Genomic DNA, 576,716 nt, shown 5'->3' with positions numbered 1-576,716 from the left:
AGTGGTGAATACAGCCCTCCCCTTCGGGTCGGGCTGTAACAACCCACTTTTCAAATACACAACTTGGAACCTCGGAAGTAATATACTATTACCGACTGAAGCTAGGATGATTGAGTCATTATTTCATTAGCAAAAGTCTTAAAACTCATTTGGCGGGGGTTTCTTAAGTAAAATTAATAAGACAAGGCAAAATGAATTCCGAGATGCGTTAGGAAATAGTTTTTCTGCAATGGCGCTGGTCTTTTTTCGCTGGCTTTACTTTTCACCACAAGTCACGAAAAGTAACTACATTTCATCACAAGTAACGAAAACTAAATACATTTGATCATTAATATGCATCCAAGTAAATATCATCTGATGAACCGCTAGCATCGTTTTAAGAATTTCAACTCAACCGAATTTTCTCTTAAAAAATGTGTGGTAAGTTTGCATTTCTAAAGTTGACTTTCCGTAGCTGGTTGCAGAAAACGTTGCGAAATGGGGTTTTTTCGTCTCACGATGTGGTTATCAAATACACATCTACTGACAAAAACAACTCCATTTCGCAAATAGTTTCATAAATAACTATTTTTCAAATCAGTGACGAAATAGTTATTTATACAACCTAGTGATAAATGATTTTTTAGGCACAAGATGTGTAGGCCGAGTGTGACAATACACATCGTGTGTCTAAAAAAGCATTTATCATCGAGTTGTATACAACGTTTTTCGCAATAAAGGCAAAGGAAATTCCTACTTTTCGTCACTTGTTGCGAAAAATGATATTTATGGCACTCAGCATCATAATACGCAAAACTCACAAACTTTAGATGCTATCTTTCAACTCAGTGACGAAAAGTAAAACTTTGGGTGGCTTTTTCAGAAAAACATTGTATGCAACTCAGTGATAAATGTTTTTTTAGACACACGACGTGTATTGTAACACTCGGCCTGCAACCTCGATTGACAATCTACACATCGAGTTCCTAGAAAAGCATATATCACCCGGTAATATTCGGTAAAACTAATATGCCAGCGAGTGATACGTACTAGCTTTCCACCAAAATTATCCGGGTTCGAATCCCTTGTCGACAGATTCAAGATTTTTTTTTTTTCATTTTTTTTTTCACGGACAGGCATATTTAACCGATTATTGAAATTTGAAATAAAAAAGGAAGCAACTTGCCTTTGAATTAACATTCAATAAATCTTACTTTGTATTTAAAACGGAAATTCTTTTATTTCATGTTTCAGTTCCCTCCTTTCGTCGACTTATAACGACAAACACGTTATATATGCGTTCTGAATCAAAGCTTGTATATAGGAAAATCCACTTAAACCTTTATTTTGTACTCAAACTAAAATTTTATGATTCGATGGAAAATCTCGCTGATATTTGTTCTGTGTATTTAAAAAGAAATTTTTTCTGGAAAATATTTTTCTTATTATCCCAACGAAGATATTCGGGTTCGGAAAATAGAACGTTAAGTCTGTGGTATATGGTCCGTGTGTGTGTATGTGGTACGTAGATAAAGGAAAGGAGATAAATTTTAAAAGGTTTTCATAAATCCCTCATAAGATATTAAGTGGTCAGGTCATACCATTGTGGAATACTTTATTTTGGCTAGCAGTTCGAAACACATCAAAAACAAACTCAATCGAGAAAAACAGGAAAAAAAATTATATTCTTTTACGAACAATATGTGGGATCATCTTTATTTTTCTGAACCAAATCTCTTTTACTACGTATTTTATAATACGTATACCTTGGCAGTCTGCAGAATTTCCGTTCTCAAACATTTCTATTTTAAAATTTATTATAAAGTTTCTCTTCTTTGCCATTGAATATATGAGATTTAAACATAGAGGGCACATTACCATAGAGAAAATGATATCTTGTCTTCCCGAATCCTATTAATTTTCCATGATACTTAACCATCATTTTCATAAAAGCAAATTTATTTTCACATCCGTTTCCTTAAGTTGAGTGGTTGTCCTTTGCCTTTCAACATCGCATTATTTTAGATTTTCAATATTATTATATACGGAGCAACTTTACCTATACTTAAAACAAATTCATTTTCGGTTGAGAAGGAAAAATGGGCTTTCCCAGTAGTTTCCTCTGTGGGATGTGTAAAGGCTGTTCTTTGAAAATTTCCAAATTCGTTTGGAAATGTTGGCTTCTTCGTCTGAAATACAAATGAAACGAAAGAAAATGGGGAGCAATTAATTTGTTCGTAATTTATATTTTCGGCCTCTGCAAAGTAATACCGGGGTAGTGCCTCTACAAAGTAATACCAGAGGAGTATACCATACAGTCACTAGAAAGGAGATACATCACAGATGCAACGTACATAATTACGTTCCTCACTGTTTCTGTCTACTATGTTGATGTTTGAGACGTTGCGACTACTTTTTATAATGTCTTTAACTAAAAGGTAACCGAAAGTTTAGACTGAAGTCACAGTTCATCTTACATGCGTCAGTATTTGTGTCGTTGATAATGAAGAACTCTCGACGAGACGTTTGAGTATTGAATTAACAATCGGAAATTGAGCATCCATCTGAACGTTTCCTACTTCTAAGACACAAGGAACTGTTAGGATCGCGCAACTAAATTTATCTTCTCCGATTTTCGTGTCAAACATTGAAAAATCGACATTTGATTGCTTCTCGAAATCGATTTCTTGTACGATCTACGTATTACCTTGACACTATGCTCTGCTCAGTATCGGCGTGAAGTTGTCTGTTCACAGAACCAACAAAAAACCGTTAGTCGTAAAGTTTAATAACTTCAACTCTGAATTTAATTGAAATTAGCCAAGCTCCTTGACAATACTGTGGATTGCATTAAACGATTGTGTTTTTCCAACATTAAAATGTAATTTTATGTGGCACACACAATAAACGTTTTCTTCTTGCTAAGATATACCGAAAACATGTTCTAATTGTCTCCATGGCAGTTAGTTGCCGTAGTAGTGGTCAATGTAAAAGGAACAAAACGGTACGATTGTTAGTCGTCTTATACTTGTACTTATTACGTAGGTTGCAAGGGAACTCCATTCTATTATGGTTAAACAAACAAAATCCTTAGCCTTTAATAAAACGATAAAACTCAAGAATTCCAGATCTAATAATATTCGTTAGACTATATAGGTTAGGTTTATGGGGATCGCAATATAGGGAATACAGTGTTCTGTTTTCGGTTCTCTCTGCTGCAGATGTGTTCTGAGTGGGTTTCGAGCTCAACATGTTTATTTACCGAAAAGCAGTTATTCGAATCATTAAGTTTAAATTAGCGACTATTATTTCAATATGGTACCGAAACTATTTCTCTATTCTTGTGTGTGGATATTATGCTGCTGGTGAGTCTGGTACTAGTGTATGTGTATTATTATACATTATTATTATATGCTACGCTTGCAAAAGAGGAGATTAAGACAAACTTCAGATAATGGAAGTAAATTACGAAACAATATATTCGGTGCTGCGGTTGATGTATGAATGTAATAAGGTTGTGAAAATTCACTCTGTTGGCTGTTTTCATTTTAGAATATTGCTATTAATAATCAATTGAAAGATGAATGGTACGTTATACTTCAAAGATTAATTAATAATTTTGAATTTATGACATTTAGTGAAACATACGAACCAACAGCATTTTAAGCCTTCAATCACAGACATATAAATACTACACGCAAGGTATAAAATAATACTTTGTTTGCTTGCGGCCTGAAAACGACTCATTACCGTCTCGCTGAAAACCAGTTTTTCGCATTTTCTGGTAGCAATCAAAATAAGGTACTCGGTACTGTCTTGATGGGATTTTTTTTTGGTTTCGACGTGTGGTATATATTCCTCGTCTTCGGCTCAAAATAAAACCTTCCCACACACACACCTGAACAAAAAATGTCCCATTAAGACACAAATACTATAATCGAGAGTCCACAATTATGTGTATTCCCTTTGTATGCACTATAGTAATTTAGTGCTTCATGGAAATCGTAAACTTTTTGTCAAATTTATCGAAAATACTATGTAAACAATACCAATTAACCGTAATATATGTGGATAATTTAGCAGCAATTTAAATTACGAATTTCGATTATGACATCCATATCCAAACTCTGTACAAAAATAATCTTCGTAAACATTACGATGCTGGCACGAGCCCAGCATTTCCTAGAATTTTTGCTATTATTTTGTTTGATACTATTTTTTATCTCTAGAATTTAAATGCAACGCAAACATTTTTAATGATGCGTCAACAATAAATTAATAATTTTGGTCGCGAGAAAAAATAACTTCAAATGGAAACGTTTATTTACGGAAATAATCGAGATTAGATCCAGTAAATTGTGTTATTCGAGGAAGCAATTCTATTAACGATGTGTATAAACAATTGCGATGATTTGGTGCTCTTAGTCCAGTATTGCGATGTATAAAAGGGACTCATGGTGCAAGATTTGTATCAGTATTTGTTACAATCTATTCAGTGATCAATCGATTATTTAAAAATGTCATTTCAAATAATTTTGGTTTACGTTCTGTTGAGTTATACAAGTGCACAAGGTGTCTTTCACTTTCTCTAAATATTTAAACCAATAATTTTCGACTAAGAATCTCGTACCGAATTAGGAAAATCATCGAAAATCTTAGGTCTTTCGGAAATCATAGATCAGAAATCTTGCAAATGTTCTCCAAGCAAATTTAGTGACATCCCTTGCAAATTGGTATTAAACTTGTCCCGTTTTTTTTATTACACCAAATTTAGTGCCAAAAAATGAACATTGTTCTGACAAAATCAAAAAAAAAATTCTCTTAGGAATGCTAGGATGCTACGCAATATTTCTGACGAAGAGCTCATAATTCTTAGAATTCACTGACATCTTAATCAATTGAAAATCATTCCAAAAGACAGTATTTCTGATTACTTATTTTACTCACTGCACCTCACGGAAATTTGTCATTACTTCATTGACATGAGGTTCAACATCATACCCCGTATTTTAGATATTCTAGAGCGCGTACAAGAATATACTGTTTTATTCACTGACGTCACTGTTGTCGTCGCTCAGTTACTTCCTGTCAAAGTTAACTTTGAGGTTACATTCCTCACGACCGATTTCGATCGAGAAGAATTCACTTGTCCGTGAAAGCTTTCATTAAATATAATTAGTTTTCGATCGATAAATCGTGCTCAAGTGGTGAAATGCAATGAAATCTATTAAAACTTAGTATCTTTATTGGAACTAATGGAAAAATGTTTCGTTTATTTATTAGAACTTAACAAGGAATTTAAAGTGGAAACCTACTTCAAGGTATTATTCTCCCAAAATTTGTATTTGTCACTAATGTTCGTTAATTCATTACTTTTCTTCGCAGGCGAATTGGTTTGAAGCAAGTATATTTTGCCGTGACCATGGCATGCAATTGGCAACTGTCAACACAGACGCTGAACATTTAGCCGTTATTCAGCAATTCCCAAAGGTTAACGAGGATTTGCAAGGTATGCCTTAATAAAATCTAATTTTGACTGAAATTACCACGGTTTATCTGACTTTGACCGCATGTCGAACCATTGCAAAATAAGCTCAATGCATAACGGGCATAACGGTTAAGCCAGCCCAGATGTTTTCTCAAAACATTGGCAGAAGTGCTAAATTATTGTGAAGAGCTAAATCAATTTTAAGAGAACTTTCTGTTTCTTCAGTAGTAAGGAGTTTTGAGAAAAGAGCTCGTCAACGTAACCCCCTTACTTTTTCGTCAAGTAGTCCTTATCCTCAATTAATTGACGTTAACTGCGTTCAATTTGGTTTATTTCTTTTTGTACACAAAAAGTCAGTTTTGTACACAAAACTTACATTTTGTACACAAAAAGTTTATTGTTTATTATTAAACCATGATTTTGTACACAAAAATGATTATTTTGTACACCAAAATGCTTATTTTGTACACAAAAATGATCAATTTGGACACAAAAAGTTCATTTTGTACACAGTAAGTTCGTGTTGTACACAAAGAAGTATAATTTTGTACACATAGAAATATCATTTTGTACATAAATTTGATGATTTTGAGAGATATAAGAATATATTGATTCAGCGACGTTAGCGTGTTTTAATAATGAGCTGTTTGAGATGAGAAAGTAATTGGTAAAAATTATTTATTTATGTAGCAGCGCCGCAGGCCGTGGAATATAAAAAAAAAAAAAAAAAAAAGGGGGGGGGGGGGGGGGCCCCCCCCGCAGTGGGGGGTCAAGGGGGGTACAGCCCCCCTTGCGGGGTCTAAGGGGCGGAGCCCCTAGCGGGGTTTGGGGCAGAGCCCCATGAACGTACGGCAGCCTGCAGGGCGTAAAGAAAAGCTCGCCGCAGGCGCGGGGGTTTGGGGGCGGAGCCCCCGCACAAAGAAAATACATCATCCTACAGTAAAGACAGTGTACGAAACAAGATGTAGTCCAATGACAAAAGATTGAATTAAGCAAATATACTTTTGAAAGACTACAGACACAAATTACACGTTCTCTTCTCTAACTGTATTACCTCTTCTTTTTGGTGCCGTTGTTCTGTTAATTATTAACTTCTAGGAATGAAAGTGCTGCTCAATGCAATTTATGTTTATAATAAAAAAATCTCTCAAAATCAAAAAACACAGCCAATTGAGAACTCTCATTGTGATAAAGCTTCTTGTTTTGTCACACTTGATAACTTATGTGCTGAGATCGCGTAAAGCTAATTCAAAAAATTGCTAGAAGCTTAACAAGATTTTGTGTACGAATAGTGTTTTCTGTGTACGTTGTTACGGTTTCCGTGTACAAAATCAGTTATGTTTGTGTACAAAATATTTTTGTTTGTGTACAAAACAGACCTTTTGTGTACAAAATAATCAATTTTGTGTACAAAATCTTTAATTTTGTGTACAAAATATTTTTTGTGTGTGTACAAAAGGGACGTTTTGTGTACAGAACGTACTTTTTGTGTACGAAATGAAATGAACCGTTCAATTTACTGGTTTTTACATGAAAATAGTTCGTTCAATTCATTCGATATTTTTCGACATGTCTGTCAGCTGGGATCGTGTCTGACAAGGTCATGAAAACGATGTATCGATAACAGATGAATTATTTGTCCTGAAACGTTTAATAACTGCTCCCGCTCCCAAAAAAGGTTAATGCATTAAAAACTCAGTTTCAATCGCACAAAAAACCGATGTACACGGTGGGAACGGAAAAGATCTATTTTATGATTTATTTGATTCATACCGTTGCATGTACGAGTAAGAACTCACTGCAAAGTCTGGATCACGGCTCTTTAATTTTTTTAAGACGAGATTTTTAAATTAGTCACATTCCACATACATTCCACTGATTGTGGTAGATTCAAGTAAAATTTAGCAAACATATTGATCAACCGGTTTTGATGTTTACTTCAGTAATTATAGTGTGATACGCGAAACTAGAGTTTAAATAATTTTTATTTCACACACCTATTTGTTCCCTGTGTTATTTAATGTACGAACTTTGTTCAACGAAACCAGTCCACTCGAGAGTCCACTCATCTAACATACATTTTCTATAGAAAGGACAATTGTCAAAATTATATCGAAGCCATAGAAGGCACAATCTAAAGCAAACATCAAAATCGCTTGATCCACGCGTTTCCTGAATTTTACTTGAATCGAATTCAGCCATTCAGAAAATTCGCTTTGACAACTACCTCAATTAGTGGAATGTGATGAATTTGAAAATCTCGTCAGTGGCTGGTTCTTAGATGTTAAAGACTGTAGTTCAAAGAACACATCATTTCTTTGTTGGCTTTCAGAATATGAAAACTATTGGATATCCGGCACGGACTTGGCTGAAGACGGTAATTATAAATGGTTTTCAACTGGAAAAATGATGCTATTTACGAAATGGGATTACATGCAACCCCCTGAACTTATTCGAGATCCATATCAGACGGAGCCTATAGTTGATAATGCGGAAGACTGTGTTCAAATCCTTGGGTACAGTAAAAGATGGGCATCTACAAACTGTAGCTCTTTGTATTACTTTGTATGCGAAACTTTTTAGAGTGGAACTGGACCAAGGCAAACGATGTATTAGTAAATAAAAATAATTTTTACCATCCATCAGCATAATTTGCATTGTATCCCATGGTCGATAGAGTCGCAGTACTGAAGGAAGGTATTTTTCTAAAAATCTCATTCTTCTTCCAAAAAATTTCAAATTCGATTGTAGTTCAACTTCGAACTTAACCTCAGCATCCTTAGTCGAATCAAAAGTACGTTAAATATAATATTTTCGCCTTTCAATCAAGGAAATAGAAATGCCAAACGAGAATTTTACCAAATTGAAGTTGTAATTACAAAAGGCTCCATCTCGACATTCACTATGCAACAAAATTCTAAACGAAGCACATACCCTAAATTCACACATTAAATACTTCAACAAATATAATTTTACCAGCAGCACTGATTTAGGATGACTTTCAGCAAATTTAATTGGAAACACAAAACTCGAAACCATGTGCCAGGACCGAAAAAAATCACACAAAAACAGAAAACTAAATATTCGCAACAAAATATTTCATTGAATTAAATATATTCATCTCAATTTTGCTGGTTGATGAATATCCTGATTTGGTGCCATTCATTAATATTGATGAAAAGCGAAAATGCGTGCATCAAAAGCGTAAAAACACAAAAACCATATCAAATTACATCATTATTTCATTCAAAATATTTAATTAAATCCAAAAACTGATACGTTTTCCATTTCCGATGTAAAAGTTTTTATTCAAAAACAAATAGTTCACCATGCGATATCAGAATAACCGCCGCAGAGCAGAGCTCATTAATAAGTGCGTGTTGTTACTATGCAATAATATTGATTTCAGTTTGAACATTTTAATGATATTGCAGAGATTTGATAGTGCTACAATATTTTGCTACTTTATTACTGAACTATACTCAATGCATTCGACCATTGAACGCTTTCTAATCGGTGTAAATTAGAACAATAAAAAAAATCGATATGTCGAATAGTTTCCTTTTCATATGAGAATAGATTACATTTTCTATGGATAAAATAAAGACAGCTCTAGAAGGTTATTGAATCTACGAGGTGTATCTTTTGGTTCTTATAATTTTCCTCGAGAGACTAATATCTTTTTGCAGACTTTTTATTCATTTTTATCCAGTTTCTTAGTAGAGTGTAGCGGTTTTTACAAAATGTTTTAGTTGTTTTAAGGCTCAGCCGGAAATCCACTCAGCTGGTCCGTATGATCATTATTTAAGAAAAAAAATGTCAAACTTTATTTTTGTGCCGCCAGATCGATTTTTGAAAATTTCGTCGTTTTCGGTCTGCGTCACATATATCGATGTTTTACGGCCGGCTCAGTTTAACAAAAAAAAATACGAGTATGGTAATCTAATCTCCACAATCTCCACTTCACAATTACTTTACAAAAAAGATCAAGTCTAAAAAATATGAAGTGTATTGGATAGATCAGCGTAGTTACTGATGTGTGGCAAACATCATTCATGCGAGCCTGTGAGCTAGTAAAAGACGTAAATATTGTTGGCATTAGTGTTAATGTGGCACATAAACATCTGAAATGACTTTATTTTTGCTCGTCTCGTTGGTCGAGTTGGATAGGCGCTGGATTTATAAACCAGAGGTTGCTACTCAACTGTCAAATTACGAATATTTGGAGCTACGAAAATACGAGAATCGTCGCCCTGGTTTGCGTCTTTTTGCGAAAATGTTTAAAGTGCTGCCAAGCATCAGAGTAGCGTACATTTTACTAATGAATGAATGATAATAGTTTTATTGTCTACTATGTCCTAGCCGACAGAAATACATAAATAAAATACGAAATACAAAAATATCACATTGTCATATGAAAAGAAATCAGTCGTCCGGTAGACGAATGCAAAAATAAACACCGAAAAATCAGTGAAAAATAAGATGCGAAATAAAAACCAAAAACCACTGCCGGAGCGAGGATGCAAAAAATGAACACAACTATAAGTTGATGAGTCAAAAAAAATAAACAAAAACAAAAAATATCACAAAAACAAAAGTAAAAAATCGATTTAAAATCAAAAGCCTCTAGCAAGTCGCAAATGAGCCAAATACCGATTCATCAAGTTCCGAAACAAGGTGGCGGAATTCTCTGGATGGTAACGTCGGGTCCACGTGATTCGCCGCCAAATTGAATAGGCGGCAAGCGAAGTTGAATGGTGAATTGGTCTGGTATTCTCGTCTGTACGTACCGATTCGAATCAAGGATGAATGTCGCAGAGCTCTAGTTCCATCATTCAAGACAATTATGTCGCGAAGTGCTGGAGAGTTGACCCTTCCGGTCAACACGTCGTGTACGAAGAATACTGCTGCGTTAGTTCGCCGTCTAACCAATGACTGCAGGTTCAATTCGGTGCACCTGTCGACATATGGGCGGAGGCGGTAACTTCCATCGTTCGGGTCAACCTGACGATCACGGTTCGCGTATAGTACAAACTGTCTTTGAACACTTTCAAGTGTCTGAACGTGCGCATCATGACGAGGTGTCCAGATAGGAGAAGCGAATTCAAGATGTGAGCGGACAACCGAATTGTATAACATCTTTGCTGTGTCGACATCAAATCGGCCGTAGCACTGACGTTTTACGAATGATAACATCGAGTGCCCTTTCTTCGAAGCGAGCTCGAAGTGCATGTTGAACGTGAATTTGTCATCGTACGGTATGCCAAGATCTTTGATGTTGTTAACACGTTCAATAGGTTTGCCGTTCATGTGATATTCAGCCAAAATTGGCGATTGTCGGCGAGAGATGGTCATCACCTTGCATTTACCATCGTTCAATTCAAAACCGTTCCGGTAGCACCAATCTTTGAACTTATTTATCGACTCCTGGAGCATGTGAGTATCGGCAATATCGGATATGTTGTTGTGGGTGATCTTCTTATCATCAGCAAAATTCAGTCCTTTGGTTTCGACAAGTGTATCGTCCGAATCGTTGAAAAACACCAGGAAAAACGTTGGACCGACAATTGAGCCTTGACCTACTCCGGAGTGCACTTCGATTGTGATAGACAGGCTAGAATTAATTTTCACCACTTGCTTTCGATTCCGGAAAAATGAGCGAAGCCACAGCAGAAAACGGTTGCTCAATCGGTATTTGTCTTCAGCGAGTTTATACAGCAGCAGTACATAACAAATGACATCGAATGCCTTGCAGATGTCAGCGTAGAAAGTGTCTGTTTGGGTGCCGTTGATGAATGCATCGTGAACGAGCAGTGAAAATTCGAAAAGGTTCGATTCGACTCTTCTCCCAGGAAAGAAACCGTGCTGAGTCCTCGATATGTGTGGATAAATGTTGAATTTGATTTGCGACAAGATGACGATTTCGAGAATTTTTGCCAGGTTTGGTGAAACGTTAACGCCTCTGTAATTCGTTACATCAGCCTTCTTGCCAGATTTGTGTATTGGTGTTACATGGCCAATTTTCCAAACGTCTGGGTAAATGATTGAGATAAAAATTCACCATTGGGACGCGCAAAATGTTTTTTTTATAGTGAAGGGGAAGTGTCGATCATTTACTGATTTCATGAGGCATACAAATAGCAATTTTAAAGTAGGTGTTTTTAATGCGTGACTTGATTGTAGACGAACTGTTCTCGTGGGATTCTGATTTCAATATATTAGGTTACATTGTATGCTGCGAAAGTAATTCATTACATTAGGTAAGAATTTTGTGACAAAAGCCATCCCGACTAAATTTCTCGAAAAACGGTTACCGAAGCAAGAAGCATGTTTCTTGAAAAAACAAGAGTGAAATATTTCCGAATTAATGAATTACGTAGCAGCATCATGTAATGGATCATTTTTGCATGGGGCAAATTGTTATGCAATATTCAACTTTAGCCATATAGGGCAAGCAGTGAAAGTGAAGCTCAACTTACTGATAATTTTAATTTAAAAAATGAATATCCTGAAAAACCACCACCATTGAATTAAAGTTACATCACAACATTCTGTGTAAAGAGATGCCCCCAAAACGAATTGAAATCAATGACATTTATATTTGGCCATTAGAAACCCTTGTTTTAATTGACACGCCTAACTATTTTCGGTATTTCTTTTTACTATTGCTTAATGGCTGAAACACAAATCTCTTCTGCCTTGAATAAGAAAAACATAATTACGAGTGATTAAGTTTAACGACTTTATTATTCAAAATCAAGGCAAATAAAAAGAATAAAAACGGAAAACTTTTCCACATAAAACTATTTGTGTGTGTGTGTTCCTTCCCGAAGAGTCCCAAACAAGTATAGACCGTCATACGACAGTTTTCTAATAATAAAATCTCGATTTGACCTTGTTTTTTTTTATCACATTGTCTTATTGCTTTGCTTGTATGGTGCAAAAGAAGATATATTATGGATATATTGTGTGGATGGGACAGTTCTAAAATGTGGAAGTTTCTTGGTAATCCAACATCGCAGTAAAACCCCATTTTTATGTTGTAATGTATGTCTCCGGCAAAACTTGTTTACGACAACTTAATTGCTTTAAAGTTTCAAACTCTACTTTAACTAGATAAATGTCAAAGTTTTAATGGTCGTTCTGTTTTAACAGAGGCAAGCGGATAGTCGGCACACACAAAAAAAATGTGGATGATGATGATGACGATAATAATGTGTAAACGGGATGGCATGGTTCATAGTTCTATGAATAATATTTGTAACTTACAAAAGACCTGACTATATTCATATTAGACCATTTCAAGCTTTTAAGCTTCCGTACATTTAATGCAAAAGTTTTACGTCACTGCGTTCGCTTGCAAAAAGCAAAAATAAGAAATTTATGGAAAATATGAAAAAAAGAAGCTCGACAGAAATATTGCAGAAAGTTTTTGGAAATTTTGCTATACAATTTTAAAATTGTTTGCTCTTTCAAAAACAAAGAGATTATGGGCATTTTAATTAATACCTCCACTTAATTGATAAATACAATCTTTGAAAGCAGCTAAAAAGAAAATAAAATTCACTTTTTTCTGCTGTTTCTGTTGCGTGAAATATTTTGTCAAAGACGAAAACTTTTAATTAATGTAGCGTTGAACATTTTGCAAAACCCTAATTAATTTTATTCGAAAGTCGAAACAAAATGCTACATTAATTTCAAATAATTTACACATCCTCCTAAATATTTACTTGTGAAAAGTGTATGAGCTACTTTCTCAACAGCTCTTTTCGAAAATTTCAGCACAAAGCGAGGGGTTACCCACTTTCGCAGTAAACTGTAACAGAAGTAGCGCTGGATTAACATAGCCAATGTAACTTAAACTTCAATTTGTTTAATATAAAAATTAACACTAGGAACACACAGAATGTTTATTTTCTACTACTGTCAACTTTTCAAGGAGACATGGCCTATTTTTGGTAATTTAATTCCGTAAATTTCCAAAAATTCCTATAGATTCTCAAAATTCATTTGAAGGAATTTAAAGAATTTTACGGAAATAAAATTCCAAAAATACGTCATGCAGTAGAACAACTAAAAATTTGAATTAAGGTAAAAGCAAAATAAAATGATCGACTTTGGTTTTTGACAATTGAAATTCAATTGTCAAAAACCAGACTCCATCATTTTATTTGCTTTCATTTTAGGCCTCTTTCGGATCGCTTTGGTCCCCTAGCAACAATCGACGCGACAAACACCTAAAAAAATTGATTAGGTCTCTTTCACGTATTTCTGCTATGTATAGCTACAGTTGCGTGAAAATCAGAGAAATTACAATTTAGGAGGTTTGTGCTAGGATGCTGTTGTAGATTTACGCACCGACGTGAATACACCTAACAGGCAGTGAAGTACACACCGAATAACTCGTATGACTTCAACAGATGAAGTCTTCAAGATTTGGCTCTAAACAAATCGGAAAATCTCACGCTAGTTCTCGAACTACTTCACCCCTCTGAATAAAGTTGAAGTTATTTGAATTATTTCTTAGGTAGAAATCATCCAAACTCTCACGTGAAACTTCCATGGCAATAAAATTTTTGGTTGTTTTTTATATAAAGAATAAAAAGTATTCTCCCAAACAAACCCACTCTAACATATAAACAATTACAATAATAATTGAGATGAAACGCTTCTCTGTGTACAACGGCGCACATTTTAGAATGTCGAAAAGCATTTTCACTTTGGCTTAGAAAATGATTTCTCCGAGACATCAAGGACGAAATAAAATCATGGAAACATTTCATGCGAGAAGTTTCACATTCTTGTAATGAAACATTTTGTGGTTAATTAAACATCTCGTGAGTTTCCATCTTCAATTTTTCTGTACGTTACATACCACTCCATATATACCACTCCATCGTTACCAACTGGAAGAAGATGCCAATTTATGATTGTTTGAAAAATTTTCTCGTTTTTTGGATTTCGTAGCGTTGAATTTGCTAGATTGGCATGTGCTTCTTTAAATGTGTTTTATTATACACACCATCGTTATACATACGTACACAATTTATTCCCATACCATCCAACAATCTCTACCTTGTAACACCAAAGAAAATTTTCGTACTTTGATCGGTAAAGCGGAAATATAATGAGTTACCACCAAAGAATGAATTCTTATTTTATTTTTTTGTTTTACTTTTATGCTGAGTCGGAATACCGGCGTGTAGATTTAATAATGAAGTCTGTTGAGCCTTACTTTTTTTGTGCTGGAAAATTGGATTTTTGATGATATTTATGTTATGCGTGCTGTGCACAAATCCCGAAAATGGTGGCAAGCAATGAATCTCGCAATGAATAAATGTTAAGCAATTTGATTTATTTATGATAAAAAAGAGTCACACTTTATGACTGATGACAAAATGATTTTGTGAAACGACCATGGTACTGTCCCACAAAGATACATGTAACTTTGAAAAATGTATGCATTTTCATGCTAGGTTGACCCCTCCCCACAGGACATGTCATTCTTTAAATCACCACAGAGGCTACATTCGCACACCTACAGATGATTCTTATTGTCGGAGTCCACTCTTTCTTTACTATAAACTTAGAATACTTGTTGTTCAACGAAAGAAAAAAGTTCGAAATTGCATTTCGAGTGTGTTTTACCCGAGCGCCCATTAGTGTTTTTATTATAAAATTAAAAATTCATTCATACTGCGCAATGAAATAAAATATCATCTGAAAAGCTTTTTAATTTTGAACTGAAAGATTCTGGTGAAATGGTAAAATATTGATAGCCAGACGAGGAGCCAGAATCAATTGGTTTCGTTTGTTATAGGGAAAAAACTTAAAAAATAAAATTTTCTAAACTTTCTTTTGATGTTTTTGGTTTTCACGCTCGCTGAAACTTCTAATGTCGGTAATATTATTACCGACATTCGAAGTTTCAGCGAGCGTGAGAAAATGACCAAAATTTTTTATCTGAAAATTCTCTAAATTGAGAACTCGACAATTTCCTGGGATCCGTGGGATGATGGCGTTTTCTGTAAAAAAAATTAGCCTGATTGATTCAGAGGTTCAACCAAAGGCTTATTTTTAAATTGTAAAAAATTGTCAAAGACGTGAAAATCTATTTTGAGATTTTCAAGAATTTTCATTGTCGAGAATAGGGCCCGAGCACATGCTGCCTTAAATGATATAACTTAGGTACGGTTGAATATGTCTGAATAATGAAACATTCGAAACCATAAATTTGTCAAATTTAAAGAAAATTGTTATCGAATTTGTATGAATGGTTAATTGATTTTTTGTTTTCAAATGGCGGGTGACATAAACACTTTCGAAAAAAAACTGATGAATAAATTACATTCTCCCAATTCAGTGACTAAAAGTAAAACTTTCGTTGATAAAAACGTTGTATGCAACTCGGTGCTAAATGCACGATGGGTTTTGTCTTCGATCTCGATCGACAATCTACACATCTAGTGCCTGAAATATATATCGGCAAGCCTCGACTTCTTCGGGACAAGTGTGTACTCTATTTTATCACATAAGCGAAAACGAGACAACAACATAGACCTGAAGTGTAATTTTTGAATTAAACTTCTAGTTAAGTAATTTTGACATCCGAACACCGCGCGTATGTGATAAATGATTTATCACAACGTAGGTGAGAAAATTGTCATTTTATCACCTCAGCTGAAACTTCTGCAATCTTTGTTGTGCAAAATGTTGACCTCGTGAAAAAGAAGGAAATTTAACTTTCTCTGGTAACGTGTGGCTCTCGCTACGCTCTGGTCATAAAAAACACCATCGTAATGAAAGAATCATAAAACTTGGTGACATATTTCTGGCCAAGACATTCTTCAAATCGATGTTTTACCATGAAGCCATGATGGCTCATTTTTGATGAAAAATGGAGAAAAATGTAGAACACAACCAGATCTACATTTTTCTCCATTTGGGCAAAAATGAGCCATCATGGTAAAAAAATCGATTTGAAGAATGTATTGGCCAGAAATATGTCACCAAGCTTTATGATTCTTTCCAATTTTCTTCCACTCGGCGAACAAATAATTATTTTACACACCCGCTATGTATTGGACTTCAGCTCTTCAGCATCTTGTCCCAATTAAAAATCTAGTGCCTAAAGAAGCATTGGTTGCCTAAACCTCGGTTGCATAAATAACTATTCATATACTCCAGCATTTTTTTTATTATTAATTTTACACAATAAACGCGATTTCATTTTAACAATAAAATAATAAAAATCTTTTATTCCTATTGACAACATGTTTCAATTGACTTCACGAGTTTACGGTAATTAGATTTCCCTGAAATGAAAAAAAATATCATAAAAACACTTCCCCATAACAATAAAATGTGAACAAAAAAAAAAAACTTGGAAAAAATATTATATTAAATTGTGTTTGACATATTTTTAATTACATTTTCGTCCTATGTGATTCATCCAACCCAAACCATTCCAAAATAATGTTCTCTCTCTGTGCAAAAAGTTTTCCGTTAATATATGTGAAGAGGTTGTTTAGGAGTGAAATGTGCAGGTGGGTAGTATATTTATATGGTTTTTTGTGAGTGACTGACGGTGAGCTGAATCATGTATACACATAAACGGAAAACAAATAATAATAAATTTGAGTATACCAAAAAGGATTTTTAATCGTCGTCATTTTAGGAATGAGAGACGAACTTTTTATATTTATATTGAATGGATGGTCTGTACACATAAAGTATTTTCTATATTGGAATGAGGCATGCCAGCAAAATATTGAAAAACGTTCTGGACAGTTTTTCTTTTTTTTTTGTAAATAATAATATTTTGTCCATAAAGCTGTTTTATTTCAATTTCAATAAAATGTATTCTCTATTATTAAAATCAAAAAAAGTAAATAGTAAAAATGCGATAATGATTCGAAGAACTGTTTTTCAATTCAATTTGATTTGTTTAGTGGCTTGAATTTCATTGGAAATACCCAGAGGTGAAAAATGGAAGCGAGTTTTTTATTGTTATTACGAATTCATAAATTCATAACAGATTCTCAATTGAAGACAGGTTTGAACGTTTATTATCGACAGTGCATAATAGCGTCGCTAACATTTTCCAACATTTGAGGATCAGTTTAGACATTCAAAAGTTGTAGAATATGGTATCTAAAATAATATAGCAATGAGAATGCAATGAATGCCGAATCGAGATATAAAACAAAAAAATTGAGAACTCACCATAGAGGAATTACTAGAAGTCCTTGACTTAGACCTAGTTCGCGCATTCTATGTACAGTCCTGGAGAATGGAAATTGATCTGACTTTTTCGTTTGGCGTTAAATAAATTTTGTTTTTATTATTACCTGGATCGTGTTTATGCTTGTGTGTTGATTAAGTACAATTTAAGATTTGGAACGCATTAAGGACAATGAATCAAAGTAATTTGTTGAGAAATTACCTGTGGAAACTGTACATACTCTAAAGACATAATAACCTACTACGTTAGCCTTGATTAGGAAATCAAAAGATTATAGCGTATGATTTTTGTAACGATAGTTAATTAAGCTAGATATCGACTAATTCCCGTCAGTCTAATTAGAGGAATTAGGGCTTTGTATCTGTTGTAAAAAAGGTGTATTTTTCTTTATTCGAAGAGTGGACTTACTTACTTTACCGGCGCTACAGCCACTTGTGGGCCTTGGCCTGGTCGAGAATCCGGTTCCAGCGTGCCCGGTCATTCGCTGCACTTTGCCAACCTCTTATTCCCAGCGCCCGAAGATCTGATTCGACGCCATCTATCCATCGCATTTTAGGGCGTCCTACTCCTCTTCGCCCTTCTGGATCATTTCGGAATAACATTGAGGGGGCTCTGTTCCTGTCCATGCGTGCTACATGCCCTGCCCACCTCAACCGTTGGACTTTCACCACTGCCACAATATCCGGCTCGCCAAAATCACGTTTCAATTCAAAGTTGTATCGTCGCCGCCACCTTTCGCCTTCACGCATCGCTCCGAAAATAGTACGAAGGACCTTACGCTCGAACGTTAGGAGCAACTGTTCATCACTTCTCTTCACCGTCCAAGATTCGCATCCATAGATCAGAACTGGACGAATGAGCGTTTTGTAAACTTGGCACTTCGTTTTCTTCGATATCAACTTTGAGCGTAAATGTTTGATTAGACCGTAATAGCATCTGCTTGCCGCCATGATTCATCTTTGGATTTCAGGTGTATTATCGCCATCCGAACGAATCAGCGCTCCAAGGTAGATGAATTCTTCGACTACCTCGAGGTTGTACTCTCCAATGCTTATCACGTCCCCTTGTTGATTGGCAACCGTATTGGGCTCGGCCTTCATGTACTTGGTTTTCGATTCGTTGATCATCAAACCCATTCTCTCCGCTTGGATTTTCAGATTTGTGAAAGTGTCTACCGCTGCTGCATGTGTACGACTGGCAAGATCCAAGTCATCTGCAAAGCCCAGAACTTGAACTGATCCATTCACCAGTGTTTTGTTGGTTTGGATACCAGCACGTCTCATTGCGATTTCCAAAGCCAAATTGAAGAGCAGGCAAGACAGTGCGTCGCCCTGTTTCAGCCCTTCCCTTACAGCAAAAACGTCAGACAAGTCATTTTGCACCTTGACACGACATCTGGTGCCCTCCAATGTCGCTTTCACAAGACGAATCAGTTTTGTTTCGAAGCCCAGCTCCTTCATCGCAACATACAATTCCCTACGCTTGGTCCTATCGTAGGCTTGCTTGAAGTCGATGAAAAGATGGTAAGTCCGGACTTGAAATTCCCTGCCTTTTTGCAGAATCAGACGAAGGTTGAATATTTGGTCAGTTGTTGAGCGATCTCGTCTGAATCCGCCTTGATAATCTCCAATGACTGCCTCAGCCCGTGGATTTAGTCTAACGAATAGCACTCGAGCAAAAACCTTGTACGCCGTGTTAAGCAAAGCAATACCACGGTAGTTTTCGCAAATCATCCTGTCACCTTTCTTGTGCAGAGGTAAAATGGCACCCTCTAACCACTGATCCGGTAACGATTCGTTGTTCCATATTCGCTCGACTAATTCATAAATCACCTTAGCCAATTCCTCACCACCCATTTTCAGCAGTTCCGCTGGTATATTATCCGGACCTGAAGCTTTGTTGTTTTTGAGTGAGGAGATTGCTGCTGAGACTTCCTCCAATGTTGGTGCTGACACGATACGACCGTCGTCGTTGAGAAAAGAATCATCGGTAGCATTGCCGTCTTCAACATCCCCGTTTAACAGAGCACTGAAATGTTCCTTGAATCGTTCCAGGACATCATGTTTTGCAGTAAGCAAAGTGCCGTCGACTGCTCTGCAGATAGTCATTTGAGAATTGAAGCCTCTTCTTTGGTTGTTTATTCGTTTGTAGAACTTCCGTGATTCGTTTGCACTACATAATCTTTCCAACTGAAGAAGCGTCCTTTCTTCAAGTTCCTTTTTCTTGCGCCGGTGCAAGCGCTTTTCCTCCCTCCTCAGATCTTTGTAGCGCTGATCCGCTTCCGTTTTCCGTTCTCTAGTTCTCGCCGATTCCTTCTCAATTCGTGCAGCATTTTTACGATCTGTAACATCAGCACATTCTGCGTCAAACCAGGTCTTAAAATCATTAGGCCTCTGATATCCTAAGGTGTCGATTGCTTCCTGCTTAATCACATCACTCACCGATAGCCATTCGGGAGGAGTGTCGCCTGGCTGAGCTTGTCGTAATTGTTGAAGCTTTGTACTAATGTTATCAGCAAACGTCTCCGCTATCCGTGTATCCTTTAATTTCTCCACCGCAAAACGCCTCACAGTTTCACTACGTCCATTATGAAACCGGGCTAGATGTGCTCTCAACGTTGACACAACCAGATAATGATCAGAGTCGACATTTGCTTTCCAACATGATTTGACGTCAATGACGTCGGTGAGGGGCCGCCCGCTAATCAGTAGATGGTCAATCTGATTTGCTGGCAAATTGTCATTGGGATGCTTCCAGGTAGCCAGGTGTCTGCTTTTATGTTTATGGAAAGTACTTTTCACAACCAGGTTCCTTTCGGCAGCGAAGAAAATCATACGCTGACCGTTCTCATTCGTATTTTCATGCAGACTGTACCTTCCTATTGTTGGTCTGTACACTTCCTCCTTGCCTACTTTGGCGTTGAAATCTCCTATAACGATTTTAATATCGTGTGCCGGTAATTCATCGTAGGCTCTTGCAAGCGCTTCATAATAATCGTCCTTATCACCCTCCACCGATTCATTATGAGGTGCGTGTACGTTTATCACGGAGTAGTTTTTGAAACGGCCTTTCAGACGTAACACGCATAGGCGCTCGTTGACCTTTCGGAAGTCCAGTACCAGATGTTCCTTTTTTGTGGCTACCATGAAGGCAGTACCAAGTACATGGTCTCGACTGTTGCTGCTATGAAATGTGGTATAGCCATTGAAGCGGGAAGTTTGTGCATTTTGATTGTAACCGCTCTCTTGAATAGCAGCAATGTCGACTTTGGCTTTCTTCAGTTCATTTGTCAGTTTCATCAATCCGCCTGGCCTGTAAGTCTGACATCTTACATTCCAGGATCCAATTCTCATGTCCTTTAGGCGTTTCCGGGTCGTTACCGAAAGCCTCGAGCAATCCGAATGAGGCTGTGTTGCTCCGCTTTCGCTTTTTTCTCTTCCTTTCGTTGCAATCGTTTTTCCACAATCGCTCGCAGTCATGTGTCTCAGAGCCAGGTCGCAAGCCTCGGCTCAAACCCCCTCTTCATCGGAGGACCAATTTGTTTTTGATGGTAATCCAACTGACTAGGATTGTGTATGCTGCCGTTGTCTCTTGCTGTTGAGATCATCCGCCACCATACTAGGCCGCTATCCCATCTTGATAGTGCCCAGCTGTCTCCGGCCCTCTCTATACGTAGCGTTAAGATACTACCCGAAGACAGCCCCCTCATCCTTATGCTAAGTGACCCACACTACTACATCAGGGTTGGTTACCTGATCGTTCATGGGGTTGCTCACTATAACAGGTGTCACCACGGGTAGGATAGGATGTAGGAGTTGGTGAACAGAGGCTATGGTACATAAGGAGTACTACGATGCGCGTGAAACACCCTTTGACACCCATTCGAAGAGTGGAAGGGATCTGTAAATCCAGGAAAAGAACTGACACGATGTCTCCTCATTCGAAGTTTTTTTTTGGATCAGTAGAATTGTTTTCCCTGCATCAAAACTAAAATGTGAAAGCATTTACGTAATGTACTGTCGAGTGTCGATTCATACATCTTAAAAAAGGACAAAAGAATTTCTCAATTAAGTGGAACAGGAAAAAAATCCATTTAATCTTTCCACTCAAAAGTTGGATTTTTAGGATCATTCATCGTTGAGATGTTGACTTTCTCGCAATCCTTCAGCGTACGAACAAAACCGTCGAGCCACAGAGCCGGAGTGTGTGTACAAAAAAAGTCTATATTATTCTACAGCGAGAACACAATGTAAATAGAACCGAAAAAGGGAGCCCATCATCGAAGGAAAGCATAGAATTTGCATTTAGGAAAATGTTTCCATTCTAGTCGAAAAACCTATACTATCTAAAATGTTCAACATCATTTTCTGCTTTAAGTATTTAAGTCCTAAGTAAATATAATTTCACTAAATGACTTCATCCACCAGAGATTTACATAACTCACTATATGTACACACCCGTACATATATTGTATACGAACGAACGAATGAATGAATGTAAGTATAAACTGCGGCAGGGTGTATTTAACTGAATAAAATTTTAGAATGAGAAATACAACAGTCACGTAGATTACCAGAAGGTTCTGCCAGCATACTACCGGATGTTATTTTTATAATGTTAAATTTTGCTTGCCACCCTCTCAAAGTAAATATATTTTGCACTTAGATTAACAAAAAACGATTTTTTATTCCACTTTCTTTTGTTAGATATTTTATTGGAAGTGTAGCACTGTGTAGGGAATGCAATACCGGTACGAAGAGCGGCAGATCTCAATACCGACTACCGGCGTTGGTGAAATAAACCGGTATTGATGCCATTAGTATGTTGTGGTTATTCTTTGGTGTGTATCCCCCTATCTAATTTTATAGTTATTCCGTTCTAGTCATTCTCATCAAATATGCAAATCATAAAATCTTCCGATTCTTCTTAAACAATAATTTACGAATTTTGGTTTCTAATATTTCCAAAATTTCCAAAAATCTAAACCTTATAAAATTCGGACGACGGCAACAAATTTGTATGAATTTTGTTACTCCCATATTTGGTTCGAATTTTTTTTCTTCGAAGGTGCGGGAAAACAGGAAAAGTAGGAAAATATGCAGTTTATCTTGCTTTCTCGCTACTGTTTTGTGTACAAACCTGATTTTCTTAAAAATTTAATATTTCGTCTCGTGTAGTCAATACCTTTCATTTGACACATCTCACACTATTTTTGAATCAAAACATTCAAAGATAGCCGATCAGTAGCTATTGGCGAGAATGCAAACAAATAAGCGTGTTTTGCCCGAGGGGTAACCGACTGGCCGAAATGGTGGCAATGGCCAATCAATTGCTATTTCCTTTTAATAGCTTTCAATCCCTTTTTTTACTTCAATTACCGGATTAACACCTATGTTTGCCAGATTCGCTATTCAATTCCTATAATTCCAATTAATTTCTACAATTCCACGAATTTTTGAAATAATTCCACGATATTATTCAATTCCATTGCGACATATTTTTTTGTAGGAAATAGTTGGTGACTCACTATTAAAATAGTTGTCAAATAGAGACTAAAGTCAAAGTTAAAGGAGCGTAATGAACAGATTATTTTGAAACGCTTTCGGTGAAACTAAAATTTGGAACAGCTATGTTCCAGCTTCCCGGATACTCCGGTAAATAATTTTAATTGGTGGAAATACAAGAAATGATGGAGTTTTAAGGAATTGACTGGGAATACGTAAAATTGATGGAATTAAAAGGAATTGAGTGGAAATACGTGAAATTGATGGAATTATTAGTAATTGCCTGAATCGGACACACCATTTTTGTTTCCGGACGTTTATGGTGCTATCGGTAGGGAATTTCAAGGTGATCATTTCGTAGAAGAAGTTTTTTTTTAAAACGACCTCTCCGGCTCGGGGCGACTCTGAGAAAATTTTAAAATTTCAAAATCATGACTTTTTCGAAACGACCCGGCCGGTTTTGATCTAATGGTAGTTTGTAGAGAATTGACAGACGATTCTAATAAAAGTATCGTCGGGTCGAAAGGTTGTAGCTGTGAATCAGGGTGAGACGTCAAAGTCCAATTTTATGGATTTGTCAATGAGCACCCCAATGAACATCAAAAAATTGGGAGGGGGTTTTTCAATTTTTTCAAAAAATCTTAAAAAAACTTTCTTATGTGTGCCCACATTCCTGAGATTTTTTAATGGAAATGTATGGAAAGTTCTACAAAAAATGAAATTAATTGCTACATACTGGTTGTCTCTGGCCTTCCGAACAATTATATGCACTAAAAAGAAATTTAACATTTTTTACTTTGTGAATGTGGACAGTTTTCACTGATTGTTTCACCATCGGGAAGCTTTCTGGTCATGTCTAGCTCATCCACTGCTGGGTATACCCAGTTGCTACCATAAACCTTTCCAACCTTTCCACCTTCCACCTTCCACCTTCCACCTTTCCAAAAATACCAAACTTGCCCTATTCGCTATCTGGCTTTTTGATGCAGTTTTTAATTTCCAATTTTTACCGAAATAAAGTTACAAAATATGTCAAATAAGGAGGTTTTGGACTCATTTAATGAAGTTCACATGCAAGGTGATATATTCTGATATTTCTTGATAAAGTAAAAGTCCATAAGAGATACAAATCATTGAGTAATTTTGGTCACCGAATGACTACTGATAGTGTTAAGAAGATAGTGTAATTGGCGAACCTTATTATCAACCTGATCTGAAACTACCAACTACATTGCAAGTCTCTCTGTAAAACTAAAGATAAATGTGCAAACATCCGTTCCATTACATTTAATTCATATTATTCGCATAAAAACACATGTTACATTACAACAAAGTAATTGAATAAAAAACCACATTATATATCGTCGATTATTCCAAATTGTTCTAAAATGCCTCAGTATGCTTGCATGTTGTTGAAAAATGTTCAAAATCAAATTACCTATATCATGGAAAAGGAAATTGATATAATTTGAAACGACTGCAATTATCGTCTCATTCTTCTGGTTAGGCATCAAAAATCCTTTATCTATATTTGGTAGTGAATGTTAAAACTATTTGCAACAGAATGTAACCGAACCGCCGTATGGAAGTATTATACAACCATTTTTAAAACATAAAAATGAATAAATGTCTTTATATTGTGAGATAAGTGGCCCATTACTCTAATAACTAACTTTATTCCACACATATACACTGTGCAGAGAAAGAGAAAATTTTCACAATTCGGAAGTAATTGCATTATGTTATAGGAAAGCGTAATGGAACTGAGAAAATTAGATTTCTACAATGTTATATATGTACCTACCCTTGCTGTTGCTGTTGTTGTTTTATTTTTCACTCGCACAGCAAAGTATACACTTCAGTGTTAACACAGAGAGAAATCTCGTAATATAATTTTGACCTACTGCCACACCGCATACAAAACTATAACGTACTAGTGTAACAAAGATATTCATTTCGATATAGAATTAAAATTTGAAGAATTGATCGTTCGTAATCAAAGTGCCTGTATATTGCTAATTTACTAATTTCATTTAGGGTATCTATTACTTCATTTGATCTAAGTATTTCCTATTCAAATCTATCACTTCGTTTGTTTGAGTACGCAGTTTTGTATTTATGATGTTATCTAAGAGAATTATTCATTTTAGGCGTCGTTATTGATAACAGATGATAAATCCATCGGCAATATAATCAAACAAATTGCTGAATCTTTCATTCTCGTAAAATCTTTTACGAGCGAATAAGAAAAGATTAAATTCTCGGAAGATGAGTATTTTAATCTGAGAACATTCTATGTGTGTATGGTAAGTCATAGTAGAACGCAGCATACTTCGTTCATCTTTTACGTGAGTGTTGCACAGGTATTTTCCTCGATCAAACCAAACTCAAAGTATGTTTGAATTTCTATGTTCATGTGGTAGGTGATGTTCATTTAACTGTGAAGTTTATCAGTATAACATCAAATTTTCATTGTACAAATATAAGCACAGCTTGTTGTATATGAAGTACATAGAAATTTATAACATTTCCACAAAATATGGTCGGAATTAGACAAACGCACGTGGAGTGGATTCATCAATGTATGAGATTAGTGCACGTATTTCCACATACAATATAAAAATTTCACTTGAAGTGTTTTCGATTTTCATCCTGTATCTTCTGTCTAAACAAACAACAAACACGGGTGTAGATTTGTAGACTGTGAAGCGTTTATTGCTTCCGAATAATCTGTCTTCTGGTTTATTGCTTTTGAATAAGGGAGTGCAAGACCACATGATTTGCAGCTCTTGCAACTTTTTTGCAGGTTAATCTGAACATAACTTTTTTTTCATCAAATACAACGATGTGTTCAGTTAACTCTGCAGTAAAAATTATCGTCAAAAGGAATTCGTAAACGTTTCCATAGAATCTAATGCGGAAAATAACAAACCAATTGGCATTCTCTGCACATATTACACATATCGTCGATTTAAATATTGCGCTTTCGCTATAAAGTTTCTGTTTTGAGATCTTCGCAAAAGCATCTCCGCGAAATATCTGACAATTAAAAGTGAATGAGTGGGCTCCATTTTATATTTTGGAGCGGATTGTAAACTTTCAATTATAAAAATTAGGAATTACAGTTAGAGAGGCAGTCAAATTTCAGCATGACTTTGCTTTAGCTGTTTTACACAAACAATCAAAACTGTTTGTACGTCTTTATACGGTTGCCACGTGCATGCGTCAACCGTATAAACAGTGTTAATTGTATGTGTGGATCAGCTGAAAAACAGCTGAAGTAAATTAATGTTGAAATTCTACTGTCTCTGACTGTGATAATTCGTTATTTTTTTAAATGTACGCAGAGTAAAAAAGAAGGAAGAGCTGAAATGATATAATTCCGCTTGTAGCACGATTGGAGTGAGAACTAATTTATTTAAAGCGTGCAATCACCATTACCAGACAGAAAATTAATTTCTGACAGATTAGAGTTTGATTATAACAAATTTCTGTAATCTCAGCAGAGTTCACTCTTAATTGCCACTTCACAGCCCCAAGTGTCTGCCAAAGGCATTCTTAACCAAAACCTCGTATAAATTGGAATTTAGCTCCTCTCCTCCTAATAAACAATGAATACATAAAAAAATGTCCAAGTAAACTTTGACTATCTAACCCACCATATGGAAAGTAGCAAACGCCATGACTAGGATGAATTTTTCCTACAGTCACCGTTCCGTTATGAACAACACGTCCAATATATAAAGTCTCCCCATCATTCGTTTGACCACCTACGACAGCATTGCTTGGAACACCGCCACCCTCACCATCGATCCAACTCAAGGCACCAACAGGTGCAACAAGAACCTAAATTTTTGCAAATATTTTTGTCATACGTTCTGATTTGCAAATTTCAACGCAAACCTCATAATTTTGAACGGGAACCTAAAATGGAAGAACACTAAAAATAGATTCAAATTCGGAAAGTATTTAAATGTGATCTACTGACTTCGGCCATGTTATATGGAATATAGACGGAAGAATGAGAAACATGCAGTTTTCCAGGTACAACGGCTCCTTCATGGTAGGCTCGTGCAACGAATAGTTCGTTGCCGGAATCAGTACCTGCGTGAACTCCACCAGATTCCACATATTCTCCGTTGGACTTTGGTACCCAATACAGACTCATGATTCTAGCAATTTTTTTTTTTTTTATTAATTTGTTGGTCGGGTTTTATTTACGACTTTACTTACCAAAGTTTTATTAACGAAGCAGGGCTGAGTCGGAAACGACAGTAAAATCGGTAATAGACGTGTACTGTTCACCAGACCTTTCCATTATTTCATTTTGTGAATATGACTGATAACGACTTTCAAGATAAGATAACTAAATATAATATGCAATTCGAACGATTCGATTGCTTAAAAATCTGTCATTGCCAACAGCTGAACAACGGGAACAACAGCACCACTTCATCAGTTATCTGGAATTGATATAAGCGCAGCGAATAAAACTTACTTTCAGATACTGATTATCAACCTATACTATATGTATTGCAATATTATGTAAGTGTTTTTGTACCTTAATCAAGGTTTGGAGTGTTCGCTTTCTATTGTCTAGAGTAATGAACTTTTAATATTGTGGTAGATCACACATGCTAGTTTTAACGTTAGTTAAACTATCTTAGTTCGATATGATATAGTAATTGCGCTCGAATGAAATCTCGCTCATATTATTAACTTCGCACTCCAATTTTGGAGCGAATGAGCCAAAAATCCAGAATATATTTTATTAATACCCCACATCATAGATAGAGTACTACGTCCAGATTCATACAAAATAATGTCAATCCCATGGAAGTTTGGTGTCACCTAATAGTAGGAAGACCTGTATGATATGATGGTTATGATTCTAACTCAATACCTCAGTAGAATGAGAATAATTTAGTTTTTGAATTGAGAACAAGATAAAATGTGACCATGGTCGACCTAACTCACAATCCCTATAAGCTGAGGAGATAAGGTACTGTGAAAATCAGATCGTTAAAATAAGACTGTAAATTGAGCGAATCGACAACTTCTATTGATCGAAGTATTTTCGACGGATTGATAAGAAGTCTATTACTTCATTTGTTTGAACATAAGTTTTACTACAGTAGACAAGACAGTATCGCTATCGATAATAAAATGTTTAGACACCTGAAAATAGTTAAAATACTTTTAATTTTGTATTATAGTTAGATCGCAATTTCTGGGCTGGAAGACTGACTGTAATCAGAACAACATTTCAACCAATATTATAACGACGTGACATCATCCAAACTCCACCTACATGTAGGAGGAAATACACAAAAATGTTCTTTTCACCCAAACATGATGAACTGCAATTAAATGTTTGCATATGCCAATAGAATTCAACAGACTATGTCGTCGCGAAGCCATTCATACATAAAATGCGATAATTGATTGCTTCACACATGATATCACAAAATTACAAAAACACAAAACTCAAGTCATCAATATTCTTCTATTCGCTTGGAAAACAAGACTTATACAGTTTACCAAGCTCGAGAAGAAAAGCGAATCATCATCACATACTTTTGCACATCTAAATAAATCATCTATAGAGAGCACAGCAATGATAGTAAAGTGCAACACTCTTTCATTTGATTATGTTCGCTTCGGGGACTACGCTTAATAATTACATGCTTAATCCAAATGAGATTACCGATTCAGTTTTATTACTATTTAATAGCGTTTTCGGCTTGGATTTAAATGCAAATTTACAGTCATGCATTCAAATGTATTTCGATTCATTCATTTAAATAATAAAATATGTGAGAACGATATGAACATATTTCTAATGAGATACACCATTTATATGGCCGCCATATATATACGATACATATCGGCTTGCATCAGCTACAGATATATTGGGCTTGAGTTTGCATATAAAGGGAATATAAATTTATATAAAATAAAATGTTCAGTGTTTATCATTCTACCTGCTTGTTGAATTTACAAATGAATATTGTATTGAGAGAGTTTTATTTTAAATTAACATTGGGAATTAAGTAAGTGGAATGGAAGGAGCAGAACTGAAAGAAATTAAATGGAAAATTGGTTTTTTATGTTATAGGATTGTAGTCTCAGTTGCAGCTCATTTGTCTAGACGCAGTATCATTTATTTATTTTTGTCATCCACAACAGACGAAAAATTTTACCAAACCACGGCGGCATGTATTGTGATAAAATCACTAGGTCATACTATATGGTAGACCAACTCCAGACTGTAAATTAAGGCTAATAATCTAGTTATATTCTATAATAAAGGTTCATGCCTTGATATTTCTTACTCGTTGCTGTCAATAAAAGGTTTTGTATCTACGCCTTAGCGTTGAAATAGAGATAACGTCGCGATGTCAACTGATGGTACATGCCTAACTTTACTCTAGTGCGAATTAATTAATAACACAAGCAACTTCTGTCACTGGTGAATTATTCTGGCAGACATTGCTAAAGGTTGTTTTTCACTTCCAAATTAAATACAATTTCACTTCATTTTCACCTAAAAATTCTCTTTAAATTATTCAATTCGGCTTCCGAGTCCGAAAACGAAATTTGAGAATGTTTACATGAGACAAATTTTAAATAAGAGAAATTGGCGCCAAAAGCTCTGGGCTGGTACAGTTATGACAAAAGCCTATATGTGTTACTGAAAGCGTCGATTTATCAGTCAAAAAACCCTTAAAGGGTAAATGTGACACAAGTCATTTATCTTTCTTACAAAATAACTGATGTCGCTGATGTCAAACAATTTATCAACAAAAAATTGACACAACAAATTTTTCAAAGAAAATTTTACAAAAACAAATTTTCGTCACAAGGGGCAGCCGCAGCAGTTGCGGAAGCTAATGTTAGAAAAATGGTGAAAAAAATGTACTGAAAGAATTTAAACGAAGAAAGCCGCCCCTTGTGACGCAAATTTCTTTTTGTAAAATTTTCTTTCAAAAATTTTTTGGGTCTTTTTTTTGTTGATTAATTGTTTGAGTGTGACGCGTACTCAGCGATATCGGTTATTTTGCAAGTAAGATAAGGGACTTGCGTCACATTTGCCCTTCAAGGGTTTTTTGACTTACATGTGATACTGAAAGCGTCGATTTACAACATACTCTACCCATCGTCCATGTAAACTATATAATAGACGTTACTTGTGTACACATTTTATCTGCATTTGACTCAATTATTGTTGTGAACTCATACTTCATAATAAAACATTGTTCATTATATGCAATGGTTAACAACGACGAGCATTCAAAGTAAAGCTGTAGGCCAGACAATACATAAATAACATTATTGTCAATGTTATCATATTTACAACAGCCTTTACTGGCCTTTCAAACCCAGATATGCGACCCAGCCAGGACGAATATAGAAAGTTGTAGCACTTTTCGTTAATGCCATAGAATTGTGTATTTATCTGTTTGTGTGCTGGCATCTCCTCTGTATTACAGTTTATGTTACAGAACCCATACATGGGGTTTATATACTTTAAATTTACGATTAACAAAGTGAAGTGCATTTTATGTGTTCAATTGGCGAGCTTTTGTGTGTTTGGCTATGTGCGATGCGAGTGGAAAGCTATAAAAATATAGAATTTGATAAAAAAGAGAGGAAACAGGAAATCAATTAGATGATAACAGGAAGTCAATTTAAAATTTATTTTATTTACCATGGTACCAAAGTATTGTCTATGTTCGTTGAACGGGAAATGAATAAAACTTTCCTGCGAAGGATGCAAAGACCAGCGCTGGCATGTAAAACTGTTCCATCTGATTTTTGTTAAAGTAATTAATGTAATTAAGTAATTATAAACTATTAAAAGCCACTCACTCACCGTACTGATTGGATTGGCTCTTTCATTGGAGTCAATGCATTGATGTTATCGTTACATGGAACAAAATTAATTATTCGTTGATACGTTAAAAGCCTCAACGCGAACTTACACATACCCCATTTCATGATAAATTTAATTAATTTATTTAGATAGCACAGGGCACACAGTTTTCTGGATGCAGAGTGATTTATCACTATGTATATTTTTCAAATTGCTTAAGAGTGTCTGCAAGAGTCTTTTACTGCAGGATATAATGTCTTTTTGTTGTAAAAAATACGACTACTGATAACTGATAAATATTTAAATTAGAACATAAAGAATGTTTCGTCTTCAATAACATGCTGAGACACCGTCAACAATGACTACCAGCCATTCAGATTGCGAATAAACAGACACAGCGAGACTGTAATTATTTGTCATTAACGTCTGCAAAGTAAGTCATTTCGATACGATCAGACTTATTTATTGAAAATGGCGATTTCAGTTGCAGATAAGCAAGTATAATTCACATACTCAACTGACAAATAAATGTCTCCAAAATAAAAACCGACCTGAAATAAACTTTCTACCGAAGTTCCAATCTTGCAGCCAGATCATATAATTTGTATAAAACAAATCTCACTTTTGTTTATTTGGAATCTGAACCGCTGAACGGTTTTGTGTGCCGTTCACATAACTATTCCAATTCTTTATTTCGCTTTTTTTTTTCTCCCATCTCTCCCGTTCGGTTTGAATCGCGTCTGGCAGGGAGCCAGAATTGTTGACTGTTATGCACAGAAAAACATTTTGTTTTTATTTGGAATGATAATTTAGCTGGAAAAGTTGGTTGTGTTTTCTTCTCTACAAACTGTTGAAGATATGTAAAAAGGAAAATATCAGCAATAATTTGATATCAATTTGAAAGGATTCTGCAATTGGTGTTATTGAATCGAAAGAAATCGTGCTAGGAGAATTTATACGATATTTATTGGCAAAGTTTTGTCGAAAGAAATATTTGAGTTTTTTTTTTGTCTTGAAGTAAACCGGGGAAAACTGTGGTGGTGTTTTTCGGAAAATGTTTACTTATTACACTACTTCTGAATGGTCTTTCAAGCTTTCGGAGATTTAACTACATGTATTGTTGTTGTCTAAACCAATTTGTATTCTTTTTTTGGTCTGTAGGTGCACATTTTGTATTGGTCCTAACCGACTCGACCCAACGATATTTCCGGGATCGGTAAGTACTAGTTACGCATGGCTATCATCTGTTATCACTTTATCGCTTATCGCGTTATCGCTTTATTAATCAATGACAAGGTTCGACTAATGCTATGTTATATAGCAAATCGTATATTCAAAAAAAGAAGTGAAAGATCTGAAATCAATCTCTTAAAAATACTTTGAAGTAATAGATCCGATTGTAAAATTGCTAATAAACTTGCCGTCTGTGAAAGATTAGGGCTGTAAAAATTTGATGTGTCATTACCATTTACAGTTTTAGCAGCCACAAAATCATTATTTATCAGACCACAAACACACTTCGTTCGGACATGTCACTATTTATATTAAAAGGCCTACATTTAAAAACCCTATCTTTTGAAATATCCAACCGTCAGTTTTCAAAAAAAAGAGTTTGTCCCTTTTGGATTTTATCCATTTTAGCACTTAGCTAGATGGGGAAAATAAGCGAGCAAACTCTGTTCCACCTACTTTCATTAACGTCTATTGGCGCACTATTTTCTTCGATTGGTCACTTATATCAAGTAGCACCTGTCCCAGCATTTTCCCTAGACTTCGCTTTACTATCTATTACCTCTTGAAAGGTAATGGCTCCGACGGAACAGAGCTATATAGTTTTCGCAGACAGCCTCGAATTCATTTATTTATCTACCTTTCGGAGTGAAACTTAAGGTAAAGTTATAAGACCGGTACCACGTACACGGAGTTAGAAAGTTTAAAAGCTGCTTTAAACTTGTTGAATACTGAAGCATTCAACAGCTACTTCTCGTAAAAGTGAAATTTCTTTTCATTACTGGACTTATGAATGCTGCAAACTCACATGAACCATTAAAATTTTAATTGAATCGTTTTAACTGCCTTAAAAACCAGAAAAAGTTTCTAAAACATTTTTTCTGTAAGTAGTTCTTCACCAAATAAAACTTCAATATTAATAAACATGTGCTGACGATGCCAGTATATAAACTATTCCGTTATTCTGTACCACTTAAAAAAATGTTCACATACCACCGCATCACACCCAGCATTCCCACCGAAGGGCGACGCAACACAACAACGACAAAAAAAAAACGAAATAAAAAGAATTTCCCAACTACTATTGTTCAATCGGAATTTATTGCTTTGTTCACAAACAAAACTGCAACGAAAAATTATTTCTCCTTTTTTGTTTCCTTTCTTTTTTTTTGTTGCTTCGATAATAATGTAAATTGTGATGGAAATGGATAAACATTTAGTGATTCTCGAATGATAAAACGTAAAACGAAAATTTATTTTCGAGGAAAGCTCTTGAATCCAATTTAATAAGAGATTTAGTTTAAAGCAAAAATACCCATTACGATACCACGACGATGGTAAATATTGATTGAACTTTGATGCGATTGGTTGATAATATTATGAAAAAAAAGGAAAAAATAGATATTCTTGGAAAATAGAATCGATTCAAATGTATAAAAATAAATATCAGTTTTAATCGAAATGGAAATATCATTTTCAAACAAAATTCAATTTTGTGTATACACCCATTGCTCTCTCCAATATTTATGCCATACATTAAATGTATTTTTTTTTCCTGTTATTATTGTTCGTTTGTAGTATACATATATTTTATTAGATCCTTTTCAATCGCAAAACGTGACAAATTTTACACGTCGTGGATTTTAAAACGGAGCCCCATTGGAGCTTTCTATGTTAGCATTGTACTGGTGTACTTTCGGGTTTTCATTTTGTTTAACAATCGATTAAATCTATTAAGCAATGCATACTGAATTTTCCCGTTAAGAAAATATATTAATGCGCCGCATCGTTATTTAAATAACTACCTACGGATTTTTTTAAAATTAAATTCTGATGCAAAACAATTGTACCAAATTTTGCAGCGAATCATAAATTTGTATACTAATTTTCAAAATAAATACAAAGTGACTATAGTCTCCGAGTGCAAATATTTTTTGGAGAGTATTTGCATGCTTGTAACAATTCCACACAAGTTGATTTTTAATTGTAAAAAATTGGCTGGCAATTATTTGTTTCGTCAGAGGTAAGTTCATTTTTCCTTGTACAATCGGCCATTCAATTAGGTGTTTGGTCTTTTACAATTAGGTCTTTCGATAGAGGCAAGTTAACTATATTTTTATTTGACGTAAAACGTAATTCTAAGCTAGTTATTCTACGATACGCGTCGAAAATTAGCCGTTTTTTTATAAAATCAATTAACCCTCCTAAGCTGCAGGCACATGTCTTTTTTGTCAGATGTAAAAAAACAGTAACCTTTTGAGCAGCATAACCATTTTTTGCTCAGATTTCAATTTTATATCGATAAAAAATTGAAGAAAAATTTAAATATTTTCATTTTGAAGTACTAGATTTTTAGTATGATAAAATGATTTTCTCGAAATTCATAGTTAATATCGATAATAGCTTTAAATAAATTTCGAATATCCTACAAAAAAAAAAGTTTTTCACACCAACCGTTTCTTAATATATGACTATAGTACTGGCTCCGCTCGTATGATCAACTTAGTACAACAAAAATCAAATTTGTTCAACTCGGTTCGCAATATACTATTTTAGACGCTATGAAGTGTTGACAAAATAGTATTCTGTTATCTCAATAAGAGGTAAAACATTAATTGCAAAATGTCGACATTTTGAGCTTGCTATAAAGTTTCACCTGTGGCTGGTAACTTTTGTTTGCGCAGTTCGTCCTAAGTAAGATCACACTAGCCAGATCTCATCGCTAATGTTTTATATATTACACACTTGTCACGAAGAAGTCGAGGCTTGCCGACAAGTGTCTACTCTATTTTATCACATAAGCGAAAACGAGACAACAACATAGATCTGAAGTGTAATTTTTGAATTAAACTTCTAGTTAAGTAATTTTGATATCCCCGTACCTTCTGATCGTCAAAAATTGAACTTCACCATTGCCAAGAGGACAAGGTACAAAAGGACATTTAGAAATCATGAGGGCAATGGTTACCAAAAGCAGCATGTGGGTCAAAAAAGCACTAAAATATAAGGGCATCGTTATTACATGATCTTTATCGCATATATTTCAAAAGAGACAGTCTTCTCAATATTTTTCTATAAATTTCATTTTAAAAATTGTTTCCCAAATTCAAAATGGGTTATGGTGCATTCCGTACGGTATGTGCAATGCATTGATATAATACGAATCTTGTGTATGAATGCATTTATATAACTAATGGAAAAATGCATCGTTTCATCCATCCATGCATCTTATCTAGGATAATTCTGTCATTTAAATGAAAAGTGGGTCGTTTGAATGTAATGATATTTACTATTATCTATTACGTATGAGACCGCAGCCAATTGTTTTGTTTGTGAAGTTTTTTTTTGTGTGGTAACTGGTACGAATCTTGGAAAATTGTTTATGAAATTGTCGTCATTTTAGGGTCCATTCACAAAGTGCGCACGCCGAAAAAGGCCCAAGTTAGGCGTTCAACAAGCTTCATTTTAGGTCATCGTACATACATTGGCTGAATAAAGCATATTTACCAGCCGAAATTGCAACGAAATTAACTAGTTTTGTATTCATTGTACCGTTCTCCATCGTGTCAGTCAATTTTTAATGAGAATTTATGACGTTGAAATTGCTGCATTTATTGCAAATATTTTAAACGCTGTTTACAGAGAAATAAAATTTTTGAAACTCGTAGACTAACTGTCTGTAGTTCCATGGATGGCGAAACGGATAATAAAATACAAAGTGAAGACAAAGACTGTGCTTAAGATGTGATCAAATGAATGGATTAAAATAAATAATTTCTGTATGAATAAAACACACAGACGTTTATTCGCAAGAATAAATTATATTGTTCCTCCTCTGATGTAATCAAAATTTTCTACGTCTCGTCTTGACAATGTTTGCTTTATTTCTCTCATATGTAACTACATTTTGAGCTGCGTACATAAATTAGAATAGGAATTTCAGTTCGGTTGCACTTTCATTATATTTCGTTATTTGTTTTTCGCATTCAATTAGGCGTGTACATGTTTGCTTTATATGCCTGGATTAATTTACCTGTGTCTTAGCTGCAATTGGAATTGATATGAGTGTGTAATTTGATGTAATTTGAGCATGAGTTTTCTTTTGTAGCAATTTCAAATGTATGATATACATGTCGGATTGATGCGATGACAATGGAGAAAACCAAACTGCCTTGTGATATAATACCAACTATACGAGGTATAGTGTGCCGTGTGTAATGGACGGAATTCGAAGCAGAAGGTAAGGGTGTTCGGCTACGTTCATAGATGACGAATCTGCAATAAAAATTTTGTCTGTCACGTCAATGTCTTGAGTAGATCAAATCCGATTTAATTTTTTTTTTCCTGAAAGGTAGTTGAAATAGTGCGGCTAAGTTCGACGATGTGCATATTCAGGTCGGCGCTTCGTGAGCTAGGGCCGCCTATGTGTTCTAAGGTTTTTTGCTGATATCTACGGCAAAATAAACGATTGAAATGTAAATGAAACGGCAAAAGACAGGTATTGTCAATACCGATCTAGAAAAAAGGGAAAAAAATGTGTTTTAAAATTGAGTGAGTGGCCTGTGAGTTAGAGCCCTAGAAGTGAATGGCCCTAAGTGTATTTTGCATATAACTCGAGTAAATTTCATCAGTTTTTCCTAATTTTTGTTTCATTTGGAAGGTAATTAAACACCGAATAGAATGTTGATTTTTTTTTTTTAAATTTGGGTCATTGGACACTACTCTCCCCTAAGTCTATTTTGCATATAACTCGAGAAAATCTCATCCGATTTTTCAAATTTTTGCTTCATTTGGAAGGTAATGAAACACCGAATAGAATGTTGTTGAAAATTTTTTAAATTTGGGTCCTTGGACTAAGGCCACTACTCGCCCTAAGTCTATTTTGCATATAACACGAGTAAATCTAATCCGATTTTCTTAATTTTTGCTATATTTATAATGTAATCGAATACCGGATAGAATGTTGTTGACAAAGGTTTAAATTTGGGTCCCTGGACTGATGCCGTTACTATGCCCTATGTGTCAATTTGAGATTTATGTTATATTTGAAAGGGTTCGTACGGGTTCGTACGGGTCTCAGTCGCAGCAAACGCTCCGACTGTTCAGATGACTCTTTTAGTTCGGAACATATTTGAGATTTTTTACAGTTTCAAAAGTCATCGACATAGTCAATAAAGTGTTTCCAGGTGATAATATTTTGGTGCAAAATTTGAAAATCATTCGGCTTCGCCTCGCATCAACAAAATAAGCACGAAATATGAGCTTTATTTTCACTCAAATTCGATCGAGAGTTTATTGTTGACGGAGAAAGCATATTCGCTTCATCTCGGATAATATAATGGATGGAAAATTAGTTCTACAGACAAGATCTCACACAATAAAATATGTTAAAATAACGGAAACAGAACATAATCCTACAGACATACCTTCTCTTTCGATATAAACCTCAGTCCTTCCTTCAAAATTCAAATATTGTAAATTTACGGTGAATGCCCCAGTAAAATATCGTCACAACTAAATGGATATTTTAATTAGACGAAGTGACTAGATGCCGGGAAAATGTATACACATCTATCGACAGGCAGTACATCCTTTTTAATTGTTGTCTACGTTCATACCACCAGTATATAAATGAAATCTGTATAGCGGTTGGCTGTGTTCAATGTCACCTTTATTATACCTGCAATTATTTGACTTCCATTTCTACATCAAACAAAACACAATAATATAAACCCAAACTAAATAACAATAAACATCGAAAATACGAATATTGTGTATACGAAGGAGAGACGGGACTATATGTATCTTAACAACATTGCATACGGAGAGAAAACCACCACTTCAATCCAGACTTTGGAATTATTGTGTAAAGTATCAAAACTTTGCTATAACACAATATTTCGGTGGTGACATTTGGACAGACGGCAAAAGCATGATAATATAATTATTGTTGCAAAGTCTGAGTTAAAGTGTCAACATTATTTTGATGTCTCCTCCTATGCTATTTATACACGTATTATATAGCATGTTACCACTTACACCAAAATCCAGAATGGCATATGTATATAGATGATGCGATTATTTATAGAATAACTCCTTATAACTCAAAATGGTTTTGTGATGCTGGAGATAGCGTTATAGGCTTTTGTGCATCGAGAGAGTTGGCGATACACACATTGTCTAGTGTTGCATTTAAGATGCATATGGTTGTGTCATGTTTCCATTGTGCATGTGTGCTGAATTATTATTAGATTATGATATAATGTAAGTCACTTCCAGTTCGTGTTGAAATGTCTAGATAAGCATACAAACTTTCGGGTAAAAATGGGCAAAAAAAAGTTAGCACCATTAGAGATAAAAGCTTTGGTCAGTCGGGCTGGTAGACTAAATTCGAATTTCAGTACAAGTAAATGGAATTTGCGTAACAATTAAGTAAGTAAGCACCATCAGTGAAACTATATGACGGGTGTGGCCGATCTCGTTGTAGCTAACTTGTATAGATGGATATTTTACATCCGAATATGAAATTTAATCCTTAAATTTACTGCATTGTAGGGTACTCTATCTAAGGCCTTTGTGATCTGGTCGAACAATGCATGGTGGAGTGGAGTAGTGTAAATTGAGATTAGTTCGCTCTTCATACTTGTACCAAAAATCAGAAGAAACGATCGAGATTGTTTACCATCACAATGATTTGGACACAGCAAACGTACCGGAACACAATGTAGAAATCTATAATTTCACTTGAATCTGGTATTTTGCCAAATATATTTTTGACAAAAAAGGTTAACTTAAGGAAGTTGTCAACTACTTCCATGTCATGTCAAAAGCGAGTTTCAAAAATACTTGAAAAGCTCCTCAGGCTTTTTGATGGATCTATGGAGCTTGACTGAGCCAAAATACTTGGACAACTGTCAACAGGGCTTACTTTAGAGAATTTTAATTCTGAAAATTCCGAAAATTCTGAAAAAATTCCGAAAAAGTTCCGAAAAATTCTGAATTAAAATTCTCTAAAGTAAGCCCTGACTGTCAATCCGTATGTAGGGAACGAGACTGTGAAAAATACATGGATTTACGTTTCGTACCGAATTTATGTACCAAAATGTATGTGCTTTGCGAACAACCACCACAGATGTACCTAACCAACGTTTTTCAAGCAAAAGTGGTTCGAGTGACAACTTCCAAATAGAGTACTAATTTCTATTTAAAAAAATTCCAGATTTTACAGGGCCAAAATTTGTTCGATACACTGTTCCATTTCAGTACTCTATTTAGAGTACCACTCATGCTTGAAGTACGTTGACCTAACATAACAGTGTTTGCCCAATACAAAAACAAATCCTGATAGCCAGCACCTTTGTTATTGCTGTGCCCATAACCTGAATAGCCCATATAGAATAACATAAAGTTAGTGGTTCGTCAACATGTTCACTGCTCACTATATAAAATAAACCAATTACATTAATAAAAACTGGTTAGCATGATTTTCAGTATGCCACCGAAGTAACATTGAAACATGATTACTGAAAAGTTTTTTGTGTTGCATTATTTACAAAACTCATGGGCAAATATTCGACACCGAATTCGATGGCTATAACACGTTTAATATTAATAGAACATGTAGCAAACATTTATTTAATTATTATAAAATTAAATATTCCTAAAATCAAATTCGATAATAATTGATGCGCAAAATTTCGGAAATTAAATTTAACGAGTTATGGCAAAATGGTTAAAAATAATTCAATATAAAATAGATCGGGGGGAAGAGAGTGAGGTGCGATTTTGAATGCTTGTTGATCTCCGACTATAATTTATTAAAATATTATAGAAACGAAATGAACTAATTACTGTAATGGAATTCAACCGCAAAAACTGTATAATTACTTGCGGTCTGTGCGCTTTTCATTTTGCAGTAGTAAATTTAGTAAAATAATTGTTCCGAATATTATTTTCTCTTCTATTTCCAATTTAAACAATGTATCTATATGCCACATGAATTCGGAACTGGATCATGTCAACAGCCATATCTACATAACATTTCTATTTCATTCAATATTGTGACCTGTAATTATTATGTGCATAGATGCGTCAACTATTTTCTGATGTGTTTTAATGTTCGATAATAGTGGTTTGAGTTATGTGAATGAGAGTACAAAGTTGATAATTTAGCCAGCTGCCAATTGACCTAGGCTTGTCTTGAAAAAAACAGCTATGGATACACAAAAACAGCCTTGTTTCTCCATCAATTTGTACCGAAAATAACTATCATTGCTCTTAATTTAAAAAGTAGTTTTCTATTAGCCTCTAAAAATGGCAACCGCATCGTGGTATATAGCTGTTATTTCTACTGTTGACTTTTTCTACTGTTTCTACTGTACGGTTTTACCACTGCCACGCGTGTTTGGACAACAGTTATGATTGTATGTATTGATCAGCTGAAAAACAACTGAAGTAAATTAATGCTGAAATTTCACTGCCTCTGACTGCACATCCAATGGACTTAACATAAAATCTTTTACTTCATTTGTTTATCAATTCACTTAACTTAAGATTCAGATTTGATGGCTTTCTCTATTAAGTTTGTTTATCATTGCCACAAGCAATAGCATCAAATTAACCAAGATGCGAACCCGACTTCCATCAATAGAGAATAAGTAACCACATCGTTAAGGACCGAACTCTTATTTTAACAATTACTACAAGTACACATATATATACAATATAATACGGACACAAGTAAATATTTTATTAAACTTTCGATGACAAGGTTTCATCGGAACGAAAATATACACAGAACATGTAATACACTCGTTGTGGAGATGGAAGACAGAGACAGCATACTGCGAAGCAAGTGTATCTAATTACTTGGTTTTCAAATATTTATCTTGGCATGTTCTAATAACATCGGAAATCCGTATCGTAAAGCCCGTAGGGCATCCTCTGATTATTGATGTAGCTTTATTAAAAGCTAGAATATTGGTACACTCTGACAACGGTATATGAGTATGTTTCCACTGTATATCTTTTCATTTCGTTTTATTTTATGTTGTATGTGTATCATATATGTATAAATGGAGAAACTTGTCTTTTTATTTATGTTGAAGGAACATGATTTTACCGTATAAGCCTTTTATATGGAACGGATAAGGGTAGAAATAAATTATTTGATATTTGATTTTGACCAAATAATATAGATCTGGTAAGGATATCGTTTTCCACATGCCGTGACTAAATCATATCATACTTAAAAGCTGTGTCCGGAATGCACTCTATTTGTACATATTTTTTGTTGATATTTTGTTGTGTTTAAACATCGCTTTGGTTCATTGCATGGCAATATTCATAAATGAATATTTAAAGGTTTTCAATAAAAATGTTGTAAGTGTACATGCTCGATGAGGTAAATAAATTGGGCCCAAATTATAGTTGTTGGAATAAGGTTTGATGAATAAAGTTATGCTTTGGCCGAGCAAACAGAATCTCTTCTATAGTGTATAATGGAATCTATGAGTGTTTCTCATTCGCTTTGTCAAATCTCATATATTGAATATATTGCATAAATACTCTGGAGCGAAATTCCTCATTTCCCAATAGAGGCGTATGTACAATGGTCCAAGCACTGCAGAGACGATTTAAAAAAATACCATTTTCGGATGCCTACATTTCCGAGATTTTATGCATATTTGAGCAAAAACGGAATAATTTTCTATAACGATTTAAGAGTTTTAAGTTTAATATGGTCCCGATTTTTCATGGTCGTCGCACTTTGCTGACCCACCAAAAACACATTTTTGACAATTTTTTTTTTCAAAGTTCCTGGTTTCCATGTTTGATGGAGTCTAATTAGTAGTAATAGAAAAACAATAGTTCAGCAACTCAAAAATTTTCCTTCAGCGATTTTGCTCAAGCTGATAATGATTGGACAACACTTTATTCTCTCTCTTCAAATAAAAAAAAAAAACTTAGATTTGAGCTTTTTGTGATGAAAATGTACGTACAAACATAAATTGAGAAGAACAACAGGTTTCTCTTGCTAAGCAGTTCATTGTTATGCAATTCAGGAAAACGCTTCACTTCATCCGAATCTTTACGATGCCGTGCTGTCGTACCAAGGTAACTTTCTTTCCGCTCTAGAGCTGGAAGAAGGGGATGAAATATGTGGTCTACACTTTAGAAGACAATAGAATTTGGGACGTGGGTCTACCGTTTATATTTCAACATTTTGAGGCTTTATTTTCACCCGATTCGATTGTAGAAAATATTTCTTTTTTCTCTTAAATAATATTATTTAGATCAGGTCTGAAATTCGTTCGTGCATGAAATAATACACCAAAAATTCCTTTCATTAAACCGTATTAAAAACAATTTTTTTTTGCATCGCTAAAACGTAATTCGAAAAAGAGAGCACCGTAAAATAAAAACTATACGAACAAAAACTCTCACAGAATCCAAAACCACATTCAACGAAATTATCAGTCCTTTTAGCATCATTTATTTTTCAAGTTTCACATGTTAGGTTTTTAGCTTCCAGTTTTAATGTTTTTTTTTTTGTCGACACACCTCATATAACTTGTTGCAAGGATTTCTACAATTTTCTTCTCTTTCATATCAATGTAATGCTCCATACGAACCCCATGCAATGGCAGAATTTATGAGCCATGACAAGGCAGATAAAATGTAGCAGTTTTGTATAATAAAAACTCCATATTTGTTGCATTTACATACATTTCTGTTTTTATTTTACTTTCGTTGATTTTTTTTTCGTTTTCTTTTTACATTTTTTTTTTTTCAGAAAATGGCAGTTATATTATGGGTACCAACATTGGCTGTAATGTCGATATACCTTTTTATAACATTTTTGACAGAAAATATCAAATTTAATATTTTGAAAATTTATTCAAGAAATCTCATATAATGTGCATGACATTTGCCACTGATATGGAATATGATATTACCTACCTACTCACGTCGTATCAACTAACATTCAAAATGCATAAAACAAGATATTCCTTTCTATGTTCAATGGCTCTATGTTCGTGCGCGCGTATGAGTGTGTCTGTGTCCCCGCATATTTAATATATATACGAATATATGTGACGAGCTTGCATCTACATATTGATGAAAATTTTATTTTATTTTATTTATGCTCGTTTTCATATTTTTCTGCGAAAAATTGTGGTTAATTTTTCATGTATGCATTATGCTGGTGAAACCTCCCCCAGTCTTTATGAGTTTTATCCGAGATTGAATATCGAAAATTCATGTTTGGATACTACTTTGCATTCTATGCATAATAAAAACAATAACAAAATGGAACGTAACACCGGGGTAAAGTTGCGATTGAAGTGTATAGCATGATAGGTGAGACGGATGATTGTTCGGATAAAACAATAGATTCAATTCGATAATATTATGACCTCGGTCAGTCAAAACCATATGTAAATTCTCTTTCCTTAACATTAGTACGGACTTTATGACATATCGTTTCTCGAAAATCATACCGCCTTTCCGTATCAGAGCCTCTACCTTTTTACGTAGGAAATTCGTTCAGAAGTAGGAAACTTGAAGAGTTCCTTCTAGATTAAATGGATTAAATGGATTAAATGGATTAAATGGTATTAAATGGATTTAATGGATTAAATGGATTTAATGGATTAAATGGAATAAAAATTGGATTAAATGGATTAAATAGGAAAAAAGTTCATTTTACCAAATACTGTAAAAGTATTAAAAATTGTTGATTTTGATCGAACCACGTACTACAACTCATACTACAATGTTAAAAAGCGAAAAAATCCACTTTTAGGAGTTTTTGGTGTAAAGTGGATTAAATGGATTAAATAAATTTAATACCATTTTTAACAAAAAAAAATCCTATACCTCACGAGTACTTAAACGAGCTAGGGATCGTGCAAATCTATTTTTCGCAATTACTTTACAAATTTTTCAGGTGGGTAGCCTAATTATTTCGGTAAAACTAAAAATTTTTTTGGATTAAATGGATTAAATGGATTTAATGGATTAAATGGATTAAATGGATTTAATGGATTAAATGGAAGTGCGTCACCCCATTTAAAGTGTATCTGAACTAAATACTTCTTATGTTAAGTAGAAGGATTAGGATTCAAAAAATGAAAGGGCATCTCATACTCTATAGTTGTTGTTGTTCAGCCCAATAACAATCGTTGAATATCGAAAAAAAAAATAATCAATGCAAATGGAAAAACTCATAGAAATATTATAACAACCTCGTTATGAAAACAAGGCTCACATTCGGCTTCCTTGCAATACTCGGTAATGCCCGATTTTCGAGACGAGACAATAATATACTATTTCATCCCTAGAGGTGAAATGTTTTTCGATGATACCTTTCTATTCTCTACAGATGGAATATTTTTTCATGCTGAGCCGAAAATGAGGGCAATTTTGTATTGTTTCTCTGGTTTTCGACCCATTGTGAATGAGCTGATACGTGTTTTTCGACTGTCAACAGTTGCATTAACTGTCTTAATTTCGATATGAGGCGAATATGAGGCGATTTTTGTAACCAATCCTATTATAAACTTAATTTAAGATGAACTTGTTATTAGGCAACGTGGCCTGTTAGTTTGTCGAAACAAATACAAATACAAATATACATAATGAAAGTATAAAACAGATATGACCAATCATGCCAATCGTTGAATGAACAACTCTGTAACACTCTGAAAAATCAAACGTGCAAAAGTCAATAATGTCAAATTACAAATTTATAATTAAATGGTGTCTTCAATGCCATTCTTGGCATTTGAAACTTTAAAATATCTGATTAATGTTAATAATAAATAAAGTGTAAACTGTGAAATACAATTAATAGCAGAACATTTCGCCTAAAAGATCACCCGTAAAGCGGCCACTGTCAAATTATTTGGATAATGTTTAAAACAAAAAAAAAATCGTACGAATCAACGAAAATACCCGAATTAGCTGCGATTTTTTTTTTATTTACTAGAAAAAAATCAAGGCCAAATTCGATGGCTTAGGTGTATGTAATCACAGCATAGTAGTAGAGCAGATGTGCAGCTATTAAAATTTATATTTTTTCAATGTTATTTTCTCTACTTTCTTTTATAATTGATTCTTATCAGTCACTTCGCACATTTACTCAAGAAGCTATGTACCATACAACGCACGAACGAACCTCGTTCACAAACAGTGGTACATATATAGCAGATTGATTGCACCTATTTTTGGCTACAGAAAATCTGAAATAAGATAAGATCGATGTTGTAGAAAAATTTGAACAGAAGATTCAATTAAAAGTACAGGTTGCAATATGAAATGTACTTAACGCAGCAAGTAATTCAATGTAATCGAATGAGATAACTATCTCTGACGCATAAGCATCTTGTTAGAAATCAACTATAAATACCGATATCAAATACTTGGTAGAACCATTTCCATTTTGCTATTTTATTGAAGAGGAGAATAAAAGCGAAATCAATAAATGAAAGGTATGTGCACTAATTGTACTGAAATCGTCATACTAATATTATTTGTTGTATAGTCTTCATAGCTTTCGTGGTGCTGACCGTTTCCTCGGCTCTAGGCAAAGATTTACGGTGTCCACTCAATCTTGAACCGCAGGAATTGGCCCCATATCCGTATGATTCAACTAGATATTACAAATGTCTACCCACTGGATTACTCCAAGTTCTATCGTGCCCTAATGGCCAAGTTTTTTCTCTAATCCAACGTATGTGTACTGAATTCGATTATGGTCATGGCGAAATCGAACCCGCAACGCCTGCACGTACAACGAGTGCCTCACCTAAGCGACTAGATTGTGCTCATGGTGATTTAGAGGATATATCCAATTCAAACGAGGCAGGAATTCGAAATGATGAGTGTACTTGTCCTGAAACTACTCCATGTCCAGTAGATCCGACGACTACTACAACCACCACCACAACAACTCCCTGCTCGTGTCCTGAAACAACACCGTGTCCTGTTCCGACAACTACAACACAAGGGCCAACAACAACGTCAACAACACCTACGCCAACAACAACGACGACTACAACAACAACGACTACAACAACAACGACTACAACAACAACGACTACAACACAAGCACCAACAACTACCACAACAACAACAACAACAACTACCACCACGACAACAACAACACAAGTGCCACCAACTACAACAACACAAGCGCCAACAACTACAACAACACAAGCGCCAACAACTACAACAACACAAGCGCCACCAACTACAACAACACTTTGCCCTTGTCCCGAAACTACACCCTGTCCTGTGAGTATTTTAATGGTAGAAGGATACAAATTTTTATAATATGTCATTGTGGGATGGGACCCATAAACTTTGAACGCAACAGTCTCAAGTCTCAACCTCTGTTATTCGGATATAAGTATTGAATCCGATTCTCAAGGTTCCATTTTGTCCATTTCGTACGACTAAGTTATTTTTGGAAGACATTCTAATATTCCAGAAAACATTGTAATTTTATTTTTATTTTATTTACTTAAAAGCCAACGGTTGTTGCTAACTGGCTTTGTCATTACAATGGCATCATTACACCGCTAATTTAACATTTAAAATTTTAAACCCATATAGTTCCTAAAATATGTGACTTTCACACTTCCTTCCAAATTCGTCATAAGGGATTAAGTTTTCTACACCTCATTCATACAGGATTCAATGCGTCAATACTTTTTGAAAATTTGTGATAGTAAACTGAATTAAATTTTGACCAGGAAACAGTAAAGTGAGTGCATAAAAATGAGTGGCTTGAATAGTTATGGCAAATTCGCCGAAAGAGTTTTGCGCTCAAATAAATTTGTGTGACCTTAAGAATTTATTTTCATTAAATTATTATTATTTGGTCGTTGATTGAGCAATTCATCTTCCTGAATTAATGTGTCTATAAATTCTCTGCAATATATACGTTAAAGTTGAGTACACAGTTCGTGAAAAGTGTCTAAAAAACGCTAGGTCCCATACAAAATTATAGAAAAATGTTTAGCCAGTGATGCTTCGCCGTGATAGGACAAACTTACAACTAGACCTGAAAAATTCCGCTTTCATCAAGAGTTGGAAATGACGTGTTTTGTGCCATAAGGATCATAATGAGACATAACGAAACAAAAACAATGAAAAAATTCTACAACAATTCCAGTTTTTCTTGGCAGCCACCACTGCACAAAAACAGTATTTTTTTGATGTGAGTGATAAAAAGTGAAACGGTTTAGGACTAGATGTAAGTTTGTCCTAACGAGGCGAAGTTACGACGTGTCCTAAAAAATTCCACTTTCATCACGAGTGACAAACGACGTTTTCTGTGAATATGTTTCTCAATTGAAATGATTGTAGTAGTACAAAATTTCAGTTTTATTTGTTCCATCTTTTCAAAGAGCATTTTTGAGGAAGTTGTGCACTAAATTTCTGTACAGTAGTTTACTTGATTATCTCTATTTATTAGTTTATCAATTTAGGGCCCGCGATGCTCAATATTTTGGAAGTCAATTTAGTTCAGTGAGAAGAGTATTTAATACATCATTTTTAATTAATGTAGAAGAAAGGATATAATTTATTGTCATAACATTTTAAACAAAAATTAATAAAGGATCCACCGACAATGACAACAACAACACAAGCGCCACCAACTACCACCACGACAACAACAACACAAGCGCCACCAACTACCACCACGACAACAACAACACAAGCGCCAACAACTACCACCACGACAACAACAACACAAGCGCCAACAACAACAACAACAACAACACAAGCGCCAACAACAACAACAACAACACAAGCGCCAACAACCACAACAACAACAACACAAGCGCCAACAACCACAACAACACAAGCGCCAACAACCACAACAACACAAGCGCCAACAACCACAACAACACAAGCGCCAACAACCACAACAACACAAGCGCCAACAACCACAACGACACAAGCGCCAACAACCACAACAACACAAGCGCCAACAACCACAACAACACAAGCGCCAACAACCACAACAACACAAGCGCCAACAACCACAACAACACTTTGCCCTTGTCCCGAAACTACACCCTGTCCTGTGAGTATTTTAATGGTAGAAGGATAAACTCGAACATAATTTTCTTTTTGAGTAACCAATGAATCTAAACCTACATTTCAAGACTTGACAGATGCAAATTTTTGTTAATATGTTATCGTGGGACCCATAAAATTTGAACGCTACAGGATCAATTTCTGTTATCCGGATATAAGTATTGAATCCTATTCTCGAGGTTCCATTTTGTCCATTTCGACATACTAAGTTATTTTCGGAAGACGATCTAATATTCCACAAAACATAGTTATTTTAGGGTTGAAAAATGTTTTAATGTGCTAATAGGCTCAACAATCAAATATTAATAATGAAGATTTTTTCACTAATTTGTTAATTCCTAAAATATGTGGTTTTAGCACGTTCCCAGAGCAAATTTTTCATAAGTCATTAAGTTTTATACACCCCATTAACACAGGTTTCAGAGCGTCAATATATTTTGAAAATTTGTGATACTAAACTGAATCAAATTTTGATCAGGAAACAGATCTGTGAGTGCATTAATGAGTGGCCTGAACAGTTATGGAAAATTCGCCGAAAAAGTTTTGCACACAAATGAATTTGTGTGACTTTACGAATTTATTTTCTCAAAATTACTTTTTCGGTGATTGACACAGTTCGTGAAAAGTGTCTGAAAAATGTTATTCCCACACAAAATTATTGAAAAATGTTGAGCCAGTGTTGCTTCGCCTCGTTAGGACAAACTTACGACTAGTACTAGTACGACATCACGAGTAACAAGCATCATTTTTTGTGTCGTACAAAATGAGACTAACCACGAAACAAAAACAAAGAAATAACTGTACGACAATCTCAGTTTTTCTTGGCAACCACGATTCGGCCGAAAATAGTATTTTTTGCTACGAGTGATAAAAAGAACTTTTGGAAATTTTTAGGATTAGTCGTAAGCAGACCTCGCACTCAAAAATGGCGTGCCTTATTAAGGAAATAAGGAGGTTTTTTAAAAAAATAAGGAGAAAATAAGGAATTTTTCGGTTGAAATTAAGGAGAAAATAAGGAGCTTGGAAGTAAATTTTTGGGTAAAAATCTTGATGATTTTTTATACGCACACCCCCTGCACGCTTTTTTAGGCTCATAATCAAAAATTACGAAGTTTTTCAAAAATTCCCATACCCATATTCAACGATTTTACACTAATTTAATCCACTTAAATCCACTTAAACGCAATGGGCCACGTTCAGAAACGAAACGTTCATGACATCTGGGTAAACTTTCACGACCAAAGTACATCGTGAGAAATCTAACCTCAAAGTTAAACTTGACAGCGTTAACTCAACGAAACGAATGTTCACTCAGTGAAGAATGTTTCGTTCCTGAACGCGGCCTATGAATTACCATGGTTTAATAGTAAAAGTTAATTTGAAATTATTAACCTTAGCTTACCGCTACTTTCTTATACCATGTCAATTGTTTATTTTGTGGACTGTGAATATTTACGTGTAAATATTAATACAAATAATCCACACAACCCACAAAATAAGACAACATTCCATTGGTTGTAGGTCGTGTTTTGAACCTCAGGATAAAACTGTACATTTCTCAATATGCTACATTCCTTAATTTTCTTTTAGGTGAAGTAGAGATTTGAGGTCAGAATTATATCAAATTTGTAAACAACACAATAATTTGATCAAATGAATTTAAGTTTATGTAGGTCTTGTTTTTTTGTGTGATCTACCACCAAATAGTTTGTTGGGAAAGTTTCCCTCTTAGTACATCAGTGAAATAATAAAATAATGATTCTTCCCATAGATGACTTGGAACAGGTAGATTCCATTGACCTTTTCAAGCCTCCAACAGGTCGCACACAAGTGGCGTCCACCAAAATGTTGAAACTTTGGGACCCCCTCCCCCACTGTGCTCTATTGTCGTTAGATTGTTTCTTAGACTGACTTTTTGTAAAGTCGATGCTTTAACTGACTTAGTATGACCGCGCTTTTTAGCGTGAGACAGATGCAATTCTTTCCAAACATTCGTCCGTTACCTTCAATTCTACCCTCCCTCCCCTTCTTCAACACCGCTCTTCCCATTGAGTGGGAAGGTAGCAAAATTACTGTAATCCACGTGGATATTTTTCTTCAGTAAAATCGACAACAAGGAACTACATTTCTATGGTTTGTTTACTAGCAGTAGGAGATCGGGTGAAGATTTACGATGACCCTATTGCTCAGTATTCTGCCGCGCAGCGATTTTTTTTTATTATCTGTTATCCAAAAATGTAGTTTTCTCGTCAAAATTATTGAAAAATAAGGAAAAAAAAGGAACTTTTTCAAAAATAAGGAGGAATAAGGTGGTTTTTTCAAAAATAAGGAAAATCAGGAAAATAAGGAGTAGTACGACCCCTGCGTAAGTTTGTCCTAACCGGTCCTAACGAGGTGAAGGTTGCGTAGAGTGACAAACGATGTTTTTTGCGCATATGTTTCTCAATTGAAATTTCAGTTTTATTTGTTTCATCTGTTCGAAGGGCATTTTTGAGGAAGTTGTACACTAAGTTTCTGTACCGAAGTTTACTTGATTCTAGTTTATTAATCTAGCCTGCGATGCTCAATATTTTGGAAGTCAATTCAGTTTAGTGAGAATAATATTTAATACAACATTTTTCATTAATGTAGAAAAAAGAATATTATCTATTGTCATAACATTTTAAACAAAAATTAATAAAGGATCCGCCGACAATGACCACAACAACTCAACCACCGACAACGACCACAACAACACAAGCACCAACAACAACTACGCAAGCACCACCACCAACAACAACTACACAAACACCAACAACAACTACTACTACCCAAGCAACAACTACAACTACTACTACACAAGCACCAACAACTACTACACAAGCACCAACAACTACTACACAAGCACCAACAACTACTACACAAGCACCAACAACTACTACACAAACACCAACAACTACTACACAAGCACCAACAACCACAACAACACGTTGTCCGTGCCCAGACCCTACACCTTGTCCAACAGATCCACCAACTGGTTCCCCGCCAACTGGTTCTCCGCCAACAGATCCACCAACAGGCTCTCCACCAACTGGTTCGCCGCCAACAGATCTGCCGCCAACAGATCCGCCAACTGGTTCCCCGCCAACAGATCCACCAACAGGTTCCCCACCAACTGGTTCTCCGCCAACAGATCCGCCAACAGGTTCTCCACCAACTGGTTCTCCGCCAACAGATCCACCAACAGGTTCCCCACCAACTGGTTCTCCGCCAACAGATCCGCCAACAGGTTCTCCACCAACTGGTTCTCCACCAACAGATCCACCAACAGGTTCTCCACCAACTGGTTTGCCACCAACAGATCCACCAACTGGCTCACCTCCAACTGGTTCGCCTCCAACAGATCCACCAACTGGTTCGCCACCAACTGGCTCTCCGCCAACAGATCCACCAACAGGTTCGCCACCAACTGGTTCGCCACCAACTGGTTCGCCACCAACAGATCCACCAACTGGTTCGCCACCAACTGGCTCTCCGCCAACAGATCCACCAACTGGCTCACCTCCAACTGGTTCGCCGCCAACATATCCACCAACTGGCTCACCTCCAACTGGTTCGCCTCCAACAGATCCACCAACTGGCTCACCTCCAACTGGCTCTTCGCCAACAGATCCACCAACTGGCTCACCTCCAACAGATCCACCAACCGGTTCGCCACCAACTGGTGTGCCACCAACTGATCCGCCCACGGGCTCTCCGCCAACAGGTAATGTTGGTACTATATTCCGCGGTGTGAACAAGTAGACTGTTATATTTCGCAAGGTGAAAAATAATTGTTCCACAAGTTTCGTTTTGGGGCCAATTCATAATTAATTTAAAATCACAAAAGGCGTAAAAATAAAGGAGTGAAGTTCCAAATTTAAAACGGAAATTTTGCGCAGACGACGTGAAAATTGTTAGCCCTAGATTGATAACATAACGTACGCTCCAAGTTCTACTTTTAGCACAAGCTGGGTACATGATCTTGTGCTAGATGCAAGATATTATGTACAGGTAGAGAAAAGTGAAATTCGACATGTTTTCTAATTTGTAGTTGTTGTGGCTCATAATAGATTCCACAAGAATTTCGTTGAACGAATGAAGTTTTATATTTTATGATTTTTCTGAAACAAGCTCGCAAAAAAACGAAATACTAAAATACTAAATCTAGATTTTCATTTGTTAAACGAACCACAACAACTCTTAAAACCGAAAGCATGTACGATTTCACTTTTCACTTCCTTTTCGGTTATTTACGCCTCGTCCATTTAAAGTTTGAATTTCTTGCGAAATGTAACGATATTAAACGCGTACAGAAACAGAAAAATTTTCACTCTGTTAGATAATCATAAAAACGCACTCAAACACAGTTCGGTCTACAATATTTATTCTCTAACAGATCCATCAGACTGCCCAATTGAATGCGAAGATGGCTCAGCTGAAACCTCACCCGGCACTACTACTACAACACCAATACCAACTGATGATTGCCAAAGTGGTGAAGAAGACATTACTCGACCTATCGTCACAACACCGGGTCCATGCTAAGGATAACTCTGAAAAGTTTTACGTTGAAGCGTTGAGTATTTTCAGTTTTAAGATACGAATATTTATTAACTATTGGTTTACTTAGAGCACACATTTTTTTGGAAATTTCAAAATTTTGATATTACATTTAAATTTAGGTTTTTTTTACTAATTCTAATCAAAATTGACAGTGATGAAATTCGAAAGTTGATGTTTGAAAATTTATTTTATGTTCAATGATTTCAAATAAAATTTTTCCAAATTCTTGCAAAATCAGTGATGTATTAGTCATTTGTGTACCTGTTTTGGACGATTGATTTTAGGCAATTTCGCGGATTGTAGGCCGAACGAAGTGAGGTCTACAAGCGAAAGTGCCTTAAATCAACCGTCCCAAACAGGTGCACATGTGAGTTTTCATGCAGAGGGCCGGAAACCCGAGAAAATTCGAAAAATTGCCCTTATTTTCGGCCCCGAAGCATGAAAATTATTTTTCCTGATAATTTTAACGAACTCGTGGGAGTTCAGTGTTATCAAAAGTGTCAAATCACGAGGCTCTGACCTATCTCACTTAAGAAGTTATATAGACAGATTGAAGGTAAATATCGAACAGGAAACGTGTGATCAACACCTCAAGCAATTTTTGACAGGCAACGAGTTTCATCGATTGAGGCAACGCACTGCTTCTAGCATTAACACTCGAGTGTCAGACATCAAAAAGTCTCCAAATTTTGGTACATATGCGTGTACACTTGAATGTGTTGTGTGTTTTAAGTGTTGGTGTTTTAAATGACATAAAGACTCAGTACGAAAGAAATAAAAAGCTTACTCTATTACCATCAGCTTCCAAATATTTGCTATGTTATTGCTGGAAGCAGTGCTATGCTTGAAGAGTTGATTTCTCATTTGTTGTTTAGAGAGAGATCGTTGATAATGTTCGCATTAGTCTTTTTCTTGATTGGTTAGTATGATGTAGATTCAAATAAAAATCCAATTTCCAATAATCAAATATATTTTGGATGTTGTTGTGTCATCTATCATGTGAGGTTCATAACGACGTTAGGTAATACTGAATTCAAAATTTAGTACAGTCTACATTTTTTTACCAGTACTTTTGCCAATATTTCTCTCATTTATAGAAATGTATGCAAATTTCTATTCAAGTACATCCAAAGACCATAAATTTTCAACGTTTTATACACACGACCATGAAAAAACGACGGTAAATTTTTCCATATTTCTAAGCTTTCTATGGAATAAAACAAGGAAAAGGGTGTGAGAGTTTCAGTCCATTCAGTATGAAAATGTGATTCTTTGTCTTCGGTTACACTCGTCATATATAAACCTTTGCCCAGCTGATTTCAGGAGAAAGTTATTAATTAAATTTCACTGCAGATCCGTGGGTAAAATACTCTAAAAGAGGGATGAAAAGCTCTGGAAAAAATTCGGTTCTGCATAACATACAATCTTTAAAACCAAGAAGGATTCGGCTCACATCCATGATGATGTAAGAAACGTACAAAAATGAATGGACATTTCAAATATGTTTTCCATATTTTGGTTTCTCTGAAACCTCAAAGCGCTATAAATTGTTTGTAAATGTTTGTATGCCCTGGACGATTTTCGGATATTAAATGTAAAAATATTTATTTGCAAGCAATTTTCAAAATTACCAAGTAGACCAAAGAGTGTTGGGGTCGTAGATTGATTCTTATTTTTCTCGTAGAACATTTCTTCAAACGATAGAGTGTTGTTGAAGCCACCACAATTGACCTCCGTCTTCCAATTATTGTAACAAACACAACAAAAGTAATTTATGTACGACAATATAAGGTTATAAAAGTTCATATGTAATCCATAACGTATTACACATGATATACCTTGCAAACTTTTCTATGACTTTTCTTTTATATTGAGAAAGTTTTCCGTTTCTTTTTTTTCTTCAGCTCCTCTCTCTTATTCGAAAATATCATCCCAAATTGTTTCCCATAAACATAATACACTAAACTTTTTCTTTAACTTATTCTATGGCAAGGCTACGCCAATATAATTTGTATGAATTGCTTCCGTTGACTACAAATATGTGTAACCAGATATAAATAAAATACTCACAGTGTACGTATGTGCAATGCCCTCCAACCAGTCGAATAATAAAAAAAATGTTCTAAAGATGAATCCAAAAGGGAATCTTTTTGAGATAATTTAATTTAATGTTTGTTAGCTTGTATTGTGTGCTGAAAAAAAAATGTTACCAAAAAACCAAAAACGTTTGCAAACGTAAGTGAACGAAGAAGAATTTTATTTTGAACATTTGAGTCGCTGATCGAAATAAGATTTTAGTAATTACAAAGATCGAGTCTATTTTTAGAATGATGATATGACAATCAATGATCCCATTAAACGGTCTTTAACCTGTGGTATTCCCCATTTCCCGACTGGAAATTTTCTATGTTTTGGAACTTACTTTCTAAGAATGTCTTTGTAGAACAACGTCGCTCGACATATCCAGATTTGGAAGTGGCTGTCGTTTATAATTGTTTATAATTTAGTTTAACAAATGAAAATCTAGATTCAGTATATTAGCATTACGTTGCAAGTCGCGTATGACTATCTAACAAAAAATTGTAAAATAGAAATCTAGATTATCATTTGTTAAACGAAATTGATGTGGAAATAATTACACAACAGCTCCCAAATAAAAAATTATTACTGTGTTTAGCTAGTCACAAAATACTGTTGTTGTGAAAGCTGGTGGAGATAGCTGTGTCTTGCCACACTCTTAGATCTGCCAAAGATACCATTTATTTTAATAAGGCGTTTTCGGTGTCATTTTAAAGGGGAAGGAACTGGCTTCGAGGGAAAGATGCTATTTGGTTAGTTTAGAGAAATTCATCTGTGTTGAATAATAATGATAAACTACTGAATTAGGGACTTATGTCCGGTTTAATTTTCGTTTATTGAATGCGAATAACTTACAATATCGTTATTTATAGGCCGTTTCATATGATTCCAGTTTTTTTTTTTTCATCAATTGGCCATCTTGACGTAATCTTAAAACATTTGATTTACAAGTCTTCATCCCTAGGGTTGAAAAGTAATGAGTAACATAAAGCGTTCATAAAATAAAACTAAAATTAAACGTCGTTTGATAAAATACAAAATATTTCAACCAATTGCTCTTCGTTTTTAAATGTTCCCATTAACTGGTCAGCATTTGTTCTTTGTATTGCGAGGCTTATGCGTTGCGTCAAGTATTGCTTTGATCGTGGTTCTCCTGTTGACATTTTAAGAAGATTTTCCAACGAAGTCCAAGGCCTTCGCGCACCATGGTCCCAGTGTTTCACACGCAAAAGGTGAAAAGCTGTAGTTATTAGGTATTGCTTTATTTGTAATTAGTGATTTGTAGTTTTGGAACTTGGGAAGAAATTTGTTGAGAATTGTGGCTCTGAAACACTCGTGGAAATCGTGATCAAGATTGCGATTAAATCAAATTGCATCATAGTGGACTCTGTCGGATAAATAGAGATATAGAACGAGAAAACCGTTAGTTACAATTATATATTCGAGAAATAAATGTGATTTCACGGGAACAATATTCCTAATACTCAGTGTTTCAATCGGTAATGAAGTAGAATTCCAAACAAAATTAAAAAGCAAGTTTTTGTGTGATTGTTCATCAAAGGCGAAGCCCAGGTGGTATGTTCTCTGGTATACTCAAGAAGCCAGAAGTTCAGTCAGGTGTGTGACTCGAGAGTGTATTTTAATTAGGTATTATCGATTATGTTGTACATAAAGACACTATCGTAAACTTTTGTTGCCACATGTATCTTTTCTAATCAAATAATAAATAACAAGCTCCTGTAATTAAGACCTGATAATAGTAAAATATAAGTTAAACAAATGAATTAAAAGATCACAGGAAGTAACACATTTGATAGTTATAATTACGTAATGCTCGGTCAGCAACTGAAAGGTTAATTGAACTGAGTAATTTTTGTTTCTCGTACTGTGAATTTCCCCGAAACTGAAGCCATTTTTTGCAATTTTAATTATCTATCGTCAGTACACGCCCATCGGTGTATCACATAAAAACGTTTTCCATTTAATCAAAGCAATACGAAACTAGCAAAACGAGTTGAATTTGTGTAAACCTCGCAAATAACAACATCTCTAATAAACATGAAAATATTTAATATTTACTGCTGATATGCAATAACTTTTCATATATTGAAGTGGTTATTACCGAAAATACCAAATAATTCAGTTTTATAGCTGCCTTGGGACGCTCCATGTATCCATACATCGCATAATCCATAATCCATACAACTGAACAGCGAGACCAGTTGGGGCAATATAAGTGATATAAAAATGCAATGGGACGATTGAAATATTATTTATTTTATACTTTATGGCTCGGTCAGGTTTGTCATGTTTCGGGTACGGTACTGAAATTTATATTGGCCAATAATAGATGTATTTGGTCAATAATTTTGATGGTTTAATGGTTAAATTTATATGTTGATAGCGAGCAGTCGAGGGATTATTTTAGCGAAACAGTTTTTAATAATTAATGAGAAAGCCTAATAGTTGTACTGTTGGACAAGCGGGCAGTGGGAGAGATTGATTTTTAGTAGGACTCAAATTGATTTACAATATTAAATAATTACGTAGTTACGTAGTCGGCCACATTGCACCCACACACAATGCGAGACAAAGTTGCATTTACTTCACCGCTCTGACACTTCATCTTTATTTTGGTAAAACGATCCTTCTTTGGAAGCATCGCGGCATTTGTCCAACAAAAATCTTAACCTAACCGCTGTTCTGACCAGGGGCTATTTAGTTGAATTTTTGGCGAATTTTTACGAATTTGGAGAATTTCGGCAAATTGGCGAATTTGGTGAATTTCGGCGAATTTTGACGAATTTTGACGAATTTTCTTTGTAATTAAAAAATTGTTGGATTATATTTTTTCATAATCTTATCAATAATATTTTCGGAAAATCAAATTAGTTATCTATCTTAGGTTGACGATTATTTTCAATATTCTTCTCAAAAAATTTCTCTTAAAAACCTCACGAGCATCCCCAAAATCTAAAAAAAAGTCCAATAAAAACCTCACAAACATCTCCGATATCTCAAAATGATGTCGGATAAACGATAAAGCCTCACGAAACTCTACAAGACAGAGGTCTTTAGATCAGTTATTTTTCTAAAGCATGCTAAAATGCTTTTTTAGCGAATGAGACATTTCCAGCTCGAAGCGGAGGTGTGTACTGGAGTCAAATTCGCTAAAAATGCCTCTTAGCATAAGTTAGGAACAACGTTTTTCCTAAACGACGTGGGAAATGAGAGACGACGTCGCGATATTTCAACACTAGTTAGGAAAAAGTACTTTTAAGTACAGAAACGTACTCTACTGAGACAAAAAAGGCCTATATCAATCAAATTCAGAATTCTCGGGTTTGTTTTTCGGGTTGCTCCTTCCTCAGGTTATTGCACCCCTTTACATTACACCCAAAGTGAATTTTATTTTTTTTTTAAATGGGATATTCGTGTTAGCTAGAATTGATCAACGAATCGAATGAGCTATAACTCAATAATATCAGAGCGAGCTGGCTTTCCAATTGTCTTAGAAATTGGCGAATTGACTCCTGAGATGATAAAGTCGTAATCAGTCTAAAAACCCTTAATGGGTAAATGTGACGCAAGTCCTTTATCTTACTTACAAAATAACTGATATCGCTTAGGATGACGCATTGAGCGTCGTACGCAAAAGTTTTATCAAAAAAAAATTTACTCAAAAAATTTGTGAAGGAAAATTTTACAACAGGAAATTTGCGTCACAAGTGGCAGATGATTCGGTTTTCTTTCGTTTCAGTACCATTTGGAAGCATAATACAATATATAACATAAAACTGCTGATTATGAGTTTCCATAGATAGTTTCCATTTACATTTTTCAACCATTTTCCTAACAATAGGTACGTTCCTCAACATCTGCCACTCGTGACGCAAACTTCTTGTTGTAAAATTTTCTTTCACAAATTTTTTGAGTCAATTGTTTGTTGATAAAACTTTTGCGTACGGCGCACAATGCGTCACCCTCAGCGATATCAGTGGTTTTATAAGTAAGCTAAAGGACTTGCGTCACATTTACTCTTTAAAGGTTTTTTTTGACTGATATCACTACTTTTGTAAGTATGTCATTTCGACAACATCAAAAGAAATTAAAAAATTCTAGAGAAATTAGTCTAAATCCCAAAATCTACAAATCTTGGAACACCTCACTCATGTCGAAGATAACCCAAAACCATTGAAAAATCCGATTGAAGTTAGGAAGTGCTAGAGGAATCATCTCCCATCCCAAAATAACCCAAATCTATCAAAAAATCCGATGGAAGTTAGGTAGTGCCATTGAATGCAACAAAAAAAATTGACACCTTGCAAAGTTTCGACACTTCCAACTATTATTGCTTAGTTCAATATATCCATTTTCTCCTTTACTGTGACTTTCTAAATTTTGGTTGTTATTTTGGTCGCGCTATAGCTTTAGACATTTGGCATTTTACTTAAACATGTTAACCTAAAGCCCGAACGACAGAACGGATGAAAACGATCAATGTATCAGAAGTTCGATCGATGGTGCAATCAGAAATTCGGCAGACAATCATGTACAAGTTTTTTCGATTTTATTCTGAAAATATTCGAGTAGAGCTATTTTTCTACTTTTCTAGTATTTTAACTGAATAGAAGTCGTTCCATTAATGGAAATTAGTGTGTGTGAATAATATTTTCTTCAAATTAAAGCTCAGAACAATATCTCACTTTAGTTTTTTCTTTAGTTTCTTTGTGAGGACAAATATACAGTCGAATTGAATATAAAAGTACTCCTTGGTAAGCTAGGAAGTCGGGAAAATTTTTGGAGAATTTTGGCGAATTTCGGTGAATTTGGCAAATTTTTGTGAATTTTGATGAATTCGGCGAATTTCGGTGAATTTGGAGAATTTTTACGAATTTGGCGAATTTTTACGAATTTGGAGAATTTCAGCGAATTAATTCAACTAAATAGCCCCTGGTTCTGACAGACATTCGTCGATAGCAGCTGATTACGTATTATATTGTTAAAGTGGTCATGCTGGAGTCAAAGTTATAACAAAGAAACTCTTTCCGTTTTTTATGAAAAAATTATGAAACTGAAAAGGTGATTCTGAGGTTCTGTAATTGGTTAACTTCCCGAGTTGTTGGATCACACTAAGACACTCCTAGTGGTTGTTTTAACGTTGCATCAAGAAAGTGCAACGGACGCTGTCTTCAACATCACACAATGTACAGCTAGCTGAAGAGAGAAGAGGCAACCTAAGTAGTGAAATGATGGTCGGACAAGAATATTTCAGACACATCATGAACAGATTCACCATATTAAGGTTGATTGCATAAATTTTGCAAAAATCCGTGACTCTAATATATGCGAAGGGCTTTTTAACGTTACAATTGCGCAACGGACTATTTCTAACATTAGCACTATCCCACAGCGCGAAGCTATTATACTAATCGCGAGCCATTCGTCTGACGCATTTCGATAAATCAGTGGTTTATCAGTGGTTGGACTAAGCCCAATCCGTCCTTTACTTCTATATACTCTGTGAAGAGTATAAACTGAGGTGAATCACAGCGAGCTGGCGTTCCCCTTCTTCATCACACAGCTGAAATGCCTATCTAAATGAAGCTAAAAACAAAATAAACTAAAATAAATTAGAAACAAACAGAGTTTAAACACTCTTCCCTTACCCTGGACTCACGTTAAGTGAATGAATTGAGAAAAAGAAGGCTGTTTCGACCTCGAGAACTAGCGGCGGTCCAAAAACTCTGGCTTCAGTTGTTTCCGCTAGCCTCTTACACAAGACATTGTAATTTCCTCTTCCGGCAAACCATAAAGAGCCTGCGGGGTACGTGTCGTAAGATGCGATTTGTTGTTATGCAAGTTAAACAACGCGCATTTTGAACAGAATTACAAAAATCTGAATCGTCATGTGCGTGTCATCAACGCACTTCAAGCAAAAGTGCTATTAATGACAGCTGCCAAATAGAGTTCAATTTTGTATGAAAAAATTGAGCGAATTTTTTTTCAGTGCCAAAATTTGTTCCATACACTGTCCAGTTTCAGTACCCTATTTAGAGTACCACTCATGCTTGAAGTGCGTTGGTGTCATGCATGAGATTACCTGTTGATACATTTTCGAGGTACATGTAGTTGTGAGTTGTGAGTGAATTACTAGTTAGAAAGAAATACTGTATTTCGGGACGACCAAAAGGTAGAGAGCAAATTTCAATTCATCTACAGACAAACACACACACACGGTTAAAAATTATTCTCTCAGAAATAGACCCTAGCAAATTACGTAATCCGGTAGCCGAAACAAATTGTTTCCATCCTCACTTGTTCCTCTCGTGATATGGTTTTACAACTTAATTGAGCGTTGCACGTGAAACTCCTACAACCAATTCACTTAATTTAATAATTAACTAAAATATACCCTTCCTTGATTCGACATCAAGTGTATCTCCCACTCACGTGGCTATAATTACATACCCATAACAAAATTATATCTCCACAGCACTGACTCCTACATCATCCGTCCCATGTCTTAAATAATTTCGTTTCAATAAAAGCGAAAATCCCCTAGATTTCATTCGAACGCTTGATTCAATACGTGTATCATAAAATTGAACAGAAATCACACAAAAAAAGTCGTTGATTTCACTGCCATTCAACAAATTCAGTTTTTCTTCTTCTTCCTTTTTTTTCGAAATATTACACTCTCGCCTCTTGTTATATTAGAAAACTTGCTACGACCGTCGTCTATATAAGAACGTTAGTTTGAATCCAATATCGATTTGGGAGGGAAATTCAATAATTCAGCATAACAAAAGCTTAAGGTTATTTGGGGACATAATGGCCGAAAAACCATTCGTTCTTTTGATATTCAAAAGAAGTTTACTGTTTTGTGTAAAGACCAAACAGAAGGAAAGTATGTTCTATTACGGAGTATATATATGTGTGTAAGTATATATTGTAAGTAAATACCTACCTAGTATACCCACACAAAAACGAATCTATAGATCTACATACGCTTTCAATTTTTCCTTGTGTTGTTCGGCGGATGGAGAGTTGCTTTTCGATTTTTATTATTATTGCTTCCTTTCTTTGGTCACGCATGAAAAATGTTTGAATACATGCTGGAAATGTATATTATTTTTCATTGTGTGATTGATATAAGTCGAAATGGGATGTTTTGTACGAGAAATGGATCTCTTAATAATCAAGTGAGTTTTGCCTATGGAGTATAATGATCGTCATTAGGGACGGCGAATAGGGAAGTGAAAGGAATGGCTAATATCTATAATTGACTTACGAATTTTTGAAATTATATTTAAGTTGAAGGTATCTATGGTTTGGTCGATATTTATTTTTATAGCTACACCGAGCTATAAATGTAACTACTAACTTCTATTGACTTTTGGAGGGTCCTAAAATTATTATATTTGTAGAATATATTTGACATTCAAAAATCAGATTTCAGAATCAGCGTTGCCTATTATATATCGATGATCGGTGCGATTAATATCGTCTTCAAAAATATCACTTTGAACTGATCCCTTTCCGTTAAATCACATCAATAGAGGTGAGAGAATTGGCAGAGTTATGAAGAAGTAATCGATTCAGTCGCAAATGGTAGTAATAGTGAAATGGATGACAAATGCTAGCCTGTCAATCGATTGTCTGCAAGTAATTTTCTAGATTTATTTGCCATTCGAATGTGGTCATATAGCATTGGTTACTCTATCTTTCATAGAGTTTGCAATAGCTGAATCAGAAATTTATCGCATATATTTTATGTCAAAGGTCAAAGAAATCGCCGTACTTACGTACTATATAATGGTTCACCTCCATTGTATCAGTAAATGAAGTAGTATTTCCGGGGATGAAAACTGTACGAAACCGGCCTGTTTGCATTACTGTAAATAATATTCGAGACAGTAAAAATGAATTTAGAAATAAGTTACAAAGAAGATTGTACTCTAAAACGGTGTCCCCATTAAAGGCAATACCATTCCAATCCACCATTCTACCTTTCAACAGAAACATACAAAATGTATTCATTAGAAAAACTGTTTCAACTCAAATATAGCATTGCTCGAATACCTATATGCACCTAATACATTCTGAAGTTACAAAATATTGCATAATGAAATGCAGCTCGTGCATGTGTAACGTGTTATTTGCACGTTGAATCCCATTTTATTTATTATTTAAAAACGGGTAAATAATATTAAATGAGAGCATTCAATTCACAGTGAGAATAGAAATTGCATTACGTTTTCATCGCACTTTGTACAGCTCGCATAAATCTAATTTATTTAAGTGGCCATTAAATTAAGTCGTGGTGACGTTCATCCATTTCGATATTTACTCGAAGTGGAGACATGGGTATCTATCGTATCTGGAACGACATGGGAATTCATTTTAATATTTTTAAGGATACAAACTAGAAAATGGAGCAGAACGGTTTCTATCGAACATGTCAAAGGGTGTTACTGGTGGGATTTTAATTTGCATAGTTTTACAGAATATGTTGACGTAATTTTATGTATAAATAGTATGAAATGACTATAATGAAGAAAAAAAATGTAAAAAGAGATGTCTAGCACATTTTGATGAATATGTCTTCCGGGCCTCAAAGCTAAACAAAAATTTATTGAACAATTATAGAGTTGATACCTGTCTATCCGGTGACTTGATATCGACAATAATTGATGACACAAAACTGGAAACTGCATATAATTCTGTCTAAATTCTTTAAAAAAATCAGATTGCTATGTAATGGTCAACTTTCTCATGGGGTAGGTAGTAATTAACAATGTCATGTATCTGGTCTGTTAGATTGCAGTCAAATGAGTAAAATATCAACTTTGTCATTCAACTCGCGTCTTACTACTCAGAAGATACAATCAATATGTATATGTTGACACATTAAGGTGTTACGGGCTCAAACGGGCTTGTCGTTTGTAAAAGTTTAAATAAAGGGCCAAACTTTAGTCATATGTACCTGAATGTACGTTTGTTAAAAATAGCGACTGAGGAACATATATACACTTTTGACTTTTCCCCCTCCGTTCCTACTAACCCATACTTATTTTATTCGTAATCTTGGCGTCCATACGAGTTCAACGAGCTATCACACGCCTCATAAGGTCAAGATTTGGCCGAGATATTAAATTTCAAAACTTGGAAATTTGTAGAAATTTGTATGAAGAAATGGATTTTCATACATTTTGAAATTGATGAATTTTACCAACCTTTGTCCCTTTGTCACTCTGTTACAATGAAACTTTTGAATTTACCGATGAATTTGGATGAAATTTTCAGGGTATGTTAAGGACGTAATTCTAAGAAACTAATTTGAAGGAATTCGGAGCTATGAGCGTGTTAAATTTTAGGAAGAAAATTATAACAAAAAGAAAAATTGCGTCACAAGTGGCAGATGTTGAGGAAGGACAATTTTTATAATTGTGAAATATTTTGCTTTAAAGAATGGAATTCAAACGGAAGAAAGCCGAATCATCTGCCAATGACACAATAAAATTCTCAGAAAAATTTGACAGTGAGACATTTGAGATGTCGTTCACTGTAATTTTCTTCCTAAAAATTTTCTGGTAAGATTTTTGTTGATAAACCTTTCGCGTACTTTCCTCATCAGCTGCCATTTGTGACGCATATCTTTTTGCGTGTCGAATCTGTAAGCGTTACCTACACCGATATCAGTTCTTTTGGAAGTGGATAACAGGACTTGCGTCACACCTCCACTGTAAGTGGTTTTGGGCGATATAATATCTCAGCGAGACATCGAGACCGTGGCAAGGAAATATAGCCAACATCTAGTAATAGTAATACCTTGTTGTTTCCAAAGCAAGTGGCGGAAGATTAACTGTTCCGTGTTTTTCTCAAGCACATAAACAAATGAAATGAAACTCGAGATTCAAGTGGTCCAAGATGAGTTATCTTCGCTCATCTAACAAAATAAATTTTGTTAATTGCTGGTGGGTTACTTTGCCTGATTATAATAATGGGAACGTAGAAAGAAAAAACCACTTTCATTAACGGGTAAAATTGTAAAACTCCTTCACTGCCACTGTTGTACTGTTAATGCTCTCATTATACACATACTTAATTTTATTTCTTTGAAATTTTGTAAACCTGTTGCAATTAGCTGGAGGCTAAGTATTACATAGCATTTATATAGGAAGACGGAACTATGTTTGTTATTGCTAAACAATTTTCGAATCCTTTCGAGAATCCATTCCATTTTTATTTGAATTTGTTTTTAATTTTTTTTTCTTCACTGCGCTAGCACAAAGACGTAACAAGCGAGTGAAACAAAACAGCACTTAATGATGTTTTTAAAGACTAAAAATAAGAGCCAATTACCAGAGAGAGAGAGTTCTTTTTAACGGTTGGTATCTACTTAATACTATGTATATAATCAGCAGGCATTTATCCTCCTTTCAACAAATTTATAAACTCACGTATTTCGTATAAATATTTTCGAAAGATAAATATTCGAGACTTCTTCTTCTTCTTCTTTTTTTCATTAATCTCTAGGATATCGTATAATGCTAATGTAACAAGACAATATATATATACGACTCATCTGTCTCACCGTTGCACACAAACACATAGAATTTCTCCTCCAAATAATTTCCATCTTCCACCATCCAAACGAGGCATATAATGTTATACAATGCGAGCGTTATACCAAATTCTAAAATAAAATGGTATGCTCACTTCGACTAGTAATATACACCTTATCCACGCCATCAGCCGAGAAAAAAAATAATTTTCCAAACATTAAATTATTGTCCTCTAAGTTCATTAGCGTCGCTAGGCGATCGTAAAATGATATCAAAGGCAATAAATTAAGGGATTGGGTAAACTGCTTAGCAACACGTTTCCTGGGGCTGTCTAGGTGGTGGGTTTTTTTTTATTTCATCTTTCTGTTGCCTACATCATATCAGGCATGTCGTATAACCATCATCCTAGAGATAGCATATATATGTATAACCGGCATGTTCATTGCGAATCATAAAATATATAATTTCGCCGAAGGTGGTGGAAGTGGAAATGTGTGTACCTCGTTTCAGTTCCTCAAACACACAACACCGTTTTTGATTTGCATAATAAAATTCATTGCACGCATTTTCACTTTTAAGTATTAAAATATATAGCGACAGAGGTTATGGGATAGGAATTTCGTCTATACATTTTCCTTTCCTCGTTGGATGCCGTATAATATTCGGTGTTTTCGAGTGCTACTTTTAGAAATGGATGTTATTTGCGGAATGAGAAGTGACTAAAAACAAGAAAATGCGTGGTGTGTATGGAATCGAGATTGAAAATGGTTGATGAACATAACAAGGTAGTTCATCAACATCTCCGGCAAGTTCGTCTCGGGGTAATATAATATATTTTGTAAATTGACTGAAATAGAATCTATTAAATTCAGAAAATTTTCAATTTGTGTTCCATAATTTTTGGGCTTTATATGCGAGACTATTTTCTGGTGTTTCGTAAATCTATTCAGCTGAATTTGAAAACTGGGTGAATACATAAAATGGTTTCGGTGGCAAAGTAGGGTGGCGGCGGTTCATCATCAATAAATTTAAATTAGGTCAATGCAAAGGAATAACTCGGTTAAAACACAATTTGTTGAGTTTATTGAGTTATTTGTTAACAAAATGGAAAGTAGAGCATATCAAATACTAACAAGATTGTATGCTACTAGCATAATGCTAGTGGTAAGTCATTTCAAATTTAGTTTCAAATGGTTGCATAGTAATCAGCTTTTATGGAATGGAAAAGAAAGTTTTAAAGCGTCGCTGGAGGGGCGGAACATATACATAACTCAAAAAAAGTGGAACTTCTTTTGATATTTTTTACACCCTCACATTTTAACATATTTTGACCATAGGTTTTGTACCACCAGAGCTGATTCACCTGGCGACTGATCGACTTAACCATCAATCTGAAATATAAATTTTAGCTAGGTCCCACCTTATGGTTGGGTCAGATCCCTTGACGGAAGGAGTTATCAAAAGACATTGAAACATTTTTTAAATTTTTCTTTAAAACTACATTCTCTAACTTGAGATCAAAAAATACAAACTTAGCGCGCTGCAATGAATTAAAACAGACAGTAAAAAAACACAATAAGATCGACGGTCTAGGCTAGGAGATAATACCTCTGGAAGTGTACATTGTACAAGCATCCAAAAACATTGACATTTTTACCGCTCTTGTAAAACAGAAAATGGATGCATTGTTACTGATGTAAGGTTGATGGGTTAAAATTCGTAAGCCCAAACTTAAGCTACACCAGGTTAAAAACGACTGCGGGAAGAAACAATTGAAAATGTATGAGTATGAGTTATAAAATTTTTCAGATGTTATTAGTCCGACATGGGTACACGTTACAGGTATGATCTTATCGATTCTTTGTCGATTAGAACAAAATTTTTGAAAATCTGTTCAGAATTACAATAGCCATCAGAAATTCAGGGAAAAACTCTTTCTGGAACATTAGATCGATTTTGTTTTTTTTAATCAATAAAGGAAGCAGATTTCGAAAATTGGTTCAAAACTACCCAATTTATCGCCCTATCAATAAAACACGCAAAAATTCTTTGGTGTATAACTCAAAAGTCATTACACCTGAACCAAATTTAAACAAAAATTTTTGCACCTCTGATTTTTCTTCGTATTTCTATTTTTTGGGTCATAACAAACAACTTATGTTCGAGGGGTAGGTTGGCGCAGCGGGCGCTTTTCGAAAAAATTGCGAAAACGTCATCTGAAGTCCATTATTTGGCCGTTTCCAGCACTATTTATAACTGTTGTGGGCTAAATGACTTATTTTATAAATTTTGGTAAGTCATCTGATCATTGAAAGTGATCAAGAATACTGTCTAATAGTTATAAGAACTTAACGTGCCATTAAATGTGACAATTATGATGGGATTCTTCGATATATGTGAGCAGCGCTCCAAAATTTCGGAGTAGCCGTACGTAACAGCATTGTAGGACCAATCAGAGTTCAACATGACTACAGTTTCCTAATGTTAGTATCTTTTCGATGTCTTCGAGGTATATAAAAGCGATTCTCTATTTAAATTTTATATTTTTCGTTACGAAAGTGTCGGCTTTGGTGGTTTCGGTTTCACAAAGGTCCTTTAACCTAGCTACATTTTTTCTATAGTATTGCAATATTGGACACAAAGACGACTAAAAAAACACCAAAATGTTTTAATATATTCGGAATGGCTAGAAAAATGTATGACAAAAAAGACACTCAAATCTTCAAAAAAATATAGACGGTACTAGTATAGCTTACTGATCGTCGTCGAATGTACCTAATTTTAACAAAAAATATATTTAAACAACTAAAAATATAATAATTTTTATTTTTTGTCGTTTCATTTTTCTTTCTTTCTAAGTCTTTCGACTATGAAAATATAAAATTAGTATAAAACTGGATTAATATCACTTATAACCTACGTTATTCTACTGTAAATAGAAAATTAGTTATATTCGCTTACGTTTTTTCACTATTAGTAAGCCGGTATCGTCTATATTTTTTGAAGATTTGAGTGGCATTTTTTTGCCATACATGCTTCTAGCCATACCGAATATATTAAAACATTTTGTGACGTTATCTAGTCGTCTTTTTGTCCAATATTGCAACACTGTAGAAGAAATGTAGCTAGGTTAAATGACCTCCGTGAAACCGAAACCACCAAAGCCGACACTTTCGTAACGAAAAATATAAAATTTAAATAGAGAATCGCTTTTATATACCTCGAATACATCGAAAAGATACTAACATTAGGAAACTGTAGTCATGTTGAACTCTGATTGGTCCTACAATGCTGTTACGTACGGCTACTCCGAAATTTTGATGCGTTGCTCACATATATCGGTGAATCCCATCCTAATTATCACAAAAATTTATATAATAAGCCATTTAGCCCACAACAGTTATTAAAACTGCTGGAAACGGCCAAATAATGGACTTCAGATGACGTTTTCGCAATTTTTTCGAAAAGCGCCCGCTGCGCCAACCTACCCCTCGAACAAAAGTTGTTTGTTATGACCCAAAAAATAGAAATACGAAGAAAAATCAGAGGTGCAAAAATTTTTGTTTAAATTTGGTTCAGGCACACCGTGCATTAGGTCGATGTTGTCCATCTACGAAATTGTCGTGAAAATCGGTTCAGAATCACTCATCTTAATATTTCACATAAAATTAGCTAACTTTCTGATATAAGATCCTTGACTTATATACCAGGTAGATATTATTAATGAGGGTTTTATTGTCGTCTTGATGACATGAAAAAGTGAAAACTGCAAAGTAATCAGAAATACATTTTTTGTTGTTGTACACGCGGAATTTGAAGCTTCGTATTTTTCGGAATTTTCGAAGTAATAAAAAATTTCTCTCATCGTTTTGGTTGTGAAACCGAAGTTGGTCATAAGAGGCGCGCGATAAGCTTTTAGTAACTTTTGATAAATGTGTTTTGAAGTGTCCGTTAGTCTAAAGGCGGCGTTATAAATATTATGCACCTGAATCCAAATGCTTATGTTGACGAGTTGGTACAAACTCGTCAAAATAAAATTTGGACATAGGTGCATGTCATTTTTCATGTGTCGATGCAAAGATAACCTCAAACTTCCTCTCCGAGCTGATGCATAGTGTTAGTCTTACCACACAGAGAAAAAATGAAACATTCGCACCATTCTGCAGGAGACCCTTATTATTTTGTATAGGATTGATAAAAGACTTACAAAAAAATTGCTACTTTCAATAAGCCAATAAATGCCGTTCGTGATAGAGTGAAATTCCTAGTTTCTTAGCCACAGAAACACAGAGAGAAATTGCCGACTGCAAGCGAAAAATGCAAATTAATTTATCATTTAGAAACAAAGACCGGGCCGGAAACGACGATAAAAAGAAAATACCGACTGATATCGCTAAAATATGTCGACACTTTTAAATCGTTAATCAAACTAACGATGCGAAGTGTCATAAGTTTCTAAATTGTTAGTATCTCTTAGTAAGCAAAATATACGCCGACTACAAAATTAAACAAATTATCTTAGCACATTGACTTTCCTTCGATTAGATAAGTCTAGCCGGATAACTGACTTTCTTTCGGTTTATTGGTTGTTATAGACGAATGATGGGAATTACCTATATTCCAAAAAACTTCTATGAAACATCTGGCGATATTAAATGAGTTATTGGAAAACGATCGTCATAAGAAATCTTGGAGCCTCATCATTAGCAGAGTCATCATCGAAAAATAGACAATTTAATAGAGATTATTGTGTCGCCTATTTATCTCTTTCGAGAGCACTTAACGAAATCAGTTGCAACAAATTAATATAGTAATAGCGTAACGAGACACTAAATTCAAATTATTATTTTTGTACAAATTGATATAACGGTTTATCAGCTGGTCGACAAAAAAACAGAACAGTCTATCATCCACTAAGATAAATACGGCAAGGTACGATGCCTGAAACAGTAGTCCGCCGTATTCACTTGCTAACGCAAGATGTTCCGTTTCGTGATTTTGGCAATAGCTGCTCTAGCTTTTGCTCATCAAGCAATTGCTGATGTAAACGACTTTCCAAATGTGCCACGTTTTGAGGATATTGAACCATTTGAGGATGAGTACATTGGATATCGATTGCCGAATGATACGCGCCCCGAAACGTACGACGTACAATTGAGAACCTGGGTGCATGAGGAAAATTTTGAATTCACTGGAGAAGTTAATATTGGCATCATCACCGTCACCGAAACGAATGCCATTACATTGCACACTCGTCAATTGAACATCGTTCAAATTCGACTATTCACCACCGGTGGTGGCCCCATTCCGGGATTAATCTCTATTGGACCATACACATACAACAGCACGTACGAATTCATGAGAATTCCAATCAATTCCGTTCTACCAGCAAACACCAGATACAATCTGGAGATCAGATATAGTGGAACGTTGAGAACAAACCAGGGTGGTTTCTACAGGTCATCATATTTGAATAATGCCGGACAACGGATCTGGTTGGCGACGACACAGTTTGAATCAACCGATGCACGTCATGGTTTGTAAGTAGATTTGATGAAAAAACCGTTATCATGATTATGACGTCCACTGCTAGCAGAATACGACAGAATTAGACAGTAGAAATTTTCCGTATAGTCACTGAGTCGTATTACATGCTGAAGAGCAGTGGGACGTCATATGTGAACACTCTGCGCGTAACTACGTAAATTTTTTACAAATTTAACTTCATTAGCCCGTGCTACGACGAGCCCCGACTGAAGGCCAATTTTACCATTCACATGACACATGACCCATCGTACTCAGCCATATCGAACATGCCGGAATCAGGACAAGTCGTCAAGTAAGTGTCGACAAATTGCACTGTGAGTCACCTTAATACAAATTTTTCCTCCTTGAAGTGATGATGGGTCAGTTACGACATCTTTCGAAACCACTCCACCAACTTCCACCTATCTGATAGCATTTATTGTGTCCGATTTTGAGTATCTTGAAAGTGCTGACCTCAGTCGACGGGTACATCAGCGCGTCTTTTCTCGTTCAAATGCCGTGCATCTTAACGAGCTGGTACTCGAAGCCGGCGAAGAGATTTTGGATGAATTGGAAGACTATATAGGCGTTGATTATTCATTGCCGAAAATGGATCAGGCAGCCATTCCAGATTTTTCGGCTGGTGCCATGGAAAATTGGGGTCTAGTTACATATCGGTAGATTTTCTCGCAATCAATTTAATTACAGAAACCAGATCATTCAAAAGAGGTTTTCTTTCCTGAAGCGAATCGTATTTCTTCTTTGATACGAATTCATCGACCTATACGACAAAGACGGGCATTGTGACGGTCGTTGCACATGAATATGGCCATCAATGGTTCGGAAATTTGGTATCGCCACGATGGTGGACATATATCTGGTTGAATGAAGGTTTTGCTACGCTGATGGAACACATTGGAACCGACTTGGTAAGATATGTTGAAAATATTGAGGCCTCTGAATGAGATGATTCCAAGCAACTAAACAAGAAATGTTTGTGTTTGACACTTTGTCGTAATCCTTCACTTTTCAGGCCTATCCCGATTTCCAAATTATGGACTATTTCGTTATCAGAACACTCCAGAGTGTCCTCCAATCAGACGCCTCTCCGACAATACGACCCATGACCTACTACGTAGAAAGTCCTCAAGCAATTTCTGGATTGTTTTCAAACATTGCATACGCCAAATGTAAGTTAGCTCCCTTCACCTTATTCATTCTCCAATCATTTTGTCTTACTTCGAATCATCTAGCTGGAAGTGTACTGCGAATGTGGCTTCACGCCTTCACCGAAGCCACTTTCATGAAGGGCGTCAGATACTACTTGGATGCGAGGTAAGTGACTTGTTAAATTTTGAAAGTTGTAATTCCTCGTGAGTAGTAACTCCGTGAGAGTCAGATGAGTAACTTTAATAATTTACAGAGCATACGATGATGCAGCCGAAGAAGATTTGTTCGAAGGCCTCGAAGAGGCTATTTTCGAGGACGATATCCTACCGCCAGAATTTGACATTTTCGCCATGTTATATTCGTGGACCAGACAACCAGGATTCCCCCTTGTCACCGTTGAACGCGTTTATGGAACTAATGAAGTTGTATTCTCGCAACAACGTTACCTAACGACTCCAACCACTCCACCATCAGACAATTTATATTGGATTCCTTTAACCTTCTCCATGACTAACTCCGCCAATTTCTCCGACACACGTGCGCGTACGTGGATGGGAGTTCAGAATGTTTCGATAATATTCGCTACGCTGACCGATGATGATTGGTTGATCGTTAACAATCAACAAGCTGGATACTACAGAGTTCAGTACGATCAAAGAAATTACGATTTGCTTGCCGATGCGTTGTTCGCAAATATTTCATTGTTCCCCGACACAAATCGAGCCCAATTGCTTGACGATATTTACAATTTTGCCAGAACGAATAGACAAAGCTATGCCACAGCATTGAACGTTGCTCGTTTCCTAGAATTCGACACTTCGTACATTCCATGGTATCCTGCGATCACAATGTTCACCGCAATCGACAATAACTTCCAAGGCCATGAAAGTTATCCCCGCTTCAGGGTAAGTCAGTTTAAATAAGCGTTACACTTCACCGGTTAAACGAAGTCCAACTCCTTCAGGAATACGTTCGTCAACTCATTGAAGCTTTGTACGATGAAGTTGGAATCTTGGACGACGCAGACGAGGCTCACATTAGAAAGTATGCCCGAACCATTGCTATCAACTGGGCTTGCCGTATGGGATCTGTCCATTGTCAAAGCGATGCTAATCGTCAGTTAAGACGGTTGATTGAAGATGGTATTCCGTTCCATCAAAACGTACGAGATTTGACTTACTGTGCAGCCATGCGAGGCAGCAGTCGCCAAAGTGATTTCGATTTCCTTTTGAATCGTATCGTCACAGGCGACGCTTCGCGTAATGCAATCTTCACAGCGTTGGGTTGTACCGCATCCACTCGATTGTTGTCCGAGTATATTGATCTAACGTTGCCAATGACTAGTGAGGGACGTGATGTTCAATTCAACACAACCGCTGATCAGCAACGGTAAATGAAAATGTCAATTTGCTTTGTTCACCATCTAACTTTTTATCGCCATTTAGCGTTTTCAACGCCGTGTACCAAGGTTCCGTCCAAGGTCATCAAATTGCGTTCAGATATTTACAATCGAACATCGAAAATATTTTCGCTCATTTCGGTGGTCAAGCCACTTACAATTTCCTTAACAGCATTGCATCTAGAGTTGGAAATGATGGAACACGTCAAGAGGTACCTACTTCCGTTTATACGTCTACGTAGAGTTTGGACTCTTACTAATCAAACTTTTACTCTGTAGTTCACCACGCTAGCTAACTTGGCTCTGACACGATCGTTTATTACCCAAGCTCAATTCAACACTATCAATACAGCCCTACAAAACATTGTCAATTGGCAGGAGTCATATGGAGCGACAATCAGTGAATGGTTAATTGAAAACAATTTTTAAATGTTTACAAAGGCTATTATAGGCTATAGTAATTGCTCCAATAAAACCAAATAATTATAAGCCAAACTATCACCTTCTTTAATTTAATTTATCTTGTAATTTCGTCTCAGTCGCAGAGCTCTGTTCAAGATCAACGATCGAATCATGTTCCTTTTTAGACCCGTACGAAGTACTGGGGTCTTATAGGTTTACGCATACGTTTGTAACACGTCGAATTGGACTCCCTGAGTAAGGGGAAACCTATTGTGGTTGTCTAGAGATGCCAAATCCGCGAAAAAAAAATGTCCGTCTGTCCGTCTAGTCTGTCTGTCTGCACGATAACTTGAGTAAAACGCATCCGATTTTGAAAATTCTTTTTTTTCCCGTTTGGTAATGTCAAAAGACAGGCTAAGTTCGAAGATGAGTGATTTTGGATCGACCCCTCCCGAGCTGTGGCCCAATAAGTGCTTTACGGTTTTTCAAAGATATCTCCGGACATTTAAACGTTAAACTTGTAAGTGATACGTCAAATAAAAGGTATTTACAATACTGATCGACAAAAAAAAAGTTTATGGAAATCGGATGACCGACTCGTGAGTTAGACCCTTTGGTGTGGAACAGGCACAGGGCGGCAAGCAGTTTTTGCTTGTAGGTCGGCCACATTTGAACATATTTCGTCTGTTTTAGCTTTATTAGATAGGTATTGACCGTACCAATCAGGGAAAAAAAATTTATGAAATTATGTTCTCCGGAGCGTGAGCTAGGTCTCTTGGAGTGAGCTCTTATCTGGCTACTCGGAAGTACAGTGAACGTGGTGTATTTTGACAATATCTCGAGTAAATTTTGACCGAATTTCATGAATTTTTTTTTGTTTGAAAGGTATTAACGAATGTAAAGCGTCGGTACTATTTCCGGTCTCCTAACAAAATGGCTGCCGGCGGCCATATTGGATTTTAGTAAAATAGAAATATCTTGGGAAAAATGATACTTAGAGAGTTTCTGTTAACATGGAAATAATTTGTTATGTGTGTGGGGTTTCAGGGATTCCATATACGGACATCTATATATACCTATATACAGCTATATTGAGCTATATACAGGCATATAGAGCTATATAATAGCATATTCCTCTGTGAAATGTTTATTTACAGTGAAATATAGGTAAATATAGCGGTATATAGCTGTTTAAATAGGAATTTATGAAATTTGACTTCGTACGGGGCTGTCTATATTGCCTCCGGCAATTTAGTTGTATATGATAACAAGGCAAAGAGTGGATAATGTAAGGGATTTTAAAGGGAGAATAGTTTTTCAGCAGAGAAGAAAATGAAGTAAGAGAAATGAAGAGTTTCACATTAAAGGCTTTTGATACGAATAGGTGTTTCGTACGGGTCGGCGTTAGCTATGTTTTTATCTGTTGTTGACAGTAACTACAAAAATAATCGATTTATGACGTGCCAATGTAGCTTTTCTACAGCAAAATTTATGTTAAAACAAATGAAGTAAAAGATTTTAGGTCAATCTCTTTAAAATACCCCGATCAAAAGACTCAATAGATTCGATTATTGGAACAGTGGCAATGCATAGAAAGGTTAATTTCGAGTTTATGATTCCTGAAATCATGTCGATTCATTTTGCTCAACGGCAAACAAAGTCACAGCCTTTGATGCATATTTATTTTCCCAGTATTGAAATTAAATTAGCAATACACAATCCAACTGGCAGCGAAATATACAATAAATTAAGTTGGAAACCATAACCAAATCTGTGAATAGTAATATTTATACGTGTGGATGGGGGGAGGGATTGAAGGTAAACCTTTGGACATAGCCAAAATAAACTCACAGCATAATAATTTTTGGAATATTGTGTTACCGGGAAATATACACAATGCACGGTATGTATGTGTGTAGGTATTCGGACATGAATAAGCTGTTAATGAACTCAGTGACATATCTATAAAAGCGGAAACATCGGATACCACCAGAGCGGGAAGTAAATAAATTACCCTAACGCTAGTTCATGGCACCTAAAATTGCACACACTAGCTTCCGTGATGATTAATATATGGGAAAAGTAGAAGTCCAATGCATATGAAGGTTTTTGGCAACAATATAACCGATGCATATCGTAGCATGGCAAACCATACATATCGAACTCGCACAAGAGGCGATATGATGCAGGGTGTGTGTATTGTGTTCATTGCATTATCGGTTCGATATGTTCAACAGCTGACAAATAGTTTCACAACAAAAAAATATTAAATTTTCGGCCAAACAGCCACGAAAATGTTTGGCGCGGATGTAATATTTGTGTAATATTTTCCGTCCGGTTTCCACTGATACAATCGAGAAAATGTACGGAATTTATTTTCCAATTCGTACCGTATGAAAACGTCATACAAAGGAAAAATGAGATGTATACTCTCGACATGCAATATTTGAACCTCTGCAAATGATCAGCCAAGTAGAAAATGGTTATGAAAGAGAATTTGTGCGAAAAGCAGCAGGTGCCTTCGGTTCTATCTGCTCTTTAAATTGAGATTCAATTTTACACACAGTTGGTTGCTTCCTTATGTTTTCCACTGCATAATAGCGTTTTCATTAAGATTGGAACATTCAAGTACCTATACTCCCTTTATTTTAGTTAAATGAACCTAGTCAAGAGTACAGCATACACAGTACGGTATGATGACGGTACTTTTTTCGCGAGCTCGTTTTGACGGAAAATTTTTGGAATTAGTACTTGTAAACAATCTGAGCCCAGGACGTCGACTCTTTTATAAAATGATAAGTAGAAATTCAATTTCCTGTTATCGGGAAGACTACATTGGTTCATTTTCAGACGTTCGATATGATTAGTGAATTATGATTCTTATTAATCTTTTACTTCATTTGAGTACGATCAAAATATCCAGGGGTGAAGAATTAATGAACATTTCTGGTCATTAGGCTCTCAGGGATACTTTCCCATCCCTTTCAAAAAATTCAAAACGTTTTGGTAGCAATTTATAGTATGTTGCGTCACTGTTTGTAAATATTTGTTTAGGCAAGTGTGAGGTTTGCGGAACGAGCCGAAGGCGAGCCCAATCAAGCATTGTGGGCGGTAAGTGCATTTTCCCTGTCACAAGCAGATGTAATAATTAATTTTACTATGCTGGTGCATGTAATAAGGCTATTACATGTATAGGCAATAACTTTTACACCACTCGCATAGTAAAACGTCGTACTACACACGGAAAATAAAGTGATATCTCGTATCACGATGAGTAAAAGTACCTGGGGCTGCCGCCCTCGGATACTTTTTCTCATCTGGATGCGAGATATCACTTTACTTCCCTTGCATAGTAATGTACTAATATCACATACGCGCGGTGTTCGGATGTCAAAATTACTAGAAGAATGATTCAAAAATTACATTTCAGGTCTATGTTGTTGTCTCGGTTTCGCTTATGTGATAAAATAGAGTACACACTTGTCACTATCAGTCTCGGCAAGCCTCGACTTCTTCGTAACAAGTGTGTAATATATATTAATTTTTCGATTGTCTATGATTAGATCTGTAGCACCATGCGTTTAATGTGTTGTTTTTAGTAAATCCCAAAAGAAATTCAAAATTATTCTTTCGAGTTCAAGCTCGAAAATAAGCGAATTGGTCGAATGGTCACGCGAAAGGTCTTGTCGATGTTAATTATGGGTTACCAAGAACGATTGCAGCGAGCTACACGAATTAGGTGTCGTTCTGTTCATAAATTGAGGAGCTCTTAGCTGATTTTCAAATTTGTTTCCCCTGAAGGTAAATAGATTCAGAAATAGAAATTAACTGAAAATTGATCATTCTGTTTCAAGGTTAAGGTTTTACGGGACCAGTTATTGAATTTTATGAGTACAAAAAGATTCTATCACAAAACACAGCACGTGTTGTGTTGCACAATGGTGATATTTTCGTATACATACGGTTACGGTAGTCAATTAGTTAGACATAAGATTTCATTTCAATTTCAATTTAATTTATTGCATACAAACAACAAGGATTTCTCCTTATACAAATGTTTGAAAGAAAACAATATTACAGAAAGTTATAATAGTCAGAATAGAAAAGAGTGAAAAACAAATAGTGTAAATAAGAAATGCCTCGACTGCCTGATTACTATCAAAACGAAACGTACAATTAAAAGCTCATATGGACTGTACGGAAAAGGAGAATGACAACGTATAAAATGACGATAGACTGTAGGCTACAATGCTTGTGTGATTTAGAGCGAGATTGGTATGCAGTGGTAGGTATGAAAATCCATGTTACGAGATCAAATGATCGAAATAGCATCTTTTGAAACTGTTGATAGCTCGGCACATCTTGATGGAATTCGGCAGCATATTATAACTAACAGCAGCACTAACGAAGAACGACTTGTTGTACTGACTCGAATTGTGCCGTGGCAAAATTAGAAGTTTTGATCGAGACGACCTCAGCAGTTTGTTAAAAAGATATTCCGGTTCTTTGTAGGTGAGCAGCTTAAACATGAAGACAGTTCTGCGGTAACTGAGGAAATTGACAAGCGGGCATCCAACAATTCGCTTGACATACTCGTCGATGTTGTCTCGTCTCCCAAGAGCAAACACAAAACGTGTACACGCAGCAAACGCTCTCTCCAGTACATGTTGTGATTTGGCATTCAAGTTTGTGGAATAGACAGAGTCACAGTACATGAACAGTGGGAGAATAAGCGATTTTATTAACATTAATCTCGCTTGCCATGATAGAATGTTGTAGTTCGGCCAGAGACTACGTAGTCTGGAAAACACTTTCGAGCTCAGATCCCTTGCATGAGCATTGAATGACAGATTCGTATCCATATAGACACCCAAGTTTTTCACAGTCTCCGTAAAGGTGACAGCCGTCCCATCGATGAAAATACTTGGTAGAGTCGTTCTCACTGCTGTATTCGAAAAAACAATGGCCTGTGTTTTTCTGGCGTTCAAAATCAGACCATTAGCTCTAGCCCATGTACATATCGATGCAATGTCATCATTTATCTTTTGTTCAGCATCTCCCAAATCCTTGTCAGCCGTCGAATAATAAAGCTGCACATCGTCAGCAAAAAGGTGATATAGCATATGTCGAAGTGTGCACGGAAGGTCATTTATGTATAGAGAGAAAATTAATGGCCCCAGAACAGATCCTTGGGGAATTCCTTGACTGACTGCAATAGGCTGTGACAAGTGATCATCAATCGAAACACATTGCATACGCTCGGATAAGTAGTCCTTAACAAACGAAACAGCAGATGGAGTAAACTTAAAATTGGAAACTAGCTTTTCCAGTAATTTGCCATGTTGAATCGTGTCAAATGCTTTCGAAAAGTCTAATAATAGGAGAATGGTAAGTTTCTTTCTCTCAAATGCTCGTCTTACATGATCCGTGATACGTAGCAGCACTGTCTCTGTGCTGTGTTTAGCACGATAGCCTGACTGATAGTCATCCAATAAAGTATGTACACGCAGGTATTCCACAATTTGTTCCTTCGCAAGCACTTCCAAAACCTTCGATAAACATGGTAGAATGCTCAGAGGTCTAAAATCATCCAATCCCCGTGACCTGGTTTTTTTATGATTTGGAATAACTTTCGCCAATTTCCAACACTTCGGTGTAGCAGATGTTGTGAAACAGTAATTGATGATGTGAGTTAATACTGGAAGAATGAACGGGAGTATGATCTTAACAAACACAATAGGAACACCGTCGAGTCCAATTGCTTTGGATTTAATTGTGTTAATCACTCTAGCCACATCAGCAGACGTAATATTTCTGAAAGCGAACTCACCATCATTCACTGTAGTAGTTCTTGGTGTTGTCGCGCAAACTGATGAAGTAGTTGCTCGTGACGAAATGTGCCTATTGTAGTCATCAGCAGTGAACGTTGGATTAACTTTGCTCGAAGAAACGACACCTACATCTCGAAGATTACGCCATATTGTCTTAGTACCTAGCTTGGTATCCAGCTTTGGCTTCAGATAGTCCATTTTAGCACGTTTGATGAGGCTGGTGGCCGCATTGCGTAGTTGTTTATAGTGTAGCCTAGGAACGGTTCCATTCTTGAACGCTGTGTATGCCAGGTCTCTCTCGACGATTGCTCGTTTAATTTCATTTGTGAACCATGGTTTTATCGATGACAATGAAGTTTTCTTTTTAAAAGGTCTTAGCGGTGCATGATGATTCAATAATGACAGAAGGACAGAGTTGAAGCAATCAACCTTCTCGTTAACATTTGTTGTTCTGAAGATTGCATTCCAATCTGCCACACTCGCATCTCTAAACAACGATTCAGTGTTGATGCTGCTATAGAACCGGGCAAATTTTTGCTTGGCTTCCCCAAGTTTCTTATTGCAGGCATAAGACCCAAAAATAATGTCGTGCTTTGATAGACCATGTGATACCTGATTGAATAAAAGAACTTTCTCAGGTCGGTTAGTGAGGAATAGATCAATGAGTGAAGGCCGGCCATTTTCAGGGTAATGCGTGGGAATTGTGCCAATTGATTTTAGTCCAACTGCTTCAAGGCTATCAGAAAACCTGCACTTGGTGCACATATTGCGGACACAGTAAGAACACGGATTGTTGTTGACCTTGTCATATTGATTTTCGTTAAAGTCGCCAAGAATAATGATGTCATCGTACGCATCAGTGAGCTCTGCCACCACATTTTCAAAAATATCCAGTTCCTCGACTTTCGGTGCTTTATAATAAGCGCCAACTAGAATTTTAGAGTCAGGAAATATTATTTCGAGAAACAAATACTCCGACTTGATTCCTTCCGATGATTTAAGAATGTTGTAGTTTAATCCCTTCCGCACATAAATCGCCACTCCTCCACTCTGCTTAGCATACCTATCATTCCTGACGACTTCATAATTCTCAAGCTTAATAGATGCATTTGATCGATAGCTTTTTAACCACGTCTCGGACACTACGATTAAGTCAAACATAACGCCATCAAACACGTACCGAAATTCGTCGATCTTCGGAGGAATGGAACCAGCATTGATATGACAAATGTTGAGGCGATCGTTGGCCAGTTTAATTATTAATTTGAGCAGAATATTAGCCATACATACCATACCACTGCTAGCTGGTGAACTACTCAAGTTGGTTGTTAGGGACACATAGCAATAGACACACAAGCATTGAGCACGAAATGCGGCCAGAAGAATTTGTAGACGTCGTCATAGAGTTAAAGCTTACAGATTTACCAAATAAAAAACGCTCTCCGTACAGTCCGAAAAAAATGTAATGCAGTATGAGGCTCAAAACTAACAAAATAAAACTCGTGAATTTACTAGGAAAAATTAAACAAAAATCAAACAGGAAATACATATCTTGGCATGCGTTGTTTCGTTGTGCACCGACACTATTCATTCGCCTGCGGAGAATTGCTGCCATTGGTATGCTGGTTCTGTACATTGACATGAGGACTAGGATCAGTGGCTATCGGCGAAATCGAATCAATTTGTTCATTGTTCATATCAGCTGAATTAGTTGGATGCTCATCGTCCATATTTTCTGTGTTTGTTTGATGCCCGTTTGCCATGTCGACTGAATTAGTTGGATTAGTTGGATGCACGACTGGTCCTTGCATTGGAACATTACGACGACCCCTGACATTGCGCTGACATTCATAATTTTGCGGGAATACAACATCCAAATCACTCATGGAAAACATGCACGCCGGTCGATCCTTTTCAAGCCGTTGAACATATACAAGACCACGTCTTGTGTAAAATCGGAATATGAGATTGGATTTCTTAGCCTCTGCAGCTCGATTGAAGATCTCACGATTGATGGCAGTGAGTCGTTCATTAATGTAAATTCGGTTGGATGTCCTGAATCCAATATCCTTAAGATTGAGATTCTTTTTACGAAAGTAGGCTGTAATTAATTCCTGCTTGGCCCAGTTGTCTTGTAGCCTCGCGACGATCGGTACAGAGCGTGCATTTTTGGCGTTTCGACCAGTATGTCCAAGACGAAAAACATCCACAAAATCCCCTTGCTTCAAGTTGCAGTTTAAGGCAGCACATATGTCGCCCATAACGCTAAGCGGACTATCATTGCTTTCCAATGGCACGCCAGAGATGATGACATCCTTTTCCAATGAATAACGTTCGAGTCTATCTAGTCTGGACTCGTGATGTGCACGTATTTCATCGACACAATCTCTCATTGACATCATTGCGTTCGACACATTCTGTTCACACCTCACTTTCACATCATCCATTGCATTCACAAGCCGCTGATCCATGGCAGTGGTAGTTGTTTGTAGCTGTTTGTCCAGATCAGCCTTCACATCATTGATTCGGGTCAACATTTTGGCATCAAGATTGTCAATCTTGTTGTTCAGATTTTTGTCTATTCCACTCATCGAATTGTTTAATGTATCCATCTTGCCTGACAGTGCCTTCAGCATAGATTTGATATCAAAATCCGTGTCAACTGGATGCTCATCCGCATCATCCACGTCAACCTCCTTCCAATCTCGTTTAGCCTGCTTGGGATTGGTTGGCCCTTGTTTACCATTATTCCTCGACATGTTCGGTGAAAACAGACAGATCACGATTCTTATCAAATACGATGGAGCTGTTGTTACTTTTGGCAGCAAAGTCACACAGCAGCTTAAGATGCTTCAACTTTTCTATTTTCTACCTATTCTTAACAGCAAATTTGCCTAAAGTCAACAACACTGTGTTTTCTTGCCAAAAGGTTTCTCATCTCAACAAATTTCACCAGTGAAAGTGTAATAAAAATTTGCTTACCACACCAAATGTTTGCACCTTTCTTATTAAAACCAGGTATATGTCCCACTTAATTAGAAATTATTTTCGTTCGCTGCGTACAAACATTAAAAAAAAGGAAAAGAATGAACGAAAAATACAAAAAACGAATTTTCATTCATAACATAACAATAAACAAGACACTTTAGCTTGTCAGAATAAATTTTCCCAGAAATAGTAACAGTCAACAACCATAAACAAACAAAACCGACCGAAAAAAAATCTACAATTTTCGGAAAGACATAACATTATTGTGTTAATTTTCTTCTCATTCTCTTTTTTTTCGTCCTGTTTCGAATTGCATGCTTATACTCTTCTTGTTTGCCATTCCACAATAGTGTGTGTGGTATTAAAAAAGCTTTATATAAATTCGTTGAAGGTGCTTAATCTATTTTAATGAACGAGATAACGTTAACATAGAGAAGACACTCTAGATTAATTATGGTGATAGTAGACACGGCAAAGCAATATTTTTGTTCGTTAGTTGAATTTATTTCAATGAATTTTTTTTAATGTCTAATAAAGGGAGATTTTCGATGTACATGAACCATAAATTGCATTTGCTAATCTTTGCCGATGGCACCGGTACACATTATTCGTACATTTTCAATGGTAATTGATTAGGATGTGATACTGTGTGGTCTGGACGGTCGGTGTTGATACATAATTGATTGAGACTCTATTCGACGAAAATATTTTGCATTAAGGGGGTAAAATGGCATAATTGCTGTCGACGTCAAGTGAATTACTGACCATTTTTGTTTTCAGTCTTTTAGTGTAGCTAAATGTGATTCTATCAAAATTTATTGACGCTCCAATCTAGACAATCGTGAAATTGATTGAAAATGTAGTTAGGCTGGTTTTGAGGAAACCTGTAGAATGGTGGTTCGTCTGAGGCCCTAGGAAATTTCAGATTTTATTTTTTTTTGCAATTTTTCATTTTTTTCGAACTATGCGCAAAATTCAAGTTTAGAAACTTATGAACTACAGTATAATAAAGTACCTTCTCCAACTAGCTACAAACAGACGTTGTTTTTCAATTACGTGTCAACAATCATACCACGAACCATTTCCACTTATACTTATGTATTCTAATGGTCCGTTGCCAAAAAGTACTTTTGTTGAAATTGACGTCGTAAATCCACTGAAAATTGAAAATGAATAGTAACAAATGGTAAATAATCGAAACGTTGAACCAACGGTCCTGCGATACGTCACTGTATTGTAGAGTGAATAATGAGGGGGTTACTGAAAAACAAAGCTAGTGGTGCTCCGTAATGCCTGAGCCTTCTTGCGAACTAAGATCAAAATTACTTGCGCTTAAAACAGATCTCTCAACTCGGCATGTTTATGTAGATATTGAACATTAAGAGCGTACAAGGGTTTAGCTTCGGACAAGAACCAAAATTGCGCGAAAAATAGGGCTAGCTTAGGAATACAGCAAAAAATGGACGAACAGTTAATTTAAACCTTACTTAAGAAAAATGTGTTTAAAAAATAATATTGTTTCATTTTCACGAATATTTTTCACAATTAAAACACGTCTGCGAGGCAAAATTTTTTTCAACATTAGGTACATTTTTTCGGCAGTACATCGAGAATAATCACATAAGTTGTTATATCAAAACCGTTTCTTATGTCACGAACCACTAAATTATGTTTTCAATTTTTTGAAATACAGTTTGTTCAAAAATGAAATGCACAGTTTTTAGTATTTCGAGACAGTTGACAATTTCAATCTGTCAGATAGTAAAGGATGCGTTTTATTAACCGGCGCATTAACAGATTTGAAATTTGAATGGTTTTTTTCCACAGCTACAGATTTTTGCATGTAAAGTTTCTTACATTTTTTGCAAATAGCATTTTAATAGTAGGAAACTTAGATTTCGTCAGAAGAATTTGCGAACGGAAAAATGTAAATTTATTTTTAGTCTGAGTATTGTTCTACATCTATAATTTCTCTTAGATCGTGTCTTTATTGAAAGAAATCGATGGTGTTGTACAGCGGCTAACTGTTAAAACCCAGCCACTATTGAGAATTTTAAATAAATCGAAACAATCCAATCCACAATACATTCCATAACTTTTAACAGTTGTCAAAAATACTATAGCTGCATATATTAGCGACTCTTTTTCAAATACCGAATAAATTTGCTTCAAGTCAAGTTCAATTTTTGCATTGATCAACTAGTTTTGGTGATCTTTCTAGTAATTATTACGCACTACATGGGAATCATAGAGTTGAATTAACCTATAATTAACACACATTTAATAGTTGCTTTTGTTAAATATTCAATGCACAAAACTTATTCTACAAAACCAGTCCACTGAGCCAACATACATGTTCTATTGAAATTTTAATTGTCAAAATAATATCGAAGCCATTGATTTATGATGGCGAGAAGGTACATTCATCTCTCAGAAATTTTACTTTTTCATTTCTTTTATTGTTTTGTTTAATTTTTTGTGTTTTTATGAAATCCTTTTCATTATTCATGATAACTCAAAGTAAATACAAAAAGATAAAAAGTAATGAAAAAGTAAAATTTCTGCGAGATGAATGTTCCTTCTCGGCATCATAAATCAATGGCTTCGATGTCATTTTGACAATTGCCATTTCAATAGAAATGTATGTTGGCCGAATGAACTGGTTTTGTAGAATAAGTTTTGTGCATTGAATAACAAAAGCAACTATTAAATGTGTGTAAAGTAGAATTTAATTCAACTCTATTCCCATGTAGTGCGTAATAATTACTAGAATGATCACTGAAACTAATTGATAAATGCAAAAATTGATCTATTCGCCTAGTCGGTTGGACTGTAGAGGAGCCACATTTTTTTATAATTGTTGACAATTTTTTTTCCCTGATGCTTATTCGTGTTTCCAATATCGTCACTTCAAGTGCTGATAAAACTTCTTGTAAAAATTTTGCTAAATGTATGAAGCAGACGGTCTTTCTACAGATTTGAGTATTCAAAGACCATCGATTTGTTTGAATAGAAACACGATCTAAGAGAAATCATAGATGTAGAACAATACTCAGACTCAAAATAAATTTACATTTTTCCGTCCGCGAATTCTTCCTACGAAATCTAAGTTTCCTACTATTAAAATGCTATCTGCCAAAAAATGTAAGAAACTTAACATGCAAAAATATGTAGCTGTGGAAAAAATCATTCAAATTTCAAATATTTTAATGCGCCGGGTAATTAAACGCATCCTTTTCATTTTTGAACAAACAGTAAGTTTTTATTTTTAAGAAATTAACCAAAAACAATTTTTTTTCTATCACGGCGGCCATTTTGTTTTCACTACATTTCTATGATAAGTGTCTTCGATGTTCGATTTTCTATTGTTATTCAAGACACAATACGAGTCTCATTTCAATTAAAAGAGATGACGCTATAGTATTTGGTTTTTGTCCGAAGCTAAACCCTTTTACTCTCTTAAATAGAAGCTAAAAATTCACGGCAGAGTGAAATAAACCAGGCAGGAGCGGTTCATTTTTGAAACGTCAAATAAGTGACCTGTATGAAAATGAACTCAAATGGGTGCTGTAACAGATACCTTTTTGCATAGTTTTCTACTTAATTTCTCCTTTTACAAAATGCGACATGATAAAAATGTGTCCGAACTATTTATCTTTTTAAGAAGTTTGATCAATGTGTCTATGTTCACCCCGTGTGACAGATTGTCATACGACCTCAAATGAACACTGGCATAAATTGATCTTTTTTATTGTAAAACACAAAGGCTACTAGATAATTTAGGTCCCTAGTCAAGTCATGTGCTCCTGCCTGGTTTATACTTTACCTTAGAGTAATTATACCTAGAGAGGAAATTCGTACCACGAAATGTGGTCCCAACATCAATTTGTTAAAGATACACATTTCGTATAATTTTACACCAATACATGTATGCGTTGACGCTTTTGACAGTTCAATTTGCCCTCTCAATTAAGAGGGCAAACACACATACCAATACACATTTCGTATTTTATGTTGGGACCACATATTTTACGTATTTTTGTTCGCAATTTCCTCTCTAGGTATAATTACTCTTAGTACTTTACTCTGCCGTGGTAAAATTACATTCTGGTTTACAGGCTGAATCAAAGAGCTCTCAGCTCTTTTCGTATATATAAAATTGTGCAAAACGTGTGGCGTGATTATAATCAAATCGACGCTAATACGTCTACTGATTTATACTCACACTGTTTTACTTACACCAATTTCATTTTTGTCGTCAACTGAACTAAAAAGGAAATATAGTACCTACTGGTAGGCTCGAACGTTGATGATATTAAATGGGAAATATAAAACTTAAATAAATTCCAATCATATATATCATCATGTATCGTCACTACAATATATGTATGTGAGAAAAATACAAGAACTTATGATTGATGTCTTGGAAAAAAGTTTTTTATGAAAATAACTCTAATCAATCTTAATGTTCTGACCAAGTATTAATAATGCATCATCAGCTGGTGCTTGTTCCCTTTTTATTCCCGAATAGACATCAAGCTGTACATATTCTTTGTTAAAATAATCGTAAGACGTCAAAAAACAAATAAGTAAAATTTGTACAACAGCAAAAAAGAAAAGAAAATTTTCTACTTGACGAAAGGAGATGTTTTTCTTTCTTTCTTTCATGACTGCAGGATGAGTTTAAGAAAAATTATAGGACAAACAAAAATAAAATAAAACATCCAATTAAATATGTTAATTACTTAAGCGTGAACCGCTATGAACATGACCGAAGACAGCAAGCGAGAAAAAGAATCGGAGGAGAAGAAGAAGAAAAAGAAGCGAAAACAATTTATACAAAGAAAATTAAAATACCTTGAGGTAATAAATTTTCTCTGCCAAATGAAAATTTATTCACGTTTTGCTATCGTTATGTGCATGTAGAGATACAAATATCATTTATTTTCTTATCGACAACTATAGACACGAATATAACTCCGAATAATATATAAAATAGCACACAACTATTGCAGGGATCCCCCCACTCAAAAACATGTAAGTTTCGTTAAATGTTTTTTTTAGAGATCTTACACAAAAAGATTAGACAAACAGCAGCTAGCTTAAAGACTTTTTGATAAAATTATTAAACATTCACAAATTAATGGAGATGTGAGGTCTGACAAGGTCCACCAAATGTTGGTGAATTATTTAAGATCCCACAACGTTTCGAAACTCACCTATTTATCTATGACCAATAAAGCGATAAGAGGAACCTCACTATAACACCATGATAATAACGCTTATCAGGAATACACGTGACGTCAGTGAAATTTAGACATTAGTTTAAGCTGGTATTAGCAAAACGGATTTTATATGGTTATATGGGTGAAACAGTTATACACACTTGCGGTGTAAAACCCTAATAAAGCCGTATAAGCTATTTTGTTTGTATGAGTGGGCCAGCTGAAAAACAACCTAAAAAAATCCATATCTACATTTTACTGACCTCCACTGTATCTGAATTTCTAATCCTAAGCCGATGTCTGAAGCGCTCATGTCCAGAAGATTCACTAATTCAGAAACAAATATTCATTTGTGTTCTACAACGAAAATATTTGCTGAGGGCTGGTTAGAATTCTCTTATCATAGGCAAATGCAAATGTCTAGACAAATGAAGTGAAGACATGAGCAAACAAAGTGTTCCAATCAAAATTACCTGTCGATTTTAAGAATTTTAACACCGGTTGTGTTTTTATTTTGATCGACATTTTTCGCAATCTGTCGTAGAAGGCAAGTGTATCACGGTATATTCAATGAATCCACTACTTCTCTTGATTAAACTTTTTGTGTTCGATCTCAAATCTATTACGTCACTGGTTTTCAAAAACATTTTGCTATATATTATGAGGAGATGTCAGAGCGCACTGTCTGTTATTGTTTGCGTTGTCAGTAAGAGATGAAGATTTGTTATTTAATAAAATCGTTTTCTTTTTTAAATTTTAATGTAATTTCACTATATCCTACGTAGTATGGTATCCAAATTTCAAATGCTACAAATGTGAGAGTGAGGAAACTACCTAACACTTTATGCCAAACTAAATATGTGAGCTATGACAACTTTCCATCCCTAGTGCATTTCAATACGTTTCATTCATTAAAACTACTGCTACTCATACATTTGAAATTTCGATTAGTTTCAGTGGGTGGGAAGTCTGCTTACAGAAGGTGTATAACATTACCTCCGTCGCTACAATATCCTTCGAAGGAAAAGTACACTCATATATGCGTAATATATATGAGAAAATGCCTTACCATTGCGTTGATATATATATATATATACATATTTTCATACAACTGTCTATATGTGTGTAAACACCATATCGTCGTATATCTGTCTGCACTCAATACTTCATTTATAGGTCGACAATCCCTTTCGATACGGGGCGACAGTTGTTGCGCACATAAAAATATTGATTGTGTCCTTGGAATACAAATTGGAATGTTTTTTTTTCTCTCCTCTTACTTGTTTTCTTCCATTTTCTTGAATCAAGAAAAAAAAAGAATAGCACTCCCAATTCTGTAAGTTATGTGTATAATATTCCCAATTTCTCCACACCGCAGATCTACACGTATTTTTCGATGGATATATATAAAAAAAAATGTATATTATAAAAGGAATGTCAACACTCTTTATTGTTTCTACACGTAATGAATTTTCTTATGAATGTGTATTATTGTATAAAAAGATATATTGTTTTATTAAATATTTATTATTTAATAAGAAAATACTTCTGTCATGTATAGATTTTCTTCGTATAGAAAAATTATGTGGAAATTTATCGATTATAAAATAATATTATGCGATGTTTGTTTGTTTGTTTCGGTTATATAGTTATATAGTTCCTTCTCTTCCACAGAATATATGCAGGAATGTGTAGGCGATAGCGTTGGCTACGGCGAGAAAATGAACATTTCTTTCTGTTGTGCGGTATATTGGTGGGATGTAAAGCACACACAAACACCCAAAAAAAAATGAAAGTAAAATAAATAACAAGGAGTCCGTCCATAAAGTACGTTAAAGCACAACGAACAAAATATTGAAAGACATTTTTCCGCTCACATAAAAGTTCAAGTTACACTTATAGTACTTGCACTTGGGTGCAGTAGTCAGAAAATTTGATTTTAATAGTTATTTATACAACCTGCGGCCTCGAGTCTACACATTTAGTGCCTAAAAAAGCATTTATCATTGAGTTGTATGCAGCGTTGTTCGCAATAAAGGCAATGGAAAGTCCTACTTTTCCTCACTTGTTGCGAAAAGACCCTTTTTCACCCTCTGAATGAAAAGGTAAATTTTCGCCTAACCTCTTCACAAAATAAGGATATCTGCCGTTACTTAATTAATATTAAACACTCAATAGCGAAATCTTCGAAACACATTTTGTGCCATTTCGTTATTGTATTCGGAAACTGACTGCTGGAATCTACGCAAGAGTTTTCTTGTGACGCAAATTGTTACTCAAGTGTCATATATGAAATGCTTTTGTAGCTTTTGATATACAATTTACTGTACTGTTTTGAATATGTAAATACTGCCATTTTTGTATCTATACTGTCCGTATCATTGGTTTCCCTAATTCTGTATGGTATTTCAAACGTCAAATGGGAGAAAACAGAGAAATGGAGAATAAAAGCAAGAACAGCGTCGATACGAAAGTGGAAAGTGGCAGTATTTACATGTGCAAAACAGTACTATTCCTTCCTAGCACATAAGACTAAGCATTTTCGATTCTTCTTCGATTGTCCTTTTTTTTTCAATTCTATTTCAAATGGAAAAAGAGAACGATCAGAGAAACGATGTAAAAACCGAAATGCTTAATTTGATGTGTGCAAAACGGTAGATCAAAAAAAGGAAAATAAGTCAAAATTAAGACATTGTGTACACTTACGGATTTTTAAAAACCGACACATTTTCAGTTTCTTTGTCATTGATTTCTCCATATAAAAATACATACAAAACTCACAAAAAGCCAGTAAATCACAAAACAGAAAATGTGTCGGTTTTTGAAACTCCGTGCATGTAAGACAATTGGCAATTTCTAAAAATACGGTATAACTTCGAGTAGTTCAGCTGACAACAGCGGATTCTCTCTAGTGACCTTGGCAAAATTACAATTATCATTTCGATTCGGCTTTAAGAATATGTGAAGACGTGGAAAAAAATTGAACCTGTCACAAACGGCAAGCATATTAACAGTTTTACTATGTGACCTATTACTTCGTATAATCGAAGATTTTCAGAGATTATTTTCAGAAATCTTTTACTTCATTTGTTTTGAACATGCTTTTTGCTATATAAGACCTTATTAATCGGAGCTTGTCGCTTATTATTGCTGTAGTTGTCGCTACCAGATGACATCCGTCTGTAACAGGTTCAACGAAAAGGTTTTCCTTGGTACGTACTTTATGGATGTCCCCCCACAATAAGGTACCATAGAAGCATAATCTTAGTTTATTAAGTTGTGGTGGGTTATGAAAAAATCTCTCTGTATAATAATATAACATGGGAAAACATGAAGTTCTTCATTGGGTGAAATCTTGATTATATCCCAAAACGTAAATAAATTTTGAGATAAAAGTTAACAGCACGGTTAGGTGATTGTTCAGATTTATCTGTTCTCGCAGCTGGGTCTTGTAATATTTTTTTGGGGTGGCTTTTGTCCACACTGCAGGTATGCTAAATGGATAATGTTAGAACTTTATCAGCAACTTCATAAACTGAATACAGCCTAATTTACTCCGTTCGGTTTGAATCAAGTATTATATTAGCTACGGGGGGCTTAGTTCTACATCCGAAATTACACTGGCGTATTTGTTTCAAAGATATCCAGAAACCTGTGTGCTCTACATGAGAATACGAATAGTCAATTCAGTTTCGTTTTCGTAAACATTTAAAGTTAACTTTTGTTCACACACTTAGTTGAGTAGTTTTGTTGTATCGAAACTACTAGATTATTATGGAATATATCAACTAATCGGGATTATTAAAAGAATAAATTATTGCTTAATACGTGTCCTGACATTTGTCTGATTGCATTAAAGACAATGCAATATCTAACAATTGAAGACGGTGCAACAGTACAGTTTTTCTTTAGCTGTACATTTGAGTGTCACAGGTTCTTCTGAAGTTGAATGCATTTTTGTACCTTATTTTCAAAGAATCTAAAAAGTTCAGTTTTGGCAACAGTGTTCCTAAGAGTTTCCACATTCGAAATTTGTGGTAAAATTCATCTCAAGAATTTGCATTAGTTCTTTCTTAATTCTCATCCTAGCTATGCATTCCTATTATGTACGAGTTTGTGAATAGCCATTGTTCCCATTGTATTTATAGCACGAATGGAAATGTTTAATTTACACATAAAGTTATTGCAATTATGTTGATGAGAAATGAACCAGAACATGTCGTCGTAGTACGTGAACCGTTATTAAAGTGGAGCTTATTAAATTGGACATTCAATAATAGACAATATATCATTTTGATCGCATAGCGATAACTCCAATAGCGGCGAGGTTTGTATTATATGGGCATGATGCGATACCCAAATACTCGAATATCGTGTTATTGGAGATTGGACACATATGGCACGGTGACTACGAACGTGTGTATGGATATATGCAGAGATTATGATGGAGCAATTCAATAGGTCCTATATTGATAATTAAGTGGCTAATCAATTCTTATTCAGTTTGATCATGGAACTTGTATTCACCGAGGTAATTAAAGTGTTTTGTTGCTGTGAATAATTAAATTTATTTGTTGTGTGTATGTGTGCTGATATCATGGTAATACTTTTTTTTTGTAATTGAACTGGTACATCACATAATTTGGTTTATTGTTTCAATAAATCCGATTGACGTCAATAAAATACAGCCACAAAACATGAAATAACTGATACGAATATTTAATGAAAAGTGATTGAACATCCAATGGTCAATGGACCTTTTTTTAATAGCATATTGTTAACAATTCTGAAATATTTAGATCAAGAGCAGCATGACCCTTCAATTTATTAAGATGTTAGGACTATAACAGCGTCTTGGATCGAAAACGATGACATAAATAAACGATGAGCTCTGACGACCAAGGTTCTCTTGTTATATCAAAACAGACAGTAAAATTACAGAAGGAAAATGGATGGTAATAAACGAACGTTATTAGTTTTTGGTTGAGAGTCAAAAATTATTCGATTTACCAATATTTACTCTCAATTGGTACCAATTTTATGAAAATAACGGTGGAGTGCTTCAAAATATTTGTACAAGGAAGATATCCAATGGTCATTCCAGAGATAATAACGCTCGACCATAATTTTTCGAAGTAAAAAAATTGATATCAAACATTGAGCGTTATTTGGAAAAAAAGAAGTAATAGATTTGAACGTTTTCGAGACCTCTCTATATCCAAATTATTATTTTTCATTTGATTTTAATGGCTCAATCACCCAAATTAAATGATGGGTGCTGACACTTGCAGTCAATGATTCCGATTTAGAATTTAGCCTTTTTTCTAATTACACTGAACAGTCGGAAAGCAAAGAAGCCAAAGAAACCAAACATTGATGATTAATAAACTTTTTCATTTACGAACAATCTTCTTCTTCCTTCTATTTTAGCCTGTTTCTATCCACTGCTGAATAACGGCTCCCCATAGAGGTACCTAGAGTATTCATGAGCCTAAATTCAATGAAAAATCATCTCACACACACCACTGACAAAAATTTTATTTTTTCTTTTCTTTTTTTTTAAATATGACAATCGTACTTGCTTCATGAACTGAACATATATATCCAGTGACATTTTATGTGTAAAATATTTAATTCAATTTATTGTTTTCATGTCTTAAAATGCATCGAAAATACTATACCACAATTCAATGCATCAACTCTGACTGGAGGCTCCCCAATATGTTTCCATTTCGAACAATACATTGCCACTTGCTGCCATCTGTTATTGATAAACAGATCGACAAAAATAATGACAAGCTCTAAGTGATATGGTCCTTTATATAGTAAAATGTATGTTAAAAAAATTGAAGTACAAGATTTGAAATCAACAAATTAAAAGTACTTTGATCGGTGAACGTAATAGACCCGATAATAATACTGGTCATATTCGTGCTGTCAACAGGTTAATTCCATTTATCTGTCTAGAACGATAATCTCGAGTTTTGTTTATCTCGATATATCTGTTCTCGACTGATAAAATATGATATGCACCTATTGGCAGACTGTTATTTTGACGTGCAGGCCTTATGGCCCACGCCTTCGGCTCTCTGGTGGTCTGCCTCTAGATAGTGTTACATGGCTCTTTGTACTACTTTTAAGTTATTTTCGGATGATTTTGTTAACGGTAACGTTTCCGCTCCGCTACGAACAATCTGAAGATAATTTAACCAAAATCGTTCAATTATCTTCCCCAGCGATTGCATTTTTTTAATAATTCAAAGAAACACGTCATCCAAGCCGATAAAAAATTTAGTTGGAATCATTGCCAGAATCACTGTTACCATTTTATACACATTGTCGACATACACCCAGAAGGTAGCTGATAGATAATGGTGTTAAAGTAAAATCGTCTGTACCTTCAGAATAAATGTGCTGTGAATAAAAAAAGAAAGAATAGAAAACACACACCGAAATACACCAAATGGGAACCATATATACTACAAGCAGGATTTAGCACTAAAGGGTCGTAAAGAGTATACACCAGAATCATACAAAATCTTTTACGGCCTTCCATAAGTAGCCACAACTGACCATTTCGGAAACAACATTTTCGGGTTATCTTTTGTGTTATATAGACGGAACTTGAATAGTACCGCAAGGATAACTATACCTCTCATACAAGTGAGAATAAAAAAAATGTAGCAGCCAAACAAAAAGCATCCCTAATGGCAATTGGATTTGAATGTTGACGTTTTGTTGTAGCTTAGTTCGTATTTTATTTACGCTTTAGAGTATTACGTTAAATTTCATTTATAAAACCAATGGCGACACAATAAAATAATGAAGAATGCATCGTTTTCGGTTGGATGGTAACGTACATATTGCATGAGGCATGTTAAAATCTGCTATTCACCATACAATAAATACAAAATTGTTGAAAATCTGTTACAAATCTACCTGTAAGTAGTTAAGATGATTAAAGTAAACATAAATGTTGTATGCTTCCATTTTCTGTCTTTTATCTATGGTCTGGCCGATGCCAGTCATAATGAATAAATTATGTGATTATCCTTTTTAATTTTATGTAAAAAAAGCGTATGTGGATTTTGGGGAAATCGCTAATTGAAATGCTCTGAATTTTACAACCATAATCTTCAGTGGATTATGCCGTATTTTATGGCGACAGAAACGAGTGCATATCATTTCCAAAATAGGCATATAACATAACATAATCCAGATTTTCGACATACATAATAATCAGTCGAAATATATTCAGATACTACACAAAATGTGAGTTCTCCATAATTTGGTGGCAAAGCCTGTTTAAAAACTGAACGAAAATGCGATGCATAATAAACACAACTCTGAAGGTTGTGTGGGATAAAAATCGAATAGAAGACGATGATAAAGCTTCAACGACAGAGCCGCCGTGGGATAATGATGAAGTTTTGAAGAGTTAGTTTTGAGAAAATGTGTAAGAGAATACTTTTCCAGCATTACACGATAAACCATGTATAACACATGATGTACATGATCGGAGGCAGTCTATCGATAAAAAATTCGAGCTCCGTTTATTTGCAGGGCGTAATTGTCAGAAACCCATTGATTGCTTTGTTTATCTTAACTTAATCTTGTATGATATACCGTGACTAACATTTGAAACCAGTCAAGGTGTAGAATTTTAATTTTAGAAAGTTCCCAGTGTTTAATTTTCAGTGATTTGTCTATCAGTTTTCCTAATTGCAAGCGAGCCCTGTAAGCACTGGAAAATATTAAAATTATCGAACCAATAAAACTTCTTGGATTGACTGGTTCTAAGATGTCAGCCACTGTAGAGAAAACCTCTGTTGGCCTGCAGAGGCGCCGCAATTTTTTTCACTATACTTGATCCTTTGCGCTCTATTTTCGGGTGAAGCCAAGGTAGATATAGTGTGGGGGTAATGCCATTCAGAGCCGCGGCCTAGCACATAAGTTCGATACCAATGACATCTTTTTTTTAAGTGGGTGATTTACTTGTGTTTCACTTCGCTATTTTACAACAGATGGCTCGACTTTCTATTTCATTTTTTGTTTTTAACGAAGGGAAGAGATGGCGTTTTTATCGAACTTTTGTGTCACCGCACATCTGATTCGGTTACATATGCCTGTCCACACTATATTTACCTTGGTTGATGTAACTTCTCTATGGTAAAATTTCCATGGAAATAAAATAGCAGTGAACGCTGACATTAGTAATTTTATTACGAAATGTAGTAGAATAATACAGAAATCTATTACGTTTGAGCTTTTGTTTCCAAACACATTTCTCCAGTTCGACAAGGAATGAAAGATGAAGTCGAAAATTATTCCTAACAAAAAGATTGGGTAAGTACAAAAAAAAGTGATTTGGAGGTGTTGACATAATGTTAATACTAAATCCAAAGGAAGAGAATTACATTGCGACATAATAAAAAAGGACTCCTGAGAATTCGTACCAAATTGACTTGTACTAATTTTGCTGCGTAAGATCCCATCTTTCACTTACACTAATCCAAATGTATCATCACTAACCCTCCAATACGAACGGAATATGAAATGTTGACAACAACAAACTATGGAATAAATAAATGAGATATGACAAACTCAAACTAATAACGTTCTCAGTACATGTCCGACAAACGGCAAGTTTATTATTATAACTCTCAGCACACACATACACATCGACCAGAAGACGAAAAACCCATTTTCCTCTGAATAAAAACAAAGATTATTATTACAAACAAAATATTTTCCATTATTATTCCAGATACAGACTTTATTTAAAGAAAAACTTTTTTTTCACCCATTCTCCCCCCCGTCCATACTTTTAAAACCTTGTCACGTAACCCGAAAAAAATGCTATGTATTACATGATGCACAAAATTCCAGTTCATGGGATAGTAGTCGTGGCAGTGCTCTTTGGATGGTGGTCAATTGTACGTGACATCATTAAATCCAGTAAAACTTGATTTGGCTTATTAGAGAAACATCTGCCACTAGTTGCTTTTTTTTAAATAAAAAATGAGGTGTTTTCGAAAGAGTTTTTATTTTATTTCGATGGATGGTTGGAAAGGACAATGGATGTACATTGCAAATATATATTTTTTTTGGTGGTTGCTGTGTGTGACTCGAGTAATAATATTCCATCGAAAGTATTATGTTCCGCATTTTCGTAACAAGCTGGTGCTACGTGTGTAACAGATACCTTAAAATATTCGTTTCATTAAAAGAACATTATCGTTTTATGAAAGAATTTCCATTGAACAATTAAAATAGAAAATTCACACAAAATTCAACTCTGGATTTTCGTTTTAAAACATAAAACAAAAGTAAAAAAAAACTTTCTCCACATTTTCTTCATAAAATGCTAACCATAAAGTAACATTTAAATTGAATTTACCATTTAATGGATTTGGATGACTTGTGCCATCATCACAACAATAATTATTAAAATGAATTTTCAACTCTTTTCATTAAATTTAATTGCTCTTAATTAAATTAAATAAAACTTTTCATATTTTCTATTCATAGTAAAATAATAATAATTTTTGCAAAAGTTTTAATGTCGTCGTCGTGAAGGTGTGTACGTATTTAGATGTGTCTGCATGTGATTGTAAGACATGTGAAAAATGATGAGAGTATTTTTTGATTTCGCTAGATTCTCTTCGAGTCAGCAATATTAAGTAAAAACTATAAATATTGCTGAAAGGACCTTTTAGAAACGGTTAATCATCTGATGTCGACAACGATGGCAAAAATATCCGATAAACTCTGATTAATTTTCTTGAATATCAAAACATTATTAGTTAAACTAAAGCAGCTTGATATCAAACGCCTATAGGCGATTCTTTAAACAAATCTCCGTTTGTCTCTTCTTGACAGTAGTTTTGTTTAACAAATATAAAAAAGGATGATGACTCAGCCGCACTCACGACGTTTAGCTTTACATTTACGTGACGGTTCGTTTATGCAATAGAGAAGAGGCGGATTATTTGAGTCAGCTGTCACGTAAACGGGAGCTAAATATAAGGGAGATTACAACTTAAAAAGGTTAAGTATGTCTTAAAACGAGAGTATTGATAATTTAGTACGCCTATGGCGGAGATAGACAGAGCCAGAACAGGTGAATGGAGAGAATGGAACCGAATTTGAATGCAATTCCTTCGCACACTCTGCCACAGGTTCCAGTTGTCATTCACATGTTAATTCTATCTAACCACAGGCGTACCAACTTATCATTTATCTTCTTAAAACTGAATCGTGAAAATAAGCAACGGTGGTAGCTGGTGATGTCTTAGTGCTAAATCCCTTAATTTGTTTGACAATGAGAAAAATTGATAAACATGTATCAACTGACGTGAAGTTGTTGGACTAAATGACAAAACAATTTGTCTATATATTCAGGACAGAGTAAAGTTAACCAGGCAGGAGCGCTGATTTGATTAGGGACCTGAATAATCTAGTAGCCCTATATTTTTTGCGAACAAAATTTTCCAATTTATGTCAATGTTCATTTGAGTTCATTTTCATACAGTATTAGAAAATGAACCGCTACTGTCTGGTCTATTTTACTTTGCCGTGATATTTTATGTGAAATTAGAACGCTATTCTCCTACGCTTGATCTACTTAAATTATAAGTTCACCCAAATCGCCATTTATAGCAAACGTATCCTAAAAATACTTAATTTCATTCTAAAATATTTGCAGGGATTTCTTAAACATTTAATTCCGAAGCAATAAATATTTTACGATTCTGTAAATTCAAATACACGCATATAAAAAGCATTGCTTTGATTACATAAACTAAACTGACCGGTTGTATTTAATTTTATATCCTCGTTTTATTATTTGTTTGGAATGGGCGGGAAAGAAGATAGCAGTAAAAAATTTCGTCGAAAGTTCTATAATATAGAATCCATAGAATCTATATATACACTTAACGAATATCAAGTTTATGTCGAATTTTCAATGAGTAGCATATTCGTTCAGCTGTTGGTTTTTAGTTGTACTGTTGTACAGCGATGCCGATTCATAAATTGAACACTTTTTTAAATTTCCCTTTCAAATATACTCACATTTGTCTGCTACGCACAGAAGAGTCTAACGTCAACAAATCCAGCTAATATTTTCTATTATCTAATGTTACCTTTTAAAGCGAAGTGTATGATACAAATATTGAAGTGATTGAAATGATATTGTATTAAGCATTGAGACATACGATCCACAATTAATGATTTTGTTGTGATACACGTTTCTAAAAGGTTAATTGATGCTTCACAATGAAAAATAAAAATCCTACATCGTACGAATTAGATGTAGGTCATTGACTAAATACGCAATCCAATTACTTAAAAAGGCTGTTTGTTTCACCTTTTAGAAACGGTAGGTGCGTCATATCAGTAATTAAATCTGTTGCCTTATGCAAAATCTATCACTTCAATATTTCTACCATACTCTTGATTAAGAAACAGAAACCAATCCAGGAGTGGAATTACGGCATCAGTTCTATTTTCTCTATTCAATCAAAACTCTACTGATAGAGAACGATTCACTCTTTCACTGAAAGATGTCGCTGCGACAAAACCATTGTCAACAGAAAAATAATTAATTTTTTTCTCGACGGATTTCAGTCAAATAAAATGTCATCGTATAGCGCATGACCTCAGGACTCCGGAACAGTAATCAGTTTTCAAACGACTCTATATCGGCTTGGCGATAAGAGTTTGAAAAAACGTTTGCTGCCGTTTCATCACATCCTTTTTTAAGACTCTTTTCGCCAAGCCGATATGGGACCGATTTAAAAAATAATTTCTGTTCCGGAGTCCTAAAATCATGTGCTATACGATAACATTTTATTTGACTGAAATCCGTTGAGTAAAAAATTAATTATTTTTCGGTTGACAATGGTTTTGTTGCAGCGACATCTTTTAGTGAAAGAGTGAATCGTTTTCTATCAGTAGAGTTTTGATTGAATAGAGAAAATATAACTGACACCGTAATCCCTCTCCAGAGCTCAACGACTAGGCATTTCGTTGGACTTACAAGTTAGAACATAAATTTGACATTCGCTAAGTTTACCATAAAAAAAGTTTTAATAATTCAAAGTAGAATGGACAGGATCAATGCAAAATAAAAGATTAATATTTATTTTACCAGAATCATAAATAAAAGACAATAAAAATCTTGGGTGATTACTGTTCACGAGAAATACATAAAAGTAAACTTTTCCTTTCTTTTTCATTCGTTTCATTTCAATCACAGAGAGAAAAGTTTATTTTACGAGCAGATATAAGTCCCTAAAAAATGGAAATTTATATTTATATTTTTTTGGCTCTTCTTCGTCTTCTCTTTTTACTCTATAAATATAAGTAGCCCACACAGGATTATATAATAAAATTTTCTTGAAAATCTATAATAAAAACCTGAAATTTCATTTGTGTTTTTACTTTTTCTTCTTCTTCTTTTTTCGATGAAAATTATTTTTATTGAGTTATGTCAATGATTTTTTTTTGTATTTGTACAGTAGTACGAGTTACTGGTCTCATAAACTTACCCCAGTATTGTAACGCAGGGTATATTCACTCCAAAATAAGAGAATTATTACCGAAAAATTTCAAGAATAGTAACCATGGTGTATTTAAATCGTTCGGGATAAAAACGGTCGAGTGACTTAAGTGGAGAGTGGTGTGGAGGCATAGAGGTAGTAAAAGAAGGTGAAAGAAGTGATGATAAAATTGTAACCAAAAAAGTTTATAAAATTTTGATTCTCACTACAGTTACTCCAATAAATCTTTTACTTCATAAGTTTAAAATATCTTTCAGTATTAGAAACAAAATCTTTCACTTCGTTTGTTTAAACCGTCATTTTTCTTTATAAAACGAGACACCAAACAGAGCTCATTAATAATTATTGTCGTTGATGATTTAAACGTTTCGAAAAAGTCTATTGTGTGAGCCTTAAGACTTCTGGAAAGTTGTATCGATGATTTGAGTGCTTTACTTCGAGAAGTGAAGCACATCAATAATCAATTTCAAAGTAAAAGTTAACAGACAAGATAACAAACTGCAGTTCGTAATTGAGTTTCAAGCATGAATATTTCTGTTGGGCACAGAAATAGTGAGCGATTATGGGAATTTAGTTCCCGGGAAATGGAACATGTGCGACATACACTCTAATGTAACTGCAACATACAACAAGCATCAAACAAGTTTTATTTTTTATTTTGATTTCGTAATCTGAAAAATCAATTATAAACGCGTTATTGCGAAACGGAGAGTCTTTTGCTGTACGATAATGTAACTCACTTCAATACTGTAATATGTCAACATCAAAAATCGTACGGGCCTCGCCTGCCGTCCTCCATCGGCTTGTCTTAGCATTTTTTCATACATCTTCTATTTAGAGGTATTTTTCAACGATGCGATTCCACATAATAATCGTAATATGGATATCGTGTTTTTCCTTACAGCAAAAGCATTCGAACCATTCAATATAAATATATTTATGGCTATGGATTTCGGTAATATGATATGATACCCTTATCCGCATATCTGTCGATATACAAATATAGAAATGTGTGTTGTGCTATATGGTATGGTATGTGGCACACACGAAATAATAATAATACACCCAGAGTTAGTAAGACTTGGTATGCTCTATACACAATAATATCCTTTGCAATGTCCAGGAAACGATGATAGGGATATGTTTATATAAAACGAAATCTGATTCTATCCCCGAGGCTGGATACAAACTCCACCAGTCATGATATACTAGACCGTTTTATTGAATTTCCGATGGTAAGCTAAAGGATTTGTTGAAAATTTTGTAAGATACAATATTGATTGCAGCAGTAAAGATGGATTTCGTAAAAGGTTTAAATATTGACATATGTAGGACGAATATTATGTAGAAGGGAAATGGGTGGGAATAATAATTTCTTATACAATATCAAATTGATACCTAGATTGTTTGGTACATAAACTCTGAACGGGAAATATGTTTTTTTCTTGCTGAAGAAGCATCACTAGGGTGCGTCGTCAAATTGAAGTAGAGAGTAGTCAGATTCTCAGCTCGATGCTACGCACCAACATGTTAAATTCGAATGAAATCAAACAAATCGCAGATGATTAAAACGGTGGGTAGAACATTTTTACAGATCCATTGTACGTTGAAGAATTGAACAATAGTAGGTATAACTAAACGAATACGCCTCCCTAATCATCATAGAGACACATTTCTTTCTATACCCATCGTAATCGATAACGACGGCCGAATTAGCAATGTTCTTTGCATAAGTTGGATTTGTGTAGCAAAATGTGTGCTAAAACTATTGAAGTACAAGATTTCGCCTCAACCATCAAAAGAGGTAACTCGATAATTAAATTGGTAACACGCTTGCCATTTACTGCATTTATATGAAAGGTCGGATCAGGGACAGCCCGATGTACACAAAAGCAAAAGATCCTTAAGTTGCCTCGCGAACTCATCTACGAGTGTGGATGTGTTTAATAAGTTTATCTAATAGAACCTTGATTTGGTTTGGTTTGACTCTGTGGTAATTATGTTAATCACAACTGAACGCTGAGGCCACCCTTTGTGCTATTCTTCAGCCTTATCAGACCTTCCAGGCTGGATTCCTAAATTTTCGTGACACATGTTCCGTTTTAATTTTATTTTGTAGTGCCGCCTAGAATATAAACTCAACCAAAAATGGAAATCATTTTGGTATACATGTGAGTTTTTCTTAATACCACCGTTACCAACCTACTTATAAAAATCGGTGGCAGCGTTGAAATAACCACAATTTTCACAACATTAAAATACAGTGATTAGTGTGAGGTAGGCCCGACACATGACATAAAAAAAATTAAGATCGACACACCCTATCCACAATAAATGTATTGGATGTGAACTGAACGAACATAGAATAGTGTCGATAGGTTTTCTGTGTGTATATGTCTTACGTCGACGTTATACACATCCTTCAAAATCAACAACACGAAATTATGTTCGAAATATTCCACACTCATCTTCAATATTCAAATCAAATATATGGCTGGGAACATAATATATACACACTTAGACATATTATATCTCTCGTAGCGGTGTTTACCATGTACTTACATGTGCTCGGGGTGTGTGTGCCGATTTAAACTTTGTTCATATTTTCCATGGAAGAACTTTGGAATCAATAAGCTTTTAACTGCATTCAACCCAATGTTTCCAACTTTTCCGCTCTATGTGTTCACTAAAGATGTCTTTAAAATTCACAGACACGTATGCCATATCTCTCTTGTCTTGTGGATGTACTCCTAACATAAAAAAATCGTGCATACACATTCCTTTAGAGTATCGTGTGTTACATATAGGTACCGACATCCAGCACCTATATTCCCATATTCTATGCAACACAACTTTGGTACTTAGCAAAACGTTCTTGTGGAGAAAAAGCATTCAAAATCCATTCAAAAGACCTACACCTATGTGTGCATCACCATGGATATGTTAAAATAAAACTATAAACTCGGATATAATAGAAAATCGTTTCAGTTGGGATACTTTCACGATCATGACGAATATTTTTCCAGGTTATTATTCTCATATAAAACGCATGAGTTCAATGAAAGTTATGAAAATGGCACGTTTCAAAACTAAAATTTATAACGGGGGAACGAAAAAAAAAGTCGGCAAAAAATAACAAACACAAAAATCGAACTCGAATCGAGAGAGAGAGAGAGGAAAAAAAACCAACCGTACACGTTAAATCAAACAATTTAAAAACAAAAAGTTTAAACGACATGACATTTGTTATTAGTCTCTTTGCTGTTTTGCTTCAGTTTTTTAGGAGTATGTATTTTTACCATATTGTTGGCCTTTTTTTGTTTTGTAAGCTTAACAAGCTAACCCTCCGCAATGATGATGTAACAATATTCCAGAGAAATGATATTTTGACGGCATTACGCCTGCCACCCGCCATCGAATTATTATTATTTCTTTGCGACATTTAGACACAAACAAAATTACACAAACAGAATCGACCGGTATTTCATCTGTTAATGACAGCAACACCCCAAAAAAGCGATGACCGCTGTTTTGTTCAGTGTTTTATCGCAAAATATGCGTAATAACTAAGCAAGTACAAGATTTTGTATCCAACATTTGAAAATACTTCGATCAAAAGAAGTGAGAGATGAGATATTTGTGACGTTTTTGTCGTCTGTAAGAGGTTAAGAAAACGAAGACAGTTTTGTAGTTCAATCTGTAAAAGTTTATCTTATGACCGTCAAGGTTCCAGCGACATAAATTTATTTTTTTGTTCACTGACGTAACGTTAGAAAAATTATAAAATGTAACGTTACCATTAGATCCAAAAATTTAAAGTTGTGGCTCATAATGGTTGCAAGGTTGTACTTGTAACTTTATGTAAAATTCGGTACTGAACGATTTTCATAAACGTAGTGCCTTGTTGTTTACTTGGGGTTTTCAAAAAAAGACGAGTATCAAAAAGTCTGGGGCATTACTCGAAGAACCTTGTTGATCACTTAACTGACAAAAGTTTTGTACGGGCGTCACACGATCCGAGACGATTTTGGGGTCGTTCAATGACGATTTGTGTTGAAAAACACTAGATCGACGAAAACACAATATTTTGAAAATTGCGTGTTACCGATGAATGTTGAGGAGGCTTTTCAGTATAAAATATTTTATCTCCTGCAAGCTGATATTTCATACATTACGCGTTTCTGCATATAAACACAAACACATACATAACCACAGCCTATACGATATACCACCTAGGGTAAATTTACTTTCCATCTACATATTTGAAAAAAAAAATCGCCGAACGGCGGAAGCGAACACGGGACCAGCAGCATATCAACCAAACATGCTGACCACTACGCCAACAAATCACATAACGCGATGCAATTGGTGTCGGTAGTGGTTCGTTAGTCACTTCTTCATCGATCAAATAATCAGAGTAGTCAGAATGATGTGATTTGAACGAAATGTTGAGGTGGATAGTATATGTGTGTGAGTAAGTAAATAAAGGATTCTCTGTATGATGTTTTTTTTTGTTGTGAATGCGTTTTAAAACAACATGCTTAATTAATTAATTTTAAATCCAAATTTTTGTGGTTATTTCGCTAATGTATGAAATATCAGCTTGCAGGAGATAAAACATTGTTCTACCTTGGTGTATATTTCTCGAATCACTTCTTATGTACAACTGTATATACACTCGCTGGCGCTCGTTATATACAATTGTACATACGAAGTTATTCTCGAAATATACACCAAGGTAGAAAATGTACTATTTTCACCTTCAGTACACCGGAACCCCGAGAAACCGTTTTACCACTTGATTGATGCGTATTACGTATTTTACATACCCCAGACTTTGCCCTGTTGTGTTGTATTCTTTATGTAATGAAGACAAATTCTATTTTCATTGTATTGTTGGATTATCCTTCTTCAACTGAGTCAGTGTTGGATAGAGAATCTTTTACTTCATTTCTTTTAACATTATTTTTTATGTTTCGTTAATGTTTGACATCGTTGTCAATAAAATATGACTATCCGTACAGTATTAGCGAACATTTCTGCAGCAGTTACGCTCTTCTTCAAATAAATACTAGAACACAATTTTTACTACCTTTGTACATGCACACAAAGCCATGTTAACCTCATTGCAGTTCGATTAAATGATAAAATGTTGGATGGCGACATTATTTACACACCGCTCCGAACATAATACTTGTCAGCAACGGAACACCATAAACGTTAAAAATCAGAGCTCATAAATTTCGCTGACGCCACTAAATCTAAATACGATATCAACATCGCAAACTCAAACCCGATGCAATGGAAAGTATTAAATAAATGAAACTTTGCCTTGATCTCGATTAAGCCATCTAAACTTTTTACGCCGATAAAAATATACTCCATTGACACCAGCACCATAAAAGTGTGTATTTACTTTCCCCTCACACACGAAGAAAAAAAAATAAACCAGCAGCAAACTTTAGTAATCTTTGAGGATTGCGTTTTCGTTTCCTCATACACGTATTCCGTTCAAAGTTCTATATTTTCTCATCAGGAACTATTTTAGCCCAACCATGTACATGTTATGTGTTGGTTATATTGTGTGTACCCCGAGTTAGGTTTCACGTAAATTGGTTCAATAAAAAAAAACGGAAAAAAGTCTGACTAGAGTTTTGTAATGAAAAAACACGCAAAACCTATAAGAAATTACGGTCGATTTCATGCCGTTTATAATGAAAGCTATATGCCTTCTTCCACATTCTTATTACCGAAAGAGGCTTCAATATACCGTATAAAGACATTCGCTTTCATTTCTTATTATGTGTATGTTTAGAGGTGTGCACCGCCGATTTTACGCCGGCGCGCCGCCGATTTTTTGCTAAATTTTCGGCGCGCCGCCGCCGAAAAATAATAGCTCACGCCGCCGCCGCCGCCGATTGTATTTTCGTCGCGCCGAAATTTTGTACGTGTACTGCTTTCAACCATTTTAATGGGCGGTAATATAAAGTTAAATTGAAATATCTATACAAAAGTGTGTGCTTGAGTACAAGGTTTGAGCAAATGTTTATCTCTCTTAATTTATAAGTCAGGTTTCTTTATGCTGCTCAGCTAATACACTTATTACTTTTAAATTTAAGTTTATCTAAATCTCTTATTTGCGAAAACCTTCTACTACGAACTCACTCCTACATAGAAGGTGGACTAAAGACAACGGGAACGGTTATTGCATAAATCGAAAGATAATAGTAGTGAGTTTGCGTAAATGACATATAAATTATAAGTTGGAAATAACAAACCTGCAGAACATCTAGTATGATGATGTGACTTAAAATTTCCAACTTGTAAGTTGACTTATAGCTTATAGGTTATGAAGGATGGCTTACACGGTTTATCTTGCAAAAAAGCGGACGATGGATTCCAGGACATGATGAAGTTAATAAAATCTTTTCTCATGCTCAATCTGTTACAACCTCCGGGCATTTCTAGAGATGACGGTAAAAGACCGGACGTTGGGATTTTGTGCGATGTAACCATTAGATAAATTAGATAAATCAATCATCCAAAAAATCTGGATCAATTGCAGATAATGCTGAAAGATTCAAGCATAATCATTACATACGTTTAAAAGAAAAATTTTTATTTACACCTATTGCTTTTGAATCGCTAGGTTGCATGGGTCCCGAAACAAGTACATTAATTAAGAAATTTTGTTCATTAATGAGAAAAGCTTCTGGCGAACAACGCTCCATGGATTACCAAATACAAAAGATTTCTATTGCAATTCAACGGAGAAACGCTAGTTGCATTTTGTGGACTTTGGGGTGTAACAGAGTTGATGATTTTTATTTATTGTAAATACTTGTTTTTGAAAAGATCGTTTTTTACTGGTTGCGCTTTGCAGCCTTCTCGCTTATATGTCATTTACGCAAACTCACTAATCATTCGTGGATTCATTAAATCAGATGTTTTTAAAATAAAAGGTCAGTGATTGTACATTCAAAATATAAAAGGTGAGATATGTCTCGGTTGATTCCCCTTGTATAAGTTGTTGATACTTCAGATCGCAAGATAGTAAGAATTCAGTGTTCGTAAAAAGGATTGCGCACGCTTTTTCAAATGTTTTTGCATTATTTTCGAAAATTTAGATTTTTTGTAAATTTATCGGCGCGCCGATCGGCGCACCGCCGCCGACTATAAATTTCTCTCGGCGCGCCACCGCCGATCCCTTACCAGTCGGCGCACCGCCGCCGATTATTTTAAGATCGGCGCACACCTCTATGTATGTTTGACTAGAGTGGTTTTTTTTTTCTCCGTTGGCTCGGTTTGAAGTGTTGTTGTTCGGGGGGAGGATAATAGTGAAAAGTTGTCCCATAAAAATGTATTTCCCTTTTTCGGTGTGTAATATCATTAACTATTTTATTATTAAAGGAAAAAACGATGTTCTTGGTATATATAGCTGAAGAGCTCGTAGAGCCATTGCATGGCAAAATCATTTCGGTTTTATATTAAAATTAATGATACCAGACTATCAAAATGATAAGAAGAAAGTTTGAACAAGAAATTGTTTTAGTTTTGTAGAATTTTGATAATTTATTATTTATCGTTTGAATGAAAAATCGTGAAAATTTATTCGAAGAGGAAAATGTGTTAGAGGCCCTTAAAGGGTGGTGTGTTTTCTGTACAGAAGAGTACGCGCGTGAGTTTTATTGTTGCAATAAAATTTTATTTCCATAGAAGCTTGAGTAATTAATTCATACCCTCGTTCAAAATGTTCCTTTTTTTGGGGTTGTATATTAAAACAAAAATGATATGTTCCTACTTCAGCTATTTATATTCACATCCACGTCCATATATATATAAAGTTAGTTCTTATTAATGACTCAAAGTTATTGCTTCATTAGTGTATTTGCTCAGAGGAACAATATTTTTAATGGCCAAGGTTTAATTGATCAATCAGCAAAATTAGAACTGGATGGACAAATAAACATTTTGGTTAGCACCTAACATTTTATAATTAAAATTTAGCAGAGAGAGAGAAAGTAAATAATTAAGCTAATCAAACATATGGGAAATGGTCTACTTAACTTTCAAAATTGAAATTAATCCGAGAAGCGTATAATTGTATACAATGTACAGTACATGCATCAGGGTCGGAATTAACGTACAAGATTAACAACGCAAATAGACGATGTAGCTGCAGTGGTTCAATTAACGTTCTGTCATTATACGTGAGCAAATCACCAGTATTTAAATTACATAACACCAAATGCTCACATGCGTAACTTACAAATGCTAATTCAAAAGATGTAGAAAACTTGTATACCCAGATGATTTCAAACCATTTTGATATGTTCTATGGAGGAGGAATAAAAAACTGTTATAAAAACGTCGAATGGGTATACGAGTTTACGAGTTAACGTTTGTAAGGTTTTTATTACAGCTCCAGTCCGAATATTAAATCTAAATACAAAATAATTTCGAAAGATTGACTCAAAATCTTTTACTTCATTTGTTTACACATACTGTAGATGCGGGTGATCGATTCCACATTTATTTCCTCATCACTTAACTGAAGTGTAGTCATAGAAGACTAACTTAACATAATAAATAATAACAACCATCCTAAATGACACACGAATGGTGCGCAACCAGTAGGAGTCGATTTCCAGATTCCCCATCAATATTTTTGTCGGTAGGCTGTGCACTCATTTCTCCCTTGATATGAACCGATTCTATCAGTGGTTGAGTTTCGAAACCTCGCACTAGCAACTCAATTTCGTAAAGGTTAGCAGACGTAACCGTACGCCATTGAAGGCTAACTTACCCCATTAAAATCATCAAATCCCTGATTAATATTCAGATTCATTGAACGGTGTTTAGCAGTTTGTTGTTGCACTATCTGCTTCGACTTGACTAGCATACTCTGAGTTTAATATTTGATCAAAATCTCTTCATTTTGAGGCATTTCTCGATTTAATTAGAGCTAATTAAAAGTTCTTGTGTGGTCTTAGGTCGTACGGCAGGTTATACTATTTAGCATATCTAAACGGAAATAGTGTGCTTCTTGATGAATATTTCTAACAAAGAAACATAGAGCTATAAGCTTCATAAAGTTCCGTTTAGACCAAAAATTTAAATTGGTTGTTTAAATCTGTTGAGATAAAACTATTTTAATGAAATCGACATAATGAACATAACTTCTCGTCTACTTAAAGGTATCGAATTAAACATTTAGCTATAAACTAATTCAAGAAGGATTAAAAGCAATTAATAATATTTAATACCAATTACGTCGGAGAGTTGTGTTAGGTAATTCCTATCAGCTAATGTTTTGCAGTATTACCCAACCGAACCACAAATGTATAGTTTGTCGGTATAATAATAATATAAATTCCGTATTATAAGTGATGTGTGTGTACGTATATATAAGCTACGTGCACATACGTACTTACAATATCAAAAATAGAGCCGAAAATACGTTAATGAAAATATGAAATTGCAAACATATTTTGCTATTTGTGTATTTTGAAAGACTTACACTCTGCTGAAGCTGGTTATGTGCATCGAAATTAAATACGATGCTTAAATGATAATATAAATGCTTTCGCTAATTAGTTAGTAAACAAAATCGCTTTACATATATAAATTTAAATTGATGCGCACAATATATCAACTTCCATATACCTATATTTACTATATTATACAAAATCTGATGGTAACAAACTAAATACCATAAAGGCAGTGTAGCGACTGTCTGTGTGTGTATAATATAACGACAGAATGCAACAACTTTTTGAATTTAAATTTATAAAAGAGCTTTTAATTTGCATGTGAAAAATACTTGTTGCATATGGTAGGATTCGGTAGTTTGTGCAATTTAATTTTTAAATTAATTTCTAAAATTAAATATTTGAATGTTGCTGCCATTGATGTTCTTTCCCGTCACGCATCCTATAATATATGTTTGAGTTGTAGACTTTTAACTTATTTATCGCTGAAATGTTTGCTACAATGCTTGAAATATAGAGATAGAGATTTCGACTTAATATTAGTCGGTGTGTAAAGACCTAAAAATAGCACACGAAATATATGGCTAGTCGCCTTGAAACTTTTAAGTTTTACGTTGACTTACAATTACAAATGAAAGCGAAACTCTTCTATTCCTCAACATTTTAGACACGGTAAATGTATCGTCATATTACGACTAAGGCTGTTACTTCTTTTGTTTAAAGTATACTTTTGATACATAAATCTATTTGTTCACTTGTTTTTACATTAATTTTACTATATAAAACCACATTAATCGGAGGTTATCGCTTATTTTTGTCATTGCTGTCGATAACAGATTCTGTATTTCTGTATTTCATCATGAATTTTTGGATCTCTTCCTTGATTTGATCTGAGTATTTTCGACATACTTTCTTGTTGTATTTGGAATACAATATGTATTTTGCTGAAAGCGAGATAAGACCGGAGTGGATCGATGTAATTAACTTTGATGAATTCGTGAATTGGTTTCAGTTGTTTTGCAGCTGGTTCCACTCATACAAATAAAGTGCTGACAACTGCCTATATCGTACGGTGAAAGTTCCACTCATATAAACAAACTGCTGATGTTACTCTAAATTTGTGGAATAATAAAATAACACGCACGCGCGTTTTACTTGTTAAAATATATAAATACGAAGCAGATTTGTATGTACGAGTAGAACCAGCTGAAAAACAGCTGAAGCAAATTTAAGGATTTTTTTGACTGGCCTTCCGCTGTATGTTTGATTTTATGCATTTTTGGAAGAGAAATCGCCTAAAATTTTCCATGTGAAACAGATACTACTGCAACTGACTTTTGACTTCCGATCGTTTAAGAGATTTGATTAATTTATTTATAATTCATCAAAATGTTTTATTGCTGGGATTAGAATGCCAATTGTAAACGAATTTAATTTATTTAATAAAAAAACCAAGTTTCGATAGAAATTTAAAAAGAATAAAAACATTAGGGTTAAACCATTATGGTTCGTCCAGTGCGTGAGTATGGGTATTTCGTAGACTTTTGACATAAAAAATAAGGTAGAAATGTCAAAAGTTCATGAAATTGCCATACTTCCGAACTTGACGAACCATAATGGTTTACCCCTATTATATTGTCGTTGTGTCATTTACGTACGTTCGTATGATATGTCGTCACGTCACGATCAAAATTTTGTAAACCATTCAATTTGTTCATAAATTCTCTGTTTTAAAAGTGTAGACCTATTTACTACTTATATCTGTTACTGGCAGTTTCAGAGGTTCAAAAGTCAATGTCACATCGGAACGGAGTTGATAAGATTAGCAATGTCAGTATTGGCATCACTACAGATTGTTCATCTTACTTGTGTCATTCAAGCGACTAAGGTTGCTCGAAGTGCAGCGTGTCAATTGATTAAATCGAATACTTAAGGCTCCAACAACTTAGGACTTTTTTCAAAAAAAATAAATATTGAAACATCAAAACAATGGGTACCGTATTTAAGTTTCATAAACTTGATCATCCACTAATTTTTCTTTCCAAATTAAACTTGATCGTTCCATTTGTATCGACTATTCTGCAGTTAAATTCACTTTGTTGCTACATATTTTGATGACATTAGCATTGACGATAGCTGTATTCGCAACAGCAGCATCCGGTGAGTCTATTGTGGTCTATTGAAAATGAAAATTGGTTTGATTGTATTTTCTATTACCATCTCTATCTTCCCATATATTTGAACGCAATATTTTTCTTTGTTGCTGTACCTTCAAATAATTAGCCGATTGTGAACCAAAGTGCGATCCAGGTTTTCATTGTGAGTCCAACGTTTGGAAAGCAGGCACATGGGTATGCATACCGGATGGCGCTGTCCAATGAGCTATGTGACTGAGAGCCATTATCTCTTGAGTCTCCATGAAATGTCCAAATTCATTTTAGCAAAAGTAAAATGTTCTATTTAATAAACTAATAAACGGACGTTGAGAAATTAATATTTTCGCATGCTGTTTCTGTTTGTGTACTTTACGCATTTCGAGTCTGTTCTTGATTTTTCAACTATATTCGTAAAGGGTTAACTTGCACGACGTAGCTTCAATTTTGTATAAAGAGACATTAGGTTGATGACAAGGTGAGAAAATATTCGTAGCATTGACTTTGCGTATGTGAGATTGTGAATATTTGATTCCGAAAATGTGATATTTTCTCTCTTCGTGTGCCAGCTTCCCCGCCACATTTACATTTTCAAACGATCGTATTATCTGCTGTAAAAGGCATTGAACAAATTTCCTGCTTATGTCTCAAACAAAAATGAAAAATTAATTGTTTTCGTAATAACTCCTTCATTATTACTCTGATATTTTCCATTAAAGAGCGACCAGAATTTTATTCCTCGTCGATTAAAAAAAACGTTTTTAGAAATCCGTTGTCGTGTAGTCGATTTATCAAACGATGAGACGAAATACTTTTGGAAATAAAATCATCCGTCCGTTGTAGCCCTTCTATCTTCGAACTTAACCTTAAGAATTTAATTACCCGTCGAATAAAAAAAAGTTTTGGAAATCCGTTGAGAATTACTCAAGTTTTCGTGTTATCAAGGAATGAACAAAGTGTGGCAAACATTTTCAGGTATGTAGGGTTTTTGGTCATACATTCATGCATTTTCGATCATAGCAGTGAATGTTTTGTGACTAGCACTGTTTCCCAGCCTTCGGCCGGGTCGTACTGTTCCCAGGGTTATTTATCAAAATAAAGTTTCCTTACTTGGTTATCAACCCTACATGTGGTATTTAAAAATTATCATTACAATTCTGGCTTCGCGTTCCGAAATTTAATTCTACGCTTATCGTGTTTCGATTTTTAACTCTACACTTCTAGCTTTCCGGGATTCAACTCAAAGTTCTTGCATTCAGAGATTCAACTCTACGCTTCCAGTTTTCCAAACTTCGAATTTTAATTCTACATTTTTAATGTAATCATAATCTCAATCCTTAATTTCGTTTCCCTTTCAAAATCATAATTTTCATTAATTATCTCTCTCTTACTTTCTTTTTTGCTCTTTTTAATCACACAAACGAAAATTATCAACAATCGTTTCTTTAAGTAAATTCTAGATTAAACAAAGTTTCATCGATTAAAATGTACAAGGACGCCATGTTTGATTTTGCACTTAGCTATAGCATTTGCCATAAAATAAAAAAACAAATTTTCCCTCACATCGGCTTTCCTTTTCACCTCTTATATCTGACAGTTATCCGCACTTCATCCTCTAGTTTCCCGGCCTTCGGCCGGGTCGTACTGCACTGTTTTCTCGCTTGGGATATGCACTGTTTCAACCGTATTTATTTTGATATAACTGAACTGGTATTTAAAATAGTACTAATACTTTAGGTAGTGTTAACATTCCGATTCCTGTAATTACCAGTAATCGTTCTGTTATTCGTAATTTTACTGATACCAAAATCATGTCTACATGAAATTGTTCAAAAAATTGTACACTTTTTCTGAAAACTGATTTAGTTTACTTTTTCGTTTTTAAGTTATTTTTTCTTATGTAATAATTTGCAGAGATTGTTGGTTTTTTGCATAAGATGTTGCTTCAATAAAAGTTTTAAACAAAGATTTTTTAAGACGGGACGTGTATCTTTGAAGGTATCTTTGACATGATTTAAATCCTTTAATCGGGCGCTACAAATAAGCGCCATAATTTCATTTAAATATTCATAGCTAAATGTGTCAAAGCTTAACCAAACACAACGTTCAATTCAAGACAATCATTACATAAGGGGCCTTTACAGTTTGCGCACTATTTGAATGACCCCTTAAGATGCTTAGATATTTTTATTACTTATAGTAATATCTGACATTGGACAAACATTTAGGAATAATTTCAGATTTTGTTTTGACGCGTGCGAGAATTACGTATGCTGCTTTTCGAACTTTACGTACCGAGGCGAAGCATATAAATCTGTTATAAAACTCATCGTAAGTTATTGTTTGATTTTTTACTTCGACTAATCCTCGGGTCAAGAAATTTCTCACGAAAAGACGACTTCCTTGTTTTATTCAGTTACTTTGAATTGAATTTTAATGTTTGATAGAGTTTTAGTAATTTATCCCTGTATGAAGCACACTTTGGAGAAAAGAAATTTATGTCCTGAAAACTTTTTGAAAAACGCACTCTGAGGTCCTGCCAGCTAATTTATTTGAGCTAAATTTTGACAATCCGAATGAGGTCCAGATACTGTTTTCGAAAAATGCCATTGAAAAGCATTTTTCAAAATCGTCCTCGGCGGCGTAAAAAGGTGTGCCGTCGGAGACCGTTTTTAAAAAACGGCTACGGAGGGCTGACCGGTTAAATTCTCTGATTTTGGAAAACGGTCTCGGAGGGCTGATCGGTGATACATCGGAGTTCAATTTAAAAAAACGGCCTTGGAAGGCTGAGCGGCTGATCTGTCGGACGTCTATTTTGCAAAACACCCTCGTAGGGCTGTCCGGCTGGTCTGTCGGATGTCGATTTTAAAAAACGGCCTCGGAAGGCTGACCGGCTGATCCGTCGGACGTCTATTTTGCAAAACGGCATCGTAGGACTCTCCGGTTGGTCCGTCGGAGGTCGATTTTAAAAAACGGCCTCGGAAGGCTGACCGGCTGATCCGTCGGACGTCTATTTTGAAAAACGACCTCGTAGGGCTGACCGGCTGATCCGTCGGAGGTCGATTTTGAAAAACGACCTCGGAGGGCTAACCGGCCGACCCCTCAGAGGTCGATTTCAAAAAATGGCCTCGCAGGACTGACCGGCCGACTTCTCGGAGGCTGGGTGCCCCCAGGTGCTCCGAGGTGCTCCGTGGTGCTCCGAGGTGCTCCGAGGTGCTCCGTGGTGCTCCGAGGTGCTCCGAGGTGCGCCAAGGGGCGTCGTGGTGCGCCGATGTTCAGATTTATATGTATAGACAAACGTTTTAGAGGTTTTATCATTCGACTTTTGGTCAAGGAAATAAACCCTGCAAATTTGATAAGAACAAAGGGTGTGACATGTATTCGATGCATTGTAGTGGAATTCAATTTCTTAAATGAAAAAAAAAAAACAAAACTACGATCCGAATTTAAAAAGCAAAAAACATTAGAGGCAAACCATTATGGTTCGTAAAGTTCGTGAATATGGGTATTTCGTAGACTTTTGGGAGACATGTCAAAACTTCATGAAATTGCCATACTTACGAACTTGACGAACCATAATTTCCCATTCAATTTTTTTCGTATTCTCTGTTTTAAAAATGTAGACCTATTTACTACTTATATCTGTTACTGGCAGTTTCAGAGGTTCAAAAGTCAATGTCACATCGGAACGCAGTTGATAAGATTAACAATGTCAGTACATATTGGCATCACTACAGATTGTTCATCTTACTTGTGTCATTCAAGCGACTAAAGTTGCTGGAAGTGCTGAAACGCTGCATTGATTAAATCGAATAGTAATCGAATACTTAGAGTTAGAGCTTCTAAGACTTGAGACTTTTTTCATAAAATTTTCAGTGAAACATCAAAACAATGGGTACCGTATTTAAGTTTCATAAAATTGATCATCCACTAACTTTTCTTTCCAATTTAAACTTGCTCGTTCCATTTGTATCGACTATTATGCAGTTAAATTCACTTTCTTGCTACATATTTTGATGGCATTGGCAGTGACGATAGCTGTATTCGCGACAGCAGCAACCGGTGAGTCTATTGTGGTCTATTGAAAATGAAAATTGGTTTGATTCTATTTTCTATTACCATCTCTATATTCCCATCTATTTGAACGCAATATTTTTCTTTGTTCAAATAATTAGCCGATTGTGAACCAAAGTGCGATCCAGGTTATCATTGTGAGTCCAACGTTTGGAGAGCGGGCACATGGGTATGCATACCGAATGGCGCTGTCCAATGAGCTATGTAACTGAGAGCCATTATCTCTTGAGTCTTCATGAAAAGCCCAAATTCATTTTATCAAAAGTAAATTTTTCTATTTAATAAACTAATAAACGGACGTTGAAAAATTAATATTTTCCCATGCTGTTTTTGTTTGTGTCGTTCGAGTCCGTTCTTGGTTTACCACTTTACTCAGTCTACAACTAGATTCTTCCCCATGGTCGACTGCGAGGAAAACGATTTTTTCCATACATTCCAGATTAGTCTAAAACGCGTAAACGGAGTTAAAACAACGCACTTTTGAACTAAGGTCCCTGACCGTGATTTGTGGTATTGTGACAATTTTTGACTTTGTGTGTCATTTTCTTGGAATCCTTTGATATCCAGGAGTAGCGGCTAACTTTATTGTGAAGATTGAACATTTGGCTTCGTAATTAATAAATAATTGAAAAATTTCTTTAATTAAGTTTAATATTTTAATTGGATCAAGGTCTGCGTTATGGTGTCCGTGATTTGTGGTATTTGATAAGTTCAATAGAGACCGATATTTGGAGGTATTCCAAAACGTTATACAAGTCATACCGCAAATCAAGGTCCAAGAGAATCGCGATTTGTAGTATAATTTATTTTACATGTAAATTGACATAAGCAAATCATGATCAGGTTTTCGCGTCCACAAATCACGGTCAGGGACCCTATATTCGTAAAAGGTGAACTTGCAAGATTTCGTTTCTTAAATTTTGTAAAAAGAGAAATTAAGTTGATGACAGGGTGAGAAAATATTCGTTGCATCACGGGCTGGACGCTCTGTGAATAGCAGCATTTAAGAAATGGGGAATAGCGTGAATAGTGTCAGGCCCGTGCGTAGCATTGACTTTGAGTATGCGAGACTGTGAATATTTGATTTCGAAAATGTGATATTTTCTCTCTTTGTGTAGAAACGAGATGTTTTATTCAAATCTCAACCAACATTAATGGTCCTTCGAGCCGGATAATATAGGCGTTCAACGTAAGAGCGAACGCTCAAACAAAGGAGTACCTCCATCACGTTTGGGATTTCCGGATATTCGAATTGAAAATATCGGATCTGAAGATGGTGCAATTGGAGGCAACAGTACCGTGGAAAACCAACCTAATGAAGGTGCAATTGGGATCGGGGATCAAACAACCATTGAAAAGACTGTGATCCAGCCAAAGAAATATGCTAAGTCTGTCTTGTCGAAAAACGGTTCAAAGATGAGCAGACGTAGTACAAGAGAGATTCAACATCTAAAAAAAACCATGGAAATTGAAGCGGAGCTCCATGAACTCGAAATGATGGAGATAAAAAGGAAGAAAGATTTCCTTTTACGAAACAAGCAGTTGAAAATGGATCTGAAGCAACAAGAAGACGCGATGTCCAGTATCGACGATGAACTTGAAGAAGCGGATGATCCTATTATGCAGCCACTGGGATATGACCAGCGTAAAAGAAACGTAAGTGAATGGATTAACAATATGGAAGATCCGATTCATTTCGGCAACTGCCGTCATCAACAAAATCTGGAGAGCACACGCCAGAACCAATTCGAAACTTCTGTTCACAACGATGTGTTGATCGCAGCTTTCAAGGCACTGGAAATGAAGGAAGCTAAAGACCTTTCAATATTCAGCGGAGAGGTTGTTTTGGAGTGGCCTAACTTTATTAGCGAATTTCGACGATCAACCGAAGAATTCATCATATCCAGTATATCCAGTATATCTTCGTATATTCCGTATATCGAGTATAAGTCGGATGAGTTTGACAACCGCCTCATTTAGAAAAATGAAATTTTTTACGCGATGGATTTCGATCAAACAAAATGCCAGTGAGTAGCTTGTGATCTCAGGAGTCTGGCAAGGTAATTAGTTTTTCAATAGGACCAATATCGGCTGAGCGATAAGACTTTGGAAAATGTTTGTTTTTGTATGTGATTGGCTAGGTGCTTTGTATGTCGTCAACACCAAATTTTTTTAAACCATTCAATTTGTTCATATACTCTTTTTTATAAATATAGACTATTTCCTACTTATATCTGTTACTGGCAGTTTCGGAGGTTCAAAAGTCAATGTCACACCGAGAAGCACAGTTGATAAGATTAACAATGTTAATATTAGCATCACCACAGATTGTTCATCTTGCTCGTGTCATTCAAGTGACTAAAGTTGCTGGAAGTGCAGCTCTTCAATTTATTAAAAAGTTGTAACCGAATATTTAGAGCTTCTGAAACTTGAAGCTTTTTTCATAAAATTTTTTATTGAAACATCAAAACAATGGGTACCGCATTTAAGTTTCATAAAATTGATCATCCACTAATTTTTCTTTTCAACTCAAACGTGCTCCATTTGTATCGGTTATTAAGCAGTTAAATTCACTTTCTTGCTACATATTTTGATGACATTGGCATTGACGATAGCTGTATTCGCGACAGCAGTATCCGGTGAGTCTAATGTGGTCTATTGAAACTGTGATTTAAAAGAGAAAAAAAAACTGTGCTCCAACATTTCAAAATTCAAATTGGTTTGATTCTATTTTCTGTTACCATTTCTGTAGTTTTGCATATATTTAAATATTTTTCTTTGTTGCTACCTTCAAATAATTAGCCGATTGTGAGCCAAAGTGCCGTCCAGGTTATCATTGTGAGGGCAACTTATGGAGGCCGGGCACATTAGTATGCATACCGGATGGCGCAATGCAATGAGAGCCATTATCTCTTGAGTTTTAATGAAACGCCCAATTCATTTTATCAAAAGTAAAATGTTCCTTTCAATAAACTAATAAACGGACGTTGAGAAATTAATATTTTTCCATGCTGTGTTTGTTTGTACACTACAGTCTTCAAAAACTCATCCGGTCAAAAACACTCAACCGCAACCTTAAGTGCGAATTGTACAATTAAGTCTGATCTAAAATTACTAAGAGTGAGCGACTGGAGAACGTTGGCGCGGAATAGGTCCGATTGGAGAAGATTGCTGTAAGAAGCCAAAACCAACAGTAGGTTGTAGTGCCCGCCTAAGTAAGTATAAGTAAGTAAGTAGTAAGTGTTTGTTTCTATACTTTACAAGTATGTTCTTGGAAAACTCTGACAGTTCAAAATGATTGCATTAAATTTACGCGAGCCAATACTGGTAAAATGGCAAATAAAATATCCAACTAGCCGTGGGGCTGTCCTAAACGAAGAGAAAATTTCATGAAAATGTACCCACAAAATGACTTCAGATCTGAGTTCTGGGACCTAAAAAGAGATCAAAACCAATTTACTTAGTCTTCAATTAGGTCCCCTCCCCATAGTCGACTGCGAAGAAAACGCTTTTTTATTTTCAATTTTAGTCTGAAAACGACGGAAGAGAGATGGAAAAAGATAGAGAGTTGCAAAGGGAATCTTAGGAAACACAATTTCCTGCAGCACAAAAACCATGAATTCTCAATTCGTATATCCAATATTCTCTCGTTGCTAGAGAGGGTTTTGGTATATCATTTTCGCAACAAGTGACGAAAAGTACGACTTTCCATTACCTTTATTGCGAAAAACGTTGTATGCAACTCGATGATAAACTGGAGTTGGATTATGATCCATGCTTTCGGCTGAGATGCATAATATTAAGGGAATTCACGAAGTCAAATATACAGAAATATACTCCGTATCATTTTCTTTCGGTGATGAGCAGATTAAGAATTTAAAAAGTTTATTCGATGTTGCTCAGATTATATACTCCGTATATTTCATAGGGAAATTCCTTTCATTTCATTTATACTCGGTATACGCTCGTATATCCAGTATATCGAGTATATCTTCATATATTCCGTATATCGAGTATAAGTCGGATGAGTTTGACAACCGCCACATTAAGAAAAATGAAATTTTTCACGCGATGGATTTCGATCAAACAAAATGCCATCACGTAAAAAATTTCATTTTTCTGAATGTGGCGGTTGTCAAACACATGCGACTTATACTCGATATACGGAATATATACGAAGCTATACTCGATATACTGGATATACTCAGAATATGCGCGCACTCAGCATATTTAAAAATGAAAGAAAGAGCCCTAAAACAAAAACAAACGAGCCGTCAGAACAGTCGGAGCGTTTGCTGCGACTGAGCCCCGTACGAACCCGTACATCTATTGCGCACGTGACCCTAGTTCGTCCGTCGCCCTACTCTTACCGTAAGTCTACTGCGCCCGTAAACGTCGGCAAAGAAATATTCTTATGAAATGTGTACGTCTTAAAAATTGCGCATAGCGCAATTACGAAGCCCCGTACGATGTTCCTTTCAAACGTAACACAAATTTCAAATTGACCTAAAATTTCCTCAGTCCTATATTAGCCTATATTTACCTATAAATAAACAATTTACTGATAAATATGCTAGTATATAGCTCAAAATAACTATCTATACCGTTGTATAGCTCAATATAGCTATATATATTTATATATAGATATCCATATTTGGGATCCTTGAAACACCCCACACACGTAACCACTAACTTCCCACTGATCAGTGACTTTGTAAGTATCATTTTCACAGATTTATATTGATTTTACAAAAATCCAAAATGGCGGCCGACGGCCATTTTGTTAGGAGGTGGAAAGTAGTACGACTGCTTTACATTCGTTAGTACCTTTCAAACATAAAAAAAATCATGAAATTCGGTCAAAGTTTACTCGAGATATTGGCAAAAAACACCACCTTCACTGTACGGCCGAGTAGCCACATATAAGCTCACTCCAAGAGACCTAGCTCACGCTCCGGTGAACTGAAATTCATAAACTTTTTCTTCCCTGATTGGTACGGTCAATACCTATCTAATAAAGCAAAATCTATCAAAATCCGTTCAAATTTGGCCAACCTACAATCAAAAACGGCTTGTCGCCCTGTACCTAGATCACACCAAGGGGTCTAACTCACGAGTCGGTCATCCAATTTCCATCAACTTTTTTTTTTGTCGATAGGTATTGTAAATACCTTTCATTTGATGTATCACTTACAAGTGTAGCCTTTAAATGGCCAGAGAAATCTTTGGAAAACGTTAAAGCAGTTATTTGGCCCCAGCTCGGGAGGGGCCGACCCAAAATCGCCCATCTTCGAACTTAGCCTCACTATTTTGATTATCTTTCAGGGAAAAAAAAAAAATTTGAAATCAGATTTGATTTACTCAAGATATCGACGTGACAGACAGACAGACAGACAGACATACAAAATTTTTATTGCAGATTCGTCATCTATGAACATAGGCAAACACTTTGCCCTTACCGTCTGCTTCGAATTCCATCAATTACACACGGCATCGTAATCCTATAAGCCCCTTCGTACTTCGTACGGGGCTAAAAAGCGTTGAAACGTTTAGAAACGATTCTAGTTCACTGAGATGAAATCGGCTCATAATTCTTCAAAAATTATTGATCCCAAAAACATCACTAATGCTGCATCAGTGGCAACACTGCTTCGGTGACATGTTGACATTAGGCCTGTTCATTTTAGAGAAATAGTCTCAAATTCATCTGGCATGGTGTCTATCTGGTCCGGAAGGCCAAAATATTGGACCCGTATTTTTTTTTTAGAATTTAAAAAAATACTTTAGATCTGGGAAGCATTTGTTCAAATGTACGAAAGCGTTGGTTAAAAGAGAGGAGAATGATGGTGTATATCTTTTTTACTCTTCTAACCAACGCATTCGTACATATGAACAAATGCTTCGCTCCCCAGATCTAAACTATTTTTTAAAATTCTAAAAAAAAATACGGGTCCAATATTTTAGCCTTCCGGACCAGATAGACACCATGCCAGATGAATTTAAGACTATTTCTCTAAAATGAACAGGCCTAGTTGACATGCTACTTCTTTTATGAAGGTGCTGAATATTTGTTGATTTTGTTGGTGTTTCAATAAATTTTGTGGTGATGTGAAGTGAATAAATGTAAAATACAAGCAAAAGTGTTAGTGTCTTCGAAAAAGGGAAAAAAGCAAAATTAAAATTGTTTGGCCATTAAGTGTTCATTGAAATTAAACAAAAATAAAATATTGCTAAGACAAATATCATAGAATTTCTAACAGACTGGTTCAAAATCTGTTACTTCATTAGTTTCAACATAGATTTTTTTGCTACATAAATCTTTAAAGGTTATAAACACTTTTAAACCTCGAATGAAACCTTCTAGTGTACTGGTTAGTAAAGCTAGTACTTCTGTAGAAAAACGTTTTTTTTTATTTCTCATAAAAATCATGACACATTCTATTATTTTCTACTAAACTAAAATTGTTTGTGCCAAAAAAATTTCATTAACTTGATTATATTCTACTAAATAACTCCAAACGAACAGGACATTGTGAAAAATATTCTGTGTATACCTCGTTCGGCATATTATGGTCGTATCCATATTTTATTATTCGAAAAGATACAATCAATTCCATTGTTTATTATATTGTCATAACCGAATAAATGTGTGTATAATAAAAAACCAAATTACAGTTGAGTTTATTTATTTATGAAAAAAGGGAAAACAAAAATATGAAAATATCTATCCGAAAATGGTCCCCTTAGCATTTTTTTGATGTGTCAGGATAGGGAAAAAAATGGTAATACATACACCGAAGAATAAACTGTATTTTAGGAAATACATAATGTGTTATATTCGGGTCGGGACACTGGAGTGGATAAGACTGAAAAACATTCCATAACGAAATGGGAAACGCAGTTCTATTTTATAGAGAGAAAAAAACCCCACCGTATAGATTTCTCCAGAGACGTAAAAAAATAATATTTTTCATCAGAAAATATAAAGTTTGGTCATGTCACTTCTGATTATCGCTCTTGTGTTCCCATTTTCCCTTTAAATAAAAATATTTATTGGGTGTTTCTGTGCACTTGTTTGTTCTGTATGCTTTCCTTTTTTCCTCTTTTCGTGCTCCGTTTCGACGAAAATCGAAAATATCCCATTCGAAATGTCATGGAAATTGTAGGAACTATATTTTCGATATTTTCTCATGAATTTGATGACGGAAACCAATTATTGCAACTGGGTTAGATACCTAGTTTTGTATACACCTTTCCGTATTTCAATTTTACGGAATTGTGTGTTTGGTTTGGTTGGAATCCACTTTATGATCGAGTGTTGCAATGAAGGTATGTTAAGATTTCCACGACTAATACTAAAACAAAACATAAACTTCAAGTTAGAGTCTGGGTTAACGTGACTTCCAAATAACGCCTCAAAGTATGCAAATGTCCGACTGAAATATATATTATGCACCTGTTGCCAAGATTGATATTTTGACGTGTAGGACATTATTGCCTTAGCCGAAGGCGTGGGCCATAATGCCTACACGTCAAAATAACAGTCTGGCAATAGGTGCAAATCATATTTTATCTGTCGAGAACAGATATATCGAGATAAACAAAAACTCGATAGAGGGATAAGCTCGAGATTATCGATCTAGACAGATAAAACTAATTACCTTGCCGGACTTCTGAGATCACGCGCTACACACTGGCATTTTGTTTGATTAAAATTCGTCACGTAAAATAGTACATTTCGTACCTAGGACTACAAGTCTTATTTTGCGTGTGAGAAGTTTCCAGATAGAGCCGAAGGCGAGGTCAGGAATCGAATACGCTAAAAACGAGGTCGCACTTTTCGGGTCCTAGGTATGAAAAATATCAGGGGAATTCCGTTCATTTTATTTATATAGTATATCCAGTATATCGAGTATATTTTCGTATATTCCGTATATCGAGTATAAGTCGGATGAGTTTGACAACCGCCCCATGTAGAAAAATGAAATTTTTTACGCGATGGATTTCGATCAAACAACATGCCAGTGTGTAGCTTGTGATCTTAGGAGTCTGGCAAGGTAATTTGTTTTTCAATAGGACCAATATCGGCTGAGCGATAAGACTTTGGAAAATGTTTGTTTTTGTATGTGATTGGCACATGATTTCATAGTCTTATCGCTCAGCCGATATTAGTCCGATTGAAAAACTAATTACCTTGCCAGACTCCTGAGATCACAAGCTACACACTGGCATTTTGTTTGATCGAAATATGTCACGTATAAAAATTCCATTTTTCTACATGTGGCTGTTGTCAAACACGTGCGACTTATACTCGATATACGGAATATACGAAGATATACTCGATATACTGGATATACTCAGAATATACGCGATATACTCAGTATAAATAAAATGAACGGAATTCCCCTGTCATTTTCTTCCAGGTTACAGTTGTCAAACTTATACGATTATACTCGATATACGACATATACTACAGTTTACTCGATATACTGTAATATACCGAGTATATAGAAATGAAGGAAATAGCCTTGTTGACTTCTTTGATCAAGATATCGTAGATATCTTTTACTTCATTTATTTTCAACAAACCTTTCGGAATAAAACAGAACACTATACAAGGCTCATACTTAAAGGATGTCGTCGTCGTTGTTGTAATGCATATTTGTCGTTGACTTCAGGATGGAAATTCAAGCTACTATTGAAAACGTGGTATTTTTGGGGGCTAGAGTGTAGTAAATGAGGACCAATTACATGGAGGACGACAGAGGTATCACGTTATCTTACAAATTAAAGTGCTGGTAAATTGTAAGTAATTCAACGAAATGTAGATACGGTACCTAGCAAGACTTACGAGCCTTTTTCGTCTATAACGTAGAGTCGACTGAGTCATTTCCCTTTTCTTTCCATCGAAAAACGTCAATGGTATATTGGTCCTTGTCAGCCCTACTTTACTCATTATGGAAGAGCACCATGTGTCGGATATACCGTCGGTGTTCATAGCGTACTGAAACTATAAAGCTTTTCTGAGCTTTTAATTATAAAATTTCCATAATGTCTCAGCTACACACATACATACATTCATTAAGGTCAAATGAAAAATGTAACTAAAACAAAAGTGACGCTCGCTTTTTAATTAATTTTAATCGAAATGAATATCCCTACGTAAAATGTATACCGTTCCGTAATCCCCAACGTTTTATCTGCATTGCTTTTATAAATTTAATTATTGCAACTCAGTTTCTGAAGAAATCGTTTTTAATTATAAATGAAGCTCCTTTGTATATTGTTCGTATTTATTTGAACATAATTCATTACAAAACAATGCGATTCATGCGAGTTGAGTACAAGACAAGTAAAGTTTCAGTGACAATGTTATGTCGACCATTTAAGAATCTCATTAATTAAAATAAATGCACAAAATTCAGCATTTAAAACGTTGTAACAATCAGCGCTATAGTCCTGCTATATTAGTTCCAACAAAAAAGGGCATATTAGATACATTGTTATTTGACTTAAGTATAACTGAAATTTAATAACATTAGCAGCATCTTTCAGCTATTCGAGAAATGTTAATATAAAATTCAAATATCTTCTTCTTTCCACTTGATACAACAAAATATCCTCCAACTATGGAACGCGTACAAAATGAAGCATAAAATGTGTGTGTTAGGGTAAGTCGAAAACTCTTTTGTCGGTCGAACACCAAATATGTGGTACAAGCTTTCGATATTAGCAAATTATTGTAAAATTCAGAAGATAGATTCTGTTGATTCTAATTACAACTGGCGAAAAATTAGCCTCTAGACTCGCTAAGTTCATCTAGATATTTTTTCTATGATTTTTAAATCGAGTTAGAGATTTCGTTTGGAAATATTCAACTGCTGGAACTATCAACGATGTGTTTACGATGTGTCATCTGTTAACGACAACTATAACCAAAAACGTTGAGCTCTGGCTACAGTTTATTATATACTATAACATACGGTGCGGTGCATCTCTAGAAGTAAAAGATTTGCTATATCAAAAAATAATCACTTGAAACAAAATGGAAAATTTAGATCAATTTATTCATGAGATGACTATAATGCAATGTTTTGCCTATAGTACTCAGACACATAATAATAATATCAATGACAAAAACGTTTTTTTTTTTTCTATTTATTTAAAATTATGCAACACCCTAGCGATGAGTACGTCGTAGAAGTAGTCACTTCTTTGCCGCCAAAAATTCTATCTTCCACTCATCTCCAAACTGTATAAAGATGAGAAAATTTAAATTGCTAAGAATACTTTTCGAAAACAGAAACTTAATTAAATACAACCTGAAATTGCTGTTTGAAGTAACAAATAATCTAGAAATTGTTTCCGCCAAGAACAAAAACAAATAATACACAACACGAAAACATTAACAAAATACAATTTAAACGCTTTTCATTTCGAAATATACCTACTCTATAGGTTAAGACAAGAGTAAAGTTTTCGCCCGCTCTATTTTATATTATCTTTTGGATTTTATATTAAAACGAACACGACTGATATGCATGGGCTACGTATTATTATATGTATCTTAAGTATAGATGATGTTCACCTTCAAGAGGTGTTTATATTTTAAAACCCATTTAATGAGAAAATCGAAAGCATTAACTATGCTTTTGTTTTCCGTTAAAATTTTCAACACTTTTCTCAACTCAAATTACAAGTCTAATCCTGGGAAGAAAAGTTTTATTATCGACGGTAATAATGAAAGGAGAACGTTGGATGAGTTTCTTTCTCTATATTACACAACATTAAACATTATGGGCCTCTCGTACCATAAGCGATTGAAATGTGTGCTAAAAATGCAGAACAATTCATTGCCTGTTTAAGCGTTGATTTATTTTTCAGATTAGAAGTATGGAGTAGGCATTACGTTCAAGAGATCTATGGTGAGACTTTTTATTTTTATTTTATCGGAAAATTTGATTTTTTAAATGCCGGCTATATTCAGTACTTCGGACAGTTCTAAATTTGAATTTAAAACGAAGAAAGTTAACATGACATGGACTCAAAGTTCAAGTCACTAATTAACTTACGATTAAATGAATGTCATAGAATTCAAAATATTGACATTTTTGACCTATTTCTTTGTAAAACGAAAATTCTGTTAAATATGGTTGATTATGTGGATCGTTGGTGATCGCTTAATTCACAAGCCCAGACGTTCTGCGATGTTCTAGAAAAGAAACAATAACATTGGAGACATTAGTATAGAGAAAAACCGCCATAAAGTGGCAGTAAAAGCTTTAAATCGACGTTTTGGACTTTTTCCTTACTTAAAATCAAAGTTTCGAAAACGCGCCCATTTATATGGACTTACGATCGCTTAACACACAGACTTAAACACGTCGTCCTACGCCTGTAAAAAAAAATTAGAATTAAAAGCAGTGTCGCAGAGGCGTTGACTTCAGTGGTGCCCAGAGGCTCGGGCACCACCCTCAGCAAATTCATCGAGGCTGAGCACTACCCTAAATCGCCAACACGTTTTTCAGTAAAATGGCTTCTTTTGTTCTTTTTTTCATATAAATATTTAGTTTTCAGCAAATCTTTACAGATTCGGTATAATTTAAAAAAATCGATGCGCGGCCGTATGTTTGTCGATACTTTTATGAAATAATAAAATGATTCAAATGAATCATCAGCAACCACTTCACATGGAAACTATTACGAAATTGTATACTTTCTTGGAAACTTTCAAAGTTCAGCTTTAGTGCTTTCTTGAAATGTATTTTTAGAAACTATCCAGACTTCAAAACGCACGCTAAAAACTGTGAAAAAAGTTGCTCGCTTCGCTTCGCTACATTATTCGCTATGATTCCGATTGCAATTTTCCATAGCACTTTCTAGTAATGAAGTTTCATCGAAAATTTTATAAAAAGGGCGAAAATACCTGAGAAGTACTGCTAAGTGTTAATACGCCAGAGCCATCAGCTTGCTCTTTTTATCCTCTTTTTCCCTGTCAAATTTCCTCTTTTTAAAATTTTCGTCTGGGAACCCTATGTACGTTCATCAAAATACAGTCAACTTGTGTATGTGTGGATCTTGTCTAAAATAATTATTCCTTAAAAAATAAATATTTCTAAAAAATTAAAAATTCGTGTATCGTAAAATCTTAATTCAACAATATTTTCTTATTCTTACATTTTTTTTAAACACCATTCTTCAAAAATTTAAGTTGGCGCCACTGCAGTGAGATAAAGCCGAAGTGGCAAGAAATGCATGCAATCTTATTTAACGAAAACTTCGAAAATATGCTACTTTTTTTTGAATTTACAATCGCTAAATGTACAATGTTAGATGCGCTGCGATAAGCTTCAGACGGCTGTAAGAAAAAACAACAGAAATGAAAGCTGTTGCGTATAGATAAAACCACAAGAAGTAGCAGTAAATGCGATGTTGTCGGTTTTTTTACATTCTTTGTAAAACGAAAGTTTCAAAAATTTTTGTTTGAGTTTTAGGTCGCTTTAGATATTTTAAACGACACTGATTTTGATATTTTCGATTTATTCGACTTTTTCAGCATCAGCATTTGCCGTTTGGTCAACAAAGCTAATAGAATTAGATGAAATGTGACGCTGATCATTCCTACAGCATTATATTGAAAGGTCGCTAGTATTTGCTTAAATTGACGCTAAATCCCAGAAACATTAGGTAACATTGCACCACAACAATACTATAACGCAAGCTTCACTGCAATCGAAATAGCAACGAACAAATACATAGGTCGATAGAGTGGTTCTGCTACTTTTACAATGGAGTTGTCAGTTTCAGCATTTGCGATTGCTCGTGTGTTTTCAGCTTTATAAGTTTACGATTCTATTGCTTCAATTTTATCTGTAAAAGTTGTAATTGAAATGAACTGGGTGTTTTATAGTTGACAAGGCTAATACACCATGTTCATGCTTTTAATGATGAATAAACTTTTACAGATTCATTTATATACACAAAATATAATACTGAAGACATGTTTAAAACGAATGTATTTCTTTTGATGTTAGGTTGTCGAGTTGAAAACCTGCTATTCAATATTTGCTGTGTATACACGTTTCCCAAATTGAATTTGCTGGGCTTCAACACGGCTCGTTATTGGGAGGTGGAAAATAAAACGTAATTTATTTGAAAGCATGTTATAAGTTTTCCAACGTCTCTCTACTCGCTCTCTTACATTGAATACATCGAAAATGCTAATGGCTGAGAGTGTAAGTATTATAAGTGTTGTGCACAACAACCAGAACCAGAAAATAATTTAATGTGGAAATGGTTTTCGCAACGATTTATTTGATGAACGCAAGGACAAACGTTCTGGTAATTGTATGGAAACCTTTGTTGTGTGACCATCTCTAAATTGTCTCTGAATTAAATACACGTAAGTGAATGCTAAATGAAATCTGATCAAAATGTAAATTTTAAAATGGAAACGACGATTCGCTTACAAGGAAAATGGCTTCAGGAATCTCAAAAGTTCACTGTACCTTGTATCTGCTATTGACAACAACGCTGATAAATGAAAGCATTCAGCTCATTCTGTCATACAGCAAGATAAACAAAGAATTTGTAACATTAATCGATATTTTCAACAAAGGAAGTAACAGATTCAATTATTATAGAGGGATGTGCTTGCATCGTAGCTTTAGCAAACCATGGCCAATTTGCGAAAAGGTAGTCGAGAATGTTGGTTGTCATGTGAAGTTGAGCAAATGTGATTCATTGGGTGGTGATCTATGACTGTTTTATTGTTGCATTGTCTCACTATATCTACGGAAGTGTAAGCTCTGCAAGTGTGAATATAACGGAAAATAAAAGGTGTTGACACTACAAATTCGACAGAGAAAAATTTTATGAAAATGGGTCCAGTTTTCTTCATTTAGATTTTGAATTTAACGTTTGGGTGGTCAGAGTTTTTCATTTTTTTTTGAAACTTTTAAATCAATTAAAACAAATGGCCTTGTACGAGCCCAAAATGTTCATAATTATCTGCTAGATGAGTACATTCGAATTGATTTCTGTTTGAAGTGAATTTAGTTTTAATTTACCAAATTTTCGTCAATTAATATAATGAGAATTTTGGTCACCAATTGGAGTGGAAGCGAAACAACAGCACGAATGCATTTATATGCCTACACATTTATGATACATTCAATTTTGTATATGAAACGATTCATATGACATGATAAAGGATGCACGCACATTGTGTGTATACGTATACGTACTGCAACTGCACCTGTACAACATCTATTTAGCATTAATATATATGACGAATATTTTATGCTTTGAAAAATGATGTTGAACGTAAATTATACACTATCTCTGGAGATCAGTTAACTGGAAAATTGCGTCAATAATTAATAATATTCAATCGATGTCAGTTGAAGCATGGCATAATTATCAAATGGGTAAACCAAATTTTGGAATTTATACTCAATATTTGAGGTGATCTCGATTAATATATTGCATTCATTAAGTGCGAGGTGTTGGACGAATTCGATTTGATTTTAATTAAAAGTTAGTAGATAATTACGTCTGCCATCTATGCAATCGAAAATAGCCATTACATTCGGTTCAATGCTTACAGAATGTTTTGTTTCACTTGGTTAGCATATAATTCTGGTTGGGTAAACAGTTTCCAAGGGTTTCCAGTAATTATCAGATATTTTCAGCCTTACAAATGGTTGAGGGTCGCATCACAATGTCTTCCTAGTGCTACGATTCTTTTAAGTATACAACCAAATATTTTACTTCTTCAGGTGCTTTATAAGACCACACAAAACAAACCACTCATATTTATAGTCGCTGTCCTCGATAGCAATTAAAACGTTAGCGAAAGGTTTTAAATTCTCAATATTTTGTATGGATTTTCGGAATTTCCAGTATATTCAAGATTTTCTGTGGGCTTCAAAAATACAATCGAAACACTTTGGTATAAATACACGAATTGAGTCTTAGAGTGATACCCTGTTGTCATTGCACATGCACATATGTGTTATAATGTAACTAAGAAGAGAGGAATTCATGAAACAGCAAGTCTTCCTCAAACACCAAGGCAAAGGCTGGAAGAATGTCATCGCGAGTCAAAGATAACTGTATTTATATAATATACTTAACTCTCTCATTTAACCGATACGGCATGCAACCTCTTTTTTGTGCTACTTCTCAATTCATGTATGGCATCACTACATGGTGCAGACAAGCTAATACAATACACATTCGCTCTACTCCGTGTGTGGCAAAGTAAAACCCATTTTAATGCCTTTCCCTTCTTCGACAATGCTAATAAAATTCCATTCATTTTTGAATGGCAGAGGTACTGAATACATTACCATTGCAAATTTTCCGCTCCAGAAAAAGGGTGAATGAACACAACTCATTAAAATGTACAACCTATCAAAATATGTATAATTTTCTTCGGCTTTTCCACCCCGTACAAGTTAAATGCTTTTTTGATGCTGCTGTTACTGGGGATTTTCGATTGTGTGCCCCCCACTTCCAAATAATTTTGTGTATAAAAATATCGATTTTAATTGGAGTCTGATTGAATTCGTATTTCATTTAATGTGCAGAAGAGTGCATACAAAGCTCCCAGTTATGTCTCGCAAACATATATATTTGAAAATTGTAGAGCAGTTATTCTGGCAAAAGTAAATTGGTAACATACGTTGTTTGTGTATTTTCCATTTCAGTGACAACATGGCAATTGATTTCAAAAATGTTACGTTCATATTGCTTGTATAACTATACGTAGATGTGTTAAAAACTGCAATATTAATTATGGTTATGGTTATGGATTTTTGTTTTACAAAAAATCCCTATACCAAAGTGCAAGAGATTAATGGAATCATCAAAATGGAGACCTCAGGGTACATTTGAAAATTAATATTGGAAACAAGTAAATAGAAACGGTAGGTAACTGCAATAACTCCCGTATTACGATGCTAAATCGATTTCTGATTATTAATAACATTTGGACTACGAGTTTGGATGGCAATGTCATAGCAAGATTTGCTAAAAATAAATTTGAAAAGTTTTCATGTGTGATACCAGATTAATAACTGGACACACAAAGTATAGTTCGAATAAAGTGACCCAGATAAATACAGAAATAGTTATTTATGTAACATCGTAATGTGCAAGATCGTCATACTTGAGATGCTTCAATTACATAAAACGTTGTATGATGAGATGAAAATGCTTTATTAGGCACTAAATATGTAACCACATGTAACAATACGCGCCGTATGCCTAATAAAGAACTTTACACTCGATTTCATAAGTAAATAAATAAAATGGTTATTTATGACATGAAGTGCAAATGTGCAAAAATGTAAAAAACAGCCAGCGGCCTCGTGTGATTATTACACATCTAGAGCCCAACAAAGTATCTTTCAAGTAGATTCATGCAACAACTTATGCTACAGAGGCATCTCAAATTTGCAAATTTTGCACATTATGATGCTAAGTTGCATAAAGCTATTTATCACCGCAATGCATGCAAAGTTTCTCCCCTAAAAGGCAACATAGTTTTACTTTTCGCCACTGCGTTGAGAAATTAGTTATTTTTTACTGAGGAGGAATGGGAAATTCCAACAAAAGAGCGAAGTTTTGCGGCCAGAGCGGATCGTTCGAGTTGAACACGAAGTTCTTCATGTGTGCGAGGTGTGATTAACCGTTTATACCTCCACACAATAAATACATCAATTTGTTACAATATTTTTCAAAATAAATACAAAGAGGGAAGAAAATAGATGTTTTCTCCCCCCACAGTGTGGGGCCGACACTGTCATCAGAACAGCGTGAACAAAAAATCATTTTCTTACGGCCTTTACAGTAGTGAAAATAGGGTTAATCACACCGCACATAAGAAAAACTGGATGTTTGACTTGTTCAGACAAATAAGTTTATGATGAAGAAGTGGCACACTATCCCAATATTTAAAGAGCTTTGAGGTACATTTCAAGTACCGAACCTGAATAGGAGAAGTCAAAGTTGAATCATTTGCTTTTATCTAGCTGCTATAATGTGAAATTGTTATAGCTCGGAGGATACCACGTAAGGTAAACGGCTATTTCATCTGTTAACGAGAACAACGACAGAAATGAGCGTTGAAGCGACTGTCAACGTCACAACAATGCTATAAATTGCTTCAACAATTATTGTAAAATATTTTGTACCAAAATACTTCGATAAAAATAAGTAACAGAGGTTCTATAAAAAATATTGTTGATTACGGCAAGTATACCTTTGAATGGACAACAAGATTTCTGAAGGATTTTGTCGAGTTTGTGAATGGCAAAATGGGAAGAATTATCCAATTATAATCACAAAATTTTGTTAACAATTTCCTGAAAAGAAAGAAGTGATTCGAAAACATTCAAATAAAAGTTGTATTCTTCAATTCTGAACAATTGAGCAATTTAGTAAATATTCATGAGCATCACCACCTTAAAAATGAAATATTTATTTTAAGATTGTTGTACATCGAACTGATAAACAAACGATCATGAATATACCTTTCTGCTATATTGCGTACAATACACATCCATTGGTATTATATAATACATCCGAATATGCAATGAGAATCATAGAAAACAATTTGAAAAATCACGATTTTAATGCTTGATTAAATAAACATTTACTTTATTCGAATTGAACCGTTATAATAACCCAGAAGTCAGAAAACAGCAGCTACCATTCGTCCTTTGCCAGTACATAAAAATTCGACTCACTGAAGCATTTCAAAAGAAGCTTTAAATATATATAACGTTTGGAACAAAGCCAAACCATTAATAGACTACATTCGATCTTGTAGATTATATTACGGTGTGTGCTGTATACATATCTTTCCATTCCCTACTTGCCATCTACAACAAGCATTTGGAACGAGAATGAAAATAAAATTTCTGAAAAATATAATCATAATTCTGGAAATTGCTTACATCTCATATAATTTTATATTTTTGACGGTGAAAAGGTTTCATTGCTTATGGATTTTCAAATAGAATGTTATTTATTGAATTTTTTCGTTTTTATTTTGAGCATTTTCTTCTTCTTCTTTTTTCTTGACGATGATGATGGGAAGAGCTGAAAAAAATGATTTGCTCTCGTTTCGCATTTATTGCTAGTTAGCTTGGGAAATACCTAATCCTTGGATTAAAACTTTTTTTTCGTTGGAAATTCCACGCTGATGGTCTTTACGACTGAATATTTATGAAACATTTCTTTGTGCATGATAAACGTTCGCATTTGTCTTGTCGTCTTACGCAATCATAAATTAACAATTTGGACTCTGCTTAGGATATCTTTGTTTTATTACTGTTAGCATTTGTGCGATTATAGTTCTTCTTTATCTTATGATATTAAGTTCGGTTGGAATAGTTTATTTATGAGGTTTTTACTATTCATCTATTCTCATTACAATGAACAAAAATACAAATGACCCCACATATGTAAGGGGCACAACGAATCAAAATTATCGATGGCTGTAATCGTGATGATTTCGAAATATTTCCCTGGGCCAGGGAAATGCTGTTGGTGCGGTTTAGTGATTCGTACAAACTGTGACCATATTTCTTTCGCAGGTCCATGTACGGGCGCATACGTTTTTGCAAGTCTTTGAACGTCCCACCTTTTCCAGTACTCTACAAACACTGAAAGAAATTCCGAAATTTTGGCTTTTCGGTCATTTCCAAATTGGGATTTTTCTGGATTTTTCACGTAGTACCAGTTGATCAAGTAGGACGCCTCGATGGACAACGCTGAAATTTCTCTGGAGTCGAGTATGAAACGGCTTCTTAACTAACTCTTTACTGGTGTGTCGGCCAAGAAGGAATTCAGTGTACGAACGATGGTGAAATGCTCTTCGTCCGGTTCGAACTTTTGGTGTTATCGTCGCAATACTTTGCTTACGAATTTGTTGGGCAGTGATTTATTGGTAGGATTTGATTGTGCCATCGTGTTTCCTTGCGGCGTAGCAGGTGTATCGGCCTCGTGTGCGGCTTTGTTACTATGCCAATATTGAGCCGCTTTGATTTAAGTTTCTTCATCGTCGACCTACCAAATCGAGCTGCTTTCTTCACTTTCAGTCGATTCTCCGCGTAATTTGCCCGTCGCTGTGCTTAAGTTACAAATTTGATTTCGATTGCGTTTTGTTATTGGACTATGACGAAAAAGACTTGGCCGTTGCTTATGTTTTTCAGTTTTTTAGGGTAATGGAGTGAAGGAAGGAAAAGTATTTTTCTCTCAAAGAGTATATGATGACTGACACGACTTACGAGGTGAAGGTCCGAGGATGTTACCAACACGTCGTGAATCAACAGTAAAGTCGTAATCTGTCGATGCATATTCGTTTCGAGCGTTGCTCATTGGAAACAGGACCAGATCCGACGAACCAATGTCCAAAACCCATTGATTTGCATCCAGTTTCAACATCACACACAACGATGGTGGTACAAATTCCACATTTGAATGATGAGACACTACCATTGCAGCACAAATTACTTTGGCCTCAATCCATCCGTTGTGTTCAACGTCATTTATCACTTTCGCTGGTATTTTTTACTTTGCGGCAATTTGCTTAAATTTTACTTTTTCGGCATTGTACGATTTTTAGGATTCTTTAGCTTTTCGTTGGTGTTGTTGGGCAATTTTGATCGGTGTTCAGACGGTTTCTCTTCCAAACTTTTGTTGTTGACGCTGTGCTGTGTGTGATGTATGCGGAGTACGATACAGTGCGGGTCATTAATTGATTCTTCGGTTGTGTCTACAATCTTCGCTATAGTCTATAGTAGGAGAAGACAAGAAATGCATCCCAGCGAAACGGTACGGTATTTTGTTGATTGGTCGATATCCTTACAAGATTTTATTTATTTTAAAGCTGAAGACTGAGAATCTGAACTAGAATTAGTTGGACTCGGGCTCAAGTCTCAGTATTTTTTTTTATCTTTTTCTATAAACTTTTCCATCAAGATTGTGCAAATGCAGAGAAAACAAAGGTTTTATATACCAGGAAAGCTATTTAAATTTTTTTGGATCAACCAGGGATTTACTCACTGTTAGTTTACTGTAAGTAGTGCAACGCTTTTCCTAGCCCAATTGTATACGGCTAAGAAAAAATCAGCGAGAATTTCTCAAAATACTTTCAGAATCTCTGTACATGTACATCCACAGTCCATAGAATGTTAACACTAACAAGAGCCACACACTTTCAGGTTCATGATTTGAATAAAAAAAAAACATTGAATTTAACGAAAAATCGACCCTCGTCTATTTTTCTCGCCACTCATACTTACAACTGTGCAATGTTAAGTGCTTTGTATTGTCCTAAATCACTCATCTTTTAGGCATGCCATACAAAAGGGCTAGTACATATCCCCCGTTTTGTCGGGTAAATGAAGCAAGCACACGACAGAATCCATTCCAGAAAATAGATTTCTAACTTTTCTACTTCTAAACCCATCATATAAAGTCATACCAACTTACCTTGAAACGATTTCGAGGTCAGATCCATCATCTTAAGGTTTATGAACCGTTTCCATTTATATAATTGGGCAGCATCAAACATGCTAGCATCAGTTATATATTTTCCTAAACGATTCGATGATCTTCCTTCACGATATGTACATGCTGTGCCGACACAATTTTTTTTTCTTTTTTTTATTCACATCCTCTTACGCCGTAGAAGCAATTTTCATGCCGCTTCGAATGTATAGGATGCAATAAAACATTCATCTCAACGTTAAATGAAGAGTGACGGCTTTCGTAATAGATAAAATTATACTCAAATTTCTTTAGGTCGAGCTTTTGTGTGCCTCTACGCGTTACATTCATCCAGAACTATAACTGTACTGAACTGGAAGAACCGAATAGTCAAATTCAATTCGATATAACGAAAAATAGGGAAAATTCCATTGTATGTGAAAGAAGACGAATCCACACAAAAAAAAATCAATTTTAGCATGCATTGAGCAGTCAGGAGGCATTTCTCAGTTGACAATGTAAATTATACCATCGAACCAATTAAGATAGAAATTCATCAGCTATCACCGAACATACAGTGCATACAGTAAAAATTCAAAAGCTAATTTGAAATTATTTAATGAGTAAGTTTGTTAGATGAGTTCGCTTTTAAGAACGTCATTTTTGGTGGAAGCCACCGGTGGCAATGTCACGCCATGACGAATTCTAAAAATAAATCCTTTGAGAAATATATTTGTTTGATGCTCTATTCATCAACCCGACACATCAACATGATCTACTGATTTAAGTTTATCAGTCTAAAACCAACTCATTTGGGTAACGAGTGCAAGTTGAGGGCAAACAGATGTCAGACACTTCGTCTGTGAATCCTATTTCTGTAAGAATACATTTTATGATTTAAACTTTCTGCGCACACAGAACATCCAAAGAAGTGGCATATTAGTCCCAAACAGTGGATCTGACTTCTCAATGAATGTATTGATTTTGGAATTTCGTTAAATTAAGTCTTCATCTTTTTGACAAGGGTTTTTGGAAAAGCAAATTATTTTAGTTTGAAAACAAACCCCTTTTTCGGTGCTGGTTCTTTTTCTTCACCCTGAATTAAAATGTGCCACAATTTTACGCTATATGCATCTATATCGCCTACGAAAAGGATGGTAATAACCAAAAAAAGGAGAAAACAGTTGAAGCACAAAAATATATACTCTTCCGATGGAAAGTTATGTTTCTTCGTTATAATAGAATTATTTGGTTCATTTACTTTTGTACAAATCGAATGACTTTAGTACAAATTAAATTCTTTTTTGTACACAAAAAATGACATTTTGTACATACAGTTTCCATTTTGTACCATCCATTTTGTACTGAAAGAAAACCATTTCGTACTTAAAAATTATTTTATGAATACAAAATGTAATTGTTTGTACACTGAAAAACTGGCTGAAATGTGCCACAGTGTACATAAAAAAAACATTGTACCCAAGGTTGGGCTCTCGGACTAAATAACTCCGGACAAAATAACCCGGACATAAAAAAACTCGGTCATAATGGCTGTGTCTAAATGGAACAAATTTATATTTTGCCTCAAGCTTTCTTCAAGTAGCACACTGATAAAGCGTGTGAATAATCCTTTGAACATTCAAGGGGGGATACTCCCCCCTTGACCCCCCTCTGCGGGGGCTGCCGCCCCTCGACCCCGCTTTTTTATTTTTCCATTTTCTTCACGGCCTGCGGCGCTGATTCTTCCATAAAAATAATAATATTATTCACATTTGCGATGGTGGACTTATATGCATCAAGTGATTTATAATTACAACCGATTTCTATATCTTCCAATTACAATCGAACTTGATATGATCTAAGCTACTCGATGTAGTCGAATATACCCGGATATAATCGAAAATACTTGGATACAGTTGAATAGTCTCGGGTATAGTCGAATAGTTGAAAATACTTGGATATAATTGAATAGTCAAATATACTCGGATACAATCGAATAGTCGAACATACTCGGATACAGTCGAATATACTCGGATACAGTCGGTTAGTTTGATACAGTCGAATAGTCTCGGGTATAGTCGAATATACTCGGATACAATCGAATATTCTGATACAATCGAATATACTCGGATACAATCGAATATTCTGATACAGTCGAATAGTCGAATACACTCGGATACAATCGAATAATCGGATACAGTCGAATATCCTCGGATACAATCGAACAGTCAGATACAATCGAACAGTCGGATACAATCGAACAGTCGGATACAATCGAACAGTCGGATACAGTCGAATATACTCGGATACAATCGAATATTCTGATACAGTCGAATAGTCGAATAAACTCGGATACAATCGAATAGTCAAATATACTCGGATACAATCGAATAGTCGAACATACTCGGATACAGTCGAATGTCGAACATACTCGGATACAGTCGAATATAGTCGGATACATTTGAACAGTCAAATATGCTCGGATACAGTCGAATAGTCTCGGGTATAGTCTAATAGTTGAAAATAGTCGGATATAGTCGAATAGTCGAATATACTCGGATACAATTGAATAATCGAAAATACTAGGATACAGTCAAATAGTCGAATATACTCGGATACAATCGAATAGTCGAATATCCTCGGATACAATCGAATATTCTGATACAGTCGAATATACTCGGATATAATCGAATAGTTGGATACTGTCAAATAGTCGAATACACTCGGATACAATCGAATAATCGGATACAGTCGAATATACTCGGATACAATCGAACAGTCGGATACAGTCGAATATACTCGGACACAATCGAACAGTCGGATACAGTCGAATACACTCGGATACAATCGAAGAGTAGAATATACTCGGATACAATCGAATAATCGGATACAATCGAATAATCGGATACAGTCGAATACACTCGGATAGTCGAATATACTCGGAAACAATCGAATAATCGGATACAGTCGAATATACTCGGATACAATCGAACAGTCGGATACAGTCGAATACACTCGGACACAATCGAATAGTCGAATACACTCGGACACAATCGAATAGTCGAATTTACTCGGATACAATCGAATAGTCGGATACAGGCGAATAGTCTTGGATATAGTCAAATAGTTGAAAATACTCGGATATAGTCGAATATACGCGATGTACTCGAGTATACTCGGGCATACTTAAATATAGTTGGATATAGAATTTGTTTTCTGATGTTTTCAGCTGTGGCCAATTTTGCCCATACATATACACTGTTATTTTTTATGTACACTGTGGCACTTTTCAGCCAATTTTTCAGTGTACAAACAATTACATTTTGTGTTCATAAAGTAATTTTTAAGTACGAAATGGTTTTCTTTTAGTACAAAATGTATGGTACAAAATGGAAATTGTATGTACAAAATGTCATTTTTTGTGTACAAAAAAGAATTTCATTTGTACAAAGGTCATTCGATTTGTACAAATAAAATTAAACCGAATTATTTCTGTTTTGTGATGGTAAAATATGATAAAAACAACATATCTCTTTGCCGATGTTAAGTTTACGAGTGGCTTTCTGCGTGTATGTGCGTTGTGGAGATTGTTGAAAATTTAGGCGACAACTTGATGGATACATTCATCCATAAAATAATGGGCTATGTGCCAATATTCATTAGACTCTGTATGCCATTTGAATGAATTTTGTTTGTTATACTGGAAAAAAGAAACGAATTGTTTTCGTCACACTCATCATTCAAAAGGAAGTTTTGTCAATGCCACTTTTCTCGTATGATTGAAACGAATTTAATCTGTTGACTACAGTTGCTTTTTCACGGTGAGCTTGAATTTTTTTTTATTCGACCGCTCGTGGACATGAAATGTTTTTAGTGGTTTTTGTAGAGGGCGGCACCACGAGTAAGAATAACATAACAAGAAAATATTTCGATGGGAAAATTTTTAACTAGATCGATTTTTCGTTTTTTTGGGACCTGCGGGAAGCTTCGAAGACTGTTCGGACTCCTCTGGTGACTCGTTTGATCACAAAAATATAGTTGGTTTTTAGCCTGAGATCTAAGCTTTACAGCGTTACCAATCATGATATAAATGACTACCAACAAACTTCTTTTATGAAGCAAAGTCATTAAACTAGGTCGCTGAGAATTTGAAAGGCCCTATCACATGTGGATGATTTCTATTTTGTCTCAAAAAGTATGTTTAGTTATTTTACATATTTTAATAAAGTCACAAATTAAAAAACCTTCTCCAATAGCCATTCTAAGCTAACTCTGCAACATTTTAGTTGTTTCCACTAAAAAATGAGACATTATACGAAGACAAATTAATGGCCGTTCAGGTCTAACAACAAAGATTATATCAGAATGAAATACAAATTTATTTTCCGACCTTAATTAACTTCCAAATTATGTAAAATAACTAAACATACTTTTTGAGACAAAATAGAAATCATCTACATGTGATAAGGCCTTTCAAATTTGCAGCGACCTAGTTGTATGACTTTGCTTCATAAAAGATGTTTGTTGGTATCGCGATTGGTATCGCCGTAAAGCTTAGACCTCAGGCTAAACAGCAACTATATTTTTGTGATCAAACGAGTCACCAGTGGAGTCCGAACAGTCTTCAAAGCTTCCCGCAGGTTCCAAAAAAATGAAAAATCGATCTAATTAAAAATTTTCCCATCGAAATATTTTCTTGTTATGTTATTCTTATTCGTGGTGCCGCCCTCTACAAAAACCACTAGAAACTTTTCATGTCCACGACAGGTCGAATAAAAAAAATTTCAAGCTCACCGTGTTTTGTGTTGCTAAACGAAATTAAAATAAGAATGTCGCCACTAGGACACAACTTCTGGCACCAGTGGTAAATAATGATTCACGACCGTCATCGTATCATTTTTTTACCACACATATACAGTTTATAGGCACAAAAATATACTTAAACACATATTAGGCTGGGAGAGTTGAGTAATGTAAACCGGTATAGCATCAGTCTATTAAACAAAGTTAAGGGCATCCACTCAGTGATGTCTGAGTTCATCATTATTGAAATCTTTATCGTCGCTTTAACGGCTAATGTTTCTGAGTGAAACGATTTTTTTATTGTCAAGGTCGCGAGGTATTCCTGACTTTTGCAGCTCACAATTCCATTGTAAAGATGATCAATATCAGACTGACTCCAATTCATTTAATAGCCCTTTTATGTCCACCTTCGAATTTAAACCTACATGTTCTATTACATTTCAGGAATAGGAAAATTATGTTTCCTTACTCGCATGCTCCCTTGAACTTGATATAAACGGCGCATTAATTTTTTAGTCCTAATCCTTAGAAGAATCTACCTACGTAACGATGAGCACGCGACGTTTGTTCAGAAACTCGCCGTCTTTACAAAATGTCATAGATACTCTTTACTCACGTCCTCGAATTCGGTAGATACATTTTTTACTTGCCGGGTTCATATCTTCCAGTCAGTCATCAATAGACACAAAAATTGTGTGAACTTTTAAAAAACGGATTATCAGTTATCGACAACATAAATAATCGAAAATCTATCTTGTATTCTCTTATAAAAAAAATGTTTCGGTCAACCAATGAGGTAAAAGAATTTTCACGCAACACTAGCGACTTTTTGAAGAAAAGTAATAGATTCAATGATTGTATCATTAAGCGCCTATCTTTGCAAATTATTAATAAGAAAAAACGTTTTATAGGTGCAAGAGCTTACAAAACTGTTTCTCATATTTCCTATCTCTAGATGTGCAGAAGGGTATGAGATAATGTTATAAAGGAATTAGTGGCCCAAAAGACGGATTTAATAACAACAAAACTATTTGTAGGCACAGAAACCTTTTAGCAAAAATTTTGGAAAATACGCCCTGGTTCGGCTATGAAAGGTACCAGACCGAATAATTTGGTGATTTAATATTGATCAATTGCACATTTAATGAACCATACGCGACCAGTCTGTACACCCATTTATTAATGCCGTTTTCCCAATAAAATGACAGCATGCAAACTGCACGTGAATCCAGGTGAAATGATTGCCAGTCAGTCAGTTATCGAAAATATTTGTTTATATAAATTTTGTGTGAGATAATCACCCCGGTTATACATTATTATAAGAATATAATAACTCCCGACTCTAACGCAATTCACATGTCTATTACATTATAAAAATGGGAAGCCATTATAAAAGTGGTGTCGTGCTTGAAATAAAAACTGAGTTATTATCCTGCCTGTTCTGCACATACATTTTTTAATAGCGCGTTTTCCATTTTCATTATTTTCCTATGTTTACGAGAATTCGCTGTATTTTTTTTTGCACACATTCACTCTCTCTCTCACTCTCTGTCCCTCTCTTTCTCACTTCAATCTTTATTTTTATGCAATTTTATTTTTAAAGCTTTACTTTAATGGCATATTATTTTCAGAGACTTATTTAACAATCTTTTCAGATTGAGTTTTAACATGAAAGATGCAGGGATTGGGATGTATATATATATATATATATATATATATAAAACATCCATATAATGAGTACTCCGTTTATATATGTACGGATATCCCATCCAATGGGGTACAGAGACTCTATAAAAAAAAATTAAATGTTTTTAGTGAATAAAAGCTGTTTGATTGATAAAAGAAGAATGAAAGCATCAAGTACCATTGCAGAGCGAAAATACCATTAACAATCAAAAACTTCAATTCTCAACGTATTTGACGGAATTATTTTCCTAATAATAAAATTGAACAACGGAACTGGAATGAGGGGGCGAAATTTAATGAGGTAATTTTTGGGACCTCTCTGCATTATTTCGCAATAAAAGCTGTGTGTGTTTTTCAAAAAAAAAGATGAAAATGGTATAATTAATATCCTTTCCTTCCAAATTAAAATCATTTATGGATTTCAATTAGATGTCTATCTCAAAAAGCAGAGAAGTTGAAAAAAAGTAATGTAATGGCTGAAGCCATTTGCCGCTCATGAATAAATGATTTCTTTCGTTTAATAAGCAATCCCTCGTTTTCTTAAGGCAAAAAGCATATTACCTAAACCTATCTGTTTCTATAACAATACATGCATTATCTATGCCCTTCGAGGTGGAACGAAGCGATTGTATATCTCGATGGAAAATTGTCACCCTTTTTTGTAACTCTCGGCGTTCCTTTAAATATATTTTTCCGTTAATGAAAACCTGGGCTGGTTTGAAATAAATACAAGTAACGTTAGTTCGTTTGAAGGTCGCTATTCTGTACCAGGAAACATTAAAAATTCAATGTCCGTTAAATAATTATTCAGCTCTCATTTTATTCTGGATGAAAGCGGACGGTATATATTGTCTTACGAATGGATGTACTGTTACGAGACCCATGTTAAGAGCTGGCTAGCTATTTATTTTATTTTACGCTTGCTTGGGAATTGCTGTGGTTAAATTGTTAGTTTTAATTATGTTTTTATGTTCATCTTTCTTTTTATAGGTCATCCGTTGGATAAATAACTTATTTAAAAAAGAACCTAGAGAACCCAGTTCAGGACGTTGTCACATTGAATACATTTTTTTGAACCTTTACTGGCAACTCCACCTTTGGAATATTATGATATCTTTACAAATCATGTCAAAAAGATAACAAAATAGATGTATCGTTATGTTTCTTTACAACTTAACGACTTCTGTAATTTTGTACGGTCTGTTTCTTAAAGGTCTTAACCCTATGAGCAAATTCATGTAATTTGGGATGTAGGAACGGCAATTTTGAGAGTATTTCTAGAGTCCTACGGCTTGTTTATGGGTACTCGATCAAAGATTAAAAAAGATCCAATGTTATTGTGGATCTTAGTAACAATAATCGATTAAGACAAACTACTACTTCATGGCAACCAAAAGAGAACCAACCGAGAGCTCTAATTGTATTTCTCGTAATTCACTGTAGTTTACCTTTAAATTTTTCAAAGAATGAGCCAATAAACGCAACTAACTAAAAAACAATTTTCAACAATTTTCAACAGAAGTTACCAACAGCAGCACTAGTGTCAATATTTTTCTAGAAACGAGTTCATCAATTTGAAGACATACACTTTCGTTCAGAAGAAAGATCAAACAGAAACCTCAAACCTTGACCTGGACTGGATAAAGTAAGTTGGGACAACTGAATCCAGCAACTAGGACTATTTGAACATAGATGGAATGAGTCATTAGTAAGTCCATCAATTGAATATGAGTTATATGAAATCCATGAAATTATCACTCCGATAAAGCCACCTGGACTTTAAGGAAGTCGTTCTCTATTATCTTAGGGAGATAAATGTAAGTTGAAAGAAGATACAAAGTTCTGAAAGGACGAGAAATTGTATAAAAGGCACCGAAAATGTTCGAACTCAAGAAGTTATGTTAACTTTTGCATCCTTTCAGCAAATTTTATTTCAAAAACTAACACCAATTCTTAAGTAATTACACCCAAGAGGCTCATGAGAAAATAGTGCAAAATTTCCATTCTTCATAATAAATTTCTTCAATAGATTCATTTCATTATCATAATTATCTCAGAGAAAAGCTTTTTCGCTTTCACTAAAAATTTCAAATTTAAATTTCTTTCGAGGAAAAAAATATTCTAAAAAGCAAAGCTTTATACATTAGGTATGTACACACATTTTAGCCGTTTGCTGGCTATAAAACTGGGGTGAATAAATTAAAATTTAAAATGCCTTCCTCATAAGATGTTTGATCCTCGAGAAAAAAAAGTTTACTTTTTCTCTCTTCTTCCTTTAAATTCTTCAAGTTCTCTGCTGGTATCAAATATTATTTTATGGATGCTTGTTGGGTATCACAAATACATATAATGGGAATTATTATGTATAAGTTGAAATTAAATTCAAAATGAATATTACAGAACAAGAAAAAAAAAACGAGAAGCAGAAGATTGTTCGTCATTATGGGTTTTGTTATTATGTGTGTCGGGAATGTATTTTATTATCGCTTTTGTTCTTCATGCACAAACATTTTCCATTTTCTCTTTGTGAAGTTCGGACAAGACCATGAAAAACGAAAATGCCATTGGCACACTGTTTACAATATTATTTTTTTTACTTATTTTTACAAATTATTTAAATGAGGGGAGCATGAATTATGTTGTGCTGTTAATGCTTGAATGATTTTAATGTTGGATAATTCGTTGGGATTGTTATGTAACAGGCCATAAAAATGACGATCAAATTTTGAATGTATTGGTAAAAGCGGTTTATATTTTCTGGATTTCATTTCGAAATGGAGGGCTAACGACAGTGTACAATTCCAATCGTTTGAAATCAAAGTAAAATTAATTCATTCACAATCAACGCAAAGAGATTAATTTTCAAATGGAAAGAGCTGCACTTAGCATTATTCTGTAGTTGTGAATGACAGTAATTTGAAACTGGAAAGTCAAACTATAAATCTGCAATGTTCCTTTCACAGATGGTAAGCAGTGATATCTCGAGTATATCTTCGAATCTGGAATCTGTTACTTCATGTCGATACGTTTCTTTGATTGATATGAAATCTATTGCTTCACTAATATTAACATAAAAGTTGGCGATTAAATAAGGCGTTATTGGGCAAATGTCATTATTCTCATCGTCGCTGTCGATAACAAATGACTTAATCGTAAGCTATTTTTTTTTTAATAATAACTTTATTATCATTCCGAGTGTTTGACACGTGTGGAACACTATTTGCTGGTGTCTAATATTTCACAAGTGGACTAAAATAGAAACAACAAGCATTTTGTCTAAAGGTAATAACAAGCAGAATTGGAACAAACTTAAGATCAAAGAAATTGGGTCAAGGTTAATTAAGGATAAAATCCACACAAACAAGTTTACAAACAAAACGGAGAAATCACATGATAGTCATCACAATTCATCACAGCTAGTTCAGCATTCCTCTTAAAAGTTTTCAGACACTCTATCCTCTTCAAGTCATCGGGCAGATCATTATATTCTTTAATCACAGAAGTCATCGCACAAACGTCATTATCATTGGCGTTACGAGATATAACGTGGATAAGATCACCGTTTCTAGTCGGACGCCCGTGAACTGCGAAGTTAGTAACGAAGCTAAACTTATGTTTAGTCATCGAATTCACCATCCGGTGCATGTTTACTACTCTCTCAACGAAACCCATCTTCGAAATAGGTAACAGTCGGCTGCTGTATATGTAGGTGGTGTGCGCATCCTTTGGCAGACGATACATCGCTTTGAGGCATTTGTTCTGTATAATCTGTAACTCGTTCATTTTGTACGCTATGGGAAAATTTACTATTCGTACGCTACAGATATGCTTCACCTGAAAATATTTTTCCTAATTTCTTCATTATTGCTGTCTCAGTCACAGTCACAGATTGAATGCAGAAGAAATGAATGTCAATGCCAACAGACACATGTAAATTTTTGTAAATATATTGATGGACATGCTCAGAAAATTCAAAAGGGGATAAATCGTATCTCACGATTGTGATGACTCTCAAGTCCAGAGAAAGATTCAATGTCACACATTAAAATGTATCAAATGTGTTATGATTTTTAGTTTGTGTTACAGACCAGACTGTAATCTATAATGAACGGAGTTTGGTAAAAAGGTCATCCTTGTACGTACAGAAGAAGGTGATGGAACAGTTTTATGTTTCAAACAGTCTAGCTTCTTTGCTTTAATGTTGGCAATCATTAACACATACAATGATATGTCCAAGTCCAGTCTTACAATCAGTTGTATTTTGTGGGAAAGCTCTATATTTTCTTGAATTTTCCAACATTTTCCTGATTTTTCTGATTTGGAAACCTGTGAAAAGGTTTTGTTAAATGTGAGAAAATTTAGGAAAATACGGGAAAAAAATAGCAGATAATTAATTGATTAATTAATTAATCGTATTAATGTTCTTTCTCTAGCAAACAAACTACATTGTTTACGATTCGTAAGTCTGTTCACTTTAAGTCTTATGATGAAAGAAACCTTTTTTACACACTCATTCGATTTTCTAAGGGAGTTTGTTTGCTGGAGATAGTATTGATCGTATTCATATAGTAGATAAATTAAACTTTTGCAATTGCTGAAATACTCGAAAGTTTTAATCAGAATGAATGAGAGGATAACAATTAACTTCACCTTCAATACCTTTTCATTTAACCCATTTTTTTCTGTCATAATTCCATGTCAAATAAATTATTTATTTATTGAAGTTTGACAGAAAATTGAATAAATATTTAAATTTAATGTACAAAGCTATCAAATTGAAAAATAAGGTTTTTTGGATAATATTTTTTCCGTGTTCTCTCACATTCATTAATTCAATTATTTATTCATTTACAAGCGTATGTACGCTGTTCACCGCATGTACACACATACCCGGAATGAGATATAATCTATTTTGTAGAAATATTTTAAACATTATCTTTCGTATTGATTAGGTGTACATAACAACCGTGTCACATTATTAATTTTTATGTTGTAACGTGTAGTGTGACACGCATGTATTTTATCTATTTATTAGACACAGCATGTAGTTAACACCCTACTGAATACTACGGACTCTAAAGTTGTATTCAACAAAAAGGCTTTCTGTTCGTATCTATAGAGACTGTGTATCTTTAGAGTGTTGTACTGTGTGATTCCCACATATTTTATAAATGAAAAGATAGAAGAGCAATAAACAAGTAAATGTTCTATAGCAGACGCACTCCTTGCTACAAAATTTCCATCATAAAATAGGTACAGTGCAAGCATCTGAACATGTACTTAAAACTATTCCAAATACATTCATCATTCGTCCTCCAGCTGCAGCTGTAATCCTAAAGAAATGAAGAAGAAAAAATCAACATTATTTCAGTGTACATTTCTCGGAAAACATATTTCACAAATCAATTTGGTTTTGAATCATCCAACCGAAAATCAATCTTGAAAAATTTCCAACGAAAAATCGCATAAAGAACAGCAGCACAACTTTTCTGTGAATGTCTATCTATACGAAACGAATAAAAAAAATGCAACAAGTGCTTTTTATTAACTCTGTTGCAGCAATTGAACAAAGTACTTCTTTTCTATGATACCAGCTACTTATACACATAGGAACAAGTGTACGTATAATATTATAACCTTTTCGCCTGCAGTTCCAGAGTCGGAAAACATTACGTTTGAAAAAAAAAACTCACGGCATGGCATAAGTAGGAAGTACACATTGTAGAAGATATCTCAACGGAGCAATTTTCAAACGAGTAAAACTTGGCATAGGCGCAACAATTTCGACCTCTAAAAACACTATTCGATGCTGTTAACATTGCAAAAGCGCTTTTCCGTGTATAGTTATGGATGGCTTGTGTGCGCGATATGCAACAGGTCTCGAATATGCATTTTCAATTCACTGGATGGTTGAGAGTCAATTTATAATGAAAAATTATTTTCTTTTACATTGTGGCGTAAGATGAAGCTATAAATTTTATCTACTGGTGGTACAGGGTGCGTTTTAGTTCTCAACTTAATTAAGTACACGTAACTATTTTGATACTGAGTTGTCAGACGGACGCCCTTACGTTCAACTCATACTTCTGTAATTTTGAATTTTTTTCTGACACACAGAGGTGCGGGAAAAGTTTTACAAAAAATTCAAATTCAAAATCTTTCTCACACATTTTTACAAGAAACCTTTCCAAGGGAAACTAATTTGTTGAAATTGACTATTTTTACAATTTTTGTATTTTTATCGCTCTTTCAAAATCTATCCCCACTTGCTGCATTAGAATTTTTACAAGAGAATTTTTCCAGATAAATCTGCACAGATCACGGGTTCCCACCTTTGAATTAAATCAACTTCTGAACTCGAAAAATTCTTTCATCGCTTTGATACAAGAACCCGCGGCCAGGATTAGTGTCATTAAGGGTTTAGACAGGAAAAGAGGTAACGTTATTCAGGCAGGCGGAAATGTAAAACCCAGGGCAGCTATATACCATTCGAACAATTTAGCAATCCATCCACTGTATCACCTCAGTACTAATGACCAAGCTGTAGGGCTACTATCTATAAAGATTAAAGGTGCTGACAAAAATATCGTTGTTTGCTCATCCTACTTCCCGCATGATTCTGTAAGTGCACCTCCCACAAACGAATTTGTAAAGCTAGTTGAGTACTGTAAGGATAATAATGTGTCCCTACTTTCGGGCTTAGACTCTAATTCCCATCATCTAACGTGGGGCAGTACAAACACCAATGCCAGAGGCGACAGTTTGTCAGAATTTCTCATCACAACAGATTTAACCATTCTTAATAGAGGTAGCAAGCCCACTTTTGTAAACAAAATAAGAAGGGAAGTCCTGGACTTAACTCTTTGCTCAAAGAATATTCTTACGTTCATCACGGAGTGGCAAGTCACAGAGTATATTCTGACATCTGACCATCGCTGTATTCACTTTAAACTCAGTCTAGATGAATTACCGCCGTTACAATTCAGAAACCCATCCTCTACAAACTGGAACGCCTTTCGAGAAGCAATAATGGAAAATTTGGACAAGTTATATCACTCAGGAATACCGCAAAACAAAAAAGATTTGGACGATTTGGCATATTCGTTTCAGATAGTAATGAACAACGCCTTTGATATAGCGTGTCCTATACGTTCTCACAGTGCAGGCAACACGGTACCTTATTACTCTCATGAGGATAGAATTAAGCGAAAGAAAGTCAGGAAAACATTCAATGCGTGTAAAATTTCTGGCAACTTTGAGGTTTACTACAGCGAACTAAGAGAGTATAATAGAAATCTGAGACGCAAAGAAAGATCGGCATGGAGAGATCAATGCAGCTCTATCAACAGTATCCACGATTCAGCCAAGTTATTTAAAATACTATCGAAGGATCCTGCTCAGGCAGTCGGTTCGCTGCTGTTACCATCAGGAAATTATACGAGAAATCAGACCGAAACGTACGAGCACTTAATGAAGGTTCACTTCCCAGAATGTAAGATTATTGGCAAAGATGAAACTCATGGGGGACTGTCACTACCTGAAATGGAGGGCGAGGTAAATTCTGAACTTATTGACGAAATAGTCACTAATGACAGAATTAGATGGGCGATAAATACATTTACACCTTTTAAGTCGGCAGGCCTAGACAAAATAATACCTGCTATGCTACAACAATCTGTAGGACTCATCAATTCGGTGATTATAGATATCTTCAAAGCAAGCTTACTTCTAAAACATATTCCAAGTTGCTGGCGCAGCGTAAAAGTAGTGTTCATCATCAAACCGGGCAAGAGTGACTACTCCTTAGCAGAAAACTACAGACCGATAAGCCTGACCTCTTTTATGTTGAAAACATTAGAGAAACTAGTTGATAGATACATCAGGGACGGACCTCTTTCAGTAACTAAATTAAACAAAAAACAACATGCATATCAACCAGGGAAATCTACCGAAAATGCACTGCACAATATTGTCCAGACCTTAGAGCTGTCTCTACTATCTAATGAATATGCCTTAGGTTGTTTCATTGATATTGCCGGAGCCTTCAACTACATAACTTACAGAGCAATTAAGCGAGCATGCAATAATTTCGGCATTGACCCTGGCATCACTGGTTGGATCGAATTCATGCTGCGCAGTAGGGTGGTCTTTGTACATTTTAATGGACTATCTATCTGTATAATCACAACAAAAGGATGCCCACAAGGTGGAGTTTTACCTCCACTCTTGTGGTGTCTAGTAATAGATGAACTTTTGACGGAGCTGAACAACTTGCATCTCCAGACCGAAGGATTTTCCGACGACTTAGCCACTATCATTAGAGGCATATGTGTAAATACGTTATGCGGCCTGTTGCAAACTTCATTAAACATAGTGTCTGCATGGTGTGATAAAAATGAACTTAGTATCAACCCGGATAAAACAACGATGGTCCTATTCACCAGAAAACGTAGTGTCGAGGGCCTATATATTCCGAAAATCAAAGGAGTTCCAATAAAATTAGCCGAATGGGTTAAATATCTAGGAATTATTCTTGACTGTAAACTACTCTGGGTTCTTAATCTTGAACACCGCCTAGACAAAGCAACTATTGCCCTGTGGCAATGTCGAAGGGCCTACGGGACCAAGTGGGGCTTATCTCCCAAGGTTATGTATTGGATTTACACTACTGTGATTAGACCCATCCTACTGTACGGCTCATTTGTTTGGAACCACATAAGCAAACACAAACATATCCAAAAGAAGCTAAAGAAATTCCAAAGGCTAGCATGCAAATCAATTACGGGTGCCTGGAAATCCACACCCTCGGACGCTTTAGAAGTTATCCTCAATCTTCCCCCGCTGCACATTTTGATCCAATCGGAAGCAGTAAAAGTCATAGACCGACTAGCATCTCAAGGAGAGTGTGTCATAAGACAGACTGACCACACCGAGGCCTGGTTTGAGGCGACTACACTACTACCGATCTTGTCTATGCCGTCGGACAAAATTAATAAAACCTTCACAATGGATAAAAATTTTGAAGTTGTCATTCCTGACAGGAATGAATGGCTTAATGGGGATCTTCCACCCAAGCAAGGCATTGTCTTATACACTGACGGCTCCGTTATAAATGACTCTGCAGGGGCAGGGATGTACTGCTCCAAGCTTAATATGGAAATATCGATACCACTCGGAAGCTATGCCGATATATTTCTCGCTGAATTACGGGCAATTATTGCTGCTTGTCATACGCTGTTGGATAAGGATTGCAAGGACGAGATGGTCTATATATGTGTTGACAGCCAGGCCGCCCTAAAGGCCTTAAGAGCATATGTACAAACATCAGCTTTATCACTAGAATGTTGGAAAATAGTAAATCAGGTGGCTAAAAACAACAACGTGAAGCTGGTATGGGTTCCAGCCCATTCCGGCATCGAGGGCAACGAATCGGCAGACACATTAGCTAAAGCTGCAGCTTTGAGCAACATTTCCGGACCCGAACCTATAATTAAGGTTCCTCATTCTTCGAAAAGACGAAAGTTGCTATCGTTACAAAAACTAAAGTTTCAAGAACACTGGAATAACGTGCAGTCATGCCGACAGGCTAAAGAATGCATTCGCATCAACAATAATAATACCAAGTACCTAGTAAATGTAAGCCGTACAAGACTGAAACTATATACAGGAGTTGTAACAGGACATTACGGCTTCAATACTCATCTCACTAATATCGGACTACGAACAGATCCAAGCTGTGATCAGTGTGGACACCACTCGGACACAGCCGAGCATTTTCTGTGTGACTGCCCAGCTTACATTATGAACAGGTGTAAGCATTTTGGCGGTTATATCATAAAATACCAGGCGATCAAACATATGCAACCCAAGGACATTCTGAACTACATAGTGAGTACAGAAAGGTTCCAAGACGTAGCGTATGCCTAATTTAACTAAATAGTAGCACAATAGGCCCAACGGAGGCCTCCGTGCGCGTTCTTCTACCCTAGACCTTTCTCTAGACTAGCGGAACAACTATCCTTAATATATATATGCTGCATTTGACTTTGTTTTCTCATATATCCACACCCCTCCTCAACAAAAAAGAAGTTTTTCCGAAATTCACCCAAAAACTAAGAACGGGTGTCGATTCAGGGACCTTTTGGGAGCTCAGAACAGTATTCAGTAAAATCGGACCAGCTCCTTCCCCATACAAAATTTTTCATTTCATGTAATTTCATGCACCCCTCTGAAATCGTTTTGTCACAAAAGTTCGGTGAGTGGACATATTTTGATCGAAGTTAATTTTTATCTTATAGTTAGAGGTCATACCTTTCTAACGATACCCCACTCAATGAGAAAAATCACTTCGTTGACTTGAAAATTGTCGTGAAGTCGCCAACTCGAAACAGGCTAAACAGTTAAGAGGCACCGGTACTTTGCCGAAAAGCATACATTTGGGTGATTTTTAAATACTGGATTTTAGTTTACTTTTGATGATATCTTTCCACCAGAATCCTTTTTCAAAAATGTACGACCGCAATTCCGACCAAGAATGTGTTAGCTTTCAACAGAAAATAGATTTGGTTGCAGCAATTTGACCAACTCTGAGAACAATGAGCAGTTTATGAAAATTTCATTAAACTACTCACTTTTCTCAGAGCTGGTCAAACGACTACAACCAAAACTATTTGCTATTGAAAGCTAACACATTCGTGGTCGGAATTGCGGTCGTACATTTTTCAAAAAGGATTCTGATGAAAAGATATTAACAAAAATGAAATACGAAACACGCAAATGTAGGCTACAATTTTAGCGAAGTGCCGGTGCCTCTTAATACAACTCATATTGAGTCTTCACACTTTTCATATTTTTTTTGACTTTGATAGAAGGAACGTAAATAAAACGTTTTTTAAGAAAAATTTATGAAAATGAATACTATACTTTCTTTGATTACTCAGTTTGCTCTATTTTTGAATAGGCGACTTCACGACAGTTTTCGGGTAAACAAAATGATTTTTCTCACATGAAATACATTGAGTGGGGTATCGTTAGAAAGGTATGACCTCTGACTATAAGATAAAAATTAACTTCGATCAAAATATGTCCACTCACCGAACTTTTGTGACAAAACGATTTCAGGGGGTGTATGAAATTTCATGAAATGAAAAATTTTGTATGGGGAAGTAGCTGGTCCGATTTTACTGAATACTGTTCTGAGCTCCCAAAAGGTCCCTGAATCGATACCCGTTCTTAGTTTTTGGGTGCATTTCGGAAAAACTTCTTTTTTGTTGAGGAGGGGTGTGTATCCGGAACAAAGATTAGCAAAATTTAGTAACTTATGTTTGGACAAGACGTTCTTTAGATCACACTTTACAATGTGTGATGGTACAATTTTGGCCATATGAAGAAAAATGTAGATCGTGCTGTCTACTACCTTTTTCGTCATTCGGTCCAAAACGTACAATTTTTTACCCTTACACAAAAAAGAAATAGATTGGCCATTCATCCAAAAATTTTGTTCAAGCGTTGAAGCAAAAATAAATACGAAATGTGTAATAGTGTAACTGGAGTACCATGAATTTATAGTTGGGTCTCTTGTGCCATTCCGCTCGCTATAGGTTTTTCCTTTATTGTGAAACAAATTTTCTTTTTCGAAAATCAACTTTTTTAGAACATTTTTTGCGAACGATGCCATTTTTTCTGACAGAAGAAACTAGGTACTCGAAAATTGGCGCCAACGCGTTTGGATTATTTTTCAAATTTTGTTTGACGTTCGAACCACGTATGTGTGAGGTGTTTTGTGTATGTTATACATTCGTAACATCGGTTTACTTTAGAGTCAAAACCACATCGAAATTTTCTGTGGTAAAGTGACAGTTATGACATTGACATTTTTGACATCAGAAAAATTTCGTCATAACCTCAATTTAAAACGTGAACTGGACACAAAACTTGTCTTAAAACAATTAATTTTGAATTACCTTACAGTATTATCGTAAATATTACAATAAGGATACGCTAATACCGTAATATTATTCAAAATTAATTGTTTAAAGACAAGTTTTGTGTTCACGTTTTCAATTGAGGTTATGACAAAAATTTTCAGATGTCAATAATGACAACGTCAAAAATGTCAATGTCAAAACTGTCACTTCATGACAGAAAATTTCGATGTGGTTTGACTCTTAGCTTCAGTTTTATGTCTATGTATTACCGGGGTAGGGTAGTCTCGCACACCACACAAATTCAAGGTGTGCGAGACTCACCTCTAAGTGGTGAATCTCGCACAATCATGACTTTCCGATACATGTCGTAAAAGGGCGCATACTATGATTCGCGTGTGCGAGATTCCCCGACACCGTATTACCGGTGTAGTTATTTGGCCAAAAATAGATCACTAAGTTTTACGATCAACCTTGTACCCCGAATAGTAGATCTAGATAAGACGAATCTGGAAATAGGAAGGTTGAACAATTATCACTCAAATACCGAACAATCCAATTGTAAATATTTGTTTCCCTAGACAAATTGTACGTGAAACGAAACCAATTTTTCCTGTCTAATTATATGAACAAGCTATTGACCGTGGTATCGCATAAAATTTAAAATAAAGAACGAAATAAAAGTATCTCTCGATGCAAGTGAGTATCATCGTTGGATTTTCTAAAAAGTTCCACTTTGCACAAGAATATTGTTAAATTGCAACTAATTTAATCAATGCCAATGTTAAAGAGAAAAAACATGATTCTGAAAATATCCTTACCATCCCTTTTACACCGCCGCACATCTTTCATTTCTTTAATCCAATTTTTCACTTGATAACATCAGAATCAATATTTCATTTCCTTTTTTCAATTTTCCTGTAAATTATTCTCTTATATTTTTCCATATGCCATAAAAAGCATACAAGGACATAACATATAAATTGCTCATTCACTTCATCCTCTGTGTATCGTAGCAAGTTTTATGGTGAATGGTGTGTGTATACATACGTACTGTGATGTACCGTTAGCGTTCGCCTCTGTCCTTTCGTCATCGCATATAAATTTATATTTTATTCATAAAATATGGGGAAAAAATTGACACTATATAAAATGGTAACAAATATAAAACGGGATAGAATGTGATGAGAAGGATGCTAGCGGTATAGATGCTGAATTATTTTCAAATATCCTCAAATTAGCATATTATCATAATACAGAAGAAGAGTGTCAGAGACTCCAGCGGAACGACATTATTCTTTATCTTACGCTGTATATTTCATTTTCTCTACATCGAGTTGTGTATGAACGAGGAGGGTGTCGAACAGAGTGAAGGCATTGAATTATCAATGTTAAAAGTGTAGACTTCTCGTATAACCTAATCTTAGAAAAACGGAGAAAAAAAATTGTCTTCTTGAAACGTTATGAGTGATATTTTTCAGCAAAGAATTTTATTATTAAAAAATTCAACAAGAAACAAAATCTCAGCAGCGAATTTTTTGTTGCAAGAAACCATCCAAATCGAACAAAAATTGCACCAAAAAGATTACATCAAACGTTCGAAGCGAGGTTGCAACTGGCTGCATTTACGAAATTAAATCAACGAATAGTTTATTATTTTGAAATTTCGCAAATTTTTCCCGTTTATCTTTTTCTGAATACTTTGGTCTTCAAATTAAATTTTGAGATAAATCGGAAAATTACGGAATGAATTAATGACTCCACATTCAAAGATGCCTTTTCTTTCCATGATGGCATGGTGATGAATTTACTAGGATTAGGATAAGCGGGTGAGACGGGACACAGGGTCCCAGCACCTTTGCCTCCAAAACGCCTGTTGTGTATAGGTACTGAGTAAATTAAGGTGCAAAGGTTACAAAATGCAAAACACGGCAAATCAAGGTCAATCACCCTAATGTTTAAAAATCCTATAGTACAGTACAGCCCGACCAATTTTTGTGTCAAGAAAACATGTAGTTCAGTGGTCAAACGCGATGAATTACATAAAACGGAAAACCCAAAGAAACTATCAAACGAAAAAACGTCACTCGCTAAAAGTGATGAAACTGACGCGTCATTTTTAGTCTGGAATTTTCAAACAAATTCATGTGACCAAAGTTTCGTTGTGGAAATTGAAAAAGAAAGCAAAATATTTCTTTTCTACGTTTTCTGCATTTTTTTTTCTCCAACTTTAATCGTGTCTCGACTGAAGTTAAAATTGGCAATTTCTAAAAAGAAAAAAAAACGAAAACGAAACAAACAAAAACGTTCATCTAACACCACTTTTCCCCTGTCAGACGTATTAAAAATACAATGAAAAAGATGAAATATAAATGCTGGGTTGGGTGTGACATTTGATTAATAGGTTGCTCTGTGTTTACATAAATCGTTGCCAACATTGCAACATTACATTGCTCAATGGTGTTGTACTTGTATAAAACGGTCTTGCATATCCACGTTAGGTAGATGGATAGATATATACCGCACCAATATAACCAGTTTCAGATGGTCCTTTGTGGATATGGCAAATTTATCCAATGCAATGCTGTGTGAATGAATATGACTATAACTCTGATGCACGTCTAGTTCGAGTTGTATACAGAGTAAAAGCACATCAGAATTTTCGAAATATCTGTGCATATCAAACACTCTTTGCAATGTTATACCATCAGATCATTGTTGTAAAATGCCACAATTCTCCCCTTTCCGAAAATTTACGCTAGCCGAATGTATACATTCTTGTATGTTATAGCAAAGGATAATCCTTTTGTTGGGAGTATTAAACAGGAATAATTCTATGTCGGACTAGAGTATTTAAATGTTAAATGAAAATTGTATATTTTACATTGTAAGAATTAGTCTGGGAAATTGCTAAGAAATAACAAAAATTAATCTGAGAACATTCCATCCGGAGCTAAGCGCCACAAGTTTGCCAATTACTTTCGAATGCACAAATACGATGAGTTCTCTCCAAGCGCTATGCATCTAATCATAAAATACGATTTTGGGTAACGATTTAACCCATTTCACCGATGCTAAATACTTGCATGATCATTAGGGCAATTCCCGACCCGAATTTAAATTTTTATTCTCGAATATGAAAAAGGTAAATTATAAAAGGACAGAATTTGTATGTCGATGAACGGTTTTGTAATTTGAGTGGCGTCGAATCCTGATTTTACAGATGAAATCCGTAGATCCGATGTTTCTGCAACTGGAAGTCGGACACCTATTGGTCTTTTATTGATAAACTTTTTTGTGAATGAAAGAACATTAGGCATCCGACTTCTGTGGTATATAGAGGGACGGGTTGGCTCAGTGGTAGCGTAATAGCCTTCCACCAAGAAAATCCGGGTTCAATCCTGGTGAGGGCTAATTCTGTATAGGATTTTTCCTGAATGTACAGCATGAAAGTAACGTCCCTAAGCATACCCAAGCTTCATAATCTGGATAGTTCAGGTGATTCAACGAAACGTACACAGAAGAATGACCCATTCACAATGAATTCTGTGTGCAAATATCGAATATCTAACTTTAGGCGTAGATGTAATCAGCACCAGACAAATAAATCCTAAAGGCTTGCAATAGGCGTGGTCAGGAATTCGCGTAGAGCATCTGGTCCAACAAACAGATCGATTACTCACACAAATGTCCTACTAGCGTATCTAAGTTTTGTGTATACCGCATACACGGGCTTGTTCAGAATATGCATGGTTGTATTGTGAGCTAGAAGATGTAGTCCCGAATTTTCAAAGAAACTGGGATTTGTTAAATGTTAAAAGGATTGTCGAAAAAGAATTACATTTCGACACGGCTAAGGATATTGCCCGCTTCACCGCTCTGCAGGCACCAGAATCAGGCAAATGGCTAAACGCTCTGCCAGTGCCAAACAACGGTACAATGCTTGACAACAACACCATCAGGATCTGCATCGGTCTGCGACTAGGTGCAAGAATCTGTCATCCACATTCTTGTCGGTGCGGTTCATCGGTATGCAGAGCTGAAAGCTGCAAATTATATTTTCGTGCCTGTCGCATTGGAGTCATTTGGCCCTTGGGCTACGGAGGCAAAAGATTTTATTAACGCAATCGGTTCCAAGCTCAACAATTTGAGTTCGAGCAATCGGTTCGAAAACGTCCTGCTACTACCTGCATCAGAGAATATCGCTTGCAATTCAACGCTACAACGCGTCTTGTGTTATGGAAACGATTCCTGCGACGTCTCCTCTAGACGAATTTTTTTAATATTTTATCAAAACGACCCCTGGTCGTTTAACGTTCGGTTTTTATGTATGAATCAAGTTTTTCCTTGAATAAAAACTTTAAAAAAAAAATGGGTAAAAAAATAGTGTATGAGTGTGTGTTGTAAGCCTACATGTAGGCGTAAAAATATTCGTTTTTGACGATTACTCTGAACCAAAATCTTTTTTTCTTTAACACGTTTTTGCTTGCTTTTTACCAAATGCTCACCCTTTGATTTACCTGATTTATTAACCATTTATTAGCCAGGTTAAGCATCATAAGTCAGTTATAAATTGTGATACATCAATGAGATATGGTCGTGCCTTGGTGAACCACGGTAAATCTCTCTTTTAATTTTTAGTAAATCAAAGTAAGCAATCTCGGTCACCATCACTTGGAAAGAAATTGGGTCTTGGTAAAAGAAAAAAAAAATGATGGTTTGATGGATTCAAGTAGTGCAGCTAAATCTAATAAATTACTAATATATCGAAGTTTTGTAGAGGATTTTTTTCGGCATCTTGACTCAAGATTCTTGACCCTCACCACATGACGTGTAACATCACTTAGCGAGCATTCCATCCACCTTCGTATGTACAACACTCTATACCTTTAACCTTTTTTCATTCCTACAATTTCCTCACAAAACCAGAAAAGTTTTAAGTTTCTATAAATTAATTAGTTAATGCGGTCCTCCAAGGTGTACTCATTAAAGTATTCTTTATTGTTTTTATAATGCATAAAGGTATAATAGTGCCTTACGACTCTACACTCCAATATTTCCCCAAACCTAATTTACGAGGTAAATGGAAAAAAGCACTTTTGTTTGAGTAACGCTTTATGAATGGGGCTCTTTAGCAAATTTTTCTTTTAATGAATTACATATTTCCACAGTAACAGATATGACATCAAACAGAGATTGCAAAGAGATAATACGGTTACAACAACCTTTCTTATGGCCGTGCGTATAATTCTTTGTCCTCCTTCCCCACCTTGTTCATCTTTACCCTGAAAACATTTTTCAGTTAATATCTTCTCGTCTATTCTCGCAACAAAAATGAATTAAAAAATTTTGTTTCAAAGCTTCGTATTACACGTATAACCATAAAGTAAAAAAAAAGAAACGCAAATTATAATTCGTTTGCAACCCTTTTATGTTAAACATCTATAATGAAACCATTTTAAGCTCGTTTTCGTTTATAGCTGGAAGGGAAAACTTGTCACATAATTTAATATCATTTTTAATGAAAATTTATGGCATTTTCTATTTCCCCATCAGTTACAATAACAAATTATAAAATCCTTTAGTATTTGTTTCTACTGGTAATTAGTAATAGTTCCTAATTATGTAGATATATAAAACGTTGATGAATGTACAGTATCTCACCCTCCCTAGCTTCCTTGTCACACGACACTTGCAACCATATGTGTCGAATTTTATTTTGTCACAAAATTGTAAATAGTAAACATTACACAACGGAGACCGATATAGCACCGGAATGTGCCTCCGCTCGAAAGCGTAAAAATATAAATTGCTACTAACTACACAGGGCAGAGAAACCTTAAACTTAATTGCTTCGGTGTCATATTAGATTCCATGCCATGGGTCGTTATGGGAAGCTTTTAAAAACCTTTCTGCAAACACTTTCGTTTATATATTAATTTACCTCCGAAAATGAATTGAAAATACAATAAAATTTAATGGACATTCTCATTAAATTGGTTGGTATGCGTAGGCATTATAATTGTTATTGCCCCCCCTAAAACAATGTACAAAGAGACACAATTCACTTATTAATAGTCTAGTAATCCAAAGTGCCAAAATGCCATGGCAATTATGCGTTGGCAGAGCTTGACTTTTGCTCTTGTTATTTTGTAACGATTTTGTGAACCAAGAAAACGGAAAATTATTTTTTTCCAATGACTTGAGAGGGTCATGTCAGATTGACGTTGGCGTTACATAACAGTTACTGTTCGCGATGTTAAATTTCATATTAGTTTATGAGAAAAAGTTCGCAGATATAAACCAGTTAATTAGAACTTGCCTAGCGTGACTCGTCATTGATTTTTTCATAGTAATTTTGAGACCTTGCGTGCAAACGTGTCTAAATTACTGACACAATAGTTATTTGTTTACCGAGGGGAGTACTAGCAAATTCCAATAAGAGCTATGTTTGCGACCAGAGCGAAGCGAGGGCCGAAATTTTGCTGTAGTTGGAATTTCTTAATTCTACCAGATGTGAAGACACAATTTTTCATGCATGTTTTGTCGTTTTTCTCCATGAAACGAAAGCATCGATTCGCTATCACATTTTCAAAAACATAAACAAAGTGACAGTTCGCATGAGAAAAGTTCTATTTTCTCCCCAGGTGACAGAAAGTGATGCTTTAATTGCCTAATCTGACGATCTCAATGATGGAGGTTAGAATTAGGATCATTTCATAAAGTCCATCATGTAAATTATCACCGTACAGAAACCCAGTATTCAGTTTGGGTAAAGGTGCAAGAAAAATTTCGACTATCTTTGTCGGTGTCTCGGCTAGATCGAAAAAAAAACGTACAAACTTTGCGTTTCTCTGTCATGATGATATTGATAAACAACAATTGCGTACAGATCCTGTTACATTGAGCAAATTCGTACATATATCATATCAAACTTTTCTATTAACTGATGAAATTTTCGACACACATTTGCTCTAATAAACCAAATCCAAATTGTCCCGTCCAGAGTCATTACTATTCCTTATTCACTTAACTCACTTATAACTACTTTAACAAAGTATTGTCGGCCATCCGAACACATTACTGGACTATATGCGACAATATTTTCCATTGTACTCGCATCACATTTTATTACATAGCGTTAATAAATGAGGACAAATTTTGAGAAACACCACACCATGTGCGATATTTCATTCATTTTCCCATGTGGACACTTAATGGTTTTGGGGAAAAGGACGAGATATTTTCGTATTGTATACATAAACACGGACATTATTATGGAAGAGTAGATACATGGAATACATACATATCGCATGAGAAATGAACTTGGGGACTTATTAAAATTTTTATTATTTATCAAAAAATGGAAGAAAAAAAAATTGTCAGACGTGTGGCTTTTGGTTATTTGTTATGCGGGCATAATAATGATATCCTTTGGCTACTGTTTTATTGCTCCAATTTGAATAATAGAGATGTTCGTGTAAAATTGATTTCAATATTTGTTTTTTCTAATTGGTAGACATCGTGAAAGGACAAGTTAGGGGCCATTCATAAAGTACGAGCGCACAAAGGACGATTTGTACTTATCGCTCCACTGAACGGCAAAATATGTAATATGATCAATCGATTCCTTTCTGAAGCCTGTACGTATTTTATGGATGATTTCTTAATTAGAGAGAGTTCATATGATGAATAATTCTGTTTTATGTTATCGGGGCAGAGACTTTTTGTAAGAAAAGGTTTTCTCAAACTTCCTTAATTTTTTGATAAGTTGAGTTTATATATGTAAAATTCATATTTTCTTTGATAAAATGACAAAATAAAGACAAGAATAGTCCCTGAATCGAGCTTAAAATTTGAATTATTCAGTCAAAGTTTCTTTTTTGAATTTTAAAAATTTTCAGGAATTCTCTGCGAATTAAAGGTTACAGTTTTAACATGTCTACGAGGAAAGCCAGTGCAGGCTCAGCCTGCTGACAAATGGGCAATTTGCACGGTGCCGGGAGATTTGACATTTATTCACATTTATTCACATTTATTCAAAGTTTTTTTGTTCTAATACTCCGCACTTGTATAGTTGCCGGGATGCTATTTCGGGAAATATATTTCCGTACAGTAATAAATCGGATTTGTTCTATTTGAGTATAACATACACTCTCAAATCAATATCTCGTATTTTTCGATAGTCTCATCTTAATCCGACCTTTTCTTTGCTTAACGGTAAAATAAACTTGAAAATGATTCTTACCTAGCACGATATACTTACATGTCTTCACCTTCATTTGTTTCATATTATCATAGGCGTTGAAAGCTTTATTCAATTCTATAGAGTCAAGTCTTATATTGAATCAAATTTCTGATATCTCGTTTATTCTGTCGTCGCTGTAAAACCACTTTTTTTTATAAGAATTTTTAATCTAAAGTCCGTTGCCTATCTCTTTATATCTATTCAGTGAACTACATGCCCAAAGGTTTCTTTTATTGATATTCGATTAAATGTCTGCCACATTCTGAGTCTATCTTGGGTAAATGATGAACGTTGCTTCGGCTTTACAGCATCTCTAAATTGATCTTCTTTTATCTAGATGTTTAAATCGAAATTTACTCCATTTTTGAATTAGATTTATATTCATGTACGCATAACATATCGTTCCTTCAAATAACAAGAAAAGGGACAAGCGATGATTTGAGGTGCCACTTTACCAAATAACATATCTCTTTTGATGTATAATCGATTCTATTTCTAAATTCTGAGTAAAATACAGAACACAACGCTGAAAGACACACGATATTTTAACTGCACTATATAATATGGTTTCAGAGAAATCATGCAGCCTTACTCTACTACCACCACAAAAATATGTCTGAAGGCACGGGAGAAACGAATTAAAAAAAGTTTTTCTTCGGAAATAAATTCTCTGGACCATTCTTGTGCCAATCGTTTCGAAAAAAAATGAGCTGAAATATGAGCCACCCTAATTGTCATCAAAGATTTTTTTTATTAAAGATGGTAGCTCGAGCTAGCGCGCACGGAGGCTATGTGTGTCGGCCTATTGTGCTTACTATAGTTTACTATAGCTATACTTACCAAATATTTTACTTAGAATAGACAATACGACCTCTTCAACTGTAGTTCGACTTGGTAAGACTTGAAAAAACCACCAATATTTCGTCCAACATTGAAAAGTCATAATTCTTAATTCGATAGTTAGTCGTCACTTTATGGCAACAGTAAATTTCATATAATGAAATGCGTAAACCGTCAATCAGATTGAATGGTAGACTATATATACAGAAAATGCTATGAACTTTGGCCGAAGCCGATGTCGCACTAATGGCATAGATTGAGAATGGTGAGAGAAACGTAGAGAGGACTTTACAAGGACAATGAATGAAAGATTTTCTTTATAATTTTTTAAAAGTGTATTTTTTAACTTTATACTTTTGTTAATTTTCTGTTATAAAGATCATAATAATTTTATATGCATATATGTGTGTACGTACATACACAAATATATATTTTTGATAAGTTCAAAAAAAAATCATTTCAACATTCTTATCGCTTCTTGCTTTCGTATTTGTTTCATTCACTTTTTTTAATTAATAAAATCATAGAATAAATTACATACTTCTTGTTGTTGTCTGCTGTTTTTTTTCTTTTTTTTATTTCGAGGATGAATGATGTGTGTGTTTTTAATTAAAAATAATGTACACTTCTATTTTAAATTTAATAATCTTGATAGTTGTTAATTAATTATTTTTTTATATTAATAGTTTTTTTAATTTTTTAATTTTTATTTTTTTCTTCATTTTATTTTCTTTTGCATTTATTATTTTTTCTTCATTATTTTTTTTCTCTATAATAATTTCATTTCTTTTATCACGTAATATTGACATAATATTGTTTTTCGGCTGTTATTTCATCAGTTTAACTATAGTGTGTTTTTGTGTTGAAATAGATTTCATTCAAAATGTGTAAGTATAAATAAAAAAATGTTTTATATAGATTTCAAATTATAGTTAGTACAATAATGGAAATTAAACATAATTACATTGTGGTGACAAACCATTTTTTTCAGTTATTATTATTCGTGGGATATTTTTTTCGTCACTTCAACAATATTTAAGTATCCCTGTGGTTGTTCTGTTTCAGTTTGACATTATGTTCTGTTTTATTTTTTTGTTTTTATTTTTATTTCGGTTTGGTAACTTGAAGTTTTGCCTTTTTTTGGTATGGTCTTTTCTTTTATAAGTTTCAACGAATAAATTATCTGTTTAAATTACTCATTTCATTTTTATTTAATTAATATTTTTTTATGTATAATAATACTATTTAATGATAATAATTTTTTAATATATTAATTTAATTTCCTTTTTTCATCTTTTTATTTTTTTGATAGGACAATTTCCTTGTATGACGTTCGGATTTTTGTTGATTTTCATTTTTTTCCCGTCTATTTCAATTTTATTAGTTGCAGAATAATATAGCTGTTATTATTCATTTTCTTTAAATATTTTTCTTTTTTTTATGTCTAATGATGAAACTGAAGAATAAAAATGGCTGAATGAATAAAGAGTTTAAATAATTTAATTAACAAACGAAAGCCTTTGAAATAAATAATCTTCACAAGAAAACGTTTTACTTTCATCCAAAAATGTAACTTTTAATTTATCTTTCTTTAGAAAAAAAATATTTATTTATTCATTTATTTACCGTTTTTTTGATTCTTTTCTTGTATATTTTTATAATTTGCCTGATATGGTTTAATTTAATAGCCGCGTGTTTACAAATTTCATCGAAATTACCTATTAGTGTTTACACTGTTTTTCTTTTTTTTCTTTTTTGTCTATTCCTTTCGTCATAATCAGTTTTCCTCTTCTTCTTTTTTAATTTAATTATTCTAATTCCAGTATTTTACTTTTTTTTCTCTTCATTTTAATATGATTATTAATACTGTTGTACTTAAATTTAGATTTTTAGTATTTTTTTTTGTTAATATATTTTTATATTTAATAAATTCATTATTTCATTTATTTATTTTTCTTTAAATAATAATAATTTCCTGGCTGTGAATAGTTGTTGTGCACAATAAATTAAAATTGGTTTTCATTTAATTTATAATAACATTAAAACGAAATGAAAATAAAATAAAAACCGAAAAGAAAAATTATTAAATTATTAGAATTGGAAATAGTTTAAATCGGACATGGTTATTACTTATGACTGAATTCTGCCGCCAAAATGTTTATCTTACATAATTCAATTCTCTGCCCTGTAAATCTCCTTGTTTATTACGAGTGTTTGTTGTTATTATATTTCGTGGATGAATTTTTTAGTTTTATTCTTTTTCTCTTCGTTTAATTATTTTTTTGTTTTTGTTTTATTTTTTTATTATTTGAAACCTTCACAATTTGTTTTTACTTCATTTTTGTTTTTTGTTTTTAATTATTTTCAACGGTTTTAAACAATCAATTCGTTATCAATTTATTAACACAATTGAGTTCAATCAAATATCAAAATATCAAATCATTTGTGGTGGAGGAACCGTTTTTCCGACAATACCATAGTAACAATTAGCACTTTTTAGTTTGGGATACTTTTGAAGTTTTCAGTACAGATTATTTCAAAATTATCAAACTAACTAAAAAGTACCAGTTGCCAGTATAGAGCGTCTGTATAGAGAATCGATTCATTGTAAATTTGTCGTTTAAATTGGAAAATCAATCAAATTTATTTCATTTTTTTCAAAAAAGATTTTTTTTTCATTTGTAAAGACACTGTTGGCTCATATCATGTGTGTAAGACAAAGATCATAACCATTTATTGTGTTTCTCTTAAAAAATATTTCCAATTCGATTGAAATAAATTGGGCGGCCATTCGTTTTTTCGTTAAAATAAAATCGTGAAATCAGAGAGAAAAGTTGAAAAAGAAATGGAATAAGAAAAATGATATATTTTGTAGTGTAAAGCGTGTAAATAATAAAACTTACTTCATTTTAGTTCATAGTTATAAATTCTAATTATGATAGCTCACTTTGGCATATTCTTTATCAATTAAATGCATGGTTACTAACGAGTTCACCTCATAAATCATTTGATTCACCACTGTACTGTAAATCATTTATCTTCTCTACGAAATGGTCCATTTTGTTGAATTTTACGCACAATAGGTGAATACAGCAAATCTCTTTCACTTTATTGTACATTTTTGACGCTTCTTTAATATTGCCAGAAATTATCAATTCTCTAACAAATAACGTGTACATGGCGTAGTAACCACCATATGACTGAAATAAATTGGACTTACATGAAGTCGTTGAAAGGCTCAACTCACCGTGATATTACCGTTCCCTCCTTTACATCAAAGGAACGATAGGATGATATTAGTTCATATCAATCAAATAGACCAAACATCTGAGAGCTGTATTCAACATCAGTTTTTGCTGTAAGTCTCTGACCACCGGCACCAACTCGATTGTGCGCATCAGGACGCATTCACGTAGAGATGATCGTTAACGAAGAATTTCGAACAGAAAACAGGGGACAAAATATTACTGATTTTGCTTCATTGAACAGACAAAACTGCCATCAGACTTTGATTGATTGTGAAAAAGGGGTGTTACGTCGACTTTTGTGTCCGAAAGTATTTGTGCATTTGATATGAGATGAACCATGTCATAACCTGTTATATGTATTTTAGTTTAATGTTTTTTTTCTTTCTTTCTTTTATTGTAAGTGAATGCAAACAATGTTTAGGTTGTTCTTGTTCTAATTTTTTTTTTAGTTTTATTTTTTGTGTCATTTTTATCATTTTTTTTAAATTCTTTTAAAGCGGGATAAATTTATTATATAAAAATTAAATTTATTTTGTTTAAATATATACTTTTGGTTTATATATTTTTTTTTACTTTGTTATAAAAACTGTTTTTCTTATACAATGCAAAATATGCTTGCAAAAAATGTTATCAATTGTATATGTAAAGCATTTTTTATATTTTATAATATATTTTTCTTCTCCCTTAATTATTTTCTTCTTTTTTTCTCTTTAAATTTAATTTCTATTTTTTTTTCATTTACTTTACTTTAAATGCGACGACTTTTGAAATTTGCAATTTAATATTTTTTGTCTGTTTACATTTTTTTTATTCTTCCAAAAATCAGTAAGTTTTATCCGAAGTTTCAGTAATTTATCTACAGCTTGTCCATATAAACACTCAACACAACAAATTCTGATGAACTTTTTTTTTTAGAATTTTGCACTAAATCAATGCCACTTAGCATATCTATCTTTCTATGTTGTTAGCAATGTCACTGTGACATCCTCATAATTTGAAAGCGAGTCTAAAAGCTGCCAACATCTGTGGACATCTAAGAAAATATGGATTAAGTAAAAAAAAGGAGAGGAGACGACTTCTTGTCGACAAACTTTGTTAAACTTCTGGTATAGCCGTTTTGGCCGCATATTTTTGCTATTTGTAAACAACGGAATGAAGTTGGCTGAATGTACCATTGGTTGTCAACACGAAGTGATCTATTGTGGCAATTGGTTAAATGGACAAACTGTAACCGATTTTTTTGTTTGTGTTTTATTCCTTTGAGTTTTTTCTTCTTCATCTAATTGTTGATATAATTGAAATTAAAGTAAAAATAAAATGAATAGGAACGGAAAAGAATAACAAAAATGCCAATATATGATAATTATAGATAATAAATTTATCATTTTAATTTTATTTTATATTTTTCTTTTCTTTTCTTTTTTTTGGATTAACAAATTTGTTCTCATAATATTTTTTTTAATTTAATTTATTTTTCTCTTATTTCTTCGATTTATTGTGTTCATTTGTTTTTTCTTTTCTTTTTTTATCATTTATTCACAGATTATTTTTCTTTTATTATTTACATTATATATATACTTTTTTCAATAATTTTTCAGTTTTTTTTTTTCATTCATTTTTTTAGTAATAATAATAATCATAATAATAATAATAATTTTCATTAACTAAATAGTTTATATATGTGGTTCATATTGTATAATATATTATTTGTTTTTTTTTTTTTTTTTTAATATAAAGATATAATTAATGCAATAGTCCCCATTTTAAGAGGTAGCAATATTCAAAAATGATTATTTTCTTCTTCTTCTTTTTTCATAATTTTCGAATAATTATTCCCACAGATTTGCCGTGACGAATAAAAAAGTTTTTTTTTCTCTATAATCAGTTCTTTAACTTATCAGCTGAAAACATTGTCGAAAATCCTTTTGCAGTTTTTTTTAAATCAGTTCTTCGATCGACAAAATCAAAAAACCTAAAAACTGAAAATATTTTTCATTTAATACAATGGGAATACTAATCATTTTTTTATTCTCTTTAATAATTTTTTTTGTTTTTTTTTTTTGATACTAAATTCAAATTTCTATTAAAATCTACATTATGCGCTAAATGTATTGTTTCGCTTTTTTTTCTCTCTTTTTCATTTACTTTCTCTATAAATATAAGATATTCAAATGAAAGTTATAATATGAAATTATTGGTTAGCGAAAAATTGTTTGTTCTGGGACTCTACTTTTCTTCAAAAACAGAGCCCATAACCCAACAATTCCATTACGCTCTAACATTCCAAATTATAACGTCATTGAAATTATTATTCATTTTAATAATCTTTTATTATAAATAATTGCAAGAAATACCCTGTATCCTATTTTTTTATATTTTATAGTTTTCTTTATTTATCTTTTCTTATTAGAGCTATGAAAAAAGTGATGAAAAAGAAGATTTTTTAAAAAGATATATTTAAGGACTAACTAGGAAATAAACGCCTTAAGCTAAAAACAGAATTGTAAAGTTTTTCATTTTTCTATGCAATTTGGAGGCAATTTTTGAATATATTATCCAAATATGGATGGTCACTACAAAAAATCATGTCTATGTATTAGTTAGTGTCTAATAATTTGTTTTCATTTTGAACTGGGAAGGGCGGGTTGTCAGGAATTTTAGTATTTGTAAGCATACTGAATTAAGTTTACAAAATTGGTATGCGGAAAAAAATATTTTTAACAACAATTCTTGAAGTTAATGACATGATTCATTCTTGTGTAATTCAACTTTTCATGAAAATTTGAATTTTCTACGTCAAACACAGAAATGGTCGACAAAACTTTAGGTGCCAAGCCAATACCTTTAATTAAATTTATCGAATTGCTACAAAATTTCATGTTGTCGCTATTTGCTTGGGATGATTTATAAATTCAGACAATTCTAAAGTTTATGAACCAAGTTATCACTTGAAATTCTCTTGATCATCATTGTTTTTCAATAATTCGCAATGATAGAACAAAGTCAATCTGTGAACGTAGTTGCTGAATCGTTCTAACGAAACACCCCATTCTTTTATTTTAACATATCTTCAGCTTCAATTGGTTGCACTTTTAATTTTAAGTCAGAAAAATTAATAACTTTATGTCGAATATGACCGTTGGCTTTGGTTAATTTGTTAAAAGTATGGGTGAATTTTGGGGATAAACTCGTTTGCGTTTGACTAAGAGCTCCTTGACATTTTCAATATGACGGCGTAATAGATACTTTTGAGCCGTAAATTGTTGTAAAAACTAGTAAGTGCTTCGCTGTTATCTTTATGGATTAATGCAAACTATGAATCTCGTTTCAAAATTTGTTATAAAGGAAAGAAATGGAAATGGAATTAAAGAATACCAAATTCACTAACTAACGTATTCAGTTTTTTTTTTAAATTTATTTTGTTTTAAATATAAAAATCATTTTGATTTTCGTTTTTGTTTTTCTCCAAGTTAAATTTATTTTTAGTGTTAAATTTTCCTCAAAATCTGTGTGCGCAAAAGACTATTTACTTCATGTTTTATGAAAATTTCTAAATAAATTTAATAAATAAAATGAAGTTAGTTTCTAAAACCGACTAGAATTTTATGGCAAACTTAGGTTCCATGTTATTGCACGAAATTTAAAAATATGAAAAATTATTGCACACATCGCCGATCTACTTTACAATTTAAGTTGAAAACAAAAATATCTTTTTAAAAATTAAAATCGAAAACTGAATAAATAGATTTATTTTCAATATCTACAATAATTTCAGTTCAGGTAGCTGATCCCTAGCCGAAATTAATTTAACTGTCCGCAATTTAATTAATTTTTTATTTTTATTTTATTTAATTCATTTTCTTCTGAAATATTTTAATGTACAAATTTCTATTTTCGGAAATGAATCCTATCATGGAAATTATATCTCGTGCGTGCATCATTGTTTTTCTTTTGTAATTTACACTCATTTCATTGAAGAAATTTCTCTGGCTTAAAATACTCTATTAATTAGTAGGTTGCGTAAAGTTCTGTTTTGTTTAAAATGTACAAATTTTTGTTCGGAGATATTTCTCCACAGTTCTATTATCATTATTATTTGTGTGGTTGTCCAATGTACATAATATGTTTCTTTCAGGGAAATTGCTCCTCACGCCTTCCTCCTCATGCTATTACTAGTTACTTTCATTTTTGTTTGTTCAATGTACAGGATATTGTGTAAATTTTGCGGATTGACTTTATTCACAGAATATGAGAGTAATTTAATAAGAAATTAAATGGCTGAGATTTAAAAAATCAGACAAAGAAAGTAAGTTTTAGTTACAAAGGAAAGCCAAAGGAAAGTAAATTTCTTAAATCAAAAAAAATATTTACAACATTTCGAATCATGAACAGTATACGTTTTACTAACGCGTGTTTTCACTAGACGATGCCCTTGACCACGTACATGATGGTTGCCAATATTGTTCGTCATATAATTTACTATAACACAGATATATCTGTCGCACTAAGCTTGAAAACGTAAGCTCGATTGTATGAATCGTGTAGCAATGTGGTTTATTCTTTCAAAGAAAATCGGATTTAAACGTTTTACTTTATTGCACTAAAGATCGCCAAGGTTTACCAGCCACCGACAATGCTTTGACGTTGGGGTTTCAAATTTATTTTGACGATTTGACGAAGGTAAAACTCAAAGACTATTTTTAGAAAAGCACATCACGAGTATCATTATAGAATCTGTTCTTTTGGTTAAAGTTGAAATATAAAAAAACACCCGAAATACCCAAAGTGGGATGACAAAGCAACAAGTATAGTGTTAATAGATAGTCCAGGGAAAATGAAGATCTAAAAAATAAAACAAAATAACAAAAAACTCACTTCTCATATGCTGCTCAGATCCGGATGTTTAGTAATTTTATCATTAATTTTATTTTCTAAAATATTTTTAATAGTAAAATATTGGTACGTTTTTTTGTGTTGTATTTTTCTTTAATTCAACTTTTGTAAATTAGTAGAATAATTTCACTAATTCCCATTATTATACTGCTAATAAGAAAATTACTTCTCTCCTCCTTTATTTACAACCCTATTAGTCGATATTATTTCTAATAATTAATTAGATAAACAATACTAAAAATAAAATAAAAACTTTTGAATTTACTTTATTTCTCTCTACAATGAAAATTAAAAACTGATTTATATGCTTGTTGGCATGCTCACTTCATTGTGTGTTTTTATTTTTCATTTCAATCGTTAATTGGCAACATTTTTTTCTTGGAAATCTGGTTCATTTCGTCAGTAACCTATATATGAATGTACATCGTAGAATGAAAAAAAAATAATTGAGAATGAATATTCAAGTATTATAAAGCGAACCGAAAAGGACATGAATTTGGCTATAACAACAATTCAAAAACAAAATTGATTTTTATGATAAAAAATTAAATAAATTTCACATTTAAATGTAAATTTTAGATAGGTAGCTTTTAAAAATCACATTATTTTACGCATTAAAAATGACAAACAAACAAATTTTGGTTCTTAATTTAATTAAAAAAATCAAACATTTTCCGATGAAAGATTACTATACTGAATCCAATCAGCAAGACAATTAAAAAATAAATAAAAATGTTGAAACGGAAAATCAACAATTAATTTTGTTCTGGTTAATTATATCAATTTCAAGGTACTCATATTCATCATATCATGTTTGTTCATTTATACAATAGTGTGATTTTAAGGATTCATTTTTTTAAATATTTTTTTTTGTTTTATATTTGGTTACGACATCAAACTTCTTTTTAATATTTTTTTGACACGAGTCACACTGAAAACAAACGAACTGTACAATACACAAATTTGTATATAACTGTTTTATATTTAATTTTTTTAATTTTTTTTCTTGGTTTGTTTTAAAGATTTTACATTCAAATCACAGCCCATTTGTGGAATATTATAACGTTTTTTTTTCTTCTTCATTTTATTACACTGAAAAATACTTTGTAGAAAGAAAGAATTATTGTTTTATTTATCAAAAAAAAAAATATTTTTGCTCTTTTGAATACTTACCGAAACAAAAAGATCTCATCAAATGTTTCGCGGTATTTAAGTACAATGACTCTTTGGTCTTGGACGCAAATATAGTACACGTGACTTACGCAAAATATAACAGACGATGGTAGCTACCATCATCCGTAGTAAAACTGACAGCCTAAATTTGATGACATAACGCGGAATTTACGAAATATCAGCTGCTCACTTTCATCTCGAAGAAATGAAACGTCACTTGGCTATATTTATATAGCCAAGGAGCTCCCACATACTCTCCTTTATGACCAATAAGAGGGATTCATTATAGGCTCAAAAATTTCAATCATTTGAATTTTCAAATAGATAATGTTAATATGAAGAGTTCGACGTTATTTCAGTAATTTATTGCCACCTCCATAATGCCAAATTTTATTGATCAGTTTTTGCTTTTGTTGGTCACAACCTCGGGTACGAGTCCAAGCAGAAGTAATCATTGCTCTCAATACACACAAACCTTTTCTAATTTTGTCGATTTCATTTTTTTTCTCGAAATTTTATTCGTCATTTATTGAATAATATTCAATTAGACTAATGGTTTAACGCTTGGATGGAATATATACGACACTATATGTCATGGGGATGCTTATTTTTCTGGTTAATTACACCCACATTATGAATTGTAATATAAATTATCTAAAAAATAGAATGGTGAAATCCATTGAGAGTAATTTATTTTGTATAAATAATAATAAACCGCACACATACACAGAGAGTGAGAGAGAGAAAGACGAATTTAATGTGAATGGTAATGCGTGCTTTCTTAATTAAGTAATGGCATTTTCATAATTTCTAATTCGTACGGAGATATTTCGAAGGGAATATAATCGGAAATCAGCAACGTAGATATTTATCTGAGGGTGAAGGTTGCAGTACACGCGCCACAGGAAGAAAGTATCAAGACATTTTTCGGTCAAAATATCACCTTCTCAATTAGTCCCATGTATTTTGCGACCGTGAGACTACGCATTTCGAGCTTTTGTGAATTCTGTTTTTACTGGGGTGCATCACATGAGCTAATTCTGGAATATTATTTCATTGATTTTTCTTCCCTCACCCGTTCTTGAAATAGATTCAATTCTTCGACTTTTTGTTGGATATTTTTACCTAGGCTAAAGGCAGTGTCAAGTAAAATAAATATTTGAACGACAACGATATACGACAACGGCTCTGGTTAAAAAACGAAATCCTCGTATAATCATAGTCCGTCTTTGATTATATGGTAACCGGAGAAAAAAACAATCCAACCAAATTTGCAAATTTATCAAAGGGAAATGCTGATTATAATATTACTTGCATCGGTGCGTTTCCCCGCTAGGACCCTTCATTTGCGTACCCACCAGCCTATACACATATATATATATTCTCGTGAATGAAAATGGAATCAACAAAATTACTTTTGAGTCGTTCGAATGTACACAAGACCTCGATAGCGAGTGAATTATAATTCTAATATATCGGGAACGAGTAAACGAAAAAAGAAAGAAAAGAAAATGGAAACAAATTTAAATGCAATATCCGGTTGACGAAACATAACCGTTTCAGTTTTTCTTTGGTTTTCTCTTTCTATCGGTTTTGTAGTTTTGTTTGTTTGTTTTTCTCTTTCTCGATATGTTGCCAATTGACAGATTTCGTAACAATTTAACACCACAATTTAATTTAATTTTTGTTTTTTTAATTAAAAATTTAATTTAAATTTTTCCAATTAATTTTTTTTTGGTTTTCTTTGACTAGAAATAAGCTAATGTTTCAGTTTTATTATCATTAGATTTAAATTTAAAATGTAATAACGAAATTCTATCGCATTTATGAATAGATAATTTTTTAATGTTTTGTTTTTATTTGTTTAATTTTACTTGTTTTTCTTAATTTTTAATATTATTCATAATTGTAAGTATATAAATATATGCCCATTTTTTCATATTTATTTATTTTGTTATTACGAATATAATTAAGTAATTCTTTCTCATATTTTTTTGGCTTTTCTTAGCTGTAGATTAATTTAATTTTATTTTTTTATACAAATGGTTTTTTTTAAATATTTACACATAATGAATAATATTATGCAAAATAAAACAAAAAATATCTTTTTTCATTTAAATTAAAACAAAAAAGAAAGCGCAAAAAATCTTTATAAAAAGACTTACCAATTTAATAGAGAACATCGTACCCTCTGGCCTGTTTTGTTTGAAGTTTTGCTGTTTCACAAAATTAATGTACATCCTCTCCACTTTTGTTTTTATTATTAAAGAAACTTTTTTTTCATGTTTTTAAGAAAAATATAGAAAAAATCAAATTTATTTATTTAAATCAGTAAATTTTCATTTTTTGTTTTAAAGTGAAAAATGCATTTTAAATATTAGTAGTTAATATATTGTGATAGACTGAAGCGATTAAATAACATTATGTTTTTGTTTAATATATTTTTTTCTCCTTTTTTTAAATTTAAATTATTATTGACTAGCTAGTATACTAAGTGATCGGCATTTTTATCATCTTTTTTTTTTCTTCTCTTTTGATTTATTAAACAAAAAAATATAAATTAATTACAGAACATTTTCATTTTTTGACAAAAAAAAAATATTCACAATAAATACTTTGGTTGTTTTTATTTTTAAGTGAATACTCTTTTCCACTAAACAAACAGATCTTCACTTAATTTGGACGTCAATTCTGAATAGATGAGAATCAAAGATCCATGTGTACACATAATATACCGTACTATATTTATAACATGGAAAATAATTGGATTTAAATAATAAAGAAAATGCGTTTCGCGAGGGCAATTTGGTCAGACATTTACTTTAGTTATTTTATTTTGACGATTTGTTTTATTTAGTTGGTTGTATTGGTTTCCTTTTTTCCACTAATTTTATTTTTATCAAGAAATTTTCCTCATTTTACGAAATTGACCCCCAAATTCAACAATATTTTTTTTCTTCAAATTCTTCTTTTAATGAAGAGTTTGGTTGCAATGATAACAGGATCACATATTCTCTCCTCTTTTCATTCTCTTTCTATTTACTCAGAACAAAAATTGTGTGACGGAATAATGGAAATAATTATGGCCGAGGAATGAAAAAAAAAGTTACTGAGATGTGTCAACACATACAGAAACGTTTTGACGATAAAAATTCATAAAGAAAAACTTAACCGAAGTATATTAACCCATAAGACGAAGAAGGAGATAACAAAGAAAAATAAATTTGCAGAAAGTTTTTTTTTCATCATACTTGCGATTGAAACTTTTTTTTAAAGTCAAAAGTCTAAAATTATAATAAAATTTTCTTTCTCACAAACTTTTCGCTAATTGAGTTTTCTCGATTTAACAATATACTGAAAATGTTTCTCATTGTTTGTGTTTTATTTAATTTTTTTTTCTCTTCGTTTCTTTTATATTTATTATTTTATCGCACATACACACACACATACACAGTGTGTAATACACACGCAGCCATACAAAAAAAAAATATTTCCCCGATTTGCCACACACTGGCTCGAAAAACCCACAATTTTCGTATTCTCCGTACAACTTTTTTTTAGTTTATTTTATATATATAAGGTGTGTGTATCATATTCTTTTTTATATAATTTTATAAAATGAATGTACTTTGTGAGTGTGTTGTTGATACAATTACGGTTTTAATTTAAGTTTTATATAGAGCTTCATCTGAAATAACACAGAAATAAAATGGGAAATTATTAATTTAAGTTTTAATTAATTTTGAGGTTTATTTTTGGTATATTGGAGTGAGAGATACAGTTGGCTTCAGATACAAATGGTTGATTTTTTTTCTTTAACTGGTTTTATGGACTGGGATTGCAATTTACACTTTACTATTTTATTCGATGGAGGTACATGGAAGAAGCAGTCTACAAATTATTTCTGACCGTGAAAGTATAATACGCTCGAAAATAGAATGTACCGTTCCATGGTAACAAATTTAAAAAATGATTATCAGAAAAAATCGAAAAAAAATTCAGAATCCAAAATTGAAAACTTCTCAAATCAGCATCAATAGTAAGTTCAATAAACCGTGGAAAAACAGAAAGAAACGATACAGTCTGAGAAACATAGATTTCCGGTTTTTTAGAGACATCGTCATTTCTCTAATTCTCTCAATTACCATTTGAAACAACATGCGAAATGAGAGAATACAGAAAAACGATGATGTCTCTTAAAATTCTGAAATGTATATTTCTTCGACGGTAGAATCAATAGCTTTTCAGAAATCTGCTACTTCTTTCGTTAAATGTATCACATAGCGTTTGATAAAAAATCTCTAGCTACAGTCGTTTTGTTATAAATAACGTCATTTTTACATGAAATAAATTCAATATTTTTCATGAATTTATCAACAAATTACCTAATTGGTGCTTTACGGACTATATAAGATGATTAACTGGAGGACTTACCTACGAAGACATTAAGTTGTTGTTGCAGTCCTTTTGTTAATAAGGCCTGCTCGCATCTTTTGGTCTTTTAAGCTGTACTTTCAGTCTTTTCATTCCAATCTGAAAACCATTCATTGCCTGAATAGCTGCTTGAGCACTGGCTGGATTATCAAATGACACAAAACCTGTTGAGTTAACAAAAAAACAAAAGAGTTCTTAAATATTCGTTAAACATGGGTTTATTTGAAATAGAATTTAATGGGAAAAACTAGAAAAATTACATAAAAACCAAGGGAGACAAATTTTACAGAAGAGAATTTTGGCATCGGAAAAATATTCCCTCATTTGTGAGTAGTCTTTAGTAGTTGAATTAATTTACTTACCAAAACATTTGCTTTGATTTGTTGCGCGATCGATGAATACCTTTGAACTGATTACATTGCCAAATGGAAGAAACATTTGCATTAGTTCAGCATCACCGAATTCTTGCGGTAGATGATAAATAAACAAATTGCAGCCTTCTGGCCCGCTAATCGAACATCCTGGAAACATCAAAAAATCTTTAAAGAACATTAAAGGTTTCTGTCAATAGGAACATTGTTCGTTGGTTTGCCTTAAACTTAAAGGGGAGGGCGATTGTTATGAGGAGACACGAAAGTGTTAAGTACCATGTGTAATGTAAATTATGTGTGCGTGTTCAGGTCAGCAGGAAAAATCCAGTTGCTTGTCCAATATATTAACAGAATCATTGTGAATTATTTGTGAATAATTTCGTTTGATCTAATTTTGCTCGAAGCCCTTAGAATCTAGGTTTGTTCCTGCTTTGTTCCTTATTTTTGCGTTCAGGTGAATTTCCCATTTTTAAGTAAGAAGTCCTCTAGTCGTTTTTCCATCGAAAAGTTCATCTACGAGTTCGTAATAGCTCAATGATGCTAAACTTAAATCTGATATTAAAGGACCGACCACAAAAAGAGCTCGGATCCATTGCAGTTGGTACTTATTTGTTAGCTTTGTCTTTGATGAAATTGTTGGTGTATGTTTCCAAGAATATCCAAAAAATTCATTTAACAGTTAATGCCAATCAAATTTGTATTTAACTTTGATTCAGCTGTTCTACTTGTTGATCTACTCATCCAAATACATTGCGTCTTTACGTCATACGTCTTTATATGGGCTGTATTGTCACACGCATGCGTGTGGTAGTGAAAGCTCGCATAAGTAGGTGAAGGAAACTTAGGCACATGTTCGATTGACATTATCTATATGAAATTCATGGAAATAAATTTCTAAGCTTAAGGACAAACCAATAGAACTTGGTGACATATTTTTAGCCGAGACCTTCTTCGAATCTATTTCTTACCATAAAGGCATATAGCAAAACCGTACAAATTTGTACAAGAATTAGCTCATAGCTCCAAGGTAAAAATTGATTTAATGAATGTCTCAGCTCAAAATATGTTACTAAGTTCTATGGGTTTAATTAAATATGACTCAGACCCTCTCTATATATTTTTTAGTGACAAAACAAATTGCCATTTAGATTCCTTTCACTAACAATTTTGGCGACAAAGAAGATGTCACCTACTCCATTACGAGTAGACAAATTATTATGAGACTCCACCATTTCATAACTGTATGCCCACAAAATTACATTTTTTTTATTTGCATTTTCAATTCATGTGTTATGTTTACATTTGTGCTACAACCTGCATAATAAAGATTTGTTTTGGTACCCCGGTTAGGAAAAAAAAATGGTTTACAGTAATTTTATTTAATGAAAATTAAATAGAAATAATTTTTGTTTTTTCTTTATTATATCATATAATGTATATAACCAACATAATTACACAACATATTCACCGAATAAACATTCAAACAACAAACATTATAAATGGACAACACAAACATATAATAATTGCATATAGATGTTTGATTAATAAAAACAAACGAATAAAACGAAAATACACGAAACTATTTAAATTAATAATTAAAAAAAATGAAAAGTAAGAATAAACAAAAATATAAATTCTCAATTTTACATTGATGAACATAAACCCAAAATGAAAGGATTTAATGGATTTCAGTGAATCCATGTAAAAAATAAATATAAAACAATGTTTACAGCCGTGGAATTATATGATCCAATAATTTGATATCCATTAATGCTATTCATTCCACATACGATCCTGACGTCACCATACATGTATCGACATACATATCGTAATGTCGTACTCATGTGATAACTTATATAGAATGAATAGAATTGTTTGGATTGTAATTGTCGGAAGTTATAATTCCGTCTTAGTATCAATAACTGTAATTACAGAAAAGATAAACAAAAATAAAACCAAAAATTAATTTTTAATTAAAAAAAGAGAAATAATAATGAAAAATAATGATTGAAATGACTTATAACGATGCACCTTTAATATACATAATTCTTACCTTCTCGTTGACTTGAAGCAACAGCTGCTAATGGTTGTGGTATAGCTTGTGGAAATTGTCCATAAACGGCAGGGTAAGCTGTTAAATAATTTACAATCAAAAAACAAAGAACATCAACAAACACTGGACATTTAGAAATATTAGTTTTTGGTTTCTTCTTTTCCTTTTTTTTAATTTAATTGATTATCGTGTCTATATAATAAGTAATGGGGAGCTACTTTCATTCTACGATATCTATAGGGGATTCTAGCATGTCAGGGTAAGTAATGAAAGAAACTAACTAAGTAATCAATCAATTCATGTAACAAAACTATCTTTACCGACCGTACTCAACTTTACTGTGAGTGATATATGAGCAATTGTCTACATTTTACTGATGAATGAAGTTAACCTCTTACAAACCGCCATCGTATCTCTGTATAGACAATATAATCTATTACTTCACCTGTTGAAACTATTTTTTAATCTTTTGGCTGTTTTCAGACTTCGATTGTTTTATCTTCCAATCTCCGGATTAGAAAATATTTTTATAATAAAACTCTTTTTTAAGTTATGATGTTAAGCAACGCCTTGTGCACTTACAACAAGACATTGATTAACCTGCCAATCACAAAAAGTGTCCCCCAACAGCATACTGAAACTTCTTAGAATTTCAGTTTCCTTTTTTTTGATACTTAACGACTTTTAATACTTGTATGTAGTAAGCCGACAAATGTCTGCGTCTCATACATTGACCTAGATTTACTGAAGCAGCTCAATTTCAATTTTTTTTATTTTTTAAGGAACTTGATGAAAATTGCAATTACAGTCTTTTGTAGAATAAGCTCTCATGAGTCAATGTCAAATCGCAAATGTAATTTCTTATTTAGGTAATGTAGCAGGAAGAGCGAATGTAATCCGTAAGAGATATTTATGATTTCTTTCCCTTTCAGACGAAATTAAAAGAGGATTCAGTTGCACGGCAACAGAAATTATAACAGGAAAAAATGTACTCATGATTTTTAAAAAAAAAGTTGAGAAAATTCTAAAATGTACTCGACAAAATAATTGATTATTCCCATGAAAATTCCGTAATAATTTGGATATCAAGCTGTTTTGAGAGGAAGAAGTGAGAAAGCTCGAGCTGTTGAATCAAACTTAATATTTAAACGTGTTAACATGACGAAGAAAAAGTAAAAATTGGGGCAAAACAAGCCACCAAGTTCACTCGTTCTGGCATTATACCAAACCAACGATTGAAAACAGTTTAGAAAGATATTTTACATTGCTCCTTACAGAAAAGATATTCCTCACTTTCCTAATCAACATGAAAACCAGTCAACACCTGCGTAATATAAAAGCTGATTACATTTACATTTCCTTAGAACGTATTTTACTAAGTAATTGTTTGGAAATATTGACTATACATTCGCCTTTGGCTCATGCAGCAATCTATCCACGAGTCAAACATTTACGCACTCTACTATTACCGTGACAAGTACGAATTGTGCATATTTTAACTTAACTCCACCATACTTGTCTCACGTAAGATATTTTTTTATCGATGAGGATGTCTTAATTTAAAGGGCGCATTGTTTTACTCAGTTTTGATTTAAGATTAGTATTGATACCTTGAGATAGTAGCAAACTTTAAACCATTTCAAGCATGTCTAATAAAAAATTCTAACTAAATTCAGAATCAAACGAAACTCATAAAAATTGTACAACACTATATATTTCTTGCAATTGTTTTATGTATATTTACCAAGATATATAAGTAATTAAATATGGTTATTGAGATGCATAAAATGTTCTGTTGATGAAAAGCAATTTAACGTTAAGTTCATTCCGAAGAGCATTCGTTCATATTGAAGGCAATCAATCAAAATGGCAGTATGACAGTGTCGTATTATAATGAAAACCAACAAAAGAAAATGGAAATTATAGTCTAAACCCATAAGGTAAAATAAACTTTTAGGAGTTTTGCTGTTGCTGTGTTTGTTTTTTCTTTTTAAATTATTTACAGCATTAAAAGCGACTACATAAAAAGTGATTGAATAATATGCGATATACTTGTTGCATGATGACATTTCTTTTTTATCATAAAAAAGATTCTTTTGGCATTAAAAATCTTTTTTTAATTTAATTGTTCACCTGATACTGACGGGCTCGGGGTCGAGTACGTTATTGATGATGGCGAACAAACTGCATACCGATAGATGTACTCATCTTAAGAAAAAAATTAAAAAAGAAAATAAAAATGAAAAAGAATTTTTATTTTTATTTCACATTTTTGTTTGGAAAGGTAAATTTTGCTTTTACGAAAATAAACAAATCATAAGAGTTAAAAATGTATCGTGTTGGTAAATGTTTGGAGTTGAAATCGGGCAAACGAATAGGTTTTGAAAAATAATAATTCGGAAGATATAGATTTTAAAGAGTAAAAAGACACTTCACAATACAAATTTCATCGAAAATTCATCACTCTTTTTGTAAACGTTTAAATAGATTTATTTATGTGCCAAGTTCAGAAACCCTTTACAAATGTCTAGTCATCTGTTATCACGAAAATTATCGATAAGGCCTGACTAGTGTTCTCTTTATAGCAAAATGTATAGTGTACAACTAAAGAAGTAAAATATTCACATTAAGCAGTACTTCAAACAAAAGATATAACTGATGTAATCACACCTGCCGTTTGTAAAACTTGAATATCGACGGTATGCATGGAATACTGGCACATTTCATTTGCGTTGTTAACGTGCCCCAACAATAATTCCGACAATATATAATGCGTCTACTTTTGTCAAGTTTATCGAGTATTAATAAGTAATTCAAATGTTCGACTATCATCATTTTTTACTCAGAAGGAGACACTATTGCGTTAATTCGAGTAAAAACCTAAGACCGATGGTAAATATTAACCTGACATTCAGTCAAGGAAAACTACCTTAGTCAGCCAGAAAATGACGTATCTATTATTGAGTGCTTTAAAATACCGAATTTAGTTCAGCACTCATGAAACTCCTATCAGCTTGAATAATGAAATGAAAGTCGCGGATTAAATTCGCTGAAGCTTGACATACTCTATCTGTCCCACGAGTTTTAGAAATGATTCGTGGTAATATTGATAAATGTGAAAGTAAAATTTCCTTATAACGATTGAAAGTAATGATTAGAGATTCTGATTTTATTCAGGTTTGTAAGTGATTCTACATGTGGTGCGACAAAAGTGCAAAGGTGAAAAACAAAAACGAAGCTTATGAGAATTTTTTTATAGATTTAAGTGCTTGTTGATATAGTTCAGTTTACGTTTTTAATGAAGTACTAGATTGTAATTTTATCGACAGAGGCGGTTAAGTTTGAGTCTTATATGTATTATCGGAGCTTTCGAAAACAGTTTTCTTCTTCAAGGATCATAATGAGACTGATTTACCCTTAAATTGCCCCTTTATACTGTTGCATACTAGAGTTTACTACTGAATCATTGTATCTTTGTTATGATTTCACCTACATCCTAACACATGGAAATTCATCATGATTATGGAGATTCATTTTAAATACTACGACTTCAGTTCCTGGTTTCAAAACGACACTTCATATAACTATCGTAAATTGGGTCCGTTTTTATCGAATTTCTCAATTTTTAATTTACGCTCACGGAATTTTGAAAACCGACACATTTTCTGTTTCTGTGTTTTACTTGAGTTTCTGATTTCTCCATATAAAAATACATGCAAAATTCACACAAAAAAAACAGTAAACCGCGAAACAGAAAATGTGTCAGTTTTCAAAATTCCGTGAGTGTAGTTCATTCGGATGTGATTTTAAAGAAATACACTTTAAAGACCACCGAACTTTTATGTAGAAATTTGGAATCAATTGACAAAACTGTAAAATTTTACAATAAAAAATGTAACTCGAAATTGGTATTTCTTTGCTATTTTTATATGAAATGTTGGTTGATGTCGAATGAGGGCCCTATTAATAAAAACTTTTATATGTCACACATTTTGCAACCTCTAATATGGATTTCCAGTAAATGTACCAGTTAATATATAAATGCTTAATTTCGATTACACTTTCATTTCAATTTAGTTCATTTGTTTTTTTTTTTTCGTCTAAGAATAGATATTCATAACACAGAAAAGTATAACATTAAAATGTGAGTAAAATAAATACATCGAGGGGTATTTTTAATTAGCTACACCTAAAACGTTTCCAAAAACATTTTATGTAAAAATAAAATTTAAAAAGAAAAATTTCAAATAAAAAAATAAACGGAAAATATTTATGGAATAAGAACGTGTTACTCAAGTAAAAAACACATTGAATTATATATTTGAAGTTAACAGTAAACATCTACACAAAGAAAATGTTTAATCCAAAAAGAAAGAAAAAACGTTTCACAGTTTAGTTGCACTTACCAACGCCAGGATACGGTTGCATTCCTGGATAAGCTGCATGTTGTAACGCAGTTTCGCCATTTGGAAGTCCTTGGGCAGGAATAGACAAGTGCAATGCATCTGAGGCGAAAAAATTAAAAGTTTCATAAAAATTTTATTTCTGGAACAGATTGTGCCCACAGTCATTTTCAAGGTAAATTTAAATTTGAAACATATCAAAACAAAAATTTTCAAAGTAGAGTGCCACTGGCAGGATAAATAGTGATACATTAAATCTATGACTTCTCTTGTAGCTTAATTTTTCATCCAAATGTTTGACGTCATAAGTTTTAGCTTACACTGCTCTATATTACAGAATGCTAAACATACTTCCCATAAATCCTATCTATTTATAAACAACTACCTTTAAACTTTGCAATTCGATTTCTTATGAATTTCATATCGATTGAGGATTCAACAACTCCATAATTCAATGATGCAAAATTAAAATTTTTAAATGCTATCCCTCTTAGAGACAACAATAACTTCTGCTATGACACACATCATTATTGTAACACAACTTAATTAAAGTCGTTTTGCAGCAGTAAAAGCTTAAATTCTCTGTATATACGCGACACATAACTTATGACCACATCAAAAATGAATTATTAAAACACAGAGGCCAACAATTAATGTTTCCGTATACTAAACCCAAATATGTTGGGATGCATTCGGTTATGCGGAGCGCTTTCGAAAAAGTTGAAATAAATTTGGTCGGTCGTGTTGGGATGTGTACAATTTACACTACAATAAAATCGGTATGACGACTGAGGAGACATTAATTTAGTATTCAACCAAATATTTTGCCAAAATTTCTCGTACTCATGACTTGTTGATGATATCATGCTTGGATGCCCTTGCTCCATGTTCAGTGAAAAGAGGCAGAAATGCTTGAATAAGAGAGGGGATATTTTTAATGAAAATTTCCTGCGAAGTTCCTGCAAAAGTAACTTTTCTCTTCCTTGAAATTTTCAATTTTTCTATAACCGAAAATTATTTATGTGAATTGATTTAGCTAATTCTAGCGCATCGCCTCACTCGCAACCGAAGCGTTCATTTCTGAGCTAACATTTTCAATTATAAAACCGACAAACACTCGGAATGCTGCTGAAGAATTTCAAATATATCTCTAAATAAAAAAAAATCCCCTCCGAATGCTAATGACTGCCTGTTATGTATATATAGCCTGCCTGCTTTTGTATAAATAATTCATCTACTCATTAAGCAATTTGAAATACTATTCCGAAAATTTCAGGCATTCGATGTCGTCAGCTTCCTTGCTCGCATTACAGTCATCATTAACGTAATGTTTAATAACACTTCTGTTGTAATATGATGAAAAGAAAAATATTTTGCCATTAGAAAGCATAGAATACATCAATTAACTGAACTAATATTACGCGAGACTTATTTCTATTCCTTTGTCGAAGAGAAACTTACTTCAAAGATAAAGCAAAAATTGTGGATGCAAGTGATTACAACTAATAAATTTAACATTGAAAGTGAGATTTTGTGAGACTATACCAATTAGTAGTCATAATATTAATGGCTCAGGAAAATACGAGCAAACGAGTAAAGTTTGCGGAGAGAATTAAAACAAGAAATTCAAAAAAAAATATGGCTTAACTAAAGCAGTCATTTTTGTTCCATCTCGAATGATACGTATGAAATGTTGTCACCAGTATATGCGGAATAATCAACATTTATAGCAGTAATGTATTGTTGCATTGAGAACGAGTAGAATACACTAAAGTAGTCGCGAAAACAAGACTAGTTCTCGTGCAGTCATCATTCACAGAATTGACGCTTACCCCAACATTTTAAATATAAAAAAAGGATTTCTTAGTTATCGTTCTTTAATATTTTCTATTCTAAGAAATTCGGACATTCAGGTCGATTGAAGTCTTTATTTACACGAGGAACGGAAATAGGTGTGCTTGCGGTCTCACACACGGCAAGCATTATCATGTTTTCACGTCTGTTACTTCTCTTTATAGAAGCATGTTCAAATACGGTTTGCAAGAAAATCTTCAACTTCATTTGTTTTAACACAAACTCTGATTATGTAAGACCGCATTAGGCAGAAGTAGTTACTCATTTTTGTCGCCATAGTTTATATCATATGATACAGTCGTCGAGTACTTGAAAAACGAAACAAATTTGTTATTTTATATAACACTCTCGACCTTCTATTCCTATATCTGACTAAACTCATATATATTTTTCCGTCCCATTGAGTAAGCAAGTGAGCAAACTTAACCTATGAGCTTTTTCGCGAACGAAGAAAACTTGAATTTTGAAAATGTTATACGTAATACAATAATTACGGATAGAGGGCCTAGAAAATTATCAATTTTTTTCAATTAAAATTGTCCTCTGTCTTTGTTTTTGTTCAGTATATTTTTTATGAAACTAATAAAACGAGTACGTATGGCTAAAAATGTCATCCCATTAAATCTAGAATGTTTATTCCATCATCCGTAAATTAAACATATTCGATAGTTGACCTCGTAAAAAAATAATATGAAACTTTCATGAGAATTTTATTTTTATTTCCTATTACGATGCATCCCAAACTATTCTATATACTCCTCCGGTAACGATAATAATAAAATGAAAATAAAATCTGTCCCCCACATATACCCATACGATTTCCATTTCAATACATTTACAGTAATCGTCGTCGGAGTACGTACATAATATTTTTCATATTAATTTTGATGAACCATGGTGGGGGATTAACATTTTCTTTTAGTTTTCAGTGAAAAAATGGTTTATATGAGAAACTCAGTGGACGGCCACATACTGTTCGTCGGTCATAAAAATGAGAAAGTCGTAAAACCGAAGTGAATGATGTCGGTATGGTTATAACGTTTAAGCAAGGGTTTTCAAATCATAAAATGCGGACTCGATTTTATAATATTTCGTATCTGTAAGATCCACGACTGGTGTTCACTATCGTAGATTGGAGGGAAAGACCCAATAAATGTCTATTAGCTCGATAAATATCTGGTTGATATATCAATTTACAAAAGGAATTTTTTATTAGATACTTCGTCTACAACATGACAAACAGAATGTATTTCAGCATCTAGCAGTGTATGTACTCAAGAGGCCATTGCTTGGTCAAAGCCATCTTTTCCATCCCCACTATTTTGGAAAACTTTTCATTGATTCTCTAGATACTTACGTCCAGCATAAGATTGAGGTATTCCATTTGTGTAAACGGCTTCTGTTCCAGCAGGTTGACCATTTGGCGTTTGAGCGGCCATATTGAATGTTGGCATCGTTGGTGATGGTAGTGATGGTATAGTTCCATTTACCGGTTGTCCCGAACCTTTAATTGAAATATCACAAATTTACGTGATGCTTCTTCATTGTGAATATTTCCAAATCAAATTACCATTTAGAGCATGAGGTATTTGTGTAGCCAATGCTGCCATTGGATTAATATAAGTACCTTGTGCTGTAGCAGCTGCCATTAGTGCCTGCTGTTGCTAAAGGTAGAGAGCAACAAAAAAAAACATTTTTATTCGTACAATGGGAGAGGCTAACCCAAATAAATTTACTTGTGCGTATGCTCCATATGCTCCGAATTGATTAAACACAAATGGATTCAATAAATTCATGTGGCCGGCCATTTGCTGCATACGTCTCAATTGCCGTTCCTTTTCTGTGTCTGCAAACTTAACAACTAAGCTTGAAGAAGCTCCCTGAAACAATGAAAATAAATGTTAATGGCAGGCTAATATACGAGAGAAAAACAGATGACTAGAAGGAAAAAAAAAGAAACAGAAACGGAGAAATAAAAACGGAAAATGAAAAGAAATTCTTTCCATTCAACGAATAAAACTACAAACAAAGAACTACGATATTTCTATGATTTCTTGTTGAGTTCATGTCGTTTGTTTTCATGCTTCATAAAAGTCACTCTGAAACGTCTATATGGCTTTTTGAGTTTCACAGATAGAAATCTTTGGTTGTGTAACCCCACCTATCTACAGTTCAGTTGAGTATTTTTTTTTTTCATTCTTTTTTTTATTTATTACAATTTCATCTGAAGATTTTTATGATAAAACATCATTTTACAAAGAGTTTTCTTTTAAAGCGAAAAGCTATTTTTTGTGAACTTTCAATCGAAGAAAGACCCATTGCTTTGATTTCTTCATATCCGATTATGGCAGGAATTTCTTTTAAATTAATGGAATTGAATTCCACTTAAAAAATATTTTTTAAGGGTTTTCTCCATTTCTTATTTTTATTTTTTTTTCTGTGTTGGATGAGTGAAAAAAAGGTCGACTCTCTACCATATATATCACTAACTATGTGTATTTTATACATACATTGTCGTCTCATGCTTATGTGATTAAATTCTTTGAAAAATTCTTATAAATGAAATCATTTTATATTAAATTTTCTGTGTATTGCAAGAGGCATTGAGGGTTTTTTTCCTTCTCTTCAGCTTCTTCTTTTTTTTCTTCTTCGTTCTGGAAGTCGGGTAAATAATAAATTATATTGTGCAATTTGAATTTAGTTCAATTTTTCTTCGCAATATTTCAATGAAAATTTATTAAGTGGAAAAAATATTTTATAGCCAGATGAAAGAACCAATTACGTACAGTATGCGAATGACAACAGGAGCTCTCTATTCATATAAAAACGCTTCTTTCATTCCAATTATTGCAATTGTATTCATACATTTTTTTTTATTAAAAAGGAAGGCAGATGCTGCTCACAAAAATTGCAGATATTACTAGAATGGATTATGTAATCAAATGTATAGTAAAAGAAAGGAGCGACAAGATTTGGTACCCCATACTAAACGATACTGTCACTTCTTTTGTTTAAAGTATCGCTCAGTGTTCGATACAAAATCTATTTCTTCCTTTATGTTTTTTTATCGTCGTTGATGATAGCGGATGAATAACCATATCCAAGAAAACACGATCCTGAGAATATTCAGCTGAGGCTGACCTAATTTTTTTTTTTCAGATTTCATCAGTTAAGGCCGACCATTACTGATCGATGCACACAGATCAGTGGATCCTTTGTACTATCCTGTCATCATTAAAATCCCGAAGTACACTCAGGGACCTCATCTCCTAACCCTTAATCGCATTAATCACAGCCCTGGTCATTAATAATCACTGAGTCTGTACCTCACACTCACAGTCAGCTCGTTATTGACTTAGTCCACACTCACAGTCCGCTCGTTATTGACTTAGTCCAGCCTCACATTTCGCAAGGCTAGCCTGTCTGGGCGTTCAATCCAGGTTTAACCGTATTTCTATAGAATCCTTTAGTCGTACTCTTTAGATTCATACACGCGTACGGCTTTCCTGTGGGTTTTCAACCTCATCGCTAGCCCCATCCCATAGCCAGCAGTCGACTTTTAACCTCGCTATCAAGAAACGGTACATAAGGTCCAGTATTAGAGTTTACATCGCCTTGTACTAGTGTGAGCCGGTCAATAACCAAATCGCATTGCATAACACATCTGTGATTAACAGTAGCCTCTGCGATGAAACAATATAAAAACTGCGCCATATACTCGGCAGTGCTAACTTGGCAGGCTGACCTATACATACTTTAGCATAGTTGAAAAATCTTAGGACAATAGAGCAAGGTCTAATTTCATTTAGGAATGCAAGGTAGAATGCAATGCATGTTCCAGAAAGAGAATCATTTCTATTAAGAGCGCTCACCCCTTCGGCAATTTTCTAGCCTACATTTGTGCGCAAAAATATTCGTTTTTTGATGATTTCTCTTAACCAAAATCTTTTTTTGAAAAAGTAAAACCATTAAAGCATGCAAAAATGTGTTACTTTTAAGAGAAAAATTGGTTTGTGGTCGATAACTTAACCCACTTGGAGAAACCTTTGCAAAACACATAAATGTACACATTTGCAAAGGTTTCTCCAAGTGCAATAAGTTATCATCCACAAACCAATTTTTCTCTTAAAAATAACACATTTTTGCATGCTTTTATGGTTTTACTTTTAAAAAAAAAATTGGTTCAGAGAAATCATCAAAAAACGAATATTTTTGCGTACAAATGTAGGCTAGAAAATTGCCAAGAGGTGAGCGCTCTTAACTAATGTTCTACTTTTTATTTTATGCACTGTAAGTTACATGGTATTTTGGAATACTTTTCTGACCACATTTTCGCCAGACCTGTAGCGTTCACAAAATTCTCAACAATAGCTGTCAAAATTCCCCTTCTGACTTTTCCAAGAATCTGCTTCCACGTGTATAAAAAAAAACTAATATCTTCTTTCCGCCATGTAATGCTGATAAAACAACGTCCCACGAAACTAAAATAAGAAATGAAATTTCCTCATTCCCCACTACCAACAGCAACAAGAATATGGATAGACCGAATCAAAGAGCTGTAAAAAATTCAATAAACTAACCGCACTGACATAATCTAAATTTATACGAAACGCACACACAGCGATCATTTATTATTACGCTTTGGCCCATTATTACAGACGACGTTTATACGAGGTTAGATTTAGTTAGCTATCCATCCAAGTTACCCGCACTATATAAACTTTATACGATTTACGATATGGATGAGCTACTCCTGCTACTCGTACTATAACACATTACACTCTGGGTATAGTTGTAATTGATGGTCGGGAAATGAGATTGCATAATAGTTTATATATTTTCACCCATAGTGTTTTCGATATGAGACATAATATAACATAACGTGTATTTATACACATATCTAGCTCGTCTAGCTATCTGTTATTACCATCGGGAAATAAGCCATCAACATAGCTTAAGGATTATTAATGTCTTTGTAACTCAACAATAATATTTTGTATAACAATAAATGGATAATGTACCTTTGAGCAGTCATAATACTTATTATCTGGTAATGTAGCTGAGGCGCATTGAATAATATCGGAATTTACAGTCGAATATTGTATTTATAGATTTGGATTATAGATTGAAGAGACAAAAGACGACTGAGAGAATCGAATATGGGATATATCTGTGGATCGGGATTTTGAAGATAAAAACAAACTTAATTGCTCTTGATTAAGCTGTTGATGTAATGACTAAGCATTTGATGGATTCTCCATAGAATATGAGAAAGACTTTTTTCTGAAAATTTGTTGTTGAGTTTCGATTGCGTGACTATCTTAATAATAATAACTTAAAATCACTAGGGGTTGGGCTCAAACATCATTGAAAGATTAGTGAAATAGCATATGACGATGCTAAGAATTTATTCAATCTCTACAAAAAACGGAAAGTACTGAACGTAATAGTAACTGCCTAATTCTATCGTCAGTCTTAGTATATTCTCAGCGACCAAAGGTAATGATGCTTTGTTATGAAAGATTGAAAAAAAACTGAAAATGTAGTTGAATTTGGCGCGTTTTTTAATATGCTCGCCCTACTACAATATCCGAATTCTACTGTAAAGTTTATTGTAATGGAAATTTACATTTCACATGAATTCTTAGGATTTTAGTTCGCGTAGTAAATAGTTATCGCTGTACAGTATAATTGCATGTTTCCGCATTTTTCGCGTAACATAAAAGAAATTTAAATAAGAATGAAATTGCATACATTTACTGCAGTTCAAAGAACTCTGTCCTTGTAACGTACACCCCGAACCGTATATAGACATGGCGCGGCATGTATAGAGCCTCTCTGACCCATGTTAAGGGAATCTGACAACACACAATCAAATTCCAGCCAACGAAGCTAAATATGATTTTTTTTCAAACACTGCAAAAGATAAGAATGTCAATGAATTGTAAATTCATTTTAAATTGACCTACCACAAAGGCAAGCTAACGATCGTTTATAAATGGAAAAAAATCTACTTCAGACGTAAAAACATTTACTATTCGAAAAATTTACCATTTCATTTCAACCGCCACACCCCCAACAGTGATGTTTTGCTTTTAATTGAAAAGCTTAACGCTCACAAAGGTGGTAATTTTTTTTTTCTTACTTTCTGTACTCTGCATTTGCTGATATAAAGGCACGTCATACCAGACAAGTTATTGTATGTAGCGTACCGTGAAGGTGTATAGCAATAGATTGGTAAAATAAATTGTTTTTCCAGGCGAAATTATATAAAAAAGGAATTTTGATTATATGCAAATTAGGGTTGAAAAATGCGATAATTTTTTTTTCGCTCTCTCGTCGGTCGTTTCGCCTTTGGTAAGCTTACCATATATATAAATATATATATATATATTGATATTCTTTAACGAAAGTTTTTCAGAATATAATTAAGTAAAATCATTTCAAAACATACACCGTGAAATCAAAGCACTTTTACGTTGATAAAGAAATGAAATTTTAATTTTTTTAATGAAAAGGTCAGATGAATACTCGCAAAAATGTTCGTCCAGGCCGTTAATATTTCAACTGAAAACGTCATGAAATGCCCGTTTTACAATATTTTAGACTGAAACCGTAATTTATATCATGTCGACTCGCTTTCAATTCATTTAAAAATCTTTGAATTGAACTATACATTAGAAATATATAACAAAATTAATGGAAATCTACCGAGATTCTATTGTATCTATCTGCAAAAGACAGATATTGTCAGAAGATTGTTCCATTTGAAATATGGAATTTGTTTGGAATGCTTTTTCGTCACTGTAACTTAATAATTATTCGCTGAAAAGTATCGTTCCATACCCTCAACACAACCGAAATAAAATTGAAAATGAATGACAAACTGAAATTCAACGTTGAGCAAGCTATTTTGTGAAAGCATTGTAACCGTTCAGTCAACCCTAATAAAATAAGTTACCCGAGACATTGATTATAAATTCACATGCTCTAGCATAGCAGTACATATAGGAATATATGGGTAAAAAGTTTTTAATTGACATACGGACAGTGTGACAATTAAAACGTCGTTCATAGTCATATAGAACGAACAGTGTTAATTCAACTATTTGTAAATGTAAAATAGTAATTACGAAAATTTCATGTAAAATGGCATGGCACTTTAGCGCTACTAGCATCAATACTCGGCTGAGTTGTGTCAGAATTTGAGGCTTTAGTGAGATAACTTACGGTGAGCTATCGCTTAAAATTGCTTCGAGAACTTTCAAATTTTTCTATGTTTATGCTTGTAGCACAACGTGTTCTGAAACTTCTATGGTTTTCCTCATAACTCACATACCTCGTAAGGAAAATTTTACTGTACTTGGTTGAATACAGTGATAAAAAATATTTTAAATATTTGCAGGTAACTTGTCTCCAGATAATTTTGTTTTCATATAAAAATACGATACATGCCGCAGTTAACTTTAATTTACTTGCAAAATAAAGTTACCTGGATACAAATTACCTGTCTTAAAATGTTTTTTTGTCGGTGTAGTTGATTTCAATATACTCATAAAAAAATTTCGTCGTGAAACTTGTTAAATGAAAAGAAGTAATAGATTGGGGAATCACGGAATTTTGAAAACCGACACATTTTCTGATTTCTGGTTAACTGTTTTTTTTTTGTGAATTTTGCATGTATTTGCAAGCAAAACACAGAAAGACAAAATGTGTCGGTTTTCAAAATTCCGTACGTGTATCTGCTGATATACTTGACTTCTTTAAAAAGGAAAGGTGTGAATATTGCAAAGCTTTGACTCGAATCAACAAAGCTCACACGAGAAGCATCATTTCTAGCATTTATCTCTTAGGTGTATTTACTAAGACGTTTCCTTGTAAACATTAACTGAAAACAATTATTAGAAATGAAATGGCTGATTTATGAAAGTGTTCAATCGTAAGGACTTTTCATGCAGTAATTGAACCCCCAAAAATTTTTTGTCATTTACACTGTTTATACTATGCTTCGTTGCTGTTAATATTACATCAAATGTAATGAAATTAAGACGTTAATATTTTAGTAGCTACGTCCTTCCAATGAAACGATACCTTTCGCCACTTTATGTATCGATTCCGGTAAGGTGGAAATTATTGCAATGGAAATAATGCTTAAATACGTCAATTCACCTAATTGAAACACATAATATTTATTACCTACATTGTAGCTGTTACGTTGCGTTCATTAATTTATCACGAAATAATATTTAAAAAAAAAACAGAACCAAAAAAACAAACGATATGAGAATTTGTAAATTATGTTTGACTAGAAAAACAATAATAACCAAAACTATGTGTATTACACATTGTGTAACCGTGCATTCGAATAATTTTTGTACAAAGTATTCGTGATTATTTTCCATTAATATTTTATTGTTACAACATAACATATTAAAAGGCCTATAACTACACGAAACATTATATATTCTCACCCATTACCCAAAACAATCCCCTCAGTATTGTACCACCGCACACACCAGAGTAGTATAATTGCAACAGGTTTTAACCAAACCAAACAAAATTCGCTGTGTAATATGAATTTTATAGAATGAAAAAAAAAATTGTATATATATTTTCAGAGTTGAGTACACACACCGAGCACAGAGAAGTTCATACAAAACAATTTTATGTAATAAAAGCTTATAAAACATTATAGGCGCAACAGTTTTGCGTTCTGAAACCATTTACTTTAATATTTCAACGCCGGTATTTAGTTACCAACCCAACAGGTTGGGCTTGCGGTATAATGTTGTAAGTTATGATGCTATGTACATATATACACAAGGCATTAGACAAGCCATATATACAAATATTGTATATATATAGATTCCTTATAGGGGTGTCCAAAAAAATAATTTGTCGAAAAGTTTGCTTTGCCTTTGTGTCACTTACGAAAAGTGTCTATGAACAGGATAGAATTAGAGGTCATTCAAATTGTGTTCAAGAGCTAAGTTGTAAAAAAACTTTAAAAATGTTTGTAGGTTCTGAGTGTGTTGTTCAGATGTTTTATTTAAAATTGTGATGTTTTAGGCTCCTATGTCGCTGTCAACAGGTTCAATGACATTTACGACAATTTTTCAAAAAAAAAAATATTTATTCCGGGTCAGCTAGACTTATCAGTATTTGTTCGCAAAAACTTTGGCCACCCCTAATATAGAACTATCAACCGATTCTCTATACCCATAAAATACCGTTATAGGAGAATTGGAGCTTATGTGGCTTTGCACTATGCAGAAAATATTACACATTTTGATTTTGTTAAGGGTACTCTCCAGTTGATTTTATGTGGAAAAGAGGATTTTATATTTTATTTTATTTGTCGTTGTTGTTGAAAATAGTTCAGTCATCGTTCGGTATAAACACAAAAGCTGCATTATTTATTTGGTTTGACTATCGTTTTTGGACAGTCATAAATTTATTGATGGAAAATAAAAAGCTTTTTGTCACATAATGTGATTTTGCTATTATTTGCATTGTATTTATATTTGCTGTATTTTCTTTGCAAAAAAAAACAACATTCAGTGGAGTTTTATGAGTCGGGATTATTTTTTAATGATTCGTTATTGTTCCCATAAAAGCTTTGCCAATAAAAGTTTGTATTTCAAAGTTTTATTTTTTATTTTTCAGAAAAATATCAATGCCGTCATATTAAATATTAGCCTTATTGTCAACGGATTACCGATGCTGATCGTTGAAGAACGTTAGACTCATACCGTACTTCAACATACGAAGCTAGACAAACTGTTATTCTTTTCAAATGGAAAAGCTGCTTTATTCAACTTTTATTTATAGAAACGATTCATGGGGAGGACACGGAAAAGTTGAAAGAACGTTTGATTATGTTTATTCTCGTAATTTGATTACTCTTCATTCAAATTTCTACTTAGTTGCAATGTATTAAACTAAATGATTCATGCTTTATTGACGATCGGAACTTTTACCGAACAACTTCGACAAAAACAAACTGGGACCTCCAGTTGTAATGTGGTCAAATAGAAAAGTTTTTCGTTTACAAATTAGTATGAAAGTGTCATCGTTCTATCTCTTGAATAAAAGAGATCAGAAACGGAACTGCTTTCAAAATAAAATCAAGAGAATTATCCCGAGCAGCGTATATCGAGTTTTCTCGAATAATAGGTTTCTTCCATCGTACGGTAAAAACGAATTTTGACAAGCCGAAAACGAACGAGAGCATCCACAGAAGCAAACATAACCGCAACTTGAAAAAAATTTGTTCGTTAAAACTTCATAGTGAGGTTGTGTTGCCTTCTCTTTGGATGACGATTGACATTTTGAATGGCCTTGGAAGAAACCTATTTCTATGCTTTTAAAAACGGTAGGCGTAAGACGATATGATGATCTATCTTCTCTTTTCTTGTTTTTTGATGAGCGGAAAGTAAATTTCTTATTTTGTTCAATTGGATTTTCATTTAGTGCCAAATATTTCGTCTGCCCATTGCAGACATTATCAATGACTAGAAACAACAAAGGCACATAAGCTCACATTTAGTTACACATAAATTAGGACAATTTTTCCCTAAAATTATTGAATTCTGATGAGAATTACGTCTTTTCTTTTGTTCAAAATATTGCCTAGAGTTTGTTAAAAAAATCTTTTACTTCATTTGTTTAAACACATATGTTTTTGTCAGTGTTGTTGATAACAGATTATTGGGTAGAGACTCTACTAGAAAGTTAGGTGAGTTTAAAATTAAGTATCAAAATTCATCGAAAGTTACTAAATCTGAATGCAATCCAAATGAAAAGTGACCTAAATGAGTCATTTTTGAGCAAATAAAATTTCTACGAACTTTGCAAGCTCAAATGATTCCAAAAATTCCATAAGCTGAAAATAATGGCACATCTTAAAAAAACGCTTCCTTATCGATCCATTTTCAACAATAAATACATCAAACGACAGGTATATGTATAATGGGTACCCTAAATATACCGCTACATCATCTATAGAAGAAATATTTGATTTGAGATTATGTTACATTTTCATACCGCTTTCTTTCTCAGTTCATATAAAAAAGGAAAATAATAAAAAAAAAATCGACAATAACGCAATCAAACATTGAAATATTATTTCTGGGCACGGTCGCCCTCGTTGGCAAAAGTGTATGTAAATATTTGCAAATTTGCTTTGTTTCATCGTTTATCATTTCGTAGCATAAAGTTAGTAGAAATTATTGAATGGCGTAAATGGATGGGAGACGGTAGAACACTCCACCGCATATAAATACACCAATAAAGTGTGGAAGGACAGGACAAAAAAAAATGATGATGAAAATTCATGCAATGAATCATTTTATAAAATATTTGCCAATTACTTATGTATCAATTAAGGGATTAAGAATGACAAAAATATTATAATGATGATGTCGAATCGAATAATAATATGGTGAGGCACGTTTGTTAGATCTGATAGACGTTTCTGTTTTATGAATTGAAGGATTTAAATTGAATTCGGTCAGACATTGGTTTTAAAATGAAAATGTTTAAACTTAATGTTGATGCCATATAAAAATTTAATTTATTATCGTCGTCTATGTGGAATTACAGACATGTGTAGTACATAACACTCGTTCCCACTAATACCATTATTGTCATTTAACATTCAACAATTCTGTAACAATTATTAAGGCTGTTGTGCGCGATCCTACAAAAAAAAAACGAACCCACTATGTAGTAAACTGTCTGGAATGTACGCGGTACACGTAGTACATTGGTAACTTCATTTTTATTACCAGTCATACCTAACTAATATAACAGAGAAAAAAAAACTCCCGTCGTTTGGAAAATATGAAACTTAATTTGAATAATTTTTCCTTATCGAAAGTTTAATGTTACACGCTACACCTATATTTATGATATGATGGCATGTATGAGTCATATTGAATTAAAAATAGTGTTTTGTTATTGAATGCTGACATTATCCCCATATTAAATGGGAAAGTAAATTTTTTATTGGAATTACTTTATTGTGGAAAAGGTAATTGAAAGCAATGAAATAATTGAATTGAGTTGAATTGTAAGCAGGTGCTACGGTATGCAGCGTTGTAGGTCTATTGTTGATTATTAATCGATTGATTTTATACCTTTCCGAAATGTGAGCAACAATTCACAAAAATATTGTCTACATTCCGATCTGCACGCAATTCATATGTGTTTGAAAAACAATGTGAATATTGGAGAGAAGCCTATAGGGCAATTCATAATTTACATAACGTTAAATTTCGAAATTCCCCTGTTACTACAAGCAGACTCGTACAGCCCATATTCAGTCAGTAAATCAGATCAGCGTGTTGATTATTTTTTGAATGATTTGTTCGACATTTCCCGAAATCGTCCAATTAACGGAAGTGGATTTCGTATTCCAATTAAATATTTTTGTAAATCTATTCCAACAAAATTGCATATTTCTGGCAACTATGTCAAACGTGTAATATTTCATTCATCTCAGTTGATTAACTTTAAAATTATTTCCATTGAACTGTTCTGATAGTTTGTTGACTGACAAATGTTATAAATGAATCTGTTTTGAAGCGAGGTAGACCGGTGAGGCGTGTTTAAAAGTTAATGGACTACTTTTAACCCTTTATTAAATTTTTCTTTGCTTTTAGAAATAAAATCAATAAATCGGTTACCTCATTTGTGTAAAGTATCTTCAAACATTTATACAAAATCTATCAGTTTATTACTTGAGTCTCACCATTTGATGAGATAACACTATCGAGCGCTCATCAATTATTATTGCAGAGTCTGCAATGCAGACAAACAGACAAACATATCACCACTTTCTTTGTTGTGTCGTGACATCGAGTTACTATAGTAAGTTCAAATGTTAAATTAAACTTGTACAATTTTAATCACCACAATTGAATATAACAAATACTCCTTGCAATATGTACATCTGATCCGTGCCATTTATTATAAAATTTCTGCGCAGCTCATCACAATGCTGCGGCTTACATCTCTTTCAAAACGACTATCAAAAAAAGTTTATTTACTGTGATGATTGATTGAATTTTCGATGTAAAGTGCTTTTTGCCAAGTTAATTACGCAAAAAAATCATTTTGCAGTGGATTGAATGAAATCGAAAATAGACACATGGAATATGAATCGAACATGAACATGTAACTGTGTGTATGGAATCGAAAATACGATTTCAATTTCGTTATAAATACAATTTTAATGGAAAGGATTTTTTTTTTGCAATGGAAAATAAGAGATTTAAAAGAAACATTGATTGCTTTCACTCAATATCGCAATAAACTGAAAAGAATTACAAGTGTTTTGACCGACCGCACTCAATAAATTCCTTCATAAAATGGATGTAACAGACAAGTACGATGAAATAAAAACCACAGAATACTGTCTGATCCCTGCTTATTCTACACTTCATTTCACAATCAAATGTAATATAATTTTCAGCAGCTTCAGTAAAAATTTCCCAATATATTCATAAACCTCAATAAATTTAATAAATTTTAAGCACACCTAAAGTCTTATTCATTCATACAAGCTACTACAGTCTTTTCAGTTTTGAGATGTACAGTTGGACATGCCAACGTTGTAAGGACACTGTAATTTAACTTTTATTGAAATTGTTCAGATGGAGCACAAAGCAAAAAACAGTATGAACGCACAGCAAATGTACCATCATAGGAAGACAATGTTCAACTTATTTTTCGTACTTTAAAAAGAGTTTTTGGATCAGCTGTACCATGTACTTTAAGAATACTTAACGGAGTTTCTAACTCAATGAGGCTGGGATAATCTATTTTCAAGAATTTTAATTCCAAAAAAATTCTTGAAATTCTCAAAATGATTTTTCAAGAAAATTCAGGAACTTGTAAGAATTACAAATAGGCCCTGGATAAGTGGGTATGAACTTTGTTGGTTTTCTCGAATTTTTTTGATGAACCGTTTTTAGAATTTCAAGAAAAATTTCGCGATAATTTAAGAAAATCAAGAAAATTAGTGAAATTTCAAGTACAGTTAAAGGCAGTGTAATATTAACTTCGACTGTTTGCACTGTTTATACTTGTTTATACGGTTGAAGGCGCTACACATACAGACGTATGAAATTTTTTTTATTTTTTTTTGTCGATCCACTAAAAAAACAGCTGAAGCAAATTCATGCTGGAATTTCACTGCCTTTACCCTAAAAAAATCGGTTCTGTACACCATTGGGCCTAATGTGATATCCAATGAAACTAGCTCTTAGCTCAAGCAAAGTAATGTAACAATTAATTTGCAGAATACAAAAATAGAACTCGTTCAATCTAACATTTATTCAGAAGTTTAAATATTTGTTTAAAAAATTACAGCAAGAAAAGTGATTATCAATTGTCTTAAGTGTTCTACTTTTTCTCAGATAAAATGTTAAATTTGAAGACATTAAAAAGCCCGGTTGAAAATGTAGCCACATTTAATGTAACATCAAAAATTCTGATTTATAAATCAATTTGACCGAAAATTAAATATTCTCTGTAAAAATTTATTCCGTTTTTTTTTCGTCGAAGCAGCAAGTTTATACTTTTAGCAATATTACGTCGAATACATAGTATATACAATGCAATGTGGTATATATAGGGGAAAAAGTGATTTCCCTATAATATACATAAATTTAACATAATTAAATTCGCTAAACATTTTTTTTACCAATTTACTTTCATTTTAAATGTTCTATATTCACCATAAATTTGACTATGGCAACATCATCAAACTGGTTTGTTGGTGAGTATTTCGAAACGACGGTAACACAATTAAATGGAAAAGCTTTTTTGACGATTTTAAATTTATAATTTTTTTTAGCGAAAATGAATTTTATATACCGAAGCGAAAAAATATTGTACGGCAGTGAGAGAAAATAAAACTGATGAGAAAAACTTTTTCCGTTCGGCATTTTCCTCCGTATTCGAGCGTAATATAAATAGACACAGCAGATATATAAAATAATTTTTCTGTGACGTTTTTATATATTTTTATGAAAAAGAAAGAAAAAAAGAGGAAAAATTCCCTTTTATATTAGTCAAATTCGCACCCCAATTTTCTTTCAATTAAGGGTTGGGATGTACATGCTTCAACGAATTTTTGATATATAATGAAGTCTCGTAAACAGCCTTTTATCTTATAGATTTTGTGTTCCATCCATATTTATATACATCCATCCATACGTATATATATATATATATATATATATATATATATATAGGTGTCGTACAGTATATATACGATAAATCATGGTCAGGCATCTCGTATTAAATAAAAAGGAAATGATTTTGTGTAATATACATTTTATACAACAAAGTTATTCGTCCGATCCAAACAACGCAACTAAGTAATTTCTCTCAACAACAAAATATATATTTGCTTTTGGGCTCGATATGGTTCATGGCTTTATGTCGTGTGGTGTCCAACTTGTTTTATATGTTGTTTTCGTACAAACATTGTGCTGTTCAACAAGATGAAAACTAGGCCTTCAACGTTGAAGTGGAATGTGTGTGGAATGGGTACATGGTTCTGGTAATAGAAATTATTTACAATCGGTGTGTCTTCCATGCCTAAATAACAAAATTTAATATCTACATCCACAAAAAGATGTGGAATATTACTATAGATGTCTCGATAGATGTTGAGATGTATGAACATGAAGAGAAAATTATACAGAAAATATTAGCTTTGATGTGATGTTTGTTTATGGCTGTACGTAATATTGAACAGAGCGAAGCGGAAAAAGAAAGAAGCACAGAGAGACCTTTAAGTTTTTGTATTCTTGTTTAGTGTGCCATTTTCCGGATAAACAAATTTTTGATGGATGTGGGATGGATGATGAAAAAATATTTTATTTTATTTTACTTCTTTGCATTCACAACAAAAAGATCCCTCTTCTTTTTGTTTTATTGGTACTTATGAATCCATCGTTCCGGTTATTCAATTTTTCAATATTAATTCGGAATGGAAAATAATAAAGAAATTGCCTTTAACAATTTCATTGCCAGTTTTGGCTTTCATTCTCTTATTACTTCGTATCTTTTCTGTTGAATGATAAAGGAATTTCAAATAAAGGAGATTTTATGAGTTCAGCGAAGTTAAAATAAAATGGTTGCATATTTGTGCTGTGTTTATGTGTTGTTGTATAATATGTTCGTACAGTTCAAATTTCATACAATCCGCAAGTGTGGAATGAATTTAATCAGATAATGGTCGCGAGCAAAAGTATTTTATAGAGCTAGAACTGTAAAATGGTATCTCGGTTCGAGGTGGCGTAAATGGTTCGAGACGAAGTCGAGAGCATAGTTTATGACGTGTGTAGAGTTGAGTTTTGAGGTTACAAGGAAGCGCCGATTATTATCTACTGATTTACTGAAATGTACTAAAAAAATTACCCACATTTACCGAAAGGTAAATTCGGTAAATTCTCGGAAAACTTCGATAACTTTTAGTGAAAGTCAGTAAATTCGATAAATGAATTTACCAACAATAGGGCTTGTTAGGTGATTTAAATGCATATTTAACAAGTAAAAACACCCCGTCAGGACGTCGCCACCTATTCGGACATGTGGACGTATATTCAACATCTTCACTGAGTTTACGTTAATCTACATTATGTGTCGAAAGTATTAAAAATTAAAATAAAGAAACATCAACAAATTCGACGATCATAAATAGTTCCTCTTTACATAGAAATCGTTCATATAGCAGCTACATAGTTGAATAAAATCTTTATTTAAGGTCGCTAATTTCACTATTATTAGTTGAGAGACGAAAATTGTAATCCAACATTTCGTCATTACATTTGATTCTCTTGTGCTAGTTCACCCCAATGCCATCAGTGCCGATTTTACAACCCTTTTCAAATTTATGCGATTGATGATGGGTGAACTTGAGGTGGTTTGATTCAGTAAATTCCCTAACTTTCTAATTGTACATAACGGATGCCAGTACCAGTACGGTACAGTTCTAAGGCAAACAGTTGAAGGAATGTGACATCAAGGTCCGTCAGTTTATTAAAATACGGCATCTAGAGTTGTAAAGACAATATAATATTGGAATGTAATTATTAACTATTGACAAAACAAATTCTTTGCATAGTGGGTTATAGACCAAATCTATGCGAACATTGTAGTGGATCGGAATGAATGAATGAAGAGAATTGTCATTTAAACTTATGAAATTACGTTGGCAAGCAGTAGAGTTTTATTTTGGAATTCAGAAGCGATGCCAGGGACGTAATAAATTAAACATTCTATTACATTTCAAAGTCTGCACTCTGCAATTGCGACTTATTACCGACAATGTATTTGTCGTGCTACATTAATTTTAAGGAGTACGTGAGTTCGCAAAATTCCAGTGGAATTTACGAATTATCCTCGAAAGCGATCTTTCCATCATTTGTTTAATGATTCACTCTACACTTACGTGCATTCCAAATGGAAAGAGTTTGTTCGTATTGTACTCTTCTGTAAAGCAAACACATACTGATTGTACGTCGAATCGAATATGATGAGTGAGTTGTTTTTTGAAGAGTGAACGACGGTGTAAATAATTAATGCTGATGACTATTGTAATAAGATAGTGAGGAAAGTGGAAGTCTACATTCAAGTGAGACGTTTTTCTTGAAATTTATTTTGATTATGCCTCAAATCCTGCACAACCATCCTGAACGATTGTAGTCGCAGTAAATAGGCGGTATAAAGTTAAACTGCCACGATTTAGAATATTGGTATTTCTTGTAGTCGTATAAAAAAAATATTCAAATTCGTTATTCATTCATCTACCCTCATCAACATCAGAAGTTGGTGTACGTGTTTTTCTATTATCTCGTAAATAAATAAAATCTTCGACCGAAAAACTTTTGAATCAGATATGGTTCTGTCAGAGAATATAGCGAACACTTCATTAATTTATCATCCGATTTAAATTCGACAAATTAGCAGAGAACTTTTCAAACAACCATTTATAAAATACAAAATTGTCATGCAAAATTTCCTGATGCCGTTTATTAATATTATGGTAAACACATCAATAGTAAAATATCACCATCAGCCACTACACCGAATTAAAACGAAAATAGTTTTCACATTTACATACATTAATAAGGAAATTTTCTTCAAATAATTCTCATTAAACTTACTTTATGTAAACTTACCGGCATAGTTTGACTTCCGTGCAAACTTGTAATAGCTGCTTGCGCTTCCTGGTGAGAACTGAATTTGACAAAAGCACAACCTGGAAAAGAGATAGAAAGGGAAAAGTTGTTATTAATTTTCGTTAGATTGCATCATACGATAAAAGGATGACGAATGATAAAGAAATCGTCGAATTAACGTTTGAGTACAATGAGCTTTTGTTAGTTAGTTAGTTAGTCTCCGTTTCAACTAATCAAAACGAAATAGAGAAACTTAACTTTTTCAGCATCACTCTGAAGTTATCTTTTAACGACTCAGTAACGAAAAGTAAAGTTTTGTCGCCTTTATTGCGATAAATGTTTTTATATATCTCTATACTGTAAAAGGCACTTTACGGCAGAGCAAGAGAAATTTAAGTCGCCCGATGTATAATAGTTATTTATGTAACAAGAATCGTATGGAGGTATATTATCAAACTAGATGTTAGATTGTCAATTCGAGGCGAAACCGAGGTTGGCAAGACATCGTATGCGATAATATACCAGCATATGATTCGTGTTGCATATAAATACATCGTTGTGCAAAAAAAAATCCAATTAACCGAAGATACCAGCAACACAAAGTCATAAAATTGAAAGTAATCTTAGTGTGACTTCAGTAACACGCGGTTTTTATCGCACTAGCGCGGTAAAACCGTTTGCAAATCATTTATCGCACTAGTGCGAAAAAATACGTTCATACGACATTGCACACATGCGGCTTAAGTTACAAATGTCATCACTGAATTGCATAATCTATTTTGACACGTCAATTTCATGTCATTTAGATTACAAAACGATGGACTTTTTCGCACTAGTGCCACAAGGATTTTCACAAATTTTCACTAGTGGTTTTGTTTCTATTAACAATTAAGATATCGATATTTGTATGGGTGTGTCTTTAAACTGTCTTACGGCTCGCATTAATATTCTAGTTGGTAGAACTACACCATTTCGATACAAGTATCGAAAATATCTATCTATGTAAACAAATTTTTTTATTGATCCTTTCTCTCTCTCTGTCTCTCTCTCGCACACACAGCCATTTTTAAATGTTTCATAGACGTATTCTACATTTATTCGTTTATGGTTATTTTTAAATGGTAAAGTGTAAAGAATAGAACGTGTCGGTCCATTTTTATTCATTGGAAAATAAAATGTAAAATTTCCCAAACACAGAAAATCTAGATATCGATCATCCACTTTGGCCATAAATTTTATTCATGTGGCACTGTTGAAACTGAGAACAGTGGCCAAATGTATATTTTTTACGAAGTAAATTCCCTTTTTTTTATTCGGGTCAGTGTATTTTAATAAACGTATTTATATGGAACGATCTCCATCCCTTTTTTTATATAGAAATTTTGGTTATAGGGTCGTCGGGGTATTATATAACCCTGAATATGATACAATTTTATGCAAAAGAAAATCATTTTGATGATACTCTTTTCGTTCGTTTTTGTGTTTTTCGTCAATCCATCGTTCAATGAGTCTTCAATCGAGTTTTATTGTCGATTGATTTTATTTTTATTTCCAGGAAGTTTATGTGAAAAGGTAGAAAGAGGATATTAAACGATTGTATGAAATGTATCGGTTTTTATATATTCCGTTTTTTTATATTTTTCCTTTATTTTTGTGCGTTTTTAAAAGGTATTTAAATAGCTTTATTCGTTCCTTTTTTATGCTTTAGGAAATGAGATTTCCTGCTACTTTTTTCTTAGTTTTTATCACCTGAGATGTTCGAATTTCTTTTATGACCTCGTCGAATAGTTACATTTCTTCGGTTTTAAGATGGTTCAAATGGGGCAATAACTTAGAAATATTACCCTGAAAGTAATAATGCTCTGCTACAAACATGAGCACTAAGTTTATCATCATTTTCATGATGTTAATTGAAAGAAACTGGGAAATTTTGAACATAAAAGTGTAAATCAAAGAGGGATTCATGTAAAAATGTATGCGAAAATATCTTAAACGAAACAAAATCGATCAGTTTAAAAAGTTTTAATTTACTTGTAAGTAGCATAACATACATTGGTACCGTTTACTTAAAGATAATTTCAGAGGTTAGGGAAATTGAAAAAGTATTTTGCTGTTGCTAACAAACACTGATCTCCAAACTCAAACACCCACATTCTATAGAAAACAATGAGAATGAGAGTGAAAGTCGACGAGTAACCCTATAACATTTTTTTTTGTATTTGTGCCTTTGTTAAGGATGTTGAAGCATGAGCAATTCAGAGTCACAATAAAGAAGATTCCTTATGTTAGTACGTACTTATGTTAATAATTGTTAGTAAAGAAAGTCCTGCAGAATTAAAACGTATAGTCAATGCTCAAAGTATCATAAATTAGAATTACCCTCACTATTTCGACAAGACTGTTCTTCATAGTTCTACTTCTCGAAAGAAAAAAAGAAACGGGATAACACCCCCACTGTACTAACTAACGTTAACGTTTTCTCAACATTCACAAGTGGAACTGACCGAACGAAAGTAAAGCATCGAACTCATCGTGCCCATATTCAATCACCAATTATATGACCGAAATATCTGTTCCAGGTCCATTGATAATCTTGGTAATATATCACTCAAAAGAATCTTACACAACTCAAAAACAACAAACCCCGAAAACATATAAATACATTCGAAATCATTTTATTAAAAAGGGATGAGGGCAATGTACCGTGTTCGTATGTACGTATTAATATATTATCTGTGTATAGGATATGTGTATTATATGTGTGCATATGCTACAGTGGTACACTCATGTACAGTATAATGTAATGACGTGCTGTGCTTAAGGGTATTTTTACCATTGCTATTATTGCAATAGGAATATATAAGCGAAAACAACCCCCAATCTTCGAAAACATTGAAACTCAACGAAATATTATCGTAGATATATGAGAGTGTGATTGTTATTAGAGCATAGGAGATGTGGTGAAAAGCAAACGCGTGAGTAATAAACAGAGAAAAGAAGAAAAAAAAAGACGAAGGGAACAATATTGCTAGTACCCCATAATAAGAGTACATTACAACAACACACACGACATATACTTAGAGAAACAGTAAAAGAGCATCTGGTGACTTAACGCTTAGTTAAATTATAAGATTTTGTCTTTGATGTGGCTATATTGCCTCTCATATGTTTTGACAAGGGTGGTTGTTTTGTGTATTTCTTTATTTTTATTTATTTTATACTTTTTTTCTGTGCTGTGCTTCTCCTCTTTCTTTCTCCTCGTCTTTATAGCAATATCACAAAAAAAAAGAAGAAAAGAAATAATAAATAAAAGATGGTTTTTGTTTTTCTCGTCTACACACACGTAACTTTTGTGTCGTTGGGATATAACACAAACAAAATTGAATTGTTTATCTTTATATGGAAAATGTTTCAATCTAATCTCTGGTTTTGTTTTGACATTCTTATTGTCTGGGATATATAGGGGATAATGTTACATATTTTATGTCTTTGAATAAAGTCATCAATATGAAATGACAACGCAGCCGACGACGAACAAAAGACGGAAAATATTTTCGCGGATGTTTCTTCAAAAAGAATAAAAGATATCACCATATCACCCGAGCAAAAGTGGTGTGTCTATAGATATATACGGCATGAGTGAAATGACATTAAAAATAATGGATTCTATATGCTTTATGTGTATGTCGGGAGACATCATTATTTTGAAATTTATTACAAACCGTAAAACCGCGTGTGATACTGAGATGCTAAGATTACATTCAAGCCCGAGTAACAAACATTTCAACCAACTTGTATTAAAAATATGTTCCTTATATTCATATAATTACGTGGGGGTTGGGTAGTGACGACACATAAACAGGGCGACATAATGGAAGTCATATGTGTGATAGTTAAAAATTTTGAAAAGAGAAAAGGAAAACAAAAATTCGGTGTCTTTTAAGCTTTTAAATATGCTTCTAAGTAACGACGAACGGAGTATTATAATAATTTGAACATATCTGACAATGTTGTTAAAATGTAAATTGCCTGTCAAGTAAACCCTCGCGTAATTTTTTTTTTTTGCTGTGTTCTCATCTTGCCTTTTTTTCCTTCGCATTTTTTCCCTTTTTTATCATTTTAAATTGAAAAAATAAACGCCTTGTTTTGTTTTGGATTTGTTACGGATGAAAGAATTTTTTTCTGTCCTAATTTTTTTTCATCTTTTCGCATTACGCATCATACTTATGATTGTGTGGATATTTATTTACATTTACGGTTTAGCAACATTTTATTTTTCGATTTTGAACATTTCTCTCGTTGGGTTTCTTTTTTGTTTTAATTTTAAATGTTTTCTAAATGAGAATGGAATTTTAAATTTGCTTGGTATATCTATCAACTATACTGCGTGTGTGTTTGCTCTTAATCTGGACATGTAGAAGTATTTTATCTGAAACATAAAACAGTAGTTTCAGTCCTTGTTTGTTTAATCAAAATAAAAAAAATTCAAACAATTACTTAAGTGATTTTACTCACTATGCCCTGCGCAAAATTCAACTGATAGTGAATCTCACTCTCGTATATCGTTTAAAGTAATTTTGAATAATCCGAACATTGACCTTTCTAACAAAAGGAACAGCAAAGGAGAAAGGTGCACGAAATACCTTTCAATAAGTTTCTTCAGAATTGAACCCATCACCATCACTTCACAGACAGCGATTGGTAGTTTAGTTTTGTTGAATCTGTTACTTCTTTCGATCTAAGTATTTTCAAATCTCTTACTTCCGTGGTTTTAACATACCAGTTTGGTGTATAAAACCACATAATAGGGTCAGCTCATTCTTATTTTGGTCGACACTTCTATAACAGATGATATACACATCGGATTCGTAAGTCCTCTACAAGAGTTCTCCTTTTTCACAGAGCCCCAGGTGGTTGATTACATCGAGTCATCATTCCATCTTATAAAATTATTTATCATTTTCCAATCGAAGAATATAAAGTCAACAAGCCATTTTCAAGTAGTCGGTTAGAACATTATTTTGCACGCAATATAATTTCAGGCCTAAATCAAAAATAAAAATATCAAAGACTCATATCACTCATGCAGATATCTGAACAGGTTATGCTAATGTGTTTTGTTATACCAACTGAAGTGAACGTACTCTGAACATTGGATCATGTTTTCTTCAAATATTAGTGGGTACATGCCATTGAAACGGCCATGCTCACTCCCAAGTTCCATAACATAAAATTGCTTCTGTTAATTTTCACAATTTTCGCAGAGACTTTTTTGTGAAGATTACTTTTATTCATCATTCGTATTTAATTCCACAACGTACTAATTGATTAGCATGTCTGTGTTTATTCATGTTGAATATAAACGAAATTTTTAATTTTTTTAAATTACTCGGATTAAATTTTGAAATATCCCACCCCAACAACATAGCAGAAAAAAAACAACAAATGGCTATGGATGTAACGAACAAAGTACAAAATAAAAAAACATATTTTCTCTCGCTAAGCTTCCAAATTCCCTATCGATTAATTATGCAAATCCCGGCAAATTTAATATAAAAAAAGAAAAATAAATAAAATTCATGCACTGGGTTGGTTTTCTATGTTTATACCAATTACGAACTATATTTTTTTATACATATATTCCGTGCATGTAATGACTGGTATAAGTATATTTTTCGTATATCAAATGCCATTGTTTATACATACATTGAACGTATTTTATACAAACCTTTGCTAGCACCGTCTGGTCCTCTGAGAATCGTACACTCTTCGATAGTCCCAAATGGTGTAAACAATTGTCTTACATCCTCTTCTGACTGCTGCTTACTCAGCATACCAACAAACAGCTTACGATCTGAATGAAGTGGAACCGCCACGTTAAATCCAATTATTATGGGGAGTAGAAAAGCGCAGCCAATTTAATTTTAATTTTTTTTTGTGTCGGAAATTAAACAACACACATCATTTGTCAAGGAAGAAAATTCCATGTGAAAAGTATAGTTGTATATTGTTGGGGAGTATTTGTTGTTCGATGGAAAAGTTTCAAGTTGTTTGTTGATTTATTTTTTTTTAGTTTAACATCCGCAACAAAATTGATTTTCGTGAAGAATTTTGTTGTTGTTAAAAGTAGTGTAGTTGTTGATGTTTTGAAGATTATTTCAAAGTGTTGAAGTAGAGGTTGTAGTTGGTCGATGGTTGAAGATATTACATAAAACAGAAAGAAGAGAAAAAAAACATTATGTTAGAATTGAGTATACAATTTGTTTGACGGTTGATTATACAAAACAGTTTTATGTTTTGATAATATTAAAACATTTACAAAAATTAGAAAGAAAAAAAAAACATAAAATTACGACCTAAACAATGAAAACACCATCAGAGCTGAAATATTTAACACTAAAAATAAATACGAAAAAAAATATATTTTTTATGTAATATAAAAGCAGCGTTCATTTTTTTTTGGTTTAGCTGAGCATATTTTATAAATCACAACAAAATTTTTGGAACGTGTAAAAAGGCGATAAAAGGAATCTATTGATTTTTTTCCATGATGATAGTTTTTGTTTCATTTTTTATTTGTGCGAAATTGCAATGCATTAGTGAACGAAATGTCATTCAAAAATTACAAAAAACCAAAAAAACCAAACAAAACAACAAAAAAAAGAGTAAAATTAAAAAAAAAAGTAAACTACAACTTTGTGTATAGGAGTGATTGGGTAGTGAGCTATTGAACATAGGGGTCATTCACAAAGTACCTACGCGAAAATGACGAATTTCAGGCCACCCTCCACCTGTATACGCCACAATGTATGTGGAAAATGGCGAAAATGTATGAAAAGTACGCTTCAGACAGTTCCCTGAAGAACGTATGTAATTCGTGAATGACCACATAGTTACTTTATCGACTTTTTTTTAATCATAACGAATTGTCAATCGTCGAATATGATTTTTTTTCTTTGAAGTTTCCACTTCCTTCTGCGACTAGAGAAAGCGATGTCAATACTATATTTCTAACCAAGTCCAATGTTCATCTGTTATCGGTAACGACGACAAAAATAAATATTCTCAGCCTGATGAGATTTTATAAAAAAACTTATGTTGAAACAAATGAAGTAAAAGATTTTCGGTTGAAAATATTAAGATCAAAAGAAGTAAAAGATTCGATAAATTGATGGGTTCAACTTTGATAGATTAATTTAGCTACCATCAGAAGGAAGATAACCACCAATAGTAATTATCACCGAATGCAAATATTGGTAATCAAATCTATTTTTCCTATTTCAACTGAAATTTGTAGACGTAAAATCGAAGATCGTTATTTTTAGGCAAACACCCAAAAAAGGATGGCTAACGTCCTTGATAATCCTTCAAATCAGAGATTATCACAAATATGAAATTTTGTGACATGAAATATGTTGCTATTGTAAAATGTGTCAACTGTCATGCTACTGACAATATCCTAGCTGACACTTTGACAATCATCAAATTCAATATTTTGCCGGTTTGTGAAATGTGAGACACATACTCACAGTAAACATTATGCCAAGATATTGACGGTATGGTGTGGCATACACAATTTAGATTCAATTTAGCTTGTAACTAATCCCCTGCCATTTTCATAAATCGGAATTTTATTCATATTCGACGGTGAATAAACTGAATAAAAAGAAATCTAAAATATTCGAAACGTAATGGCAACCATTTTCTATTCGACGATGATATCTTACTCCCCTGCACAATAATCATCCCTCTAACGTTATTATTCCACACCATGCAGTTGCATAAACTACACACACGACATTGTTATAAATCAGAATTCTATTGGTCTTGACAAGAAAAATGTTTTCTCTTTTCGCCAATGTACAACTAACTAGAAATATCCACCCGTATAATACGAATGTATATTGTACAACAAGGCTACATACCATCTCATCGCGCTAAGCTATTCCCTTACCCAATCTTATGTGTATTCCGTTCTTTACTTTGCTCCTCGTCTTAATGTGTGAATTTATATGTTTCAACGGCAGGTGTACTCAATTTCAAAGTTCATTTACTTGCATGGAAAGGTAAAACGTCGTGTATTAAAATGTATAGCGTTGTAGAATCATGAGTAGCTTCAAGCTCAGTCATATAGCATCGAAAAGATGGAACGGCAAAGAAGACGAAAAAAAATAATAAATAAGTAGAACAGAGTTTCTCCATAGTACGGAGCGAATCGTAGAGCTGCATAAGATATAACTAGTTCTAGTATAGCACTACATACATATACCCAGCTTAGGCTAGTAGATTCATTGTATTTGACGTTATAAGGATACAATATAGAATTTCTTCCCATTAAAGCACCATACACACAAAATTCACATTCCCTATACTTTGTGTTCGACGTGAAAAGAAAGAAAATGAGGTAATTTGAACCCTTATATTAATTACATTGTGTGTTCCAACAAAAGAAAAGAAGTATAGTGGAGAAGCGAAAAAAATACAGGGAAAATTTACATATTTATAGAGCATAAAAGTGGCATTGTTTGTTGTGTGTTTATAAAATGAGGTAGGCATACAAACAAAATAGCGTCATCTCAGAATGGGGAACATTTCTATCTGCTGTGCTCCCAATGCGCTGCGGGAATTAGCCTTTAAGAATACCACCGAACAATAGACATAAACACAATAAAAAGAAGTTTTACGTAAGTGAAGTGAAAAATCTTTCCACTCAAGAAAGAAAATGTAGAAAAAAAAAACAGCAAAAATGAATCTACCGGTGTGGGGTAGTAACTTTGATTTCTCTTGCAAGTCAAGTAAGGAATCATTGTGGTCATGACATTGTTCACGTTGTATTTGTTTTCGAAAGTGAGGTTGATGCACATGAAATATAATATAGTCAACTAAACGTGGTGCTGCCACTACTTTCTACGTGACAACTCATTAGGTGATAACTTTTGGTTTCGATTCGTTTTGTGTGAATAAATAAATATGTTCTAGCTGTGAAATGGACTTTGTGTGCCTGGAAATTAGGCGGACGCCTATTTCGGCCTTGAATGCAATAAACGTGAACAGAAGTTCCTATCTTACAGGAACTTTACACTTTTCATTTTATATTTTGTGTAGACAGCTCTATTATAAGCTCATTCCCGCAACGCTTCATAAAACGAAAGTGTAGGCCACATATCCAGAGCGGGTAAAATAACACATCCAACATAGGTTTTCGGTGTACGGTGGGATAAAAGGGAATTAGTGGCCGAAATTAGTATTATTTGGTTACCTTTTAATATCCAAATGTTGTGGGTTCGCCCAAAACAACTGGTGTATGGATTGTTGAATTTTAAACCAAACATTTTGTTCTAACAAATTTTCGTTATGTTGTTGTCTCTTTGAACGTACATATATATAAACCACTTTGGAAAAGAACCCTTTTTCGGATCTATCGTATAAATTAAAAGTGTCCCCTTTTCTTCACATAACTAAATTTATAGAACATACATACGTCACCCACATTTTCTCCCTGTGTGACACAAAACATTTACGTTTTACAGTGCGTTGTTTGTTCTTGAGGTATAATGCGAAGCAATAAATGATTAAACAAACTTTTGCTTCTCTATCTCAAATGGTGGAATAGTTAATATCTTTATGGTTTCGACAATATCGTGTGGCATTTGTTTTCTCTTTGAAACATTATGACTATATTCGAAGCCTTTCGTTACACAGGTCGTGTGTGTGTGTGTGTGTAGTGTATGTACATGAATATAACTCCCCTACATAGCACACGTGTAAAAGGATAACTAGCAAATTTATATTATGTAAAATTAATAACGATTTCGGAAAATTGTCGATGGGGACAAATTGGGAAAGGATTATATTATATTAATGGTTGTGGTTTTTGGGTTTTTGGTTCCGAATGGGAATTAGTTTCTGTGACTGTGATTGGTAACACAGTTATTTGAGTGAAGTTGTGAAACCATTTTTGGTGCGACCCATAATGCTATATAACATTTTAACCAATGTATTCTATATCCCGAATACATTCGTCGTATCGCTGTATTTATAGATAGGACTCCCATGTTAAGATATCGATTTCTGCCTTTGTTGTTCAAAGTTTTAAGGTGATTCCATTCGTTGAACAACCTTTGTATATAAATGGAAAATAATTTCAATTTCCTGCAGAATGAGGTCAATGTAATTTAATATTTTATCGGTGTAAAAAGGTCACTATGTGTGTGTACATGGAACGATACATACCGATACCCGGAACGATATGGGAGAAATCACTGGGTTAGCGATATTATCCAGACAAAGTAGATGCATTATCGCAAATGAAGCAGTTTCAACACAATATTACTGTGTCGTGTAACCCCTTGTTACTGATGGAAATCAAAGGGAATAATTGTTGTGTGCGATTTTCAGAATCCAATAAATTTAGGTTGAAGTAGAGAACAAAGGACCGGCGAGGGACATTCGATCAAAAATAAATTGTTAAAAAATGCAATTTTAAGTTAAATTGAAAATTTTAGAATTGTTCACGAGACCGTGCTCAAATTGTAATATCGACGTATCGGGGATATTGAATAATTGGTTCACAGTTTTTGAACAGATTTTATTGAGCGGTTGGAACTGACTTATTCACGAATTCCCTTAATATGACTTTGCATTATGTCATTAAAAGCCCTTACAGTTAATGAAATGCTCTTCAATAACAAGATCCACAGTTTAAAAAAAAAAATAATTTCCGGATGTACTCACAGGTTTTCACTCAGAATTACTGAAGCCAAAATTCTTCTGCTGTACGAGTACAGGTACTTAAATTATCAGCTCGCTTAAACGTCACAGTCGTATGCATCGCGTATAAATCCTTGTATGCACTTATGCAAATTTATTGTTTATACACTACCTGAATGAAAACAGCTGAAACAAGCTGAACATTTTAATTATGTAACGGGATGTGTTTCACTGTGATCCAACAAAAATTCAACGAACACCACTATCAGCAACAACAACAACAAAAAATCCATCAGTTTATTTATGCAGCGGTCGCATTCTCAGAGTAAAGTTTTCAAATAAACGAAAAACGAAATTACCCATGAGCAACCTTTTCCGCTTTCTGTAAAACATTTGAAACAAATCACATGAGAAAAACCGCAAATTTCGTAAAGTCAAAGTCACTTTACACCATATAAAATACTACACACTGGAAGTGTGAACAGATATATATTGTATGTATGCTTCCCAGTGGAGCGTTAATAATGGAAGGAAATTCTTTACGAGTGTCAAAAATCTATCCAAGAACCGGTTTTGATATGAACTAAACACTTATACTTCCATCCTTTCTCTCTCCGGCTTATAATAACAGATAAACCATTTCGCATACATTAATTCTTAAACATACAATAGCGTTGTATAGTAAAAATTAATTTAGCAGATCGTGTTTCCTCCAAAATATAAACATAAAACTACGAAGCTCTTATTACTGCAAACAACTTATAGAAACCCATCAAACTCGTACACCCAAGAGTTTGTTCCAAATAAGTATAAATGTTTGTACTTAATATTGAGCAAAGAACCCTTCTTCTTCTTTCCGTCCTGGAAGAAAGTACTGGGATTATTTAAGATTATATCATGTTTTGTTTATAATTTTCACAACTATAATGCTGCCAGACGTAGTCAGGAGGTATTTATTAACTTTCGTTGTTTTTAAACCTCTTCATTTTCGACTCTGTTTAATAAAATTTATATAATATAAGATGTTATACAGGCACATACACTACACACACCGAGTATGCATTTAAAATCTGAGCGTATGTACACTTTTCGGGGGTTTTTGGTATAACCTCGGAAAATTTATATCTCTTTTTCGAAGGAATATATATTGTAATACTTAGTTCCATCATATAATAACAGAACATATACATTCATATTACATATACCGAAAATGGGATAAAACTGCCTGAAGCACTTCCAGCGAAAATGTATTCAAATATGTATTTTGGTTCGTTATATTTTCTCTGTTGAATATCCGCTATAATATTTATCTACATCGCTCTGAGTTAAATATAACCCGAGAATTGTCTTAAATAAAATTAATTTTATCACTTCTTGAAAATCTACAATCTCCCTGCAGAGAATATAAACTGTTTTTCCAATGTGGTTCTCGGGTGGTTTTTCGGGAATATTGAGGTATATAGACACATTATATAACAGTTTTTCGACGAACGAAACACTCTTTGGAACACCAGATAAAGTATTAACAGCACCCGAAAAGATATCGAAATTTATTTTGCTTTTATTAGTGATAAATTGTGGTTTGAAATGTGTAATCAAAATGAAATAATCAACATTCTCTTCTATTATTTTGGAATTTGGAAAATATATAGCACTCCCGCGTTCGGATATGGGGTAGGCTTGAATGATTTGTTTTATTTTTCAGTAGGAATGTGTTCGTTTGCTGCATTGTTCGTTCGTTTAAAAAAATTTATATTTAATAATTAATTTTGTATAAAGCACGGAGGAGGGTGGTTTTCAAATGTATAAATATTTAAGTGCGAAGCATGGTAACGTGCATCAATAAATTATTGGGCTAGTACCGAAGCGAAACAAATGTCTTGGCAGGAATGGCGAACGGATAAATACAATCGAATCGTCTTATAAGTTTGGTAATTGAAGACAGATATTTATGGGTTTTAAACCGGCTAAGTAAAATTAAAACTGGAGGGTTTCTCATTCGGGGGATGAGAAAAGATTTTTTTTTTTTTATTTAATTGTAAGAGAACACAGCTACATTTCTGATCTGAACTAACCGTAAGGAACTTCTTACTAGAAAATAACGCACATAAATCCGACAATAATCGAATATTTTTATCAGTAATAGTGACTGCAATAATCTAGAACTTAGAGTTTGAAGTGAAATTATAAGAAAAATTGAATCAATGATATGAAATCTGAAATAAAATTTTGGTGCCTCAACTGGGACCTGAACCCAGAATCTCCACAATAATCAGTGAGTTCAAACTATTACAAATCCGTTTGTAATGTATTCTGAATGTTCAGACTGTGGTTGGATATACCTTCTCGTCTTCCTACAAGAATCTATCTTTCCTCAGCACTTTTTATCAAGACGTCTTTATACCTGTATTTAACATGAACTCTTATTGCATCCGAACACTAAAAGAAACCTCACATTCTTTTACGAATCTCAATGTCCCCTCTTACGATTTACATTATTTATTACCGACAATTCACTAAAACTTTCAAAGAAATTGCGAATATATCCATCTAACAACCGATAACGGACATTCATTCACCACAGCATTATCAGCTATTATACCTAAATATAGATTCAAGGCACTTACATTGTCGTACAGCTACAATTACTTTATTTTACAAGCCATAAAAAAGTTCAAAGCTCTCTTTTTAACCCATAAAGCAGTCGTCAGAATGAGCATGTAAAATTACAGCACGAAAAACTTTATATTGCACGAATGTAAAATATTTTAATTTACTAATCCATATAACCCCCGAAAAATCATCTGCTACCCCCTATACGTAAAGATGCATAAAAAATATTATTTTTTTTTGTTGTTAAACTTTACAACAATGTTGACTGGTTTGGGTTCGGAAATACTGTCTTAAAAGAAATTTCTGTGGAATAAGAATTCTAAGATTCTTCTGGTTATATTCGCAGCACTAAACCATATTATTTAATGTAAAAAAATGAACATAATTCAAGTAACTTTATGTAATAGACAATGTGTTCGCGATCTGCTGGGAATTTTAAATTACTTTGGTTGAAAAGTTTACTACATCCATAAAGAGAAGAAAAAAAGATTTTTTTTTGTTTAGCCTGTGTGTGTTTTTTCTTCTTCTTTGCTTTAAACCTTTTCCTCTATTTTCGTTGTAGGGTGAAATGGTTTTAAAGAAAACACGTACTTCATGGAGAAAAAAATAAACTTTTCTGTGCCATAAAATATATAGGTGGAAATTTAGATAATGGACTAACGAACTAGAAGGGATGGAAAATTCTTGGTTTATCGATATATTGCCAAAGAGAGAGCCATGGCAGATATACGAGTCGAAAAGAGATTTTCTTTTTTCAAATTGCTAACAACATTGAGTCTCGTCTGATTTACCTTTTCCCAAAGAAAATTAAACGGCAGAATTTTCCCTAAATAATAAAGTGGAAGGGTTAAAATAAATGTAATTTTAATTGGAAGATGGATATTGGATAACCCTGTTAAAGTGTTGAAGTAATTTTTTTTTTCTGCAGCACCAAAAAAAACTTTCCAAGCCTATACACGCACACACACAATCTGGATAAAGATGGCCTAATATTGATTTCTTGTTTTCATCAGAACAGAACATCAACCCTCTGGTTAAAAGAGGGTTTTCCTTTCAATATAACCGTATTTATGTTACCCAAAACTCTTCGTTTCTTTTTTTTTTTGCTTTTGCCGAAAAAAATAGGAAATTTATCTGTAAGGTTTTTCATTTGTTTTACTTACCCATTGGAAAAATATCAGATGTTAGGTATCCGAATACCATAAGATTTGCCTGTGTATTTTTTTTTTAAATATTTTTTTATGGATTGAAAGGAAATAACAAAACAAAAATAAAGAAAATGAAAGCAAAAAAATAACGATGAAAATATCTTTTTGGTTTCACATTTGTGTTCAAATATGACAAAAATAAAATAGAAAACACAAAAAAAATAATTACAATAATCACGAACAAAAACATTGCTAATTTACAGTAAAAAAAACTCAACAACAACTAGCACCATTTCAAATATTTAGCTGACCATTTAAACACGTTAACGTTTTTTTCCTGATTCTTTTTTAAGGGATTAAAATCTAGTTTTTTTTCCGTTATTAAATTACAATTTCCGAAAATATTGTAATTTTTGAGTGAAAAATATATTCTTTGTCATAGAGCTGGAACAACATGAGTGAGTTGAACAATTCGAACAAGACTTTTCATTGAAAAATGTCAATCATTTTTTTTTCTTGACTAAAAACTATACCGCCTTGCAAAATACAAGACCCGAGGATACGAAAAATAATTGCAGTTTCAGATTATTTTAAACGAAAACATTTCTAATCTTTCAGGTGGCATCTGCCAACAACAGCCGCGACAAAAATTAGTTTTGTACAACGAGTAATGCTGCCTTTTATAGCAAACGTAAAAGTTTCCGATAATGAAATATAAGATTTTTCATAAAATTGTTGAAAATATTCATATCCAAAGAAGTAGAAGATTCGATAAATATATTTGTGATAATTCATGCAAAACGTGTTCGAATTTTATTTGAATAACCGTCCCATTGAAGAAAAATCATGTCGATTGTGTTGTTATAAATGGAATGCATTTTCGACAATGTTAACGACGAACTGAATGCTTCCTCTATTTCCGATGTCTCATTTCTCTGATACAAATTAAAGATTTTAGAAGGAAATGCATTGAACGAGAGTTCAGTTTCGTATCAAATTATCAGCGACAAAATGGAAAATGTGTTTTTAATTTGTTCCATCAGGTTCTCTTCATTTTCTCGGATATATAAGACGATGAAAAATTTTATTGGGATTTTATGTAGTACGACAAGCGGCTGGTCGTAAAATGACTTGAAAATTTATAATGGAAAATCTTGTTCCGATAAAGTTCTTCCGGCTTACGGGAGACTTCCGTAAAACAAATTACAAAACAATTGTTAATATTCAAACTTCTGTTTCGCCCAAACCAAATTGTGTTCCAGCTCTATTTACTCTATTTATCATCTAAACTGAAAAAATCGAATGAAAACAATAAATAAATAAAATTGCTACATCACAGACAACATCCTATTATCACGAACGACATCTTTACTTCACAACAAATTTTTTTTAAAAAAATGCTCTCTTTGAATGTGATACAGCTGTCTCGTAACAATAATGTAAAATGTTGCGATTTGTCTGTTTTTCTTTCAATTAATTTCTTAATAGCCGAATCCACTGGCACTTTTATTTCTTCTAAACATTGGAGTTTAAAATAATAAAGTGCGAGACCAGCAGAAAAAAGTGATGTCAATCAAAGCCAATTACACGAACGAAAAATTTTGATGATTTTAAAAGCCCAAAAATTTTCGTTTACAACTTTTGTAATGAACGAAAATAAATGGAATTAGAATTTTGTTTCAATTTTTAGCTTAAATAAAATGTTAAAATTATAAGGAAAAAAATGCGTTGTTCTTTTCGTACTCGGCAGTTTTTGAAAAAAAAAGATAAAATTTAATTCAATTCAGCCAACGTATCACATCAAACGAGGGCTTGTGTCCACACAGCATGACGATCTTACTTAGTTTTGTTTTGGTTGAATGATTATCCCGATGCACTTTATTGAAGCCACACAAAAAACAATGACTAGTTTTGATAAATTTTTGATGGAAATTTCGTTCAGATAAGAAATTTTGTTCGTGAAAATTTGGTTTTCGCAAAACGTTGCTGCGCGCGCTGGTTTTGGCTATGAATGGATATTCACAAGTTCTGTCCGAAAGGAAAATTTTTCTTTTTGTATTTTGTGTGCAGTGATTCTATGTCATTGATGGATATATTTTTTATATTTGTTGATGATGCACTGGTGTGATGCTCATTCTTTTTATCATTTTTGTTAATTGGTGTGGATTTTATAAATTATTATTTTAACTCCGCGTCCGCACTATTTTTATTTTATTTTTTCTGAGTCTTGGCTCTCTCAATTAGGTAGTGGAAAAGCTGAACAAATTAGATGATGCCATTTAGGTGCTGTGAAGACGATTTCATCATCATCGACTTCAAAGCAGAAGTGTCTGGAATAAATGTAATTAGGAGAAAATTGCGCTATAATAATTTTCATTTTTTTAATTTTGCAACAAACAAATAGCACGATATTTTCTATTCTATTCTAGTCTAGTCTAATAAATTTAAATTGATTTTTGTTTAAAATTTATGTGAGCAAAAGAATTTTGATCAATTTTGAACAAGTTGGCAGTACACGATTTATGGCCAAATAAAATTACGTGCTAACAATGATGCTTCAACGTGATTGTGGAGAGGTAATGTCGACATTTTTGTATTCATTATACCTGACCAATGATTTTACTTTTCTTGAAACTCAACACTCAACTTGCACTTTAATGTATTTTGAATTTACTTTATTTGATTTTTCTTTGTTGCTTTCTCTTGTTTATATGCAATAAAAAAAAAATTAATAAGTTAACGAAAGAAAATGCCTCCTTCAAACAGTTATTTATTTGTTGTCAACAACAACGACAAAAATAAACGATGTGCTTAGTCTAACGATCTGTTATATAGTGAAATGTATAATAAAATTATTGAAGTACATGTTGAATCTAACATTAAGCGATTTATAATGAAGAAAACGTATATACCCTTTCCAAAAAGGCTAAATCGGGGCTCTCAGAATCTTTTCTGTGAATTTGCAAACAAATTTCTTAACTCACAATCACAGATCGTTTGTACCGACAACAATCGAAGGACAATCAAACAATAAGACGCAAAAAGTGTAGCCAAGATATACAGAGATACAGATTGTTTACACTATTATAATTACGGTATGTGGACCCGATGTTGAATTCAGCAGTAGCGAAACACTGCACATTTTAAATTTCCAGAATTTTCCGTGGAAAGTTAAATACAAGTTCCTACCATTATTGTATCTGTCGATCAAAATGTCTCCACTACGTTCACACCATTGTTAGACGATTCTATGTTCGAATACCTGATAGAAAACCATGATTTTTTTTGTATGAAATTAAAATTAAGATTTGACTAATCATTTTGAATGTAGCCATTCGTTGATCAACCAGATAGGAGATAGGAACATAAGTTTGTGCATTAAAATTTAGTGAAGTTTTTCTTAACAAATTAATTGATTAACCAATTACTTGATAAACAAATAAATTAAATTAACGATCGTATGGATAATTCAATATGCTATGATAAATTAACATGATGAATGATGATGAAGCATGATGTTTTGGCGCAATAATGAGGATGGTACATGGTATCAAGAAAATGTTTTCTTTTTTTTTTCTTATCATCAAGTTTTGTTTGAAAAGAAACTTTTATTTTCAATTATAAAGAACTAATAACTAAACTATAGGATGCTGTAAATAAACAGAAACCATAAAATATTAAACGAAACTTTCTACCTCATTAGCAGAGTTCTAAATGTGGAAGGAAATTTAACGAACAAAAATGAAATTGTAATCCCCTTAAAAAGCCCTTTGTATGAAGGATATGTATCTCCGGAGGCGACATAACTTCATTCTAAAACAAATTCTTTCTACATTTTGACCCCATAAAAAGTTGTTCAGGTAGAAAAATAGATCTAATGGCAATAGAGCACAGTTTACTCGTTTGAAAATTAACAATTAATGTTTATTATCCGGATAACTGTCGTCAAGTTGTCAAACTTACATTTTTAATTAAGTTATCGCTTGAATAATTCTAGAATGTGAAATTTTCATTTTATTTAAAATAATTCGTTAAATAATAAATTATACCAATGGCAAGGATCGAAAATTTTCTATTCGAATGAAAATTGATTTTTTTTCTTCATTCAAGTGGTTTTTGCGAATTGAAATGGAATAATGACGAACAGGGCAGGAGCAGGTATAAGAACTAATTAAAACCAATATCGCTTGTCACATTTACATTTTAAATAAATATCGTAAACACGCTCTAACGCTACGCTCATTCGACTTTGACATTTCTTATAAATAACTATGAGAAAATTAAACGACGTCTTCTGGCTACTGTTCTCTTATATTACAAAATTAATGAAGTAACAGATTTTGCATCAATATTTAAAAAGTAATTAGATCATAAGAAGTAGTAGATTTCATGATTATCTTGCGATAATATTTACCAACGAATTTTTGGTACGAACACAGCCTATAACAGCAGAATAGGTTTTAGACGGGCAGCCACAACACATAGCAGTATAACATGGGCAACTGCAACATTACTTAAATAAATTTAAGTGAATGTCCGGTTGCTAAACGGTAAGCTTTATCTCTGATCCAGCTGCACATTGGGGTATTTCCTATCAATTTGTGCTGTTTTTTATAGTTTAGAGTGTTACAAAATATTGTATATTGTAGCAGCCTCCAAACAATTCAAACCATTCACAATTTCGCGATCCATTTTACGCCTACGAAAATTCGTCGAAGTTTCACACAAGAGCGCTTTGGGTAGATTGAAAAGAGATATCTCCATATCCATACTCCTCATACCACCGAACCGAACTCTTATGTGAAACTTCGACTAATTTTCGTAGGCGTAAAATGGATCGGAAAATTTTGAAACAAATTTTTTTGTAGTCTGCTGGTGGCACTCTATACTAGAAAGAAAAAATACCAAAAATCCATAAGAAGTACCCCACTGCAAATACATTTCTAATTTAGTGTGAATTTGTTACCATTTTGGTAATATTTGTAAGAGTTCAGCTAACATAACATCTCCACAAATAGTCTATACTCTTACGTAATCAAACTTTAAAATAGAATGTCAGGCACATTTTAGCATTATCGTAAAGAACTTTATGCTTATTGATCAAATGTTTCCCGCTAAAATACACCAATTATTTTTATGAAAAAAGGTTAGACCTTTTTCTTGTTATAACAATAGATTCACGTTTCAAGGAAAACGTCTTTAGCTCACGTTAACCACACAACAGTTTCATAAAAATAACCACTCCGAAAAGGGAAGTTTAAAATGTATAAAATAGGCGGATATATAATTTTCAGTAACGAATAAACTTTGTCAAAATCATCCTCAATTGTAACACTTTTTCCATGGCAATTCTTCAAACACACCTCAAAAGCGTATAAAATGTTTATTTCGGAAAAACGTTTCACTGCATGGGACAGATGTCTATCCATAAAAGATTTATATCAATGTGTCTATCCAACGAATTCTCAATGTTTCAGACCTTTTTACGAAAATGTTCTCATTTTCTTAAAAACTTTATCATCTTCATTACGTAATTCCCCGGCAAGGTATATAATACACACAAAACACAATATTTGAATAAATAAATAATTTCCGTACAGAGAAGTGAGTCTATTTTTGAATATGCTGAGACAAAATAAGGGGATGCGAAAAAAGAAACACATACCGGAAAACTTTGTCAACAACATGCTTATTTTATACTTTATTCTAACGATAGCAATTTTTGAGTGCTTGGCACAAGTTTCGAAAATAAAAACTTTCGTTCACGTTTCATAACACGTTATTACGTAGGGATGAACAAGAAATCGTCCACGTGCCCAGATAAAACCGCACATTCATTCGTCAAATTTTGTTTTCAATTGAGTGGAGTTATGGTTTTAATGTGATGATCATACACACAGAAAAAATATGGAATTGATACAAACGACCAGTAAATATACGCAAATTTCAAGTATACAATTTTAAAAGACATCGTTTTGGGGTATGTGTCTGCTCGCTGGAAGGGGGTCGATTTAATTATTCCGATGCTGGAGAATCGGGTTTTCAGATTATATTATTTGCAGGGACTAATTTCTGCGGGCGATATACGAATGTAATTTAACATACATGTGAATAAGGTCTGCTCAACAGCGGTATAAATCAAACGAAATTATTTAACCGAACTGAAATAATCTCTACATTCTACGAACTATTAGATCCAGTGAAAGCCGATGCAGACATTACTTTATAATTTAGTTGTGAGAGTCGTCATTAAAATGCTGTTATGTACAAAGTGTCATTACAGGCATTAATTAGAGGGGTGAATGTAAAATTTAATTATGCAAATGCGCTACGGGCAGGAAATTTTTTTTTAATCAAATTGATCTTTTGGGAAACGGAGTAGGGAAAAAATATTTAATATTTAATTATGGGCGGAGGATTTAGTGTTTAACAAATTATGTTCGAAACGTATGTGACACATGCTGCGACGAAATTGAATGTGAATGCGCTTTTAGCACGGAAAATTAAAATTTTTAATTAACAAAACGGAGTGTTATCAGTAACCATTAACGGTAAGGTTGGTAAGAGTTTTTCAAGTTTTTTTTTAAGTGGATAGGTTGTCACCAATGTAATGATGATAACTTTATGTTATAAGTTTGTAAAGTAGTGTAAGGATGACGCTAGGGAATGAAAGCAATTAATTATCGCACGAGTGCTGACTAATGCCACAAGTAAAATCTATTTTTTACTTGAGAATGGAAGATCTACCGTCCACAATTACAGACATGTAAAAAATGCATCGCATCACTGACTGATGTGGTAACAGAATTTGATTTTTTAGTCGTTCGGCCTCGCACAATGTGGCTTTTCCATCACCCTCCTTTCAGTTAGGATAAGGTCAGGTAATTTTATGAAAAACAACCTGATCAGACCTGAATCAGGTCGGATTGCAGGACATGATCAAGTTTCAGGTCGATTGAGATCAGGTCAAAATATATCACATCTTAGATAGTAACAGGTTCACATCCCGATTTTTAGCTTGAACAATATCTAAATCGAATTGAAAAACTATGCTGAAAATTTTAGAACCTTTCTGGGAATAGTGGTGTTGTAAACGCAATCGTATGATAAACGTATAATAATTACTTTATTTGTTTCATCAAATCTAATTCAAAAATTGAATGTTTTCGACTAATAAACACACCACCACTAACTATTCACTGATTAATTTAGAGCTAATTCCGAAAAATGGTTACAAAAGCAGGGCCAGTCTAAATATTCAAAATTAATCAACAAGCGATTTTCCGTAAAAAAAAAACATTGACACGCAATCCGCTCATGTTCACATAAACTGAAATTAAATTTTTTAGCCCCGTACGAAGTACGAAGGGGCTTATAGGATTACGATGCCGTGTGTAATTGATGGAATTCGAAGCAGACGGTAAGGGCAAAGTGTTTGCCTATGTTTATAGATGACGAATCTGCAATAAAAATTTGGGCCGTCTGTCCGTCTGTCCGTCTGTCCGTCTGTCCGTCTGTCCGTCTGTCCGTCTGTCCGTCTGTCCGTCTGTCCGTCTGTCCGTCTGTCCGTCTGTCCGTCTGTCCGTCTGTCCGTCACGTCGATATCTTGAGTAAATCAAATCCGATTTCAAAAATTTTTTTTTTCCCTGAAAGATAGTCAAAATAGTGAGGCTAAGTTCGAAGATGGGCATATTCGGGTCGGCCCTTCGTGAGTTAGGGCCACCTAAGTGATTTAAGGTCTTTTGGTGATATTTATGGCAAAATAAACGATGGAAATGTAAATGACACGGCAAATGATAGGTATTGTCAATACCAATCCAGGAAAAAAAAGTTTTTTAAAATCGGGTGAGTGGACCGTGAGTTAGGGCCTTAGAAGTGAAAAGCTACTAGGGCCCTATGTGTATTTTACATAGAACTCAAGTAAATTTCATCCGTTTTTCGTAATTTTTGTTTCATTTGAAAGATAATCGAACACCGAATAGAATGTTGTTGAAAAAAAAAAAAAAATTTGGGTCCTTGGACTAAGGCCGCTACTAGGGCCCTATGTGTATTTTACATATAACTCGAGCAAATTTCATCCGTTTTTCGTAATTTTTGTTTCATTTGGAAGGTAATCAAAGGCCGAATAGAATGTTGTTGAAAAAAATTAAATTTGGGTCCTCGGACTAAGGCCGCTACTAGGGCCCTATGTGTATTTTACATATAACTCGAGCAAATTTCATCCGTTTTTAGTATTTTTTGTTTTATTTTGAAGGTAATCAAAGGCCGAATAGAATGTTGTTGAAAAAAAATTAAATTTGGGTCCTCGGACTAAGGCCGCTACTAGGGCCCTAGTGTATTTTACATATAACTCGAGCAAATTTCATCCGTTTTTCGTAATTTTTGTTTCATTTGGAAGGTAATCAAAGGCCGAATAGAATGTTGTTGAAAAAAAATTAAATTTGGGTCCTCGGACTAAGGCCGCTACTAGGGCCCTATGTGTATTTTACATATAACTCGAGCAAATTTCATCCGTTTTTAGTATTTTTTGTTTTATTTTGAAGGTAATCAAAGGCCGAATAGAATGTAGTTGAAAAAAAATTGGATCCTCGGACTGAGGCCGATACTAGGCCCTATGTGTATTTATACTCAATAAATTAAAATTTTAGGGCTATTTGAAATTTTTGTTTTATTTGAAAGGAACGTCGTACGGGGCTTCGTAATTGCGCTATGCGCAATTTCTAAGATGTACACATTACATAATAATTTTACTTTAACTACTTTAACCGGCGCATAGGCTTACGGTCAAAGTAGGGTGACAGACGCACTAGGGTCACGTACGCAATAGATATACGGGTTTGTACGGGGCTCAGTCGCAGCAAACGCTCCGACTGTTCTGATGGCTCGTTTCGTTTTGAAAACATTAGCACGATGTTCGATTCAAGAGAAAAAAATATATCAATAATCTCTTCACAGAAGTTTTTCTTATTCTTTCGTCTAGAAGATGAACAAAAGCATTGAGAAAAATAACGAAAAAATTATCAAGGTTATACCCTAATGTCTTCATTATGCACACCAGTAAAAAAAAAGAAAAACAATTTCCGAATTTCCGAATAAAAAACAGCAACAAAATGTTGCTACATGGAAAATTTATCTATGTTTTTATTGAGAACAATAATGATGATTATGTTGTACTTATGAATTAATTCAATGCTGAGAATATTTTTCTTTTTTTTTCATTCGGTCCATTTTTATGTGTGGTCTCGGTCATATTCACTATCTATAACAAAACAAAAATCGATAATTTTCTCTTATTTTTTTATTGTGGGGGGATTATATAACATTTTTCGTTCGTTAGTTCTCAATATATGTGCTAATATATGTGAAAACATAGGGGTGTTTATCTAACATATTTATATACATTCGTCGTTTTATATAGCTCAGTGTGTCGTATAAACAGAGAAACGCACGATTCTTCTGTATAAAGAAGTAGAAAAAAAGAGAAACTTGAAGCTAACGGCAGAATCTATAACGGAAAGGAAACTGCGAAAAATTTTATTTGACTTGTGAAAATGTATATAACTATGGAGTATGGCTGTTTATATGGAGAAATAAGAATGAACGTAAAAAAATTGTGCCTAAGTCAGCATTGAACATAAAGTTAGATTTTGGTTATATCTCTTTTGAAATATTTTTGTGTGGAAATTTTGAGGGTGGATTAATGGAAGACGTGTATATTATGAGAAGGTGGTGTGTCTTCCATTTGAATTTTTGCTGTGTGTATACATATATCTATAATAATATTCGTGTCGTACAATGTGAAAATCTATTTATGCAAAGATTTAAAATGAATATATGCGAATGGGTGCCTTAAAGCTGTGTCAAAGACAGATATATTATGATACGAATGAAGAGATTGGATTCACTAAATATGAGATTGAGGCAAGTGTTGAACACTCGCTGGTTTTTTTTTTTTTGGTTGGGCGGACTGGGGAATCAAATACATTTCCTATTGTGAATAGGCTTTATTCGTGGTTCCTTTGGATTTCAGATAGTTTACTGGCAGGGTATGACTTTGTCTGACAATAGCGTGTTTTTGATATTGATCTTCCGACCAAAAAAAGAAACATTTCTTCATGAATAATTGTGAGAAACCCTTCACGACCAGACAGATAGGCTGGCCCCCTTAACACTGAAGTGCCGTAGCAGAACTAAATGAATTAAATGACAATCATAATGTTGACACTTGTACAATCAATCTTAATGCCTCTCACACACACACCACACCCAACCATATGTGAACAGATTAAATGCTTTTGATCGATTTCTAATTTATATAGACAACTCTATGAAATGTTTGAATGCTCTCCGGGCATTGGTAATTTGTTTGCAAAGTAAGGAATACATTGTGTAATGTATTTGCGGTATGTATGATTGTAATCGTACAATTGAACCGTGAACATATCGAACATCGATTGAACAAACTTTGAAGTAAACTTCAGAAGAACGGTCAGACGTAATATTTTAATGGATTTACATTGGATGGGCATTCCAGTGGCCAGTGAAAAATCTGTAAAAATCTAGAATTTATTTTAATTGTAACACAGACGTTCCTGGGTTAAAAACGGAACTTTTTTTTGAAAAGTTTTTTCCTACCGGACAATTGACCATTGTAAACATTAATGTTGACTGGTTCATGAAACGTTTCAGTAAAATCATTGTTTTGTCGTAATGGTTTTCAATGTGGTTTACTTATAGAGAAACTAAAGTTATCCAAATAACTTGATTTAAAGTAAAAAAAAAAATTGTTGGCAATACCGGCTTAGCAGTTCATGCAAAATCAAAAGTTCTCTCTGTTTTTTCAAAGTTGGATTGCATTGATTTTTCTTCTCTTCATTCTGAAGGTCTTGCCTACATTAAAAAAGTTACCCGAAACTTGTACAAACACCGAATATTTAGTAATCATTAGGGACGTTTTTTCTTCTTCGTCGTCTCATAAATAAATTTATGAGACTTGTTTTTGTTGCGTAAAATGTTTTGCCAGAGCTTTATCATAAAATTTGCTTAAAGTAAAATTAACTGCTCTGCTCTCCTCTTGCTACATACTTCTGATGATCTTTCATTTAATATTGCACTATGGAGAGCGGCGTTACTGATATGCCAAAATGAAAATTTCTTTTTCGTATAAAAGTTCCAGCCCCAACAAAAGCGTATAAAATGTTTATAATATGCCGTCGGTTGAGGATATACACAAACTTATGTAAACATAAAACCAAATTAGGCCAATGTTGTCCTCTTATTCGTGTTATTTCCTTTTTCTTTTTGTACATAATTTTTGTTTTTTTTTTTTTACATAAAAATGCTTTATATTTTCACACAGCATCACACATATTTTCATTTTTTTTTCCTTTTCGAAAAAAATCGATTTTTATATTTTTAGTCTACTTTATCGCCTTGTCTTTTCCATCTAAACCGTTGAGCTGTTGAGCTATACATGTATACATTCAAGCATCATTTCGACGAGAAAAAAAACCTACAACCATCCAAACCATACACCATTATTGGATATTTACGCACAAAAAAACTCGAACAAAATAAAAAGAATAAACGTGTAGGGAGTACATAATGCACGCATTTAGGTATAACGATAAAGATGGCGGGGTGAAGATTGATCCCGAAAAATTAAAGGAAATATAAAACAGGAAAATGTAATATGAATTTTCTTTATGCCCCCCAATATACACGAACGGAATTTTGAAAGCCGACACATTTTCTGTTTCTGTGTTTTACTTGAGTTTCTGAGTTTCTCCATATAAAAATACATGCAAAATTTACACAAAAAACCAGTAAACCACGAAACAGAAAATGTGTCGGTTTTCAAAATTCCGCGAGTGTACGCACAGTTGCATGTATTGGAGTTTAGGATAACGAGAGAGAGGAAAAAAAACGAGGAAACGAAAGAAATATCACAAATCTTGTTTTTATGTGACCGAGTTTTCGTTCCCGTATATACTATGTACGCCGAAAATCGAAGAAGATGTTGTTGCATATTGCTAGCGCTATATTGCAATGCTTTTGTGGGAGGAAAAAAAAACATCGTTTTGATGACGACGAACCATCTTTAGTATAATACGTAATTGTTGATTATTAGGGGGATTTTGGGATCTATGACCTGGAATTAATTGAAGGAGTAAATTTATTGGCAAAAGTAATGCTACGTTTAGAATGTGCGGCTTTAAGATTTAATGCTATAGCGTTGAAAGAATAAAGAACTGCTGAAAAGACTCAATGGCGCATCAACATTTCTAATCTAAATCGGAAATTGGTTTATCGTGCACCGACGAAAAAATGAAGATTGTGGAGTGAAAGACATCAGAACAAAAGATTGTCGGTACGTAAGTTTGTTTTGCGAATGCAGGGTGACAAAATAGTGATTCTATTGAAGATTTAACGCGACACTTAATCTTCTTTCGTATACATATCCATTATTCGTTCATTTTATACAACAAAATTAAAATGCAAATTAATTTTTATGTATAGCCGTGGCTGTGTAGCCATATCTTTGCTTAGAATGCCGTTTCGCTATCTTTCAACAAAAAAAAGTTAACCATTAAGGCCTGCAACGTTATTGTTTTACAAGCAGAATAGATGCCGCTCTTTTCCGTAATTAATTACTAAAAAGGGGTTGTTTCCTTTATAATTAATTTAATACTCGTCTTTCCTGCACTTTGTTTGTTCTACGTCGAGTACTGTTGAACGTCGATTAAATTATGTATAAAAATCAGTTCGAAACACATTGGAACTGAGTTGTTGATGTTACACATTTACGATGAATTGTGCAAAGTCTTTTGCGGCCTTTGCATTGGAAGTCTTGTTGCTGAGTTTATTGGAATTTTTAAATAAACAGAGACGTTAAATGCTTCATTGTCGGCCTAAGTGGTTTATTATGAATTGTTATAACAAACATAGCTTAAAAAACTCAGCACTACCACGTAAGAATATTAATTATGTAAAGTTTTTGAGAAACTTTTCGAATTTTTTAGGCCTTATTGACGAACATATAACAGTTTGTCTAGGCGACAATATTGCAAATACTGTTGGAAAGGTATGAAAGCAACGTACTTCAAGCGAAAGTGAACATAGTCAACAGCTGACAAATAGAGTAAGGTCCCTGACCGTGATTTGTGGTATTGTGACAATTTTTAACTTTGTGCGTCATTTTCTTGGAATCCTTTTATATCCAGGAGTAGTGGCTAACTTTATTGTGAAGATTGAACATTTGGCTTAGCAGTTAATCAATAATTAATAAATAATTGCAAAATTTCTTTAAATAAGTTTAATATTTTAATTGGATGGAGCTTGGCGGTATGGTGTCCGTGATTTGTGGTATTTTATATGAAGTTCAATAGAGACCGATATTTGGAGGTATTCCAAAACGTTATACAAATCATACCGCAAATCAAGGTCCAAGAGAATCGTGATTTGCGGTATAATTTGTTTTACATGTAAATTTACATAAGCAAATCATGGTCAGGTTTTCGCGTCCGCAAATCACGGTCAAGGACCTTACTATTTTGTATTGAATTCTTTTGTGCGGCACACTGTCAAGTTTAAGAACCCTATTTACGGTACAACTCATGCACGAAGTGCGTTGATGAAAGGCTAAGCGTTCGTCGCAAACCTTTGTATACATATATGCATTTGCATAAGGTACTTCAAAGTACATATGAATTGAAAAATCTAGCAGGAATTAAGTTGTAACAGTAGATCCAACTTCAGTTGGTACAATTTATCGAAAAACCTCTGAAGTACAACGTATTAAAGTAAAACATTTATAGAAGAGAGTTCAGAAGAATGTGATACGGAAACACATTGCAATGCTCTAGCGTGTATACACAATAAAACTAATGTCATCATCAAAATGTCCATAAAGTGGATGGCATTAGTATACTTAAAAACAAGACAACACAACGATCATTGTCCGATAAACAAGAAATGCGATTCTGTTGGTCGTTTCTTTCGTAAACAAGAGAGGAAAAAAGGTTGTAAAAAAAATTCATTAAAATAAAAACCAGGTTTTGAATGTCTTTGTTATCCTCCCCAAAGCGTCCAAATTGTACCCCCAACACGGCACATACAGACACGACGTCAAATTACAAAGAATCAAAAATAATATACCTCGAATTAAATGAGATAAAAAAGGCTCATCGAAATGGCAAACTTTTACTTAGGGAATATTTGCTTTTTTTCATATTTTCCAGTTATTATTATTACACACAATAATTTGACGTAACTTTTTTATGAACCGTTTTCTCTATAGAGTATCCCATCGAAATGCTTATATGTATCTCCTTAACGTGTATTATTGTACAGGAACGAAGAGCCAGAAAAAAAAAATCACAAGAAAATAATATCAAAAACCGTATTAAGACCGAACCCACAGTGGAAAAGTTTACGTTGAAAATACACACAACATAATATACCTCACTCGTACACAGAATACCTAGCTACATTCTAGCGATATTGCTTGGTTATGTTTATGTTGAGTTTGCAATCTTTCTTATCCATTTATTGCTATTTCGCCTCCACTATTTTCCTTCGGTAGAACATTTTCTTGCTCTGTTTTTCGGTTGTGTATTGTATTGGATGAGAATATATATTTATATATCGTAGACAGTGTTGTGTTAGTTGATGTGCCATGTGGGTATTATTATTTTAATGCCATAAAACCCGTTGATCCTTTTAAATAGCTTTAATATGGATATGACAGACATATTATGAGAATATAGTGTATGTATCGTTTTAATATTGCAGATAATGAGAGTTTGTTGTGGATAAATATAATTTTTTTCTTGGTTATCGTTATAGACGATTTACCGATATTTATATAATTCTCCCAACTATTTATGACATGAAGACACTCATCAAAGTCTGTCGTAACCTTTCCTTTTGATGTTCTTCAAATCAAAAGCGAATGTGTATTGGGATATGAAATGTTATATAAAATCTAATTTGTGTTTTCGTTTGACATGAAACGTGCTGCAAAAATTAGATTATAATTAACAATTTAGCGAATACTAATTAGATTTGTTAGGTTGGAAATCCCTACTTGGGATGGTCCGTCTTCAGACCATTGAGCACGGGTCTTGTGACCCTACTTTTTATATTCCGTTGAAGCTAATAGTATTTAACTATTTATAAAAGGTAAGCGTATCGCGAATCATTAAATCTGCTACTTCTTTTGTTTGCATAATTTTGCAGTGTTTCAAATAAAATCTTTTACTTCATTTGTTGCAGGAAACGTTTTGCTATATAAGAGAAAATTATCTGGTGTTCATCGCTTTTTTGTGCAGTTGATTTCGATAACAGATGGCTAGAAGTTTCAAAATGTCCCGGGTGCTGCGGGAATTGGTCCACTTCGGAAATTTTGTATCTTTTGTATCTGACTATAATATGCTTGTCTGTCTGAGTCATTGAAAAATCTGCTCACAAAATGAAACGTAAATATTTCCAGACAACGTTCCTTTGTGTGGTCCCTTTACTTAAAATGGCTGTTAGCTAAAAATTTCGAATTTACAACACAATACTGAAATGGAAATTTCAAATTTTCAATCAAAATTATTTCCATCGCAACATTTTTTGATTGCATCGCTGCTGGTTACGTCTCAATTCAACATTTCTAAATTTCCAAATCGTTTGCGACCATAACGTATCCAGTCGAGACTACCACTTTATCACATAAACTCTATACAAACAAATTCATTCAAAATCAATCTAGTTACACATCAAATATCGCATTATACACGCGCACAAAGTATGCGTGTATGTTTTCATTGTAGTGTATTCGTGGACAGTTTTGTGGGCATTTTTATGATTTGCTGTTCATGCCCACAAATTTCAAAATTGAATACGAGCTAAAGTATTTACCGTAGTACAACCGAACTGGGGAAGATCGATAGAGCTCAAGAGTCTTCCCCGATCTTCCCCATAATAACATTCATAATTATTGGTTTTGATTGCGAACGAACTCAGTAAAAGGTATCGTTCCCGTGATATATATCACGGGAACGACTATGTTTAGATAGTGCAAATATGTATAAAACCAATAATTATGAATGTTATTATGGGGAAGATCGGGGAAGACTCTTGAGCTCTATCGATCTTCCCCAGTTCGGTTGTACTACGGTAAATACTTTAGCTCGTATTCAATTTTGAAATTTGTGGGCATGAACAGCAAATCATAAAAATGCCCACAAAACTGTCCACGAATACACTACAATGAAAACATACACGCATACTTTGTGCGCGTGTATAATGCGATATTTGATGTGTAACTAGATTGATTTTGAATGAATTTGTTTGTATAGAGTTTATGTGATAAAGTGGTAGTCTCGACTGGATACGTTATGGTCGCAAACGATTTGGAAATTTAGAAATGTTGAATTGAGACGTAACCAGCAGCGATGCAATCAAAAAATGTTGCGATGGAAATAATTTTGATTGAAAATTTGAAATTTCCATTTCAATATTGTGTTGTAAATTCGAAATTTTTAGCTAACAGCCATTTTAAGTAAAGGGACCACACAAAGGAACGTTGTCTGGAAATATTTACGTTTCATTTTGTGAGCAGATTTTTCAATGACTCAGACAGACAAGCATATTATAGTCGGATACAAAAGATACAAAATTTCCCAAGTGGACCAATTCCCGCAGCACCCGGATATATTCCATACAGCAATGATTGCTTCAAGCTCTTATCAAATTTGAATTCGGCAGAATTGAGTATAAACTGCCGATTCTGACCTTTTGTCGGAACGAGGGAACATGAAATGCTTCGGAAAATGCAGCCCATTAAAAATTTGATAAGCCTTACAGTATGGCGACAACTCTAAAGTCTGAGATTCACAATTGGAGAGGAAAGAGTTTCAATGGAGAGAGTCATTAACAAAGAGGAAGAATGCAAATTTTAACATTTATGAAGTGAATCTGGCAAGTATCAGAGCTGTCTAATTTTTATTAAAAATTTTGTAATCAAGATTCTTGTAAAATGAGAAAATTTAATAAATCTTCGTACAATTCAGTTAAAACTGAATGTCTGAAGTGAATTTATCAAACAGACAAGATCCAACAAAAAAAAAACAATTTTAATGGGCTCTTCTTATTTTTAATTTCCTTCATTATTTATATACGCTACACTCTTTTCCATTATTTTGTACTCCAAATTGTAAAGTTAAAGTAAGTAGCAAACATCAAAGTGAGTTAATTTCGTAGGCGCTCGGCAAATTAAGTTCTCTATACGACGCTGCTCAGGATACACAATCATGTATACAACTTGCGAACCGTTGTAGAGTATATGTTAACTAAAACACAGAGCGAATAAAAATACGTACTCCATTAAGTGACGTGATTAATAACACAGTATGGAGGGGTGTGAGCGGGTGCAAGAAACTTGAATAAAAAAAGCATTTTTTTCGGGTGAAAATTGATGAGAATCATGAAAATTTGGAGTGAGTGATTCAGACGAAAATTAGGTAACACAATGTTGTTGTTTTTTCTCTCTAAGATGAGATTACATTTTTGTGTGAGGCGTAGTGTCTACGGACTGTCAGAGAAAATAAGGTGCAATGTACCATGAATTGTTTTATATTTGAATCTGTTATGCGTATCTGTTTTAGTTTTTCTTGTTCGCCACTTCGTTGCCATATTATTATTAAAACCGCAATATATACAGAGAAAATCATGGTAATTAATCCCATGATTTATTTTTATGGCTGTAATGTAAGCATTATACATATTTGCTGTTTATTATAGTGCTTTTTGTGCTTGAGCTCGGATTTTTTTTTCTTTACATGATTATTGTGGGTCGGGTACATTGAACTTCGTGTTTGGGTTTGATTTGATTGTTCTATGTTATGAACGTTGAAGGGATTTCTCCGGATACATTAATATGAATGGCAAATGGGGTGTGTTGTGTATGTATACACCGACGGAGAGAAAGTGCATTTGATGTGTTGCCTTTGTTTTTATTATAGAGTTTTATTGGCATGAACAAAATTATTTTCGGCAAATAGCTGTGTTTGACACAGCCGCAATATATAGAAAATTTTGTTTGATTTTCCTATGTGCACAATGTTGATTTAGATACAGTTATGATCAAAGGAATTCCGAATTCGAATTCCTATCAAAAAATTAAATTTATTGGGGAGGATGACGTTGAAGTATTTTCTTTAACATTTCAATAACACATATATGGCTTTGTAGAGCCGGTGGTCGTTTCCATGGTATTATGTTCAACAAATTATTTTCCAAAATTTCTCAAAGTTTTCTCGATTTATTTGAAAACAAACGATGATTTGTTGGAAAGAGTCGCTCAACACTACACTTTGTTTTTGCAGTTTTCAAGTTCAGTTTTCGAAAAGTTTTCAGCTTTTACATGCATAATGTTCAAAAGTACTTAGCGTATGGGATAGAATTTGGCGGAAGAAAGTTTGGCGTTGAAGTCTGAAGTGTGAGAAAAGTTGTGCGAATGTGTAATGGACGGTAATTCGTTGATCTTCCGCTAAAGTATTTCTCGTGTCTGGTTTTTGTATTTATTCGTAGCATTTCTCAGATCGATTTGCGGGCTAGCTAGAAAAATCGGTCAGCGCACTCTTCTCTAGTCTCAATAAGAAGATGAAGAAGATTTTGTTGTACTTTGTCCCCATAGTATAATACAGCCATTGTAGAAAAAATCTGCCTTTTACTTGACCTACTTTTCGGAGAGTTTCGTTTAAAGTTTTTCTGTCAAAACATCGGAAAATTCTCTCATCATTAGTCACTATGATGTGAATAAAAAAAGAATAATTTTGTCCAGCCCTGTTCGGCAATCCCCATTTTTATACCAATTTCAAGCAACCGGAAAATAATGCTTGAATAACTTATCGAAAATCGATACTCAAAACATACTTTACGTTTGACTTATGTGGCATACGGTTCTATATAAAGTTTCTGAAAATTTAACTTCCCTTCCCCCATGCATAATGGATGGTGCGAGTTTCATTTTCGTTTTGGAAATTAAGTTAATTGACAGAAATTGAAATTAACTGAGAATTACGAAATCTGCAAGTGATTTAACTTTGAAAACAATTGATTTTCTTTCCCTTTCAATATAGGGAAATGGAATCTTCCCATCGCATCGTATATGGTTTCCGAAATCCGAATGAATGGTGGTAGTGTATTGTACATAACGTCATTTCCATGAATTTGATGTTTTCTACGCAACAACAGTTATTTTACGGACACATTGATTATATTTCAGTGGACGAAATAAATCCCACTAATGTAATGCTATCAGAACAACAATGAAATATGCATAAATCCACTTACGTACAATATTAACTATCGATCTAAAACGATATTTAATTCATAAATCAACGAAATCAGACCTATAATTATTATTGAATTACTAGTAACAATAACTTGGTTGGTAAAGGTAGATATGATATTTCAGTAGAACTAGCAGTGATGGCTGGATTTTTTTTTCTTTTATTGTCAGGGGAATAAATGTAATTGTTGTCAACTCAGACATATTTACGCCCATCGAATGAAGTCATACGAAAATAGGGTTAAAGGAAATTATTGTTTGTATATGTTCGGGAAAAAATGGGTAAAGTGAATACCCAATGAAATTAAAGTTTGTAGAATGTATGTCCGCCACTGAGAAAGTTTTTGATAAAAATCAAATATTCAATATAATGATGGGAAAACACACAAGTCAAACATTTTTTTTTAAAATATTAATAATAATGTCGGGGGAGAGAGAAATTAGTCAGCGTTATATTAAACGCAATTGAAACAAACTTATAAATCAAATAATTATCGTAACTGAATTACAATGTAAATAATTACTAAACATGTATATCGGTATCATCAGGACGAACAGCAATGACAAAAAATGGAGAGATTGCGATGATTATAAACCGACGTAAGACTTATACACGTTTGGTAAGGAGATGACGAAGTTACCAGAAAAAAAAGAAATTTTACACGAATTTATGACTATAAGCGAAATTCGCAATTTCATTAAATGATCGTACGTTAAATGTTGAAGAATGTCTCGCACATAATACCGCAAACAAAGTCACTTAGAAACGTTTTCCTGATTCGATTCTTTCATCTGTCCCTTTAACTCACAAATATTGTCCATTAAATAATTATCCAATGGCCCCGATATATAAGATGACTGAGCAACAATGTGAACATTGTTCAAAGTAAAATACAAATCTAGTACTTCATGGAAACATGAGTGAGGGTGGAACTTGTTGAATTTGGTAGAAAAGTAAAAAGTTTCTAACGTACGTGTATTCGGATGTTCATGTTACATTGATGATCTCGCTGGACGTTACTGTTATATCCTTTTGCCCGAGGATACGTTTGATTAATCCTCAGCTGAACAAAATAATGAGAAGGAAGAGAACAACAGAGGTATGATTGAGCGTATTTGATTGAAATACAAAACTTTCTCAATTTACTATCATTCATCAAAAAATTGATTGCAATTTTAAATTCTGTTGAATTCCTTCATTTGACTCCAAATTTCGCTAATTTATTACCAGCAAATTGAGAAGAATTTGGAGAATCTCTGGTCATTTCTGTGACATACAAATTGACATAATAAGTTGATGTGAATACTCTCAACATTTTATCTTATCTGCCGTTCGTTCGCCTTAACCAAATGTTAAAAAAAGCGATTTTTTTTGTAAGATATTTCGCTTACAACTTCTGATACAATAAATCCAACGGCACCCCTCATTGCTAAATACAAATTTTATTTTTATTCTTTCATTTCACGCTTTTTATCCATCAAATTATTAAAACTAATGCGAACTGACACGTTAAAAATGAACCCCACCCACCGAAACACACATCTATCTATTATATTATATGAGAAATGTGTACGCGACGACGCATAATAAATATATATGTATACGATTCCCAGCCACCTTCACTCCAAAAAAAATGCCTTCGCTCCCCTCTCCTTGACAACAACAAAAAAAAAACAAGAACAACGAAAATGCCGTAAATATGAAATATCCCCTGTGCAACACAGGCACTGAATAACAGAAACACCCCACAGCGAATATGAATAAACAGATTACAAAAAAGAAAACCGGGCTCTCCAGAATATGGTTTTCATTCAGACAAAGTGATGAAAACATTCTTCCATACACCCAGTTCTACGAGTGTGTATAATTCAATTACTGAGGAATTTATAATGTTGAAAGATATAGAATAAGACACGGGCTATACACGGTCGTCCTACATATTATATTTATATATATAGAGAGAGAAAGTTCCAAACATCTATCCGAAGAACAAAACAACAGAAAAAAATTTGCATCGGAATGAAAAGTATTTTTCATCAAGTTTGTAATATTTCAAAGCAAATTACCTGCTTATTCCCTTGACTGAAAGTCAGGGTCTTATGAAAGAAAATACCCTTAAATGTCCGTAACGCTAAGTTCACTTTGATATTTTGAAAATGTTCTACATTGGCAAAAAACGTTAAATACAGAAAACGTCCGTACACTTGTGGACTCGATAACTCGAGTAATTCTTTACCGATTTGCAAAATTTTGGTTTTAATCGATGGAGAATGAAAATCATGAGGTTAAGTTCGTAGATGGGCAATATTGGGTTAATGAGATGGGAGTAATTCTCAAGAGAATTTTATTCCTTGTTACCGCGATAACTTCCGTAATTCTTATCAGATTTTCAAATTTTTTGTGTAATTCGACGAAGATTGAAATTCTTGAGGTTGAGTTTGCAGATGGATAATGTTAGAACAACGAGATGGGAGAAATTCTTCACAGACGCTTTTCCTTGTGGACTCGATAACTCAAGTAATTCTTTACCGATTTTCAAAATTTTGGTTTTAATCGACGGAGAATGAAAATCATGAGGTTAAGTTCGTGGATGGGCAATATTGGAGTAATGAGTTGGGAGTAATTCTCAAGAGAGTTTTTTACTTGTTACCGCGATAACTTCCATAATTCTTATCCGATTTTCAAAGATTTTGTCTTCATCGACGAAGATTGAAACTCTTGAGGCTGAGTTTGCTGATGGATAATATTCGAACAACGAGATGGGAGATATTCTACAAAGACGCTTTTTCTTGTTACCGCGCGATAACTTGAGTAATTTTTACCCGATTTTCAATTTTTTTGTTTTAATTGACAGAGAATGACATATTGGAGTAGTGAGTTTGGAGTAATTGTAAAGATAACTTGTTATACCACGACATTTTTGCAACGGATTTCCAGAAAAATTTCTTATTTGACGAGTAGTGAAATTCTGGTTTTCTGGTCTAACAGTTTTAGAAGTACTTCCCAAAAGAGTTTTTGCTTGCTTGGTTGAGAAACCGATAGCTTGTGTAATTCTCAGAGGCTTCAAAAATCAATTTCGACCAGTAGCGAAATTCATGTGGTTAAACTCGAACATTGCAATTTAATTGGACTAGTAATCTGGGATATACGACAATTTTTGGGTTTTAAAAGAAATTTTTTCGTTCCTAAAATGTTTGAACGAGTGTGAACTTTGCGGCCAGAGCGAAGCGAGGGCCGTAATTCACACGAGTTTTATTTTTTCAAGAGGTAGGCAAGAAATACGCCGCCTTTTCAGCGCTTTTAGTAGACTCATATTAGGAGTTAAACGTACCTCGCTGGACCTTCCATTCATAGTGCTTTTTAGAAGACAATATAAACGACTAATGGAGTAAAAGAGTAAAGAGTAAAACTATAATTTTGTGATCGTTTTTACAAGATATGGGAGAAATTATACTCAGACGCTTTTCCTTGTTATCGTGATAACTTAAGTAAATTTTGTAGATGGTTAATATTGGAGTAGTGAGGTTGGAGTAATTGGAATTGTAAACACAACTTGTTACGACATTTTTGCAACGGATTTCCAGAAAAATTTCTTATTCGACGAGTAAGTGAATCTGGATTTCTGGTCGAACAATCTAGAAGTCTAAAACAATCTTGCTTGCTTGATAACACGATAACTCGAGTAATTCTCAGAGGCTTCAAAAATTGCAGATTTGAAAATATGAAGTGTTTTCGACCAGTATCGTAATTCCTGAGGTTAAATTCGAACATTGGACTTTATTGGACTGGTGTTCTGCGATATACGACAATTTTTTTTCGTTCCTAAAGTGTTTGCACGAGTGTGAACTTTGCCAGAGCGAAGCGAGGCCGTAATTCACATGAGTTTTTTTCACAGGCAAGAAATGCGCCACCTGTTCAGCGCTTGTAGTAGACTATATAGGAGACTCATATTAGGAGTAAGACATCGCTCGCTGGATGTACAACTCATAGCTCTTTTTGTTTCTTCTGGAAATTAAATAAATATGAGTAAAATGAAGCATGTGAATCTGCTGTTTTCTAAATAAAAGAGACATCACCTTTTCATGTGACTTTAGTTTTGTTATCTCAAAAACACCACCTTATTTAAAAATGGCTGGAAAACTAAGACTGAAATTATAGAAAAAAAAGCCAGTCAAGGGACCTGACCCACCCAAGAGGCGGGGCCTAGTTCTTAAATTGCGTAATATATTCCAACATTCTTATGGCAAGGTATATAAGTATAGTATAGTACCCCAGTATAACATAAAATAATTTATATCGAAGTTGTATGAAAGGTTGCACATATTTTTATATGAAAAATAATAAATAAAGTTTATGAACCACTTTTTCCCTGCAATGTCGTACTGTTATGTCGTATAAAATATCTTCTCTATGTTGTGTATGAGATGCTGAATATGATGTGTTAGATGGCATAATTTATTGAGTGATATTAACATAAAACGTGAATGTACGAAACGTGTTCTATTAAATAATGATAAGTTTGTAGCTGAGATTTTGTATGACTTACCACCGCGGTTTTCACTATCCGCTGGCTTAACTTGAATAGGACGGTTCATCTGAAATAGATAAAGAGCTAAAATTAATACATTGACTTGTCGCTTTGACGATATTAATTAGGATTTAAGGTTAGCTGCAGGCAATATCTTATTAGGATTGACGGTTAACTTCAGACAATACGAAAATCTTTAGTCGATTAGTCGTTTCTAATAGGCTACCATCTAAATTTGTGTTGTATGATAATCTTGGTATTTATTGTGATCTCTTTGAATTTTATGTTCAAAATTTTAAATGCAAAAAAAAATCTAGTTTAAATCATATCATTTGTCGTAGAATTTTCTCCTGGATTTAGGTACCGTGACAGTTATTCACACTTGTAAACAATGTATAAAACAAAATTGCCTAAACTAGTTCCACTTATAAGTGTTCGACACGATGACTTTACTTAGAAAATTTTAGTTCGGGTCGGGTTTGAAATTGAATTGGGTTCGGGTTCGGGCCGGGTCGTATTCGGGTCGGGCCGGGCTTTCGTCCAACTTCGAGTAGCCCGCTCACCTCTATTATTGAGTTATATAAAAACATGAATATAGAAAGTTATACAATTTGTAGCCGTAATTGCCGCATATAAATCTCTTTTTCTTTCAAAACGAAAGACATCGATCTAGAGTTCGTGAGGACGAACCTACATTGAATTGTAGTTTAAAAACTTTATGGCAAGAGAAACTAAAAGCACAAGAATAGTCATGAAAACTTTGAAATTAAATTCAACCTTCGAATTAAGTCCTGACATTCGTTACACCACAGAAATTCAACACATACAAAAAAAAAAAAATTTATAAAACCAAAAATAAAATTCAACGAATAAAAACCAGCACCCTTGCTTCGAGCTGCTGTCGGGCACAAAATTAAAAGTAAAGAATTTTTTTTATTTGACCAAAGAACCGTAAGTAATTATCTCATCACCTAATGTAAAAAATATTTTAATTAAACAAAAAGGGTTTACCTAAGGGAATTATACTGGAAATGAAAGAAAACAAGAGCGAAAAAATTATCACCGCACATTGAGACATAACTATACACACAATGTGTATTCCGCCTTAAAATAGAATTTTTTTGAATAAATTTTCTCATTAAAAAGTGTTTTGCTTTTGGGACAAAGTTAAAAATTTCTTTATTTTTTGTCGTTCGGATGATGTTTTTTATTATTTGAATCGTGTTGCTGTGGAGTTTCTATGGAGATTACTCATTTCATATCTATGATTGTTACAGAACTAAATTTTAAGTAACAAAGCAGGAAAAACAGTGAAATAATTACAGTCAACTCGTTAAGCTAATAAAATTTCGTACAAAGCGAACTTAATCCATAGAAAAGCGACACCAACTACATGAATAAATGAACATGAAACTAGCGAAACAACTTTGGGAAGACATTGGTCGAGGTTGTTGAGTTCGACAACCCTTTCCGTATTTTAACCGACTGTTCTGTTAATGTATTCAAATGAAGTGGGGAAAATGTATCTTCAAGCATCTCATACATATCCGACTAAATTCTGTACAATACCGCATCCATCTAATCTGCACGCACACAAACATACATTTATGGATTTATTAATATCAGTGAATCAATTCGACCAATTACCCTTTAATTTAAGCAGAAAAATAAATCAAAATTCAAAAGCCTATACACCGAGTGAGAGAGATTGAAGAGGTTCGATTTATACACAATTTTTTTTTTGCACAATAAATTTAATACCGAAAGCTTTTCTCCCCTTTGGCATTCGCCAAACAAAAATATAAATTCGATGATGCACAACCTGTGTGTATATATAAGTAAATTCGTTTGTGTAGTATAGCACAGTTTTGATTCATAATACAAAATTTCCATTAATCATGTTTATTTCCACGGCAATGTTTTGTATACAAATAATGGTAAGCTATGTGTATTTGTTGAATATCTCCACTTAATTCAATACCTACAGCCCTTTAATAAAGCCCCATAACAAAATCCTATTATATAAAATTTTAAAATATAGTGCGATAGATATATAGATATTCTCCGCTCGTATAAACAACACTCAATGTTTATAGAGATTCCCATCTATTTCATACTAAACACACTCGTAGAGCCATATGAACATAGCTATGGATTGAACAAGGTTATATAATACAACAAAAACATTCTATACAGAATTTCATATTTGTTCAACAGATTGTATAATGGACAGGTCAACAATGAAATTCAATTTGTTTTAAGTGAATTTATCGTCAGACAATTTTTAGAGTTTATGTATTATCCTTCGCTCTGTATTTTATGTGTCTGTTGCGGATAGGATCGGGATAGATGAGATGGATGGAGGTTATGTAAGAATGTGTATATATACCATTATATAACCAACTTTAAAATGTATAATGATCTGCCAAGATTGTCACGTAATATGTCAGGTTCATACATCAAACCGCTTTAACTAACAATTCCCTTTCTCTCCCGGCGTAAGATTAATAGATTTTGGTATAACGATAAAATTTCTCTTCTGTTTTATCCCATTGTTTTATTATATTTCTTCCCTTGCTTTTGCTATTTTCACCTTTTAGCAGACATTGTGTTGGAGTAAAATGCATTTAGTTTCTGAATCTATACATACAAAATGTTCGTTCCCTGCAGGGCATATTTTTCTTCGAATAAAATTGCTGACATGATCCAGAGAATTTATGGATGAAGGAGTATGACAAACCACCAGTTGAAATGAGATGTAATTGTTTTTATTAATGTTTCGGTTGCATCGCATATTGTGTGAATTAACACGAATTATTATTTGATATGAAATCTAGTACTTCAATATTTATACTAGATGTTTCGCTTATTCTTGTCGTTGTCATATATAGTAGATGATCTCATTCATTGGAAAACGGTTAATTGATTAGTAGTGGAGTTGGAGGAACAACGAAGCTTCTATGTGACATTTAACACATTCAAAATAATTGCGGCTTGTCAACTTTCGGCACCCTGGACTTTACTTAAATAGTCGGGGAATACCTCCCAAAAAATTTATAAAAATCTAGAATTCAGTTTTGGATTTTTAGAAATTTATTTGGAAGCATTCCTCGACTATTTAAGTAAAGTCCAGGGGGCCGAAAGTTGACAAGCCGCAATTAATTTCAATGTGTTAAATTGGGTTTTCAAATAATAAGCCCTGTCCTGATGTCGATTAAAATAACGTATAAGTGAAACGTTTCATATTATGTTCCCTGAAACTATTACGCAAATTTTATTCGAATATTCATTTAAAACTCACCTTTCAACGAAAACGAAAATCCCGAAAACTTATTATACGAATGAATAATATTACTTTTGAAAACTAGATTAACATATTCCTAGTTTAGGAATTCGAGAAAAGATACATCAATACACACACAGACACAAAATCACATAAGGCACACGTAGTAATGACTACAATATATGGAAAAGCGTCTTACATGCTATCGAGTGAAAACGTTTTCTTGAATATTCACAAATTTGATTAGCATACCGAAAATATCTTACTATCTCTCCAGTGAAAATTGAAAATTTTGTGACATCTGGCATTAATTCTATAGATGAATTTAATTTTCATCTTTCAGTTTGAATAAACGGCAATGAAAATTATACAATGCATAGGAAGTGACAGGGTGGTCCATAAAATTGCCGTAATGGCAAAATAGTCAATAGTCTCAGATTGACGATGAGTTGTATCGTAAAACGATATTGACACAGCAATCGCCACTTTAATTTTGGGACAATGCTATGAAAAATGCGGTAAAGGGTCATTGGATGTTAACGAAGTACGAAGTCATCTGTTATCGGCGACGATGACAAGAATTTGCGATAAGCCGTGAATAGCAATAGCTTCCTCTTATATAGCAAAAAAAATGTTTAAACAAATGAAGTAGAAGATTTTCGTCAAACACTAGACAGTTTTTACAGCAAATGAAGTCTAAGATTTAATTATTGCTAAAATGCTACGAATGATCCAATTTCTTTATCATGTGAGCTGCAACTATTAAGATGTTTTTTTAGTTTTCCAATTCGATTCCGTTCCACTAATCCAGTTACTAAATCTGAGCACGATTTTTCTCGTGAAACAAATTAATTAAATAAAAATAAAAATGAAATAAAAGAAAGAACCGCATTACCGAAACACGTAGGAACAATGAAAACAAATGAAAGAAAAGTACAAAAAATTGAAAACGAAAATAGAGAATAAATAAATGGAATAAAACTAAGGAAAACGTTTTATTGAAAAATAAGTTACAACGCTCCTAATCCGACAAATTTATTTCGATCGAGATAGAAATCCATGTAATAAAACCGTCGTATGTTTTCGATTATATTCACATACATCCACGTACGGTTGAATCACATTCAATCGGTGAAAAATTGTTATTTTTGAAAATGAAACTGGTGTTTCACTTACACTAAAACAATTGCCTATCGATACCATCGATCAATTCGTAAAAAAAATCTATTAGGATCTAAATGCTCTACAAGATTGTGAAGACGTAAACGTCGACGACAATAACGAGTATATAAACTGACCTCCAGTCCGTGCCGTATCTATCCACTTTCTATTAAAATCATTTTACCCAATTCAATGAAGCCGTACCCAATACCCATTCCCTAAATTAATAATTGATTTTCATTTTGACACAAATTCTCATATATAAAATCATTCGCAAACATATTGTCCGTGAAATGCTGTTGTAAAACTCTCGTATAAAGTCTATGGCACACGCCCTTAGATTGATTTTGCACGAAACAATTTTCCTTTTTTTTGACTAAATAAAGCGTGGCTGTGGAAGCATGTAATATTGTTCGAACGGAGAGAACGAAAAAAAAAACACCTAACATTCAGTTATGTATTACGTGGAATATTTTCCTCCTGTACGAGTACGAGCCATTTTATCTATCTCCTCGATTAAATTATATTGAAAACTAGTAACGAAACAAACGTAGTTCATCAATGAGGAAAATCGATTTTCTATTACACACGACGTACAAAGACTAAAGACTGAACGCTGTTAAACTCACAACGGTGCTTGTAAAAATGAGTTTATATGCTACGCCAATGTAATACCGTTGGCAGGTATGCTTGAAGGATTGGGGGGAGGATATATGTTCTATTTGTTTTATGTTGATGAACAAAAGGTGTATTATAGTTTACCGATGAGATTGCAGCGTTCGCTTTCATTGTTAGAACTTTACAAAATGGATATTGGAAAGAACAGAGGATTTAATACGGAAAGAACAGATTTTCCTGTTGAAAGGCATAGAGAGTTCAGATTTTTCTTCGTTTTTAAATATTTATTACATTATGTTTTTAAGTTGGATATTGGAATTTTCTTTTCATTATTAAATAGGATGCATTCAACAGTTTGTAGCATCCAGATGGTTAAATTGAAACTTGGTTCATCAATGTTTCTTTTTGACTAAATTGACTATTTTGACTAAAGAAAAACAATTTTGAGCTCGATTTACTATTTTCAGAAAATTGATGAGGTAAAATTTTGGAATTTTGGAATTTTGGTTCATTTTGGCAGTTTGGCTTCTACAAAAAAGATCTATGGCTCATCTTCTGGCTGTATCACGTTAGTTTTACTCGTTAAACTATAAATAATAAAATTCGATCGAAAACAGGGTCATTGGGGAACTTTAAAGTTCGAAGAGTTTCCAAAATTTGATGGGTTGAGACACATTGTGAAAAATCAACTCCATTTCTATCTGGGACGGTGAGTATGGTCGAGTAAGGTGTCAATAGATAGGGCGAGAAGTAAGCTACAAAACTCCAGGTTAGAGATTCCTGCTACTAACTTCCCCAACCGCCCAGAGCCCTTCAAAAATTTTGGTTTTTTCGCATGTTGGAGTAATTAATAAAAAACGATTTTCGCGACCACTTCGGAGAAAACTTTTCTAAGGGCCATGACAGCACAACAAAAAATTTTCGGAAAAAAAGTTGTTCCACGATATTATCAGAATTGAACGATGATTCATTTGAGCCATAGCTCGTTTGGATCGCCGTCGGCTTGAATCCCGATTCCATCTAAGCTGTTCGAAGTTTTGGCGAATTGACTCTTAAACAGCTAGTGCATATTTCTAGACCCACAGATTCTGACAGCTTTGATACGGATCATCTTCAAGATACGGTACTTCCAGACATAATATCATTTAAGTTTCGTTAAATACTTCGTTCATTCATTCATTTGTATTGTATTTTTTTACGGGAATGGTATTTCAACAATGTGTTTCTAGAGGGGAAAAATTCAAAAAATGCAAATCACAGCTGTCAGATCTCTGGATCTCTATTTCTAGAAATAAGCAGCATCTTTTAAAAACAAAATTGTTCTATTTCCTTTTTTTTATTGAGTGTAAATTAAAGTTTTTTTTCTAACAACTGCTAATATCTCATTATTTTCTACTATTTTATTATACAACAGAGCCCAAGGTACTCTAACCTCGTTTAACCCACGTTATCCTAACATCACCTAATGAAATTTGAATAAGTACAGCAGATCTTTGTTTATTTAGAGAAGAGCTCAAAGGATATTTCTTGAAGTGTATTGATATTCTTGGGTAGTTTCACCAGTCGAATTCTATCATAGATGCCTTTACTATATCGCAAAAAAAACACACTTGGTTCCATGTCGGCACTAATGCAATGTTATCTCCTGATCAGTTACGAAACGATTTTCTTATCAATTTTCACATTTTTCGTTTCTGGTTTACAGTCAGAGGCAGTGACGGTAGCAATTATCTCAATAAATTTGGTTCTGAGCTCACTAAAAAAAAGTTCTTTAAAATCTTGATACATTTCCATGCAATTATTCACCCCCTCTTTATGCAGAAAACCTTTTTTCTGCAACAGAGGGAGTGAAAAGAAATCTCTGGTTTTATTAAAAATCTCTTCACATTATATGCATGCCACACATCTCATTATGCATTACAAGAAACGAGCAATACTGATGCGAGATTATCGAATTTCAGCCGTAGAAACTTAATTATCATTTAATATTCACCCTAAATAATCCCCTTCATTCAAAGCACACACAACCCACACTCGTAGAGCCTATCTTTAGTTTCATTCAAAAAGTAAAGTAAAAAAAAACTGAATAAGAAAAAAAACTCCCCTACTAAACGCACAGGTACTCGGGAGAATATAAAAAATAACAACAACAGAAAAACAACAACAGAAAAACAACAACAGCACAAAAAAAGTAACGTCATACATCCACATTCTAAATATAAAGCATTACAATTTTTCGTTGTTAACATCAATTTTGACTGACAAGATAATTGCATATTTTATAAGGCTTAAAAAGCAGCAACTATACATTCGAATAATTTATATTGCATTCCGTTCTGTCACAATATATTTATATCTTTAAAGGCAAGAGAGTGTGTTTTTTTCGCCAGTTCGTTTTGTAATATCAGCGAAATGTTGGAAATTTCCCTATATTTTCCTTTAAAGGAAAAATCTGTTAGAAAATTCGTTAGAGTGTACCTTTAGTTGAATAATGCTGAATGGTAAAGATGAGTGAATTGATGTTTATATGTATATGGTACTGTACGACGTTGATCGGCAACGCAACGTTTATATATACATGAAAATGTTACATGTTCGGAAAAAAAGGATCTTTTCGGATAAATATATATATAAAAAAAATATTCATCCTTACGTTCAAAATCCGAAAGGCAACGAGAAAAAAAAATGAAGTCGAGTAATAAGGTTATGTATACGTATACCAACAAAATACATCCATTTTATATATAATACGAAAAGAAACTTAAATTCAGCAATGTAAACATTCACCTTAACGTCACACACCCGCACCTCTTATAAAGTTGATCCAAAATGACTATAAATACGTACATATGTATATACAGAACGTTCGCATTGTATATGTACGACTGTACACTGTTTTCTCTGAGCTATATGAAGTGTAAAAGGGGGAGATTATATAAAAATTGTTATCAACCTTGAACAGAGAAAGAAGGTCTTTTGAGGGACTTTATTTTATATCAAGACGAGAAGACGAAAAAAAAGGTTATTCTCAAATGTACCCCAACGTTGTTAGTGCTATATAAAACATTCTTCAGCAAAGTCAGTTTTGACTTTACCTAGGGTTATGAGAGAAATGATATACAAAGACGTAAAACGTTTGTAAATTTTCCTTTTAGTGCTTATATTTTATCGTATACATACAATTCTTTTTTTCCCATCTTCCTTCGTCCAAAACCGGAGACGAAGATGATATTATATTTTTGCCAGCTCTCACTGGTAGTTACAGAAAATATTTCTTTATATTTTATTTCGTTATTATGAATGTGAGTAGATTATTTTCGACGGAAAAGCTATAAATTAAATTTTATCTTTTCTTAATTCTATTTCGACCATTTGTAACTATAACGAATCTTTATGGAAGAAGTTAAATAAAAAGGTAAACGAGATTAGAACTTCATGGAAAATATAATCTTATCAACAATGTAACACAGTTTCTCTTCTTCTTTTTTCCGTGTTCGTAGAACCTCGGTGTGTATAAATCATAAAAACAAAATTCGTACATTACACACCATAAAGTAGACAAATGATGGAAATGGTGCAACTTGTGTGAAAAATTGTTGATATCCGAATCAAATTCGAGAGAAGAGAAGTCCTAGTTTGCTTTCATCCCAGTGGGAAATATGTTTAAACGGAATTTCAGTAGACAATCATACGAGTAGAATCTGTTATCGACCGTGACAACAATATTGAATGCAGGCCTCTAGCTCATGGTTTGTTATAAAGTAAGATAGGTGTTAACACAAACGAAATAAATGAATTTGTACCAAAAAATTGACAAGTGAAGTAGCAGATTTAATGATTAAAATGACGAACGGTGGTAAACTTGGTAAAAAAATATAGAAAAAGAGTTCAAGTAAAAGATTTTGAAGTTAACCAGAGGCTAAAAAATACATTTGTTTTTAACTGCTTCTTTGATTACAGGTTGGAATGACGGCTTAGCCTGACTACCTTTTCTTGGCATGTAAATAAAGAACTTTTATTCTTTGATATAGGAATATCGCTGTTTACGAGAAGTAAGAAAGACTACAGCAAAGACTTACACTATTTACAAGAAAAAACACAATTCACAATTTCTAATTATTGTATTGTCAATGCCATTTCTTTTCTGGTTTTGAGTAACTAATTTCAGTCCAGTGTTTCGGCTCAAATATGAACTCAAATCTACAATTTTGAAATCAATCACATAATGAAGGCTTCTCAAAATCTGATAATATTAACTCAATTATCGAGGAGACACAGCTTTCTTTCTTGCGGATTTAACCTTAAAATACAACTTCAAGTGAATAAGGTAATGTTATCTAACACAATGTACTTGATACGGACAAGGTGTACGGAATGAGAACTGAAAATTGTTTATTGTAAAAGCTTGAATAAATTCAATATTCTTTTATCAGACTTTATGAGCCCATTATACTGTTCCACGCATATGTGTAAAAACCGACGCATTACTATAATATGTTAAAAGTCCCAAAAGAGTACTTAAAGAACACTTTTTTCCGTAAACCTCTCAATATTTCTATATTTTATTCAAAAAGAAGCACTCAACATAAGCACAACTCACTCATCTATTCGTCTTAGCACGCACACCCTTATAATGATGTGAAAATTTGCGTAAACCAACGGGAGAAAAGAAAAGAAAGAAAAATAAAAATACATAACTGCCTTCCGTACTCTACTCATATATCGAAAATATTCTCTGGGTTTTTCTTTTTTGCTTTTTATGGCTGTGAAAAATAAAAATAAAATAAACTTTTACCACACACGCATGCTATACCATGTTACGATCGCAATTATGGTTCAAGTAATAACGGTAAAAATATTTATTAAAAGGGAAATTGGTTCTAATATGTTTTTCGTATGCAAACTGTGTTGTTACTTTAAAACCGACTCCAATTACTGTAAGCTGAATCGAATGAAATGACGAATTGGCGTCGCCTCTGGCATCATTATGCGGAAATCGTTTTTGTATCTTAGCAAATTTATTTGATTTCTTTAAAGCACTGTGTTAGACTATGTTCCATAAATAATATTAGAAAGTCGCAGGACGAATCGACAAATCTGTCTCCTCTCACCTCTTTTCCAAAATTAATCTTTGAATTTAGTTAATTCTAAGCGAGTGAAATTACAGTCAAAACAACAGTATATTCACACCAGGATTTAATGAGCAATAAAGCGTAAGTTCATAATAATCAAAACAATTTCCTAAACGCACTACAGAATGTGGAAAGTTCAAGGAATTTTCCTCAAAATGGTGGTGGAAGCGTCTACACATTCATAACCGCACATTAAAAATTTTGCCGGAAGAGTTTAATGTTGGTTTCGAGTATGAAAGTGTTAGACTCATGTTTGAGGTGACTTTCTCATCATCTCTTGGGAAGTCATTCTTTTGAAATTCGTATCATCAACTTTATAAACCAATTCTTGCTACACCTTGTGGAACGACAAATATGCAGTAAGTGTAAGGAAATTAAAGAAGTAATAGATTCAGGAACAGTGGGAAAGTACGGACAAAATATTTGAGAATAAATTAGGTAAATTTTGCTACAAACACTTAAAATAGATGATTTTGTACATTTCTTTACAACAACGTAGGCACTATATACCAATATAAAAATATGGTCTTTGATTTGTCATAAGACGTCCGACCGTGTTAGATACCAGATAAGGAACACAAACAGTCTTAATCATCGAAAGGTGTTACTTTTGATAATGCATGTGTGGTAGGATGTAGCATGTGTAGTGTTTACAATTAAAATTTCTGTTTAAATTATTTCAACACAACTACTAAACTCTATCCTCCCCACCGCATCAACGACTAATTAAAAATAATTTATTTCTAAATAACAACTCAACCAACTATGCATTAATCTTATCCATGAGTGCTTCTCTAAAATAAACCCATTATCCCTTTCGATAATGACACAGTCCACATTACATTGCATCGAAAATACGTTGAATTATCATAGTTTCGTTTCGTATGTGTACTATGTGTGTGTGTGTACAACACGAATGTTCACACAGAAGAGACTAAAAGATATGGATGGATATACTCCATTCGAAGCGAATCTTCTAACCATCCACCAGCTATAATAAATTCATATCAAAGCACATAAACTATTGATTCGACAAAATCCCTTCACATATAATCTATACTTTAATGTGGTACAGAAAACCCCCCCATCATCTCAAAACTCTCATCTGGATATCGTCGCGCATAAATTCTGTACACACACATTAAATGTTATGTAAAACAAAAACGTGACCATTGTGGATATTATTTAATGGTGAGATATGGGGATGCTTGCAGACATTTGGAGGAAAATATTTTATAGCTAATAATGTTGTGCTGTTAAATTTATATCGCTAGAATATGCTGGATGGATGGATATGGTATAAACGCTTAAACACTATTATTTTGAATTCGAAATTGGGCTATTGTTTATATCATGTTATACATTTATAGTATATATATCATCGCACCACGGCTGCCCTTAAATATTATGTCTCATTTCCATATGATAAATGTTTAGAATTTAAATCCAGGCAATGAACATTATAATGAAATATTGTTTAAAATCGCCAAAGATCGAACAATATAATACCCCGGACTGTTTTGTCGACTATTTATTTAGCTGAAAAGATGATGATGGAACTGGAGAACCCCGAAAGTATAATAATTATAATAAATGTTTGAATTTATAATCAAAATTGTTCGAGCACGCACGTTTTCGGTTAAATGATATGAATAGCGATTGTTTTGATGTATTTGTATATATATACTTTACACTTTACACATAAATATATCCTGTTCTCTCTACACATTTTAAGGTCATGGAACACATTAGATGTGATGAACATTCTACAATTTGCTAATTTGAATGAACACATGAACGAGCAGACTTCTGTGACTGAATTGGAATTAATTCTGAATTTTCGTTTAACGTTGAAACTGATTGAACATTACGTAAACATGATAATGTGTTACGCTTAACAATAGATGTTTGCAATTTCATTGGACAATTGAAATGGAAACCTTTTATGTCCTCTCAATACACACGTCGGTCTTTGTTGCAGGTCACTGTAATAATCTGAAGATTTCTTGGAATTACGTTGTAGTAGGAGAATGAACAGAAATGTATCAATAAGAATCATCTGTTACCAACAAATACGTCAAAACTAAATGCGTTAAGCACTGACCAGAGTTCTCTAACATAGCCAGATTTATGATGAAACTTATGAAGTAAAAGATTTTGAATCAGCCACTAGGCGAAACTTTAACCAAAAAGTACTAGAGCTGATGATTACATTGCAACATAGCCTATTTTAGGTAATTTCTTAAAGAATTTTCGGGAATTTTAGAGAATTTCGAGAATTTTCGGGAATTTCGAGAATTTTCGGGAATTTTAGAGAATTTTCGGGAATTTCGAGAATTTCATTGCAAGTAAAATATACCTTCGCTCAACAATTCGTTGATTTTAATTTCCGATTTAAGTATACTGATAACAATTCTAGAATAAGCAACTAAAAAAGATATCGACATTAGGAAGTGGAAAAAATTAAAATTGATTTTCGGACTTTGTTTCACAGTTTTCTTTGCCGGTGCTTCTTCGAAGACACCTTTAAACCACTCAGAGGCGTATTACCCTATGGGAAATTCGGTACCGTCCCCATTGCGCTGGAAAAAATATGCGCTGAGCTCGGTCACTGAATGGACAATTATTGTCTGAAGAGAAATTTTAATCTATCATAAAAACTATGTAGAGTTTGCGAATTAACTTTACATTGCCTAATCTCGTAAAAAATACGTACCAAATTTTTTAGTTTGATGAGTGCAAGAGTCCATGAGTTAAAAGGGAAAATTTCAATTCGCGCGTCAGGGTATTAAAACCGAATATTTACAAAAAGAAATTGTTTTGATAGGAAACATGAATGGTGAAGTCTAAAATGAAACATTTAGAACTACAGACCTTACTTTGAGGGCTGAGCTGATCTTCATTTGTTTGCGCTATCCTATTACTTTCAATAACGTAAATCATGTAGAAAAAGAAAGCTGATCACTTGAAAATAATGCCACAGCGCAGCAAGAAGTGAAAAAAAAGCTCGAATATTGAATTAGAGGGATTCTTTTTAAAAACAGCCTACCGAAATCGGACGCATTTTCCAGTGGACTTTGAAAACGGTTTTGGCTTCTAGGGTCGAATACCTTTCTAGGCACATATAAAAAAGTCGACTGGAAAATGCGTCCGATTTCGGTAGGCTGTTTTTCAAAAGAATCCCTCTTAGCGTAAAAACCAATGCAGGATAAATCACCCAGGTACGGTCTAATGTCACCTCGGAGGAAATAACGATTTTCAAAACGGATTTTAACGCTTATTTTTATCTTGACAAAAATAATGAGTGCGTTCAGTATAAATCGACAGATTTTGAAGAATCTGCCATAACTAGTATGTACATTCATTGGTAAAAACTACGAACTGTGAACTAAAATTTTTACTTTTACCTCATACATGTCAGTTCTATTAAGGTTCTGAAATAACAGGTAAGACACCTCTGAGTTGATCATGAAGGCGGTGACACCAATATCGGAAAATCGAAAAATCTTAAAAATAGCTCTTTGTCCCTTGAAATATGTAAAGCCACACCATAGAGGTCGACTACCACACTTTGAAGAACAATAAAATCGAAACGCAGCGAGTTTCTAGTGTTTTAATAATTTTTAAGAATTTCGGGAATTTTCAAGAATTTTCGAGAATTTCAGAGAATTTTCGGGAATTTCGAGAATTTTCGGGAATTTCTAGAATTTTCGAGAATTTCAAGAATTTTCGGGAATTTAATTCCTAAAATAGGCTATGCATTGCAAATGCAAAAAAAAACTTACGTGCTTACACGCTGTTATCTGTTATTCCTAAAAACTCAAAAACTCCATACATCGATCGAATCTATTAGTTCTTTCGTCTATAGCGCAATGTTTCATACCCAATCTTGTACTTTTAGTTTGCTATACATTTCACTATAAGAGAACGCTAGCCTTCAGCTCATCGTGTATTTTTGTCGTTGTTGTCGATAAAAAATCACTAACCGTGAATGCCTAGATTATAAGAAAATAAAAAGACAAAGAATATCAAAAATTTCAATTTAAAAAAAAATCATTCCTGAAACGATCAATTCAATTTACTACACTAAACAATTACATCGTCTAGTTGCAACTACCAAGCGCATTCCCGTCGAGGTAATCGAGTCAATTTAGAAATGTGGTCGCATTAAAAATCTACAAGTTGTGTATACCGTCAATTAAGTTAAACTCAAAATTTCATCACCACAATTGCTACGAGTAACATGCAATGGAGTTTACAAATTTATTATTGCAACATCATGTGCCGAGTTATGATACAGTGGTGTGTGTATGAAACCCCTAAGTAATGACTGAATCATACTTATGAATTTTTAAAATTGTTTCTTCCCTTCGGTGACGAACTGTACATTGAATATAAACTTTTTGTTAATAAAATAATTTAAAAATCGTAAACGAAACAAACTTTACACGAAAACTGTAGTTTTTACAACTTCATTAAAAGACTCGTAAATTTAACCTTGGATCGCGTGTAAAATCACATAAAAAATTGTACACATTGAAATTGAGAGGTGATAATTCAGATTTTGGTTTGTAGCGATAACATTTAACCGGAAACTTTTGAAGAATTTTTTGTTAAATAATTCAGTATCAGAATTTTTACAGTTTTTCTTTCTAAAAATTTGTAAAAGTTTTCACTTCAATGCAAACCATTAATTGCGATCGTTTGTCTTACTTATAACTTCAATTTCTTTTAAAAAACATTTTAATGATTACTTCGAACATTGTACATTTTAACAACGATGTCAATTTACTTGGCAAACTTACAAACGGAAAATCTATCTCAATGACAAAATAATTAAAAATTCACCAACCATAATTTGCTGGCGGAGCACACACACACAAAAACAACATCGTTTATTAGTTTGTATTTATTCAACATCTTGAGAAATCCCCCCGTTCAGCCCATTCATTCTTAAACGAATCTAACGAATCCAATTTAATTTTCTCATTTAAATTCATTTCAGACTTCCACTCAACTTCCACATCATTCTCTCCCGATGAAATGGAAGAAATAGAAGACGTAGCAGAAAGAAGAAGGAAAAAAAAACCTCCGTAATCCCTCTTCAATATTAATTCCACTTTTCACATTCAAAACCGAATCCAATCGAGTAAACTATAAGAAAAGCATGCAACTGTTCTCAACCACTAAACTCGATTATTGAACTGACAAAAGAAAATCTTTTCACAAAAATTTCACATCAAGAAAAAAAACTTTTCATCAAACACTTTGTATGCAAAATAGCCGAAAAAAAAGTTAATAACTTCTATACCCGAAAAAAAAAGATAGGGAAAAAAATTTAACGAACACTATAAGAAAAGGAACGAAAAAAGGAAACCATTTTCCACATCTTAATAAGGTTTTTCGTCGACGTTTCTTTGGTTATTATTATTTAGCTAAGAAAAAGGTCATAGAAAGGTGACGACCGAATTCTACTAGGGGTTGTCCATAAATGACGACATCCACTGTCTTTTTATATTTTTTAGAGCACACTACTCCACTATTTCTCAATAATCATAACACAGAGTGACACAATTGACCACATTACTCACATTCCTCCTTTATAGCTGACGTCATTTATGGACAGTCTCCAATTATTTTTTCTTCTGCTGAACAGTTTTTTCTCTCGTCGAGTGGTATACGTTTAATCTTTCAAACTTATGTCTCATTTTATTGACGACAAAGCTTACTACAAGAGTGTAACTGGTAACTATATTACCGCCACAAAAGACAAACAACAAAAGACGAAATCGATAATTTGCAGACGCGTTTCTTTATTATGGTTTTCTATGTTATTTTGATGGTAATTTATAGATCGCTTCTATCGTAGTTCGGTCGTATTTATGGGTTTGATAACAGGGGTTGGTTTCTTTCGTTCATTCACTTTTTTCTTTCCGAAAAATATATCAAAACAACAATAGAATATGAGAGAATAAAAAGCAGTTTCGTCTTCGGTTTTTTCGGTTTTCTATCGAATCTTGTACGGTTGAATGAATTTCGGTTTATTTTATTGATATTGCTTTGACCCAGTTAAAATCGCAGATAAAATAAAATATAATTAATTTTCACTTACAATCATTTGAGGAAAGTCAACCTTCCCTTGACGTATTATCTCAATCATGTGAACCATATGGAATGAGTTTTTTTTAGATTTCGTCACAAAGTTTTATTTTACTTAACAACTTAGTTTTAATATTTTTTCTTCAAGAAACGACCGAATAATTCAATGAATTACAAATCGTTTCGGTTTAAAGTTTCAAATTTTTCTTTGTATTTTTATTTTGCACACCGCACTCTTTCGTGTAAATTTACTTTAAATAAATGATTTTCTTTTCAAAGAAAAATCGTCTTTATTTTCACATCAGCTTTCTTTCTTACTTCTTCTTATATTCTTCTTGTTATCACAATTATTATATTTATTTCACGGATACCCTTTTTTATCGAACTCGGAATGAAGAAATAAATTCTTCATTCAGTTATTTTAAAACTCCTCGTTTTCACTGGAAAGAATTATTTTATATTAAAAAACATGCGAACGAGGAGAAACATTTCGAACACAATTGTAATTTAATGAATGAACGGACAAAAAAAATATCAAAAAAAAATCGCTTCGAATGAGTTGGATGGTTCGTGAATAAAAACATTTTTTTTGTATAAAAAACGAAGAGAAAATTCCATAGTATACATCAACGTTAAACGATAAAATCATATTGTAACTGAAATAAAATTCGGGAAAAAAAAGATTTCGTTGCGAAAGTCTCGGAACAAAAAATATCCATATGAAAAATCACTTAAAAACTCATTACGTGAGTCGGTAACACCTGTAAAACTTTATACATCCCGTGTAAAAAAAAGCATTCAACGTATCTGTATCTCTATTAAAATGACATGGAGTTTCACCGAAGAAAAAAATGATGCAAAAAATAAAAATGAAAATAAATTTCTATATGACCGAGAGATGAACAACCGATTTACAACCCAACTTACAACGAATTTTTTTGTTTATAATTCTCGTTTTTAAAAGGACTTCTGATTTTACACTTTTATGTACAGAAATAACTTTGTCGGTTTTTTTGTTTTATTTAAATTTTTTGTTTTTTATTTTAATTTTTTTTTGTTAAAGTTAGAGATATGAATGGAATAATAATATAACAAACAACAAACAGAGTGTGTCGACTTAACTACACAAAACTCAATCGCAGACTGAAAATATCCTGCGAGGAAAGTAATAAAACAAAAAAAAAATGATTCTACCCAAACACACACACGAAACTTGTTGTAAAACTTTTCGACCCTTACGCAATGAATGTAAAAAGGGGGTGGTGGAAAATATACGTACGAAACACACAAGTGAGGCAAAATGGGAAAATGAAGAACGAAAAAAAAACTGTTGTTTTCGATCGACGCACTGTTTGATGATATCATGTGATTATTACGCAGGATTGCGCACGCACTTTACATTTTCTCTCTGGGTTTATAGGGATACGCATTAGACAATATATGAAAATATCAACCCCTATTGACATATATACATCGTGACAGATACTAGAAATTGAAAACTGAACGGAAAATTGTATGAACCGATTTTTTTTTTGGCAACGAAAATATTTTTCGGTTAGATAATTTGAAAGGTTTTCTTTTGCTACGCCGACGACGTTATGGATATTTCTTCTTACCTTGTTGGCATTGTTTTCCAATAAAATACATTTACTTCGGTCGTTTTTGATTAGAACTATCATCGTTATACGTCGATTTGGATTAATCCGAATTGGTTCTATTCTAAGAAGTCGTGAAATGTCAATATTTTTTGCCGGAAAAGTTCTTTTCGCTTACTTCAATAAAAATATCAAAAATACTTCGAAATTTCCACGTAATTTTTTACAGCAAAACTACACCGAAGATATTGAATAAAAAATCGACGACATTAAACAACATGCGAAGGAAAATTATACACCCGAAATGAACTCATCAAATTCTTTTTTTTTTGATTTTATTTGTAATTTCACTTGCACTACGTAAACGCGTAATAGTAAAAATCTTGTTCAGTACTAAATATAAATTACGAAAGCACTAGTTGATATTGTTTACCGACCGATATCCAGATAGGACGGCATTCGTAACACCGCTACTGCCGTACACTTTGCGCATACGCTGATAAACATAAAATCATCCCTTCCATCCTATCAGGTCTCTTACTTTTCCCCATTCATGCGATTATCAACACAAGCGTACATACACTGTATACTACAAGGAATATTGTACAACCATATCGTAGAACAACAATAACTACGATATTTTATATCGCATGCTTTCCACGCCCTATTTATCCAGCATCAGCATTTTAAGTTGAATTCCCCGCTTACGACACTTGTTTACCCCTTATATGTAACAGAAATGACTTTTTCAATGAATTTCTCACGTTGTATGCGCCAAAATTGCCCCTATGCAGAGAAAAAAACAGTTTCTCCTCGAACCGAAAAGTCTACAAAGAGGAGAGGACTTCATTCAATACTATGATAATGGCACCCCTATTCCTTTACTTGTATGCAGAGAATTTATTTCCATATTTTATTCGACACTAACACACCACCACCGCTTGAATGTAAACAACAGAACGACAAACTGTATAACACGTAAAGATGCTGTTGCTTTCAATCGCTGAGCGTAAAATTTTGGATTCACAGTTTATGTCATATGGTTAACACTTTGGTCCTGTTGATGTTAATTTTCCGAAGGTTAAGCAGACGTTGATGTTAATATGAAACTGTGTTTGGATTAGGTTTTGGTTCGGGGACATATTTATATCTTTGTTTATCAAACGTTACTCGAATGGTTCAGATACGATGCGTTGAAAGGGAGAACATTATTTTAAATTTTTATATTTAAAGTATAGGAGACAATTTACATGGCTTCCACCTTGCAAGCCTAGCCAATATACGAGAAATCGAGTAAAAATTTCCTTTAGTCACAGTGGCTAGCGAAACTGTTATAGAATTTCCTCCGATAGCATCAATGTTTTCAATCCTATAAGGAAAAACTCTTTGATTTAGGTTATTGAAATTATATGTCAGTAGGGTCTGTGGGGGCTTTACTTGATACATTTCACTACACCTATGCGAATGACTCAAAATCGCAGCTAGTAATAATTTCATCTCTGTGTATTACACTGTGCGTAAGAATATATAACGTCGGTCCATTTACATTCTAATAACTTAGACTTTCATCGGTTTTTATAATATGCTTGTGGGTTTACTGATTTTTTTTCTTGGTCACAAATAACCGAAGATGTAAAAGTAGTGGTTCATTTCTTGAGTATGAGTACCTTTATACAGTTAAAAATTATATTTGCTAAAGATAATATTGAAAGGTAAGGGTTAACCTCGGTTCCGAAGTCATTGACTGTTATCGGACATTTGAAGATTTTAAACAATGAAAACTAAAATTATTACTTTTAGTGCTTCGAGAATATGTAGTGCAAGAAAACCTACGATATGAAAATGACACATGAAATTTATATGAAATTGTCTGGCAAATTCATCTAGTCTTGCAGAAATGCTTTTCGTTTACCTCAATCCGTACCTCCATAGATTATTATCCTTTAAATTTCTTCACTTCATATTGCTGATGGTCTAACGAGGACTCGTCTGTTGGTTTACATTTTTATCGCACTGTTTGATTTTTATTTGTTGATTTCTTATCAAATATCATGTGTGATCGATTAATATTATACACATGGCTGAGCAACTATACACTGTGTGTACTGGACGGTGGTATAATACATTGAACACATGTATAGTGTAAATAAAAAAGAAAATTAAATAGAATTCCCCACCCCCTTATTTCCACATTAAATATATCATTTCTGGAATGGATTATAATTTGGAAAAGTAGAATAGAAAAAATAGATTTCTCAACCAAATTGTTGACTGGAAATAATAAAATCCTCATGCACACAAAATTTTCGAGTATGACTTGACATAAAAACAATAATTTTTGTTTATACAAGGCACAGTAGCATAGAGTAGAGTAGGGAAAAAAAATCGGAGTCATGATATGAATAATATTGGGTTTTTTTTTATTGATTATGTGAACTGTTTTTCTTGTTGGTTTTTCGTCTGCTGGAGATCGGAGAGCGAGAGCGAGAGAGTGAGCGAGTTGAAATAGGAAGGACTGTGTATTGGTTGAATGTTTTTTGTATAATTTTCTTTTGCCAGTTTCTCCTTGATGTATTAGATTAGAAATCAAATTATCATGGTCCCTAGTGTGGGATAACAGTTTTTCGTTTTTGATTTGACATATGAAATAATTCAATTTGTTGAACGCTTTGTGAAAGCAACAATTGTCGGAATGTACCATTGGATTATGATTTAGCACATTTTTTTCTGCAACTTTATGCTTATTATAACAAATTGTTGTGGCTTTCCGACATGAGTGACATTAAATATGTGAAGTGTTTTGAGCGGGGGTTTACCCACAATTAAATTGTTGCTTTGATTTTGATGGTTTGAATTAGAAAATCTTGAAATTATATGCTGATCAGAGATGAAGTCAACTATTGAAGGGGTGATGAATTGACAATGATTATAGTGGTTCTATAGTTGAAACGAATTTGTTTCTCTTCACAAAGTTCAGGAACTTTGAAATGACTTCTCATCTTTTAGCGATAGCCACGACAAAAACGATATGGGATCTTTTACATAGTAAAAGGCATATACATCAATAGAAGTACAAGATTTGGTAGCTCACACTAATCGAAACTGTATTCCTGTAACTCTGTAATGATAATGTCTCTTTATAGTCTCAAATATTATGAAATAAACGAACATTGAAGACAATAATTTAGTGCTACGTGTTAACACATTAGATGTATTTGACAATTTGAGATAAACACATCACAACGAACAACGAATTTTCATAACCGTCGATCATTAATATTGTTGGCATAATGAAGGGGCCTTTCACAAATTACGTACGTTTTTCAAGGGAAGGGGATGGCTGACAAAAGCATAAACTTTCGTTGTCAATAATTGCGAAATTTGCCATTTAGCCCATGAATGGCCCCTGAAAACGCCTATGTCGTCGCATATGATACAAGTATTTACCTGCCATTGCAGAAACACACTCAAACACACTCGGACAATGTTGGGCGGCTCAAATTAAATGTATGTTTGCGTCTATAATTTCATGTAAAATTATGCGAATTTTCATTAAAGTGACATATGTAAAGTAATAATGAAATTGCTTTATGTCAACAGTAAATATGAAATTCTCATGAATGAATGAATTTTCGCGATTAAATTATTGATAATATTGACAATATTTTGATATGTTTGCGACAAACTCTCTGCGTTCGTTCGAAAGTAATATCGGTGAATGTTTTTCTGGTCAATGCTATACGTTTATATTCCAAATAATATATTTTAATCAGAATATAAATTCAATCTCATTTCAATATAATGTGAATGATGATGATTATTTCTCGGGATTATATTTATTTTGACGGACCAAATCCGATTGTTATTATTTCATTCATATTCATTATTATCAATTTTAATTAACTATTTGATTAAAGTATTACACCTAGTCAAGTTTGCATGACTCATTTTATCCGTCTGTGGTATTTTTACATCAGGTGTCATCCCATCTAATATTCCATCTGTTTTCAGAATCGGACAATGGCCGTCGTTCTGAATTTTTTCAACAAAGCATCAGTTATATTAAAAATTTAATGGTGTTCTAGCAGACGTTCTAACACCTTCATTTAATTCAAGGATTTTTTTATGTTGGTCTCTTAACGTCTCTCACGTCTGATTTTATATCAAAGTTCATCACAGGGTGAAAATTCAACCTTGCTCTCTTATTACAAGTAGACGCAATCGATAGGTCTTTTGAAACTGATTTGATGTGAATCACTTTCTTTGATTGTTGGTAGTTTTTGAATTAACTAAGAGCCATAAAATTGCAATTTGTTAACGGTAGGCATATCGTGTTTTACTTAATCTATAACTGCAGTTGTTTGAACTATTCCTTCGTATTTGATACAAAATCGTTTACTTCATTAGATTTAATATAACTGTGTTACTGTATAAGAGGGTGCAAAGAGAGTATCGTCTATTATTTTTCATGCTTTGGGGCCGAAAATGAGGGCAATTTTTAGAATTTTCTCGGGTTTCCGGCCCTCTGCATGAAAACTTACATGTGCACCTGTTTGGGACGGTTGATTTAAGGCACTTTCGCTTGTAAGCCTCACTTCGTTCGGCCTACAATCCGCGAAATCGCCTAAAATCAATCGTCCAAAACAGGTACACAAATAACCATTCGTTGATGTCGATAACACATGTCGATGATCGACAAGTATTTCGTCTTTTGTTCTTGACAGACTGCAATAAATAGTTTTTAAGGAAGAAGAGAATTTTGTTCGAACAAGCATAATTGTGTCTGGAATAGCAGTACTACCAGTACTTACCCACCACAAATAAAAATATTATTTTCAAGAAACTTCCATCTATTTGCCAATAAACCTTCCCGACGAGACAATTACAATTCAAATTCTAATTAAAATGATAAAATAAGCAAAATGTAACCGATATATATAATATATATATATATATATATATATATATATAATGAAATAGCTACCAGATATTTATCTATCTATACTAAGAAAAATATATTTTAGAAATTGTTCATTAATTCAATTAGCTAAAATTGGAAAAAATTTATATAATTGGCATCGCGGACGTTGTTATCAAATACTAATTATAAGATTTTATCGTCGAATTCACCGATGCAAATTGAAATTAATTATTTATTGGGATAATTATTTTTAATGATTTATGGTAGATGCCACACTTATGTCTATTTATATATAAATATATAATAAAAAGGTCATTATATCAGTTAATTGGTGTTTCATCGTCCATTTTTGTTTGTTTCTCGTTTTATTTAAACGACGAAATAGCATTCGTAACAACGCTACTGTTTCTCCACTCAGATTCATCGGGTTAACGACCAAAATAATCATCATGTTTTAACACGTGATTCATTCGACATTTTTCGTAGAATTTCTATTTTCAGGGAAACGCACCATCTTGACCTTTCTTCTGTTTTTGCCCTTACGTGAGCAATGTTTCTTAAGGAATAAACGTTAGATCTTCAAAGATGACAGATTCTCGGATAGGATATGGTACATTCCGTCATAAGGTTTTTCGTCTACTTTAAAATAGATCGACTACAGAAATGATATTCTATTGAATAATTACAGAATGATGTGTTTCCTCATATCAGTAGTGGTTATCAAATCCATAGTGTTTTTTTGTACTATGTGTATCAACAGATTCTACTACTTCATTTTCTTTAAACATCAATAGTATATGATAATCATCAATAATGTCAGTGGCCACATTCGTCGTATCTAATCACTAGCTAATGTTTACCAATGTTTATCAAATACAAAAAAAAATTAGATTGAGCATCTGATTGTTCAGTTTGAAATTAATTTCGGAATGATAATCGAAATAATTAATTCCATCACACTCGGGACGATATCAAGCTGAATATTTTATCGAGTTATCGCATAGTATAATTCAATATCTCGTATCAACCGGCTCACTTTTGTTTTCACGTTTTCTCCGATACACGAGATATGAAATGTTATCAGCCATTGTGTTAATATATTCTAATAAATTCGATTAAAAATTGTCCCTATACCGCGAAGCCCATACTCAGAATTTCAATTCCAATAAAGACTGAAATTACGGTGTCACACAAAAATAATAAAATTACGTTCGTCAACCGTGTCACCAGCGACGAGTTAGTTATTATATTTTTGCCATTCGGATTAAAAATTCGTAAACAAAATTCTAATCCCTGATATGACCCAAATAAACAATAGCCGCTCATTGTATTAAGTCGATTAAATATTGAATAAAAAAAGTGAACTCACGTAGTGATTCCCATTTACCAAAAGTGAAATGGTATTAACATGCATAATACAGTACAGCAATTTTCACTGATTATTTGATATTATAAATATATTCTGGTGTTCAAAGTGGGGGTGGGTGTGTGTGCGAGTGTTGGAGAAAAATAAAACATTTATAGTAACAGAATGAAATCGAATTTAGCATATAAATAGGATTTACTTCAACTGTTCTATGTAAATTTAATCAACTTCGCTTGCTATTTAGATTGATTGATCCCCTTTTATTTGATGAAAAACGAAAATGATTGTAGCATTTCGTTGATTTGGTTTTCTCTTTTTTTTTAATTAAAATTTTATTTTAATAAAAACTTTTTGATTTTGTAAACAAATTTTTTATTTAATTTTTTTGTCAACGAACCAGCATATTTTCGGTATGTTTTTTTCAATTTCCAATGAATGAACGAAAAGAAACTTTGAATGGAAAAGCTGAAATTATCATTTTTTCAGCATTTTCTGTTATTTCAAATTATATTTTTTAATTAGCCTCTAGAAAATGTAATATGTTCACATGATATTTCATATCAAATTATATTACGTTCGTCAGGCTCATGGAAACCATACATAATATACGTGGGGATACGAGTTTTTTTTTTCATTAATAAAACCAAAAAAAACTTCAAAGGAAACCGAGCTATGTAACTAAGTCATCTTGTTTCCGGATATACGTATAACATAGAACTAGCCATCTGTATATTTTTTGATATCATCCACACGATATGATAAAACTAAGTACAGAGAGCGTACAGAAAAACTTTGCTAATTAAGTGAAAAATGTGGTTAGCACACAGTAATATTAAAATGAAACAAAATGTTAAAGTGAATGGGAAAACTATGCAGATTTTCTATGCAGGAAAAATGTGTAATACATGAATACACTCTTCGTATAATTTACATTTGTTATTATACAACGGGAAAGTTTCAATTTTTGGTTAATTAATTTAGTTAGAGAGTTATTCCAATATCAATTTAGTGATATGAACCGTTGGTCTGTTCAAAGACCCAGGGAATGAAGAAAAAGAAATTTAAGGGAATTTTTTTCAGATATTATTGTGGTTGTTACACACTGCTACACAAAGTGCTATTATAAAATGTGGGTATTGAGTATACACAATTTTTATGGCAACATTTAACAAGCAAGCATTTCATTTAAAATTTCGTTCAATTTGTCTTTGGATTTCCTCTGAAAAATATTTGATATAAAATATCTCAAATGGAACATTATTTGAGTGATTCTACATTATTCTTTATACATTTTTAAAGCGTAGCCTATTTGGAAGAAAAAGCATTCTTAAATAGTAAATATGGCTCTTATGCGAACGAACAAAATACAAACGAATAATGTAACCGGTCTTGATGACGAAAAAGCTAAAAAGTTTCTTTGCTGAGATACAAGACAACAAAAAAATGTAGAAGAAACAAAAACACAAATTTGATTAAATTAAAGTAAAAAAATATGTTCTCTCGTTGCTCTGAATATTTGAAAATAAAAAAAACGTAAATTTAAAATGTTGCTTTGCGTTTTGTTTTTGTAAATAAATTTTACAAATATTTCACAAAAAAATACCATTTCCGCACAGCTTCTTTGTAGGTTTTTTAGGTATACAAATTGTCTACTCATACTTAAGAAAGTTACAATTTGATTCAACAGAACACATAATAGGAATGTTGCTCAATTGTTAAGATTGTAGACTCGAGTAGGTAACATATGCATATTTTGTATATCTGCAGAATGGTAATATTTCCACAAATCCAGAATATTGAACAATAGTTAGAAACGACCATTGATCATTTGCTATCATCAGCAACAAAAAAAATGAGCTTTGATCTCTGTCAAGGACGGTCTTTAATGCTAACATGTATGCCGAAACAAATGAAGTAATATATTTTAAAAATATTTCTATCAAAAGAAGTAGCAGAGTCGATACAACTATAATATATCGAGTAATAATCGTTAAATCGTTATACAAGCTCGCATTCATACATCCCAACAAGTGAATCGAATTAGTGTGAGGTTCAATAAAAACAAATAGTTATTTACATACCAAGGGATAAAAAGATGAAAAGTAGAGTTTTCGTGTGAAATTTATTGATCCGAGGCGAAGGTGATGTCAATAAACATACGAAAAACGAGACTTTTCAACTTTTATGCAGTGGTATGAAATGGATTTTACATGCTACATGCGATGCCCTCAGCATGTAAAATCCATTACATAGCTCGGGTTAAAAATAAAACATCTCGTACTCGTGAGTTTATTGACTTCGACTTCGCCTCGGGGCGAATTTTCAATTTTTTTCTGTAGTCATGTAATGTTAGATTATGCACCTCTTGCCAAAATTGTTATCGATACGAGTGGGCATTGCTGGTCGAGCCGAAGGCGCTGTTTCTGAGAACGAAACAGTGGTAGCAACAGTTTGTTCTTAGAATCATTAAAAACTGAACTTTTCACGGTCTAACGTGATTTATACGTACTATTAACGAAAAATCAATGAATTGGTCAAGGGATATTTGGATAACAATTGCCTTTTCTAGGATGTAAATGTAACTATTCTCACTTCTCACTTCTATTATCACTTATGTTGTGAGCGCATTAAAATCTAGCGCATTTTCCACAAAGTACAGGTCGTGTTGTTTATGGTAACTGAAACTAACTTTCAACGAAATTATTTTTTATCTGAATTCTAAATCTGAATAAAATTACACATCTAGCCAATCATTGACGAGCAATTTGAAAAATTAAAATAAAATCAAAAGAAAAATCGAACAGCCAACATATACATACACAACAACAAATACGCAGCAGAAAAAAATCATCAATTTTGTGCAATACGTAAAATGTTAATTAAAACACAACCCGCTGATGGCGAAATAACATCAATATCACCTCACATGAGTAGAAACATCACCACATAACCTGTCGTCAGACAAGTCATCAATAACGAATAAAAATCCATTCCAACACCTGCCTTTAATAACATTACCGATCTATGTGCTATCTGTGTGGCATCGACTACACGTAAACAGCAATGGCAAGCACACGAGGAATCTGAATTTATATTTGTTTAGCAGCAGCAGAGAAAAAAAAAGTGTAGAAGAAAAATATGTATAGGAGAGGAAAAACATCGACGAGTGAATGATTGAATTTTTACGAGCTGTTTTCTGAGTGTGCACAAAATAAACAACAACCGCGTCGAATTTGCAGAAGAAAATTAAATTTCTTATTATTAGACGTAAAATACAAAAAATGGTTGGAATGGCAGGCATTTTACCCGTTTCTTTTTTATTTAAATTTTATTTTTTAAATAAATTGCAAACTGTTGACTGAAAATAATATTACGGACTTTTCAACGAAAATTCAATTCTTCCATATATTACGTTGCCATTCAAGTACAACAAGAACATGCTCTCTTCATTTGTTCATCCTTATTCCTTAACAACCTTCAACGTTGGTATTGGTACTTTTTTTGTTATGCTGCTACCGAAAAAGTAAAGGATTTGAAGTATTTTATTTTTCCTCTTTGTGTGTTTATATAATGCAGCCTAACATAACGTCTTCAATGCCTCATAAAAGTATATTCAGAGGATAACACCGTGTAAAAGTAACGCGATATACAATATATGCATACCTGATGCTCGTGTCTACTATTTCATATATATTAAACCTCGTTCAACAACACAAATATGAATTAGGATTTGATGGCATTTAATGTAAATTGATATTGAATATCAAATCTTATGGAGTTATTATCTGAAAATTGAAACTGGATGAGTTTCGAATATAATAAAGAACGAGATTAAAATGTAATAAAATTAGTTTTTTTTTTTCTTCGTCTCTTTTATTTGGATAAGGGGATGCTAAGTAGCTGGATAAAGGAGGGTACAAGGAGGAATAAACCCCATAATATTCGTTTAGTGATCTTATGCATTTTTATCATTTTTCAATAAAGATGGTGATACCAAGCGCACACAATAGCCAGATATTTTCTTTTCCATTCCGAGTAATTTGTCGATGGATTGGTTTTTTTTCTCATATAAAATTCGAAACGATTATTCAATTTGAATGGATTTCGGTTTGATTTTGTAATCCACTTTAAAAACCGTATACTTGAAAACTCAGTCAATAAAATTTGATTAACTTGAGAAAATCGCAAGAGAAATTCTTTTCCGAGGAGATATAAAGTTTAAGGTTCGTATTTCGTGCTATATTTCAAACTTTAGTATCACAAAAATTCAATTTCACCAAACTACAGCCGATAAATTGGTAGCTTGTTGCGAATTTGAAACTTTGTGCTGACTTACTGGTTATTTGCCCACCGGCTTTTTTTTAGTTTACAGTATTTCAAGCATAGAATACACATTATAACGTTCATGTACAAACCAAAAGTTCAAAAATTTCGCAGTGCTAACCAATTAAAGTTCAAATTTAAATGTCCACAAATTTTATGTTAGAATTTAACCTTTTAGGAACCGAAAGCGTAACGCAGAACGATCATAATAATGCGGTATTGTGCCGTCTTTAGGTGGTAAATGTCTGCCTCTGGCGCCTTTTTGTCTCTATGCACTGATGATTTGTCACTTCAATTGTAAAGCTCATAAAGTTTGATGCAAAATATTTTTCATGTGTCGGGGCCGAAAATGAGGGAGTTTCGAGATTTTTCTCGGGTTTTCGACCCCTTACATGAAAAATTTTTTGAGTATCTGTTTTGATTCACTTCGTTCGGGCTACAACTCGCGAAATTGCCTAAAAACAATCGTCCAAAACAGATATACAAATAACTGTTACATGCGTCGAAAACCGTACTTTTCATGTTTTAAGCTTTCGACGCCCTCAGCATGTAAAATCCATTACATAACTCGTTTTCGTGTGTTTAATGACCTCGGCTTCGCCTCGGATCAACAAAATTCACACGAAAACTCTACTTTTCATTTTTTTATCCCTAGTCATGTAAAATACAATTTCTCATAAAAGACATTTCTAGCCAGAGCACGTGTCGCTGTTGTCGATATCAGATGCCTAGCCGTTTTCATAAGGTATGTCTTTCTCTACTGCCAGAAGTATAACATATACAGTGCCAAGGGTACATTTTTAATGCGATATAATTAGCGTATGATTATCCATCGACTGCAAACTTCTAAATATTTCCAGAATATGTTTGCATTTTGTACCTACCGATTGAAGGTAACAATTTCAGTCCATCGAATTTTCGTTCCAATTTCAAAAGATGCCTCACTGATGAAAAAATTTCAAACAATGTGACGGAATGCGAAAATCGATTCGAAAATACAATTGCAAATGCAATCAGTTAGCGGCGCGAATTGAAAACGACAAAAAAGAACACTTCGACGGAAACTATGAGTTTGCACCAGTAATTAAATGACAAAGTCTCTGTATAAATTCAATAAATCTTTAGAAAGCTCTACACCGGTTTTTCCCAACCGAAACAAAATCTAATTAAATCAAAAGAAATGTCAACAAGACGAACTTGAGAGAATTTTCATTCAGAGACACTGGTTGCCAAGGTACATCAAATGTATTTTTTTTAAACAAAAATTTCCAAAAAATATATTGTAAACGAAGGCGGCACACGAAAATTGTTCAGTGAAAAAGTACAAAGAAAAATACTGAAAGTCTTTCGTTCGTTGAATATCGAAGAAACCAATTGAATGAAACAGTATACACACACTCATCGAAAATTTAATTAAAGAAGACACAAAACACGAATTTGCCATCATGTAATTTTCAAAAACAATTTTCGTTTACTTTCGAAAATTGGAATTTATATAACTGTTGAATAGTGGTAAATAAAGAGACCACTTTGTTATGGCTTCCGAAACTCATTCTCGTTTCTTTCATAGTTTTGGGAAAAGGCAGGGTTGTAACTTAGAACAATTTTCATTGTCGCTGCTTAGTACATTTTTGATTTTTGTACCGGCCCTGTTGAATGTCGTTCAAAATGATCAAGTATTTTACGACAATTTTTCTAGTAAAAGTGGTACACCCCTGTATGTTTTTTCGTGTGTGTATACATAACGTTTCAAGGGTTATAAATCTATAAAAACATATAAAATATCACACGAAAATCTCATCGTTCCCTTTTTTCGGAAAAAGCAAAATTTCGTTTTTATTGGATAAAACAGTCATAATATACAACTCGACAAACGACAACACTTGATATACTTCTCTGCTCTGAGAAATCTACACTTGTTCATACATAAATACAATTTGTATACAGCATCGCATCGTTGGATTTCGGTGTATGAAATTCCACTGCGAACGATATTGTGACTCCATCATTCCATGGTTTATTTTGCTGAAACTAGGAGACCGTCGTGTCCTAGGAAACATGATTCGAAATGGGAAAAAAATTATATTTTTTTGTTGTTGTTGCTGTGTATTGTGGCTCGACTGCTAATATTTCGTAAACAACAAAATGGCGTCAATTAATAATTATTATGATGGAAATTGGAGAGGATGTGGGTGATTTGGTATTGGGGATATGGGGAGGGAGGATGGTATTCTATGGGAATCAAATAGAACTTTGCACATGAGAAAATGAATAAATCGACGAAACGGGTGATTGGTTTCAAGTGGGTGTTGTATTTTGGTTGTTCGCTATAAAATGTATCTATCTCCTCTCACATTGCACATAACGTTCGAAATACGTTCGTATAAATATATATATCTTGTGTGCCACATCAAATTTGTAATAAATATTTATAGGTGTTTTGCATAAGTTTTTCCATAAATTATACGTCTGAATTGTAATTTGATAGAATTTTGTGAAATATATCGATTTAATTGAACCTTTGTGTTCGGTGCAATGATGATTGTATTTTATGGCTATGAACAGCAAGGATAGAGGAACTTATACATATTATACGCTTGAGTACATAATATATGAATAATCACGCTCTGATCATCAATAAGGAATGTTGCTTTTAGTTCGATTATATTAAGGTAAAGTTTAAATAAATGAAAACTGAAGCACTCTTGTACTCGTTCTTTGTTTCCTAACAGTGAAACTTTATCTAGAACATGATCGATCTTGACAGTTTATGTGTAAAAGATGACATTTTCTTATTGGAAATAGTTACTTTAAGGGGGTTTTTAAATAAGAGCTGGTGGATCTTTTTAAAACTAAGGAATATCCTTATCAATCAAATGATGGCCTTGAATTCCTTCGAATCAAAATAAATGCCAAATCAATACTCTCTGTAGCAAACAAACTTCGTTTTGACGCTGCCAAAAAACCACTTTATTTCTTTGTTTGTACTGTTAACTAATCTCTATAATTTTACACGTCAATTGAAAGGGCTATGTTGCATTTTTACCACCTTAATTATTGAATTAATGCAATAAGGTAATCTAACTTAGGTTGCTAAAAAGGATATTGGTCAAACTTTAAAAAAATCATATATTGGTACCGAGTGTCCTCTTAAGTAGAAAAAATGTACCAAGTAAACGATTTAACATCAAACTAGGCAAAACTTTTAACAGAAGAACTAGTATATTCTTATACTCGTACTTTGTTTCTTAACAATGAAACTGTATCAAGGACATGACCGATCTTCACAGTTTATCTGTAAAGTATGGATCCTTTTTAAAGCTAAAGAACATACTTACCAGTCAGGTAGTGAGGTAGGTCAAAGTAAAAAAAGCCAAACTTAAATAAATCCAAATGTTTAGTGTTCTTTTAACGAACGAAGTAAAAGATTTGGAAACAATAGACTAGACTTTTAAGGGAAGAAGTAGTAGATTTCATTAACATCAGTCGATCCGATATCACATGTAACATGCGACTATAGATTTCTAAACGGTTATTAATAAAAAAAAGTCCGGGAACTGACAGTATTTTGCAAACTGCGAGGCAAACTGTTACACGGAAGGCAGATCTAAGCTCACCGATTACAAAGTTTTATTTAACTCTTTCAAGAGCTTAGAACTCAAAAAAGTGTTTGTTCTTTACAACCTACAATTTTCTTCCGGCTACCTGCAACCGACATATTTCTTCTTACGACATGGTGTCGTAATGGTACGAACTCTTTGCAGTTACCAACTCGAATAAAAATTTCTCAAAAAAAAGTTATGAATTCTTTGCACCCATCATAACACATCAAAATAAAATACAAATTAAATAAAATTTCCGACGGATTAAAATTTCGTTTTGTTATTAAAATTTCGTATTCCGAAAACTTCTCTTTTCCGTGATGCCTAAAGCCCCGGGATGTTGTGTAGATTATAATATGTGTATTAGATGGAACACATCTACACATTACGATTAAAATGAATATATACAGATTCACAGGTAGAGGAGCTATATGTATAATAATGGTGAGACCTAAATACCTATCTCTGATGTACGCTAAAATAAAATTGTTGTGTTCTATTCCATACAGCGGTATAGTAAATTTTCGGAGTTGTAAAACGAATAGAGATGAAAAGATGCGGTGTGTATTCTCAGGAGGGTATTAGGCAACACACACATACAAACAACACACGAGAAGCAAAACAAAAATTAATTTACAATCTTTATACCCAGTGGAGTGTATCATCATCCATACATTACACTCAGTTTTGTGTAAAATTTAAATACAAATTTTTTTTTTGTTCGCTTGTTTCTTCGAAGTGTGTTTTTCGTTTGGATGAAGACGCTCTTATGTTTTAAGCATTTTCGCAGAGGAAAATAACTTCGGGGGTTGATTGATAAATAAAGATTATGTGTCGGGAAGAAGAAAATCTTCTGTGTTTATAATACATTTAGGAGTATAATGTGAAATGTGTTTCGGCTTTGGCACACAAGATATAAATTTATAACTTAATTTTGGTGTAACTTTTACCTTTTCGGAAATAAATAACCATCAACCGTGCTCTTGCATGAAAATGTTTTACTTTATACATCATAGCGAGCACAGAGAACGTCTGGCGTCTGCACATACTTTTATTTTGGTGATGAAAGAAACTGAATATTGGAGATGATGTCTGGGGTCTATGTTCGAAGATCAACTATTGACTATTCATGAATAAATTCTGAAGAGTCTAAGTTTAATTAAAGTTTCGGTTGATTTCAAAGTAAAGTTCAGAAAACTGTGTATGAAGCTAAACGAACATCAAAACCGTTTATTGAACGACTTATTATTGAACGCGTAGTCATCTGTTATAGACAACTGCGACCAGAATAAGCTATGAGCTCTCATATAGCGTGAGACAAAAATGTTGAAGTGATAGATTATGTATTGGAACACAAATGAAGTAATGGTTTTATTGAGATACGATTGCCGTTTTTTAAAGTTTAAAATAGATTCCAGGTAGCGATTTCATACTCAAGTATTATGAGCCTCAAGTCTTACCATTAAATCTGATTTTCAGAAGTTGGTATTGAGGTGGATTTGGCAATCGATACGGACTAAATTCTGTTCTTCCACATTTTTGCTTCCATGACAAATCAAAAGCAAACTTCGATTTACACTATACTTAAACATATCTGATTTGGAACTAGATGAGACACCTACTTTATGTAAACAATTGAATTAGTTCCTTGAATAGAATGTTTGTCGTCAGAAATAGCTGTACGTAATCTTCCTAAGTTTAACAGGTGATTGTGTTTGTGCCTACATACAGGTGTCAAATGAAACAAATGAAAAGCCTCGTTAAGCCGTTCGTAAGGTAATCAGATTTATGTCGAATCCACTCTGCAGATATTAAATTCAAACGGAAAATGAACCTACGATCAATATAATTTTAATGACAATTTGAGAAAGACAATGACCAATAAACGAAAACGCAACCTTATACCATCTCGAGTAAATCTGCAATGTATATGTCAGACCTTTGTTGTGTACGTACATCCCCAATTCATTCTATGTATTTAAATAATTCCCTCTATAGCCGTTGGGAAACATCCGCACAAATGTTGTTCGGCACAATATCCTTTTGCTATCACTAAAAATGACGAAATTATTGTTTTCCTTCCTGTAACAATTGTTAGCCATAATTCAATGAATTTATATCTCGTGAAAGCACTTTTTTTTTTGTGCCGTGCAAGTATAGACAAGACATGTTGTGTAACATTTTCAGGTGTATACATAGTCGGGATGACAATATTCACAATATGTATACCGTCCACATATACTCCCCCCATAACAGAGATAAACTTTTCTTATTTTATCTCATTAAATACATATGTCGCAACCCTTAACAATGTATCAGGACAAAATAACCCAGGTATTCAAGTCGATGTTGAACAAAATAAAAAAAAAACTGGAATGAAATGGAAATGAAGCTATAACACAGCCTGCTAGACTGGTGCTATAGAGAAATATATATAGCATACAATACTCATATAGACCAAGAGCCCACGATCTATGCAGACCACGATACGGGTCAGGGATTCTGTGCCAAGCATTCAATTGTCTGAGTAAAATTTTCAATTAGGATCTCTCGGGATCTTTCATAAATCAAGTTTGAATATAGTATAAAACTAACTGTAATCGGGACAGACCAAAGATTTGACATTACACAGCTTCAAATGTCCAAATAAATGCAATTTATTATCTTAGTCTTGTATTTTCCATACTTTAAAACTGAATTACAAATACAATTCAAAATTAGTCTTTCAGAAACGGCAAGCGTGTTGATAATTTGGTAAATTTGTTACTTCTTCTGTTTAAAGCTATGCTTGATGTTTGAAACAAAATACATTTAAAATACTTTTTAAAATACATTTTTAAATATAAGAAGACAAGGGCTAAAAATCATCGCTTCGTTTTGTCACCTTTGTCAAGAACAGGTGCATGTTCCTAAAAGATGCTTCAAGAGCTACGTGCGCTTTTAAATAGCATAGATCTTTTTGAGTCTTTTCTAGATACTGGTCTCTCTGTCTATTATATTTGGCTACACAACAAAAAAGGATAAAGGGAATTCGACGTGTGTTATACGAATTTAGGTGTATAGCGTGTTCAATTCAATATTGTTTAGGAGAAAGGGTTTTTTCCTCTAAATATGAGTTCGAAATAATTTTTTTTTTCGCCTGAAGATATAAAATTCAATCGAAATGATAATATTATAGCATTATGTGTATATTTGTATCCTCTTTCCATTCCCCGTACATATAGCTGTGCATATTGGAGGTATATATTTAGCAAAAATGTCCTCGCCAACATTCGAATGTGCTTGGATATTTTATGTATGCAGATTTTATTTTCTGTTTACTTTGAGGGTTTGTGTTTGTTTGAAGAAGCAGAAGAAGAAAAAAAAACGATGACAAATGATAATATGAAATATTGGATGTGTATATTATTATAACGTCGATAGCAATCAGTGGTGACAGCCGAATCAGATTGCCAACAAACGTAGTAGCGCGGTGTCAAGTTGTAGATAAATCCAAAGAAGTATCTTCTACAATTTAGTGTTTTACGAATTCAATAATTGGTAAATTTTTGAGAAATTCTGTGCGAGGAAAAGAGTCGGCGACATGCATAAGAAATCTGGCTGTGCCATTACAGTCTTTTTTTTTGCTTATCAATAAAGTTTGATGGACGGATATCATCTGTTATTGACACAACACAATACGAGCTCTATGTAACGTTACTTTATAAAGCAATTTTCATTTAAACAAATGAAGTGAAAGATTTTTTTTTAATCTGTAGAAGAAAAAAAACGCAGATTAAACCAATCAATCAATGGATCGACAAATACCCTAAAAGTTGTAGAAAAATATCAAAACTTTGAAAAATCCGAAGATACATTTCCGACGTGGTGTAATTGAATCTAACGGTACAAATTTTTTTACCAACTGAACCAACCTGTTACTACAGGAATAAACGAAAAGTTCTGACTAATATGAACTTATACAGCAACAAGCATGTTAAAGATATAAATTAAAACCAAATTCGTAAAATCGAATAATGAAGTAGTAGATCTGATAGTCAAAAATAACGTCACATGTTAACGTCAAAACGACGCTCTCTGTTATTGTTGGTTAGTGGATGCGTTCCGAACTGAAACCACACTGTGGTTACCACGGCATATTATTCGTTTCAGTTGAGTTGTGTGGCTTCAAAATTTACTTTTAAATAATTTTAATTGAAATTTCGCATTTAATTTACTTTCCTTTTTTTGGTTTCGTCGACAACATTAAACAATTTTTTTTATGATTTCTATCAGCAGCAGCGGTATTTACGTTTGCGATTGTACGAATAGTGAAATCAAATAAAATTTTGTGGTTGAATGTAAAATAAACCAAACAAAAAACAAAACAATGCAATTAAACTATGTGTTATTGATGGAAAGTTGCCTTCGCATATTCTACATAGTCTATTTTTCGAGGATAAAGGTAGCGAAAAAATACATTTCAGTTAACATGTTACACAAAATACCAAATAAAATGTGCTGCAAAATTTTACAGAATTCTACGAACACTTTTCCAGAGCTAAATGGTTAGTGTGCGGTGGATTCGTTTTTGAATTTATATTCGATAAAAGTTTAAAAATCAACTCCACTTTTCCGTACATTAAATTAAATTTGAAATTGCAGGAAAAATTCCAACAACTTTCAGTGCTCATTCTTTGCGTCCGTCGTTGCTATTTCAATTATACAACATTTAATCAATAAAACACATTTAAACGAATTGGTCATTTAATTTTAAATTTTCCGAACGGGGAAAAACTTTGTAGCACCCACACACATACAAATGCACGCGATGGAAAATCGAGTTCAAGAGAGGTAGAGGCTATTTACTGTATGGTTTTTCAATCTTCAATAACGTAACATCAGATAAATGCACCAAATTATTCATGCTCCGAAAATGTGTAGTGGAACGGTCTGGTAAATTAGTTAATCTAAAGCTATTACTCACTGTTCCACACATAAAAACTCTCTAAATTTCGAATCATGAAACAAAAAAACTTTTAGGCAACCCACCGACATTTACAAATTTGTGATTTTTTTTATTTTGAAATTAATTGTTCTAAACAAACTCCATTGCTTATTTAATGGAATAGCCGAGTTTAATTATCATTCGCATTTCACCATTTAATGTTTAAGAGCTTCGGGTGTTGTGCATGTATATTTGATGCTGTGGGGTTGTAAAATGGATATATTTTTTTCCTCTGTGAAATAGAAATGGGGGTGACACTTGATTGATTTAATTGAAATTGAAATATTTTTATTTTGAGTCAATGTGCCTAAACATTACAGATGCGAATCAAAATAATTTAAAGTTCTTAGCCTCGTACAGATCGTAAAACATAGGGTTATCAACGTTATGCATTGCGAGTACAGATATATTTGGATGAAGAGAACCCTTTTTTGCATATGTCCAACGGACGCCACTTTTTATAGGAGTTTGATGGCAACGGTTTTGTTATAATAACAAAATGTACGGTACAACAAGTGAAGTAGAAGATGTTATACTCATTACGAACACTGTACGATACTTTGAACAAAAGAAGTCTTAGATTCTAATACATCACGCGCTCGTCATTTATAAAAAATTGAAGCTTATAGTGTTACAGACGGCAAGCATATGAGCATATTATTACCTAAGTCTATTACTTCCATCGATCAAAGTATTTTTAATCTGTTGATTTCAAATCTTGTACTTCAATTTTTTTAACATGTTTTTGCTATATAAAAGACCATATTACCCAGAGCTTGTCATTACTTTTGTCGTCGGTATCGATAACAGATGATTAGCCGTATGTGACAGCTTAACCAAGCAATAATCACCGGTTCAGTCAGACATTCCGACCACCGAAGCTGATGTTAGATTGATGTGGCAGATACCAATCAACAAATGACGCTTGATATTTGGGATAAGACTTAGCTTAACCTGTTACAGACAGCAAGCATATGACCAGTATTATTATTGAGTAGATTACTTCCATCGATCAAAGTATTTTTAATGTGTAGGCATCCTGTACGTTGTATTTACATTGTCTGCGATGAGAATGTAAATGGAACTTACATGTTAGACTTTTCGATGATTTACATGCTATGCGCGATCACTTACATGCGCTGGTCGGAAATTTTTCGATGATTTTGTTTATGTTTGCACTTCACACAAAACACGATATAAATTAGAATTTACGCAGGCACAACTATTTTTTGGTGCACTTGCCAACGATACAATTAAGAAAACACTAAAATCACAACTGAATTTACAATTTTAAACAACAAAATCAAAATTTTTTCATTTTTTAATGACAACAACAAAGAAGTCAAATAAATATCGCCGAAATGGCGTGCACAACCTATGCCTACTAAATGACTATTAATTTTAGTGCAAAATGTTTAGGAGTGAAAAGGTTCCGAAATGCTGTTTTATGCAAAATTGTTTCGTAGTTTTCATCTTAGACAATGTAAATACAACGCACAGGATGCCTACACATTAAAGAACAGTACAGAAGAGCCTATGTGAATGAGTAATACATGTGTGCGAAATTAGGCGGTTCGCCTTCGGCTCACACGCCTCAAACATCGCACACATGTATTACTCATTTACACAGGCTCTGCTGTAATCTACTATTAATCGGTTGAGTACAAATCTTGTACTTCAATTTGTTTAAAATGCATTTTACTAAAGGACCATACTACCCAGAGCCTGTCATTATTTTTATCGTCATTATCGACATATGTGACAGGCTAACGTAAATACTTAGATTTTGATTGAAGTTCATTTATACACCTCTATAAATGACGAATGCGCTTTGCTGAAGGGTAAGCAATCTTGCATGTCTTGATAGTAAAATGTGCTGTAATGGTCGATTTCTGTAAATTTATCAGGATTTTTTTGTTCCAAATCGGTGCTCAGAAATCCTTTGAAAGTAAATTCGCTAAATTGTTGTGGTAGCCATAAATAATTTGTTGCATTTTCCTCAAAAAATATTTTCGTTTTCGATATTTATCAGCAAAAATATAAATTTTGAACATTCAACGCGGTAATCGCTTCAACTAATATAACTGAACCCAACTACAACAACGAACAATCCATTATATCCGTTACATAGTTACTAACCCATGAAAAATTGTTATTTTTTGTGAGTGCAAATATCTCATGTGTAAAATGGAAAAAAAAGTATTTACTTTGCTATATATGCAGCGCAAAATGTCCATGTCCATTACTCTAAAATTTAGCGCATAAATAATAATGGAGTAATACATGATAGGTATTTTTAAAGTAAATAATCGAGACCACCACGGGCAGTTTATTTAAATTTGATTGAACGCAACACGTGAAATTAGCAAATTTACAACAATGTCTAAAGCCTGTGTCATCAGCAGAACAAATTTTGTAACAAAGTTGACGTCACCGTAGAGAATGCAACAGAAAATATTTGGAAAAATAGTTTTCGCCATATTGGAGTAAATTACTCTTAAATCTCATCTGAAAAAGGTTTTCGGACATCGATTTTAATTAAGTTATGGCTCTGCAAAAACAGTGAAAAAAACGCCCACTCCATCAAATCGAAAAAAAAACTATTAAACAAAACATTATCCAAAGTGCTATATACTATGCTCCAAAAGTTGAGAGCTCACGGCACCCAACAAAACCCTTACATATCCGAAAATATACAACAAAAGCTTAAGCCTTTTACTAGATAATAGCCAAACCACAAAATGAATTTTTGGTTGCGGGATTATGTTAGAATTTTAAGCACGACTACTATTGTACCATAGTTGGGCATTATTATATGTTTTTTTTCTCTCTGTCTCTCTCTGGGTATGATGGAAGCACAGAACGATCGTATAAGTGCTAGAATTACTTTTTGCATTCTTTTTTTCATTGTTGCATACATGGAATTTTCCGGAAAATTCACGCAGATTTGGGCAACATTTAATTCAATTTTTTTCAAGTGCAATTATTTAGACAGCTTTTTGGGCAAAAAACTTTTTAAATTCCGAATATTTAGTTACATGGAATATACTACAATGATGGTTATGGTTACATATATACACACGTACATGGGTTCAGCGCATTTATTTGTATAAATAAATTATGTTTATAGTTGGAAACTTGATGCATTAATAGGAAATAAGCCGATTATTTTTTGGAAACTGGCTCAGTGACTAAATACATCTGTACGTGGAGTGGATAGCGAATAATATAGAACACAATTTGATTTTTCATTATCATTTTCCGATATTTTCCATTAATGGGAGTTGTACTCGGGTATTATCTACAAATTGCAGGTATTATTTGCAATTGCGTATTCTGTACATGGGAACTTACAAAGCAACATAAAGCAATGTGTCAACCATCTTAAGGTAAATTCGTTTTCCTGTAAAATCAAAGAACAAAAGGAAGACTTCATTAGGCCCTTTCGCATTGATATGTGTTGCTACAGTTACCAGTTACTGCAGAAATTTTTCTTCGATCGATGTCAAATTGTAGGTGGTCTTTTATATTGTCCATCCTCAAATGTATTCAATTGTCACCATTGTAGAAGTGTCTAGTTATGTGTTATCGATAATGACATCAACAATAAGCGATCAGCTCTGTCTAGTGTACTCTTATGTATTAAAATGTATGTTTAAACAAATAAAGTAAAAGATTTTCCATCAAAAATTAATTGAAATACCAATTCAAATGTAACAGTGCGCTCAATTACTATGATAGACGATATATGTGTCCTAGTCTCGTTATAGTCAAATAATACTACCAACGTCTTTTTTGTCGTTTGTCTGCTGCAAGCAGTATTTATCTTAAAAACGAGCCCAATCATCTCTCCAGAACATCTGTCAGTAACACAAATAAAATTCCGTTACTATCCCGATCGTCTGTTAAAGTTTTAATTGAAATTTAGCAATGTCCTAACTTTATTGTTTTATTTGATGTTCGATTTTTTGTCGTTTTTTTTTGCTCGTTATACATTCCCAATAATAATTTAAGAATCCCCAAAGCATGTGACGCTATTTTACTGATTTCTGCTGACTATGCCTTTTCAAAGAAATGATGGGAAAAAATTTGTTCAATCCAAATATTATCAGAAAAAAAAAATCCCTCAACCCAAATCATCGAACAACCAATATGAAGATCAACTTTTCAATGCGGGTCAATTTACAAAAGTTTAAAAAAAAATTCTGTATGTTATACCCAAACGAGGAAAAAAAGTTTTTTTTACCATGCCCTTCTGTTCAGTTGTTCAGCAGTGAAGTAAGCCTGTATTGTTAAAGAAACCCCACATACGCACAGGAAAATAATATTACGTAAAAAAATTACTTCTTCGTTTTGTTGGTAAATATGCAATTTATTTGAAAGTTTTTGGAGCTAGCACTGCTAGCGTATATTATGTGTAGAGTGTGTACCTAAACGCAGATCAAAAAATCTTTCAAGCAGAAGAATTGACAATTTTTTTTTTCCTTTTGCTCTCGGTAAAAAGATATTCAAATATGAGATTGAAAAATGGAAGACGAGAAAATATAATCCCTAATTTCACAAGACCTGGCCTGAAAAGGTTTTTTCCTCTCTTATAATGTAAATTTAAATCGAAAAAAAATCTATAATACTTTTTGGGGGTTGTATGTGTGCCTAAAACCGCTCACACTGCCAACTATAAGTTTCTGAATTTCGCATATATCCACAAACGACAGAATAAAAAAAAGAAATCCGAATCTCTTCGGTTCGTTATTTAAAACTTTTTAAATTAATTTTTGCTGATCTGATGCCTAGCGTTACTAACGTTTTACTTTCGAAGCATACTTTGAACTTGGTACGTTTAACATTTCCATCTATGGAGGTAGCTACTTGCTGAGCGTTTATTTTTTCTCGATCAGAAATGGAAATGAAATTTTAATTTTCCACAGAAGTGAAAAGGTTTTTTTTTATTTAAATAATTTAATCTCACATTCAGTTTCATATATAAATTATAAACTCAGGAACACACCATACCCCCCGATACGGGGATATTAAAGTGAAATTTTTGAACAGAAGGCATAACTACTATACAAATGTACATACATAGATGGCCAGTAACATACTTCAATGGCGTGTACATGGCAGATGTCAGTTCGGTTGAACATGTCAAGTGGGTAAACTAAAGCGATTTTATGTTGCCTGCTGATGTTATATATTTTATTATGCGTTAATGTTTCGTTTGGAATTTTGGCTAAAGTGTGAGAAATGAGATTCACTTTTACAAAATACAAAATTGCGGTTAAAATGGACATTTTGCCAAAAAGAGCGAAAATGTTAGATAAATTGCAGGGAATCTGTCATTTTCTGACTTTATTACTTTTGTATCATAGGAAAAGTTTTAAAATAAACAATTGCAGAGCTGAAATAACGTCCACAGCAGGGATCTGTGCCATTTACATCAAATTGATGTTCGTTCTACATTCATATATTGAAATTGGGTTTTCAGTGAGTCAAATTTAAAGGTTGGTCCTTTGTCGCATGTTCGTTTTGAGCACGACATACTAAAGTACACTCGGTGCCGGATCTGTAGAATTTGATTTTGTGAATCGAGCGCAAAGGTTTTGAAATGACATTTTATTTCAGTAGTAAGATATGACACCGAACACTGGACTGGCAATGAACATCCGAATTTACTTCCACTAGAACTTCATCATTTGACCGATATCAATTAAATTCGTTTCATCTGTTGTCGACAGGGACGATAAATAGTACATTACTATACCAGTGAAGTAATTTGATATATCGTATCCAGATGAGTAAAAGTATCCGGGGGCTTCAGCCCGATGTACTTTTACTCATCGTAAGACGAGATATCAAATTATTTCACGTGTAAAGTATAACGTTTTACTTTACTAGTGAGGTAATGTGGCTTTTCCCTCACTAGTGAAGACCCTTTCCATCGCTCGTAAAGTAAAACGCCATACTTTACACGTGAAATAATTTGATATCTCGTATCACGATGAGTAAAAGTACCTCGGGCTGAAGCCCTCGGATACTTTAACTCATCTGGATACGAGATATCAAATTACTTCACTGGTATAGTAATGTACTATTACTTTACGAGCGAGGGAAAAGGTTTTCACTAGTGAGGGAATAGCCACATTACCTCACTAGTAAAGTAAAAGAATTTATTTGTCAAGCGGTCTTACATACTAGAATGTATGTTAAACTAATGAAGTAAATGATTTAGCGTCACGTCTTTGAAAACGCTTACATCAAAAGAAGTAACAAACTCGACAATTATACTATTGATATGACTGTCATTTGTGGAAAGTTCTAGAATTGGTTGGCCACTTCTTGCACCAGTTGCAAGAAAACTTGAACATATAAAACTTATTTGAAATTTATTATCGTTTCACTGTGTAGCAGTGGCTTAATTTAAATGTGCAACGTATTAAAAACGTCAATCGAAGACGCTTCTCATGGCATCAACTATCAATAAAGTTTAACAATTTATGAAACCTAGTAATAAATCATAAACATAAATATGTCAAGATGTGTGTACGTTCACCTATAGCAAGGTGGAATAATGCAGGGCAACGTAATGCGGTGAAGTAAGGTTTAATAAAGTGTAGTGGGGTGTATGATGCATTAGAGTGCACTCACGTGCACAAGTAAAAGGTAGTGAGATACATCAACGAGATATGAAATGAAATTTTATTGTAAGGAGAATTAGTTTCGACAACAGACAGCTATGGGTTAACGACTACAGTGAATAGTATGTAGATGCCATAATGCCATGTGATACAAATGACGGAAATATGTCTCTCATCCATGGATACGACAAGGAATACACGCTCGGTACAATCTTCGTTTGTGTCAGAAAAATTGAAATCGTCTATTAGGATAGTCTTTTAAAGACTAGAGCTGCCAAAGTCACAAAAAATGTCACATAAAAAGTCACAAATGTAGGTCATTGTTGCTTTCGAGGCGTACCGACTTCGTTTCTTACCAATTTTGCGAAACAGATGCATTAAATTTGAGGTCGGTACGCCTTTGAAAAATTAAAGTGCGGTCAGTGACCTTGAAAGGTTTAAAAAAAAAATATGAAAATCTAAACATAAAGTCAGCCCTCTGTGGAAGTTGGTGTGACAAGATGTTTTAAGCTCTTTTGTTAACAGTTTGTAAAACCGGCACCACGACCTATCATCTCCCATCGATCCATTTTCAGGAAAACCGACTCAACAATATTTTGTGTATTTGTAACCCAGGATTAAACCAATTTAATGGAGCTGCACAGTGCACACCGAGACATGTAAAATTAAGTATCACCTTGTAAACCGAATTATTAACATAACATATACGACCGAGTTAGTATTGTATATGCAAACCTTATCTCATCACCTAAATTTAACATAAAAATAACGACTTCGGTACATTTTTTATACCCAGAAGCTCGAAACTATTTTCGTTTGTATAAAATAACTTTTCGCAGACTGTAAAAAAGTAAAAATGATGCAGTGTATGCAAAATAATACCATTTTTATTCCCCACATAAAGGAAGAGCACACCAAGATGTAGGAATACAAGGAATAAAAAAAATTGGAATAGAAAATTACTGTTGCGATAACACATAAAATCCCTTTGCAATGTTGTTAATCTTGTAAAATGTCAAAAATGTAACAGGAACATTTGTTTTTGAGAATAATAAAGTAATAAACAGAAGAAATATACAGTTGGAAAAAAAGCGACTGGAAGAAGAATAATATAAAGATTATGGAAAAGAAATGAAAAATACACTTAAAAAAAAACAACAGCAGAAATATCTGAAAACAACTCCCAATCATAAAATAATTTTTTTTCTGCTCCAGAATTTCCTTTGTCAGATTATAATGGGATTTCTTAAATTTGTCCTGTTTGATACAAGGTTATTTTGCAACAAAAATAACAAATTTCTTTATAAACTGTTTGTTATGGATAATCAACGTACACTTACTTCTTTCTAGTTTTCGATTACATTTTTTTTTTCTTATTTATTTATCTCGTGAGTTCTTTTTTTCTCTTCTTATCCGACTCAATTCTACTTTGCATTTACCGCTGGAAGTTTTTCTATTTTGAGTGACAAGTAGGGAAAATACCGGAGTTACGATGGAAATAAAAAACCTTTCATGTTGAAAAAGATAACATGAAAAGTAAATATCAAAGGATTTTCCTGTGCAGTTGATCGGAAATTATTATCCATTAAATTGGTTTAATGAAGAAATTGCAGGTATTAGCATCGGATGCAAACGTATTATGCAATCCAGCTGAAGTCTCAAGACGGCAACAGATCTCGTGTTTGAGGATTATGTCCATTAATAGCTTCTTCTTCTTTTGCTAGAAAACATTTTATGTAACTTTGAATGAAATATCTGCGAACATTGATCGGGTCTTTACTGTGACTGTATCAAAGTAATATTGCAGCAATATCCTTTTTGCATGTGAATAGAATATTAATTGTTATCTCCGGATAATCAAAGAATTTCTTTCAGTACGAGCTGCACCCTAAAGAAATACGATTTCCGTTATTGACAGTAGCGTGAATAGTAATTATACCGTCAAAACAGCTTATTAATTCGTAACATGTGTATAAGCCAGAACTATACGGCGTTTGTGAGTGTTAGTAAATTCGATGGTATTTTAACAGGTAATAACATATAACACAAAAGTCAGGCCGGTATGTTATAGGTGTTCTTTTCTTTGGTGTGTAAAAGCTGGGAAGAGTTGCACCCGCCAGAAAGCAATGGATAAATTCGTAAAATGAAAATGTTTTTTGCAACTACTTCAAAAGCCTTGCAGCTACTTGTAACCCTAGTAGAAATATTTTTGAATTGACTCAAAGGCATCAAAAACACAATAAAAGTCGACTCGCGGTCTCGATACATTTGGTAATCTCAGTGAAGCACCCGCAGGATAGAGGCAGTTCCTTATGATTTTTTGGAATAACTTTCGAAACTACTTCAAACTGTTCAGTGAAAGTATTGGAGTCGATTTTTATCGTGTTTTTGAGACTTCTTATTGGGAAAATCAAAAAATATAATCTGCTTATGCTAAACACTATCAGGCAAGACGAGGTAGAACAAATCTCAAGAAGTGTAAAACAACGTCAGTCAGAAAGTTTTCCTCAAATGTCATTTGTAAATTTAATTAACTGTAACCATAATGAATTAATTCCCTATAATAATCGCTATGCTATTCACATACACCATGTCTGAATGAATAATCCTTCAAAATAAAACAATGAAAAATAGTAACTGCACTATTATAATGCAAGTCTTTTTTAGCGCCATACAGCACTAAGCAAAGCATTCTATTATATTCCTTTTATTTAAACTTTTCCAAACAACTTAATATTTTGAACGTGCATATGCATATTACTCCTGCGGGAAATTGCTTTAATTAAAAAAATTTATTTTATCGCAACGCAAAAAAAAATGTAGAAAAATAGCGAAGCATTTAAAGCAATTCTGTAAAATGGCAAGAGAACTGTAAAACATCTTTGAGTAGGGTTTCATGTTTTTTTCGCAGTTAAAGGTTGTAAAGAAAACATTCGCTTAAAGTAGACATTCCGCTAAGATAAGTGCATCAAGTCTATGAAGTTTGATTAGTTCGGTGTTTATGTTGCAAACTTAGAGCTTTACGAACGAATCTTGCTAGACTTGGGTGAAACGTCATTGAAACCAAATATTTTTAGGTAAAATTCAGACAGATATGGACCATTGCCCATTGGTCATGCTTAAACATGCGAAAAATATTGTAATACCACTTCCGTTTTCGTAATTATTTGCCATTTCGCTGCGACATTTTACTAAACAATTTTGTCAATGAACTTTCCATGTTTTATTTATTTCGTCATCAAATTTTCTGTTTAAGATCCAATCATCATTTCACATCTATAGGCACAATAAAATTATTAAATCTGCTGTGACAAATCCTTGTAAAAACGAAACGCCTATAAAATTGTGGTGACTGAATATAAATGAACGATTCCACGCCATAGTAGTATGTGGAAGTAGATTCTCTCGTCTTTATATTGCGTATTTTATCTGCGGTTTTTCTGGCAGTAAATTGCCTTTTAATATAAAACGATATGTTCATCGCACACACATATTTTTCAAAGTTCAGTCGTTTGGATATTATTTTGCAAAATATATATACTACAGCAAAACTCACGGCGAAAAGAGGAAGCACCTAGATCTACTTACATGCGGGGATGGAAGTAACATAACATATAGCCACGTTCAGTATGTGTGTTGTGATGTAATACACGAGTTCATTTAGAATTCGCAATGGGTGAGGTTTATGTGTTCTCTCATAAAGCATAATCCCTTTCTATGCAACCGTTTTTCGTTCTAGTTTTTATGCCGCACATTTATGAAAAAAAGCTAACATTGAGGAAATAACGATATAGAACACCATAACCAAAGACTTTTCTACACCTCCATTTTATACGGGTTGTTTTAGGATATAAACACTTGCATTGCTTAAATATACATGGTAAGCCCATAAAAAGAGAAAGAAAACCGGTGTTGTAATGTTTATATTAAAAAAAAATTGTAGTATGATGCTGCTATATGGCTGTGTATATGCAGAGAAGGAATAGGTGAACGATGTCAGGGAAAATAAATAGGAAAAATACGTTTTTATTTTTTTGCTCTATAAAAATAGTAATTAAGAGTAGAGCAAATTTAGTGAAGGGAAATGTAGCGTTAATAATAAATAATACAATTATGTGCGCTGAGATATAATCTTTTTACCTTAAAGCTACTTGAACACGTATGGTAGTAGATTATATGGATGGAATAAAAAAAAAAATGAAATAAAAATTGCGCTGTGTGTTTAGTTTACGTAACGTTTGGTTATTTGTTTTTCGTTGCAATCTTTTTTCTTTTTTTAAATTTTAAATTTGTTCATTCAGAATTTTTTTCAATAGTTAGACATGGTAAATAATTTAGTGACAAAATGTAAAACTTTCGTTGTCTTTATTAGGCAATATGTTGCATGCAACTAGGTGAAAAATGATTTTTGTAGAACTAGGTGCAATATTCCTTGACTGACTGAAGTTCTTAGTAGTTGTGTTCGTAATGGCTTATTGATTGATTCCAATGATATGTAATTTTGATGGCCACAAAAACATAATTAAAAAAAGAACTCCTAAAACGGTCCTTATTTCTCAAATTAGTTCTGTTTTTAGTTTCACTGGAAATCTACGAAACGTTGTCTATAAAATGGCGCAGTGAAAAAATGGCGTATGTCATCAAAAAAACTTAACCCTCGCTTTGCTCTGCCCGCAAGCTTTAAACTCGTTGATTTTTGTTCTGTTTATTCGCTTTATTAATATATTACAAGAAAAATACTATTAAAATAGATTTCGTTTAACAACAGCAGCTAGATCATTAGACCAACATAATCCAACGTGACCTTTAACCTCAGGAGTTCCATTCTCTTCAAAACATTTTTTTTAAATCAATTCTCCAATTATTGAATTAACAAAGGACTACTCCCAGATGGTTGAACTGATACCACCAATTTTCGAACTTGACCTGAGAACTACAATGTTGTTCAACTACTTAGAGATGGTTGAACCGATACCACCCATTTTAGAACTTGACCTGAGGGGTGCATACTGTTTTAGTATAACCTTCTCACGATAAATACATTTTATTTTTAAAGTAAAGGACCCGAACGTAGTGCTAAAAAAGCAGTTTTTATTCTTATGGTGACAGGATGAAAGCTCCCTTGAAAGTATGTTCGAGAGAAAAATTTTTACGACGGTCTACACTAAGAAGCGTTCCGATATATTTTCGTCCGTATTTATTACGCTATTTCTATCTATGAGTGAAAACTATAACATGCAGTGAAGTGAAGACATCCGTATTTGACAAACTTATCCAACTAACATTGTGAACTTTGTGAACGACAAAAAAAATCGACCGAACGAAATATACCACTCAGAGCTCAGATGTTATTGAAAGAGTTCCTTAATTCAAAACTAATAAATATTATGTGACTTCTTCAATATTTATAGTTTTTATTTGAAACTATGAGACACTGAAATTTTTGATAAATGTTTTTGTCGTGAATTCACATTTTGCGAAATAGAAAAAAGAAGCAACAAAACTGACACACACCAAAAAAAAAGTTCTGGAATTTTTCACTCATGATTTATTAATATTTTTTTTCAACTGCGGCATGTGAAATATAAAACTTAAATTTCAGAATACGGTTAAACCATAAATTATTGTTATATTTATACTCAAAAATGGGTGAGTATGGATAGCCGAAGAGGTCGTTATGCTACAGATCTTTATATGCAACTAAAGGCTGGAATTTTATAATTTTTTAGCAACTCAGTGACGTTGAATTTTTTGAGAAAAAGGTGGTTCGTTGTATGCACCTCGATTTATGGTTTTTAGGCACACGAGTGCCTACTGCTTCAAGTGACAATCTCCACATCTAGTGCATAAAAAATCAATTATCACTCGGTGGTATAAATATAATAATTATTCGGTCGTATGGACGTTTTTGAACTGTTTTCTGACGACAATTACGAATTTCACTATTCTCTGCTACTTGATAGCGGAAATGGACCGAATAATGCAAATAATAATCTGATAACAATTGACAAAATCTATCCCAACCAACTACAAGATGCTTTATATTAAACATTTTTTAAACGTTGCCTATTATTCATCCCAAAACGATTCAAGTGGCTACAACTTATTCAAAAGTTATAATGAAAACCTCTCCAGCATGCCAAGAACTTGGCTGCATTTCAAATAAATTTTTGTCGGAATAATTCAATAATTTTCCGGTTTATTAAAAAAAAATACGAATTTCGTATACGTTAGTTAAAACGAAAACAACGATGAATGATTCACTTTCAAAACTCTGCACGGAATGAGGCGAAACGAATCGTAAGAAATAAATAAAAAATTGAAACTTTTAGCTTTGTGTCAATTCAAATTACATAAATCTTTTACAAAAACAAATGAATGTTTCCGGTTTGACGTTCGTTGTTCCTTGTTTATTTAACGGTATGGTGTTTTTTTATCTGTTACTCTCCCACTTATGTATGATTTTTTTTTTGTCAACAAGTCATGCACATGACAACAAGTATACCGCTAGGACGATATATAGTACGTTCGTCGAACCAAGTTCTAGATGAAAATATGAATTTTTTATCCAGTGTTCAATTGAATTTTCCACTTTTTTCTGGCCATATTTATGAAAGAGGTGGAGAGGTTCTGTGATTTCCGCTGGGAAAATGAAAATATGAACAAAGTGGAAGTGTTGTTTGGTGTGTGTGTTGTTTCTTCAACAAAAATGAAAGTTGAAAGATTTTTTTTTGTATCAACGTTCAATAACACTTGAATGGGTTGTTGTGAAACGATGCCAGCATGTTTGAATATTTACATTGATTCCATTGAATGAAATTGCGAAAGTCAACGAACCATCAATTTTCAGAACCGTACGAAGTACAGTGTGCTCGTAGATTTATTATGTTATTTGTAAGACTTCGTATTCAAATCTTTGAGTAAGAGGAAATCTTTTGTGGATACCCAGAGAAGCAAAAGAAAATGTTGTCGATGCGTACACAACATACCGAACAAGATACAAAGATATTTTCTTTGATATTTTCCTCTGTATGATGAACGAGATTCTTTACCTCGTACTAGACCTAATTTCAGTGTGTCTGACCGACTGTGAGAACAGACAAGTTAATATAAACCAAATTAGAACATGCACAGAAAGCGAGCATAATACCCGCTCTCAATATCCACCGAAGGTAAATCCACAAGAATGTAATGATGAATTATAGATTGATGAACTGATTAAATTGTTGAAAGCTACCGTCGGTTTTTTACAAACAACAACAAAATTGTTTTGAAATTCGCATGCATGTCTACGTTTAAAAATTCAACACATGTAATTTCGTATTAACTCCACTTATTCGTCGGGCAAAATGCACAGCATGGATTCAACCCTTTAAATCACCATTACTTGATATCTACCTTATAATATCATAATTGTATGGACTATCTATTAGAATATTAAAATTTTAAATTCAACGTTCGATCGGTTGACGTTATATATACATACATATACCAAACCCAACACATTAATTTTAATAAATAATAAGCAAATAATTAAATGAATGATGTCTGGTTTGGTGTATATTTATAAAATAATGTGCTATTCAATACATGCTAGGGTGGTTCGTCAACTTTGTTGCACAAAACTGGTACGCTATAATAGCATTGTCTTTGTTGAAAACGTAGGCGCGTTTTTCATATAAAAAGGTACAGGATTGTTTCATACACAACCAGTGTTATTAAATCTGTCACTTCTTCTGTTTAAATTATCTTCTAGTGTTTCAAAGAAAGTCTGGTACTTCTTCAGTTTTACTGTAAGTTCTGACTATAGATCTTATGGTTTTGACTAACCATTTCTGAGATGTTAAAGAAGCAGTGAGATGCTGTTCAGTCACCAGAACAGAATTAAAGATATATTTTGCTTTTTCTCGAAGGACTCAACATCTTTGCAGTTTTAATGCACAACTCAGACAAATTCCTCCAGCGGAAGCTGTCAAATTTTCAATTTTTAGATAAGAAATTTTTTATTTGAGGTTAAAGCAAGGACTATAATACGAAAAATATTTTCCCATGCTTCCTTCACTCTTACCATATTTTTCTTAATTTAATATTTTTAGAAAATGTAGAAAATTGCAAGAAAGTTCGTGAAAACGTGTGAAAAATTAGAAAAAAAGAGAAATGTTTTACCAAAAATAGTGCCTGGGTCAAAGATGAGACGTCAATCGCACATCGACTCTTAGTCGGAGATGTACATTTTTGATTTATTAGCTCAATCGGTTCGAACAGAAATATACCAATGACCATGCGCGGGTTAGTCAAAATAGTGTGATTATTCTTTTACTTCACTTTTAACCTGACAATTCGTTTAAATGATTTATTATTACTCACCGTGCATCTCCCGAAGATGAAATCGTTGATTTCGAAAACGTTTGAGAGGTTTGTTATATAATTTTTGATTTTTAATTTATGTCGTGTACTTTCGGTTGTCGCGTCATTTGAAAGTCCTAAATTTAATTGTCGGAACTATGAGGCAGATATAATTGAAAATTAATTATTAAGTTCCACAGTGCTCGAACATTAATGTTTTACCGTGTTTGTTAGAGGGATTCTTTTGAAAAACAGCCTACCGAAATCGGAATCGGAAGGTATTCGACCCTTAGAATCCAAAACCACATTCAAAAAAATTGTTCGAAGTTTGTGTGGCTGGTAAAAGGTGATCAAAAACCGAAAACTTGTACTTTTCGCATCCAAATTTCATAAGACCTTATTTGGCCCAAGAGCACATAAAATTACCTTTAAAATGATACCCCATACGGCCATGTACGTTTTGTGTACCTCGAGAAATTTCAGTAAGAACAGTGTCAGTCTTCGGTTGAAAACTTCAACTGCACATATTTCAGTGTCAATGAATTTTAAACCTAATAAGTCCCTATTCGGCTCAATAGTACGTGTGATTACCTTTCTAATGACACCCCACACGACTCTGTACGGCTCGTGTAACTGGAGAAATTTTTGTAAGATAAGTGCAAGTTTTCGGTTTTTGATCACCTTTCACCAGCCAGACAAACTTCGAACTATTTTTTTGAAAGTGGTTTTGGCTGCTAGGGTCGAATACGGAATACCTTTCTAGGCACAAATTAAAAAGTGCACTGGAAAATGCGTACGTTTTCGGTAGGCTGTTTTTCAAAAGAATCCCTCTTAATATTCCTGTTAGACATTAATTCATATATGTGAAACCACTCAACCACTCAGTGGTACCACTGTAACCATTCGCTCCACCCTAAATGCATTAATTTTATGTGGCATCGTTCAATTTTCTATTTTACTGTACGCGATTTTTTTTTAAAGAGAGATTAAATCAAATAAAAATGTGTTTTTAATGTTAAATTGATTTTTTCATTATTTCAGCTATTTTTTTTGTTATTTGATAAATTGATGTTTGTGAAGAACCCCTGGAAAAATTGAATGAAATATGCGGTTTTCGTACTTCAATTGCAATTAAAATTTTATTACATTAAATTTGAGCTTTAAGCACTATTAAGTAAAATAATTGCTGGTAATTACGGTAGAAAAGATAAAGGACTACACGTTTTTTTGATCAATTAATGTAAAATGTTTTGTTAATATGTCATTTGCGGCACATTAGTGCAGACCTTTTTTTTTCCTCCCACTGCATTAGGAAGAAGGCCGTTTGATAATGCCGCCTGTGAGCGATTGTATGCAATGAACTAAATGATTTGGACTAATTTCTTTTCATTCAATGGAATTCGAAACATTAATTGTTTCATATTAGACGGAGTACTTTAGCAGAGAGGTATGGACGATTCCAATTCGTATGAATCTTACAAAAGAATGCCTTTAGAGTTACACAATCTGCTAAGACCACATAATCTGTTATTTAAAATATTTTTCAATGTTTGTTCCGAATTTCTGGTCGACCTGAGAATCTTAAAATTTGAACTGGCCTGACCTCCTAGATTTACCTGAATTCTGAAAATCAGTAAAGGTCCAGGTAAGTCAATTAGAATTTGAAAAAAAAAACAAGAAATATCTGTAATCTGACCTGATTTACCTAAATTTTCTCTAATTTTCAGATTTCAGGGCAATTCAGACGATGTAACATTTGACAGTTCAGGTTCACTTCTAAAATCAGATTCAGAAGGTCCGGGATTCTGCACCTGCTCCGAGTCAAACCATTTTACAAATGACAAATCTTAAGAAAAAAAAATTCTAAAACTTTCTAGCTTTTTAGTTTCAATTGAACACATTCTGTGACGTGAAAGTTTACCAACCGTATCAATGTTTGCAGTGCAACGTATTTCACCCTACCCTTACTCATCATTCCTTTGACAAAATTATTTTCCATTTCAATATCAATATCATTCGTTCCAATGAAGAGACCTCATTGATTGATTAAAAATTGAATCAAAATATTATTGATCTTTTATATTAATGAAGTTATTAAACGTAATATTTAGCGAACATTCTCCCGGAATATACGTAATTATCAAATTGCTGATGCTTCTTCTTCTGTCTAATTCAAAATTTCCAATTTTCCACAATATTAACTTGCTCTGCTTCAAAATACAAAATTTTATTAAACAAAATTCAACAAACATTTTTGAACCGAAAACTAAAACCATATTCTCTCTGCTCTTGTACGGCAAAACTTAATAAGCAAAATTTTCTACTGATGCTATGAATGTAAGTATATATATTGTATATGCTGGGGGTTGTTTCAATAAAGGAAGATTATTTCGGTAAAGAATTTTGTGTGCGATGATGTTCAATATAATATTTCCCGAGCAACCATTGGCATACAAGTGTGTATGCTGTACTATATATCGACTATAGATAGTGAAATTATATCTATAAATACACGTATATTTAATACAACATGCACATTGTACAACTATAACCCTTATTAATGTAATAAACGTTACAAACTTTTGTATTACATTTAACAGCCCGTATTCAAAATTCGATGTATAAAGTTAATATGATTTTCGAACGATTTATAATTTATATTTTGGGGGGTATGAATTGATTTGCGCTCTATGAACTTTTGTCTATCTATAAAGAGTGCGATTTATGTTTGCACATACCATGTTAATCTACTTAGAAAAGGTAGAGAATTCCCGCAACAAAGCACACATCTAGATACACAACGAGCGCGAAATGTAACCAGTAACCATACAACACATACGCACACATACATAACCGAACTGAATGTTTCCATCTGTGAGATACGAATGGAAACTCTGTTACCCTACTAATCACATTGAAGTGTATTTAAGTAATAATAAATTCAGAAATTCAAAATTGATTCATGTCTGTATATCGAAATTTTGATGATGTTACATAGGAAAATAGATAATCATCATATGATGTGCATATAATACACCCATCCATACACCCAGTTTCACTATATTAATAATCACCAAAATATAAGCCCTGGTATCGTTTTCGCAAAATTTTTGGATTCAACCATTGAACGTTGCTTAATCAGCAATATTTAAGCTGCAAATTAAGCTCTCTTCAAAAGTTTTCAAGTTGTTTTATATTCGCTGAAGGCTATTTCGCTCCTGGTTTTGGATTTAAATTTTTTTCATAATTTTGAGCATTTACTAAACGGAAAATATTTATTAATTTCAGATTCAACTCCCATTGCATTGCACAATAGTTTTATTCGAATATCAATTGAGTTACGGATTGATAAAGCTGATGAACAATGATATTGTGGCATTATTCGCTAGATTGGTAAGTCTAAATAATTCCACAGTTAACAGTTATAATATCTGTATCTGAATCAAGTAGGGCAAGCTATGAGTTAATGACTAGTGGATCAAATATATATCTACAGTGGCACTGTAAAAAAAATTTGATTACATTTGTGTTCGAAAATCCACACTGTGCATAACATGTTTCTTTTCTGTGCTCATGTGTGCACTGTAGTGTACAAAACAACAATGAAAAACAAATCTATTACTTCAGAAAATTAGCACAAAAGTGTACGGATTTGAACGTGTGGATTCTGTCGATCAATATGAATATTCATCATAATCAGAACTTAAGGTGTTGGTTCATGATCAAAAATTATTCTTTAACTCACTAATTTGACGTCACCACATTCTTGGCTGTAACAATATTTTGCTGGAAGATAACATACCTGCAATGAGAAAAAAAAAGTTTTTTAGATTTTCGCTTACATTGAGAATTTTAAAGTTGCTTAAAACAATGACAAGCCAGTTAGACATCGAGATTTAAGTCAACGTCTCTTTTTACACAGAAGATGTAGAGCTTGTAATAGTCAATACACATAAATTTTATGAACAATGAGATCGAATAATCAACCCTGACAATACTTCACACTTAAAATTTAGCCCAAGAAAACGACCCCTACAGTCTACAGCTGAAAATCGTGAATAGAAGAGAAAGAGCTACTTGTAACTTTCTTGTTGCTTGTGGTAAATCTTCATTTAGAATTAGCATTAAGGCAGGTTCTCCATCGGAACAATGTAAATGGATTTTTTTCTTCCACCCGCTTCATCTACAGAAAACCATGATCATATTTTCATCCGACATTTTCGTTTTACACCATTACCCCACGTTCACGAAACGGTGCACATTTATTAAAAAGGTCATTTCAAATCATGATTACGTAACATTTTTACTAAATCATCGCGATTGAACAGAAAAGAGAAATTTTCATGGAATACTGAACACAATTTGCCGTTCATAATCGACAAATTAAGATACCCAAAAATATATAGATCCCCATAGCCCTGTGTCCTTTAGTCAGGCGACAAAGTTTTCTCATCAATTTTTAACGATAAACTGAAATACAATTTAAGCATCGAAAATATTTGTAATTTATATCACGTGTTTCCTTCCTATCTCTCCTCTGTCTCTTTCTATGTGTACACCTCTTTAAAGTCAACAGTCAGCACCAAACTTTAAGCACAACCATTTTTGACATTATTTTCCCTCTATCCGAGTCAGTTAACTTTAATATTAAACCCCATCCCAACCATACCGAACACTCATGCCATCATATTCCCAGCTACCGTTCATGGGGATGATTGCGTAATGTAACATCTTATGCGAAAGAGAATGAAAATAACGTAACTTAATGTTAATTACTTTAATGAATGCTGTCTTTGGTTTTCATCACAAAAGAATGGGTTTTCTCCGAACGCAATAATATACGCAAAACATTTTCGGGGGGCGCAAAATTCCTTGGGTGTTGTTCGGTTATATGATCGCGTGGTGATGGATAAAGACGGGCTTGGTGATGGCTGCCTGTGAGTGTGTGTTGTTGGTGTAAATTTTAAATGCCATTTTATACTTTCTTGTACACACATCCCTTTTACCAACAGCGAAGAAGAAGAAGAAGAAGAAGCAGCAAAACTCCTTAATGAATTCATATTGTTACACATTTTGTTAGGAAAATAATGTTGCTTATTGCCGAGGTATAAGAAAATGCCTATTGCGATGTATGATGTGTGTAAGTTATACGTATAATCTCGCATATAATATGTACTTGCAAGTCGGATAAAACGGATGTGAATGAATATTTTGTGTGGGTTCACTATATGCATAGTGAGAAATGCTATAACTATACGACGTTTTACGAAAGCCCTTCTGGAAATGAGGATGTTTTAGTAACAGGAAAAGGACTTTATTAAATTCGTGCGTGTACCGAACTTGCTTCTTGTACGATTTTAGATGTTCCATGTGTGATATAAGAAAAGGGGTCTGCAATTTAAGGATTCTTATTCAATTCTCTCTTGTGTTGACATAATTAAATTATGGATATAAGGAGTTTCTTACTCGTATTTAGCATTTCGAATGCGTGGTATGGGGTCATGTATTCACAGGTGAACATTTTAAAAGCTTAAACCATTTATTTGAGGTAGGCAAAGCATATCTTAATTGCTGAAATTTTCACTGTTTTGGAAGGTAGATAATGACATCATCAGTGCGGTTAAGAGATACCAAGGGATGAATGTAATAATTCTAGAATTTAATTCACTTTAAAATCATTGTAAGCATGCTATAAAAAATGCGGTTGACATTAAAATTAAATCCATTTTAACATTTCGCTTCCTTTGTAAATCATTTCAGAATTTTTATTTTTATATTTTTAGAATTGAAACTAAAGAGGGCATCATTCAACATTTAAAATCAACAGATTAAAGCAAGCAAAAAAAAGCGTTGTGATCAATGTAAATTCGATTACTGGCCCGTTCCGAGGATGAAATTAAATTTCAGTTGATAAACACAAAAAAACGACGATTCGCAAATTTATTTTAAATTTTACCCCCGATGAATAACTGGGAAAAAACGTTGAATCAGATTTAATTTTATTGCATTTATATTTCGTGTATTCGACAGCGGTGTATAATGCTGGCAGAATTGAGAACTCTTTATTGGGCTTGATGATAATTTTTATTCTACTTTAATTTTGGACCATGTCAAGTAGAAAAGTTGTCGTTCGGTTTTTTTTAGATTCGTAGAACTATACATAAAAATGAGAAAATTATGAAAAATTCACTCGGCTTTGTAGGCGACCCTTGCAAATCGTCAACGAAACACTCGATATTTTTAGTATATAACCGTGTACGCTTGGAGTGTCTGATTTTTTGAGATAAAGCTAAAGCCCGTAATTTGAAACGCAAGCAATGAATTATTAAACTTCACAAACGACATACTTATCAGCTTTTCGCGATATGATCACAAAGTCTGAGTATAAGTCTGCCTATTCTTTTACAAAATCTTTTACTTCATTTACTATAACATTCGTTCTGCTACGTATAAACTAATTTTATGATATTTCTAGTACATTTCGTCATGTGCCAATCACATACAAAAACAAACATTTTCCAAAGTCTTATCGCTCAGCCGATATTGGTTCTGTTGAAAAACTAATTACCTTGTCAGACTATCGAGATCACAAGCTACACCCTGGCATTTTGTTTGATCGAAATCCATCGTGTAAAAAATTTCATTTTTCTGAATGTGGCGGTTGTCAAACTCATGCGACTTATACTCGATATACGGAATATGCGAAGATATACTCGATATACTGGATATACTCAGAATATACGCGATATACTCGATATACTCAGCATATTTAAAAATGAAAGGAAGAGCACTATTACTTCAATGCGTGCAGAGGCGCTGACTTGTATTTGTGAGTAGTGGTGCCCTGCCCATGAGACCCTTTTTATTTATTTTGCTGTAAAAGTGCTGGTGCTCAGTAGGAATCAACCTCCGAGTAGTGGTGCCCAGGCCTCACTTGTCCTTAGAAGTCGGCGCCCCTGAAAGCGTGATTCTTTTTGCCCAAAATTTTTTGCCAACTTTCTATTGGGTATTCAATTATCTCTCAAATGAAACAAAAACTAGCAAAATCGGATGAGATTTACTCGATTTATGTGCAAAAAACACTTAGGGCCGAGTAGCTGACTTAGTCCAAGGGCCCAAATTTGAAACTTTTTTCGCCACGTTCTTTTCGGTATTCAATTACCTTCCATAAAAAACTAAATCTAGCAAAATCGGATGAGATTTACTCGATTTATGTGCAAAAAACACTTAGGGCCGAGTAGCGGCCTTAGTCCAAGGGCCCAAATTTGAAACTTTTTTGCCATCATTCTATTCGGCATTCAAGTATCTCTCAAATGAAACAAAAACTAGCATAATCGAATGAGATTTACTCGATTTATGTGCAAAAAACACTTAGGGCCGAGTAACGACCTTTGAGCCCTCCCAACAAGCCCGCGTTGCATCTTACCCAAAAACAATGTTCAGCAACTTTGTTCTACTCGTCAATACCTTTCATTTGATATATCACAAGCAGCTATTGCGTGCGTATTTCGGTAGATATCGTCGAAAGACTGAAAAACACCTATAGAGCCCTAGCTCTGGAAGGGCCGACCCTATCATGCCCATTTTCGAACTTGACCTTACTTTTGTCGATACCAATCGGGGAAAAAAAGAATTTTGAAAAAATGTTGTGATTTGATCAATCTAGAGGGGTCACAGACGGACGGACGGACGGACGGACATTTTTTTTATTGCGGATTCGTCATCTATGAACATAACCAAATGCTTTGCCCTTACTGTCTGCTTCCAATTCGACGTGTTACAAACGGCATATTAATCTTATAAGCCCCCAGTACTTCGTACGGGGCTAAAAACAATCGTCAACATACGTCCTGTATGTATGAAATGGCTGGCAGACAGCTTCATTTCTGCCTTACTCCGTCTATCGTACATGTTTGACGTATAAACATACTAGTGACACGAATAGTCACGAGTAGCATATTATATATTACACACTTGTCACGAAGAGGTCGAGGCTTGCCGAGACTGATAGTGACAAGTGTGTACTCTATTTTATCACATAAGCGAAAACGAGACAACAACATAGAACTGAAGTGTAATTTTTGAATTAAACTTCTAGTTAAGTAATTTTGAAAGCCGAACACCGCGCGTATGTGATAAATGATTATACGTCGAACATGTACGATATACGTGTCAGACATTGGAATATACTTTTATCACATACGCGCGGTGTTCGGATGTCAAAATTACTTAACGAAGTTTAATTCAAAAATTACACTTCAGGTCTACGTTGTTGTCTCGTTTTCGCTTATGTGATAAAATAGAGTACACACTTGTCACTATCAGTCTCGGCAAGCCTAGACTTCTTCGTGACAAGTGTGTAATATGTATATAATATACATACATATCCGAAGTAAGGCAGAAACGAGACAGCTTCGTTTTTCGCCAGCCATTTTATACGTTCGTTGACGAAATTTTTTTATCTGTGTAATGGATACAAATATTTCAGTATTTCAGGATGATAATAATCCCGAGCGAAGCCGGGGATACATCATTCATGTGTTGTTTGTCGAAATGAAATGAATGCTCCGATTCAATATCTATTGTGAAGTCAGAAAAACTTCTCCGGTCATGGCCACGGAGATTGTGTGTGCAAGCGAAAATCGAATCAAATAACCATACCAAATGCAAATGTAATTTGATAAACATGAAACATAGTCCAATTCCAATGTCTATTTAAATATATTCTAAAACCGGAATGCGATCACATAGAAAATTCTATTCACACACCCGTATGGATATTAAATTCTGGTCAATTTAATTTGAATCCAATTACAGACCTCTAACACAAATCTAAAAGCTAAGAGATAATTACATGTTCATTGATTAAACTCAATACAAAACCGAGGTACCAAGTGTACAAAGTCTTGCTAGACAAATGTGGCTATACATTCGTTATTTCCAACTACAATAACAATTTGTGCGAAAGTAATTTCTAATATTGCGAATTTCTAATTTGACGCTATATACCGTATGTGCACAGTTGTGATGTTTGTTATACTATATACGTTGCGAAGCCTTGCATTTATATATTGAACTTGGACCAAACTCTTGACCGCATAAATTAACCACATTTTGCAATACAAATGGATAATTTGCTGTGTATCTTAAATGTTAGAGAAACTCGCATATATAGGTTATGTGTGTTCCGTCTGTATCGTACATGTTATTATGTTGTAGATTTATAACATATTCCTACCTAATTCGCTTCTCTCTGCACCTACTTTCAAAACCTGGATAATTAATGATATTGCTTGGGATATTGATTGATTAGTGTTTTGCGTAATAATAATAATAGTAGCAGAAACCGAAACAGCATTTAATTAATAACAAAATATGTGTTAATATATGGGCTTTTGCACGACATGATGTATGTAACTTTGATGGCAAAGAGTGTTGGAATTGTTGGACTGTGCATTGAATGGAAAGATTGATTGACCAAATGAAATCAATGGAAGCGAATACATTATAATGGCATTTAATGTTGATTTAATCGGAATGGGTAGTCTACGAAAAACATGTTTACTTCGAATTAACAGTCCCACTGTCTACCTAAAGTCAGTATTGAGCGATAGAAACATATGCTCATACTCAAACATGGGAAATATCAATTTTATCGGCCAAAGAAAATTTCCTGAGAGGGAATGTAAATTTGCAGCCCTTGTATGCCAAAGAAAATGTCGTATCTTACGATTTTATACTTAAAGCGATATATGATGATCGAGGTGTTGCACTTTCAGGCACTTTCTTTTGTTCTTTTTATATAGTGCAGCGAAGTTTCTTTGACTCGTTACAGACTGCAAGTATATGACCAGTATTATTATCGGGTCTATTACTTCCATCAATCAAAGTATTTTTAATCGGTTTATTTCGAATCTTGTACTTCAATTTTTGTAACATGCATTTTACTATATAAATGACCTTATTACCCAGAGCTTGTCATAATTTTTGTTGTCGTTGTCGATAACAGATGAATAGCCGTCTGTGATAGGCTAATGTCATTTGAGTTCTATTGGTCTAGCCACAGGTCTTAAACTCCGAACTTCTTCCTTCGAAAATCTTGAAAGAGTTTGTTAAAGTTGTTAGCGCAGTATCGTTTGTGGACTGTTTTCATTTTTCATACAAAAAATACTTCTGTTTGACGTAATGTTAGAGTTCTGTCAATGCTAGATAATTTGTTAAAAAGAACGCTGCCGAGCCCACATTTCGGAAATTTCGTTGAACAGAGAATTCATTGTATTCTTTCTTAACCTAAATCCCTTGTGTCAATAAAGAATACCAACAGAACACCATGCCATTGTAATAATTTTGATAATAAACCTAGCTTTATTCCAAAATTCCATTGAAATCCCATATACAATTCCAGCCTTACCACAATACCTATATATGATTACTCCGGCTGATGAAAATTGACTTAAAACACAACTATTCTCAAAGGACAAATCAATAAATTTTCACAGTTGAATATAAAACTGTGTTTAGTTGCCATACACCAACCATATTTAACTATACATCGTCCACTTTTCCGTTGTGTGTAGATACGTATGGGTCAAATGGGCAATTCAACATGAATAGGATGTCAATATTAAAATATATGCTGGTCATGGAACCACCGCTGGTAATGTGTGTAATAAAACAAAATATAAAAGCAATCGGACCGGTTAATGGTTCGGTATCAAATATTTAGACCGTTTTGGCTTATTGTACTGTACGGTTTCCATTCCTAATGAAATGTAAAAAATCAAAATGTGGTTCGCCATAAAAAAAATAATTAAAAAAAAAGTTTTGCCTCTGACTTTTCGAATCGAAAATTTCTGTGTCAAGCTAATTTTAATTTTTAGGAAAATAAGAAAAGCGAAAAAAGTGGAGTCGAAAAATGGAGAGAAAAAGCGCAAAACAATTTGTGTCTAATTGTAGGCGTCAGCAGAGTTATATTTTTTGTTCTTCATACCATTCTGTGATTTTATCATTTCTTGTTGAAAGATGCCGAGCCAAGTAAAATGCCATAAGAGATATAGCCAAACTTGCGAGGCTTTAGCGTTTTAAATTACTTTAGTATTTCTAACTTTTAATTAGAAAAGAGGGAAGTGTAGAACGCCGAACAAAAAAAAAATAAACTAAGAAACTCCAATCTAAACGGAAAGAAATGCGAAGGCAAAGTCTATGTTATATTAAATTTTGTTTTTCGCCCACAGTATGAGAGAAGAGAGAGTTTTTTTGCCCCAGACTTTATGTGTACTTTTTTTATGCTGTGCAGCTATTATAATCAGTTTAATGCCCTGGCGTTCATTTTCTCTGTTTCATTAAAACTAGTGAAAAACTAGATTTTGGCGAAAACTTTCTAAATTGAATTAACAAAACAATTTTTGGAAGAGGAATGAAAAATATATATTGGCAAAAGGATACATAACAACGTTTCGGGTTTATTATATATATCCCACGGTAGTCAAGAAAAGTTTCGGATTTAATGGTGTAGAAAAGTGAAGATAATTTTCTCTCGTTGTAACTTAGTGTTTTTTTTGCTTTCTTTCCTTTTCGGGAAAAGTCAAAAGGTATGTGCTACGTTGCCAAATGGGAAAATTCGGAAACATATTTCTTTGCAGATACTTAGAAATGATACAGTTGACCGGCCAAGTTTTCTTATGGTAAAAACTTCGAACATTCGAAAAAACATATGGAATACCTGGTTGACATGTGTTCACAGTGGTAATCAAATCATCTTTGATTTTTTTTTTTAAACATTTTTATGCAATTCAGTGACTGGAACTGTTTTTTGCCTCTTTGCAATATCGTAATGAGGAAGATTATTACACGGAAAAAAGAGTGTAACTTTGAACGACGAATTGCTAAATAGTTATTTGTGACATATAGTTCGAAGTACTTTATTAGGCTGTAGATGTGTAATTATGAGCCTAATCAAATACTTCACACGCAGTTTTCGAACATAGTGATACGCAAAAACTTTTACACTCGCCGAACCATGAAAACACTGAATATCACGCGTCGAAAGTTATCGGAAACCACACTTTTTTAGTTCTCTCTCAGCAGACCTTGCAAACAGGTCTAGGGATCCAGGCGATGTTTTCCTTAATGGTGGAGTTTGTTTATGTTATTCGTCAAAGAGAGAAATTTCATACGAAGGCGGAGCTTACTCTCCGCATCAACGAGTAGTGTGATACACATCGAACGATCAACTCGTTCGGCTTTATATCGCGGATTTTCGGTTTTGTTTTTATTCTCATTCTTCTTCTATACATTCAAGTTCAACGTTGAACGGTGTGTATTATATTTGGTTTTGTTGTTTGTGTATTTCATGATGTGACGAGTGTAAAATTGTGTACATCACAGGATTGAAACCACTCAATCACAGTATATGTGTGAATTCGTATACCACAAGAATAATTTTTGCATAAGTATGTATGTTTTGTCGAGACGAAGTCGATATACGGTATACGAATTCACACGTATACTGTAATTTCGTGGTTTCAATCCAAGTGATGCAAATAACTATTTCGCGACCGCATCGTGAGACATCTTAACTTTGCAAATTTTGCATATTATGATGCTGAGTGACATATAGTACCATTCACATCTAGAACATATCTAGAGCTTAATAAAGTGATTTGCACCGAGATTTATGCATCTAAATTTCCCTCGATTTGAAAATCGACATTTAGTGCGATTCATACTGCCTTCATACGATTCTTGTTGCATGAATAACTAAACAATTAAAAGAGTTGGTATTTGTCTTTAAAGAGTTGGTATCTCTAGTACAAAACTGTTTGTCTCTATATATCTGTATCTGTCAGATGTATGATGATTTGGATAATGAACCACAGTACTACATCTACTAGTATACTGACGCTGTTAGATTATTAGACTTTTTGTCTAGCTACTTACACTCACCATCAGCAGGCATTTTTTTTTAGATATTTGACCATCTTCCCTGAGAGGCGTGAATCATTCATAAAAGAGGTGGATTCCATAAAATATGTTTGTCCATCACAATATTCTTTCCTCGGGCCATTATTAATCGCTTTAAAAAACTTACCATCGACTTTGAAGAAGTACCGGTCATACACACACGGAATTTTGAAAACCGACACATTTTCTGTTTCTGTGTTTTACTTGAGTTTTTGATTTTTTCATATAAAAATGCATGCAAAATTCACAAAAAAACCAGTAAACCACGAAACAGAAAATGTGTCGGTTTTCAAAATTCCGCGAATGTACGAACTGAAAGTTAACGAAGAAGTTAACCAAAATTGACGTTACTTCATTAGCTTATGCGTATTAAGCTATCGTCTTTTCGAATTAGAAACTTAACATCGAGACATGTTATGACAAAAACCAAACGCAAACACCAATTTCAACTTAAACTTACGTCACCGGATTTAAGAGACCCCACACGCATTAACCCAATTATTCAAACAAAATTATTCTTTCTTTGTCAAACAAAAATAACGAGAACGAACCCGTTTTATATTGTGTATTGGTTCCATTATTATCGATACAACCCACACTCCTCTGGCAAGTTCACGCTCACCAGGATCAAATTTTACACCATTCCAATAAATCATAATTAATTGCTTTGTTTTGCGCTTCCATTACCCATTGATAAGGACATTTATACGTCACATACAAAATAGTTTTTGACTGCACAGTGTTTGTTGTTCCACTATTATTTGTTGTGTGTTATTATAACAAGGACAAATAGCAACGAATATTATTTCCAAAAAAAACCATTTATCTTCTTAAAATATAATTTTGTTTTGTGTATTTTCGTTTGTTTTTCCAAATATACAAACACACATTCATAACACCCAACACCTCTCCCATTGTCGTGTTATACAACCGACTTTATAGAAACGTTATTTAGAGATTGTTTAATAGCACGCGGGTGGGTTATTTTCTGATGTTACCTTATATGCTGCATTCACACTCGGCACTTTTGTTTTTGCCAGATTTGCCACCCATACTCCGTTTATCTGACCTGATATGTAAAACAACATTAGAAAATAGAACCCTTCGTTCAAGAGACTCCCGTCTTTCTCGCCCGTATAACCCCTTTGCATAATAATATTGTCTTTTATTTTGATAAACAACACCATACACTTCGGCAAATGTTTTTCTATGTGTTATGTTTTCTGGAAATTTGAACTAAAGTACAAATAAAAGTAATTTATGATGATAATTACATTCCGCTACACAGTGTTACCCAGGGCGCATTAGGAAAGTTTCCTAAAAACGTGAATATGATAACAAAGTAATATGATTTTTGGGAATATAATATTTTAGTTGAGGTGAGGTTCTGGAGGTGTGTGTGGTGTTGTTGTAATCGACGATAAATTTACAAATAACTAAGTTTCCCATTATATCCAGGCTGTTATTTCATGGATGGATAAGAAACTGAAACGAAGTTGTAAAGATTACTACCGAAAATGCATTGTGTACACAGTACAGTCTATCTACACGAAGCATTAATTTCGATGAGAAAAAAGGCTTGACAAAAAACGTAGTTTTTTGAGATGAGTTGAGGTGATGCTATATGATGATTCTTACGGAAATTAAATCTTCGCTATTGATGATTCTTTCACGTTGTTTTTAAATAAGGAAGCTATACATGAAACGAGGTGGCTTTTACACGTAAATTGAGTAAACAGTATTAGATTCGTCTTAGATTATCCAAATTCTCTATTACCCCGTAATGTTACCAACCCATGAACTGAACTTATTTCTTAGTCTTCCATCGAAAAACCTATTAAAGTTCAGTTGAGGTAAGACAGTAATGATGAATTTTATGATCGCAAGAATGGACAATAATTTCGTTTGTTTTTACTTGGACAAGCCAAAGGTAATTCACCAACTGATTTACGAGACTTCGCTGTAATATTGAATTATTATGCTATCGTGTTATCTACACACTTGTCGTGTCATGTCTTTGACTGTAATTTGTGTGAATGTTAGCATTCACCGTTGCGTTTGGAAAAAAAGCAAAATTTAATATTTACCGATTTGAGATGACAAACAGCTATTAGCTATTATGCAAATTTATAGGTCGTTAATACCAACAAAGTCGTGCCATGTTTACGATCGCCTCGACCTAATATTACCTGTTAACCCATCCTACCTCAGCGGCCAAACGTAATAGATTTCATTTAACTTATATCTTTCCGCCCACATGATACACAAATTAAATAACAACAACAACAAAAAACAAAAAGAATTATTCACCTCAAACCTCCCTCCTCAGCACACTCCACTTTACACCTAAAAACACTATTTTGTTATTTATTGTGAAATTATAAAAAAAGGGTGCGAAATGATGCATAAACACGACATATTTTATCTATTTTCGTCTGATATAAATTTTTTTTTTATCATTTCAACCAAATTGTATTATGTGAAGCGGTACGCCCCGATAAAGAATTTTGTGTGTGTGTGACGTGAGGTGCAAAGAAAATATTTGGTATGGTGTCGTTGAGTGGATGGTGTGAAAGAGTGTACACTAGGGTGGGTCGATTTTTCCAACTTTGAAATACACATCCAACGGATAGTGTAGCTGGAAGAAACTTAGCTTGTGGCACAGTTTTGAGTATCCCACTGATGACTAAAGTTCGTATGTAAAATCGATTTTCCATATAAAAATCAGATTTTTAAATGCAAGTGGGATATTCAAAAATGTGCCGAAATGATGCCACAAGTTTAGTTTCTTCCAGCTACACAACCGCTGGATGGGGATTTTAAAGTTGGTTACATCTACCGACCCACCCTAGTGTACACTTAACTATATGAATGCTACGCAATGTGTATACGTACATAAATATACATATATATTGCTACGACGATATTCTGGTATTATTTATTTATATTAAATAGGGAATATGAGGTGTTGTTGAAGTGTTTTTTCAAACTTTTGACCTTGAACTGAACTGACGATATTATACATATATTTTTTGTTCGTTTCGTTTGGTTTCAGTAGTTATAATGCGTATCCGTTTTTTTTTCTTCTGCCTCTATGCTCTTCACTTTTCTCTCCAGCAACCGCATACCACCCATATCAAATACTTGGATATTGTTACATAAAAACAGTTACATTTTATGGCTGAGTCGTAAAATCAAATTGTGTATGTGGTGAAAATGATAACGCTTTTTATGAAAAGGTAATGGAAATACCTGAGTTCGCTCGATTTAGTGTTATCGTGTGAGAAGGTTATAAGTACTCGTATGTTATAGTTACTGATAAATTAGAATTTATGACAATCCTTTGTTGTACTGAATACATATTCGATTGGTAGCAAGTGTGTGATAGAAAGGTGTATTTTTTTCTATAACACACAAAAAACAGTTGTTGTCATACGAAATACTTCCTTTTTATTGATACAATAATGACAGCACAGTCACCAAAATGAAACCCCATCAGGACTGTTAAGTTTGGCAAAAAAAACCCTTGTGTTATGGCTCAGTTAATGTTACTCTCAGGGACTCTACCCAAGGAGATTGCAATAAAAATAAACGTAGCGATAACAAGCTGAATATTTAATTAAAAATAAAAATATTCGTTCTTTCGTGTTGTTGCATAGATGACTCATTTAGACTAAAACTATTAAACGAATGTTTGTTTCGACACAAAGGGAAAATAGATTCAAATCAATCGTTTTCGTCTTTGTTCTAAGATACGGTAATCTTTTAGAAACGGTAGACATAATTCTATCTATCTATTCGTAAATGAAACGAAGACCACACTGGACGTTTCTCCATTTAACCTTTCACAGATCTTTAGGATAGTTTAATTTCTTCCATGACTGAAATCAAATCTTGTACTTCATTTGTTTGAACATGTAGTTGATACGTCATAGGACAACTGAAATTTGATGATTCTCTATAGAAGATAGTATTCAAGACAAGATTGATTAACAGAGAGGATCGCTCAGTTCCGCTATATATTTAGTTATTTCTCCCCCTTCACTACTCACTCTATAGTGAATTTTTATAGTGAATTTTTATAGTGAATAATTATAGTCGTCACCTTGACCTTCCAACCGTTGTTTCTTCGAATCACACACGTATCGAATTTCTTTTGCTCGATTATCATTACTTGACATTAAAGCAAAATGGAAATTCAATACTTCGCGTCGTTGTGTGTGGAGCAGTTAGGTTTATTGTTTTTCATTGATGTCTCGCATTTTAATTCGGCGAACAATTTCCCGCAGTTTAACTTAAATTTTTACTTACAAGTAAACTTAATCTGAAATGTGGTTGTAAATGTCTATTGTTGACTGAGTGAAGATGACTCTGACTTGACATCAATTCAACGAATGGTAAAATGGAATTGCTGCTACAGAATTTAAAAAAAATAGTTTCGTGACGGAGAGCATAGAATTCACATCAAAAGCTCACAGAAAGCTAGGTAGATTAGATTATATCCTAAAGTTAATTCACGTATCTTCCGTCTTCTGTATGTGTCCCATTTCTGTAAGTAATTTGCAATGTAATAAAATTGCTCGTACCAAGAAACAGCGAAAATCGGCGAAATTCTGATTAGAAAAACAAATCACGTTCAGGAAGCATTTCGCAGAGAACCAGATTCGATTTGAAGGGAAAAAATAATAAATTGAAAAACATGTCACACAATGTCATTATACAGTGGAAAATTTTATGTATATATCACCGCAGACATAATATCATCATCATCATCTTGCCGTTATAACTATTGTAAGTCATTTCGAAAACATAGTTACTTCCACGAGATGCCAAGATTATGTTGGGCAACTTATCGTCGATACGGAAAGGGAAGACAATATTTCATCGTTCGAAATTATAAAATTGTACGTTGACGCTGGATAAAAGTGGAAAACATATTTGTGTACTGATGAAAAACGTGGCATGAATAAGTTTAAGTTTCAATTCTATTTCGTTTGTTGCGATTATTCCATTCACCATCGCATTCGTAGTTAAATTCTAATACGGAATTCAAAGTATATTACAGGTGGTTGTGTGACCCAGTTCTTAGGCGGGACATAGTTGTACCCTTAATAAAGGCTGGAGAGACAAGTTTTTAATCGAAAAGTTCAATTTTACGCTCGAAATATTAGGGTGATAAATAGTATACCAAGTTCTGTACAAAATTGAATGTCCGTTTCAATAGTTTTTCCGGTTCAATAACTCATTCAAGTTAAATTATATCATCGTGACAAAAACTGTTTTACCGTACCAGAAAAGTCACTGCTTAGTAATAAAAATCTTAGAATCGGATATTTTAGCCATTTACCGCTGTAAAGAAAATTAAAGGGAACATTTCCAGAATTCAGTAATAAAATTATCAGTCAACTAATTAGTAACAATTGTGTAACTCAATTAGTTCTATTCAAAAAATTAGCGATATTTACTCATACAACCATTGCATATGTGCCATGACTATGAGCATTTTTTGGTATCACTCTTCAATCTTTATAGCTCTTCGTTCTGCACGTATATATAATACCTGAATCACTTTTGATTGCCAGCCTTCAGAAAATATTAAACGTTATACGATCGCAATCGAGTAACTTAAGACAATAAAGTCCACCAGCTGTTACGGTTTCTTCAGCAAAAAAACAACCGTCTACCTCAACTCGTTTGACTATAAAAACGAAACTACAACCACGTCAAATTACCTTATTCCACCGTTGGTTCGGAAGTTCGGATTATACAATTGAATGGTAGAAAGAAATGTAAGACAAATAAAAAGAAAAACTTTTCTATTTTCTATTTTAAGAATCAGCTAATTAAAACGAGACGATTTTAAAATGAACGACATCGTTTTTTTTTGTGTGCATTGGATTACAATAGTGGAACATTAAATCCGTAAAAGCTTAAAATGAATTAAACAACAACAACAACAAAAAAAGAGCAGAAAATGTAAAAATAAACAACCCTATTAGGGATTTACCTGACTTTACCAACAGCTTCATTTAATTAGTTGTCAGGCAAATTTAAACACACAGGAAAAAAAATTCAGATTAAATCCAAATGCACATTTAATTGACTCGAATTATTTATTAAAAATATTTGATTTTTTTTGTTGTGCTTTTAATTTTCCAGCTAATAATCACTCGATTTTGTTTAATGTTAAAACGATAATCTCTTCGGGAAAAATGTTTTTATTGTTTATTTTCCAAAGCTTACTGTTACTTGTTAAAGGGAATAGCTTTTAATGTTAAATTGAATATTTTTAGTTATATTACATAACACGTTGCTTTAACGATATCTATGCTGAGATACAAAAATATGTTTGCTATTTGTGTACACTTTAAATTTTGTTTTTAAATGTTAAATCAATTCACTTTTAAAAGTTCGAAAAACCTCTCTCCGTTGAATCTGAACACTTAAAATTTTATTTTTATTTTTTTCAATTCAACTCTGTAATTAAATCCACTGAATTTCATTTAGCTTACGAATAAAAATCTTTTTGTTTTTCTTCCTACGAAATAAAGAGTTCGTTTCCGTTTCTACTTTTTCCAAACGTTACTCAATAAAACAATTTTTATGACTGAGACGGTGTGTTTATTAGTGAATCCATCAAACACGATTTCAAGTCTCGTTTAAATTTTTTTTTATCTCTTTTTTGGTTAATTCAATTAATTTGTTCATACGTGAGAAAGGCACGGAAAACTGCCCCCGATATTTTATGAATATTTTATGTGTAGATATAATGTGATAACAACAATAATAATATATCGAAATATAAAGAACAGACGCCGCTGATTCCTTGCGTTCCGCCCGAATACTACTGGAAAATATATTAGACCTTTTCAAATGCCAGTGTTTTTCGGAAAAAAAAATATCTCATTCACCATGTATATCCAAACCGAATACATAGGGAAAAAGCAACAGGCAGTAATTGCACTCTCTATTATGACTATATGTCTAGAATGAGTATCCCATTTTATGTATACCTCTACGATATACAGCTGAAGAAACTTGGCTATTTGCTGAATATAGAATTTTCCTTTTTCCCAATTTCAAATTCAGCAAAAAAAGGGGCACATCGGTGCCCATACACATTAGATGATTGCACCATGTTACGTTATACACGATTTTCGGAAAATTCACCTTACCCCAATTTGTGTACACGGAGAAATGACGTCACTGATTATATATATTTTCTTCTTTTTTTTGGTTCTGTGTTCGGGTAAATATCATTTTTCTACCCAGAGCAGTCTTATCCACAACAAGTATACCGTTTATTTTCATTCCAAAACCGTATATACTGTGGGCGTAAACACCCTTGGCTGACATGCTCTCAATATTTTGTCAAAACGGCTGCGCCGATGTAATGCACAGCCGCAATATGAATTATGTATTTTGTGTCTATGTAAATATACACGGAACGTGAATGTATTCATTTCCATCGAACACACGGCAATGTTCACAAAATATACATATTTTCCATAGAGTGTGGATCTTACATAACATGTTATTGTCTCATATTTTTGAGTATATTTTTTTTTGATTTTGTCGATTCAAATTAACATTTCGCTTTTGTTTGGTTTTTTTTGTTGATGCACGTATTTTGTCCAACATACAGACTAACTGAATGGATCGCTAACACACCCGTCGTCGTCCGTATCATACCCATACGCACTCAATCAATAATCAATTTTTATTCGAATATGTAGCTTTCAATTTCAACGCAATATCCTAAGCATTAACATTCCGTAATAGGTATATTCAGGCATTAACGGTGAGTGTATTTACAATCGAATTGCGTATACCCTCCGAACGGGGGAGGAAAAAAAATACACCAGCGTATTAACGAAAAAGTTACACACACTTTCCATGTTACAAAATAAATTATGTATGAAAATGAATGTTACAATGTAAGTTAATGTTTGAAGAAAAATTATGTTTTCGATATATTTTCCTGTGGGTGATTTATGTGTGTCACTATTATAATTGGTAGCTTCTAAATTGGGAAAACATGGAAAATTGATTAATGTCTTGTCTGATTTGTCTGTATCATGTTATCTATTTCGTTTACATGTTCGGCATTGAAGTTCTCCTTTTTTCATTATTATTTTTTGGTCGAACGATTTCTATCCAACGTAATGTTTGTCCAACTGTAATATGCGGTCGGACGGTAGCTAATTTCGTTTTTACATGGAAGATTTTGTTTCCATTCCAAACTAACGGGCACGAAACTACTTAATTGTTTTTATGTTAAATCGACTGTAATGATGATGACTAAAATAGTGTTCTTAACACCTTTTTTTAATGACTTTTACGATTATGTGTAACAGCAAATTTTCTACTCAATTTCTTAACCTTTTAGGATAGAAGCGGTAGTGTCAGACACACAGTATTATTGGCAAGAGAATCATTAATACAATTGATAAGAAGAGACATTGAGTCGAAATTGTATTATTATTGTTGGATACTAAAGTTTTAAAAGAAAAACAAAAGAAAGATATTTTAACCATTGCTCCGTTCAGTCCGACAGTATCATGAGTGTTAAAAAGTTTGCATCATAAAATCTAGTCCCTTATTGATGACTTTAACTTTGACTCTGGGTGAAAACATAGGGTAAACCGCTGAGGAAATTGGTGGAAGTAAAATGAAATTGAATGTAATTTTAGAAAATATTGGAATTTTGAGGAGAATTTTTGGAGTTGACTGGAATTTTTTGATTTTTTCTGATTTAGGGTATGTGGTCTGTTTTCGAAGTGCAGATGTTTTATTTAACAAACGAAGAACTAGATTTATTTTTCATCTTTGTCTGGGTAAATGTTAAAGATTTTGTTTCTGAATAAAATACCTGGATTACAAACGATAGATTCAAAATAAAGAAACATGAGGAAATTTATTATTCTAAGAATGTAAAACGAAATTTTCAGAATGGTTGGTATTTCTGTAATTAGGCGGAATTTTTAGATTTTCAGGAATATAATGGAATTTTTGGAATTGAACTGTGCAATTTGAATTTGTGATACCTTTTTTGGTGGAATAGTGATGTCAATAATGTATCTATTAGAGTGGGAAAAATCGATTTTCCATACAAACAACTAGATTTTCAAATGTGAAAACGAAAATGTAATGATGTCACAACTTAACTTAACTTCCAGTACACCAGCCACTGGATGTGGATTGGTAAAATCGACCCATCCTAGTTTCTATCTTTGCTAGATTGCTACAAAGCTGGGAAAGGCTAAGAAATACTCATCAGTTTTTCATGGGAACATGTGCTGGTAATAATTTAATAATTTATGGGGAAATCTTTTACTTCGTTTACTTTGTCACACAATACTCTACATTAGTACACGAGCTTCCCATTTATTTTTGTCGTTGATATATAACATGAAACATGTCCGTTTAAGAAAATAATCTTATGAAGCTTCCAATTTTCGTCCTTACATTAGAAAATGCTTTTTATAGTTCTATTGCTCCTTTGAGATTAATTTGAATTTAAATGATGACTCTTCAGGGACTTGTCGAAAATAATTAACGGATTTGAACTATCAACGGTTCACAGCTGAGTCAACAGCAAAATAAATGCAGGCAAATAATGTGAGTTGTGAATGGAGGACAAAAAATTATGGAAAAGAAGATATTTTTTTGTTGTTAAAAGCGAAACTTTTCTTTCTTCTTTAAATGCAAAGAAAAAAATCTTCTTAACCGAGTAGTTTACCAACAATAACAAGCTTTTTTCCGAGCATTTTTCCATTATATACGTCTTCTGAGGCACTTGAGTGTAAACAAAGACAAAAATGATTCTGCTTTCCTTATACATATTATTTGGTGAATTGTTTGGTCCGACATTTTGCTGCATTCAAGAGTTCAAACAACAAACAGCTTATAACCCAGCTTTTGTTTACACGGAAAATTATTTTAAATATTTTTATTGTTGTGCACTATTTCGGTGGTTTATACGTACCAGCGTCTACGTATATACATTATACAATGTTCGCAATTTCACAATATGCTCTCGACAAAATAGAAGTCAAAACAATGGGAAATCATTGAGTTGCACAGAGTTTTTTTTTTATTTTATTCCAAAGTGCCTCAACATCAGCAGTTGGGATAGGAAAGCATGATGTCTTATTTTCACTCTTGCATACGTGTTCCAGTTCGAGCAAGACGACTTATATATTTTTTAAATATTTTCTTGTTTGGCTTTGTTTGATTCTTATTCAAATTCTCAGAGTGCATCGATCCTTCCACTTCGTGTTCTTTGTATTAATATGACGATGATGGTAATTCCTTAAGTATGATATACAACTGGGAGTGAAGAGAAATCTCCATAGAAATTACAAAAATGCTATCGTTTTCCGACCCGACAATTCCGTTCTCTAAGATGGCGAATCATCTGGTGACAATAAAAATTTGTTCATACGCTTCTACTTCTCTCTGTAAACTTTGAAGGGCTGCAATCGTATTGATGTATAATAATTAAATCTATTACTCCTTTTAAAGTATCACCATGTGTTTGGTGCAAAATCTTTAACTTTATTTATTTATAAGACCTTACTTAGATCACTTAAAGAACTAGGAAACATATATTTCTGTATATATTCCATTCTGTTTTATTTATAAGCAAGCACTGACGTGATGTTAGCAGGCCCAAAGCTTTTCGTCCCAACGTAACAATTTCCTTTCTTCACCTACGTATGAACAATAAAAACATCGAGGCTTCATTCAACCCTCGCCAAAAGCCTATCATTCTGAATTTAGCAAGCACGCGATTGTAAATACTTTCAACCATGGATAGCCAGCGCACAGATCATACCAATAGTTCAGAATTTGTTATATTTCTCCTATACCCACCGGTATAAAAAATCATCATATGTCATATGTGGGTCATGTCTAATTTGTCATTCATCAGCTCATCTACAATATCTATCGTTCAACGATTTAATTTCCATTCAAATCCCCTAATGATTCGTAGAATTGAGAAAAAAGGGTAAGTGACTAATTCATCAAAATACTGAAACACTCAATAAATCGACTAACCAAAAATGAAAGAAAAAGTTCTCGCGATTTGGTGTGCCAAAAACACACCAGTCATTCAATCGAATGAATCAATCTTTTTCTTGTCTCTGCATTTGATTTATATCCTTTTAGCTTATGTCATATGATCAACTTAATGTATTTTTTATTGAATTGAATGAAAATGTATAACCTTTCCATACCTTATTCCAACCTACCCTTTTTATAATACCATTAGCACACAGCGCTATCTCATTCAACCAGACTCGATCCGAATGTCTATATTATATACGTATATAATATAAGTATCTAGTCTCTCTATTCTCATTCCTCAGCATGAGAGGAAGAAAAAAAATAATTGATGTAAAAGCTTCAAAGGCTTTATATTAAATGACTTTATACATATAAACCATTTATAAATTGATTTGTCTTTCGATATGTATCCGTGTGTACACCAGTTTATTCTACGCTCCATTACATACAAAAATACAAGACGCAAAAAAGTGTATTCGTTTTGTGTGTTGTACAAGGTATGATATTTCCAAAGATAAACGAGCGAATATAAGGTATTCCAGCATACCTGCCTTCAATTATTATTATAGATCTATACCTTTTTCTGCTCAGTCGTACGTTATTCTACACTTACCCACAATATAATCAAATTTTGTTGAAATCAATTTCATTGTATCGAAGAATATTTTCTGGTTTTTCCTTTTCATACAAAAATTTATTGAAAATTTACAAAATTCAACCTGGGGTGGAATTACGGCTGCAGTTTTCTATGTAGAAAAGACTCTTTTCTACGTAGAAAAGATTCTTTTCTATATAGAAAAAATATTTTTTTCAACTTAAAACGTTTGATTTTTAGAGGCAATAGTATGCGTATTCATAGTAGGCATAATTGTTTTGATTGAATTCATCGTCAGTTTGTATTACGCATACTATTGACTCTAAAAATGAAACGTTTTAAGTAGAAAAAGCTTCTTTTTCTATATAGAAAAGAATCTTTTCTACGTAGAAAAGAGACTTTTCTATATAGAAAACTGCAGCCGTAATTCCACCCCTGTAATAATATTAAAATTGGTATAAGTAAATTATTGCCGGCGTTGCGTGTGTTAGGTATGGATAAATGATTTTTGGAAATAGAAACTCGAAAAGATTGAAACTATGTTATCATTAAATTCTGAGAATATTTCGATGAGTGATGAAAGGTCTCGAAACTCTAAAAAATCAATAAACAGGACTAGACTAGATCATTGTACGCACGTATCTTGCTACCTTCAAAACCAATGTGGAAAAATTGCAAGTGGACTGAAAAACACTAGTCATACAGTAGCTAGCACCACTGCTGCTGCAACAGATCATCGAATTATGTGAAGACGATTCAAAAAGAAATGACTAGACAATTTCAGAAGGGACATGAATTAGTTGGTATGTTTTCTGTAGTTAAATTGTTTAAAGCTTGCTTCAGCTGTTTTACCAGCTGGTCCGTCTCGTATATCGATGTATTCTCCTTCGACTCGAACCTACTAAAAATTTGACATTCTAAAATCTAACAAAATCGTACAAAATCTAAGGTTCTAGTGAGGAAATCACAAATTGCTCCCAAGCGTTTTTTCTGTACGTTTTTATTCGAAAATTGGTTTTTTCTTACAATTGAAGTAAATTAGTTCTGGTAAAGAGAAATAGCCAGGACTTCATTTCGACGACTTTCGGAAAATGACGAGTAATAAAAACGATTCTCTCAACTAGCTCTAGAAAATTTGAAAGAAAAAAAAATAAATTTGCAGAGCAAACATTTATATGTTCTGATATTGGAGAGACTCACAGACTTTGCAATAGCTTCCGAGCCAGTATAGTATCTAATCGAATATTACAAGCACATGTCGTAGGTGTAAAAATATAAAAATTTAATAAATATTCATTAATACCCTTAACTGTTTCAGAGAGACTTTATCAAATAATTGTTTCCAATGTGGTTTGCACCATAGTTAGTCACCACACCATACCTAATTGATTTTCATATTACGATATCCAAAGATCAAGTAGTTAGCATTTACATAAACCATTTAGTAGATTCTCAAAAGCCTCATTTACATATTGAATATTTATTCGTAATGGAAAATACGAATAGGTCGCGGAAGCAAAACGATAAATATACGTGCACAATTTTACCAAATCCCAAACAATCAGTGATATGACGATACGTAGAAAAGATTGTGAATAGTATGGAGAATTCGATTCGGAAAGAAGAAAATACTTCACATTCACAAGAGTTGCGACCTACTACCTCTATCATCTGTGATTGGAAGAGGCGATAAAAAATAATGAGCTTCAGCTTATCTGGTATATCATCAGAAGAAAATATTCGTGAAACTAATGAGGTAATAGATTTGAAGATATTTTGATCAAAAGAAGTAGCAGATTCTGTTACTTTAAAATAATAATATTGTTTGCCTTCTTTTTAGCTTGATTATAATGATAATGAGAGTAGGAAGAGGTTTATGTGATGGTCTTGAATATAAAGTTACCACTCACTCTTTTGAATTCAAACAATGAAATTTATGATCTCAATTTTAAAATAGTTAAGAGGACTTAGACGAGAGGCAAGAGGTTAAGTAAAGAAAATGCATTCATAAACAATTAAGTTATAGATAGCGTAGTGATGATAAAACACAACTCAATGCCTCTTCCATAGTCTTCTATGAATAAAAACTTATTTAAAAACGAGTGTTTTAATCAAAAATTCAAAACCATTCAATTGTCATCACCATCACTCTTATTTAAAAATAAAAAAAGTAAACGAAGAAATTTTATGAAACGTCCCCTCATTTATTTAATAACGACTGACCTTATTTTTCATTTTCTTTTGTCATACATAACTTGTGTGGGTGGACGGGAGTATGGGGAGACATATGGAACGATTCAATGAAACATTATTGTCGTGCAGTACCCCAACCTAAATAATAAGAATGTATAAATTCGTAAAAAATAGTATATATAGATTGATGGATAGATAATAACAAAGCGCCCGTTTTTGACATCAATAACAGAGAAAAGCTGTCAAAGTAATAAAGTATGTTGTATTGTTGTCCGTTCAGATAGTGTCGCAAAAGCTTTTATAAGTAAACAACAATAATAAAACTGAATGTATTTTATTTTGTGCATGAATTTATATCAGTCGGTACATAAAATGGATATACGACAATATAGATTTTACACATTTTCTAACGCTACAGTTTCGGATCGCACACTATCACACTATGGAATTGTAAAACTGCATAATAATGTATATATGTGCCGATAGATGTACATTTTTACGTTATCATACATGCTCGTAGTATAGTTGGAAATATTTTTCCACATTTTCAGTGTACAGGGTGTCTGAAACAAAGCGGTATTTTACATAATTAGCGGAAACAATATTTATTTACACGATTGATATAAAAGGGAAATTGTTAGTTTGTTTCTTTCGTCTACGTGTTGCATCAGATTACTAAGAACCACTATAACCGATAACAAATTTACTCAGACCACTGTGGTATGAGACGCATAAATCTCATATTTACAACAGATGGTGAAGATGAAGTGACTCATGTATGCGCAAACTGTTTGAGTGATGATGATTTATTAGCCCAATAGATGTGTTTACAACCTATCACGATTTTAATTTTCCCATGCCAAATTATCCCAATACAGTGGCTGTTAGCAGTTCTTTGACCGATTCTTAGCATCATTGTAGATTTGTAGAAGCTATTTGTGTCATGCTACACACGAGATCGTTCTGAAATATGTAAATTTAATTCTTTCTTTTCCGATACATTTGAATGCAAGAACTAGGTCGAATTTGAAATGTTGATTATAGTGTCAGATATGCATGTATTGAATGTTGTACACCCTGTTTAACCAATGTCTATCACATCATTGCATTTTTCGCAATAATATAAAAATGTGTTGGCTACGGTACTCTTTATGCATTTTCCTATTTTTACGAAAAATTTTATATTTCACTTTGTAAATCAATTGTTTGTTATTTTCCTTTCATTTCATTGCACAGACCGTTTGTCATGTATTTTTGTTGGTGCTGCTGCTGGTTGTTGTTGTTGCTGCTGCTATTACTACTGTTGTACAGAAAAAACAAATATATACACCTCCCCCCAATATAAATGTGCAACTTTATGTTGCACTTAAAACGTTTCTCTTGTGCACTTACACAATACACACATCTACATATTTATATGTACAGTTATTTGGACAAATTGATGCATAAACCGAATTGCACTCATATTTAACGGAAAATTGAATATCGGGAAATATGCGCACAAATTTTATTATTGTTATGGTTATTGTATTCCCTCTGTCGCTGTTTTTGTTATTAAGAATATCATTCGGAAATTCATAAATTGGGAACGTAAATAACACAAACCGACATCTTATCCATCATCAAATGCATTCTATGACGAACGATGTAGAGAGAGACAAGTGTTAGAATAATGTATCCACTCTGTATGAAGACAGAGACTCGAATTTCATAAACTCGAATAACATTTTAGGTGATAAATTTCCATATTGTCATGAAGGTTATTGATCATCATAAATTCAGTTTGTAATGATCAAAAATAAAATTTATGTTGCACATAAAAATGGATCTGTACAGACGGAAAGAGTGCTTTATTGCTTGATATCTAATGCATAAACTTTTCGATTTTCTGACTCTTTTGTAGCATTTCTAAGAAACAAAGAATTTACGGAGCTTTCATTATTTAAAGTACACCAACCGATAAGCAGGTCAGAAGTATCGCTAAGTTGGAATAAAACTGAAATGAAAACTATCCTGACACTATTCGTAACTAAAAATAGATCTATTCTTGCGACAAAAGACTCTAAAAAGGTTCATTACAGTTTGCAGTAGTATACATTGGCAGTTTAGAATATTTTAACCTTTTACAGATGACAAGCATATGACCAGTGTTATTATCTGGTCTATTACTTCCATCGAACAAAGTAGTATGTTGATTTCAAATCTTGTACTTCAATTTTGTTCAACATGCATTTTACTACATAAAGGATCATATTACCCCCAGAGCTTTTCATTATTTTTGACGTCGTTATCGATAACAGATGAATAGCCGTATCTGTATGACAGGTTAATACAATTTATTGGTTAATACAACCACAAGGATTAGGTTTCAATGGACGAGGGATAAAATTCTCGAGACCAAGAGCTAGTTATCTAGTAATTGTTTCTAAAAGAGTTCTTGACTGGGTTTTTGCTTAGTTAAGCCATCAAATTTGCCTCAGCAGCCGCATAAATTTTCTGTTTCACTAGAGAGTCCAACTATTTTTAGATGTTTCCCTACTTCCTGAGATATTGTCTACTAGCCAAACCTTTGATTTTATTGTTCCTTTTTGCAGTTGTTCAAACTTATAGCAGCACGATTGGGCCTATAAATGCTAGCGAGTTAATTTTGAAGTTATAAAAAAATGTTTCAATGTATTTTGATAACTTAATCAGTCCATAAGGTGGGACCTAGTAAAAATGTACTTATGATAAACGAACACTCATGAGTAAACCTGACGATCTCTAGAAAAATGCGAAATACTTTATTTCTTCGTATAGGTGAACAGACAGTAGTCGAAATGATGGAGTACATACTTAACTTACCGACTTCAACCGCTTCCCTTCTTTGTTTTTTCTTGCTGCGAGTGTTGCTGTCGAAAAGCTCAATTTGAATCATTGATTCTGCATCTAAACTAGTTCGTAAACAAAAATCAATATAATATTCGATTACCGAATATGTATATAGAATGTTGTAGCGAAGGGATCAGTGACTCAAATCGTCGACAAAGTGAATAAACCAAGTTACTTTATGGAAAATGTAAAGAGAAACAAAGTTTCCGAACTCCAACCTATGTAAATATTCTTCAGATGATTTTCGATGACAAAAAGATTACTTCCTCAGAAATATGATGTTAGTTTTACCGTCGGTTTTGCGAAGCCAGGAACTTAACTTGTGTGTAGAGTATGTTTACTTGAAGTATCGTACACTTTGTACATCATCTGCAGAGATATATTTTTAAAGTGCCATGGCTTATGTTCGACTCCGTCGTGGCGCATTTTAGTTTATCGTCCCCGACAATATAAGCTCACAATTTTCATGATTAAAAATTCATCTACGAAACCCGATGCTATACTATATGACTGCTCCGAGCATGATTCAGCTCAGTGTAATGTGTCTACATTAAAAAGTTGCATCTTCGACAGATTCAATTAAAATATTCGCCTAAACAAAAAGTAATTTATAATTGCACGGAGTGCATAAAGCCAAACAAATGCGTCCATTAACAACGTTATACAAAACATCCATTATTTACTTTATCCACAAAATTCAATATTAAAACATTTGAGTAATTTTCCAAAGTGGTTGGAAAATCTCAGTCTCATAGTATTATGTACACCGTGGTATATTTGAATTTCATTGAGAAAACACGTGATGGGTTTTCAGTTCACAAACTTCCCCCCTATTCGCCCCACACCCACACAACTACCACCACCACACACTGCCATCAAAACCCTATACGTAATACCAGCCACAATAAATGCACGTTCATTATAAACCAAAATTTATTATCAGAACATAAAGCAATTAGTCAAAATATATATTTATAATTTGCTGTACCATAATTTAGTTAGTTTATATAAATTACCAAAGAGTTGAATGGTTGGTGTGCTGAGGTTGTAGCGAGCAACAAGAGTATGGATGCGCCCATAGCATTTATAGGTATAAAATGTAACGAAAACAATACCTCCAGTTCTCGATGTAAGCTTCAAGCGTACAGTGTAATATCCAGCAACTATACTCTGATACAAATAACAAAAAAATATGATAAAACAACAACAACCAGCACAGCGAAAAACGTTATATTTTGTCTAACTGAATGACTGGTTTTCTCGTAAGTAGGGAGGGAAGCAGGTCATGATGGGGGGTTAAACAATATTAGTAGAAATGTGGGGGTATATAAATGTCATTTACTGTCTTCATAATTTTGTTTTACGTTCTAATAACTCATAAAAAGAAGCATTATGGTATTATTGAAGAATTTATTCAAACTAAGAGCAGGTGCGCGGCATGGAATTTCCAATTTTGTTGTGTTATTCGAATAACATCCGGCTAGAAAATGGTCTGACGTTTTTCTTTCGAGTAAATTGAGTTATCTGAAAAAGTTATCACATAAATTATGAGTTTTTGTTTGTATATTGTATGTGTGTGTGTGCTGGAATTGCCTTTTCGGAGATTAATTTAAGATGTGAAAAGAGATGATAATTATTGAATTTGAGCTTACGCTGCAATCAATAATAAAATGGTTGCTGATTTAACAAAAATAAACATGTTTTGCCCTTGCAGTAAATATTACTTTTCATATCTGTGAATTGGGAGTGTTGTTTGTCATTGCAGGTTATTGAAAGCTTGCAATTTTCCTTGATTATTCGAATGTTATTGGATCGATTGCAAATTATGAGATTTTAACATCTCTTTAGTACAACAGTTGCTCATCGAAATTAATCAAATCGGATTTAAAACTGTTTCATGAATCAGCAGGGTCGTAGGTCTCATTTAACCTGATTGTGTTTGATTTAAAAATCGATGAATCGAACTTATATTTAGAAATAAAAGCAAAATTTCACAATTGACATGTTTAGAGACATGAAGAAAGATGTATTGCCAAATTACTGAAAAACAGTTGAGACTACTACGGATTTTAGAGGCTAATCGTCGGGATGTTACACAATGAAACCTTTCGAGGCTTACGTCCTGTGAGTTTAATTGGATAAAGTAGTTCTATACAATTACATTGAATAAGGTCTTGTATCTATTGTGAATATTTCATCTGTCCCTTGGGATAAGACCACATTCAATTCACCATATTCGACAAATACTTGACTTTTACTGTGTAAATTACTGTAATTTGCGCAATTCCTTCATTTTCCAAATTGAAGTAAATTTTCAACCACCTTTCAGAGACGGCAACCATATCACCAGATAATTATCGAGTCTACTATTTACTTCTTTCGAGGAAGTACCCGTTGGACAGAACACATCGTTTGTTCTATCACCGTTGTGGATAGAACCTCATCCCTTCATAGTCGTACATAAAAGTTTTTTTTACCATTCGTCGTTCCATCCATTCGTTTGATGGACGCTTTATCAAACGTTAGTTTAAACAGAAATAATTTAATTAGTAAAAAAACTTGATTATCTCTTCGCTTTTAATGTGCAAAAGCGCCTCTCCACTGTGACGTAAATTCAATGACTTCAACACTTTCAATTACAGACGGGAACAACGAATATACAAGCTCTCGCTCTGGTGTCTGATATTTAGTAGATTTACTGAAATTAGTCCAAGAAAAATCGAGAAAGATCTATAGTTTTGTACATGACTTTTGTATCTAAAATTAATTAATGGATGCGAAATTTGTGTGTAATGAATTTTGCATTTTTATTGAACGAACACGAAGGATACTAAGGAAAATATTGAGTTCAAAATTTGAGTGTACTCAAAATAGTATTTTGTTCATCTAGTGTCAAAATATCGCGACCTCGTCGCTCATTTCCGACACACTATAAACAAAACGTTGTTCCTAACTTATGCTAAGAGGCCTTGTAAGTAAACTCGATTCCTCAATCTCTCGTTCGCTAAAAAAGCCTCTTAACATGCGTTAGGATTTTTTTTTTCGAAACTGTTTGGGGTTTGGAGATCTTCACTAATTTCTTTTTCAGTCAGGTTTTTTTCTAACCAAATTTGCAGACGTTTCCCGATATCATTTATCAGGCCGCCGCTGTTTTCTGTGAAGTAATATGGACAGTTCACGTGATCTTTGTGCACATAACAGGACCTGGTGAATTTAAGTGGATCAAGAACAAATTTATGGATTTAAGTTAAGTCTACCGAAAGTGATAAGACAGTCCTTGGACATGATTCAACCATGTGATAAGGTCTAGTAAATTTCATTTTTTCAAATTTCCGAGATAAAAATTGAATTTAATCCCAGATTTTACTTTGTGTAAGTGGTGGTTCGTTCCTTTACCATAATGTGTTTAGCTGAATATGCCTATAGTCGCATTTGTTAACATTAATTTATTTAATAGCTACTCTTAGAATCAACAAACCAATTAAGCAATAAACTTTTCGAGTTAATGTTATTCTTAGTCCTGTACAAAGTGTAGCGGAATATCAGGTTGATATAGTAAGCCTCATAATATTCACCTGAATGGTGAGTTCGGATCCTAGAGACAAAAAATGTATTGTGTGACGGCAACAAAAACTTTGTTTCATTCGTGTCTTTCTATTGTGACAACAATAGTTTGGTGTAAATGAAAGGATAGTTTTTTTAAATAAAACTTTCAGATAGTTATTCTGTCCGTGAAACTTCGTGAAGGCTTACCGTAGTCGACTGTTTTTTTTTTCCTCAATTCCATTGATGGTGTTTAACTTTTCGTTCTATAAATCGCACCATCTTTTTTATATCTCCTTTTATATAGGACGTACCTATTCCACGCCAACACATTTAATTTGCTGAATTATTCAGAGGCTCCAATATTCATTGAAAAAAAAAACCGATAAACTCAATACAAAATAATTCATTTAAAATATTCAGTATTGTATGTTGTTGTGTACAACATTGTGCATAAGTTATATATAGATAAAATACAAACATTATTTTTTAACATAAAGAATGTGTGTTTGTCACGTCAAAAGCAACAGAGTATTTTCTATGTTATATCTCTGACGTGTGTATGAATTGGATATACAATATACCCATATATAAAGCACTCATGTTATATAAATTCCATACAAATATTGCATTGAATGTTACATGTGTATATAATACAGAAAAACACATTAAACAAACAATGAAAATCAATAGAAGAAATTTCTCAATGTGTAATATTTTTTGTATATTTACACAACACCCGAGTATCCGCCCCATCCATAAAACATGCACCCTAATTCAACCCGCACCTCCAACACAGAAAAACTGTGAAAGAAAAATTATTTTGTAGATTTTTATTAAAAACTTTCATGTAAATAACCAGTCCTATGGTTGTAGCTTCCATTTCTATTTCGCCATATAGTTTAAATATCGATGGCATGTAACGGACTATAAGAAAATTATGCGTCCGAATCGATGGCAATGTTTGTATTCGATTTTTTTTTTTCGTTTCGGAAAATGAAACAAGTCTATTTTTGTACCATAAATCTACGATTAATTAAAAAAGTGTTTTGTTTGTGTTTTTGCTGCATAGACGGTGCTTTTTGTTTTAACAAAATTTTGCATAAAGTTTTAGGGGAGTGTACACTACGTACGAAAACAGGAAAAACTAGCAGTCAAAAAAATTCATGCAAATTACCAGTAAATTTCATAAATGTTCTACCGATTTCCTGCTGAAATATAGAACTCGTTCACAATGAATTTGCGCTTCCTTAAATCGCAAAATAACAGAGCCCGACTCAAAACTACAAGATTGGTCTTACACTCTACCATTCAAAAGTAATCGATCATTGTATTTTTTGGTGTAAATTTCCAGAGCGCGCCAGAAATTGGAATGTTACCGAATTTTTACGAAAGATGGCGCATTGCAAAGCTTGATCCTTAATCTTTAAACGAAAGTTAGACAATTTAAAATCCTTTACTATCCAATTGTTAACGAAGTCTTGAGATGGCCGAACTCAATTCATGAAAACATCGAAAACTTTCAGTTTATCTACAAAACAGTCTGTTATGTACAAGTGAACATCCCCTTGATATTAACTGGGTGGAACTGGTATTGAATTTTGAAATGAAGTACGAACATAGTTCCAGTCTATTTTTTAACATCTAACAGTCTATAAAAAAGCGGAACATATGTTTTTACCTGAAAAGGTTAAATGGATTGAAAAAAAAAACTTTTATGCAAAATCTTGGATCAGATTGTCGCCTCGACAGAGTGGATATTGTTCCACAGAATTGGTTTCTTTCTCGTTGCATCAATTTCCATTGTTGCTGAAAATTGTTCGAGAGGAAATTCTAAATATAGCAGCAAAATGTTTTGAACGATGAACGGAAATTGCAGTCAAATGCAGAGCCACGACTTTACATATCGGATCTGATTCATGATGTATTTTGTGAATTATTTTAGAATGTTTCGAAATTGATTTCACTTTTTTTTTTTAAACCGAAAGGTGCGTTTGTTGTTTATGCATCGAAAGTCATTGTATCTTGACAAGGACAAGGACATAGTTTAAAAAAAAATTCTGGAGGAATACACTTTAAGCCGAGATATTATTTGCAAAATGTACTTCATAGCTATGAAGGCTTATTATGCATTTTTGTTCTAAGATGTAAAATCAATATTAAGCTCATTTTCTATGGCGGAACAGTTCCTAGGCCTTATAAGAATACATTAATTTGACTTGCTTTACTAAAACATTAAATCACCGTAATGACAGTGGACAGCTCATACTGTCTAGTCTAATCTTTGCCATATTATCGTTTATTATTAGACAATTTTTCGCAAATTCTAAAAATTATCAACAACGAACACTGTTTTGCTTTATCAAAAAAGCACAGCCCATGCTGCAACGCTGAAACACAAAATTGTATAGAAAAACGCACCCATACTACATCAGAAAAAGGGACCTAATCTTTGTATTAAAATCGAATAAAGAAAAATAAAAGTCATAGATGCTACTGCTGAGGAAAAACCACGACGGTGGAAAATAACCTGTCAATATGATAGGCATCCCAATTCAATTCTACATTATATATGTTTCTTCTTTGTTTTCAATTTTAGAATGCCAGATATTTGTTATTATGTGAGTAATGTGAGCTCTGTAGCGTAATAAAACAGAAGACGAAGCAACGAAAAAAAAACAACATTTTACTCACATCGTATATATATGTGTTTTACGTGTAATTCAACATGTGTGTTGTGTGAAATGGAAAATTGTAAAATTCATTTGATGTGGAAGAATGTCTACAACATACAATTTTATATAAAAGAAATAATCGAAATTAATCAGTCTGCTTTGAAAATGACCTCTATCAACTTTCACTCATTTATCTTGTAACTTAGCTATATTCACAAAATGACACGAATTTATCTTATCTGCTCTTTGAATGCTTATTAATGTCTTCTTATAGACAAATAATATATCGAACGAAACATCACCTAAGACCCCACCGCCGGGTCTACGTCTGCGTCTGCATGGTTAACTCTATTCGATGACATTTTTTCTCCAAGATTTATAAATTACTTCAAACTTTTGGTTAGAATAGTCAGAAAGGAAACTGTGGAATACATCCTAGACAACAGTGTCAAATTTAACGATCTTCCCGCCATCGATGCCTAAAAATGAAAAAGGAAGTTCGATCGGAATACAATCAATAGAGCAAGGGATCGAAAAAAGGTGGCTAGTGATAACAGTTTTGAAGTTGCAGAATTTTTCAGGAAGCATAAATACAGCTAGAGGAAGTGAAATTTCGGCTATTTTTCAGCTGATCCACACAAACAATAAAAACGGGTCTATACGTCTTTATACGGTTTTACCACTACTGCGTTCGTGCGTTTCGCAGCTAACCTCGTATAAATATATTTGATTGTTTGATTGCATGTGTGGATCAGCTGAAAATCAGGTGAAGCAAATCCCTGCTGAAATTTCACTGCCTCTGACTGTATCGACTACTTATTGTACAATTATTTTACAGACGACTTATATCATCTGTTACCAGCAGCGATCGGCGACAAAATTAAGCAATGAACTCTGGATAATTGGGTTTTTATAGCAACATTTTTGTAGAAAAATGTGAAGTAACAGATCAAGATTTTGAAAATAATTAGATGTCAAAACTCATATATAGAGAACTATTTGAAAGTCTGCAACATAAGGTTTCAAGAGAAACATCGTTTCTCACAGCTAGATTTTATAAAATTGGTCCATAGGTACAGTCATAAACTTAGGAACGTTCTAATGTGTTGAGTTGACGAATATCTACTTTAAGAGGTAACAGTACAAATCGATATCTGTGGAATGAGAGTTCGTCGTAATTCGATAACGAATTGTTGACACTTTGTTTCGATTCGTTATTATAAGTGGAATCTATATAAATAAACGGGTACCCTCATCTAATTTCTTGGCAGCACATAAACACACATTGAAGCAAATGAAGTAGCTGCTGTATATAGCGAGATAATAGGGGAATTTCCGCTATTTACTTTCGTTTAAGGCATAATTTAAATCAAAATTAAATAAATTGTTTTTCTCTTATTGTGTTCTCACACATCATTCCACCAATAATTCTAAAATTTCAAGAATAAAAAAAATACCGAACCCACCATACGCACCCTCTCACATGTAAAATCTCCGTTTTCCGTTGATATTCTACCCCATCGCACAAACATTGTATAACGATGATGATGATCCATTCAACGACTGTTTACATATTCTATTTGAAATCAACAAACACTTTACGAAATTAATTTCTTTGCTACTTGAAATTTATTACTTCCATCCAACACCATACATTCCGTTCAATCCCACTGGAGGAAAAATGGAAAAAGGGTAGGTAACAACAACCAACACACACAACACGGATATTAAATACACGATATACGATATTAAATTATAAACAGGCAAAAACACAAAAGATAAAATGTTGTAACGGTGTGCTTTTACTTCGTCCTACCCTCCTTTATCCGACCACCCTGCACACAATTTTATTCATCTTGCTCTTCTCAGATCATTCCATATTTATTTCAAAAATATCGTTACGTGTACATTTTCATTATGACTGATTGGTAGTCATATAGGTTGTGAGGAGACATTTATAATTTAATATAAAAGCTAAGATTACAAGCAATTCTGCGCACCGAAAAATATGAAACCTTTAAAGAATCTGTTCGTTTTACATTATAATGGGATCAGATATAATTTAGAAATATTGCTTTCATATAAGAATATACAGTGGAAGTACATTTATTTTTGCCGTAAATAGGTGTCTTAGCTGTATATATATAAAAATATTTAAGACGGAAATAAATGTACCATTAGTTTGGTGTAATAGTAAATAGAGTATGAGATTTTAGAGCTTTTCTTTTGTGTTGTGTACCACAAACAGTGCTACTATACCAGCTTGTTTAAGTTTAGCTCAACTTTTAAATTAAAATTAAATAAACTTTACAAAATAACAGAGTTATATATGCAACAGAAAGATGATTGAATTGACCCAGATAGCAGTGGATTCAGAGCTTAGCTTACTAAAATTGTTTGAACCGACGTAGGAGACCTTTTGCAAATGGTAAAAGTATCAGTAATATAGTGGTACATTGCTACCTTATTCACAGTTCTTATCAAATTGGAACCAGAGTATTATTAACAAATCTGTAACTTCCTTTGTATGGTCCGGTGCCTATAGTGCCCGAATTTCATATGCCTGCGGGGTATTGACTTTAGTGAAGTCTCACAAGTGTGTCGTACAAATTCAAATGGCCGAAAAATGAGAGGAAGCTCTCTTTCAAAAAACGTGCGAATTGGGTCCATTCGCGGTTTAGGTACCAAGGAAAGATTGCCTTCCTTACCCATCCTAGGCTGCGTACTTTGATCGAAATTTTTGCGGTAGATTGAATCTTTTACTTTATTCGCCTTAACATAAATTTTAATGTTAAATGTAATAAACCTTATGTTGCAGACTTTAAAATTGTTCGATTATTATCTATATGAGCTTTTACATCTAATTATTTTCAAAATCTTGATCTATTACTTCACTTGTTTCTACAAAAATTTTGCTATAAAACCCCAATTATCCAAGTTCATTGCTTAATTTTGTCGCCAATCGCTGCTGGTAACAGATGACGTAGCAATTGCATAAGGTTATAAGGCTGTTGCAATAGTCGATCGAATGTGGTAAATATTTTTCCCTTTTTCATATGATTATACAGTTTGATGACAAATAAAATCGAAAAATATATTTGGATGAAAATCATAGAAATGAAAGCGCAGGACATCTAAGATCCCTTAAACAGTTGATTGATTCATGCAAAACATTTTAATTTTCCTCTTGCTGCCATTTCGTTGGAGTTCAACAAATTGCAGGTCATGTGGAAACTGGGCGAAGTTTTGTTGATCAAGATGCGACTATGACGAGAATTGAGTTAGTGCATCATCGTCAAAGTTTTCATATAGACGGGAAATCTATGAATGCAATATTTGTTTGAAAAGTTATTTTTTAAGATTTCTCCTCTCTCAGTTTCCAGTATATCAATATTTATAATTGTTCTGCAAAATACGGAAAACTATATGCTACTGCTACGTACATAGTACTTTGTTATTGAGCTGTTTGTGCATAATGTAAACAAATTTGTCTGATAAAAGTTTTCTTATGAATGGAGAAGAAAATATTTTACTAATAATAAAACATCCGGTGAAGCTCATAGCACATATATAGCAGGTCTCTGCTCATGTGTTTCTTGTAATAAAATTTTTGATATTTCTTGGTGCATTTGTTTGGAACTAGACTGAACGGAATAGCAAGATTTGATTTGATGTGAGTAAAAAGTAAATGAGCCACGAAAAAGGTTTAGATGGTACTTGGTTCAACAGGGGTTATTTTTAACAATTTTTGAAAAATTTTGCGAATAATATCGAGTTTAATATAGATTCTTTATTATCGAAATTTGACAAATCAACAAAATCGCAAATTTTTTATAAATAAAAAGTTTTCCAAAAATAATCCCTGCTCGACTATCACGTTGGCTTGCAGCTTGTTGCCTTTTGCATTATGGAATAAAAACTTTTCTCCGAATCTCACTTCAAATTTAATTTGTATAGTAAACAAATCGATAGATGGTTGAAGAAAGTAGCTGTGGAAGTTTGAGAATGTTTAACTTGAGATGATTTATTCTTTCTTCAAAGGTATTAACCTCACATGTTACCCTCACTACTGACCTTATAATTGCTTATCATGACTATATTAACCTGCAAGCGTATAAATATATGATTTCAATTGCATAATTCTCGAATCCGTTACTTTTTTTTGTTACATTTTCAATGAATTGGTAGAAGAATCATTTACTTTAATAGGTAGATATACATTTGACTTATTGGAAACAGATCAAGTCTATTTTTTGCGAATAGTCGAATAGTCGAATAGGTAGTGTCGAGAAAAGGCGTTTTCGCAGGAAAAGGTTTTCTGAATTTTCCTACATTTTCCTACATTTTCCTAAATTTTACCAAAAAATATTTATAGGAAAATTTGGGTAATATCTAGTAAAATATGGGGAAAAAATCCACAAAAATAGTCCCTCAATATTCGTCTGTATCAGTGTGGCTGTCTTTCTGGTACCTGGTATCAGTAATTCGTAGAACGTAGAACATTGCATTAAAAACCGACGAATAACACAACTATTTGATCCTAAATGGTTCCAATCCAAGTCCAGAGTAAACTTTTTTTTTAAATCAAAAACAATCGTTTAGTGAACTATTCGTGTTATACCACAAATCAAATTAATTTCATAAAATTATTTCCTGATTAACCATAACCAATAGGCGGCAATAATTCCAAACGAAACATGCATTCCAATTAGAAATAATATATTCAATCTGCTTAGCACTTCTGATTACAAGTAATTGTCTATATTTATAGGTCATGTATTTATACAGAGGAAAGTATACGCCGGCCGGTAAAAAAAGTCATGTTAATTTCCAACATGAAAAAACAAATGAAATAACCACCACCGACCGTATAAATAAATACTTTTCTGGACATACAGGGCTTTTCATTAATTTCTCCACACGTTTTTTATCATATGCACCCTGTGCCTATTTTCGATCGTAGTAGGTTTTTAATGTGATAAAAAGTATGTTTCCAAAATGACCGATATGGACGCGTACTGCCTAATTTTCACGCGAAAAAACTCCGCTAAAATTCGAATTAAAAAGGAGTTTTCCATGTAATTTTTATCAGACTGTGGGGTTTGCTAAAGAAATAAATGTATCAAATTTGTCAAAAATAGGCCCTGATATGTTTGTTGAACTGAAGAAAGTATGCAATCTCTAGAGTATACAGACCAAGCATGATCTATTCAGGAAACTTGTAAAATACGAGTAAATCTATTACTTCAAATGACTAATAATTTAATTAATGGTCTCGTCCTTCAAATTTCACAATTTCAATTTTTACATAAAAGGCAGGATAGATTCATTGTAACCATTTTCATGTTCTACCAGTACAGACAACAATTGGGTGGACTGTTTAGACTTCTTCAATTTTATTTCTTTCTCGATCAACAACTAGTTTTATTGAGAAATTCAAACATTCCCAATACAAAAAGGTACTTTCAAACTACACATCATTTTCAAGTAGCTTCAAATTATCAGATGGTTACGAGAAAACGATGTACAGTCTTATTTTTAGAATATTTTTTGTCAACAACTAGTTTTATTGAGATATTCATATTAAACACATTCAACATGCATAGCGGTCTTCTCTTTAAAGAAATTGTGAGGACCAGTTCATATTGAAGAGCAATGGATTTATTGATAGATACAAGAGCAAGCTGAATCTAGAATTGATGTATTTAAGAAACTATGTTGCGCTGTTCTTTCAATATTACCTGCTGTTTATAAATACAAGTAACAGGTGCCATTCCAGTAAATGTGCCATTCCAGTAAATCACGCAAGCGAATTCTACTTTTGTCCCAATCTTGATCCGATGTTTCCTGTTTCGTCTCCGCAAAACGTTTAAATGTGTCGCATGTTAGCGTTGTCAAATGGTTAAAGGAATGTTGTGAAGAGTTAAAATGGGCAAAAAGAGTGAGAGTGTAGAAGAATGAACAAAGTCAACAAGGTCGATCTGCTGTGAACACAAGTATTCTACGTGGAAAACAACTAATACCACGAGCTGTTTTTTTAAGTGGTCAACAGCTAATTCCACTGATTGATAGCTGCTATTTTAAGTGGTTCACAGCTCATTCCACTAGTTGTTTTTTAACATGGACAACAACTTCTACCACGAGCTGTTATTTTAAGTGGTCAACAGCTAATTCCACTGCTTGATAGCTGCTATTTTAAGTGGTCCATTGCTTTTTCCACTAGTCGTTTTTTAACATGGACAACAACTTCTACCACGAGCTGTTATTTTAAGTGGTCAACAGCTAATTCCACTGCTTGATAGCTGCTATTTTAAGTGGTTCACAGCTCATTCCACTAGTTGTTTTTTAACATGGACAACAACTTCTACCACGAGCTGTTATTTTAAGTGGTCAACAGATAATTCCACTGCTTGATAGCTGCTATTTTAAGTGGTTCACAGCTCATTCCACTAGTTGTTTTTTAACATGGACAACAACTTCTACCACGAGCTGTTATTTTAAGTGGTCAACAGCTAATTCCACTGCTTGATAGCTGCTATTTTAAGTGGTCCACAGCTCATTCCACCAGTCGTGTTTTAACATGGACAACGACTACTACCACGAGCTGTTATTTTAAGTGGTCAACAGCTAATTCCACTGCTTGATAGCTGTTATTTTAAGTGGTCAACAGCTAATTCCACTTGTCGTTATTTTATGTGGACAACGACTAATAGCACAAGTTGTTTGAAGTGAACACAATTACAGTTTGACCGTTGACCTGTCATATGAAATTTGTAAGAGGTAAATTTAAAATCGGACGAAAAGGAGGAATTAAGCGAAATTTTTTAAGTTTGAAAAGGTTTAGTAAACATCCAGAGAGTAAACGTAGTCGAGCTTCCATTGACTTATCTGCTTCATCAAAATATCAACATGAACAATTTTATGAATGTTTAACTTAAAACGCAACTTACTACTTCCGGAACACTAGTTATTGGTGTTTCCATCAAGAATAGAGTCTCGCTACAAAATATTAACATTCCAACAGTTCTGATCTTGACATTTCCATAATTTACACTTCTAAAGGATAAGAAATAGTTGTCAATAATTGACTAACTTGCAGCGTATGTTAGAAATAAAGTGGAAATGAATAATTCGCAGCACAATTTCCCCCATTTAAGGAATAAACGCATAATTTACCTTCGAATCATCGTATCATAATGGGTCGCACTCGAATCCTTCGAACTTTTCTAAAACATTTGCATTTAACCATGTCAAACGCGTCTCGATTATTTTTTCTGTTTTACGAGAAATTATTAGAAATTGCACGTTGATCCGACTTACAAATCTGTTGTACCTGATAAAATTATCGAAAATGTCGAAGATACTCCCCGAAGATCAATTGATCGACAGTCCTGCCTATTGGTCCTGATTGAAATTGAAAATTGCAACCAATACCAGCCATCCAGAGTTTAATTGCATTTAGTTTCAACATTTTTAACCACCATGGACATTTTTTTTACTTATTTGAAATTAAGTAGACGTTACACCATCTTTTTCTCATAGTTTACTAGATTTACTTATAAATTAATTCACTGATGGCGCCTACTAAAATCGTTTAATTGTAATAGGAGAATGGAGTTTAGAAACTAAGGGCAAAATCTATTACAATTTAGTACTTTTCTTCATCAAAAGTCTGCTGTCACTGAATTATTTTTTCATGAACAAACTTCACTGCTGTGACATTTCTTGGGAATGAATCAATGTGAAGTTGTTACACAAAAAAATAGTACAGTGAGAATGAAGTACTATAAAAAAATGTGGCGCCTCTACAGGCCAACCGACTAGGCGAATTTAGTGGAGGTTGCCTAAATTCGTAAGCACTAAACAGTTCTAATAACTCTTATTGACGCTAAGAAACGGAGACATCTATTTGTCTTTTAAATAAAACGCCTTATTGTTCCGCAATTAGAAATTAGAAAAACGGAGACATCTGTTGTGAAAAACGAGTTACAGAAAGCAGCGAAAATTCTCTCATGGAAACTTTCTATTAATGCCGTAACTCCGCTGAAGATTCAAAATGAAAACTGAATAGAGCCAATTAAACGCGGAGGTTAACTAGTCCATACGCGAAGTTCCTTTGTCAGAGTGCGTTGAAATTTATTTTTCAATTAATTTGTTCATCGACTGATTCATCCAAAATTCAAATTCTAAAGCGCACTTACAGTGTGAATCACTTACAGTGTCAACTGTTTAGCAATGAAAGTACAAACCAGGTGTGGTACATCCATACAAGCCGGAGGACATAGCGATTTGCTGATATTGTCCTGAGACGAACTAACTTTTCATTTAAACACCAAAATTATCAAAGTCAACAAAAAGATTAGCGTAACCTCACTTAAAGAAAATTTAAAAATTTTCAATGTTCTAAATTTTGGAGATCAAATGATTTCTGAAAAGTGACCTCTGCTCCATACAAATTTTGACATTGTATACATTATGTATACTTTCTTTGCTCTTTAGTACAAGTTTTTACCCAAACATTCTAAACTGTTGACTTTGCGATTCGGTAATATTAAGTCAAACATAAAATCATAGCAAAAACAAAACAAAACAAAACCTGTAAATTAAAAACTTAAAAAATATTGGATTATTGCGCCAAGCTTTTGAAATAAGCTGAACGTATGGATTAAAACGATCAAAAAATCGAGACGTCAGATCCGGTGGTTTGCGCATGTGAATTTGACATTTGTTTTTCTGCCGACTTTTTCATAACAAATTGATATTTTTCAAAAAAACAAGTTGTTGCTCGGGAAAGCAAAATTAACTAAGATTTTCTCAATCAAACTAGTTGTTGATCGAGGCAGAAACGAAGATAATTACCTTGCACAAGTATTTAGGTATACTTTCCTTTAACCTGTGTGTTACGTGATTAATCAAATATTTCTAACTTTTTGATGAAGGAATTGAACAAATTAATCACATCCAAGTGACTAGAAGGCCAAGACGGTGCACTCTACGAAGAAGCTGGTTTTACGAACATAATTTTGTAATTCACGCCATCGCTGGTGTTTGCGAAAAAAGAATAAAATTTTGACGGAAAAGTTTTCGACGAAAATTTATTTATTTCAACATGACGGGATTAACAAACAGATGCAGAGCAGATGCACTATCGGTTCAATAGTTGTTCGAATTGTTTCCCATTCTCGTGCAAGCACATTAAGACTCTTGCTTGGAAAGAGTCCATCACGCGATCGAATAATGCGTCATCAGGGACGCGACAGTTTTCAATTATACGATTTTTCATTTCTTCGACAGTTTTGGGCTTTGTACGGAAAACCCGATCTTTCAAGTAGCCCCACAAGAAAAAATCCAAAGGAGTCATGTCCGGAGATCGTGGTGGCCACTCAATTGGCCCACTTCTTCCAATCCATCGACCTGGAAATGTTTGATTCAAATAATCTCGTACGATAAGTGCAAAGTGAGCAGGATGTCCATCCTGTTGAAAAATGACATCGTCGAAGTCAATGTTTTGCTCATCAGCAGCTTGTTGAATTAACGGTAAGGCATACTCTTTAAGCATGTCAAGATATTTGAACCGATCAAGATTTCCTTCGATAAAGAATGGACCGATTATTCGGCGACCAAGGATGCCTGCCCAAACATTGACCTTTAAAGGGGTTTGTGTGTGCTCTTCCCTAATGGCGTGAGGGTTCGCTGCACACCAATAGCGCATGTTGTGCCGATTGACATATCCACTCAGGAAAAAAGTACACTCATCCGAGAAACATATCGTCTTAACGAAGCTTGGTTCTCTCATACGCATCTCAATTAACTCACAGAAGTCCATACGTCTCTCGTAATCTTTTTCCGATAGTTCTTGAACCAACGTGACGCCATATGGGTGGAATTTGTGGCGTTTCAAAATACGCCACGCAGACGTCATACTTACTCCCGTTTGATCTGATATTTCTTTCAAGCTTTGCTGACACTCTAGCGCCACGCTTCCAAGAACCAATACTTCATTGTTTTCGTTAGTAACTGATATCGGTCTGCCTGATCTTGGCTTTGTGAAAACGCTACCAGTCTCACGAACTTTAGCCACCAAATTCGAAATAGTCTTAGGACTTGGAATGGGTCGGTTAGGGAATTGTTGATGAAAACGTAAAGCAGTTTTCCTTAAGCTTAATCCCAAATCGATCTTCAGGAAATATAATACTCTTCGTTCTTCATTAGAATACATTTTCAAAATCAGCTGGTTCTATCGAAAGTTTTCTGCAGAATGAAAACTTTTGAGTTTTCGCAGTTCCAGTAAATGTTCCACGATATGCTAACATGATTGAAAACTTGTGTAACTCTACGATTGAAAAGAAGAAGCTAAAATCCAGTAAAAAATATTTCCAGTTTGGCTCTGTTCTGTCCCAACATAACCTATCACTCCCTAACACTGTCTTCTTTAATGATATCCTAATCTAGAGGATGAATTTTATTGCTAGATAGAAAAAATTCGTTTAGTATTTTCCTTTTCACTCTATCATCCATTTCATAAATTCGTCAAAGTAGTTTGGGGATCATTTAAACGAATTAAATAAATTTCACCTCAGTGATCAGACGTAGTTTCAGCATTGAAAGAAAAATATTTTAAGAAAAGTTCTTGTTCTGAAGATTACTAAGAATCCGATTGTTCCAAAACGATTCGTAATGTGTTTTTCAAAAAAACTAGTTGTTGATCAAAAAATAGTCGAACGTGAAGAAATGAATACTGACTGGGTGCCGCCTTACTCAAATGACGTTTTTCCTATGGACTATTCAATGCTGGTTTATCCCCTGCTGCAACATCTACCGGAGTCTTTAATGCTGGATTGTCTCACATTTACGGATTATCTGCTGTTGAAGTACCTCTTGATTTCTTTCAAGAACTCGCTTAGGATCAGAGGTAAAATCGAAAAAAATGACTTCCAAACTGTTCAGTCCAAACAAAAGATAAGTTATTTTTACTACAAACTTTATTTTCACTCCATCAATAAATGTGAGGTGAGTTGCCAAAATAAGTGTTTTATTAATTTTAGAAGATGATTCTGTGAGCAAAACTGACTAGATTGTACATTTGAGCGGTAGCCCAAAAAATCGTTCTTTTACTCTTCGTAAATTCCAAACCTCTGTGTTTACCCTCCGATTCTGCAAAATTTGTGTAACATTTTCTTTTCGTGGCTTTTGCTCAAGTACCGTAATTAGAATAAAATTCATAAATTAACTTTACGATTTATTGAAAATATTTTGTCATTTTTCAGCACAGATTTGAATTTCTCAAAAAAACTAGTTGTTGACCGGGAAAGCAATAACGTCTTCGGCGTAAACATTCCATGATTTGCAGTTCAAAATTGAATTTTTCAAAAAAACTAGTTGTTGACCGGGAAAGCAATAACGTCTTCGGCGTAAACATTCCATGATTTGCAGTCCAAAATTGAATTTCTCAAAAAAACTAGTTGTTGACCGGGAAAGCAATAACGTCTTCGGCGTAAACATTCCATGATTTGCAGTCCAAAATTGAATTTTTCAAAAAAACTAGTTGTTGACCGGGAAAGCAATAACGTCTTCGGCGTAAACATTCCATGATTTGCAGTCCAAAATTGAATTTTTCAAAAAAACTAGTTGTTGACCGGGAAAGCAATAACGTCTTCGGCGTAAACATTCCATGATTTGCAGTCCAAAATTGAGTTTCTCAAAAAAACTAGTTGTTGACCGGGAAAGCAATAACGTCCTCAGCGTAAACATTCCACGATTTGCAGTCCAAAATTGAATTTCTCAAAAAAACTAGTTGTTGACCGGGAAAGCAATAACGTCTTCGGCGTTAACATTCCATGATTTGCAGTCCAAAATTGAGTTTCTCAAAAAAACTAGTTGTTGACCGGGAAAGCAGTATCGTCGTTGCGCAAATATTTTATGTTTTGCAGCCCCAGAATAAGTTTCTCAAATAAATTAGTTGTTTGTTCGGTCGTTGTGCAAATATTCCGTGATACACAGCCAAAATTTAAATTCTTTTTTAACTAGTTATTGTTTTGAAATGTTCAATGATGTTAAAATGGAAAAATAAAAGTTGTGTAACTGATTCTGACAGTTGACTTCTACTACTTCGCTATGTCAATAATTTTCATAAAGGTCGCTTCTCACGTCGACTTGTTATCATTTCTAAAAATGCGTTCAATGTTTGAATTTCTCAATAAAACTAGTTGTTGATCGAGAAAGAAATAAAATTGAAGAATTTTAAACAGTCCATCCAATTTGTTTTTATTGTTGTCTGTACTGGTAGAACATGAAAATGGTTACAATGAATCTATCCTGCCTTTTATGTAAAAATTGAAATTGTGAAATTTGAAGGACGAGACCATTAATTAAATTATTAGTCATTTGAAGTAATAGATTTACTCGTATTTTACAAGTTTCCTGAATAGATCATGCTTGGTCTGTATACTCTAGAGATTGCATACTTTCTTCAGTTCAACAAACATATCAGGGCCTATTTTTGACAAATTTGATACATTTATTTCTTTAGCAAACCCCACAGTCTGATAAAAATTACATGGAAAACTCCTTTTTAATTCGAATTTTAGCGGAGTTTTTTCGCTTGAAAATTAGGCAGTACGCGTCCATATCGGTCATTTTGGAAACATACTTTTTATCACATTAAAAACCTACTACGATCGAAAATAGGCACAGGGTGCATATGATAAAAAACGTGTGGAGAAATTAATGAAAAGCCCTGTATAATTACAAATGAATATTTAATTTATAAACAAAGTTTCGACTAAACACCCTTTTTAATGTTATTATTCAGCTGTACACATACAATGCAAGATATATATACTGGCTTTAACGCAATTATCTCTAATCCTATAGTTAAACCAAGGAACTTCACCTTTTTATTTGTAAAGAGAGAGAAAAAAATCACGCAATCCTTATTTTTCTACTGTAACGATATCTATAACAGAATGGTGTATAACGTGGAGTACATACAAACGTGTATATTATATAGAATACGCTTCACTTTATCTAGATTATGTTCTTATTAAAAAGCTCTGATGTATGCCATATTGAGGGAAATTTAACATTTCTATTTCAGGACACGCAAAATAAATAATTCGTTTTGCTACTAATCCATGAAGTATTTATTGTTTTATATGCGAAATGCGAATCGTACTATTTATACTGTACATGCCTATATATAAGACTTGATGAGTTTCAGTTTATATCATGAGACCACCTATTACGATGTTTCGTTTCTTTTTTTCATTTTTAATTAAAATAATATTTACAATTAGGTAATTTTATTGTTTTGTGACGCGTTATTCGAACAAAATGGTTACAGAGTGACCACACATAAAGTCTCATCTTTTTATATTACATATTATATCTATGCATTAGAATCATGTCATCATATGTAGGGCGATTAATTAGATAAATTTGTAAATTAGAGGCAGAAAAATGTATTCTTTCAGCTTCAATATTGTAAAAGGTAGGCATCTTCAATTTTAAATATTTTAAGAAATATTTTATTTCGAAAGATCGAGCTGCAAAATCGAGAATGGAAAAACAGAAGAGTGGACATTGCATTTGAAAACAGACTACAAAAAGATGACTAGAACATGTCATAAATCATTTTGTGTAAAATTTTAAAAATCGTACTCTGATAACAATTTAACCGTAATATTCTCAGAATTTTTGCAAGACATGCACTTTTTTCCCATTTCTTTCCTTATTATTTTACCGGGGTCATGTGATCGCGCACTACACATATGAAGGCATTTCGTTTGACCGAAATCCGTCGAGTTGAAATTGAATTGTTTTTGTGTTGACTCTTGTCAAAATAAGCGAGATATTCAGCTCATTCGCTACGGTACATTTTATCAATCATTGCCTGCAACACACTCGAAAATAGAATGTTAAATTTGATCAAACCGATCAAAGGCTTAGGCGCAGTAAGCATCAATAAAACATAGGCAGAGGATCCGTAAAGGTAGCAAACAATTATAATTCAAAGGTCATGTCAACCTGAAATTACCTTAACTTGTTTTGAGTTCAATTTGGTAATTAAGTCAAGCCTGACCTCAAACCTGATCATGATACATGAAATATTGTCTGAAAATTTCAGGTTACCTGAAATCTGACATGAAGTATGTGAAAAAATCAGGTGTATGTCGGGTCAGGGGTATTTATGATTTGAATCTAAATTTTCAGGTTGCTAAGGAACGCAGGTGCTAGGGTCAACCTATTTTTTTAATCAATGAAAAACGTATAACGACCAAATCTGCTTCTCCTTTTGTTAAAAGCTTTTGTGTGAGAAAGTATCTCTTCTTTAATTTTACTGCGAGTTTTTTATACAAGAACACTAGCCAGAGCTTACCTCTTTTTTGTCGTCGCTGTGGATAAGCAACAGATGACTAGCAGTTTCTAGAAGACCGATTTTGGCATTTTCTTTAAGTTTGACGTTCCCTGTTCCCTTCTTTCAGATATTCTTTGCAGCCACACATAAACACACACCAGAACATTTTTGCTTTCGGTGTGCCATAAGTGAAGGTAATTTGAAAAGGTTCAATAAATAAAATGTGTTAGACTTAAAATCTTAAAATGGCGGCAATATCAAATTCTGAGATATTTTCCAGACAAATACAATCTTAAATTATACGTTTCTAATTTAGAAAAGGAATGGATGACAAAATTTTGTAGATTTTTTTTCTTTGTATTTTTATACACCGGTTGGATGCTGATAGGTGAAAAATATAAAATTTGATTAGCTTCCACTAAAGATGAGTAAAAGTGTATAAAGCACCAAAGTTATAACGGTAGATAACTTTGCACAGAAAAATTTTCTTTCAAACAATCATAAAGGCTTACCGTCGTGTAATATCTTAGACAGGAGGTGTATTAAGATAATCCAATCCCACTACCAATATAACACAGAAAATACGAAAACTTACCTGAAAATAGAAATAAAGATAAAAATTAATATTGTTTACTTCGCTTTGTGTTACCGTTCACAAACGGTTCTCAATAATAATGCTATTTGCCGAGAGAGAGTATATACCGAGAAAATTCTAAAATACAAAAGAACTTTGGCGTCAAAAACACTATTAACCGTTTCTTTCATATTATTTGTATTTTATGTTAGGTACACGTATATTTTGCGCTGAACCCATTACTAAACATAAAAGAGTGTATGGATAAGATTTGGATATATGCGAATGTGGTATGGGGGGATGGTTTGAACTGAACGAAGGGAGCATAGTATAAGAAAAAAAACATTGAAAATCTATGTGTTTATTGTGTTCGAGGAAAAATATTGAAAAACTTTGTTGGAAGTTAGAGCATCCCTACAAAAAAAAAGTAGAATATAATAAAAGAAAGGAAAGCGTGTATAACAACCACTCGTAGGTTTCATATACTGACATTGAAGCACAATATTAATAAGCAGTGGAGGGTTTTTCTGACACTAAATAGGCTCTACTTATGGCTTCTCGGATGTTGTACCCAACGAGCCAGAACTAAGAGGATTTTTATAATTAAATTGAGCCGAAGCGAACGTAAACGATAAAGGTACAGAAATTACTACTCTCCGCTAGAACAAAAATAGATCACCGTTTTGGGTACGAAGGAAGAGAATCTGAAGCTATCTAGGTCTTTCAACTCTCAAGAATTCGACACTATCAAAATACCGTAAGTCTTAATAACTCGCAATTCTGAACACTATTCCCAGCTTTATTAAACAGATTATGAAGCTTTGGGATAAGCGGTATTTCATAAAGCTTAAAGCATCACAACTGGAACAGAACTACAACAAAGTACAAAAAGGCTAAATTTCTCTCAGTAAAGTCGGAACGGAGTGACGATTCTCTCGCCGTCTTAAAACTCTTATATGAACATCAAAGCTAATTTCGAAACCCGGACTCAATGAAAACGGTAATAATCACACTGACAGCACCCATTGAAACCGGTACAAAGTCACAAGGTGCACGGATAAAGGTGTTTACGAAGGAAAATAAAATGACACCAGAAGATTGAATTACCCAACTGAAAAGAATGGTGGTGATGAAGTGCTTTTTATTATGTTTGAAGGAGTAGACGAAGCAAGGAAGCACATAATAAACATTGCAACATACACACACACACATACATTGTAGGTTCAGTTGATTTAAAAATTTCACTGCGCTTTTAAATAAGTTCATCCAAAAATCATAAATCCATGCAGAGATATTCGCTCTGTTGGTTTTAAAGACTTTGTTGTGCTCGTTTTTCGTGTTTATTTAAAACTCGACTATAAACGCAAGACTTCCTTATAAAGATCGTATGTTGGTCGTTTTGTCGTTGCTTTAGAAACTGACAAACATCTTTTTCACTATAATGTTGTTGACGATGAATGGACCTTTTGCGGAATGGAGTTTGTATGCGATATGACAAATAAAATTCTAGAATTTTCGATCTATTCTTTTTGGGGTGGGAATTTAAGTAACGGTAAAGTGACGTCGGTTCACATAATTTGCTTTCTGCAGCATTCATCAGATTCCTCTGAGATAAACATCAATCTGAAATTAACTTCTCTACTTAGCTCTAAATATTCTTTCAATATTCTCAGAATGAGTCCAAATTCGTTTTTTTAAATCAATTTTCCAAGCCACTACAAATAGGTATTTAGCACTGAGTTGCATGGTAGAAATATTTCATAAATGGTTAGAATATAGATTCGAATATAACGTTTTTATTAGAATTTAAAATTAGCTAGCAAACGGCAGTATAATTATTGCTCCGAAACAGAATGGAGAGCTGAGGAAGAAGTCAGTGGCGGCCTCTAGCCGACAAGTATTTACGGGGACATGCGACAATCGAAACATAAGGTAGGAACATTCACTTCAATGTTCCATGCCCAGACTAAGAAAACTGATTTCTGACTTCTTAAAAATCGTGGACATCATTCACGTTCTCACTAATTTAAGTTGACCGAAAAACGGCGTCTGTCCACTCTGCTATGAAGGTCTGAATTCGAAATGTGGTGTTACAATTACTGTAAGCTGTTTGCTGCAAGTAATGCAGGTAACGTTCATATATCTATGTTTCAGAAATTCATTTTCTTAAGTGTCCTGATTCCACTGGTCTACTTTAAGATCTACTTCCCTGACCGAACCTACCGTTCGGTATCTGACTACTGTTATTATTGAAAGTTTATTTTATAAAAGCAAATCCAATGTTTTATCAGTACAATACACATACACACACTCACATTTCGAAACTTTTCTGTGCGATGGTTCGAAAGTTTTCGAGTTTGTTCTCATTTTAATTCATACACTCGGTGTCCTAAACATTGTTTACCTCAGCAGAGTTGTATGTTTTGAACATTGGCAAGGAAAAAGTATTGCTGATGGTGTTCTGGAGAATTTTCCGTATTATAATGTAGGTATCTGTATTGTGATGATATGTATAACTTGCTAGCGTAACGTACAAATGTTCAATTTGAAATAAAATAGAGTGCGCTTTCGTTTTATATTTTCTGTTTATGGAGTAAAGAGAACTGAAACTGGATGTAACTACTGGCATGTTATTATAAACATGGATATGATATAGAAGTGGATCCATTTATTGTATGTGTGTGAGTGTGTGTGTGTGCAAATGTGGTAAAGTTGTTCAATTTTGTTTGTCTTTTCGTCCATAGGTGCATAGTGTATACATCAATGTACAATTCGGTATCATCACAAAGGAATTATATTTTTGTATCCGAGGTCTCTGAATCCCTACAGGCAACGATTAAATGACAAAATTGCTATGGGTACGACTGAAGTCAGTGTTTATTTTTCTTGTTCTATGCAAATTTGAACTGTTTATGTTTTAGTTTGATCAAATAGTTTATAAAATTTAATTTTAATATTTTCCATGTAACGATTATTTACATTCGACTGCTATAATTACATATAACGAATTACTTCCGCTCTAGGGCCTCATTGCAAATTCGCTTGATGTTATTGCCATTTTCGTAGAATTACGAATTTGAGTTTAAAGTTTTTTTTTCATATATCTTTTCATTTATCTGTTTGAGATACTTGGGATAGGATTAGTACGCCGAGTAAGCATGAAAGGGTGAGCCTAAACTGCCATTTGACCTATTGTGCTCATTAGAATAGAATACTGTTACGCAGCTGTGCTTTGACTAAAGTTAATCCTCTAAGATGGAATTGTAATTGAGTCGGAAAACTCTGAAGTTGTGGCGGTACCAGTCTCCGGTTATGTACCAGTAGTCAGACACCTATTGTTCTTTCATTCATTAACTAAAAAAGTTTATTTATCAATAATAAAATAAACACGGTGTCAGACATGAGAGTCAACTGAAAATTGCCGACGGCGGCCAGCCGAAAAATTGTAGTCATCGACTTCGACTGTGTCGGCTTAAAACAGCGGCTGAAGTAAATTTTCAATTTTTCAAAATTAAAAAAAAAATATTTTTTTTGGTATTTCTTTTTTAATTAACAGCTGATATTAAGTCTTTTACCTGAGTCAAAAATCTGAAGTGATTTTTTTTAAACATATCAAATGTATTCATACAAAAAAAATCAATCCAATTAATTGGGGCATTCTAAGCAACTACACAGCCACAGCTACTAAACAACGTCTCAACGACATCAATTAGATTGAATTTTAATTGGAATTTTTTAACAAAATAACCGTCAGTCGGATGAAAAGTGTAAAAAGGTAATTGAATTTTCAATTCAACGATAACGAAATATGTTTGAAATTGTCATGAATGAAAATTATCTTTTCAACGGTTAATGGATCAACATTAGCCGTTTTCTTATTTACTAAGTATCCTGTCTCAGAGAAATTTATCTCAGGAGCGCTGGAGCTACTTGATATGGAAAGCATTATTTTTGAGAGCGCGCCTAGATATAGGAACGATCCCTCATGTGTTAATCACAACAAAACAGGATCGCCAACCAAATCTGCTACCGACGTGTACTTCAGATATTTTGGTGCTCAACGTGGAGAAATTTGAGAAATTTTCTTTGTTGACACGTTTTTAAATCATTTCCATGCGAATGTTTTTAGCCCTTAAAAATCTTATGAATCCAAAAGCTCCTAACTTTAGCTGCACATAGCGACGCGAAAGAGATCTAATTCAAATTTTCTTCTGTGCAGTTTGACAGTACAACACAAGAAAAATTTAAATTAGGTACACAGAGAAAAAAGTCGGATTAAATGATTAAAATTTCTACGGAAAGATTACGAATATTTTAAATATTTTGAATGATTTCGTTTCAATCTTTTTTCAAAGATTACAAAAATTAAATCTTTCGATAGATTGCGTTTCGGGTTAAAGTGGCTACAATTGATAGAAGCAATAATATTTTCCATACGCTTATGATACTTTTCAATAGTTTTGCCAGGCTCAACTTCCTTATCGTTGCTCATACACATTTATGATAATAGTTTATTAAATAATTGGAAAAAAAATGTTGCCTCCGATTAGGATTTGAACTCGTTTACTATGATGGTTACCTCAGTTGGTACAAATGTTTCGTTCAGAAGATTATTTTTTAATCTTTGAAAGAGTAAAATCTCCGCAACAACGGTTCGAAAATAAATCTTGCTAAGATTAAGAACCCAATAGCTCAGTGGTAAAGTACAGGACTGGAGATACGGAGGTACCGAGGTGAACGAGTTCAAATCCTGATCATAGTAAGAAAAAAAACATTTAATTTCAATTAAACAAATAAAATTTCCAATTTCAGAATAAATAAAACAAATAAGTCTGACTCAAATATTCAAATAAATGTTGGAAAATTTTTTTAAATTTCAATATAAAAAAAAATTGAAATATCTTGGAAGATTTCGATCTAATCCATCGACAGATTATTTTCGAAAGATTAAATGCAAGTAATCTTTCGAAAAATTAGATTTCAATCCAAAAATAAATTTGGTCCTATATGTAATCCGAAAAAGATTTAAATCTAATCCAGGATTTTTGTCTGTGTAACTTCCGCGTCGCTATGTGTAGCTGCAGTAACTCTACATTTGGCGTTTGACGGTATCTCAAAAAAATTTAAATTAGGTATAGATTTGAGAGAGAGTTTTAGAGGACCAAAAAACCATCGAAGTGACACTTTAAACTAAAAAAACAAGGTTCGAAGCCATCGAAAACAAAAACAAAAACTTTTAAAAACAAAAATAAGCAGAAAAAACAATAAAAAACAAAAAAACAGAAAAAACTAAAATAAACAACAAAAAACGGTCAAAAAACTAGAAAACTAATCAAAAAAAGAAGAAAAAATAGAAAAACAACACAAAAAACCAAAAAAAAAACAACCAAGAGCCATCATTTTTTTGGTTCAAAACCAAAAAAAAAAAAATTAAGAAAACAATAAAACTAAAAAATAAACAAAAAACCCGAAATAAAACCAAAGAAAGTGAAAATTTTTGTTTAAAAACAGAAAAAAACTAGAAAAAACATAAAAAAACAAGAAAACATTTGTTTAAAAAAAACAAGGTTCGACCAAATTTACGTTTATCCACCCCTCGCTTTAAATTTTATTGACTTTGTCTAAACTAAGCTTCAAGTATAAACTGTATCTTTTTTTGCATTCAGCACATAACCTGATATCAGATACGGCTCTGGTTACGAAATAAATCCGACCCACAGAAAACTGTATCTACAATGCATCAATACAACTGCAAAAGTCCTGAAGAACGTTGTTGCTGTAAATTTCTTCAATTTTTTCATTTGGATTTACATGCATGAATGCTAAATAAATTTCATGATAAATGATAATCCGAATTCACGGATTTACAGATAGATAAAAAGCTTAATGTTACAGTGTAAAATTGAATTTGAAATTTAATTATTAAGCTTTGGCTTCTGGTCCAATTTTTTCTCGAATGTAGCGTTAGACTCATAAAATAGCTTTTAATGGTAAATTAATGGCCAATTACATATAATACGAATATTTGAATGCATCTGCCCTATTCCAAAAATATGCATTGCAATCATAACTATCCGCACTAATGCATACAACATAAATAAATTCATGGTAAAACCGGGAAGACTCAGGGTTTTTTTACAACCAATAATTACACAAACCACCCGTAATTTGCAATTTAAAAGCTAACAAAAACACAGTGGTTATTATTGATATGATACGGTTATACATTGGGGTTTGAAGCTCTACAAAAAATATAAATATTCAATCAAACCATCAACGGGATAAAATGCGCTCGCACAACCCTAATATAACAAAAAAAAATATATTTTTTGGCATAATTTCTGAATTTTATGAATAAAATTAGTGAACTGATATTATTTTGCATCCATTGTAATATATTGCCCGAGCAATAGGTAGCAAAAATATTTTTTAATTTATTTATGAAAATTTTAAATAAATATTTGATTTTACTATTCCTGCCCCGCTCAGAGAAACAATCTGAAGTGAAGTGTTGATTTTAATAATGATGAATGTAACAAATCAATCAAAATCAACATTCAAATCAATTCCATTCATTCACTCTGCGATCGTTAATTCTATCAAACTTTTTTTTTTAATTTATTCGTTTTTTATGTACATTCGGAGATCAAATACATAGAAAATAAAACACACGAAGCTAAGACGAGAAAAAAGGAATTTTATGTTCAGTCTCCTCCTATTATTCAACGTTAGCCGTTTTGTGATTTTACACTCTCTATAATTTCAAATAGGAAAAGATTTTCGGCAAAGTGCACAGCAAACGTTTTATGTTCTTGGCTCTGGCTGTATGCCAAACCGCGCCCGTTTCCTATATTGCACATTATTGTTATACGGATACACAAAAGTGTATGGAGCATATAACTTCAAAACACTAGAGACACACAGTCCAATACGATATTTCCTACGAATTCCATCTAGCGCATGGTATGTTTTAAGAAGGTAAATAAATTATTTATTTATTCGATGACATGTAGAATTTATGTGAATACGATAGGCATATGGTTCGAATGGAAAACACTAAACAAATATCGTAGTCATGAAATAACGTACCGCATCGTGTCTTTCAAAAGTATATTATGTTTTGAAGGTGGATTTCTAGCAACGGTATTTTATCAAATGTATGACGATGGTAAACGAAATTTAGTCGAAATGTTCACAGACGAAATGTAATTTGTAGATGAAATCGTCAGAATCGGAAGTTATTGCACTGTACACGAAAAATTAAAACACTAAATCCCTTTGAGGATTATCTCAGATACATCGAAAAATTGAAGAAACCCCGTCCCAAAAAGAATCCAAAGATATGTCACATCAAGCAAAAGTGAGCATATAGTGTACAACTGCCAAATAGAGCACTATTTTGTATGAAATGGTTTTTTACAGTGTTGTGCGACACACACGTTTCAATACCCTACTTAGAGTACCACTCATGCTTGAAGTGAGTTGAGTTGATCACGTCAATATGGTCGTAATGATATTACGAACATTTAAAAATGACTTAATGATTCACAGACGTCGGACCAGTACAACTATCTAATTTCTTACTGTACTTGATAAATGCAGAATTTGGTTCTTCATTTGATTTGAAATACTTTTGTGCTGTTATAAGGCCATGGTAACAAAGACTCCGTTCCTTATTTTTGCAACCGCTTTCGATAACAGATGTCACTTTCATCTGTAAAATGTGGTGAATGTGGTCAATGTGATCGATTTGTTATCCTTTCAACGCTGAACAGGTTGTTTGAGCAACAGTTCACCATTGCGATCCAATGACAACAAATTTGTAGTATGTGTCATCACCAATATATAAGAAATCGTAAATAATTGGCTCCAACAAAATGGATATCACACACATTTTTGGGATCCATTCCGAATATCAATAGTAAAATGTTGAAAATAAAAACCGAAAATATTCAGTTCATCACTTCAACTCTGCAAAAAAAAGGATTGTCTCATTGGTCTCACTACTTCGTATTTATATACACACCCACACGGCACGTTCATTTATGTGCACATAAGACCAGTCGTTCTGATGACCGATTTCATTGAACTTTTATATATTCATTTATACTCCACCATAGTTATTTATTAACTGAAACCTGAACCTGACAATCAACCCAAATAGATTCTTGTCTTCTTGTGGCTTGTTCGTCCAAAATAACAATAAAAAAAACGCAAGAAAAAAACCATATATAAAACGTCGACATGGTTGTATCCCATATACACACATCGAATGGTTTAAGCTTCTTTTCGTAGTATCATATGTATATGTAAACACAAAATTACTGTTTTATCGTTTTACCTAATAAATGGAAAATACAAATTCATCCATTTTCATTCGCCTTCTTATATTCAGAATTTTGTGTGGTTAGGAAAATGCATAAAAAATTTGCTATCTGTTGCTTTTATAGGAAACTTTGTCTAGTCGGGGTTTTCGGTATACAATAAAGTCATTTATCAAGTTGACGTCACAACAAACAGCGAAATATATCGCTCGTTATACGTAATATACTTTGGTAAATATATATAAAATAGCAAGTGTATACATGGGATATGGTATGGGTGTGTGTGTTTTATACCCATCTTTACGGAACAAAATATATATTCGATCTATGCGGAATAGTTGTTTGTATAACTAGGGACAAGAAGTGAAAAGTGATCGATCAAAGGTATTTTTCCCGATACAAGCGCAGCAAGAGGCACTAGGAATAGGTCAAACATACATGACCTGAACAAGAAAATGGCTGACCTGATTTAGTTTAGGTGGGACTCAGATTCCTAAAAATAAAAACTTGGGCTGATCTAGATTATCATGGGTTTCAGGTGCACCTAAAATTTTTATTGCATTTTTCAAGTTAATCTGAAACCTGACCTGGTTTACCCTGATGACTAACAGGGTAGATCAATTATAGGCCAAAATTGAATAAATCTGGTCCAGATCTGATTTAGGTCTGAAAGCAAAATTTTCCGAACGTAAAAGTTGCTCAGAAGATGTACACTCTCGAATTAAAGAGAAAGAGTTCCTACGACGTGAGGACAAACTTGTATGCGAATTGTATCTTACGTCTGATGCGGAAAAAACCACCGTTTCGTTACTTGCATTAACAATATCTATTGTGTTATGCATACTGAACTAAAATAATATTACGAAAAATAGGATTCGTATAATGGCTGGTGTATTATATCTTTTCGGAAAAGACTATAGCAAGTTCAGAGATGTTGAAGAAGTGGTTCAGAGTCTGCTGCTTCTTTCTTCCATTTTTTTCTTCTTCCTTCATTCGTTGTTTGTTAGGTTAAAATATAATGTTATAAAGAAAGTGCATTAAAAGTTTGTTTTATGTGCATATGAAATTAGTTGTTTGAAAACGGGGGTATGAGACGAAAATGATATGAGAATGTAGCATATTTTCGAAATTGTATGCTAAGGATGGGTAAATATTTGAGGGTAATTGTTCGGGTAAAATCTTAGCGAAACAAAACAGTAAAGTTTTCCCGTTTCGAGTTTTTCCTTCTATGAGAAGGACGCGGAGTAAGTGACACAAATTGAATTGTCGTTGATGAAGTATTTAACGATTTTTGCATGAAGAAAAACTAATCAGAAAAATATCAAATAAATCCGGTTACGTCGATGCATTCTGACTAGGGGAGAAATATATAGCCATACGGGTGAAAAGCCATTATCATGGGAAGTTTTAAGATAAAAAATAAAATTCTAAATGAAAGGGCGTTACAGACACATGCCTTATTCTTTGAAATCTTCCAAGAATTTTACAAATTTTCGAATGGATTTTTTTGTTCGAAGGTGAAAGATACGTTAACTTTGCATAATGTGGACCGTAATCCATAAATTCACCAACCATTGCCGTTTACAGTGACACACGAATAATCAATCTTTCGCTGCATACAATCGTTTCAACTTGAGATAGTAGTAAGTGCAGGAAGCCATTATGGTTTACAATGACATTTTACATACGGGTCAATGGTCAACGTAGCGTGAGAAATGTTAGTGGAAATGGGAGGGTGTTTTCAATTACATAACCTACCTAACAAGTGATTGATTATTTTGTTTAATGCAAAAATTGTATTCAAAATGATTTAAAACTTTGGGGTCGCGTTACATACCATTTTAGTGTTTCAATGGACATGCATTAGATTTGAGTGTGCACTAAAAACGTTGACAAAAAAAAAACTAAAACTCAGTTTCCTTATATTGGAGAGCGAGCCATAAAGCACTAATTTTACGATATGAACAAAATATAATTGACAAAATATTAACCTTTTGTAGACGCTAAGCCAGTATTATTGTCGAATTTATTACTTCTTTTGCTCTAAGTATTTTCAACAGATTGATGCAAAATCCTTTAGCTCATTAGTTTTAACTCATATTTTGATATATGTAAAGGATCGAGTTAATTCATCACTTAGTTCTTGACTTAGTTTAGTCTTAGTGTCAGTATTGTAGAAATTTTTATAAGTATTTTTTTTACATTGACTGGCGTTCTTGCAATTCTTGTGACACTATGTACACTCTAAGTATACACTCTAAAGATCCTTTCTAATTCCAGTGAACTAATTATGTTAAACCTAAAATCACAATTAATCTGGTCGAAAATATTGTTAAAAATCAAAATCAAATTTTAACTATTTTTGTAACGTTACAGTTCAATTTTACACTTGAAACCAATAAATTGGAGAGGGCAAATGTAGTACATAAATTTTTATCTTCGATTAAATGAGACATTCCATGTCTCACAAAGCTTCAAAGGGTTTGTTGATTCCCTTTCCTACCAAAACATTTTTTTTCATTCATTCTCCCATGAAAATGACAAAAAAAATATTTATTTAATAAAATAAGAAAACATAAAATTCTAACTTTTAAAATCCACATTTTCGTCTTCCATTTGTTTTTATAAACATTAATAATGTTTGTTAGCTTAAAAATACACTTAAGAACGCCTTAAGCCAACAATATTAAAAAGAAATGTTTTTACTTATCCGGCTGAATATTTTCTCTTTAAAAGAAGTAATAACGTTGAAATTGAGGGAATGGAAGGCTGCTTTTTCGAATGAAGAAAGTTCAAGTTTAATTTCACTTTCTCTTTTAATTCTATTTTGTAGAATGTTAACGTTTCGACATGTGTTATTGAAAGCGAAGACAAAAAAAAAAACGCTGACTTTGGGGTAATATCATCTTTTATAAAGCAAAAACGTGTACTAGATTTTCCTTTCAATCTGTTGCAATTGCTTTGAATAAAGAAATAATTCGTTTTATACCAACAGATACAGCAAAACGAGCAACGTACAGGATTTGTTGTCAAGCATTATTCGATACATTAAACAAAAGAAGTATTAGATTGAATCTTCATGTTTGCCAATTACAAGAGGTAGATAGCGAATGATGTCTGCCAATATTTCGATTCACCATGCCAAGCATCAGCATTTTCAATTCAGTTCTAGGGTGGCAGTCATACCGTTGTACATGTACAAAGACGAATCATAAACGAACTGAAAGTGAACTTTCGTTTAGTTTCACCACCAGACATGGTACCGCAAGCACGTAGAACAAATCAACATTTTTCTATGCCGAAACGGTTAGATTTTGCAATAAATAAAAATATTTGTTGTCCGTTTCCACTAACCTGCTTCAAAATGTATTTTCATTTTAGAGTAAGCTCGATGGATAAACAAATAACATGATAGAGACGAATGTAGAATATAATTGAAAGGATTCGTAAATACAATTTCCCTTCACGTTACAGCTTACTTTAATGACTGACAAAAATAAAATACAATTTCCTATTGTTAAAGCAAAATCAAAAGCTAAACAAAGTTTAAAAATAATCCTTATTACACGGAATAGTATAACCACTCTGGCGCCATCTATTTATCAAAACTTGTAATAAATAATTATCTTCGAATATCCTGCCGAACATATCCTGTGAAAGCTTCCGCTGAAAAAAAAACTTTTCCGTAACTGTTCTACTTCAAGTAGTTCTAAAATTGCGGATGAACATGGTTCGGAGAAAAGCTTTATTATTCTTATGCACAAACCAATTTCGAGGCAAGGAAATTCAACAAAAATTTTAGGAAAATGTATTTCGTGTCGAATGGAAAATGTGAGAAGCTTTCTACATCGTTGAAAAATGAAGGGAACTGTTGTTTAGTGTAGATGACATTTTAACAAATTGCATCAATCGCAATTTATTCATTAAAATTCGGTTAAATAAATTTTTGATTAATTCTGTTCTTGAAACGGTGGCAGAAAAATACTAACTTTAGGTATTTGGAGTACAGGACTTCAGATTTTGTCTTGAGTACAATGCATCCTCGTAATTTACCCTTTCGACTTAAATTGCCAATATTGACATCAGAAATTTTGAAAGGAGTGATTAAGGTTGACAATAACGACTCAGACAGAATCGATTTTTCTTAAAAACCTACACAAACCTGACGGGAAAGTACTTGACAAAGTTGCCGATTAATGTTTTGATAAAAATGTCCGTTCATGTCCAGTTCATACATCATGGTGTTGTGTAAAGATTTCAACAAAAATTTCGAATTTCCTTTCTGGGATTGTTACCGAGGGAGGTAGCAACAATTTAATATTTGTTACCATTTTAACGATCATGTATCATGAGGAAAAAATTCTGTACCTTTTATTGTGTGGAACAACATCAACCGCAAAATGTAACCAACATTTTTGAGTTTATGATGATGGTGTACGCTCAGCAGAACTTTTATGGAACTTTTCAATAATTTTCTTGGTAATAATTTTCTTTTATATTTTCTTGTTTCATGAAAAGTACGTCAACAACTTCGTATATTAAATATTTTTAACGGCGATAAGGTCATAAAACGTCCTCCAATCAGTTTAATGACTTGTGCAACATTAAAATTCAACTAAAAATAACGCATTTTTGCTGATACTCGCAGTAATGTCTTTATCTGCAACAAAATTGTTTTCTCTTACGGACATTTTTTTTAACGCGAAAACAAATTAAGCTAAATGGGCTGCATAACCGACACTCTTCTCGCCAGTGAATAACAGTGGCAGAGGCTAACAAAAAAGAGAATTTAATTGCCACATCAACTTTACAGTGGAATTACGCTTTCACTTTAGAAAGTGAGTTAGTTAAACGGACTTGTTAATTTAACTATACACCGACGGCTCGCATATCCCAGTATTTAAATAGCCCTCCTGAACAAATAATTTAAAATAGATTGAATCAAAATCTGTTACTTCATTAGTTTTAACATTCATTTTGATATAAGTTTCAATCCTCGCCAGAATTCATTGCTTTAATATTTAATTAACTTTTTCGATTGTATTCCATCAAAAGAGATGGTTCTTATTAACGCGCTTCAAGCAAAAGTGATCACAGTCGACAGCTGCCAAATAGAGGACTATTTTGTATGAAATGGTTTTTACAGTGTTGTACAGTTATGTGTGTCAAGTTTCAGTACCTTATGCTTGAAGTGCGTTGTTATTTTACATAGATCTATCGAAATATTCAAGTTATGTAAGATACTTCGAAAGGAATAGTAGATAGAGAACTGGCTCCAAAGGTAGTTAAAAAGTTTTGCGAGTAGAAATATGGCTATCTGTGCGTATCGTTCTACGTTTCGCTATAGGTGTCCGCATGTGTCCCATTATGTTTAAATACTTACAACATACACGAGGTATATACGGGGCTGATTGCAGCAGTTTGCCATATCATAACATACATCCTAATAGAAACATTTCCATAATTCTATAATTTAAGTACGGAAAATTTCTTAAGCAAAAGAAAATTTTAATAATTCTGTCTAAGAGCACCCCTCCGATAAAATTGTATTAACCAATTTTCCGTATACAGCCAAACATAGGGTATATCACAAAAATCGATTTGAATTTTCCACATAGAACGATATCGCATTATTGAGTAAATCTAATCCCCAATTTATTTCAACATTTTCATTAAAGACGTTTCAATTATGTATGTAAAGCGACTGTCAAAGAGTAATGGTGGAAACCACCTCCATCAAAGAGCATCGCAACGTTACGATTTTATGAAACACACATCGACATGTTGCACAGTAACCACTGTTCTCGTACCCACATATGCTCGTCTCATATACATAGAACGTATACAATTCCAGTTCCATATTATGGATTTAAGCATAAAATAATTAATGTTGGTTCTAATTTAAAATGTAAAGAAAACCGCAAATATATCATCGGTTGTAAGGGGAAAATGTTTCGCATTCACTACCAATATCATAGTCGTATCTTCACTTAATATTACAGTGTGTCGAAAAAGAACAAACGATTTTCTAAACTATACTTTACCGTTTTACATAATTCATAACTAGTTAGGTTGCTTACATTGTGTCTTCTTACATTCAATTTATATGCATACCGGGTGCTTCCAATGCAACATTTCACTGTAATAATAAATAGAAAATTTGCTTTGTTCGTAGTCGTTGTCGTCGGAGGAAAGACTAAATTATAACTGAAATATGCAATAATAGTGACAAAACATTTTAGTTATACAACACAGATGATCAAAATGGGCTTTTTATGCTAAAGAAAATGGTGCAGTTGCACAAAGAGAAACAATATGCAAACACCAGGTATGTGAATGTCAATTTCTATGATCAACAGATGTCGTTGTTTTGGTTTAATAATAGTAACTAGCCGTTGAAATTGTGAATGATTGACTTGATGTAGAGTGACCACCAATAAAGACTTGACTTTTCATTTTCATGTTTCCTCAATCAATACAAAGTGCACAATCACATAGAAACTCGAAGGGCTTTTTAAGGCAATTTCGCAAGTTGTCGTCCAAACACCAAACAGGTACACATGTAATTTTTATGCAAAGAGCCGAAAACCAGTGAAATCTCAAAAATTACCCTCATTTTCGGCTCCGAAGCATGAAAAAGGATTGACTTGATAGAAAGACAGTAAATTCGACAGTAACTGTCGTATCTCATAATGGCAGCAAAGTCTGACGTCTTATGCGTTATATTCAATTCTTTATTTTAGCTTCGGCTACAAGACTCATTGCAAAAAGCCATGACCTGTGAGTCATTTAGTAAGAGCTTATCATTCACTTAAAATTCAAATTCTAGGGTGCACCAACGGCGTCAATAAACTTAAATCCATCTAGCACTCACATTTGAATGTTTTTCTGTGACTCGACCATTTTTGTCATCAATTATTAAAGTTATTGCCGTCATTAATTTTTATCTGACGCATTTCATTTCACATTACCAGCGATATGTACCACTTAGACAACAAATTAAGACTTTTTTTCGGTATTTTGATTGAATTAAGTCATTAAGAAACTTCTCGCAAAACAATCACTGGTATACATCACCCAGAAACACTCAGACCTCCCCAAACCTACATGCCACTCTTGATACATCTAACACACATACACACAAAAAGCACATATAAACTTTTGGATGATGTTATCTGAGTAGGAGAGAGAGACTTTATATGTGTCCTCAAAAAAAATATTGTTAGACTTTGGTTTGGTGAACACATCCCCAAGTTTTGTTGTTTGTTTGATGTACAAAGATGAAACTTTTCACTTTGTACCAAGAAATCAAATTCAACCTTACAGAATGTACCGATATATTATACAAAATGCTTTGAGAGCAATGAGGGAAAGGTTACCGTGTATTTAGTGTCTTTAGTGTAGTGGAACGGATTTGGTGTAGCAAAATAACAGAGTGATTCCGAAGGTATTCAAACCAATTATTGCTGACTGACATAGGATTTATACAAATTTCAATATTTCTCTGGCTATCCTAATCCTAAGACATTGCACAAAATTTAGTATTGTTCTTATAACGAGCCTTACTTCTCAAATTTGGAGACAATTGTGTTACAGTTGCTAATGTTATTTGAATTGCGTAGTAAGCTATGTCTCAGCCTTAGCGCCATCTGTGTTTGATCTGATCAGCTGATGATAAGAATTCTATTTTTCACAAAATATAAAGAAAATAAATGATCCAGCAATGAAAAACGCCTCTTCTACGTATTTCAGGTAGAAATAATATTACAGAATGCAAGTTCGCTTTTATAAGGCGATGTACTTAACGTTTAAATTATATAGTACGGTAACCCTACTCGATATGGTATTCATGGTATGTATGTAATATCATTCAGATTTGAACTCTTCTCCTACAGAATGTTGATTGGATCGATAGATGATTTATTTTCATTTTCATAATAACTCTTTGCATGCTTCTGTGAACTTTAGAATATTTTAAACTTCTTATTCATATACCTGTCAGTTTGAGGTTCGTGTACTTCTATACCTCTTATAGATATATCGGTTATTAGTTCGTTAGCGCTATGTTTTTCGTGTTGGAATGTATTGGTAAGATCAATAAGAGGGAAAAAAATCGTGGCCATTAGAAAAATATTCGACTGAATGCATATATTCGACTGAATAGATCCATTAATTTTTAAATATTTTTTTAAACCAAATTTAGGTTTTTCTTAAGACTTTGAATAAATTCGGTAAAATATGGAAATACAAAAACTGGAATCGATAACTCATGACTTTGAGCATTATAAATAAACCTTTATTTCTCTGTGTGGACATAAGTCTGCCTTGAATAGTTAATTAGTGACAAAAGTTACAGGAAAAACTTCAGTGGCTTGAATTTCCTTCAGCTGGTCCAAGATACAAACAACAGTACACTATTTCACACCGTATAAGCGCATTATTGTTTGTTTATGTGGACTAGCTGCAAAACAGCTGAAGTAAATTTGTCAAATTTTACTGACGTCGACTGTCAACTGTGCACGACACAAAATATTACAATATTTAAGTAGAGGTCTAAAGGCAGTAAACTCGCATTTGAAGTCGTCTATTTGAATTATGACTGAAAATATTTTTGTTATTCTGCTAGAGAGTGCTATGAAAATCTTAAATATCGCCCATCAATTCGGCTAACCAACACCCCAATTTTATACAATAAATTTCGTCTACTATGGAGAAATTATCAACGCACTTCAAGCAAAAGTGCTTTAAATGACAGTTGCCAAACAGAGTATGATTTTTTTCATGCTTGAAGTGCGCTGATTTTATGCATGGAAAGTGACTTGACGTTAAATTGGAATGAACTAATAATAGTATATTACTTCCGAGGTTCCAAGTTGTGTATTTGATAAGTGGGGTGCTCCCCACTTGTCAAATAACAACTTGGAACCTCGTAAGTACAATGCTTTACGTGATTAGGCAATGTAAATGAAAATGAAACATGCCGTAACACGTAAAATACAATATTTGCATGGAACTGCCAAATTGCTTAATCTCGTTTTTATTGTTTGTAAAACATCCTCTCGCCTCTGAAACTTATGTGTCTTCGGATAAAAATGTGATTTTCTTATCTAATTGTAAATTGTTATCCCGGAACCACAGTTTCCACTTACAAATCTCAGTTGCCATACAGAATGCTAAATCGAAAGAGTTAAAAGAAGATAGCATCAAAATACTCATCATTAGAAGAGAACAGTTTATTATTTTCAGTTTGAATTTGATTGTCAACCTGATATGACCGTACCCCGTGTCTGTCTCACGGTATTTTGCACAATTTTTATTCTAAACGACACAAGAAATGGCAACCATCAATCAACGATTAAAACAAAAATCCAGCAATGCTAAGACCTCTGAATATTTTGTCTTTCTACCGAACAATTTGACTGAGATCAGTTCTATATCAAGCAATGATAATGATCCGAAGTTTCGTGGCGCCATTGCAGCAAAGAATACGGGCAATGCTTGTTTTGAAAATGATCGGTACGAAGATGCCATTCAGCACTACAATAAGGCGATTGACATTCTTGAAGGAATGGATTCAAAGTCAGGTGTAGTTCTATTGGGTGTTTGTTATCAAAATCGTGCCACAGCTTATGCTACACAGAAAAATTTTACGGCCGCAATTCTGGATGCTTCTAAGGCAGTTGAGTTAAACGAACACTATTCGAAGGCTTATTATCGTCGAGCGATGTGTTACTACGTTCAGAAGAGATATTATCGGGCTCTACAAGACATCATGCAGGCTTGCGTGCTGGAACGCTTCAGAAATAAGCTCTATATCAATACGGCTGTAGAAATCGTTGCCGAAATTGGTAGGTCAAATTTCTATCGGCATCGTTGACGATTAATTGGAAATAGGATTCGTTCTGAACATTCGTTTCAGATAAGGATCCTGAGTTCATCCAGTGGAGGAGAGCGTATGACGAAATGGATGCTGCATCGTTATTTTGCGATTTATGCTTGAATCGGCATATGCGATTCGTGAAAAACTGTGGCGTCTTTGAACCGATAAGTGTGCCGGTCCCAGATAATCCGGACAACAAACCATTAACCGGATATCTTCGCGCAATGGCAGGCATCAAGGATTTAAACATTACTGAGATTATGGCTGGCTGTGACGAGGAAATTTTGTTAAAGGGAAAACACTTAGCACAAAGTTACATTCTTCAAGCTTACATGAGTTCGGTGGTGATTCAGTCACCGGCTACTGTAAACGACGATTTGCAACGAGATATGAAACGAATGAATGATATCATTTCGGATGTGACAATTCCTGAAACTGTAAAAGATCAAGCGAAATTGTGTCGTGCCAATCTCTACAACCGCAACGGTCGATTCGTAGAGGCCGATCGTGATTTGAAATCACTCGAAGACCAATATGGCAACACCGGTTTGTTCAATGTGATCAAAAGCTGTGCACTGTTTCAATTCGCTGTGAAGGATGACCGTTTCTTCAAGTCTCTGGAGAAATGCGCTAACATTCTTCCCGATGTCTACGATCTCCAATTTCAAATGGCGCGCGCAAAATCAAATTACATTTCGGATGAGCTCGCTTCATTGGGTTTCATGATGCGCTCGTTGGAATATTTAATCGAACGTTTTCCATTGGAACTTACGCCTCGAGTTCTGTTGATCGGCTTCTACATCGAGCTGGACGTTAACAAGGCCAGTCGAATGCTCAGACAAGTCAGGAAAGATTTCCCGAATCGCTTGGGAGACATAATTTCGTTGTATGGCCAACTCCAGCCAACACATCCGTCTTGTGTCGGTTATTACAAACAAGCAATTCGAGCCCATAAGGACGATCCGAATTCCTTTGAGGGATTGCTCGAATACTTCGACACAACAACGTTTGAGTATGCAAAGGCAATTGAGGTGTGCACAAAGGCGATGTTCAATTTTTTGAAAGAAGACGATTTCAAAATAATGTTTGAACGACGTCAACAATTGCTGAAGAAAATAATTCATTACAAATTCTGGGATAAATTGTAAGCGGAGAGACATGTCTGTGTTATGTTTGACACAAATGATTGTCATGTTTGTATTTTGGTTTGACAAGATAAGCAGAATCTTTTATGTATGCCAGTAATGTTACTTTTAATTGAGTGATTTTTTCTTGTAAACTGCAAAAATGAAATAAATGTTCGAATAAAAACGAGATCGCATTTATCAATTTGTCTGGAAACATAAAATGAAGCAGTTTACTATGGGTGTGATGTGTGAACATTAACAGTGTAACATTACGAATTTCTTAAAAGATAATCCAATATAAGGCAAAATTGGACAAGTCATTGATTGGCTTAAAGGTCACCTAGGACCTGCCAGAATTTAAAAATGCCTAAGTCAAATTACTGCTTCGCGACAACTAACCTCCCTAAGCACTACTGCAAAGTAAAATCCTGTTCATTTAATACAGTTAGAGGCACTGAACTTTCAGCATGAATTTGCTTCAACTGTTTTTCAGCTGATTCACACATACAATCAAAACTGTTTATAATTGTTCACACGGTTGAAGCTGCTACACGCACTGCGTGGTAGTGGTAAAGCCGTATAAAAACGTATAAACAGTTGTGATTGTGTGGATCAGATGAAAAGCAGCTGAAAAAATTTCATGTTGAAACTTCACTGTCTCTAACTGTAATATCATCATTTGTGATGAGAATCAAAAATTAGCCTCCCCTAACACTATACTTCGGAAGCAAAATACACATCTTCTAGAGTTTCGTAGACATGTGGCTTCACCCAATAATGTCAGAGAGCCTTTTTGGCAAAAGGTACAAATTATTATAATTACTGAACCTAATTACTGCAAAAACAGACTGCTCACAATAATGACGCGGCCAGTAAAAAAGCGATCTTTTCTAAAACAACTACAATTGAATTTCAAATTGACATAAATACTTTATGAAAACTAACGATCTTCTTTGCACAATTTAAAACCACAATTATTCATCAGACAGTAACAGTGACATTACCTTTTGTTTGTTAGCCCTTGTACGTTGCAATTTCGAGCTAATGTTAAATACTAAAGTTCGTTTGCATAAAAGAATAAAAGTAATGAAAATAAACGAAGCGCATCCGACCTATTTCGTTATTTCAACTTTCCCGTTTGTACTTTTTCTTTAGCTAGTAAAATTAATGCAAAATTAGTGTCACACTTCCACAATTTTTGTTCCTCTGTTGTACTTTCTGTTGAAGTGTTAATTCATGTTAGCAAAAGGTTAATTTGATGTAAATTGTTCGTCATTAAATTGTTCGGTGGTATATTTCACACACACACATTTTAGGGAAAAGTAATTCATCGTTGTAATTTGTAATTTACCAAAGCTTAAAGCTCTAAAAAAATCGCACTAATGCACAGAACACACAGCTCAGCGTTACATATTTTCTCCGTTCTTGACATTTTTCTGTATTTTTCTTTTTATTGATTTGTACGAACACCTTTTTATGAAAAGAAAAAAATTCACCGAACCGCACCATAAACGGCGGCTAAACTTTGTTGAGTGAAATTATGAAATATATCTTCACTCAACACACATATAATTTTAATAAATTTCCAACCCACGTAACCATCAAACACGATGAGGAAAAATTATGATTATTATTATTACGTGCTGGCCTGTTTTGATGATTTGAGTGATCAATTACCATTTCATAATGGAATTTTCACTTGAGCTTTAATGTGAAGTTAACTTTGAAGGAAGTTTTTAATGATGTTGTATGTAAAACTGTGTTAGGGCAAAGGGTACTATACCTATTTCATTATTAACGAGCTGATTCATCATATTTTCTATATTTTCTTTTTAAGTATCATGGATAATTTAATGGCAATCAAAACGCATAGATTTCGACTGTTTCATTAAAATGAAGAAACGAAGAAATTAGCTACAAATAAATTAAATGCCTAGGCAATTTAAATCCATAAAACGTGATATTTCACGTGATATTGAGGAGCTTCGTGAATGTGTGTGGACGGCAATGAAATGCACAACGTTGGCATTTTATGATGGAAAATGTGAAATATAAATGCGAATTGAACTTAGAAAGGAAAAAAAGATAGCAATTTGATGGACAGCTTCGATTAATAAAATTGGCATAAACTAATTACCGTTCTTGTAAAATTTATGGATCACTGTCGACAACGCAACGGTGCAAAACTAATTTAGTAATCAAAATCGACATTCCTTTTCAAAAGCTGTTAAAAGTAAATTGGGTGACAGTGTTTCAATTGCAAATTTTCACTTCGATTGAAAATTTTAGTGTATAACAGCGTATTCAGCTAAGGTGTATTGACAACTTTTATTGAAATGGAATCTTGATTAGTAGAAGTGAATTCCTAATATTGACTAGTTGACTAATTTTGGAAGAGGAAAAGAGGAAAAATTGCCCTTTATTTGGCTCGATTTTCAAACAAGCTCCAAACCAGTAGATATTTAAGTAATCTAATATTTATTTAGTTTATTCAGCGTATAGAACAGACTTAACATCACTTGGAGAAGATCTTAATTTTACTATTACATAACTAATATGTAAACAACTTTAATATTTTCGACTAAATCTCTTCACTGGTACTTCAGGCTCAAGCGGAAAGCGATTTTTTGTCTCAAAAAAGTGAACCTACGACTTTTTAAAACTTAGATCATAGACCAGATACCAGACTATAGTGGAAAATTTTAGGACTTAAGCATGCATTTGAAATTCTATGATTCATTATGGTTGGACGAGATGGAAGTAGACCCGGAACATTCTTTTAAAGCTCAGTTTTACTAATAATATACTTTTCCATAAAAAAAACCAACTTGGAACAGGAGAGGGATTATGGAGTCGGTTTTTTTCCTAATTCTACCTGATAGAGAACGGTTCGTCATTTTTCGAAAGATGTCGCTGCAACAAACGCACTATCAACAGAAAAATAATTACCTTTTTAATTGCCATACATTTTCTTGGAGATAACGGTTTGAAAAAACGTTTGCTATTGTTTCATCATATCATTTTTTTTCGCCAAGGCCCAATCTAAAAATTAATTAATTACTGTTCCAGATTCCTGAGGTCATGTGCTATACGATGGCATTTTATTTAACTAAAATTCGTCGACTAAAAAATTATTTATTTTTCTTTTGACACCAGGTTTGTTGCAGTGACATCTTTCAAAAAATTGCGAACCGTGTTCATCAGGAAGAATTGAGAACAGAGAACTGACGCCGTAATCACTCTCCAGATGAACAAATATGTCATCAACTCTAAACTACCTTAATAGAATGTTGAATTGATGCATCGTTTTTTTTTGCATTTAGAAGTAGGAAATGTAGACAAGCAAAATACTCGACATTGACTCTTTCGGGAATCGAATGTAATTGTAAATTGAAGGCAGTGCATTCAGAGCAGCAATACGGTTTTTCGATCAGAAACATATTTGTCAAATACGTTTCCATTTCCGTCTGAATTTCACTGTGTTCTTTAATATGATTTAATTTTTAACGGAAAGAATAATACTTCCATCGCCAATAAAATTGAGCCTTTTCATTTTGCAGTATTGAATAAAATACAATTTCCCGAAGGAAATTATCTCCTGGAACCGGGGTTTTTCCTTCGTATTTTTTTTTTGTTTTTGTTTTATTGTGTGGGGGTTTTATAATGCAATTTAATGGTTATGTATATGTATATTCCAAGAGCGAATCCTCTTAGCTCACATTTAATTTTTTTTTCGTTCAATTTGTTCGATTATTTTGTATAAATCGAAATGAAAATCAAAAACTTTTTAAAGAGCCACGAAGAAACAAAAATGTGCTGCGGTTGGAAAGCGTATCGATTTACGTTTTCTGCTCCTACATATTTTTAATTCTTTTTTTTCTGTGTAATTTTTCTCTGGTTTGTTGTTGATTCCCTTACTTTAGTTTTCTTTTATTTTCCCTTAACTTATGCTACTGTGTTTATAGGTAGGCTATATGGGTGTGTGTATACATTTGTATCGAGATATATACCGAAAAAGATTATATATAATTCTCTCAGATTTTTGATGTTTATCGTTTCGACCAGCAGCATTATAGTCGAGGGTTATTTTAAACGAAGGAAAATCGTGATAAAAAGGGTTGACATATGACATTCTCTCTATATATAACGTTTACCATTTTCGGTTACCATGACATTTAGATTAAATGTACCAAAAATATGGATTGTATAGAATGGAAGAATTATAATTCTAGATTATTGTTCATTTAACTTTGACATGAAATAAGGATTGTGTGTATGGTGGATGGCTGGTGCTGTACCCTATAGCAATATTACAGCGTTCCAAATTTGTACAGAACAAATATATAATCCGACAAAAGAAAGTTTTGTCCTTTGTGTGTTTATTTCTGACAAACAAACCATTTTCTTCGTCTTTTCATTTAAAACCCCTGGCACGATATGACTCTGCCATACCACCACCACCCCAAAACCTTTCTCTCTTTCACTCTTTCACACTATGTTATACCATCTCCATTCAGAGAAAATAAAAAGGATTTTCATTTCTCAAAATAAAATATAAATATTATACCCATCACCCTCATCTCGTCAGCATCTTTAGCCTTTTATATCAAAATAATAATACGATCTACGGTGTGTACACACAAATGTATTGTATAATAACAACACATCCATTCTGGCAAAATTTCGTAACATTATATTTTCTAAACTCAAACCACCCTCAAAAGGGCTTCATTTAAGGTCCTTAATTGCGGCGACAAAATGCTTTATTATGTTTCGCACGTTTGTGTGTAAAATAATGCCATAAAACGCATAATTTATTGTTATTCACTCATTCCACATATAACACACAAATGGTTACTTTGGTCGCCATCCATTCACACAAATGTAACGAATGTATAGATCCAAAAACACCATGGGCTCACACTCACAGCATTTCGCACCAAAACATACAAAATGTACAGTAACACAGTCACAGGAAAATTATGGTGTTTATGTAAGTTTTGTGTTTATTTTATCTTTCTGACACCCGATTTGGCACAAGTTTTAGGTATGTTTTATATTACGGAAAGCCGTAGTACACATCACAGACCCCCACAATATAAACTGTGAATTTTTGAAATGCGAAAAATATTTAGTTTTCCGCCTATTTCATAAACATGGTAGTGGAGAGAGCGAGCGGAGGTACACTTTTTGATATATATACGGAGACAAGGCTAGCAATTTATGTGGTTGTAGCAACATATGGTTTTGCCGGCTGTTTTTGGATAATCAAAAATGCATATACTTCGTTCGATAAAATTTGGATATGTAATGTATGTGGGAATTTCGGAATTTATAATTTGCCCAAGGCATGTGTCCGAATTTCATACAATGAAGATAAGATTAGGAACACACTGCATTGCTATTTTACTTTTACAATTGTCTTCTCAGTACATGAGCATTGTTCATTGCAATTTTACTGTGATTATTGAATAACACAATAACTTGCATTCTGCAATTCTGTAGCAGAAAACGTGTTTGATATTAACGAAACTAATTATTTTTTCCGTATTTTCGGAGTGGTCATTTGGGGTAATTGGGCTTCTCCTTAGTTTTCTTAAAATGAAATTAATCTTTCGATAGGCTCTTCCTAAGCATTCTGATTGAACCTGCTAGATCTTTACATCCAATAATTTTCAAAAGACGTAAATCTATAACTTCATAAATTTAACATAAAATTTATTAGACAGCATTTAGCAAAAGCTCATCTCTTATTTTTTAAGCATCACTGTCGATAACAGATGTCACCTTAAAAATATTAGCTCAATTGCTGTCAAAGCTTATAAGCGCTGATGAATGTATATTAACATTCTCATTGTAGCCTCGAGTCTAAAATCACCTTTTAAATATTTTGAAGGAATCCATATTAATTTAGATAAAGTCAACGACATCTGTTCTCACTTGATTGATCTGAAGTCGACAGGATCAAACAGTCGAAAACTTATAGATGCACTAAATACCATATGATCTAAATGTCTGATACACTAAATGCCAGATGTCCATTAGCCCTGTAAGAGCTCAAAGGCACATGTTAATACGTACTACCGCTACTTGATCCATATTACTTCTTATTTGGCCTAATTTACCAACGTTCAAATATTTGATTAATCTACCTCATCAAATTCTGAAGATAAAATATTTGATAAAATAGAAATAGAGACTGTTCTACCATAAACTCTAGTTGCTGGTTTAAGAATCGAATGATACATTCACTTACGAGCAGATCTACAATGAATTAATTACGACCAAAAAATAGTTAATTTCAAAACATTAAAAATGCTTCCAATTTTTGTAATTTTATGCACAAGTAATTTTTCCTCATAAACAGCAAACATTGATTGACGAATATGAACAACGAAAAGAAAATGAAATTGACTGCATGTGTACCAATCACGAGTAGCGGAACAAAAATGAAATATTGTTATGCGAGTATGATTGAGCAATTTAAATCATGCCTACGGGAACATATTGCCGGTACAGTCCGAACTGCAAGTCACCCACGAATCATAATTTTCGATGTAAATTGGAAAGCAGCAATTATTACCTCAAAACTTTTCCGGCGATTACAAAAATTGTATTTAATTGTAACCTGGTGTGTGTACACATTTGGATAAAATAAAAATATAAATCAAATTACATGATCGGTTCAATGGATAATATTTGAATAGGCTGTAAAACACTGTCCGGGAATGAATGATAGACAGAGATAATAAATATTCAATAAATATAAAAAAATGACACAAAATGCATCAAAAGCCAGTAACAACATCATTTAATTATAAATTCAACAACATCAATGAAAAAAAAAAAACAAATATAAATACGGGAAGCAATTCTATGTGAAAATACAATAAATGTGCAGTAAAGAGTTGAACAGAACGTTTAACTTCTCCAATAAAATATATTTCAAAAAAATGAGGAAAAAAATAATAGTTTGAGTTTAATAAACAGGAAATAAAAAAAACTTCCACTGAAACACGTACGATTTTATGCTAAAAATATGTTTGCTTGTTAGAAATAAAAAATAAAAATTTAGTCGAGATTGAATGCAACTCCGAAAATATGTAAAACAAACAAACTTTTCGGAACGAACAATTATCAAATTTCAACGACAACTCAATAACACGTTTACAACAACAATAATTGGAGTCTGTTTTACGAATTATGTGACAAATAAAAAAAAACATTACGAAAAACTTTCATGTACTAGCTTTTGAATACAAAAAGTGACATACCGATTCATATTCCTTCGCGAAGAGCCATTCTCTTCTATTCCAAGGGATACCTGTAAAAAACCGTAGTTTATGTATCTGAACGTATATATAACGACTACACACACATATGAGGCATTCCTCTTAAAAATGTGTTGTTAAATTGTAGAAAATATTTATAAATTATGTATTAGAGAGAAAAAAAAAGTTTATTTTACTAAAGGAATATAGAATTATTCAATGAAGGCTACGAGAGAAAACTGAAATGCATAATTCAGCAGTAAATTTTCAGTTTGCAAATATCTGCTCCTTCTAGCTATCATTAATCCTCGTCAATCTTTTGCTTTGAAAGGCAGAAAAAAAATGGAAATTGTGGAAAGCTTTTGAAATTCTAATTTGCTCTTTTCAAATTTTGTTTCAGATGTATAAAGAGTTAAAAGCAATTGAATTTAAGTTATTATTGAATTCACTTTGTTAATGTGTTCGCAGGTTTCATCTTTGTTGTTGAAATAAATGTAAATTAAATTTGGTTGTAAACATTTTAAAATGATTATTAAGATGGAATTGAACGGAGACAACCAAATTATTATTTGAGACACGTTTCTCTGATTTAATTTTTTATTACTTATACGTTTATTCAACCCAATTGTCCGCCAAATATACCTTGAAGTACTAGATTTACGTGAATGTGGTTACTTATTCAACTCTCAAATATCTTCCACCTAACATGCTAGCGCTTCAACGCCTAAAAATAGAATATTTGTGTGAAATTCTACAGTAGCTATTAAAATGGACAAATCTCGTCGCTACCTTACTCGAAGCGAGTCCCTTCCCTTCAAAAAAAAGACTACAACTTGTAGGAATTACGCAAATATAAATTGTGACTAATATTAGTTTATCGGGTACACTTACGGGATATAAGCCCTATTACAAGTGGCCGTATTAGCTGTAACTCTCGTATAAGTTACTATCCTGTAGCTTTGAGTTAAAACTATTGGGGTCGGTATAAGTTCACGATCTTCACCGATAAAATTTTAATTGAAGATGTTACTCCTCGTAAGAATTGCTGTTTTATTTTAAGCGGTGACTCTTTCATAATTATGTTATTGCGTTAGGTTTTCGAAAAACACTTGTGATGCTAATTGTTTTAATTCCCAAAGAACTAGCTATCTGGATTTAGACTGCAGACGATAATTATAATCATTTTTTGGATATGCATAGACTCACTCACTTACCAATATTGCTTGGAAAATTATTTGTAATTCGTTTAATGAGATCACTTTGAGTCAGAAACTATTAGAACAGTGCTATTATACAAATATGTATTTATCGTACCGTATCGTGTGTCACTCTATTATCTCAAAAGACGAATATTATAATTTTAAAGATGCTGTGAGTGATTGACATAAATAATAAGTTACAATTCGGTATAATGTTTAGAAACGAATATATTTATAATTGCGAACGTGAAATGCTCGAACATATTAGCAGAATGAGAAGATATGCCCACAGAGTTTATACGAGAAAGCAAGCGACTTGTCTGTTGAACAGCAAATCAGAAATTGGTTTAAACAAAACATTTAATACTCGGACGCGAATATGAGCAAAGAAAACAGCAACACTCTAAATTTTAGTGTCGGTAAGCGTATCGCAATAAAATCATTAAATCTGTTGTCGACAGCGACGACAAAATCAATGGATATCCTATATAGTCCAATTAATGTTAAAACTATTGAATTAATAGATTTCATTCAGTCTTTTGAGAAGTCAACTAAAAAGCGACAAAACGGATGACTTTGAGACCAATTGAAGGAATCATTGCTGTAAATATACCTTATGAAAAAAAAAAATTACATTCCGACTATTTATTCTGAGCACCGTCGGGTAAAAGTCTATTTACTTGTTTAGTTGTATTAAAACACAAAGATTAGATTTGGAAAATTTGTACTGTTTATAGAACCCGACAGAGTGAGAAGCTTTACTTTTCAAATAAAACAACAACAAGAACAAAAGAAGAATATGCATACAATTTCTTCCACTTGTAAACGAACGCTATATATCATAAGTATAACATTGTGAAAACGGTTGGAATAAATCAAATTATTTTAACGAAATGTCTGCACAGAAAAGCATATCCATGTTCGTCTGGCTAATCTGTTTATATGAAATTCGATATTAGGATCCGATTTCTATGTCAATACATTGAGAACCGAGTAATTGATTGAAAACCCTTTGCGTTTTCGTAATTCCAAATTACCGGCATTATTTATTTGAAAAAACATGCATGTCTTAGCAATAATGTAGTACTTTCACTTATGTTAATGGAACGTACTACCAATGTGTTATGAATGGTTCGGTTTTTGGGGTTAGATGTAAAAATGAAACTTTCTACGTTTTTTAACGAAATATATTTGCACACAAAAAATTATTTGGTAAGAGAAATAAATAAATCTGGCTGAACCGCAACGTGAATCAAAAAACCGAACACTCTGATATACTTTTCGATCTGATATTCAAACTTTTATAAAGGGGGAAAAATCAAAATCCGTATGCTACATATTTATTGCGGCTATTTCATCTGTCACCGACAGCGACGACCGATATAACGATGAACCATACTACATTGTAGTCATTGAAGTAAGAGGTTTCTATGTTGTTAGTGTTAACAGACGCAATAGACTTGAAATTATAATAATATTGATAAAGATTGCCATATGTAAAAGGTTAACGAGGCAATAAATAACAGTAAAAACGAGTTTTCAACTATCTCCAGGAATCAGCTCTCTTGTCTCAATTCTACCGATACGGTTTTTAGTGAAACAAAATGTCATCATATAGCACATGACTCTTGAACAGTAAATAAGTATGGTTTCTACTCAACAAAAAGTAAGCAAAGCCAAAATTGAAAAAATAAAATTTTGTCTCTCACACGGTGCTCATTTTCGGTGAGTCCTGAGGTCATAGCACATTTTATTTGAATAAAGTCCGTCGAGTAAAAAAAAATATTTTTCCGTTAAATTGGCCGAGATTCAGCAACATCGTTCAGTGAAATAGTTAATCGTACACCATCGGTAGAATTGACATAGAATAGATGATAGAGAATTGATGCCGTAATCCTTCTCCAGGGCTTTTAAGAGACAATCACGATCCCTCTAGCATTTTTATTATATCTTGAAAAATCGACACAAACAACCTGTATGTTTGGGTCTTGCAAGGCCTAACCTAAATTTAGAGAACAGAGAGCATCATTTTTCAGTTCCTGCTGAGAAAACTCATAAAAGGCAAGTGTACAGTATTAGTATTAGTGTTTGACGCATTTCCACATTTCATTCGATCATTCATTAACAAATCAGCCGATCACAATCTTTTACTTCATTAACTTTTAACTTTAGCACATAAACTGGTTTCGATAACGATGACAAAAATATTGACAAGCTCTGGGTAATATGATCCTTTATGTTTAAAAAATTAAAGTACAAGATTTGATCGATGCAATACAATAATTATGTAATTTTGCCCTCTCATTCATCTGTTATCGATAATGACGAGAAAAATAATGACAAGCTCTGAGTAATATTGTACGGTATACAGTAAAACGCATGTTAAAAAATTGAAGTACAAGATTTGAAGTCAACTGACTAAAAAATACTTTGGTCGATGGAAGTAATAGACCATTATATTAATACTGGTCATATGCTTGCCGTCTGTAACAGGTTAAATCGTTCGGTATTTATGTAGTTGGTACCGAATGTAATTGATAGTTTCGACTAAATTGAATGAAAGGTCAGAAGGACATAATTATTGTATTACCTTTGAAAGCGCTATTGGTCGGGTGGAACAAGAAAAACTTTTAAACCACACAGAATATAAAATCTAATTTTGAGCCCAGTTTATTTTGATATAAGACGAAGATAGATACCACCTGAACTGAATCTCTTCGTTAAGTGTTACAAAAACAACTGTCCAGTAACCCAACTTTCACTTACTCTGTTGATCCTAGCTTCCGTAAGCCTCTTCATATTCAAACTTAAGAAATCATTTTTGTTGAAGAGGCAAGACTTATTCAATACCCACAGGTGTAAAAGTGTGAAATACAATGTGATAGAAATGACTAAAACTCCAATCCAGTCATCCCGTCATCCAATAAGCATCTACATTTTCACAATGACTAATCGAAAAGAATGTTAAAAGAAGAAGTATAGTAGAAATAGTAGAAATCACAAAATATAGTTTTTTTTGTTTTTGAATATTTATAAAAAGAAATAATTATAATACGAAACCAATATCAGCTTTTCCGCCTTTGATAACTCAATCAATGAAAGAAAGATACAAAAAATAATAATATTTTATTTTAATGAATCCGATACAATAATACCAATAAAACAACTACCATCAAATCGATCGTGTGTATAATTTTAACTCAATTTTTCATTATAAACGTTGCACGACCGACTCACTGGGCTCTTATAACTCTTTTGGAAAATCAATGTAATGTTTATTATTACGAGTACGAAAATAGAACGCAACGAATAAATTGTTTATTCTGTTTAAGATTCTGTATACAAAATTCTTCTATAAAAAAATTTTTAAATCCGTTTTTCAATCAGCAGATGGAATATATTGTATGAATTTTTTTTAACTTTCGTAAATATAATGAACCAACCATATAGGCGATCCATATAACATAAAAATTCAATTTACCTTAGAAACAGATTAAACGCAGATCTTTATTAAATTTTCCGAATATAAAACCTTTTGGCGATGGGGGTATGGTTGCTTTTTTCTATGAAAATTTGTGGTTATTTCATTAATTTTTTTTATAGAAAATTAAGTAGGGGTCTTAGTATATTGAACTTTAATGTTTGGATATAAATTCTGACTCTACCAAAAATAGGTTTAAAGTCTAATGTCATTTGAAATCGTCAACGACAAAAATTATAAGAGATGTGCGTTAAAGAATAATGAAGTAAAAGATTTTCTTTCAATTAGTTTTAAAATTCCTATGTGTAAAGAAGGAATAGATTCGGTAATCACATTGGTAAATGGTTTACAACATATTCAACGAAAAGTTTTTCTATAAGAATTTCGTTCCGACTGACTGAACGACAACTCTCAAGAGATAAATGCTGCGCAATAACACTATTAGCATACCTTATTGAAGTCGTAATCTTAATGGAAAACAACGAAAGATGTAGTGAACCGTAAAAACTTTCTAGAAATTTCATTTGAAGTTCTGTCAACCACAGAAAAGTTTAAGACGAAAAACTTTTCGGAAGGAGGGTTCGTCAAAATTTATTTTTAGCAAACGTTTTACTAGCAAATTGAGGGTCACTGTAAAGTAGTCGGTGTATCCACGCATCGCAAATTTTCTGAGATATTTACAGTGATCTAAAAATGATATAGCTACTTCAATGTGACAGACTTGTATTTGTGAGTATTTGTGATCACGAGACATTTTTCATTCATTTTGCTTTAAAAGCGCTAGTGCCCAGTATCAATCAAACTTTGAGTAGTCGTGCCCAAGCCTCACTTGTTCTTAGAAGTCGGCGCCCCTGCAATGTGACAGTCTTTTTATTGAAATCACAAAGTCAGTTCTTTAAAAACTATTCTCTAACTACTTGTTAATGTCATTTATAAAACAATCCTTGCTTTAGGCACAGAATCTTTTTTCTAATAGTCTATATAAACATCATGCCAAACCGACAATTGCACTAAACCACCCTCCGAACATCAACAAATTGTCTGTCCATTTCTCGATATTGTACCATCTACGATCGACAATATCAAAATGTGTCGATTTCACGGATGTCACATTATTTCTCGTTGAATTCAAATAAACGAAAACTTGTTGAATTAATTTAATAAAATGTCTGTTTACGATTAAAAACATTACCATTAGTGAGTCGTATCCTCCTGTTAAATCTGACAGCATTATCATATCGTACATGTTATCCATATTTGTGTTGAAATTCACTCAGGTAAATATTTACCGAAGAATATTAAAAAATTAAACTGCCACAAAAGAAAATACAATAACAACAGAACTGAATTCGATAAAACTTTTTCTATTTTATTTTTGGTCGAACGGTGTAGTCGGATGAAAGCGATTCTTTGTTAGTGCCAAAATCAACAAAAAAACCTTCGTTCACAGATTACTACTAATAACGAAACATTTCCAAATGTTTTTCCGTTCGAAACAAAACAAAAAAATGAGAGCGAAAAAACAGTAAAACAAAATTATTATAAAATAATTAAAATTCAACAATCCAGAAACACATTGAAATCATACACGAAAAAAAAAACTAAATGTGGGGAAAAACTAAATGGAAAACAGAGTGAAGAGGGAAAAATAAAAATCACGAGCACATTATTCCTTTTCCATTTTATTTTATACTTTAAAAAAAATATTTTTTTGTATTTTTGAAAAAGTATACACACACTACATACAACCGACCGACGTAACGCACAAAGGATAATAAATCAAAAACATGGAAAATGATTTTTCATGTGTATAATACACTCAAATCGGCATATGATATGGCAATAATGTTGGTCGAATTCAACATTCCTACTGATACAAAGTATGAAATGAAACTGACCGCTTTTCCAGCGCTCAAACACTGTAACGTATGTATATATGTATACCATATGTGTCTATCTGTATATATACACATATGCTGTACTTGTGAAAATTTATAAAACTATTATTACCATCATATCAACAACTATGTGGATTGAATAAATACAGACGTGTGTATAATGTATACGAATTTTAACCAGAGAAACATATGATTCGGAAAATGGATTTAAAATTTATATTTCTTGTGGGAAAAATTTGTGAAAAAGTAAATGTAACACTCAAAAACTATTTAATTTAAAGATTTTACAGGGATCTCGAGCCACCACCGGTTGAGGGTTTGCATGTGATTAACTAGTTTTCGTTGACTTGGATGCATTATAAAGTAATTCTCTAGGAACATAATTTTACACCTTACGTATCATCTGTTATCGACAATGATGACAAAAATAAATAACGTCGATTTATATACCAAAAAAGATATAAATGTAGCGAAAGGTTTTATTTCAATTTGTTGGAAATACTTACAGTTTTTAACATTCAAAAGTATCGTCATATACTCGTTATGGAGAAATGAGAGAAGTCGGAGAAATAAGAAATGTATAATATGTCGATACTTTTGAATGTTAAAAACTGTAGATCAAATCAAGTAATAGATTTGCTAAATACCAGGGTCATTTTCGATGTCATTTCATTTATTGAATTTACTGAAATTTATTAAGTTCTTCCAAGATTTACTGAAAATGTGTTGAATTTACCGAAAATGAAAATCATCGATTTTTTGTTAATTTAAGTTCATAGTCGTTTACATCGCAAATGTGTAAAAAGCCATGAACTGGCCTTAAGGTAAATTTCACTACATTTGGTAAATATATCAATAATAGGTCCTGACCTTAATATGCATTTCCTCCTTTCATTCATAACCTTTTTTTAGAATTAGAGAACAATTAGTGTCTATGACTTATTCTAGTCCGAGGCTTGTTACGCTTAGCCCACTCAAACATATCAATTGTTTGTGTTTTTAAAAAAGAACGAAAAATGGGAAAACCTTTGTTATTCTTAAAAGCCAACCACTGATGCAATTGTTCGACGGAGCAGCGAATTTCACTTACTCGTAGGATACGCTAGACCTAGTTCTGTTTCAATAGCTGCTAAATCGCTGTGGCATACCAGAAAGGCCTTCAACCACTTGACTGATTTTCCTAATCTTCCACCGTAGGTTCACTTTTCGTATTTTTAATACGTATACCTAGTATGACAAAAAAAAAACATCCACAACAACGTTAAAATATTTGCAAGTCATTGCACTTTTACATCATTTACATATTGACATCATAAAATATGACAAATACCGTCACAAAACTGATATCTGTTTGAGTAGTCGACAGCTCAATACACACATTAGTTTCACATATTTTCAATTGTTTTAAAATATATGACGCGGCGATCACGTAAGTCAAAACTCAACATATCCATTTTTCCGAATTTCAATAAACATAACATTTCTATTTATAAAATCATCATCATGTATGCGCGCTAAAATTGAAACATGTTCCAACCATAAACTAGAACATACATTTATATATATGAACTTCAGCTCGCATTAAAGTGCTTGAATGGCTCTCCCATATATTCCATTCAACTCAATTTACTCTCGCATATAAATTTTCTTTAAATGAATGATATTACGTTACGAATGGATGTGGAGGCAAAATCTTTATCGTGTGATTTTATATTCTATTGAAAGTCATTTGATATATTATCGTATATACATGTTAGATGCGTGCACTGTTCATTGTTGCTTAAAACTAATGTGAAAAAGGAACGAAAAAAAACAAACAATTTCCCTATTTTAAGCCACGATGTCGATGGGCTCTTCACCTATGCTAGAATAAAATTCCAAACAAACATTTTCGTTTTCGGTTACTAATGAAATATTCAAACAAAATGTATATTATATTTGCTTGGCTGGTAAAGCAGTAAAAAGCAGTAAAACGTTTAGCAAAACAATAATTTTCTCCCGGTATAAATTTAAATGTTTAATGTGTTCATGTGTAGATTTTAATATTTATTATTAAATTTGAACATGTGTGCTGTTTGTATACTCTCAACGGAGATATTAGTTTTCATTTTACAGCAAGCAATTTAGAATTATTTAGTTTTCAATTTGCACATATTCACATTCTACTAATGAAAATTCATCCCAACGAAAAAAAATTTGCTAATTCCATTTTCAAAACTTAATTGCATTTTATGATTAATTTGAAAACAATTTTCGATTTTTTATTATTATTTTCGGATATGTTATGAATTTGTGCTCTTGAAACATGATAGTGATTTATGAGAGGTCTAGTATCCAAAAACAGTTCGTTCTTTAGAAATACAGTCATTCATTTCCCATTAAACATCAGACATCGAAATTACATAAAATTTGTAGTGAGAATAAGAAGTTGTCTGAAGACATCTGGTTTGTAGCTTTTCCATCAAGTCCTTGAAAGTGATTAATAGTTGTAGAGAGAGCACAGAGAGTATTTTGATAGATATTCGCAGTTAGAAGTGTGCATCGTTTTGAATCATATTTTTTGTGTTGCAAAATTGAGAGAGATGATCATCAAATGATCTTTAAGAAAAAAAAAGTCTAGATCTCTTGTGATAAATTTTTTTAAAGAAATAAAGAAATTTTGCGTAGTCGATGAATCGATATAGTTTTCCACCAAACATTATACAAAACTTTAAACAAAATAAGTAATAGATTTATCGGGATTATATTTCTTTTATAGATATTATACATTCTTTCCTAATGTTGTTTCCCTATTGGGCAAAAATCAGACGAATTCTGCTGCACCGTGGCCTGTTTATTAAATTGTTAATTTAAAAGTTCTCATTTCCGTCCAGATCAATTATTTGATTATATAGCTTAAAATTATTGTAACTACTCACCCCAGGTAACGCTTGTTTCTCGTGCAACGCGCTTTGTGCTGTTGCTGCACTTTCTGGATTGAAGTACGTCAAAAAAGCGCAACCTAATTGGGTAAAACATATTCAAATTAATCAATTGTGTTAACATTAAATTAACAAACAATTATGTGTCCGACAGAAATAGCTACTTAATAGCTTTAAAAGCAACAGAGTATCCGCATTGTAGAGGATTTCAGTTCAGATTTTCCATAGCTTTAACTAGTTTAAACTCATATGATAACTAAAGTTTTGGGAATTCATATTAGTATGAAGCAAGCGAACTGCGACGGACCTACGCATTCTACCAGATCTTTTTAACCGTAAAAATTGATTGGGTCATTAGTTTCATTGTTCTAACGTTCTAGCAAAGTTGCGTAATCTATCACTGGGATGTGTTCCCCAAAAAGAAGGCTCCAGTGTGTTTGAAAACTTCATATCTAACTCCCAGAGTATTCCTACACTCAAATTTTGAGTAAACGCGTCACGATCATCTATCCCAATTGAATCACGGTTCAGTGCTTTATAATACTGCAACAACAACGAAAAAAATAAATTTAAGACGACAAATAATCTGTTTCCAATTCATTTTCGTGTTGAATCGACAAAACCTCCACTGCATGTAAACTTTAAATACTTAGTACACAGTCAAGCAATTATCCTCATTATGCATTTACCACCACTTTAGTTTTCACGATTGAAGAACAGATAAATCTCGCATGAAGAGCATATAAGTATACCAAATCTGTATTACATATTGGTAAGTTAAAATACCCTCATTTGACTATTCAGCATGCAAGTCTCGGTATTTAGTTATACACATTTATCAGTTCTTTTGTACAAAATGCATTTTATGTCATGGAATCCTTTTAAAACTGTGCATCCGAAAACAAAAAAAAACGGAATGTGCAAAAAGATGGGAAACTGGTAGAAGAAGAAAAATGGAAGTTGAAAATAAATGATGCATAAGCATTGTGTAGTTTTGCTGGTAGACTCAATCCAGATTCGATTAATTTTCTGATAGTCAAAGTTATGTTATATGAAGAGGATACTTTGCATAATAATGCCCCGATATGGAAGAATGAAAGATGTTATGTGAGTCGCTGTATAATATGTGTATTATGCCGGAAGTATATAGAGTCGCGAAATTGGGAAATATATTTTATGGCAGCCAGCGAAGGACTTAATAAAATTAAATTAGCGTAATCAATTCGTTTACATAGGAGGCAGAAATCAGCAAATACTTCCTTATATTACATTACCTGTCACATATGGCTATTCATCTGTTACCGATAACGACGACAAAAATAATGACAAGATCTGAATATGACCGTTTATATAGTAAAATGCATGTTTAAACAATTGAAGTACAAGATTTGTAACCAACAGATTAAAAATACTTTGATCGATGGTTAACAGGTTAAAGGTTAAATGTTAGTTGAAAACTTGTAGACTATTATATTTGGGACTTGTTATTGGATTGTGCATTTGAAAGGATTAGGATTAATAAGATTCCATGTTTATTCTGCTATACTTTTTCCGATGTTCAAATCTTTTAGTTTCTGATTTTATGCCATATGTTTAACACTAGCAATTTGTTACAGACAATACTTTTTCCTATACCTAGAATTCACAAAGAAATGGTCGTACATATCCATATTGAAATCGATTTTGAAAACTCTTATTTACCCTGAAATCGAATTATGTTAAGTAGGAAAAATCGGAAGAATGTCAATTTAGAAAGTTTTTCACCCAGACCTGCTCGCTTATGTAAACAGAAAAAGAAAGATCTTGATACCAATTAGGAAAAAAATTAGTGGTAACCGTTTAACTCGCTGTTGTGAGACAGAGCCGTCAGAGCCCGTGGAGTGAACATTTTAGGAATGGTAGGTGTATCATGGTACCAATGGTACCTACATCAACATCTGTTAATTCTTTTGCTTTAAGTATTGTTTCACGGATGTTCTTATAGGTGCCATTTATCGCATAATGCTTGAAAATATAGGACATGCTTACTTATACTATACGAATGCATATAATGAATGTGTGAACGATTTTACCGGGATGTAAGTCAATGTTTTGAATGCATTTGCCTCCTGCCTGCTTTACTTTATTCTACTTTGCTTCAACTTTCTTCTCATTATTGCGCTATGACTTAGTTTGACATGAATGCGCTGTGTGGGTTAACCAACGTACTGTATTTTATATGATCGAATATCTCTAACGTATTTGTGAAAGGTTAAGGCCAGTTCATTGTTGCATACATCCCAAATGTGTAAAACGTCATGATCTGGCCTTAAGATAGATAAAACGGTTACCGATCTCAGCTCATACTTTAATCGATAATAATTCTGGATTATTTTGACGCCAAACTAAAACTTAACTAAATTTGAACTGACAGTAAAATTGTTAACTTGTCTTCTAGACGTAGCCAATATATTGTCGATCCTTTACATTAAATCTTAATCTTCCAAAATATCTAATAAAATTCAACCACAAAAGAACACAACAACCAATACAATGAGAAATCCCACACGCTATAACAACTATCCATAAAGCAACTCCTCTTCCTTTTTTTAATTTCAAAAACCCCGCTATATAAAATATATTTCGATCCTTATATCATCCTTACTTTTTCAGTGTCCACAAGAAAATCTTTAATCTCTTTATATTTTTCCTTTTCGCCTTCTTCAGTTATTCCTTTTGTTGTTATTTTATATCAGCCCTTTTTGGTATACGATATTCGTCTTCTTTCGAGCTTGGTGGATGTATCATGCTTATGTGAATCCTTTGTGTTTTGGCACAGAGACATAATAAGAAAAAAAGAAATGAAAGAAAAATCGAAGACATTCAAGACTTTTCATAAAAATTACTTTATATTTTAATGCTTTTAGGTCAATTCATATATGATGCCAAAGTCATGTTCGTCGTTTATAGCATGTGTGTGTGATGGGGATGGAGATTTTTCTTCTCCATTTTTTTGTATAATATTTCATAAAATGATGATGACTTTTTTTAAATATTAAATTTGAGTAAACATGAATTCTTTATCAGTTTTTGTTATGTCCCTTTTCTATGAATAAATGTTTTGTTTATTTGCTTCTTAAGAGTTCTCGGAAATATTTTTCACGATATTTTTCTAACATTTTCCCAACAAAATTTTTATGAGTTATTAAAGTGGAATAATATACAAAGCGAAAAATGTTCCATCTTTGTGCGCTTGAGATTGTCTGTTATACTTACTCGAAATCTGTTCGTTATGAAAGGCCAACATTTGTGGATTTTATACGATAATCTTGGACTCAAATCTCTCACCTGAAAAAGATAAGAAAATGTTACTGTTAGGAATCACCTGATTAAAAACGTAATATTTACTGTAAGTTACTTAATATTCTAAAAACAAGCTGCATGGACAATACACAATATTATTATTATTTGATTTTGTACTTCACCGAATTTCTAATATAATTCACAGGCGATCAAAATGTTTACGGTTAATCAATAGCTCCAAATACAAAATCAAAGATTTCTGAACGTTATATAAAAATTCAAACTAGCTGTCCTTATATGTCAAGTTAAAAGAGTGCAAAGTCGGTTGATATTTAAAAATGGCAAAACTCGTCAACGTCAAATAGAGACGAACAACTTCATACACCAAACACCAACCATTCTCAAAAGTTTAAACTCGCGTCGTTCGTTTCTTTAGATTCAATCAAACGGCCGGTATTCTTATACTCAAAATAGTAAATCGAAGGAAGAACCTGCCTTTTTTTTACGATTCGAGCACAACATTTCGGTTCCAGTAATGATACAGAATTCAATCATGTCGAAACAAAAATCAAAAATTCAGAACGTTGAAGCCTTACCCTAGTACGAACGTATAAATAAAACGATTCGAACAAGAGTAATACGATTATTTATTACACATTGTCCTAAGAGTTGATAACAGATGGCGTTGCTCCCTATGTGTGTTCCTTACTGCCGGTCGAAGCGACGCCATCTGTTATCACCTCTCCGACACAGTAACATACGTAATACATATTACGCAAGATTTGTTCTTGTCCAATCTTAAAAAACCCATACATAGGACCACAATAGATAGAACAAATATTATATTGCAAATTCTATCTGATTCTCCATTCGTTTGTTCTTCGGTTCTGAGACTTCTTCGACGAAAGAAAGAAAAACTTTCGAAAATGTGTGGATAACCTAAAAACGAGATCTAGACCCTCCCATAAACATTGCATCTGGACGCTGGTATGAGAAACTTTAATTTAACCCTGACATTTAATACTTCGTTGATGACATGGTGGTGACACTTTACAAGAATGTGGAAAGCCAGACAAGCGGAAATATTGACAGTGTTACCATGTTATCATCCCAAGAGTAAGGCTTTATGATGTAAACGTAACAGAACTTCGGTTGTATGGGTAACAAGAATACGTTCTGAATTTACGGTAATCCAACTTCTTACGACAATAATGTGTTCAAAGAGAACATTACTCAATCTATTCATCTATCAAGTCTGACATGCTTTACCAATCGAGTCTTTTGTTCCATCCCTCTGAGATACTTGTATGCCATTCAGCATTATTAAACATTCAAATCGAATTTAATAAGTTCATTACAGCACAAGAAATGATCTTAACTTAACATTTTTGTTCTTTGTGAATTTAGTACATTCAGAAAATCGGAAAGGTCGGAATTCTTTGATCTTTTGAACTCAAATAATGAGCGCTGAGCTTTATTCATTTCAGTTAATATTCAAATATTATAGCACTACACATAACCTACTTTTGTATAATTAATTAATTTCTTCAGACTAAGTTCAATACTCACAACCCTGGGAGTCTTTAAGTTAAATAGTTTGAAAAGTTTCTTGTGTTAAGTAAATTTCTCTGTACATTCTCTGAATGGGTTGAAATGTCTGGCTCTTTGCATACTCAACACATTCGCATGTATAATACAGTGAGTATATTCCAAACATATACGTTCGTTAAACACCATACCTTCATTTCATATACAGTACACACAAAAAATAAGGAGAAAAGAAAAAGACGAAGAAAATTTTGTGCTTAGTGAGAAAATGTGTTATTGTGTTTGGTGTGTCTGTGTAATGCGAACGTTGTTACATTTATTGTGAAACTCATTCGTTGAACAAACTATGTAAAAATGTCTAAATTATTTATATTTTCGTCGGTTCTACTTTTTGAACTTTAAAGCTCATTTACTGGGTTTGTTTACACACGTAGAATATATGTACACGAAAAAATAATTCATTTAATTACTTGGAATCGGTATAGCATTTTCACACGTTTTACAAGTGTTATGCACGTAAAGGCAGTCACGACGTGTACATAAACATTTCGGTAAAATATTCGTGTAAATCACCATTTTTACTTGCAAGTGATAAATGTTGTTTTCTCATTGAACGATTCGGAGTAAGTAAGCCACCAGGACAGTTTACAAATGACGTCATTCCCACTACAAGTTTTTTGGTTTTTTTCATTTGTCAGTTTCTGTGGCAAGGTATACGCAAATTTTCCATTCTACTTCGGAAAACAACAACCCTCGCAGCTTGATGTAACCATCATTATATGGGATTATTTTGCAAAGTTCCTTTTTTCCTTTTTCCTGAACACAGAGAAACTCTTTTTTTTTCTTCGACAATAATAAACGCAAAACATCCATTTTATGTTGCCACATTTGATAATTTATTCTAGGAAACTTTTCCGTTCTAAATCATATTCGCTGCGTTGTTTGGGGACAGTTTTTTTGCTTGGTCTTTTTTTTAGTTTAAATCAAGAATTTTTTAATCTCGAATACCATTTTGATGAAAAAAGGCATAAATGATGAAACATGGCCATAAAAATTACAATGACTCACCTAAAAGGGAACTGAATGTTGGTGGATAATTTATAATATCCGGTACGATACATAAGATGTAAGGTACACGTTAGGGGTGTGCGATGGATAAAAGATCGAGACTGGCGTAGTCCACAAAAAGTTGTTATCCTCCCTAAATGTCAAAAACCGATTTTAATAGTATTTTACATGACTAGGGATAAAAAGATGAAAAGTAGAGTTTTCGTGTGAATTTTGTTGATCCGAGGCGAAGCCAAGGTCAATAAACACACGAAAACGAAAGTAGTGCTTGAAACATGAAAAGTACGGTTTTCGACGCATGTAGCATGTAAAATCATTTACAACTTGCGACAAATCATAGAAGCTAAATTTTCGAGTTTTCAGCCTCCCACCTATTTCGACCTCTACCAAAAAACTTCTTTGAGATTTTTGCTAGCTAGATCAGTCTTATTGTACTAAGAACAGAAAAAAAAATGCGGAAGAAGTTTGTCGGAGAAGTCTTCTTCGTGATTCGTCAAAGCTCGCCGACTCTGAAAAATTCAGTGGATCTTGAACTTGAAAATTCGTAAATTCATCTGGATATTATTAAATTTTTGCTCAAGTGGGTCTAAATTCTTGCGAATGTTGTAGACTATCCAGAACAGGAAAGTTTTTGAAAATCATGTGAAAAACGTTTGTGTCGTGAGTGTTTGTTTGGCCTAAAATTGGGGCCACATTAATAACCATTCACACAAATGAATGAACGAAACTTAAGTAAGGTTTCGTTTAAAAGTATCGTTTCTTGAAGATGATCGATATCACCTCGCTCCTGTAATAAGCACTTTGGTCAACCTCGATCCGAGATGCTATTTTATAGTTGTAGCTACGCTGCACTTTCATTTACAGCATAATTCACTCAGCAGAGAACCAAAATTCGCTATAAGACAGAATTCTTGAGGAAAGAATTTTTACGGGAATATGAGCAATTGTTACGCGCTTAGACTGAATAAAACATCTATCGATTACTCACTTTAATGATTTCGTTGTAGCCATCATCCACTGTAATTATGGACACGTTGAACGGCAAGTTTAAAAACCCTATCTATGATTATTCAAAATTTACAAGAACTCATTTTAATGTCTCGTGAAATGAGTCATTACTTCATTGACATGAGCGGTAATAGTAGATTACGTCCGAGGTTCCAAATATTTATTTTGATGAGTGGAGACGTTTTGGCCCGACCCGAAGGGCTACTTTACAGTGCTTTACGTGCTTCTGGTCGGTAAATGCGAAAAATTTACTAAAAAAATTGCATTTACCGACCAGAAGCACGTAAAGCTATTTTACAGGTTGACCCATGTCAAAGTTGAACATTACATAGCAATTGGTGCTCTGTGAAAATGAAGAGTATTTCGATTAATTGTTCGCGAATTTCAATGTGAAATTCAAATTTTCCATGTTGTAGGCAGTAAAAAGGATAGTGCCACGTAATTCACTAATTCGGATTTTTTTTGTATTGCTGGCAGTCTCCCTAGCTTTTGTTTGAGCAACTTGCTTCGGTAAGTGTTTTTCGACAAGTGTAGTTGTACAACTCGCCTTAGACTCGGATATACAAATTCTACACTTCATATGTCGAAAAGACAGTTACCGAAGCTTGTTGCCATCACAAAATGGTTACCATCATGTAATGCAACCTACTATTACCTTAGTCTCTATAGGGTCAGTGTTCACAAAATTCGATTTCTATCAAAAAATACGATGTTTCACCTTCAGCGTATATTAAGGGCGGTCGCCAATACTTCAATTGTTCTACCAGCTTCGGCAAACGTGGCAAACGTTAATTGTTTTCATTAAATTCTCAACATCAGTAATTGCCATTGACTTGATTTAAAAATTCTGACGTAAAAAAAAGTTCCCTTTAATTTTTACTTAAATCCTCTGTGTTTACAATTTGAAATGACCTGATACATTATTATAATAATAACCGAGTTCGACTTTCATTCAACAAATACAATTTTATTGGATTAAATTTCAATTGGTTTATCGAATCGTATATTAAACGTTAAATAAAGAAAATTGTCGATATACTTTCTGTATTAATATTGATGACAGCAAATATAGGCAATAAAACGAATGAGCAAAAAAAAACACAACAAATTAAGTTAATTATCGTAGTTCATTGATTATAACAACCCCCTCTTTTAATCATGTACTTTGTAACGATGACTTAATTCATTTTCTGCTATAAATAGGTTATGCGATGTTGAATGTTGAAGCAATTTTCACATTTAAAAAGCTTAAAAATGTGTACGGATGTTAACGTTTTATGTATGGAGTTATGCAAAGTTTTCATCGAACATATTGATCACATATAGCCTTTGCGTGCTGATATAGCCAGTTATTCGATATTTTATTCACATTGTATTATCGGGATTAAAGTGCTCAATTATAAATGAAATACACAGACATTGAATTAGTATAATAATAGTTCGTTTGAAAAAACTTTAGAAGCAAATACACATTGCTGCTAAACTTTATTCTAACAAGGGTTGCAATGCCACTAATTTCAAATACTGTTTCAAATGATCTTGCATTTAGCTTCAGCTATAGACTTCCCACTCGGACACAAATTATTGAGTTTCCTGAGTTTCAACAAAACTTTCAAAATTATCAAAAATATGTCTCCGATAACCCAATGATTTGTTTTAATACTTTTCTTTTAAAGCGGGTTTTCCAATTTAGTTTAGGGATACTTAGTCAATGTCACCTTCAGTGAACAAAAGCACGGCAGAGTAAAGTAAACAAAAGGCTTGATTTGACTAGCGACCTGTATTACCTGTACCTTCGTGTTTTGAGAATAAATTTTTGCAATTTATGTCAGTGTTCATTTGAGTTCATTTTCATACAGTGTATTAGGTCCCTTATTTGACGTTTCAAAAATTTTGATTTACTGTTAATTCAAGACCAAGGTACTTAAAGCACATAATTTAATAAAAATTGAAAGCTTATGCGTCCTGAATTCCTTGCCTTAGGATTCATTTTGCACAACTATTTAATAAGAAAGCTTTCTGTTTTACAAGTTTCAGAAACTTTTTATTTGTACATGAATCATACCGCATAATCATTTCGCTGAATAATGACCTACTGTTCATTTCATTTGTCCGCTCAACATGTATATTTTAATTCGTAAATGACCTCTACAACATGCAAATTATAACTCGAACCATTAAATTCTCTATTTAAATATTTAGCTTAGGGTCAAGTAATTTGTTTACTTTGGCATTATTCTCTCGATTACTTTTTTATGTAAATGTTATGACATATTTTGTCGAACAGTTAAGAGTTCACTGATTTTTCATGAGAGAGTAAATAGAGAAAAGGGTTGCTGAACGGTATATAAGGTTTTTCAGTCAACGTTACTGTAATTTAATTGTCGTTTATGTGATAATTTAATCAACCGGCATTATGCGTATTTGCATATTTATGTTAATTTATTGTAACCGACCGCTTTTTAACGTTTCTAACTAATAAATGAGTCGAAATAATTGCATGACTGTTCTTGTATCAGACTCGAATACTGGGAAATCCATTTCGTTCTTCTTTGAAATATTGAATTGCAAATTTAACAGCAAATAATTTTCTCACGCGTGAAAACATTCTACACGAAGAAAGAGATTATTGCCGGATTGTTTTTCAATTTTCGTAGAATTACACCTGCCCAAAATCGACTCTTCCACAATTTCCCCGCATGTAAATGTAAAAGCCCCATGAATTGAACTATAGTTGAACTATATTTGTTAACCAAGGGGAGAAAATACGATATTCCACTGAGAGCTCAAGGTGGAACTTCCTATTTTCTCCCCGATGTGAACACAACGTTTTTCTTGCTTGGGTTTTGAAAAATGAGCATTTTGGTTCACTTTAAAGCAATGACATAATAGTGTCATTGGTTTAAAGAAAATAAAATAAATAGCGTGTTCTGGTATTCACCCATAAGGCAGGGCCTATTTTAAGGAATTTAATTTCCAAAAATTTCCAAAATTTCACAAATTTCACAAAAATTCTACAAATTTCCAAATTTTGTTTTCTGTTAGATCTCATTCCGAAGTAATCAGTTAAGCTCAAAGACATTTAAAACAACTAAGAAGGCAGTAAAAACAACATTTACGATGCAATCTGTTGTGTTTTTAGATGAAATGACGAAAAGTGATCGAAAAATTTGAGAATTTTTGGAAATTTAATTTCCTTAAAATAGGCCCTGCCATAAGGTGAGAAAATGATTATTTTTTCTCACTGAAAATGGCGCCCTCTCACAATGACAACAAAACACCATTTTCACCAACGCTTTATAGCGTACAACAAAAAGATTTTCGCATCGCTCGCTCGAAATTATAAAGTAGCGAACTTCATCATTGCTTTTCTCGTTTGAAGTCAGAATTAAGGCTTACTATCGGGTCAGGTCAACCTGAAAATTTCAGGTCAGGTCAAATTTGACCTGAAACCTGATAGTGGCCTGATAATATGACTTCACCTGAAACCTGTTGACCTGAAATTGTTTCGGCACAAAAATGAAAAACTAAAAAATCTTTGATGACAAGTTTTTTTTTTAAATGTAATAGAGAAATTTTCAATTTTAACATATCAATAAATATATTCACTCGTTGAACCCTTGGCAAATGTGTTTTAAGGTGACTGATAGTTAGTTCGACAAAGATAAAAATCATTTCCTGCAGTATATAACGTGCGCTACAATTTATTAAAAATCTAAAGAAATCTTTGTCTCTTGAGTTGATTTAGGACTTCAGTACAGATCTTATTTCATAGAAAATAATGGTATGGAGCGAGTTACTCGGCGAAGTCTTCAAAATTGCCTTCCGTTGAGTCACAATGAATACTGCCACCAGTACAGCCATGGCGGCCACTTATAAATCTTTTTTTAACAACCAGTTTGACTACAAATTTAGCAAAAAGAATATGTTTCTTATTGTCTCAGCCATGAGTCAACACCCATAATTTACTCTTCGAGCAATCCATAAGTTCAAAAATATTCACTGAGTCATTAATTTTGGACTTTTCAAAACGAAAGCGACGAAAACAACTCAGTATCAAGAATAGAGGTATCAGTACACATTCCTGGACTCTTGAAAGTCATATAAATTGCGAAAATATGTAATACAATTTGATTCAAAATAGTTTAGTTTTCATCCGAAATTAAATTTCATCTCATTAGGTCGTATCAGGTCATGACCTGAAAAATCGGGTCAGGTCAGGTCAAAGTCAGTTTCCTTATAAGGTCAACCTGACCTGACCTGTCGTAAGCCTTAGTCAGAATGACCAAAAACTCGAAAGTCATTTAGTCAATCTCGATTTGTTTGCTCTTGCTAAGACAGGCGGCTAGGTCATCTGTTAACGACAACGCTTGCAAAGCTTCAAAGTTGTCAAATAATGTATATTTCGAAGGTTCAGTTTCGCAATATATTGAAGATTAAAACTAACACGTTGACTGACACCAAATTGATTACAGCTGCTAGCGTTTCAATAATTACGTTTAAAAGTTGATAAATTCAGATAATAATATGATATACGTTTGCCCTTCAGTGTTTGGATTAGGTCATGTATATCCCAAATGTAAATTATTGATTTTTCCAGTATTTTTTCAACTATAGAGATAGCGATGAAGTACAGATAGCGAAATAGTGAAATGCATATAACGGATTTGATGAATTTTTTACATTATGTCTGCATAATGAGACGACTTTCTATAGCGATAAAAATTTTGCACGTCAATAACCTAATCTACTCTAATTTGTATCATCTAAATCTCCTGTTAAACTCTTAAAGAAGACCAGCAATTTGATGGATGTTATCGTGCCAAATCAAAGAAATTCATCTGATTTGGCTGATTTAAAATTTAAGCTCCACCTTATTCGTATCTGTTCTACAGCTCCACCTTATTCGTACCTGTTCTACAAAAGAATCCCAACAATTCCAATTTCCTTAATTGGTGTTCTAACGTAATTGCAACTAATTCAATAAACATTTTTGCTTTGCAACGAACATGCAACGAAACAATTAAATGTGAAGGTTACTATTTCATCATCATGAAATTTAATAACCAAAAGAACATTGAGGAATTTATTAATTTGTGTTTGACGTTAAAAGTTTTCCATCGTAAACGGCGGATTTAGTTCTTTTCCTTTTTATGTCATTAATATTTCGTTTGAAATACCTAGACTCTTGATAAATCGATACGGACCGGTCGTATAAAATAGTTCCACGTAAAAACTTTAATTACATTTGTCCAATGCCAGTTTATCGAGAATTTCAGCGAATATCATTTTGTAGGCAGACTACTTCTAGCCCCATACGAAGCATTGAGGGATATTAGGCTATAAGTGCTGTTTGTAATGTGTGGAAAGATATGCCTGGAAGTTGAGAACTGAATTTTTTTCAAGAGCAAAATTTTGTTGATTCAGGGATATGTTCTGAACCACCTCAAGAACAGTTATTAAAATGGGACAGAAAATTTTGTGGCGATACCAATAAGAAAGAAAATAATGTAAATGGGTTTATTGGATCATGATGTAGGCAGCTCGGCCATAGAATTAATAAGTGTCGCTCTTTGTAAATACGTCGAGTAAACTCAATCTCATTTTCATGATTTTTTCTTCATTTCTTATTCCGGAGGTAAGTTAATTGTAGCTGTTAAAAATAGAAACAAACTAAAAAACAGACTTGAAAGAATGTACAGTATGTAAATGTCTATCCAAAAAACGATTTATTCCAGGAAAACTGTATAAAATTTCGTATTTTAGTTTTATCTCACAAAACATGATTTGTATACTTCGCACAAACTTTCGCAAATTCTACGACGCATAGATTGTATAGATTTATGTGGCAGTAGGTAAACGTTTCTAACTAGCTATAGCTATGTGTATCGGAATCAGTGAACGTTCCGTACTCTAAATACGAGTACGACTATATTAACGGACGCAATAGGTATTTGGGTTCGTACGGAATTTTCTACCATCCCGTCCATTTAGTATAAATAAAACCTCAATCCCCAGAAGTGCGTGACCATTAACGATATCAACGGAAAATTTAACGTTGATAAGTACGTAGCCTTGAAAATCGAATTGATTTTGCTTATTTAATTACAATACACTACTGGTAATCGGTGCAAATTGATTATTAAACCAGCATGTGAAACAATAAGCACAATTTAATTAGTTCATCTTCGTGGTTACTCAGACACAGCGACCATTATAAAAACATATATACAACCGTCAGACCTAAACATTATTTTCAAATATATTCTTTTTGTCCTCTCTTCTACTATATATCGGGTTTTTATTTTGTCGAAAATCAATATTTTATTCCGTTCTGCTTCACCATCAACATATCATCTCAAATATTATATTTATATTGCATTCTGTTCCCAATGAATTGTGTCGTCTGTTGAAAATATTGATTCCCATTTTCCTTCATAAAAATGGTAAAAGAAAAATCGAGTGACAAAACTGACAGTAGTAAGCAATAGACGACGATTCCTTTTTAATTTTTTCTTTCCCCTTTTACAATATTTTTCTTAGACGGGTTTTTTTATCTCTCCCATTTTTATGATATAAATTTGAGCTGAAGGTAAGGTTGGAATTTTTGCAATTTATATGTAGAACTACAGACACATTTCTTTTTATGATATAAAGAGAATAATAACGACGAAAAAATTGTAATAACAATGAAATCTTAAGTTCTTTTTTTCCAATTAAAGCCGGTGCATCTCCTATCACAAATATTTTTTTTTCTGCAAAAAATTTTATATCAAAAGTTTTGTGAAATGTTATGCCATGCATACGGAATGGAGTTTCATGCTTTCAGCATATCATAAATTGGAAATAAAATTTCACTATATACGACGAATACTGTACACTTTACACTCAGTTATTTTTAAGAGCTTTGGAGCTATCTAATTTTTTTGTCGAAAATTTTGCATCAAGTAACGATTTTTTGTCAAATTTGTCACGAAACTGACAACCCTCATCTATGCAAAAACAAATTATATTTAACGGATGGCTTTCAATCTGTTGTAGACAACAATGACAAAATTAAACGGCAAATTCCGGCTTGTACGATGTTTAAACAATTAAAGTAAATCTATCACAGACAACAAGCAATTTTACTATCAGATCTATTACTTCATTTGATCTAAGTGTTTTCAATATATTGATGTCAAATCGAAATCTCTTACTTCATTTTATATTAACATTCGTTTGGCTATTACCGCAATAAGTCAGAGCTCGTCGTTTATTCGATTCCTGAACTCGTAATCGATAACAGATGAAAAGAAATATCTCATTCGCATTGGTTTGCAATCACAGATGCAGGCAGTTACTTTGAGAAAAAGGGTCAACATTGTTGACTCAACAACAACTTCAAGAGCTACAGAAAATATCCTGAGCATAATTTATTCTATTTACTCTTAAAAGAATCGGTGGAAAACCACCACGAACACGTCCCAACGTCCTTGATGTCATAACAAACATTGAACCATCTTTTAGACAGGAAAATCTCTATAACTTCAGGAGAAATATAGAAAATCTTTCAGTAGAAGAAATTTTTGCCGAACTCTACTGGCATGTCCGACCAATGACATTATAGTGGGATAGACAGGCCTTCTATGTCGATATTTTGTTCTATAGTTGAAGCAAAAACAAATACGAAATATTTGATAGTGTGCGTGAGTACCTTAAATTTATGGTACTTACGTATTTTTGAACTTATTTTCGAATGTGGGCGGGAGAAAAATTGTGCACTTTTGCCTTGCTATTGGAAAGAACTTTTTTTCATCAAATAACATATTTATTCAACTGAAATCCATATTTATCCATTTATTGTCCATGGAATTGGACTAACTTAGTGGTTTTGGATCGAATAAAATTGGAATGCATTTCCATTGTTTGCAATTTACCTATATAATTCAATTTGACTTTCAAGTATTCTTCCAGAATACTGCGAATCAATAAATATCGGTGATTTTCTAATGGATCACATTCCTTTACATGCTCTTCCATATTATTTAACAGCTTTGGTGGTACATCACGGAAACACTTGTTTAATATTGATATATACATTTGGCTCTGCGAAAATTGTTTCGCACATACCAATTTTGCTTAACCTGAGACGAAAAGCTCAGGGGCGCAAATTGCAAGAACCGGACATCTGCACACAAACCAAAACAGGACTCCTTTTTCACATTCACTAAATCACAAAGAAACTATCCTTCGGAACGACAAACAGAGCTATAGCTCTTCCCTTGCCCACACATCACGTAAAGTGACAAAAAAGAAGAAAGAAAAGCTGTTTCGACCTCGAGAACTAACGGCGGTCACTGGTCAGAGTGGACTGACCATCTTCAGTTGCTTCCGCTAGCCTCTTACACAAGACAGCGTTCGCAGTCGAATTGCCTTTTGTATTATAGTTTCCTTTTGTGTTGCAGTCTTGTTGTGATTTTGAAGTTGATTTTGACGTTGATTTTGATTTTGATTTTGCTGCGTTTAGGGATGAATTTCATAGCAGCTTCCAAGAATGTCCGAACTTCCATCGGTCGATGGCAACTAATCTGAAAAAACTGAAATCACTTGTTCGATAGTAAAGTTTTTCGCTGTCTTGTGTAAGAGGCTAGCGGAAGCAACTGAAGAGGGCCAGTCCACGCTGACCTAAGACCGCCGCTAGTTCTCGAGGTCGAAACAGCTTTCTTTGTCTTTGTTACCACTTTACGTGATGTACGGGCAAGGGAAGAGTTAAGACTCTGTTTGTCGTCCGAAAAGAGCTTTTATTTTGAAGTTGGAAGTGTGAAGGTGTAAGGTGTAAGGAGGAGTTCAGAGTTTGGAGGTCCAGAGATTGATTCTATCTTGCTCATCATTCAATGATTTTGATCTACGCATTCAGAACAGTCATACATAGAACAACATTCATACAAATGAAAAACTTACGGCTCCAGATTTTCTTTTTGCTTTAATTGCAAGACATTCAAGACATTCAAGACATTAGCATTTTCCGACTCTTCCAACAATAAATATTCAGTATCTATGCAATCTGAATTCGGAAATATTGTTGGTACAGCCATTTTCGACAAAGATGATCGGCATTTGTTTTGATTAATGTCTTCCGGCTTAAAATGTTTTTCGCAGATCCGGCAATTGTCATTCAATTCGCTAGCCAACGATTGATTATTTGAATGCTGCAACGCATTAATCCAAGCTTCTCTCGCATTTTGATTTACGGGAAACCTTTACAAACAAATCGTAAATTTGACGAATCTATAAATTGAGGTTATGAATGTTGTTTTACTTAAAAAGTGAAATTTTCTCAGTTTCCTCATGAAGGTTCAACTTGGAGTTGCAACCATGAACGATACAATGCCGCATTTTTTATTATATTTGATTTTGAATGGATATAATTATGAATACCTTAAGAAAGACTTAAGTAAAGCAACGAAAACAATAATTTCGTACAAGTCAACAACAGTTTAAGAACCTGTCAAACGAAACTGAAATTTTTGAGTGTGTGAGTAAAAAATGTATAGTATACTCAGTTTGCTTTTGCTTCACGATTTCGTCTACATAATTCCTGTCTATCACACTAATATGTCTTTGTGTCCGACACATAAAATGAATTGAAAATTTAATTTTTGACCAATAAATGCATATGAAAGAAAAGAATGCTTGACTTCTCTGAACTGTTATCTCGAGATCATGCAATCCCAAGTAGAAATACTGTCAAAAGCAAGTGGGATAATTTGTTCCTTTCCATTGTCTTGTGACACTTCTCCATTTGATGTATGACCAACGCACTCCAAAACAGGCACAACAACAGATTTAAAATAAGGGGCCTATTCGGCGCAGTAGTCAGCTTTTTGGCAGTTAAAAAATCGTGGGCCTGTTCTTGGAGTGCGTTCTTGGAGTGCATATGACATGAATACAGTTCGTAAAATTGTGAATTAATATTTCGAATTAGGTGGAAACAGTCACCACAGTGGTTATTTAAGCTTTGATGTAAGGATCAGGTTTTTAGACCCCAATGTTCAAGTTGTAGTAACAGATTTGTCCTAATTTTAAGGGAAACGTTTTGGTTTATGGCGTTAATATTCAAATATGTTCAATATGTTAAAACCAACAAAGTACCACCGACAAATAGATATAAATGTATATTTCATACAATTTTCTGAAACAAAAAATTCGTTTCTTTAAACTAGAAATGTTTCTATGCCGATACACTGAATATTTACTGTCAAGATCTCTTCTCATGTCGTTAATAATCTATAAGAAACCAAAATTAATTTTACTTCAACTGTAAGGCAACCACAAAATCGCTCCAGCCATCTGTTACTGCTCATATCCACATTAAAGGTAATGGAGGCGGTGGCAAACCGATCCCAAGACATGGCTTGGCGTAACAAATCCCTTATAAATTAACTGAAACATGTTTTACCTCCATAAACATGTCAAGTACTCAGAATGCACATAAAGCGAAACAGTTCGAAAACAACTTCTACGCGAGCGGCATTCATAGATGAAACGAAAAATGGAACTATTGCGGTATGGCGTCGTTGGAGCTGGTAAAGTAATAAGAGATATATTAGGGCGCTATTTGACAAATTAAGTGTCAAATACTCAGTCTACAATATAATTTGGTTTTACAAACCCAAGCAGCTCATGTATATATCACACACATACATCCCAAATAACAATCTCATCTGTCATACTTTGTTAGGGGTTTTTTTCCCATACATAAATAGCAAACGATGGGTAGGTACCCCCATAAACATTAAACATCACCATAGAAGCGCTGTAAAAATTTGATGCTTTTGCTATTTCGTTTAGGATGTTGTTTTTATACTTTTTATTTTCTAGCTTTCATCATGATAATGTACGATTTATTATCAACAATATGACATCGTATATTCACTCAAATTGGATGGTGAGAATGATCATACTAAACGAAAAATAGGATGAAGAAAAACCATTAAATAAACTGACATTGTTGAAATATGATAGCATTCTCATGTGGTGGCGCTTCTATGACCATCCTCTTTCCAAACACCATTACTTGGATTGTGCAAGGAATGAGAGCCACCGAAAAGTAGCCGCCGAAAGTCGGTTGAAGACAAAAAAAAACTTTATTTGTGTAGAGTTTAACAGCTACCACGGCTACTACTAACGTTTTTCGCAACGAATCCTCTCAAAGACACGATTAAGAAATTTCGTTATAAGTCCTTTAATTTTATTCTTTTTATAAACCGCAAGAGAATTTAACATACTTTCTACAATGCTCTTCCTTTCAAGGGACAAACGGACAAGCGCGCTAACTTAATGAGACAGATCATGTTAAAGTCATCTCCTACTGATTTTGTTAAGCGTATAGCCTAGGGCTTGTAAGAGAATCTTTTACTTCACTTGTTTAAACATTGTTTATAAAAAAGCCGGAGCAAATTAATTGTTCGCTGCCGCCGTGGATAAAAGATGAGTGGCCGTTTCTAACGTAAATCCTTGCTATCTGATCGGCTTTCAGGCCTGAACTGTGAACCATTATAATTTTACTCTATAGAAAAAATGTGATTGCTGCACCCTAAACAAAAGCTTACGTATTTTCATTTTCATTTAGTACACAAAAGCGCGTATCATACATTTTCGTTTACAATGTTACCCAGCTAACAGGAAGGCTTTTAATGAAGCCAAAGGGAAATCGCCCGATAAGGTTGCCGCTAGAAGAGCTGCGCAAAGTATGTATAACAAATTCTTACGCAAGAGTAAAAGGATCAAATTTCAACAATTTTGTAATACCGTTAACTCACACTCAGGAGCCTCCCGGCTATTTAAGTCTTTATCGAAAAACTCAACTAATCCTTTAGGATCATTAAAGCTTCCCTCGGGAGAATTTACGGATTCTACAGAAGCCACCCTTCAACATCTGCTAGAAGTACATTTTCCTGGTAGTACTACAGCCCCGACTCTAATCAATCATGATTCGTTATTATTGAATCCGTCCACAGATGACGATAATATGGCAATAGCCGAATCCATAGTATCCAAGGAAAAAATAACGTGGGCAATATCTACATTCTCTCCTTTTAAGTCAGCAGGAGAAGATGAAATCTTCCCCGCCCTATTGCAATATGGTTCTGATTCGATGAACGATCACCTGAAAGAAATCTATATTGCCAGTATTCGTTACCAACATATTCCCAAATGTTGGAGAGGAGTGCGCGTTGTATTTATACCCAAATTGGGGCAACAAACTTACACTGCAGCGAAAGCATTCCGGCCGATCAGTCTTACTTCTTTCTTGTTAAAGACATTGGAGAAATTGATAGATCGCTACTTGAGAGATGGAATACTTAAAGAGTTTTGCATACACAGTCGTCAGTTTGCTTATCAGCCAAGAAGATCATCCGAAACCGCTCTGCATCACCTAGTGCATAGAATAGAAAAAGCATTTAACCAAGATGAGTTTGCTCTTGGTTGCTTTATTGACATAGACGGAGCATTTAATAATATGATATTTGCTGCAATAAGGAAAGCATGTATCGCACATGGAATCAACCTTACTGTAACTGTATGGATTATTAAAATGCTTAGGGATCGAATTGTATCCTCCTACCTTAATACTGCCAAAGTAAGCGTTTTCGTAAGCAAAGGCTGTCCTCAAGGGGGTATTCTACCGCCTTTACTATACTGTTTGGTTAAAGACAGCTTACTATCTTTACTTAATAATGCTGGCTTTTACTCTCAAAGCTTTGCCGATGACCTCGCAATTCTCCTAGTAGGAATCTGCATCTCGACCCTGTCAAACTTGATGCAATCAGCACTAAAACTAGTTGAATCCTGGTGTCATAGTAGGGAGCAATCAGCGAACCCAGATAAAACGAGACTGATATTATTCACTCGTAAAAGGAAGGTTACAGGACTCAAAAAACCCAAATTTTTTGGCAAGGAAATCGATTTTTCCGAATTTGTAAAATTTTTGGGCGTCATATTAGACTCAAAACTATACTGGATCATCCATTCAGAATACGTCATTAAAAAAGCGGTAGCATCCCTATGGCAATGTCGCAGATTATTTGGCAATGACTGGGGGATTAGCCCCAAAGTACTCCATTGGATTTACACAGCCATAGTAAGACCAAGACTATGTTATGGAGCAGTAGTCTGGTGGCCCAGATGCGAAGTGAAATCTGTTCAAACCCAACTGAGTAAATTACAAAGATTAGCATTAATTGGAATCACTTCCGCCATGAAAACTACCCCAACAGCAGCACTCGAAGCACTATTGAACATAGAACCGCTACATATTCACATCAAGTCTCTTGCCAAGTCGTCCCTTTTAAGGTTCAAACAGTCTGAACTCTTGATCAATGATGCCAATTTCGGGCACACTAAGTTGTGGTCAGCCATGTCCCAACAAATACCTGAAGTCAATATGCCCTGCGACTTAATCATCCCAACTTACAGATTCGAAAAATCATTTAAAGTAAATATACCGGATCGTAGTTTCTGGGATACCCCGAATGCAATTGCACACAATCACTTCTCGTGGTTCACTGATGGATCAAAAAAGGACGATCTAACCGGGTCGGGAATATTTTGCCCTAGCATAGCTAAAGAAATATCCGTGTCACTAGGAAATTTTTTTAACAGTATTCACTACAGAAATTACTGGAATCATGGAATGCTGCAGAGAAATAATTAATAACCACGAAGCTAATGTCTCACCCATAAATATTTGCTCAGACAGTCAAGGTGCAATTAAAGCGATTAGCGGCTTTAAATTTTCATCTTCAATAGTCCTTGAATGTCGCGATACTCTAGAAGAACTATCTGGAAAACACCAAGTGTCACTTATTTGGGTTCCAGGGCACACGAATGTCGCTGGTAACGAAAAAGCAGATGAACTAGCAAGATTAGCTTCTAGTACACCTTTCATAGGACCTGAGCCAGCAATGGCCTTATCATTCTCAACACTTAATCGGCTCATTCTGAACAGTAAAACCAAAGAATTCAATAATTATTGGAATACCCTAGACTTTGCCAGACAGGCAAAAATATCGATCAGAATAAACAACAAAAATTCGAAATACTGCCTGTCACTCGATCGGAATAACCTCAGAAGACTTGCCGGCATACTTACAGGTCACAATTCTCTAAAGAAACATCTCCACACAATTGGGGTGGCAGACGATCCACACTGCGAAAAGTGTGGTGAAATCGAAAGCACAGAACACTTTCTTTGCGAATGCCCAGCATACATTATGGCTCGATCACAGTATCTAGGTTCATACGTAACCAAGTACACCTCGATATGGAGTATCGCTCCATCAAACATCCTCAAATTTCTAAACAAGACTAAAAGAATATAAACGACCGTGGGTACGCACAACAGGCCCATCTGAGGCTTAGGTGCAGGCGTAAAAGCCACCCACTTATTCTATCTATCTATCTACCCAGCTAACATTTTATTTTATATACACAAAGTATACCGTTATACACATCCCATCGTTACCACAACCATACTTTGGGAAAATCTCACTCTATATATTCAGCATTCACATAACAATAATATTATATCCATCGTTTTTGGGATACCAAACCACATGATTTTAGTAGTTTCGAAAATTGTACAAATTGCTTTTCACTTCTGCCACTTTATGTATCTCTACTTATATATGGATACAACATACATATACTACTATCACACTAATATACAATAAAAACAGATCCCATCTTGAACCCGTCTCCTTCGTAAAAATATATGTACTTGTGTTAAGAGTGATATGAGAACAAAAATGTACCTACACGCCACATTACAAATATCATATAGGCACTTGGAAACGCTTGAATCGGATATAGATAATATAGGACGAGAGAGGGATGTGGATGTGATAATGTTATATACCAAAAATTTTGGTGAATATTTTTTTTCTTCTTTCATATCAATTGTATACATAACCAAATGTTGTGTTGTACAAATATGGAAAGATAAATAGAATGTTTTCATAGTTCTTAGTGGTGCAAAGTTTATAAATATTTGAACACATATCTAAAGCTTCTCGATGTGAAAACTTTGAATATGAAGTGGAATTGAAATTATTTGAAACAATATTCGTAAATGATTTTGTCAACTTGACATCTATTACGATTTGTAATCTAATGGCTGATTTTGTAAAGTTCGATGGAGTTTATTTATACTTTATGCATACAATGTCTCCAGGGGTTTTCCAGAGAAAACATCGTGAAGTGATAGCGAGTTAAAATTATATAAACATGTCTGACATGCTTGCCGTGTTCTAAATGGTTGAATAGACATTTATGCTGATGCCATGAGAGGTTGTGATAAAAATGATGGGTTAGCGATATCATGGTCTATCAATAGCCGACACTTATCGCTTCAGTTATTGTACCTTTATTAAAATTGCTATTCTATACAACCACAATAACGTCAAGAATAATTGTCGGAGTTATCTTATATATCATATGCATGATTTTGAGGTAATAGATTTTGTATATCAGACGCTAGGATGTACTTTATACAAATGAAGTAATAGATTTATAGTTATTTACATAGCAAGTGATAAAAAGTTGAAAAGTCGAGTTTTCGTTTGAATTTTGTTGATCCGAGGAGAAACCTAAACCAAATTTCTTGTTTTCGCTAGGAGTGTAATAAACCACTTTCGACCCAAAACAATGTCATATCTAGTGACGAAAACAACCTCTTTTCGGAACTTGTTGCATAAATTACTATTACATGACTAGGGATAAAAAGATGAAAAGTATAGTTTTCTTGCGAGGCGCAGCCAAGGTCAATAAACACACAAAAACGAGACTTTTCATTTGTATACCGAGTTATGTAATGGATTTTACATGCTGAGGACGTCGAAAGTACTTCTTGAAACATGAAAAGTACGGTTTTCGACGCATGTAGCATGTAAAAGATTTTGTGCTTGCCGTTTCTTAGCGAAAATTATCTTAAAAATTTAGTTTTTCTCTACTGTTGTTTTCTGTATGCTTATTCACAATTCACGCGAATTACTTAATGCATCGTCAACTTTTGAAATGGGTTAGAAATGCATGCATACTATATCCATCGAACTATAGATGCAATTTCCTCTTTCCGTCTCCCTGCTTTTTTTTGGTGTGCACATGCAGTAAATCTCGTCTCGTCGAATAGTAAGTATTTTGAAGTGAGTATTCAGTATTATAATTCAACACTTCTTTTTCACTCTGCAACTTGTCATTTCTCTAGCCCATAGTAGATGAGTGAGTATAGAGTTTGTTGTCAAACTATATTGAGAGCCCTTGACATTTTTTTTAATTATATAAGCTGAAGCGTCGCAGCCATAGCATTTTAAAATGTTAACGAAAAATACTGAAAGCTATGGGTATTCATACAGAAGGTATACACATACTGCATACACAGTAATAAATTAATTATGTGGGCCAAAAACTTTGAAGTTCTATTGAAAAGACGACAGAAGCTTTAATAAAATATTATGGCATCAATTACACTTTTTTAATTTTTTACATTGGTTGGTTATAGTTAGAGCGGTTGTATTTCGTTTTGACCTACTTTAGCAAATATTAATTACAGTGAACGATATCTCAAATGTCTCACTGTCATTTTTTTCAGAGAATGTCATTGTGAATTTGCAATGACACAATAAAATTCTCAGAAAAATTTGACAGTGAGACATTTGAGATGTCGTTCACTGTAGATATACTGCGTCCATAAAAAATCGGTTGTAATAGCTAATTTTTGATATAGTACATACGCATCGACTGGAGTGCTTTTCGATTGACACCTTATACGATATGATCAAACAGTTTTAGCAGTAAGTACTACGAAGCTGGAAAAACTTAAATTTATGATCGGCAATAAAATTATGTTAAATTGATTAGGAGGCCTGAAATATAGTTTTCGCAACAAGTGACGAAAAGTAGGACTTTCCGTTGCCTTTATTGCGAAAAACGTTGTATACAACTCGATGATAAATGCTTTTTTAGCCACACGATGTATAAACAACTATTTTACATGCTTGCTAAGCGGGGCGAAAAAGAAATGTAAACCCACGGGGCGAAAGCTATCGCTTTCGCCCCTTGAATTTGACATTTCTTACTTTCGCCCCGCTTAGCAAGCATGTAAAACTATATACGTCACTCGGAAAGTAACTTTCTGACTTCTCCCTTGTAACGTAATGTACTATTACATCACAATTCTTACGAATTTATTATTTGCGATGAAACGTTATTGATATTTGCAACTTAAAAGCAATCTAACGGCTGTCAGGTATATAATAATATTTTTCATCTGAAATAATAAATTCGTAATAGTCTTTTACATGCTACGCTACATGCGTCTAAAATCTTACTTTTCATGTTTTAAGCCTCTTCCGACGCCCTCAGCATGTAAAATCCATTCGGGATAAAAATGAGAAGTCTAGTTTTCGTGTGTTTATTGACCTCGGCTTTGCCTCCGATTAACAAAATTCACACGAAAACTCTACTTTTCAATTTTGTTATCCCTTGTTATGTAAAAACTATATTTCAGGCCTCGTAATCAATTTTATATATTTCTCGTTTAAAAAACGCGCTTTATCTGACCTCAATCCTCGATATAAAGAAGGCTTTGCTATTCGCGTATGAACATCAAATACATAAGCCAATATATAAGTTTTATAGTTGAATTGTAAATTTACATATATGACGCGTGTATATACACACAGAATGTGTGTTTTGTTTTTGGTCAAATAAAGTGCGTTTAAGCGCTCAATATATAAGAAATTCTATTCTACAAGAACTGCATACGTATTTTATGTTTTATACCTTTTAATTCTTGTAGTATAAATAACTATAACCTCGACTATAACATAATTTTATTGCCGAACAAAAATTTAAATTTTTCTTGCTTCGTCGTCGGTCGACTCTGCTGCTAAAACGTGACTACAGAAACAGTTATCGCGGTCGGATCATATCGTAAAAGATGTCAATCGAAAGGTTAGAGTTCAGGGAAGAATAAAGTACAAAAATTTTCTATCAAAAGTTTTGGTACGGATAAGCTAGAGCGACTCAAATTTCACGATAGTTCCATTTTTGCGTTTTTTTTTTTCGAAAAAGTAATACTGTTGCCTGGGTAACTACTATGCCTGAGAGATTTATATATGGCTCTAATCTAGGTGCCTAGTGATAACATCCCATACCATAAGTTTGCAGATATCCGAATTGCGCGGTCCTCTACCAACCTCTTGAGAAATTCTTTTGAAGAACAGCCTACCGACATCGGACGCATTTTCCAGTGGACTATTTTATGTTTGCCTAGAAAGGTATTCGACCCTAAAAGCCAATACCACTTTCAAAAAAATTCTTCGAGGCTTGTGTGGCTGGTGATCAAAAACCGAAAACTTGCACTTTTCTTACTAAAATTTCTCCAGTTACGTGAGCCGTAGAGGGTCGTGTGGGGTGTCATTAGAAAGTTAATCACATGTACTACTGAGCCGAATAGGGACTTATGGGTTTTAAAATTCATCCACACTGGAATATGTGCAGTTGAAGTTTTCAACCGAAGACTTACACTGTTCTTACAGAAATTTCTCGTGGTACATAAGTCGTACATGGTCGTGTATCATTTGAAAGGTAATTTTATGTGCTTTTGTGAACTGTGAAATATATACCATCTGTTGTCGCCAACAACGACAAAAATAAACGATGAACTTAGGATGGTGTGACACCATTGGGGTCCTCTAACATAATAAATATACAGTAAAACTGGATAACTTTTCATAGTTTAAACAAAAGAAGTAACATAGAAAATCCCTTTGCACTCAAAAAAATCTTTTGTTAAAAAAAATCCTCAGGATTTCCGTTCATTCTTAAGAGAATCAAAGGAAAATCTTTAAAAATCACACGAAAATCCTTGAAAATAACAGGAAAATCATTTTAGATTTTCTTTTAGAAAATCTTTTTCCACTCAAAATACACGATGATATGCCCCTCGCTAATAATTTTCTTTTCATTTTCACTTCAATTCTTTCACTATTATATGAAAAACATTTTTCCGAAATAATTTTTTTGTGTGAAAACAACAAATTTTCATTCTTTCATTACTGCTACAACAAAACAATAATTCCAAGTTCATCAATCTTTTCTAAGAAATTCATAGTTTCTCTTAATAATTCATTATTTCCATTCTCAGCTGGTCAATCATGAGGAAAATCATGTCAGAAAGTCATGAAAATTGAAAATCGATTTTTTTCGCACACCCGAAACGCTCGTGCTAAAATAGCATTTATATAAGGCAAACTTTCTCATGATACAAAGAGAGATCGATAAGATGTTTTGTTTTGTTCGTTGAAACAATGCTCATAGCCTTATTAAGAATAGTGTTCCACACTTGTTTCGACAAGGAATGATTAATAAATGGAATTTTTCAAAAATGCTTTCAAGTTTGTGACGTGAATCGATATGCAAACATCAAACAAACTGTCATAGGTGATGAAATTACGTGATCTATCTCAATCTAGGTCAAATTCTCATGTTTCAATTGTCTCATAAATTTTCAGCTCAAGCATAGTTCATGGCTTTCCTTCGTTTTGCAAAAAAGTTAGTTAACCGACACAACTAGCTCTGGTGATAACTTGGATGTGCTGACCTATCTCTGCATCTTCTCATTCTATTAAACTGAGATTTTTTTTATAATAGCTTAAAAGTTAAACTACAACTAGCCTACACTTTAAATTTAATTAGACGTGCAGCGGCCGACACATAATTTCATTGATATTTAATAGCAGAAATCAAATATTAATGACAGATGCAATAAACCCGATCCTACAAACCAATTTTACTACTCGTATAGTTAGTAGCTTCCATTTATCTGTGATTTATAACTGCTTTTAGATGCCCAATTTTTACAATTTTTGGCTGATTCGACATTTTTGGGCAATTGCAAAGGTATTAGTTAGGAATGAGTGGGCGGGCATACCAAATTTTTGTGCCAAGCCCAAATCTTTTCAAAAAATACGAATCCACAGTCCTTTTGCCTGTTTCGAATTTGAATTAAAATATGCTCACACCACCCATCATCTCTAATTAACAGTGATTAAAATTCGCTCTGTTACAAACATAATGTGTTGGTAAATGCGTTAATTTCATGGAAATTTCCATATTTCATTTTTCTAACTTTTCATAATCTAAAAGATCCTATATCTCAAACCCAAAACATACTAAATAGAAAGCATAAAGTGGACAGTAAGGTCATTGCTGCTACACACGACAAAGTGTATTACCAGGGAGATTGCGATTTTCACTTGTAATTTTAACTTGACATAAAACATGAAAATTATAAGTAACATCACCACACTATACAACATATATATATGGAGGGTCATCTTATATATAATCTTATAATTTTCAAGTTCTACGTCAACTTATAACTGAAAATTGCAATCTCCGTATTATCTGTTGGACCCTGTGGCAAGTGACTATTAAATGTTCAGCTCGAGAATGTATTTTTGTCACTTGATGTTATAATTAGGACGGAATTATTTAGACGCATAGCACAGCCAACCAAATCAAACAAGAATTTCATGCCAATGTGGAAAATGTTTCCACAAAAGCTCAAACTACAAACATGCCAGAGCAATATAGATAAAAGGGAATTTTAAATCAAAATTTTATTATTACTGGAAATTTGATGGAACTAAATTGAAAATATTTGCGGTGTTGTGGTATTTGGCGTTTAATTAAATTTGATATTCAGATATATTCAGAACTGTTATCGGGCTTATGCATGTTATTTGGTCTTTTAACGGTGTAAAAAAATATATATTTGGATGGACCGATGAGATATTTTTGCTAACGAAATTCGGCAGACGAACGAGTATATAATCATTTTGTTACGTCTAATGTCCGACGGATTTTTCAACAGAAAACAATCAGTTTTTGTTTCATGTAACTTTCGTAATAAAGCTCTAAAACAGACACTTACTTTCGTACAATTAAACCGAATGATCCAGGCTAATAATAAAAACGAATTTTATTATTTTGTCGATAAAAGTACACACACAAAAAAACCGTAATCCATTTAATCAACTTCGTTTCGATGGGGTGTCTTCAAATTAATCCAATCTTTTGGGTAATCACATGTACATATCATATACATATACAGTGTTTTATAGCCAACACATCACCGAATTTGATAAAGAACTGGGATATGTTTATAGATGAATACAAAACACAGTGTGCCGGATAAAAGTATAGTCCTTATCTGTTTTCCCAGTATATATATGTTTTGTGTATTTTTATCACAAATCACATTATGTTTATACCACGTTGTAGTTATAGTTGTCTAATGTGTATCGTCATATACAATACAATTTTATATAAACATTGTATCACAATATAAAGAATCATTTATACATAGCACTCGTTATATCACACACTTCACCATATATAGATGTATGTACATATCCATCTATCTATCTTCCTATTTGTATATAAAGTGAGTCACTCATGCAAAGATAAATGATGAAAATTGCCTCGCATATTATTTTTTTTTTCTATTCTCCCGAATGAGGGAAATCCTCTTATATGTTCGGTATATTTAACAACAACAATATAATAGATTTTCCGTTTTTTTCGTCTTTCTTTGGGTCTATTTTTTCTGTGTGTGTGCAGATGAAGCTACAAGCCAAGACTTTTATGCTCTTCGTTCCACAAAGCACATTTTTAACGATATTTTGGTTGATTTCTTTTTTTTTATTATATTTGGAAGAGAAAGTTTCAATTAGATAAAAAAAACAATTTCGTGGTATGAATTTCACTTTCCAATTGTGATTTTTCCCGTTGTTTCTTTTTTTTAATAATTTAAATTGATTAACACAAATTCACATCAAAATCAAACTCAAAAAATTTTCATTTTGTTTGTCACATGTAGATTTTATTTACTTTGCAGAATTTTTAATTTTTATTCGCTCTTTTAAATATTGGTTTTTGCTTTTTCGTTTAATTTTAAATCCGTCGGTTTTGGTTTGGAAAACACAAAATGATAAACTGAAAATTTCTGATTTTTCTTTTGGAAAATTAAAAATGTTTTCACAAATTAAATACACAAATTTCCATTGAATTTACAACATTGATAGTTACACGAACGACAAACATAGTGAGGCACTTTTAAATCCTGATCGATGAGCTGAAGGATATTAATAAGATGAGTTAATATTTGGGATTAATGAATCGTTTCGAATAGTTTTTATCCGAAATAGAACCAAAGAAAATTTCTTCTGTTTTTCTTCCTTAATGCAGGACACAAGGTAACAAAACTAAAAATTTGGTAAACAAATAACGTCTAAAGATATTACGAAAGAAAAATAATTATCCGTCTTTGAGTATAGACACGTCAAATCGAGGAAAGACAAAGTTTTTCTTATTCACTTTTCACTTTATTCGTTCCGAACGAAAACCTTTCATTCAATCCGTTGTATCGCCGAACACACAAACGTTACCAGTTTAAAAACAATGAATCGATAACAACAGGTTATATTAGTACATCGAGTTGCAAGAAAATATGGAAAATGATTTTTTATTCCTTGCTTCCGTTTTGTTACCGAAAATGTCCTTATCAACACACGTAACAACAAAACTTAGGTTCCTTTTCGATGAGTCGTGTAAATTTTTCACTTTTTTTAATTTTATTTTATTACAAAATCGTGTTAAATTACAAAAAACATTTATGTTAAATTAATCCCTGTACTTGTTTGTCTGAAGTGATATTTTCCTTTTTATTTTAAATTTTTTCCCGGTTAAATTGTTTCATTTAAACATTTAATGTGACAATTAAAACAACTTAATAATCCTTAACTGTACGATGTACTGGGTGTTAAGTTAACTCTGTTTTTTTAAAGGTGTCGAACAATTTTTTTTAATTTTTGATTCGAAGTTCTTAAATTCGTGTTTTGAATTTAGTTTGGCGGTTTCGAAATCAAAGTTTCTGGTTCATTTTATTCTCTTAAAAACGCTCGGCAAAGGATTAATTTGACTTGGCTTTCCTTTTAATTCCTCTTCGAAAATACGGTGTCGAATCAAAACAGATTAATTTATACAATCGATAAACACAACACACACGACAAAATTTTTTTTTTTGAAATAAAGATCACTCACGACATTTTCTATATTATTATTTTTGTTAAAATACACACAAATTAAACGTACGAACAACAGATGGTGTAGTACAGAATTAAACTTGATTCAGCGGCTTATGCCACAGTACTGTGGAGCAAAAGCATAGACGAATATCATCATGATGACGTCAGATATTCGTGAAAAGCATTTACTCATTTTCTCAATAAAACCATATCAAATGCAGAGCGATTTTGATGAACCATGCACAGACACCCACAATCCGTACAAATACGTACACAGGTTTCATCAATGTGTGCGTGTTGTGCGAGTTTACTACAAATTTAACCATACTTTAAGGGAGATTGCAAGCTAAAGTGAGGATAAAAACATTGTGCAGATATTTATTGCGCAAATGTACTGGAACATGTGAGAGATTCGCTCTCAATGAGCGGATAAAAACAAATTGAAGCAACGGGAAGGTATACCAACGGAATCCCACAAGCATACAGTTGGTCTTCTCTGCTATAGTAACTCTCCCTCTCCCTATCTCTTCGTAGAAAGCTTTCGTAAAGTAAATAAAATGAGTATGAGCCAACGTACCTATATGCATATATAACCGCACCACCTTTTAAAACTAAAATGATGGCAATCATTTGCCAAATTATACGTAGACAAATTATGCTTTTTTTTCTCATCGACATATTTTTTCAAGTTTTTCTTTTTGTGGTGGGAAAATAAACTTTGCATGTCTGAAACACTAACAAAAACACGAATTATATAAAATGCTCAATAGACTCTTTGCCGTACGAACAGAAAAAAAGTTTTCTAATTCATCATCACATTCATCACCATTTAGAAATTCTCTATTGTTTTATATACATACAACGAGAACCCGTTGCTGGTAGGATAAGGGTAGAATTTATGTTTTTATGCTAAACATAATTGTGATTGACTTATAAAAAGTTCATGAGGGGTTTTCACCCAAGGTCACTGATTTAATTTCGTTTTCTGTCTAGGTGAGGAAAAAATGCATATATTCGGCATAATGCCAGTCCAATTAAAATGTGTGTGTGCATATTTGTTGAAGTTGATGATGATCTCTTAATATGATCTCTTAGTTAAATATTGAAAGGTCTTCACAACAATTTACTTTATGTGGATCTAATGGTGCATGGATCAGTCAGCGGAGTTTAAGACACCATCGTGTTTGTTTTTTTTTGTGGATTTCAAACAGGCGTTCGATAGTTCGGATAGAAATGTAATGTGGGAGATTTTGTTGAGCTACGGAATTTCTGCAAAAATCTTTAACATCATCAAAGAACTTTATCAAAGAGGAAAATGCCGCATCGTACATCGTGGGAAAGTGAGTCGATTGCAGGGCCTATTTTAAGGGAATTGATTCCCTAAAATTCTTCAATTTTGAATGGTGGGTGGTGGGTGAGGATTAAAATAATTGTAACAACGACAAAGCTCACTACTTATTTTACTTTGATCGTAAGTATCAATCATCTTCTACCAGTGTATGCCTTCGGCTGACTTTTTCATCTACTTTAGACGACAATTTAATTTTTGGTAATTGTGTCAGAAAGTAACTTCGTCCTTGACAGCATTATCTAGATTATCGTGAGTTTTAGAAAATTTATTAAAGTAAACTATCGTCTTTTTTGCATGTGTACATATTTAGCGAATCATAACAGTAATGAAAGTAACCTTTCACAATCGTTTCATCACCAAAAGAAATTTATCAAAAAAGCGATATAATGAACTATCAAAGTAGTTTTTTTTATATATAATGAACAGATTTATTGTAAAAGCACTGCGTGTGTATAATCTGCTGCAAAAAGGACTGTAGGGACACATCAAAAACTAACAAATTGAATACTTTTTCGGTGATAAAAAAATTACAAAGAGTTAAATGGCACTAGTATCGATGGACGTCACAATGCCAATGAAAAAAGTCTACCATTTGTATTCTTAGGTAGCCAATCACCAACTGTACAGATCCTATGGAGATGAAAATTCCAAAAAAGAATTGTGAAATTCATGAAAAATAAAATTAAATTCCACTTTTCAATCTGAAATGAAAACTTTTGTTTTTTTTTTCAGGTCGTTTTTTTTCTGATGAATCGAGGAAAATAATATTTTACCAACATAAAAACGTACTTTTTTTCCATAAACTTTGGTTATATTTGCCATTTCAATCATATTTTCGAATGAAAAATTGAGATTGTGTGAGGTGGATGGAAAAAAGTAATAAAAAGGTGAGCATTCGTGACGAGATTAACAGATGTGAATATATTTCTATAAATGATTGGGTGAACGAATAGTTTGAGGATGCGATTTACTTTTTGACTGATAAACTGAAAATGTACGTTCTGTGCATTCATTGAATGAGTATGTGCATTTGGAAATTTTTGATTCTTAATTGTCTGCTATTCTGTGACCTGCACGATAAAATTGGTACTGTGAGGAAAGGCGAAATGGAGCATGTTTTTGTATTTTTGCGGAAAATCGATGAGTTGTCGAATGGAGATATTTTCTATTAGACCAATTTAACTATTGTTAATGTTTTTCATCTCCAATTACAGTGAAAGAAAAGTAAATACTGAAATGGTTTCTTCGAACTGAAGAACGTAACCCAGTTAACACAAGTCCATTTTTTAAATGTGGTGCTCCTTAGTAATGTATACATTTTATGTACGTAAAACTTTGCGCTCTATTTTTTGGACATTCCTTCCATTACCTTCCTCATAGAAGAATATTTGAATGGTTTCTGGTGTCTTTTTACAAGACCTGTTCAAGAGTTTTAACAATATATGCCGAAAAGTACATAAAATGTACATAAAAAATGTTCAAATAATGCTTCTCTAGATATAGACTTATATTCACACTATGACCATCTTTTATACAAGTCTCAGTGGTCTAGTTCGTAATGCGTTTGGCTCAAAACCCATAGGTTTCGTGGTTCAAATCCCGGTCGTGTCAAGGTAAATTTTTCTTTAAAAAAAAATAAGGGTTGTAGTTCTCTAATTTCAGCACACACACAAAAGCACTTCGAAAAACGTGGTGAAAATCGTGGAAACTCCATCACAAAAAATGTACAAAAACTGGCAAAAAATAAGAAAGAAATTAGAAGAATTTTTTTTTTAAAGAATTTAGTTGATTTATCGTTGTCCATTAAATGTACATTTAGTGTCCATTTAATGGACACTTATTGTACTCTTAATGTACAATAAGTGTGGATCAGTTTCAGGACCAGTTAAGTTGTAGATTACTGGACCACATCAATTGAACATTTAATGTATATTCGGTGTGGGACGAATTTGCACTGAAAAAAATTAGCCATTAAATGTTCGAAAGTCAAAGCACATTCGGTGTGACGGGCCCATTTTCCGATGGCAATTTATGTACATTTCGTGGGATAAATTGTTAACTGGGTAATTGATCGAAACGTTGTAGATCTAAAGACCTAGTAGACTTGATAATCATCGATCTATATGATTCAAATCGCTTCGTATGGTTGTCCGAAATAAGAAAAATAAACAAAATTACTGAATTCTTAGCCGTTCTTAGTTGTATTAAGAGAAGTAAAAGATTTCAGTCTAATTTGGTTAAGCACGATATTGGCAACCAAAACATAGCATTACGGTAAGAAAGCTTCACCAAACGGTACAAATTGAACTTATAAGATGACGACATAAAGCTATTTCGTCGCACTTTTTCTCCGTCCAATATGAAAAATACTATTACTATGCTGGTGCATGTAATAAGGCTATTACATGTATAGGCAATAGCTTTTACATCACTCGCATAGTAAAACGTTATACTACACACGGGAAATAAAGTGATATCTCGTATCATGATGAGTAAAAGTACCTCGGGCTACCGCCCTCGGATACTTTTTCTCATCTGGATACGAGATATCACTTTACTTCCCTTGCATAGTAATGTACTATTCGTACCACGGTCTTTTTTTGCGACCTCGCCTTCGGCTCTGCCTGGAAACTTCTCACACGCTAAAAAAGACTTTTAGTCCTAGGTACGAAATGTACTATTTCGGCCACCGACAATTGAAATACGACGTATTTCCACCTCGATATATCGCGATATCTAGATTGAAATGCTCAAAATTTCAAGTGTGGAATTGAAATTCCATACATCATGTCCACAATAAAAGTTTGACTAAATCTTGGGGCACAAGATACTATTCCAATGTTGAATTTGAACCGAAAACTTCGACTCTGTTGTCTAAATGTGTATAACTTAGAAACTAGTGTGAGGAAATGTCTTCCCATTTTTCTTGACAAATTTAAGAAATCGATTTTACAACACAAATGTTCCACATTATAGGCTGTAAAGCTCAAGCTTAATCGATTGTTACATACAAAAACTCGGTATATTCAGGCTCAGAGTCATTATTTATTTAGAACTGAAATAATTGAAGACTGATGGGTAAATAATGTAAGTAAACAATATTCGGAGAACTTGAACTAAAAGGAAATGTTTGTATTATTCGGCATTACTGTTTGTATGAATGGATGGATGGCACCATCGAAAAAGCTTATTACGAAAAAGGAATTTACTTTTCATGGAAATGATGGTGCAAGTAGAATAATGTTAATGCGACAAATGTGTAGAGAATTTCTCTCTCTGTGTACCGTTATAATCAAACCAAATTTTCATAAATCAAAAATGTAAGAAGAAAGAAGGAAAAAAAAACAAAAGATTTGTGTCATTCACAACCCATACATACAACCTCCCTCGGAGAAAATATCACCATAAAAAGACATTCTGTTTATCCTAAAGAAATAAAAAAAAATTTGTCCTTTTACTCACACATGAAACATGGAACAAAATACATTATTCACACCATAAAAACCACAAAAGTCAAAAACGAGGAAAAAACGATAAAAGTAAAACCCATAAGCACATAGAATTCGACAACAGAAAACTGAATAATACTGCTGGTGTGTAAGTTTTTCTTTACGTTTTTGGTTTTTGGTTATGTTTGCTGGGTATTTTCTTTTGTAATTTACATTTAATCATACGAAATGTCATTTTCTACGTAACCTCCGTCGAGCTGTGCCTTGTATTATTCTGAAGAACATTTCTGGAGAGAGACGAAAGAAAAAAAAAGAAAAATAAAAAAGTTCACAGAAAAATGGAAATATATTTAAATGGAAAACGAGAAGAATTTATACTGACTCGAATATATGCAAAGATTTTGTGTTATGGGAAAATGGATATAAGTAGTAAAAAATTTATATTGTTTTGTTAAGTCCCCAAAGTGCAGTATATTATAAAAAAGGAAAAATGATTTCTTGTATTTCATATTATTGTAGAAATGGAAAACTCTCAAAGTTAGAGATTTACCGATTGAAATAGAAAATCTGTAATGTGGATTGAAGGAAATAATATGAGCGTAATCCAAAAGGTTCTTTCTAGTATACATATAATAATGACCTATGAAAGAATATGACGATGGAGAAGTAGGGTAGGCCAAGTTCGTTAGTCGTTTGGACGATCAATGTCATAACAGCCATTGAGCCTGTCCAATCGAGTTCTCTACTGTTCTAAACAAAGACGATTACAGTTCTTTTTGTATGCATGCAGTATAGTCATTCAGAGCAGTTTTCGGTTTAAGTTACATCAACAATGTTTTTACGTTTTTTTTACAACATGAAATATTAATATCTTATGCTTCCTTTTACAAAATGGAACATGAAAAGCTTATGCTTCCTTTTACAACATGGAACATAAGGAACTTATGCTCCCTTTTGTAGCATGGAACATTTGGAGCTTATTCTTCCAATGAAATATGAGGATCTTATGCTTCCTTTTACAGCATGAAACATAAGGATCTTTTGCTTCCATTTATAAAATGGAACATAAGAAGCTGATGATTCTAATACATGGAACATAATGAACTTTTGCTCTTTTTTTCTTCATGGAACATAAGAAGCTGATGCTGTTATTTAAAAAAATAAACATTACTGGAGTCTATGTCACCATTATAATCACCCTTATAGAGGTACACCTAGAATTAAGAACTGGAACTGATGACATTTTATCATTTGTCACAATGACAACCGAAACAAATGAAGAAGAAAAACGTTCGTGTGCGAATAGTCTTCCAATTGACTATTTGCACCCGTGCGGTAATAGTATCACAATTGACTACTTGCACTCGTATGCGAATAGCAACAGCCATATGAAATGTCAATCTACTTCAACATCTTCATTTTGTTCTTCTTCTTCATCTTCGATATCAAGTTTGAACAGTAGGAACAGATTTGAAGCGAAGTAATACAAGACTGGTAATGATTGACCACGATCAATTTAAAGTTGTCTCTCTGAGTTAAACTTACATCATTTTGAATCGATATTTTCGATTGACATTAACTTTTCCATCTACATCTCGAACATGATTGTCCTCCAAAAGCAATTGCAGCGCAACGAACCATTAACAATCATCTCATTATAATTCGAAACATTTTCCAACTCAATTTCAGACATTTTAACAACTTTTATCTATCAGCTATAATAGATCCAGTTTTAAATAAGACGTCGGATATTTCCGTTTAGTCATGGGGGCTAGGCTACACTAAACATAACCAATATACATAAATTGCAAAACTTTGTCTGATGAATTCGTTTCGTTTTATATTATAGTAGAACCATATAAGAAAAAGATTAAAGTTTAAGTTAAGTTTATCGTGATTTCATTTCGTATAATAAATGGTGAAATGATGACCATTCAAATTTTGTGTACGAATAGGAAAAATGGATTTTATTTTAGTGTAAACTTAAAGTGGTTTTCTTTCTACTTCACTTCATTTTGGCAGTGGTAATATCATTAACAGTATTCGGTGAGAGAATGTGAATGCATTAATTTTGAACGCCTTTATGGTATAACCCACTGATAAAAAGCTGCACGTTCAATAAATTAGGTGTCGTTGCGAGTAAGTAGGTGTTAATGCAAGAGACAATGTGATTATGTTTTTTATCGTTCCGGAGTGAGTATGTAATTCATTAAACGGTTCTGTATATAAGCTTTATATGATACATTAATCTATCGTCGACCGCGACCCGTCCCTAGGGAGTTTTGTTTTACTCTGCATTTAAATGAAAGAAACTAAACTGTTCAAATGTTGTGTTGCATTCGCATTGTATGTCGCTAACGCTCGTTCGTGTTATGTACAGAAGTGTAACGATCTCATTACCCCTCCTACCACATAATAATTATTTTTTAATCGTATGGCATCATTAAGTGTCATCATTTCAATCTATTTATTCGTCACAGAAATAGAAATAGAAATAGAAATCACATAATGATTTACTGATTATTAAAAGAGCGGTACTAGAATTACACCTTTTAGAAACGACTAATCATCTGTTATCAACCTCAACGACAAAATAAGCGATGACCTCCAATTCATTCAGTTTTTGTATTTCAAAATATATGCCGAAAAAACGAAGTAATAGATTTTGTATCGAGTAAGTAAGTAGTAGATTCAATCACTATATACTGATACGTTGGTCTTCTTCAAAAATTGAGGTCGAACATTTGTTAAGTAAAATGACAAGAGCCGTGAAACATGCAGTTTTATTCCACTTCTCGCTGTGAGTAGTTACCAGTTATAGTATACACAGTTACAGCACATAATAGAATGGCACTGCATAAAACTAAAATATGTGAGGGTATATTGGTTTCGTTTATCATCGTTCCGAATGTGAAACAAATGAAGAAAAATTGAAATGGTTCCTTTTTAAATTTTCTTCTCTTTTTTTCGTATTTTAGAACAAAAAGAATTACCTAATCCACATTATATCCCGCACTGCCATTCATCCACACAAACTACGTGCACTCTAGAATATAACAATATTTCAATAGATCTATAATGTCACACCTGAGACTTGAAAAAGTCGTTCCAATTTGTTTCCCAGTACCGTATGTATGTGTGCCACGGATTTTTTTCTGCTTTCCTTTCATTTCACCTACTGTAAATTCCCTCTGAAAATATACTTTTGAAAAGCGTATGAGGAACTAACTGAGGAGTCGTCTCTATATATAAAGTATAAGTGAAATGAGAGGTTGTTACAATGCTCTGCTCTGTATATTCGGTCTCAAATAAATTATTTATGCTTTTAAAAAGACATCGTCGTTTGTCGAAAAAGATAAAAAGATAAAAAAAACTCATTTAAGTGCAAAGACGTTAAAAATGTAAGAAAAAAAAAATTCTCTCACCTTTATGCATCCCAGTGAGTACTTATCCATAAGCTTTGAAAACTCGTAAATTTTCCCGAAACTTTCGAACAGTCAGTCGAAGGTCATTTTCATCAAAATGACATGGTATTTGACCAACGAATAATTTCACAGCATCAATTGAAATGTGATCGCTTAGCTGTTGTGGTTGGTGGTTCTGTGGAGGTGGTTGAATGGTTTGGCGATGGATGTTGGAATGTGGCAGGATGGTCGGTTCGAGTGGTTTTGTCATTATATTTGTAGCATCCAACTGAAGCAATTGGTATTACCATTTTTATATCCGCTTTTGATGTCATTCAAAATTTAATTAATTTTTTATTGATTTTCATTGTCGGTGCTGTTGTTGTTGCTGCTGCTATTTTTTTGTGATAGCAATTTTCCACTGATGTCGAAACGTTACTTTATTAACTTTTTCCACGTATTGTTCAACATGTACATTATGTGAACAAAATGAAATAAATTTTATTACAAAACCCATTACCTCTCAGTTAGCATAATGATCGTGTATTTTATGTGTGCATAAAGCGATAAAAAAATGTACAACAATAACAAAAATCACGCGGGAGATATTTTCCCTCCTTTTTTGTTTCGTTACAAAATAACCCATCGCCAAAAAAAAAATGAAAAATCGATATCATTTTCCACACAAAATCTTTTATGTATAGATTGGGTGGGGATGTTCATAAAGTGCGTAATAATAAAGTAATCGACAATTTCGTTCCAATTCTCTTTATTCATTGTACATGTGTTGAAAATATGAAAACAACTCATTACGATATTTACGTACTTTAAAGTATAGTAACGTCGATATCGCTTGCGGAATGAATTAGGTATGGTTTCGACTAATCAAAAAGTACTCAGTGTGAGAGCCGAGAGCGAGCTGTCAAGTAAACAAAGAAAAAATTGAAAAATTGTCTCTCACACGAAGAATTTTCTGGCAAGTGGAAGTCAAACCTTATAGTATGAATTGTATGGTTATTGTTGATTCTTAAAAATCTCTCTATTTAATATTTGAAAAAATCTTCAGCGATGGTTACACTTTGAGTAAATAAGGACACCCAATTCAACTGACTGTCAATTTAAAACTAGTATCAAGGAGTTCGCTTCTCAACCAGAGCTTCTTTTTTGGTAGCATTTTTAAAGTGACATGCATTTAATGAACCGCGTACTGCCTGACTGCTGTACATGGTGTGTTACGTACTGCTAGATGCGGGATTCCGTTTCATGCAGATAAATTCCATCATCCTGGTAGTACGATGCGTAAATTACGAAACACCCCTATAAAGCGTGAACCGAAAAAGTAAAATGTATAATTCACAGACGCATATACTCATACAAATGCACTTATGATTCGCACGCACCAAAAGAAGAAAAAAATGTGTATTCCAACACACAATGGGACATGCGAGTGAAAGAAAAACGCACGAAAATTTATATTTATCCCGAAAAAGGGTGAATATTTTCATGGCTCCTATGTGGAATATTATATAGGCTTTTTTGTGTGTCGCACTTTCCTTACAGTAATATTTTATTTTCTCGATGCTTGCAAAATATATGTCCGTTTTAGTCGGATGTATGTAGACAGCATAATACACGGCACAATGTATTATACATATATATAATGCCACATATACGAAAAACCATGATGTGTATTTTCACAATTCACATGTTAGCCCATTCATAAGGCATGTGGAAAAGTTTGATTTACTGAAGCTTATATTCAACCATTTTTTTTATTCTTAATTCGTTCTTTTTTCCAGTCAGCCTCGGTTATACGGTATTATTATCATGAGTGAACTTAGTCGTCGTTGTTCATGTTGAACTTTCTAATTAAACTGTGGGTGAGTTTTATTGTTTATTTATGTTAAAACGCTCATTTTCGTTGGCCAGAAGTAATAGAGATATTGAATGTTTTTTCTTGCTGTGTGTGGTTTTTTTAGTCCTGCTTTTATTACCACATAATATTTGCATATTATCAAGCCAACTGCACTGAATAATAAATCCAGTTAGCAGTTATTTGGTGCTTAAAATAAATACTACATGTTATGCTGCCATTACCATTAATTTATGGAGAATTATTTTTTGATTAACCGAGACACAAATAGACGCAATATTCGGTTTATATATTTAGGATTAATCGAAGGTAATCATTTTTCTGTTAGCATAATTAACCGCACAATTGATTTTGGTAACTTTGTTTTGGAGGGAGGGTGCTAATTAATTCTTTTATTACTATTCTAATTAATTAGTCTAGACGGGCTAGAGGTTACAAAGTTCTATTTTAATTGACAAGGTAAGTTTCTTCAGAATAAATACTTCATGGTGTGTGTTCCACTAGATGGTTTAGGTATTACTTTTAAGGGGCCGAAGGGGAATCAATAAACCGTGACTTTAATGTTTCGAAGAGTCGAGAGTGGGACTATACACTATCATATACTGGGATAGGGATAATTCGTACAGAAACGGGTAAAATTTCACTTGGTTAAAACAGATAGTTTGACAGTTTTCATATTGACCTCGATATAATCGTGAAAATTTAATTTTTTCAATTTCTTTTTAGTATTTGTATGAACATGAAGTGAAATCAAGTAAAGGGAAATATTTTTTTGAGGATAACCATAATCTGTTATTAATAGTGACGGAAAAAATGTGCGATTACTAGCGATGATTATTGTCTTATAGAAAAATATTTTTTAACTAAGTAAAAGATTTCCCCAAGGATTTTCCATCAAACACTGCACAGTACTTTGAACCAAAGAAGTAGCAGATTTATGAACGACAATAAATATAGTCGGCGACTTTGAACTTAACTCATTTCGAGAAATGACTCCAGATACACGTAATCATTGTAAGAAATGCTCCAAATGGCTTAAGCCACTTATTTATGAAGAATGGATAACAATACCACTCGTAGTAAAGGAACGGGCACTTAAAGATGGATAATAAGTTGAAAATTTCGTCATAGAGTTACCTTGCTGCAAACATAATGTCGTAACAGATACTTGTTGCGAGAAGTGTCAATCTATGTATTATATAGGAGTTCAAGTTTCACCGAGGATGGTGAAAATACAATTTTTCAAATATTGTACAATTCAGACAAATTTTGTAAAATACATTCTCGGCGTTAAATAGAGCATGGAATCCTCTACCACTATCACCATTCAAAGAGTTTCAAACTATTTTCGTCTTGGACATATCACCATTCAAAAATGTCAAAATTTCGACTGTGGCTACGTGGTCAGGATGTCGAGGGAAGCCATTGTACCACGAATTACCTTAGAATTAGTCCCTCAATCCGTTGCGATTACAATTTGTATTCAAATTGACTCGTCGGTCCTGCACGGCCATGAGTGCCGGTTCTCCGAAACGGCTGGATGGATTCGCGAACTGAATTTGGTTCCTTATAGTACTCAATAATAACATGAAAAAAATCAGAGGTGGTGTCGCGACTTTATTTAACTTTTGTTCAACCCCACCGTGTACCATGCGCGTGCATGAAATTAATTCACCGCATAAGTGCTTTTGATTGTATGAGTGAATCAGCTGAAAGCAGCTGGCTGAAGTTTTTAAATGCAAAAATCTAATTTTCAGGATTTGTAACTCCTGTTGAGATACTTTTACCCGACACTTGTTCTGTACGACTTGGATCTGCCGATATTTGACACCGCATACATGGCAAGTACAAACCACATAAAAGAGCGCTTATAAGCATTTATTTGGAGATGACTTTATTAAGTCTAGAGATGTACGACTAGGATGTGAAGTGTTTCAATTCTTTGTCGGCAGCGTAGTCCGTACGCTGCTTGAAGTTTGTTTTTTGTCGGTTGTAACGCCAAAGTATCTGATTTGGTCAGCCTATAGGATCTCTGAGTTTACAACCTAAACCTGTGATGATGACAGCCATCGGTCAGTCCTTCGCCTGGTGAAATAAGTACAGGGTTACTAACCCTACTTAATTTTTTGTCAAGTAGTGCTTAACCTCAATTAATTGATGTTAACTGCGTTCAATTTACTGGCTTTTACATGAAAATCGTTCGTTACATAGCACTGTCAGACAGTGTGTTGTTGGTTCAATTCATTCGATATTGACCTGACGAAGTCTCACAGCTGAGATCGTGTCTGACGTTTACAAGGTCATGACGACAATGATATAGCATAGCAGAAGCTAATAAAAACGTTTCTTGAAGAAACTTTCTTCTATAGGAAACTAATTGCTCGTGGTAACAAATCTTAATTTGCTTAAATTTTCTGAATAGCCCTAGCCCATATAGTCCATAAGTTCTACTACTCCATAAAGTCGTAATTTAATTAAGATTTTCATTCTATTTTCCGAAAACAAAAAATCGATCGAAATGTGCTTCCATTGCAAACACTTTTTTTGCTGCCTTCATTTTACATTTTACAATCTCCTCCCTAAACCAAAGTAAATATAATTTCGTGGGATTCTAAATTCAGATATACTAGAATGGATATCGATTTTCATTTAATTGGAAACAACAACGAGAGCACGGTAAAAAAAATAAATTATACGGAAAAGTGCTATTCGAACTCTGTTTTCTTTTTTTTTTCGGTTCGGTTTTTCGTTATTATTGGGAACTATACAATAACTTATATCCTGCACAGTGCACAGAACACTGAATACACAAAAAGAGGCATTAAAATATTTGAATGAAGATAATATTTATATAAAGAACGTAATGGGTGACAAACGTGGGAGCCGCCGTCTAGGCAGGTGCCAACTCAAAATGAAAGTCAAGTCGTAAGCTGCTAGAGCCTAGTCTCAAACCTAACCAGATAGTCCGGTCAAAATCTCGTAATAACTTTGAAATCTATTACGATATTTTCACCGGACTATCCATTTAGGTTTAAGCCGAGTCCTGAGCAGCCGACGACTTGGCTGGATCAAATCAAATTTGTTTCGATTTATTACAGATCCTTCAACCCAAACGTAAGTTTCCATTTTCCTAGCCACTGTTGTATGTCGATGCCGAATACTCTTCAACACACCTAATATTACTATTACCGCCACGGGCATTTTGAACGGCTCTCACGTCTGATTGGTGATTTATTATTAGTACGACGCCACCTGAGAAAAACTTTTACGTAAAAAAAGTTTCGTTGTTTTAAATTTTCAAATTAAAATAGTTTTTTGCAGCGAACATTCCATACAGTGCTATTTCTGGCATAGATAACGACGAGGAAGAGCTGAATGTTTTTAAGATAATTTTTATGTAGTTCACACTTTAATGGTTAATTGATAGGAATAGTTGTGGGTGCAACGAAATAAAATAGAGCGAGATGGGGCGTGAATGAGATAGGTTAATATCGGTTCCGAAATAATCTCAATAACAACAGAGTTTTTATGAAAATCAATATAAAGTGATGTGGGCTAGTCGCACCTTATACGCAAACATCCACTTTAGCTTCCATTATCTTAATGGTCAATAAATTCATTGACGACTTCGTGCGCAGATCATTTATCTCCACTGAAGAGCATGTAGTCATGTAATGACAATTTTATCAGTGTCGATAATAGGCGAAGATGATAGTCTTCGTGAGAATAAATACCGGTAATCTTTAGAATTTAATTTAATGTCGTTTTTCATACTAACCGGTCGTGTACGTAAGTCGTTTTGTGAATTGTAAACGGAAATGGCTAAGGCTACAAAGCTTTTGGTGAATATCTTGTTTTCTGTTGGATTTTTACTTGGATGTAAGAAATGGTCTAATAAGTGACAATCCTACCAACAACGCATTTTTTAACGAACCAAACTCTAAACATTTAGCCTGCACGTCCGATCCGTGGGACCTTGTACCGGAAATTCTAAGCCGAATCAGAGAACCGCTAATACCAAATCGAATTTTCAACATTGATGAATACGGTGCGATTAGAAGCACTAATTCTAGTAGTGTAGAGGAGCCTACATCTATTGTTGATGCTAACATTCAAGCATTCGAAACTGCAATTCGGGCAGCGTTTGATGCCGGCGGTGGAAGAGTTCGAGTTCCCGCTGGGACATATATGACATCAGCAATCACTCTATTATCAAACGTAGCACTTGAGGTGACAGCTGGCGCTGTGATAAGATTCACAAGAGACACCACGAAATACAAAAATGTTTTCACCAGATGGGAAGGAGTTGAGTTGTGGAACTATTCTCCATTCATCTACGCCTTTGAAGCGGAAAATATCGCAATTACGGGTAAACATACGAGAAAATGGTCGTGTCAAGCCAATTCAGTATGCTAATACTTACAAGAGCCTAGGCCTTGCAATATTTTAAAGCTTACAAAAGCTCAATTAACTTAACTACCTCAATTGGCTTAACACGACAGAGAGCTATTTTAAGAAGTGAACAAAAAGCATTGAACTTTAATTATAATGTCGGCAGGAAGTGGAACCATTGATGGTAATTGTGACTGTGATCATTGGTGGCCGTGGAAAGGATATTGGCCTGACGTACACCGAATGTGCTGGGATCCGAACGGCACGAATCAAGATAAAGATCGGAATGATCTGTTCCAAATGGCAGAAGACGGTGTACCAGTTAGCGAGCGTATTTTCGGTGAAGGTCACTACTTAAGACCGATGTTCATTCAACCATATAGATCGAAAAATGTTTTAATCGAAGGAGTTACAATAGTGCGATCGCCGATGTGGATTGTACATCCAGTCAGTTAATTCTTTGATTTTCAGCTATGAAAGTAGATCCGACTAAAATGCCAATTTTTCAGGTTTTGTGTGAAAATGTAATAATTCGAAACATAAACATAACCAGTCTAGGCCCAAACTCTGATGGTGTGTGAAAGTTTTGTGAAACCTTACTTCCCAAAATCTAAACCTACTTATGAATTACAGGTGTTGACCCAGAAAGCTGTAAAGACGTTTTGATTACAGGAGTTACGTTTAATAACGGCGACGACAATATTGCCATCAATGCTGGACGAAATGCCGATGGACGAAGAGTGAACAAACCATCTGAAAATATTGTCATTCAGAACTGTTCAATGGCTGATGGACACGGTGGTATTACACTTGGAAGTGGATGTTCGGGTGGTATAAGAAATATTTTCGCCGAAGATTGTACCTTGGACAGTACTAGTTTGGATACTGCTATTAGAGTGAAAAATAACGCAATTCGAGGTGGTCGACTTGAAAATTTTAATGTGAGAAATATTGTCGTAGGTCGTGTTGCTAAACAGGTATGTAGTTTGGATTGGATATTTATTGTTAAAAGTAAAATTCCCAATTTTCGATCGGTATAGGTGATCGAAGTCGACTTCGACTACGAAGAAGGTTCCGATGGTGTATTCATGCCAATTCTGCGTGATTGTGTGATAGAAAATGTGGTGGTAACGGATAGTGCACCACTGACTTTAAAAATAAGAGGATATCCGGAACCGGATCGCTCCATTATCAGAATGACATTCAAGAATATTTCATTCAATGGAATTACGGAAGATCCGCATTTTGTCTTGGAAAATTTTGATGAAATTCATGATGAGAATGTTTATGTTAACGGTCAGCCATGGAAGATTTCTAATGGAGTATCTATTGCTGAACCAACTATAGTGTTACTAGCTATTAGTGTAGTGCAATACTTTCTTTAAGAGTTTAAGTTATTAATGAAATAAATGTCAGGAGTTTTTATTCGCGTATTCACTATTTTAATGGAACCTTTAAAAGTTGTGCGTCAAATCAAACGAAGTAAAATTTTTTGCATCAAACACCAGAAAACTGGTTGAGGCGTTCATATCTTTAATTTTAGTGACGTTGACTCCCTAGAACTTAAAAAAACATAGAAATCTGAGAGTTCATTCACCAGGACAAGTTTATTCTCTACCCTGCAACCAATATTGGTCCGAATTTGTATTGATTATAAATCGGTCAAATCGGTTCGGTACACGTGTCACTGCTAAAAGCATCCTAAGCTACTTAGCAACATTGAAAAACTCAAATGTTTTCATATTGGAACTAGTCTTATGTCATTTCACTTCACAGCAAAAACGAGGGGAGATCGTTGCATATTCATCCTAATAGCCCCCAGTACTTCGTATAGGGCTAAAGATAAAAGAATTTTTTAAATCGAAATTTCGCCAACATTATAACGTATATGTCATACCATTTTCGGTTTTCTCAAACAAACAAAAGCGAACCACATAACACATCCCCAAACGACAACGTAAATACATTATTTCTTCGGTGCTGGAAAATATAACAAGAATATAAGTAGTACAACAACAGCAACTACAAAAAAAATAAAACTTACAGCCACCCACTCTAACCTAATATAAAATTTTTCGAGACGGTTATTTACCCCGAACTAGTGCTATTATGCCGGGAGGCAAAGGCAACGCACTTTACTACATGAAACATATATAACCATTTAATGGTGTATACGAGATACTGTAGACGTGAAAAGAGGTTGTGTAACTTAAAGTAAAGTAGCGAGAGGGAGAGTTAGAGAGAAAGAGAGCGAAATTACAAAAAAAAAAACAATTGGGAAAATTTCGTTTCATTTGAAAAAACAAAAGCTAAATAAATTTTCGCTTCTTTTAACCAATTTCATGTTAAAGACATTTTTGTTTTTGTTTTCAGTGTAAATTGTTCACTTTGTATGATTACATTTTTTTTCGCTTCGGTTAAAAGTTTTCTTTAATCCACGTTATTATCGCATTAATTTTACTTATGCCCCGTTTTTTTATAAGTTCCAACCAACAGAACTGTTATGGAGGCGTTATATATAATAACAATAATGAAAATAGCGTCGCGTAATTGAATATAGCACCGATAATAAAGGTTAAACATACCACCACACATTATATAAATTTAGTATGGGCCCCTACGAGGATTTGCTGCCACAATTCGCGCAAATATCGATTCTAAGACGGATTTCACACTTCTGATACTGTCACAACATTTGAGACAATGTCAAAACGTCTGAAGTTTAACAGCATGGCACATTTCAGACAAAAGTATGTTTTTGTCAGTGATTGCACGAAAAATTGATATGGCAAGTTTAGGGGACACCTGTGTCCTAGTTCCATTTCAACGCTATTCGTACCATGAAATGAACGATCTTTGCTTGTTGTCTAATCTATTGATTTGTCATCTTGTTTCTGAGTGAACTTCCCAGCATACTCTTTTCCATGGTAGTTTGTGCTCTCAGAGTGGTCAGATGACTTTCGGGTGCTCATGGTAAGCATAAATGTTCATTTATACCACCGAAGATAAATGCTATTTAGGCAATAGATGTATGGATCACTCGTAGACAATACACTTCGTGAGCCTAAAAAAGTAATTATCACAAAGTTGCATACAACGTTTTATTCGAAAAACTAACGAAAAAAAAGCTTTTTGTAACTGACTTGCGAACGAGGGGGAAACAACAAGAGCGAATGGTGGGACCGACTGTATTCGCCATTGGAGCGAATGACGGGAAAATGTGATTAAATGAAGGAAAAATATGAGCGAATGAGTTGAAAATATGAGTGAACGAATGGAAATTATAAGCAGATGAATGGAAGATCTATCATTTCATACAGGTTAATAACCTGAGGTTATATACACCTTTACAAACACTTTCATCTTTGAAGCATGTAGATTATGTAGAAAACGTTGTGCTCACTTCGGGTGGAAAATACCTCGCTTCGCTTTGGCTGCAAACTTTACTTTTTCGGAGTATACTTATAAAGTAAAATTTACGAAGCACAAAATATTATTAGATTCCTCAAATTACGAACTTCAAACAAAAGAAGTAAAAGATTTATTGTCTATAACTAAATGATGGACATCTACTATAATTACAAAAACTTCAAATAAATCTAACACGAAACATACAACGGACACGACCACAGAAAAACGTGACGCACACACACGAATGAAAACAACACTAGCGAAAATGACGTGAACTTTTCCAGTTTGCAATTTTTGGTTTCGTTTCATGTGGATTGGATAGATTATATACGTATACAGCGACACGCATCTCGCCTTTGTGTATGATGTAATTTGTTCCGAGATAGCCGAAACGTTTTGAGGGTACTTTCCAGCGTTTGATGTAACTATCCACGTGTATAAACAATCCTATATGTTATACAGAAAATCTCCGAAGGCTAAAGAGTGTATTGTACAATCAAATATATCAGATCAAACTATGAGTGAAACGAGGGTAGTCAACGGTTTTATGTGCTATTGCTTGGAAAGATGTGGTTATATATGTACTGTTTGGAATGTATGTATGGGTGTTGGATGGTTGGATGGAAATGTGCACTCCAAAGCAAAATTATTAGAAATTTGTCGATGTAAAAAAGCATCCAGCAATCGTTTTCGCTGTTCCATATTGTTCACCTGTTACAGACGGCTGTCATCTGTTATCGACCACAACAGCAATCATAAGCGACAAGCTCTGACTAATTAGGCTTTATGTAGCAAAAAGCGTGTTCACAACAAATGAAGTAAAAGATTTCTGAAGTCAATCTCTGAAAATTTTCGAATGAAGTAATAGTTCTAATAGTTTGAAGAGTAAAACTGTTAATACGCTTGCCGTCTGTGACAGATTAAACTGCTTAGCTTATAGTATATAATAACACAGGGGTGATAACTTGATATTTAGTATCCAGGTGAGCAAAGATATCTGTGGATGTCAGCCTCTTGATCCCTACAATATGACAGATTTTGATGTCCGAACAGTTTTTACTATTGTCAGTAATCTGTATAATATGTCAACACCCAATTAACTGACCTATTGACCTATGTGTGGTGAAGACATGTATCAAAATGAGTGACATTTGTGTTAAGTGCGTCTCATTTTCATTTCGTAATTACTGTCGACGTAAGTGAAATTTCTTCAGTTGTTTATCAACTGGTCACTCATACAAACAAACGTGTGAGCAGTTTCGTTTGTATGAAATGATAGGACTTCCTGAAAAATGCCTGAAGCAAATTCATGTCTCAATTAAAATGACGTTCACTGTGTATATTACGAGGGTTGGTTATTTCTCTTATTTGGTGAATCATTTCTCTAATGCAGTTTATGATTGATCTCAGTCAATGCAATCATCTTCTAAATGCTCCGCACATGTCTGGTTTACCCTGACCTGATCCTGATATGAGAAAACATGATTTAAATCAGGTTAGACCGGTTCAAGTTGACCTGAACCTGAAATAAGAAAAGCCTGATCCAAACAGGTCAAATTCAAGATAAACGCGACATCTTATATTCAGGTTTAGGTAAAGCTTAGGTTCAGTTAAACCTGAAGTAAACTGGAATGGCCTGAATCTGATCGAAAACATCAACCTAATCATGTAACGGTGTCATTTTTACAAAATATGTGTCAAAACTAAGTTACCACAGAAATTACTTTGAATCAAGAGAAGTAACAGATACTGTGAGTACCGTGATGCGTACACATTTGGGGTTTGTAATGGCTTTCACGAATCCTCCAAGCAAAAAATAATGTTTTTATAGAAAGAATCTTCGATAATGTTGCACTTAGTCGTGTATTGATGGAGTGAGGTGTGCGACTAGTTGCAATGCAAAAAAAAGAGAAAACTTATATTTCACCCGTACGAGTCTTACAATGTAACAAGACCATGCAATGGGTATAATTGAATCCACTGTTGCTTTTAGTAACTTACAAAAGCTTTCATCGAATTCAATTTTCGAGTAACCGAGAAAATATTCTTCAAAGAAAATCTGACATTGTTATAAAAAAAATGGAAGAAAAAAATAGGAGCAGGAAGCTGGTTGTGCATTTTGTTTGGATTTTATAAATTTAGATTCTGAAGCCATTATGGTACCTTAATGGAATACATTTTCCTTGCACTTCTAATGTGCAATAAATTTATTGATTTAAGCATTTGTATTTTACCATGCACAACATACATACCTGACAGGTTTATTCAATTTATTATTTCCATTTTGTCACTAACAAAAAAAAAGTTCTTAACAAGAGAATGCATAATAAATTTTAATTTCTGATTCTGTGCGGATTGTGTTTTTCGTTGTGTTTCAGTTTTATCGCCCGAAAATTTATTGTTGTTTAAGTTTATGAATTAAATATTGCGTGCGCTACAATTTCATGCTTTTTCCATGTTTTAGAATGCTGAATACATTAGAACCATAAATTGTTTTATTTCTTTTGACAAACAACCATCAGACAAGGTGTTTTTCACTTTCGCAATATTATTCGAAAGTAAATGCAGAAATACTTCGTGTTGGTAACATTGAACTCTATCTGGGTTTAACTCGGTGTATACGTATACGTGGAAACGTTACTTACATATCTGCAGTAAGGGCACAATGTTTGTAAAGTAAATTTGATATAAGAAGTTGTATCCGTTTGAATTAATTTTTAGAATTATTAGGTAATCGTAGCAGTTTTATAGGTGCGTTATTCGTTGACTGTTTCCTTCAAGCTTCAAATCTAATATTTTGTAAGAAACGTGAGGTTTTCTTAGAGGACTTACGTAACAAATCCCTTTGACCTGAGATTCTACGACATTTTGGTCTCGTCTAATGTCACGACTCATAGAATAAGTACACCTAGGATTTTCAGTTGACCTTTCTCCTTTTTTCTCTCAATTTTATCACAAACACAGAGAGATACATGCCTGTCTCCTGACAAATTTCACATATTGTAATGCCTTCAAACCGTACTTGATGCACAAATAACTGTTACATGCACATGGGAAAGTATTTTTTCAATCACTTGTGAAGAGAGTTAAATCAACTTTATGTTAATAATAGTGGGGTAAAACACATTAGCAAATAAGTTGATCCGGAACAAGGCATTCCAATGAATATTCATTACGAAAATTCAGTTTTCTTTACACGGAGAAACACTTGTGTACACACTCCCCTTTTGCGGAACAGAATACCGAAGAAAATGCACATTAAACTATAATGATATGGTTGCGAAATGTTTGATTTGATTTTCTGTTAAATAAATTAAAAAGTAACTTACAGGATGTTGTTCTTTACGTTATCGTTATGAGCCAGCGTATCTGAATGGAATAAAAGTTGTTTGGTACGATTATTCTCTCACAGACTGCATATATATGATAGTCATCGGATCTGTGACTTGATTAGACTGAGTACTTCCGATAAATCTTTTACTTCATTTGTTTTATCATATCACTGAATCTGGTAATAATGTTCTGCTAATTTTCAAAATGTTTCTTAGTATATCTACAAATTGAAAACATGTGTTTAGCCACATAATACCAGTGACCTAATTCTGCTAAAGCTAGCCAAATATAAAAATGAGAACACTCTGGACCGGCTAGAACAACTAAAACATTTGCTTGATAAACCTTGTAGTGTTAATAGATTTATATCAATTCGTTAGATGTAATATGAGACAATATAATATACATATATATAGATGGAAGCATTGGCATAGGCTTATGAAAATTCCACAATCGATTTAAGAAAAATTTCCAAACATCTACATTCTACATCTACGGCTTTGTTCACAAATGATCACATAAGCAAGCACCCATGCACAGTACATGCATGTATTTCACATGAGTCCTTTGACGGCATTCGAACGGAAAAACAAAATTAAGTTCAAAATTCTTCTCACATATTTTCATAGGAAAGATTTGCTTATATAACGTACACAATTTCTTTTTTTTTGCCTAGCAGCCTACTGATAGTAGAGAGGTGATATATATATATACGTACATGAAATTAGATTTAAATGTCATTTTGTATTCCCGATTTTCAAATAGGATGATACATTGATACATGTTTCGGTTACTATTTTCTCCTCAATTTAGCAGCACAATTTTCATCGGTTCAAGTGATGTATGGAAAATTGTAAATTTCTGATTTTAATGAAAATTGTTATAGAATTTCTCGGATATTACATTTACAATTTGGGAATGAATTCGTAAAGCCCCGGTGGGTAGTTTGAGCCCAGTAATATATGTGATATGTATATAACAGCTACTGGAGTGAGTGGTAGTTATCATATTTAACGATGGCAAAATATTGATGTCTGGTTACAATAACAATGCCCGCGACTTTACAGTGCCGCATCCTGGGAACGCATTGAAACATGTAATTAAGTATTGAGTAGTTTTCAACCGTACATTTTAAAGGTGTGTGAACCTGAACAAGTTTTCACAAATCGAATGTATAAAAACAAAATTTCATTGAATCCCGTGATTTCGGAACTTCTTACAATGCCGTATCCAGACAAATCTATGTTTCACATCAACCCCTAAGAATGATGATCGACTATCTCTTGATCAACACTGAAATTTGAACAGCAATTTGTCCCATTCAAAATGAATCACCAGTCGCTTATGTTTCGTGATAAGAATGCGATTCGCCGGCACCTGCGAATAGCTTTTGTAAAAAGAAATACTATTTACAGGTGTCTGCAAATAGCCAAACTATTATGAAAACGCTGTTGGCCGGCTATCTCATCATAAATTTCAAATAATGGATAAAAACATGGAAAAGTTAAACTAAGACGAATTTTTCGCTGTAAGCGACTGGTGACATACATAAATATTTTCCAAGGCTCACTTTTTTCAAATAGTAAAAATTCCCACTAAAGTTTGCATGTTTCCGAATTAAAGACAATTTGAATTCGAAACTTTCGAACGAATATAAAAGCTCGTCGTTAATAGTTATTTGACATCTCATTAAGATGGCAGCATCAGCGGCAGTCCTTATGGTGTTGAGGAGATGGCATACCGACAGAAGCAGCAATATCCGTAAGTGTAACAATAAATTTAGATGTATTTCTAGGTGGATTTATTAATGTAGCAATAAACGTAAGTTCAACAGTTAGCAACAAGTTACTACGCGAGATGACAAAATGTATCTTGAGGTCAAATCAATGAGTAAAGTTTTCGGTTTTTCCAGAGAATACATCTACGATAGTCCGTGACCTATTAACTTTGATTTTACAAATTATAACGAGGATAGCGATTTCGCCCTGTTAATTTTTGATACATATTGATTAAGAGAGGTAACTCTGGAATCATGAGAAAAATGTAGATCCTAAAACGCAGTAGAAGGTAGTGGATATATTCTTTAGAAGTATTCCTACTTTTTCTAGATCTGATGCCATTGGAAAAATATTTTGTTCCCATCTCTTGCATATACTTTACAATTTATCTTGTGTAACTATCACCACCAATTCGGAAAATAGTGGACATATAATGTACATTGTACATACGATTTGTAAATAAGAAACATATACAGCAGAAAACATGAACATTCATCACTTCACATCCCCAAATAGATATCCCTTAAATGCATGAGGAAAAACCATTTGTGTAGACTTTTCTCCTTATTCAGCAAAAAGTCATGCGTTTAAATAGCCCGTTCTCCTCGAATTCATGACTCCTCCAGTTATGTACATAATTCCGCGCTTGCGTTTTCTAGAAGCATTCATTCTGCTGAAGACGAAGTTGTGCTGTATACACAACAATATGTTGGATAAAAATTGTCTTTTTAACCAGAAAAATCAACGAAACTGTTGAAAGGAAATTTGTCGGGAAATTCAATTGATGGTTAGTGTGCTATTGCTATATATTTGTGTTTCAAGGAAATAAACTAAATTTTGAAATTCTAAGGGCAATTTTGCTTAAACAGTAAATATATTTGAGTTCTCGAGACAATAAGCGTTCCATCTACATTCGTTTAACAAAACAACTTTGGGATGCAATTTCCAAATAACTTTGTCCTTTGATCTTGTTACATATTTCGGCTAGAAATGTTTTGCAGAATAAAGTGGTTGATCTTCACGACAATATTATTAGATTTAAGCAATCATAAGAATGTTTGCAATGTCCAATGTAACATGAATTTGCTTTGAAGTCCAAACTACTGAATGTTGGAGCAACATAATAGCAACATTCATTTGAATCTTTTGAGTCCTCTAATTGAACCTTCTTGTATCCGAATTGTGATTGTATCTTTACGTTCCAGAGAATTTAATGAAACCCTCACAAATCGGTTTTCATCGACCCTTTTTGCATATTACTCGAGATCTATAAACGTTCAGTGGTATAGACCGGCACGCTGAAGATAATGTTCCACTGAATAACTCTAAGAAGAAAACAGCAGAAAAGTTACGGGTTTAGACAATGTAATGGGTGAGTTAAATTTGGTTGAATCATTTTCATGCACTCAAAAAATCTTCATCGTCTTTCGAAAGGTGTACTATTAACCGTCAAGGCCAAGGTCAGATTTTGTGAATCATTTGCATTCTGGTAATTTAAGTCTTTTCATAGGTAGAAAATTTAGTTGAATATTTTTTAAAATCGCTTGCTAACATTTTTTCCTTCACAAATCGTATAATATTCCTCCCTAATTTGCGAAGAAATAAGATTCTAGGACGTCAGGATCGTAAGCTGTTCCCGGTTTAAGTTAAATGAGCATTAGAATGGTACAAGCGAGACGCAACTATTTGTCTTGTTCGCACACTTTGTTATAAAAAACTTGTTGCTCATTACTGTTTTTGCTGTCGAAAACACCGTATTTCTCGAATTTTTAAACCTATTTACAAAATTTCCCGAATTTGTAAAAAAAAAACTTTTTTTTAAATTTGAAAAAGATGTTGGTGAAGACGGCATGAAACAATAATGACACTGAAAATAAAATCTACGAATTTTACCGTTGATTTGGAATCCAATCCTTGTACCAATTAATTTGTGCAACGATTAGTACGACTCACCAAATAAATTTCCAGTGGAAACAATACAAACTTGTGCGGAAAATCGTTGTTTTGAAGAGTGTGGAGTTTGTATGCTGAGCCGAAGGCGAAAAATAATTAAAGAAAAATATCTGAATAAGTAGTAGGCATAGGCAATAGGCAGTGCCTAACAGGCACTGTTTTATTCAATTACAAATACTTGCTCCATGACAGCTTTTGGTCATCTCCGTTACATAACAAGAATGAGCTTTTACGAGCTTTAAGCTTGTCTTTGATTTCTTGTTAATTTCATTGCGATGAACGAAAATAAGAACAGAAGTTTTTGATTATGAATCCGAGGATCATGGGAAAGTCGTAGGACGCCTGACATTCTAAAAATTCGCAATTAACATTGAATTGCGTGTAATTTATAGAAATAATAACGGGTATCATCTGTTATCGATAATTACTGCTGGACTAAACGACAAGATCTGATTAATGCGGTCATATATAGCAAAAAACGTGTTCAAAAAAATGAAGTAAAAGATTCGAAATCAGTCTTTTGAAAATAAAATGAAGTATTAGATCCGATAGTAAAACTTCTGATACGCTCGCGGCTTGCCGTCTGTGAAAAGTTAACACAGAAGAATTGTATTCAGCAACATCATTTTCATCTGGAGTGCCTTGTATTGAAAATATCTTCATTGTCAAGAAAGAGGTAAAAATCCAATAGAGATGGACTGTGTTATAAAACGTTATCAATATCAGAGCGTGTTGTTTCAAATTCATCGGAGTTTAAAAATTTTTCTTATTACAACGCTCATCAAACATCTGATTTTCTCGTATCGCCTTTGGAAATTCCGATTTTTTTTTCTTATTTTTGGTATCGTCGTCGGAGTTTATTGACAAAGTAAAATATTTATTAATAGCAAAGTAAAAAGAAAATGTTTTCCAAATACAAATCAAAATTCCAAACAAATATTTGTTTAAGATAAAATTCATCTGATCTTCCAACAGTCTAAAAATCTACCCTTGAACCGTATCACTGTAGAGGAATAATGGCTACTTGAAACAACTTTAATACGTATATATCAGCTTAGTAATACAATAATAAAATCGATATAATCCCCTTGTAATAGTCGTCATGACGAATTACGAAACCCTGCTCTTAGATACACAATATATATATAGACACAGATACAATGCTTGAACGTTCTGATATATAAACCACGTACATCTTGGTAGTTTATATAACGCATCAGTCAAACAACATTGCTCCATAACCATTGTCTGTCGTTTTATAGAACTTGATATAACTAAACTACATACAGCATATCGTACTGCAAAGCAACAGTAAAGAGCTATCATTCAATAGCTATGGCCCTGTGAAAATATGCATCCAAATCTATGGTCGTTGAAAAAACAAAAAAAAAATCATCATCATCCCCGACATAGTGGAATATATTCACCAGATATAGACTTTTTTGGTTGAGGGAAATTAAACTTTAATGACGAGGGTAGGCAAAATCTTTTTCTTCCTTCGTTTTTATTATTTTTATAAACGTTGTACCCTGGTGCTTGAAAAATGTTAATTAAAAAAAAATTAAACGAAAATGAATGAAATCGAATTGAAACGGCCGAATTACATTGGGATAGAGGGGGGACGTTGAAGAGTGTAGATGGTTGAATTATTTATTTTAGATTGTTCTGACCTAGTTTTAATGATGTAATGGGAACGCCTTGGAATCATAGTTAGTGAATCGAAAGTTAGGAAAGATGTAAACGGTAAAATGTGAGAGAAAAACGGCTCTACATAAAACTGACTTGTTACTTTACTCGCAATATTACAAGTCCATAATCAGTGATGGATGCTCTATACCGATCCTACAACTTACATTCAAAAACCGTGAAATGAACCGAAAATTGCGTACACAAACCACAAAACTGAAGGAAGAAAAAACCAAGGAAAAACAAATGACATCGCTTGGAGCTGTGGGTTACAAAAATCGAAATTTTAACGAATCCCCGCAGTTCGCTGAATCTAAATTTAAATCTTCATAGGCATCAGTATGAGTTGCTTTTCAAGAAGACACAAAGACCTGTATCTTTCCCCTTTTAACTGGTCGATAAAGTTTTAATTATGAACTTAATTTACCAAGCTAGACAGTAATACAGTCACTACCTAAGTTCTTCAAGAACAACCGTCTTTTTAGGATTTAACAACTCTTATCAAGTTAAGAGTCAATTCGCCAAAACTTCGAGCAACTTAAAAACAAGCCATCAGCGATTTTCGGCGGGTACACTGTAATCGATTCAGGTGATCCTCCTGAGTCATTTGCAACAACAAAAAATCCTCGAAATAATTATGTTTTCACGACGGAAATCATGAAAAAATGTACTGCGCTAGGGTGACCAAAACAGTTTTGGTTGAACATACCACCAAAAATACGTAACGCATTTATCTGAAATTATGCTATTTTAGGGGGAAAAAATTCCAGAGTGTTTTCAAAAAGTTACAACGATAGACTTGGAAGATATGGGTATTCGTTTTTATTCGCCTATATTTCAATTTTTCTGACGTATGAGACAATTTTAAATCAGGGCTGTAGTTACTGCCACCTTACGCTTCGAGAAATTTCGTTTGGGGCCAAAAAAATTCGAAACAATACCAACTGATTCAATTGTGTCATATGTTCCTCGGGTATCTCCCGACTTCCCAGTACGGCCAGTGCGGCACTGTATCAAGTGTTTACTAGCATATTACAAACATATTTTGTACGTTGGCCACTTACCGGAAGGATTTTAAAAAAATTCACAAGTTCACGAATACGAAAAATTTGACATAGTTCCAAATCCTTCCAGTAAGTGGCCAACGTAAAAAATATGATCATAATATGCCAGTAAACACTTGATACAGTACCGCACTGGCCATACTGGGTAGTCGATAGACATCCGAGGAACATATGACACAATTGAATCAGTTGGTTTTGTTTTTTTTTTTAATTTTACAGACCCTAAACGAAATTTCTCGAAGCGTAAGGTAGCAGTAACTGCACCCTGATTTAAAATTGTCTCATACGTCAGAAAAATTTAAATAGACGCGAAGAAAAGTGAAATTCTACAGAATTTTTTGTGTTAGTATACTTCAATCAAAATTGAAACTCAATGAAAGTAGTGCCGCGGTAGGTTTATGGTGTCATGGATAGTAGAGGTCACAACCTACCCAACGACACCCATATCTTTCAAGTCTATCGTTGTAACTTTTTGAAAACACTCTGGAATTTTTTCCCCCTAAAATAGTTACTGCACCATATACACGAAAAATTTCGAAACGTATTAAAGGCCAGCTTATGCGGAGTCAACACCTCTACCAATGACCATAATTTCAGATAAATGCGTTACGTATTCTTGGTGGTATGCAACCAAAACTGTTTTGGTTACCCAAACGCAGTACATGATCTCCGTCGTGAAAACATAATTATTTCGAGGATTTTTTGTTGTTGCAAATGACTCAGGAGGATCACCTGAATCGATTACTGTGTACCCGCCGAAAATCGCTGATGGCTTGTTTTCATGTTTCATACAACTTGGTTGAAGTTTTGGCGAATTGACTCTTAACAGCTTACAATTGCTTAAAAATTTCTGTGGAGTTGACAACTCCGCGGGAATTACGAACGGTATCAAATCGGTTACATCTATTGTTTCGACTATTCGATACAAATTCTTTTACTTCATTAGTTCTAACATCCATTTTGCTTTATGAGACGCTGACGAGCATACAGTGAACGACATCTCAAATGTCTCACTGTCAAATTTTTATGAGAACTTTATTGTGTCATTGCAAATTCACAATGACATTCTCTGAAAAAAATGACAGTGAGACATTTGAGATGTCGTTCACTGTAGTTCGCTGTTCCTAAACAAGACATTTCTTACACTTTAAAAAAAGATGGTTATCTGGTCCAATAGCACCAAACGTTTTGAGTGGAGTAAATATGTACTGTACTGATCTATGTGAACGTTCCGTATGACCAGTTGATGATCCACTGCTTATCGAGTCCTGCTTCACAAACTTCACCGTATCGATCACCGTTCTACATCATTGTAATATATACCACGGTTCCATGATCATGTTCATTTGGTAACTCGTTATAAAGCTGGATTGGGGTTTATATGTAGCTAATACTGAAGCTTTGGTGATGAGCATAAATCCGAAATATAGTGTACCACACCGGGGGTGTTTAAAAATTTTCACTCCAAATAATTCAAAAGTGCTTACGTCTATCAAAAAAATAATTTACCATAGACGCGCCACATAATGATTGTAGTCCTCTACTACTTATTTGTTGAAGAAGAAAAATGAACGCTCGGCTGTTCATATATTATTTCCACGTTTCGACAGATTTTTCATCAGATAATTTTTTTTTCTTCGGTTTTGCATCTCGAAAAAAGAACATCATTATTGTATAGGTCTGGTTGGCTAGCTTGTTTGTTGAGAGCACCAACATTTTCCATGGGAAAAACAGGAAATATTTTAGCTTATAGCATATAAAGTAAAATGTTTTTAGACAACATTTTCGCTAAAAGGAGCTATAAAAACTGCATAAAAATACTATGAAATGACTTACCTTATGCGGAGATGGCAAGACACACAAGTAGAAGACAAAAAAAATTCTATAAAAGGCAAACGACAGAAACGACGGAAAAGAGAATGGAAAAATCTTTTAGTAAAATAAAGTCTTGTTTGCTTTTAATTATGTCGTAAAAATGGCATTGTACACAATATGGCAAGTACAATGAGGATGGGCGAAAGTACTTTATTTTTCAGAGGAAATATTTTAAGTTATGTGAAATTCTATTTATATTGCCAATAAAATCATTATTTTTATGGTCTTGGAAAAAAAAATTGAAAGAAACTTTCTAAACTGTAAGTCTAATAACAACAGCACGTTGACTGTCTTATTAGCGATGTGCCGTTAAATATATAAATTCCGTAAAAATTCAAAATCAATTCGACGAAGAGAATTAATAAGCTCAAGGTATCAAAGATGACAACAAGCCGAAACAAAGGAAAAACAGTTCCACGAAACAGACAAAAAGTTTTACTTAAATCACTGAACTTGTTTAAAAATTTCATTTCCATCAATTTGAACGTATAAAATAATGATAAAGTTTTTGAATAACTCATAAAATGTTGAGCAAAGAAAGTTAGTTGTTGAAACAACATTTTTATTTCGGTTCAATAAGCAAAGCTTATTGACTGGCATGTATAACAAGACAAAAAAAATGTTTAAAAGTTTCTTCTGTAAGATGTCTTTGTCATTTGAATCCTCTTTTTCTTTGTTATGTATTCATTCACTCAATGTAATATTGTATATAGTGATTTGTTTTACTACAAATTGACCGTCATATTCTGGATGATATGTACAGTTTGACTTAATGAATATTTTTAAAATACAACGTCATTATAGTAAGAGCTCTAATCGAATCGAATCGAATACGAATGGTTCACAACGACCATAATGATCTCTGCTTTACTAAATTTATTAGTTTGTCAAAGTTTCAACTATTTTTTTTTTAAATCATTTGGCATCATTCAAAAATGATGTCAAAAACATGAGACAAAAGATGCTTTTTGTATGAAGTGTTTATGTTTTGTCTCATGAAGCAAGCGATACAAGGATAAGCCATGATATTTTTAATGACATCATTTATGAATAGTCCCTCAGACTTGCAATCTATTTTGAAAATACCTCCGAAAATGCAATTTAACCAATCTCAATCACAAAACCGCTGAACATTTTCGTAATACGTGGCGCCTGTTCGACCCTAACAACAGACTCACATAATGTGAGTCATATTAGTTTGTTATTAAACCTCGTCGAATGTTCTTGATGCATATATTTACGATAAGGACGACAATAATAGTGAGGAACTCCAGCTAGGACTGTCGTATATTGCGAAATGAAGAGATCTTAAATAATTTTTTTTAAAGGAGGTTTGATTCAGTCACTCGACTTTCTTCCTCATTATTAAATTAATCTCGAAAAGAAGTTAACAGTTTCTACGACACTGACAAAATAGTAATAATAGTTATGCAAACGTAACAAATGTGACAAAAACTACCACTTTCGCAACGTGTTACATACAACGTTTTCTACAACCTTTCTTCAGCTGCGAAAAATGAACTTTTGAAATGCAAAACATAACTCTGCTTTTAACAAAAATTCTACGCAGAATTTTTATTTACGGTTAATGGTTCAGATGTTCAGAAGGAGTGGTGAAAAGTAAATCCATTTCACCACTAGTGACGAAAAGCATATATGAAAATTCATTTCACCACTAGTGGTGAAAAGTAAAACATAGAAAACCAGAGAAGAAAAGACCCTTCGATCGCCACCCAAATCGCCCATGAAAAAGTTCAGTTTTCGCAGCGCCGTTGCAGAAATATTATTACAAGAACGAACAATATTCCCCATATTTCCAACGATTTCCAAATACTAATTTTATGAACGACCAAATCTGGCGCAAAAAAAGACTTTTTCATCGAATGCTGATGATGGTTCGTCAATTGTAATCTTTTCACAAAAACCAAAAATTGAATCGCTGACACGTTTAAAATTTATGCAACATTTTCCTTTTCGTCGCAATACATTTTACAGTCACGTTCGGCAAATATTTGTTGAATCCTATCCTATATATTTTTCCATATAAATTGTATATAAAGTGTATTGACATGGGGAATGGGGTAACTAAATATCTGTGGAGAGAAAAAACACACTGGCATGAAGAAGGTATTATTGAGGCAATAAATAAAATATAAAAAAACAAATAAGAGAGGAAAATATATATATTTATATATATCAGCTATTAATTTATCCATGTGAAGTACATTATAACCGTTTGTCATACACACAATTTCTGTTTTCAGGATATTAAATTTTGATGGTTTATTGGTTCTATTTGGATTAAATTGGAAAATAATTTCTCAGATACACCACACATTTCCGTTAGTAATCAATTCAGTAATGGAGATAAAATAAAAACTTAAATTGTAATTTCATGAAATCTTTTCCTTGGGGAGCGGATTTAGGGCTTTTCATCGTATTAATATGCCGAAATTTTTATACATTTGAATTCTAAAAAACAAACATTTTTACAGCGCGATCGAAAAAAGCATAAAGGGATTTTCAAATTAGCACTAGTGCGTAAAAGTAACATTTGCAGAAATGGAGATTCAACTCCCGTACATAAAGTCTTGTTCATAACTCGTGTGTTAACTGAAATTCTGCACATACGATGGGTTTGTCAATATTTGCTTTGTCCGAGGCATTGTTTTGGGTGACAATTTTCACATTTTTTGAGCTAAATTGCAAACATTCCGAGGAAAGTAGTTATTGTGATTTTATCGTAATTTGTCTGACATGATTTTCGGCCTTCCTTTCACTTGTCTGCACTTTCTTAATATACAATGTGTCAACAGTACTTGGCTTGGTGATTCTTCTATTTTAATCCCTAATTTCTGTGTCTTGAATCTACATAACGTTGTTCTTATATCAAAATCTACTACTTCAAAAACTAATATACTTAATTGATTGTCAGTAGACCTTATGGAATTTGTTTAAAAGTAAAAATGTGTCTAGCATGGTTGTGGTAGCTGAAGTGAGCTCTTAGGTAATTAAATTTCTTTTGCCTCATATAGCTCTATTTTTAGTAAAAATGAATAACTTTTCTTAGCGAAGTCTTGATTGAAATTAAATTTAAAATGTGCTAAGAGCCCTAGCTCGAATTTAGTTTTTTTTTTCTAAAAAGCCCTGTCTACCTTCAAAATGAAAGTGTGCTGCGAATATCCTAGTTTTACGATTGCGATTACGCAGCATACTAACTTGGTGCATAGACTTCCATTTTAATTTTTTAATTTTGTCTTTAGCCAGAATGTTCATTTATTAAGCATCTTTCCTTCTGCATTCTGTCTGTACTCTATACTTCTAGTACGAACTATCTGTTCTATATATCGAAATACATCATATGCCAGCTTTTTATTCCCTTGACTGAAAATCATGGGTCTTACGGATGATAAACACTCTAAAATGTTTGTCACACAATGTTCACTACTATGATTGAAAATACATGAATGTATGACCAAAAACCTTAAATACAGAAAATGTTTGTCACACTTTGTTCATTCCTTGATAACACGATAACTCGATTAATTCTCAATGGATTTCCAAAAACTTTTTTTTATTCGACGGGTAATTAAATTCCTGAGGTTAAGTTCGAAGATGGATTATAACGGACGGGTGATCTCTGAGATATTCCTAAAAGAATTTTTGTCTTGTCGCTTGACAACACGATAACTCAAGTAATTTTCAATGGATTTCCAAAATTTTTTTTGTTCGACGGAGAATTACATTCCTGAGGTTAAGTTCGAAGATGGGCTATAACGGGCGGGAGATCTCTGAGGAATTCCCAAAAGAATTGTTGTCTTGTCGCTTGATAACACGACAACTTGAGTAATTCTTAACGGATTTCCAAAAAACTTTTTTTTATTCGACGGGGAATTACAGTCAAAGGCAGTCAATTTTCAGCATAAATTAGCTTCAGCTGTTTTTCAGCTGATCCATACAAACAATCAGAACCGTTTATACGTCTTTATAAGGTTTTACCACTATCATGCGTGTAGCAGCTTCAACCGTATGAACAAGGAAAACCAGTTTTGATTGACCAAATTTTGATTTTGACCAAATTTATGCTGAAAATTGACTGCCTTTGACTAAGTTCGAAGATGGGCTGCAACGAACGAGTGATCTCTTGTCGCTTGATAACACAATAACTTAAGTAATCCGCAACGGATTTCAAAAAAAAATAACTAGATTATCTGTCTATATAATAGTCATAGAGGTAGACTACCTAGAGGAATTATGCCCCGAAATTCATTGAAAAATTAAATCACACACACCACTAACACGAAAACGTCAACTTTGCTTTATTTTGACATTATGGGTCCCTTTACTTTTGACATTAAGAGTCCCATAATAGTCTCCTTATCATACGGAGTAATTTTCGACTTCCCAAAAAAATTTTATTCGTTAAGTACTGAAATAACGCGGGTTAAGTTCGTTAATGGAAAATGCTGGAATAATAATCTGTGATTTATTCCAAAAAAAACTTTTATGTGTGATTTCTTGCTGTCTATGCTAGAAAAAAATTTCCATAAAATTTTTTTAATCGACGAGGACTGAAATTCCTGAGGCCTAGGATCGTCGATGGAAAGTATTTGAGCAATAATCTAGACGTTATTTCGAAAAGATTTTTTTGAGTGATTTTGTGGTAGTTGTTTATATGCAAAGACATTGAACGAGTGTGTGCTTCGCAGCCAGAGCGAAGCGAGGGCCGTAATCCACACGAGTTTCATTTTTGTTCAAGCAAGAAAATATTTTCACCACCGTTTATAGCAGACAATATCACTTAAGATCGTTTGAAAATGTAAGGCATAGCTCGCCTTGTTTTTTAAAACTTTGTTTTGAATAAAATAAAAGGAATAAGCAATTTATAAGAAAATAAGTAGCGCGCCGATTGCCGTGAATTTAAGAATTCTTAACGTGTAAAGGTGACAACTGGAATTCTTAAATTCACGAAAATCAACGCCCAGGTGCAGATTTTCGTATTTTCGCAACTGCCAAGTTACGAATATTTAGGGTTGCGATCGCATGAGAATCGATGTCGCAAAAATTGATTGAGAAAATCAGACAGTCAAGGGACTTGACCCACCCATAAGGTGGGGCCTAGTATAATGTCTCAACCATCAAAGAAAAACCAATCATCTTATGAAACGAAAGGAATGTGTCCTCGCTCGGTAAAAATGTATTATATTGTTTTGATCTTTCAGATCGATCTATTCCTTCCTACGATCACATCGAAGCAATTCAATTTAAATCTTTTACATAATTTGTTTTAACATATCTACATTTTACTATATATGAGACGATGTTAGCTGCAGTTCATCTTTGATTTTTGTCGTCGCGTCGTTCTCGATAACAGATGATATAAACATCACTTAAAGGTTATTTGAGTTTTTTGATCAGGCTTTCTTAATTTAAAAAAATATTTACTAAATTGAATGGGAATTTCTTTCTTACAAATATATTCAAATAATTTGAAGAATTCGAAGCGAATCGGTAATACGATAGGAGTGAGATATTGAGACGCGCACATCTCTTGTTTGATGAAAAAGTAAATTTATTCGCATGTTCCCATCATGAAGTATGCATGAAAAACATAAGCGGTAATTTAGCGTTCAAAAGAAAAACGTGTTTCAGCAATTTCCTTTATAAACTTTTGATGTTTTCTTAGGCTTACAAACGCGCTCTTCTTTTATATGTACACACACTCATAAATGGTTACACATTCGTACACACACATTCCATAATATGATGATCAATTGGCTGTGTGAGGAAGTTTTACTCGTTTTCCATCGTGGAATATTATCTACGATACATGTAATGCCATACACTACACACTTTAATATACGTATAATGTTTGCCAATGTTATGTGTGCTTTTAAGTTATAATTCCAGCTGCTGGGAGTATATTATTATGTTACGTATTCATTCAAGCATTCAGTTTACTCTTATTCAATGCATATACTTTGCGATATTCATGCAAAATTATATAGAAATTATGTGGAATGTTTAAATAAACTCTACTCCAATATTGTGTTTTGGTTATACACACTGCACAGCACCTCTACCTACCCTATCAACAAAGAAACTTGATCATCATAATATAATTGTGATGAAGTTTGTTCAGACAATTAACAGCTAATTAAGCTTGAAATCGTTCCTGTACATTGTTTTACTGATGAATGATTGTAATATGGAAATTTACATAGGAATTTCATTGTATACTTACCGATTAACCCTCTTTTATACTCAACGAGAAAGTTATGCTGTTGGACAAAGTCATTTCATTTGAACGGCTAAATGTTTCAAGAATGAAATCATTGGCTAGTTTATCTTTGTCTTTCCTTGAGATGTTCGCTAAGTGCATATCACGAGTATACTTGCCAAATCTTTTATTACCTTTGTTTTGAGCATTTTGTGCTGATTGACACATTTTTCTATGTAGTACATCAGTCTATAAATTTTCTAATAATCAGGAGACACAGTGCTTTCATACCAACAAGAATTGGAATTTTTAGCCAGCGAAGTGTGACTTGTGCTTAACCTGCAAGCGGAACATATAATGTTTGTCGTCGTACATCGTGTTGTAAATTAAGACACGCAGTTTAAGCCCAATATGAGGTTGGTAACCCAAAATTTAAGGGAGATATGTTTAAAAAAAGTGATATTTTTCGGAGGTCATTAATAGCCAGCAATGTTGCTTTGGCTCAAAACCGTTTAAAAAAATGGTTACAAAACTTTTCGAGATAACCTCGACGAGTTAAAATTCGAGGTTTTATCATTACTGGGCAGCTGTTTTCACCTACTTTACCCACTTAACTAACCTGATTGACTCAAAGTTATTTTTCTCGTGAAGTCATATGCTGTAGCTTTCGAATGGCACCGATCTTCAGTTTTTATTTGAAAAAAATTAATTTCGGCAACGTTTGGGTCGAGGTGATTTTACCTTACTTCAAAGCAGAATGAACCAAAAATCTTCAAAAAAAAAATAATTTCGTGTTATTTGGAGCAATTGTGGAATTATAGCGTTCACATCTACAGGAAGACAAATTTACAAAAATCATTTGAGATTTATTGAGAATATCTCGGAATGTCGAATACAAACAAACACTTTTTGGTCATATCTCCCCGAGACCGCATTTTACAATGACCTCATATTGATGTCAAACTACGCGTCTTGTCAATAGCTTTCAGCAAAAAAAAATGTGAAATCGGTTCAGGTTTCGTGAAATAAACTACAATTTTGAAAAATTTGGTGAAAACAAGCATACATTTTTATGGATGTATCTCCCCGAGATTTTTGCCCACAGAACTAATATGGGGCTTAAACGGCGCGTCTCAGACAGCTTTGACGTCCATCCTAAGATGATCGACTGAAGAAAAATGTCACTTCATATTATAAGCCGTTTGTGAGTGAGTCAGAAAAACTATTGGGAAACCTATGTGCGGTGATACTTTGACAAGGATTCTTCAACTTTCACAAACGGCAAGAGACTTAATGTAATCTGTTACTTTGTTTGATCAATGTGTCGATTAGTCGAAATCTTCTTTTTCTTTAGTTTGAACTTGTATATTTAGACTCGTAGAACGATATCAGCCAGTTGTCAATGCTTATGTTTGTCGGCTCTGTCGTTTCATCCGTCTGGACGAGATGGAACATTTTTCGCTGTAATTTCTCAAGAATTCAGTTTTTATTCTATGGCAAAATTATTCATGTTTTCGTTGACAATAATACTAAAATTTATGAGCGTCGAAGGTATAAAAATGGATCAGGTTAAACCGGATGACTGTGTTAACATTTTTCATATTCCAAATAACACCCTACTTCTTTTGTTGTATTTCTTAGCGTCACTTCGAGTTAAAAATAAAATTTGAAATTAATATCGTAAGCACAGCTGTGGACAGCGTATAACACGTATACCGTCTTGAACAGCAATAATCGTTAGTTACTTCTTTAAATATTTTAAAACGTTCGTCAAATATAAAGAGCAAATCCAGTTAGTCACAAGAAAATCTTTCGGCGACAAAAAAGCATTCATCTAACTCACAACAATGAAAAATGTACTTCTTTATTGAATTCAGTTGACTTGAATTTCCCGAAATTGTTTCAGTTTTTCGTTGCAGGGAGAGGGCACACTGTACTCGATGAAATTCATTCTCACACACACAATAGTTAGATAGACGAAAATAATAAGAAAAAAACGAAGAAGGAAAGAATTTGTCACAAAAGAAAAGCTACGATGAAGACGATGGAATGAAGAGAAAAAATCGTGTATTCGACATTTTAAAGTCTCGAAAATTACATTCATTCATTTATATGGGGCAATACAGAGCACCAGATGGTCTTTGAAGTATTTCAATTTACAAGGGAGAATTTTTTTTCTTCACTTTTCTTATCCTTTTCATAGAAGAATTTTTACTTGACTAAACCTTCCATTCGTTTAAGACAGAGTCTATTGAAGTTTTTCCGTCGTGTATATTATAATATTGTTTTTCTTTTGTAAGTTTCGGCTTAACTTTTTTTTTGTTCTTTTTTCCTGTTTCGCTAATAAGTTAATGGTTGCACTGTGCTGGAAAATCCTTTTTAATTATTTTATTTTTTCGTTCGTTTTTTTTTTGTTTCTCTGCTTTCTTAAATTCCGTTCGAGATCCATTGTATGTACATCGGAGCATGAAATTATGTTGAAAAGCTGACAAAGTACAAAGTCACTGTTACCAACTCCTTAATTAATTTTCAAGTAACACAGCACTTGCAATCCTGTCAATGAGTACGTACCGAGCATTGTAACTTGAATATATATTACATCAGGTTCAAGTGCGTTCAAAACGTCAAGTATTTAGAACACAATGGAAAAATAAAACATTTGAACTAAACGAAAGACAAACGCCAGCCTTAATTTCTTGTAAGTTTACGTTTGTTATAACATGCAGTATTAGCGTAGCGACAGAGACCAGTACAGTATGTCTGCAATAAATCGGTAAAAGTTGACCAAAGTAAACAAAATTGTGGCAGAAACACTTACTTTACTTTACCGGCGCTACAGCCACTTGTGGTCATTCCCGGTGTACCCGGTCATTCGCTGCACTTTGCCAACCTCTTATTCCCAGCGCCCGAAGATCTGATTCGACGCCATCTATCCATCGCATTTTAGGGCGTCCTACTCCTCTTCGCCCTTCTGGATCATTTCGGAATAACATTGAGGGGGCTCTGTTCCTGTCCATGCGTGCTACATGCCCTGCCCACCTCAACCGTTGGACTTTCACCACTGCCACAATATCCGGCTTGCCAAAATCACGTTTCAATTCAAAGTTGTATCGTCGCCGCCACCTTTCGCCTTCACGCATCGCTCCGAAAATAGTACGAAGGACCTTACGCTCGAACGTTAGGAGCAACTGTTCATCACTTCTCTTCACCGTCCAAGATTCGCATCCATAGATCAGAACTGGACGAATGAGCGTTTTGTAAACTTGGCACTTCGTTTTCTTCGATATCAACTTTGAGCGTAAATGTTTGATTAGACCGTAATAGCATCTGCTTGCCGCCATGATTCACTATAACAGAAACACTATATTGAACATAATACTGTTTAATTTTATTGGTTTCATTCAAAGAGTCACCCAGTGGTGGAGCTTCTTTCTTGTGCACCCATGAAGCTCTTCTTCAGATCTAACTATACCATACCCCTATGGTAAAGCTAAAAACGTTTATACACGTATGAGAAACGCTAGGCATTGAAATTGTTTCATTTAAAGTCACACAGAACATTCTATTAGTATCACTGAAACATTTCTTGGAAATATGCCTTTTACTATGAGAGTTTCAAATAAATCTGCTGTGCATCATAGACACTTATTGCATCCGTGCACGGTAAAATTCCATGAGATTTCAATTTTCATTGTGAATTGTGAGCTTTCCGCAAATGTTCTACACTGTTACGCTGTGGGAGTAGCTTTGGTTATAAGCCCAATCTCATAGTATGTTACGTCACTGTTTGTAAATATTTGTTTAGGCAAGTGTGAGGTTTGCGGAACGAGCCGAAGGCGAGTGGAGTAATCACACGTGCCTAAACAAGCATTTACAAGCAGTGACGTAACACATTTTACATGCTTGTGGACGGTAAGTGCATTTTCCCTGTCACAAGCAGTGATGTAAAGTGCACTTTACCGTCCATAAGCATGTAATACTATATTACGAACAAGCGTACACAACAAAATCTCTTCTGATGATTACGATGATTCCTTCCATATTGTTTTAAACTCGGGTCAATCTGAATATTTTGTTGCATTCTCCGCAATTCATTTCACACTAAGGAAAATTTAAAGTAAAAAATAAGAAAACCCTTCCCTCTTGTCGTAAACTGTTTTGTTATCAGTGTCTGTTTTCAGTTAGTATTTTACTGGTTGATAAATGATCACTCAGCTCACGTTCCTCTGTTACACATGAACAGTAAAACTCTCTACGGATCATTAATAAATCCCTCAAATACGTGGTGCTGTTACGTTTTGCATCAAACATACATTTTCCGAATCTCAATTTCCAATAAAAAAACGAACCATTCGCTTTATGTTGCTGTTTCCAATCTTTTAAATTGTCCACATTTATTATGATACCGGAAATAAAAAGTGCTTGCTCATGTTTAATTTTAAGATATGCAGCAATCGCTTGTATTACATTGCCCCGAGATTACTCCCAACAATTTTTTTTTGTTGTTTCTACTCTTTTGTAAAACTTCAATTCCGTCCCGTGTATATTATACCTAAATAGCTGTGTGTATCAAATCATATTGGGTATACACAATTTTTACATCTTAGATAACGTAAGACACATTCTATGGTAACGGCTTATATGGCTGCTATAATATTCACCCCGAGTAAGTAACATCTTTTATTACCTACAATGTCATTTGCGATTTTGTGTGCGATGCTTGGTGCGATGGTTTCAGATATGGTTTGGTATAAATTCAACAGGTGTAGAAGTGTGAGTATAATGATATTGCGGTTCATGCCATAAACTTGCTGGATACTAAATGGGCTACGGGGAAAATTTAACACAATAAGACGTAACATGTAAAATGCATTTTCAATAGAGGGGTCGTTTGTGTGAGCATATTATACACTTTCGTTGGATGCTTCAGATAAAATGTACTGTTCATTTGGATATTTCAAACAAACTGTTCGTTTCTTGAATTATTTATGGTCAGTTGTTTATGCAAGATCTGGTTTTATAGGTGCACATAGGCAGTTAGTTAACAGGTTAGGGGACAACCTTTTTCTTATTAATTTGCCTTTGACTTCATTCGTTGGTTTTTTGTTGTCATTTTGCCTCCGACTTCTAAAAAAAAGTTATTTTGAAGTTGAAAAGTTAGAAAGTATTTTCAACAAAACTGTCTTTTCCATAATTTCACTACCTGTTAGCTATTTTGCTAACTAGCTAAAAATGGGGCAGTTTTACGCACTAGATACGAGCGAAGCGAGCCTATGACCTCGTGTCATATTTACACATCTAGAGCCTAATAAATTACTTAGAACTCTTTGCAACAACGATTTATGCAACAGAGGCATCTAAAGCTTTCAAATTTTGCATATTATGCACAAAACTCGTTTAACTTGGAGTATTTTGCGGTATTTTATGTAATTTAAAAATTCAATTCGGATTTCTCAATACGACAGGTTTTCTTCTACGTACTACTTCATAAAATTATTTAAAACAGCCAATAACAATCGCATAAAACATGTATGGCGTCACGAGTCGTTGATAAATTTTTCGTTATTACAAGGACAGGAGTGTAGATTATGAGTTCCCTTAAAACTAAATGTCTTTCCTAATGATAACATAAGGTAAATGTAAAATTTTCTTACTGGTACAACCGAACCAGCGAAGAAAGACACATGACACACAGAATTTCCTTTTTATTGTTAAGTATAATGTAGCACGAGTAAGGAAAAAAAAGCGAAAACTTAAAACGTTTTATAGGTAATTTTACCGTCCTGCAAACGTGATCTACAAATTTAAATTATGTGCACGGTTTTATTTATATCTGAAACGTGCATTAAAAACGTTTCTGCAGAGACTGAGATTATTTTAAGAGGAAATTACTTTATATTTACGCTGGTTGTCCGGCTTTACAGTCGACGGTGTAAGACTTTATTTACGTGTTGAACTGCAGGTGCAAAAGTGAAAAAGGTCTTCTGTTCCGGGTTAAATTGCTATTTGGCTCGATTTTTATTTAGTTTTACTATTAGCACTAGGGTTAAATAGAAATAAATTTTATTGACAAAAGATCTCCTCGGATTATGTGGAGAGACTTTGATTGTTTTTGCATTTCAGAGCCGTTCAAACAAAATTAAAAACTTTTTTAGGGATTTTTTGTAGATGTTCTTTTTGCACACCTAGCAATTGTAAGTAGTTTTTTTGGCATTCACTCGTTTTCAGAGGTACGTCGCGTCGGGTTGTCGACAAGAATTTATTTCGGACAGATTAGAGTAATTAATAAGTTACTTGATCTGAACTTAAGAAAAATAAATCCCGAAGAGGTACAGCAAAACTGTTCTGTATTAATTTAAAATATCAATTGTCACCGTCATGCCATGGTAACGATACACTCAAATCGATATTACCACCGCACAAAACGACACCCACATTCCGAATGCTAGAATCCAGTTGATCGGAATGATAAAGGATAGCACCAAGAGACAATCCAGCAGCCAACTCAATTACTAATTTGAGCCGTTCAAATGCAAAACGAGTCGCCTTAATCATCGTTTCCTCGGAGATCGTGAAAACTTGTTTCTCAACCAACGAGCACATAATCGGAAATGTTATTGTGCCACATTGCTGGAGGCGGCAAGCTACAATGAGTAGTAAATTGTATTTTAAAGAACATATTTTAATCTAATCTTGTGTCGTAAAACGCGTTTTATGAATATATCATCACGCCACACACAGTGATTACCTTCACATTTGGTTTGAAGAAATTTTGGTGGATTTGGCCACAATCGTTTTTCTTCTCTGAGACATTCCTGTAGCATTTTTCCTTCGGGCACACAGGCAAATACTCGAATTTTGGGGTTGATGTGCTTAGCATATAGCGATATTCCACTAATGAGACCACCACCGCTTACAGGTACTAATATGGCATCCAAGTTCTTTATCTGTTCCAAAAACTCAACGGCAATCGTACCTTGACCTGACATTATGACCAAGTTTTTACATTTGCGATCTGACTTGACTTTTCAATGAAACAATGCCGCACTTACCGGCTATAACATACGGATGATCGAATGGCGGAATAATCATGAAATCTCGCTCTTCACTAATTTTCAAACAAGTTTCTGTTCGACTAGTCGGTGTTGGATCGCATACCACCAATTCAGCACCGTAATGTTCGATGGCATCAGTTTTATTTTTTGGAGTACCCCGTGGCACAACCACCACACAAGGTCGCTTAACAATCGAAGCTGCATACGACAGTGCCTGGCCATGATTTCCCGAAGAATGAGTGACAAATCCCTTGATGTTGGGATCTCTTTGGATCGAAGTTAGAACGGCATTCACAGCTCCACGGCTCTTGAACGAACCAGTTCGTTGGAAATTTTCACATTTCAGATAAATATTTCGTCCGGTCGATGCATTTAATATGGAACTTGTCATAACCGGCGTTATCGGCAGTGATATCGATCGCAGTCGTTCTTCTGCTGCACGAATGTCCAGGGCACTAGGAGCTTCTTCTGTCGTCATTGTCGATTTTACAAGAACAAAACTTAATTTCGTTTCTGAATATATCACTAGGTTTACTCTTCGACTAAACTAAATGGTTAATTTTTTTTTAAGTGAAAACGACACTGCGTAACGCCATACAAACATGTGTTGTATGAGATAACAGAGAATCGGAGAGAGGTGATTGTATTTAAGAAATAGTTGAAGATCATTCTGTTTGCAAATGGACTCGATATGCAAAACGGTTCCATTCTAGCTGAAAACATTGATGAACACATGATGAATGGTCCACAATGCCGTCATAGTAGCAAAATCAAACCAACGAAACAACATTTTGAAAACAATTTCTAGTTTAAAACGTAAATTAAGCGATAGACGTTTTTGAATCATTGAATTTAATTTTATTTCGCTATGATTCAATTTCTTCAGTAGAGTATAGGTCATTAACGCTAACAAATAAACACCGACAAAGAATCGAAAAAGTCAACAGAATTATCTTTCAATCTGAAAACTTTTTCACCACTGTTTCGATCTGAGAGATGATTAAATAGCATCTTTCGATGCTTTGCATTTTATAATGCTGTTCAAAAATACCACATCTCATCAGGCCATGGCGACAGTGGCAAAGAAACAACAAACCTCTAGGAAGTAAGTCATTCCTTTTCGCATGAATAAGTCTAGTGAATCATAAATCTAAATGAAAGTAAAAACTTTCATTAAATTTCATCATCAGACCTGCCTCCTCATGCTAGTTCGTGTGGTGTATTGTCCACACTGCCGATAATATATACCAACATAAGCACATACAAATGTTTTTGGTGAACGTACGAAGCACGAGAACTTCAAACACTCACATTTGTATATGCGATGTTCAGCTCTATGCTGAAACACGCGGAGTGTTTCAACATTGTTGGATCGGCTATCCAGTTAAATCATACTGGATGAGCAAATTAAAAAACCCACCAACGGCTGAACTTAACCAGTGCCAAATGTGACACAAACGTTTCCAATCTGAAAACTTTTTCACCACTGTTTCGATCTGAGAGATGATTAAATAGCATCTTTCGATGCTTTGCATTTTATAATGCTGTTATAATGCATGAGGAGGCAGGTCTGATGATGAAATTTAATGAAAGTTTTTACTTTCATTTAGATTTATGATTCACTAGACTTATTCATGCGAAAAGGAATGACTTACTTCCTAGAGGTTTGTTGTTTCTTTGCCACTGTCGCCATGGCCTGATGAGATGTGGTATTTTTGAACAGCATTATAAAATGCAAAGCATCGAAAGATGCTATTTAATCATCTCTCAGATCGAAACAGTGGTGAAAAAGTTTTCAGATTGGAAACGTTTGTGTCACATTTGGCACTGGTTAAGTTCAGCCGTTGGTGGGTTTTTTAATTTGCTCATCCAGTATGATTTAACTGGATAGCCGATCCAACAATGTTGAAACACTCCGCGTGTTTCAGCATAGAGCTGAACATCGCATATACAAATGTGAGTGTTTGAAGTTCTCGTGCTTCGTACGTTCACCAAAAACATTTGTATGTGCTTATGTTGGTATATAGAATTATCTTTGTCTGTGAAGTCTCTTTCAGTTAATAGAATCCTCAACTAAAAGTGATTGGAACGAAAATAAAAATATTATGTAGTGTTAGTAGTAAAGATATATGAATGTGTGCTACTTCGTTCGACTAAGTTAAAGATACAAATGTAAAATGCGAAAAAAAAACCAAACAATCAACTTACTTCGGGTTAATCTTCGTTTTATTGAATTAAGTTAATCCAATATAAACAGAGCCGTACTAGAACTTACGCGACAAGCAAACAAATAAAAATCTTAGTTTTTAGGTTCTATAAGAACACATTTTTTTGACAATTTTAACTTTCATCACATATATATCATTCCTTTATATGCACAGGTCGAAAACCCGGTATGTTGACCTGGTAAGGTGGTAAGCCTTACATGCTCAGTTAGTACTTCCTAATTTCCGAAATTTTTCTTTTGTTTTTTTGAAAAAATAGTTTTACGGTAGTGCTTAAAACGGTGCTGCTTTTCTTACCCTCCTGCAGCCGTAGGAGGATTAGTTACTTCATAAATAAAACAGTTATTTTCAACGCATTAATCGAAAAAATTTTGCTCAGATTTACATATTACGTCGAATCGGTTTCGGGGTCCATTTCTTCTACTATTCATCGTACGCTGAGCTTGGCTCATTGACTGAGAATTGGACTGAGGTTGGATTTGATACATGTCGATGTCAGGTTCAAGATGAAATTATCATTTCAAGTCTGATAATTGGAGTACCCGATCAGTTCAACATACAGTTAAAAAAAAAAAATCAGGATGAGCCCGACCTACATTTTTTGAAGTGATAAGTTTCAGGCTCTGCGGTTCATTTAGGTTGAGGTTAAATGCTTAAATTACGTTCAGTCCAAGATTCTGAAACATATCGGAGTATTTATGTTCATGTTCAGCGTTCCCATTAGTCATTAAAGAAAAGAAAAAAAGCTAGGTACTGACAATCTGATTAATATAAATTTTACATAAAAACGTTGAAATTCCAATAATAAAGAAATATTTAATTTCGAAAACAATAAAATAAATAATTATTTGTAAATATCAACAAACGAAATTCATATGTTTACAACGATGGCAATGCCAATCTTGATACCGTTTGAGGCTCGCACAAAACAATTATCAACGTGTCGACTATCTAAATTCTTAACACATGTAGCTCAATAATGTGGAGAACATAAATATGACATAGGTAGGTTCAATTTCACTACCGCAGTTAAAAAATACCTCCTCAAAATTGCAAAAAACAAAGTCTCATGATCTGCATTTTCATGGGTAAAATGTGTGTGGTGTATTGGCGACTTTTACGTTCAACAGATGGTAAGTGCTAAGTGTTTTCATATCTCTTACTGCTCTTTCTTTGTAAGTTTTGTCCTTTGCTTATTGAACCTTTTATTCATGATTTCATTTCATTTCATTTATTTCAGTTTCAATGTGATTACAAATACAAAAAACATCTGCGTAGCTCTAGTGTGACGAAGTCAATTCAAAAGAGTTCCACCAAATCGCTGCGATTAAGTCCAACGGTGTGCACCTGAATACCACAAATTACAATCAAAACAAGTTTTTCTGCGCTTTATTTACACATTAATTATCTCTTGAAACTAGTAAGACAACTAGTCGGGTGCGAGTTGTCCAAAAAAAACCGTTTCGCTCATATTGAATGTGAAAAGTGATTTTATGGTTGATTATCGTAGATGGATCGACCAGTAACTCGAATCGCGATGTTGGCAAGCCGGGATCGGCTTGGTTTGGTATAGGGAGCCGACGTTGCCCAACACTTCTTTTCGCTCTATGAAATTTTGATTTTTGAAAATTTATTTAAAAATATAAAATGGAATATTTTTGACATGGTTCCATGGGCGAAAATATTCCGAATGGTGTCTATTTTATGGTAAAAATAAAAAAATATTTAATACTTTAAAAAAAGCATTTCTCGGATTTTCCAGATTTATACACTTTTTTGTATTGATGGGCGCGCGCCATCTTGAATTACAGCGCCACCTGCATACTTTTTCAATCACTTATATTTTTCTCGTATGTTCAAGGAACACAGGAATTTTTTCCTGCTCAATTCGCATCAAAATTCAATTTTATAGAGCCGAAAGAACTTTTAGCTAACGGCAGCTCCCTGGCCCAGACCATGGCGATCCCAGCTTGACAACATTGCGATTCGAGTTCGTGGCCTACCCACCTACGATAACCAACCATAAAATCGCTTTTCACATTCAATATGAGCGAAAGGACAACTCGCACCCGACTAAACATTGTCTCTATCAAGTCCATAATTATATTCACATATTTTTTGTACTGTCATGTTCTGGATAAACATTTTGTACAACTATTTTAATACCACCTCTCAAGGAAGTGTATATGCGACATGCAACTCAATGCAAAATAAATAAATGACCCATTTAGTTAGCACGAGTAGACAGTGCAAAAGTTTAAGTGCATTACAAATAAACGAACAGTTCAAATCGCGGTTCAAACATAAAGATAGTGGAATAAAAATCATCAGTAAAATATATCAGTTAGAGTTGTTTGTTTCAAATAAATACATCGATCATTTTGTTGTTTAGCTAATAAATGTTCACCTCGTCCACCTTTCATTTTGACTGACTCATCTAGGAACTGTTACATTTATTGGTGAGATACTTATGAAGTTGAAGGATACTGATAAAAGTGAAAGTATGTCGGTTCTGTGAAGTGTAATGTTCAGGGAAAACTCTTGGATCACGACGGATTTTTGTGGTAGTAGAGGAAGTGTTATATAAAACACCGGAAATTGGAATATTTATCTAGCTTGGCATTATTATCATGTTGACATTGGCAGTGAGTTTTCTGATTAATCATCGCACAACAGAGTGAATACCAGGCAGAAGCAGTTGATTTGGCTAGTGACCTGAATTATCAGTAGCCTTATATTTTACGAAGTAAAGTGAAATTAATATTGTCAGTGTTTTCATATAGTGTGTTAAGTCACTTATTTGACATTCGAGAAATGAATCGCTCCTGCCTGTATTTACTCTTCCGTGGTCATGGTAACTCGTTTGTTCTGACTTTAATTTTTCATATGAAAACAATTTAAACTTGAGCTTTAACTTCGAATAAAATCAACCAATTATCACATGGGCACATAGATATGCCAAAGTTCGATATGCCAAAGAAAGCGATTCTTTTGCAAACGTACATGCCGAAATCGGACGCATTTTCCAGTGGACTTTTGTACGCGGGATTTTAAGCCCAACTCCATAAGAAAAGTGCAATATTTCGGTCAGCTCTTATTAACTTTTTCTATTTCTACCACTTAATAAACTACTTGCTGTGACTAGAGAAAACATAATCAAAAAGACATTTTTAATTACGCGCTTTAATTGCTTCTAATTAACTCGTTTTCTTCACTGTTTATAGGTTTATTTTTTACATCATCCACCTATATCCCTCGTCCAACCTTTTTTGTATGCTCTTACGTAGCGAATCATAATATAGCATTTTACAGTATCACATTCAATATGAATAATTGACTTAGAACGGAGCTAAAGGACGGTTAAATTAAACGTTTCATTTCCGCTATAAAATCTTTCATCTGGCCGTGGCCTCCCAGAAGTGTCACTGTTTTATTGCTGTATGTGTGTGTTCTTTTTTTAAGTATATTGTTTCCATCAAACACCATTTGTGACCAGAATAATTCAAACATAATATTATTGGCTTATCAACATTTTCGGATATTATCCCACATCCGAAAAATAAAAAGTGTCCGAGAAAAATATCAAAATTTATATTAAAACCATTTTCGGGAGAACTAATTCCATCCAGTAAAAAGGGACAAAATTGTATTTCAGAGTTATACTGTATACACTCACCACCTACCGATTATCTAACCTTACCTGAATTTATATGGTGAAGGTATTGTTAATAAACAGAAATCTTACCATTTTATGGCATGTCACGTCCAAATGACCATTGTTTTGTATAATGCTTGCCATATTCGGAGGCTGCATGTATATATTCCTATATTGTCATGGTAAGGGTCGTCGTCCATGATTCACGTCCGCGCTGGGAGAGTGGGAGAAATTTTCGTAAGTTTAACAAAGTGTAGCAGCCGTCCACATTCCATTCACACTACAGCAGGTGTACATTTCAAAAAATAGCAGAAGAAATATTTGACTAGTTGGCACATTGAAAAGTGTTACCTATTCAGATTTAAAAGAACATTGAAACTTAAACAATGAAACTTCCTTGCAGGACTTCTCAAATAGAAACACATTTTTCAATTTTCTTTTGTTTAGTCATTTGGCATAATTCTCGCTCTTCAAAACGCTCCAGCAAAATATTTACAAACTCCTCGCTTTTTGCAAAGGACTGACTCTTGTCCTTGTCTTACATATATTTTAATTTAAAAACAAGTACTGTTAGAGAAGCTGATGTGTCCTAAATGGACAACCCCTTACACTACCTACCTACCAACCAAACATATATTATCGAGTCGCCTCAGCACATCTATATCATGTAAACTACACACATGATATCAACCAGTACACATCTCTCGGAAAACGTGATGAGGTTATGGTTTTCTCTAACTCCATGCATCGAAAGGAGTCTGTATATTTAGTTTATACGTCTTCTGCAGATTAAACCATGCATGGAAGTTAAATGAGTTCTTCATACCGTTGTCGGTCGGGCTATACGAGTTCAGCAGTGGATATATTTATGTGTTCTAATTTCAAAAGTTGTTAGTATTCATTTACGTATTTAAATTGTATTTGTATTTTGTAATGACTCTGTGTGACGATATGGTCTGTTTCCCGGTAATCAATCGTATTTTAGCCGTAAGACATTCCCTGAAATTTTGTTGTTGATGAATTTTAAATCAGTTGAAAGTGTGTGTATAGCACAAAATTAAATGCAAACTCACCACTTATTGTCATTCAAATGGATTTTTAATATGATTGCACAACTAATATGGGCGGAATATTTCATTATTACTGTAATCACAATCCACCTAATGAAGACGGCTAAGCTATATGTGTTATCACAGATGTGTTATCGACAGCGATGACAAAAATGATAGATAAACTCTGACTAGTGCGATCTTATATATATTTATTTTTGTTGAGAATATATTTGCAGTTTGCGAGAAGCTAATTAAAGCTGAATGCTTCCATATTGTCAAGTTAAAGAAAGTATATGCAAAATAGTATTTTAAGCAAATAGCTGCGAAAAGTTTTTGTCACACGACGTGGTTATCAAACTCGCTTCGTTACATCACCACTTTCGCATCGTATTGCATACAATGTTTTCTGCAACCAGCTGCGAAAACAAATATTTTGACTCCTTGACCTGAATTTTATGGTCAGCATAGGTATAGTTACTTTTGCAAAGGCAAGTACTTTAGATTTCATTACTATTTGATTGGTCTAGTCCAATTCTATAAATTCACACTTCTGTACAGAAAGAAAATTTAATAAAAAAATTTTTAGACCAAAGGGATAGATACTAATTACCTCAAGGGAAGTCACACAAGGATATTTGGATTTTTTAATTATTTTGTAAAACAAGAGCTCAGAATCTAATAAGTATTTAACTGTTCTTAAACCATATGATGAACTGAGATTGGTCATACATGAAGTTAGTATTTGTATTTACTTCTACTGTTCGTTTTTCACAGTATCTAGCAAAGCCATACAAACTTCTGATTCCCATTTCATTTTGTTGATTTTTTCATCAAATTTATTCAAATCGAAACATAGAAAAAGGTGGAAAAAAATACACACAATAGCAACATGGGTAGTTGAGTTAACTTTCATAGTGATTGGTGATATACTGAATTTTTCTTGTTGTTGTTGCTGTTGTGTTTTAACAACATTCGTTTTTTTTTATGACAAGCTCAATGTTACAATCGTAACCATTCAGCCTAAGTGGAAAACTTCAAAGAGATTGAAAAAATGTAACAAAAATACAGGAAAAAAGGGAAAAAAATCACATCAAAGAATAATAAGCTTTTAACGCGCATTGTAAAAGCATGAACCGTACAGTGTTCTGTTTTTTTAGCCTTTCAATTTACTGTATTCTATTTTAAACTTTGATCAATGCCATCAACTTTGTGTTCTATTGTTTCTATGATACATCTATCTACATATAATCTCATATCGCGTTTGTGCGACAAAACGCCTTGTGTTTTAAGGCATAAGTGAATATAAATTCAATTTTAGAGAAATGCTTCGTATTGGTGGCGACAGCTTACTCACTTGCAAAACGGCAAGTGCATCACAACATTGTCAGTAAATTTATTACTTCTCTTCATTAGCAACTTTTTGTGTGTGTTTGATACGAAATCTTTTACTTCATTTGTTTAAATAATATCTGAACATTGTAGACAACAGATGATGATATAAAATGTTCATTCACATGAGGGAATTCATTTGTTTCCTCTATCTTTCTTTCAGCGATGCTAATTAAAATTGAATTACATAAAATTAGCGCTAATGGTTGATAATAACCAAAAATTGTAAAAGAAAAGACGGTAACGAAAAGACTAAATATTGCAATAATTTGGCACCTATTCACTTCATGAATAACATCGTTCACATTATACGAATTGATAAAGATCAACCTTTCGTTCAATATTTACGTCTTTTTCCCCAGGCCTAAATAATTCGCTTCGATGGTTCGCACAAGTACACCTGAAAGAGAAATGATAACAAAATATAAATAACAACATTGACATGGTTCATACATCAAGATCATCAGTTCTGTAGAAGCTAAGTAGAAGGACGGTGAACACATAAGCAAAAATTTAGTGAAATATTTTTTATTAAGAAATTGTTTTTAGTTTAAACGATTTGAGTGATTTGAGCAAAGTTCAACACATTGAACCGCCCCGTTGTGATAAATACTAACCAGAATATTGAACTGTGGCAAGTGATTAAAGTCTCATAACCAAGTCGTGACAAAATTAATTGATTAAAGTTGTTGTTATCAATTTTACTCTCGAAGATAGAAAGCAAAGTAAAAATACTATCGATTCACATCAATCAGTTTCACATTCATCCATTCATGAATTACGCGACAAAACTGACGACATAATCAGAAAATGTCGAGCAAATCACCTTTTCGGTCATGGGACAAAAAAATCTCAAATATTCGCATCGCCATTCGAAACGGTGCATATCCAGTTCGTATTGAAAGCTTGTGGTTACTGATAGCACTGGTCAATGGTCTACACTTTGCGGACCAAACACCTCGCTACAGTTTAACGAGATATGTTACAGGATGTAGCTACTTTGCTGAGTGAGTAGTACTTACTAAGTACAGACCATTGAACTTAGAAGAACATATATAAGTGGAAATTCATTCACAGAGCAACAATTGGATGGCAGGTGCTGGCGTGTACCTTGGATGCAGTCTTTTATTGGATAGTATTCTGTCGAATCGCACGTTATACCCTAAAATTTCTGCTTATGTACAAGGGTTATATGTACGAGAATAAACGAACGGGTATGAGCCTGACGACCAAAATTTGGGCGCTGCTAATGAAAGGTAAAACTACGATAGCTTACTAAATTGTAAGTAGTCCCATGTTCAGAATAAAGACATAGCTAACGCCGACCCGTACGAAACACCTATTCGTATCAAGAGCCTTTAATGTGAAACTCTTCATTTCTCTTACTTCATTTTCTTCTCTGCTGAAAAACTATTCTCCCTTTAAAATCACTTACATTATCCACTCTTTGCCTTGTTATCATATACAACTAAACTGCCGGAGGCAATATAGACAGCCCCGTACGAAGACAAATTTCATATAATTCCTATTTAAACAGCTATATACCGCTATATTTAACTATATTTCACTATAAATAAACATTTCACAGATAAATATATGCTATTATATAGCTCTATATGCCTGTATATAGCTCAATATAGCTGTATATAGGTATATATAGATGTCCGTATATGGAATCCCTGAAACCCCACACACATAACAAATTATTTCCATGTTAACAGAAACTCTCTAAGTATCATTTTTCCCAAGATATTTCTATTTTACTAAAATCCAATATGGCCGCCGGCAGCCATTTTGTTAGGAGACCGGAAATAGTACCGACGCTTTACATTCGTTAATACCTTTCAAACAAAAAAAAATTCATGAAATTCGGTCAAAATTTACTCGAGATATTGTCAAAATACACCACGTTCACTGTACTTCCGAGTAGCCAGATAAGAGCTCACTCCAAGAGACCTAGCTCACGCTCCGGAGAACATAATTTCATAAAAAAAATTTTCTCTGATTGGTACGGTCAATACCTATCTAATAAAGCTAAAACAGACGAAATATGTTCAAATGTGGCCGACCTACAAGCAAAAACTGCTTGCCGCCCTGTGCCTGTTCCACACCAAGGGGTCTAACTCACGAGTCGGTCATCCGATTTCCATAAACTTTTTTTTTGTCGATCGGTATTGTAAATACCTTTTATTTGACGTATCACTTACAAGTTTTACTCAAGTTATCGTGCAGACAGGCAGACGGACAGACGGACTTTTTTTTTCGCGGATTTGGCATCTCTAGACAACCACAATAGGTTTCCCCTTACTCAGGGAGTCCAATTCGACGTGTTACAAACGTATGCGTAAACCTATAAGACCCCAGTACTTCGTACGGGTCTAAAAACGTTTTTCCAACTGATTCCACAATAAGACGATATACGTAGCTAACATAGTAAGCGTCTTAATAGGAACTACAATTCCACCCGGTATAATTCGTTCGTAAATCAAGACGACTGTAGTGTTGTCAATAGGAAAGTTCTACCTTTCACTGACGACATGTTTCGAATCTTTTACTTCTATGAATCAAAGTAATATCAACGAATCGTTAAAAATCTTGTACTTCATGTGTCCTAATATTTTTTTTTCTATATAAAACCGTAATGTCGAGAACTAATCGCTTATTTTTCTTGTCGCTGTAGTTAACAGATCAACTAGCCGTGTGGAAAAATATGTTTATGGCATTTTTCGCAGATTTTTAGATTACTCGTTTGAACAATAATTCTTTCTTCAGGTGTAATCAAATTGAACAAACCGTTGCTCTGCAGCTTCCAAGAATCACTTCCACGTCTTCCTGTTCCGAATTTAGATGAAACGATATCTCGCTACTTAGAATCTATGCGACCGCTCCTCAGTAAAAACGATCACGAAGCCATTACCCGGAAAGCGGAAGAATTTCAAAATGGAATCGGCCAGAAATTGCAACGATATTTGGTACTGAAGAGCTGGTGGTCACCTAACTATGTAACAGATTGGTGGAACGAATACGTCTATTTGAGAAGTCGGTCACCGTTAATGATAAATAGCAACTGCTACGTGTCCGACCATTTCGATCGTATAACTAATTCACAATCGGCTAGAGCAGCTAACGTTATTCATATTTCGTTCCTTTTCCGCAACACGTTAGAACGACAAGAATTAAATCCAATTATGGTGCAAGGTATTGTTCCCTTATGCTCCTGGCAATATAAACGAGCTTTTAACACATTCCGCGAACCTGGTATCGAAACCGACAGACTAATACAATTCGACCATTCCGATCATGTTGTTTTGTACCACAAGGGTTGTTTCTATAAACTTGTCGTTTATCATCACGGTAGACTGCTGAATCCTATCGAATTGAAGCAACAAATTGATCAAATTTTGAATTCGAGCTCTGCGACAACAGACAGCGAGAGGAATTTAGCTTCATTGACAGCAATGGATCGTACGAAATGGGCGGAAACTAGATTGAAACACTTTTCGTCTGGAGTCAACAAGGAATCCCTTCATGCCATTGAGAGTGCCGCATTTTTCATGTCCTTAGATGACGAGCCATTCGGACTTAGCTTCGATTGTCCTCAGGAAAATTTGGACAATCAAGCTAGATCGCTTTTGCATGGAAGTGGTAATAATCGGTGGTTTGACAAAAGCTTTACTCTTGTCATTACATCGGATGCACAGGTGAGATTCATCAATGCTTGATTTCTACTTACCAATAAAGTACTCCGTGTGAGGGACAAAAATTAATTTTTATCAATTTTTGCTTTGTTTACTTGACAGCTAGATCTTTCACGGCTCTCACACTGAGTATTTTTTGTTGAGTGGAAACCATACTTAAGTTTTCTTCACATGACCTTGTATTCTCGAGATTCTTTTGAAATATTCTTTATTTTCCAATAGATCGATTTTAGAAATTTTATTAAATCTGCGACGAGGTGCCCCGGTTGTCCTTTTTTTCTCTTTAGTTAGTTGCAAGCACTATTGTTTTTACTGATCAATTTGTATTTGATAGTTTGGTCTCAACCTTGAGCACTCGTGGTCTGATGGACCAATTATAGGACATGTCTACGAAGAAATAATGGTGGACGACTATTATTGCTACGATAAGAATGGCAATCTGAAAGGATCCAATTATTTGACCCAACCGCTACCACCACCCATTCGTTTGACCTGGGATTTTAGTAGCAGTGAATTGACAAAAACAATTAGCGATGCTTATGGTGGCGCATTAAAGATGATCGATGTAAGTAGATTTCGCTTTTTCGTTGTTAAATGCCGTATCTACTTTTCTTTTCATCTCTCACGAATTCACAGGAATTAGATCATCGAATAATATTGCATAAAACATTCGGTAAGGGATTTATAAAGACCTGCAATGTATCACCAGATGCGTACATTCAAATGGCCTTACAGCTTGCTAATTATCGCGAATTCGGCAAGTTTACATTAACCTACGAAGCCTCAATGACCCGATTGTATCGTGAAGGGAGAACGGAAACGGTTCGATCATGTACCACTGAATCATCTACTTGGGTCAGATCTATGGAAAATAAAACCATAAGCAATGCCGAAAAAGTGCGTCTGTTGCAAGTAGCTTGTAAAAAACATCAGGCGAGTTACGTTGATGCTATGTGCGGTCGCGGCGTTGATAGACACCTCTTTTGTTTGTACATTGTGTCAAAATACCTGAAACTAGATTCGCCATTCCTGCAAGAAGCTGTCAGTGAACCATGGCGATTGTCGACCAGCCAAACGCCAATGGGCCAAATTGCAAAGATCGATTTCAAGAAGAATCCAGGTTTTTTGAATCCAGGCGCTGGTTTCGGACCGGTATCGTATGATGGATATAGCGTTTCATATATTGTTTCCGGCGAAGATTTGATTTCGTTTCACGTGTCAAGTAAAAAATGTTGCCCGACAACTGATTCATGGCGATTCATTGGTCGCATCGTTCAGGCGATGGCTGATATAAAGACACTTTTTGAGGATTACAGAAGGGAGCAAGAAATGAAGTGAATGAAATGATGAAGTGGATTTGTTTTGAAGTAATAAAAAAACGTCTGATCAATTGTTTTTCAAAGTCTTTCAAAATTTAAGAATCTAAGGGAGTGAGTGGGTGGAACGGGTTATCTTTCACTACACATTGTGACACTGAATGGATGGCTCAATTCTTAAATAATTTTGATCCTCCTATGGGATCGGATGACGCCGTTTTGTGCAGCTTTACTTTCCTTGAGCTTACACCATTTTTGATAATTCAATCCACGGCAGAGTAAAATGATAGACCAATCATATACACCGAAATCAATCACTTGACTCTAAAAAATTTAAATGGAACCGTGTATACGGTAGCTCAATGGTTAAAGCGTCATCCCGGCAAGGTGACGATTGTGGGTTTGTCCCATCTGTGCAACAATTTTTGATTTCAATTACATGTCCACAAGTACGGTACATACCATAACATTTATTCAAAATGATCCTCTGATGGTGCGTTGATAAAGCGTACGAAGGCGTGGGGTAATTTGGCACACGGTGCTAAAACAACGCATTTTTCAACTACGTAAAAGGTGAACTCGGACACAAATTTTCGATACCAAAATTTTGTAAAAGGAGTCATTAAGTCCTTGACATGGCTAAAAAGCATTTGCAGCAATAAACTTGCGTGTGCAAGTTCACCTTTTACGTATTTTAAAAGTGCATTCTTTCTGCACCGCACCGTGTGCTAGATTCCCCGATACGAAAAAAAAATATTGCATTGCACTTAAATTCTGGTGAACCACTCAGTGTGACTTTAACATATTGTGTGCCCAGATGTTAATCACTACCAACGCTTCTGATATCGTTATGAATCAAAGAAGGAATAACCCATTGTTTAATAAAAAGAAAGTTAGTAAATGCATTTGCTTCCTGATACCAATCCCTCGTAGACAAACTTTTTTATCATCAGATACATTGCAATGTCATTGAAAATATAACATGCACGCTTATGTTTTGTCAGTCACACTTGAAAAGGATGTATGCTATCAGTTGACTAGTTTTTTTTTACCGGAACATACTGCTTTCAGATGTCGTTGGAGCTATTACTTAACGGTTGAATAAGAACCTGAAAGAACGTGGACTGAGCATTCGTAGAAAAATCAAAAATAGTCATGTTAAGCAATGTTTTTCAATGTTGATATCAGTTTAAAGTGTGTTCATATGTTTCGGTTTTGCTTGATCGCGTCAACGATGGTCAAATTTAGCACCGATGCTTTTCTACTTGCCAGAGAATTACCTTGTGCCCATCATGACTCTTCTGAAATCGCAGACGGAGGAAGTCTTCCAAACAAAAGCATAATACTCAATGTAAACGAGTACCGATCTGATCAATATTGCGACGTGAATTATGTTTTGGCTAACGGTGAACTCGTTACAGTGGAGAAATATGTGTGTGGTTGCATTTGTGCAATTAAACCATTCGTTCGACTGTGTTGTCCTCACGGATCATTAAAAAAATTACCCACACCGAAAAAGGCGAATGCTTGGGCGAATGTGACGACTGGAATTACATTGACGGGAATAATCAGACGAGTAGTTTCAAACTGAATGAATATTTTGTATACTCTGATCGAGTGTGTGATGTGGATTCGGGTCATTCGGATGTCGATGACTTAAAAGTACCTAAAATAATTATGGGCACAAGTGAGTCCATTCTGTTAGTTTAAGCTTTAGGAAGTTAAAGCGTAATAATTTAAAACTGACGTCTTCGAAAAAATGGAAGTTTATTAGCTATTTACATACGGCAAGCATGTTTGCAGTTGCACTATTCAGACTACTACTTAAAGTGCTCGACAATTTTTAGATATTGATTTCAGAAATCTTTTACTTCATTTGTTTTGAGCATGTTTTTTTTGCTGTAATATGACCTCATTAGTCAGAGCTTGTTGTTTATAATTGATGTCGATTGTAAGATTTTTTTCTTTAATTATTTTATGATGAGTAGTTGCGTAGACAATTTTTTTGATTTGTGTAAAAGATTTTTCGAAGTGATTTCCCCCTCTCAACCGTATGCCAGTGGTCCTGATTTTAGTTTTTAGATTAGAGTTAATGTTGACGATCAAAACTGTTTTATTGAAACATCTAAGTACACCACAAAATTAAACAATTACCATTTATATATCATCCCCCTTTAACGTTTCCTGAACAAGAGAAAGAAAGAAAAATACGGCAACACAAATAAAAAAGAACCTAACTTTCATGTCGCTATAAACAAAAGCAAATAATACGAAAAAAGAATAATTAAATAAATTTATTTTATATTACCTCAGCGACTCAGCAAACATAGCACCACAAACAAAATAAATTTCTTTGCCGAAATGTAATAAAAAATTTAAGCAAAAATTAACAAAAAAAAATGCAAATACTCTTTGCTAACACCCTATGTAAAATATAAACATCCACACCCCCCATCCGCCTTGGCATTCATCGAGTACGTAGTTCATAATATCAACTAACTCCCCACAGAGTGTATCTCTATCCATATATAGCTGGGTAATGAATTTCTTCATTTTATGCAAAATTAGAAAAGGGTTAATACTAAGTATATATTCTGTGTCCATGAATGTGTGTGTACGTGTGTACAGTGTACACTGTACACCATGTAGCATAACATTTAAATGAAACTGGTGGAAAGCGTTTTATGTTTTCGTTAGCGTATGGCTGTACAGAGAAGTATCTTGTTGAAATTTGTTTGCTTGTCCTAATTAGGAAGTTTTTAGGGTTTGGAATTGGTTATAATGTCTTGCTCTTGGGAAAATGTGTTCTATTGCTCAATTTTGCAGACATTGAAATGACTTGAACTGTTTTGTTATTATGTTAATCTATTCACAAGTCAGAGATATTTATGTATACGTATGAGATTCTCATCTTTGAAAATATATGGCTCTGTGTTTTAAATTTAAATTTTATTATTTTCCTACTATGCGTACACACAGATTTTGATGAAAACCGGAGAATTATGTTCGTTATAAATTGCTAGCCATAACACTGGTTGATGTGAAATATTGATGTGTTTCAAATTACTATTATTATACATACCATTTCACACTTTATATATTATGATTATACGGATATGGCAAATTTGCAATTTTGAACGAGGAATTCCGGGGCCTGTGTTAGTTAGTTAAATTTTCGAGTTGTTGCGGCTGATACCAGCAAATAATATTGGAAGTCTGAAAGTATACGTCTTCTCTTCCAAATGTTTCGCCTACCCAACCAAATACATCGTGCGTATTTACCTGCGGTACTATATATAGTATAATGACTCTACTCGCTGCACCCCCGGAAACTCGTACTCCTTCGCCTACAAATTGCCCTTTACGATAGGGTCACCAATCGTACAACTTACGTATGCATGGAATACATTTATATGTTAAGTCGTTATTTGTAAATATGCTATCACCCGCAATGTGAAGTTCGTGTCTCACCTGTCCAACAATTTTTCATTTTAAATTACATGTCCATAAAAAGCAGACCACATACCATAACACTTTCTCATACTATTCTCTGATGGTCCGTTGCCAAAAAGTAACGTCAAAAAATATCGAATTGTGGTAAACTAGGAACGAGTCCTCGATGAGGCAACATTATCTGGTTCTAGCAGCACAAAGACTTAAAAAAAAATCGAAATCGCAGAATCACAGTCCCATTTATTTACTCTTGGTTATGCTATCCATAATTTAACCTGAAATCTTATCTTCATGGTTTTATAGACGCCTGAGTAATTTACCTTAAATATTTCTTCGGAGTGCCACCTCGTTTACCACAACTGCTCGACCACTTACATAATATATCGATGACAATAGACAACGATGAACTAGCATAAGACTTGGAAAATCTTAATCCAGAATGAATTAAGATCAACATCATTCAATCAATCATTTATTTCTTTGCATCAAAGTTTCTTAATTAAATAAAAAGAAAACTTTTTAATTATTTAACAGACGCGTTGATAGGCAAAGTACAAAAATTTAATGGAAACTTTTGCCGGAAAATTTTCCGTATAACTTTAACTGGAGTGTTTTTCGTTAAATTATGTAAACAGAATGCAAAAATACAATGTTTATTTTACGGTGAAATTTATATATATACCGACCACCACCAAACAATTTTCTGAACTGTTGTAGCACCGTTGTTGGTTGCAACAGGCAGCTTCTACTGGCAAAGTTTCAAGCAGTCTGTATGTACGACTTGTTCAAAACGATTGTAATTGATAAACTTTCTCTTGTTAAAAGGCACTAAAAAATTTTCTGCTTTTCCGAAATTATACAAAAGGAAAATGGGAAAATGATACTGTAGCTGTTGCTTGCGAATGAAAGTAAAGAATAATCAATTAAAGCTGAACTTTCATGTGTAAAAATGAAATTCTTTTCGTATGAAAAAACGAGCCATCAGAACAGCCGGAGCGTTTGCTGCGACTGAGCCCCGTACAAACCCGTATATCTATTGCGTACGTGATCCTAGTGCATCTGTCACCCTACTTTTACCGTAAGCCTATATTGCGCCCGTTAATGTAGTTAAAGTAAAATTATTATTAAATGTGTTCTTCTTAGAAATTGCGCATAGCGCAATTACGAAGCCCCGTATGACGTTCCTTTCAAATGTAACAAAAATTTCAAAAAGCCCTAACATTTTATTTTATTGACTATAAATACACATAGGTCCGAGGACCCAAAGTTAATTTTTTTTTTCAACAACATTCTATTCGGCCTTCGATTATCTTCCAAATCAAATAAAAATTACGCAAAACGAATGAAATTTACTCGAGTTATATGTAAAATACACATAGGGCCCTGGTACCGGCCTTAGTCCAAGGACTCAAATTTAAAAAATTTTCAACAACATTATATTCGGCCTTCGATTACCTTCCAAATGAAACAAAAATTACGAAAAACGGAAGAAATATACTCGAGTTATATGTAAAATACACATAGGGCCCTAGTAGCGGCCTTAGTCCAAGGACTCAAATTTAATTTTTTTTTTTCAACAACATTATATTCGGTGTTCGGATACCTTTCAAATGAAACAAAAATTACGAAAAACGGATAAAAAACGAGTTATATGCAAAATACACATAGGGCCGAGTAGCCTTTCACTTCTAAGGCCCTAACTCACGATTTTAATGAACTTTTTTTTCCTCAATTGGTATCGACAATACCTATCGTTTGCCGTTTCACTTACATTTCCATCGCTTCTTTTGCGGCAGATATCCCCAAAAGACCTTAAAACACTTAGGTGGCCCTAACTCACGAGGGGCCGACCCGAATATGCCCATCTTCGAACTTAGCCTCACTATTTCAACTACCTTTCAGGGATTTTTTTTTTAAAATCGGATTTGATTTACTCAAGATATCAACGTGACGGACAGACAAAATTTTTATTGCGGATTCGTTATCTATGAACATAGGCAAACACTTTGCCCTTACCGTCTGCTTCGAATTCCATCAATTACACACGGCATCGTAATCCTATAAGCCCCTTTGTACTTCGTACGGGACTAAACACTGAGCGGCTATACACACAGCCCACTATGAAGTCGTACTTAAAGAGTTCTTGAACTGATCATATTGTTCCAGAATAGTAAAGTCAAAGTCATTGAACTAGAATTTATTATCTGTAATGACAATCCAGCTTGGTAACCATTTAAGAACTTCTTGTCATCTGTCGATCTGTCGTCGACAACAAGGACAAAAATAAGAAATGAGTTTTAGCAAACGTGCAAAAATCGAACCAGTCTAACAAAAAAATCATTTTATGCGGTACATAGCTAAAAATAGGTTTTCTTTTCCATTAATATTTCCGGGCTGCCTGTCGAACCGTCAAATTAGCTTCAAAACTAAACATTAAAATTGTTTTTCAATCAACACATTTAACAGCCGCTTCGTTACATGTGTAAATTTAGTACAATTTTCTCTCGTAAAAATTTAATGACCTTTTTCGGGCGATAGCTTTTTCAAATAAATTTTCGACAAAACTATGCCAAATGCTTCCAATTTACAGTCATGTACATACTTTTTTTTCACTGTCATCCCTCCTGCGATACATTCGTTGAATATGTGTATAATATTACATTCATTGCTTCAGTGCAACCGAGCAAATGTTGCGTTTTTGTTGCATTTTATATATTTTTTTTCAATCATTTCGATACTTTCATCCTCCGAAAAATAAAATGATTGACACCATTTTCATGTCAGCCAGCTGGTAATTTGTATGCATATTGGAGATGAAATTTTAATCAATGTGTCGATCAATGTTAAAGCAAACAATTATTTGCAGGTGTGACACATACACATAGTTGGGTAAATATTGTACTTTTTGTCGTTTAGCATAGTTGGGTCGATGTGTTTATATTAGAATACAGTTAGTAGTCACTACGACTACATCAATTTATGCTTTAATACAGGTTATAATATGGCACGCTCGACAGTGTGAAAACTCGAATACCATTAAACTGGACTTATAAATCTCCCGATCGAAGCTGGTAAAATGTCCTTACTTTAATACTTTAAAAATAGTTTTACTGGAAAGCCTAACTCATTTGGATGTAGTATCATTTTAAAGGTATTGAATAAAACCTTTTTAATGAAATTGTCTTTTGATGAGCATGTTGAATGTTTATTTAGTTGAGACTATTAACGATTAGGGTTGGCAGAAGCTATCAGATATAAGAAAAGTTTAGGCTCGAAACTTGTACAGTGCAGATGGTACAAACAATCTTTTATAAACTGCCAAGTGTATCGTTACAAACTCATCCTTCTTTTGTTCAAGTATTGATTTTATTAGTGTTTTACCATCAAAACTTTAGTCCTTTAGTTTAACCTTATTTTATGGTACATAAGAGATAACTAGCCATCAGACACACAAACAGATTTCTAGCTTCTGAAATGTTGATAGCTTTAATCCCTGTCTACAAGGGATCTAGTTCATAAGATGAACTGGTATTAAGTTGTGTGATTGGCATCGTCAAGATCTTTCATTTTCTGTGTAACACATACTGTGTTAACTTCGATACTATTTTCCGGATTTTGCTCTTTGCTCGTATAACTGATGAGTGGACGACGCGAAATTGACTACAAAATTTGTAAATGTTACTGTTTGCTCGTCCCAAACATAACTCTGCCAGAAACATGTCCTATCAAATCATTTCAAGACACAACTAGGTGAAATGTAAAAAAAGAAAATTGTCAATATGCCAACAAAAAGAGTTCAGCAATTCGGGGTTCAGGTTAGCTCGTTTCATTCATAAATTCAATATTATAACTTTCAATCTAACACAAAACAGACCTTTTTTTACTCTACATCCAATTAAAAACATCCGTTGCTTTCCGAGTTGCCTTTAATTAGCACTGAGAGCATAATACGATAGGATTAATGTCGATAGATATAAAGATAATTCCATTTTGTACTTTTATACATAATACCTACCCACTCGGTTCCCAAAATAAAATACAAAGTCGAAATATCTACCATGCCTCTTTTTTGTGACTGCCGTATGCTGTGCGATTACTACACACGATGGAAAATAAAGTCTCGTTTCGTAAAGTATAAAGCGTAAATACATACCCAACGAAGGATGCAGTGTAACAAAAAAAAGGGATATTAGGATGATGTTTTATATATACTTATACAACTAATAAATCTAGACCAAAACCAAATATAAATTTAATGAATTTTTTTCCGGCTTCTTTTCTTTTCCTTTTTGATGAGAAGTACTTTTTGTCAAGGTGACAAGTCAAATTCAAAAGTTTTATCGGTCGAGAGTTTAAATTTTGTTGTTGTTGCTCTGGGGCAATTGGGAGGCTGATTAAGTTGATTGGTTTTGATTTCTTCGCATTTCTTTTTTGAAAATATTTCTAAAATCATTTCAAAAATAAGCAGTAATCTTATGAAAGGGTGACACTTAGCCGCATCCCAATGAAAACCAGTGGGACAAATGAAAACATAAAAACCTATAAAAAGGTACTTATCAGTAACGAACATTGGTTCTGAGAAAGACATCGTCACAATTAAAAGCTATTGCGATAATTATCACTAGGAATAGTAGATTCTTCTTCACTCTATATCCAATCCACTGGGCTAACAAAAACTCTTTCAACGTTCTTTTGAAAACTGAGTACTGAAACTTGACAGTGTGTCATACAACTGTGAAACACTGAAAAAAACGAGTTTTAGTACTCTATTTAGAGTACCACTCATGCTTGAAGTGCGTTGAACAATTTCATAAAAAATAGTAATCTATTTGACAGCTGTCGACTATGATCACTTTTGCTTGAAGTGCGTTCCATTAGACCATCTTTTAGGTGATCTGTCATCGGGTTTTCTAACTAGATGACATTAATGCATTATTTCTTTTATGTCGAGTCTACATGTACTCACCAGCACACAATAGTATTTTACGGCTACGGAAGCATGAATCGAAATAGTGGAAGAGCAAATCAGCTGCAAGGCTTCTTGAATTATGTTAGATCCAGGTTATATGGAAGCGATAACTAGTTATCTCCGAAATAATACTAATTCTTAGTAGTGGTCCGCCCAAGTCGAACTAAAATTTTCACGGACGAATACGTCATCTGTTATCGACAACGACGATAAAATAAGCTATAATGCAGAATGTTGCTACTTTTGTAACAAAACATATGTTACAGCCACTACAGCTAATGAAGTAAAAGATATGGTAAATTCATAAAACAAAAGAAGTAGTAGACTTGATAATATATTGGTGATATGCTTCCCGCCTGTTAAATAGTAATTTTCGCGAAAAGTTGTGGATTGCTGGCATGAAGAAATGAAAGTGTGGTTTCTATATTGATTAACTACAGTTCATGGAGTGTAGCCTAGACATTTTGTCAAATCTCAACCAATAGACCTGAACTGGAAGACTTGATGAAATAAGTCACCCTGTCACCAAGTAAAATAAAGAAATTTTCATCAATATTATTAATTGGCTTCAAGTTCTAAAATGACGGTAAAAAGGGACTAGCTGATTGATCGGCTAATTACATTTTTTACCCTTCCTTATTCCGGTTTCTACCATTAATCTAACAATCCCCCTTTCGTTACAACAGTTTATATTTTCTTTAAAATCTGCATATAGGTTGGTATACATTGCGGCATGTTGTTGTGTATATCTCAATTTCAGTTTTTAAATTATATCGGTTAAGTATTGGTGTTTATTTTCCGCAAACGTTTTGGAACTATACCACGGAAAAGTTTTCCGCTTTAAAAGCCATTTTTTATGACATTTTCCCGTTCATTTTTCATAATATTTTCTTTTCTTCGTTGAGTAAATTGCACCGCTTTGTGGTTATTGGTTTCGTGCAGTTAATATGTTAGTGACAGACTTTCAATTAATTTTGTATTCTTTTGCAAAGTAAATACCTAACGGCAGCAGAGTTAATTATTTTTCAGTTGGCCGTTGCACAGACGCTATAAACATAACCATATAAAACGGAATCCATGTTATATGCATCATAATGCATTTGCGATATACAAATGAGTTTTGGGGTGATGTTATTTTAAAACAAACACAGCACTCAACGGTAAAGTGCAGAAACGAGCGGCTGTGAACGTTCAAACTTTATGAATGTTATGTATACTCGTATCTAGAAAACTGTTGGCTATGAAAGTCTTTAAATTTAAAACTGCTAGCATCATCGCTTTGATTACAACTAAATTGAACAACTGATGCAAAATACATAATAAAATCAGTGATTTAATAACTATTACAATTGAATAAAAAGAAGTGATAAGATCCCAACCTCAGCAATAACATTCAGATATTTTACCTCTTTCCCGAATCAGATCAATGCTAGCCTCGCTTCAAACTGACATGAAATTCTAAATTGAGACACATTACGTTTTGCTCATCTTTAACGCCCGATATCTTTACTTTCCAGAAAAAGGAAAAATCATCTGTAGGCAAATATCTGTGAAGAAAAGTACAACAATTCAGGTTGATTCTGGGAAATTATTTAAACAAACGAAATCATACTTCAGTAGACTGTTGTCGGTCGTTAAATGATGAAGGAAGTATGATCCTTTCTTCAACGGACAAAGAGGACGTGGTTCAATTCGATTTAACGCATCAGTATAGGCTTCCACTGGTGTTCGCAGCAGTTCACAAATGTCTGTTGTGTTCACATAATTCAACACAGAAGTGCAAGTTTCCAAAATTTCCCCCTGATTACATCGAAGTACTTCCAATTTAACTATAAACAAAAAAAGGCAAAATCGCCAAAATTCGCATTTTCAGTTACAAGAACGAAGAAAACGGCAAACCTTGGAATCCATCATCGAAATCCTCCCTAATCAAAACGACACCGTCAATATAGTAATCAAAGCGTCCCTGTCGTATTATATCCATTGGAACAACATTAACAGGAAGCCCTTCATCACCAGCACATTGTCCAATCGCTGTGATAATCACTTGTTTTTCGTTCATATCCTTTTTCGCCAATTTATTTCGTGTTCGTGCTGTTGTACGACAAATGGCAATTAACAGGAACAAAATAATTAGTCGCGCGTTTTTCGGAATAATGTGGGTGAAATTTATCAACATATTTCATGACCGTTTATTTTAATAATAATGCCGAGCGCGGAGGTTATTTTTTATATTTTTTTTTATATTTTAACTTAAATTGGAAGGTATAGTTGAACGTATTTATGTACGTAGGTATAGGCATGTCAGTGGCATGTTTGGTTAAATTAGCGTGAACATTATTTCGGTTAATTTCATGTTGTGATTAATTTATAATTGACGCTTAACTCTTTACATTTAAAAAAAATGATTTAGGTAACGGATATGAGTCGTTTCGATTTCAATCAAATAACAACATTTTACAATTCCAAATTACTGTGTTCGAGAAATTACTATAATTACCCCTGCTATTAAAGAAGGAATGAGATATTTATGTCTGGCTAATAATGATTTTGAAATGTTTGACCTACGTAATAAAAGACTCGATCTGGAACACAATGATAAAAAAGTTTTTTCATACCTAGGACCCGAAAAGAGCGACTTCGTCGCACTTTTCTTCTGTCAGATATGAAATAGTACATTTTGTAACGAGTGATTAAAAGTTGAATTTTTCGGTACTAGTCGTAAGCTTGTCCTAGAGAGGCGGACCCGAATAGCCGAAAATGGATTTTAATATATATTTTTCCGGCCGCGATCAAGTGTGCATGCTTTGTTGTTGAAATGGCTGTAGAGTTATTTCTATGTTAATAGTGTTGTGGTTTCGTCTCATTTCAGTTTTCAAGCACAAAAATCGTCGTTTGTGACTTTCGTATTCCAAGGATTCCACTGATTCTGGATGATTTCTAAGGATTTTCTTTCAAAAATTTCCAAGGATTTTCTTCTTACTATTTGATTTTTTAAGCCTTTTAAAAGATTTTTTATGATTTTGTCAATTTTCTTTTGGATTTTCTATGAAATTGGGCTCTTTCGTAAAATTTTAATATTTTCTTTTTCTCCTCGACGGGTTTTCATAAGGCTGGTTTTTATCAATCCATCATTAAGAGCTGGCCTCCACGCTTTTACAAACGAAAATGTCAGAACAGACATTTTTCGCCCTGTAGTGTAACAATATACCAATCGCATAGCTGTAACTAAATATGACTATCATAGAGTCACATGATTTCAATTGATAAACACGCTATTGATACAGGAACAGTGATAATCCGGATTCGATTTTAAGTGTTAAAAAACCTTCCTTTTTAATTCAACCGCTACGGGACAGTTGACACCCACATTTGTTGATTATTAAAAGTGGGTGAAAGCGAGTTGATAAGTAAGAGCAAACGGGTGAAAGTAAAGCAAAACTCTGGACAATTTGATACGTCGGTGTAATAATTTTAATTTTATTCTTTCAAAATGTCACTTAAATTTAGTTTTCAATACAAAGGTGTGTAGTAATGCTTTTCGGTTTTCGTTTCTTCAAACAATATACAAAATACTTGGATATGTTTGGATTGAGTTCAGTTGAGAGTATGTGTGTTATAGAATATATTAATATTTATTGTTAAAATAAAAATTTTAAATTAATAAATGTCGATTTTATACTTTTGTTTCTCGCTTGTGTATTTTAATATGACTACAACAATTACAATGTCCATACCGGTTTCAATTTATGGCTTTTTTCTTCTTCTTTTTTTCTTCAACAGTTTTCTTTCTTTTTTAACATGGCAAATGAATCGTCATTATGTACAATAATATTCAGATTTTATTTACACTAAACCGGCCATTCACACACAATTTGAATGACCCTTAAAAATTATTTTTTCATTTTTTTATATTTTCATTCTTTTCGTAATTTACAAAAATAGTTTTACTTTGAAATATGTAGCGATTACTTATGTTACACATAAAGTGGATGACGAGAGTAAAGTAATTATTAAAAAAAATAATGGTAGATTGAATTCGACATCTAAAGACTATGGATCGTAAGGCAAAAATGCATCGATCTAATTTAAAAATGCGCGAAGCTTCTTTCAGTTATTTAAATGCGAATTATTGACAAACAACAAACACTGTGAAAGGACGTAAATTTTACTTATTTATCTTAAAAGCAAATTATCCAACACTCATTTCTTTATTTCTTTTCTCGTAATAGATTATTGTACTGTACCATGAAGACCATACTAGATTCAATGTAGTTTTTAGTTTTAAATGAAGTTCAAAATTATTTTTTTTGCATTTTTAGGGCATATGCTGGGGTTTTGTTCTACATCGGGATAAAAGTCTTTGCCTAAATAAAACGAGTGTTGAATATTCTATCGCAATTTGCAATGAAATTAGAGAAAATTAGAGAAAATATCAGAACATGATTCCGTTGCTCATATTAGCCATAGGTAATTTGATATCGACTTGTCGTTAACATACCATTTTTTGTAATATTGATCACAAAAAAAAAGTTACTTGATTGCCGTGAAAACTTATTATTTTACATAACATAGGGCTAAAAAGTTGAAAATTAGAGTTTTCGTGAGAATTTTGTTGAGCCGAGGTCAATGAGCACACGAAAAAAGAGAATTATTAATTTTTGTCCCGAGTTATGTAATGGATTTTACATGCTCAGGGCTTCGAAAGAAGTGCTTGAAACATGAAAAGTTTTTGTTGTTCGATGCGTTGGAAATTAATTCCGTGTCTTGTTTATTGATTGGTCAAGTTGCATTGTAGCTAAACATTCTTAGAATTAAACCAATTTTACATTCTTGACAAAACGTTGAATTTTTGTAGTTTACCGACACATAATTTGAGATTCTTTACAATATGCAAGTAATTCAAAAAAAAACTAAATTACAATAGCATCTCGTAAGCAATCCATTAACTTATTGTAAAATACAACAATGTCAATAATTGAGTGATTTAATATCTAAAAATTTATAATTATTTAAAAGCTCGTAGAATTTATTTGTGAAAATTTATATTCGTTCGTTGGGATAATCAATCTAATCTAATCTGGGATAATCAATGTCGATTAATACTTAATAGTAATGCAGCTCACTTTTATCGTTATTGTTATCATATCTGTTTACCTATTTACAGATTGCCCTCGGTTTTATTAAATTTGTTTTTTTTTTTTAAATCTGACAAAAGTGGATTACGTCCTTGATTGGACATTTTTATCAGTAGCGAGTACTTTTTTTAGAAGTGCGTAGTCGGGAAAGTTCGAAGAAAGGGCTGTCGTCAAAATATAACGCAAGGTTTTCCACTGTCGGAAGTGAAAATTACCAGAAATTTCGTTTCCATGGGAAGTTGCGAGTAAAATAGTATAAGTTTAGGTAGGTACCGTAGGTGCTCGAACAAGCGAAACAGCATAACTAAAAACTCTGACCAGACAAATTTAAAGGAAGGAATGTCGAATCTTTGTCGAGTGAAAATTCGGTAGAAAATCCAAACCTCCTTAATAGTAAAGGAGTATTAAGGATGAGGGGTTTCCGCACAGGTGTTAATGAGAAACAGCCATTTAAAAGGAAAATGTCTGTCAATGTTCATTGAAAATCTCGATGAAATTGACAAAGTCGTAGAATAGAGGGCAACACGTGAGACCTCGACTTGTAAGACCTAAATTTGTAAGATTTTTTTTAAATAAATTTGTAAGATAAGAGCGAGGTGTTCAATGTTCTGCCAGTCGAAAATATCATATTTCAATGAAGGAAAATTCTTCGACGAAAATCATAGAACTCTAAAAAAAAGTTAGATAATTCGTCTGATGGCCAAAATGGTCGTAAATGAAAGTACCTAAGAGTTTTGAAGCAACAAGAAAAGTTGAACTTCAGTAAAAATGGCTATTTAAAAATGGATTATGTTCATGAAGTTCTTTGTGATATTATTAGCAACAAAAGCAAACAAAATTGCTTTGATTACTTCTGTCCCACTACCAGTCCATGATGGTGGCGCAGAAACATTTCAATAGAAAACAAATTTACCTTTGGCTTTTTCTGGGACCACAATCAGGTAAATTGTGCAACTTCACCACAGCATTAGACCAACTTGTTAAACTCAACATAAATATCACTTTTCGGATCCGGTGCCATCGAGCTCCAATTAGTTTGTCCACACACTGGTAGTTCGTCAAAAATGGCCTTCTTATTCTCATCCACAACACAAACACTTTTTATAACAAAAAATCGATCCACTAAACTGTCGATCCATTCGGTCAAGTCTAAGCCGACTCGGCGAGAGTCTGCCATAGCTTGCCGTTCCAGCGTTGCGATCTCGTTCGGTGATGATGCAAATATGTTCCAATTGCTTCCCGCGTAGAAATCTGTTTCAATCAACTCATCGTTATGAGTGGATGCGGTGGTTGTAGCAAGTGGAACGACTACGAATGTACATTGCGCTAGAATCGATTTTCGGTGAATTATTTTCGCCACCCATTGGCCGGGAAGGAGTGGCTGCTTCATATTAGTTTTACCAAAGTGAATTGTCATGACATTTGTGTCCTCGATATGTAAATCGGATATGTCGGCTATTTTCCCAGTCGGATTGATCCATACAACGGTTAAATTGTACGTTACGGTATTTTCGCTGTCGGATGCACCCAGATGTAGAACGACAACCGGTTCCGAGTGCGGACCCAGAATTTTGGCAAAATTTCTGGAAATTTGCTCTTTTTGATCGAAATCGGTGCTCACCTCAAGGTAACGGATACGTTTTCCCAACGGTGACGATCGAGATGCTTGTGAAATTTGCTGAGGACGTGTCAACAATTCAAAACTACAGTTGGATGTTGTTTCGAAGTGAATCAAAAATCCACGGTACAGATCATTCTCCATGAATGTGGTCACTTCGATGAGTCGGTTGTAGTTAAGCGCGTGCGTTGTGAATGCTTTCAATTGTGTTCGAATAAGACTAGTCACAACCGATAACAAAGCATCGTCTGCTTTGGGGCTTGTGTCCTCGTGGTGATACAAGCTTTGCCAATAATTTCGTAAATTCGGTATCGGCGGATCTATAGAATATGGGCCGTACAGCCATTCCTCTATCTTCAGTATGACGGCCTGATTGATTATCGGCTCAAATTTTCTAGCGAAAAACACTTGTTTTTGTTCGGTTGCTAGCAGTCGTTGCCAATCCTCCGGCTTGAAATCATTCGGTGAACAGCCACACCAATCAACGACATGCTAAACAAAATCAATCAGAATCGGTTTGGCGATAAACATCATTCAATTATCCTTACCTTGTACTGACATTTACACCCCAACCGTCGTTTCCAGTTCGTCACATGCAAATTATTGTCCACATAGGTGCCACAAAACTTCGAATTACGCAACGCGGTATGGAAAAACGATTCCGCCGGTAGCAGCGTATGATGGAATATCTTCAACAATCCACTGATCAATTCGTCCTTTTCGCTCGCGGTCACATATTCAACAAAACCACGAGACAATGCCACCCAATCGCTGCCACCATCGATCTGTATCCCATTCGGCAGTTCTCGATCACCGACGCGCCACATATGCGTGTCGCATTCGACGAACGTTTTGTCCAGACCCTGTTTCTGAATGAATCGTTGCACTTCACGTCCATGCGATTTGACGAAATTTCGGTCACGATTGGCCGATAGGAAGTCCACGAGTTTATCGGTTGTTTTGACTAGAAAATCACTTTCGCTGAGATTGATCACAAAATCCCATTTCCAGTGCAGATGTAGCAGTTCGGTCATAGCTGTTAGAAGCATTTTGAGTAGTGAGGCTCCGCCCCATATCGTTGAAAAGCGTGTCCGTGCTAGACGAATGTTCGATACTTTTGATTCGAGCTTAAGCAACTCGCGGTACATGTAGTCTTGTCGCTGTAAAGTAAAGTTAAAGTCAAATTGAAATTCACTTGGAAGATTGGTAAATATGGAAATCACTCACCTCATCAACGTGAATATAATAGAAGTGGTCCTTATCGTACAACACCTTTAACAATCGGTGCACTTGTCTTATCGCCCGACCATTAAGTGTTAATAGAAAAGCAATTTTCACTTTGTTCACATTCTCTTTGGGCACCAGTTCCGCAACTTGTGGATCAAACTCTGGAAAATGAAAGACAGAAATTAATTCCAAAATTCCATTACCATTCCACCTATCAACGTACTTAAGATCCCCGTTTCGTAAACGTTTATCGTAAAGTATCCCCCACACATTTGCTTTGGATCACCCGAACATTTGTAGTTACACTCGGGATCCGGTAACTTATACTTGGCCAGTGGTTCGTTGTGCCCGCAGAAACATTCCGTTCTATATTTGTACAGAGAGTAGTGTTAAAGCCGCATGAAGTTAAAGGAAGAACGAAAAATCGACTTACGAATACTGAACTCCGGCATACTGGAAACCCGACTGTAAACACAATTGGATGCACTTGGATGGCGTGTTCAACGTTTTGAAGTTCATGTAGTAACCGGATAGAACACGGAAATTTTTCTCGTCCTTGTAACATCCCAGCGATCGATTTGCTGTATAATTCCCGGTCGGACAGAAATTGGGCAATGATTCGGCGTAAAATGTGTTCGACTGTATGGCACAAGCAATGTTCGCTATTGTCTGTTTGCACGACTGGGTGTTCGCTCTATGAATAGCCGAAACAGCCTCTTTCGTATGTATATCACAGGTTGGTGTAAACTCCAATTCATCTAATCGTAATTGATATCGTTTGGTCGTACCAGTCGTTTCTTTAAATTCTTTGGATGTCTTTGACTTAGAGCTGTATGTATTCGAATTGCTGATTTCTTCATCGTCTACCGCGACACTGTCCCTGAGATTTTGTTTTTTCGATTTGTGCGTATGACTGCCGTATGTGGAAAGGATCATGTCATCAGTCGAACCAAAGATGGGCAGTAAATAGGCGAGAAACAGTTGAATGCATAGGATCAAAAGTACAAAGATGAAAAATAGCTTGTAGCGACGGAGCCATCGTCCAGCAAGTAATTCGGTCATTGCCAATCGTCGAACGGAGGAAGTGCCCACCTATTTCACAACATCTGCAAAGCGGAATGGAAACCTAATCAGCCAAATGAACAAAACAAAATCGCAAACAATTTTCTTCTTCAGTTTTCACGTCACCACACACAAACACAACACAAAGTGCAAGTATTTTTAACTTTACCAACAAACAACAATAAAATTCTACGCAATTACCTTCGCTTTAAACTGTACAATTGGATCGAATTTCCAAGCGCACAAACTGTCCACTCGCCTAATTTATGCTTCGTAATGGATTTTAGGTTGCAATTTTTGCGTAATTATTTAATTTGTGCTGTGAACATTTTTCCGATATCAATTTCTTGCTCTATTTTTTGGTGAAATGTCAATGTCACATGTTGAATTATTTGACAGTTACCGTGCGTTGGAATGCGTTATTTTGTGTCGTACTAGAGTTTTGTAAAAAGAACAGAACGCTGCAGCGGAAGATCTGAATTTTATTTTGTAAAAAGGAGAACGTTTCAATCCTTTTCTTTGGCTATTAAAGGCAGAAGCGGTTATAAGTTTGAAATTTAAAGTATAGCCTTTCAATATTGTGTTCATTATCCCATTGATAGGTAATAGAAAACCTTTTGTGGATGATCCTTCCATCCTCTAGAATTTCTTAGAATTTGGAATTTCTCTTCTACATATTTAGACATTATATAACGCAAGATGTAACTGCGTCCGAACCACACCCTAGGCAAAAAATATATGTGAATAACGTAAATAGTGTCACGACCTTGGTCCGAACAGCCACTATCACGGGCGTGATCACGGGTGATCACGAGAAATTTTAGCGATGACCCCAACCTAACTACCACATACAGCGGATTTCTCTAAACCTCAACTTTTAAATTAGGGATATCAGTCTCAGTGGAGATTTATTAAAATCATGCACAGATTCTAATTAGTAAATTTACTTTGTTTGGACAACAATGAAGATGGTTTCATCCCTTAGCCTTTAACAGGCGTCAATAATATAATTATCGAATACCTTCCTAATTTCCGTATTAGCATCCTCAATATAGGGTGATATGGCTTTATCTATATTCTGTTGTAAAATACTTATTTACGTATGTGTTGTGGACCATCGGTCTTAGGCAATTTCGAAAGTTGTAGCCCAAACGAAGTGGAAAAGGACATGCATTGCTCATTTTTGTCCGTAACATTTGAATTGGCCATCCGGCTAAATTATCCATATTTGCTGAGATTTAATGATGCTTGAAGATGTCTTTGAACCAAAGACGTCCAAACCACTTAAAAAAGATTTTTTTGCATCCGGACCAAGTGTAATGCTCCAGGGTACAATATTTTGGAAAAATTTCATGTTTGTTATTTGTCAAAAAATCGAGAAATTCGGAAATTTTTGGTGCAACTTTAATGAGGTGTTAAATATTTGTGATGACCTACAATAACTGTATAAATACAGTCTACCGTCTTCAAAAAAAAATATTTTTGGTAGTGGACTTGCGTCACGCCCGCTACTAACGTGCAGGCATGATAATAGACACAGAGGTAGACTACCATAATAGGTTTTCCAAAACAGTATTTGACCGGGAAGTATCTACATGAACCCATAAATTCCCACACTCACCCACTATGGAGGTAAAAACATTTGTGGGAGTGAATCTTCTCAGGCATTTCTGAACAAAAAAATGGGTTCAATTTTTCGAAACTTAATTTTCAAAAGAATTGCTTTGGCTATTTATCTGTTATCGATAACGACGACAAAAATAATAACAAGCTCTTGGTAATATGGTTCTTTATACAGTAAAATGCATGTTGAAAAAAATTGAAGTACAAGATTTGAAATCATCAGATTAAAAATACTTTTCTCACGGCAAAAGAGTAAAAGAGTAAAAGTAACCCTGGCAGGAGCGGTTCATTATGGAAACGTCAAATGAGGGACCTAATCCTTTGTATGAAAATGAACTCAAATGAACACTGACATAAGTTGAAAAATTTAATTCGCAAAAAACATAGGCCTACTAGATTATTCAGGTCCCTAGTCAAACAAGCGCTCCTGCCTGGGTTACTTTTACTCTGCCGTGCTTTTCTGCAACTGAGCTGCAAAAACTGAACTTTTTCATGCGTGATTTGGGTCTTTAGCGATCGAAGGGTTTTTTATCTGGTTTTCTATGTTTCACTTTTCACCACTAGTTGTGAAATGGATTTTCATATATGCTTTTCGTCATTATTGGTGAAATAGGTTTACTTTTCACCACTCCTTCTGAACATCTGAACCATTAACCATAAATAAAAATTCTGCCCTGACCAAATTTCGAACCACCGACACCAAAACCCAGTGCTTATCGAGCAACACCTCAAAGCTAAATTTGATATTCCTAAAAGATCTGATGCTCCTGAAAGATAAACTCGAAGTCCTAGAAACAGAATTTTTCTTTTTACGTTCTGTTCGCCCCTAGAAGGAAATTTATCCTTTTACGAAGAGAGGATATCAAAATTATTTTTTGAGGATATGAAAACCTATTTTTGAGGCTATCAGTTAAATTCCATTCCTAAATATACAATCACAAAGACAATCTCCCAAGGAAACCAATTATTTGTTTAAAACAACGAAATTATTTGATATTTGTTTCTCGGTAAATTAGTATCCATGCTTAACATTACAATAAGTTGATAACCAGAATTACACAATCTAGACCATGATGCAGGTGTGTTTATTATTGTCTGAGATAGTATGAATTACTGATTGATGACGTAGTGAAACTTCCGAAAATTACTGTTACATTCAAAGTTGAAATAAATGTTTATAAATATGAAAAAAATATAAACAAAAATACAATTTCACAATAATACGAAAATTCATAGTCAGTCTACACATACAAAAACAACCGGCGACTCAATGAATGATTTTGAATGGCTTGTGCGAGAGAGCTTATTATATATTATATACATACATTCGTGCATAGGTTTATTCCATTTATTCACAGTAAAATCGCAAAGGTATATAAATACGTTCAAATATTTTCTGTGCTCATATCTTACTCAACAGTCTGCCTTAGATATTATAACAAACAAACAGTAACGTCGAAGAGATTTTAAGACTTGTGACTAATTGTTGTGCATTTAATTTTGTCCATAATTGATAACAGCTGTGATACTTGTGATAATTTGTAGTTTAACAATATGCCGAAATATAAGCTAAGAAGAGCTGGGGAAGACAGCCGTGTACACAAAGGCAAATGTAATGAAATCGATTTTCACATAGTGGGTTACAGTCGCTCTAACAACAATTTCTTTATTACGCTCATTTCAGGTGCTTCTGTAATTAATTTTGATATAACTGAGCAATGTATCGATGAAGACGTTCCTATCAACTGTGATTCATATGTGGACTATCAAGCAGAAGATACCGGGAAAGTGGATCAAATAGATACAAGAACCTTCGATGAGATTATGTCTAGTGCATTTGATGAATGCACCAGCAAATCATATCAGATTCGCTCCGACGCTTTAACCACCGTTTGTACTCAACTGCAACTGACACACAATCCAGATTTCTTGAAGAAAAACCATGACAGACTGTCGACGATTTTGAAAAGTTCACTGGAAAGCAACGTACCATGTGAAATTGATGCAGCGGCTAGTGTTATATCTTTAGCCGCCATTCAAATGCCCGATAATAATCGTTTCTATCAAACCTTCCATAAGTCGTTGAAGGATATCTTAAGTAATTGCGAATATCAAAAATCGTCCACTCGATTTGCGGTTTTCCATGCAATTGGAATCCTCACGTTTTTACATGAAACAAATGGCTATCGGATCGCGAAGACGATGTGCGAATTTAAAGATATTTTTGCACACAAAGCTGATTACGACAACAATGCTAAGAAAACGAATCTCGAGGCGAAAGTAGCTGCATTGGAGACTTGGACATTTATGATGACACTGATACCTCCCGGTTGTGACATAAAACCAGTTTTCCAGCAATATTCTGTTGGAAATTTCTTAACTCTTCTGGAATATCGTTCCGATGTTATGCGTACAACTTGTGCCAAAGCAATTGCGATGATAATTGAATGTGGAGTTGAACAGGACACATATTGCCTTGAGTCAGAGTTACCACGAATTTTGGATCAGCTTTCGATGATAATTAGAATTTACAACAAATCAGCGAGTGTAATCAAATCACCGGTGGAAGTGCGTCATTATCTTGAGGTTGGTTGATAAATAGTTAAGGTTCTTATGTCGGTGGAGCGGAATTAAGGACCCAGACGAAAAGCCAAACTGACTCTTATCTTAATTGTTTCTACCTTTTGCAGAATGGAATAGCTCCGAGGCGAGAACTAAGAAATGGAAATAACCCACTGATCTTAGACAATTGGGCTTCGATTGTCCAATATGATATGTTGTGCAATGTTATTGGACCAGCGAACGTTATCAAGCATATAGCTAAAAATAAAAAGTTGTTGGCGAAATTGGACGTGGCGCGATCGACTAAAAGGACTACCTATTCACCAACATCGAAAGGTACTTGACCTAAATACTGCTGCCTTTCGAAAATCTCTAAAATATCTGCTTGGCCATTTTAGGGGCTCATCAATCTATTCCATCTAAACAACCCGTTATCTCCCCATCCACTCCAGTACGGACGATGGAATATGACTCTGACAAAATTTTGAAGTTTCTGCATCTTGCCACAAACAAATCGTCCGAAGAACGAGTCAAGGCGCTTGAAGAGATTTGCAAAGAATGCCATTCCGTTCCGCAAACTTTCTTGGCCGATCACGAAAGTGTCCTTCTCGACATCATTGTCAAAGCAATGAAACGTGGCAATGAGCCAGAGCAATTAGCGGCTGTACGATTGGCAACATTGACCGTTTTTCAATTGGGTCGTACCGAACGCTTCTGCTCGGAAATCTCGAATTTATTTTTGAATATTTTGAGGCGTTTGTCGTCATCGAATTCGACAAATGCATCGATCTGTTCAGCGTTGGCATTCATCGAATTAATGGATAATGAGAACAGTGACAGCACGTTCTTAGAACCTGCAATGAGCCTCTTCCGACAAATTTTTGCCGGAAATCACTCGAACAGGAAGACTATGAACAAAGACAGTGCAGAGGAGTTGCCAATTACGTTGCGTACAAAAGCACTAGAAGCATGGACTCTACTTCTTACATTGTGTTCTCCTGAGGATGTATGTTCCACCATAGACAGTCAACAGATTAAGGAATTAACCGACTTAATGCTGCAAAATCCGACAGTTGAGTTCCGGATAGCTTGCGGTCAAGTCATTTCGCTAATAGTTGAACGAGGGCGCATCAGCGAATGTGATTACCTTAAATCTGACATTCTGGATATTTGCTGTACCATCAAGGATATCATTAACGATCGAAAGAACACCACTGGTGATAAACGTATCTTCCAGAACACAAACCTGCGCGAAGTGCTCAAATACTTGGAGGTAAGGCAATCAACATTGACCCCATATGAACGAAATATTCATCTTTCACTTTCTTGCTTTAGGATGGACATCAACCATCATTTCGGTTGCAGTTCGCCAACGAGCTACATGAATTGAAAACTTGGTCATCCATCATCAAACATCACAAGCTTTCACAATTCATTGGTCCAAATTTAGCGACGTATTTCTTAGAAAATGATCGAATCCGTGGAATTATACCCATCGGTCTGCGGCCTTCGGTCCATATGTTCTCACTGTCGCAGAACACACAGCACAAACTTAGCCAGGCTGCACAGAAGAAATCGAAAACGAAAGAAAATCGATTGAACAGCAAAACACCAAAATATGATTGCTTGTGAAAGGCGTTGTAGACTTGCAAAATGTAACCATTTTTATATCAATTTTTAAGTCACCAACAATAAAATGTGAACACAACAAATTTTCAAAATTCTATTATTATGAGAGGAAATTCATTGAAAAATCATCTCTCACACACCACTGACAAAAAGTGTCATCTTTCCCTTTTTCTGCAAGCAGCTTCCAATCTCTAAAACTTATAAATGTTTATCTTCTGTAGTCATATTTGATGTTCTGGGCTCGGAATTTGACGGTGGTTCTTGGTAGAATCTAAGTCAACGCATATTAAGTAGCTACCCTCTGTCTAGAGGTGATTAACATGGAATGATTTAAATGGTAAAAATGGGAACTCAAAGTGGTTTCACGCTCTACTGAATATCAAATGTTTTGTTAATTATGTCACCTTTTCTTGGAGGATTGACTCAATTTCATATAAATTTTTAGTATATTTTGAGAGAAATCTGCCCAAAAGTAACATTAGTTTGGATTGGGTTAGAAAAATAAAACGATTTTCGAACGGTAAACCAACAAGGTTCTTCATGTTTTTCGTCCGCGAATGATTCAAAACTTGCTGTTATTTTTTAATCGATTTATTTTATCAGTAAGTACCAGATATACAACAGTTCGATCCGCCTTTGCAACTACCATATAGAGCGGAAATCACACATAAATCTTTGCACACAGTGCCAGGTACTCTTATTCCAAATTGGACACAATTTTGACCTAAGAATAAATCGTTTATATTAAGACGCTTCGCACACTGTAAAATAATTACCTGCTTCGCCAGATGCAGATGCTAAATTTAGCGATGTAGACAAATACAATGCCGATATAATAAAACAAAAAATTCTAAAATTCATCATGAATTCTACTTCACGACTATACTACTGTCGCTTATATTGAAGTATGTTAGGTTTTTCGTATAACAATACGTTGAGGAAAATTCAATGTATTGACACAATGTACGGTTCAATACAACTATTTATTAGGAATTTTATTCAAGGTTGTAATTTGTAATTAAATCCAGAACCCTCAATGAACACCTGTGATAACAGTGCACTAAAGTCTTATTCTAGGTTTCTGTGCCATTGTCATGTTTGATGTTTTTGAAATCGATTACATTGCAAGTTGTGTAACCTTGATTCTGATTTTTGAAGACGTTTTATCCGATTGGATCGAGGATGTGATCCGGGCACGGATCTTAAATTTCTTAGATCAGTTTGAGTAGGAGTTTCGAATTTTATTTAAACCCGAAAAAGAATCGGCCGGGGTAGGGTAATCTCGCACACCACACAAATTCATGGTGTGCGAGATTCACCTCTAAGTGGTGAATCTCGCACAGTCATGACTTTTCGTTACATGTCGTAAAAGGACGCATACTATGATCGCGTGTGCGAGATTCCCCGACACCAATCGGCCTGACCATCGTAAATGTTTTCGGGCCGTTCGGCAGGATAGGGGTAACAAAATTTTATCGTGATTTCGTCCCTGATCTTGTGAAAATTGTCTGATTCTTGATCGAAAATCAAGTTGAACGTTTGGACATCAAAGAATCTATTACTTCAAAATATTAATTTCTTTTTCATTTAATCAACTGATCGTCTGTGCTGAAGTCGTCAGTTGATGCCATAGAACTGCTTAAGCGAAATACGCTATCTAATGTATAGCATTCTCATGACTCACATTTGTCTATCTCTTTCCTACTGATCGTCACTTAAATGCATCCTTCTCTTCTGCCATCTACAATGTACATTCCACATTTTACATATTTTTGCTTTTTTGAATGGAAATTTCGGTCTATGGAACATCAGTTAAATTATTATCCAGATTGTTTGGCTGAATGAACAAAACGAATCGAATGTGAGTTCTTGTTGATGTAGGGTACATTACATATTGTAAAGTGTCCTTCAAAGATTGTTACATCGACGCAAATTGTGAATTCAAAACAAAACATATGAAAATCGGTCAATGTGTATTAATTCTTCTTAAACTCCATTCTTTTAGACTTTAAAATATTGGCGAATGCTTTCACGCCCAAAACGATCAATTAGTGTAGCAACATACTGACCACTTTCCAATTCCAATCCAATTTCTTCATTTGCTACTTCACCGCTCGTTGGACAAACTGTAAAAAGACTCCAAGCATCGGCCATCCATTTGTAAATTGCAGCTTGATGAATAAATTTAGACTCGGATTCGGATGTCGTATCCCATGTGACGTACAATCGTCCTGTACTAGTGAAATGAATTTCTGGAGCGGAAATCGGAACGCTTGAAGAGTTTGCAGCGAGCCATTGGAATTCGGGTTGCAAAGCCGGATGCGGGTAAATGTAATTAGCGAAAAAGTCTACCGTTCCTTCGATGTTGTCGCGGAACATTTTGGCGCTGAGCGAAGATTTTTTAAATTATTTAAATAATACTTCGGAGCCCGCACGAAATATTTTACCTAAACATAATGTTACCCAAGGAACCTCTTGACCGGTTTTCTGGCTCACGAGAGATGATAACCTAAATAGGTGAAAGATCTGTTAGATAAATCGAAGTTGGAAAATCTTTTATGAGCAGTTTTTCAAGAAACGCTGTTATCATTCTGTACACGGTGCTGCAGCCTCTCGGTGAAGTATAATACAGAGCAAAATTTGCAAATTTTCGTTGCTTATTATAAGAAAAGTCTTAGCTGAATTTTAATCAAACCTGTTGACGAATTTCTTCCAGAGGCCATCCATCGAAATCGATACGACTCAAATAATTCCCTGCCATTACTGGAATAACTCTGGGATTTTGATTATCAGAAATCCACCAGTCCAACAAAACTGGATAGCTTTGCGCAGGTGGTTCTATTTTCCAGTACAGTTGTGGTTGGAGTATGTCAATCCAGCCTTGTTGCAGCCACAGTTTCGGGTCGCAGTAGATTTGAGAAAATTGATCAAAACCTAAAGAAATTGCAGTCCAATAAGCCATTTAAAAATTTGATTTTTTTTAAACTATTCTATAATAATTGCCTGCTATTGGTGAAGGCATGCCTTCTGGATGACCTGGACGATACAGACCGAATGGGGATACGGAAAATTTCACCCATGGCTTAATCAGATGAATCTCTGTATGTAATCGACGAACAAGCGTATTAACATTGTCTCTCCTCCAGTCGTCTCTATCCATCGATCCACCTGTTGACAAATAAGCTTCGTAGGTGTGATCATCTGGGAATGTCCATCCTGAATCGTTTCCATGTTAAGTTCATAATTCGCATCTCAAAAGTTTTTTAAGTTTTTTTTAAATTTACCAACAACGGGGTACGGATAAAAGTAATCGTCCATGTGTAACCCGGCCAAATCGTATCTCCTAACCAGGTCCAATGCAACTTGAGTTGTTCTATTTTGTACTACTTCTGCACCTGGATCCATCCACATGTAGGTACCGTACACATATGCATATTCGGGAAACAAACGCGCCATGTGATTTTCCGCTACATTATCTGTGTGTGGCGATAAGTTTGCTCGATACGGGTTGATCCACGCATGAACTTCAATTCCCAAAGCACGGCAAATGTCTATTACGAATCGTAAAGGATCCCATAGTGGTGATGGAGCTGTGCCCTCTTCACCCGTCATGTATCTACTCCATGGTTCGATGGCAGAATTATATAACGCATCACCAGTTGGTCTTACCTATAAAGCACACAATTTGATGTCGGAATTGATTATTTTCATTTTGTTGTCTCATTACCTGAAAATACACTGCGTTCAATCTGGCCAGATGAAGTTGTCCGATCAGGTATTTCAACTGGTTTTTCTGTTCGCGGACAGAAGATGTTCGTGTAAGAGGCCAATCAATATTATCGACTGTGGCAATCCATGCGCCTCTATGTTCTCGTAACGGCCATGTTTCGTCTATATCGGCCTTAGCGTACTTTAGTACAAAGAGCAGTATCGAAATTAAGACGAACGAGCGTGCCATAGATGAAAACTTTAAATTATAATGTAGTCGCCACTGAAGTGACAATTACTACGTGCCTTCATATCGCATTAGACTCATTGGTGTAATTTTAATCACAAGATAATAGTATCATTATCTCAAATTTATAGCCGAGTATTCAGTCGAGCTGAGATGAATTTTAATTCGAAAAGGTCACAAAATTGTGTTTCGGAAAAAGGATCACCCCAAGTAAGTATTTTTGAGGAAATTCTTACGCTCACTGATAAAAAAATTTACGTCCAGTATGTATGAAATGGCTGGCAGACAGCTTCATTTCTGCCTTACTTCGGATATGTATATTCCAACGTCTGACATGTATATCCAACGTTTGACATGTATATCGTACATGTCCGACGTATAGTCATACGTACTGCTCGTGACTATTCTTGTCACTCGTATGTTTGTACGTCAAACATGTACGATATACTTGCCAGACGTTGGAATATACATATCCGAAGTAAGGCAGAAATGAAGCTGTCTGCCAGCCATTTCATACATACTGGATGTATGTTGACGATTTTTTTTATCAGTGCTGCATGCATGTGCCCTAAAATGAAGATGAAAGTGGCCTCAGGATTTTCAAAATTTTCGCGAGGAACAGCAAGTGTGTGCACAAGCTTGGTCATTTGGTTGGAAGTATGGACGTCCCTACTTGTCGTTTGACATGATTTTTTTTTTGCATTGACATGCAAATGTTTAAGACTTGTTTTTCCAACGCATTTCAAGCATGAGTGGTACTCTATGTACTACATAGTATGTAGAGTACTAAAACTGGACCGTGTACCAATATCATTTTTATCACTGTAAAAAAATTGGAACACTATTTGGCAGTTACTACTTTTGCTTTAGTCGAGGGGGAACCGACTGGCTAAAATGGTGGCAAATCAATTACTAATTACTTTTCACTGCTTTCAATTTTATTACTTTAATTACCGGATTAACACCTCTACTTGTTGGATTCACTCTTCAATTCCTATAATTCCAATTAATTTATAAAATTTCACGAATTTTTAAAATAATTCCACGGTTTTTTCCGTTATTCCAATGCAGCATGTTTTTTCGTGGGAAGTAGTTGGTGACTCACTGGAAGAATAGTTGCCAAATAAAGAGAAAGTCAAATGAACATATCATTTTGAAATGTTTTATAGGCGTTTCGAAATAAACAGATCATTTTAAAACGGTTTTTTTTTTGTGTTTTGAAATGAACATATCATTACAGATGTTACAGATCATTTTGAAACGGTTGAATAACTTGCCGTTTTGAAATGATCACATCATTATCAAACGATTCAGCATTTTTGAAAAAAGAGTCATCAGACTAAGCCAAACTAAAATTTGGAACAGCTATGCTCCACCTTCCCGCATTTGTGACTCTAATAATAACGTTGTTTTGCATTCGCTTGCAATATTTTCGGATCAGAATACTTGTTCCTATTAACTCTCAATTACTTTAAATTCCTTACAATTATTTACCGGATACTCCGGCAATTCCATTGAGGGTGTTTTCTCGAGTTGTTTACCCCTCGCTTGAAGTGTGTTGGTTTCCCTCGTTTTAACTTTCATTTAGAAAAAAAAATAGATTAAGAGTGGCTCGTTCGGTATGTGTTTTTTATGTCAAATATATGTCCAAAGTTCTTAATTTATGCTAGCCTAACCTCCAATTAAGAAATCTTGAATTTGTGAAAAATGAGTACCAACGTGTATAAAATTGAAATCAAAACCCATCCGAAAGCGGTGGCGATCCGCTCGTCAACAGAATCTACACGAACAAATTCGGTAATCTATAAAAATACAAGATTAGACAATTCAAAATTCACAAATTAATGGGCAACTATTTTAATATGTGCCTTTGAATCTTGGACATTGGGCACAGGCTGTGTATATTTTTAGAAAACATGGGCATTGAGCATGTGCTTGGTATTTTATGTGTGCCCACTCACCTCTACCCTAAAATCTGCTGAAATTGTGGGTTACCACCGGAACATAGATCTCGATTCCGAAACTTTAAGATTTTTTAAAAGATCTTGTTTTTATATCATCTTCTAATGCTCAAAGAATCTATTTTAAAAGTTTTTCTGAAAAATGTCGAATTAGAAAAGATAAAAAATTGCTAACAGAAAATTTCAATAATACCAAACCGATCTCATAATCTCAAAAATTTATTGGGTAACATACTTGAACACAGGGAAAATTGATAAAATTTAAATTGGAAATTGCATACAGATAAGCTTTACCGTTAAGTGAGTGAAATATTTTGATTGATTAAAAAGGTGAAAATTAATCACACATTTCCGTTGTGATTTTAAAACTTAGAGAGTCATTAGCGCCGATGTTCGTTTTCGTAAAAGAACGTAGTTAAATTTTATAAATGGGGAAACTTTTATTCTTTAAGAGCTCAAAAGCTCTACATGAGCTTTTTTTTGAAGTTGAAAATCAGGCAAATTTGAAAGTTGTTTTTATTTCAAAAGATAAAATGTCTGATCAGCAAAGATCTAGAGAAATGAAAAATCTTGCTGTACCGTCTGACGGAATTTTTGTCAGAAAGTTTCCGAATTTCCGTACATAAATTCGTGTATAGTTGCATGTGTTCCCTTACGCCAATAAAGCATATCTCCTCTGTCTTAACGAAGAAAATACAATACCTGATATCATCAGCCTCCAAATATTTTCTATGTTAATGCTATAGGAACAGTACTATGGTTCACAACAACCAATGGACTCTGTCTACCATGTTCCGCACGACACTGTCATGTTTAATTATCAATATTAATACCAAAATAACGTACGTTTATCAGCAATGACGATTGAAATTGCAAAAATTCTGGATTAACTAAGATAATTAACTTTTCGAATTCAGTATATATACTGGCAAGGCTTAATACTTGCATTCAATTTAGTCCGTTCATTCTAATTGACTAATCAACGATGAAAACTGGTAAGTGTGCCGGAAAGAGAGGAATCTGATGCAATGTATAAAATTGTAGAATTACTATATTTGCACTACCAACGTTTCGTTTGAAATAAAAGTTTTCGAATTTTTTAGCACTCGCATTCGCCCTGCTAACGGTTTGTGTGGCCCTGAGCGCTGGCCAATCCCAATCGCATGGAAACGGCCAACCGGACTGCAATGATCCAATCCATTTCACCCGTTTGTGGCGAAATAACTGGGATCCCAATTCTCATTTTCGGTGTGATACTGCAGGAGTTCCTGCTACATTAGTTCGTTGCCAAGCCGCTTTCATTGAACAAGAGCAAAGATGTGGCAGTTGGGAAGAATGGCAATGGCGCACTCCCTTTGACCCACCACATCACAACTAAATCGTCTTTGGATTTGGATTTTTTTCTGCTAAGTGGATGATACGACCCAACTTTCGTTGAAATAAATTTTTACAAACAATCTGAGTAGACAGATTTTTCTAACTTCACCTCCGGATTTCTGTGTTGCTCGCAATTAATTCTGTGAGGCAAATGATGTGAATGAGCTAATATCCAACAGGTTACTCAGTAACGTAAAGATGCAATACTAGTGAATGTTGTTTTGAACTGTTGAGACTGTCCAAAAACACTTACCAAAGTAGGTTGCTCGCAAACACATGTGTGAGTTTGTGAGTGTCATAAGGTTGTTTCCGAATTAATGAATTTCGTTGCAGCATCCAATGTATTCGAGTTTATTGTCTGGCCCATGTAAAAGTGGATTTATGATTTATCTATGATAAAAATGAACCGAAAATATTCTTCACGTAATGGACCATTTTCACAAGGTATAAACATACATGTAATATTCAACTTTCGCATGAGGTCTGCAGTAAAGTTTCTATTCCAAGTCATTACATCAAAAGTTTCAAAAATAAATTATAGTATGATTTCTATATAAGAGGTAACATGATCAAATCTCGGTCCTGACAGAAATAGATGGCCTCAGAGTAATGAACCTCGTCACTTCAAATCTCGGTCCTGACAGAAATAGATGGCCTCATAGTAATGAACCGCGTCACTCATTAAACAAACAAAAAATCAGAAAACACAACTCACCTACGCATTCTGTTGCCTGACTCACCTTCCTGCAGAAATGTTAAATGATTTCCCATTAGAGGTAATCTAATTTAATGACACCCGAAATTCTATCGTGGTATTCTTTGGTATTTCGATTTTAAGTTCAGAATAATCAAATAAAATCAAGACCATTATTGCTTGTAATTGCTACATACCATCAGCGGTCGCCCACTACATCTCGAGTGCGTGCGACATCACGAAAACAAGATCAAATAAATAAAGGAAGTTACAGTTGTAGTCGAATGTCTTTTTAATTAAAAAAGGAATGTTATCCAACAACGGGTATAGTGTTTTGAATCAATTTCGCAGCATTTTATTACACCTTCAGAGTTATTTGTGGTTATCGCAGTGTGTTTGATACATTGATTGATTCAACATGGAAGAATTGAAAATAAGAGCAAACAACAAACGTCTAATTGGAATATATTACGAGTCAATTTCCGTTCATTATTTGTGTCGATAAACATCCACACCATCCACCATCATGAAAGTGGAGCTTACTTAAGTCTGTTATGTAGTTGGAAAAATCCATTCCGATGTATTTTCGGAGAGCATTTTACATGACTAAGGGCAAAAAGTTGAAGATTAGATTTTTCGTGTGAATTATTTTGATACGAGGCGTGGCCGAGGTCAATAAACGTACGAAAACGAGACTTTTCGTTTTTATCCCAAGTTGTGTAATGGATTTTACTTGCTGAAGGCGTCGAAAGTAGTGCTGAAACATTGAAAGTACGGTTGTTTTCGACCTTTTCGACGCATGCAGCTCGTAAATTAAAAATAGTGTTGTCTTCACGTTATATAAGAATGTTCCGTCCAATTTCTTCCTTTGGTACGATGCGGTATGAATGGATTAATGAGGGTGTGGCGACTCTCCTCACAAAATCGAAAGTCTATGTGATTACTTGCACTTCATTTACTTTTGTTAATTTAAAAAAAAAATCGAAAATTTTTCCTTTTACACTTTGACGATTGCCTTTCCAAAATTTTTACCCCGAAGTACATCAATAAACGCCTGTGGCATATTTTCAAACCCTTCCGTTATCGTTTCCTTGTACTTAATTTTACCCTCGTCCAACCACGTTTTGATCTGCATAATTCCTTCAAACCACCTTTCACCCAACCATCGGTTGACCAAAAAACCCTCCATACGTAAGATCTTGCGATGGAAGTCGTTTATTTGCGGAACTGAAAAGAGACGATGCAGAGTCATACTAATACACAGCTTGAAAATTAGTCAAATCGAAAACATCATACCTTTTGGTACTTGACTGGGGTCTAGATTGTACGACGAAATCGAACCGCAAATAGAAATACGACCAAATTGGTTCATTCGCTTCATAACTTCATAGCTAATTATACCACCAACATTATCAAAGTACACGTCAACACCGTCCAGCGTTACAGCCGACAAATTTTCATTGAATTTTTCATCTTTGTAATCGACTGCTTCATCGAATCCTAACTCATTGGTAAGCCAATTGCATTTTTCGATTCCTCCGGCGATGCCGATAACTTTACATCCTTTGATCTTAGCAATTTGTCCAACCAGACAACCGACTGCCCCAGCAGCACCACTAATAACTACCGTTTCACCCGGTTGAGGTTTACAGAGTTCCAATAGTCCGAAGTAGGCGCTATTTCTGTTGAAGGAACCAAAATAAATAGAAGAAAAATCAAAACTAGCAGAACTAACCCAACACGCCCACAGCAACCCAATGCATATGATCGTGGATGAGTTCCCAGATTAGGACATGGATATGGTTTGATTGGATGGACTTTCGGATCATCGAGTGCAGTAACTAAGGTTCGACTACGCCAACCAAAGTGGCCGTAAATATATGAGCCCACCGGGTATGATGGGTTCTTCGATTCTATGACTCTATAAAAAAATTGGATTATCGATCCCTCCAAACATGCCGAGGAGCAAGTTTCATTACTTGGCAACTTGAGTTCCAATCATAGTTGCCGGAATGGAAGGAATTCTGCTCACATAGACTCGCATATATGGATCTACACTGAGATATTCAGCCTCGCATATCAATTCTAAAATTTAACAGAAAAACAAATTCGTTTCTGGTTCTACAGTAAAATTGATTAAGTAAGACAATGAGAATGTTGATTGTTTGAAGACCAATTTAGTTTCTTACCTCCATCGGTAATGTCTCTCAGTTCATGTTCTTCCAGCTCGAAATCACTCAACTTTGGTTCACCCTCGAAGAGGTTTTTTAACATCCAAACTTTACTTGTTCTAATCATCTCGTTTCAAGTAAATTATGGGAATACCTTCGCATCTAATTAACAAAATTCACTAGTCACTGAAGACAGGTTTATGTAGCAAGAAAAAAAAAACACTCGAAAATAATAAAAATGTTTGAGTGTTTGAGATGTAGTCGAACGTATATTCGGCTTTGATAACAAGCAGATTATATTTGTGAGTTACTTTACCTCGAACCTGCTACCACATATACATTTTTGTTGACTTGCGGTTATTAGGGGTCGTTCATAAAGAATGTCACGCTCAAATCGACGTTTTTCAGTCACTTTTGGATATTAGGGGTGTGCGATGGATAAAGTATCGAGACTGGCGTAGTCCACAAAAAATTCTTATAATCCCAAGATGTCAAATATCGATTTTAATTTTTTTCAATTCATTTAACTTGCGACAAATCATAGAAGATAAAATTTCGAGTTTTCGGCCTCCCACATATTTCAACCTCTACCAACAAACTTCTTCGAGATTTTTGCAGGTTGTGCAGGAGTGCAATGCAACAAAAAAAATACGGAAAATCCGTTTGTCGTAAAAGTTTACTTCGTGAGTCGTCAAAGTTCGCCGACTATGAAAAATTGAGTGGAGAACTTGAAAATTCGTAAATTCATCAGGAAAATGGTTCAATTTTTGCTCAAGTGGGCTTAAATTCTTGGGAATGTTATAGGCTATCCAGAACAAGAAAGTTTTTGAAAATCTTCTGAGAATATATATTACACACTTGTCACTATCAGTCTAGGCAAGCCTCGACTTCTTCGTGACAAGTGTGACAACTCGAAATTTTGTCACAAGTTGTAAATAAATTTAAAAAAAATATATTTATCGATTTTTGACATCTAGGGATGATAACAATTTTTTGTGGACTACGCCAGTCTCGATCCTTTATCCATCGCACACCTATATTGGGTATGTATGAAAACTTAATAAATTGTATGGACTAGCACGCGAGGTTGTAATCTCATTCCACTTCGGTGCATGACACACTTTATGAATGACCCCTTACACCGTTTTTTGTTTGTTGATTTAGTTGATTTATGCAGGCGGGAATAAATATTTGAATCAATTGGATGTGTTCAGTTTGATATGAAGCATATTTACTGAATTTTAACCGATGGACGAAATAGTCATTTTTAAGCCAGGTATAGAACATGTAATGCAACGAATACATAAGAAAGTAATCGATAGAATGTTTCCTATACTGTCATACTTGACAAAAAGCCCGACCTGGCAATATGTGGGCGACTCGGCTTTTTTAACTTTCATTCAATTTGCTAATTTTAAAAGTTCCTTTTGGCGCGGTTTCCCATCAAGAGCTTTTGTTACATTTTCCTTTTCGTAGACAGTCCGACCCTGCTCCATCCAGGTTTGACAGGCATTGTGAAGAATGCTCTATTGAGTCTTTGATCTGTACAATTAATAATCTCAATGCAATTTCAATTTTCATGCATTTCCCACCATACAAGCAGTTCCGTTTCCGGATTGTCTTGTATTACGAAAATTTGTTCAGATAAGAGGCAGAATAGAAGCTGAGAAATGTATGCAGTCTATAATAAAGAGAATATAATTCTGCAAGAGGGTGTTCTATTTGTCCTGCGCAAAAATGTTATCTTCATGATAGGAAGAAAATATTGAATGGTCAGTATTGAATTTGTCATCGGAGGGTGAACAACTAGTTCGTAGATTTACTTGGACAAAATGCTAAATCAAATAAAATGTGCATTACAATCTGGAATCAAAACGTTAACTGGACATAAAATCGACCACATAAATTCATTCCATGAATTTGTTCAATTTATGTACACGCCAGTTGATGGTTCTAGTTTGGCAATGGGACGGATGTTGTTCGGTTAGATCGGTGGAATTTTTTTTAGAATATTTTCGAAATCAAGTTCAGAAACTTTCGGACAACTTACGCTATCATTTCATTTAAAATTCTACAATCCTAATATATAACTTTCTTCTCTCGGTAAAGGACTAATGATGCTCATCGACATCCCGGAAGAGCGTGGCGGTAGTATTTTAGACATACGTTTTGGCAAAACTACAAATTGCTTCTTTCCATTGATTCCATTCGTAAAGCCAATGATCGCTTCAAAAATGGGTCTCATTTATGCCTGTCTTTGGTTAGGTTGATTGCTTTCCTTTGTATGGATTAACTTATGTGTTTTTCTTTGCTCAATTAAAAAATGTTTCCACCAGGTGCTCTTGGTATAACGATTGGATACAAGTTTCGACTGTCCACCTCAATGTTTGTAGTAACTTATTGGTACATTTTCTTGCTAGACAAAAGTGTTTGGAACAATCACAGCTATCTTTATGGACTATGTGGAATTTTGTTTTTGGTCAGTAGTTCGCACAAACATCTGTAAGAATTTGAAATACTCTCCCTATCTGAACTATAATATAACAAAATTTTATGTAAAAATTGTAGTTCAATCGATGCTCTTCAGAATAAAGACGACGATCGTCACGTTCCATTCTGGAATTACGCAATCATAAAATTTCAGTTTTGTATTCTGTATACTGTGGCTGGATTGAAAAAATTCTCCTCTGAATGGCTGTCGGGCTATGCAATGATGAATCTTAGCTACCATTGGATATTTTGGCCATTCAGGTAAGACGTTGGATCGTTTGAACTTAACGAAAACCTTTGATTGGCGATAGGTCGTTGATTATCACTGTGTTTCCAATGTTTGCTAAAGATCCTCTCAAATATTTCACTGTGACTCTTACCTTTACAGAACATTTCTAGGTGAACGGATGACTGATCTTTTAGTTATACATTGGTTCGTTTGCTTCTTCGATATGTCCATAATTTTTTGGATTATTTTTAAACCGACACGAAAGGCAGCTACAGTAAGTATCCGACTGAATTCAATGAAACCATTGTTGACGGGAAGTGCTACCTTTACAGATTCTATGTGCGACTTTTCACTTGATGAATTCGCGACTCTTTTCAATTGGAATGTTTCCGTGGGTGTGTTTGGCCGAACTGCCAATTTTTTATGAGCGAGACTGGCCAAAAATGTTGTTTAAATCACAGGGTGCAAGTAAAAGCGAATCTAAGGCCGTTGAACAATTGACTTCGAAACAGAAATCTCACACGGTGGCTGTGAAATACAAGGAAAAATTGGTCATTTGTCTGATGTTGTTATACTGTACCAGTCAGGTATTTTTGCCATATTCCCATTTTATTACTAGAGGCTACAACGGTTGGGTTGATGGAGTTTATGGCTACTCTTGGGATATGATGATTCATGCATGGGATACCCCATTAACGATTGTTGAAGTTGTCGACCACAATAGCAATGGCAGTTACTTTCTTCATCCGAATTCATTTTCCGTAAATGACCGATGGACTAAGCATCCCGACATGGCATACCAATATGCACATTGTATTCAACGGAATTTAGTGGCAGGTAAAACGAAAATAGATACACGAAATCTATCAATTTATTTCGACGCATGGAGCTCCCTAAATGGCCGGTATTATCAGCGAATGTTCGATCCGACAGTCGACATGTTAAAGGTGGAATGGTCCCCGTTCAAAATTGTACAATGGATGAAACCACTGTTGCAGCAATTTACTTCGAAGCGCCCAGAGATGCAATCGATTGCGAAGGAAGTGCTCAGCTGGAACAATTTCAGTGACGTCATGTTCGTGGCAGATTTTCCGGACCAAACGGTGGAGAGTTACATTTCAAGGGATTTGGACAATGTTACTTTGACTGTCCTGGACGGCACAGTGGTTTATCAATCGGAACAGTTAGGAGAATTAAAAAATGTTGAGGCGGGTCAAAGGGTTCATGTAAGTGGACAACAATTTCATAGAGTTACAACTACTAGCAAAACGCCTTCATGCGTCATGTATACGTACGTGAATCGAACAATGCAAAATATGGAACAGAAATTGGATGAGTCGAATGAATCAATTTTGCCAATCTGGAAGGAAATATGCAAACGAGTGGCAAACATGAAGCAATTCTATTTGAATGTTCAAAACTCGCTGTTATTTGAACTGTACGGTATTCCTATACCAGACAGGGGAAAATGGGATTCTTAATTACCAACCCAATGTCTATCCATAACCGTCGGTGTTTGTTTTTTCAAATAAATTAAATTGAAAATATTTCCACCAGCTTTCAATAATCCGTTCAACAGAACCTCGAAAAATAGGCTATAGCGGCTGCTTAGGACCATGGATTTTAGAGAGGGATGTCAATCAGAAACGAGGTAATGAAAATAGGGTATTTGCATAGGACTTAGATTGACCATGTTATCGAACGCTAGTTTCTCAGGCAGTTTTAATTGTACACCTGCTGCAGAACCTCCTTATCGTGAATACAGTACATCTGCAGAACCGTCGTCACCTGTAGAAATCGAAAGCACGCAACTAAAGAAATACGGAGAACTAAAGTTAATTTTATAATCAACAAATTGCTCGTAAAGGCAAACGCGAAATTTAAACTCACAAAACCATCTTTATTCCGGCAAAAAATTCGGATCTAAGTAATTGTAATTGGCTTTGGAGAACTTATGGATCATGTAGTCCCTGTCATAGCCATTATTCGCGTTCACTTGTTGCCTGTCTATGTCATCTGTATCATCGTCCTCGTTACCGCTGCCATCGTCCGACACCATACGTGATGTCATTTGTGTATTGGTCGTTCGCAGGCCAACAAATTTGTGCGTGGTAGGATGCTGTCGATCTGAATACAATTGGGTCACCAAGCAATCGGAGCAAAAGTCAATTGATTCTTGTACACAAGTATTGCAATGCCATCGGGTGCCCACAATCGGTTCTTCTCCACAAAAGTCGCACTGAAAGGAGTCCAATTCGCTTATTAAACCCTGATAACAGAGAAAACTGAATGGGACACAAATTACCTTAAATCCTTCGTGTTCACTGTGAGCTCTTTCCAGCACCGAGTCTTTTTCCTTATCCCGCTTAATGCGACCCAATAATCGAAGCATTTGTGAAGCTCTGTCGCTTTTCACCTCAGTATCGGTGTCGTCATCAACAATCATAACCTTGGCAGCGTCCGCATCCGAACAAATGCTGTTGGTGGTGCAACCCTGTCTATACCAATTCGGATCGAGTGGAATACCGCCACCGGCATAATCGTCGTCATCGGTTATGGTCACGGGAACATAATTCGCCGGGAAGAATGTAGTGGGTCGGAGAGCGTGTTTAGCGATTCTTGTTTGTTTGTTGGTCACATAGCAACGATTGGATTTTGGTATGCGTCCCGGTATGGGCATTCCAGCCGAGTGAAGTTTTTTGAAATATTTCTGTAAACGACTGGCCACTTGTTTCGTGGTTCGGTTTCCCAGTGCCCTTGCAATTTTAGCGAATCGTCGTCTCTCTACTGGTTCCGGTGGATATTCGATTAACAATTCTTCTAATCGTCGTTGCTCCTCGCATGTCCAGAGCTATAGAAATGAAAATTGAAATTGGAAAAAGGCCGTTGATGCCTAGTCGTTCGTGGTCATATAACATACCTGGTTAAATGTTTCCGGTTTTGTTTGATCGAATACTCTGCCACGAACGGTGATGTCATTCGACGAATTCGGTTGTGGTTCTTCTACAAATTCAGGGATGGAAACGCCATACTTTTCGAAATTGATTTTCGGTAACTGAAAACGAGCAGAACCGATTTAACAAAAATATTTTCGTATTTTCTCTCTTGAATACCTCAGCGATGGCTATTGGCCCCGGCAGTTCATTCATCTCGCCACGGCTTAATTTCCTGATGAATTCTTCGGGATTTTCCAGTGCGACTTTTTCTGCTTTGGCCAGTTTTTCGATGTCATTAGCTGCCTGGATCTTTTGCGTTTGTAGAATTGCTAACGTTCGCAACACAGCAGTGTAGTCCGCGTTTCCACGGAAGGCCAGATGATCGGATTCGAAGTAAAATTCATCGGCATCACTGTTGCAATCGGAGTCACTTTCTGGAGGAATATCATTCGTTGTGTCGTCCATCGGGTGATGAGTATTTAGCTGATGAAATGATGGACTAAAAATTTTGGAGTCGCCAAAGTGTAACAATTTAAAATTCACGTGTATAAAAACACACGAAGTATAACAAGAAGTTCAAATTGACTAAAAGCACAAGGCGGTAGACAATAACTTTGGAGCGGAATGCCTCAAAAAGGAACACTTTGTCCTACGGATCAATGCAATCTTATTTATCAGAAATATATTTATCAATCGAAAAGCGGTGGAACACTTGTATCTTGAACATCTTGAACGAAATGAATCAAAACAATCAACAGAAACATTTCTTGACACCCTTGACAGCGATGACAGGACGTCATACTATTTTCGTTATTCGAAAAATAGATGGCATATGGCTAGTCTTGTCGTTTTACAGTTAATTTTTGAAATCCAGCCGTTTATCATTAGGTGTAAAAAGTAGAAAGGAGTTCATAATGCTCCCAGTCACTAAAATACGAAACATATTACGTCATATTGTTCGAACAGAAACGGAATGTCCAACACAAACGATTTTTCTTGTGCAGAGTTTCCATTGTCCCAAAGAAGTTTGTGTTCCCGTTTGTGTTGGCCATTCCGTTTCTGTTCGAACGATCTGACGTCCTCTATTGTACCAATCATTGCTACAGTTCGCCGATTTTGCATATTTTTCACATAATTTCTCGATTAGAATTTCTTGCAGGCTTGCAGCCACCCCGAAATGAAAAGCGTCAAGTTGAGATTCAATATTGTTTATTCAGACCAGTTCATCTACTTCCATTCAATACACCCATTCATATCAAACTCATATTTCCGCAAACATTTCCGAATTGTATCTTGACCCTTATACCCCACTTCATACACCATCGAAGAATCCTCCATTTCGGACAGTTTCAAAAAGTAATTGACCATCTCCATTATGTTCCAAACGGACTTTAGCGTAAAATATGCCGGTTTTGTGTACACCAAGGACACATGGTGTTGATTGACCACCAATCGCAGTTTAGTGAGCACTTCTTTCAAGTACAACGGTTGACCTTTTTCTTGGTTCTTGGGTGTGTGATAAAATGCACCAATATTATCGACAGCCAGCAAACAATAGCGACTGCTTTCCTGCAGCACTCTATGCAGATTGTATATTGCCAGTTCGAATTGTGTCTCATCGAAGCATCGCTGTATGGTTAGATTTTGCAGAGATGTATGTAGTACGTCGCTCTCAATCGGTTCTGTTGACACAGTTCTTTCATCTAAATATTTGTTGAGTACCCACATGAATTTTTCCACGTCGAAATTGTGTTCGGTCAGCAGTAAATATACTCGACCATTTCTCCCACCATACTCCACCGGCAATACCACTTTTGCCATTATGTGCATCAGAAGTGCCGTTTTACCCAAACCACTATCGCCGGCTATCTCAGCGATTTCGTTGGGGAACAGTCCATGGTTCGGGAATATAAATGGGTCCAAATCGTTCAGTTGAGGTCGCAATACGGACGCTAGTCTGGCTAGTAACTGTGCACCAGATTCTTCTGCTGGATCCGTCATAATGTACTGTTTTGTCGTCACACTAATGCAAAGATCTTTGCTCTAAATTTACACACAGTTTGTCAACAAAATCATCTGTTTGTTTGACATTTGCATATTATCGTAGAGGCGGAGCTAGGTGCTGCGTAGGTTGTGTGAGTTTACCAGGTTTTGGCAACGTTGAATCATCTTGAATCGGTTTAATGGGAAATTCGCGCAAGTTTTGAAATTAAAGAAAAAATCGTAACTCGAAACAGATTGGTTTTCTACAAAGGAAAAGCACTCAAAATGAAATTATTTTATTAGAAAATACAGAAAAGTATCAAAAGACTGGTCGTGTTTCACTCTGGAGGACTTTAAAGTGTAGGACTCATTAACTGTCCGATAATTTTGTTCTTGTTATAAGTTGGTTGGCACTTTTGATCAATTTCAAATATTTAGTGGATTAGAATCCCGAGTTAAACAAGCATCAATAGGCATCAAAATGGTTAGTTAATTTGCCAAGTTTGTCAAACTCTTTTTGGGGCATAGCTTTTCGGGGGCGTTTAAAAGGTGTGTTCCGAACAGGCAAGACACAAATTTTTTCCAGTGTTTCAATGATTTCAACGTCGTATGATTCAGTTGCCAATTGAAATGAACGATGATGCTGGTAAATGTTTGTATGTTGATACCAAAGGGTATTTCCGGTTAGAACGAATAGAGCCAGTACAGTAAATATAATCTCAACTGAGCCGTTGTTTTTCGCTAAAAATCATGAATCTTCTCTACCTTTAAAATGTCACTGGCAAATGAATGCCTTGCACCAAAGGACAGTGATTTCGATCAAGATCAGCTCACCGACTTCGACGATCGAGAACATTTATTCCGTCAACGAGCGCTACTGAATGAAAAGCTTGGATTTAACAAGGCCGTCATTAACATCAACGACTTGGTGTCTCTGGATCGGAACGAGTAAATTGATCCAAATGTAAAACTGATGCTAGTTCAAGATAGACTCAATGCAGACTCATCTCAACAAATAACTGATTACTCTATTCAGCCACTATAAGTTGCCGTGAAATGAATCGGGCAAGTGGAAAGATGTGATGTAATGGAATTTCAAATCAATTCATTTTTATTGCACAAAAACTTAAAACTCTAAAATTCTTACAACGAAATAAAGGACAAAAAGTTTTTAAATTAAATAAAAATTAAAAAAATGTCTGACAAGCACGCACACACTAAAACAACACTAAAATACGAAAAATTAACAAAAAGTAAGAAAATATCAACTTCTCACAACCTTATGAATACTTAAGTCCAGTGGCTCGTCAAATCTGCCATTCCACTCGTTGCTAAACTGAAAATTGGTCTTAGCTTCCGCTGTACTATTATAATTGAACGGAATCGCACCCGATCCGATCAACGTAACATTGTCCATGAGATGACCCAGTTGAAACATTTCCGTTTTTCTCAATTGTTTGCAGCATTCGTGAATGCACTTGAAGGCTGGCTTTTCCACAGCAGGACTGTCTTGATACGATAACCGTTGACTCGGTTCCGTTTCCGTGTTGCTGGTCAGGCGGATAACGTCTAAGCTGTTGACCACATGTTTGAATGTTTTTACATGCTTTCGCAAAGAAGATGGATCTGTGTAACGTTTGTTACATCCAGGAACTTTACAGAAATATGGCTTTTCCGTCGAATGGGTGCGCGTATGCTTAAATCGGTCCGATGAATTGGAATAGGCCTTGTTGCAACCCTCTGCAAAAAAAAGAACGTCGGTGTGTTAGCATGCCATTTTTAACGAAAATGAACATCTGCTAATGTCGAGAGTCGAGACGAAGATCATTTATCAAAATCACTTGCATCAACCACATGATTTTGGTCGTGATTTTTGTCTTGAATGTGTATTAGCTAAATGCAATAATAAAACTTACCAACAGGACAAGTGTACGGTTTTTCACCGCTGTGGCTACGAATGTGAATTTTCAGGTTTTCTGCTCTCGAAAAACTAGAAAAAAAATCAAATTTCAAAATTTGAAGAAAATTTTGTCTTCATAGAGTGTCTAGTAGAATGGGTCTCACCTCTTTGGACATTGATCACAGGAATGAGGTTTTTCCTTCGTATGTGTTCTCACATGGACCAGCATTTTATAACGTGCATTAAAGCCACGATCAGACCGAGGGCACGACTGCCATTTGCAATGGTACAAACCATCCAGCGACGCAACTGCATGGCACTGTGTCACATGTACAGCCAATGCTTCTAATGTGTCGAAAATTCTGTAAAAGTAAATGAAAATTAGGATTTTTGTTACCATTCTGTCTTTCTATTTAGTTGAATCGATCGGCGAAAGTGTGTTATTTGGGTGGCAAGTCTACCAAAATTCAAAATTCAAATTGTCTGAGAAAATTGGTTGTAAAATAGCAAACTCCTCAGTCCTCAAGTGGCAAGGAATTTAAAAAAATTCCGCTATGTGAAGCACGAATGCAAATGCATACCACATACCACACATCCGTGTTGAAAGTTCTGAGGAAAATTCCATGCAACAGTCCATTAAAGGTACCGTTACTGTAGAGATTTTGTACACTCGTATCAGTACTTATATCTTCTGACTATTGTTTCGGACGTAAAAAGTTTTTTTTTGTAAAAAAATCTTGTATTCACTCTTTGATAAGCATGTTACAATAACAAACCGATATCGATGTCCAAGATTATATTATGATTCAATTAAGTGGGTTTCGGTCTAAGGTTTAAGTGATTTTCGGTTTTTTTTTCTTTTCCTGGCCCGACGCAGTTCAAAAACAAAAATTTCTTGAAAGTCCAATCTCTCACCATTCTCAGGCATTATAAAAGAAAAATAGCTGTGGTGTCATGGGATTTTATTTTCATAAATTTCATCAGTTAAAATTATCAGCAAAAGTGGTTCTGATCCGGGAATGTTTTGTCGGTGTGTTTTACCTGATACATTATCAGAATTATTTAAAAAAAAAATTATCTTGAATTAGAAATTGTCCACAAAACTGACACAACTGGTGATTTTTTTGGGCATACGTTATACAACACAATATATATATCTGCGACATTGAAGGCACGGCACCGAAATACAAGATTACCGAAACGTGTCAATTCTATATTCGCTGATAAATGCTATCAAAATCACAGATAACTCGCTTGGAGACCGCATCAGACACCAGGTTAGACCAGGTGACTTTCATTCATGACAATTTTAATTTTAAAGTGGTCGAAAATCTTTTTCTATTTACCTGAAACATGAAATCCATTTGCATACGAAATTCTCCTCATCCGAATCGGACGCAATTTTCACCGTCGGCGTACCAAATTTGAACGACGGAACAACCATATGATCTTGCACTTTCATTATCACTGAATTACGTCGATTGTCATTGTTTAGCACAAAATGTTCACTTCCACTGCCGCCGCTCTCGTAGCCCGCATTCGAATTTTTTCGATACGAAATCAATTGCTGTAGTGACTGTGACGGTGGACTTATTGATTGAGGTGGTGATGGATATAATGTCGGATAGTAGGTGGTCGGCGCTAGAGACGCATAGTAGTGCAACTTTTGGAAACTGTAAGAACTATCATCCGGATGATGCATATGGCGAGGTTCCAATTCGCTGCTGTGGCTGCGAAAGTCCTGATACGGTGGAGAGTAGTGATGTGGAGGTGTTACTGGATACAGTTTGGGCTGTTGATGGTTCAGCAGCGAAAATCCATGAAACGTTGTTCTGGAGTTGGGGAATTCTTCGATTAACATCTTGTTTTTTGTTGAAGAGAATTAGTCACACGAAATTAGTCACACAAAATTCTACGAATTTTTTTTACAAAAATATTAATTAAAAATTTGCTGGAACAGTCGTCTACAGTATACAACCGTTTTCAGTGAACTAAACGTGGTACCGCCTGGGCAGTATAATTTAAAAGAAATAAATTCGAAATGAAAATTATTTTTTGAAGATAAAAAAGAGTATTGCATAGACAGAGCCACTGGTGATGTATGGAATTCGAGTGAGTATGTGAAGTGATAGAGGTTTGCGTTATCAGACCGATATATACTATGTCTCAGTGTATTTGTGGACGCGTTACTTTTTTCACTCTCAATGTGTAACAAAACATTGATCGATAACGAATGAAACTATTTTACTATCATATTACCCTCTGCTGTGTTTGCTAGCATGACTGTGCGTCTTTTGGAAGTGTTACGCTGATGTATCTGTTCTGTTATTTTATAGTTTACGTTTATGCATCCACCTGAATGTTGTTCTGTTTTACTAATTAAACGAAACGTATTTGTACACCTTGCAGACGTCATTGAGATGTTTTGTGTTATCATCGATGTACTTTCCATACAAGGAATAAAGAATTTTTTACCAAATGAAGCAAAAATTATTGTTATTTGTTAGATAAATGTACGTCAGAAGTTCTGACTCAAAAAAGTCAGAGCCGATTAGGTCAACCCACAAAAGTACCTTGAACATAATTTTTAAAAGGCTATGTAGTAACACACATGTAACACACTATGTAATACGTTATGGCTATAATTTGAGACCGCTCGTACATAATTTACATACAGGCAATTTAACTTAGCATCATCCAGTCAATACTTGTCAACTTCTATACACTGATTCACATGGTAACATTCACCTGAATGGAAATACGTGCTTGGATCGATTTAACCTACCTCAACACACGATATTCAAATTATAAAGCTCTTGACGCAAAAATTTATATTGCCTTGTAATCCTCGCAGAAAAAATTGAAATTTTAATTCAAAATTATTTCTTGTCTCGCAATCTCATTTCCGATATCAGTTTGTTTTGGTTATTTAATTTGAATTTCATTGCGTAGACAAAAATTTTCGCACCAATCAAAAATATTATTGCTTTTGAAATGTTTTTTTTTTCGTTCCCTCTTCGTCAACTGTGCAAATACGAAATCCTCTTGCAAATCAGATACAGTGTCTTTACTTGTTATTTGTCGATGGTTTGGATCGTGACTCAGTAATTTTTTTAGGAAAGTATTTTTCCAGAAACGATAATTACATTTTAATTAAGATAACTTATTAGCTTAGACACGTATTAATCCCCATTTACGTGAGTTCCTTGCAATTTTTTCAACACACCCAGGATGTTAATTAGCTAATTCGCTGTACCATCTGGAAAATTGTCATTACATAGTTTGTGTGCCGCGCACGGAAAGTTGTCATTACGTGCATGTTCAGACCCCAACGGAAAGCTTTTATTATACACGAACGATACACGAAGATATAAAATTTGGACTAACGTATGTACTGCGCATTATGTGATTAGACAATGCAAATACATATTTCATATGATTGCCATAACACATCTAGCATTTTATCAATTTCAGTACCCTATTTGGTGTACCACTCATGCTTGAAGTGCGTTGATTTTACTAAAAAATTTGAGGTAACGCTTAATGACAGTAAATCGATGCGTTTTGACCGAAGTTATTGAAACTTTTGGATCTTATAATTCTAAAGTTTTGTTTTTTAAGGTAAACAGAAACACAAAAGTACCGCTCAGAACAAGTCAGGTTTACTTGAAACCGAACTAACAATACCTGAATTTTATGCTACCTGGACTGGCAAATGTTCTGAAAAAATAGGTTAAGACACCCACAAAAAAAGAGATGCAAATAGTCGTCATGCGTGATATACTTTTTGAATGATCCCTGATCAACTCAAAAGTGTCTTAATCTGTTCATTTAGAACCTTTGATCAGTCCAGGTCTGATTTATTTTCAAATCAATTTGATGTGATCTGAAATCGCTCATAGTAAAATACAAGGTAAAATTGGTCAACATTTAAAAACTAACGGCATGACCTTGACAGAAACAGTTTTCCTACTCTGCTAGGTGTGTCCAATAGATCATTCTAGCAGATTAACGATTGAACTCTAGACGGTAACAGATATTCTCGTATAGTCACTTTTCCATAGTATTATATTCCACAATTTTAATGAAGGAGCACACGATCGACGAAAATATGTGGGGAGTCATAACGACAACTGATCCACCATGATATCTCTCGAGTCTCTAAAAGGTACTTTTATCAGACGCTCTAACCAACGTGAACCAATGAGAAAGTTTCTCACTTAATTTTCTAGTCTGTCATCATCCATTTTTTGATAAATATTTCGAGCATCGTTCGATATCACCTGATTTTCGAAATTATTACAGAAAAAAACGGTCTGGTTTTTATCGTACACCGATCAATGGTATAGTAACAACAATTCGCTAGTACCTTTCCGATAGAATGTGATGAGCATGTGATTATTTATTTGTCATTAAAATGTCTTTGAATTTGGAATAGCAAATAAGCACCACATACCTAGTCGCAAAAAGTTACTACACCAAATTCAATGTACAGACAAGTATAACATCGATCCTCCATTGCAAATAAAACACCTTACCGATTTGACATTGACGGAGTCATTTCAATTTGAAATTTTAACAAAGAAAAATTTGGTTATACCTTGTCTATGTCAATATACCTGTGACTTGGATGGTGAGACACATTTTTTTTCTCGATAGTCAACAAACGAGAGACCTGAACCACTTGGAAAATTCACAAACAGGCCTCGACAAATAAGAAAATATTCGTTTGAATAGCAAACGTTTGAAGCTGCTGTTTTTTTGTTACTTTTTTTATTTGCTCAGAGGTATGGTGTGTATTACATTAAATAATTGCGTTTCTCGTAGGATTTCTATACACACAAGTTTGTAGCAAATTTTTTTTTGGAGAAAAAGATTTTTCAGTCTCCATAATTTAAAAAAAAAAAAAGGTTTTTTGTAACGAGCTTCGGCCTCGGAGCTATAAATTAGCTATTAAAGATCTTTCTGAATTAAATATTCAAAAGCTTACACGCGCACACTTGTGCGACACATCTGATGTTTGCATATGCACAAACGGAGATGTACGTGTTGAGTGAACTGTACTTATTGAAAACCTTGCTATTTCGTTTGTGCAAGTCATAAATTCTTGCAAAATGAAAATTAGTATCACACAGTTTTTCTAGTTTTGTACGTACGAGCGCTTGTACAATGCAGACATCCAAACCGTATGTGATGCGGTAATGTCATTTATATAACTACAAACAAAACACCGAATTGTAATGAGTACTTTATTGATCTGAGCCGAAGACGATGTCTAAAATTAAACAGCCTCGCTTCATCGAGGCTGTTTATATAAAATGAGACTGTATTGATGTGAGAAGTAACAAAAATGAATCGTCGGGAAAAAAGTTAATTTTCTATTAATTGACTCTCTTTCAAAATTTTCAACCAGTCAAAAAGTTGTTGTTACTAAAGTAATGACAGAATAGCCACATTGTTTCGGATACTTCTTTAGTCAATGCACTTATTCCTGACTAACAACTCAATTCGAAAGATGAGTGAGTAAGAAAAAAAAACTGGTGACCAATCGACGGTAATCACTTTTTTTTTCAACCAAAATTTTAAATCAGTTCCAAAGTATAAAATGTCTGGAGGTGAACGAAGATTGTTTTTCGAGATAAAGTTTCCAATTAAAAACGCCCAAAGTACACAAGTCCATTTTTACAGCGCTACAAAGCATTATCTTATCCACGAATATCGAAAATCAAATGCGTAAAGTTTTATCAGGACAAGCCAACATGAATGATTCTCAGATTTCTAAACCAATATATTGGTGTGATGACCTTCGATCGGAAGGTTTTTTTTGTGTTAAATGATTACGTCGGATCGGAAGTGCGTTCTTTTATTGTGGAAGTAATGAACGAACTGTAAAAAATTAAATTAGAGATGGCGTCACAGTGTAATGTAAATGATTTGCAAAAGCCCACAGGCGGTGGAACGTAATTCCTTGATTTTGAATGAAGCCAAGGACAATGATTTTAATTTCCTGGAGTACCTAGTAGAGATTTCCAAGAATTGTCACACTCAATGACTTGTTCAACTTTCTTATCGAAGTCAAGATCAAGTTCAACCTTCTTATTGGCATAATCTTGTAAATGTACTGTTTTATTGAGATCCCTCTCTATAGCTCATAGCAGAGCCTAAAGTAAGGATTTTCGACTGGGGTGCACTTTTCGCAAAAAGGCGCATTTTCTAAACGGAAAAGGCGCATTTTCTAAACCGAAAATGCGCATACATTTAACGGAAATGGAGTATATGTTTGAAAAAAGAATATTTTCCCATACACTGAGGTTTCGGTTCTGAAATAACAAAGTCACATTTCTTAACTTCAGAGTGTATGCCTTCCATTTACCATAGCACCACGACTTTAATGCCCTGTAAACGTCGGTCGAGCGACTCAAATTCGTGAAATTTGCCTCACAGTCATAAAACACTGACAATAACACTAAGAAAAGTGAAGCTAGAGACAGGGACTAACATAAGGAATCTTATGGAGGTTGGAAGTCTAAAAAATGATCATTTATTTAAGATCAGAAAAGAAAAGAACTGCGAGCGGAGCGAGCGAAAATTTTGCACCACTATTAAATTTTGGTAATTAAATGAAAATAATGAAGAATAATAGATGGTGGTATGGTATCGTATGGATCATGGTGTTATAAAGCTAATGGAAACAACAATTTTACGAGATGAAGTGTCAGTCTGATACTCAGAATTTCGTGTACTACTGTAAGAATGTATAGTAGGTTTTCAAAAATTTGCGACAAATGTAGAATATATTTAAACTTATTTCTACACGGTAACATGAACAAATCTAAACTGATCTTCTATTACTGAGCTCCTGAAGTAGAAGTGCAAGAATTATCTAGCAGAATTATTTTCCTGTAAGTAGAGTTCCAAAAAAATTTACAGGATAAGTTCGTGAATGGACCCATTATTTTCAAAAGATCTTGTATCTCGTCGACACTTTAACTCGAGTAATTTTCAACCGTAGAAATTTTTGTTTCAACTCGCAATGAGAGTTTTAGTTTTAGAGAGATATATCTACTACCGTTAATAGTTTTCATTTTTTTTCTGGTCTCAAAAATATTTCTTTTGAGGTATTTTTCTAAATATTTTTTGACAGGAAATAAGAGTCGTCCTCCGCCAGAGGACAGGGAAAGGCGTTGGAGCACCTCAGAGGGCGTCTGGTGCACTTTTCCCCCAACGATGTATGTTATTTTAGGCTCTGGCTCATAGCCTGTTTATTAAAATGTGTACAACTTATAAAAAGGGAAAGGGCACCTCTATTCTTCTATACAGTAATTAAATCTGTTACCTCTTCCGTTTTAATATCGCTTATTGAATCTATTACTTCTTCAGTCTACGCGTTTTGCACAAGAGATAATACTGTCGAAAGCTTAGCTTTGTCGCCGTTGTCGCTATTAGATGACTAATATTTTCAGCAAGCACACAGTGCTACAAGTTCTGATAAGACGAGAGACATCGAAATCAAACGAAAATCCAAATCAATCCGGTTTCAAGTAAATTGTAATAACAAATTCATATTAAATGTAAATTAAATCATTTTTTTATTGGCTGAAATCGCATTTTATCTCTGTACCAACAACAAAACATTCTATGCGAAAACTCCATCGTATCGGTCAGTGAAGATTTGTTGTTTTACGAGATGTTTTATTTTTAACATTTTTTCTGGTTTACTGTTTTTTTTTTTGGTCTTAAATTCATTTGTGATTTGAACTGGAATGGAAAATTTTTATTTTAATTAGAAAGATATGATTTTGTCAAAAAAGACGCTTATCACAATGACCGTGTTTGGTTGCTTTTAAATAATATTTGCGAATTTTTTCGCGTACAAAAAAATTACTACGATTTTGACAGTGAAACAGTGAATTGTAAAAATCCTCTGAAAATGGCTTTGGTATTATGAGTCCCATTGCCTATCTTTGAGAATTTCTGTAAGATTTTACTTAATTTTTTCAGTTTTGGTGAATTTTCTCAAAATGAACTAATTTCCAGCAATCTATTCAAATTTTCTCGATTTTCGAAAAATCTACGAAAAAAAAATCAGAAAAAAATGGATGTGAGGTCAAATAAATCCATACGTTAAACAAAATAAGAGCGATCCTGTGGATCCTGTTTTCAAATCAGTTTCTATGAAGGTCCCAACCTGGGTAGTCTTAGTGTATATCGCAGCCGTCTCACATAGTAGAAAACTCCTTTCCGTGGCAAGTTAGAACTTCCAAAATTCAGCCTGTCTGTTACGACAAACCTTTCAATAAATATTTTATTCGTAAGGTTTTTTGCATTGATCAACACCTTCAATTTCAATTTGAATTTTCTATATTGTGTGACGGATGAGACAACAGATTGATGATATAAGTACTAAATCTCTCAGCTCATTAGTTTTTAAAACCGTTCAACCCCCTTTAACATCGTTGCATATTTTGTCGTGGCTATCGATGGAAGATGACATAGCCGTCCGCGAAAAGTTACTATTCTTTCAATATCAATTGAAGCCGTATGACGGACATTGATCATAGTCATTAATTTAAATACAAATTTTTATCTGCGTATAACTGATTTATGCAAGAAAGTGTAATCGCCAAGCAAATGACCTATGGTGAAGAATTTATAATTTAAAAAGGAAAATCTGTAAGTATATTAAATCCAGCGCAATCCCAGTTTATCTGTCTTTAATTGTGACTTATTGATCTTTATAGTGAGTTCAATAGAAACCGATTCAAACCGGATAATGTTGACTTACAAAGAAAATATAAATATTTATGTAGAATTATTGATAAGACTCGGTAGTATGGAAGATTAAAGTCTTAGCCATTTCATTAAGTATATATTCGATTCCCAATGCACATTACTCATACAAGTTTGACTTGTATGTATGTCAGAGGTAATCGGAGTTTTTTTTTGTTAAAAATAAATAAGAATTTTTGTGATAATATTATGTGAAGCCCCCCCATCAGGGACAAAGACAAAATAAAAATAAACGAAATCTGTTTATTGGAATAAAAAATTGTTAATCAGCAGAAAAGTAGAATTATGAAATTCGATACTAGCTGACAGATGGATTTATTTTCTTTGTTCCATGTCAATCGAGCAGAATTGTCGCAGATATAATAATTTATTAAAATTGTCAAATTAATTTAGTTTAAGACATTGGTTATGTGGTTTATCATGCCTTGGGCTTAAATTCCGGAATTTTTCTCGTAATTTACAGTGGCTAATTCTTAAAAGCCACCCAATCTCGAGAATTTTAAATAAATCCACTAAATGAAATCCACATTACATTCCATAATTTTTGTCAGTTGTCAAACGTACTATATAGTTGCATATATTAGCGGCTCTTTTTCAAATGCCGAATAAATTTGCTTGAATTCAAGTTCAATTTTTGCATTGATCAATTAGTTTCGGTGATCATTCTAGTAATTATTACGTACTATGTGGAAGTGGAGTTTAGTTAAATTCTACTTTACAAACATTAAATTTTTGCTTTTGTTAAATTCGCAAAACTTATTCTACAAAACCAGTCCACTAAGCCAAATACATTTTCGATTGAAATGGCAATTGTTAAAATGACATCTCGCAAAAATTTTTATTTTTCATTACTTTTTCAGTTTTGCTTGATTTTAGTATTTGTATAAAGTCGGAGCATTATAATTTGATCGATTCTACTGATTTAATTCATTTTTAAATAATTGTAGTTTTCGAAGAAATCATTTCGAACACATTACAGTATAAAAGCTTAGACACGTGCATTTGAACGGATTACCCGCAGGTATACCGCGAGTAAACAGCTCTAATGCGCATGTGTAAGCTTTTATACTGTAATGTTTTCGAAATGATTTCTTGAAAAACTATAATTATTTAAAAATGAATAGAATCGATCAAATTGTAATGCTTCGACTTTATTTACTTCGAGTTATAATAAATAATAAAAAGAATTTCTTTAAAATACAAAAATTTTATCAAAACAATAAAAGAAATGAGAATGAGATGAATGTACTTTCTTGTCATTATAAATCAATGGTGTCCATATTATTTTGACAATTGAAATTTCAATTGAAAATTTATGTTGACTGAAAGGACTCGTTTTGTAGAATAAATTTTGTACATTGAATAACAAAAGCATGACCAATACTCTCCCTAGCAACCAAACTACAATTATTAAGGTGGTAGATACGTTTATGAATCACTGCTACTTTGTTCGCTCGTGTTGTTGTTGTTGTGTTTAAGCCATATTAAAAATCAGTGTTTCTCAAACTTACTTTCCCCCCTAAGTCGATTTTTTGAGAGAGTTTGGATGCTAGAGAGAGTATTGGCATGACGGTTAAGTTAGCTCAAAAGTTTTCTCAAAATTTTAGCGATATCGCTAACCCTGAACGATTATGCGCTACAAAATAAGTTAACGCTATTTCGTGGCGTTAAATCAATTTTGAGAAATCTTTAGGCATTTGGTATTTTAAGAAAACTTTTGGGATATCTGCTGTCGTCTGGAATTTTGAGAAAATTTTAAAACTTTGGGAAATCTATGGTCGTACGGAATTTTGAGAAAACTTTCAGATTTTTGGATTTTAAGGATTTCTCATAATTCCGTACGACTGAAGTTATCCCAAAATCTGAAAGTTTTCTCAAAATTCCGTACGACCGAAGTTATACCAAGATTTTATTAGAATTAGGCTCCAGATGTGTAATTATGAGACGAGGCTGCAGGCCGTATGTCATAATACACATAGTGAGCCTAATCAAGAACTTCTCACCTAGATTCATACAACGTTTAACGCAACAGAGCGATCTACAGTTCGCAGTTTTCGAACATTATGATCTCGAGTTGCATAAATAACTATTAAATGTGATTTCGTATTATTCACCACTTTTTACGGTTGAAACCAAATTATTCTAATGTACATAGTGTTAGTTAAATGTTTCAGCTTCTCTTAGTTAGTGAAGTTTCACAGTACAGCTGAATGGGTACGTACAACTTAAAAACAAGCCATCGGCGATTTTTGAAGGGTATAAAATTTTCACAAGTTCTCGTATTCGAGAACTTGTGACATGTTTCCAAATCCTTCCGGTAAGTGGCCGACGTACAAAAAATGATTATAATATGCTAGTAAACACTTGATACAATGCCACACTGGCCATACGGGAAAGTCTGGAGATACCCGAGGAACGTATGACACAATTGAATTAGTTGGATTTTTTTCAAATTTTTTAAATCCTGAGCGAAATTTCCCGAAGCGTAAGGTGGCAGTTGTTGATTTTCCGGGTTCCCTGAGAGGTAACAACCACAGACTACAAAGTGAACATAAATAATTTATTGAAAAGCTTCCGAACATGTTGACTGATATATGTAAACTGACTAGATTAGTTGCAACCCGATCAAGGCATACTACACTATTGTCAATATATGCTTATGCTAGATCAATAGATTGCAAATCCAACACACCTCCTCAATCTTGTGATCTAGCACTGCACCTCCTCAAGTAAATAATTTCCTCAGCCATGTAAATTTGCACAAATTCTTAGAGTTCGAAATCTATTTTGAATCCCGATTACATTTCGTTTCTAGATCCATCTTCGCGATTCCCGATTTTCATTCCTCATCCTCTTTTCCGATTTCGAAACTGTCGCTAAAATCTAAAATCAATCACGTCGTCACGTTCATCTCAAAAATTTGTTGATTTGTTGCACTTCCAATTTCTCCCATTTCCAGTCGTTTCCATTTCTTTTTTTTGTAACTTTCCCGATTGTAACTGTCGCAACTTCCTCGATTATCATTGTCACTACAGACTTCCTTGAAACCGTATCACGACTACCCGTACAATCGTTTCATTCCAATCGTCATTTCCAGCCGTTTCCGATTAGTGATTCCAATCGTGTGCCGTTTCCGATTGTTTCATTATCGATTCCGTTTGTTTGCTGATTCCAATCGTATCCGATCGTATGCCAAATTCCAAACGTGTCATTAGTTCCGATCTTTTGCCAATTCCGTTCATGTAGCGAACTAAGAGCGTTTGCAAAATTCCAATCGTATAGATTCCAGCACCATTTATTCTGCAGTACCCTGCCATTTTTATACTTTGATAATTCCGATCGTGTGCTATTGTGCCAATTCCGATCGTATAATTCCAGCATCGTCTCACATCGAGCAAAATAAATTATTATAAAAAATTGAACTTCTTCCACATTATCCGCGTTATCTGGGCCCATAACCTGTTGATTTTCCGGGTTCCCTGAGAGGTAACAACCACAGACTACAAAGTGAACATAAATAATTTATTGAAAAGCTTCCGAACATGTTGACTGATATATGTAAACAGACTAGATTAGTTGCAACCCGATCAAGGCATACTACACTATTGTCAATGTATGCTTATGCCAGATCAATAGATTGCAAATCCAACAGCAGTAACTCCAGCCCTGACTTAAAATTGTCTCATACGTCAGAAAAATTAAAATAGAGGCGAAAAAAATTAGAATTCTACAGAATTTTTGTGTTAGTACACTTCAATCAAAATAGAAGCTCAACGAAAGTCGTGCCGCGGTAGGTTCATGGTGTCATGGATAGTAGAGGTCACTACCTACGCAACAATACCCATATCTTCCAAGTCTATCGTTGTAGTTTTTTGTAAACACTCTCCAAAATTTGTATTTTTTCCCCCTAAAATAGCTACTGCACCACATACACGAAAAAATTTCGATATTTTTTAAAGGTCAACATATGCGTCCTCAACACCTCTGCCAACCACCATAATTTCACATCAATGCGTTACACATTGTTGGTGATATGCAACAAAAACTATTTTGGTCACCCTCACTCAGTACAATTTTTTATGATTTCTGGCGTGAAAACATAATTACTTCGAGGATTTTTTTTTGTTGCAAATGACTCAGGAGGGTCCCCTGATTCAATTACTGTATACCCTTCAAAAATCGCCGATGGCTTGTTTCCATGTTTCATACAACTTGGTCGAAGTTTTGGCAAATTGACTCTTAACATGAGGATAAATACTACTTAATATACAGATTCACACATTCGAAAATATTAAAAAAGGTTTAACATAACGAATCATCTCCGCTTTCGATCGAAACGATGGGTCCTTGGGTCAGGGATGGGCACCTTTTGAATGATCAAATGGGTAAAAAAAAGGAAAAATGCCCAAATCGAAAAAATTCCTTATCCTAGCTATGTTGGATAAGATGGAGACTCGGCCTCGGTTCTTAGGACTTTATCTACTGGCTTGGAAAAAACTGGACGATATTTAAAGCTCCTTTTTTCATGTCTATCTAGTCAACTAAGCCGTAACCTTTTTTCGATTTACTTTCTGCAAGTCGACGTTTTTATTTTGACGAGTCGGGACGTTGTAGCCCGACCCAAAAGACTAGGGCGGTGTTCCCACTTGTCAAAATAAAAATTTGGAACCTAGGTCGTACTGTGCTTTATATTTCCATAACAAGTAAATACATTCCTGGCTGCATCTACGTATTTGTAGATACTCACATAATTTTTTTTTTTTTTTTTTAATAATTTCGATTCTACCGTAAGAGACATCGTTACTTAGTTAAAATTGTAGCCTACATTTATGTGCCTCGTCTCTCATTTTTCGGAATGTACAATTTAAATCACAGTTAAGTTACTCACAATAGACAAAGGAGTTAGGTACATGTTTAGATCCGCACTCTGAATCTTAACTAATTTTTGTGTGACTTTCTTAATGAAAAAACGTAATTTGAAAATGTACGCAACCAAATTATTTCGCCATCGATTCGATCACTGTAGACTCATGAGTCCTGCAGGTGTAATAAAATTTATAAATAAATATAAAATTTAACCATTTTTTTAAACTTCACTTTAGATTTTTCACGCCACTTTTAATATTTTGAGGATATCAACAGAGTTTCTTATTTCTTCGATTGAACGATTGAACCTAATTAAATCCGACGATGATCGACTTAAATATTTGCGACAATAAACGTCGATTGACGAAAATGAAAAACATCTGAAATTATGTGGATCAAGACGTGTAGGTATATAGATGATATTTTTTTATGTACGATGACTGTGCACTTTTTCTGTACATATTAATAAAAGTAAACTTGCGTGTAATTGCTTTTCATACACATACTACATTTTGTTCCTTTACAGCAGCCTAGTTTATTCAACTCAGAATTAGTAGGGGATTTTATAAAAAATATACCCATTCAGTTCCGATCCCATTGAACCGATACCCTTCCGCGTGTCTAGTGTAGATTCAAACCTTGTGTGTTTACTAAACACTGTTTAGGACTGAACTTAAGAATAGTCATTTGTGTACCTGTTTTGGACGATTGATTTTAGGCAATTTCGCGGATTGTAGGCCGAACGAAGTGAGGCTTACAAGCGAAAGTGCCTTAAATCAACCGTCCCAAACAGGTGCACATGTGAGTTTTCATGCAGAGGGCCGGAAACCCGAGAAAATTCGAAAAATTGCCCTCATTTTCGGCCCCGAAGCATGAAAATATTTTTTTTATGCCAAATACTGCGAAAGTTTGTATTTTCGGTCCTCAAATGGTGACCGAAAGTAAAAAAATTCAGGCTTTGGGCCGAAAATAAATGTCACTGTCATCATTTTACTTTCGCCCCGTGGGCTTGCGTATTTGCGGGCCGAAAGTAAATGTCACTGTCATCATTTTACTTTCGGTCCTCATATGGCTCGAAAACACATGTTCACTTGATTGAAAGTACGCATTGAGTGTAGTGTTGTGTTGACGATAGCCAAATGTTTTGTGAGCAAGTGAATGTATGTTTACAGTAATTTCATTTGTTAAATTGTTTTTATTTTTATACCAGGGGGCTGCCGCCCCCTGGACCCCCGCGCTTTTCGGCATTTTGGTGTTTCTACAGCAAATTTTGTTGATAACTCAACAGTTTAATTAAAATTATGTTTTGTTTCGGACCGAAAATACAAATCTTCCGCAGTATTTGGCATAAAAAATAGTATGCATCACTCGGGGCAAAAGTAAAAAAATTCAAATCGTGTGATTGCCGCCCTTGCCTGCGGCGCGGGCTGCAAACTTCACACGTTTGAATTTTTTTACTTTCGCCCCTTGTTATGCAAAATACTAATTTAACCCAACAGACCATTGGTGTTGAGGAATTTCGCGCCGCGTCATTCACAAAAACCCCCAAAGTGACATTTTCCTAATACAAAATGTGTCATTTTGTCAATTATTGTGAATGACGAGGCGCGAAATTCCTAGCAGCCGCAGTTGAAACAAAAGTCTGTAATTACACGCTTGTCACGAAGAAGTCGAGGCTTGCCGAGACTGATAGTGACAATTGTGTACTCTATTTTATCACATAAGCGAAAACGAGACAACAACATAGAACTGAAGTGTAATTTTTGAATTATTCTTCTAGTTAAGTAATTTTTGACATCCGAACGTCGCATGTATGAGATAAGTCGGTAAATGCAATTTTTTGAGTACATTTTTCGCATCTACCGACCAGAAGAACAGAAAGCACTGTACGTACGAGGTTCCAAATTTTTATTTTGACGAGTGGGACCCTTCGGGTCGGACGTCATGTACTATTACTGACTGCTCCATGTAAAAGTTGACCATTACATAGCTATTTTTCCCATGCGAAAATGATAAATTACATGAGTAAATACTATTTTCGGTAATTTTTTTTCCTATTCCTATGTGGAAATTAACTTTCGCATGGGGCAGGTATTCAACCAGAAGCTGATGCGTTTTTCATTACGTCAAAAAGAACCTCACTCGTGTCTTTTTGAGGTACACACACTTCTGAGTTTACTTTTATCACAACATTGTTACCTCATGTAATGAATCAGTTTCGAAGGATCCGCTGTAACCTACTATTCCGCTACTTCAACATACATGCATGTACCGTATTTTAAATGAATGAAATTCGAAAACTACAATTTTGTTTATTGCATTAAGCGCATTTCCGGTTATGACTTTATACAAGTTTGTTGTGTATAAAATTGATAGGACTCAATTGTTTTACTTTAAAATGATACAGTGAACGACAGTGTCAATAGCGTTCAAAGTCTAGAAATATCGTAGACCAATCAATATTCCGCTAAGCTCACCTGATAATAATAATAGCTATAATCAAATGGAAATGAATAGTGTAGGTAGTATGCAATTTTCTCCAGTACTAATCACTCAGACAACTTATTTGCTGAACTAAACACGTGTGAATATTCGTCCATTTTTTTTTGGTTGTTAAAAATTTCAAGTAGTCTAGACTGTTATATCATGATCATAACATCAATGTAGTTTTTTTTTGATAATTTTATTTTATCAGCAAACCGATATTGAGAATTTTAACCACTTGCACATAGAACTCAATGTTGGAAGGCGTTTTTCGTTTCGTTTCGTCGTAGCGTCTGTCCATCGTAGAGATTAGCAGATTATGATGGCTGAAGCCGTACAGTACTGTTGCGATTAAATTGAATTGAATGGAAAGATAGTAATAATGAAATAAAACGATGTAATTAGAGAATGTAGACATCAGATAGATCAAAGTTCAACAGTGTGGAAAAGTACCCTTTCTTAAGGCGTGACAGCTCTCTTAATAACTTGCGATAGAATTTTGCTCGAGGAAGTCATCTTATGGAAAGTAAAAAAGGAACACCTGATGATTAACATACGGATATTCATCTGTTATTGATAACGATGACAAAAATAGTGACAAGCTCTGGGTAATATGGTCCTTTATATGGTAAAATGCGTGCTTAAAAATTGAAGTACAAGATTTGAAATCAATCAATTAAAAATACTTTGATCGATTGAAGTAATAGACCCGATAATAATACTGGTCATTTGCTTTTGCCGTCTGTAACAGGTTTAAAGTGAAAGAAGAATTATATTTCCGAATCCAAAATTTTTCCATTTATGATTTCCCATTGTCTCAATATTCAGAGAATTCATTCAATTTAAAATCCAAAAAATTATACAATCAAGTCATATGATTCTGTTACGATTACATTTTGCCATTTGATATATCCTAAAATAATAAACACACTGCGAAATGACACGACAGAAACGAAAATGTATTTGGAAATCCACATTTTTATTATTTGTTTGCTGTGCTATCGTCGTGTTGTGAGACCATAAAATGTCTCAAGGTATCCAAATACAACTCCTCGAAGATATTTTATTTATGGAAATTAATTGTTTCAAAAATAAAACATCAAACAATGACACAGCAAGAAGTATTGTGCTTCGAGTTTTTTTTTGTCTTATTTTTTCATTATAGTATCTAATCAAGTGGTGGATTTTTTTTTGCTTTAATTAATTTATGTTGAATCTTGATATGCTTCTTATCAGACTATGTTTTCAACCGAAATATTCGAATAAAGCTATTTTGGGTACAAATTTTAATTCGAAAATAAACACTTACATTCGTGTAACCTTCGACGGCAGTACCGTATCAGTTGAGTAAACACAGAGTAAAATATTGGATTAAATGAAAATCCTACTGGAGAAATGCTAGGTTGTTCGTTCTAGATGGTGCGATAATTTGAAATTCACGGTAGTCTTCGGATCGATTAAATTAAAATTGTTAAAGAAAGGACTCCCATTTTCGCTTTCATTGACATTTCTTTATTTTGAAAAGGGAAACGGATTGACACAAGAGTTTTCAACTACTTCAATTGATGCTCCAGCTAAACCTGGTGTCCAAGTTAAATTACCTATTCACTGAATATGAACATGGACTCTACAGATATTTTCCTCAATAACTACAAGCTTAGCATGTGACAATATACCAATACCCCCAAAGAGCTTGGTCTATCAAAAGTCGAATTTCGTCGATTCATTATAAATAGCCCATGTGACACAAATTCAACTGAAACTAATCGTGTTGGTCTGATAAAACGTACCTCACTGATTAACTCAAATTAATTCTCAAATGACGAAATAAGTCCCAAAGAATGCATCATCTAATCGCGATACCAAAAATATAACTTAAACGTAATAACTGCCGGCATCATGCCCAGCCGGCGTGATTTGAACGTGAAGTCTGGAAAACCGTTTGTCTTCAAAAATATTTTTAGATTCCCCTCAAACGTGGCCGACGATAACGTTCAATTAGAATTTCGACGGACATGACACAAACATTGTATTCAATAAAATTTACCTAAATAATAAAAGCGAAACAACCAACCAACACCAGCGATTTGCAGACAGCTTATCTATCTGATCAGACCTTGTAGATATGTGTCCCGTAAGGCGGAGCGAAATTTTTTTTAAATGCTTAATGACAGACCGCAAAACTACTTTCATTAAAACGATTCAGTTTTTTCCTTATTATTATCAACATTTGCAGACATTGGTTTCTGATCCTTAGGAAAATATGTTCCAATCAATTACTGGAGCATTGGCTTTGCTAGATTTTTCGGTCCATCATTGGTGGAAAGAATAATTGAGACGTCTCAAAGATAATCGCGTTTAATGGATCGAAAAATCTAGAAAATCCAATGATCCAGTAATACTATCAATCTAACAAGGAGATTGTTCAAATCAATGTAGAAGTCAATACGTTTGGTATAATCTTAAATATGGATTCGGTTGACCTTTCGGCTATTGGCTATCCCGTCAGTTATGTCTCATTTGTTTTCAACAATGACGGTGAAGATATATATTATACAACACTGTGAATGAACCAGTGGATCAACTGAAGATGGACTATTCTATACTGTCATAGAGGGCCACTAATAAACTCTAAGGCCAAAGCAGCTCTCTGTTTGATAGCTTGACTTTCAACGTTCACTCTACGTTTTCAAACGAATCATATTTTACAGAATATTGCAAAGCATTCATTCTCCTGAGACAGTATCGATACTGGTTAATAACACGAGGTACCCCACCGTTGGGTACAGCTTAAATGTATGTGAAAATTAATGAAGTAAAAAATTCTGTACGAATGTAAATATTTCGATCGGACGTCGTTCGAATGAAGCGACACGATAATTGTATAGTTATTCTAACACGTTTGTCTCTGAAGGGCTTACATTCTGCAGGTTTAAATAAAAAGCTTGGGTGGGCCTCCTCTGTGGCGAGAAGAGCCCGATTTCACTGCATGTCTCAGTTAGTTTTTCTAACGGAAAAATCAATCACCTAAAATCTAAAAGCCATAGGCTGAAAACTTAAATTCGCAACTCAAAAAAGAAAAAATTATCGAATTTAAAACCGAAAACTTTCTTCGAAATATTAAAAAAAAAACTAAATTACGTGCAACAAGACAATTCTTCTAATTCGTCCGTCCATCGTACAATCAAATAAATTAATTTTTAGTCACATTTTTCAATTGCTTAACCCGTCGTCGGTTACGTTAATTTCATTACATTCATTATGCCCATTCTGATAGAATAATTACGAGGCTTATCGTATAATTGATATATTTTTCTGTCGAATATTACCTGAGCTCCGCACCGAATTTTATCACAAATTCTTAATGTTCCATTATGGTTGCATACACGATATAAAAGCCCGGTGTGCTGTATAAATTGTCGTTATCTCATCCAGACGACCAAAGTTTATTTTCATACGAAAAAAAAAAGATTTTGGAATGAACACACAAATTTTTATTGTTTTCTTTTTTTTAACCCGTGCGGAGGTCTGATAATTTAGATTATTCCATGTAGCCCACAATCAAGCGATAACGAACAATTGAACTACCTTCTTATAATGGGTGATGATTTCAACAAAAAAAAAATATTTCAAATACAATGTATGTTATCACACTGCACTACTACGTAGACAATGTTTAGCTGCGTGATTGTAAGATTGTAAGCCATTCATCATATAGTTACACGAACACTTTCGTTCATATAAAGGTAGATGAATGAAATTGTAACATGCGTTCGTATTGATAATACCACGTGTACTACACGTCGAGTAGTAATGTTTATTTACGCAAAACCTCGCTCACACACTCAATTCAATCTGATTTTTTTTTTGTAGAAAATGTTCACAGTTTTTTTTAATTAAATTTTCTTTTAATTGATTTCATCACTAACAAGAATTTTTATTAAAATAAATAATAATTCGAATGACAAACGCCTATCAAACGAATCAAAATTCCTTACAACATTACACCACAAATTATGACTCAAGTTTAAATCATATCTGAAAAACAAAAATCCGAAATATTCAATTTACGACAATAAAGTCACACAGAGACGAACATTTTTTCTTTTTACACAATTCTTATTTTACATTTTCTATCTTTCGTCTCGTTTCCATTCTGTTGTGTTTTATATTCGGTACAAAGGACCCCCTGAATGGTCATCAAATTTCCAGTATTTAACACTTCGATTGTGTTGCATAAGAATGGAAAAGATGAAAAGATAAACATCGCAAAAGCAAGATATATTCGCCACACGCGAAGGAAATATTTTAAATTTTATCGTTAGTTTTTGATTTTCTTGTTTACTGTTTTCTCTTTAACTAACATTTAAGTAGATTTGTTTACTGAATGCAGTGTAATTCTTTTTATGGTTCTATCATTTTATTGTTGGTTCCTTACAAACCATTTGAATAAATGCAAAGGTATTTGGCTACCGAGAGTTGATGTAGCGAAAACTTGATCGTGAGTTGCTTGTGGAAATAATGTAAATGAATGCCATGAATTCTGTTTAGGGATGGGAGGCGTTCAAAATTATCGATAATATCAATCAAAAGAAATTATCGATAATCGATTAATCATATCGTTATCGATAATTTAATAATTATCGATAATTATCAAAATATCGAAATTCGATTATTATCAAAATATCGATATTTTGGTATTTATCTGAAAATTCATGATAATATACCGATATATCGGAATATATCGATAAATATCGGATTTTCGGACCGAAATATCGATATATCGAATTATCGATATCTTGATAATTATCAAAATATCAATAATTATCGATTATCGATATTTTTTTTGATAATTTTCGATAAAAAAAGTCGATAATTATCGATTATCGATAATTGATAATTATCGATAATCATTTTCATTATCGCCCATGCCTAGTTCTGTTTTGACGTCTCGATTCAGCGATTTTATATGAAATACTACCAGCCACGCCACGATCACCATACCGCAACTCTCGTTTTTTCCGAAAACTGAATTCAAATCCAAAAACTCATTCAGAAAGTATTAATTATTTACGACGTCCAATGATCAATCTTCAAAATAAAACTATAAAAATAATTTTGCTCTTTTTTGTAAATAGGTTTCAAGTTTCGAAACTGAAAATATTTCGATTACCCCAACTCTGGTCAAATACCTTATTCGTCTTTACCTTACGGACGACGGTTATACATCTGTCTTCAATTCTGTGATCAGGTCAGCTGAATGTATGAAAAATGTTGTTAAATCAATGAAGTAGTAGATCCGATAACTATATTGTTGATATGGTCTATTTGAATTTTGAAAAATTCAAGAAAATTGGCAGGTAAAATCGAAGTGTAGATCTAACGAAGTGAAAGATTTGTATAACAACTCTAAAATAGTTTAAACAAAAGAAGTATAAGATATCAGGCTAAAATTTCTTGCAGACATCAAACTTGTAAGAATAACTTATTGCACAAGGAACTAGTCACGCCCTAGGAACAAACAGACAAATTAAAATGAAAAATAATATATATATTTGAGTGTGTGTGTGACACCTTCGTGCACAGACAGTAAAAAGGGACTCCTAATGTCTAACTCAATACTAAATATCTCCGTTAATGTTTCTTTTTTGTATTTTTTAAATATTTTGTCAAACGATACGATAAGTAGGTAAAATTTGCTGACATTTGAACGTTTAACATGTTGCGTTGCTTTCTGTGAGGTTACCTTGAGGCATCGGTGCTTTGCGATTAGGGCGATTTTTGAATACTGGATTTTACTTTACTTTTGACGATATTTTGCCATGAGAATCCTTTTTGAAAAATGTACGAATACATTTGGTTGTAGCAGTTTGACCGACTCTGAGAAATGTGTGCATTTTACGAAAATTTCGTTAAACTGCTTACTTTTCTCAGAGCTGGTCAAACGACTATAACCAAATGTATTTTCTGTTGAAAGCTAACACATTCGTCGTCGTACATTTTTGAAAAAGGATTCTGATGGAAGGATATCATCAAAAATGAAATATGAGGCATATGAAATATGATGTAGGCTACAATTTTAGCTAAGTACCGGTGCCTTTGAAAATTTTCAGAAATATTTAAAGAAACTGTAAACGAAAAAAGTTCCAATCATTCGTCTACATCCAGGCGTGTAATACCTAATACCGAACCAAGTTATTCAGTCCACTCCACTTTCACGGAAAATGTTGAACGGGAAACGCTTGCAAATGATTACTAATTTTAGTGATATAACGTACCATCATTTTACGATTAGTACTCAATGCTCTAGATAATTAACGGTGCCTAATCAGCATTGCTGGAGAATAATGATTTTCGTTTTATTAAACTCTGTGAAGCGAAAGGAAATAATTGGTCAAGACAATGAAATTTTTCGTAATTCTTTTTTACTTGTCCGTGCAAATGATTATTAGGTTGGCTACCGCTGACGATTACAATTACGCCGAGGCTATAGAGAAATCTTTATTGTTCTACGAAGCACAGAGGAGCGGAAAATTGCCAGCTGATAATAGGATACCATGGCGAGGAGATACATTCCTCACTGATATAGGAGAAGATGGTGAAAATTTGTCAGGAGGATACTTTGATGGTGACAATAAAATAATTCGTAAAGTCTAATTGTGTATAATACTGCCTTTCATCTATGTTCCAGCTGGAGATCATGTTAAATTTCAATTTCCTGCTGCTTCCGCAATGACCTATCTGGCTTGGGGTATGTTAGATTCTATGGAGGGATATCAAAAGGCAGGACAGCAGGAACATGCACTGGCTTGTTTGAAATGGGGAATGGACTACTTTATAAAGGTAAAATGAACACATGTAACGAATATAGTCGAGGACTATCCTTATGCACACAATATATTTGTGCGGAAATGTGTGCTTTTACTTACTCTTTCAGGTACATCCATCTCCAAATGTGTTATACGTACAAGTAGGAAACGGTACAGAAGATCATCGGTTTTGGGGACGACCAGAAGATTGGAACGGAAGTGATCCTCGGCCTACGTTAAAGGCAACGACAACAAAACCAGGTACCTGATTCTGAAAAGCCATATCTTCAGTTAGAACTTCTAAAATTTCACCTAGCAAGTAGTATAGTTCGAGGCATAGCTCAATAGTTAGGCTAAATAGGCTATACATTGTAATGTCAATTAGTATGTTCTTATTTATTTAAGCGTCTGACGTTGCTGGCGAGTCATCAGCAGCTATGGCAGCTGCCTCTATGGTTTTTAGGCAGTATGGAAATGTTGAGTACGCCGATATTCTGCTAACGCATGCCAAACAATTGTACAATTTTGCTACTATGTATCGAGGCCTGTACAGTGATTCATTTCCGGAAGTCAAAGAATTTTACAAGTAACTAACAGAGAAATCCTAAGTAAAAAAGATGTCCTTTAATGCATATCAACCATCTCAGTTCAAACAGTTACGAAGACGAACTACTCTGGTCAGCTGCTTGGTTGTACAGAGCAACTGGCGAGATCAGCTATAAGAATGACTATGCAAAATGGTGGACAGAATTTAACTTAAATTACACTCCCGAACGAGCAGATTGGAGTTCTAAATTAGCTCAAGCCCAAGTTCTACTAGCTAAGATTGATGGATCCGTGCAATATACAACGGCAGCTCGGACGTTCTGTGATAAGTTTGTGTACAACACACCAACTACACCGAATGGCCTAGTCTTTATTAGCATATGGGGATCACTTCGCCACATATCGAATGTCGTCTATGTATGTCTGCAAGCTGCAAATATCGGCATCAACAGTGAACCTTATCGACAATTCGCTAAAAATCAAATGGGCTACATACTCGGTGACACTGGAAGGAGTTTTGTCGTTGGCTTCGGTAAAGATCCACCAGCAAGCCCACATCACCGTGCTGCGTAAGTGTTGTAGTGTTAACGTTTTTCTGGTAATTCGCTTAAAATAAAATTTCTGTTAGCTCATGTCCCGACCGACCAGCCGTATGCGACAATAACGCTTTATCATCGCCCGAACCAAATCCACAGATTTTGATTGGGGCTATTGTAGGTGGACCAAATATGACTGATCAATACGTCGATGATCGTGAGGATTATGTACAAAATGAAGTCACGATTGACTATAATGCAGCGTATCAATCATCAATTGCCGAACTTTGTAAATTATATTGCTCCGGTGCAGGCACAACAACAGTGGGATCCTTTTATTTTTTCGGCGTAGTTTTGTTTGGCATCATCAATTTTGTAAATAAACAATTGTAACGGTACGCGTTAAGATCCTTTAGCGATAATCATTAGCGCTTGATTAATTGAGCCTAGAAAATCACTTACCGAAGACCACTTGAGACTCTAACTCGTCAGAATAGTTACTTTCGAAAACCGTTTCATAAAAACATATTTTAGGAAAAAAAAGATTAATGCAGTAATGCATGAAGTGCCTGATGTTAAAGAACAAGTAAGGGAACTCAAATAATGTGTTAAGGACTTCTTCTATCACAATATTGGTCGATTATGGGACAGTCAAATAACTTCTGTCCATCGTATTAGTTCATTTTGATTTAGTAATTCACGCCGTTAGTGTGCCTAAAATTTGAATTTCAAGTGAAACGAAAAATGCATTTCAACGTTTCCTTGTATGAAAATGACGCTGCGTTACGATAAGACTTGCGTGAGAAAGATTTTGAATTTCGACCGCACTTACGGCGTGAATTGTAATTTTAATTGATCAAATGATATAGTCGCTGAACATTTCTTAAGTACATACTGTACATGCTATTTACTCCAGCTGCAAAACCTTCAGCGTCCTTTCTTAATATGCATTAAAATTTATTCATCAGAGGATTCTGGTGACGCATCTTCATCGTCATCACCATTATCATCGTCATCACCATCATCATCGTCGTCACCATCATCATCGTCGCTACCATCATCATCGCCGTTCCCTTCGTCATAATCTTCCTCGTTTTCGTTATTTGCTTCGCAATTTCCGAAAATGAAGCAATTTATGGTGCTTGGAATTGATTGTATCCACTGAATGCATGCAGAGAATGAGTCAGCAATGTTAATGAATCGTTTGGCATTTTCCACAATCGTCACATCATTTCGATTGTTGTTCATGATCTTTAAATTTCTATTTCGTTGTTTCTTGGATTCATCATTCACGGATTTAGTGAACCTTTCGATATGTTTATTCAGAGTCTAAAATTTGTCTGATCATTACCGGGAAATGTTATCCACTGTTTAGAAAATTTTACCATTAACTTTGCCGCAAATGCATGCCACTGTTTCTTACTCTTCTTTTTACCCATTTCCTCCAAGTTTCTGGCCGTACGAAGGATCGGTCTGGTTTGCTTTAGTAGTACGTCGTAACTTTTTTTGAATTTGGACGACATGGGCCCGAGTGATTTGTCCTTCAGCAATTCAGAAGGAAATTTTCGGGAAAATGTTTCCATTCTCGTTATCAGTTCATCAATGTTTGGTGCCTTGCCGATGTTAGAGGCTGCCTTGAGGATTTTTTCTTGCAATGCTATCGAATTCGATTCCGAAACAAGCGTCTTTCTCGACCATAATTCCATATTCTCTTGATGCTCTTCTTCGAATGGAAGATTAGATTTTTGATCGTCGGCTAAGACTGAATGTTCAGCCTTGCAATCTACACGAATATTTAGTTAGAGTGAATGAAATGACCCATAAACCACAACTTTTTTTTATTTACTGCAGTAAACCGCCAACGAGGCAACAAATATTAAACGCCACATTATTGTTGCAAAGATACTGATCCAATAATTGATGTGATAGCCTTTTTCTCAGACGACTGTCGATTACTAAACAATACATCCAACTATGTGCTGCATTTATAGCAAAAAAATTTGAAGAAAGAATTTGAAGAATTTGTTATTCACTTTGTTGAAATCAGTGATGATGATTGATTATATTACAGGTATCTAATGATCTATGCGACAGTGTTTAAAGGTATCTGTAGAAGGAAATCATATTTTATGACTAAGGTCAAAACATTGTTCGTTCGTACGTTGCATTTAGATAGGTACTATGATTGTTCGGTTACTAAAGTCGTTGCTTCCGTGCAATTAGTGAGTCAAGTCAAGAGCACGTTGACTTATCAATTCGGTCTCTTCAATGAAGCAACTGCATCATCGTCAAAGCTGAGTATTTTCAATGAAAGTGTAAAACAGGTATGGTCTATTGTCCGTCCGGAGGACATAAAAATTTGATTTTCGTACTTAAACGCACTCATTTTCATATTATTTGACATAAAATGTGAGTGCGTTTAAGACGAATTCGCCGATCGACCATACCTGTTCTAGACTTTCATTGAGTATTTTGACGTCTATTTGGTCAATGAAAGTAGAGAACAGGTATGGTCGATTACCGAATTCGTCTTAAACGCACTCACATTTTACGTCAAAATAATATGAAAATGAGTGTGTTTAAGTACGAAAATCTAATTTTTATGTCATCCGGGCGAACAATAGACCATACCTGTTTTACACTTTCATTGGATTTGGTTATTTTCAGTCACGTTCTTGGGACTAAATTATCTAGAAGCATCAACATCAACTTATTCTACCATTTGGGCTTTTGGTCGATGATGATGTAGCCAATTAATTTAGTACTGTTTTCTCTAATAAGTGACTTTTAATAAGTTCGTTGTAGATCAAGCGATAGGTTGCCTTCCTTCTAATATAAGTTCTCAACAGCTTTTTTTTGGTGATGCCAACAAGATATTTAAAAATAAACAGCGAGGAAATGTGATCTGAGTCATTGCTTCTCCAACAAATTCTGATTGACCTTACGACTAGATCCTATCCACGAATTGTATATCTTAGACGTGGACGTACAATATATGATGATCAGAAGGTCACATTATAGATGTGAAAGGGCGTGAATCATTTCCAGCTTGAGAATTTAAGCATTAATCTTTCTGGTACGTAAATTTATTGTCCGAGCAAAATTTTCATCGTTTTCCATAAGGGACCTAATACACTGTATGAAAATGAACTCAAATGAATTTTATTCGCTACAATTCAGGTCATAGTCAAATCATGCGCTCCTGACTGGTTTACTTTACTCTGCCGTGGTATTGATCAATTTCTGTATGCAAAATCAATAAATTTTTATTTTTCACATATATTCAAACACATTTTAGGGACAACTATTCCACTTAATATCATAAAAGGATTAATTTTGCTAAATGAGACCAATCTAGCTAGAGATCATTATTCTGTTGTTTCGTCGCTATTGATAAATAACAGATGTGATAGACTCTAACCGAAATCGATAATCCAACCAACCCCACAACAACTAAATCAGTAAAATGCTCAGATGGTGACCATAATTTGTTCTCTGATCTTACAAGTAAATTTATAATGATCTCTGCGACAGTTTAATGGATCTGTAGAAGGAGAAACAATATTTCATGGCATTTGGGTAGGTACAGCTCAAATGGCAAACAGAAGAACAAGCATTTCACTAAGAAATCATTTTTTGATGGTTTTTTTGAAGTGTTCACCTCATCTTACCGATCTTCGGCGAAGTTTTCTACGCAGAGACTATCTCTCTGCTTGAAGATGATCCTATCCTATCACGTTATCTTTCGCCTTACAGTACAAAGTTTAAGAGCGCTCACCCCTTGGCAATTTTCTAGCCTACATTTGTGCGCAAAATATTTCGTTTTTTGATGATTTCTCTGAACCAAAATCTTTTTTTGAAAAAGTAAAACCATTTAAGCAAGCAAAAACGTGTTACTTTTAAGTGAAAAATTGGTTTGTGGATGATGACTTATTCCACTTGGAGAAACCTTTGCAAATGTGTAAATTTATGTGTTTTGCAAAGGTTTTTCCAAGTGGGTTAAGTTCTCGACCACAAACCAATGTTTCCCTTAAAAGTAAGAAATTTTTGCATGCTTTAATGGTTTTACTTTTTCAAAAAAAAGTTGGTTCAGAGAAATCATCAAAAAACGAATATTTTTGCGCACAAATGTAGGCTAGAAAATTGCCAAGGGGTGAGCGCTCTTAATGGCGGTTTTGTTTCAACCAAACCCGCCTTTAATCATTTTCAAAAGTCGAAAGAGCTTTTCTTACAAATTTTACTGTGCCAGAGTTGACGAATGAATGGGTAACCAATAGCCATGTGTGGGTGGAAAGAACATTTCATCATTTAAACTATTCCCTAACATTGTTGGTGTGTCAATAAATGCATCGAAGGTAGACGTATCAAAATTAGTCGAAGAAAAATGGTAAAGAGCCACTGAACGGTTGCGAATGATTTAGTTCCTAAATTAGGTTGATTCTTAGATTAGAAAAAAAAACATTTGAGTTGAGGTAACTTATTGTTATCGTAACGAATTCATTTTTGCTTAGAGAGCATTGACGGTAAAACATAAAAAAATGTTCAGCAAAATTTCAATCTAAACAAACAAAAATATTCTTTAAATTAACATCTGCTCGCTGTCTATCAGTCAGGCAGTTTGTGAGAGGTACAAGTCTAATAGTACCTTCGGATGAGCAAATTGTAGATCTGCAAAACCCTTCGTTTGCTTGACTTTGGTAGCATTACTAGAAGAATTGAGATTGTGATTTGTTTTTGTTTCTACTGGCTTGAAGCGATAAACGGTAAACACTCACCGTTTTATGAAGTCGAGTGCACACTGCTTCAACAGTGTCGCGTTGTGCATATGGGCCAAATTCAGCAACATCGCCGCATTATCTACATTCAAATCATCGCAGATTGCATGCTCACAAGCTTCTTTCAATCCCGCTAAGTCGTACTTCTCTGCAATACGAAGCAGGTCGGGTGCATGTCGACCTATCAATTCGGTCTCTCCAGTGTACAAATATTGTAGCATTCCTCTGACCACATCGGTGTCAAAGTCTAGTATCTCCACGGTGTTTTGTTGCTTTTCAGTCATGTTAGTTCCCAGCATCGCAGCGAATACAGAGCTTCTGGCTAAAAGTTGGATCGAAATAAAGTCGATGACGTAGCACATAAGCATAAGAAGCAAGACAGGAAGTGGAATGGAGATGTAAGAACATTCACCTGCAAGTATCGCCTTGTGTCCCGGAAAACACGTATCGGCTGTCGAAATTTTCAGGTCACTCATCAATGATTCATCGAAAATTCGGCCCATATCTGCTGCCAACTCTTTTTTACGCTGCATCTTTGCTTCATCCTCTAATCGCAAGCACAATCTTTTCGCAGCAAAACCGCCATTTGAAACATTATGTTTCAACTCTCCGTCGGTCCGAATTTTACAATGTATTGTGATGGCATTGTCTATTAGTACCACTTCGGTCAATGAATATATATCGGATGATTGAATTAGTTTACCACCCAGATCGGATCCTTTTTTAAATTCGCACACCTTTTCAGAGCCTAGAGTTGAGTAGCACACCACAATGATTGATAGCATTCGAATACTAGAACATAAACTTGAACAATACCTATCTGTCTTGCAGGGAGCCCATCAGCCTTCAAAATACTGATACAAAAACGAGCCTTGACAATGCTGCCCGGAGCTCGGCTCTGATCACCGTAGTTCACTAAAATCAGATAGACCGTCAAAAAGTCGGTGTTTCCGGCTTTCATTTTCGGGTATACTTTCAGTTGCCTATTAAGATTGTAGAAAATTAATCGTTGGATCAACTGAATGACAAACAGAAATGTATGTACCAGTGGTTTTTTGCTCCAGTGAATATTGGAGATCGTATTTCGGACGATTCAATGAAAGAGGCATAGTTTTTCAGAGTCCACCGAAACGAAAAGATTTCTTCTTCCATCTAAAAATTCGTTAGTAAAATGAACGCGTAGCAATGACGAAATGTTACGAGAAAATTCTGGACACTTCTAACCCTTTCAACTTACCTCGGTCGAAGCACACGTGTGCACAGTCTCGAGACCATATTCATCAGAACGTTTCCGTTTGAACGGATTCGAAGGCAACATTTTGATTTCGATGGGCTCGTAATGTTTATAATTTTTTACTATTAAGATAATTACACACGTAAACTGACGCGTTTCACTTCGATGAAATTAACGACTGAAGCACAATGTTAATGCTGTTAATGTTACAATTTGACATTTTGTGGGAACGCACCTACTCTTTTGTTACGCAAACGCTTACATATACAAATGTAGTGGATGACTTATGAACTAACCGGTCGATTTAAATTTAGACTTTTGACATAGCTTCGAAGCGGAGCTGTGCTTTTGATCATGTTTAAGGTGAAAGGACGAATACTGATTATCAAGGCACTATTGGCACCTGGTGCCATTAGCGACAGTATTATAAAGAGACTATTGGCACCTGGTGCCATTAGCGACAGTATTATAAAGAGACCAAGTGCCAATAGCATATTCGTAAGGTGAAAGGTTAAAGAGCTTGCAAAACGTAGGTAAAGTTTACGGATGAGAATCTTTACCTCGGGCTTTGAGTCAACGTCTATAAATGAAATATTAAAGTTGACGACTATGGTTTTATTGTTCTACGCATACGATGTGTTGCCAAACTCGCCGGTAATTTGCATGTGCAAGTCCACATCTGGTGCGTAATTGCCACTCTCTTTAACTTCTGCAACCTAGCACCTACAATTCGGTTTTTATTAGCTTTAATAGTAGATTATGCAAGCATCTCTGTATGAAAAGTTTATTGACGATTTGGAAGTTATGTGCAGAGTCGAAGGCGTGCTACATAATCGAGCTGAAGGAAGACGTGGTACATAATCCAAAGCATACATTTTGTACAGAGCTGGATAGTATCCACTGATTATCTCGATAAACCTGTACTCGGCAGAAAAAATAGCGTAACCAGTGGATACGCTATTTTTTCTGCCGAGTACAGGTTTATCGAGATAATCAGAATCTCCATGATAAGTTGTTTAACTTAATCATATTAGAAAGGAAGTAGTAGATTCGATAAATACTGATGATGCATTGGACATCTTTAGAATTTTTGGCTTCTTTTGCACGTAGAGGAGATCTTCTTACTTATCATGCAGATAACAAATGTCACAGACCTCACACTCATCTGAAATAAATTCTACATATCAACGAAGGAATCCAATAAATCCACTAAATAGCACGGGACGAAAGGACATCGATCAGGGACAAAAACTGAGCTACATATTGGATAGACTTAGAAGATACCTGATGCTCCTACTTACCCGACCGCTTTCTTCTCTCTTTTTTTACGTGTTCTTTTTGTCTTATCAGTCATACACATTGCATTTATAACGCTCCATATCGCAGCAAAAAATAATCTGATTTCAGAATGAGTGTGACACCTTTAATTTGGCGAGAAAAGCTCATATTCACTTTAAAATAGAATCTGTAAACTTAGAAATTGTGCCAGGGGTACTGGTTCTATTCAAACGAATCGAAGTGGTTGAATACTCAGCCTTTCGGCTAAACTATCACATGTTTGCAGTTGATTTTCCGTGTATACTAAGCCACCTTCCTTATCGACCTTTTCCATATGAATGCGTTCTGGATCGCCAGCAACCAAAACCGGAACCTCTGAGTCAATCTAGGCGTCATAACAGATAGATAATTAGAAAATCATTTCAAATAAGCCACTAAACGTACCCTGGACATATTCCTACAAATATCGTTCATTTCAGTCATTCGATCAGTGAACCCCGGTGCAAAGCAGTTGGGATCGATGGCAATGAAAACCTGACCAAGATTTGCTTCAGAAATATTTCCTGAAAGTGGCCACTTCCGAATTTTCGTTGAAAAGTTTGATCCTGCAGATATACCACACATAGTTTCCACCATACCAGCCAAACCGTAACCCTTATAGCCAGACGTATTTTCGGCGCCTCCTAGAGGCATCAAACAACCAGCATCGAAAGCAACATGTGGATCTGTCGTGGGATTACCTTCCTGGTCTTGTGCCCAGCCAATGGGACACGGTTCGTTCTTCCTCTTTTTTATTTCAATTTTACCAACTGCAACGGCTGTTGTTGCCATGTCCAATACAAAACTATCACCATTGTTTGCTGGGGCGGCGAAGCTAATTGGATTGGTTCCAAGAGCCGACTCCTTGCTGCGTGTAGGTGTCATAATGGGAGACGTATTGGTCATTGAAATTCCCATAAAGCCTTGATTCATTGCACGTATGGTATACCATCCAGCTATTCCATAGTGATTCGATCTCTTTGCACATACCCAACCAACACCAACATTTTTAGCTTTCTCTATTGCCAAATCCATGCAAAAATTTCCAACCACAGCACCGAGTCCATTCTCTCCGTCAACCCATGCAGTGGCCGGAGTTTCTTTCAGAATTTTCGGAGTCGCAAGACCGTCTGCTACACCTTCTTTTAGTTCAGTTACATACATTTCCACGCGATTCATGCCATGACTGTAGTGACCGCGATAATCAGCCTCAACCAGCATATCAGCCATTTGTTGAGCATGAGACGGTGACGATTTCGAAGCAATGAGACAGTCGATCATGAAACGACGCGATTCATCGACAGAGACGAGCTTTGGAATACCTTGGATTGTTTTGAAATTAGACTGTGCCTGTGCCATATGTAGAACGAAAGGTTACTTACTTTGTCCTGAATTTGTTACCATAGTTGAAGTCGTGGATAGTTTCGTCAAAACTGGAAAATTACAATTCGAAGAGTGAAAGAAAGATTATAAAAATGCATCGGGCGAATATAATAGATTTTGTTAAACAAAGTATCTGTTGATGTCAGTTGACAGGTGAAATAGAATTCCACGAACACAAACCAGTGCTGGTTTTAAAGAAATCAAATTTCTTCTACGATTATTTCAAATAAGCGACGACTGAACATCACGACGCCCAACATAGTTTCAAAGTGAGTAATCGATATGATAGTACGAATGAGGTACGAATGAGGTTAAAAAGATTCAATGTTCACTTTGGTGATTTGCTTGCCGTCGGTGAAAGGTTAAGGAGATACAACATTACAACATTTTTGATTTTGGGGATGGTCTCATGTTATAGCATAGCACTGAACAAAGCACTAGAATAGAACAGAATTTTCAAGAGGAACCTTCTCGACGCAGTAGTCCAAATTTCTCATATAATAGTAAGAACGCAGTAGCATTTTTCAAAAATGAAGGGCCAAATGACCGTTAACAAAATCTGTTCTAGTGCTACGGTTTTAGACATCTTTATGGAATTTGTGGTAGTCGGACGGAAACGTTATTACAGTATTATTACTGGGATCGTAGATCTCTGGAATTATAATTTGAGTGTTGAAGTCGTGTTGGAGGAGCAAAATCATTATGTTTGATCTCGAAAATATCCTATAACATCCTATGGATAATTTTGGGTATGAACAAAGCACCTAGCAGGGTAATAGAAAAAAAGTAGTACTTTAATGGAAGCATGCGAATATTTCCATACCTTTTTTTCTTAATGCAACGCACTTCAAGCAAAAGTGCTATGAATGACAGCTGCCAAATAGAGTACTATTTTGTATGAAGCACTGTCAAGTTTCAGTACCCTATTTAGAGTACCACTTTTGCTTGAAGTGCGTTGCTTTATGTCATTGCAAAATTACCATTAAGGCTGCTAATGGTATTATTGGTATCAAAATACTACTCTACTTGACGTGTAAAAACCTCTATTACCCTGCTAGGTGCTTTGGTATGAATTTTCATAAAAATACCAAAAAGAAAATAGACTATTTCTGCTGGATACGAAATTTTCGCCGTAAGATAGAATCGTATTTTTTACTGATTATTATTTTCAATCGGGTGCTGACGTTTATGGTTTATTTTCTTGAAAAGATAAATGGAACTGACGAGATGTATGAACACATCCGGAGTCATTAATAGACTCACACGCGCAACAGATGTTTTGCGTTTTGATAAGAAATGACAGTTTTTATTGATTTATTTTATCATTCCTTTATTATAATGTGGGGAAATACTATTAGTCTTGTGTAAAAACATAAGAAGTCTGAACGATATTAATAATGAAAGCATTCGCAATACCAAAGCATCCAGCAGGGTAATAGAGGTTTCTCCACGTCAGAGAGTAGTATTTTGATACCAATATTACCATTAGCAGCCCTAATGGTAAGTTTGAACTAACATTAAGAGAAAAAACGTATGGAAATATTCGTATCCTTAGATTAAAATACTACTCTATTTTTTTCTATTGCCCTGCTAGGTGCTTTGGCAATAGACAGCCCATATATTAATCAGCGGAGAAGCAATTGAATTTTATATTAAAAAAGAATTGTTGTAAGTTACAAGCTAATCTTCAAATTTACATAAACAATAGCATTGTTTACCTTTAACACTACCTATATATGGCTCATATTTTAAAAATCTTTCTATTTGAGGTCATTCATATAGATATGGGATCATATGGCTCATTACCTTCTTTTTCGTTAATTATTTATAAAATTTTATTTAAAAAAAAAGTGATCTCAAGAATTTTACTATCTCTCCCATTATTTACCAGCTTACTATGGAACGAATGTGTCGTCAACTCATCTGCCTCTTTTCTATAATCTTTGCCTTGGTTGGACCGGCAGCAGCGCGTGCCGTAGAGCTCACGACACAGACAGTGCCAGAATCAGAACTACCAAGCAACGCAGCTGCCATAATTGCCGCTGTTGGTTCGAACCCAAATACAAGTTGGTTTTGGACAGGTCGACGAGGTGCATGTGCTTCCGAAGATGATGGTGTCAAGACGCTTGCCGCCACTCTAGCGTCTTCTTACGGTGGCTCAACGCTAGAGCAGCGCATTTGTAGTCAGAAAGTCTCAATGCCTCCCTTCGGATCGTCTAAAGTAGCCAAAGCCTGTTGGAGATTCGCCTCGATCACGTATGCAACCCAAGCAAGTGGAGATGCCTTTGTCGTTATTGGTAGCTGTGTGCGACTCAACAACACATGGAAGGTTGCAGAATTGCCATCTCTACAGAGGGGAGGCAAGGTGCAGTGTGTTTATCAGTTCATCAGTGACGATAACTGGAAAAACCCTACATTCCTATGGGCTGCCAATGGACATGAAGCTAATTGTCAGGGTAAATTGATTAGTGGGGCGTTCCGAAAGAGAGAAATTTAGTCATAAATTGGATTTGGAATTGTATGGCGTTGGGAAAGAAAGTTAATGCGATGTGTGTTTATTAAACGAGCGAGGCGAGTGGTATGGTGATTTTCGGTTAAATTTCTCATCCAAAAATAATCTTACAAGTTGAGTTAAAACGTGTTAGAATACCAATTCTTTGTTTTTAATTTTTTGACAACAATTTTTTGATTTACAACAAAAAAAACGAAAAAAGTGATCATGTCCTTCCCTTATTATATTGCGGATTGTTTTCCTTTTCGCTTTTTTGTGAGTTCAATATTTTGTTTGGTTTTTTGTGTTGTGCCGAATTTGTAGTAATTTTATTTCAATTGTTGAGGTCGATAATAAAAATTGCTGGTGTGTTCCCAGTATAACAAGGTGAATGGCTTTTTGAATATTTTCAAAGTAACCGATAATACCCGCGTTTGAAAAATTGTTGAGACTGTCTCAAATACTTTCAAATGTGCATCTTTAGCAAATCATTCATTCATTTATTACACTTTTCGCAATAAGTGACGAAAAGTGGGACTTTCCAGTGCCTTTATTGAGGAAAACGTTGTACACAACTCGATGATAAATGCTTTTTTAGGCACACGATGTGTTTTGTCACTCGAGGCCGCAGGCCTAGTGCATAAAAAAGCATTTATCACTCGGTTGTATAAATAACTATAATACAACTGGTTTTTTACAAATAAGATAAAATAAGGCAAGGCATCGTCTTCATTTGAGATCACAAGTGTAAAGAAGAGTAAGCAGTGCGAGGTGTTTTTTCAATAATGTTTTGATAAAAACACCTCGTACACCTTCCCATACAACGGTGTACGTGGTGCTTTTTCAATATTTTTTTTTTGATAAAAATACATTTACCTTTCCATGCATTCAAACCAATGACCAATTTATTTCGATGAACCGGCGTTTATCGATTCTCTGGTCAAGTCAAGTTGTATACAACAAGCTTATGAAATGAGATTCCCATACATTTTTTAATGTGAGATGAAAAAACTTGACAGAGTTCAACAATCCATTTCTCAAAGGATGGTAATAATCGAACGTCATTAGTTTTTGGTTGAGCGTTAAAAATAATTCAATTTACCAATATATTCATGCAATTGGTACCAATGTGATGAATATAACGGTAGAGAGAATTAAAATATTTGTAAAGGGAAAAATTCCAGTGGTCGTCCCACAAAGAATAATGGTCGAATATAATTTCTCATTTCTCAAATTCAATTTTAAAACACAAACATTTCAGCAGATAAGAGGAGACAAAATTGTTTCTCTGTTACGGTGCGAAGACTATACAGATACTTGAGATAATATTTCTCTACGTTTGCCTTTTGATAACACAAATTCGCTTCTCTCAAGTGCTTGTAACAGCATCCATTTTATTGATATTTTCTGATATGTACTAATAACAATTTAATATTGAAAAAGTGAAGAGTGAAAGAACCTTTTCACATTACTAGTAAGCTCAAACGTTCTCATCTGACATTTAATTTCATAGTAATTGTAGATTAGCTAGATCTTTATCAGTTTTCAGTATATATATTGCCTTGTGATGTTTACTTTAACGGGCAATCAATCTAGATTTAATGTTGTCGACAGTTTCTATTGCTTTAGATTTCCGCGTTTGTGTGATAGATCTTCCAGAGACTCTTTGCAATCAACCAAAGTTGTACTACTATCCCTACTCGAATCATCTTAAATGTTCTAACATTTTGCAGGTTCTTAAAAATGCTGTGGAGTGAAATGTTTGCTTGGGACTTAGAATTATAAAATATAATTATCTGAAGAGTGACGATTCGAAAATCGAAACGTTGGATACAGTTACTTACTTATTAATATTTCAAGAACGTGTACGATGCTGTATTGATTCTTTACGTATTAGATCCAAAAAAACTACCTTTCTAAATTTTAAAATCCTAGCCAATTGTGCTTTCGGGTCCACCCGGTGGTCTGACGTAGAAATATTCTCCCAAAATATTAAACGCATACAACACAACACTTCGCATAAGTTTTTAAATAAGCGCAAGATCTACATTTTTCAGAAATTTGTTTTTTGAAAACCGAAGTACTTACTGGACAGAAGAAATCAACTTAAACCGCCTATTAAATGCGCTGTTTTAATTGAACAAGACAAAAACGACCTGCTGTATTATGTGGTTGTTCTCTACAATTGTTTACCGACACTACTGTTTAATCGCAAATAAGGTGTTAAGTCTTATACTAGCGATATTAGTCGAACGATTAAATTAAACTGTTTTGCTTATTATTAATTTTAGAAGCAGAAAACGTTACGTTACCGAATGATCTTATCAGTTTAGTAGAGTAACTAAGATTTTATGTTTCGGTGAAGGAAGTGAAGAGGAGAGATGCGACAAAGTGTCGGCAAGCACGGCATAGTAAAATACCTTTACTCCGTCGTGCGGTAAGTCAATGATTGATGTTGTCTTATTTCTCACCCAGATATCAAGTCCTCCTTTTTTACTTCCTAAGTCTCCCTCAATTGAAGGTGTAAAAAAAAATCTTAAAAATTTGTATTAAATTTGGTATCTTGATTGGAAGCAGAAATCCTTTTAAACAAAGCTCAATGGTTTTACACTTAACCTTTTGACCAATTTTTCGCATGTTTGCAATTGATTTTCCGTGTAACGTAAGCCGCCTTCTTTATCAACATTTTCCATATGAATGCGTTCTGGATCACCGGCAATCAAAACCGGCAATTCCGGATCAATCTAGATACAAAATACATTTGAATCATCAAACAATCATTTGAACTAATCCAATATAGTACCCTAGGCATACTCCTACAAATGTCAATCATTTCAGTCATTCGATCAGTGAAACCTGGTGCAAAGCAATCAGGATCGATGGCAATGAAAACATGACCTAGATTCGCTTCGGTAGTATTGCCTGAATGTGCCCACTTCCGAACTTTCGTTGAGTAGTTTGAACCGGATGATATGCCACACATAATGTCCACCATAACACCCAGTCCGTAGCCTTTATAACCAGAAGTATTCTCAGCACCTCCTAGCGGCATCAAGCAGCCCGCATCGAAGGCGACATGAGGATCTGTCGTGGGATTACCTTCCACATCTTGTGCCCATCCAATCGGACACGGTTCGTTCTTCCTCATTTTTATTTCAATTTTTCCTCCAGCTACTGCAGTGGTTGCCATATCCAACACGAAACTGTCCCCATTATTGGCTGGTGCAGCAAAACTAATTGGATTTGTTCCGAGGGCAGCCTGTTTGCTCCGTGTGGGTGTCATTAATGGAGATGTATTGGTCATTGAAATTCCCATAAGGCCTTTATTCATCGCACGCAAAGAATACCAGCCAGCTATTCCGTAATGATTTGATCGTTTCGCACACACCCAACCAACACCAATATTCTTAGCTTTTTTTATAGCCAAATCCATGCAAAAATTTCCCACTACAGCACCGAGTCCATTTTCTCCATCAACCCATGCAGTGGCAGGCGTTTGTTTCAGAATTGTCGGAGTAGCCGAACCGTTTGCTGTGCCATCGTCCAATTCGTTAATGTACATTTCCAGGCGATTCATGCCGTGACTGTAATGACCACGATAGTCTGCTGCGACCAGCAGATCAGCCATTTGTTCTGCATGGGATCGTGGTATTTTCGCAGCACTGAAGCAATCAATCATAAACCGGCGAGATTCTTCTACTGATACGAGCAGCTGATTTTCTTAAAAAATTATTTTATCAAAAATAGGGATATTGTATGCGAATCTGGAAATTGAGTTAATGGTAAACTTACTGGTTGACTTCATTTCTGGAATAATTGTCTATCAACTGAATATTCCATAAGACGAGACTAAAGAACACTGACAAGGAAGAAAAACCGTGATCCACTCTGAACTGACTAATAAAGTGTCAGGATCTTAAGACCTCTTCTTACTTACCCGAGCGATTTTTCCTCACAACTGACCGCATGTAAACTTTACTCTTTCAATATCAATACCACTGTCTAGTCTAAGACAACATGATAAGTATCGGCTCGACATTTTAATATTTGTTTGAAGGTGGAACGTGATAATTAGATTAGATGTAATCTTATCAGTTATACAAATTGCACATACTACTCTCGAAATGCATCCCAATTCAAAATAAAAAATAATCCTCAGATAATGTGTCTGACGACTTTAGTTTGGCGAGAAAAGTACGCAATTGGCGAAATAGGATCTGTAAACTCAGAAATGAAAACTGATCGCGTCAACAATAAAACATTTAATTTTTGCAATCCCTAGGCATCTTTGAACATCCCCTCAAGTCTTCAAACAAATCGAAGTGGTTGAATGCTCAACCTTTCGGCCAAACTTTCACATGTTCGCAATTGATTTTCACTGTAAACTACGCCACCATCTTTGTCAACCTTTTTCATATGAATCCGTTCTGGATCGCCAGCAACCAAAACCGGGACCTCTGAGTCAATCTAGACATAGCAGATAGATAATAAGAAAATCAATTTGAACAAAACCACAAAACGTACCCTGGACATATTCCTACAAATGTCATTCATTTCAGTCATTCGATCGGTAAAACCAGGTGCAAAGCAGTTGGGATTGATGGCAATGAAAACCTGACCAAGATTAGCTTCGGTAGTATTGCCTGAGTGTGCCCACTTTCGAATTTTAGTTGAAAAGTTTGATCCTGCAGATATACCACACATAGTTTCCACCATACCAGCCAAACCATAACCTTTATAGCCAGACGTATTTTCGGCGCCTCCTAGAGGCATCAAACAACCAGCATCGAAAGCAACGTGTGGATCTGTCGTGGGATTACCTTCCTGGTCTTGTGCCCAGCCAATGGGACATGGTTCGTTCTTCCTCTTTTTTATTTCAATTTTACCAACTGCAACGGCTGTTGTTGCCATGTCCAATACAAAACTATCTCCATTGTTGGCTGGGGCGGCGAAACTAATTGGGTTGGTTCCAAGAGCCGACTCTTTGCTGCGTGTAGGTGTCATTATGGGAGACGTATTGGTCATTGAAATTCCCATAAAGCCTTGATTCATTGCACGTATGGTATACCATCCAGCTATTCCATAGTGATTCGATCTCTTTGCACACACCCAACCAACGCCAACATTTTTAGCTTTCTCTATTGCCAAATCCATGCAAAAATTTCCAACCACAGCGCCGAGTCCATTCTCTCCGTCAACCCATGCAGTGGCCAGAGTTTCGTTCAGAATTGTTGGAGTTACAAAACCGTCTGCAACACCGTCATTCAATTCATTTATGTACATTTCCAAGCGATTCATGCCGTGACTGTAGTGACCGCGATAGTCAGCTTCAACCAGCAGATCGGCCATTTGTTGGGCATGAGATGGTGACGATTTCGATGCAGTGAAACAATCGACCATGAAACGACGCGATTCATCGATAGAGACGAGCTTTGGAATGCCTTAAAATGATTTGAAATTAGACTATGGCTGTGCGATTTAGAACGAAGTGTTACTCACTTTGCCCTGAATTTGTTGCCATAGTTAAACTCGTGGATAGTTTCCTCAGAGCTAGAAAATTGATATCGTTCTATGAGTAAAGATTACAAAAATGTGTAGAATCATCACTGTCAACACAACAGAGTAAATACAGGCAAGATTTACTCTGTCGTGCTATCAACCAGATTATAGAATGGATCATACGACAGAAAAGAGGTGTATTGTCTTTCGGTGATCATTACTTTGGCTGGGGCTAATCGAAAGGTCGAATGTTAATAGTTTCTCACTTGGTTATATTTCAAAAGTGTGTACGACGTGTATTGATACTTTACTCATTAAATCTATATATAGGTACGTGTACAGGCCTTACATAACATAAAGTCGATATTTCGGTATGAAACCAAAATATAGAACCAACGACATCCTTTTTGTCTGTTGTCCAGACAGGAAAACTTTCTTTCTCATTTTGAAAATCCGTGCCAGTTGTGCTTTCATCTACGCAGAAGCACTTTTATGAATGATACACCGGCCACCGGTGTATCTCTGACTGTCATAAAAATATTCTCCCAAATTACTTATATTAGCCACATTGAAAAAACGAGTGCAACTCTTTCCAATATTTGTATACGTAAGCACAACAGGCCGAACTATGAAACTTCTTGAAGTCAGCCCAATTATATTATACGTAAATAAGTGCAAGATCTAAATACCTGCACAGTTTCACTGAATGCCACTTTCAAGATCTGAGAAATTAGTTATATGACAACCGAAGTACTGATAAGATAGGTGAATTCTATTTACACGACGTTTTATCAAACATGAAATGAACAAAACAAAAAAACCACTTACCGGATAAAGTTGTTCTCGACAATTGTTTACCGACACAACTGTTCACTCGTAAATAAGTTGTTATATTAGCCATACTCGTCGAGTGATTATACTGTCTCGCTAATTATTAATGTGTTTGTGTGATATTTTCTTTAAGAGGGCAGACTAGGTGTGAAGTAGGCTATATATTGAAAAATTGGTTTTAAAATTAATGTAGACCATTTAATGAAAATCTGTTCCAGCAATTAGATGAGCAATATGTTTATCTATCTCTAAAAAATGAAAAACGATTTACAATAAGCAACAGTTGGAAGAAAACCGATTTCCAAAAAAATATTGCATAGCCTAACTTTAAGCGACGTTCATATTTTGGAAATCGGTTTTCTTCCAACTGTTGCTTATTGTAAATCGTTTTTCATTTTTTAGAGATAGATAAACATATTGCTCATCTAATTGCTGGAACAGATTTTCATTAAATGGTCTACATTAATTTTAAAACCAATTTTTCAATATATAGCCTACTTCACACCTAGTCTGCCCTCTTAAATAAAGTTAAATTGATAACAAACACGCCCAACACACACTTCTATATTCGATATGACTAAATGTTGGCTTAGGTAGCGGACGGTGATACTCTCTTGTTTTCTTATCGTCACTTGAACGATTCAGTAAAGGTCAAAAATTTCACTCTTAATATTTTGGCCTAGTTGTGTGACGTATATAGTGCAACCGTACATATCGTATATATAAGAGATCTAAAGGAAAATTGACTGAATTTTCTCGGCGCACATTTTCTCTCTGTTTATTTAGTTTCGTTTTCGTATGAAAACTCTCTATAAGATAGGAGATACGACGAGACAGTGTCTGTTGCATAACTTTAATTTATTTGGTGTTGATCGTTCTACTCTACTTAAGCTGAACGAAAAGTTAGTTGTAGGTCTTTTTTGTGAAATGTTGGGATTGTAAGGCGACTGTTGCAGAGCGATAGAAGGAGAATGGTGTAATCATTCAGTATCAGCCGCAAACATGCCGATTGGAAGCGCGTTTCCTCGGCATATTACAGTTAATTCAATGTACTTTTCGCATACATTTTAAGCTAATTATGGTAAACTTCTGCATTGTCTCATGTTAACTCATAAGAAATTGGAAAATTTACCGTAAACAGCTTCTTGGTTTCTTTTTCTTGAATGGTGTAGAAATACAAGAAAACAAATTTACACAAAAAAGATCTGGAGACACTAGATATCTCATATTATATAAAAATGTTTTCCGGTACAGTAATGTCCACACTTGAATAAGGATTTTGATATTTTCTTGAAGAGAGTTCGCTGACACCTTGTCTCTACTTAATTTACTCATTTCACTTCAAAAAATCGCACAACTATCGAATAAAGAAGTATATTACGCGTCTTGTTAACAACAAAACGAACAAATACTTAGTTTGAGTTGAGTGTCTGAGATGTACGTTGTGACTAAAAATAATATTTTTATGTTGCGATTAAGTGTTGTCTAATGTGAAATTTGACTGACCGGTGGATCGGCTTTAAGTTACGAAATAATTGATAAGGCGTCAAGAATTTTTATTTTAAAATTTGTTAGAGAAACAAAACGTTTGTAAGCGGCAGGCGACCCGTACATTGACTTTGAATGATAAAAGTATCGTTGAAACTTTATTACTAGAATAGTGACGGATTACCATAACGAACCCATAAGACTTATTCGTAAACGTTTCTGTTGCAAAGACTTCACCCAATGTTTAAGGTTTAAAATAAATAGCCTCAATAGTCAATACAAACAACACACACTCTACGGATAATAGCGGCAGAGTCAAAATGACCCAAAATTATATCGGCTAAATTCGAAGTTTTTGGACAAAATGATGTATGGACGACCTGTTCATTATCAAAAATAAGTGGCACCTTCCATACATCACTTTTCGATTGGATCACGGGAACCACCCGGAACCACTCTGCCGCTATTATCCGTAGAGCATGTGTTGTTTGTATTGAGGCTATTTAGGTTAAAATAGTCAAACTTTACGTAGCAAGTATTTGTCATGCCCAATCTGCCTTAAAATTCACGAATACCTTTACATTCTTTTTGAAATATGAAAACTTGAAGCAAAAAGACATTCAAAATTGATAAAAAATATTTCTAACGAATTGTAGAACTTGTTTTGTAAACAAGTAGTCACTGATAGATCTAACATAGCATTCACGAGACAAAATATCAGTCTTTGTAAACGATATTGGGCTCTCAAACTTCCGTTTTTTTTGATATTGAGACAAGTTGATGACATCAATTGTAGTCCATTAAAATTCAACAATTTAAAATCCCTTCTATGGTCCAGATCGATTGCATTGCAAAAGCTTCTCCAATCGCCATTAACGAACACTTCGAATGCAATTCTTAAATTAATTTATTTCAAACTTCGTCTTCATTCAACAACATATTTGGAATGCCTTCCGTAATGGGAAATACTCTTCCCGTTTCCGGACACTCAAGGTTACCCTCGATAACATCGATTTCCATCAGCACATGGTGCAATTTCTGAAGGAATTCATTGTCGGCAGCATAATTATCGGACAAAGTTGTTGGTAGGTCTCCGCTGCAGAAGACCTGAAAAATAAATTTGTGTTTGTACTATACAGTCTCGCCATTAATGACAGAAAACTGGCTGAAAAATCTGTGGAATTACAGTCCACATTTACATGTCCACAAGCACAACAATGAAATTGAACTTGAGATATAATAACTCCGCATTCATTTTCAAATATTATCAAAGTGTGCAGGTCCTGTCTGCGGTGCTTAGCTCGATTCTAAATAGAATAGCACAGAGGTCGTAAATGTAATATTCCAAGATTCATATTTATGATGAGAAGACTATGACTCAAGGAGATAATGCCTCGATTCTAGACCGCTAGACGTAACGTTACAATTTTCATTTCACATACCTATTCAGCTCCCGCGCAAACTGTTGGCCAATCCAGTCGTGGTATGATTCTTGTAATAAAATCGGGTTTGAAGGCTGCTGTTACCTTTTATTTTTGGGTAATCCAACAAATGCACTCAGTTATCAACAAAGCCTGGGCATGAAGTTTCGTTGACCTAAATTCTGACTTACATTCAATTTGAGCGGATAGTTTGCGAGCAAAATCTACATAGAGTACAATTTCGATAATCTACTGGCTCATTCCTCCCTGTGAAATGTCAGCACCAGCACTTCCGTAGAATTTTACCGGATTCAACCGTTCATATAAAGTGGCGCCTGGTGGTGGTGAAGGTAATGTTGTATTTTGACGGATGGCATCTAGCAAGTTTGTTACATGTGACACAGGAACGCGACCAACACTAGTTGAATCGTCCCAATCTACTGCCGCTCCAAATACTTTACGTTCCACAATCCGCCCGAATTCAGGGTCGTTGACAGGAAGTCCAGTTGTTAATATTGGACTGCTTGCATTCAAATCGTCGAACACCTGAGTTTAGTTTATTTCTATGACAGTGTTGCTAATAGGAAATTCTTTTTCGAACACATACCTGACGGCAGCGTACATGCGCTAATTCGTGAACAGTGACTGTCACAACATCAATAAGAATAAGATCGCTAGACCACTGCGGGCTATTGACTTTCCCATCGAAATGGTTCTTGTTGATGTAGATCGTATTAAAGCCGGAGAAACCTCTCAAGTCCATTACTTCGGTGGAAACAAAAGCAACAACGACGTTGTAATCTTTCGTTATAAACACCTGCTCAGCGAGACGGTTTCCGAAAGTGTCTGTGATCATTTTGTCAATCAAGTAACGAATCTGTATTCATGAATTTCATTCATAAGTTAACTTAAGAACATAACGAGATTGTATTCGAATGCGATAATCGAGTATTTTACATTTAGAAATCAGCATTGAACTTACGTGCTTGTTCTTTATCGTAATCTTCGAAATAGCTTCCCATTCTTCCAACCGCTCATCCATATGAAAGTCAAGTGTTAGTCGATCTAGTTTGGCCATCGTTCTAGCTATTTTCATTACATCTAAGTTCATCTTTGTCAGATGAATTAATAAAATTTGTTGAACGAACACGTCCTCGATATTGACATCCTTTCGGATGATTTTGTTGACCGCCTTGAGGCCGACCAACGGAAAGGCATTGTTGGGCGCGTATTTATTCAAATTGATCAATATTACTGTAGCCAGTTCGCTTTTGTTTGTCAGAGAATAAATTATAGTCGAAATTCATATTCATTCATGGGGACGAACAACGCACTTCAAGCAAAAGTGATCTTAGTCGACAGCTGCCAAATGTATGAAATGGTTTTGTTTACAGTGTTTTACAGTTTTGTGACACACTAACAAGTTTCAGTACCCTATTTCGAGTACCACTCATGCTTGAAGTGCGTTGGGACGAATTAATTTTGTATACCTTGCACTTGTATTGCTGTTCATTCTCAGCTGGAGTGGAGTTGTACTGTTGAAATGTGCTGCTAGTTGAGATAGATCAACTTGATCTATGTCAGACCGTTCGTTTTGGGAGTCGACGTACTCACCAAATTTAGTTACGATCGATGACATTCTCTCCGATTAATGTTGTACAGAAAATTAGTTAGGATTATTTGTATAAAAACTTTCTGGACGTTGTTTTGATGGTTGCTATGTGAAATGTCAAAGAAATGTTAAACGACATCTCTCGGTTAGAATATAAAACGTAAATTGACACTGCGAGCGAACAGAAACTTCAAAAATGTAACGATGATTCTCAGATTGTATTTTCATCCCTCTTACGAAAATAAATCTGTTTCGTCTGTCTTCAAAAGCCTAATGAAATTGTGGATTTACATTTCTGGGTATATCTGTAAAGTGGCGGTAAGGAGTATATTGTGTCTTCGGTCTTAGGCTGTAATCGCACTTTACCGAACATTATAGAACACTTCGAATGCAATTCTTAAATTAATTTATTTCAAACTTCGTCTTCATTCAACAACATATTTGGAATGCCTTCCGTAATGGGAAATACCCGTCCCGTTTCCGGACACTCAAGGTTACCCTCGATAACATCAATTTCCATCAGCACATGGTGCAATTTCTGAAGGAATTCGTTGTCGGCAGCATAATTATCGGACAAAGTTGTTGGTAGGTCTCCGGTGCAGCCCACCTGAAAAAGAAATTGTGGTTAGTAGTTTTGAAAGCATTTCGCCAGCACTCCTAATTTAGCCAGGTTATTACTGTAACCTTAGAGTAATTATACCTGAAGAAAGGTGAGTTCTTGAAGAATCGGTGACTCAGAAAGTCGTCGTTTCTCGTGTCGTCGATTTTTCAGTGCAATGGCATAGTTTGAAAGCAAAATCAATACAAAGCACAATTTCGATGATCTACCGAACTTTCATACCACATCACTTCTGATTCTGTTGTGTATATGGCATTACCTCCTCACTATATTTACCTTGGTAAGCGGACGGAAATTTCAAAACTATCACGATGCCTCAGAGTGTATTTTGGGAGCACTCTTTATAATGCGAAAGTGGTTCTGTTTAGTCTCTTTACAAAAGCTTAATGAAATTGTGGATTTACGTTTCTGAGCAGGTTGTAAAATGAAAATTGTAATGCCGATCAAAACCGTGTTTCAGTCTAGAATGTTCGTCTCTTACTCAAAGAGACGAGGCACTATCTACTCGAGTCGTCACTTTCTCATCATAAATATGAATCTTGGAATATTACTTTTACGACCACTGTACAAATCTATTCGAGCTAAGCGCCGCAGACAGGGCCTGCACATTTACTTTGATAATGTTTTAAAAATGAATGCGAACGATATATCTGCTGCTTTGCATCTCAAAACATTCTTAACAGATTGCAGGAATCTTCTTTTATTGACAATCGGTAATGATACGTTGTTCCGTCAGTGTATGTAGTTGGAGAAAGAGTTGATGAACATTTTTTCGCTTCAAGTATGAGGATTGTTACAGTCTTAGAGTAATTATACCTAGAGAGGAATTTCGTACGATAAAATGTGGTCCCGACATCAGTTTGTGTAAGATTCACATTTCGTACAATTTTACGTAGAGCTTTTCACTAACACATGTAGGCGTTGAAAATTTTGATTGTTGTCAGTTTTGTATTTTCCAAAACGCGTAATTTTGAAATTCTTGTTGACAAATCGTTCGCAATAAATACCTATTATTATACATAAAATATGGTGCAAACGTGCTTCATCTAATTACTCTAAGTTTAAAACATTATCAAAGTAAATGTGCAGGCCCTGTCTGCGGCGCTTAGCTCGAATAGATTTGTACAGTGGTCGTAAAAGTAATATTCCAAGATTCATATTTATGATGAGAAAGTGACGACTCGAGTAGATAGTGCCTCGTCTCTTTGAGTAAGAGACGAACATTCTAGACTGAAACACGGTTTTGATCGGCATTACAATTTTCATTTTACAACCTGCTCAGAAACGTAAATCCACAATTTCATTAAGCTTTTGTAAAGAGACTAAACAGAACCACTTTCGCATTATAAAGAGTGCTCCCAAAATACACTCTGAGGCATCGTGATAGTTTTGAAATTTCCGTCCGCTTACCAAGGTAAATATAGTGAGGAGCTAATGCCATATACACAACAGAATCAGAAGTGATGTGGTATGAAAGTTCGGTAGATCATCGAAATTGTGCTTTGTATTGATTTTGCTTTCAAACTATGCCATTGCACCCATTGCACTGAAAAATCGACGACACGAGAAACGACGACTTTCTGAGTCACCGATTCTTCAAGAACTCACCTTTTCTTCAGGAAATCACCGTTTTTTTTAAAATATTTTGTAGAATATTCCTTGTATGAAATGTTAAAAAGGCGAGAAGAAATGACGACTTCCTGAAGGAAAGGTGAGAAGGTGAGCTCATGAAGAATCGTCGACTTCCGTTTCTTCAGAAAGTCGCCGTTTCTCGTGTCGTCGATTTCCATTTCTCAGTGAACTACGCCATTGAATGCCATTTGTGAAAAAATAAGTAGGGACTGAGGAATAAAGTGGGAAACAAATGGGGTGGGCATTTGTACCTGTGATGTGAAATATTAACAGAATTCTGCGGCAAGATTAGCATTTACTATAGACTGCACGTCATACTAACTCCTGATTTTTTTTTGTGGTAAGAGGTCATGTCGTCGTTTGGAACTAAGGTGCCACCGCCTTCATGATCAACTCAGAGGTGACCAGTTGTTTTAGAATCTTTTGCGTGATTATGGTTAAATAGAGACTGGATTGTACTATGAGTATCGACAATAATAGTCCTGATTGAGGACAGTAGTTCCTATCAAATTCAAGAGTATCCTCATGAATGAAACGAACAAATTTTCATAAACTCTTCTTAGAGGTCAACATACACTGACGACTGACGGAGTTAGTATTCAGAGCCATTTATCATTAGCGAATATCAATAAAAGGAGATTCCTGCAAGATTAAGAAGAGGGATCAGGAAGACGAACAATTGTATTTTTGTGAATTTACTTCGAGGCCGAGCATGTAATATAACTCGCGTTCATTCTTTCATTTTCAAAATATTATGAAAGTGTGCAGAGCCTGCGGTAAAGAAGGAACATTCTATCGTTCTGTTCATACCATTACCAACTACGTTAGCTGGACGCTGCACGTTTAATTTCACATACCTGTTCAGCTCCAGCGCAAACTGTTGGCCAATCCAGTCGTGGTATGATTCTTGTAATAAAATCGGGATTGAAGTCTGCTGTTACCGTTTCCTTGTGGGTTATCTAACAAATGTATTCAGTTATCAACACAGCCTGAGACATGAAGTTTCGTTGGCCAAAATTATGACTTACATTCAATTTGAGCGGATAGCCCACTTTAACACCTCGAATGCACTTCGATGTCAAGAAATTGTAGGTGATCAACTTCATCTTTGAGATCGTTTTTGGTCGGACAACAGATTCGAAAGAAATTAAAACTTAATTGCAAGAAATCAATAAACAAAAAGAGAATTTGTTTTGGTATGTACGGTCGATGGCGCACGTGTGTGAATCTCGTCTGTCACTCTTTGACATAATGAATGAATGGAATGAGAGGATGAATGGAATGAACATTGAACAATGCGTACTAGATTACAAAAACCATTTTATTTTTTCGCCACAAAATTGTAAACAACAATATCGAATGCTTCCTCTGAAAACACTTCATACAATTGATCCTTAACTTTATCCCAGTTCAGACCATCCAAGCCGCAACCAATTTTCGGTATAGCAAGTTTTGTGACGTTGTTCAATTTCTAAAATTGCGGAATTGACAAATCAGTTGGGCGGTTACGAAAGGCCAATATAATGAGCCAAGCTTACCATATGATCTTTAACCGCTGTTAACGACGAATACATGCTTTGGTAGGTGGGTTTCTGGTAGAACGTCGCTTTCGTAACCATATAATAAATGAATCTCTTATCATCTTTAAGCACTGCCAGGCCGCCAGTTTGTGCATTTTGATTCTTTAATTTTTGAATTTGACCAAAGGTATCGCTGAATGGTCAAAGTTGTATTTTGTAACCGGTGGGCCGACTGGTTTGGTTAGATCATCTTACCGAAATTTAACAGCAATTCCTTTTCCCATTCGTAAATCTGCTGACACACAATGACCGATAGAATATTCCTTTGGAGCTGCGAATAAATCGCCGGAAGTTTCGGTTATCGTTACTTTGTGGCCAGACATTTCAAAGTTTTCACGAATCGAAAATCAGACTGTTGCCGGAATGAGGGTAACTGACAAAACTGACATAGTTAATTTGCGGTAGTTTTCACAGCTGGCTGTACTGTCAAATTCACTCTGTTCATCAAAATGCGCAGCTGTGTTATGACATTTTGAATAGTTTTAAAAATACTCTCGTAACAGTAAGAAATATTGGCGTTACGACAACGATAATGCCAATCTTCACAAAATATTTTATCAGCGAAAAGTTACACAAGGTGCCCGTGTCCCTAATATGAGTTTCCTGCTTAATTTCTTCAGGAATATCATGCACAATATCTTACAATTGCTTCGTTTCGGCCAGAAAACGATCACTAATAAATTGAGCATCTACATCAAAACAAATACAGGACGTTCTTTGGCTGTCGATCTGAATCCGAAATGGGACATCAAAGAAGTCAAAGAATTTGTAGCACCGCAATTAGGTTTACTTCCGGATGAAGTAAAAATTATTTTCGCTGGAAAGGAACTGGGCGACAATATTATAATTGAGGTAAGACAGTTCATTGAGTCATTTAGTGCCTGACAAATTGAAACAAACATCATTTCGATGAGCATAGGAATGCGATCTGGGAGAACAAAGTATTTTGCATGCTGTAAGAGCACGTCCTCGGAAATTGAAACAAGATAAACGTGATCTTGAGCACAATGTCATACAGGAGTCAACCGACGAAAGTAGCTCCTCAAAACCATTCTCTCAGACCTTAGTGGACCTGCAATTGGAACATGATGATCGGGAAAACATTAGTGATGAACGTAAGCGACCCAGTCACAATGCCATTTAAACAATTTCTAACTGATTCGACCATACCGCAGAGAAGGAACGTTCCAAAGCACACTTCTACATCCATTGCTCACAATGCAACGAACTTTGCCCGGGTAAATTGAGAGTTCGCTGCTCGAAATGCAAAGGCGGCGCCTTCACTGTTCATCAAGATCCTGAATGTTGGGACGATGTATTAAAACCACGTCGTATCCGTGGTTGTTGTGAGAGTCACGAAATAGCCTGTGTGGACACGGATCAGGGTGACTTACCATTTGCCGAATTCTACTTCAAGTGTGCCAAACATTCGTCTGGTGGGGAATTCGATTTTGCAGCTCCATTGAACCTTATCAAAATTAACATAAGAAATGTGCCTTGCCTTGCGTGCACCGATGTTTTGGAAACAGTCCTAGTATTTCCATGCTCATCGGGTCACGTCACTTGTCTGGACTGCTTCCGACAATACTGCTTGTCACGGCTGATGGATCGTCAATTCATATTCCATCCAGATGTTGGTTACACGTTAACTTGTCCGGCTGGTTGTAGTGATTCGTTCATTGAGGAAATTCATCACTTCAAATTGCTAACTCAAGAACAATATGATCGATATCAGCGTTTCGCTACCGAAGAATTCGTTTTACAATCGGGAGGTGTGTTGTGTCCACAACCGGATTGTGGCATGGGTTTATTGGTGGACGACGATTGTCAGAAAGTGGTGTGTCAACAGGGATGTGGTGTCAGTATTTGCGTTTACTTATCACGAGCAATGTTAATTATACTCTGACTGTCTGTTTGTACAAATTTCAGTTCGTTTTTTGCAAAAATTGTCTTCAAGGGTATCACCTTGGTGAATGTTTGCCGGAAGGTTCGACACCAGCTAGTGCCGGTAGTTGCCTGTATGCCGTTGATCCGGAGGTAAGGACGTACAACGATGAGCTGCATTTGTATACTAACAATTTCGTTATTTTATAGAGAGCTGCTGATGCCAGATGGGACGAAGCGTCAAAAGTTACCATCAAAGTTATTTCGAAGCCTTGTCCGCAATGTCGAACACCAACTGAACGAGCAGGTATATATTGGTGGTGACTTAGTTCAATATTTCACGGGTAATCATCTCCTTTCGGCAACTATGACAATAATAACCGATTGGGTTCTGGTTTTCCCTATGATATTCAACCTAATGAACTGATAACACCGACGACTGAAAGATTTATGCGATTTTATATTTCAATTTCACAGGTGGTTGCATGCACATGGTTTGTACGCGCTCTGGATGCGGATTTGAATGGTGCTGGGTGTGTCAAACGGAATGGACCAGAGATTGTATGGGCGCTCATTGGTTCGGTTAGAGTAACTTGTGGCCCTTGTGGCTGATGAAGATGTGACTGATAAAGTGGAAATAAATTAACTCAACGAAAACGTTTCTTTTTCTTTTATTTGAGTCCGGCCATAGCACTTTAGGCACCAAGCACTAACATATTCTACTCTAATGATAGTAATCTCTGCGTTTCTTGTGTACCGACTGAAGATATTGTTTCTTTGTGTATAAGTTAATACCTTAAAACATATAGAGCACCTGCAATTTTGTACGCGTAAAACTCACGATTACTTGTTATCGATAATTACTTCAGGAATAAACGATAAGATCTGATTGATGCGGTCTTGTTGTATCAAAAAACATTTTCAAAAAAATGAACTAAAGGAGTTAATATCAATTTCTTGATAGTACATTTGAAGTAATAGATCCGATAGTTGATATGCTTGTCATCTGTGAAATGTTAAGTCGCAAACGATGTTTAGTGTTAACAAAAACAGCAGAAGAGAAAAGAATGACTGGAAACCTGCACCACAAATCTATTCTTATGTGCTGCTATTTAAAATGCATCAATTTAGATATTTTTTCTAAAATTTCTTCTTTCAAGTAAAATATAAAACATGGATGGATCTGTTTTGTTTTTGTTTTTTGTAACAGAGTGTCTCTAAGTGGAACCGAAAATATTTCATTGTTTGTCCTAATTTGATTTGTAAATTTCGACATGGGTGTACATTTTCTACACATGTTACTATACAGGTAGCTCTACAAGCGTCATGAATTTTGCATATTCCATAATTATATAGCAATGTGTGTCGTTACCGATCGAGTTGAGCTACGTTTTCGACCACTCAAATCGACATATTCTTCAACGACATTCATATTTAAGCTATAGAACTTATCAATTAAGAGTGATATCGCCAAATCTTCAGGTGATTTTTGTAAGTTTGGGAACAAGCTGTCTCCTATTTTAATGAGTGATAGCTCGTTGGATTCGTCTTTCAATTCTAGGAAACACGTATCGTTCACTTTTTCTTAAAAAAATGGTTTTCAGTGAAAAGCGTTCAAAAGTGTAGACATGTCAGAGGGTACCGAAAACAGTTTTTCGACAATAACTCAAGAAAAAATTATTTTAAATTGCTGTAATGTTGGACGAATGCCCTACAGGTAGAGTATACACACCGCTTGGTGCTAGTAGATCCACGAGAATTACGACTAAAAATATAGTGAATATTCGGAGAGTTCGATGTTCCACGGAACTGAGTATGAGGTGTTGTAGCTGGCCTCACCCACTATCGTTCCACATATAAATGAACCCAGTACTTTTGTGCTGCAAGCCTACAGAAGTCTTGGAAAAAAAGTTGGTGACAAAATGTAGATTTTTTCCTTCTTTATGAGGACCCAACTGCTGGAGCAGCATCTGGAACGGTACTACGACAGTCATTTTTTATCGTCTACCATTTACTTTTACCAAAGCACTGTCAAGCACCGAAGCTGACTTTGACATCTCTCAATTAGAAGGCCAAAAACACACCTGTTGACTACTTTTTTTTAAATTTTTTGATAGCCAACTTTGATCGGTTCAGTCCTCTATTTGAGTGACGTCAAAGTCAGCTTAGGTGCTAGACAGTGCGTTGCTTTTACCTTATCAAGAGAAAAACGCTTCGCTATGTCGCGAATATATGTCGTTAAAACAGATCCACTATTAGTAATATCAAGAGAAAAATTATTAAATTTTTCTCGCAGCATTTTAGTCAAAAATATTGTACTGTAAAATATTTTCCCATCACTAGCGATGTTAAAGTAACTGCTGCATGTGCACCAACACACACTGGCTTATTTTTCCTCAAAATATTTTTCAAAATAAAACAATACAAGGAAGTGGGTCCCTCGTCCTGCATGTTCATACCTTGGGTGTATTAGTCTATGTTAAAATATACTATTACTTTACGAGCGAGGCAAACAGATTTTTATCCGTGAGGGAAGAGCCTTCGTCACTTCACTAGTAAACGATATAAAATTGTCCAAACAACAGAGGTCAAAAATGGCCTAAAGTATTGGTCTGCATTTAAATGTTAGCTGAAATTTTCTCAAGTTAGCATGATAGTAACTTGGTTTTTCGATTATTATCGACTCCATTGATTATAAACGTATTAAGTACTGAACATTGTACGAGTCTTAAAAAAAATTACAGGCGTATAGCTATCGGCTGACTGGTCTGCGTCATTATCTTTATAAAACTTAAGCATCATTGCTCTGAAACTTAGTATTATTTAAACGGTTGGTTTCGTACGTCGCACGTGTAGGCTTTGACTAAATTAAAAATTATAAAAATTGAAAATGTGGCAAATATTGACGATTACCTTGATATCCATTAACTTTGTTGCCGGTCACACTAACTGTCCTGGCTTTTCGAACTACAAACACGACCCTACTTTGTCAAGTGTAAGGTGTTGCATTTATTTTCCATTTTCGGGAGTTTAATCGATCTGCGGTTATCAATTAATTAGCATCTCAACGGAGAATATTTGGTGGTATATACTACATCCAGCTATGTGCTCGATTGTGAACGAATTTCCTGGACTGTAGGACCTGGTAATAACCGTACCGCTTATCTTAAAGATGCTGACGGTTGTTGCAGACGAATCGACAATTTTGACAGCTCTAATCCGGATTATATCGAGCATGATATCAGTCCTCTATCTACATCTACATGTTCCAATCTACCGTCAACTGAACGAGTTAGCGAGAAATTGATCAGGAGTACTGCATCTGGCACGAATCTCTGCTTATTCGTTTATATTTGTCACCTTTCTCGACATGGTTTATTGGTTTCTTGTCGCGAGAAACCCGAAGGTCTACCACTTTTGTTGATGATTGGAGAAATTGTAATGGAACTACTCAATTTGCTTTTACCGATACAAGTTTTAAAAACGGTAAATCATTCCAACTGCATATTTACTAACAATTGTTTCTTTTAAGTTCCAAGTTTCAACCTAAGAGTAATTATACCTAGAGAGGAAATTTCAAACAAAATTATGTAAAATATGTGGTCCCAACATGAGATACGAAATGTTTCTTTCGATTTAATCTAATTATTTTCGATAGATAAAAATTAAATCTTTTGATTCATTTGTTTAAATATTAATTCTGCTATATAAGACGACGTAAGCTGGAGCTGATCATTTATTTTTGTAGTCGTTTTAGAAGATAGCAGATGGTAATCATCCGTCCCTTCTGTAGAAACTCTTGCATTAGAAATACATTTTTACACAAAGTCCCAGTGTTTTCTTTACTGAGTAATATGGTCTTTATAGAATAAAATGCATGTTTAAAAAAATGGAAGTACAAGATTTGAAGTCAACAAATTAAAAATACTTTGATCTTGATCGATGGAAGTAATAGACCCGATAATAATACTGGTCATATGCTTGCCTTCTGTAACAGGTTAATAATTATTTATGGCATCGAGGGTAGGGCTCGGAACAGATCAGATCAATCTGATTTTTTTTCAGATTGAACTGAAATTTTTCAGATCTTAATCTGATCTGAAAATTTTAATCTGATCTGATTCTGATCTGGAATCTGAAAATCTTGAACAGATCAATCTGAATCTGATCTGAAATCTGTTGAAGCGGTAGGTTCTTTTTACATTTTCACTTCAAACATTACTGAAAGAGTTATAGAAAATATTGTTGACACTTTCGGATTCACAATTGTTTAATAGTTATTTATGTAACAAGAGGTTGACAAGACATCGTGTGCGATAATATACCGTCATACGATTCGTGTTGGATACAACGTTTTATGCAATTAAGAAAATCAAATAAATATCGACGTCAGAAACACGTTGCTTTTAATGCACTAGTGCGATAAAGTCCCTTGCAAATCCATTATCGCACTAGTGCGATAAAATACGTTCATATAACATTGCACACAGCTGCGTAAGTTGCAATCATCACTGAATTGCATAAAACGAATTTAATGTCTTCTCTATGAATCAATAATACATAAAGCGAACTACGATTTGCAATTATTAGCAGGTCACGCAGTACTAGTTTATACTGAAAACTACAAAAGCGACACCTTCATTTTCATTGCTTAACACGGTCGTTTATTGAAGTTTTATATTTAAAACTATAAAAGCACCATATTCAGCTACAGCTATAGGAAAATTGCTGACAAGTGGAGAAACCGTCAACAAAAAACATGCCTATTGTGAAATCGACAAATAATTGAAACGGTTGAGAAAAAGAAAAGCGTGCAAGTCGGCTTTTTTGATATAGGAATACCTCTTTCACATTTCGTTAAACGTGTCAGGTCTTCCCTAGAACGAACATAGGCATTGAATCAGATCAATCTGATCTGATCTGAAATCTGAAAATGCCAATCTGAATTTTCCAGATCAGATCAGATTACATTCAAGCTTGATCTGATCTGATCTGAAAAGTTCAGATTCGTCATTTTCAGATTTCAGATCAGGTCAGAACAAACTGTTCCGAGCCCTAATCGAGGGCGAAGTACTTTATCGTGAGCCTAATCAACTACTTCGCACCGAGATGCATACAACGTTTTATGCAACACAGGGACCTAAAGTTCGCAGTTTTTGAACATTATGATCTCGAGTTGCATAAATACCATCAAAACGACATTAAATTGTTGCATGGAAAGGTGATGAATATGGCCCGGAATTGCAAAAAAAAACATTTTTCGACACGTTCTACAAAAAAAACCTCAAGGCGTTTTAACTTTGCACGGCAGCCAGAGCGATACTTTTATTTAAAAATAACAATCGTGAGGGAAAACACAATTGTTTTGATTCACAGTTCGCAAAACTGGTATCGGTACAAGTAAACTGAACAAGTTATTTAGAGTTTGATGAAGTGAGAACAAAAGTGACGGTTGAGGCGGCTGACGGCATACAATCAACAGCCCATATCGAGAAGAGTGACATATATAAATGACTAAGCAGAGCTCTGTCCTGGTTCCAACACTCGCGACTAATTTCTTGGCCACATTTTCCGTGGACTTAAGACGGGTACACACGGAGAGTGGAGTAATGTAATGTTGATAGTAATCCTGATTAGATTCATCAAATTTAGTGATTTGCCTGCAACATCCAGTTGAATCTTTGAGGTAAGCGGTAGGATTGTTATTTTCGTCTAATGACCAGGAAATGCGTTCGCAATTTAGGACATACGCGGAGGTGGTGAATACGACCAAATATTCTCCGTTGAGTTCCTAATAGTGATAAGTATAGGAATTCTCGTGCATAAAATCAGTTAAGAAAATGTACAGCTTACATTCAGTAACGTAACGTTGTTCAGATAATTTGAAAAGCCAGGGCAGTTTGTGTCACCGGTAACCAGCCCAATCGATGTTAGGGTAAGTATCAATAAATGCAACATTTTCCGAAGTGTTTTTGTTAAGTAAACGTCTCCCAGGCTTCCGTGTAATATTTCAACAGTTAGTAAGACAGTTCTCTTGTTTTATATAAATGTCACCAAGATACAGACCCATCAGCCGTGTATTTTACAATTTATGAAGCAATTTTGAAAAAATCATTTTGATAAATGGAAAAGAAGCAAGGTCTGTTGAAGGATTCCAGTGATCAAAGCAGGGACGGATCATGTATTTGATTTAAAATTGGGAAGAGGTCAGGCCTGATCTCAGGTCAACCTGAGAATATTTGAATCTGAACATCGTAAAAATTGAGATAAATCATGTCAGTTTTCAGTTTTATTTGAAAATATCCAAGATGTACTCTGAACTCTGACCTGTTTTACCTGAATTTTTACTAATTTTCAGATATCGGGTAAGTTTAGGTCAGGTAAAAATGTTCAATTCAGGTTCAGTTCTATTCAGATTTCCGAGCCTGAATATGGTTTGAACGATTTCAGACGAAAGCTCGCCTCAGTTCCGTCTGTAATGGCACACTTTGTTGTCATTGTCGTGCAACGTATAAAGTTATTTTCGTGGTATTTCATATAATAGTATACTAAATTGGTAATACAATACATATAGTAGTTCAAACAGGTCGCAATAAGACAGTAAACTAGTTATTGAGGACAAAGTCATTTAAATGTATATTCTAAATGACACACTTCATTCACGAACAAAACTTTCAAAACATTCCACGATCTAGGCATTTCAATGAACACGAAACAGTTGAGTTAAATGTGCAATTAAAAATCTTTTTTTAGATGAATTTGATCAATACTACTTGTCCTCGAATTCTCTATATTTTTGACATGTAAGATCGTCTTTCGGTTAGACCTCCCTGATGGGAGATAGATAATCGTATAACTAACGGGCTATATTGGAAGGGAAGGAAAGTATTTGAACGTTTAGTAATAAATCGGCTGTGAAAAATACAGGTAGATTCCAATGTTCTTTTACAAAGAGGAAAACACGTTTACAGTGTATAGTAGGGTGTAGCGTTTTTTACAAAATGTGTTAGTTCTTTTAAGGCTCAGCCGGAAATCCACTCAGCTGGTCCATCTGATCATTTTATGGAAGAAAAAAAAAATTCAAACTTTGATTTTGTGCTGCCGCCAGATCGATTTTTGAAAATTTCGTCGTTTTCGGTCCACATCACATATATCGATTTTTTACGATGGGCTCAGTGTACATAAAAAGTTGAGTCAACATGGTAATCTAATCTCCAGGCTTCACAGATTATTTTATAAAAAAGATCAAGTCTAAAAAATATTTTTTGAGTTCATGACTGATTGTCAAAGTTCCCCGATGGTGATTTTGAGACTTTAATCTCGCCTCGAAATTTGATGAAAATGTGCAAAAATGTAAATTAAACTTTAAATGTGTAAATGGACCGCGGTGAGTCAAATACAACATCTGATTTGATTTGGGACACCTAAATTTGATATTTATCTGACAAAAAGTTGTGTTTTTGGTACATGGAATATTGTTGGCGAAAGTCGAATTACCTCAAATCAATAATTTTTTAGCTTAAAATGTATTACCAGGTTCTGACAATGCGAAACCTTCAATTTTAAGCGTTTTCTACGCTAATTTACAACATTAAATATAAATACATCAAAATTTGAAAATGTAAAGAGACGTAGCCACTGGCTCTAGAACTTGTCAACAGTACGTAAATTAGCTTAGAAAACGCTTAAAATTGAAGGTTCAAATTTTTTTTCCCTGATTGGTACGGTCAATACCTATCTAATAAAGCTAAAACAGACGAAATATGTTCAAATGTGGCCGACCTACAAGCAAAAACTGCTTGCCGCCCTGTGCCTGTTTCACACCAAGGGGTCTAACTCACGAGTCGGTCATCCGATTTCCATAAACTTTTTTTTTGTCGATTGGTATTGTAAATACCTTTTATTTGACCTATTACTTACAAGTGTAACGTTTGAATGTCCGGAGATATCTTCGAAAAACCGTAAAGCACTTATTGGGCCACAGCTCGGGAGGGGTCGATCCAAAATCACTCATCTTCGAACTTAGCCTGTCTTTTGACATTACCAAACGGGAAAAAAAAGAATTTTCAAAATCGGATGCGTTTTACTCAAGTTATCGTGCAGACAGACAGACGGACATTTTTTTTTTCACTGATTTGGCATCTCTAGACAACCACAATAGGTTTCCCCTTTCTCAGGGAGTCCAATTCCTGATTCCAATTGCTTTTCCTACCACCTCACAAAACTTTACGTTTGGGCGAATACCTGAAAATTTCGTGAGAAACATTTTCCCAAAAATTGGCTTTAGAATGAAATGTTTCTAATTTCAACGACGAATAAACGATATAAAAATCGTATCTTATCATTTTTTACCTCATAGTTTCATTGTAGCAGCATATCTGGCAACTGAAATTTTAGTCAGGGTAGACGCTGATGCTAAATAATTTATTTAAAGTTTATGGAAAAGATAGCTTTGCAAATCTAAACAACTCCGAAAGAGACAATGAAAGTGGAAGAGGAAAAGCACGGTTTGTATAAATCCGATTACATCGAAATATTTATAAGTGATCGATCATAGTGAAACCAACATTACTAATTGAATTTTATCAATTGTCCCATTACTTCAGAGAATTTTACAAAATTAGAAAATAGAAAATAACAATACACCCGATGAACTTACGTTAGAAATTTGTTTCTGTTTTCAACGCTATTCAATCCACAAATACAATCCAATACAATCCATATGAAATCACATTGAAACACAGCTCGATTACACATCCACTTATGCACGCGAGACGGCAGTATCAGTATGAATGTGCGTAACATGTACGAAGTACGTACATGGTATATACGAAGTTTTTTATGTGGATTGAGAAACTGTGGTATGTAAGAAAAGAGAATAAGAGTTTCTAATCTAAATTTGATTACTGTGATGCTGGACTAAATCTTTTCGCAGCATGAGTTGGAGATATTTCGTGATTAAAAAAAAAAACGTGATAACGTTTCACAATCGAGCTTAGTTTACTGAAAGAATCAGGCTAAAATAGTTTCTTTTGTAAATAAAATCCGTATCAGGTAACCATAATTTAAAAAATAGTATTTTAATTCGAATATCATGAATTTGTTTTTAATTCTCAAAAGGATTTGAACGATGCCGAAATCGTCCGAACATGTTTCCGAACAATTAGCTTCTCTTAAGGAGAATTGTAAGAAACGGTTAATCGAAATGTTAAGTACCAGCGATTTGAATTTATTTGATTTAATTGACCCACTACTATCAGACAATCAATGCCAAATGCATTCAATTTTTATACTCAACATTTTACTGAAATGCTATCAGTGTGACTATCGTTCATATGATGTTAAACGCTTACACAATGACGATATTGAAATACTGTCGGAGGCGGTGCTACTCACGTTGATAAAATGCGAACAAGTTGACGAATTTGGAATGTTTATGGGTCACAAATCGCTAGAACATTTTGGTGGCTATCTGGACAGTAAGAACAAAGAAAGTAAATTCATAGCGGAAATGAAAAAAAATTTCAACGCAAAATCTGTGGAATTTATCAGGAAAGTTGCAACGAAAAGTGTTAAGCGAATATTGGACGATTGTACAGCAAGTATTCCTAATACAAAAATCAGATTAAAAATTTTGCCGTGCTATGCTTCAGTATATGCAATGATGACTTACATCAAAAATCAAAGACTGCCAATTGTTGTTGCACTAAAGCGAATTGAATTAAAAGGTTCTTCATCGCCAGTCAAATACAAAGTAAACAGCATGGATATTTTTTACTATAAGTGGAATGGAGTGAAATTTCAATGTTACGAGAATCTAGATGATTGTAAAATGAATGAACCCAGTATAACTTTCGAAAGTTACAGTTTGCACAAGATGGGCTCGTCAATCGACGCTCACAATTACCAAAAGTACTGCGAAAAATCGAAATTTCCATCCAATTCGTTTTTCATCGATTGCGACATTGGTCACCTGACTATGGCATCATTGGCCACTCATTTCCAATTATCCGACCATAAAAAATTGACCTTAAATCCAGGATACGACAGCAGACACGACTTTATTCATTCCATTTACAAAAATTCGTCGACCGAATCCAGGAAAGAATTCTACACGGTAGAAAGTCAATTTGACTCCAACAGCACAAATGTCTATGAACAATACCTGGCCCATTTGAGTCTGGCAAAGGATATGAATTGTATGGATTCGAGGTATGTACAATTTCGTAACTGCCTAGCCACGAGACGGATTCAGAATGCATTTTTTAGCGTACGTCATATACATGTGTCGAATTATTTAAAAGAATATTCAAAGAAAATGTGCCTGAATACTGACGTTGAGCTAGAACAAATTGAAAATTTTCCAGATGTCAATAGGGATGCAGTGGTGTTGACTATTTTAAAGAAATTGGGGATGACTGGACAGCGAGAGCCATGTGAAAATTAACAATAAAAGCTCATTCGACCTTCGAACAAAATTGAATAAAGCTGTTGCCAAGAAACACCTCTTAGTGAAAAGATTGCGAATAGTCAATTCATGAGATGATAACATAGCATATCTCACGATAGTAAAAGATACAGCACGCAGTCAAGAGACACACCAATTTTTAACTCTTTCGGTATAATAACTCTTCAACAAAAATGCTCAAATTTGTGTGTCAAAAATAGAATATTTACTTTGGCAACCGATGAACTTGATCGGTACGCTTCATGAACTCAAAGCGTTCAAAAATTCACTCACTCACCTGACCAAATGTTGTGGGTTCATCAAATGCAATTCAATTCATTAAATTTTGTGTTTGCTATTCACAGAAACCGTACAACACCATAATCCAAAGTTCACTTGTTTGATGGTTGTTGTACTTTTTAAAGTTGTACTAATTGATAGTCCACAATGAAAGTATAAAGTAGCTATGGTCTTATGTCGGATGTTTTATAGTTTCATTGAGGACCAAGACATGTGCACAGAACAAGGCACAAAGATGTTTTAGTGTTCCTTTTCTAGCATTCTTACATTTTATTAGGAAATATTTTGTGAACATTTTATGTTTGTGGATTTTGCAGTGGACCATTGTATGAATAATATACACACACGGAATTTTGAAAACCGACACATTTTCTGTTTCTGTGTTTTACTTGAGTTTCTGATTTCTCCATATAAACATAGCTAACGCCGACCCGTACGAAACACCTATTCGTATAAAAAGCCTTTAATGTGAAACTCTTCATTTCTCTTACTTCATTTTCTTCTCTCCTGAAAAACTATTCTCCCTTTAAAATCACTTACATTATCCACTCTTTGCCTTGTTATCATATACAACTAAATTGCCGGAGGCAATATAGACAGCCCCGTACGAAGACAAATTTCATAAATTCCTATTTAAACAGCTATATACCGCTATATTTAACTATATATAAATAAACATTTCACAGATAAATATATGCTATTATATAGCTCTATATGCCTGTATATAGCTCAATATAGCTGTATATAGGTATATATAGATGTCCGTATATGGAATCCCTGAAACCCCACACACATAACAAATTATTTCCATGTTAACAGAAACTCTCTAAGTATCATTTTTCCCAAGATATTTCTATTTTACTAAAATCCAATATGGCCGCCGGCAGCCATTTTGTTAGGAAACCGGAAATAGTACCGACGCTTTACATTCGTTAATACCTTTCAAACAAAAAAAAATTCATGAAATTCGGTCAAAATTTACTCGAGATATTGTCAAAATACACCACGTTCACTGTACTTCCGAGTAGCCAGATAAGAGCTCACTCCAAGAGACCTAGCTCACGCTCCGGAGAACATAATTTCATAACAAATTTTTTCCCTGATTGGTACGGTCAATACCTATCTAATAAAGCTAAAACAGACGAAATATGTTCAAATGTGGCCGACCTACAAGCAAAAACTGCTTGCCGCCCTGTGCCTGTTCCACACCAAGGGGTCTAACTCACGAGTCGGTCATCCGATTTCCATAAACTTTTTTTTTGTCGATCGGTATTGTAAATACCTTTTATTTGACGTATCACTTACAAGTTTAGCGTTTAAATGTCCGGAGATATCTTCGAAAAACCGTAAAGCACTTATTGGGCCACAGCTCGGGAGGGGTCGATCCAAAATCACTCATCTTCGAACTTAGCCTGTCTTTTGACATTACCAAACGGGAAAAAAAAAGAATTTTCAAAATCGGATGCGTTTTACTCAAGTTATCGTGCAGACAGACAGACGGACAGACGGACATTTTTTTTTCGCGGATTTGGCATCTCTAGACAACCACAATAGGTTTCCCCTTACTCAGGGAGTCCAATTCGACGTGTTACAAACGTATGCGTAAACCTATAAGACCCCAGTACTTCGTACGGGTCTAAAAATACATGCAAAATTCACAAAAAACCTGTAAACCACGAAACAGGAAATGTGTCGGTTTTCAAAATTCCGTGAGTGTACATTGTATATAGTATTTTAGATATCGTACTTTATGGCCGTTGAAAGAAAATTCAATCGTTACAATCAAATATAATCATATTTATTTTTTGTTAATAATTACATAATGTAAGATTTCTAAACTAATTTATAAATTTATACAAATATTTACATTCATTTTATTTTGAATATTAGTTTTTATCCTTTGAATCCTTTTGTTATCTTTTTTTATATTATAGAATTGTGAGAAGTTATTTCTTCTACCTTTCATTCAAATTTTATTTCTGCTGATTATTTATTTTTATAATTAATTTGTTGTATAAGACACGAATAACACAAAACATAATTTCTCAAAATATGTTTTACGCACACACACAAACAAACACACACCAATTGTTTCCAACCATTTTGTTTTTTTATTTTTAGCAATTTTATGTTTTTAATCTAACAACAAAGATCATTTACGAATAATTATATGTCGCTAACTCCTTCTTTTTAAATATCCTTGTTTATATATCATTTAAGAATGAGACTTGAAAATCCATGCACAATAAATTTATTAGTTATTAGTTAGGTGTAACAACACCTCAGTTTGCATTTATGTGTGTGTTATTTAAGATTATAAAATGTTGCCTTTATTTGTGTATATTGATTTCCACTACTTAATAATAAAAAAACAAATATTTATGATCTAATACAGATCTACGACATCTTGATTCTTGTTTTGTTATTCAAATTAATTTTGCAGAGGACACAATTGAGTGTTTCCATTTGTTTTGCGCTTGCATTAGC

At 34.1% G+C, this 576,716-nt stretch overlaps 33 protein-coding genes and 6 long non-coding RNA genes across 80 annotated transcripts; 17 read left to right on the top strand and 22 right to left on the bottom strand.

Moving 5' to 3' along the window:
- The first annotated feature begins 4,464 nt into the window (after nucleotides 1-4,464).
- Nucleotides 4,465-8,098, top strand: LOC119080801 (C-type lectin 37Da-like). The gene is made up of 4 exons (XM_037189371.1): nucleotides 4,465-4,551; nucleotides 5,263-5,300; nucleotides 5,365-5,488; nucleotides 7,800-8,098. The coding sequence occupies exons 1-4, from the start codon at nucleotides 4,497-4,499 to the stop codon at nucleotides 8,048-8,050; spliced, it is 468 nt and encodes a 155-aa protein (XP_037045266.1). The 5' UTR covers nucleotides 4,465-4,496; the 3' UTR covers nucleotides 8,051-8,098.
- Nucleotides 8,099-26,619: 18,521 nt separating this feature from the next.
- LOC119080802 (natterin-2-like) lies at nucleotides 26,620-27,592 on the bottom strand. The gene is made up of 5 exons (XM_037189372.1): nucleotides 27,449-27,592; nucleotides 27,204-27,387; nucleotides 27,119-27,139; nucleotides 26,875-27,061; nucleotides 26,620-26,816 (listed from the first exon to the last, which is right to left on the bottom strand). Exons 2-5 carry the CDS (start codon nucleotides 27,381-27,383, stop codon nucleotides 26,743-26,745), a joined length of 462 nt encoding a protein of 153 aa, XP_037045267.1. The 5' UTR covers nucleotides 27,384-27,387; nucleotides 27,449-27,592; the 3' UTR covers nucleotides 26,620-26,742.
- An 18,162-nt stretch (nucleotides 27,593-45,754) lies between these two features.
- Nucleotides 45,755-53,012, top strand: LOC119081117 (mucin-2-like). The gene is made up of 8 exons (XM_037189861.1): nucleotides 45,755-45,817; nucleotides 45,871-46,622; nucleotides 47,953-48,090; nucleotides 48,169-48,424; nucleotides 51,118-51,510; nucleotides 51,541-51,663; nucleotides 51,706-52,056; nucleotides 52,864-53,012. Exons 1-8 carry the CDS (start codon nucleotides 45,811-45,813, stop codon nucleotides 53,001-53,003), a joined length of 2,160 nt encoding a protein of 719 aa, XP_037045756.1. The 5' UTR covers nucleotides 45,755-45,810; the 3' UTR covers nucleotides 53,004-53,012.
- Nucleotides 53,013-70,609: 17,597 nt separating this feature from the next.
- Nucleotides 70,610-74,257, top strand: LOC119080673 (aminopeptidase N-like). The gene is made up of 10 exons (XM_037189103.1): nucleotides 70,610-71,211; nucleotides 71,403-71,510; nucleotides 71,569-71,874; nucleotides 71,943-72,126; nucleotides 72,231-72,387; nucleotides 72,451-72,532; nucleotides 72,621-73,272; nucleotides 73,332-73,756; nucleotides 73,813-73,978; nucleotides 74,046-74,257. Exons 1-10 carry the CDS (start codon nucleotides 70,652-70,654, stop codon nucleotides 74,193-74,195), a joined length of 2,790 nt encoding a protein of 929 aa, XP_037044998.1. The 5' UTR covers nucleotides 70,610-70,651; the 3' UTR covers nucleotides 74,196-74,257.
- A 37,845-nt stretch (nucleotides 74,258-112,102) lies between these two features.
- Nucleotides 112,103-112,763, top strand: LOC119080815. Its single transcript, XR_005088374.1, has 3 exons — nucleotides 112,103-112,262; nucleotides 112,355-112,429; nucleotides 112,553-112,763. It is a non-coding gene; the product is annotated as an uncharacterized LOC119080815 (long non-coding RNA).
- Nucleotides 112,764-116,143: 3,380 nt separating this feature from the next.
- On the top strand, nucleotides 116,144-116,813 carry LOC119080816. Its single transcript, XR_005088375.1, has 3 exons — nucleotides 116,144-116,317; nucleotides 116,410-116,484; nucleotides 116,598-116,813. It is a non-coding gene; the product is annotated as an uncharacterized LOC119080816 (long non-coding RNA).
- A 2,023-nt stretch (nucleotides 116,814-118,836) lies between these two features.
- On the top strand, nucleotides 118,837-125,386 carry LOC119080817. Of its 2 annotated transcripts, none has more exons than XR_005088377.1 (3): nucleotides 118,837-118,972; nucleotides 119,061-119,135; nucleotides 125,374-125,386. It is a non-coding gene; the product is annotated as an uncharacterized LOC119080817 (long non-coding RNA). The 2 variants fall into 2 exon arrangements; XR_005088376.1 differs by lacking the exon at nucleotides 125,374-125,386 and adding an exon at nucleotides 119,299-119,481 and having other exon boundaries at nucleotides 118,838-118,972.
- Nucleotides 125,387-152,643: 27,257 nt separating this feature from the next.
- LOC119081116 lies at nucleotides 152,644-153,417 on the top strand. Its single transcript, XM_037189860.1, has one exon. The coding sequence runs from the start codon at nucleotides 152,644-152,646 to the stop codon at nucleotides 153,415-153,417; it is 774 nt and encodes a 257-aa protein (XP_037045755.1).
- Nucleotides 153,418-169,383: 15,966 nt separating this feature from the next.
- Nucleotides 169,384-412,649, bottom strand: LOC119080723 (CUGBP Elav-like family member 4). 31 transcript variants are annotated; one of them, XM_037189209.1, is made up of 16 exons: nucleotides 410,375-412,649; nucleotides 385,741-385,812; nucleotides 382,483-382,565; nucleotides 299,287-299,343; nucleotides 243,492-243,540; nucleotides 210,860-210,985; nucleotides 205,117-205,211; nucleotides 188,668-188,811; nucleotides 188,502-188,595; nucleotides 188,289-188,435; nucleotides 185,081-185,179; nucleotides 182,808-182,882; nucleotides 180,675-180,752; nucleotides 178,613-178,789; nucleotides 178,251-178,414; nucleotides 169,384-177,504 (listed from the first exon to the last, which is right to left on the bottom strand). In XM_037189209.1, the coding sequence occupies exons 2-15, from the start codon at nucleotides 385,769-385,771 to the stop codon at nucleotides 178,287-178,289; spliced, it is 1,383 nt and encodes a 460-aa protein (XP_037045104.1). In that variant the 5' UTR covers nucleotides 385,772-385,812; nucleotides 410,375-412,649; the 3' UTR covers nucleotides 169,384-177,504; nucleotides 178,251-178,286. The 31 variants fall into 31 exon arrangements, with proteins under 31 accessions (XP_037045104.1, XP_037045107.1, XP_037045105.1 ...); XM_037189212.1 differs by having other exon boundaries at nucleotides 178,613-178,771; XM_037189210.1 differs by having other exon boundaries at nucleotides 205,132-205,211.
- On the bottom strand, nucleotides 302,082-320,611 carry LOC119080828. Its single transcript, XR_005088387.1, has 3 exons — nucleotides 320,481-320,611; nucleotides 307,769-307,774; nucleotides 302,082-302,109 (listed from the first exon to the last, which is right to left on the bottom strand). It is a non-coding gene; the product is annotated as an uncharacterized LOC119080828 (long non-coding RNA).
- LOC119080705 (mitochondrial import receptor subunit TOM70-like) lies at nucleotides 363,945-365,902 on the top strand. Its single transcript, XM_037189164.1, has 2 exons — nucleotides 363,945-364,556; nucleotides 364,628-365,902. Exons 1-2 carry the CDS (start codon nucleotides 364,043-364,045, stop codon nucleotides 365,734-365,736), a joined length of 1,623 nt encoding a protein of 540 aa, XP_037045059.1. The 5' UTR covers nucleotides 363,945-364,042; the 3' UTR covers nucleotides 365,737-365,902.
- A 13,690-nt stretch (nucleotides 412,650-426,339) lies between the features above and the next one.
- On the top strand, nucleotides 426,340-428,429 carry LOC119080710 (probable polygalacturonase). The gene is made up of 6 exons (XM_037189171.1): nucleotides 426,340-426,485; nucleotides 426,559-426,975; nucleotides 427,165-427,445; nucleotides 427,508-427,571; nucleotides 427,632-427,975; nucleotides 428,039-428,429. Exons 1-6 carry the CDS (start codon nucleotides 426,425-426,427, stop codon nucleotides 428,381-428,383), a joined length of 1,512 nt encoding a protein of 503 aa, XP_037045066.1. The 5' UTR covers nucleotides 426,340-426,424; the 3' UTR covers nucleotides 428,384-428,429.
- A 2,692-nt stretch (nucleotides 428,430-431,121) lies between these two features.
- Nucleotides 431,122-449,860, bottom strand: LOC119080827. The gene is made up of 3 exons (XR_005088386.1): nucleotides 449,849-449,860; nucleotides 433,382-433,385; nucleotides 431,122-431,251 (listed from the first exon to the last, which is right to left on the bottom strand). It is a non-coding gene; the product is annotated as an uncharacterized LOC119080827 (long non-coding RNA).
- A 4,788-nt stretch (nucleotides 449,861-454,648) lies between these two features.
- On the bottom strand, nucleotides 454,649-455,988 carry LOC119080755 (serine racemase-like). The gene is made up of 3 exons (XM_037189314.1): nucleotides 455,371-455,988; nucleotides 455,067-455,300; nucleotides 454,649-454,962 (listed from the first exon to the last, which is right to left on the bottom strand). The coding sequence occupies exons 1-3, from the start codon at nucleotides 455,849-455,851 to the stop codon at nucleotides 454,682-454,684; spliced, it is 996 nt and encodes a 331-aa protein (XP_037045209.1). The 5' UTR covers nucleotides 455,852-455,988; the 3' UTR covers nucleotides 454,649-454,681.
- Nucleotides 455,989-459,964: 3,976 nt separating this feature from the next.
- Nucleotides 459,965-468,788, top strand: LOC119080684 (carnitine O-palmitoyltransferase 1, liver isoform-like). Its single transcript, XM_037189119.1, has 6 exons — nucleotides 459,965-460,057; nucleotides 464,057-464,701; nucleotides 464,772-464,950; nucleotides 466,467-467,395; nucleotides 467,727-467,957; nucleotides 468,029-468,788. Exons 2-6 carry the CDS (start codon nucleotides 464,505-464,507, stop codon nucleotides 468,728-468,730), a joined length of 2,238 nt encoding a protein of 745 aa, XP_037045014.1. The 5' UTR covers nucleotides 459,965-460,057; nucleotides 464,057-464,504; the 3' UTR covers nucleotides 468,731-468,788.
- A 9,654-nt stretch (nucleotides 468,789-478,442) lies between these two features.
- Nucleotides 478,443-479,690, bottom strand: LOC119080787. Its single transcript, XM_037189357.1, has 3 exons — nucleotides 479,030-479,690; nucleotides 478,743-478,959; nucleotides 478,443-478,677 (listed from the first exon to the last, which is right to left on the bottom strand). The coding sequence occupies exons 1-3, from the start codon at nucleotides 479,307-479,309 to the stop codon at nucleotides 478,560-478,562; spliced, it is 615 nt and encodes a 204-aa protein (XP_037045252.1). The 5' UTR covers nucleotides 479,310-479,690; the 3' UTR covers nucleotides 478,443-478,559.
- A 903-nt stretch (nucleotides 479,691-480,593) lies between these two features.
- Nucleotides 480,594-486,563, bottom strand: LOC119080677 (xylosyltransferase oxt). Of its 3 annotated transcripts, none has more exons than XR_005088366.1 (7): nucleotides 486,377-486,563; nucleotides 485,547-486,219; nucleotides 485,337-485,479; nucleotides 485,114-485,274; nucleotides 484,435-485,046; nucleotides 483,182-484,378; nucleotides 480,594-482,581 (listed from the first exon to the last, which is right to left on the bottom strand). XR_005088366.1 is itself a non-coding variant. In XM_037189110.1 (6 exons), exons 2-6 carry the CDS (start codon nucleotides 486,173-486,175, stop codon nucleotides 483,236-483,238), a joined length of 2,688 nt encoding a protein of 895 aa, XP_037045005.1. In that variant the 5' UTR covers nucleotides 486,176-486,219; nucleotides 486,377-486,563; the 3' UTR covers nucleotides 480,594-483,235. The 3 variants fall into 3 exon arrangements, 1 of the variants encoding a protein (XP_037045005.1); XR_005088367.1 differs by having other exon boundaries at nucleotides 480,594-482,572; XM_037189110.1 differs by having other exon boundaries at nucleotides 480,594-484,378.
- A 2,645-nt stretch (nucleotides 486,564-489,208) lies between these two features.
- LOC119080683 lies at nucleotides 489,209-492,083 on the top strand. Its single transcript, XM_037189118.1, has 6 exons — nucleotides 489,209-489,410; nucleotides 489,483-490,306; nucleotides 490,349-490,384; nucleotides 490,489-490,696; nucleotides 490,759-491,633; nucleotides 491,696-492,083. The coding sequence occupies exons 1-6, from the start codon at nucleotides 489,353-489,355 to the stop codon at nucleotides 491,990-491,992; spliced, it is 2,298 nt and encodes a 765-aa protein (XP_037045013.1). The 5' UTR covers nucleotides 489,209-489,352; the 3' UTR covers nucleotides 491,993-492,083.
- Nucleotides 492,084-492,607: 524 nt separating this feature from the next.
- On the bottom strand, nucleotides 492,608-493,113 carry LOC119080819. The gene is made up of 2 exons (XR_005088378.1): nucleotides 492,766-493,113; nucleotides 492,608-492,713 (listed from the first exon to the last, which is right to left on the bottom strand). It is a non-coding gene; the product is annotated as an uncharacterized LOC119080819 (long non-coding RNA).
- An 830-nt stretch (nucleotides 493,114-493,943) lies between these two features.
- LOC119080709 (glycosyl hydrolase YngK-like) lies at nucleotides 493,944-496,006 on the bottom strand. Its single transcript, XM_037189170.1, has 6 exons — nucleotides 495,717-496,006; nucleotides 495,274-495,658; nucleotides 494,993-495,205; nucleotides 494,685-494,923; nucleotides 494,437-494,498; nucleotides 493,944-494,375 (listed from the first exon to the last, which is right to left on the bottom strand). The coding sequence occupies exons 1-6, from the start codon at nucleotides 495,945-495,947 to the stop codon at nucleotides 493,991-493,993; spliced, it is 1,515 nt and encodes a 504-aa protein (XP_037045065.1). The 5' UTR covers nucleotides 495,948-496,006; the 3' UTR covers nucleotides 493,944-493,990.
- A 2,739-nt stretch (nucleotides 496,007-498,745) lies between these two features.
- LOC119080812 lies at nucleotides 498,746-499,372 on the top strand. Its single transcript, XM_037189384.1, has 2 exons — nucleotides 498,746-498,900; nucleotides 499,009-499,372. The coding sequence occupies exons 1-2, from the start codon at nucleotides 498,891-498,893 to the stop codon at nucleotides 499,281-499,283; spliced, it is 285 nt and encodes a 94-aa protein (XP_037045279.1). The 5' UTR covers nucleotides 498,746-498,890; the 3' UTR covers nucleotides 499,284-499,372.
- Nucleotides 499,373-500,916: 1,544 nt separating this feature from the next.
- On the bottom strand, nucleotides 500,917-502,448 carry LOC119080750 (prostaglandin reductase 1-like). The gene is made up of 5 exons (XM_037189304.1): nucleotides 502,166-502,448; nucleotides 501,956-502,061; nucleotides 501,712-501,897; nucleotides 501,273-501,658; nucleotides 500,917-501,203 (listed from the first exon to the last, which is right to left on the bottom strand). The coding sequence occupies exons 1-5, from the start codon at nucleotides 502,272-502,274 to the stop codon at nucleotides 500,974-500,976; spliced, it is 1,017 nt and encodes a 338-aa protein (XP_037045199.1). The 5' UTR covers nucleotides 502,275-502,448; the 3' UTR covers nucleotides 500,917-500,973.
- Nucleotides 502,449-503,960: 1,512 nt separating this feature from the next.
- On the top strand, nucleotides 503,961-506,456 carry LOC119080695 (vitamin K-dependent gamma-carboxylase). Its single transcript, XM_037189144.1, has 6 exons — nucleotides 503,961-504,130; nucleotides 504,257-504,412; nucleotides 504,484-504,649; nucleotides 504,716-504,898; nucleotides 505,026-505,140; nucleotides 505,199-506,456. Exons 1-6 carry the CDS (start codon nucleotides 503,980-503,982, stop codon nucleotides 506,345-506,347), a joined length of 1,920 nt encoding a protein of 639 aa, XP_037045039.1. The 5' UTR covers nucleotides 503,961-503,979; the 3' UTR covers nucleotides 506,348-506,456.
- A 289-nt stretch (nucleotides 506,457-506,745) lies between these two features.
- On the bottom strand, nucleotides 506,746-508,570 carry LOC119080727 (ZZ-type zinc finger-containing protein 3). Its single transcript, XM_037189244.1, has 4 exons — nucleotides 507,980-508,570; nucleotides 507,787-507,921; nucleotides 507,172-507,717; nucleotides 506,746-507,105 (listed from the first exon to the last, which is right to left on the bottom strand). Exons 1-4 carry the CDS (start codon nucleotides 508,265-508,267, stop codon nucleotides 506,767-506,769), a joined length of 1,308 nt encoding a protein of 435 aa, XP_037045139.1. The 5' UTR covers nucleotides 508,268-508,570; the 3' UTR covers nucleotides 506,746-506,766.
- Nucleotides 508,571-508,994: 424 nt separating this feature from the next.
- Nucleotides 508,995-509,895, bottom strand: LOC119080774. The gene has a single exon (XM_037189342.1). It carries the CDS (start codon nucleotides 509,801-509,803, stop codon nucleotides 509,030-509,032), a length of 774 nt encoding a protein of 257 aa, XP_037045237.1. The 5' UTR covers nucleotides 509,804-509,895; the 3' UTR covers nucleotides 508,995-509,029.
- Nucleotides 509,896-510,873: 978 nt separating this feature from the next.
- On the bottom strand, nucleotides 510,874-513,826 carry LOC119080731 (zinc finger protein GLIS2 homolog). Its single transcript, XM_037189271.1, has 4 exons — nucleotides 513,032-513,826; nucleotides 511,850-512,047; nucleotides 511,702-511,775; nucleotides 510,874-511,525 (listed from the first exon to the last, which is right to left on the bottom strand). The coding sequence occupies exons 1-4, from the start codon at nucleotides 513,544-513,546 to the stop codon at nucleotides 511,050-511,052; spliced, it is 1,263 nt and encodes a 420-aa protein (XP_037045166.1). The 5' UTR covers nucleotides 513,547-513,826; the 3' UTR covers nucleotides 510,874-511,049.
- Nucleotides 513,827-534,123: 20,297 nt separating this feature from the next.
- LOC119080716 (endoglucanase E-4-like) lies at nucleotides 534,124-536,142 on the top strand. The gene is made up of 6 exons (XM_037189198.1): nucleotides 534,124-534,453; nucleotides 534,517-534,668; nucleotides 534,763-534,895; nucleotides 535,040-535,220; nucleotides 535,282-535,749; nucleotides 535,809-536,142. The coding sequence occupies exons 1-6, from the start codon at nucleotides 534,228-534,230 to the stop codon at nucleotides 536,107-536,109; spliced, it is 1,461 nt and encodes a 486-aa protein (XP_037045093.1). The 5' UTR covers nucleotides 534,124-534,227; the 3' UTR covers nucleotides 536,110-536,142.
- Nucleotides 536,143-536,528: 386 nt separating this feature from the next.
- LOC119080771 (chaperonin CPN60, mitochondrial-like) lies at nucleotides 536,529-537,664 on the bottom strand. The gene is made up of 3 exons (XM_037189338.1): nucleotides 537,563-537,664; nucleotides 537,102-537,499; nucleotides 536,529-537,045 (listed from the first exon to the last, which is right to left on the bottom strand). Exons 1-3 carry the CDS (start codon nucleotides 537,603-537,605, stop codon nucleotides 536,674-536,676), a joined length of 813 nt encoding a protein of 270 aa, XP_037045233.1. The 5' UTR covers nucleotides 537,606-537,664; the 3' UTR covers nucleotides 536,529-536,673.
- Nucleotides 537,665-540,183: 2,519 nt separating this feature from the next.
- On the bottom strand, nucleotides 540,184-541,950 carry LOC119080741 (speckle-type POZ protein-like). The gene is made up of 6 exons (XM_037189288.1): nucleotides 541,729-541,950; nucleotides 541,537-541,643; nucleotides 541,308-541,474; nucleotides 540,904-541,239; nucleotides 540,492-540,813; nucleotides 540,184-540,422 (listed from the first exon to the last, which is right to left on the bottom strand). The coding sequence occupies exons 1-6, from the start codon at nucleotides 541,807-541,809 to the stop codon at nucleotides 540,326-540,328; spliced, it is 1,110 nt and encodes a 369-aa protein (XP_037045183.1). The 5' UTR covers nucleotides 541,810-541,950; the 3' UTR covers nucleotides 540,184-540,325.
- A 1,173-nt stretch (nucleotides 541,951-543,123) lies between these two features.
- Nucleotides 543,124-549,110, bottom strand: LOC119080742 (uncharacterized oxidoreductase YjmC-like). Of its 2 annotated transcripts, none has more exons than XM_037189289.1 (4): nucleotides 549,005-549,110; nucleotides 544,425-544,475; nucleotides 543,448-544,364; nucleotides 543,124-543,388 (listed from the first exon to the last, which is right to left on the bottom strand). In XM_037189289.1, the coding sequence occupies exons 2-4, from the start codon at nucleotides 544,444-544,446 to the stop codon at nucleotides 543,230-543,232; spliced, it is 1,098 nt and encodes a 365-aa protein (XP_037045184.1). In that variant the 5' UTR covers nucleotides 544,447-544,475; nucleotides 549,005-549,110; the 3' UTR covers nucleotides 543,124-543,229. The 2 variants fall into 2 exon arrangements, with proteins under 2 accessions (XP_037045184.1, XP_037045185.1); XM_037189290.1 differs by lacking the exon at nucleotides 549,005-549,110 and adding an exon at nucleotides 548,761-548,778.
- LOC119080789 lies at nucleotides 544,677-547,299 on the top strand. Its single transcript, XM_037189359.1, has 3 exons — nucleotides 544,677-544,694; nucleotides 546,317-546,871; nucleotides 546,940-547,299. The coding sequence occupies exons 2-3, from the start codon at nucleotides 546,323-546,325 to the stop codon at nucleotides 546,985-546,987; spliced, it is 597 nt and encodes a 198-aa protein (XP_037045254.1). The 5' UTR covers nucleotides 544,677-544,694; nucleotides 546,317-546,322; the 3' UTR covers nucleotides 546,988-547,299.
- Nucleotides 549,111-549,260: 150 nt separating the features above from the next.
- On the bottom strand, nucleotides 549,261-550,921 carry LOC119080745 (uncharacterized oxidoreductase YjmC-like). 2 transcript variants are annotated; one of them, XM_037189294.1, is made up of 4 exons: nucleotides 550,854-550,921; nucleotides 550,709-550,775; nucleotides 549,720-550,636; nucleotides 549,261-549,660 (listed from the first exon to the last, which is right to left on the bottom strand). In XM_037189294.1, the coding sequence occupies exons 2-4, from the start codon at nucleotides 550,719-550,721 to the stop codon at nucleotides 549,502-549,504; spliced, it is 1,089 nt and encodes a 362-aa protein (XP_037045189.1). In that variant the 5' UTR covers nucleotides 550,722-550,775; nucleotides 550,854-550,921; the 3' UTR covers nucleotides 549,261-549,501. The 2 variants fall into 2 exon arrangements, with proteins under 2 accessions (XP_037045189.1, XP_037045190.1); XM_037189295.1 differs by having other exon boundaries at nucleotides 550,709-550,765; nucleotides 550,854-550,869.
- Nucleotides 550,922-551,163: 242 nt separating this feature from the next.
- On the bottom strand, nucleotides 551,164-554,691 carry LOC119080734 (uncharacterized oxidoreductase YjmC-like). Of its 3 annotated transcripts, none has more exons than XM_037189275.1 (5): nucleotides 554,585-554,691; nucleotides 553,244-553,372; nucleotides 552,416-552,466; nucleotides 551,441-552,357; nucleotides 551,164-551,383 (listed from the first exon to the last, which is right to left on the bottom strand). In XM_037189275.1, the coding sequence occupies exons 2-5, from the start codon at nucleotides 553,314-553,316 to the stop codon at nucleotides 551,225-551,227; spliced, it is 1,200 nt and encodes a 399-aa protein (XP_037045170.1). In that variant the 5' UTR covers nucleotides 553,317-553,372; nucleotides 554,585-554,691; the 3' UTR covers nucleotides 551,164-551,224. The 3 variants fall into 3 exon arrangements, with proteins under 3 accessions (XP_037045170.1, XP_037045169.1, XP_037045171.1); XM_037189274.1 differs by lacking the exon at nucleotides 554,585-554,691 and adding an exon at nucleotides 553,769-553,969 and having other exon boundaries at nucleotides 553,244-553,378; XM_037189276.1 differs by lacking the exons at nucleotides 553,244-553,372; nucleotides 554,585-554,691 and adding an exon at nucleotides 553,051-553,165.
- A 932-nt stretch (nucleotides 554,692-555,623) lies between these two features.
- Nucleotides 555,624-557,906, bottom strand: LOC119080752. Of its 5 annotated transcripts, none has more exons than XM_037189308.1 (6): nucleotides 557,770-557,902; nucleotides 557,646-557,703; nucleotides 557,138-557,426; nucleotides 556,763-557,032; nucleotides 556,177-556,701; nucleotides 555,624-555,841 (listed from the first exon to the last, which is right to left on the bottom strand). In XM_037189308.1, exons 1-5 carry the CDS (start codon nucleotides 557,792-557,794, stop codon nucleotides 556,405-556,407), a joined length of 939 nt encoding a protein of 312 aa, XP_037045203.1. In that variant the 5' UTR covers nucleotides 557,795-557,902; the 3' UTR covers nucleotides 555,624-555,841; nucleotides 556,177-556,404. The 5 variants fall into 5 exon arrangements, with proteins under 5 accessions (XP_037045203.1, XP_037045204.1, XP_037045205.1 ...); XM_037189309.1 differs by having other exon boundaries at nucleotides 557,138-557,423; XM_037189310.1 differs by having other exon boundaries at nucleotides 557,646-557,690; nucleotides 557,770-557,898.
- A 250-nt stretch (nucleotides 557,907-558,156) lies between these two features.
- LOC119080809 (multifunctional methyltransferase subunit TRM112-like protein) lies at nucleotides 558,157-561,263 on the bottom strand. Its single transcript, XM_037189380.1, has 3 exons — nucleotides 561,047-561,263; nucleotides 560,876-560,977; nucleotides 558,157-558,374 (listed from the first exon to the last, which is right to left on the bottom strand). The coding sequence occupies exons 1-3, from the start codon at nucleotides 561,122-561,124 to the stop codon at nucleotides 558,180-558,182; spliced, it is 375 nt and encodes a 124-aa protein (XP_037045275.1). The 5' UTR covers nucleotides 561,125-561,263; the 3' UTR covers nucleotides 558,157-558,179.
- A 58-nt stretch (nucleotides 561,264-561,321) lies between these two features.
- LOC119080805 (ADP-ribose glycohydrolase OARD1) lies at nucleotides 561,322-562,015 on the bottom strand. Its single transcript, XM_037189376.1, has 3 exons — nucleotides 561,794-562,015; nucleotides 561,557-561,731; nucleotides 561,322-561,489 (listed from the first exon to the last, which is right to left on the bottom strand). Exons 1-3 carry the CDS (start codon nucleotides 561,919-561,921, stop codon nucleotides 561,340-561,342), a joined length of 453 nt encoding a protein of 150 aa, XP_037045271.1. The 5' UTR covers nucleotides 561,922-562,015; the 3' UTR covers nucleotides 561,322-561,339.
- Nucleotides 562,016-562,068: 53 nt separating this feature from the next.
- LOC119080717 (E3 ubiquitin-protein ligase parkin) lies at nucleotides 562,069-564,167 on the top strand. The gene is made up of 6 exons (XM_037189199.1): nucleotides 562,069-562,450; nucleotides 562,518-562,713; nucleotides 562,774-563,456; nucleotides 563,528-563,635; nucleotides 563,693-563,789; nucleotides 563,960-564,167. Exons 1-6 carry the CDS (start codon nucleotides 562,193-562,195, stop codon nucleotides 564,067-564,069), a joined length of 1,452 nt encoding a protein of 483 aa, XP_037045094.1. The 5' UTR covers nucleotides 562,069-562,192; the 3' UTR covers nucleotides 564,070-564,167.
- Nucleotides 564,168-566,297: 2,130 nt separating this feature from the next.
- On the top strand, nucleotides 566,298-567,013 carry LOC119080794. Its single transcript, XM_037189365.1, has 2 exons — nucleotides 566,298-566,477; nucleotides 566,543-567,013. Exons 1-2 carry the CDS (start codon nucleotides 566,373-566,375, stop codon nucleotides 567,011-567,013), a joined length of 576 nt encoding a protein of 191 aa, XP_037045260.1. The 5' UTR covers nucleotides 566,298-566,372.
- Nucleotides 567,014-568,757: 1,744 nt separating this feature from the next.
- Nucleotides 568,758-569,491, bottom strand: LOC119080795. The gene is made up of 2 exons (XM_037189366.1): nucleotides 569,336-569,491; nucleotides 568,758-569,273 (listed from the first exon to the last, which is right to left on the bottom strand). The coding sequence occupies exons 1-2, from the start codon at nucleotides 569,438-569,440 to the stop codon at nucleotides 568,812-568,814; spliced, it is 567 nt and encodes a 188-aa protein (XP_037045261.1). The 5' UTR covers nucleotides 569,441-569,491; the 3' UTR covers nucleotides 568,758-568,811.
- Nucleotides 569,492-576,716: the final 7,225 nt, after the last annotated feature.

This window comes from Bradysia coprophila, unplaced genomic scaffold (assembly GCF_014529535.1).
Source record: "Bradysia coprophila strain Holo2 unplaced genomic scaffold, BU_Bcop_v1 contig_350, whole genome shotgun sequence".
Taxonomy (NCBI): Eukaryota; Metazoa; Arthropoda; class Insecta; order Diptera; family Sciaridae; genus Bradysia; species Bradysia coprophila.
The sequence above is the reverse complement of the archived record's forward strand: the minus strand, read 5'-3'. Positions and strand labels throughout refer to the sequence as shown.

What these genes read in the sequence shown, in the direction of transcription:
- LOC119080734 (XM_037189275.1), bottom strand. Translation starts at nt 553,316, where the DNA reads ATGGCTAATATAACAACTTATTTACGAGTGAACAGTTGTGTCGGTAAA. An exon ending in GTCGAGAACAACTTTATCCG is followed by an intron (nt 552,467 to 553,243) that starts GTAAGTGGTTTT and finishes TCAATTTTCTAG; the next exon opens with CTCTGAGGAAACTATCCACG. An exon ending in GGCAACAAATTCAGGGCAAA is followed by an intron (nt 552,358 to 552,415) that starts GTGAGTAACACT and finishes AATCATTTTAAG; the next exon opens with GCATTCCAAAGCTCGTCTCT.
- LOC119080750 (XM_037189304.1), bottom strand. Translation starts at nt 502,274, where the DNA reads ATGATTAGAACAAGTAAAGTTTGGATGTTAAAAAACCTCTTCGAGGGT. An exon ending in GAGAGACATTACCGATGGAG is followed by an intron (nt 502,062 to 502,165) that starts GTAAGAAACTAA and finishes GTTAAATTTTAG; the next exon opens with AATTGATATGCGAGGCTGAA. An exon ending in GGTTGCTGTGGGCGTGTTGG is followed by an intron (nt 501,659 to 501,711) that starts GTTAGTTCTGCT and finishes TTCCTTCAACAG; the next exon opens with AAATAGCGCCTACTTCGGAC.
- LOC119080727 (XM_037189244.1), bottom strand. Translation starts at nt 508,267, where the DNA reads ATGGACGACACAACGAATGATATTCCTCCAGAAAGTGACTCCGATTGC. An exon ending in GGCCAATAGCCATCGCTGAG is followed by an intron (nt 507,922 to 507,979) that starts GTATTCAAGAGA and finishes GCTCGTTTTCAG; the next exon opens with TTACCGAAAATCAATTTCGA. An exon ending in AACCGGAAACATTTAACCAG is followed by an intron (nt 507,718 to 507,786) that starts GTATGTTATATG and finishes TCATTTCTATAG; the next exon opens with CTCTGGACATGCGAGGAGCA.
- LOC119080752 (XM_037189306.1), bottom strand. Translation starts at nt 557,794, where the DNA reads ATGTCATCGATCGTAACTAAATTTGGTGAGTACGTCGACTCCCAAAAC. An exon ending in AACAGCAATACAAGTGCAAG is followed by an intron (nt 557,427 to 557,645) that starts GTATACAAAATT and finishes TCTGACAAACAA; the next exon opens with AAGCGAACTGGCTACAGTAA. An exon ending in CGCATGTACGCTGCCGTCAG is followed by an intron (nt 556,702 to 556,762) that starts GTATGTGTTCGA and finishes AACTAAACTCAG; the next exon opens with GTGTTCGACGATTTGAATGC.
- LOC119080731 (XM_037189271.1), bottom strand. Translation starts at nt 513,546, where the DNA reads ATGTTAATCGAAGAATTCCCCAACTCCAGAACAACGTTTCATGGATTT. An exon ending in TGTGATCAATGTCCAAAGAG is followed by an intron (nt 511,776 to 511,849) that starts GTGAGACCCATT and finishes TTTTTTTTCTAG; the next exon opens with TTTTTCGAGAGCAGAAAACC. An exon ending in ACCGTACACTTGTCCTGTTG is followed by an intron (nt 511,526 to 511,701) that starts GTAAGTTTTATT and finishes TTTTTTTTGCAG; the next exon opens with AGGGTTGCAACAAGGCCTAT.
- LOC119080774 (XM_037189342.1), bottom strand. Translation starts at nt 509,803, where the DNA reads ATGACGGATCCAGCAGAAGAATCTGGTGCACAGTTACTAGCCAGACTA.
- LOC119080710 (XM_037189171.1), top strand. Translation starts at nt 426,425, where the DNA reads ATGGCTAAGGCTACAAAGCTTTTGGTGAATATCTTGTTTTCTGTTGGA. An exon ending in TCTAGGCCCAAACTCTGATG is followed by an intron (nt 427,572 to 427,631) that starts GTGTGTGAAAGT and finishes TATGAATTACAG; the next exon opens with GTGTTGACCCAGAAAGCTGT. An exon ending in TAGGTCGTGTTGCTAAACAG is followed by an intron (nt 427,976 to 428,038) that starts GTATGTAGTTTG and finishes CGATCGGTATAG; the next exon opens with GTGATCGAAGTCGACTTCGA.
- LOC119080795 (XM_037189366.1), bottom strand. Translation starts at nt 569,440, where the DNA reads ATGTTGCATTTATTGATACTTACCCTAACATCGATTGGGCTGGTTACC. An exon ending in ACAACGTTACGTTACTGAAT is followed by an intron (nt 569,274 to 569,335) that starts GTAAGCTGTACA and finishes TATCACTATTAG; the next exon opens with GAACTCAACGGAGAATATTT.
- LOC119080794 (XM_037189365.1), top strand. Translation starts at nt 566,373, where the DNA reads ATGTGGCAAATATTGACGATTACCTTGATATCCATTAACTTTGTTGCC. An exon ending in ACGACCCTACTTTGTCAAGT is followed by an intron (nt 566,478 to 566,542) that starts GTAAGGTGTTGC and finishes TCAATTAATTAG; the next exon opens with CATCTCAACGGAGAATATTT.
- LOC119080805 (XM_037189376.1), bottom strand. Translation starts at nt 561,921, where the DNA reads ATGTCTGGCCACAAAGTAACGATAACCGAAACTTCCGGCGATTTATTC. An exon ending in GGAATTGCTGTTAAATTTCG is followed by an intron (nt 561,732 to 561,793) that starts GTAAGATGATCT and finishes TTGACCATTCAG; the next exon opens with CGATACCTTTGGTCAAATTC. An exon ending in CAGCGGTTAAAGATCATATG is followed by an intron (nt 561,490 to 561,556) that starts GTAAGCTTGGCT and finishes CCGCAATTTTAG; the next exon opens with AAATTGAACAACGTCACAAA.
- LOC119080683 (XM_037189118.1), top strand. Translation starts at nt 489,353, where the DNA reads ATGCCGAAATATAAGCTAAGAAGAGCTGGGGAAGACAGCCGTGTACAC. An exon ending in AAGTGCGTCATTATCTTGAG is followed by an intron (nt 490,385 to 490,488) that starts GTTGGTTGATAA and finishes TACCTTTTGCAG; the next exon opens with AATGGAATAGCTCCGAGGCG. An exon ending in CTATTCACCAACATCGAAAG is followed by an intron (nt 490,697 to 490,758) that starts GTACTTGACCTA and finishes TGGCCATTTTAG; the next exon opens with GGGCTCATCAATCTATTCCA.
- LOC119080787 (XM_037189357.1), bottom strand. Translation starts at nt 479,309, where the DNA reads ATGTTGATAAATTTCACCCACATTATTCCGAAAAACGCGCGACTAATT. An exon ending in TTTCGATGATGGATTCCAAG is followed by an intron (nt 478,960 to 479,029) that starts GTTTGCCGTTTT and finishes TTTTGTTTATAG; the next exon opens with TTAAATTGGAAGTACTTCGA. An exon ending in ACCGACAACAGTCTACTGAA is followed by an intron (nt 478,678 to 478,742) that starts GTATGATTTCGT and finishes TTTTCTTCACAG; the next exon opens with ATATTTGCCTACAGATGATT.
- LOC119080809 (XM_037189380.1), bottom strand. Translation starts at nt 561,124, where the DNA reads ATGAAGTTGATCACCTACAATTTCTTGACATCGAAGTGCATTCGAGGT. An exon ending in GCTATCCGCTCAAATTGAAT is followed by an intron (nt 560,978 to 561,046) that starts GTAAGTCATAAT and finishes TACATTTGTTAG; the next exon opens with ATAACCCACAAGGAAACGGT. An exon ending in TTTGCGCTGGAGCTGAACAG is followed by an intron (nt 558,375 to 560,875) that starts GTATGTGAAATT and finishes TTTCTTTTTCAG; the next exon opens with GTGGGCTGCACCGGAGACCT.
- LOC119080741 (XM_037189288.1), bottom strand. Translation starts at nt 541,809, where the DNA reads ATGTTGCCTTCGAATCCGTTCAAACGGAAACGTTCTGATGAATATGGT. An exon ending in ACACAAGGCGATACTTGCAG is followed by an intron (nt 540,814 to 540,903) that starts GTGAATGTTCTT and finishes TCCAACTTTTAG; the next exon opens with CCAGAAGCTCTGTATTCGCT. An exon ending in GCACTCGACTTCATAAAACG is followed by an intron (nt 540,423 to 540,491) that starts GTGAGTGTTTAC and finishes CAATTCTTCTAG; the next exon opens with TAATGCTACCAAAGTCAAGC.
- LOC119080723 (XM_037189209.1), bottom strand. Translation starts at nt 385,771, where the DNA reads ATGTTGGCCTTTCATAACGAACAGATTTCGA. An exon ending in AGAAACAAGCGTTACCTGGG is followed by an intron (nt 299,344 to 382,482) that starts GTGAGTAGTTAC and finishes TTCTCATTGCAG; the next exon opens with GTATGTTATCTTCCAGCAAA. An exon ending in ACCTCAATCTTATGCTGGAC is followed by an intron (nt 185,180 to 188,288) that starts GTAAGTATCTAG and finishes TTTTCGCCTCAG; the next exon opens with ATGCATTGCACTTGTCTATT.
- LOC119080745 (XM_037189294.1), bottom strand. An exon ending in TTTGTAGGAGTATGCCTAGG is followed by an intron (nt 549,661 to 549,719) that starts GTACTATATTGG and finishes TTTTGTATCTAG; the next exon opens with ATTGATCCGGAATTGCCGGT.
- LOC119080705 (XM_037189164.1), top strand. Translation starts at nt 364,043, where the DNA reads ATGGCAACCATCAATCAACGATTAAAACAAAAATCCAGCAATGCTAAG. An exon ending in AGAAATCGTTGCCGAAATTG is followed by an intron (nt 364,557 to 364,627) that starts GTAGGTCAAATT and finishes CATTCGTTTCAG; the next exon opens with ATAAGGATCCTGAGTTCATC.
- LOC119080742 (XM_037189289.1), bottom strand. Translation starts at nt 544,446, where the DNA reads ATGGTAACAAATTCAGGACAAA. An exon ending in GGTAACAAATTCAGGACAAA is followed by an intron (nt 544,365 to 544,424) that starts GTAAGTAACCTT and finishes AAACAATCCAAG; the next exon opens with GTATTCCAAAGCTCGTCTCT. An exon ending in TTTGTAGGAATATGTCCAGG is followed by an intron (nt 543,389 to 543,447) that starts GTACGTTTAGTG and finishes TATGACGCCTAG; the next exon opens with ATTGACTCAGAGGTTCCGGT.
- LOC119080673 (XM_037189103.1), top strand. Translation starts at nt 70,652, where the DNA reads ATGTTCCGTTTCGTGATTTTGGCAATAGCTGCTCTAGCTTTTGCTCAT. An exon ending in GAATCAGGACAAGTCGTCAA is followed by an intron (nt 71,511 to 71,568) that starts GTAAGTGTCGAC and finishes TCCTCCTTGAAG; the next exon opens with TGATGATGGGTCAGTTACGA. An exon ending in ATGATGGAACACGTCAAGAG is followed by an intron (nt 73,979 to 74,045) that starts GTACCTACTTCC and finishes TTTACTCTGTAG; the next exon opens with TTCACCACGCTAGCTAACTT.
- LOC119080709 (XM_037189170.1), bottom strand. Translation starts at nt 495,947, where the DNA reads ATGGCACGCTCGTTCGTCTTAATTTCGATACTGCTCTTTGTACTAAAG. An exon ending in TTATCCGTACCCCGTTGTTG is followed by an intron (nt 495,206 to 495,273) that starts GTAAATTTAAAA and finishes GAAACGATTCAG; the next exon opens with GATGGACATTCCCAGATGAT. An exon ending in TGGAAGAAATTCGTCAACAG is followed by an intron (nt 494,499 to 494,684) that starts GTTTGATTAAAA and finishes TCACCTATTTAG; the next exon opens with GTTATCATCTCTCGTGAGCC.
- LOC119080802 (XM_037189372.1), bottom strand. Translation starts at nt 27,383, where the DNA reads ATGAGTCTGTATTGGGTACCAAAGTCCAACGGAGAATATGTGGAATCT. An exon ending in TTCCCGTTCAAAATTATGAG is followed by an intron (nt 27,062 to 27,118) that starts GTTTGCGTTGAA and finishes GCAAAAATTTAG; the next exon opens with GTTCTTGTTGCACCTGTTGG. An exon ending in CGTTTGCTACTTTCCATATG is followed by an intron (nt 26,817 to 26,874) that starts GTGGGTTAGATA and finishes ATTGTTTATTAG; the next exon opens with GAGGAGAGGAGCTAAATTCC.
- LOC119080695 (XM_037189144.1), top strand. Translation starts at nt 503,980, where the DNA reads ATGCTAAATCAAATAAAATGTGCATTACAATCTGGAATCAAAACGTTA. An exon ending in TTATGCCTGTCTTTGGTTAG is followed by an intron (nt 504,413 to 504,483) that starts GTTGATTGCTTT and finishes TGTTTCCACCAG; the next exon opens with GTGCTCTTGGTATAACGATT. An exon ending in CGACACGAAAGGCAGCTACA is followed by an intron (nt 505,141 to 505,198) that starts GTAAGTATCCGA and finishes CTACCTTTACAG; the next exon opens with ATTCTATGTGCGACTTTTCA.
- LOC119081116 (XM_037189860.1), top strand. Translation starts at nt 152,644, where the DNA reads ATGGAAATATCGATACCACTCGGAAGCTATGCCGATATATTTCTCGCT.
- LOC119080801 (XM_037189371.1), top strand. Translation starts at nt 4,497, where the DNA reads ATGTCATTTCAAATAATTTTGGTTTACGTTCTGTTGAGTTATACAAGT. An exon ending in GAGTTATACAAGTGCACAAG is followed by an intron (nt 4,552 to 5,262) that starts GTGTCTTTCACT and finishes TTTATTTATTAG; the next exon opens with AACTTAACAAGGAATTTAAA. An exon ending in GGTTAACGAGGATTTGCAAG is followed by an intron (nt 5,489 to 7,799) that starts GTATGCCTTAAT and finishes GTTGGCTTTCAG; the next exon opens with AATATGAAAACTATTGGATA.
- LOC119080716 (XM_037189198.1), top strand. Translation starts at nt 534,228, where the DNA reads ATGAAATTTTTCGTAATTCTTTTTTACTTGTCCGTGCAAATGATTATT. An exon ending in GGCAACGACAACAAAACCAG is followed by an intron (nt 534,896 to 535,039) that starts GTACCTGATTCT and finishes TATTTATTTAAG; the next exon opens with CGTCTGACGTTGCTGGCGAG. An exon ending in GAAGTCAAAGAATTTTACAA is followed by an intron (nt 535,221 to 535,281) that starts GTAACTAACAGA and finishes CAACCATCTCAG; the next exon opens with TTCAAACAGTTACGAAGACG.
- LOC119080677 (XM_037189110.1), bottom strand. Translation starts at nt 486,175, where the DNA reads ATGACCGAATTACTTGCTGGACGATGGCTCCGTCGCTACAAGCTATTT. An exon ending in TATGCCGGAGTTCAGTATTC is followed by an intron (nt 485,480 to 485,546) that starts GTAAGTCGATTT and finishes GTACAAATATAG; the next exon opens with AACGGAATGTTTCTGCGGGC. An exon ending in ATTATATTCACGTTGATGAG is followed by an intron (nt 485,047 to 485,113) that starts GTGAGTGATTTC and finishes TTTACTTTACAG; the next exon opens with CGACAAGACTACATGTACCG.
- LOC119080755 (XM_037189314.1), bottom strand. Translation starts at nt 455,851, where the DNA reads ATGACGACAGAAGAAGCTCCTAGTGCCCTGGACATTCGTGCAGCAGAA. An exon ending in TCATCCGTATGTTATAGCCG is followed by an intron (nt 455,301 to 455,370) that starts GTAAGTGCGGCA and finishes TCATAATGTCAG; the next exon opens with GTCAAGGTACGATTGCCGTT. An exon ending in TCTTCAAACCAAATGTGAAG is followed by an intron (nt 454,963 to 455,066) that starts GTAATCACTGTG and finishes TACTCATTGTAG; the next exon opens with CTTGCCGCCTCCAGCAATGT.
- LOC119080771 (XM_037189338.1), bottom strand. Translation starts at nt 537,605, where the DNA reads ATGTGGCGTTTAATATTTGTTGCCTCGTTGGCGGTTTACTGCA. An exon ending in CTCGTTGGCGGTTTACTGCA is followed by an intron (nt 537,500 to 537,562) that starts GTAAATAAAAAA and finishes ATATTCGTGTAG; the next exon opens with ATTGCAAGGCTGAACATTCA. An exon ending in CATTTGCGGCAAAGTTAATG is followed by an intron (nt 537,046 to 537,101) that starts GTAAAATTTTCT and finishes GACAAATTTTAG; the next exon opens with ACTCTGAATAAACATATCGA.
- LOC119080684 (XM_037189119.1), top strand. Translation starts at nt 464,505, where the DNA reads ATGTCGAGCAAATCACCTTTTCGGTCATGGGACAAAAAAATCTCAAAT. An exon ending in TTGGGCGCTGCTAATGAAAG is followed by an intron (nt 464,951 to 466,466) that starts GTAAAACTACGA and finishes TTCTTTCTTCAG; the next exon opens with GTGTAATCAAATTGAACAAA. An exon ending in TCATTACATCGGATGCACAG is followed by an intron (nt 467,396 to 467,726) that starts GTGAGATTCATC and finishes TGTATTTGATAG; the next exon opens with TTTGGTCTCAACCTTGAGCA.
- LOC119081117 (XM_037189861.1), top strand. An exon ending in GCCAACAGATCCACCAACAG is followed by an intron (nt 51,664 to 51,705) that starts GTTCCCCACCAA and finishes ATCCGCCAACAG; the next exon opens with GTTCTCCACCAACTGGTTCT. An exon ending in TCCAACAGATCCACCAACTG is followed by an intron (nt 52,057 to 52,863) that starts GCTCACCTCCAA and finishes CAGATCCATCAG; the next exon opens with ACTGCCCAATTGAATGCGAA.
- LOC119080717 (XM_037189199.1), top strand. Translation starts at nt 562,193, where the DNA reads ATGAGTTTCCTGCTTAATTTCTTCAGGAATATCATGCACAATATCTTA. An exon ending in GCGACAATATTATAATTGAG is followed by an intron (nt 562,451 to 562,517) that starts GTAAGACAGTTC and finishes CGATGAGCATAG; the next exon opens with GAATGCGATCTGGGAGAACA. An exon ending in TGTGTCAACAGGGATGTGGT is followed by an intron (nt 563,457 to 563,527) that starts GTCAGTATTTGC and finishes TACAAATTTCAG; the next exon opens with TTCGTTTTTTGCAAAAATTG.
- LOC119080789 (XM_037189359.1), top strand. Translation starts at nt 546,323, where the DNA reads ATGGAACGAATGTGTCGTCAACTCATCTGCCTCTTTTCTATAATCTTT. An exon ending in CTGCCAATGGACATGAAGCT is followed by an intron (nt 546,872 to 546,939) that starts AATTGTCAGGGT and finishes AATTGGATTTGG; the next exon opens with AATTGTATGGCGTTGGGAAA.